General features: G+C 39.9%; 26 protein-coding genes, 5 long non-coding RNA genes and 4 other non-coding genes across 65 annotated transcripts in view; 15 read left to right on the top strand and 20 right to left on the bottom strand.

The window, feature by feature from the left end:
- The window catches only part of LOC122863030 (serine/threonine-protein kinase D3-like), a 45,188-nt gene extending 28,397 nt beyond the window's left edge, over positions 1 to 16,791 (bottom strand). Inside the window, 4 exon segments of the mRNA XM_044169059.1 lie at positions 616 to 754; positions 13,972 to 14,199; positions 14,202 to 14,650; positions 16,138 to 16,791. Of these exon segments, the coding sequence (XP_044024994.1) occupies positions 616 to 754; positions 13,972 to 14,199; positions 14,202 to 14,267 (433 nt within the window). The 5' untranslated portion in view covers positions 14,268 to 14,650; positions 16,138 to 16,791.
- A 446-nt stretch (positions 16,792 to 17,237) lies between these two features.
- On the top strand, positions 17,238 to 22,030 carry LOC122863095. Its single transcript, XR_006374906.1, has 3 exons — positions 17,238 to 17,297; positions 20,201 to 20,302; positions 21,090 to 22,030. It is a non-coding gene; the product is annotated as an uncharacterized LOC122863095 (long non-coding RNA).
- A 945-nt stretch (positions 22,031 to 22,975) lies between these two features.
- Positions 22,976 to 66,821, top strand: cnksr3 (cnksr family member 3). Its single transcript, XM_044169068.1, has 13 exons — positions 22,976 to 23,235; positions 42,512 to 42,675; positions 48,962 to 49,164; positions 50,775 to 50,862; positions 54,042 to 54,083; positions 56,705 to 56,824; positions 57,171 to 57,230; positions 57,501 to 57,569; positions 57,827 to 57,976; positions 59,865 to 59,995; positions 60,110 to 60,291; positions 61,181 to 61,267; positions 62,508 to 66,821. Exons 1-13 carry the CDS (start codon positions 23,184 to 23,186, stop codon positions 62,810 to 62,812), a joined length of 1,653 nt encoding a protein of 550 aa, XP_044025003.1. The 5' UTR covers positions 22,976 to 23,183; the 3' UTR covers positions 62,813 to 66,821.
- LOC122863097 lies at positions 38,351 to 42,491 on the bottom strand. The gene is made up of 4 exons (XR_006374909.1): positions 42,061 to 42,491; positions 41,356 to 41,610; positions 39,096 to 39,190; positions 38,351 to 38,501 (listed from the first exon to the last, which is right to left on the bottom strand). It is a non-coding gene; the product is annotated as an uncharacterized LOC122863097 (long non-coding RNA).
- A 1,554-nt stretch (positions 66,822 to 68,375) lies between the features above and the next one.
- On the top strand, positions 68,376 to 79,113 carry LOC122863059 (interactor protein for cytohesin exchange factors 1-like). The gene is made up of 9 exons (XM_044169146.1): positions 68,376 to 68,706; positions 70,664 to 70,845; positions 71,521 to 71,594; positions 71,948 to 72,019; positions 73,770 to 73,825; positions 74,195 to 74,289; positions 74,369 to 74,621; positions 75,568 to 75,740; positions 77,717 to 79,113. The coding sequence occupies exons 2-9, from the start codon at positions 70,687 to 70,689 to the stop codon at positions 77,894 to 77,896; spliced, it is 1,062 nt and encodes a 353-aa protein (XP_044025081.1). The 5' UTR covers positions 68,376 to 68,706; positions 70,664 to 70,686; the 3' UTR covers positions 77,897 to 79,113.
- A 1,369-nt stretch (positions 79,114 to 80,482) lies between these two features.
- rps7 (ribosomal protein S7) lies at positions 80,483 to 87,930 on the bottom strand. The gene is made up of 7 exons (XM_044169221.1): positions 87,859 to 87,930; positions 87,057 to 87,142; positions 86,470 to 86,541; positions 85,630 to 85,773; positions 84,174 to 84,238; positions 82,156 to 82,306; positions 80,483 to 80,594 (listed from the first exon to the last, which is right to left on the bottom strand). Exons 2-7 carry the CDS (start codon positions 87,129 to 87,131, stop codon positions 80,517 to 80,519), a joined length of 585 nt encoding a protein of 194 aa, XP_044025156.1. The 5' UTR covers positions 87,132 to 87,142; positions 87,859 to 87,930; the 3' UTR covers positions 80,483 to 80,516.
- LOC122863731 lies at positions 81,495 to 81,713 on the bottom strand. Its single transcript, XR_006375080.1, has one exon. It is a non-coding gene; the product is annotated as a small nucleolar RNA SNORA73 family (small nucleolar RNA).
- LOC122863732 lies at positions 82,841 to 83,059 on the bottom strand. The gene has a single exon (XR_006375081.1). It is a non-coding gene; the product is annotated as a small nucleolar RNA SNORA73 family (small nucleolar RNA).
- LOC122863720 lies at positions 84,645 to 84,863 on the bottom strand. Its single transcript, XR_006375069.1, has one exon. It is a non-coding gene; the product is annotated as a small nucleolar RNA SNORA73 family (small nucleolar RNA).
- LOC122863721 lies at positions 86,067 to 86,285 on the bottom strand. Its single transcript, XR_006375070.1, has one exon. It is a non-coding gene; the product is annotated as a small nucleolar RNA SNORA73 family (small nucleolar RNA).
- A 64-nt stretch (positions 87,931 to 87,994) lies between the features above and the next one.
- rnaseh1 (ribonuclease H1) lies at positions 87,995 to 93,526 on the top strand. 2 transcript variants are annotated; one of them, XM_044169204.1, is made up of 9 exons: positions 87,995 to 88,051; positions 88,457 to 88,558; positions 89,178 to 89,302; positions 89,818 to 89,997; positions 90,249 to 90,348; positions 90,523 to 90,577; positions 91,488 to 91,572; positions 91,763 to 91,887; positions 93,201 to 93,526. In XM_044169204.1, exons 2-9 carry the CDS (start codon positions 88,494 to 88,496, stop codon positions 93,282 to 93,284), a joined length of 819 nt encoding a protein of 272 aa, XP_044025139.1. In that variant the 5' UTR covers positions 87,995 to 88,051; positions 88,457 to 88,493; the 3' UTR covers positions 93,285 to 93,526. The 2 variants fall into 2 exon arrangements, with proteins under 2 accessions (XP_044025139.1, XP_044025138.1); XM_044169203.1 differs by having other exon boundaries at positions 87,995 to 88,558.
- Positions 93,527 to 94,227: 701 nt separating this feature from the next.
- Positions 94,228 to 96,517, bottom strand: LOC122863098. The gene is made up of 2 exons (XR_006374910.1): positions 95,884 to 96,517; positions 94,228 to 94,848 (listed from the first exon to the last, which is right to left on the bottom strand). It is a non-coding gene; the product is annotated as an uncharacterized LOC122863098 (long non-coding RNA).
- A 21,268-nt stretch (positions 96,518 to 117,785) lies between these two features.
- Positions 117,786 to 122,044, top strand: LOC122863100. The gene is made up of 3 exons (XR_006374912.1): positions 117,786 to 117,926; positions 118,124 to 118,200; positions 121,265 to 122,044. It is a non-coding gene; the product is annotated as an uncharacterized LOC122863100 (long non-coding RNA).
- A 2,288-nt stretch (positions 122,045 to 124,332) lies between these two features.
- On the top strand, positions 124,333 to 197,485 carry myt1la (myelin transcription factor 1-like, a). Of its 7 annotated transcripts, none has more exons than XM_044169047.1 (24): positions 124,333 to 124,565; positions 140,071 to 140,159; positions 140,878 to 140,932; positions 141,607 to 141,640; positions 146,297 to 146,359; positions 156,971 to 157,470; positions 160,236 to 160,872; positions 162,738 to 163,156; positions 166,107 to 166,241; positions 169,765 to 169,855; positions 171,977 to 172,087; positions 172,957 to 173,177; positions 174,952 to 175,259; positions 176,738 to 176,962; positions 182,521 to 182,672; positions 183,257 to 183,325; positions 183,599 to 183,661; positions 183,756 to 183,839; positions 186,198 to 186,419; positions 186,670 to 186,761; positions 186,838 to 186,941; positions 187,940 to 188,083; positions 191,191 to 191,253; positions 193,229 to 197,485. In XM_044169047.1, exons 2-24 carry the CDS (start codon positions 140,130 to 140,132, stop codon positions 193,367 to 193,369), a joined length of 3,963 nt encoding a protein of 1,320 aa, XP_044024982.1. In that variant the 5' UTR covers positions 124,333 to 124,565; positions 140,071 to 140,129; the 3' UTR covers positions 193,370 to 197,485. The 7 variants fall into 7 exon arrangements, with proteins under 7 accessions (XP_044024982.1, XP_044024986.1, XP_044024984.1 ...); XM_044169051.1 differs by lacking the exon at positions 124,333 to 124,565 and adding an exon at positions 124,576 to 124,943 and having other exon boundaries at positions 160,239 to 160,872; positions 182,548 to 182,672; XM_044169049.1 differs by lacking the exon at positions 124,333 to 124,565 and adding an exon at positions 124,576 to 124,943 and having other exon boundaries at positions 182,548 to 182,672.
- Positions 197,486 to 199,930: 2,445 nt separating this feature from the next.
- LOC122863029 (piggyBac transposable element-derived protein 4-like) lies at positions 199,931 to 213,306 on the top strand. 4 transcript variants are annotated; one of them, XM_044169055.1, is made up of 12 exons: positions 199,931 to 200,207; positions 201,038 to 201,355; positions 201,817 to 201,857; positions 202,161 to 202,210; positions 203,182 to 203,368; positions 204,876 to 205,031; positions 205,364 to 205,478; positions 205,863 to 206,010; positions 208,869 to 208,962; positions 209,087 to 209,273; positions 210,996 to 211,188; positions 211,437 to 213,306. In XM_044169055.1, the coding sequence occupies exons 1-12, from the start codon at positions 200,085 to 200,087 to the stop codon at positions 213,116 to 213,118; spliced, it is 3,294 nt and encodes a 1,097-aa protein (XP_044024990.1). In that variant the 5' UTR covers positions 199,931 to 200,084; the 3' UTR covers positions 213,119 to 213,306. The 4 variants fall into 4 exon arrangements, with proteins under 4 accessions (XP_044024990.1, XP_044024991.1, XP_044024993.1 ...); XM_044169056.1 differs by lacking the exon at positions 209,087 to 209,273 and having other exon boundaries at positions 210,991 to 211,188; positions 211,432 to 213,306; XM_044169058.1 differs by lacking the exon at positions 209,087 to 209,273 and having other exon boundaries at positions 210,991 to 211,188; positions 211,437 to 211,578.
- Positions 213,307 to 237,619: 24,313 nt separating this feature from the next.
- Positions 237,620 to 356,591, bottom strand: hivep2a (HIVEP zinc finger 2a). Of its 5 annotated transcripts, XM_044169041.1 has the most exons (20): positions 356,317 to 356,591; positions 353,702 to 353,767; positions 351,514 to 351,608; positions 351,389 to 351,418; positions 335,133 to 335,187; positions 295,522 to 295,591; positions 262,553 to 262,627; positions 261,085 to 262,423; positions 258,753 to 260,635; positions 258,231 to 258,491; positions 257,716 to 257,884; positions 257,260 to 257,344; positions 255,216 to 257,001; positions 254,837 to 254,994; positions 248,818 to 248,993; positions 247,906 to 248,007; positions 244,184 to 245,060; positions 243,350 to 243,458; positions 241,755 to 241,865; positions 237,620 to 240,832 (listed from the first exon to the last, which is right to left on the bottom strand). In XM_044169041.1, exons 8-20 carry the CDS (start codon positions 262,073 to 262,075, stop codon positions 240,098 to 240,100), a joined length of 7,443 nt encoding a protein of 2,480 aa, XP_044024976.1. In that variant the 5' UTR covers positions 262,076 to 262,423; positions 262,553 to 262,627; positions 295,522 to 295,591; positions 335,133 to 335,187; positions 351,389 to 351,418; positions 351,514 to 351,608; positions 353,702 to 353,767; positions 356,317 to 356,591; the 3' UTR covers positions 237,620 to 240,097. The 5 variants fall into 5 exon arrangements, with proteins under 5 accessions (XP_044024976.1, XP_044024977.1, XP_044024975.1 ...); XM_044169042.1 differs by lacking the exons at positions 353,702 to 353,767; positions 356,317 to 356,591 and adding an exon at positions 353,600 to 353,640; XM_044169040.1 differs by lacking the exons at positions 351,389 to 351,418; positions 351,514 to 351,608; positions 353,702 to 353,767; positions 356,317 to 356,591 and adding an exon at positions 344,603 to 345,078.
- aig1 (androgen-induced 1 (H. sapiens)) lies at positions 349,297 to 379,723 on the top strand. Of its 3 annotated transcripts, XM_044169217.1 has the most exons (7): positions 349,297 to 349,460; positions 352,010 to 352,182; positions 362,082 to 362,237; positions 365,214 to 365,315; positions 376,976 to 377,091; positions 377,732 to 377,898; positions 379,100 to 379,723. In XM_044169217.1, exons 2-7 carry the CDS (start codon positions 352,171 to 352,173, stop codon positions 379,117 to 379,119), a joined length of 573 nt encoding a protein of 190 aa, XP_044025152.1. In that variant the 5' UTR covers positions 349,297 to 349,460; positions 352,010 to 352,170; the 3' UTR covers positions 379,120 to 379,723. The 3 variants fall into 3 exon arrangements, with proteins under 3 accessions (XP_044025152.1, XP_044025150.1, XP_044025151.1); XM_044169215.1 differs by lacking the exons at positions 349,297 to 349,460; positions 352,010 to 352,182 and adding an exon at positions 356,719 to 357,015; XM_044169216.1 differs by lacking the exons at positions 349,297 to 349,460; positions 352,010 to 352,182; positions 376,976 to 377,091 and adding an exon at positions 356,719 to 357,015.
- Positions 379,724 to 380,269: 546 nt separating this feature from the next.
- adat2 (adenosine deaminase tRNA specific 2) lies at positions 380,270 to 387,081 on the bottom strand. Of its 5 annotated transcripts, none has more exons than XR_006374904.1 (6): positions 386,763 to 387,081; positions 386,178 to 386,282; positions 385,554 to 385,704; positions 384,973 to 385,467; positions 384,260 to 384,596; positions 380,270 to 383,904 (listed from the first exon to the last, which is right to left on the bottom strand). XR_006374904.1 is itself a non-coding variant. In XM_044169197.1 (6 exons), the coding sequence occupies exons 1-5, from the start codon at positions 386,856 to 386,858 to the stop codon at positions 384,568 to 384,570; spliced, it is 876 nt and encodes a 291-aa protein (XP_044025132.1). In that variant the 5' UTR covers positions 386,859 to 387,081; the 3' UTR covers positions 380,270 to 384,418; positions 384,523 to 384,567. The 5 variants fall into 5 exon arrangements, 4 of the variants coding, with proteins under 4 accessions (XP_044025132.1, XP_044025133.1, XP_044025134.1 ...); XM_044169197.1 differs by having other exon boundaries at positions 380,270 to 384,418; positions 384,523 to 384,596; XM_044169198.1 differs by having other exon boundaries at positions 380,270 to 384,415; positions 384,523 to 384,596.
- A 1,124-nt stretch (positions 387,082 to 388,205) lies between these two features.
- pex3 (peroxisomal biogenesis factor 3) lies at positions 388,206 to 395,986 on the top strand. Its single transcript, XM_044169130.1, has 12 exons — positions 388,206 to 388,441; positions 389,405 to 389,536; positions 389,661 to 389,742; positions 390,036 to 390,079; positions 390,766 to 390,887; positions 391,115 to 391,181; positions 391,327 to 391,381; positions 391,571 to 391,709; positions 391,799 to 391,869; positions 391,962 to 392,084; positions 392,532 to 392,628; positions 393,723 to 395,986. The coding sequence occupies exons 1-12, from the start codon at positions 388,369 to 388,371 to the stop codon at positions 393,804 to 393,806; spliced, it is 1,089 nt and encodes a 362-aa protein (XP_044025065.1). The 5' UTR covers positions 388,206 to 388,368; the 3' UTR covers positions 393,807 to 395,986.
- Positions 395,987 to 409,463: 13,477 nt separating this feature from the next.
- LOC122863099 lies at positions 409,464 to 430,673 on the bottom strand. The gene is made up of 3 exons (XR_006374911.1): positions 429,264 to 430,673; positions 415,126 to 415,239; positions 409,464 to 410,244 (listed from the first exon to the last, which is right to left on the bottom strand). It is a non-coding gene; the product is annotated as an uncharacterized LOC122863099 (long non-coding RNA).
- Positions 430,674 to 430,763: 90 nt separating this feature from the next.
- atf3 (activating transcription factor 3) lies at positions 430,764 to 435,973 on the top strand. The gene is made up of 4 exons (XM_044169212.1): positions 430,764 to 430,915; positions 432,349 to 432,607; positions 432,741 to 432,848; positions 433,310 to 435,973. Exons 2-4 carry the CDS (start codon positions 432,350 to 432,352, stop codon positions 433,652 to 433,654), a joined length of 711 nt encoding a protein of 236 aa, XP_044025147.1. The 5' UTR covers positions 430,764 to 430,915; position 432,349; the 3' UTR covers positions 433,655 to 435,973.
- A 12,758-nt stretch (positions 435,974 to 448,731) lies between these two features.
- batf3 (basic leucine zipper transcription factor, ATF-like 3) lies at positions 448,732 to 451,352 on the bottom strand. Of its 2 annotated transcripts, none has more exons than XM_044169223.1 (4): positions 451,187 to 451,352; positions 450,584 to 450,688; positions 449,867 to 449,929; positions 448,732 to 449,555 (listed from the first exon to the last, which is right to left on the bottom strand). In XM_044169223.1, exons 1-4 carry the CDS (start codon positions 451,253 to 451,255, stop codon positions 449,412 to 449,414), a joined length of 381 nt encoding a protein of 126 aa, XP_044025158.1. In that variant the 5' UTR covers positions 451,256 to 451,352; the 3' UTR covers positions 448,732 to 449,411. The 2 variants fall into 2 exon arrangements, with proteins under 2 accessions (XP_044025158.1, XP_044025159.1); XM_044169224.1 differs by having other exon boundaries at positions 449,885 to 449,929.
- Positions 451,353 to 451,758: 406 nt separating this feature from the next.
- nsl1 (NSL1 component of MIS12 kinetochore complex) lies at positions 451,759 to 458,440 on the bottom strand. Of its 2 annotated transcripts, none has more exons than XM_044169210.1 (6): positions 458,206 to 458,440; positions 456,641 to 456,713; positions 456,373 to 456,503; positions 455,831 to 455,885; positions 453,244 to 453,311; positions 451,759 to 453,142 (listed from the first exon to the last, which is right to left on the bottom strand). In XM_044169210.1, exons 1-6 carry the CDS (start codon positions 458,428 to 458,430, stop codon positions 452,894 to 452,896), a joined length of 801 nt encoding a protein of 266 aa, XP_044025145.1. In that variant the 5' UTR covers positions 458,431 to 458,440; the 3' UTR covers positions 451,759 to 452,893. The 2 variants fall into 2 exon arrangements, with proteins under 2 accessions (XP_044025145.1, XP_044025144.1); XM_044169209.1 differs by having other exon boundaries at positions 456,373 to 456,506; positions 458,206 to 458,439.
- A 28-nt stretch (positions 458,441 to 458,468) lies between these two features.
- On the top strand, positions 458,469 to 465,687 carry tatdn3 (TatD DNase domain containing 3). The gene is made up of 10 exons (XM_044169208.1): positions 458,469 to 458,661; positions 458,936 to 458,968; positions 459,309 to 459,382; positions 460,071 to 460,155; positions 461,177 to 461,239; positions 462,729 to 462,838; positions 463,294 to 463,349; positions 463,437 to 463,549; positions 464,756 to 464,836; positions 464,939 to 465,687. The coding sequence occupies exons 1-10, from the start codon at positions 458,605 to 458,607 to the stop codon at positions 465,071 to 465,073; spliced, it is 807 nt and encodes a 268-aa protein (XP_044025143.1). The 5' UTR covers positions 458,469 to 458,604; the 3' UTR covers positions 465,074 to 465,687.
- Positions 464,758 to 485,118, top strand: flvcr1 (FLVCR heme transporter 1). Of its 2 annotated transcripts, XM_044169066.1 has the most exons (12): positions 464,758 to 464,836; positions 464,939 to 464,996; positions 469,555 to 470,315; positions 470,874 to 471,018; positions 471,953 to 472,093; positions 474,118 to 474,185; positions 476,143 to 476,246; positions 477,628 to 477,738; positions 478,976 to 479,081; positions 479,203 to 479,314; positions 479,404 to 479,471; positions 481,984 to 485,118. In XM_044169066.1, exons 3-12 carry the CDS (start codon positions 469,611 to 469,613, stop codon positions 482,080 to 482,082), a joined length of 1,659 nt encoding a protein of 552 aa, XP_044025001.1. In that variant the 5' UTR covers positions 464,758 to 464,836; positions 464,939 to 464,996; positions 469,555 to 469,610; the 3' UTR covers positions 482,083 to 485,118. The 2 variants fall into 2 exon arrangements, with proteins under 2 accessions (XP_044025001.1, XP_044025002.1); XM_044169067.1 differs by lacking the exons at positions 464,758 to 464,836; positions 464,939 to 464,996 and adding an exon at positions 469,073 to 469,390.
- Positions 466,183 to 469,611, bottom strand: LOC122863094 (spermatogenesis-associated protein 45-like). Its single transcript, XM_044169227.1, has 3 exons — positions 469,506 to 469,611; positions 467,105 to 467,848; positions 466,183 to 466,420 (listed from the first exon to the last, which is right to left on the bottom strand). Exons 2-3 carry the CDS (start codon positions 467,343 to 467,345, stop codon positions 466,401 to 466,403), a joined length of 261 nt encoding a protein of 86 aa, XP_044025162.1. The 5' UTR covers positions 467,346 to 467,848; positions 469,506 to 469,611; the 3' UTR covers positions 466,183 to 466,400.
- A 3,283-nt stretch (positions 485,119 to 488,401) lies between the features above and the next one.
- On the top strand, positions 488,402 to 499,940 carry LOC122863077. Its single transcript, XM_044169200.1, has 7 exons — positions 488,402 to 488,575; positions 490,708 to 491,016; positions 491,591 to 491,881; positions 492,106 to 492,207; positions 492,303 to 492,334; positions 492,452 to 492,559; positions 499,647 to 499,940. The coding sequence occupies exons 1-6, from the start codon at positions 488,530 to 488,532 to the stop codon at positions 492,521 to 492,523; spliced, it is 852 nt and encodes a 283-aa protein (XP_044025135.1). The 5' UTR covers positions 488,402 to 488,529; the 3' UTR covers positions 492,524 to 492,559; positions 499,647 to 499,940.
- Positions 496,782 to 499,348, top strand: LOC122863084. The gene is made up of 4 exons (XM_044169211.1): positions 496,782 to 496,981; positions 497,799 to 498,113; positions 498,689 to 498,979; positions 499,203 to 499,348. The coding sequence occupies exons 1-4, from the start codon at positions 496,936 to 496,938 to the stop codon at positions 499,331 to 499,333; spliced, it is 783 nt and encodes a 260-aa protein (XP_044025146.1). The 5' UTR covers positions 496,782 to 496,935; the 3' UTR covers positions 499,334 to 499,348.
- A 5,174-nt stretch (positions 499,941 to 505,114) lies between the features above and the next one.
- LOC122863074 lies at positions 505,115 to 510,846 on the top strand. The gene is made up of 7 exons (XM_044169195.1): positions 505,115 to 505,270; positions 506,319 to 506,627; positions 507,327 to 507,617; positions 507,841 to 507,957; positions 508,632 to 508,657; positions 509,408 to 509,479; positions 510,099 to 510,846. Exons 1-7 carry the CDS (start codon positions 505,225 to 505,227, stop codon positions 510,138 to 510,140), a joined length of 903 nt encoding a protein of 300 aa, XP_044025130.1. The 5' UTR covers positions 505,115 to 505,224; the 3' UTR covers positions 510,141 to 510,846.
- A 4,369-nt stretch (positions 510,847 to 515,215) lies between these two features.
- On the bottom strand, positions 515,216 to 520,302 carry LOC122863040 (cytochrome P450 2K1-like). 5 transcript variants are annotated; one of them, XM_044169076.1, is made up of 9 exons: positions 518,714 to 519,077; positions 518,400 to 518,562; positions 518,147 to 518,296; positions 517,881 to 517,927; positions 517,552 to 517,731; positions 517,122 to 517,263; positions 516,819 to 517,003; positions 515,974 to 516,115; positions 515,216 to 515,889 (listed from the first exon to the last, which is right to left on the bottom strand). In XM_044169076.1, exons 1-9 carry the CDS (start codon positions 518,918 to 518,920, stop codon positions 515,702 to 515,704), a joined length of 1,404 nt encoding a protein of 467 aa, XP_044025011.1. In that variant the 5' UTR covers positions 518,921 to 519,077; the 3' UTR covers positions 515,216 to 515,701. The 5 variants fall into 5 exon arrangements, with proteins under 5 accessions (XP_044025011.1, XP_044025010.1, XP_044025008.1 ...); XM_044169075.1 differs by having other exon boundaries at positions 517,881 to 518,041; positions 518,400 to 518,514; positions 518,714 to 519,073; XM_044169073.1 differs by having other exon boundaries at positions 517,881 to 518,041; positions 518,714 to 519,066.
- A 1,733-nt stretch (positions 520,303 to 522,035) lies between these two features.
- On the bottom strand, positions 522,036 to 526,346 carry LOC122863043 (cytochrome P450 2K1-like). Of its 2 annotated transcripts, none has more exons than XM_044169085.1 (9): positions 525,463 to 526,346; positions 525,160 to 525,322; positions 524,892 to 525,041; positions 524,636 to 524,682; positions 524,332 to 524,511; positions 523,620 to 523,761; positions 523,337 to 523,521; positions 522,500 to 522,641; positions 522,036 to 522,419 (listed from the first exon to the last, which is right to left on the bottom strand). In XM_044169085.1, exons 1-9 carry the CDS (start codon positions 525,667 to 525,669, stop codon positions 522,232 to 522,234), a joined length of 1,404 nt encoding a protein of 467 aa, XP_044025020.1. In that variant the 5' UTR covers positions 525,670 to 526,346; the 3' UTR covers positions 522,036 to 522,231. The 2 variants fall into 2 exon arrangements, with proteins under 2 accessions (XP_044025020.1, XP_044025018.1); XM_044169083.1 differs by having other exon boundaries at positions 524,636 to 524,796; positions 525,463 to 526,340.
- Positions 526,347 to 527,073: 727 nt separating this feature from the next.
- LOC122863042 (cytochrome P450 2K1-like) lies at positions 527,074 to 532,608 on the bottom strand. The gene is made up of 9 exons (XM_044169082.1): positions 532,323 to 532,608; positions 532,024 to 532,186; positions 531,756 to 531,905; positions 531,498 to 531,658; positions 531,193 to 531,372; positions 529,064 to 529,205; positions 528,781 to 528,965; positions 527,686 to 527,827; positions 527,074 to 527,605 (listed from the first exon to the last, which is right to left on the bottom strand). The coding sequence occupies exons 1-9, from the start codon at positions 532,527 to 532,529 to the stop codon at positions 527,418 to 527,420; spliced, it is 1,518 nt and encodes a 505-aa protein (XP_044025017.1). The 5' UTR covers positions 532,530 to 532,608; the 3' UTR covers positions 527,074 to 527,417.
- A 3,889-nt stretch (positions 532,609 to 536,497) lies between these two features.
- LOC122863039 (cytochrome P450 2K1-like) lies at positions 536,498 to 540,237 on the bottom strand. 2 transcript variants are annotated; one of them, XM_044169071.1, is made up of 9 exons: positions 539,932 to 540,237; positions 539,629 to 539,791; positions 539,361 to 539,510; positions 539,095 to 539,282; positions 538,766 to 538,945; positions 538,344 to 538,485; positions 538,061 to 538,245; positions 536,962 to 537,103; positions 536,498 to 536,881 (listed from the first exon to the last, which is right to left on the bottom strand). In XM_044169071.1, the coding sequence occupies exons 1-9, from the start codon at positions 540,136 to 540,138 to the stop codon at positions 536,694 to 536,696; spliced, it is 1,545 nt and encodes a 514-aa protein (XP_044025006.1). In that variant the 5' UTR covers positions 540,139 to 540,237; the 3' UTR covers positions 536,498 to 536,693. The 2 variants fall into 2 exon arrangements, with proteins under 2 accessions (XP_044025006.1, XP_044025007.1); XM_044169072.1 differs by having other exon boundaries at positions 539,095 to 539,255; positions 539,932 to 540,235.
- A 6,915-nt stretch (positions 540,238 to 547,152) lies between these two features.
- On the bottom strand, positions 547,153 to 557,660 carry LOC122863038 (cytochrome P450 2K1-like). Of its 2 annotated transcripts, XM_044169070.1 has the most exons (14): positions 557,323 to 557,654; positions 557,020 to 557,182; positions 556,752 to 556,901; positions 556,494 to 556,654; positions 556,197 to 556,376; positions 551,422 to 551,601; positions 551,108 to 551,270; positions 550,831 to 550,980; positions 550,567 to 550,721; positions 550,198 to 550,377; positions 549,372 to 549,513; positions 549,086 to 549,270; positions 548,764 to 548,905; positions 547,153 to 548,678 (listed from the first exon to the last, which is right to left on the bottom strand). In XM_044169070.1, exons 1-14 carry the CDS (start codon positions 557,527 to 557,529, stop codon positions 548,491 to 548,493), a joined length of 2,346 nt encoding a protein of 781 aa, XP_044025005.1. In that variant the 5' UTR covers positions 557,530 to 557,654; the 3' UTR covers positions 547,153 to 548,490. The 2 variants fall into 2 exon arrangements, with proteins under 2 accessions (XP_044025005.1, XP_044025004.1); XM_044169069.1 differs by lacking the exons at positions 556,197 to 556,376; positions 556,494 to 556,654; positions 556,752 to 556,901; positions 557,020 to 557,182 and having other exon boundaries at positions 551,422 to 551,568; positions 557,470 to 557,660.
- Positions 557,661 to 565,118: 7,458 nt separating this feature from the next.
- On the bottom strand, positions 565,119 to 569,731 carry LOC122863044 (cytochrome P450 2K1-like). The gene is made up of 9 exons (XM_044169086.1): positions 569,466 to 569,731; positions 569,152 to 569,314; positions 568,871 to 569,020; positions 568,607 to 568,761; positions 568,159 to 568,338; positions 567,336 to 567,477; positions 567,050 to 567,234; positions 566,728 to 566,869; positions 565,119 to 566,643 (listed from the first exon to the last, which is right to left on the bottom strand). Exons 1-9 carry the CDS (start codon positions 569,670 to 569,672, stop codon positions 566,456 to 566,458), a joined length of 1,512 nt encoding a protein of 503 aa, XP_044025021.1. The 5' UTR covers positions 569,673 to 569,731; the 3' UTR covers positions 565,119 to 566,455.
- Between the last annotated feature and the right edge of the window lie 6,985 nt (positions 569,732 to 576,716).

Genomic DNA, 576,716 nt, shown 5'->3' with positions numbered 1-576,716 from the left:
CCTCACCGCACTCACTCAGAGGTGGATTAACAAGAGAGCTGGAAGAGGAGAGGAAGCTGAGACAAAACAGACAATAAAAAATAAATATATGAAGTGCTTAAGGTTGTTACTGCCTGGACAGTGGAGAGACTCTCTAACTGCTGAATGGTCACAGGTTCCAGCCTGCACAGCCAATGTAATAAATAATAAGGGGACTACTAATGATAGTGTTAATAAAATTGTATTTGTGTTGTTTGAATTGTTATTCAAAATCTACACATTTGGCATGAAACCGAATAAAGAATATGTATATATCGCTTTATTTATTTATTCCTTTTTATCCAAAGGGTAATGTCGATCGGTCGGGCCATCCACTTTGGTCCAGACTGAAATATCTCAACAACTACTGGATGGATTACCGTCACATTTTGTACAGACATTCATGTTCCCCAGAGGGTGAATTCTAATGACTTCAGTGATCACTTGACTTTTCCATCCAGCGCCACCATGAGGTTGATAGTTCTGATTGATAGTTGGACTGATGAAGAGGATGCAGGCTTACAGGCTACAGGACTAACTGATTAATAAAATAATTAACCAATAGATTAACTGATAGTAAAAATAAGAGTTTCTTACCGGAGAGCACCACCTCGACCAGGTCTCCTTCGTGGATCTCCTCCGCTGAGGTCAGACGCTGCAGGATGTTGTCCGAGTTCAGGTCGTGGCGGAAGAGCAGGATCTTGTCGTACATCCCGAAAAATCCACATTCAGGGAACTGAGGAGGAGGAAGAGGAGGAGGAGGAAGAGGAGGTCAGGGATTCATTTAGACTCAGAGTGAAGTTACTGCTGCTGTTAAAGTCTACTGCTGAGTTTAAAATGTTATAGTACAAACTTTGCAGCTACCCAGAAGCTGCGTGAGTCCACTTCATGAACGCACAAGAAACTGAGCAGAAAGGAGAGAAAGTAGAGGAAAATAACAACTGAAGTTCCTGGAAAGTTTAGAAATCCGCCTGTGCTGTACCACACACACACACACACACACACACACACACACACACACACACACACACACACACACACACACACACACACACACACACACACACACACACACACGTACACGTACACGGAGAAGAGCGGGGGATATGAATAAAATCCTCTATCACAGTACATGTCATGTTTATATTGCAGGATATATATGATTTATATTGTGATATAGTCAATTTTTTGGTAAATCAATTGAAAAACTGTTTATTGATAAAATAACCAGATGTGAATGTTTGTTTTTGGCGAATCCACTAAATTAAATACCTGACAAATCAAAGTACTTCAACACATTGACACAAACCCAATAATTCAATAAAACATTCCTGATCTTTGATTTGCAGCATTTCCCACAATGGTCTAATACAGTATTTATAGATATTAAAAGCGAGAGATACCTCGGCATAAATGGCGTGGCATAATCTCTATGGTTGCGCTGTGTTCAATGAATAGTGAGATGTGAAAAAAAATAAAATACTGTGGCAGCAGTGGAGAGGCCATGGGATCAATAAAATCAAAAGTATTCGTCCTCTGGGAAGTTATTAATTTACTGTGTGTGTTTTAAACTATTTTACTGCGCCATTTTGTTCAGATCTCTCTTGTAGAAGATATTATATATCAAGAGATTTTCATGTTGAATAAAGTAGTCAAATAAAGTCAATTTTAATTATACAGTCAAAAATTATGCGCTACAGACATGACTCATGATTCATTTCAAATCAAAAAGAAAACACCAGGTAAAGCTGAAGACTTTACTCTAACACGCTGACCTTTGACCCCTCTAATGAAATGTCCTGATATCTAGTATGAACAATAACATTTCTACTCAAAGGAAAGTTTTCATTTTCATGACTTTATCCTAAAGTTAACCATTACCTAACCTTTTCATATGAGGAACACATGATGTGTGATTAAATTAATTCAGAGAAATACCACACTGGGAAATTACCAGCAGCCAAAACGCTGCTGAAACATGTTTTACTGTGGCTGCTCAATCAGTTTCCACTGCAGGCAACCAACCACAATGTTTTTTAATGATCTGATGAACGCCGGGGGCTTTTTTTTCCCAAACATGAAGGTTTCCCAGCAGCTAGATCCTCTTTATAAAGAACCTTAAATACCATGTAAGTTCAGGTCTCAGTCACTGTCCTTGTCAGATGTAATGCCCTCTCTCTTTCTGTTGCAACTTTCCTGCCATCCACAGTGAGAAACAATTTCACAGTCAAATGTTGTGTCAGGTGTATGAACAGGTTAACAGAGCCAGTTCTCTTATCTACCAGGGGGGCTTAACAGCAAATCCTGCAATATCTGGAGCGATCCCTGAGCACTACAGAAATTCACATTGTTGGAATATTCTTTTGGTTTGGATGTGGAACTGTATAACTACACTCTGGCTTAGTGAAGATACACCTTCCACAGGTGAATGGACACTAGATTACAGGAAGTGTATAAAGTGGGGAAAAAAAAACCTTGACAAAACATTTCGCCTATGAAATTAAACTGTAAAAGGATGTTTGTGCAATGCAACTTAAGCCTCTTATGAATCAGTTCCCCTTTTATTTTACTTAATTATTCACCTTTATGACATTCGTTCATTTTTAGTCAGGCTTAGCGGCATTGCTCATTTCGTCGGCCCGGTCCACCACTTCCATATCTTAACTAAATGGTAAATGGACTGTACTTGTATAGCGCCTTTCTAGTCTTCCGACCACTCAAAGCACTTCACACTACGTATCATATTCAACCCATTCACACACATTCATACACTGATGGCACAGCCTTCGGGACCAATTTGGGTTCAGTATCTTGCCCAAGGACACTGCGACATGCGGGCTGGGGGAAGCCGGGGATCGAGCCGCTCTACCTCTAAGCCACAGCCACCCTGTTTGATGAACTGCCATGAAATGTGGTACAGACATTCATGGTCACCAGGTGATGAATGACGACTTTGAATTCTGTTGAAACAAAGGTTATATGTAACCTAGATGTCTAAAAAAATCTTACACTTTTAAACCAAATTCAGCCCAGTTTCAACCTGGACGTCTTTTCACCTGCAAATGACCGTCTGTACTTGCTGGCTAATTTTACAATCAACGGAACACACCTACGGAAAAGGTGAGCAGTGAAGCTGTCAGTCTGACAGTAAATGTACAGTGTAGGTTACAGTTTGTCAGTGAATAAAGGCTGCAGCTTCTCAAGACCAAAGCAAAGCTATGCAACGCTGCATAAGCTGGCCAGGGCAACACGTCTAACCTGAGGAATCACCAGGTCAAACGCAAAATATATCTAAAAGCTGAAGAGGGTGCCCTGTTTGATAGTCTGAAAGCCAAGTCCCCCGCAGCAGCCACAGCTAACGTTAGCACGCCTGCAGCCAGCAGGAAGAAGTTAACTTACCCTCCAGAAGTTTGGACTTATTTTTTAAATTACATTTTTGTTATTACATAGAGAGCACCAGTATCTGGAATTCGGTACTGTTGGGTACTGGTATTGGTTTAAATGTGAACAGTACCCAACCCTAATTTTAACACAATTTTTAAAAAACAAAAGATAAAAACTTATAAACTTATCTATAACACTGCTGCTTCTAGAAAGGAACATACCAGTCTTAGTTCCTTAACCTTAAAGTGTGTATATTTTACAGCTGGACATATTTAATGCAGTAGAGTTTTTCTACCTTCCAGAGAACAACTGGTTTCCATTCATTTCTGTACATTATTTTTTTTAAAAAGACAATAAGCAGACTCTTGAAACTTGCTTGAGTTGTGTCACATCACAGTTAACATCAAATCTGTATTCACTTTTGACAAAATTACGTTGTCATTAAGTGGTAATGCAGCTGTAAGTGAAGATTTCTTTTTCTCTTAATTACCTGTATAATGTAACTAAAACACTTTGGCATGGTTTACAAAACGGCAAGCAGTGATGTAAAGTTAAGTTTATGATTTGTAGTAAAGGGGCTAAAACATTCGAAATCATTGGTTTGGTTCTTTAAGGATATATCTCTGTGCTCTCGTGTGAATGATTCAACCTTCCTGGGTACTACTGCATTTTTAAATGCGTCATAAATTTTAGGCCGTTGATCGAATTTTCTGATGAACGGTCACTGTAAAGATTTCATTCATACAATTTGACCAAAAAAATAAATAAATAAAAATCAGAAAAATGTGTGAGAAAAGATTAAATCTCATACAATTTTGATTAAATGGACTAAAGTGTTTTTAGTTTTCAGTCAATCTAAACTAATTTTGAACACTTTTTTTGTCAAAATACTAAAAAGTCTACAAAAATAAGTCAAAATGAACCCTGTTGAACTCAATAGTATGTACTGTCATGGCATGGTGAACGGTGTATGTTGTTATGGTAACGTGTGTGTGCTGGATTTGGGGTTCAGCAGTCTCTGCAGCCTGCAGACAGGCAGGTGGAGCAGCTTCCTGCCCTGAGCGGCTCTCTGTGTTAGCAGGATGTTAGCAGTGTGCAGGTAGCATGCAGCATGCTGACAGCAGGAAACCCAACCGACAGGTGACGAGCCAGAAGCTGCACGGATCACATTAGACGTACCACACACACACACACACACACACACATGCACACACACACAGAACGTCCATCGTGAATTATGGCTGAGGTCTTGTCACTGACACCCAGCAGTCATTAGCCACGTGGCTACATACCACCGCTCAAAACAATGACAGACGGAAACACGGGGAACAGGACAGTCTGATCCCAAAGGAAAGAGAGGGAACAGTCACTCTGTTGTTTCTGTACTCATCTCTTTGTAGTTATTTTGCCTCTAGCATACATCTACCATTTATCATCATTTATCTTATGTAAGACACGTTCGAAAGAAGCGGTTTCTGCTTAAGTATTAAACCATCTCTTTTCGTCTCTTCTGATTTGTAAATAAGTGAAGAAAATGCACCGGGACAAACAGCTCAGTGTCTGTCCTCTCATTCTGCAGCAGCTATGAAACCATGACTAAGCAGGGGAAAAAAATCCTCCATGTGGACTGAGTCTGAGTCAGGTCTGAACCAGAAGTGAAAACACTTCTGTTCAGCTGCCATGGCGACTCATTTGGCCTCTCGTCCAATCACGTTAGAGCCAGTCATCAGCTGCTGCATTCTCTGAGGTGAGCAGAGAAACACTAAGAGTTCTGTTAATGGATAAGAGTGTGTGTTTAATACACACTGATCCCCTCTTTATGGTTAATCCTCCATTAACGAGGTTTAATCTCCACACACACACCCACACACACGCACACACACACGATCCCTTTCACGTTCTATAACTCTTCTCAGACTCCCTCACCAAACTGAAGCCACATTTCTGACGACTGCACAGTCTAGTTTTGGTTGTCAGGGTCACAGAGGCCAAAACCTCCAGGCCCTGCCACGACCTGTGACCCCGATTCAGGAGCCGGAGCAGGGGGGCCGAGACGTCTCGGTCTCTAACGTTGGGCCATGTTTCTACCGGGTCGCGGGGATATCCATCACCTCTTAATCTGTGCAGCACTCATGCCATTATCAGAGAGACTAAGTGTTCATGGAGCCCAGTAATCCTGATTCTAAAAAGGGAGGACAGCACCCTCAACATCCGGTCCACAAAGACACACACAAAAAAAAAAACACACTGTAACTGCTTCATGAAGTTTATGTTAAAACATGATTCATACTTCTTACTTCATGTGCCTATTTCTTGAATTGCTTCCAAATTTTACAACAATTCTGGTATGTGGTGTAATGTAAAGGAGTAAATATTCTTGCAGTCAGATCGGGGCGATATGAAAACAAGACTAAGAGTCTACAGCCGCGTTAGCAAAATTGTCGCTCTGTGGAGGAAAAACTATATCAGACACAAATTACTATTTTAAGCATAAGATATACTATATCAGCGTTGTGCAAGAACGCGCTCAAATGATCACGCTCATGTTTTTGGTGAACGGTGAACTGAACGTATCCGTTTGCAACTAATGAACATGAGCATGAGCGTCGTTAGCGAGTTAACATCGCTCACTCACTGTGTTTTACGTCTTCAAATTGCTTCTTTTATTTAACCAAACAGTCCAAAACCTAAAAAATTACTTAAACGAGTAATCGATTATCAAAATAGTTAATTTTCTTTTGATCAACTAATCGATTAATCAACTAATCAACTCTAGATTGATCAGTCACTGTCACCAGCGGAGCCGAATCATTATCTCGCTATCAATTTAGTTACTCATTTACACTGTGATGTAGCACGTCTGCTCTTTTCCCCTGAAAGTTAATGTTATATTTCATTAAGACTGTAACAATTTCTTCTCACATTAGAGGACCGGGCTTGATCAGACGCTTCTGCAATAATATGTTGTAGGAAACCTTGAATTAATTAGTTAATATATATTTTATATGAGACAACATAATAATTTCCCAGGACAACTTATAACTTTAAGATCTAAATGATTTGATATCATTACAATTATAATAATTATTATTAAAAGTATCCAATAATGAACATAGGTGTCATTTCATTTAAGCTTATCATTTCATATTTTTTCACACATCTGACAGCAGCTTATAAAAACACTGGAGCCTGCAGATAAAAACAGCCGTCGCCTTCCGCTGCCGGAAGCTAAGAGCCTTTCAGCTCCTATAAAACTCTTCAACTCTTTCGTCGTACATGTGCAATTAGCCTGGAGGGAAGACACTAAAAGGGACTAATGGGAAATATGAAGGTAAACAGCAGTGCGGCTGTTTTCCCTGCATCCACTCGCTCTGTCACCTCGCTCAGGAAACAACAGGAAGCAGCGCTGAGTGGGTCAAGGTTGCCAGTGTGTGAGTGCGTGGGAGTTTCCTTCATCCACTTGTTAAAAGGCTGAAATCACTGCTGAATGCTACAAATGAAAAACCACATACACCTGAAGCTCCAACTGTTTTTCATCAATGGAGAAAAGTAAGTAACAGTGAGGCTTTTTTTTTTTTTTTTTTTTTTAATCAGCACTAAACACAAAGTACAGCTGAGGCTGATGGGAATGTCATTAGTTTTGCAGGTATTTGGTCATAAATCAAAGTATTGGACATATTAAAACTTTGACCTGATGATGGCGCTAGATTACAAAGTCAGAGGATCACAAAAGTTATTATAATTCATCCCCCAGGGACCATGAATGTCTGTACAAAATGTCATGGCAATAGTTGTTGAGATATTTCAGTCTGGACCAAAATGGCTAAAAGGGACCAAGATGCCTTTAAAAAATCAAACCACAGAGGGAATCAAACCCTGTTAGTACCTTGCTCTTCCTGTGGACCAACACAGGGAGAAGACAAGAGTTTATCTCCTCAGTGTTACAGCATCACTATCAGGATAACACACACACACACACACACACACACACACACACACACACACACACTGAATAAATCACTGCCCTACACACACACAGTGCTTTATGCTCCAAATCTGTCACTGTGACCACAACAACATACAGTAGTTCCTCCTGAGATACCTCAGTATATGTATGTGTGTGTGTGTGTGTGTGTGTGTGTGTGTGTGTGTGTGTGTGTGTGTGTGTGTGTGTGTGTGTGAGTTAAAGTGACCTCAGTGTTTCCTCTGGATTCATTCAGCAGAAACACGACCACAGAAACTAAGCCAGCTGGTTTAAGCTGTGATGCATCATTGATAAAGTTCAAAACAGCAGCAAATGTCCTGTTTATCTGTCCATGAGTGAAAAGGATATCAAAACCATGTTAACAGATTTTATAGACGTATATACAGAACTACAGAGACACTATGATCATATTGACGAAAGTATTGGAACCGTCAGTTGAACCAGTAACTGGGGGCAAAACAGGGAACCAAAACTAAAAACACATACACTGCACAAAAACCAAAGAGGAAGAAAACAAACTGCTCTGTAAAGGCCAGTGGAAAGAAGGACACATCCACCATGTTTTACTGAGAAATAAAAAGGTTTGAGATCCCCAGCAGTTGTAACACTAACTGAGGAAAACTTATGGCAAAGTTAAAGCAAAACAGAATTCTGTTAATTATATTACTATACAACTGTATCAGTCAAACAAAGAGCAGCATTATATAGATTTCAGATAATAATGTTTCTCTACAACAGATAAAGATCATTTTAGATTTAAAATAATGATTAAAAGCCGCCCTGCGGAGTTATCTTGTCATGTTCACATTCAGTGTTTCTCACCAAAATGCGTGTATCCTTGAGGTCTAAAAAAACATGTTGTTTGAATGTATTTCTTTCCTAAAATAAAACATTTACGATTATTTTTAATATTTGAACTGTGCATTGCTAACATCCGTGTTTGCCAGCTTGCAGTCTTCTTCTTCCTGGCTTCATGTTACAGAAGGTGCATGCATGGGGACCCACCCGTAAAAAACATCACTCCGTAGCGCTTCTAGTGGCCAGATCCTCCACAGGGTACCGTTCATTTCTATATTCTATATCAGTCTTTCACTCATCTTTATCTAAACCTAATAATTGATTAATCTATGGAAAAGCCTAAATAAATCTGTGGTTGAGACAGTGAATATTTACAGCAGAAATACACCAGGAGAAACTCACAGAGAACTCTCTGCTTATGTTTAGCAGGTATAATGTTTACCATGATCCCTACCTTAGTTTGGTGTGTTAGCATGCTAACATTTGCTAATTAGCACTAAACGCTAAGTACAGCTGAGGCTGATGGGAATGTCATTAGTTCTGCAGGAATTTGGTCATAAACCAAAGTATCTGTATGGTACTTATTCTTAATTAGAAGAATAAAAGCAATATTACGTCATTCTTTTTGACGCATTTAAGACCAAACTTTATGTCTGAGAGGCTGAAACATACCAGCCCTGGTCAACAAGTGATCAAAACATTATTTACAGGGGTTGAGAAATGAATAAAACACATGATTTATCAGCTGAATTTGAATTTCATTGCACAATCGGTGAAAAAACAAAACGATAATAAAGTGTCATAGTTTCTCATTTATTGCATTTGACAAATGATCAGATTCCTCTTTCTGTCTTACTCCCACATTCCACTTTTCTGTCAGTATGTTCAATATGTATAAATCATGTGTAGAAACTTTAATCATCAATTTGAGAAGAACTGAATAACAAAAAGAAAATGGTTTTAAAACCTATTGACCTATTAACTTATTAACCATTAGGGTGAATGAAACTGGATTATATTAATGACAATGATGGTAAAAATATGAATTAAGGAAAAATATGACAGCTAAGCTTACCCAAAATGAACAAAAGTAGGTCATACGTGCAGGTGTTGTTGGATTTGTCTTATTTAATTTGGGTTTTTTTATGTGATTTAATGTTAAGTGAGGAGGTTTAATCCGGTCATTTATTTTGTAAGACATTGAATTAACAACCATTAACAGTGTCTATCTGACACACTCACTCTCTTTAAACTTTTTAAAATCCCGGCTTAACTTTTCAAACTCCATTTGTCTTCTCATTAGACAAAAAATCCTCAGAAAAGCACCACGTTTCCAGTTGAGCTCTGATCCTGAACACACACAGCTGCTGTCTGAAACTAAATCGTGTTATAAAATCACTTTTTATCCTTTTTATAGCATCTCTTTAAGTTCTGTGCTCTCCTCTCATTCCTCTAAGCTGTCGTTTAAACTAACATTTTGGGTGAATGATTAAATGCACAAGTCTTAATGAGTCTCAAGCTGCAGTTCCTCTAACGGCCACTAGGCAGTTACAAGAAAACTTGAACAGTGTTGAAGTAAATGAAAAAACGCAAAGGAAGGAAGTGCATTCCTGGAAGTCTGAATTCAGGGCACAAAAGTTTTATTGTTGAATCGTAGCAGTGCAACAGTCACATTTAAAATACGTCCAACTGAGACGCTGACGCAGCCCTTGAATGTCAAAATATAAATGACCTTTAGCGCCGCTGCTTCACCTGCACCTACTGTACCTGTTGTTCGGATAAGAACCAGGAAGTGGGTTAGTTTCCATCTCACTAATGTCATCTAACAGGAAACAGGTCTGGGTTTAATATTTACTTTGCTCTGTCTAAAGGATCAAATCTAACCAGGATATCTGACGCTCATTTGCATCCAAATTGTCAGGTGGGGTGACATCATGTAAACGGGTAACCAGGTCTGTCCGCTTTAAAGTTGCATTACGTCAGATTTTCAATGTTGTAATGTCATGACCATAATGAGTGTTGGAAAAAGTACTCGGACCCTCGGACCCCCGGAGATGCTGTTATTATGTTTTAAATGATCGTTTAAGGTTTTTATTTACAGATTTATTTACAGTCTTTGTATTCGTTTATCTTCGTGTTATTTTACTGATCTCAAATTTATGTCTTTCTGTAACTTTTTACAGTCTAATGATTATTTGTACATTTTTAGACCTTATTATTCATTTATTTACATATTCATTGAACTATATCATTATCGTCATTGTGATCCAATAATCCCTTTTTATTTCAGGAGTGTGAAATAGGTTTTTAGGAAAATGGTTGTAAATGTCACCAGAGTTTGTTTTTTTTAGCAGGTCACCTTTGTAACATTGGGAAGAACTTGCTACCCATATTTTACACTGTTACACTTTTACTTTAAATTAAATAGTTATATTTTTCCAACTCAAGAATAACAGAAGAACAGATTCCAGGTTCATGACGTCCAATCAGGACACTCGCCCGCTCTACTTCACTGATTCATCGCCTAAACATCAAAATGAACCGAGACAATGTTTTTTCTTATCAAGTAATGATACATGAAAGTCAAGTTCAATTTCTCTGACTGATTGTGATTTTCTGAGTCCAATATTCACTCTCCTCTTAGCTCTGGTTTGGTCTCCACCAACTCCTGAGAATAAATATCTGGCTCTTTAGTTGCTAGTTGCTCCACTTCTCACAAGTTATTTATCTATCTAGTCTCTAACTTTGTCTGTTTGCTGTTTGGTGCTGGGCAGGGAGCTGGGAAAACAGCTGCCGGCTGCTGCTGCAGGAGGTTGATGAGAGCGACAGAACAGTAAATGTGCTGTTAAACCAAAACAACGAGCTAAAAAGAGGCTAAAAGGCGCTGCAGAGCTGCAGAGTTGATGATAATCCTCTGTAGGTTCATCACACAGAGTGATCTGAGTCAATGTCAACAGTCATCATTCAGTAAAGAGTTTCATTAAACAATCCAGGATGGGACTCTGTGTGTGTGTGTGTGTGTGTGTGTGTGTGTGTGTGTGTGTGTGTGTGTGTGTGCGTACATTGGAGGTCGTACTACAGAGGAGGGGAACTTCCCTACTTCCTAACCCCCTTTACCACTCACACACACACACACACACACACACACACACACACACACACACACGGCAGGAGAGAGGTGACATAACAGCAGCACATCAAACCCGAAGCTTCCATCCACCCACAGACAAGAGCTCACAGCTCCATGATGTGGACACAAAAGCAGGAAGGAGAAAATTCCAGTGATGATGTCATTTTGTAGGCCAAAGTGGAACCTAGTTCCACCTGCTGAAGGACATTTCTGCTCTGGTTTTTAAATCAGTTAAGAAAATTCACAAGTAGCTGTCATATTCCCATATTCTGCGTAACATCACCCTGCCTAAATATCATCTGTCACAGCACAAAGCAGCAGTGCTGGAAAGTAACTAAGTACATTTACTCAAGTACTTGGACTTTACTTGAGTATTTCCATTTTATGCTACTTTATACTCCGCTACATTTCAGAGGGAAATATTCTACTTTTTATTCCATCGTTAGTTGCAGCCCTAACTGAGTGCAACAGCAAATCAAAATGCTGATATCACATCACGTGACTTTTAGTCACCACCAGCTTTCCAAACAGCAGGCACCACACCTGAGCGTTGACGCTTTTAGCTGCAGTTACTCTAATGACCACTAGATACTGGACCAAAACACACAGATGAATTGAAGTGAATGAGAAAACCCCCAAATTCTCTCTAGAAAAATGCAATCAGTTCATTTTGTCCACATACAGTTCACCTCTCAGTAGATAATTAACTTTGTCTAAAGTGCATCTTCGTTATATATATATATCTTCGAATATTTACTGTTCCATGAAAAAGAGTTTGGACACGTTTGCCATGATTGACACAGGTCTCTCAACCCAGGCTCATCAATTCATATACAGTGAGAACAATCAGCAGCACTGAGAAACAAACTGACCACCCTGCTACTCCTCCAACACAACACACAGCTGTGAAACAGGAAGTGAAGAGTGCTGACACAGCAACATCGACCAGGAAGTGACATTCCCTGTGAAAATACCTTTTCCTTAGCCAGTGACAAGACACGACAAGTGAAAGTGTATGACAACAAAGCTGCATGTGAAAGGTACAGTTAGTTAGTCTGTCCAACACTTTGCTCCAGAGCAAAATATCTCAACAACCACTGACTGAAAGACCAGTCGCAACAATCAATAAATTCATCAATTAACCAACCAATCAGTCACTGAGAGGTTGGAAATGCAACAGTGGGAGTTACTGGAAGAAGTTCAAATGAGAGCATCATCGGGTTTTCCTCTCTTTCCGCCGTCATGCCCTGCAAAACAGGTGAACCTATTTGGTTTTGCAAAGAGTGTGTGTGTGTGTGAGTGTGTGTGTGTGTGTGTTGGCGGAGTGCAGTAAGTACAGGTGGTGTGTTCAGTGCGAGCGGTAAAACCAGTAGATGGTGAGAGATAAAAGTCGAGCTGAGAGCAGATGCCTGAACTATCAGTTGGTTACGCCAGGTTCACCAAAACTCTGCGTCCAATATAAAAATCAACTGAACTGGAAGAGTATGAATCAGAACCGATCAGATTACAAAATAGTGTGATGTTTTCTGTGGAACCGCATTGTGTTTACAGAAGAAAAGAAGATGACTTTGGGATCATAATGCTAAAATCTTTTGTCATAGTTACGAGATGCTAAGTCACACTGGCTTTGCAATAATTGATCGCAACTGCAACGGCAAACCTTTCTATGGAAACACATTTTATTTACAAATTTAAAAAAAACTCATTTGGGACATTTTATCATAGTTAAAGGTCCAGTGTGTGACATTTAGGAGGAACTATTGGCAGAAATGAAATATAATATTCATAAGTCTGTTTTCATTAGTGTATAATCACCTGAAAATAAGAATCGTTGTGTTTTCATTACCTTAGAATAAGCCGTTTTTATCTACAGAGGGAGCGGGTCCCCTTCCACGGAGGCCGCCATGTTGCACCGCCATGTTTCTACAGTAGCCCAGAACAGACACACCAAACACTGGCTCTAGATAGGGTCTTTTGCTTTTTTCGCAGCCACCGTAGTTTCTCCTGCACGCTTGGAAGGGGAGGGTGAGGCGAGCGGTATTCAAATGGTTGCAAACTGCAATTTCACCGCTAGTTGCCACTAAATCCTCCACACTGGACCTTTAAGGCCCAGTCAGACTAGCTTTTAAAGCAGCAAAACCAATTGATTCTAATGGAGCAACCACCAGTTTTACTTAATGATGAACTTTGACACACAAATTTGTGCCGTTTACCAATACCAAGCCGTCTTGACAGTGCTGACGTCTCCACTGTGCTCCACGAAAGAGACATGGTTAGCGGTTAGCTCGCCAGCTACAGTAGTTCACCAACAAACCCTGCAAGTTGTCACCATGTCGCCAGGATGCTAGAGCCAAACATCTGGCGAAAATAGAGTACATGCATGAATTTTGCTGTGCCACGTTCTGGTGTGACCGGGCCTGTATCTCATGGCTACAACAAACCCACAAGATAAAAGGTCTCGTAATTATGAGATAAGGATCTCATCATTTTGAGATATTTTCCCATAATTACGAGAACATTTTTCTCATTTTGGGCAAAAAATGTAAAACTTGGAATTCTGGAAAAAAAGAAAATCTCATAGTGGAAGTGTAGCACACATAAGAAATGACCCCCTACGATCAAAGATCAGAAGCCAAATAAAGTCTGCGAAATGTACCTTCTGATCCACGATGGAGCAGACGAGCTCCCTGACAGCAGACAGTGAGTGGTCTCCGGGGTCGAGGGTGACCGTCTCCCTGGTGAGTCCGATCTGAAGCAGGAAGGAGACTCCATGGACGGAGCATCGTGAGTTTGTGGGGCTGGGGGCCGTCTGGCTGCCGTTGGACAGCCGGCTGCAGAGGGTGGCGGGCGGGCTGGGGGACGGCGACGGGGTGGGTGGGGCAGCATGCTGAGGGAGGGTGGGAAAGAACGCGGAGAGGCCAGCGACGGCGGCGGGCTGCTGTCGGCTGACATTGGCTGCTATCTGTGACGTCGTGCAAGCAGGAGAGACGCGTCGTAGGTGAACGACATCCAAAAAAAGTGTCCGACTGCTCGGGTTTGTCGATCAGCCGAGCGTTTTCTGTCCCCTTGTTTGCCTCAATTCACATTTCTCAACACTAAAATCCTGCAAGAAAGGTTTCCTCTCGCTGCCGGGCATCTCTCAGGTAGAAACGAACCAAAAAAATCCCTGAAGCAAAAAGCTCAGGATCCTGGGAAGGTCAACTTTAAAGAGTTTTAAAACACAGTAACATCCGCAGGCCTCCTGCTGCGTGGAACTGTGGATCGTGTTGCGAGCAGAAAAACAACCATGAAACTACAGATCTGTAGTTTCTCTTCACTGTTTTCACTGGCCGCATCTGTTGAGAATCAAAGACAACATGTTAAAGAATTATTCCCAACATCATTTCTTGAGACAGGTGTGTAGGAGAGGGACGAGCCGAAGGAAAGCCTGATGCTTTGAAGGTCTAGCACCGAAACGTCGCAAATAAATGTACTGTTGCAAGTTAGACCAGAGTGTGGAAGTTTATTTGCAACTAAAGGATTATTCCCAAAAGTTTATCTCTCCCTATATATAGTATATGTACAGTTTTAATAGAAATGTTGCAGTTATTCAGACTGTTACTGCTGTCACTTTCCTTTAACATAAATTCATTTGGTATCCTCGTAATAACTTCTAAAATCATCAGAAGATAAAAATAAGTCTTTACAAAGTCACCTACACGAAAGGTCACTCGGGACATAAGGATAAAAGGAAATGTCATGAGGTGCAGTAAGGTCATTAAAAACGTATCATTATGTAATACCAAAATATCACCCAGCCCTGAAGCCCTGTTTCTATTTTAAACATGTTTGTGTTTAAGGAATCTTTCGAACTACGAACTTTAACGTCCTGTTGGCCTTTTCCTGAATTAGTCAAACTCAAAAACCTTGTCCCGTTTCAGTCTTTGAACCTCAAATATCAATAATGGCATCTGTCAGTATCAGCTGTGCTCTAATTAGGCAAGTAAACTTAGTTTTCTGGATGAATTCAACATCACTCCTATATTACTGCAAGAACTATATCACGTCGTAGCATGTTTTCATTTCAAATTGTGCCAAATATTATATCATGCAGAGTTTAGACCTCCGCTGCAGAAACTATAGCTCTATAACATTATGTTTGAGTTTGATTTGTGAAACATCTGCAGACAATAAAATAAACGCTCAGGTCAACCAAATTACCAAAACAATAGACAAATAAACATATTTTCTCCTATTTTAGGCTGCTTTGGGTGAATGGACCCTTTAAGCATCTGTAGTTAAAACAGACAGGAAGGAGTGCCATGTTATATTATATATTGCAAGTCTGAACTTACCTGAACCTTTCATTTAAGTTGATCATTTTTGTACTGTAACAAATTCTCATGTCATGGTCCGTCCTAAATACTCCAGATTTTAAGGACAATTTAAGATTTTAGTTCAATAACACATTAAAATCCATGTGACTGACTCATAACTGTGACTTTTTCCCCTGTGACCATGAATACTACTGAAAACTTCATACTCTATATCGTTAATAGTCATGTTTCTCCATGTTGCTCACCTGTGTTTGCCAGGGGAACCACAGAACAACAAATGCAACACCAAAACATAATAATAATCATAACAATAATAATAATAATTATGATTATTATTAATTGCTCGGTTGATTTTCACATGTGTAGCTTTTCTCTTGTCACATCTGGATATTAAAACAACTGAGTATAGCTGTATAAAGTTTGAACATAAAGCAACAGGCTCTCCTCCCGCAGGATCTTTTTATTGCATTCACACGGATGAAAAGAGAAGTTAAAGGCATCGTTACCTCTGAGAGCAGGGCGGGTTTTCCGCTTCCATCGGCGCAGAAAACAAGAAATGTGCGTTAAACTCCCATCCAGCGGCAGCTCGGGCCGCTCCACGGCCGAATTTAACGAGCCCAGTCCCGGTTCCTCCGCTGTACTCGGTCCCCCCGGGCCTGGAGGGGGGTGGGGGGGAGACTTAAAGCAGGTAGACTGAACCGTCAGACTTTTTCTTGTCTCGTTTCTCTCCGAACTTCCCAGACAGACAGCGGCTCAACCGAGCAGCTCCAGCTTCATGCGGATCTGATTATCAGAGCTACAAACACACAGAAACAATCTGTCGCTCACACCGGGGAGGAGGAGCCACCGGAAGAGGTCTCACTCTGACTGCATTTCCAGGGACCGGACAGCCAGAGTCTCTGCAAACAAACCCAACAAGCTAGCTAGAGTGAAAAACCAGGGTAACCCCTGTGAAATTGTAAAATATGTAAAAGTGACCAGAAATTATTTTTGGCTACTGTTTGACAAGATAATAAATAAATTAAATATAATTTAGTATAGTATTTAGAGTTTGCTCAATTGGCATGGCAACAGCTCAATTGTCAAGATAGCTGAGCTCTCTCAATGACAGCTAGCTAAGCAAACTCCATCTGCTGAGGAAGACCAACTGTGAAAGAAAGAAAAGGCTAGTATTATTTTTGTCAAACTACTGTTTCAAAGATCAAGAGTTAACTTTTACGCTCAAATGTTACTTTTAGTTATCAGTTGGTTATGTTCAAACCACAGCTAACGCTAGCTAACACACTAGCCCCAAGTCACGGAGCTAGCATCCGTTTTTCTGAAAGATAGTATCTCACAATCTTTGAAAAGCCCAACACTTACACTTACTTACTGTTTTTAAGATATTTCCAGAATCCTCAGACATTTCTAAAGTTTTCTAATCTGAATAAAAAAAGATAATATATCCACTTCATGATAAAAAAGGATTTTTAAACTGTTAGCCAAACTGCTATTTATTTACTAAACCAAACAAAGACTGCAGCCATAAATGAATGTATCTTTTTTTTAACGTTACTTTATAATATGAACTGTTTTTATACACAATAACACATTTTCTCTGCTTTGTACAGAACAAGGAGATAATTTCCGGCTACCATTTCAGGAAATAGTCACAATTTACAAACAGGTAAAACATCTTTTAACCTTCATTTCTATAGTGCAGTGGATGAAAATATATATATATATATTTTATCCTGATGATTACACTAGTCTTTGAGATTCTTGAATAACTTTGAAACACTGTTAAGTGTTGGTCAACAGATTTATCTTTCTGAAAAACGGATGCTAGCTCTGTGACTCAAATTGGGGTTAGTATTAGCTGAACGTTAGCTAACACAGACCAAGGCTAAGCTAAGCTAACACATGCTTAGCTCTGTGGCTCGAATGTAATGAAAACACATGAGGCACTAATTTAGGCTAAGCTAATGTTAGCTAGCTAGCTAACGCTTGAGGAAATAAATAGCAGAAATGCTAATACTTTTGTGTGCAAAGGCAGTGTGGAACAAATGATATGCATACTGAGTGAATACAAAAACAAACTAAAACTGACATTAATCTGTGAGATACTGAGGGAACCTTTCTGATAAATCGTTCCTTCGAATTAATGACTCTTTTATACCTCAGAGTGATGCATCTTTTACATAGACAATCATTGCCTGCTCCCTGCCATTGCATTTCGTCAGATAAATCTGTGGCGCCCTCTCCTGATGGAAACCACTACATTACCCAAAGTGCAACCTCTTAACTTCTTAAAAACAATTTAGGCAGAGGTGAAGGACGTACTTAGATCTTTTACTTAAGTAAAAGTAGCAATACCATAGTGTAGAAATGCTCTTTTACAAGAAAATGTCCTGCATTCAACATTTTACTTCAATAAAAGTACAAAAGTATTAGGGTCAAAATATACTTAAATTACCGAAAGTAAAAGTACTCATTATGCAGAATGGCCTATTTCAGAATAATGTATATTATATTATTGAGTTAAAATTATTGATGCATTAATATGTTCATCACTTTAATGTTGCTGCAGGTAAAGGTGGAGCTTATTTTAATTACTTTATCTGCTGGGCAGCTTGTGAATTTCCCCCCGGGGAAGTTTTATCTTAATCTATAATATTACATCCTACATTTGTTGATTATTTTTTGTATTATTAACCTGAATCTGCAAAGTAACTGGTAAAGTACCTCAAAATTGTACTTAAGTACAGTACTTGAGTAAATGTACTTAGTTTCCGCCACTGAATTAAGGCTATGGCAAAACGTAAATTAACAACTTTAACTTAATTATAGTACTTGATTATACTGCAAAATAACTACCACCAAAATGTGGTGTACTGAAAAGTAACACAACCAAAGACACACAGACCGTTTTAAATTCCTTAAATAAAATTAAATAAATGAACCTGGCTTACTATTAACATTTTATGGAGAGTGCAGTTGTATAACTGTACAAAAAACAAAGCAAAAATCAAATTTGAGTTTTTATTTTCAGAAGATCAAAGTGTTTTCAGGCTCTCCAGCTCCCTAACACTGCAGTAACTCCACCAGTCCTTTTCCTGAGCTGCTGTGTGTACAATAATAATAATAATAATATATATTGTTCCAGTCTCGGGCACCTTTATCTGCAGCTATTGTCCAGAGCGGCGCTGCAGCCGGCTCAGGGTAAATATGGCTCGGTTACCACGGTTCAGCCCTCCTCTAGCAGGAATCGCTTATAGAGATTGGCTGTTGGTGTTTTCAGAGCGAGGACGAGAAGATCTCACATACAGGAGCACAATGAAAACTGAAGGTCAAATGTCATATGAGGGAAGGAGAGATTGATAGAGGGAGGTTAAACTAATTAACTAATAAAAGTGAGAACAGCCGGAGACACAACAAACCAATTGTTCTTATTTCCTTCCTCAAATCAAGGCATTAATGACAATAACAATAATAACATTAAGTAAAAGTAAAAGGTCTTTTGTTCACGGAGGCTCTAATTAAGGGATTTTATGCCCTAAGTGTAATGTGTTATTAATGTGAAGAAAAACAATTCAGTATATCCATACTTGATTAAATATAACCCCTGAGTGTTTATCTTAATTTGCTGCCATAATAATAATAACTTCTCCGTTTCCTCACTCTTCTGCCTGTAGTATAATAGTTGTTGGTAACATGGCTGAATCTGCTTAAATTAAATAATAAAAATATAATAAAAAACAGACCATGAGCCTCTTAAGAAATCTTTTAAGAGAAGAAACAGAGGGTTTTGATATTAATTCATTTCAAGTTCCTGGGTCCTTGACATTTTAATTATATTATTAGAAAGAAAGCAGTCAAACATTTATTTAAATAAATATATAAATGTGTTTATTTATCCTTCTATGGGACATGTGTACTGGGCCTGCTTTTACTGATTTGTGTCAATGGAGGGCGATGTTTCTCTACAAGTCAGCTGTAGTGGATCCATCCAAGTTTAGGATTTCTTTAAATCAAGAAATCATTTAACTGGTTTAAAACAAAAGTCCCACAGCAATGTGACTGCAGGCATTCAGTAATGATGATGTTGGAAATTTTTGCAGCTGGATCTTCAAGTCCTTCAAGTTGGTGTGTTACAGCTAACAAGAACAGAGAAGGACGACTGGAGGTAGTCATCCTCAGAGGCTCTGGTCCTTTGGTGCGAAGATATTAAGGAAGCTAATAGAGTTTCTCAGAACAAACATACCAAACTTTTAATAAATGTTAACGTTTTGTAGAATGTTTTTGGCTCGGGAACAGACAAAAAGGGAATTAGCTGTGATGGGTGTGACTGTGAGCTTATAAAACACTGTTGATTTTTACACTTTTTTTCATAGTTGCATCAACACTACTGCCCATTAACACAGCTGTTTTCCTTCATCTTCATTAGATTAGAGACAGATACATATTCATTAAACTGAAAGTCCAAAACTTTCACTTTGTACAACTGAATTTCCTTTTCTTTTCTTTTTTCTTTTTTTTTTTAAACCATTCTCACACACCTTTCATCTCCATCTCCCACATTAAATATAGGTAAAAGGAGCCCTCACCACTCTGGACCCTTCATGAACTTTACCAACAAGAATCAGAGCAGGAAGCCCCGCCCACACCAGCTCTTCAGAATGCTGCATTCAGGTGCTGTCAGACATAGCAGTTTTTCACAAACACTGCTTGTGAAAGTTCAATGTGAACATGCAGATGCATGATGCTACAATTTTATATTGCAGCCTTTGAAAGTATTTTATGTAAAGGTTTTATTTTGGGGGGGTGGGGGTTTTCCTTACCTGAATCGAGGGTCTACAGACAGAGGGTGTCATCTGCTGTACAGATTGTAAAGCCCTTGAGGCAGATTTGTGATATTGGGCTATATAAATAAAATTGACTTGACTTTTTGAAAATATTAACAAAAAATGATAAAGAGTAGTAATAGTAGTAGTAGTAGTTCCCAACCTATGGGTCAGGACCCCCACAATATTTATAATTAATTTAGGAAAGCAGAAAAATCATATTGCTGCTGCACCAAATGATTATTTTTTCCCCTGATTTTCTCTTTATGCTTTTTTTTTTCCTTGTGAATTACGACATAATTTTAACACGGCTTTGTTTTCAAAGGTCACAAGTTGGGAGCCACATTACTTAGAGTCTAAGTAATGAGGGAATGTCTGAAAAGATGTCAAAAGATTTGTGGTTTTCACCGAAAGCCAATGTGTAATTAGTACGATAATGGCAATTTTTCAGTTTTATTTCAGTGTTCGGTAGTTAATGTAAAGTTAAATATCGCAGGTTGGATGAAAGATTTTGCTACTGTACTTTTCTGACCCCATGACATTTCCTCTAGATACACTTTTAGGACAAACATTGTGTTGTATGTTCAGATTGTGGAGTACAATGAATAATGCAATCTCTGTGTTTTCACTCCCAGTTGATGTTCCTCTCAGCCAGCACAGTTCAGAGCTCTGCCCCTGCGAGCAGAGCCTGACGTGCTCTTCCCATGGGAAACGTCTGCAGACCCTAAAAAAGCTTAAAGAGCCAACACCCAGCACACATGACAGGGCTGCTGTGGAGCTCAGCAGATGAAAGATCTGATTAGAGGCTGAAGGAATTGCTTTTTTAATGTGAGAATCTCTCATTTGAAGACTTTGTTTCATACGGCGGTCAAGAGGAGGCCGGGCTGGATAAACACTTTACGTGCATTAATTCATCTATCTTTGCATGCATTTTATGTTACCATAGTGCTGATATTTAGCCTGTTGCTAATTTCATTCAAAAGTCCAAAAGAAATTTAAAATTTTTCTGTATATTATGTTGCAAGATTCTACATTTGGGTTGTTTATATCCTATGAAAACTGTAAACTCTCACATCATATTGTATGAAAATTGAAGACCCTAATTTTTTAATCAGTGTTACAGTTTTCATTTCACCTGCTTTAATGTAAAAAGAATCACCCTGGTCGAGTCCACATGGTCTATACATTTACACTTTGTGAAAAACTGTTTGCATTTGTTTTTGTATAAATAGGTTTTAGTTTCCATTTTTCAATATTTAGAATAAATGATGTAATATTTAGGTTAAATAAGTTTACTTGGTTGATAAATGAAATGGGAAACCTGATGGGATTACATGATTTACAACGTGGAGATTTAAAAATAATGATAAAAATGTGTATTTTTGTGTGTAGTTTAAGATTTCATATTCATAAAAAGAAATGGTTTAAGGAGGAACCAAATCTTTGTATTACAACTTGTATTTTAGCTCAAAGCCTGAAGAACTCTTGCTTGTGAAGTTGGCTTATAAGGTGTTTTCTCATGCATCATATATTTCTCTTTCTAGTACAGTAAAAAATAAATAAATTACATAAAAGACACGTTGAAGGTAACATACATTTGTAAGTTCAAGAAGAATTGTTTGCATATATTATTGAGTTTATTTCTGAATTTGATACATTTACTCTTATGAATGAAAAAAGTGAATTATCAGGTTAATAATACAGCAGTGCTTATACTTATTCATGGCATAGACATGGAAATTAAACAACACATGATCAAAACATGAAATAAATTCGGGAAGGATATGATCAATTATAAAAGCAGTAATATCAGACCAAAAATAATGTACATGAGAGCAATCACACAAGTTAAAATCATCAACATCGTGTACGTATCACCCATCTGTAAATCCTGCACACTGTATATACTTTATATAGACATGTATACATGCATATACTGTACATAACCACACACTTCATGTTTACAAAGTAATCTAGTACTTTATCCATTCAATATTTATTCCTTTGCACTATTCTACAGAACACTTGACTTGTATATAGACACTGTATGTTGTTGGTTATTGTTGCTTTTTATATGTATTTGTATAGACACCTATTTTTCACCTTCTTGTATGTACATAATAGTTCTATGTTTAGTTTTATCTTTCTTCAGCTTTGTTGTCCTTGTTTTTAGCTGTATGTCTATTTCTATCTTCCTGTAAATTGTTCTGTGTGTAACACTGAGAGCAACTTAAAGCCGGAGTCAAGTTCCTGTGTACACATACTCGGCCAATAAAGCTGACTCTGATCGCTTTTAAACCATGTGCTGTATTAAACAGTTTTAAACCTCATCAAGTTCTAATGTTCCGTTGTTCCCACAGCACCTGAAAGCATCGTCAACATACTCCTATGGGATTGGAGGAGAATGGAGAGAGGGGCGTGGTTAACGCATTCTGTCAGCTCTTACTGTTATGGGATTGGAGGAGAAGGGATAGAGGGGGGCGTGGTTAACGCATTCTGTAGGCTCTCGCGGTCTGCTTTTCTTGTAAACTTCTCCACGAGCTCGGTCAGTCAGTGAGTGAGTGAGTGAGCGAGCGAGCGAGCGGCGGACCGTTGGGCCGTTGGTGCCGCGTCTGTCTCTGCGCTGAAACGGAACTCCTCCGTGCGTCAGTATGAGCTAATTATATCTAATTAACGGTTCAATTCGGTAGTTTGGAGAAGCGAGAGATAAATTAAAACCCTCTGGAGAAATGGAGGCGGTGAGCAAGTGGACCCCGCAACAAGTGGTGGACTGGATGAGAGGTAAGACGTAACGTTATCTTATGGATCACTGCTGGGGGGAAGCTAACGGTCCTGTGTTTGGTGTAAGCGGTTAGCTTTTAGGTAAATAACGGCTAATTCAGCACTTACAGCGCCTGCTGTTAGTATTAACTTTATTAGGGAAAGTTATTTTAAAGTTGTTTCTCAGCTGCAACCTCCTGTCATTCAGCAACTTCATCCAACAAATCACAGATATTATTAAATCGTTTAATGCAGGAGTTTATATGGTGTTTTCGTTGTTTGTAAGGAAAGGCAGCTTTGCTTATATAGCACATTTCAAACACAGTGGCAATTCAAAGTGCTTTACATAGGCAAAGAAAAGCTTTAGAATGACAATAACCAATAAAAATGAAATGAAATAACACAAATAGAATAGACTAGAAATGCAGTTACTGTGCAGTGAAAAGTTTGTGGCACTAGTAGGCGGAAATTAAAGCACTAATCAGTCATTTAGACTGTAGAAATTACAAGTATAATCATGTAACCTATATGGTAGATTTATGGTATAATGTTATAATTTTATGGAAGTTAACGGTCCAGCATTTAGCTGGGGTGACTGGTTATGGTTAACTTGGGGAAATCTTTGGGGGTTTCACATTACTGTTAAAAAGTTTTACTTAAATTGGCAAATTTGAGTCTTTCTCAGCTGATCATAATTGAAAGTACAGGCTTGTTGTCCAGTGTTTGTCCCTGCATTAAAGGACCTGTCAATCCATTTTGAACTTAAAACAGGTTGTGTTTTGGATTTTGGTTGTGTGACCCGTTTGTTTTACATGTGGATCACTGATTATGCCTTTGTGTCATGTATGTTGAGTGTTTTCTAATGTTAAATGTTACCACAAGAACTTTGCTCAAATTAAAATTAGTCTAAAATTGGCAAAATTTTAATTTAAATCAGGAACAAAAAACAAAGAATAAGATTACAAATCTGATCAAACATTCAATGCCAGCTTTTGGTACCTGACAGTTTTCTATACTCGGTGAAACAGACACATTTCAGTCTGTACCGAAGTAATACTGGGGTTTGATATCCAGCCCTGATTAGCTTAGCATATTGCCTTTGCTTCACAAGTGCTTTGGCAACAGTTATACATGTAACTTAGCCATAAACATACAGTATACTGTATGTAATGATGGTCCAAGTTAATTAGGCTTGTGCTGTGTGTGTGTGTGTGTGTGTGTGTGTGTGTGTGTGTGTGTGTGTGTGTTGGCTCAGCAACAGGCTGCAGGTTGTTACCTTGTTTACCTTTTCTACTGACTCATATTTCTGGCCTCAGTGCAGCTGCACAGGTGTCAATAAAAAAAAAAAAACAACTTGGCTGCTGAGTGGCAGCTGGATGAGATTTACACACACACACACACACACACACACACACACACACACACATATATATATATATTCATTACAGTGTGTCAGTAAGCAATAAACAGGCCCGGCCAGTTTACAGATCAGCCATAAAGTGACAGTCAGGCCCATAATTTGATAAAGACCTGTTTTTAATTATCAGGAGGTTTGGACAAGCAGCAGCAGCAGCAGGAGGAGAACAGTTTGTGTTGCAGTGTTTAAAACCACAGTTTGTGTCTCTTAATGTGATAATAGTTGTTTTTACATTTTAGCATTTAGATTACACTTCCTCGAAGATTAATAAAAGTTAAACCTTGAAAAGAACTGCTCGTATTCGTGGCATTTTTTTTAAAAGACATGTGCGCAGGGTTCCCATCTATCCAGGACTGGAAAACCTGGGGGGGGGGGGTACAATTTCCCTAAATGTCCTGGAAAACAATGAAGTGACCTGGAAACCTTTTAATGTGCAACAAAACAACATTCAGGTTGTTCTGATGTTGCTGTATAAATCATCATGGGCGTAACAAGCCCCCTAAAACTGATTGTGCACTGTGTGTTGAGGAACAAGTTGAAAATATACTGCATTAGTTTTGTTTTTGTTTTTTTGCAACATTTTCACACCTGGACTGGTGAAAGCTCTTGAATGCCCCCTGAGATTGTTTGTGAAGCCCACTAAAACAAAACAGTGCATTTTTTTTTTTTTATTTAAAAAGTAAGTGATGGTTAACACCTTAACTTGTCCAAGTCCAAGATTAGTTTCAGCAGCAAAAGACTGTGAGTATGGTCAGTCTTTGCAAGTGTCCTGGAAAATGGATTATTTAAATATTGGTAACATTTTAAGATGTGTTGCCATTTCTTGATGCTAACAAAGATGGCAGCCAGAAATGATAACTGCTTTCTTGTCTGTCTGACTCCAAGTTTGGCTTTTAAACCTGAGAAGAAAAGGTTTTGCAGAAAGATATGTTTAGTAAAGATATTCAAATATAGTTTCGGTGTTGTTACAGTCACTCGGGTATCATGGGTAACATTTCAAATGATACCAAGTCGTAAAGATAAGATACGATAAGCCTTTATTGATCCCCAGACGGGAAGTTCAGGTGTTAGAGCAGCACAAGGCCGTCAACGTCAGACACCCTTATCATACTTTGGCAGTTACCTAGTGTTTCTGTAGTGGTGACAAAATTAACTCACCGTCTATCGTGTGTGTGTGTGTGTGTGTGTGTGTGTGTGTGTGAGAGAGAGAGAGACGGTGTTTGAGGAGTTTTTTCAGTCGTTACCAAAGTAACTACCTGGTTTGCTGCTTCCCGTTTGGTGAGATACAGTTTATGTGCAGACGGTTAGAAACAGGTTTTTTGACAGCGAGGTTTCTTTAGTTTATTTCTATGATTTCAACACGAATTTGTTGTCCACAGTGTAGCATTATCAGGGGGGAAATATGGTGCGTCAACAGTGAGTTTACTGCATCCTTTTGGATTTTAAGGCGTTAGAGACCTAACAACATCACTGTATAAAATAAAAATAAAAATAAGAATAGAAATAAAAAATAGAAACTATACAAGAGCAGTTAAACTCAAAATTGCAAAATCTTTTTTAGACCAAATCCCGTAAATCGAAGTCTCTCGTTCATCGTGGAGCTCTGACAGTCCATTTAATTACTGTTGTGAGAAAGTGAGCGTCCATTCAGCCCATGTTGTCCTCCGACAGCACGCACACACACACACACAAAGCATATCAATACACATGTCATTTAGCAGCAGAGACAATGAAGAGCTGAGTGTCTGGTGGTCAATAAAGACCCAGACAATACCAGCTCTTGACAAAGGTCGGCGGGTCAGAAGGTCGCTGGGACTCTTTACTGTGGCAGCGGCGCCATTTAACAGATCTGACCATCAGACTGTTGTTCGGCATGAAAAGTGTGACAAACACACAGGGGTCAGTCACATGACCCCTGCATGCATGCCTCAGTTAAGCTTGTTCGCTCCCTGTGTTTCCTGTCTCTCTCCACTCTGCTGCGGAACTTAATCTCGCTTTATTGCAATGCTTAGTGCTCCTGTGATTAAAGGATAAGGCTGGTGATATATACTTGTTTTATTGTCAACAAATCTCATGAAAAAAACAAAACCAACAACACATTAATCCATCTGTCAATGCTGTCTGACTTCCTGTCTGTGGCTCTCAGCTCATTGGTTCCCATTGAAGATGTAAATCTTTAAAAACGGCTCACAAATAGTTTTATTTTTAAAAAAAGGCTCAGTAATTTCCTAAAGCAGCTGCTCACTGTAGTTTTTAACAAACAAACAGGAGGAAATGGTGCATCTGTTGGGGACTATTTTCAGCGGCGGATTAATCCACATTCGGTGCTGTAGTGAGTGTTTGGGGCAGCAGGACGGTGTGTGTGGGACTGAGTCAGAATAAACTACAGTGTGTGTGTTCATGGTGATGAAGGAACATGTCACCCAGTGCAACAGTGCGCCTCACTGATGTGTTTTTAATAGTTTTTGGACGACAGTGAAGCTCTATGGCAACATATTGAAATTGCTTGTTTTCTCTGACCAACAGTCTAAAACACAAAGATTCTGTTTAATATCATAGAAGACTAAGAAACTGGTAACTTCACATTTTAGAAGCTGGAAGCTGTGGCATTTGCTCAGAAATGTATCAAAATGGTTGCAGATTAATTTTCTGCCAATTGACTAATCAGTTAATTGACTAATCATTTCAGCTCTACATGTTAGACGGGTACATTTTGGTCCTATAGAATATCACCAGACTTATGTTTTAAAGGGTGAATTTTCACAACACAGTTTGGTATCTAACAGTTTCATTCATTCTGCACTGTTAACAATGTGTAGTTTGCTGTCCTGTTTTGTAAAAGTGGAAGCTGTACATGTTTTCTGTGTGCTAAGACAAAAAGACTTTGATATAATAATATGATATGATCAGTAAAGTGATAAGCAGACACAGGTCTTCAGGTTGCATTTAGTTTTTAGTTTATGTCTTTGTCTCAGAAACTAAATTTGTCATTGACCCAGATACTGTTATTTACAGTGACAAAGCAGATTGCTGCCTCTGGCTGTAGGCTTTGTGTGTGTGTGTGTGTGTGTGTGTGTGTGTGTGTGTGTTTTACTCTCCTTGCACGAGCAACAGGTTCTTTTCATGGGAGGTTCTGTCGGTCTTGTTAAAATCCTTCTGTTTGATCTGGAGTTGGTTCCCACAGGCCGGCTGTCACTGAGACCGACCACAGACACCAGAAACACTTCATCCAGGCTGGAGCAAAACAAAAATAAATCCTGGAATAATCCTGGAATACCGTGCAAGTTGGAGGTATATTCCTGCAGAAAGAAGGAATCCCAATAATTCTTTTGGAGGAAAGTCAGGGAATATGGTTCAGCTTCATTATTTTCCCAGTACAAGAAATGTTCATGTTCGATGCGCTAACTTAGACTGAAAAACAAGTTTGACAAAGACTGAAGGACAGAAAACATTTCTGTCATCACTTCAGTCATCACTGTTGCACTGGGCGAAATGTTCCTTCATCACCATGAACACACACACTGTAGTTTATTCTGACTCAGTCCCACACACACCGTCCTGCTGCCCCAAATAGAGATCACTATAGCACCAGATGTGGATTAATCCGCCGCTGAAAATAGTCCCCAACAGATGCACCATTTCCTCCTGTTTGAGTGACGTTTGTTAAAAACTACAGTGAGCAGCTGCTTTAGGAAATAACTGAGCCTTTTTTTTTTTAAATAAAACTATTTGTGAGCCGTTTTTAAAGATTTACATCTTCGATGGGAACCAATGAGCTGAGAGCCACAGACAGGAAGTCAGACAGCATTGACAGACGGATTAACGTGTTGTTGGTTTTGTTTTTTTTCATGAGATTTGTTGACAATAAAACAAGTATATATCACCAGCCTTATCCTTTAATCACAGGAGCAAAGTATTGCAATAAAGCGAGATTAAGTTCCGACTGAATTGTGTTAATTAAACTCCCTGCACTGAATGTTTGATCATGTTTAAATATTGTCTGATCAGATATCTCCTGATTGTTTTTTCTTATTCACAATGCGGATGCCTAACATCACTGCTAATAATCATTCATTTGTATCCACAGTGAATCATCAAGAGTTTCCCTAGTTATGGAGTAGATTTATTTGAACTGTTTTCATATTCAGTGTGCTGGAAAAGTCTTAGAAATGCAGTTGTTTCTTGGTGTGGTGTTCATCTGATGACCAAACCTGTGCTGTAGTCTTCTTTGATATTCCCGTTGTGATACTGATGCAGGGCCTCTGATATTTATTACTGTGCAATTAAGGCTGGGTATCATTTGGAAACTTACAAAACTGGCGTCAATTTGAGTTAGAGGAGTATAACACATAGCAGAATATTCCAAAGCTCTCAGTGCATCAGTGTTTTAATGTCATCTTAACACTAGTAGATGTATAAAATCTTTGCCAAAGTCAGCAAATTTCCTGATTTAGATCAGGTAATAAGAATAAACAGGACCAATAATCTGAGCATTCAGTGCCAACTTGTGATACGTGACAGTTTTCAATGTTTTGGACACATTTCAGTCCATACCCAAAAAAGCTCAGCATGTTCAGACAAATCCACATACTTCTCTGCTCGTCTGGCAGGGGCAGTCGCACATGGCAGCGTAAACGACGACAGGCTGGCTAGAGGGTTGAATATATAAGGTGACACAGCCAGTTCTCTTTACGAAGGGGGTGTGTACACATACGGCCAACAAACGAGGCGATAGATTGGAAGGATTTACCTGTGTGTACTGCACGAACACTGAGCAGGAATTTCTTTATATTATTGAGTTGTGTAGATTAGAAGTAAAGCTGGTTGAGTGGATACACAGTGAGATATACAGTAAGATCCGATGCAGTATAGTTGGGATTTTGTTTAGTAGAAGTTAAACCATGTAGGGCCAATATTACTGGCCGATATTAGCTTATTACAGATACATGGTAACAGCGTATACTGTATGTTGGGAGATAAAAAAAAATTGCAGTGCAGAAATGCCAAAGATGTAGATGATTTGAAGTAATTTGGTGAAGGTGTCACCAGCCTGCTGTTTGTGATCCTTTTAAAAAAAACATTGCTTATGTTATGCATTTACGTTAAAAAACAAATATCGGCAGACAAATGTCAATATCGGTTCTGGCCTCAAAAGTCCAGTATTGATCAGACGCTAGTTTAAAGTGATATTATGACATCTTAAATGTTGAGAGCCAAAGTTTATCCTTTACCTTGGTAATAGCAAACTTCATTTGCCGATAAACGCTGTGAGATGTGGTTGAAAGCCCCAGAAAAGTAGGCTAGTAAGTGGATGTTGAGTTAAGAATATTTTGTCTGAGCTTAAACGTTTTCTCATCCTGGTGGTAAACGTTGCATTATGGTTCAGTAACGGTTGTCTGACTGTTCTAGCTGAGTGACATGAACATGAAGTCTCTGCCATCACAATCAAACAACAATTATTGTTTCTCAAAATGTTCTTGTGTTTTAATTCAACATCTTCTGAAATCACCGATGCTGAGTCCCAAAACACTGACTCATGACATTATACATGAAGAGGGATTGGGTGAAATATTTCGGTATACGTGCTTGATTTATGCCAGTACGGCTGAGTGTAATTATTTTGAAATTCCAAGTACAAAATTATTATTAGAAGAGTAAATATTGATTAATTCAACATGTTTTCCCAGCAAATATCAGCTCTTCTCTCAGCAGCCATCTTAAAATCTAGTCAAACATTTAGTCAAAAACTGGTCAAATCTCAATTTAGAAAGCGAAAGGTTTGTCAGTCCTCTTAAATTGTTGTTTTAATAATAGGAAAATGTAGAGCTGTAAAGATTAGTTGACTGATTGATTGATCGATTGATTGATTAGTAGATCAACAGGAAAATAATTGGCAAGTATTTTGATAAGTGACTAAGTTGTCATTTTTCAAGCAAAAATGCCAAATAATCCCCAGTTCCAGCTTCTCAGTTGTGCTGCTTTTTTGTCTTATGTGATGATAAAGTGAATATTTTTAGGTGGTTGGCATTTTATAGACCAAACAATTCATCGATTAATTGAGAAAAATGGAATAAGAGTGGTAGATTGGTTTTGCTGTAGTCCGTGAGAAAATTGTGAGACAGCAGGGTTAAACCTTTTTATTTATTTTTTAATTGGATTAACCCCCAAAACAATCCCTTATTCCTTGCTCTATGGTCCGGACATTCACCAAATTTGATTACAAGTTTTCTGTCAAACAGGTAAAAACACAACTTCTTTGACAAAGGTAATAACATAAAATCAGATTGTTATCATGTACTTTGACTCTTTGACCCTCCTGCTCCTTCTTCCTGATGTTTTGCCAAAATAAACGTGTTTTATCTTTCAAAGTGGTGAACAGTGGAGAGCAGCGAAAGCTCAGCATCATTGTACTTTCAGTTTGAAGAATTTTATCTAACAAAGACCTTCCTGTCTGCTCTTTTTTATTTTTGAGATGAAGGAAGGAAGGAAGGTCACAGGTCTGGGGGACTGAGAAGCATATTTTAATTACAGTTATTAAACAATGTGCACTCATTCAGCTGTAAATAACTTATCTTATCTATGATCTGGTTTTATCGCTGAACCTTCCCAGCATAAGCTATAAAAACAAAAACTGTTCAGTCTCAGTTTCACCACCAGTTTTAAAGGTTTTCTTTGGTTGAGTTGTTGAAGTTGAAAAGTTCGCTTGGTTTAATTTTTTAATTTGGTTTATTTTTATTCACATTGACCAGTCTGAAGGCAGCCAGAGTTGGCCCTCCCGCTGAGCAGGGCTGCAACAAACACCATCAGGCATCCAACGCACAATATGAAACAACAGTTTTTTTAGAGCCGCAGGATGCAACAGCCAATCAAAAATCAGTCCAATCACAAACACCTCATCAGTAATTGATGATTTCATTTTTCCTATGCACCTGTCTACTAGGTGTGCATCAAACAGCACTTAATTCATTTTTCTCTGAAATGTGTATTCTCTAAAATGTCAAAAAGAATGAAAAATGAATTGTTAAAAGTTATCAGACCCAAAAGTCTGACCATCAGTCAAAGGGCCCCAAATTCAGTTTATTTATAAAACTATCATTGGCAAAACCCCTCCATGTCTCTGCTCACTGCTCAATATCTCCAACAGTAACCGCAATTTACGTTCTAGCAAATTCATTAGTATGGTCATTCCTGAAGTCCGCACCTCCTTTGGCGGTTACTCATTCCAGTCTGCTGCTCCTAGTGACTGAAAGGAGTTGCAAAAGATGCAGAATCCAAAATCAGCAGCGTTTCGTCCTGTAAGACGAGGAGGATCTGCGGCGCACGTGATGAGGTTCCCATTGGAACCAGAGCATTAAGGTCGGTTGTTTGTTCAGTGGGAGGAGAACCTCTGTCACCTGAGATCGTCGTCACCACGGCCTGACGTCATCCAGCAGGCGGAGCGAGGCGCTAACGCGGACAGAGCTGGGGGTTAAATTCTCACCAGAAACGCACAGATGGTAGAAAGTTACTCAATCAGTGAATACTGTCGGATTAAGATTTCCCTTAATTGGAACTAAGGGGTCTGGCCAAAATATAAAGGTGACTAAACATTGACTGTGATGGATTATCCATCAGCAGGCAGGAGGTTGATTTTCATTTAAATGAACTGAAACCAATGGCTGCCTTGTAGGAAGGAAATCAATGTAAAAACTGATGATTTGGAAAGTGATCAGCAGAGATGTTACAAGACAGGATTTGTAATTAAAGGGATAGACTGTGCAAAACCAGAACTCTGGCTGTGTTGCTCTTTCTGACCTGATCAAGATAATAGAGGAGTACTGGTGATGTGTTTCACTTGTCTCAAGTATTGTCTTTCCTGGATGTTTATAAAGAAAACCACAGAATAAGGTCACTGAAGTAATTATTAAGTGGTTATAAAATTACTCCACTTTGAACCTTTGTAGCTTATAGTAGATACCACCAGTATTGGGTGCATGTAAATGGATTGTCCAGATTTTGATCAAAGCATCCACCAAATGGCAGATATGTTGTTTTCTTTCCTTGCCGTTAGTGTCCCACCCAACGTTTGTCTTATCAGAGAAACTGAGTTCACCGAGGGAGCGCGGTGAATCAGAGGAAACATCAAGATTCTCTCCGCTGAGAGCCTCTTCCTGCTTTTTTCCCATTTGTGAGCAACTTTGACGTCGTTCAGGAGTGAGAGTGTTGAGAACCCCATTCACACAGGACTCTGAAACGATTAATTTATTAATGTACTGACAGAAAATGAATCAGCAACTATTTTGATAATCCGAAAAAATGCCAACAATTACGTAGGTGCAGTAAGATTTGCTGCTCTTCTTCTTGTGGACTGTTGGTTGGACAAAGCAAGTGATCTGAAGATGGGCTTTAGAATATTATGATGGGCATTTTTCCCCATTTTCTGACATTTTATAGAACAATCGATTAATTGAGAAAAATAATGAAAATAATTATTGTAATGTCACCATGTCAATATACTGTGATCCAGCAACCTTTCTATTGTAATCTTACTACACAGATAACAGTAATACCATGCATATTCACTATTTTGTTTATAAAATGCCCAAAATACCCAACACAAAATGCTAAAGCTTAAAGAGATGTCTTCAAATGACTTATTTGTCAAAAAACAAAACAAATGTCAGTGTATTAAATTGTAATGATATACAGAACAAAAACAAAACAAAAAAACCTTCCCATGTTCCTGCTGGAGTGAGTCAGACAAAGTGGATTCTGTGGGAACTGAGCTATGTTAGTAACATCACCATGATTCATGTAACAACTTATTAATGGATCCCAGTAAAGCAGATTGGGAGATTTGTTCAACCTGCGTCAGAGCTAATGAGTCCAGCAACCTCAGTGTCATAAAGAACTGGACGATTAAAACCTGCAGGACCGGTCTCCATGATATAACAGAATATAGTGATGTAACTGTAGGACAGCAGGATGTATTCCTACAAAGAAATGCCCCTCATTTTATTGCCGTATAATTCTAGGTTTGGTTGTGTGGGTCAGTGAGTGAGTCGGTCCACTGCTTTGAATCATCTGGACAACCTTGCAATAGAATCCCGTGAAGTTTGGTACAGAGATCCATGATCCCCGGGGGGTGAATGTCTTTGACTTTGTGGTGTCTTTTAATTAGCGCCACCATCAGGCCAAACTTTCTACATCTCCAACGCTTCAGTTCTTGATAGGATACCTCTAAAACTGAACTCCTGTCAGCCTCAGCTGAACTTTGAAATGAATGCCAACAAAACATGTGAACTTGCTAATGTTAGCATGCTAGGCAATGTCACATTAGCTGGCTAAGTATTAGCACATTAAGCAGAGTCTGAGATGGAAAGGGCCAATGGACAGATGATAAATGCTTTTGATTTAGGTAACAGCTGCGGTGTCTCCATCCCGAAGTGCCGGCCCCTGCCTTGGCTTACCAGTTCTCAACCTGTTAGACATACATTTTCATTTTGGTAGTGTGGACCGTCCATTCCAGTAGATCTGCACCAGTGTCCTGTTGTTACTGGTTAACGTGGGCTGCTATAGGTCTGTGCAGCGCTCTCTGCTCTGCACACTGTGAACGCCCACAATTCCCGTTTGTTTAGCTTTATAAGACTGCTGAGCACAGATCTGCACAACACTCAAGGAAATCCTTTTTCCTCTTGAATAGTGTTTGTTCGACAGAGTGTGTTCCCCAGCTGCCTTGTGACAGTGAGATGTGATGAATGGTGTGTGTGTGTGTGTGTGTGTGTGTGTGTGTGTGTGTGTGTGTGTGCGACAGAGTTTTACAGAGGCCCAGTGAAGCTATGAATAGCCTCGGTGCTCTTTTGCCACTTTTCCTCTCTGCTCTCCACCCTTGTCCTGTTGTGATGGAGGTGGGGTAAATATTCCTTTTGTTGCCCCCAGCTGGGGTGTGTCAGGTCCAAACTCCATCTTTGTGCTTCAACAACGCAGCACTTGCCATTTGTTGTAGCGTTCAACCGGAACATTTCCACAATGCAGAAAAAATATTATCGAGCAGTTTAATCTCGACGGGAGTCTTTTCCTTAAAATAAACAAGAATAAACCTAACGTCAAACTAAAGGTGTGACGTTATTTCACTTGTTTCACTGCACTTGCTGCTGGTGCGATTTGTGCTGAATTAAGTACTTTTGCAGCTTGGATTTAACATAAAATGAGAAATTATCCTCTAAATATTTTTGAATTTTTGCAACAATATATTGACAAAATTAAATTAAAAGTTATAAATACTTATCTAACCAAATAAGTGAAAACCTAGACAAACGCACACGTGTGTGTGTGTGTGTGTGTGTGTGTGTAATATAGAATAGTAGTAGCATCTGTAGCTGTAGTATATGAGATTAACTATTTCATGACACCATATTTTTGTCATGTTTTCCACATTTCTGCATTAATAAATATGACGAACATGCTTCAGAGTTCCCCGTTCAGTGAGCAGGATTTGTGTTTTTTGAGGTCGGACACCTTGTCATACCACTCTGTAAAATGAGGCCGAACATGTTGTTTGTTTTGATCTTTCTGACAAATTATTAACTGGACTGTTTATGGGCAGCTGGAGTTTCACCTGCAGCTCTTTTTTTACTGACGTCCTCACGTTCGACTGGAGCCGGAAGAGCTAACCCACTTGAACATCAACACATAAATACTTTGAGTTACTGCCAGGCCAGGAATTTAGGAGACTGTGCATAACTGTAACCATGTCAACAAACGCCAGGTTATTGAAAGATAAGTTTAGAGTTTTACTAGAATTCATGCATCAGATGCCTAAAAATAAGCTAAATAAACAAGCCGGCACTTAAGACAGTGCTGATGGAAAATCATTGTTTTCTATGGTTTTGTTCATATTATGTAATCTGTTATCAAATCGGTTAATAAACTGTATTAATCTGTATATCAATAAAATATACAAATATATATGTATGTAAATCATTTGGTAACCATGGCAACACGTATGCTCGTCAGCATGTGAGTGCAGGATTTTCTCTGATCCATCAGTCCAAAGCGGTTAAATCTGAGGTCTGTTGTGCTTGTATCCAACCCTGTGTGCTTTGGCAGTTCATTAAGTCCATTAAAGAGTGCGTGACATAGCGATCCCACAGTAATCCCCCTGTTATATAGCTGCACAAGACGCCTGTATCTACCTCATTATACAGGACATGCGGTCTATTTGCCATCTGAGCTCTTACATAAATATACTCATAAGAAGCATTTGCATGACTTGCTGTCAGTCACTGGAATTTGGTTTCCCCATGTGGGTGCTGATGATGCAGGATGACACCCAAACTGTCCAATCAGTGAGTTACCTGTCAGTCCGTAAAACTTCATGTTTGCAGCTCTTGGTTTGTTTTTAAAAAGTCAAACTGGATCAGAACAAGTGAAAACACCTTTAATGTTGACAGAATTAATATACAAATACAAAATCATATTATTTTCCATCAAAACTTGCATCTTTTACATATGCACACGTGCTTTTTTGCGACAACAGACAAACATACAGCTGCCAGTGCATCTTGGATCAACTGCATTCATATTGGGGCATATTAGCTGGTAAACTACCAACATTGATTATTCAGCAATCATCGGTCCATGCCTAGTTTTTGCAAGTAACATCAAGACTGGTTGACTTTTAGCAGGTAACTGAGCTTTTGCTGGATAAAGCAGTGACAGTGCCTGATGGGTTTCAAGGTCAACCGGCGGTTTTGTCGTTGCAGTGAAAAGTAAAACTTTCCCACCCTGAGCTGCTGCTGCTGCTGCCTGTTGGTACGGAGAGAGTTTCCCACCAGCAGCTGAGTGACAGCAGGGCAGAGACCCAGAGTCGTCTGCAAATATAAGACTGGTCGGAGACGAGACCACAGAGAAATTAACTTTTGTTACATGTGTGACTAAAGTAAACTGTGGAAACTGGGCTTATGGAAATGCACTGCAAAAATATCCATCCCTACAGGTTCATTTAAAGTCTGAAAATCCTACTTTTCTTCTTACAATTTACCAAGTTTCCTAAAATCACAAGACATTTTCACTTCATTACACAAGAGCATAGTTAGGAGACTCAGCATTTACTGACTTGTGCAGGAAGTTAGTGAGAAAGTCGTGAATGTTCTGTGCACTTTAGTCAGTCTCCAATGTGCTTTCATGTTGAGTCAAATTTACTCTGTCAACAAACATGCTGGTTTCAAAGTGCTTTACAAAGAGCAAAGATCCAGATTAAAACACAGGAAGAGGGAGAGAGCGCACATGTTTTCTCATGTGAACTGTGCTGTGATGTTGGTGACCTCAGAGCTGATTGGATTAAGATTTGTGGTAAATCATAAAATGTGGGGAATGTTTCTGCTGCTGAACATAAGCCTTGTTTAAAGATGAACATGAGATATGATTTTGTGATGATTCATAAGTTCTGGAAAGTTTGGAAATACAGGCAGTGATTTATACATGCTGTACATACATTATTCTTAAAGGATAAGTCTGGTGATAATCTATATTTTTCTTATTGTCAAGAAATCCCATGAAAAGACCAAAACTAACAATGAACTGATCCTACTAACAAGTGTTGTGTGTGTATCCTAAGCCTGATTGTTGTTCCTTCATCACCATGAACACACACACTGTAGTTTATTTTGACTCAATCCCACACACACCATCCTGCTGCCCCAAATACTCACTTGAGCACCACATGTGTATTAATCCGCCACTGAAAATAGTCCCCAACAGATGCACTACTTCCTTCTGTTTGAGAAAGCGTTTGATTAAAAACAGTTCCCAGCTGTTTTAGGAAATTACTTAAAAAATGAAACTATATATTTGTGTTTTTAAAGGTTTATGTCTTCAGTACCAACCAATGGGCTTGGAGCTGAGAGCCACATACAGGAAGTCTGAAAGTATTGAGAGACGGACTAACACATGGTTTTGGACTTTTCGTGATATTAGTTGACAGTAACACCAACCTTATCCTCTAAAGTAATGTGGCGTTATTGACACAACAGGACTAAATCATATTCAACATTCAAATCATCAAATCGAATGTGGAAATAAAGATCTGGCTGAAGGTTTGTAGGGAACCTGAATTTGTTCAAATAAAACTTTATTTGGCTTTAACTGAGTGAGACGAATGAAGCAGTGAGTGTGTTTTTAGCTTGTGGTTCGGCAGCTGATCTGCTTCCAGCATCAGGATCTCTGCCCACCTTTCTGTTTAGCAACAACAGTATCTTAAAACACACTGTAAAAAAAAAACAAAAACAGTCCTTAACTACTCATTCAGTCTACATTACATAGATAAATCTAAAAAGATAAAAGAAAATGTGCAAGTAATTGGATGGTTTACAGTGGAGATCAGCTTGTTTGAATCCTTTTCTGGGTCATATTTCTCAGAAAACAAGTGATGAAAGAAAATGATTAAAACTGCTTAAAAATATCTGAATAAAATTAGATCTGATCTCCATTTTACTGGTAGAGTCAGGATTCTTGTTTGAAGACTATGGCTGGATATGGCCGTAGCAGTTTTTACTATCAAAAGTCAAAATGCTTCAAAAACCTAATTAAAACATTAAAATGACTGAAACATTTGAAAGGTGAAAGAATAAGCAGAAAGAACAAGTTTATCAAAGTTTATTTAAACCATCTTAATGTCTCCTAACTTGTCAGATGAGTAGTTTTTTGCAGTGTTCATGCAAACAGCCACAGTTTGCTGTGTTTCATTAATCATGCTGCTTGAGAAACGTCTCTGAAGCCAAAAACACAAACCGCTCAGCAGTATTTCGGTGCGGTGATCCTGCTCGTTCCTCGCCCTCTGCCAGCCGTTTGAAGTCACTTTCCAAGAGTTTGAGCCGAGCGCCAAAACCAACTGCAATGTTCAAAATGCGGAATGAGAAAAATGTCTCAACTGTCACATAAATTAACAACATTTTATTTCTCACAAGAACATTGGATCCAGCTCTGGATGTTGGCACTGTGCCGGACTCAGGGGGCGTTTTTACTTTATATTTCAGTTTAATCCTGCTAGGATCAAGTTTTATTCCACAGTGTAAATTATGTCTTTAACTCCAATGACTCGAGCAAACAGCTGGTGAATTTGGACCTGAAACCATCAATATTATCCCACCTGACCCGGACGTTTGTGCTTGTGTTGCAGGAAAAATCTCATGTTGGGGCTCAACAGAAGCTCAGATTCGCTTGTTAAGGTTTCCGTTCTCTGCAGTGTGCTCTGCAGGGAGGCTTGGCCTGGCGTTGTCATGCTTTCATTAGCAGGTAATTTGGCTGTCGCGTGACATTTAGCCGACCATGCTGTGCGGCTGAGAGATTATCGGCCTCCTCGAGTGTCAGTAATGTGATCCAGGCTGTCGCCAACACATTCCTGTTGACCACAAACTCTCACCGGTCCAACTCCGACAGATAAAGGAATTTATTTTAAAATATGTTATTATTGTCACCATCAAACCTTCTATCATGGAGTTTGCAACTGGGCATCTTTCCAGGAAGGTGCAGGAGCATAACATGTTTTCTGACTGTCACAAGTTTGTTGCAGCAGCTCAACTAGAACAGAAACCAAAGAGAGATCTTGAGTATAGAAGTTCAGGACTGCCAATATCAATATGCAGCCATTTGTCAGGCCGTATTTCCTTTTTGCATGATGTGTGAAAATCACAGTTTGAAAATGCATCATTGCTGTCAAAGTTAAAATTTAAAGTCAACTTTATCCACTTGAAGAAACTGCTGCTTTCAGTTTGTCGAATGTGATGATTTGCTGATTTCTTGTCATTATAAATTGAAGACTTTTGACTGTTTTTGGGTTTTTTTTCATTGTTAATTGGACAAAATGAGTAATTAAACGATACCACTTGAATATCTGGTAATGCAAAGTTGTAACTTTTATTTCTTAAATTAAATTAATGAATCAAACAAACAATCTATCAAAATGCCATAAAAGCTAAGCCTGCAACTAATGATATAGCCATAAAGTGTCAGAAAATAATGAAAACAAGTTCCCAGAGCCCGAGGTGACGTCTTCTAATGTCTTGTTTTGTCTGACCAACAGTCCAAAACCCCAAAATATTCATTTTAGTATCATATATAAGATATAGAAAAGCCATAAGATTCACATTTGGGGAGCCAGAACCAGAGAATGTTTGGCAGTTTTGCTTTATAAATTACTTCAATGATCGATTGCTTGTCAAAATTGTTGCACGTTATTCAGCTAATCAATTGACTAATCCTTTCAGCTGATACACAATGCTGATTTCTTACTTTGATTTCTTTAGGCGCCAAAAGTGCTTCATTTAAAAGGTTCATTTGTTACCCTGCATGGTTTCGACTTCAGCTTTTGAACAAAAAGAAATGAGTGAACAAACTTGCTCTTTCTTGTGTTAAGTCTCACGGTGTGTTATTCTCGGTGTATCTCTGTCAGAGGTGTTAGCTGCTGAAAACACAGAGGTGTCACATCAGCAGTTAGTTAAGGAGGAATGTTCCTCCCTGCTGTCAGCGTCGGTGTCGGCCATCTGTCGTCCTGCGTGTCCATCTGAAGACAAACAGGAGTCAGAGTTTCTTCGGGACACTTTAATGACCACATGCAGGGGCAGTTGTTTTCTTCTCCACTGTTCACACCAGCTCAGGCATTTTGTTGGTCAGCTGATGTCCGGCCCGGTGCTGAGTGCTTCACAACATCTGCCATTTGGTTGATGCAAAAGCTTTTTCAAACTAACATGTATTTTTAGTTTAGGATAACCCAGTGGGAGTCGAACACCAAGCCGTTGGCAGTGTTGCTGCCTCGCTCTACACAATTCAGTGCGTACAAATGTCAGCTTGTGTGAATCAATACTTATTCTAATTATTCTAGCTGAAATGCTAGCTGTCAGATGTCAGTGCAGTTCCTCTAAACTTTTATGCTACAATTTAAATGTTCATTATTAACTTTTGACTGACATTTGAGGCAGTTTGATTTTCAAGTTGGCTGTATTATGAGGTGGACCCAACAAAACTTGACCAAGGGCTGCAACTTACGGTTATTTTAATTATCGAAAAATCTGCCTATCAGTTTCCTGATTCATGGTCTGGTCTTGTTTTGTTTAACCAACAGTCCAAAACCCAAAGATATTTAATTCACTATAATAGAAGACCAAGAAAACCAGCAAACAATTCCATTCGAGAAGCTTGAAGAGTACATTTCCAGCATTTTTGCTTAAAAATAACTTGTTGCCGATCAATTTTCTGCCAATCAATTAATCGACAAATCATTTCAGCTGTAGACGCAACACAGTTCTGACTTTTAAAGGTGATAACCAAAAGATGAACTATTTTTACCTCTCTGTAATAGCCAGAAATGTTAGCTAGCTTAGTTTCTGGTTTGTCTAATTTAAATACGTTTTCAACGGCTAAAATGTGCAGTTTATTTTTAGGTTGTGTGTTGTTAGTGTAACCAAGGTAAAAGAAATGATCCCGTACAAAAAATTACCACTATAAAGAACTGCTACGTGCAGTGACATCTAATATTCATCTTTGGTTTTAAAACATCAAATTGAGGATTACTTAACCAGAGTTCAGTATAAAATTGAGTAATATAGACAACTTGAAATAAATTAATCATTATAGTAGTTTAGATTATTCCTTGTTCTAACCAATGATGTGAAAAAAAGTGCAGAATATTTTATGAATTTAACACGTTCTGTAGTGTCTTTACAAACCAAACACATCCTAATACTAACCCGAGGTGTCTGCCTGTGCTGATGTGTGTCAGTAGAAGCATGTGCTGGATGTTGGTCGATGCTCCTCCATTGATCCAGCAGTGAGAACTCTTTTATCTCGTCTCCCGCTGCTGCCTTTCACAGAGAGGTCAGAGGTCACGGTTCAGGATCGGGCACAGAGTGGCGCCGCTGGAGCCTGCGGTGTCTCGCTCAAGGTCACATGAGGTCACGGGGATTGAAGGTTGTCCAGAACGGTCCAGGTCTTATCTGCTACTCCTCCAGAATTTATTAAAGGACAAAAATATGTAGACATTGGCACTTTTGATGTTAATTGATTGGAATCAGCTTTATTGACGTAATAAAATCAGCATTGAAAATCTTTTTTTTTTATATCTTAATATTAGTTGAAATTCCATAAAATACTCGTTAAAGTAAGTGGATGTTAATGAGGTTGCACTGATGCTGAATAAATAAAGTTGTTATTTCAACTCAAATGCCAGTTGAAATAACAACTGGGGGGCTCAAATCTGTTATCAGTTTTGGCATTTTGGTAAACTTCATGATTTATTTTATTTGACAGTTTCTTGACTCTCTAACAAGAGCTGGCTAAAGCCTACAAATTCAGAAATACAGAGATGGTAGATATAGTTGGAATTTTGCTGTAATATTGGTCTGAAACTAAACTTTTATTAACATATTACAGTTGATGAAAGTAAGAGATCAAACCTGGGAGCTTCTGTGTGCAGGATGGTAGGATTGTCTGTCGATCCCGAGCTGAGGTGTGGTGAGGTGGCAGGACGGTGTTGGCTGTTGGCCGTCACAGTGATAGATCAGCAGGAAGAGTCATGTTAGTGTTGACTCAGCAGCTCTGTTTGCTGTCAAACTTGAATGAATCATAACAGAGCCGACTTTAACTGAAACTCAGCTGCTGAAGGGAAACTCTGTCTCAGTATCGTTTACTCTCTCTCATATGTACAGTACTTGTCATCTTCTTCCTCCCAGCGCCCTACTGCACTCAGGGCAGATGAACTCTATACTATAAATATGTTTTATTGCCTATGTAGTGCATAAACACTGTCAATAAAACCAAAACAACATAAAGAAAGCACAGAAATGCCTTGTGAAACTGAGGGGGGTTTATCTCTCTAAGTGTGTTGTATCTACGTCTGTCCCTCAGGTCTGGACGACAGTCTGCAGCAGTACATCCCGTCCTTCCAGCAGCAGCAGGTGGATGGGGAGAAGTTGCTCAGGATGTCCCACCAGGAGCTGCTGCCTCTGGGCGTGTCGCGGGTCGGACACCAGGAGCTGGTGCTGGAGGCCGTGGATCTGCTCTGTGCACTGGTCAGTAACTCGTCACAGCATCGTTAAAAAAGTGTGGAGTTTCATCATTGTCAGGGTCTTTCCTCAGGATGAATATTAGTGAGGTAACATCACACTGAGCTTCACAGTTCATGTATGTTTTTTGTTTAATTTAAAATTGTTGTCCACAGGTTTTCAACAGAATGCAAATATCTGTGTGTGAATGAATGGAGGACAGTGTTAATGATGCCAAACAAATGTTTTGATAGTGAAAACTGAAAAAAGCTTGAGCCTGTATTGTTTTTAGCCTGTATATTTATTTGGTTTATTATTTATTTTATTTATTTATATTTGCAGTATGAAAGAACCCGGAGAGAACCCACGGTCATGCTGGATTAGCTGTCCGGTCCGGGAATCGAACCCACGAACCCACGATCTCCTTATTGGGCACTTCCTGTTTGCACTGTAAACATAGAAACAGACAACTATTCCTGGATTACTTTTGATACTGAGGATATGATATGATACTATGATACTCATAAGGAGCGTCTTGTTTCTATCAATCAAACAGTATGTGTATAACGTTTGTGTGTTGACTGAGTTGACTCTAAGAAGAGAGATGCAAAATGTGTCAGTATGCACTGAAGGTTAAGCATGTCACTCTGCTTACACTCTCTATCTCTCTATAATGCCGTCACTAATTAACTAATATATTTGATGTAGCTCAGACAAATACTGTTACGTGACTTGACAGTGTTGACAAATCCACTGCTTTTTGTTCAGCGTGGCTATAATTTATCTCATTGTACTGATTCCAGCTATGTGGGCTGGGCTCACCTGACTAGCATGGTTTAACAGTCAACAACCGATGAACTGCCAGAGCTTTCTGGGTGAAACTCACAGTTCTGTTCACCACGTGCTGAAATATAGACAGAAGTTATTTTGAGTCCTGTACCAAACCCAAACATCTGTGTTCTGTTACACCCCAAATAAATATTTGTACACACCAGGGACCTCAAGTTGCAGCGAGTTATCTGAATTTTTTAGACTTCAGGATCCACCAGAAATCCTGTAACATCAGTCACCTGCAGTCAGCATGGTCATGTTATTACCAAACGAACGCAAAGGGACATTCTCCTTTTGTTTCTGTGGACAGAGCAGAGTACATGCATACAAATTACAAACAACACAACAGAACACAATGGTTTTCATGGTAAATACCAGAATTTGATTATAAGGACTCTTTGTTCTTCTCCATCACATGGTCTAATAGCTGTGGTTTATGCTGGTCCTGGCTCTCATGCCAGAGAATGTGCTGATGTAAATATAATGCACTCTGTTAAATCTTTATCAGATCTGGCAACACGCCCACACTACTGGGTTTAATACTTCTACACTGCAAAAAATGTTTAAAAAATGTAGCAGAAAATATGTTTCTTTGCACTTAAACATGCATTTAACATCTTTTTGTTTCATTGTTAAAACTGAAATTAAGTTATCTTGAAAATCACTGGACGTCCTTCTCCCAACTTACATGTGTTTTTTAATACAGTTTGATTTATTTCATGTGGAAAACTGTACAAGACTCTAGCTAAAAGTCCCTTGAACTAACGAGATTACCTGAACACACTGCGAGCCTGTCACAGATTGTCTTTAAACATGAGAAAAAATGAAAACATAAATAACCACATTTTAGATGTGAAGTAAAACGTGGCAGTCTGCTGTGAAATTACTACATTTTTGCCAAAATGACCCAACTGCATATTAAAAAACCATGAGGGATTCCTTTACGTTTTTAAAATGTTTAATTCAAGATGCAGGATTTGAGCTCAGCTGAAGCCAACCCACCATGACAAGAGCAAAACATTTCTTTCAGCCAACAAAGTTCTTGTTTAAAATAGTGTTGAACTCCAGACAGAGCCCCTCAGTCAGCTGTTTATGAGCTCTGACTGTCTGTGTCACAGTGAAAAGGAGGATTTACAGTCAGCGCTGAGGTTTAATGGTGTAACTGAGCTGAATGGGATCCAGCAGCCTTTTTAAATGGAGCCTGACACTCTGCTGTCACCGCTGACAAACAGTGAAAATAAAAGGACGACTGACCACAGCAGTGAGACAGTTATACACGCAATAACTACTTCTACTGTTTAAAGTTGTGCTATTGAAGCTTGCTAAATCATTTATTCTTATTTCCACCAATATCCAACAACTGGCAGATAACTTGATGTTTATTTCAAGATATTTGTTTATAACAAGGGGAAAATGGCTTAAAAATATTTATTTTTCAAATGTCTAAAGGAATCTGGACATGATGAGCAGATGCAGATTAATTGACGGAATCAAGATCATAAAATTCCTGCATAGGAAACGTGGATTTGTCGCTTCACTATCAACATTTCAAGGGAAAATATTTAGTTTAGATGTAAGACTGGTTAAGAGGGACATTTTTTTGCAGTGTGGGATTTTGTGTAATTTAATCAGTAAGTGAAAAATGTGCTAATAGGGTGAGATAAGTTTGTGCCTGATATGACTCCGCTTGTTGGAAATAAAATGGTGACATTATCTTGAAGTAAAGCAGATCAAGTCAAAGTAACTGTCCTCTGGTTGCTGCTGTATGTGTCGGCGGATAGAGAGAAGAAAGTAACATCTCCTCCAGTTCTGTACTTCAGTACAGGTCAGTGGTTCCCAACTGATCCAGCCTTCTCAAGGAGAAATGAATGACTAATTACATTTTACTCAACTCTTTAACTCTGATTGTTGCATATTTAGTGAATATTTATGTTATTAAAAAACTTGAGGCTTTCAGGGGTTTTTTGGGGGGATCTTAAAGTTTCAGTTTCACCTTTCTCCCATGCACTCTCTCTCTCCTTCCTTTTTTCTTTCTTCATTCTCTCTCTTTTCGACGAAATGGTTAAATGACCTTTAAACATTTGTATCATTAAATTAATTTTCATAGAAACACCAGTTCACCAAAGCCGGGCAGCGCCCCACATCCAGCCCTGGTTAGGATGAGGGTCATGAATGTGATGCTCGTTGACTCCTGACCCCGGTTAGGGCTGAAAAACCTCACATTTACTCATGTGACCATCTTTTGACCATATCCCATGGCTTTCTTCAGCGAATGTCAGAAGGTGTCAACATGAGACCAAAGTACAGAACTTTGCTCGTGAGACAACAAGCAGTCAGGGGGAGATCACACCCCCTGCTCACTTACTGTTGATGTTTTTGATCCCTGAAACATTTTCAGGCACTAACCCCTGACCACATGACCTCACACTGAAGAAAGAAGCACTAAAACAACTCAACAGAGCTGTGAATAGAGATCACACATCAGCGGCAGCTCGAGTGCTTCATGGAGAGTTTTCCTGTAAGACTGAATTGAAGGTCAAGTGACGTGTTGTGGATATTTTTTGAAGAACAGAGTTGAGTTTACTGCTCTCGGGTGTGGAGCAGGAAACAGATGTCAGAATGACCCCCCACCCTTCCCCTGACACACACACACACACAAACAATCAAACACAGTGTACGGCTTGTAGAGGAAGAGCAGTTTTGTTCCAGCAGCAGTTTCCGTTGGCTGTCAGATGATCAGTTTTCCATCTGAGACTCATTCAGCAGAACAGGACACACTTTCTCTGTTCTGACTTTTACCATTCAAACTCTACAGGTTTATTATCAGAGTTAAAAGAACATAGTCATGCTGTTTAGAGTAGTATAACATGAATCTGAAGGCCCTAGTGTTGTATTAACTGCTACAGAAGATAAATAAATCTCCTGTTCACGTATGACGACGTCTTTCTGCCGGCGCTTTTCATTAACATTACATAACGTTACGAGACGGGATAAATTACCTTAGAACCAGAGGTCTCCCAACCATGTTTCAGAGCCACATTTCTTGCAAATAACATGCAAAAGCCACTCAAAACTTATAGATAATGAATAGCAAATATCAGTAATTAAAACTGTAGGCTATAACTCACAGATAATCTCTCCTGCTCAAAATCTGATCCCGCTGAAATGTAAAATGAATGCCAAACATTTGCTGATTCCAGCTTCTCAAATGTCAGGATGTGATCATTTTCTTTGTCATAATTGTTAGTAAACTGAATATTTTTGGGTTTTGGACAAAACAAGACATCTGAAAACGTCACCTTGGACTCTGGGAAATTAGAATGGCATTTTTCATTATTTTCTGACATTGTTTCATCCTTAAAGTTACAGTTCACCCCAAAATCAAAAATACATATTTTTCCTAGATTGTTTTGGTGTGAATTGCCCAGTTTTGAAGATAACTAGGAGGCAACTCGCACCAAAACAATCTAGATGGATAAACGGCACTACAGGTAAGAGGAAAAATATCTATTTTTGATTTTAATGTGACGAATTGGGCCTGATGTTGAAACAATGAGTCAATGAATGAATTAATTGGCAATTGTCTATAAAGTTATTTTTTAAGTGAAATGCCAAACATTCTTTGGTTCCAGCTTCTTAAACGACAAATTTTTTCTTAAAATTTTCTGCTTTTTTCTGTTTTTATTATCATAATAAATGAAATATCTTTGGGTTTTGGACATAACAAGCAATATGAAGACATCATTTTGGATTCTGGTGAAATTGTGATGGGCATTTGTTTATCATGGTCTGACATATTATAGCCGAAACTAAAGTTAATTGGTTTATTGGGAAAAACAATCAAGACGATAATCAGTGAAATAATCATTATAATCGAAATAATCAAATCAAATAATTGTTTGTTCAGTTTTTCAATACAGAAACTTTTATTAATTTGAATATTTTGGTTCACCGAAGCGAGACTCACATCTGTGTTTAGTCAGAGCCTGTTTCACTCCAACAAAGGTCTAACTTCATTGTATTCACTCTGTTCTGATTGGGTGAGATCACTTTACGATCATGTTAGAAACATGATTAGAAAGTTAACCTGAAACTTGATTTGAACTCGTTGTCAGGTGTCGTGTTTTGTTAAGGTGGATTTTTACAGTGCAGTCAGTTGACAGGTGGAATGTCTGCAGATGTTTTTATTGGCTCTGAGCGTCACGACACCTCAAACATCTGAGCGGCCTCGGGCGAGCCAGCGTGTTCACACCGTCAGCTGACAGAATTAATTACAGATCCTGTACAGATCTGTGAGGACGAGTGGAACGAGTATTTGATCATCTGCAGTTATTGATTAGTTTGAAAAACTCACCCAAAAGTAAAAATCCAACAAGAAAAAATATGGACAAAAATGTCCTGATGCACATATGACTTCACATGTTGTGTGTTGTTAGACCCCTGGTATCACTACAGTTCTGACATTTGTCAATTGATTGAAAAATTGATTGATTAACCGATTGATTGATTCATGTAAATAAATCTTCAGGAAAGCATGAGATGTTCCAGCAGCATCTTTCTTTACTCTGACTCTTATTTTTTTTTAACAAATCAAACATGTCACCATGGTAACCAAAGCGTCCATATTGAACATTAATTTTTATTGACCACCATTATTGATTATTGTCATCGTTCCTGTAGACTGTCACACCGGCTCACTTTGGGTTTGGATTTAGTTTGAATGAGGTTGAAGTGGCGTGGAATATGTTTTTAGTCAGATCATCACCATGTTTGTAGGAGTGTGTGTGTGTGTGTGTGTTTAGAGGGGATGGGGTGTTGGGATTGTCGGTTCTCTGAATCTCATTCAGAACTTGAAATGTTCTAAAATCAGTATAGAATAATCTAAGCCAGTGCACCCAGGCTAGAGAACTGGCCTAATGTTCGCCCTCTTCTTTGTCTTGGTTAACCTGGTTAATCTTGCTGCGGGGGTCTGAATCAGCTGAAGTCTGTTTTGGAGTGTTTTGGCCTGAGAATGATGCATCACTGTAATCTTATCTGCTTGAAATGAAGGCGTGAACTTATTTTTTAGGTGTCATTCTGCGTCAGGAAGACAATATTAGAACTACATCGAGACCATCTATATGCTGAGTTTTAGTCTCTGACCACCTCTACCTATTCTGTGTCTTACTTTGTGATATATGGATCAGATTTAGAGGACTGCTGGATCGCATCCAACATGTCCATCCTCATCAGGGAAGGGAGGGGGGCAGGTAGTGGTAACAGGGCTGATGGGAAATGCGGTCTTTGGAGATACACAAGCACTTACAACACCACTGGTACAAGATATCGCACCAAGGCAGTAACATTAATTTCACAGCTACTAATAATTCTACAAAGTGCAGCTTTAACATATAAGATTCCTGTATATTGATAATGTTTAAAATGTAAGATCTAGAAGTTTTGAATTTGAACCATGTTTTTTTTTTTTTTTCATTTTGGGCAGAACTATGGCGTGGAGTCGGACAACCTGAAGACTCTGGTGGGGAAGATGAGAGTGGCGCACCACAACCTGAGCAGCGCAGTGTCGCAGCGTAGGAAGAACCCCGCCTACCACAGCAAAATCTCCCATCAGCCCTCCAACGAATTCCTGACCGCCGTGGTTGAGCTGATCGGAGCCGCCAAGAGTCTGCTGGGCTGGCTGGACAGGTAGACACAGACACATTTAGTACATACAAAACATACATACATACAAACCAAACACACTGTCTCTCATACACACATCATGTTCAAAAGTATCTTTTAAAGCGTTTTTAGTAGTTTGTTGCATTGGAAAAGATATCATTCCAACGTTATTAAATGTGCCAATCAATAATCAGAGACACACATGTGACATGTGACGCAGGTTAGTACATGACTCCTTCTGTGTTATAGCCAAGCGTAACCCTCATGGGCAACTTTAATCTCCTATTTTGGTTATATGAACTTGTGGGTTTAATTTAAATGTAAAACTACTGTTGATGCGGGGAAGTAATGTCAGCTCCCATGAGTCTACGCATTGTTTCTTTAGTAGGTGAATTAGTTTGGGAGCTTCTTAAAGGAATGCGCTTATTCACTTTCTTGCAGAGGGTTAGATATTTAGATTGATACTCCTCTGCACTGTGCAGGACAAATATGAAGCTAGCTTCATGATATTAGCTTAGCTTAATCTGTTTTCAAAGAGAAAATAGTTTTCTGCAGGCTGCACAGCAGATACACATCAGAGAAACACAGAATACATGATTTTTATTTTATTTTTTGTATTTAAATAATTTTGTTACTTTATTTATTTGCACAAATAAAAAAATGCACAAAAAAACATAATGCATTATAGAATATACAAGTTCACTTTCTATAGAAAATACCAGATTACCTAAATACCAGCCACCCGTGAGACTTTTGATTCAGTAGGTGTGTAAAAGAAAAACAGAAGACACACTCTCACTGTCTCACACTGTTATTAGCGCTGGTCCATGTTAAAATGTGCGGTGTCTGTCAGCTGTCGGTGCGTCTGTCTGTCTGTCTCAGCTTGTATCAGCTTGAAGAACATTCCAGCTCACAGCAGCTGTTAAACACAAACACTGACAAGTTGCTGCACTGACGCCGATAACACACCTGACATCTGTCGTGTGTCAGGTCACTCACCCAAAAACACCTTGGGCTGAGGTTCAATAGCATTTTATTGAATCTGAATATCAAATTCAAGAGTGTAATTAACGTTCACAACCTGTAGCTGCAACGTAAAAATGAGATGAGCAGCAGAAGATGTTGAAATTAAATGCATCTTAAAGGTGCAGCTTGCTTATTTTTGCACAGCTTGTTTTTCTCGAGATACTTGCTCCAAAAATTTTAAAGCTTAAAAAAGCTTAAAATATGTATATGATATAACCTTGTCATTTCAACTACTGAAAGTGGTGGTCAGCAGAACCGGCTAAAAGTGAGATGCCTGAATGTTTCATACATTGATTTTTCCTAATATAAAAAGAGTGAGGAGAGGCGTGCCCCAGTGGCTTAGGGGTTAATACACCGACCATGAACCTAAATGCACTGTGAGTACCATGAAAACGTTTCTTGAATGTGAATCTGTAATATATCGTAATGTATCTATAGATTAGACCCTTGTCTTTTCAGTCATTGCGGCCATTTTCAAAAAGAATGTCCTGTTGGAAAAATAACCCAGGTACAATGCCTACCCTACAAACTCCTGACAGTACCAGCAGGGTTCACGGTTTTACTACAGGTCACCCCGTTGTAACACTACCAATATCCACTCTGTCCAGGACTTCTCTGACGAGCGCCAACGACTTCACCTCCACCAAAAGCAGAATCATCCAGCTGTGTCTGGAGCTCACCTCCACCGTCCAGAAGGTCAGTGAGGCTCAAACATCCCTCTGTTCTCTTCAGTGAAGCTGCTGTTTCTGCTCGATTTCATGAGATTCACCAGAATTTCTTGAGATGAATCAGATGTTTTCTGTGTGAAGGTACTTTGTTAAACGGACATCAGAGAAAGAAAGAAGGCCATGAACTGAAGTCTTCTCTATATAAACAAATACAGATGGACTACAGTCCATTTACCATTCTCATGTTGTGACCCTCTGGGACTGTTTCTTCTCAGGCTTGATGATGATCGTGATGATGAATCAGATAACTGCTGTTTACATCTACAAAGTCCTTTTGATGATGGATCTCTTTCAGATATCAGTGTTACCAAAACAAGCAAGAAGAGAGAGTTTTTACATTTTAAATTCTTAATCTTTTGATTTTGCCCTCAGATTAAATTTCTTTGAATTTAAGAAATGTCTGCATCATTTTATACACATTTCCCTTTTCATATTTGGAAACTTTGAGATCTCCGCTAGAATTTAAATTAAAGCATGAGATACTCAGCTGAGACAAAACCAGTTCAAGGGCAGTGGGATATGTCAAATCATGTCCAGGTCCTAAATGCATTTTAAATTAGCACAAACATTTTTATTTTTTTGTTCCTGCTCGCATCCCATCACCCCCGTCCTGCTGACACGTGTGTACATGAAACAGACTGACGCTGCTCTGGAAAAGATAACGGATCTGCTGAAAGAAGCTGTTTGAACACCCGTCCAGGGACAGTTGTTGTGACACGTGTTCAGTACATGAGATGCTGACAATGTGTTAATCTTTCTCTCAATACTTTCTGACTTCCTGTCTGTGGCTCTGAGCTCCGAGCCCATTGGTTCCTACTGAAGATGTAAATCTTTAAAAACACCTCACAAATATATAGTTTCATTTTTAAAAAGGCTCAGTAGTTTCCTAAAACAGCAGCTCACTGTAGTTTTTATCAAACAAACGGTGCATCTGTTGGGGACTATTTTCAGCAGCGGATGAATCCACATTTGGTGCTCTAGTGAGTGTTTGGGGCAGCAGGACGGTGTGTGTGGGACTGAGTCAGAATAAACTACAGTGTGTGTGTTCATGGTGATGAAGGAACATGTCACCCAGTGCAACAGTGCGACTCACTGATGTGTTTTAATAGTTTTTGGACGACAATGGAGCTCTATGGCTCAGAGGACGAAGACACATCACTGATCACACAAAACACCTGGCCCTAAACGGTAGCTGCTTTAGCCAATAAGAGCAAAGCTTCTCTTTTTTGTGGTTACATTGTCTGAACATGGCAGTAAACACAACGGCTTTTATGAGATGTTCTTTTTGTTTAGCTTGTGGAGAGGTGTGATTATTTTACTTAAAAACTACTATTTTGAGTTTTTATGTCATAAAAAACCCTTAAAATAAGGCAGATGATTCCAACAGCAACAAAAAGTCTGATTCCCAACAAAAAAAAAAGCTCAGGTAAAATTTTGAAAGTAGGTTTTAGGGTTCACAGCTGAAGTTGTGGCTGTGCAGTTGCATGTTTTTTGCAGCGTGTCGCCTCCCTACATGTGACTGCAGAGTTTTGTGCAGCGTTGAGGCGTCGCCCCACCGCGCTGTCATGCAATCATCCTGTCAGCCTGTTTACAGGGAGTTGTTATTTCACCGACCACAGGAGGAATCCTCTGTGTCTCAGGCAGGCGTTCGCGGTGCCTCCCTCTGGTTTCACTCTCCTGTAGGCTGTCATTTCTCAAATATTTGTTTTACCGCTGATTCCTTTCCATCCTGTCTCTGTTTACCACACTCATAGTTCTTCACACAGACAGACTTCTAAAAAGGAAAGCTGTCTCATATGATATGATGGACTTAAAATTCTACCTTTTTTTAAAACAAGAAAACAATTTTTATATAGTTTGTTTCTGGTGTGTGTCTGTGTATTGAATGTTATGTGTGTGAGTTTGTCTTAATATTCTGACAACATAAACTCTGTTTCCATTATTCCCTTTTAATTCCCCCTTAAAATATCTCCAAAATTGGATAAAACTGTCTTCCAGTCACAGCCTCTATTCTACATGCCCTTGTTTCTTGTTTTTCACTAAAGCTACAGTATATAAAGCTTTATATCGAGTAAAATGTTTAAACCTGTACCTATCCCAGTTTCAAGTCAGGACATATGTCACCTCAGCCCACCATCTTTTTTGGAGTCTCAACTTGTGAAACAAGTTAAAAATCTTTTCGATCAGGCAGCAGATTATTTTATCCAACTGGTAAGAAGAGTCTTTGAGGAGAGACCTTCAACACAGCGTTAAGTGTTGGTAAATGACTTAGTGGGTTTTAGTTCTGTGACTTGAATGTAATGATAATACATGAAAGGCACAAACTGTTCATTTACATTTCTTTATATAAGAGCACATTTATTCAGAATTAACGAGGATTTTAGAAATACTGAGGTCCTGAGTCCAAATTCCCCCACCTATAGAATTTAACATTTTATTCATATAACTATTTTATTTCCCTACATTAGTCCAAATGTTGTAAGCCGCCCGGTATATAACTCTGATGGAGAATAACAAATCCCTTTTTTAAATCACAAAGATATTTAGTCTAAAAAACCAACAAATGTAATATGAGAATGCAGACTCCACTTGATGTCATAAGCCCCCCCCAGATTCCCAGAAATATCACTGGGGACATGACCTCTTTGGTCACTACGGATCTGCATTTATGTACATTTCTTTCAGCCTGACACATTTGGTAAGTTTATGATGTTGACTCAAATCTAAAGAAAAGTTCTGTTAGTTTGAAAAATGTTTGTCTGTGCAGCTCCTGTTTGAAATGAGGAAACCAGTAAAGAGCCTGTGGGGTCAAAGAGTTTAATCATGTGACTTTCTTTTCCTCTCTTTCATGGATTATTTGCTGCGCTCAGAGTCTTATTATCTGTTTCTCTATGTTGTCCTAACCGTCTTCAAAATAAAAGCGCAACATACTATTTCTTTTACTATAAAGACGCCTGTTTTCCAAGAACATTTTATTCTTCGTCTATCTGAACTGAAACTAATGGTTTAAAATAGGAGTCACCTTATTTCATAGGCAGACGTTATCGCTTGTCTTGATAAAAATGCAGATGTTTGGACAGTTTTTTTAGGATTGAAGTGTTAGTTTCTTGGAGTGTGACGTTCATCTTTCTGTCTCCTTAATTGCAGGACTGTACTGTTTATGAGATTGAGGAGAAGATTCTGGAAGTGGTGAGTACTGCTTCTCCTTTTTCCTCTGGTTTGGATGTTTGGAGATGCTAATCACACACAAACACACACACACACACACAGTGAACACTATGGGACGCTCAGTACAAGACAGGAAAAGGAAATGTGTGTTCCACTGACTGTGTGTGTGTGTGTGTGTGTGTGTGTGTGAATCTGCAGGTTTGTTTATTCAGCTCAGGACCATCCACTTCCTCTCTTAGATAACACTTCCTGTTGGTTGTCCACTTGTTCACAGGATACTTTCGCTTCTGACTTTTCACTTTAATTTGACCTCATGACCTCTGATTCTCCTCTAATGAGACCTCTAGTTTTAGTTTAGTTGCATAAATCAACACTGAAAACCTTGAATCACAAAAAATACATCTTTGTCTCCTTGTGGCTATCCTGCAGCAGCAGCGGGACAGGCCGCAGTCACACAGTATCCTTAAAGATCCTCAAAAAGCTGCTAACTTTAATAAATTATGTTTTTCTGTAAACAGTTTGTTGTTAGCATTGTCTTATCCTTCAGAGTGACATTTTCACACTTCGGTTTTTGTACGGATTAAACTAATGAAATATAACATTTGAATTATTGAGCTTTAGAGGTGTTGACATGAGAGTGGTATCAATCTTATCATCTAACTCGCTACAAGAAAGCAAATGAGTTTATCTCCCAAAATGTTGAACTACTCCTTTTTAAGGTCACCAGTAACTGGAAAGTGCTGCTGTTGGTTGAAAACTGCACCTGGACGAAGAGAGGCTCTTTTCCAAAGCTTCCTGACACATTAGATCCACACGGACACTTACTACACAAAATATTACACTAAATACTACAGGACAATGTACAAAATATTATAGAAAACCACCAAAGGAAACCTGTGGCACAAGCTAGATTTTCTTAAAGCAGAGTTACTGAGCTTTCAAACTAAATTGCTTTACTAAATGTAATGTTGTTTTACTGTAGCCTGTTGAAAAGTATCCACTGTTTAACTGTATTATAAGGAAAAGGGATTGGACTGGGATTAGGATAAGGAGCAAAAAAACCCAATAGGCCTGTTTAGTAATCCATTCATGCATTCCTCCATTTTACATGATGGGAAACACACTTGAAGGGACATTTTTGTGCAGGACGTGAGGAAAAGTGAATGTACTTCAACAGGCTTTTTAAAATGTCCCCTGTGAACATGAGAGGTGCCTTAATGTGATGTTGGTAGACAATGATTTCAATCGAACTTTGTTAAATTCCCAATATTTTTGGTGTCTATCTCGTTTTTTCATCTTTTCCTGTAGTTTTTTTTATACTCAGCACTATAGGTGTCTTTGAGCAGTGACACATTTGGAGGCATCTCTGTGCTGTTACTCAGTGAAAGGCTTTGGTTCAGTTTGTTTGTCCAGGGTACAATGAGGGAAATGCTGCAAAGATAGATAAAGTAGCCCTGAGAACAAAAATCCCCCACACAGTGTGGTTTAAAGCTTTGAAAGCCATGCAGTTTGTGTGTATACAAAATGTGTTTTACAAAAATCAGAAGTTAATTAGACTGTTCTCCACCGCAGAGACGAGCATGTCCTTTATAAACAAGCAATAAAAATCACCAACATTTGCAAAGCAAAGAAAAAGAAGGCATTAACTCTCCTGAGGAGCATGTTTTTCTAGTTTACTTGTAATTTCCTGCCGGTTTGTGTTTTCCTGATCAAATCCCTGCTTCGCATGACCTCAGACCCCCTGCTGTGCTTCAGGGCTGAGAGTCTAGTCAGCATAATGATAATATGAGGCCTTAGGCTCCTGGAAGATCCTCTTGTCTGTTGTTCAACAAAACCAACAACTACAGCACTGCAACATTTAGAGCTTTTATGTAACGCTGCCCTGATCTCTGAGGTGTTCACCAGTATATTCTTTTCTTTCCTTTCCACAGAGAGGTCAGAGGTCAGGGACAGACAGCTTTAGTGCTGCCACAGCAGGTAGTGATTCAGCATTTTAGACTCATGTAATCAATCAATGTAACTCTGACTTCTGTGTTTGATGGCTCCCTGAGGCCGTGAAACTTGCTGAGTGTACAAATAAGTTGCGTTTCAGTACAAATGGAAGCTAAATGAAAGGTTTTGACTCAAACAATGCAACGTGGCGATGTGTTTTTATCCTAAAAATGGACATAATTGTTGATGAGTTTTATTCATATGTTAGTTATAGGGCTGCAACTAACAATTATTTTCATTATTGACTAATCTGCAGATTATTTTGATTAACCGATTTAATAATTTAGTCTAAAAAACATGACAAGTGTGGAAAAATGCCCATCACAATATCCTGGAGCCCAAGGTGACATCCTGAATTTATTTGTTTTACTTGACCAAAAATATTCAAATTACAGTACACCAAGAAAAGTAGAAAATTCTCAAATTTGAGAACCTGGAACCATCAAATATTTGGCATTTTATTTGAATAAAATGACCTAAATGTTTAATAAAATCAAAATAGATGCCGATTAATTTTCTGTTCATCAACTAATCGACTAACCGTTAGAGGTCTATATGTAACTTTATCGGATTTTGGGAATTAAAGGATTGTTTGAATGAAACAGCCATTGACCTTGACTTGTTTTTCTTTTTTCTTTTGTGTGCTTCAGTCCCGAGCTCTGAACGGCATCTGCGAGAAGACGGTCCAGGCGGCTTCTGACCCCTTAAAGAGTGAGATGGCCTGTCTGGAGGAGGTGCACATCACCAACATCAAGCCTGGGGAGGGACTGGTGAGCTCAGAAAATACGCTAAAACGGCATTAACAAAAGGACAGAGTACAAATACAGGACAGACATCATCATTTACATTCAGACCGTATCGGCGGGACATGACTGTATTGTATTGTAAAAAAAAAAACCACAATTTAACCCGACTTCCCCTGAGAAACACTAACAGGTATTTTAGTGCTTCACCATGAACCACAATTAGCACTGAGTCGAAAACAGAAACAGATGTAGGTCCAAAAAGAAAAACCTCACAACCACCACTGCAGCAAGGAATTACAGAGAAACCACATGAGGTTATTTATATAGAAGATTCATATATATACATTTTCTAATGTGTTTAATCTTATAGGGTATTTACATCAAATCCACCTACGATGGGCTTCACGTCATCACAGGAACAACAGAGAATGTGAGTGTGCTGCTGATTCTTCATTACAACTGCTGTGTGAAAAAAAAAAGACGCAGTTTCCAGACATTTAGTCTGGATCTGGTCCTTCTGGTCCTAAAAGTCATGTAAACAATTTCCAGTTTGTTTTTTGTGACACTTCCAGATCGTTTCTCAGGTTGAAACACATCTGAAAAAGCTCCTTTACTGGTGAAACGGTAGAATAGATGTTAGTGTAGTGTGTTTGATCGATCTCTTCTAACGAGAGTAAAACTCTGTGATTCTGCTGTTCAGTCTCCTGCAGATAAAACCCAGAGGATTCACGCTGGAGATGAAGTCGTTCAGGTCAACAAACAGACAGTGGTGAGTCAAAACTCCACTCTTTAATGAAAAAGTTAGACACTTTGGAGAAGTATGCTTATTCACCTTCTTGCTGAGCGTCAGATGAGAAGATCGATACCACTCTCCTGTCTGTACGGTAAATATGAAGCTACAGCCAGGAGACAGTGAGCTTAGCTTAGCATAAAGACTGGAAACAGGGGGAAACAGCTAGCCTGGCACCACATCAATATAAAAATTTTAAATTTAGTGCTCAGAGTTCTGGTGTGTGATTGGTCCAGGTGGGCTGGCAGTTGAAGCACCTGGTGGAGAAGCTGAGGGCGGAGTCTGGAGGCGTCGTCCTTGTGGTGAAGAAGAGGCCGTCTGGAATATCCGGCGGCTTCGCACCCGCTCCACTGAAAAACCTGCGCTGGAAACCGCCACGCGTACAGGTGAGCTGCCCTGACCCCCTGTCAGTACAGCAGGTTTAAACATCTTTCCTCCTGATTCTTCTTTATTGTCATTCTTAGACGTTCTAGTAGCAGTAGGTTGTTCTATCAGGCAACTCTCAGGTGTGGCTATATGAAAGTGAAGCAGACTGTTTCAGTAACCCTCTCCGGGGTAAATAAAGCGCCCCTCTGGTACATTCTCCGTCTGTCATCGTAGCTTTTTGTGAAGCTGTTTCTGTTTGTCTGCTGCTACGCTGAGGTGTGTGGGGGGAACAATGGATCCTTTCTTCCCTTTTCCTGAAATAAAAGGGGGACACTCCAAACATCAGGTTGTGTTGATGTCAGACATCTTTAGAAGGTGACTCATTCTTTACTCCACAATGTGACAATTATGAATTCACCAAACCACCTTCAGGGGTTTTGTGTTGACAGAGGTCCAGGAAGTCTGTGTTTAGGGAAGATAGGCATCTTAAATGCCCCTCGACAGCCAGGTTGATGCGCTCAGTCTCTAATCTTGGCTATCAAAACAGATCTGACGTCAGTCTGTCTTTACCTCACCGTCACTCCTACCATTCAGTTTAAAGGTCATCTTGAATCAACACTTACGTCTCCCTTACTTGTCCTCGGCCCGGTTATCACCTCAGAAATGTAAAGTACGTGATCTTTTTGGCTGAAAATAATTCACTGTTTGATTATTTAAACAACAACGATTTTAATAATCGATTCATCATTTAAGATGTTTATCAAGCAAAAATGCAAAACATTCTCTGGTTCCAGCTAAAAGTAAATATCTTTGGGTTTTGGACTGTTGGTCGGACAAAACGATACATTTGAAGACGTGACCTTGCGCTCTGGGAACTTGTGTTGGGCACTTTTCACTATTTTCTGACATGTTATAGGTTAAATGATGTATCAAAGAATATATAGAGTAATTAATAATGAAAATAATCAATAGTTGCAGACCTAAAAATGACAACATCCCATCCCACACGTAACAAGTCCAAAATGATTTCTGCTGCTAACGTATTTTGTTTGAACAACAAAAACTCAGTAATTTCCTAAAGCAGCAGCTCACTGTAGTTTTTAGCAAACAAACAGGAGGAAATGGTGCATTTGTTGGGGACTATTTTCAGCGGCGGATTAATCAACATGTGCTGTAGTGAGTGTTTGGGGCAGCAGGACGGTGTGTGTGGGGCTGAGTCAGAATAAACTACAGTGTGTGTGTTCATGGTGATGAAGGAACATGTCACCCAGTGCAACAGTGCGCCTCACTGATGTGTTTTAATAGTTTTTGGACGACAGTGGAGCTCTGCGGCTCAGAGGAAGAAGACACACACACAATAGTTAAGTTATATAGTTAAAGTTAGTAGAATCAGTTAATTGTTGGTTTTGGTCTTTTTTTTTTTTAGACAATAAGAAAAATTATAGAATATCACCAGACTTATCTTAAAAATGGAAATTAGAATTGATCTTTATTCAGCAGAGGAACTCGTTTCTAGCTGCATCTTAGACTCCTGCAGGCGTGTTTTTTTCAACAGACCAAGCAGAAGCACAAGCTGAGCGAAGTTCCTTTGTTTACAGAAATACAGAAGGAAGTGAGGAAGGAAGCAGAAGAGCTTCGTCTGCTGTTTCTTCTCTCGATCTGAGACGTCTTACTGTTGTTTTATGATAAACACTCTTAAAGGAATTATTACCTCGTCTGCTGTCTGCTGTGTGACAGAAATGTTGTTAAAAGCTCTACAGACCACAGAAACACTGTTCAGAAGCAGTTACAGCAGCTTCAAAACGGCTTCAAATACTTTTGTTTCCATAATTAAAGTATTCATTTTTTATTTATTTTTTTATCCACCAGCTTCACAGTAATAATTTCTCTTTCTCTTGTTGTGTCCAGACCTCTCAGGGAGCTCCGGGTCTCTACAGATCTCGACAGCCAGAAACTTCCGATGCTTCTGGGAAGAGAGGGAAGACAGCCATATTGGATTTGTACGTCCCTCCTCCCCCTGCAGCACCTTACGTACCGCTGTGAGTACCAGACTGATTCAGCAGGTCACCTACAGGGGAAGGCTCCTGCCTCATGAACGTCTTTCAGCTTTCATCTTAACGATCCTTCTCCTCCTGTTCTGTCCCTCTTTGAAGAGATGCGAACATGAACGTTTCTCCAGGTGTGAAAATGAGGCCGAAGTCTCCAAACTCATGTCTGGACGCAGACGTGCGGCGGCGCTTCACTGTTGCCGACGACAACAGGACGTCCGTCAACCCCCCACCTGAACTCAACCAACCAATCCCTGTATGCCTCAGACAGCGCTCCTCTACACGCTGTGAGTGCACAGACACACACACTCTTCTGTACTTATGTGGACCTTCATTAACATAAAATATTCTCATGCTAACTTAAACCCTTAAAACTAAGTTTCTTTAACAGCCCTTTAAATAAGTGAGGAAAAAGTGTCGTCACTTTCCAAAAATGTCGCCACTGTCAGGGTCTTAAAAGTCCCACACAGATAATGTGCTTTTTAATAGGATGTGGTTTAGTCTTGTCTGATGAATATGATGTGTTTATATTGATTACATATTTACTGTAGAATTACTCTATTTTACTGCTTGTTTGCTTCCTCGTTGAGATGTCTGTACACTAAATATGAAGCTACAACCAGCAGATAGTTAGCTTAGCTTAGCATGGCTTAGCACAAAGACAAGAACTGGATCGTAAAAACAAAAAACACAACAACAAAAGTTGTGGTTTTACAACAAACCATAAATTGTTGTTTTTGTACAGATTAAACAAACAAGATATCACATCTTAATTAGAGCTGTAGAGGTGCTGGTAGGTGTATTTTGTTACCTTTAGACAGAGCCAGGCTAGCTCTTTCCCCCCCATTTCCAGTCTTTGTGCTAAGCTAAACTAAGTGGCTGCTGCCTATAGCTTCATATTTACCGTACAGATATTAGAGTGTGTTCTCATCTGTCTGCAAGACAGCAAATAAGTGTGTTTCACAAAATGTTGAAGGATTCCTTCGAATTCAAGCATGAAAAAAAATCAGATGAGATTAAAAAAAAGATCAAACTTTACTGGTTCCTGTGGCTACAGCAGCTGTTCAGATTAATGGGAGCAGATAAGATGTATCATGAGTGATGTATGCACATGCATATTTTCCACTGTGTCCTGTAGCACGTCTGTAACTTCCGTTGTGTCTGGACGCTTTGCAGGTAAACCTCGACCCGTCTCCATGCCGGTGGAGTCGTTTTCAGGTGTGTCGGATCGGTCCTCCAGGCCCGGGGCTCAGGGAAGGAAAGGTAAGCTCCACCTGTCCGGCTGAACCAGACGCAGCCGAGCGCCTGTAATCTAACTGTTATCGGCGGTGGCCGTCTGTCTGCCTCATTAATGGCCGAGGACAAACAGGCTGCGTGCTTTGAATTTTTACCTTGTCGATTATTAACCCTTAGAGCTGCCGCTGCATCGACTCAGCGGATTTCAGTCACAGTTCAGCCTGGTTCTTAGAGCACTTCACCTTGACGAACGAACTGTGTGGATCTGAATGTGTGTGTGTTGGCAGTTTGTCCAAAATAGCAGGCTGTTAATGGATTTTCAAGTCAGAGCTGTTAAACAAAGACACATTAAGATTTGGACTGTTTTCCACTTCCAACAATAGAATTAACTGGACACACTGGTGTAGGAACCTGTGAGCTGTTTTGTCATGTTTTATGTTGAGTCATTTACACGTGACTATCTTTAAAACAGTCATCCTAAATTGTTCTCAGTGTCAGTCTGCTTCTAGTTATTTCTTTTTTTTAGTACTAGTATTAAATATTTGTACAGAGTCTTGTGTTTTTCTTTGTATCATAAATTCATTTCTTCCAATAATTTCTTGAATAACGTCACATGATCTTTAAACAAACAGAGTGTTCAGATTAATGCGAGCAGATAAGATGTATCATGAGTCAGAAAAAAATCAGTGTAAGCACACAAACAGAAGATGAAATTGTTATATTTTAAGTGTTACTGGAATCAAGAAAATCCCTAAAACAAACGAGACACAAAAAAAAAGAAATAAGAATTATCTCACCCAACTGGTTTATTCTCATTTGTTGTTCTAAGAGAAACAATATTTTAACCAACAACTTTTCATCTGAATCTGTTTTCCTTGTTTCTGCAGTAAAATCTAAAGGGGGATTATACTTGTGTATTAAGTGATTACGGCGTAGCTACAGAGCCTATGCATGTTTAAGGATTTTGTTCAAGTGCCCAAAAGCATCATTACTTTCCTCTCAGCTCACTGTTGATGTTTTGAAACTCAGCTGTTAACTGCGAGTTTTAAATTATCAACAATGAGCACGAGAGGCATTTGGGGATTTGAAGGCATTATAACACAATCATGGACTGTGTCACTGTAAATGTGAAACATAAAGAATAATTAAACCAGGAGATCCACTGGTATTTTAAACATAAGAGTAGATTTACTCCAAATTAAGGACAGAGGCATTGTTCCAGTTTCCACAGACTTGTTAACTCTTTGTTCCGGTCTCGTCTGAACAGGGCAGGACGTTCTGCACAGATATCTGAGTAACGAGGGAATCAGCACCATCACAGAGGAGGAGCCATGTTTCCCTCTGCCGTACCGAGGACACCCGTCTGTCCGCGGTGTCGACCACATCAGAGGCAGCCAGTGCTTCATCAGCGCCGACCTGCACAACAGCGCAACCATCCCTTACCAGGAAGCAGCGTCCAAAAAGTCTGCCGCCTCCCCCTCCGCTGCTGTTTCTCCTCCTCTGGCTGTAACCAAACCGTCGACATCGCTGCTCGGCGGCTGGCTGGCTCGTCTCAGGCTGCTCAGCCACTGACGGAGTCTGAACTAGTTAAAATTTTATTATATAAGACGTATTCTTCTCATCTGGCTCCTACAGGAGGTTGTGTATTCTCGGCCTGAACCTCTGGAAGTCTACAGGAAAAAGGTTTTTAAGTTCGAGGCCTTCAGCGGCTGTGAACTCAGTTCAGCAAATCATTTAAAAAGTGAAATACAACAGTTCATGGAAAACCAACTTCTGGAATGAATCAAAGGTGTTATGGTGGAGGAGGTCTAAAAAGTCAACGCCAGAGCAGGAGGAAACATCAACATCACAGTGTTCTGCTGAGTCACTTTTTTCTACATAGACCAGGACAGTTTTGTCAAAGTTATTCTTCAGGATTTGTCAGTTATCGCCATGAACTTTTGTACTAGAGTCTATGTTGATGCTAATCACTTTAATTTCCGTCAGTCATAGAAAATGTGTATAATGTTATTCAATTAAATCCCCTGGGTCTGACTGGCCGGAGGGGCTCCCCATCTCGCCCACTCTGGCACCTGTTTACTCAGATTTTCTACTTTTAAAGAGAAACTTGAAAAAAACATCCCTTGAAAATCTTGTTTTTTTTCTGACCTCGAGTGGTTTAACTTCTCACCATGTATCAGTGATGTACAGGTGTACTCCAGTACCCCGTGACATCACTGTTCGGTGAGGTTACAGGCTGGTTAAGAGGTGAAACAGACTTGAAACTTTGAACCAGAGAAGGCAGCGAAACTCTGCTGTTCAGCCTGCTGTTTTTACATTTCTCTTTAATTTTTTTAATACAACAGTACAAATGTTTTTAAAAAACAACTGAAAAAAGTCACAATTCTATGCTGATCTGATTAACTACAAATAAAAAAACTAGCTATGCTATCTTATTAATTAATTAAAATTCATTTATGAATCAATTAAAATTAATCATTCTCACCAGCCTCCCTCAGCTGTAGGCTACCTTGTGTTTAGCGCTAATTAGCAAATGTTAACATAACATGCTAAACTAAGATGGTGAACATGGTAAACATTATGCCTGCTAAAATCAGCATGTTAGCATTGTCATTGTGGGCATTTGAAGGTTAAACTGATAAGCATTAGATTGAGTGGCTGACTCCAGTTTGTGCACCAGTTCAGGACATGACAGACAGTTTGGTGGATCCGAATGTTTTCCGCAGTTTGACTCTGGTTGCTGCAGTTCACCTGGTCCATCAACAGATTGAATGAAAACATGGACGTAGCATCTGGGACGTCTCTCACAGTATTTTGAAAAGACGTTTGGAAGCCTGGAGTTTGACCAACCACTATGCCTCAGTGTGATACATCGAGACTCTTATCAAGACAAACACACAATCTGAAACATACCTCTCTTTAAAGGAGCAGTGTGTAGGATTTATTGGCATCTAGTGGTGAAATTGTAATTTGCAACCATTTGAATACAACTTGCATCACCCTCCGTGAACGTGAACGGTCCTATGTAGAGCCAGTGTTCGGTTTGTCCATTCTGGGCTACTGTAGGAACATGGCTGTGCAACATGGCGGCCTCTGTGGAAGGGGACCCGCTCCCTCTGTAGATAAAAACGGCTTATTCTAAGAACGAAACGAAAACACAACGATTCTTATTTTCAGGCGATTCTACACTAATGAAAACATACTTATGAATATTATACTCCATTTCTGCCAATAGCTCCTCCTAAATGTTACACACTGGACCTTTAAGCCTTAAAGACACTTAATAGGAAGTGAATTTAGCTGCTGAAACCTTAACAATTTGTATTGACTTTTTTTTTTAAATACAGCTGATAAAAAGTATGTAGACAGTGGCATCGAAGAAGTATGGAAATATCTATACCAGTTCTGAATTTGAACCACTTTCTAATATATGAAATCTGGGAATCAGTTAACGAACACACTTTTCAATGTTGAGAATGCTGAAAACAAACAAAGTTTGGACCTGCTGAGTCACCATACAGGACATAAAACTCAAGGAAAAACTAGTGGAAAACATAAATAAACATTCAAATTGTGCATAGAAACATAAAATAGTTACACTTTATTGTTTTGGGCCTTTTAACCCCTCCAAAAAATCGCAAAATACCTCAAAAGTTTTTGTTTTCAACAGATTTTGGTTTCTATTTATTGCTCAAGTTATATGGAAAGATTCAATAAGCAGAATTAGAATCAGTAAAACAGTCCCATTTTTTTAGAGATTCAAGGCCTTGACATCAAGGTTTGGATTCAAAGAGCAAATAATCAAACCTCAGTGTATTTGTAGTTTAAAAATGGTGAAGCATTTCTAAACATCAGAGCTGCTGATGCATCTTGTCTTTTCCTCTTAATCTCAGGAGCCGTTAGTGCCTCTCGTATCTAGACTTTTACTGTTTGTAAATATGTTTCATAGATTGTATTTTATAACTTCAGACCAAATTTCGAAAGAAAGAGTGTGCAGAAATACAAGAGCTCAATATTGTTACTAAATATTTCTGAAGCTTCACAAAAGTCTTGTTACAACAGTCATAACAATATAAACTTGTTTTTAGGAGAAATAATTAATTAATAGTTTAAAAAAACAGTCACAGGGAGCATGGCAAATAAAATCATTAATACAATGTTAATCAACACAAAGTTTACCAATAGGGTTTTTTATGACTTACATACATTTTAAGAAAGCTGTCTTAAAGTTATTGTAAATAAAAACAAAATTATGTCTTCCTATAACAATTCATAATGTAGAAACTTTCAAATTTGTGTTAAAGTTGTTTTGACTCAAACTGAAGAAAACATGAACCCTCACAGCAGCTGGTGAAGCTTCGCAAAGAGAAAATGTTTTTGAATTGTGCTTGTATTTTGGTTTAAGAGTGAAATTTTAGTGTTTAATTCCAAAATGCCATGTTGTCCATTTAAAGATTTTACCTTCTAAATCACAAACCTACACTTGAGTTTATTCTGAAAACTGTTGCTGCCGTCACCTGGCAGAGTTGTCTGCAGATACTTTGACGCAGGTCTGCTGGAAGCTGCTTAAACATTCAGTTAAAACTAACTGATCTCAAGTATTTCAGGTGTGGCTTACTGCGGTCTAAAAAAACCTTCAGTGATTCTTCTAAAGGTTCTTTAAAGAACTCCTGTGTGTTTGAGGTTTTTTTCATGTACCATTATTAAAAAAAACATTCTGAAGGAGTTCCTCAGGGAAGCATCTTGGATCCTCTGATGTTTTTAATCTGAGAAGCTCCTTACGTTTCCTCAAAGATCGTTCGTGTTTTGTGCCTTTATGCTAACAAAACATTATGCAAGAGCTACGAAAGCTTCTACAAAAGATTATCAGAGTGTAATGGAAACTGTAAATATCACAGAGGCAACCTTGTATGTTCTTTGCTGGATAACATTTCTTTAACATTTGAAGAGTTTAGAGGTTTGGTTACTGAACATCACATTTCTATTTAAAGTGAGACTATGTAACTTTTTAAAGAGGAAATAAAAAATTCTTAATTTTACAAATTAAAAGTTGAATTTATAATCAGTAAAACACCTTAACTCATTACACTCTGCTTAAGCCTTACTTGGTCTGGTATGACCAGTAGCTTCAAACTGTTAGAAAACTTTAGATGGATATTGCAGTTTAATGACATTACTGCATCGGTTTTCTGCTTATGATCCCATTCCACTCACTCTGTCGGATCACCTAATGATGGCTGAAGAGTCATGGGAAATGTAGGAAAATCCAACGTGCCATCATGCTGTAATTACCACCTGTGGCCACAGTCGCCACTGTTGAGCAAAAGTTACATAGTCTAGTTTAAAATGAAAATTCATGACTGGTTTATTGTTGGATGATCCTGTTTGTATCATTGAGCCAAACTACATGTATCATAATTTGAATCTATTTTGTCCTATTAAGTGTTTTGTAAGAGTCACTTTGTCTAACTGGTTCTTCATATGTAAATCTGAATTATCCCACAGCTCTGCAGTATGACGCCTCTGTGATGCTTTGTAACTTGTGAAAAATATAAAAAATAAAGTGCAATTTATTTTGAAAGATTTCAACTTTTCATAAAATACAATAATGCTGATAAGACATAATGAAGTTTTTAAAAAATGTATCTCTAAAACATAAAATTAATTCCAATAAAAGCTAATCTATAAAAGCCACTAGAGAAATAGTATTTACAGAAAGACAGCTGGTTGAATGATTAACCTGTAAGGCACAGAAGCATTTCATTCCAACAAAGTTTTCTTTCTGTAAATTAATCTTGTTCACATTGCAGACAGATGTTTTATTTCAGTGTCACACACTTTTCCCCTTAATGCACTTTTTCTGATTACCATACCCAAAATATGCTTTTACTTTTTGAATTCAGAGCTCCGACAAAGTTAGTTACACTTGTAGCGTCATAATTCATGTTTTGATCAGATTTTTAGGCTCTGCTGTAACATGAAACGAGTCTGGCTTCACTTTGTTTGGGTTCATATAAATCCCTCAAAGAAGTCAACTCAGTTGTATTTAGAAATCTAGTCTCAGGGGGGCTTTACAATCTGTATCAACATACAGCAACAACCTTTATTCCTTACAGCCTCAGTTCAGATGAGACAAGAGTCTGGGACAAAGTGTTTTAAGTACACTTCAGTTTTCCAACTCATTCATACTAATGAAACAAACCTCGACAGTTTCATCATCATCTAACAAAAGAGCAGAAACTGTATTTATTTGGCTGTAAAGTTCAGTATAAAATACAATCAAATACATTCAAACTGTCAGTGAATCACACTAAAAATGTTCACGTACAGTGAGTCAGTAGTGTTTTCTTGCTACTCTTGATGAGTTGGTAAACTGGAGTTCAAACGGCCAATTTTTCCAACTGATTAATTGAATTACTAGGGAATAAAAAAAAAAATTGAAAATATTTTTTTTAATTAGTGGCTTTTTCTTTAAAAAAGTAAAGAAAAAAGAAAAATACTAGAACATTTTATCTCTTCGGGACTCTTAAAGCTTTTAAAGTGAAACAATTTGAGGAAGGACATTCACTCATTGGTTGAACTACTCAAAGCTCAACCTGTGATGAAAGGTTGTGATTGCACATTGCTCAGCTGTAATGGATCACAAGCAAAAAGGTTGCCACAGATGAAGACTTTAAAGTAGCTGGTGTGGACCTTTAAATGAACCGAGTTCAAGTATGAAGCATTTGGCGTCATCTAGTGGACAATGCCCATTACTGCAAGTAAAAGAATTATTCTCCTTTAGACCTGCAGTGAAATTTAAACTTAATTAGTAATTATTAACTCCTTAATCATAACTCAGAGTACATGGGGGTTGTTTTCAGTTCCTGTTTGTCAGTTTGCAGAACAAACTTTACAGATTTTAAATGAACTCTGGTGCAAAAATGAAGCCATGAGCTAAAACCCAAGTGATTACTTCTTGCTGTGACTCCAAAGTTGAGAGCAATCAACGCTACATGCAAGAGCACCTTTTACTGCATGGCACATGACAGTAATTTATTTATTTATTTTTTTTGCAAAGAGAAATCTTAACTTACCAGCCATAATGTCATTAAAAGACAGATGTGTGAAGCTGTTGTTTGCTGCAGAGCGTTTAGAGGCAGCTTGTGTGAGATCAGGATCAAACACGCTGAAACTAAACGTCTCCGCACCACCAGCAACAACAAACCCCCCCAGCAACTTCTGCAAAGGTGACGTTTCTGAGCAGCGAGTCTCCGAGAAACAGAACAGCGTGATAACGACCATGAAGATCATATGAAACAGGAAGGATGGCGCATGTATGTGTACGTGTGACATTGACTTTGTGGTCTGCTTGTGGGTCGATGTATAAATTCTCGCACACAGCGGTGACAAACTTCAGTTCCTCCTCTGCTGAGTGTCAGTCTGCTGCAGGGACACCACACTGCTGGACGTCCGCGCTGCTGCGGGTAAGACCTCTTTTTAAGGCTTTCTGTGGTGCTGATTCTCTAAGAGCGAATCTCAAATGTCACTTTAATATAGGTAGTACAGTGTAGACAGTGGGGCCTGTTCTGCCCCCTCCATTTTTACTGAGGTTTATGCAGAAATGTATTTTAAAAACACGGTCAGATAGCACTAGAGAGGAGGAAGGGGTGAGTTATATAAGACTGGATTTTAGAGAATCATTTACAATTACTCAGCTTATTTATGAGGCACTTGAAACACAACACAGCTGATCTAAAGTCACACATGCGCGAATGCCGGGGGAGTGACCTTCCTGCTGAGGCGAAATCCGTATCCGGTCGTGCTGGATACAAACACACACACACACACACACACACACACACACACACACACACTTCTTGAAGATGCGAGCTTGCGTTGCCCCTTCGCTCGCATACAGTGGAAGTGAACGGGAAGTTAATTAAACGTGTCCTAACAGCGGCCAGCTGCTGTCAATCAAACACAGACAGGGACACGCCCCTCCAGCCTCTGAGACAAAAAAGGAGCATTTCAGATATTTCCCCAAACACCCTTTTTAATAATAAAAAACTATTAACAATATGCTTTTAAAAAACATTATTTTAGACAGTAAAAGCGGGTAACTAAATGTGATTTCAGCTGGACTTGAAGACTCTTCATTCTTTTTTTCAAACTAAAGCAACATGGCCGACCGAGCCACTGCTCAAACCTCTCAGCTCAGTTCACTCCTGTCTTATGGAAGAATTCAACAGTTACCAGTAACTGTTACTTACTGTTAGTTCTGTCGGTCAACTAACGTGAGCATGATGACACATGACCCCTACAGGCCCAGGGGTAAAAGACTGTTGACATATCTGACCTGACTTTTGATCGAAATGCTGTCTAATAATGATGTTAACTGACATGACGATAAAGGTTTCTAGGACAGGATGGACATTGTGGCTGGCTATACACACCACACAAACTGCCCGTGCGCTAAAAATACATCGCAAACCCACGTACATAGGAAATGACTACAAGAACCTGAGTTAAAAGACGAGATAAATATGCCATATAAGAGAAAATTATACAAGGGAAGAAGACTTTAGGCTAAAAAGCAATGGCAGGTTCCTACAACACGAGCAAAGAAAGTGTTATTTAAAGCCACGTGCATTCAATGGAGGACTAGTGTTTTAGTCAAACTTAACTTTTTGTGCAGTTTTTAGTGAACTCAGGGCAGGTCCAGTGTAAACAGATACACAAAAGGGCTTAAAAAGAAATGTTAAAACAATAAAATGCCTTCCATCAGCCATGTGTCATATACAGCAACTGATCAATGAAGCGTATCCCCTGTAGCAGAAATTGAATATATAAATACATCAAAACACATGGTTTAAAATAATTCCAAAAACAAACAAACAAAATGATCTGTCCTACTTGTATTTGGGGATCATCATGTTTTAAGTTTTAGAACTACAGTTGCTTTTGGGGGATGTAAACAGGAAGTATGATGTTGCCATGGGTTCAGTTATGCTGTGGGCTACAACTTGAGCCACATTTTTCTTTAGCCAAAGTCATAGTTTACATTAAAAGTATTCCGAATGAGCTATTAGCTGTTCCTGTTAGCAGTGTACGCATGGATGTACAGACAACTATCACCGGATTACTTTGATACTGAAGAAAAGTGTGATGATTCTCAGGCAACTTTTGTGTTTGTCTTTCATGTCTGTGTGTTCAGATTTGACTCAGTTATTACTTAAAGAAGGAGTGTGAGTTTTGACACACTGCAGTCAGGCGTTAAAGGGTTTTAAAGTACCTTAATCGCCTCCCTTGTGTTGATGTGTTTCCCCTTCTGGCATGCACCGGTCCCTTCAACACTTCAGGTGTGGGGGAGTTTGAAAACCTCTGCTCCAGACAGATGATGTACTGCCTGAACCTTGTGACATTTGAATTGCTCTGCTCTAGCCCCCTCTAGGTCGACTGTAGCCATGAGTCGGCGGCGGATTTCGGTCAAAGATCTGGGGGTGGTGGACTGTCAGGGCTGGCTTTTCCGCAGGAAGGTGGGCCGCAGCTTCCTGGGTAGCAAATGGAAGAGATACTGGTTTGTCTTGACGAAGAGTTCTCTGTACTGGTACACCGACCAAATGGTGAGTTACAGCAAGACTCTGTTCAAAACACAAGTCTTAAAGTGCTCATAACACGTTTCCATTTAGCTCCAGCAACCTGGGTTCAACTCCCAACTCATGACAACAGGGTTCCTCCATTTGTTTCTCTGATTTAAGCAGAAAAAAACAGTATAGAAACACCAGACTGACAGAAGAGAGAAGAGCACATGTAACAACATACTCCAGAAGAGTGGAGGTTGTCAGAGCAGCAGATTAACGTTCATGGTTTTGGAATCACATGTTTAACTATCACATATGGGTGTCATATTCAGTCGCGTACGCGTGTTTAGCTTTAGAGACTTTAACGCTTCATTATCTGATGTTTTTATCACTTCTGCAATTGCTATAATTAATCATTTTCTGTCACTTGTTATCTGATCTTATCTTCTATCTGTGGTTATGGTATCTTGTAAGTATGCTGTGTAGTTGTATGCTGGATCTGGTAACTGTAAATAGTTTTTATTTTCAAATCGAAAAAACAAATCTAAGTCAAGACCAAACACAAGCAAACCTCAGTTACATATGCAGTCCAAAGAGGCGAGGAACGTAGAGGCGACTACATCCTGTGACTACGACCACAGAGAACTTCAGTGTTTAGCAAATAGAAAAGGCGCAAATGCACGATTGTCTCTGAGGTATTATTTCTCGTCTCTGCAGGCTGAGAAAGCGGAAGGATTCATCAACCTGTCCGGCTTCACCATTGAACAGGCCAAACAGTGCAGGAAGAAACAGTACGATATGTTTGTTACTCTGTGCAAAATGTAGTGATGTCCGGTCTGGGTGGAAAGAAAGAAAGAAACAAAAACCACAGACAGTCTAACTGAGCTGTCTGTGGTCACGCTGTCTGCTGCTGAAGACTCCTTCACACTCTGTTCTTATAAAGCTGCATCAACATATTAAACATATCCAGCTGTCTTAAGACTCAGTCATAGTGTCTCATCTGTTCAAGTTAACTTTAGGTGGTGAGAAAACTAAAACCCTATATATATTTTACAAATTTCTTCTCTGATTCTCTGTTCAATTTATAGATTGCAAAGTATTTGTCTTTATTCTATGTTATTAACCGCTCAGTGTTGTGTTTCAGTGCCATAACGGCCAGTCATCCACTGGTTGTGACCATTTTCATTGCTGCAGAGAGCTTCACAGACATGAATAAGTGAGTATTTGATTTTATCTTATTTCAAGTGATACTGGGGCAATTTTTCTACTGAGTCACATCCCCCTCAGGAGGAACTGTAATATCTTTTTATGACTCCTCAATGTTTCCTCTAGCGCCATCATCAGGACAAAATTTCAGTTTGTTAAATACTTTGATTTAGCGCTTCACACTACATATCACATTCACACACAAACACACACACACACAAGGCAATTTGAGGTTCAGTATCTTGTCCAAGGAGACTACCACAGGTGGCTGGGGGAAGCTGGGGTCGAACCGCCGACCTTTCGATTAGTGGACAACCGGCTCTACCACTTAGCCACAGCTTTGGTTTCTGACCACAACTATTGACATTCCCATCAGCCTCAGCTGTACTTGTGATTATTGCTACTTAGGGAATGTTAGCATGCTAACACACTAAGCTAACATGGTTAACATTATACCTGCTAAACCCCAGAATGCTAGCATTGTCATTGTGAGCATGTTAGCATGCTGATGTTAGTATTTAGCTAAAAGTCCTGCCTCGAGCTGCTTGCATGGCTGTAGACTCTTAGTCTTGGTTAACTGCTGAGAAGGAAAGTCAGTCTTTGCATCTCACGTTTGCTCTGGCTTTGTCAGCCTGTGGAGTTTGGCCTCCTGCCAATGCTTTTGTGCAATAAGTGCATTCAAACTTAAAAGGAACATGTAGAAAGCTTGATCAAAAATAGGAAGTGCATCCCTCTCAAAGCTATGGTGCAAGTGCTTAGCATTTTTTTTTCTTTTTTGTTTGTTTGTTTGTTTAAGAAATGAGATGTAAGTAAGTGAAGTCTGAAAAGGTGAGTTTTCAGCCTACGGCAAAAGATGGGCAGTGACTCTGCTGTCCTGACTTCAGTGGGGAGTTATGAGGTGGGTAATCGTCCAGAGGTAGAGGAGCACAATGGTCGGGCAAACTGTCTGATATAATATTAACTAACCCCCCCCTATTCATACTTTATACCATTGACCAAATCAAAACGTTTGCGGATGACACTGCCCTGGGGGGTCTACTTAACCACGGCAATGACCTGCCGTACAGAAGAGAGGTTGAATTATCTGTCAGCTGGTGTGATGCAATTTAAAAAAAAAAATTAATGTTGGGAAGACCAAAGAGTTAATTATTGATTTCAGAAGGAAGAAGAAGGAGGAGGAGAACTTCCCAGTGATAATTAAGGGTCAGCAGATAGAGATTGTCTAGTCTTACAAACATCTTGGTGTCAGTAAATTAAACTGAGAAAAGAACAGAGGTTATTCCAAGCCAAGACTATTCTTTTTGAGGAAGCTTCGATCCTTTGATATCAGCTTTGTTATGTTTTTTTATCAGGGAATCTTAGCTAGTCTTCTCTTTTATGCTGTGCTCTGCTGGTAGAAAAGAGAACAAGGGCCAAACTAAAAACAGTTCCGTATTTTAAAGGCCAAAAATTACAATTACAAAGTCTTGCCTACACAGAAGGTCTTCTGTCCCAGCAGCGGTCAGATTTTTTAATGAACACTTTTAGATGTGGTCTAGATCCATAGCACCTTTCAGCTGTTAATCATGTCTTTAAAAAGCTTTTTATGAAGCTGCCTAATCTAACTATCTAATCTTTGTCCCCACTTTGAGCGGGACGAAAATAGATTCAGTTCTTCCTTTTATTATTTCTCAGTATCGTCTACTTCTTGTTTTGTGCTGTATTTTGAAAATGTTGAGTCATTATTGTTTATCATCTTGAATGTTGTGTTGCTGTTGCAGGTGGATCAGTAAACTGTCAGAAGCGGCCAAGCCCTGTGAACTGATCAACACTGACGGTACAGCACTCAGCAGGAAGATGTAGCTTCAGTACTATACACAGAAAATATAAGAATTACTAATAGACATAATGTTTGTAGGAATAAAACTAAACACAAATACATATGCTGAACATATTTATATTCTCCTCTTTACCTTTTTAATTGTTCTTCTTCCCATGAACATGGGAAGTAGGGGTGCTGAGGCAAAATAAAAACCATCAGTTAAACTTTTAATGACTTTCTCCTTTTTTACTATAAATTTACTATATTATTTATCATTATTCAACACAAGGTTGTACAATAAAATTAAGTTAGTAGTCCCTTCATGCATACAGTTATTTACATATACAGTACATACATACATCACTTGTTTCTTTCTGTGTGCAGAGTGCTACAGTGAAGGCAGCGATCAGGACGGTGATGAGTGTGCGTTGACTTCCTGTACTCTGGACCCTGAACAGGAAACAGCAGAATCTGACAACGTGAGTTAACAACGTGTGAAGGGTAACATTTATTCAAATCCCCCACACAGTCTGTAAAAACTTACTGTCTCTCTCACAGGGAGACCATCTTAAGCCTCTCTGTGAGTCTTCATCCTGCACCTCAATCCCGGTCACGACACTGACCAGTGAAAGCAGACGCAGAAGCAGCTCGGAGGGCAGGACTTTAAATAGAAACAGAAGAAGAAGACCACTCTCGGAGGGCAGTGAATGCCTGTCCTGGCTGGACCTCCCCGGGCCAGATGAAGCGGGGACAGAAGTGTCCCTCCCTCTGCTCTGTGTCAGAGAAGAAAGAGAAGAGGAGGTCGTCCACGGTAAACACCTGGAACCACACCTGGTTACCATAACAACTGCTGATTTAAAGGGGAACTCCAACGATTTTACACATCAGCGTGTGTTTCCAGCTGTTTAGGAGTTCTACTGCATATTTGAAAAAAGTAGTATAAAGCTTTTAGTGTCTCCAGAGGGAGCTGCGTCAAGTCTGCTAAATGTCCTCAAGTGATGTCACTTGAGTAAGCGTCGGTACAAGTTTGAAAATGAAAATCTGTTGGTGTGGAGTTAGAAAGGAGTGAGCTGACCAGCCCTCTGTAGCTGCAAGCTACAGGCTCCAGGCTACATTAGCCGCAACTATCATAACACACCCCCAATCTCCCACCCAGCTGTCTGTTGCATTGTGGGTAATGTAGGCGCCAGGTTTTGAGAAGGCAGAAGAATGTGTAGAATAAAAAAAGACGGCATCTCTGGTTCTGCTGCATCGATGTTGATCCTTGTTTAAAAACTGTCCATCATGAGTCTGACGGTGTTATAGGAGTGCAATGCTAAATCTTTTATGAGTTTCTGAACTAAATGAAGCTTCAGTCTAAGGCTGAATTTATTCTTGACACAAGGGGTTAACAGCAGTCTACAGAGCAGGTTCTGATTTATAGTTCAGCGTTGAATTTCACCAGTTCATAGCACCACTAACACTAGACAGACTGTTTCATTACTGAATAAAAGCAGCCTCATTCGCCATGCAATCAGTATGCTTACGTTACTTCAGTCACTGTGATCGTGGTGAGCATTAGGTTTGCAGTGGAGATGGTTTTCTTAGATGTGTGTTACTGAAAAGCAGCAGAGTACTGAAGCTTTTGTTGTCTTCACTCTCAACAATCTCGAGTGGCTTTAGAAACCTGTCTGTTATGAGTCTGACAATGTTATAGAAGTGCAATGCTAAATCGGTGGAGTATTATTTTTAAGTTACTGACCTGTTTCTCTTTCCAGAGGAGCCACATGATGAGATGGAGAGCCTCTACAACCACCTGAAGGCAGCCAGCTTGTCTCCGACTGGACAGTCCAGGCAGAGGGACTTCAGGGCGTCGTTTATCAGACGATGTCAGAATGACAAAGTCAACGAAAAGCTTCACCTGCTCAGGATCCTCAGCAGCACGTTAAAGGTGAGTCAACAAATGAGAAAAACGATCCTGATGCCAAAAACAAATCAGGTTGGATCATATGAAAGGTGCTTAAGGGCCAGGAGATAAGAGCCACCTAGAAATCTTGTAAGTCACAACAAAGTTCACCTGGTTGTCGGGATAGAAACAAAATTGAAGGAACAGTAACATTTTGGGTAATACAGATTGTGTACACGTTAAACAAACGAGATAACGTGTTAATTAGTGAGCTTTAGTGGTGCTGGTAGGTGAATGTTTTACCTTTGGACAGAGCCAGGCTAGCCGTGTTTCCAGTCTTTATGCTAAGCTAATCGCCTTGTGGCTCCAGTTTGACGGACCGACGTGAGATTTATATTGATCTTCTGATCTCACTCTTAAAGAAAACAAATGGACATATTTCCCAAAATTATAAACAATTACTTTAAGTTATATTTTATTGAACTCACTGTAAAACTTTGCTGGTTTCAGAACATTTCACTACATTCGTGGCCTTTTCATTTTTGTTAATAAAAATGAAAATAAACGTTTTACGGTTGTTTTTGTCTTTTTTCAAGCAAGAGAAAATCGATTTGTGTCAGACACTTGAACTAAAAGCATCATGAAATATCGTCCATCTGTCTCAATATGACATTAAATTTGTTTGATCAGTATTGAAGAAGAATGTAGTGTTACTTTCTGCCATAGACTTTCAGCTATTACTGTCTAAACTTGTGAAGAACAGCGACATACAGCTAAGACTAGCATCTATAGTAGGGTGACCAGACCTCCCGAATCCTGAATCCAGTCCTGTTTGTCCTGATAATTAGACTAAACTCATTCTTTTGGTTCTGGCTCTTCATTGGCTACAGCAGGGACTGCAGGGTAGCCTTTTAAAAATCCCAAGTCTACATGAATTATGGAATTATGGCAGTTGTATTTTTTTGTTTTAGCCGTGTACACAGTGCCGCCGCTCCCACCACGCGCATCACGCACTGTGCGTAGGGCACCAAGTGCTGAGGGGGCACCAAAAATAGCCTAATGAAATGTTTTTTTAAATGCCGGTATTATTTCATTAGCCTATAGAAATATTAGGCACATTTTAGCCATGTATATGTAACAGAAAAGGGGGAACAAGAAAGATATTTAATAATTGCTCTAGTCTAGTGCCCCCCCCCCCGTGCCGGATGGTCCGTTTCGGTTGTTCGCGCGGGCGAATAATAAAGGAATTATGCTTAGGGCACCAAAATGGCTAGCAGCGGCACTGCGTGTACAGTAGTGCTGCGATTCACGACAGCAACGCATAGCTATGACATTGTTGAAATAAAACAGTTACGGAGGGAAATTAAACCATCCATCGCTGACATGGAGCCCGGAGAAGGAGTGATCTGACACGCGCGATAGGCACCGGACTGATGGAATGAATAAAATAAATTTTATGTAACGGATAATGATTTACACACCGTTACATACAACACAGTCATTGCGTTTGTTTTTCCTAATGACAGACAGTTGACGTCATGAACAAAAATAATACATTTTAGCATTGAGTTTTGACTTTCCACGTGTTTTACTGTTTGTTGACACTGAATGTAATGTACTGTAGGCCACGCCCACTGTGGCCACGCCCACCCATTCTCACCTGGTCACCCTAGTTTACGGCCATGCTAACGGTTCTGTGAGGCTGAAGTTAAGCATAGCGTTGCTTTGAGCTAAATGCTAACATGTTCACAGTGACAATGCTAACATGCTGATATTTACCAGATCTCAGTTTAGCCGTTAGCATGCTAGCACTTGCTGAGTAGCAATAAACACATGGCTGACGGGAATGTCTTTAGTTTTACAGGTATTTGGTCAAAAGTATTGGACAAACTGAACCTTGAATATCTGTACTAAATTTCCATCCTTAAGATATTTCACTTGGAACCACAAATGTGAACCTCATGGTGGCGCTACAGGAACAGTTATTAGGATTGTATTTCTGTACAAACTCTGTCCTTCAGGCCAAAGAGTCGGAGCTGCGGGCGGTGGAGCAGATCCTGACCGACCTGAACCTCACGGCGCCCACATACAGGACGTGGAGACAATCCAACTTGACTTTGCTGCAGGAGATCAGTCAACGCAGCCAGGTGGCAGGGGGCGCTGCAGAGCTGAGGCCTCCTGAGCAGCCGAGTGCTTCCTGAGCTGGGACTCGGACCACATTCATGCCAAGGAGGATAAATCTGTTTTTACATTAAGTGTTTTCAGATTTTCCTTCCACACTGAAACACCAGAATGGCTAAATTCTTCGGCCATGACGTGGTAACATGTGTGGCAGAGAGCAGGTTACTGTGTTGGACCTCACTGGGTGAACAGAGACAAAGCCACGGTGCACTAAACATGTTCTAGGTGACTGTTTAGATTTTAAGTGCTTTAATGTGATTTCTATCCAGATGGCAGTGTACAGTACATTAACTCATGTACTGTACTTAAGCACAATTTTGAGGTACTTGTACTTTACTTGAGTATTTCTATTGTATGCTACTTTCTACTTCTACCCCACTGTATTTATTTGGTAACTTTAGTTACTTTGCACATTTAGATTTTTAATGTAATCAACTAAAACTTAAATATGTTATTGTAGGCTAAACTACCCAGCAGTATATAAAGTAGTTAAAATTAGCTCCACATTTACCAGCTACAACACGCAAATAATATATATGATTCTGAAATGGGCCATTCTGCACTTTTACTTTTGGTACTTTAAGTATATTTTGATGCTAATACTTAGAGTTTGAATGCAGGATATTTCTACACGGTATTATTGCTACTTTTACCCCCACTGCCAGATGATTGATCGATTTAAAGTTCCAGTCTGTCGCCTCATATGCTCCATGATCATTATTGTTTTTAAAAGATCCTAACACACAATTTGTTTCTTTAAATTGACATTTTTGTTTTTTATTGTCAGACATCTTGTTTCAAGTATGAAATGATTTGATTGCAGCTTGTTAATGCTACTTTTTAACCAGTTAATTGTGATTCTTAATCTGCCAACAGAAACAGCAGAAGGTTAAAACTTTTTAATAGGAAATAAAAGGTTTTTGGATGTCTAGGTAATATCCATTGGTTGCTATAGTCAGTTTGTTGTTAGTATGTAACCTAGACATAAACTTTTCAATCAAATTTTGTCCAGTTTTAACCTAAATGTCTACAGGTCTTTTAATCTGCAGATTAAACAGCATCCAACCGTATCTGCATACTTCGTCGCTTGTGTTTCATCGTCCACACTACAACTCCCAGTGGTGGAAGAAGTATTCAGATCCTTAGTAAGTGAAAGTACTAATACCACACTGTGAAAATACTCCACTGCAAGTAAAAGTCCTGCATTCAAAACTTTACTGAAGTAAAAGTCCTCTTTGTGCAGTAAAATGTTCCTGTCAGTGTTTTCCTGTTATATCTGATGTTTCTGGTTTAATATTCCTGCTGCATTAATGTGTGTGTTGCATTTTACTGCTGCAGATGTTTAAGGTTGAGCTCATTTTAACTGCTTTATATACTGTAGGGTAGTTTAATCTACAGCAATGCATCATGGTCTATAAAATCATTTTGTAGTCGCTGTCCTGTGAGAACCACGTATCTCTAAAAAGGCAACTTCTCATGAGAAAAACAGCCTGTTTTCAGCTCTGTGATGATGCGTTTTCCAGCTGATCCGAGGGGGGGTTAAAGAGTTTATTCAGCTTCAGGAGGAGGAGAGTTTTCTCAGCACATAAAGGAAACACTTTCATCCTTCAGCTCATCACAAATATTCACCTTCAAAATCACCACATCTGGAGATACATGGTTTTCACTGGACAGGAAGGGTGTGAAAGACTAATCTGAAAAGGTACTAAAGCTGTCAGACAAATGCAGCGGAGTAAAAAGTACAAAACTTGCCTCTGAGATGTGGTGGAGTAAAAGTATAAAGTTGCTTGAAATGGAAATACTCAAGTACCTCAAATTTACGCTTAAGTACAGTACTTGAGTAAATGTACAGACTGTTTTTCAGATTTATCCACTGACAAAAACATTTGTTGGAAAATGTTGGTTCAGTGCAGATGATGTATATGTTTGGATATTATCTCACACTTAATTCTTCAAGTGTCTCATAACTGGACTGTGGGAGATGAGTGCAAGGCACTAACACTGCCACGGCTGATGGTCCAATTCCCACTTGAGGCGTAAACAAGCTGGTTCTGGCTCCTTTGCTCATTTAAGCATTTCTAAATGTGCATTTCCCAAATAAAATTATCACTGCAGTTTGTCATTCCATTTAGTTTATATGTAAAGTTTTGTGTATTAAAATATTTTCAAAATTGTTTACCTGGCTTTGATGTCTTGGCTTGCATGCTGGTTTGTGTCAGACCACATTCCTGTGAACATTGGTGTTGTACTTTCATGTATAGAGCTCATTATTTTACTTTAGAAACAAATTGTTAAAACAAAATCAAAACTTTTATCAACCCTGTGAGGCAACAAATATTACACACTAGTGGGATAAACACATTGGCCTGAGGGTGGCGCCAGAGGAAATACTAAAGCAAAATCCCATCTAAGGGCATAAAGAAAGGCTGAGGTCCTGCAGCTGGACCAGAACTATTGAAACCATGTACATGACTTTTAGACATGTTAATAAAAAAAATTAAAAAACAGGGCAAACACTCCTCAAAAAGGAACCCTAGTGCCTGTGACCACACCAGCTGTTCAGGATCAATCACAGGAAAGACAAAAACGACTAACCACCACCAATATTAACAGTAAACAAATTTATTTTGTCATCTGCATTTACAGCTGGAATTCTGGGAATTCGAACACGACGTCTTTGCCTGTGAGCTTCTTGTAGACACCAGAGAAGGTTTCCACCTGGAAGACAACAGGCAACACGTTAGCTGCAATATCAGTTACATTTGACTGACCTCATTAGAAATACTGAGCTTTTCTCCAAATCAAAGCAGCTAAATATTTAACATGTTCTACTGATCATTCCTGATTTACTCACTTCATTTCCTGTTCTATTTATTTTTTCTGACAACTTAGAAAAACACCCAAAAAAAAAAAGCCACTTTGTAATATTATGAAAAACAATAACTTTCACATTTGAGAAGCTGAAAGCAGCAAATGTTCTGCTTTTTAATTCAAAAATGACAATTCATTGATTACTTTTCTGTTGGGACTGATTAAATTCAGCACTAATATAAAGTGACAAACACATTAACTGTTATCTACACTCAGTGGCCACTTCATTAGGACACCTGCACAATCTAATGCAACCTAGCACAACAGCCCGGCCATAACATCCATCTTTAAGAAGCTCACAACGATCAATCCTTGTTGACACTGTCAGAAGTGTCTAAATCCAATTATATGTTTCTTACTGAGGTCATAGTTAGATGTGGTGTGGTACTGGACTGCATTATATTCAGGTGTTTTATATAAAAAGGACAAAGTTACTTATTTTTTTAGAAACACCTCTACATATAATGCAGTCCATTACATCACTAACTATGACCTCGCTACGCTAAAACATGATTGAATTAACACATCTGACAGCAGCAACAAAAACGGAACATTATCGGCATCATAAAAGTCGACTTTATGGCCGAACAGTTGCATTGGACTGTACAGGTGTACCTAATAAAGTGGACACTGAGTGAAGTCTTCTAGTGCAGCAATCAGCTGAACCCCAGTTACACCTTAACATTTTTTTTTGTTGTTTAAAAAAAATGCACCATCAGTGAGATGTAGATCGTCACTGAGGTGAACACATGTGCACTGCATGGTTTAGCTCCCCAGTAACGGCCCCAAAGGACTCTGGGAAGATGTAGGAATATGCAGGACGCCCGTCCTCACCGACCAGCAGCCGGGGACAGAGCTTTGTCTCCGACGATGTGGAACGGGACTGTACGTCTCAGCTCGAAAGCTACGCTCCCATACGCCACCAGGACAGAGCCAGGAGAGCAACTCGCTGGATGTCCACGTCGGAGTTTAATTAATTGATCCAAGATTGATATTTGACAGTTGACCCAAAACATAATGACACTTTCTATTACTGCACATCACATGTTTGGCCATAACTATTAAGTCAATTTATTGGTCAATCGAAAAACAAAATGAATCAGCAAATATTATGATAAATAATTTTAAGCAAAAATGCAAAATATTTGATGCTTCCAGGTTTTCAAATGTGCTGCTTTTCTTGGTCTTGCTTTATAGTAAATTGAATGTTTTGGGGTTTTTGACTGTTGGTCAGACAAAACAAGACATTTCAACATGTCACCTTAGCTTTCGGATATTGTGGTATTTCCCCACAATTTTCTGATGTTTTACAGACCAAATGATTAATCTATCAGAAAATAGCTGCAGCCCTGATCATTTTATTTTAAACAAACGGACAAATCTACCCCACTTGTTTTTATTAACTTACTTTGTGTTCCACGTTGTTCTGCTGGGCCTTGTCCAGATGGACCTTGATGAGCCTGCTGCTGTCCAGTTTGACTCTGATCCGCTTACCCACAATCTCGCTGGGGAACACCAGGTCCTCCAAGATGGCGTCGTGGACTGCTGTCAGAGTACGGCTGGAGGGAGCAGTCAAAGAAACCCCATGAATACCAAACATTCATGCATTCAGAGGTCTGTGCTGACATAACTAGAGCTGAAACAATTAGTCAATTAATTGATAAGTTGATAAACATAAAATTAATCTGCAGATATTTGGATGAATCGTTTTGAGTCATTTATCTAGCAAAAAATGCCAAATATTCCCTAGTTGCATCTTCTAAAATGTGATTTGCTGCTTTTCCCAGCTTTATTTCATTTAAAATTAAATATCTTAAGAGTTTTCGACTGTTGGACGGACCAAACGAGCAATTAGACGCCACCTTCGGGTTTGGGAAATTGTGATGAGTCTATTAAGTGTCTGAAAATGGAGATAAATGCCCAACGATTGTGGAAATTAATGACAGCTTAATTTAAAGGTTTGACTCATTTTGCTGCAACGAAGTGATGTTCATTGCAGCATGTTTCCATTTCATTATGCTACTAAAATAGAAATATAAAGACATTGTATTTGCAGTGTAGTTTCCAACTCATAATAAATCTTGTATAAAACATGTTGTGCACTGCATGGTTTAGCTCCCCAGTAACGGCCCCAAAGGACTCTGGGAAGATGTAGGAATATGCAGGACGCCCGTCCTCACCGACCAGCAGCCGGGGACAGAGCTTTGTCTCCGACGATGTGGAACGGGACTGTACGTCTCAGCTCGAAAGCTACGCTCCCATACGCCACCAGGACAGAGCCAGGAGAGCAACTCGCTGGATGTCCACGTCGGACTACAACTGGGTTTATAATTCACACGATCATCACCACAACTGTCAGATTCATTTTGTCAGCCGATTATCAGTTTCAGCAATTTTAAAAGATGAAGAAAACCTTTTCCTAATACTACAATGTTCAAACTGCTACAGAACTTCACAGGGGTTCAATAGTCAAATAAGATTTTCAGACTTTTCTAAAAACATTGGAAATGAGCTTCTGTAGCGTCAGGTAGGCCTGGGTGACACTGACAAAATAAAAGCTATTTTTGACCGAATACCCAGGTGGTTATGTTCAGAGCTGGAACGATTAGTTGATCAACTGAAAATTATATCAGCAACTAATTTAAGAATCGATTAATCAGTTTAAGTCTTTTTTTTTTTAAAGAAAAAATACGAAACATTCTCTGGTTCCAGCTTCTAAGTTGAGGATTTGCAGATTTTCTTTGTCCCGTGATGATTTGGACTGTTGAAGACTTCACCTTGGGGTTTAGGCAATTTTAACGGGCATTTTGCACTATTTCCTGATACGTTATAGACCAAATAATCAATCGAGAAAATAAATCAGCAGATTAAAATCAATAATGAAAACAACTATTAGTTGCAGCTTAAACTATTCTTTGGAGGTGACTTGTGCTTTTCAAGGTTTTACACACACACAAAAAAGTGAGAATCACTGAAACATGGAGATTTAGTCGCTCTTCATTTGGGATGGCCACATGGATAACAGCTATGACAGTTTATATAGTGATAGCAATACACTGTGATGCCAGTATTCCAGCGAATTTAATTCCTGACAAATCAAGCGACTTCATGCATTGATGCAAAATATACTATAAATTTGTATTACCAGAGTTACAACTGACTATTGTTTTAATTATCAATTAATTTGCTGACTATTTTCTTGATCCATTAATGTGCCTGGCCTATTAAATTTTTAATTTTTTTTTTTTTTTTTGCAAAAATGCCCCATTCAAATAAAGTCAATTTAATTTTTATATCCCAAAATCATAAAACTGCCTCTAAGGGCTTTATTTAAAATTACTATAAAATAACTTTTAGAACAAGGTAAGGATACGATCAAGAATAAATCTCAGCGTTTATGACATCAAACTGAGAATTTCCACTCACCTCCTGGGACGCTTCTGCTTATTCTTTGTGCGGCTTTTCCTGGTGGGTTTGGGCAGAATTCTCCTCTGAAAAGCAAAAACATCGTCTGATTAATCTCCAGTCAGGATTCACAAACATTTAAAAAACAGTTTTAAAACTCTAAATATTTAAAAAGGAGGAAAAAAGAAAAATTAACCAACTGAATCAGGCTCAGACTGATATTCAGGTTCAATGCCGGATATAACCAGCAAATATTCATGTTCTCCTCGATTTACTCGACAGCTTCCGAGTCAAAAACTTGTCTCTTTCTGCATTAAAAAAAAACTGCTGACAATATTTCAGTAGAAAATGTAGTCTTAATAGTTGGACACAAGAACATGATAATTTTCTGTTATAAAAAAAGGTCTACTTTCAAACTATTATGAACTTTACCAATAAATCATCAATATCTGACATTAAATGCCCATTATCAGTCAAGCCCTGATGTAAAAATAATGTGCACTGCATGGTTTAGCTCCCCAGTAACGGCCCCAAAGGACTCTGGGAAGATGTAGGAATATGCAGGACGCCCGTCCTCACCGACCAGCAGCCGGGGACAGAGCTTTGTCTCCGACGATGTGGAACGGGACTGTACGTCTCAGCTCGAAAGCTACGCTCCCATACGCCACCAGGACAGAGCCAGGAGAGCAACTCGCTGGATGTCCACGTCGGACAACAACACAGACAAGAGACAAAAGACAGGCGCATTTCACATCATCCCCCCCCTCATCCTTCTTGTCACAGGTTCTGGCGGAGGGTTATTATTATTATTATTACCCTTATTTGTACCAGATAATTTTATCTTGCAAGTTGTTATTGTAAGTCAAATAAAACATCAAATCTGACTGCTGCATGTGGTGACAATCCATGAATCTCCAAAATGTTTAGGATCTCAGTTTAAATCTTGGTTAACAATCCTTTTGAGATAATTCTGGACAATTCAATGGGTTTATGAGCATTAGTAAGATTTACAAACTTTTAAGATGGCGCATCAGTACTCATCAGTAACAATGTGCAAGATTTTCTCAAAAGAAAAGTGACCCAGCCCTTGACAAAATGGCATGACCCCGCTGTATCAATAACAGACCGCTCTGATTTTCTGACATAAGTTGTTGGAACATCAACAACTGTATATATAAAATAAAAAAAATAAAAAAAAGTACAAATAAAATAAATCTGTACTATCCTGATAAGTTGTGAACCTGTAGTAAACACCAGAGAAGGCTCCACTATGGACGCAGTTATACAAGTTGAAATGGCCCCTGCATCCAAAATGTCCTTATTTCCCCCCGCAGTCCCCACAGCACACCCTCAGGAAGATCATCAGCCTTCACGTAGTCCATAAAACACATGTGGACTGGGCAAGATCCTGCCACAACCCCGCAGTACCTATCCAGGTGTGTGGAGCTGAGGCAGACTTCATCATCATCATCCTCACCTGTGCAATGAAGACCACGTGCTTCCCGCTGAACTTCTTCTCCAGCTCCCTCACCAGACGCACCTGAATCTTCTGGAAGGACTTCAGCTGAGGAACGGGAACAAAGATGATGATGGCTTTCCTGCTGCCACCAACCTCGATTTCCTACAAACAAAAACAGATTTAATGTGACATATTAACATCCCTGCTTATTACAAACACTAAGCAAATGCCTGCGAATGTTTGTCTGCTTAGGTCAGTCGTCTCTGTGAGAAACCAACCATCACTTAAGAGTCCTAAATGTATGTTGGCTGGAAAACAAGTGAAGAAAGTCTGGTGGATTTCAGGATTTAAAAGCTACTGTTTTACTGTTGACAATTTTGTTGACAATTTCACTTTGCTTAGATAACTACAGAAAAATGTTTACCACCCATATCAGTCAAGCCCTGATGTAAAAATAATGTGCACTGCATGGTTTAGCTCCCCAGTAACGGCCCCAAAGGACTCTGGGAAGATGTAGGAATATGCAGGACGCCCGTCCTCACCGACCAGCAGCCGGGGACAGAGCTTTGTCTCCGACGATGTGGAACGGGACTGTACGTCTCAGCTCGAAAGCTACGCTCCCATACGCCACCAGGACAGAGCCAGGAGAGCAACTCGCTGGATGTCCACGTCAGATCGACATTTTTAATTCAAGAGGTAGCTTCTCAACCCAGGTTTAAAAAAAAAAAAGAAATGGGCCTAGGAATGTGGTTAGGATGTGGTTTCAGCTCTTTAAGAACTTAAATTAATATAACGTAGAAAGAAGAGATGGGGTTGAGTGGAAATGCTCCAGCATTAAGACTCCTGTAAACTTCCTACCTTTGCTGCAGTGATGTTCAGCTCTCTCAGCTGAGCCTTCAGGTCAGAGTTCATCTCCAGCTCGAGCAGAGCCTGCAGGGAGACAAGTAAAATCTAAATGTGGAACACCTGTATTTTCCACACAAATCCCTGACACATTTACATGCGCTGCAATAGCTTAACTAACAATTATATTGTCTGATTAGACATTTATTTATTAAGTCATTTTCCCCCTTCATTCATGTACACAGACATTTCACAGTTTCCCTCCAGCGTTCAACTTCAAACCCCATCTTGACATGTTTAAAACTCCAGTTGTATTTAAATTGTGTGTCTATAAACACACTTTATTTACATCACATTTTAAATTACATACTGGATTTGGTTAAGACTGACTTCATTAGTAAGGGAAGCGAAATAGTTATGTGGCGTTTAGTACTTCTGATAATACAAGTCAATGTGACTGACTTTTACAGTGATTTATTTCAAAATCTCTTGATTCTCGATGTACCACAAACGATTATTTTAGGATGAGCAGTCACACTCTGCAGGCAGCTTGACAAAAATTACAATGAAGCAAACATATGATTTTAACCTGGTCCTCTTACCTGAGAGATCCCAGACTCAAACTCGTCTGGCTTTTCGCCATTAGGCTTCACTATTTTGGCGCTGGTACTGAACATGGCCTATGTCTCTGCGAACAGAAATAAACACATGCGGGTTATATAGACACAGGTAGCATGGTATGTCTTAACACACTTGACATGAATCCTGGAAGCGCTGCTTCAAACCAGCATGAACAGCGGCAGGCTAAAGGCAAACCAGCTCAATGCTAACCAACAAGGATAGCCGATATAGAAAACAGTGTTGGAAGAAAAATACTACATTAAAAGACAACACAAACCTACAGCCACAAAATAAATAAACTATACTCTCAGCCCCTAAAGACTAAATGCAAGTTAGCGAGAATAAGTTAAAGCTAGGTTAGAGGGAACGTTAGCTAGCTAAAATAAATTAGCCGGCTGTCATTTATCTCTGCTACAATTTAGCTGGGGAGTTTTATGTGGCAAACACCAGTACTAGTTACTACTTTATTTATTTCACATAAAACGACTCCTACACAAAGCTTCACGTATTCAGTCTACCACTTTCTCAAGTCGCTGCTGTAGCTGCTATCTGAACACATGCACGGCCTGCTAACTACTCCCTGTTACAAGAACCCATTCACCAGAGCATCGCTTTATTACGCATTATTTTGTGATATAAAACAGCCATCCGTCACCGCAAACCACATAATCTAAGGTATCAGAGACTTAAGATACGTTACGGTGGGCAAACTCAAACATTAAACAACATTAAAGCACATTTTGGAATAGAAATAACAGTCCAGTGAAAAATAGCACGACTAACCTCTGTCAACGACGGCCAAGGAAGAGGCCGGAACATCGCGAGAGTTGTATTAATCCGACGCGGGTGACCCATGCTGCTATCGCGAGAGTTATTGGAGTCCGCGCATGGTCCACGCTTGGAGCGATAAGAACATCGCGAGAGTTTTGTGAGAACACAGATGGAAGTGAATTGGTGGAAATTGTCAACATTATTTGTGGGTTGTTGTTTTTTTTTTTTTTTTTGTCATTTCTTTGTTGTAGCACGTTACATATGTTAAACAAACGCTTAATTCCGGACTTAGAAAGCTACAGCAGAGGTTAAACTGTTGTCATATTTATTAGGAATACTTTTTGGCGTATATGTTTCTCTTCAGAGCAAGCAAACTAGCTAGCTAGTAACGGTAACTGTTACTAGCCACGACATCCTTTACTGGCTGTATACTTATGTCGTGCGGCTAAATTTGCCCCATATTTTTAGATTTTCAAAAGCAAAACACGCATTGACCAGTCAGGTTTAATGGTACTTTATTGTGTTTGAGTTGACATCACGATGTTAGCCACTTCCGTTTACCTGCAGTTCCTTGGCGAACAGTGATGTTTAGACTGACTGGTCTTTTCAGAGTAGCACGCAGGACCGTTTGCAGTGCCGCCGACGACATGGCGAAGGGCAAGTTTTTCTACGCAGTGAAGAAAGGATTCAAACCAGGAGTCTACAGTTCATGGTGAGACTGTTTACATGTTAATGTCAACACAAGTAAACCAAACTCAAAAGTATTTCGTTTAGTGAGAGGGGGGTGCATGCCAAATTAAATTCCGATATCTGCTGGTTTAATTTCTCCTCGATCTTCGGCAAAGCAACACACCAGTTAGAAGATAATTTTAAAGTATTTTGTAATCACAACAACCCATTCTTCAATTCGGCTTAGAAGCAATGCACGAGCAACCGCTAATTTTAATGATAATTCATTTTTCTCCATCAAAACACACCCAGTCGTGGGCGGTGCTGCAGCGTTAACCACATCTAAAGACGTACAATTCTTAATTGGGATTTGGTGCACCAAACTCAATTTGAGCATGTGGGTTTTTCATTGGAAGAAATTTACTATTTTAAAGACAAAATAGGATAATGTGCTGAATAAGGAGTTTTAAAGGTGTGGAACTGCGTATTTTCTGTAGTTAAGACATGACTGATCCCACCGCAAAATCTGCCCTAATCCAGAATAATGTTCAGCTCAGTATGCATGTGAAGAAGAAACTACCAAGTAGAGAATATATGTATGATCCTTCCTGTTCAGATTTCTTGAACAAATCGTTGATAATCTGTTTTTCACTGTGATTTAGGGATGAATGTAAAAGCCAGGTGGAAAAATTTCCATCCGCCTCTTTCAAGAAGTTTGCATCAGAGAAAGATGCCTGGGCATTTTTCAGAGGAGTCGAACTTTCTGCAGCTCCAGAGGTGAAGAAAGGTAAGCTGGTTCAGATCAACATGACCCTTTTCTTCTACACAACCCCCCCAAAAACAACTTATGCTAGAGGTTGTAAATGATCTGAGAACATCCAATCATTTAAAAGGGCGTAGTTTTGTTCCCAGTAGCAAGTTAATGCATCAACAGGCATATGTTCAGCTTGATCCTCTTTAGGGAAGACACTTGACTCGGTCCCTCCTAGCCCTGATCCAGGACCATGTGTTATATTAATTTACACCTGCTTGTTGTCATTTTTTTCCCAGCTTATAGGTCGCTAAGAAGATTTCCTACCATCGGGCAAGCTTTATACTTTCATTAAAAAAAATGTATGAGCAGATCTGTGACTGAAATGTCCAAGTTCTGGGAGATAGCCATGCAGGACCTTGATACATAGTGTACGGTTCTGGATCAGAGCCAAATAACTCCATACAATCAAAAAAAGACGGGTACAAACTCTAAAACGACATTTTGCAAACCATTTCTTTAAGTTGCAAAAAATATCAATGTGTTTTCAGTGGCTCAGATTGTGGAGTCGGCCGTCGCTCTGCTTCCCAAAAGAGGCCCGGAGCCTCTGGAGTACATCCCTATTGGTAAGAAGAGATGCCACTCAGTCGAGGAGGCGGAGTCCCATCCCAAACGAGTCAAACTGTCAGAAAGCTCGTCTTCAGAAAGCAGTGATGGATTCACATACATGGGTAAGATGGTCAAACGTCTGTGGAAATGAGATAAATGTGAAAAATAAATTGTGACACGGAGCTTTTACTCAGTTCTTTGTCCAACTTGAATTAAAATATATGCATTTTTTTATTTTTAGCTGCTAGTTGACACATATTGTGCTCTGTAAAAGTTCAAATGGAGAAAATAGGGATGTTGAATACAACTTTAACTCCAGCAGGCTCTTGTGTGTCACTTCAGTGTCACTCAGTGCTGTTCTCCCTGTGCCCAGGTGATGCTGTGGTCGTTTACACTGACGGTTGCTGCTCGGGCAATGGACAAAAGGGCGCCCGAGCCGGCATCGGAGTGTACTGGGGCCACAACCACCCGCTGTGAGAAAACACACACACACACACATTGTAGACAAACCACTTTAGACTGTAACTGAATTTTAGCTTAATTTAAATATTTTTTTGCTTTAGTACTGCACATGTTCAAAATCTCCACAATAAAAATTAAATGGATAAATCCATTCATTTGTCACATTCATCGCTGCTTTCCTGCAGAAATGTTGCAGAACGACTGCATGGAAGACAAACCAACCAGCGTGCAGAATTACAGGTAAGCACATCACAAGTGCTTCAGTCTTAAAAAGCCAGATTCCAACCACAATGTTAACTTCTGCAGTTCCAAAATAAAAGAGGCTGCAGTGAGCAGGAATTATTTCTTTTTTATTTATTCAGGGGGAGTTTCACTGAGAGCAATGCTCTCTTTTTCAGGAACGCCCTGATCACGTTCTCACAACCACAGTCCGATCTGCTCACCACTGAGCAGCTCCACTGGAGCAGTTGGGGTTAAGGGCCTTGCTCAAGGGCACCTCAGTGGTGGGAATGAGGGGTGCTTTTCACTCTCCCCACCAAGATTTATCCTACCAAGATCTGTCATGTGTATTCTTATTTAGACTGAGCAAGCCCTTAATCACATCTGTGACTCTTGGTGAAGTCAAATTGGACACACTGGATGTTCTAAATTTTAGAGATATAAGTGTTTCAAACCGGTGTGTCTCCAGGTCCTGAAAGTCTTACAATGTTTGAAGTATAAGACCTTTAAAAAATCACATTACTGTCCTAAATTTGCATCAATAAAGGCTTAAATTTAACATCAACATGTTTCACTAGATGTAGAAATTTTGATGAACTCAAAGCCAACCTGCTGCTTCCCTTGATATTAAACTGCTGCACTTAAAAATTTAAAAACTTGCTATTAGTCCTAAAGGAAGCTAGTGTCACAAATGAAACATTTACAAAGCTGACTGTACTGTAGCAGTATGTGTATGTGTTGAGTCTGCAAAATTTATCTCAATAAGGTCTTATGAAAGGCAGATTCCATAAATATTTTTTAAAAGTTTATTTTGAAAAAGTACGGCTTGTTGACAACTAAATGTTGTCATGCACCAACACGGATACAACGGTGTGTTTGTAGTTGTAACCAGGTGGCCTAACTGTCTTCACTGTTTTTGTGGTTGAACCAGGCTGCCTGCAAAGCGCTGGAACAAGCCAAAGAGAAGAACATAAAGAAGCTGGTTCTCTACACTGACAGCAAATTTACTATCAACGGTGGGTCGCAAAAAAATATATAAATTATTTAAAAAAGAAAACAAAGTCAGGCTTTCTCAACATGAAACCTGCTATTTTTAACTCTGATCAAAGTCATGTTCATCTCCGACATGACAGGTCCTGGTTTTTGAATTTCACCATAGGAGACCTTGAAGAGTTGGGTTTGAAGTCTGTGGTGTGTTTGCTGCAGGTGTGACCAGCTGGGTGAAGAACTGGAAGCTGAATGGCTGGAGGCTGAAATCTGGAGGTCAGATCACCAACAAAGACGACTTTGTGAAGCTGGACAGACTGAATGCAGAGCTGGAGGTGGTCTGGGTAAATATCAGCCTGTCACTTCAACCTGAGCACAGTTCCTTTCTTTCTTACAGAGAATTCATTCATTCCAGACAACAGCTTCTTACTGTAAAATAAAATTTAAAAAATGTCCACATTACTTACTTTTACGTTCTTAAATTAATGATTTAGACAGTTAATTGCTCCTCAAGAAAAGCCTGCTTGTAAAATTACAGATTTCTATATACTGGCAGAGAAAAAACATTGAGCCTGCAGCTTTAAATTCATACTGGCCAACTTATTTTGTTAGCTTCCTCTTGTGTATTCTGCTCCTGTTTCTTATATTTTCAACATAACTTGAAGACAGCCAAACATAAGGATTTTTTCCATCAATATTACACCAATAAAGAGATTTAAGAGCCAAAGATAAACAACACTGATGGATTAGTACCTGTGATGTGATCACTGGCACTGTGAGAGTAATGTGTTATTTTACTCCTTTTACACGAAAAAGCAACGTTATTAGCCTTATTGGCAGATGATGCTGTGCTGCTTGTCGTCCTATATGTACAGTACTGTTTTATTGTAGGTTTTGTTTTTGCAGTGTAGCGCCATCTGCTGTGAAGCAGTGACTTTACTAATGTCCCCCTTGGAAAGGCACATCAATCTCACGAGAAACATGGCCACAAGGGGCGCTAGAGGCATTACATTCAGAGTGACTGGGGGTGTCAGTTTTGTTTTGTCGTGAAAAGTTACAAATTCTGCCCCGAAAAGATTTAGACTGGTCCTTCGTTTGCTTTTGCAGTGTTTCCCATGTTCCTTATACAGAATATGTAACAGGCTTCAGAACACTTAATGATGGTGGACGGTACTCATAAACTACGAGATAGTGAAGTCGAAGTTTTGTGGCGTGCCCTCAGAGGGAAATTGGCCAAGTCCGTTCATGTTATGTGGGATGTAAAGATGTGAAAGATTCCCGTGTTTACGACTTGGAAGTGTTCAAGTGTTCAACTCAAGACTGCTGTCTGACTGCAGAGTTGAGGATTAAAAAACAAAGATAATACAGCAGTATATCCATTACATTTGGGCTTAATTACCTTAAACAATGGACTTCAGCTGGTTTAAGGCAATCACATTTGTTTGGTTTTTCAAAGTGCCAAGTCAGACTTATTGGTGCTTTGGGAAAAATATGAATAACTCCCAAGTGGAGATGACGAAGAATATAAAACATTGCAGAAGTTAAGACTGTTCAGCTGGAGTTTATAACACCATACACAGTCTCGAGGAGATGACTTTACAGGTCAGAAAAATTATTCTCTCACTCGCTCTTCCTCTCCTTCCTCATCTTCCTCCAGATGCATATTCCAGGTCACGCCGGCTACAGAGGCAACGAGGAGGCCGACAGACTGTCGCGAGAAGGAGCAGCGAAGCCTTTATAGCAGCAGCATGAAGAAAGAGACGATTTCACTTAAAGTGCTCCAGGACTGTTCACTCTGGTTTGTCAGCCAGTCGGCTGCTTTGATACAGAGATTTGTTTTTCTCGCATTTGTGACTGAACCAAAACTCAGACGGAGGAGTCTGTGTGTTTGTCAGTTTTTCTGTTAAATGTTGATTTTAATTTATGTTTCCCGCTCTAAATAAAAGTTTGAAGCTTCTGCTTTAACTGCAGCATGAAATCAAAGTCGATCAGTATGAGGTTTCTTTCAGGGATTGTTGTTTTATTGTTGTTGGGTTTTAGAGAGAGAGAGAGAGAGAGAGAGAGAGACTAGGAAGGAAGGAAGGAAGTGTGATGTGGGGGCGAAGGAAAATAGTTGTTGGTTTTAGTTTGATTCATCAAAGGAAAATGCAGAAATGATTCAGTGTAGTTGTAATACACTTAACGTCCAGCAGAAGGAGCTCCAGGTCATTGTTAGAGCCCAGACAAAGATAAAACGCACAGGAATCAGGGTTTATTTAAGGATCTGTTTGAATACTGATTGACTTATTTGATGCACGTTGTTTCATACACATTATTGCTTTGTGAATATTGTTTTAAAACGACATTTAAATAAAGTTAATTACAGCAAAACTCTGGGAGATGTCTGCTCCCAGTTTGACAAGCAGACTGTAAACCAGTCAACATTACTACATGAAACAATTTTAAGTGTTTGGCTGAAGCTGTCTCTATGGGCTGCTTATACAGGTATTCAATTAATTTATTCCTTTTTCGATGTTAGGAAGGAAGACTGAAAATGGCCATATTTCAGTCCAAAACATTCTCATTATGAATAACTATTTATTATGGAAAATGCAGTTGAATTTGACAGACTGGCTCAGTTCAAAGCCTCCCATCATCTCATACTGGGCAGGACAAAAACAAAAGCTCCTGGTGGAAATAGAGTGAACATTTCATTTATTTTATTAGGATCCCCTTTAGCATCATCAAGCAGAGGCTATTCTTTCTGGGAGCCAATCTCACACCACATTAACAGATAAAATCATATTCCAACACACGAAACCAGACAAATTGAAAAACAAAACAATAAAACATTTCTAAGTATCATATGTCACTAATCAACACCTTAAATAAATTCAACTTAACAGTTATTCCAGTTGTTCAACTGTAATATTACAATTTAGCATTACACATCTAAAAGTATAAACTGAGCCAGTAGATGCTGTTTGAAGAGAAATTTAAATAAAGATATTTTCCCCTTTCCTAAATGACATGCAGAGGCAAAGAGTTCATGCATGGCTCTATACGTTACAGTATTTTTCAGTGTTTGCAGTTTTAGCAATATAAGTTCTAGCTTGCCTAATATGGTAATCGTGTTTGTCTGAAATAAAAGTAAGTTAGCAACACTTTAGCCGTAATGGGTCTTCAACAGGAAAACAGCTACCAGGACAAGGAATATATGGACAAATCAAGCAAAACTCCAAAAAATACTGATCCAGGAACCATACATGGAGAGATGAAGGAGAGACGTTCTCTGAGGCTGAGGACAAAGGGAGGCCAAGGGAGACCTGAAGAAGAACTACAGTATGTTAATGTTGTTTAAATATTTTTTTTACACCACACAACAAACCCTGACATCACCTTATAAAGTTGTTATGGTTAACTTGTTAGCTAACAGTTGTGTTAGTATTCACACATCCAGCAGACACAGAGCAACAATAACATTTATTTGGAGTCATGTTTGTGTCCACCTGATAAATATAAGTCCAATATTCACGCTCTTTTAGCTTTGTTTTGGTCTCCACCAGCTCTTGAGAAAAATATCTGGCTCTTTAGCTGCTAAATGTTCCACTTTCTTCACCAGCTAGTCTCTTAACTGTGCCTGTCTGCTGTTTGGTGCTGAGCAGGGAGTGTACAGTGGGTTTATCAGAGCTTGTTTGCTGCAAACAGCGGCCTGCTGCTGCTGGAAACGAGGCTGATGAGAGCGCTGAGGCTGAACCGAAACAGTAAATGTGCCATAAAGCAAAAATCATGATGTTAAAAAGGGTAAAAAAGCTGCGTAGAGCTGCAGAGATGTTGATAATAATAATAATATTCATCTTGTGCTGCCTTTTTCAACCTGACAAAACTTTATTTCAAATTTTAGTGGAGTTCCAAAAGTTTCAAAAGGTACTACAGTACATGTGAGTGAAACTTTTTTCACTTATTTTATGAAAATCCGTTTTTTATGACATAATTATATACAGAAATGTCCTTGTGAAAATGGGGGTTTTGATACTACAACAGTAAAAGGTTACTTATACATTATTGCATCAATAATAATAATCCTATATTTTTCTGCATTCTATTACTTTTGATACTTTAAGTACATTTTGCTGATAGTACTTTTGTACTTTTACTTAAGTAAGCTTTTGAGTGCAGGACTCCAACTTGTCAGGGAGGACTTTTACATTGTTGTATTGCTACTTTTGCTTTAGAAAGTATCTGAGTATTTCCACTGCTTCTCGTCTCCTTCCCTCCTGCAGACCTACTGTACGTGTTCGTAAAAAATAAATTGTTTCTGCTGATGGAAACACAGAGAAAGAGAAATTAGAGACTCACACCTCCTCCTCCTCCTCCTCCTCCGTCCTCCTGCGGCCGGTCGATTGGTCGGCGTCGATGTTGGAAACAGCAGGACGGAGGCTCGGGGTTCCTCGCTCTGACCTCAACCACTGCCTCGCGGTGAGAGTGGGGCGCCATGACCCCGCCAGAGGCAACCCAGTCTGAGAGCGAGCGCCTCTTGGAGGTCAAAGGTCACCCCGCAGCAGCTTCACCTCCTCGCTGGCTGAGCCTCGTTAGCACTCCTCCTCAACACACACACATCTCCTTAGCAGACGGAGCTCTGGCATTGGTCCACCGCTGCCCTGCTGGAGGGGAAGAAGACCGGGAACTGTAAAGAAACTTAACAAACCAGACATTAGAAGCATCCTGCTCACACTTCAGTAAGAGGTTTTGTAAATTTTTAGACCAACAGTGTCTAAAATAAACCAGAATGTTCTGCCGGGGTTGAAGAACTCTCTGACACCACAAACCGTCTGACACCGAGCGGGGGATGTTCGCTAAAGTGCTCGCAGTTCTGATGGGGAAGAAGAACAAAAACTTAATGCAGACATTCAGCTGCATGACAGAAAATAAGCACAGACCACTCTGGTGTTGTAGCCGAGTCGCTTTAGTCCAAGTCCAAGTTGAGTCCCACAAAGTTAGAGATCGCATCCGAGGCATGGTCATGTTTGGTCATGGAGGTCATATCTTAGCCGCTGTGGTCCTGCCAAGGTCATGTCCAGATTGATGACCCTAACCGAGCTCATGTCCAAGTCATGTCTAACTATCCACGCTTGTGTCCAAATTGTCGAGGTCCATTGCCAAGGACACACACAGCTCACTGAGTTAAAGAGTAACTTAACACCCCCTGAAATTCCTGTGGATTCACTTCTCACCTTGCTGCAGTGATGTACAGGTGTACTCCAGGACCCTGTGACATCACTGTTGGGTGTGGTTACAGGTGCAACAAAGCACATTTCTGACCACACTCAACAGGCTTTAAACTTACAAGCACAAGTTACTCTTTAATATTTAAGTTGCTGAGCTCATGTCCAAATCTGAGTTAATGTCCAGGGTCATGTGAGTTACATTACTCAAGTCAATGAGATCATGTCCGAGTCGTTGAGGCCTCATCCGAGTTAATTTCCAAGTCACCGAGGTCAGGTCTGGAGTTGCTGATGTCATGTCTAATTTACCAAGCTCATGTCTGAGTCACTGAGGCCGCATCCAAGTCTCTGAGTTAAATCTGAGTCGCTGAGTTCATGTCTGAATCACTCAGGCCATGTCCGAGTCTCTGAGGTCATGCCTGTGCCGCTCAGGTAGTGTCGAGTAGCTCATGTCATGTCCAAATCACAGAGATAATGTCAACATTTGGCTGAAGGTACATCTGATTTGTCGACGTCATGTCCAAGTCACGGAGGCCATGTCTGAGTTCATGTGGGCTCTTTGAATATCTTATCTATCTATCTTAGACCCCACTACCGTGACTGAAGAACCCTTGAAAAACGTTCCTTTGTATAGACGTGCTGGAAAGTGAAAACCTTGAGTTCTTTTAATTATCAGAGCACATCTGGCATTGACGACGTTCCTCTTAAGCCCGGCTCCTGCTCTCCTCTGCAGCATTTATCATCAAATTATTTCTTCATCCAATCCGGTGGCGGTGTTTACATGGGGGCTTCCTTTCTGATCCGGCATCAAGGAGAAGTACGGCTCAGCACTGCGTCAATGGAGGAAACACTGAAGGAGATGCAATCAAAGATGGCGAGATGAACAAAGTGGTGTCTGTTTCCATGACAGCTGTCTGCATCTGGCTCTGAAACCAGCTCCCCCGCCTCCTCCGCTACCAACATGACGTTTGATATGATGAAAAAGGAGGGGTTTTTTTGAGTGTTTTGTGTTTTTGGTGAGGGTACTGGTTTTCTAGAAGAGGGCATTGGCTCAAAGAACTCTCTGATTTATTAAATAAGCATTGCTATTCCCATTAGGACCTGATTTTTCACTCAAACTTGTTTTCAGAAACCAAACACCACAGCAACTGCTTAGTTTTTCCTCTCCAGCTGAAGATGCTTTAATCAGTGAAATCAGAAAGTACTAGTGGTCAGAGAGAATAAGAAACGTGCCGACTCTGTGCTCATTAAGAAACCAACAGATTTATCTTTAAATCACAATCTCTTATTACTACTTTCTTACTTTAATCAATTATTCTGAGATCAGACTACTTCAAAATCTTGGCACATAACACCAAAACTAAGCACATAAAACTGAAATCTTTTTTTTGTAATTTGGTGAAATGACCCTTTAAACGTACTCTAAAGTATTGAGCATATGGACAGCAAAATCTAGCTAGAGCCTGCCAACACAATACACACAAAGACTAAATTACACTGGCTTGTGTATGGATGAAGCTGTTGGTCGGTCAGGTCAGTGAACACACCACGGGCCTCAGTCAGACCTCTCTGTAATGGAGCCTGATCAATGTTTTCTTTATACTAAGCGATCAGTGTATCAGCTGTTAGCAGCTTGGCAGGTTCCTGTCATCTGGGGCTTCATTATCTCGTCTCCCTGCTGATTTGCATCGTGGACAGAAACGTATGAATCAATTTGTGCCCTCGTCGAAAGTTTGGCGCGCTCTGCGTCCCCCCTGCAGCCATTTCTGCATTTCTAAAGTTTCACTCCAAAATGAGATTTCCAGCATTTGGAAATTATGACGCCTACTCTGATTAAGAAGGAAAAAAATCAAATACTGGCATGAAAGTAAAACTCATTATGGAAATACATTGAACTTATTGACTATTCATGGGATTTGCCTGCAAACGAGGAGATTGTTTCCAGGATGGGACAGTATCTGTGTTTTTGAAATACAGAACGGTGTTTTACTCTCTTTATGAGTTTGAATCATTCAGTGATTATTTGTTTTGGATGACTTTAATTACAGTGTGAGTCTCCATCATGTGAAACGTGACTCTCTGTTAAAAGATAAGTCTGGTGATGTTCTATATTTTTGTTATTGTCTAAAATCTCATGAAAAGACCAAAACAAACACTGAATGTATAATAAGTGTTGTGTGTGTATCCAGTATCACAGCCTGATGTATCTCCTTCCTCTGAGCCATAGAGCTCCACTGTCGTCCAAAAACGATTAAAAACACATCAGTGAGCCGCACTGTTGCACTGGGTGACATGTTCCTTCATCACCATGAACACACACACTGTAGTTTATTCTGACTCAGTCCCACACACACCGTCCTGCTGCCCCAAACACTCACTAGAGCACCAAATGTGGATTCATCCGCCGCTGAAAATAGTCCCCAACAAATGCACCATTTCCTCCTGTTTGAGTGACGTTTGTTAAAAACTACATTGACCAGCTTTGTTTTTAAAGATTTAAGTCTTCAGTAGGAACCAATGAGCTTGGAGCTGCAGAGCCACAGACAGGAAGTCAGAAAGTATTGCGAGACGGACTAACATGTTGTTGGTTTTGGTCTTCTTATGGGATTTGCTGACAATAAGAAAACAATTAAATATGACCAGCCTTATCCTGTAATGATGACAGCAAAATAAACCTCAAAACTGACTTTTTTTTTTACAGTAGACTTTTAGAAGGATGTAAAAATGAAACAAAACAAAACAAACCAGAATCTTCCATTAAACTACACTCCCTTCCCAAACCAAACCTTAAAAAATGTAATTAATGAAAAAATAGGTTTGACAACATTTTTGTATAAATTACAAGTATGTAGTTGTATTACAGATGGAGCGTGAGATTGACAGGCGGATCGGTGCAGCGTCTGCAGTGATGCGGGCGCTGTATCGGACCGTTGTGGTAAAGAAGGAGCTGAGTCGAAAGACAAAGCTCTCGATTTACCGGTCAATCTACGCTCCTGCCCTCACCTATGGTCATGAGCTTTGGGTAGTGACCGAAAGGACAAGATCGCGGATACAAGCGGCCGAAATGGGCTTCTCCGCCGAGTGGCTGGGCGCTCCCTTAGAGATAGGGTGAGGAGCTCAGTCACACGGGGAGCTCGAGTAGAGCCGCTGCTCCTCCACGTCGAGAGGAGCCAGCTGAGGTGGCTAGGGCATCTGATCCGGATGCCTCCTGGACGCCTCCCTCGGGAGGTGTTCTGGGCATGTCCCACCGGGAGGCGGCCCCGGGAAGACCCAGGACACGCTGGAGGGACTATGTCTCTCGGCTGGCCTGGGAACGCCTCAGGATCCCCGGAGGAGCTGGAGGAAGTGTCTGGGGCGAAGGAAGTCTGGGAGTCCCTGCTTAGACTGCTGCCCCCGCGACCCGGCCCCGGATAAGCGGAAGAAGATGGATGGATGGATGGATGGATAGTTGTATTACAAAAATAGGACTTTTTGGCATTTTCACATGTCACAGTATAAGCACAGATTTAAGTAATAAAATTAACGATGGCTGAGTTCCATTTAGTTGCTTCGGTTTCAGGGTCCTGGTATTTGCCATGCTGGGACACTTGAATAGAACGGAGCCATCGTTAATGTTATTAATAACACCTGTACTTTTCCTACTATGACCAGTCAAAATGTCTCTAATAAGAAAGGCCTACTGAAGGCATTAGAGCAAACAGTGATGGTTAACTCGTTTTGCTCCATAAAACAGTTCCTTTTCTTGTTCCGGTACATTCTCAGACCCGTGCAGACCTCAGCCCGGCCCGAGGTGAGGCCAAGGTCGGCAGGGTGGAGGTACTGCAGTGCCATCCGTCAGCTGCCAGAGCTCTAATTATGCAGCAGAGTCCTAACCAAGCGTGAGATGTCATTACACAGATGGAGCTCCAGAGGAGAGAGAGTGAGTGTGCATCTGTTTGTGTGTCTGTCAGTCTGCATCAGTGTTCGTCTCTGTGTGTGTGTGGGTGTGTGTGTGTGTATTCATTATCTGAGGCAGTATAACTGGAAGTCAGGCCCCTCATATTCTCCATATATGAACATAAACACAGATGCGTCCAGCTATGAGATGATGTTTGCTGTGCTTCTAATGTCACCTGAAAGTTCTCGACATGATGGATGACTTTACCCCGTCTGTGTGTTCACAGTGTGCGGGCTGGCTGTTGTTTTTTGTGTGTGTGTGTATTTAGGGAATCTTTCAGGTCAAAAACAAGAAGCTACTGGAGGGGGGAACCGCACATTATACAAAGGCTTGCAAAACACAATAACAGTTTAAAAATTTAGCATTATAAAGGTAATGGGAGGAGGTGTTTGATGTCAGTTAAATCAACACTAGCAATTAGCTTGCTGACGAAACAGTTAACATAAAATGCATTGATTCATAATGCCTTTAACGTAGTATTCAGTAGAGCTGTTAACACTGAATCTTCAAATTGAACTGGGTATACTAAGTTATCGCTGTCACTAACAGACTCAGTAGCTTTTAGCACTGCAGCTCCCTTCACTGGTGACTGAGAGCGCCGAAGTCAGTTCGGCCATGATACACAGTGTCTTGGCTCCTGGCTGATAACTCTGTCGCAAATTGTTGACTGCTGAGCTATTAACCTTATTAACAGTTGCAGCTTGTATAGGCTAGTATTGTACTAACTAAACTGAACGTACTGCTGATCTGAAGACAGAATCAATCATTATGAACGGTGATACAACCACTTACTGATGTACTTACTGAAGGGAGATGGGACAGCTCACAAAAAGTCAGTGACTTTGAATCATTTAACTGAACTGAGCAAAAAGAAATTAAAGAAATTGTTTCTTTATGCCTTTATTCTTTGCAGCCAATCTTCCATTTTCCAGGTAATATTGGAAATGTTCTATTTTTTTTAAAAGTGTTTGATTATCAAGATTGGGTGGCATTAATAATTTAGACCAATCCCGGAGAAGAGTTTTGAAGCATTATCTACATATTGGGGGAACATCGAGACACAGCCTTTACCGCAGTGGTTCTCAACCCAAGATAAATATGTTGGATCTGAAGATGATTAAAGGAAGAAAAAAGAAAACAAATTCTGCGTCACAGTGAGTGTGCATACTGTATTTACTCATGTTCTGAAAGGTAATTTCATTATGCGTGACTAGGAGCACATAACTGAAGTGCTAAAAAGCAGCAAAATCTCTCAGGATGATGAAGCAAAATAGCAAATGCTTCCTCATTCGAGAGGTGTACAGTTTGGAGAGTTCATACCTTAAAAAATATGAGCTGTGAATGGTTTGTTGGATCTAACACTTTGTGAAAAAGGAGGACTACCTTACTACCGTTTTCTGTACATTAGATAAGTGTTGATGTGTCTGTTTTGGTTTTATATTGATCACAGTTCAGGATGTGTGGTTCAAACAGACAGAAAGTCCAGTGGAGAGCTGATCAGACGCTGCAGCAGAAACTCAAGCAGAATAAAAGTCTTTGTGTAAGAATGATCATAAAAAGGTTTACACTCAGCTGTCTTCAGCATCAAACACCACAATCCCACTTTCACCTCTTCACCAAAACTGACTCATAAACTCCTTTTAATTGCTGCTTTCAGTGTTTGAACTCTGCACCGCAAGCGCCCGTCGTCCTCATTATGAGGAGAGGTGAATTGTGGGTAGAATCTGCGGGTGGTTCGACAGCCCGCTGTGAGCGCTGATGTTTCAGAAGGCAGGAAACAGGAGAAAGAAGTCGAACGAGCGGACGGACGTGTTGGAAGGGAAAAAAAGATGAGAGTGGGAGAAAGAGCCGGCAAGGGAGGGGAGCGAGAAGAAAGAGGAGACGACGACGGTGAGGGAATCGGAGGACATTTGAGGAAACAGAAGAGGCAAAAGACAAAGATAGACAGAAACAGAGACAGGAGGAATGACGGGGAGGAGAAGGAGAGGGAGGAACTTCGGGAAGAAAGAGTGTATCTGGAAGAGAGGGAAAAAGAAAAAAGAGAGAGGACGAACAGGAGTAAAAGTATGGTGGTCGAGGGAATGGAAGCAAGATGATTGATGGAGACAGGTGGAGAAGAAAAGGAAAAGTGTAATCAGAAGGAAGTGAAATGAGGAACGAAGAACATCTGTAAGGAAAGACAATGAAATAAAAAACCACGGGAATGGAGAGGGCGTGAAAAGTGAGAAGAAATAGAGAAGATGAGTCAGAGGGAATTCAGAGTCTCTGAGGAAAACAAACTAGAAAAATGATGAGTTGAAAATGAAACAATAAAACATGCCGCAAACTCAGTCGCATGACATGGTTGTCCAGTTGCAGGTGATGGTGTGTTTGGGAGGGAGGATGTGAGAAAAGTTTGCAATTTTTATTTTTTTATTTATTGGTCACAATGCCACTGCATGTCATGTGACCCTTCACACCATAAAAATGATAAATGTCAGTTTTAAAACATAGCTTTATTTAAACCAATAAACCATCAAATGAAATTGACAATAAAACAAGAATAATTTTGGCCACTTTAAAGCCCCTATATGTAACATTTGAAAATGTGTCATTGAGATGTCTTTTGTCCTGCAAATCACCGAATTATTGATGTATTGCATTCCCTCTTGTCCTCAGTAAACTAAGTGGTTGTTTTTCTCTTAGTTAACGCAAAAAAAGCGAACAGATTATTATGGCACCACACTGTTTGACAAGTATGTGTAGAAGCATGGAGACCATGGATAAACTATGGACAAAGGTAAAAAAACATCCCCTGAAAATCCTGTTTTTGCTGACCTCCAGTAGTTTAACTTCTCGCCTTGCTGCAGTGATGCACAGGTGTACTTCAAGACCCCATGAGATCACTGTTGGGTGTGGTTTCAGGTACAACACAACCAGCATCAATTACTGTGTTGATTAAAAAGTACAATATTTACCTCAGAAATGTAGCCTAGTGAAGTGAAATGTAGGAGGGAAGTGCCTCAACAGTGTATTTAAGTACAATACTTGAGTAAATCTACTTCATTGCACTCCAGCTCTGCTCTCGGTACTGTATGTGGTAGAAATGGGACACTGTGGTGCTGTGAGCTGCCTGCTGGCTGTTAAAAATGCTGTTCAGGTCTGCAGCAGGCTGAGATCCAGCGAGGCAGCCGGCAGCAGAGGCAGACTGAATCCCAAACACACATCCTGCCTCCACAGAATACATCTTCATCCACACATTTAAACTGTTAGAGGTGTGTTTTAGCACTGATAGATCATCACAAACACATTAAGTGGAGACAGAATTACTGTAAAATAAAAAATGAGACTGGATCAGATTTGGAGGGAAATCCTCATCAGTGAGGGAAAAGGGGGCTGATGGGAAATGTAGTCTTAATTTGACGAAACACCACCACAAACAATGCCAAGTAACCAGTTGTATGCTCCTGCTGTATCACTTGATTACAGGGAGCCAAAGTGAAGCCTTCTGAGGCCTGCCACAGGCCAACGAGCATCTGCATATTTCTACATAAATTAGTTTGTTTTTTGGCTCATTTCTTCACTCAATATCAAGTGTTTCACATCATTTGCTTCAGGGGAACCTTAGCTTCCTCTGTGATTCAGTTACAGGAGGAATAATTATTACGTAGGTGTGTCATAATTGACTAAGAAACAAAAAATTTCTCCAGTACTGTGTGTTTTTTTGTTTTTTTTAGCTTAGTAATCTTTCAGTAGTGCCAGGAAATTTCAGTCTTTCAACACAAAAAAGGGACATTTGTTTGGACAAATACATCTCCCTCAGTGAGTCACAGCTGTGTGTTTAAGTCGCTTCATGTGTGACTTCTACAGGACTATTTATATTATTATTATCACTTTCTGCTGGACTAATTTTTGTTGGTCAAGTGAGTCAAATAAACCTAAATTCTTTCTTCCTCAGAAACATCCAAATCGAACTGTAACACGCTGCCAGGATCTTACAATATACAGTACAGAATATGTGTATGAATAGAAACGATCCGCAGACTGTGCTGCGCTGTATGTATTGATGAGTAGAATCTCAAAAATCCCTTATCAAAACAGATTTTTATAGATTCTCCCAGGCCTGTAGTTCAGTAATTGTTTTTGTTTAGATTTTTGGTGTTGTACTGCTGTTGTGTCTGCAGCTTTGTTGAAAAGCTCTGTATGAGAAAAGGAATTTGGTTATCGTGCGAGATTGGGTGTGCTCAGGGTGGTATGGCTGTAAGCATCCATAAATAAAGTAGGGCAGCCTGTATGTTGCCTGAGAGGCAAAACTCAGGTATAAAAAATCCCTTATACTCTGAGGATTGAGGATTGAGTGAGCGCACGGTAACAACCAAAGGCAACTCAGATGAGTGAATCAACATTTAGAAACTTTTTCAACAACTCCTCTCTTCTCTCGTCTAGATTTTGGCAGCTGGACAATCAGATGACACTGTTTGAAGAGTTTCTTGATTTTCAATCATTTCAACAATTATCATTCAATAAGCCTCTTTCTTTCAGTTTTTACATATGTCAGTCTCTGTGCTCTCCCCCCAAACTCATTTTATTTAAAGGCCCTTAAAATGTATTTTCTTACTCAGCTTCTCACTGTAAGTAATGGGATCCTATACGAATACATTGTTCTAATTATAATAATAACAGTTTTGATTATTTCCGAACACAAGACAACCGGTAACAAACACACCGCTTTGGACGCCTTTGTTTGTTTACACTCTTGTTCCCAGAAGTCGGCCCCTAGCACCTCCTTCCTGATGACATCACACATGTCGTGAAACACGGCAAGCTATGATTGGTTGGGGACCAACGTGTAGTCTGTCATGTCTCTCTGCTGAATTTATGAATCTGTAATCGCCTAATCTGACGCAGTGACCATCTTAACAGACAGAAATATCATGTGGTCTGAACCCAGCATTAAGATGTTGTTTTTAAAAGTTTGATTGTTTCTTATCTAATCGGGAATATTTAAAGAGGTACTCCAGAGATTTAGTATTGCACTTCAGTAAAGTTAAGGGACTTCTGATTGACAGCTGAAAAGTTAAAATTGAAGCAACAGAGGCTGAGCTATCCTGACTTTTATCCCCAGAATGGGTCAAGCCCCAGAATTACAATTTCCATAATGCAACTCAATAGTGTCTTTCATTAAACCCTGATGATTAGACATCATCAGGGTTATTTTTAAACTTTGGAAAGCTCTTCCAGAGCCACAGAAGACATTATACCACAGGCTGTAAAATGACCATTTAATGTTATAGAGAAAGACTTTCAGGGGCTTTAAATTTATTTTATATGACAAGACAGGAAACAAAACAATGTTGCCAAAGCTTCAAAAGGTACAGTGTTGTTTACATATAAGTACAATGATGTTAAAAAATGTATGATAATCATCAACATTCATTCATTCAGCAACATGCTTATCAGGAAATCACCAGACATTTGAATGTTCTAATATTGTTTTTCTTTATTTAAGTTCGTACGAATTTCTTCAGTAACACAGACAGCACCGTCTCTGTCTGTCTATCTGTCTCTCAGCTGTATTAAATGTTAATCAGCCTCCTGCAGACTCAGCTGCTCTCTCCGGCTTTGTGTTTCTTAATTCAGCTCCAAATCTTCTCCTCATTCTTTATGCAGAAATCAGCCCCAAAAAAACTTTTCAAAGGCAAAACCCTGCAGAGAGACACGGCACACTCCCTAAATACAAAGTAGATAGATAGACAGACGGATATCTATTCTTAGAAAAATGTAAAGTTTGTTCTGAGGGTGCCACCAGAGGAAGGGTCACGGGGTCATGCTCTGTGGAGCTTAAATGCTGTCAGTAAATGTTACGGTAATTTGCCCACTATTACTGTAGATTTTGATATTTCTTGGATACACGTGGAAACTTTGCCTATGGTGGCACTAGAGGAAAGGTCAAGGGGTCACCAAAATCATTATGATTCATCCTCTGGGGACCATAAATATCCACAGCACATTTCATGTCAATTTGGTCAGTAGTTGTTGTAATCTGGAAAAAAAGATTTGGACTATTAAAGCTGCATTTATTGATTTATTTTGGCCACTTGGGGGCTAAGGAACTCAAACACACAGCCATTATTATTTATTTAACCTTATTAAGTTGTTCTGATGAACTTTGTATGCCTACTTATACATTCAGCAGACACAGAGCAACAATAGCATCCCACTGGAGTCGTGTTTGTGTCCATCTGATGAATGTAAATCCAATATTCACTCTCCTTTTGGCTCTGGTTTGGTCTCCACCAGCTCCTGAGAAAAATATCTGGCTTTTAACCGCTAGATGTTCCTCTTTCTTCACCAGCTGGTCTCTAAATTTGTCTGTCTCGTGTTTGGTGCTGGGCAGGTAGTGTACAGTGGGTTTATCAGAGCTTGTTTGATTAAAAACAGCCGCCTGTTGCTTCTGGAAAAGAGGTTGATGAGACTAAAACTAAACAGTAAATGTGCAAAAAAAACAAAACCAAAAGTTCTGTAGAGCTGCAGAGTTGCTGTTAATTCTGAGGTTTCAGTGGAGAGTTAATAAGTTTTAATTTAATTAGAAGATAACCAGCAGCTTCATCATCACCATTTCATTTCTCACTTTACTGTCAAGTCTACACCATTTTTGTTCATTTTTGGACTTCTTTTAAAAACCGTAGGTACACTATATATTGGAAAACATCCATGAACTACATTGTAAAAACGTATAGTGAATGTGGGATAACTACATTTGACATGGAATAAATTTACATGGATATATTGTTAGGATTATATTCTAAAACATACAAGCTATTATCAGAATGCACTGTATTTGCTCTCTGTGGATCAATGACCTGTACATGTTAACCATCACGATGACTGAATCTCTACCTTTAAATATACTGTATCATATATGTGTGTGTATGTGTGAGAGAGCACACACACTCTCTGCAGCTCGGATCAGAAGCCCCGTCGCCACGGGGAACCACAGTCTGATTGATGGCAGCCACATTTACGCCATCAGCTTCCATGTGAGAATCTAAAATGGCTGCCTGTTTCCACGGAGACAACAGAAGTCCCCCCCTCCCCCCTGCCAAGGAGATGAATGAAAATTCTCCTTCCACGCAAGAGAGAGAGGGGGGGTCACAGGTTTGTTTTTTTCCCACTATTTTAATTTTATGGTGAACAGGAAGCCCATTCATTCATGTTAGAGGTCATTTTAAAGCAGCGCCCCCTGGATGTTACCTGCTCCGTTAGCGTTTGAACGGTCCGGCTGGTCAAAATCGTTCTCCGTGCTTCAGTTTTCAAAGTATGAGTGCAGACGTGCAGCCTCACAGAAACCCATGTCTGACTTCGAACAGACTGAAATAAACATTCAACAACAAAAGTTGATACATTTTTTAACTCGCGAACCCTTGGCGAACAATTACAAGAGTTTATTTAGACTGAGGCTTGATTCTTGATGGGTTTTGGCTTGTTAAAGAGGTTCTGAGTTGGATTATTTGTATGGCAATTAGAGATTGGATGAAGTTCAGTTAACTTGCGATTACAAGATCATAAAGTCCTGACGAGACTTGATTAAGACTGCCTCTGATTTATTGTAACTCTTAACTGATACATCAGTATTGTTTTTTTGTTTTTTTTTGCAGATCATTGAATTATTTTATTTCGACAATACTTTAGCAACATTAGAAACAGACAATAATAATGGAGTACACCCGAGTATGTTTTAAATGAGAAATTTTACTTGAACTAAAGTAGAAGTTACGTCTGTTGAATTTAAATTCTCACTTTCTAGTTCACAGAGATGTTCTTCCCTCTGAGAAAACCAGTGAAGAAGAGTTCGTCTTCACTATTACCTCCTCTTCCTGTCGGTGGTGATTGCGTGCGTCTCTGATTGGCGATTCATCAGCTAGGCGCTTCACTTCAGTACCTCTCTCTCCTCCAGCCGTGCGAGATAGGAAGTGACCTACATAGCGTGGCGGCTCCCTCGCCTCGGCTGTCGTTTGCATTTCAAGGGGTGATGAATAATTTACGCACACACGAATCCCAAATCTCCCCATCCGAACATCGAACGTACAGCCCATCGCAACATGACAGGCTTCAATAACGTTAGATAACTGAATTCAAATATGGATTTCTCTGTGTGTGTGTGTGTGTGAGATGGAGGAGGTGGTAGGCTTTGAGGAGGTGTTAGGAGATCTTCGTGCCTAAGGCACCAACGCTGAGAAACCACAGGTGAAATGTTCTATCTGGAGAAGAGGAGAAGAAAGGAGTTAAAAGAAGAAGAGAGGAGGGAAGAGGGGGAGATGAGGAGAGGAGGAAACAAGAGGCGAGGAGAGGAAAGGAGAAGAGAGGAGGAAACGCAACCCAATCGGCAGAATAAAATGTACCAATTGTACTCTGCAAACCATAGATACTTGCAATCTGTACATTTCAAACGTTTAATCTCTACGTCAAACACTGTGGTTAAAGTCTGGTTAAGTTTAGGTACAAAACCACTTGGTTAGGATTAGGTAAATATCGTGATTTGGGCTAAAAAGCCCGGTTTTGGCACCATAAAAACAGCCGAAAATGTCCCGACTGTTATGGTACATAGAGGCTGGACCCAAAAGCACGACTAGCACAGAGGGAGTTGAAGTTGTTAGTTTTGGTTTATTTGTAAAACACAAAGGAGTAACCAGGTGTGTGGAAGTAATCGCCGTGAGCCGGTGGACTGGGCGAAGACAGCAGGCTGGAAGGAGACTGGTGAGAGCCGGCAGGCGGAGCGAGGACAGCGGGCTGAGGTGGAGCAGCAGAGGATCCGTGGTGAGATCTTTCTGGAAAGCCAGTGAGTAACTTGGAGGCAGGTGAGAGGAATGAACCTTTACTTAGGGAGTCACAGAGTTAGTCAGGAATTCAGAAAACAGGCAGGAGGCATCGTACCACTTGTAAATGGACGATCTGGCAAAGAGTGGTGAGAAGAGCCGGGTAGACATACTGCAAGGTGTTGATTGGTGGATGGAGAACAGGTGAGCAGCAGCAGATGAGTAGCAGGTGTGTCAGTCTCTGATTGGCAGTTCACCAGAGGCCGCACCCCGCCAGCGCACACACACACACACACACACACACAGAAGGGTAACCAACAGGGGACAAACAGACAGAGACACTAGGAATGGTACGGCTGTACCATGATACCGACGCCTTGCTAAAAAACGACAGGTTTGTCACTATAAACACCTGGTTTTGTTACAAACGGCCGAAAACAAATGTTGCTATGATATGTATTAGATGTATTAAAATGTACAGACTGCATGTATCTGTGGTTCGCAGAAATGTACAATTGATACATTTCTTTCTGTGACTGGACTGGCAAACAAGGAGAGGAGAAAAGGAAATGAAACAATAGGGTAGGAGACGTAGGAGAGAAGAGAAGGGGAAGCAGGAAAAGGAACATATAAGAGGAGGAAGGGAAGAAATAGAGAGGAGGACGAGAAGAAGAAACAAGAGATGAGGAGAGGAGAATAGGATGAAGAAGGAGAGGACAGAAGAGATTAGAAGGAGGAGACAAGAGAGGAAGGAGGAAGATGAGAGGAGAGAAGAGAAGAGGAGGAAATAAGACAAGAGAGAATGGAAGAAGGGGAAGCAGGAAAAGGAACATGTAGGAGAAGAGGAAGGGTAGTAATAAAGAAGAGGAGGAGATGATGAGAATGGGACAAGAGAGGAGAGGAGAAGAGAGGAGGAAATGAGAGAAGAGGAGGAGAGGAGGGAAGGACAAGAGAAAAAATGAGGAGGATCAAGGGAAGGAGAGAGGGGGAACACAGAAAGGAGGAAGAGGAGAAAGAGAGTGGTGGAGGAGGAGAGGAGAAGAATCAAGATGAGAGAGAGTGGTGATGACAATGATGAGAAAAAAGAGGAAGACAGATGAAAGAAGAGCAGGAGAAGAGGGAGGGAGAGGTGAGGATGGAAGAGAGGAGAAGAAAATGTTGGAAAGATGGAAGTGGAGAAAAAAAGGAGAAGAAAGAGGAGGAAGATATGAGAGGAGGACAGGAAGGAGAGAATGAGGAAGAGGGGAAAGAGGTTAAGAGGAGGTGGATGCAAGAGAAGAGTCAGTTTTGTGTTTTCATGCCATCCAGATATTTCTTTTACCCATGATGCACTGCTGTGTGAGAGACATCCACTGTGTGTTTGCAGAAGTTTGGGATGTGTGTGTGTGTGTGTGTGTGTGTGCAGGCAGTGATGTCCCCTGTAGGTCATTCAGCTGGCTCTCACACACACACACACACACACACACAAAGAAGTCCCCACAATGTGACTGTGTAAACAGATGTATGTCCCCACAACATGAGTAATACACGCTCTCTCACACACACACACACACACACACACACACACACACACACACACACACACACACACAAAACTCCTGCTGTTCCCTCTGTTTGCTGATGTGATCAGGGTTTAGCTGATAACTACCAAACCTCCAGGAACAGTACAGTGCTTGGCTGTGAGGCGATGCATTGCAGGTCACTGACCCAAAAACAACTTTTCCCCATACACAATCATTACAACAGAAATGGCTGTAAAATAATGAAGACATGTCACAAACACTCCAGAATGACTCTGTATTGTCACAGTTTGAACCACCAGGTCCAATGATAATCCATCCATCCATCCATCCATGTCACAGCTTTCCCCGTTAACCACCTAGTGACTCCAGGCAGGGACCCTGGACAGTGGCCAACTCGTCGCAGGGGCGAACACAGACACAGACACAGACAACCATTCACTCACACATTCATTCAATACGGGCAATTTAGAGTTATCAATTAACCTACACATGCATGTCTTTGGACGGTGGGAGGAAGCCGGAGAACCCGGAGAGAACCCACGGTAACACGGGGAGGACATGCAGACTCCACCCAGAGAGATTGTGTCCAATGATAATAATAATTATTATTTTCGTGCCATTCATTTGTTCAAAACAGAACATTAAAGGATAAAGCTGATGATATTTTATGTTCTTCTTATTGTCAGCAAATCCAATAAAAACACCAAAAACCAACAACGAATGTATCTACTAACAAGTATTGTGTGTGTATCAAAGCCTGATATATCTTATTCCTCTGTGCCATAGAGCTCCACTGTTGTCCAAAAAACATGTTGGACCATGTCATTACCAGATTAATCTAAAGAGGGTTAATATTGCAATTTAAAGTACCCCATTATAGCTGTATGTCTCTACACATACACGACTTTATTGTCAGCTAATCCCATGAAAAGATGAAAACAACACTGAATATATCCTACTAACAAGTATTGTGTGTTTTCAAAGCCTGATATATCTTCTTCCTGTGTGCCATTGAGCTCCATTGGTTTTACTTTGAAAAGCCTGGTATTCGATCGTAGTATTTATACTGTTGGTGAAGTAAAGGATTTGTGCACCATGTTTCCATCACTGCTGAATAATTGTGTTTTATGACTATGTTAAAGGGATGTTAAAACTTTATATCAGTTATCAGAAATGGTAATTTGTAATCATCTGTATTGGTAGCAGAGGTCAAGGTCTCATATCAGCCTGTTGAAAACATTGTGCACTACGCGACTTCACTGCTGTCTGAGTTTACAATCGAGTCTAATTACCAGTCAGCAGTTTGCAGTCTGTTCGAGTCTCTGTCAGAGAGAGCAGTGGGGCAATAAAGAGTAAGGCTGGAATTATGGCTCTCCAAAGATACATGCAAACGTCACTGCGGGTCTACGCAGAGAAAGGTGTTATGGGTAACTGTAGATCGCAGAGGCTGACAGAGGAGCTGACACACACACACCTCCTAAATCAAGGTAAAAGGTAATTTATTTAGCATTTTACAACACAATAAATGTAAACAGCAGCTAGAGTTAGTGATGATAATATGGTTTTCATCTTCACATAAAAAGCTCGACATTTGTAAGACAGTGTCCGTCCACTTTGCCTGAGTTTAATAAGTAAGTAAGTATTAATAAGTAGGCAGGTTTTAGTACTTACTGATCTAGTAGAGAGAACGCCAACTGAATGCCGGTTTGGAAACCTCTCAAGTCCAGGAACTCTCTCCCTGAGTAAAATGCCCGTCCGAGGTTCACTCTTGTTTTACCTCATTTTTTTATCACTCTCCCTCTTCACCTTCTTTGCCTTCTCGCAAACGGGGCTCTTTTTAATTTGCCGGGTAGAGTTTCCACAGTTACTCCGGTTGTTCCACCGTCCGCCATTTCCACTGCCTGGGGATAGCTACCGATAGCTACTGATAGCTACAAAAGCACTGTCCTCTTCCTCTTTTGGTTCCTTTGTGATGTATACTGAGCCTTCGTTTCCCCGGGAGATCGTAAAGTAAAAATGAGGCTTATAGGGAACCAATCTAAACGCCGATGGTGTCATTATTCTATAGCCTTTACATTGTGCAGTCGACATTTACTTCATAATGATAAGTTAAAGCAAAAAACTTACAGGGGCCATTTTCCTGCATTGAGTACTTTTACTTTTGATTTAAGGACATTTTGCTGATTGTACTTTTATACTTTTACTTAAGTAACATTTTCAGTGCAGGACTTTTACTTGTAATGCAGTATTTTCACAGTGTTCGGTACTTCTACTTAAGTAAAGAATCCGAATACTTCCTCCACCATCGCTACTTCTACATACGAGTATAAAAGATTCATCCCCGCGAATGCCTCTGAATGACAGCTGTGCACGTTCGGAGAAGAGAAGCATGTTCCTGCCTTAAGAGGGAGGGATGGAGGGACAAAGGAAAGAAGGGTGGCTCCTTTTGTAGTTGTCTTTTCTGGTCTGTCTCTCTTTCATTCTTTCTTCTATCTGTCCATCGCGAGACCGTCAGTCTGTGTGAGAAAGTGAGAGTCTGGAGCAGAATATAAAGCAGGGGAGCAGAGACACTCGGGATATACAGTCTATCCCAACACACACAGAATGGGAGAGAGGAAACAAGGATGGTTGTATTCGACAGCTCTGCTGGTGGAATCTGCAGAATTATGAAAAATGTAATCATAATTATCTTGTTGGATCTCCGAGTTTTTCAGAATGCGTGAAGCTATATAACCCCATATTAGATACAGTATATATGATGCATACGGGGTTTTATATAGGAATATATGAATTTTCATAAGGGTACATGTGGGAAATATAATGAAGAACTGGTATGTAGGGGCATATGGATAAAATTGGAATACTTTATGGGGGTACAGTATATGGGGGTAAATAGAAGGGTATAGTATGCCCTCCATGGAGGGGCATAAATGATGGAAAAAGTATTCAGCACTTGACTTTTTCTTTGGCTTTTCTATTTCAGAGTAGCAATACCACAATGGAAAGATCTTGCTTTCAAAACTTTCATCTCAAGTAAACAAAACGGTTAAACATTACATGAGTAAAATAATTAAATGTGAAAAGTGTAAATTATTGATATGAAGTGTTGCCATGTAAACAGAAGTTTTGTGTTGTTGGCTGTCATGGTTTAATCTGCTCCATGTACAGAACATCTAGTTCTAGTATAAAACTAGAACCCTACTAGTCATTATGTGCCCGGCCAGATGAGGTTACATGTCAGGAAAAGATAAACAGTTAATTTTAAAGGATGAGGCTGGCAATATTGTATAATCTTCTTTTGTCAAGAAATTCCATAAAAAGACCAAAACCTGTGTTAGTTCGTCTCTCAATACTTTATGACTTCCTGTCTGTGGCTCTCAGCTCCAAGCTCAAATCTTCTATCTAAAAACAGCTCACAAATACAAAACATCTGGTTTAGCAAACATCACTCAAACAGGAGGAAATGGTGCATTTGTTGGGGACTATTTTCAGCGGCGGATGAATCCACATTTGGTGCTCTAGTGAGTGTTTGGGGCAGCAGGACGGTGTGTGTGGGACTGAGTCAGAACAAACTACAGTGTGTGTGTTCATGGTGATGAAGGAACATGTCACCCAGTGCAACAGTGCGGCTCACTGATGTGTTAGTTTATAGTTTCTGGACAACAATGGAGCTCTATGGCTCAGAGGAAGGAGATACATCAGGCTGTGATACACACACAAAACTTGTTAGTGGATATTTTATGGTTGGTTGGCTTTTCATGTGATTTGTTGACAATAACAAAAATATAGATTTTTGCCAGACTCATCTTTTAAAGTAGTTTTCCTGGACAATCTCAATATTTTCCTCTGAAATGAAAGTGGAGTAAAAATAGAAATGTAATGAGAAATACAGTACTGTACAGATATAATTGGATACTATAAATTGCAAAAATAACCCTCATGGGATGAATCATCTGGTAATGGGAGTGCACTGGGGTATAAGGTAGGGTATATTCAGGTATGGAGGTACAATATATTGTAGTTTATAAGGGAGTATATTGGTGTATTGGGAGGTGAATGGGGGTGTCTGAGATATAACACTGTAATCAGCTCACTGCAGGAGGAAAAGCAGTGGAGCTTATTAGCTTCTGCAGAGAGAGAGAGAGAGAGAGAGAGAGCGAGCATCAGGCTGACGTTCGTTCTCTGTTTGAAACGCAAGACTGCTAATCCTGCGCAGCCAGGAGCTTTAGGCTTTCAGAAACACACACACAGACACATTAGTGTATTTTTATCCTTGTGAGGACCCTCAACTGACATAATACATTCTCTAGCCCCTAACTTTAATGTTAAATAAAACCTAATTCTTTAGTCCTAACCCTCAAACAGCCCTTTGAAGAATTGAGGACCAGACACAATGTCCTCACTTTAAACCAGCTATAATTGATATCTTTATAATAACAATGTATCAAATGACAGTGTGAAAACAAGGTGACAGTGTGAAAGGTGTCTCAGGTAGTGATGAACCTACAGAGGATTATCAGTTGAATCTGCAGCTCCTCTCTGCTTTACAGATCTTTATAGTGAGTTTCAGCTCGTTGTTTAGCTGTCCGGCCACAAATTTACTGTTTTGATTCACTCTCACTGCTCTAACAGCGTCGTTTTCGGCAGCTGTTTTTAGTGAAAAAGCCCTAAAACCCCACTGTACACTACCTGCTCAGCACCAAACAGCAGACAGACACAGTCAGAGAGCAGCTGGTGAACACAGTGGAGCATTTAGCAGCTAAAGAGCCAGATATTTCCCTCAGGAGTTGGTGGAGACCAAAAACAGAGCTAAAAGAGAGGGAATATTGGACTGACATTCATCAGGTGACACGAACACGACTCCAAATTAATGATCATGTTCAATAACAAAAGCAACAACAACAAAAAAAAAATCAGTTATTGCAGGTTTAAGGTCTAAAACTCAAATCAGTTCTCATAAATATAGAAGCACAAGATCACACACACCTGGCTAGAGTCGCTGCTGAGATGAAAAAAAGATGAGACCACACAAACACACCAGCTGAAAGCCTGTCTCATTGTCCGCTGTGTGTGTGTGTGTGTGTTTCTGCATCCCTGAGCAAGGCACTCACTCCGTGTTTGTTCATGTATACGATGCGTTTAGGTGTATGTGTGTGTGTGTGTGTGTGTGTGTGTGCGTAAATTTCCATCTCTACGTGTACTTTTCTCATCCTCACTTCTCTTCAGATTCATGTGTGTTTGTAAGTGTGTGTGTGTGTGTGTGTGTAGCTCATGACGGTGTGTGTCCTGAATGCCAGAAGTGTTGTGCGGCTCAAAACAAACACCACAACAACAGTAACAACAAAGCCTCCAGTTTGCTGTCGCCTGGCCGCCGTCTGAGCCGAGGATCTACAACAGACACACAGAGCTCAGCTTCCTGTTTCACTGCAATCTGTTCTTCTACTTCCTGTCACTCACTGATATAAAACAGTTGTGATTCAATCTATTGAGACTTTACAGTTGGTGATTTGCAGGCTAAAATATGTCTAGATATCTAGACTAAACCCAGCTAGATTTGGTTGGTTTGCTTTTTTTCAAAGTTTGATATAACCGATGTTTCAACGGCATTTCAGCGACCATATTTTATTGTGAAGCTGGTCCCTAACTGCACACTGAAATATTGTAATTTAAATGCTGTTGAATCAAAGTTTACCTGCTACCTGGACGTCTAAAGAACTTAAACCCTGTAACAAGCACCTCTTTTTTACGCACAAGCCTGAAAGTGACATCCACCCAACAATAAAATGGTTACTGTTCTCGAACCCTTTTGATTACAGCCATGACCCTGGTTTCTCTTGAAAGGAAACTCTTTGAAGTTTACTGTAAAAAAAGAAGTCAGAATTAGTCCAAGTGATCCAAATTTACATAGAAATGTGTGTTTTTTCCTTTCCTATTTTTTAAGGATCTTTTCAATGTTACTGTATTGTTTTGCGCTTCTGTTACTGTTGTCGCAGTGATATTTGGACCTTACTTTAAAATGGTTCACACAGTCTGTCAAACTACAGTTTGTCAAGGTTGTGTGAGGATTCAATTGGATGCTGTCCCAAACCCTGCTCCCGGCCTGTAGTCAGACCACTGCTTGTTAAGGGGTTAAGTTTTCCCCAGATTTCAGCACTTAACGTGGTTAGTACAATGTCATCAGGACAGATATAAATGATGGTCAAAATTGAGAATGACTTCTGGATGGGAGCTGAAACGTCTCGATTCTGAAAACAGTGTCCAGATGACTACGACTGAAACCTTTTCTACGATAGAACACTCCTGGACGAATGAGGGACTACACCGTCTTATTTTGATGGTCAAAACTACAAAAATACATTTTATGTTGTAATAAACCAGAATTATCCTTAAACCTACATTCATATGTGAATAGATATCAGATTTATATGATCCAAAATCACTGATTGAGCCTTTAAATTGATAAAAAGCAATCGATAAACTTGTACGTTAGAATAAATACTATTGAATGCAGTCACATTATCTCCTCTCCTGTGTTTCAGTCTCAGTCTGAGTCCTCCTCCCTGCTGCAGCTTTCTGGCTCTGCGTCTGGAAAGCTGCAGGAGGGCAAAGTGCAGCGCTCGCCGCCCATGCATGCAGCCAGAGGAGCGCTCTGCTGCAGCCATCTTTACGTTCTTATCTCCCTCCCATACGCCCCCCCACAGGCCAGGCTCAGCCCTGCTGTAATTGACTTTCTCCCTCTGAGCCCGGTGGAAGCTTCAGGCTGCAAAGCTGCACTGAAAAACCTATTACACACTGCTGCACACCTACACACTGCAGACATATAGAGAGAGAGAGAGAGAGAGAGAGAGAGGGAAGGAGGGAGCGTGTCTCTGAATTCATCCGGAGAAGTCGACAGCTTGTGTCTGTTGGTTCAGATCCAAACAGGTAGGAACGACAGAAATCTGATTAACCAGCTTAGATCAGTGTGAGGATGACAGATCTGTGTATGTGTGTGTGTGTGTGTGTGTGTGTGTGTGTAAAGGTGTGAATGTGAATAGACAAAACCAACCTGCAGAGGCTTGAAACTTACTCAAGTTTCTGTAATCTATCACAGTAAACATGGTGTCTGCTTTTATTGTCAGAGTTATGTGAAGAGAAACTGCCCTGCAGCTGGCAGAGAGGGCCACACTGAGGAGGAAGACAAGGTCACCGTCTACTGGTATACAATAAACTCTCATATAAAAGTCGGTATTCAAATAATGGCCGGCCGTAGCCAGCACGAACAAACAAAGGCTGGGTAAAGAAACATCAAAGGGGGTGAAATCACTTGTACATGGTACATTTAGTATAATGTACATTTCCACAGAATGAATTCCATCAGTACAATAACAGTCATGTCATACTCTCCACTCTTATTTAACAGAAATAATGTTTTCATGCTCCATTCATTTCTTCTTTGCTGTACTTGTGATCAATATTAAGCTACCGTCAACAAAACTCAACACTTCCTGATGTTTTTTTTTCCACATTAAAATCCTATAGCAGCCTAACTATAAGGGGAATGATCAAAGATGGAATTAAGCATTTAAGGAAAACGGTGGGAGGGAATGATGGCCAGATGTACAAGAGGAAAGAAAATTATCTCGAGAAAGGAAACAAAAATCCACTGACTCTCTCTGAAGCAATAATTTGCCTCTGTTCCCCCATCATTTGGGCATGTTGACCACTTCTGTACCCTAGTGCTAGCCAAAAATGGATGAACAAATCTTTTCAACTGAGACTTTTTATAGTTTGTCACGTCTGTAGGCTACTGGTACTGTACGTACTGCTTCCATGCAGGAAATAGTCCCGGCCTTGCACTGTCAGTCTGACTGATAAAATCTGTCACCTTCTCCCACCTGCTTTCAGACGGGTTTCCAAGTGCCGTTATGGTGAGATGCACGCACGGCACAGCTTATGAGGAGATCAACACAATATTAAGCTACCGTCAGCAAACCTCAACACTTCCTGATGTTTGTTTCCACATTAAAAGCCTACAGTGTTGCAGCCTACCTGCAGGCTTGTTGAGTTTCATACACTGAAACCGGTGTTAGACCTTCATGTTGAGAAATAAGATTTACATAGTGTAATTGAACAGTTAAATTAATGAATAACATGAAAAACAAGTAATTAGAACATTTACATTTTACTTCCTTTTTGGTTTTTGGTTTAAATTTTCAGAGTGGTGATGAGTGTGTTAAGGCTGGCTAAGGCCCTGTATGCACATACCCTGAGGTGTTTTCATCAGCTGCAGCAGATTGGTGCAGGTGACGTGAAACAAGTGTCCCCGACCAAAGTTGATCCTGGGACACTGAGGTTACACTGTAAGGTTCACCGTTGTAGACCTCAGGACTACCGTGACAACCTCACATGACGTTTTTTTTCTTTATTTTTCAGTCTCTCTAGTGGAGCGGGGGCTGGAAACAGTATGTCGCAGCAAAACAGGAGTGTTTCGTTTATAGTAGAGGAATCTGAAGCAGGTTCATCAATGTCATTGTTTATTTGAAAAATGTATTTCCATCAGCCTGCGAGAGTTGGGCATTTCCCCCCCTCAATTTCTGGCATTTTCAGAGGTTTCTTTAATGCACAATTTGCACAAAATGCTGAAAAAGACAAGTGGATGTAAATGAAGACTGGTCTAAAAATACATACACAGTATTCTGTCTTGGCAACTGGCATGTGAGAGATTCATATTCACTAACCTTCTGTTTTGTATTGAGAGGAAATGATAGAATAACTTATTCAAACAGCGATTTTAAAAAAGGTTGTCAAATTCAAATATTTATATCTTTATTTATATCTTTGTCTAATTGTCTCTTTTTCATTTTTTTCTAGCTCAGCTTTCTGTTGTGTGTTGGGGGAAGCAATGTGCATTGCTGTCTGTTAGTATCGTTTTTTGATCTTACCACTAGGGGTCGCCAAAGCCCGAAATGTTCAAATGCTACACACAGTGGTGTAACGTTTACTCAAGTAAAATATTGAAATACTTGTACATTACTTGGATATTTCCATTTTATGCTGCTTTATACTTATACACCATTACATTTCAGAGTGAAATATTGTACCACTATATTTATTTGACAGTTATAGTTACTAGTTACATAAAAAATCATACGATATGATACAGAACTATACTACTAATGGTAAATGGACTGTACTTGTATAGCGCCTTTCTAGTCTTTCCGACCACTCAAAACGCGTCACACTACATATCACATTCAGCCCATTCAAAAACTAATGGCAGGTGCCAACCGCTCATCAGTCCAAAGAAACTGATCAGTTACACACCGAAGGCACAGCCCTCTTGCCCAAGGACACTTCAACATGTGGGCTGGCGGAAGCCGGGATCGAACTGCTGACCTTCCGATTAGTGGACGACCCGCTCTACCACTACCACAGCCGCCAGTAGTGCACAAAGTTTCTGAAATTGGCTCCACATTGACGAACTCCAACATTAAAATGCTCTTACATGCAGCTGTTAGTGACAAAAACAGAATAATATAATATTCTATAATAATAACACTGAAAGGAGCCATTCTGCATAATGAGTACTTTTACCTTTGATACTTTAATTATTCTGTACTTTTACTTAAGTAACATTTCGAATTCAGGACTTTTACTTGTAATTGAGTATTTTTAGACAATGTTATTTCTACTTTTACTTAAGTAAATGATCTGGGTACGTCTTCCACCACTGCTAACTACCACATCCAGATGCTGATTGAAAAATTAATTTGCTTTTCACGGAATACAAAACAAAATGGGAAAGAACATGGCAATTGTTCAGGAAATTTCTGTTAAGATGCACAGCAAAAGGTGAAGACATATGCTTCATCTTATATCTACAACTTTCTTTATTTAATATTTAGTCAAATTATCAATTTGATCAATTTGTACTTGGATGCTTTGGCAAAATTGTTTTTCAAAACTTTCATGCCAATAAAGCCTTTGAATTGAATTGAATCATCTTCAAGCTTTGCTGATTGCTCGAACTGACTGAGCTGAAAATGGATTCGCGAGTTTCCAGGCTTAAATTTTGAACTGAAAACTGAAAACTCTCCAAAAGAAGCAAAGATAGAGTGATAGAGAAACACAGACAGAAAGAGCGAGAGAGAGAGCGAGAGAGAGAGACCTGTGTGTTTCTTTTCTCAGTCTCAATGTTTTATTGAAGGGAGAGTCTAACTAGGTCAGCCTGTTCAAACCAAGCTCGCTCTACCACTCTCTCTCTGTCTCTGTGTCCTCAGTTCACTCTGGTCTGCTGTCAGAGAGACGGAGGGAAGAAGAAGAGATCGTAGAGAGGTGAAAGACGACTGGAACGAAGGGATGGAAAAAGAAGGAGACAGATGAATGGAAGGACATAGACAATCAGAAGGATGTGGGAATGAAAAGTGACAAGAATGGAGTTATAAAAGAAGGATGAGGGGAGGTGGAAGTAATCAGTGGACGAGGGGAAGGTAAGGGAAGGGTGGAGGAAAGGACTGGAGAAGCAGGGAAAAGAGGGAAGCATATACGGGACAGAACAGAGGTAAAAAATTGAGAGATGGAAGGAAAAGACAAAGGGGAGGGACAAAGGAGTGGATGAATGGAAGGATGAGGGAGGTAAATGATCAAAGATGGAATTAAAAATTGGAGGGAATGATGGACAGATGGACAGAAAGAAGGAAAATTGAATTGAGAAAGGAAGCAAAAATATGGAGGATGAATTCCCGCTACGGAAAAATCTTAATTGAAACCATCATGTGTGAGAAAACTCAAACAATCTATCCACGGACTCTTTCTGGAGCAACGATTCGCCTCTGCTCCTGTTTTTATGTGCATTTTCAATTTATGCATAAAAAAACACGAGTGGAAAAGCCGAAAATTAAAAAAAACTCAAAATATCGCAAAAATGTTTTTATGCTTGGCTGAGGTGGAAAAGTTGGTGTGTCGATAAAAGCAAAATGCGACAAAGTGCAATGGTAGCAGACTTAGCGAATTAATCACAACCTAGGCAACATGAAGCATGTGACTTAAACGTCACTCAAGTTTCCTGTGAAGAGACGAAAACATGAGGAGACTGTAACCTTCCTCATATTACTACATGAAACAAACAGAAATGCCATATGTGTCTTCTACATTATTTGAGGTTTGGCTGGCACTCTGTTAATGATGTCATCTCGTTGTGTCCTCTTCTTCTGCAGTGGTATAATGGCACCTGACAGGAGCATTAGCGCCACCTACTTTTTATCTCAATGAACCAACTCTTAATATTCGCATAACAGTAGTGGATGGAGACACGCATAAATTTGCATTCTATTTTAATTTTGGTTTCTTCAAATTTGCGCTACATTTGGATTGAAATCTGGCTACTGAGATCAACACGAGGAGTTGTTTTTGTGTCACAAAACGCAAAAGTAACTCATGGAAAATTAGCTCAGAGTGCATTATTAGCTATTTACATGTGGAGATCTGGTCTTAGCCCTGGATTTTAATAAGATGGGGGCTATGTTTGGACATAAACTTGAAAGGAAGAATGGTAGATGGTCATGCAGGTGACTGGAGTTTGTGTCCCATCACCTGCAATTAACAGACCTATTTATTAACAGTAACCATGATCTTTCCCTAACCTTTACCAAGTGCTTTAATTGCCTAACCTTATCCATACCCTAGCCATAACCATACATTAGTTGCCATGCGCATGTAGCTAAGTTAATGTCTTTGTTTTATTTTGGTGAACGTAGCTCTGTGTAATTTTCTTTGATATAGATTTGAAAATATTTCGGTTGTAACCAGTTTTGATTTGGAACAAACTACTATTGTGGAATTACATTTTCATTTTCAAGTTTACATTATCATTTGAATATAGTCCCGTATACGCTTCCATATATATCGACAGAACAACATCATTTGTCTGTGCCTGACAAAAACGTTAGAAATCACAGAAAATAAATCTGTTTTGTGACACCAAGGCAAGTCAAGTCAGTTTTATTCATATAGCACATTATCACAAATTTTCCTCAAGGGGCTTTACAATCAGTACAGCATACAACACCCTCTGTCCTTACACCCTTCGAATAAGGAAAAACTCCCCAAAAAACCCTTTAACAGGGAAAAATGGAAGAAACCTCAGGAGGAGCAACAGAGGAGGAATCCTACACAAACTACATAAACACCAAGCTCACCATTCGCACAGGTAGGAGAACAGAAACAAACACAAGGAGCGAGAGACAAGGACAACATGCAGTCAAGGGAGAGAGAGAGACAGGAGGAGAGGCTGAATCTCCATTATGCCACCACTGTGGTTAAGGTTTGGTTAGGTTTAGGCACAAAAAAAACTTGGTTTGGGTTAAATTGGCTTCTTCATTAAGGTTAGGGAACGATCGCGTCATGTTTAAAAGAAACCAACGTTGACTGTCTGTAGGAAACGTGAAACAAACAGTGGTCTACCGTGTTTAAGTCTGACGTTTTGCTGACCCGTCCATCCAGCCCGACCTCCTCCCTCTGCTCTGTGGCTTTATAACGACACCTGACTTCCTCCTTTGATTCTGACGGACAAGAGTCATTGCCTAATTCCTACAGCTGCTACAGGGCTTTGTCTCTTTACCATAAAAAAAATGCCGTTTTGTGGCACTACAGTATCTGAAACGACTGATGCTGGTGTTTCTCTTTGGGAGGGCAGTCTCTGCTGGGGACTGGGAGAGAGCCTGCCACTGTGAGTGTATGCAGACTGTGCTCCATGCTGCTCTGTTATATAGAGAAGATATAAGAGCAGACCCTGAATTCTGGTGCGACTGGTGTTCTTCGATCTGTGAGCAATGTGACCACCTTACAGCTGCTACACACAGATATTGCAGAGAGCAATTTTCAAAACCGTAGAATGAAAAGAAAAGACACTGTTATTTACTTAATCTGGGATTTTGTTGAATTGTCATGTTGCTTTGGTTGCAACATGAATATGTAATAAATTATTAATATGGTAAATGGACTTTGGTCCAGATGCTGTGCAGCTCTTTTTGAGAAGTGGTCTAACAGTCCATTAGAGGGGTCTTCCTAATGAATTAGAGGGGAGGATACCAAAGGGACTTTTCACAATCTGATGATTTATTAATAGATCTATATTATATATTATTATATATTTAGATCTATACTAATACTAGGAAGTTACAGTCTAGAGTCTAACTGCTTTGATGAACAAAGGAAATTACACATTGATGCATTTCAACACCTATAGATACTTTTGTTTGTGTGTGTGTGTGAGAGAGAGAGAGAGAGAGAGAGATCTAGTCTGCGGTGTGGAAAATCAAAACTACACCCAGAGACTGACTGCAAGGCTGCCACACACACACACACACACACACACACAGTCTACATGCTTTGAATTAATTCAGAAAGCGAGAGACAGATGAGTGGTAGAGAGAGGCAGGGAATGCATTGCCATCCTTGGAGAGCCTGCATGTGCGCGCCCCCGCTGGCTCTCCATCGCGCGCGTCGCCGAGTTTGCGTGCGCGTCCCTGAGAAATAAAGAAAAAGAGGAAAAGGAAGAGGAGGAAGGAAAGAGAGAGAGAGGTAAACCCGCCGTCTTCTTCCTCTTCTACTGCTGCAGTGTCTGATTCTCCCTCCACCATCTTCATCATCACCACCATCATCATCCTCTTCTCCCTCCTGTCTGTGTGTCTGACTCTCCCCCTCCCTCTCCATCCCGCTCTCCGCCAGTGAAGGCACGGCCAGATATCACGGCGACAAAAGAGAGAGAGAGCGAAGGGGGGGTAGAGAGACCTTGACAGAGACTGGGAGAGATAAAGAGAGAGACAGAGAGTGTGAGAGAGAGGGAGAGAGAGAGAGAGAGAAAGTGAAGAAGGCTGCAGACTTTCCGACCAGAGAGGAAGAGGAGAGGAGGAAGAAGAGACAGAGATAAGCTAGAGGAGCTCCATCTTCGCCATTTCAGTATGTTTTCCGTTCTTTCTTCTATGATGTTCCTATAATACTCAGAGGCTTCTGACGCTCTATATGCGCCTTTTTATGCGCCTCCACAGCTCCTCATCCTCTGCGATGTCCCTGTAATATTCCTATAGTGTGTCAGTCATGCGTCTGTTGTTTCAGCGCTTGTTGACAGTCTTCTGTGATATTCCTATAATATTCTTGAGCTCTGACAGTGTGTCTGTGCCGCTCTGCGTGCGCCTTTACAGGGACATTGTCTGCTTTAGTGCCTCTACGATGTTCCTGTAGCACTCCTATAGTGTGTCAGTCATGCTTCTGTTGTTTCAGGGCTGAGTTTTGGTGACAGTCTCATATGATGTTCCTATAATATTTTCAGATTTTTCGTTATATTGTGTGTCATTATGTTTCTATGGTGCTGTGGTATTTGCCTTTGCCGTTTAATATTCACGTCTTTCTGGTGGTATTCCTATAATATTTCTATGATATTCCTACAGTGAACTGTGGTGTCTCTGCTGCTTGGTTTGTAGTGACCTTATGGCACCTTTTGATTATGTTTATGCTCATGTTTCATTATCATAGTCATATATAATATCTGTATAATTACTTTGAGGCGCCCAGTGCTCTATAATATCCTTGTAATATTTCCTTAATGTTCCTACAGGGTGCTGTGAAGCCTGTATTGTTCTGTATAGTCGCTATAGGATAGACCTTAATAGGGTGTGATAATCCAGGCAGGGACCACTGTGTATAATATTATGTATTCCTACAGGGTCAGAGAGTGTCAGTGTTCCTATAATATTGCTATAATGCTTCCATGGTGAGCTAAAGTGTGTCTGTGCTACCAATTAGTGAGTCGGCAGTGACCTTATGGCACCTTTTTATTAAGTTTTTCCCCTCTGTTTTCACTAGAAAATGTATTATAGCATCTGTATGAGTCTTTTGTTAGACTCGAGACTATAATATCCTTGAAGTATTTAATTAATTTGCTTCAATCTTTATAACAGACCATTGACTTGTTTAGTAAAATGCAAGTAAATAAGTTTATGTTGAAGTAACACTTGACTAAAGTAACAGAACTGAAATAAATAAATAATAGTAAGTTAACTGTACTTCAGTTGGGATAAATATGACTTAAAAATAATCAACTTAAATTTTATTGTTCCCAAGGGGAAATTTGGGGATCTGGAGGCTCCCAGTTTAACACCAAAGACTGGTGACTAAACTCTGAGTTTGACTGTGAAGACTTGATCCCCAAAACCAAAAACTGCCTGCCTGTATATTCAGAATCAGACGTGTTGAGTGTAGAAGTGTAGAAGCTCAGAAGCACTCGTCCTGATGTGTTTTTGAATGAATGACTGAAACTTGTAGGATAATTCAAACTTTCTGACGTAGATATCTGTAGATAGATATTAATGGAGAAAAACAGAGGGACAGCTTGCTGCAGGGTGAGAGCTTGCAGGGATACCGTTTATATAAAAATATGCTTTATCGGAAACAAATCTCTGCTTACTGATGTTTACACTACATTATTTTATTGTTCAGTGAAAACCACTTCCTGGGTTGTGTTAACCACAGTTTTTTGCATATCAAAGTGCCACTAGCAAGAGTATCCATGTAATACCGTGGAACAAGTATGGAAGTACATTTACTTTACATTTATTCATTTGGGAGATGCTTTTGTACGAATGAGGTACAATCAAAGCCACAGCAGATCAAGGTGAAGTGTCACAACAAAATAATTAATATATACATTTTATAATAGTGACTTAGACCCACATTTGTACATTATTTTATCAAACAAAAATATCAAAAAGGGGAAAATTTTCCCTAAAGCTACACTAATCAATACTATTATATTAACAATGGCTCAGATTATGTGTCATGTAAAAGGGGTTGCTTGAAGTGATGAACCCACAGAGAAATATGACCAACTCTGCAGTTCCCCTCAGCTCTACAGAACGTTTTAGCGTCTTTCAGCTCATCGTTTTGGTTTTACATCCCATAACTTTACTGTTTTGATTCACTCACACAGCCCTCATCAGTATGGTTTTCTGCCACATCAGGCAGATGATAAAGCCACTGCACACTACCTGCCCAGTACCAAACGTCAGACATACAACGTTAGCAACAATCTGGGGAACACAGTGGAACATTTAGCTGAGAGAGCCAAATATTTTTCTCAGGAGTTGGTGGAGATCAAAGCAGAGCTAAAAGGAGAGTGAATATTGGACTTTGATTCATCAGGTGGACACAAACACAACTCCAAACGAACGCTAATGTTGGTCAATGTTCGCCATAATAACCTTATACTTTATTTCAGTGCTGTGGTTTCAATTTGTTCTGCTGCTCTCAAGTAGCCAAATATATATATCTATTAATGCCTTTTAAACAATTATCAGTGAAATGTTTCTTCTCAGAAAGATGACTGTGCATCCAATTTAAGCAAACTATTTTTGTCCCGTGGTATCCAGTTTGTCAATTAGCTTGCTAGTTATTTCTCTAGTCAGTTAGTGAGCTAATTAGTCAGGTAGCCTGTCAGCTATTTGGCAATTTAGCTTGTTAGTAGTTCAGTCAGTTAGACAGCATGTGTTCAGGAAACAGTTTTCTGCCTCTGTGTTTAGAAGGTATGGATTCCAAAAATGGCATCTCAGCATTTTATCATCATCATCTTCATCATTCTGGGGTCACAAGAATATTGGCTGAGGGACTTCTGACCTTTGACCTGCTCTTTGTTGGTTTGGAGCTTCTCTGATGATATGTAGAGTGGGACAAAATACTAATCTGGTTCAGTTAGACCTGATTTGTGGCTCTACGTGGCTCTAGTAGATGGCTGTTTTGCTGCGTAAATATTGAGATCAGAACTCAACTGAAAAGTAATGAAAGAAAAACTCGTTCATTCCTTTATTTAAACTCCTTTATCTCCTGTCTGCCCTCTGCAGAGACAGAGTCAGAGACAGACAAGAGCCGGTGATCATTCATCGCTGCAGAACAAAATAACCCTTCCTCCTCTCTGCAGCCTAGCACCACCTGTGTGTGACAGAGCATATTAAACACAGGGTCATCTTACAGTTGACCAGACTGCTGGTCACAGATAAATTCTGCATCCATACCTGTAGGTCAAGTCAAATCACAGCTCAGTCACAGACCAGGTGCAGCTCTCTGTGATGAACTGAGCTGTTATGTTTCATCGTCAGTGAATGAACGTTCAGTTTCTTTGCAACCTGGGTGTTACCATATTCTTGTGGTTTTGGCTATCATCCCTAAATTAATTACCAAGATGCAACAATGTTGAATGCAGCTTTACAGCAAAGTCCAGGGACCCGTTTCACCACATTTGCAATATGCAAGCTGGGATTTGCAACATGAGATAGTTTCCTCTCGTTCAATTTGGCACGTTTTACAGATTAAAACCAAGGCCCATACTGCATGAGCATGAGAGCTTTGACTCGCTAAATTATTGGCAATTTATGAGCGACAGTCGTTTGTGGAACATGATGCTTCCTCCATTTGCAATCTGCGTGTTGCAAATCGATTTTGTTTGTGATTATGACAACAAATACATTCTCTAACCCTGCTCCTTTAAACTGCCTTTGAATCCTACCCTCACCCAAACGAAGTGCAGATACTCGGCTGCTTAATCAGGCCTTATATCTACAGTATATTTGCTCAGGCTAAAGTACAATGGCTGACCAACTGGCTCAATAGGCAGCTTCGTCTGAATGCCACGGCCTGCTCAGTATTCCAGTCGCCATCCCTGCTTATCTACCTCCACTAGTCTTACAAATTGCTACTAATTAGCAACCCCAACTTTTCCATGCATGAATCGTGTCCCTTGACCAGTCTTAACAAAGAAAAAAGAAAGGTTTCAATATTCTACAGGGTCATCAGGTGGGCATCCTCTCAATAACCATTACACTGCTCTTAGAAAATAGAACAAATTGCACATTAAATATCTCTCTCTGTTTATTTAAGCTGCAGCCTTCACATTAACGTGAGGACATTCAATTCAGACTTGTGCTGTGCTGAAGTGTAAAGCTGGGCAGAAGCTGAAGCTACGTTGTGTTAACTCACTACACGTTTGAATCTACACGGCCAGAACCTGCGACTCTTACGCTCACACTGCACGGATCAATTGGCCGGCCATGTCGTGGAGCTCTCACTGAATGTAAGCAGGGAACCTCTGGTCGGTTTTGTCCAACAATTCCAATAAATTTTATTCAAACAATACGACCGTGTCCTCAATGTTGATGAAAAGAGAGAAAGTCAGCGTTACGTTCTGCAATTCTACTATGAACGGAAAGTAAGACAAAAAAAATAAAAAATGGAGCTGCAGATGGCTGGAAGATGCAGACAATAAGGTGTCTTTTCTGCCGTGAAGTTCAGTTTTGTAACACAGCAGTCTCAGTCAAGACTATAGTTTTAGACAAAACATGTAAAATACTCCTCCATTCATATTAAAACAAGCTCACTGCAGTTTATAACAGATGTTTTGACAGCAGCCATTAGTGAAATCAAACCGTGGAGCTGCTCAAACCGTAGACAGACGACCAAAATTTCTGGCATGCCAGAAATCCATCCGATCGTCTGCGAGCCACATTGTTGAGCGTTCAGGCGAATTATCCGGGATCGTGACCTCAAACTGCACGTTAAATGACAACCGATCTGGCAGCAATTCGCCGCGATTCTAAAATTAGTCTGGGACGACCAATTCAGTCAGGGCTACAATTTGCCAGTGTCTGCCCGGCATTACGGAAATGTCACTAAATCCAAACCTGCAACAAAAGTAACTCAGCTGCTTATGAGACATTGGCATGAGACTGACATAGAAAATCTGCGTCACATTTACGTAGCGAGGCGCATGTCTGAAAGGCGTTTAACAGACCGTGTTCCTCCATGATGGAAGTTCAGCTGGTTACTGTCGAGTCGGTGATGAAACTGCCAAGTCGCTCCACTGAGACCTCATCTCAACTACCTGTCTGTCTGTCTGTCTGTGGTTTATTAAATCTGAGCTGCTGCCAAGACACCCATCAATCTGATTAACTCATTCTGATCAATGGAGGTCAGCGACGCTCACAGACACACACAAACACACACACACACACACACACACACACACACACACACACACACACACACACACACACACACACACACACGTTGCAGAAGGCATCATCCAAATTCTATTCTGGAGCACCGAATGACTCATAGTGCAAAAAACCACACATACACACACTCTGTACAACACATTTACACACACACACACACACACACACACACACACACATTTTTAATGATTCATCGCGGGTAGATCCTGTTCTGAGTGTGCGTTTGTAAAATCATTCATGTGAATGGCAGACCGACAGCTGGTTTCTGTGGAATCCAATTTAGAGCCGTGATTAATGCAAAACCTTTTTAATTTGCTCCATCTGCTGTGACCTCTGACCTTTGGCCGCCCAGTAGTCAGTTACCTGTAACAGATCAGATCTGATCTCTGATAATAAAAATACTAATATTAATAAGGGTTGTACCGTCGATGTGAGTGAAGAGTCTGTCTGGATACAAAAGAGTCATACTGTATATCGTCATTAATCCAGGTTTCTAGTCACGAAAAGGGACACATTATCCGCCGAATCACCTCCGATTCAGCTGGATGTTTTCTTTTCACACACACAGACACACACACTAATTCAAGCAGGAGTAACGATTGTGGATCTCTGTTGCCACTGACGACCTGCCTCGTCTGCTTGTTACAGATCATTAAAGCTTCACCCACTGACCACATCCACTCTGCGACCTGTCAATCACAGAGCCCCGCCACCCTGCTCTGCAGGTGAATGATGGGGGTCTACACTGTGAAAAAATGTCAGTTTGATTGAGACTGGTGGTTAAATACACCAATTAGTAGCATCATCACTATTAAACCCCACTTTAATTTTAAAGGAATGTATAATTTTAGTTTTCTTTGCTGCAGTGCAGTAAACAGTATGTTGATTTAAGGGGTGAGGTGAACTACTGTGGCCAGCAAGCTAACCGCTAACACGCTAGCCAGCTGAGAACATGTGTTAGTCAGTCATAATAGCAAATAAGCTTCTTTCTATTTTGTCTGCACTGGGCTGTTTACACCCCCCTGGCATTTTGCTCTCAGGATTGTACATCATTTCATTCAATAGTTTTATTGAAGAGGAGGAAAAAAACTCTTTAAGCTAACAAGGTCGCTAACTGTCAGTAAAGTTCAATAACTCAGTCAATTATTTTATCCCGTGTAGTGTATCATAGTGGACGACAACTGATGCTGCATGGGACGCCTCACGATGTCCCGGCAAAAAGATGAGCGTATCACAATTTGTTTTGCCTTCCACAACAAATTCCACAACACGTTTGTGACGTTGACCAATAGGAGCACAGAGCGCTCTTCAACTGTAAACATGGCGACGCCAAAGAGGAAGGATGTTGGTGCTGCGAGCTGGACCTGTGAAACAGAGGAAAGGTCACCGTCACCTTTCCGAACCCAAAACAGCCGGTAACAAACACACCGCTTCGGTGTTTGTTTACATTCTTGTTCCCAGAAGTCGGTCCCTAGCACCTCCTTCCCGATGACATCACTCAGGTCATGAAACACGGCAAGCTATGATTGGTTGTGGACCAACGTGTAGTCTGTTATGTCTCTCGGCCAAGTCACGGCAAGAATTTATGAATCTCCTAATCTGATGCAGTGACCATTTTAATAATTGTGTAGTCTGAACCCGGCAGAAGAGGACAATAGTTCACACAGTTTATTTAAACAACGTATTTGTACAATTGACTCCTGTCTCATAACTGTTTGTAAGGCATTGCTTTTTTTGCGGAGGAGTTTGGCAGAGGAGATTATTTTATTAAGTAAAAGCGGATGGTGCAACACAGCTAATAAGCCATGTTAGCTCCCTCCATTTTGTACTCTCTGGCTCTCCGTTCCCTCAGAGGTCAGCACTGGTAAGACGGCTTGCTGTTGGTCAACAGCGTGAATTTGTGTGTCAAAGTTCACCAAAGTTGAAGTGGAAAATTTGCGCACATTTACATCACTTCCTCTTTAAGTTCTGGGCTTCTCCCTGGGAAGGCACTGTGGCAGGGAAGTTACAGTGTGTTGATGCCATTTAGTGCCTTGTGGTAAACTGCTGACAGTCCCAGCAGTATTGCATGGTCCTTGCCTACTATACAATACAACACAGAGTAATACACTGGCAATATCCAACTTAAAAATTAATTTTAAAATAAAAGAACAAACTGCAAACAAAAGCCTCCTCCTCCAGACATGAACCTGATTAAACTGAAACTCACATTACTGGAGAAAAATCAAGTTACTGAGAAGCATGTAATCACTCATGATTCACAGTCATCAGGTTATAGTTGCTCAGCATGTAAAGATAACAGTTTCCGTTGTAAGATGAATGCAGCATCGTAATAAATTGATTTGATGAGTCACACATTGTTAGGAATTACTTTAGACCTTGTGTAGCCTTTTGACGTTCTGAGCAAGGTGACAATTTTACAGCTCTGCAGTCACCTGACAACAGAAACAGCTGATGTTGGTCATCATGAAAAGCCAATTTCAATGTAAAACAAATTCAGCCTGCAGACATTTAATATTGCGACTGTGTGCGGATACTCACAGTAGAGGAGTTCCTGTTATGAGGTGAATATCCTCTGACAAAACATAGTCTGAGGGCTGAAGAGGACTTTATCTCTTCTGAAGTGCTGGCATGAAACCACTGACCTGGTCATCGCGCTGGGGAGAGCAGGCTGGTGGTGCATTTGTGTCCAGGTGTGAAAATCTGCAGTGTGGCCCCTTCACATTCCCACATTCACAGGGCTTAGAGGGTGAACATGAAGTGTACCAGGGTTCATTATAGCCAGTAAACTCTGCAGGGGAATCAGGCATGTTCATGTGTGGAGCGGGCACATGTATCTATCCATTTATGGAAAATGAAAATGAGGAAATCTCAAAAAGAGACAAAAAAAAAGACACTAAAATAACAAACAAGAATATTTAGTTTTTTTATTAGGGTACCTACTTCAAGATGAAAACAGGAAAGTCATTTTTTGAGGGCCACAATCAAACGCAAAAAAAACTAAAAAAATTTCATTTGCCATTTTCCAGATTAAATATACAAAGAATATGTGTACCACAGTGCTTTAAAAACCAACAAACACAAATAATACTCTGTGGAGAAGGTTATAAAAGACAATACCTGAAAAAACAAAACAAGCACAGGAATGTAATTTACTATGCTAATGTAGAATTCCCATATGCTTTTGTCTGATTTCAGCTGTGAACGTATCTGCAGATCACAGTGAGCTGCTGCTGCTCAGGCTCTCTCTGTGATTGGTCAGAGGTTAATTGACACAGCTAATCACCCGATCAGTCCAGTCTCCATGGAAACCAGGAGTTGGGCTAATGTACATCACACCAGGCTTAGCTGCTGCCACTTTGTCTGTGTGTGTGTGTGTGTGTGTGTGTGTGTGTGCGTGCGTGTTTACACCACAAATTGTACTGCAGAACAGTTTGTACCTCAGTCTGTCACACTGAAATGCATTAAAGGTCCATTCTGTCATTGTTTAGCAGCTGCTTTAGCTAACATGCTGCCTAGTATACAATATATATATTCACTTATATATTCACTTACTGTACAAGTAATAGTTCTGCATTCAAATTATACTTAAGTAAAAGTACAGAAGTCAAAAGACATCAAAATTAAAAGTGCTAATTATGCATATTCACTCCTTTCAGAGTGTGATAATATATAGTCTTACTGAGGTACGTGTGAGTTCTATATAGTTGCTAGATTATAATGTATTTAGAAAAAATGAAAAAGGGGCTTATGAAATTTGCTACATTTACTAAAATACACAGAAAACAAACAGTGCTTTGAAGTAAATACTAATGTCAACATACTAACATGCTCACAGTGACAATGCTAACACGCTGTTGTTCAGCAGGTGAAATGTTTGCCATGTTCACTGTCGTAGTTTAGTGTGTTAGCATGCTAACATTTGCTATTTAGCACAAAACACAAATGTACTTTGGTCATAAACCAAAATATTGGACAAATCAAATTTAGCAGAATTTGTCATTAGGGAATATGAATGTCTGTACCAGATTTGGTGCCAATCCATCTAGCAGATGTTGAGATATTTCACTGGATAAGCGACTCGTTTGACCTGCAGGTGGCACTAAATGAAAAGTCAGGGGATCACCAAAGTCATTAGGCTTTATCCTCTGGGGACCACAAATGTCTGCACAGAGTTTCATGGCATTTCAGCCAATTGTTGGTTAGATATTTGAATTTGGACCAAAGTAGTGGACCAACCAACCAATCAACATCAGCATTCCTGGAGTGGCTAAAAATGTAAGCATTTTGACATTTTATGTGTCACTCATGTAAGCAGTTTATGTCCAGAATAACACAAACTCTCCCTTGATGTACAGACAGACCTCTCTGCACACATACTCTCTGCTCTCTGCACCTCTCTCTCTCTCTGTCCCTCTGTTCAGTTGTGTTGTTTGGTTTGTGCACTGCAGCGTCGCATCACACACCAGGTGTTTCTGTTTGTTGGGTTTGATAAAAGTGCTCTGCTGTAATAAAACACTGAGCTGCTGTCGGGCTCCGCCGCAAACACACGCTCACCTGGCTGCCATGTGTGTGTGTGTGCTTTGTTTGGGCTCACAAACATTTGCCTGTGAGTGTTTCAATGTGTGTTGCAGACTCTTCAGGCCTGAAACTGGAACATTTTTAGGAAGTTGTGACATATGACTAACAAGCATTTTTAAGTATGCAATTGAGTCCTCAGGTTGTTGGGTCATTTTTTGATCCCCAAATGTCAAGTAAATTTTCTATACAATTTCTTTTTCTTAATTGGCTGGGAATTAGTTAGTTACAGACTAACTTGTAGGTAGGTGTTAGTCAACAAGCTGCAATTACTCTGGTGGCATCTCACTTGTAAACCTGTGCAGTAACACTTCAGTGTATGTAAACAATTTCACTCTTAAAGCACTTCTGTACAGCTTTTGCCCAGAAATGTGTCCAGAAGATTCTGTAGACCTTGCTATATTGATATATTGTTGTTGAAACGCTGTTGAAACAACAGTTAGACATATAAAACTTATACTTTTCAACATTATTCAGCCCAGTTTTAATAGACGCCTAGATGTCTTTTCTCCTGCAAATCACCACAACCAGCTTAATGAGCTGCTCCAACAGAAGGCAAGATCCACAAATCTCTGCACCATGAAGTCATTTGCATTTTAATTCATCCCAAAATTCTCTGAGCTTCCCTGTCCAAAACCACATGCTCTGCATAGTTAACATCATGTTTCCGGGCCACAAAGCAGAGTTTCACTTTTTCTGTTTCATATATTTGCAGTTTTTATTTATGATCACAATACGAGAAATCATTGATTGATGTACCTTGAACATCTGTTGGTTTATTATCAGACGGTGAAAGTCGGACAAATTGTTCTACGATAATATTCCCAAAGCCTGTGTCGTGACCAATTTCAGACTAGTGTGTTTGAGACTGTAAAACTTCCACATTTACAAAGGCTACCTTCATCATTTGGATCTGTGATCAGCCCAAACATCTCTGATTTCACTGTCAGGTGTAAATGCTCTCAGTTCAGCTGTGCTACAGCAGCAATGGTGGCATCACCTGACTGCGCAACACATAAATCACCCAGCAGATTAGTCTATACCATGAAAAAAAAGAACATACTTGCTTCTGATTGGCTGGTAGGTGTCTGTTAAAGATATTTTCAGGCACCGATAGACATACAGTAGTTCTTGTCAACAATTTAACCACCATTTTCAATCAGTACTGAAGTTATATTAAACTGCAGGTAACCATAGCAACAGCACTGATGCTTTAGGCTCCGTTAGCAGTAAACTGACTGGTGAAACTTACCTAATCATGTGTTAAACTGACAACAAACACACTCTTAAACACAGAGGAGCATTTAAAACACAGTCTCTCTTTGTTCCTTTGGTGAGTGGCCATGGTGTATGCATTATAATACTCTCTGAGACTTCTTCATATAGAAAATAATTGACTTGACGAAGGAAACTCCGACTTGTTCATTTTTTTTCTTACATCTGTACACTTTGTGTACATCATTGCTCACTCACTAGTCTCCCAAGCACATTATGTGGTTATTAAATAATCAGAGCAAGAAAAAAAAATTGTGTCATCAGTGGGAGGTGTTGGGTTGGCTTTGGCCTACAGGGGGCCCTGCAGCCACCAGACATCCGTTGAAGTGGCACAGTATCGGATTGTGTTCAGAGAGAAAAATCACACAGGTACACAGTGTACGTTTCTGTGCTTCTGTGGAAAAGTGGGTGAACCTTTGCACTTTTCTGTTAGTCTATGTCTGGGTGTGTGTGTATGTGTGATGGTATAAGTATTTGTACGTGTGTGTGTGTGTGTGTGTGTGTGTACATGTGGGTATATTGATGTGTGTGTGTGTCCGCGTGTCTCAGCATAGGGGAGTTCTGCATCATATTGTACCAGACAGGCAGAGTGTCGGACTGAATACTAAACAGCAGGAAGCTCCTCTTCACACAGCTCCAATCCAGCCGTATAGGACACTGTGACACACACACACACACACACACACACACACACACACACACACACTGACTGACTACTCAAGCTTATTTATTTTTTATTTTTTGCTTCAATAATTCAGGTTAGTCTTCCATAACAACAAAATAAATTAAAGAACTTCTGAAAAATCCCATAAGGAGCATTATATTACATTATCATTACTATCACACATAGTAATATTGTACGTTATTATACATAGACAAGTACTGTATACCCACACACATATGGTTGTACTTTTATGCTTGTGAGGACCCTCAATGACACAATACATTCCCTAGACCTGAAACCAAGTTTTACCCCTTTGAAGAAATGAACACTTGACAAAATTTCCTCACTTTCCAAAAATGTTCTTTTCCCCCCAAATTTTCTCACTTCAAAAAATTTCCTCACTTTTTAAAAATATCATAACTTTACAAAAAATATCCTAAAAAAATTCAATCAAAAAGTCCTCAGTTTCCATAAATGTCCTGACAATCCAAATTGTCCTCACTCTCAAGGACTAAAACTGAAATTGGTCCTCACAAAGATAGAAGTACAAGAACAGACACATACACACACACACACATGCAGAGGCAGAACAAGGACACAGCCTATGGAAACACACATTCATGAAGACCCACACATACACACTGGTGAGGTTAGTACATCATGTGCACACAGGAACATGCACACGCACACACACACACACACACACACACACACATACATGCATGCACACACTGCAGCACACACACCCATTAAGTGTGCAACCCACTCAGTCGTATAGTTTCCAGGGAGGCGGAGGATTTTTTTGCGGCTGAGCTCTTCACAGCGGAGGGAGGGAAGACTGTGCTTGATGTAGGGTGCGTTGGAGCACGCTCGCTGGAGTGGCGGCCTCAGATGCACCCGGCCGTGGTTTGCTGTGGCACCATAATGGGAGTAGGTTGAGAGTTCAGGCGAGGCTGTCCAGAATTTACATTTATATTAACGCTGCAACCCCCCTGAGCTGCACTGCAGCTGAGGAGAGAGAAGCACGCAGAGCTGTTCACGTCTTCATCATCAAACTGTTGTTTCAGTGTTTACTCTCTTTGGTGTTGCTATTTGCACTGAAATGCTCCCAACAAGGTCTCATGTTTTGCTGTGAATATTACAGCCCAAAGTTAGATTTTCTTTGTTATTTAAAATTTTGAAAAAGATTTGTGGGTTACATTGATGATGAGAAATTTTCAAAATCTCTTTGCCTGAAATCTGAAATTACTGTGAACTTACTGTAAACTACCGAGTGCCTGTTACAAGGGAGTGACTTCAGAAACAGCCTTAGAAATTCAGTCATTTATAGCAATTGTTCATCTACAGAGCTCATTGAAACAGGTACAAAGTTGCTAAGTGGAGTTCCAGCAGTACTACTGTAATAAAAATCAATAATAAAAAATATATATATATATATATCTATACAGTTTATCCTTAATGTTCCTACGCATAGAAACACAGGAGTCTCTTGGATAATTTAACAGTACTAGAGGTTTATGTTATGGCCATCAGCTTTAATGATTTCATCTTTGTTTCTGAGAAATCATGTTTTTTCTATCAATTTGTTATGACATATGGCTTTAGATACTACAATAACAAGAGCCTCAGCTGCCATTACTTTGGAGAAGAAGCCAGTCAGGAGAAGGAATCCGAGCTGTAGCTGCATCGTTGCAGTTGGGATCAAAACACCACGTAACAGTTGTTGAATTCATCCAGCATCGACCCAGAATCTGAATGTTTTATCAAGTTAAAGTGTTTTAACTCTTGCCCACCATTAACAGCTCTGTGATTGGATGTTTCTTAGGCAATGCAAGTTTGCTTGTAAAGCATTTCATTCACAACGGCAATTCAAAGTGCTTTACATAATGTATTAAAAACATTACAACAAAAATTAGCATTAAAAATGATAATGCAAATTAAAATGTGCAAAAACAATTTTAAGAGAAATTAAAATAATAAAAACAGAGAAATAAATATTAGGGTAACATGTAAGTGCAAAGTGGAAAATAATGAGTGTTCATGGTTCAGTCGGCAGTGGAGAACAAACGTTTTGAACCTGGATTTAAAGGTAGTCAAAGTCTTCTGAAAGTTTAGACGCGCTTTCCACCCAAAGTACCCAGAACTTTTATTCCCAGGAACTACTTTTCAAGGAACTAAAAGGTTCCTTCAGACCAGGTGTTTGCGTTTCCACCGCGTTCCTGACCCGCAAAGATTATGCAAATTACACCCATTAGGTTACATAACTCTATTGTTTTAACTTATTTAATACATCACCTGCAAATCAGCATAAGGACCTTTGCTTATTGTAACCTATGCACTCTCACCTGTTTTAAATACTGAGCTTACCGGTGTATAAAAGGTGAAATTGAGAGCCACTACTTCCTCAGAGCGTTGTAAATATTAGAATATGGTAACGCAAGCATAGACATTACGTGTCTTTTTACATATATCACAGTATATACTTGTTTTCAGATACAAGAACAGTCACTATACACGCATTTAGTTCCACAACTATTAATTTATCTGCAGAACTATAAATGTGCAAAATACAGCGTTTGTGTGCTTCAGCAAGAGGCATGGGACTAGTCTCTGCAGCAGATCGTCTATGAGAAAATTATTTTATTTCCAGAAAGCTGGATGTCCAAAGTCAACCCTCTCCACTTCGCCACTCTGTTAATATTGTTGTTCATATAGAAACTTACATTTTTTGTTGGAGTGTTTGCAGCATTACAAATTCCTGAAATGAAATTCAGTCCACAGGCCGAGATGTTCAGATGAATTATTCTCCTAATGTCTGACTGTAGCTGGTTTCCTGCCTTGTGAGACAATATTAACAATGAAGTTACTGATGATTGTGATTCGCTGTTACCCTCTGCTCCTCTCAAAATGAAAACACTGCTGTTCTACCATCGTAAGTTTCAAATCTTGAGTTCACGTCTGGTTTAGTAAGAAGATTTCTTGTCTTTGAAGCAACTCATGGTTTCAGGTACAAGGTAAATGCTATGAAAGACTTCTTTTATCCATGTTGTTGGCCTTGTTATGGGTCATTTGCTGGCTATGCTGTAGGTTACTGAATCTTTTCAGCAGTGAATCTATAAAACCTCTCCAGAGAAATGCCTAATTGACTGAAAGAATGAAATGTTATGCTGTAGGTTACGGAAATGTTTTTAATAGTGAGTCTGTAAAACCTCTCCAGAGAAACACCTAACTGACTGAATGAATTAAATGTCACATTTGAAAATATCAGTAAATATGTGTTGATGGTATTTGACACGAGTCTCTCAAGTGTCGAAATGTCATTACAATATTATAATTATACATTTCACAGGGACAGTAAAGTTCAGAAGCTGTCCACAGGAAGTGATCAGGCTAGGGTTCAGTGTCTTGCTCAAGGAAATTTAAGCAGAACAAACAGCTGCTGACAGGTTTGATTTCCGCTGCAGGAATCTGACATCCAGCAGAACTGAGAAGTTGCTTTTTTTAATTGCAGATCATGACTCTGGAAGACGGCTTCTGAAATTCAGTTTGATATAAAGACTCCTCAGCTACATGACCAGTGCTACACCGAGCTCTGACCAGGTAGGCACACTGTCACAACCAGCTGCTGTTTTTGTCAGAATAAATAAATCACACTATTTGTTTGGCAGAAATTCAATTACTTGTCGTGAAATCAGAACATTAAGACAAATAACCTTTAATAAAGTAGCAGAGAAATAAGACAAAAGCAACACCAACAACAGAGGGGCAAGTAAAAAACTCGATTCCCAGGAATCTGGGGCCGGTTTCAGCAGCTTCTTCATTCACCTCACAAACTAAAGCAGCACGACAGATTAGTTGTTACTGAATATTTACACACAGGAAGTGCAGGTGTAACTGTTGTGTAGCAAACTGAACCGACATTTGCTTGCTGATATATATGAAGAGTGAAGAGTAAAAGAAATATGGAATATGGTTGATACATTTGACCTGACACGTGATAAAAAGCTGTTTAATAATGATGGTAACTGGGAAGATTTAAAATTATATTTCACAAAAATAGCATGACCAAATAATATTAGCTAGGTTAGGGTAATCATATTCCCCACTAAATTCTAAACTGCATGAAATCATGCTAACTCTGAAACAAACTTATTTCTTAGTAAATAAAACAAAGTAAGGCTTAAGGATAGGCAGTTAAGATTAATATATTGCTTGGCCCCCAGTTATTTTTGGCAGTTGTGTTTTACGGCTTAAGAGAAATTAAAACCACACGTGTTCTCTTTACAGTTTCAGAGTGTTGACTTGTGTTTTCCTTCAGATGGAGGTGAATGCGGTCAAAAAACGCCATCGCACACGATCCAAAGGAGTCAGAGGTACGAGCCTGTCTGTCTGCTTTCTGTCTGTCTTTTCATAGCCTGGTACGTTAACATTAGCTAATGTAGCTTACTAGCTTTCAAAGCCTATGCAGCCCTTTAACCTGCTGGGTCTGCAGCTTCTTTTTTAATTTGAAAAGTGTCCATGCTTTAACAGTAATAATAATAATAATAATGCACTCTTCAACTTCAACTAACATTATTATTATTTTCTTCACCAGCAAATTGTCTTTGGATGAATAACTTACTGTAGCCTATGTATATTATTAATGCTGATTCCTGTTCTCTGTAAACTTGCTTAACTAGTGCTAACCATACACTTTTTTAATGCAGTGCTGTGTTGACTGTGTTGACAATAAAATCAGCAAATGGATACTAATGATCAGTCATCGCATATTAATAAGGATATTTCTGATATATATTTGATATATCACGGTATAGGACCTGTAACACAAATCACACATGAAGTATTTAAAATGATGTACACAGTGTAAAATGCTTTGTAAAACAAATACTTCAGTAAATAATTTTAGTTTTTATTACAACATCATTATTGATTTGTGCAAAATTAGAGTGATAACAAAATGGACATTCAGTAGGTTTGTCCTTTTGTCTACAGTCCCCAGATTGTTGCAGTTATAACATTAATGTTTTTGTTCTGTCTCTGTCTGAAGCCGCCGTGGAAGCAGTAACACAGGAGTTATTCAGGTAGGTAAACCTCTGCTGATCCACACTCCAAAATACATTCACCATAGTATTGCACTATTATTACTGCATTTTGGTATTGCATTATGGCAGCACCTTGCATTCATTAACAGAAAATAATATTGAGAGACATTTTCCCGTAATTATGAGTTACATGTTTCATAATTTTGACTCATCATCTCGTAATTGATATGTGGGCCCACCACAGTTGGGTGTAGAGGTTCAATGTGTTCCCAGTCATGCGTCAGGTGACGGTAGACTCCAATGCTCAGGTGGGCAATGATGGAGAAACCTTGAGGGAGGTGACTCGCCTGATCTGAACCTGCGTAGTGTTTTGTTAATGAGGTTTGTTCTTGTCAGCTGATTGTCAAACCTCAGATTCAGACGAAGGACTGTGGATTCTGCCTTGGTTGTGGTCCAGCTCTTCACTCTTGCTAAGGGAGTTATGGGAGTTTAACTATCCAGTATACGCATGCTTTTTGATCGAGTCACCCAGGAATGAGTGTAAGAACTTGTCAAGAACACGGAAGCCAGTGAGAGCGAGCTTAAGTCAAGCTTCGGCAAGGTTTAGCCCTGTTACAGATTATTTTTGTGATTTTTATGAACAGGACGGCAGAGGAGTGTCCAGTTTGGGGAGCCCGGAACAGGGTTGTAGTGGTGTATACCCACCTCTGGGCATGGGGATTTATCGTATACCTACTTAAAAATATCCACAAATATGTAACAGTGTGCATCTTGCAGAGTACACTGCATAAAATGGATAGTGAGATTAGTAGGTGGATTGACGTGGTACATTGGCAGCGATGCAGAAGCTATACCAGGTTTTTGAGCCGAAGAGGGAACTGATTTTGGAGGCAAAGCCATTAGCTGAATGTTATAATTCTATAAAGCTGTTCATTACATGAACAATTAATATTTTCAATCTAATTCGACCAATAATTCATTACATTTTGCGTCATGACTGGAGAAACACACCAGCCGCTGCTGACAGTAAATGCTAAATATCACTGCTACCTGTGTGTGTGTGTGTGTGTGTGTGTGTGTGAGGGGGTAGTTTCTGCTTCACTTAATCTCATTTAGTAAAACTGACAAATATTGGTGTGTGCAGCAGATTATAGTTGAACCCTGTTTGATCCAGGTCAAAGCTTTACTGTAAACAACATGTCCTGTGTGCGCTGTGTGAGCCCTGAGTAGAGGAGCAGAAAACTCAGCATGATTCACCCCGAATTTTAATCTGATGGGTGCTGGTGAGGGCTGTGCTCTGCACCCAGGGCCAGACATGGACAGAGAAGCTTTGAAGTTAGCAGTAATAGTAGAAATGACTTATACAGTAAATACTGTGAAATGCCATAAGCATGTCGTGAGCAATCATTGAATATTTTTCATAAATTTTATTTTCTCCATCACAGTCACTGACTAATCTGACTAATCTGCAGGGATAAACATATATAAATTAATTCATCATTGTGGTGTGGCAGATTTGGGGAAAAGAGACATGTGGCCATGATATTAAAAGTCTTTTATGACTTAATGTTAATTGCTAAATAAACGCATCACATCTGTCAGCTCAGTGGGAATCCGAGCTTCAGTTTCTGCTGCAACACTGCTCTGAATTTTAACTGTAACTCCAGTTTGCCTATAAGTGATTTTTGTCCTGCTAGCTGAGGGGACTGGAAACGCTGATGTTGCAACACCAGAGCACAACGACAGGTCAGATCTTCATGACATATGTTGTTGATATTTATGGTTCCCTGAGGATGAATCGTAATATTTTTGGTGACCCACTGACCTTTCCTCTAGCGCCAACATTTGGCCAACATTCCCACTTGTACACAAGAAATAGCAAAATTCAATGGATATACTGTCATAAACTTTGAGAGCCCATTCATGTTCCTCTGAGGAGGGATCGGGACAAATCTTGATCCAAATCCCAGAGTGCTGGATATATTTCTGGCTGCAGCACCCTGATAACATCGCAACCAAGTCAGCAGTAGGGGATTAAATGAGTGGCCCCTTCCCAAAGTGGTACAGGCCCACCTTAGCCTGATGTCTCAGGAGTGGGTGATTGAGATCGACAGTATTCTACACATTGTGTTGAAGATGAGAGAAAAAAAGGTGGTGCCAAGAAGATACTGATTAAAAAGAAAAAACAACACCAAAGCAGGATGCAGCCAAGTGCTCTGTTGCCAGAACTAATGCAGTCTAATCCAACAGTCCTGCAACCTTGGTGACGGGTATAATGTTCAGTTATTGTTGAAACAGTTTTAGAGAGGTGTTGATTCAACTTTATGATCATTACTGTATGGAGGCTGCAGTTCGAGGTGCTGTTGAACTTATACTGACAGGTGTCTCTAGCATTTGGTCCACCCCATTTATATCAGTGAGGGGAGGTTAAATAACAGAAACACCTCTCTGTATAATACTTTGAGGGAACTGAGGACCAGACGAAGCTACTATATTATCATTAAGTTTAGTACGCTGCAAGCATGTTTGCCTAAACAAGTTAGTTTCATAATCGATCTGAAAAATCCTCTTCTTCACTTAAACAAATAAAATGTTCTGCAAATATGAGGTGAGACAATCGAAACTGTTTCTATAGTCTCTTGTCTGCGTTGAGTCAAGATGTTAACAGCAGTAATACAGATCTCTGCACTGAGACAAAAAAAACAAACAAAAAAAACGCATTCATGAAACTTCCTGAAAGAAAAACTCAGTTGCTTTGGAAACAAGTGGCAGTTTCTCACCACAGAGGAAAAATATTTTGTAGTAAGTAAGAAAAGGATTTTAAGACTCAACGCAACAGCTTGTGAAGGTTAAGGTTGCACTGATGCATTGTGGGAACTATATTTTGATTGTCTGACATTGTGAAGACTGTATACACACACACACACACACACACACAGAGCTGTGCTGGGATCAATAAGTCAACACCATCAGTCTCTGCTCCCACACAGATTGATGAGCTGCGTCACCTTGAACAAACCGCCTCCTCTGTTCCTCCACGCGTTCTACTTCTCATCATGTTTTTTCTCCCTCTCCTCTTCCTCCTGTTCTTGCCCCTCTTTCTACTATATTTTGGTCCTCTTCCACCTAATTTCCTCACCCTATTTCTTCTTCTCCTCCTTCTCTTCCTCTTTGCCCCCTGCTACCTATCTCCTCCTCTTCTTCCTCCTCCTTGTCTTCCTCTTCCTAAACCTCCTCCTATATTCCCTCTTTTTCCTCACCCTCTTCCTCACCTTCTTCCTCTTCCTCCTGTTTTTCTTCTTTTTCAATTCCCTCCGTGTCCTCCCCTTCATTCTCCTCCTCCTCTGCCTCTCTGTACTCGTGATGTCAAATCTTCACCTTTATCTTCGTGCAGCTCTCATTTTAGCCTGCAGTTACAGGGTGTATAGATCAGGTGATATTGGGTGGAGGGTGGGTGGAGCTCAGCAGTGTGGGTTCAGAGGTCGCGGGTGTGGAGCCCCTGAAGCCAAGCGGCGTGCGTTGGCTGGCGGTCTGCGTGTCTTCAGAGCAGCAGAGTGACTCAGAGCTCTGGAGAAATCTGCTGCAGACAGCAGCCACGATACAAAACAAACAAAAAACATCCAGACAGAAACACTTCAACCTGCTGCTGAAGGTGACACCAGCTGAATGAAATGTGCTGGTGCTCTCCAAATTAAGGCCAGATGAAAATAATGTTGAAAATTCATCCTTAACCTTCACTAGCATTTTCAAATTGTTGTTAACGTCATCTACTTCTCTCACATTTCTTAGCCCTGTGCTAATCTAAACCTTAGACTACAGAAAGCCCAGGCTAGTTTAACCTTGTTTCATACTTATATTTACTAACCCAAGGCTAACAGTTAGCCTGGGGTTACCCGACATTCAGACTGAAAACCACAGTGCAAGGGGCTGCGCAGGTGGTGGTGTTGATTCAGGTACCGATGAGATGATGACATACAATCCAGGAAGGCCAGTTTGAGTCATAGATCCATGATTTTGAAGGATTATCACAAACCCTAAACACTGCACAACGGTTTATAAACTTATGAGACAGGATTTTACACCTCTGGAAAGTTATCAAGGCTGCAATGTTTTATCCTCTGTATTGACGAAATACAGCATTCATGTTACAAAGTAATCGACAGAGAATGTACGCTTGCATGTATGTGACTGGCCAACGCTGTGTGTTAACGGATGAGGTTGTATTGCGTTGTTGAGCCAGGTTAAACTTTTTTAGCAGATGGCCCTGCTTTTTTTTTTTTTTTTGCCGAAACCCTCTGTGTTGGGGCTGAGTTGTTTCATGCAGCGCTGTTGTCTGACTAAACACAGCCTATAGGAATAGTCCACAGAAAATCTAGCAAGCAAGTTTGTATCTTGCTTGTTTGTGGAGGACAGTAGCTGAAGTCAACTTGGATTCATAGCAGTTACAATGGATTCCAATGGAGACCCAGAATCACAGTGAAAAACCACTCCTGCCATACAATCCAATTCTCCATCATTGATCTGTATGTTCAGTATGTTCCAAACAATCGTGACCTTACCAAGAAACCGCTAACTATGCTACTTCTGGAGAAACGAAAAACAAACTCCAGACATAATGACGGGTTCAGATGGATACAAGTCACACAACACTACTGTACTGTTTGTGTTCTGACCGTGTGTGTGTTTCCTCCTCAGCTGTCCCACCCCAGGCTGTGATGGCAGCGGTCACGTCAGCGGGAAGTACGCCAGACACCGCAGGTACGGACCGCTCGACATATTTTGTACATTAATAATGAAATATGGCCAGTGTCTCAGTTAGACAGTTCGAGTCAGTGATGTTTAGGTGTCGAAGGAACTCTGTAACTTTGGATGGAAGGGGAGACATAATTGTGTCACCTGATATTAAGGACTTTTGCTCTGGTGCTGTTTGGTCAATTTTCTATTAATACTGCTCTGTTTCTGGTTTTTGCTTTTTGTTTGAAGTGTGAGAAGCGTGGCTAAGGTCAAACTTTATGCTGTAAAATTAGATCGGGTTAAAAATGATGCATTACCCACTCAGCCCTGCCGACACTTTCTGTGGCATTTAGGGGCTGGTCAGATTCTCTACTGTACTGTAGGTCACTCATATTGTTGAACCAAAATGGAGGCATGTGGAGCGAAGAAACTAGCATCAGGAGTTATTTCTCACAGAAAGAAATTCTGAGATATGAGAATTGCATGTTGCTGCATTTCCTCAACTTGTTGAATTTCCCGGTGCAGTCCCTTTTGGCATTTCAAATATTTATGCTTCATTCAGTGAGATTTAATAGAGATAAAAATCTAAAAATGTTCCACCGACAAATAAGCCTGGATTAAATTTTCTTATTAGGGGGTTTGATTTTTCCGTTGTTTTTCAGTGGCAGCTGATCCTGCAGGCAGCGCCGTCGCTACCGTTGAGGACACCACAGTGGTGTTTTTTCTGGGAAGTTAGGTGTTTTAACAACCTGACAAGGAGTTTCGATTCAACAATAACCCACAAATTACATGAATAATTTAAAGGCTGATTCTGAGTATTTTTTTGACTCAATATATATGCATTTTTAAATGTAAAAAAGTAAATGAATGACTTAAAATGAAGGGGATTTATTAGTTCTTGGTCTAAAACAACATTCTAATAATATAGGGAGATAAAACTTATACAAAATATAACTCAACATTTAAATTAACAAAATAAATAAAATGTGGAAAAAATTTTAAAATAATCTGAAAACTGTACACAGTCTTTTCTTGGTGGATTGTAACAATATTAGTAAGGGGGTGAGGTTGGCTAGGGTCCTGTCTGCAGGCTTCAAACGTCTCACTCAGCAGCTCAGATACCGACTCGTACCAACAATAAATGAGCTCACGTCACGGTTTGAAACCTCTTGGACTGGCAGCGTTTGCAGGTCGCAGCCTCTAGCACAGTAAATCCACCGCTCTGTCACAGGGTCACAGATAGAAAAACCAATCAGGCAGAGTGTGGAGCTGTGAAGTCTTCAGGTCACGCCGACCGATGGCTGTCCGTCCTGCAGCTTGAGGGGTTGGACTGCTGGATAGTTTCTACCTCAGATCTCGGTTGCCTTTGGAAATGGTAAATTACCAACAAATGCAGGGGGCCGCTGCAAAATGCACAGCTGTCTACACGTCATTTCAGCTTGGATCCAGTGTTGAAATCTTAGTTTTACTCTGCAGGCAGAGTGAGCTCGTTGTACTTAAGCTGCAAAAATATCATCTTAACAAGTGAATTCATCAAGTACCACAATTAGTAAAAAACATGCCAATAGGATGTGATGATTTCATTTCCTTCTAATGCAAATGTGTTGATTCCATTTTTTTTTTGTGAAACAGTGTAGAGCACAAGTCCAGGTCGAAAAATCATACATTTTATAAAACAGGTGAAATATATATCAGTGTACTGTAGCTGCATCGAGTTAGAGGTGGACCACAGAGGTTTTCTCTCAAAGATAATATCATTTGAAGCCTGAATACGAGGCTGTGGAGGAAGAAATTGAAGTATCTTTCATTTAGGTAGGCATATTTAGTTAAAAAAAAAAAAATCTGATCTAACATCCATTATGAATTCAAAGCACTTGCTGAGATGTTTTGAGGTTATTTGGAGTATCTCTATGGTATTGTTATCCAGTATAGCGGCTGTTATGTGTGTGGGAGGCTGGCATATAGTTTTCACGGCTCAGGACAGCGGTGGTTTGTTGCCTGAGGTAACAGAGAGATAATGAGAAGGGCAGGATGGCGAATCGCTGGCAGAGCAGACTGATGGTGCTGCGAAGGGCACAGAGACACTTAGGAAAACTCAGCGTCAGGTGTCCAAAATAAGAGCACTAATATTAATAAAAAACATACCTTTTTATAAATACTCTGATGACAGTTTCTGAAGGATTTTTGCATTTGTCCAAAACAGAGGAAGCTGAAGTTTATTAGCTTTGTGACAGTGTCCAGTTTTATTTAATCTCCTCTGTCGGAGCATAAACTGCTTCACAACAGTTTTTTGTTTACAGCGAGACAGGAGTCATAAATAAACTGTGTGAATTTATTATTGTCCCATTAACAATCAAGCGTGCATCAGAAAGCTTTTTTACCTCTTTAATATTTCTTTACTGAATGAAATTATGTAGGCTACAATCCTTAGAAAAAATTGCCAGTCAGAGTAAACAGCACAATACAAAGACAATAGAAAGTAGAATAGTGTGTTAGCAGTTAGCTGGCCAGATACAGTAGTTCACCAACTAGTCAGTAGTCCCTATATCACCAAGCTCCTAGAGCCAAATACTTTACAAGGTCATGCGAATGACTTTGGCTTTGCTTTCTGGTGTGACCAGGTCTTTAATCTTTCTGGCAGCGTCTGCTGAATGCAGTTTTATGAATGTGAAAGCAGTGTGTGTGCTTGGTGGAACCAAAACCCAGAACCTAAGTTCTGGAAAGCCAAATCCCCAATGCCCGAAAACACAAAAGAAATCCAGATTGCAAATCCATCCAAAACCTAAAGCTTATCTTAGAGAGTTGGGTTATACCTTTCATTCTTATTCATAGTTATGGATCATTTTCACAATCCTAAAAACACAACAAACAACAAAAACAAATGTACAGAAACTGGCGATTGTAAAGCTTTACAGAGTGACAGAGTGACTCAGTCATGTCAACGTGCAAACTGTTCTTTCTTATGAGAAAACAATCTGACTGCAAGGTCCATTCTGGAGCTCTCGATCACATCACATGATCTTCATTAGCAGATGGAGTTGCCCAGTTGTCATAGAATTGCAGATGTTCAAATTTCTTTCTGAGCACTTTAAGGACTCCATGTTGAAGAAGCTGAGGCTCAAAGTTCTTTCTTGACATTGGAAACAGCATAACAATCTCACTTCTTCTGTCATCTCTGATAAATAGTCACGCTGACAAATTGTGACAAAGTGAGAAAAGTGACAGAGAAGGAAAAGACAGACGTAGAGCCAGACAGAGACTCAGAGAAAAAAGAGAGAGAAGTAGGTCGTCTGATGGTTCCCTCTCTGGAGATACGACGGCTGAATCACTTAATCAGTTAATCATCAGCTGATCACAGGAGTGTACAGTATACACAAACGTCTGATTTTACAAAGACACAGCAGAGAGGGAGAATACTGCGTCTGCAAAATCATTCAGTACCTTGTTTTCTGCCTGTTTTCTTTTTATACCTTCTATACAGGTTGGGAAGTTTCCTCCGACTCCAAACACTGATCAACCATATCTAGCTTGCTTTATTTGACATAAGCGTCTTCCCCAGAGTCAGATAAGAAGATGGATATCAGTTTCATCTCAGTGTGTGCAGTACAGAAATAGGTCCAGGATGTGTTTAGTCTAGTTTAGCACACAGACTGGAAGTAGTGGGGAATGGCTAGCCTAGCTCAAATATGAAGAAATATTAAAATAAAAGTAACCACCTGTGTCTAGGCAAATGGAATGAACTGCGTGAATGTTGAGCCAGGTTAAACCAGGCCTTTTTTGGGGGCCATTTGGGGGTATTGCAACAAGCTGTAAACACAATATTAAATATTAACATCTTATAAAGTTGTGGAAAACATTTTTCTTTTTACACATCCAGCAGAAACAGGATAATATTAGCATTCATTTGGAGTTGTGTGTCCGACCACCTCGCGAATATAAGTCCAATATTCACTCTCTTTTGAGCTCTGGTCTGCAGCCTGTTGCACCAGCTGTGTGTAAGTTCAAACTTAGCCTATTTATAACGTAAATTATTACAAAGTGTTGATCTCCACCAACTCCTAAGAAAAACATCCGGCCCTTTAGCTGCTAAATACTCCACTTTCTTCACCAGCTAGTCTCTAAGTTTGTCTTTCTGCAGTTTGGTGCTGGGCAGGTAGTGTACAGTGGGTTAATTAGAGGTTTTTCACACAAAACAGCTGCCTGCTGCTGCTGGATATGGGAGTGGTGAGACTAAACGAAAACAGTACAGTTGTGAGCCGTAAGACCAAAACAATGATCTGAAAGATGCTCAAATGCTCCGTAGAGCTGAGCGGAAGTTGAGTGATAATTCGATGGATTTGTCACTACAAGAGACCCCTTTCCCATTACACATACAGTAATCATCTGACCCACTGTTCATATAAAAATATTGATTAGTGCAGGATTTCATTCCTGGTTGATTTATACAATTAGTATGTAGTATAGCATTGGAACACAGCATGTGATATTATGCCGTAATGCATAAGCATGCAGTTTGAATCCTATTCGTGAAATTTGTACTCTGCCGGTTCTTTTCATGGGATTTGTTGACAATAAGAAAATTACAGAATATCGCCTTTATCACAAATTATCCTTTAACTTAATCTTATTCCTAATACCCAACCCAACCCTGAGAGCCAGGCACAACATTTCTCCACATCACCCTGCCGAGATCTATAACTTCTTGAAGCAGAGACACAGTTAGCACTGTTTATATTGAATGAGTTTGGGGGGGTAGTCAGGTTCAAAGACACTGCCTCTCCCTCTCTCCCCCCATTTCTTCTTTCCTTCCCTGCCTTTCTTTGTCTCTCTCTCTCTCTCTCACTTTATCCCCCCCCCTCTCTGGAGGATGTCACCATGGCGACAGCACCGTGCGGATGCTGCAGTATGAGGACCAGGAGGAATGCAGCCTGTCTCTCATGGCAACCGCTAGTATAGGATGTGAACATTGTGTCGCCCACATTTCCCCCTCCCCCCTCGTCTCACTGCCACCACCCAATCTCTTATATATTCCCCGCCAACTCCCCCCCTCTGCTGGTGCCAAAGCGTTGCCACGGCGATGAGTGCTGGCATGTGGCGTTGCCAGTGGCAATGATCCCACCTAACCACACATACCTAGACTTAATTATCACATTGCAGCTGATATTTCTGTCGCCTGTATCACTCTCTTCATTGACACCAAGTACTAACATTTAAAAAAAAATGTGATAATATTAAAATCACCAGTGGTGGAATGTAACTAAGTACATTTACACAAGTAGAAATATGAGGTACTTTACTTCTTTCTTTTCTTTTCATGCCACTTTCTATTTCTACTTCACTACAAATATTGTACTTTTTACTTCACTACATTTATCTGACAGCTTTAGTTACTTTACAAATTAAGATTGCTACACACAAAACATATGAAGAGTTTATATCAGTACAGCTGAAGCGATTAGTCGATTGACAGAAAATTAACTGATAATCTTTGAAGTCATTTTTCATGTAAAGCTTTGGGCTCTGGGTCATTGTGATGCCATTTCTCATTATTTTCAGACGTTTTACAAACCAAGCAATCAATCAATTACTGGGGAAAATAATCAGCAGATCAGTCCAGAATGAAAAGAATCATTAGTTGCAGTCCGATACAAAACACTTCAAAATGAGCTCCACCTCAACCAGCTGCAGCAGCAACATCCTGCTTTTACATTAATGCATGAGGAATAATAATCTGATGATATAATATATAACAGTATAACAGAGGACATTTACTGCTTTGAATACTTTTACTTTTAATACGTACATTGTACAATAAGTACATTTTACTGATTATACTTACATACTGTTGGTCAAGTAACATTTTTAATGCAGGACTTCTGTGTTTTATTTGTGCTTTTACTAAAGTAAAGGATCTGAATACTTCCTCCACCAACTCTTTAAGCAACTTTAACCATCTAAATAAAAAAATGACAGATCAAACCCAGCAGTGATTCAGCCTATATTCATTAATGAAGAACTGGATAGTTTATTAGATATCAGTAAACACAATTTTAATTTACGTCTTAAGATTATACCACAGTCGCAGAAAATACTTGTTTCTGATTGGCTGACAGGGGGTGGCCTCAAGCACAGTTCTGGTCTAAATAAGTGCTCAAGGTATGTTGAACTGCAGGTAATCGCAGCAACAGTTCTGATGCTTCAGGCTCAAGTGACTGGTGAAACTGTGGATTTAAACACAGCTTCTCTCTGTTGCTTTGGTAGGTTGACATGGTATAGGAGACAATAATGGACTCTAGGTGTCCTCATAGAGACAATAATGCACTCTCAGGTGGCCAGGTAGAAACACTAGTGCATCCCAGGTGTCCCCAAAGAGACAATAAGGGACTCCAGGTGTCCACATAGAGGCAATATTGGACTCCATGTGTCCTTTTTAGAGACAGTAATGGACTCCAGATGTTCAGGTAGGGACACTAATAGACTCTGGATGTCCTCATAGAGACAGAAATGTACTACAGGTGTCCTTGTAGAGACAATACTGCACTCAGGTGTCCTCAAATTGACAATAGTGGACTTTTGAGGTGTCCACACTCTCACACTCTCTTGTCAGGCTCTCGGAAGCGGTTATTTTCTTTGGCTGTTTCAGACAGTTTTTTGAGCTCCTCACTTTTAGAGCTGGCTAACTCTAAAATACACACTATAAAGAGGCTTGAAGTAATTCACTAGCCTAGCAACATTAAGGCTGCAAACAACCCATAATGCACCATTCTCTGCAGAAGCTGGTGTTCTGGTAACTGTCATTCAAAAAAAATATCTGATGTTGGGAGTGCATAAATGTGTAGTCCTCAAATATAATACACTTTCGCAAACGTAAGTTTCAGAAAAATATTTATATATTTGGGCCAATATCCTGCTTGTGTTTAATCTGATCCTCATTAGAATCAGTTAAGGTCAAGGTCTTCATTATAGACAACCAATAAGTTATCGATCAATTCAACACACAGTATGTAATCATCATCTCAGTGCATCATATCAGACTGCAGCAGATCAGTTTAGCAAGAAGAGAAAAATATGATGTGTGAACCCCCCCCCCTCTCTCTCTCCCTCCACATAATTACCATGCGTAGTCTCTCGCCCTTGTCTGCAGCATTCCCTCGTTTCTGATCTGCTTTAATTACCACCGGAATTTTAATTGGCGGGAGACAGCAAGGTGGCTGAGGTCACACACACACACACACACGCACACACACACACGCACACACACACCCACCCACACACACACACACACACACACACACACAAGCTGGCAGCCTGACAGCAAGGTAAAAGATGGAGAGATCATTTGAGCAGAGGTGTGTGTGTGTGTGTATGTGTGTGTTATCTGGTAGGAATATATTCTGCAGTGTTATATGATGAATAAAATGGAGAGCTTCTCTTCTCTCTGTCTCTAATCTATTTCAAATGCTAATTAGCCCGTACATACAGCCGGTGTCTCGTCATAGTTGGGGTGTGGTCAGCGCGGAGTTGGCGAGGATGAAAACAGTCCGTTACCCCAACCTGGAAATGCTGGGAAAGTGCGGTTTTTAAACTCACGTGCTAATGTCAACAAGGTGTCATGTCTTATATAGAGTCCTTGCTGTCACTACAATAAAAAATTAAACAGAATCGCATCAGATTTTTGTCCATATCTCATAAAAGACTGGACGAATGATCCAACTAAATGGCCCGAAGTGTCATTCCCTTCGGATTCAACCAGATATCTTCGGTTATCTGGTTGAATCTCCTGGCAAGTGACACTATTACATTTACTATAGATATGATTAATTAAATTTACCATAATATCAGTATCATTACTAGCACATTTTAGTGAATTCCATGCACAGTTTCGAGGCAGTAGCAGCGCTAACGTTGGCTGTCGTAAAACGTGTTGTGAGGAAAGCAACTCAGTTTGCAAAGTTTAGGCTAAACATGGTATGTAGTTAACTTAACTTAGAAAGATTAATCCAACATTCATGGCACTCACTGCTGAAACAATCTACCACTGTTTGGGTGAAGCAAACTTAACGTTAACGTTACCTGTAATGAGGTGCCGACTACACACATTAACATGTTTTGATGTCAGATTCCATAAGTGACCGAACTCATCCTGCAGCCGAATGGAGACACAGTGTTCTCCTCTGTGTCTTGATTCGATAAAATATAAAACTTCAACTCTGGATTTTTATTTTAAAGTTTATTTGGTGTGCAGAAAGCCACACAGCAACTCTTCGGCATGGTAGCAAATGCTTTGTTTTCCCCCTCGGCATAAACGGATGTGATGTTTTGTGGGTGTTCCCATAAATAGCGACTGTATCTATATTAGCACGGTAACACGCTAAAGTAAGGTGAATATGGTAAACATTATACCTGCTAAACATCAGCATGTTAGCTGTCACTGTGAACAGATTAGCATGCTGATGTTAGCACCAGTGATTACTGCATAGCCTGTTTAGTTATTGACCTTTCCTGTAATTGTTTTGTTTTGCTGCCTGTTGAAAATGCTAAGTTTATTAATGTTATGAAAGAGATAACAATGCTTGAATATATTTTGTGGTATTTGCTTGTTGTGGTGGTTGCTGCTTGTACGTCTCACCCGAGCTCTACCCCACTTTCACCAAACTGGAACTTTCTGGCTCCAGTAAATGTGAAAATATAAAAAGAGCTAGTGGCACTTCACTGCCTTCAGTATGGTTCAGTTTATCTCTGAAATTCTCTAGAAGAAGAAAGTCATTGTTAAGTGGTTAAAATGGTTCTTGTTTTGCAGGTTTGTCAGACAAACACAGCGGTTTCAGTGAGAAAAGCAGCGTCACCTCCTCCAACTCGCCCTCCAAACACAAAATAAGCTCTTTCATATGGAAATGCACTAATTGATTTCCTAAAATCCACATTAAAGCCATGTATAATTGTGCTTGCTGTTTTGGAGCAATTAAAGCAGAATTTTCCCAACAGTTAATGACTATAATGGGATTTGCGTAATTGAGGCCCCGGTTGAATAAGCTTTGGTTTTTTTAGAGGGTGGTTCTCCTCCTCCGCGAGGGCGAGTGGAAATCCACTGCAGTGTCTTAACACATGGACCACAGCAGAGGGAGTAACAGCACTGTCACCTTTCCATATAAAGCCATTCTTTCTGATGACCCTCCTGTTTGCCTTTTTTGACAGTTCTCTGCAGAAAGACATCTCTCAACACTACAGAATGCATATGTAGCAAAACATCAGATCTGAGTAAAATCTATGGAAAGCTGTAGAGGCCGTTGGTACTTATTTTTCTGTTTTTTATATAAATATATATTTTTTTAGATCATTAAATCAGCTTTGTTTTTTACTTGTGAACATTGGAATTATGGTGCAGTTGCGACAGAACAAGCTTTATGTTCTCATTAAATAAGTATTTAGAGATCACAAAATGTTTCTTAAATGTTGGAATCACAAACAATTCAAGTGTTTTGTAAACTGTGTTGTTTATTTCTGTCATTTCATAAATCATGCATTTCCTTCCACATATAATGTAATTTTTTTTAAATTCACTGACTGCAACAATATGCATACAAGGTGAAATTTTGCTTTGCTCAAAAGCGGTATGTATTTCATTTGCGAAACAGGTGAACTGTTTCAGCCAATCACAACAAGCGATGATTACAACATGATTAAAAAACTTGAAAAGCTGATGATTCTAAATAACCTTTTGACAATGGATCTGGGCGGGTCTATCCACTGTCCACTGGCAAACGGAAATCAGAAGTCTAAAATCAGAGTGGCTTTTCTCAAATGCGGGCTTGCATCTCAAGACATATTCAAAGTGTGACGCCGTCGTGGTTATGGTGCAAAAGTAACACATCCTCACGACAGAATAGGTCGATCCTGTGTTTGTTTGAGCCAATCACCTCCCAATGCGGACTTTACACTCTCTTTACTTTTTACACTACATCACCTGACTTTGTCCTTTGCTCCCGTCATAATTACCATGGCCACTAGAGATAGCGGCCTAACAATAAATGTAAATACGGGTCGTAATAAGTTGCTTTCACAATCGACCTATACGGCCGTGTTTCTGGTGAGGACAGGCTGTGCAAAAGAAATACTTTTAATGTAACAATTTTGGCAGCAAATCTTTCTCATTAAAGCCATTTATTTGTGATGCACACTAGATAAAAGGACCATTAGACTTCAGGCGATCCCAACTAACATTTACTATTAAATAATTAACATTAAATTGTTGCGATTGCCTCCTGTAGCTACATGCGTTGAGCTCCATCAAGCAGTTGTGATCTTTTGTCTATTGTTATTGTATATTAACTACTTAAACGCTCTGAAGGGCAAAAAATAATGTATGACCAAGCTAGTCAACCAAGCTGGGATGTTTCCGGCACACTCGGCTGTGTTCTCTGTAGGATCAAATGTGAGCCGGCTCTGGCCCACATGTCTCTGCCAGATTTGGCGCGGTTTTCAGACTTATTTGACCTGAGAATCAGCTCCAGTTAGCAGCAGAAGGGGAAGCTTTGGGCCAGTGAAGTTGAAGATAAAATTGCTCAAAAGATCAAATAGTAAATAAGAGAACAAAGATGGCTACTGATCATGTATGTGCCCTCTGTCTCGCCTTAGTGTCTACGGCTGCCCGCTGGCCAAGAAGAGGAAGGCTCTGGAAAAACAGCCACTGGAGCCAGCTGCCAAGAGGAGGCCCTTCCTCACCTCCTGCCCGGTGGAGGAGGAGGAGGACGCCAGCGCCTACACCAGCTACGAGAATGAAGCCATCGAGGTGGTGGAGGAGGGGAAAGAGCAGGGGGAGGTAGTGGAGGAGGACGAGGAGGAAGAGGAGGGGGAGAGAGAAGGAGATGAAGACGGTGATGTGGAGGACGAGTTCTCAGAGGACAACGAGGACCAGGGAGAGGAGGAGGAGGAAGAGGAGGAGGAAGAAGAGGAGGAGGTAGAGGTGGAGAGAGCGGATATGGCAATGGGAGGAGAGCGGGCGGAGGAGGAGGAGGGGATGTACGAGGACGAGGAAGAAGTGGAGGATGGTGATGATGAGGAGGAGCAGGAGGATGAGGGAGAGGAAGACGAGCAAGAGGAGGAGGAGGAAGAGGAGGAGCAGAATCGTCAGCAGGGTGAGTTTGCTGATTGTCCATTTGGCTGTTCCTGCTTATTTCCTGCATTTTCTTAGTGTTTTCCATATGGTTGTTTGTCAAGTGCCTTCCAAAATGACCCGTATGATAAAATTCATGTAAGCATTTTCTGATCTGCCCCCTCTATGGTGAAGGCTTGGTTGCATTTAAACCAGTGGTTCCCAAAGTCTTTTAAACCACGGAGCCCTACATGTGCAAAAGTGACCGTTGTCTTGTTTTGTAGACACATTTTTGATGAACAACCGCGGTCAGCGCTAACCTCTGTGACAAATAAATTGCGTTTCCCGTGACTGCTTCACAATAAAAGCCCACCCTTGTTTCACTTAAATGTTAAATGCTGATATAAAATTAAAAACAGTAACGCTGGATTACATGCAGGCCTTGTTTCCTGTGAATTCCTTGTTTGTAGGTAGGCAATTTCAATTTAGCATGGGCAATGGCAGACTCTGCCACTAACAATAAAAAGTAATATATAAAGAGGTAATTACAGAATGTAAATACATTTAATAGCTTTTGCTGAAAAAGTGAAGACCATAAATCAAAAATGAGGTTTGATTTTTTGAAAAGGATTATAACTTTAATATGGTGATTTTGATATTTATTAGTTATTTCTTCCATTTTTACATAAAAATACATAAAAATGTAGTTAATGTCAGAATCAGAAATACTCTATTGATCCCAGAGGGGAAACTCTTTTTAATGTAAATGTTGCCTTATCTGTTGATGTGATGCAACGTTATTAAAAATGTACATTAAAATGGAAATAAATCACCCTGGAGTGTCTTGTGGACAGGCCAAGGGTCCCGCGGCACCCACTTTGGGAACCACTGATTTAGACAACAAAAACTACTTGGTTAAGGAAATATTGTGACACCAAAGCTGACTGTTGGTAGGAGAAGGGATGTTTCCGCTGTCTCCAGTGTCAGCGTCAGACACTTTTCTTCCCCTAGAGGTTTTGATGTGCTACAATGTCAAAACTTCCTCCTTTGCTTCTGAGGGACAGCGTTGCCAGGTGCCAAAAAAATTACTCAAATAAAGACTCCAGAATTATTGTATTTCAGGGCAAACTATCGTACAATTAGATCCAGACTACAGCACACCCAGAACTAAGTTTGCAAAGTATATGAATTTGTGCCAAAGGTCTTTGCCGCGGTGGGCACGTTGGCGCAGTGGTTTGCATCACAGAAAGAAGGTTCTGGGTTTGAACATGCCGGCCGGCTGGGAGTTTGCATGTTCTCCCTGTGCCTGCATAGGTTTCCTCCGGGTGCTGCAGTTTCCTCTCACAATTCAAAGGCATTCAGCTGAGGTTATATAATAGGCTCCAACAACAAACTTGAGGATAACCATATCAAATGAAACGGTTTGACACTAAAACCACACCAAATGAAAGTTGTGAAATACAGTCACGAAGAGTATTCAATAGGCTTTGAATGGTAACACTGGCTGTCTCACGAGATATCAGCAGAGACGTGATTGCATCATTTATGACAGATCCATGGTCAGTTGTCTGTAATACATTATTGACACAGTTAAACAAATCAGGCTTGTTCCAAATCAGCTCCATGCCATGTCATTATAAAGGAAAAAAATGACACGCCAAAATGATTGATCATTTAAGGGATTTACATTGAAAAGGGCTAAAAGTGACCTCATCTGACCACGTGAATAGTGACATCATTATTCAGGAGGTCACTCAGGAAAACGTTAAGGTAGGTCATAGGTCAAGTTTTAGCAAACGCCTGATGATGTTGATTTGTCTCTGAGTCTTGTGTGCCGCTCGATCTGCAAGGGTCCCACGATGTCTGAACAGTCAACAACAGAACTTTTCCATTAGGTAGACATATGTATGGAAGCCAAAAAGCTATTACTTTAACAGATAGATGAACCCAGCAATGTTACAGATTCCATCTCTGAAAGGGGCTCATGTTCAGATCCTGTTCCGGGTCAAACTGGTATCCTGTCTTGGTTTGCATTGCATTTCGGGTCTGCAGTGGGAGAGAAGAAAGTAATGAGAGCGGCTGAGCCGAATCTCTGGTAGACCAGATGCTCTGCGCCCGCCTGCCCGCCACGTTTCCCTCGACCCCCCCAACACCCCTGTGTCCTCAATCGCTTCTGACAGCGCTTCACGAATAATCGGGAGAAGAGCTCTGCTGAGTTATTAACATCCCACCCTCCCCTCCCCGTTTGCCTCCTCGTCTCGGCGGACGCGTCACATGCTCTGCCTCGGCTTCTCCTCCTGAGAATATTTATGGCTCCCGAATCGGAGCACCTCACACGCCTCCCTTTTCATTTTCTCTGCTCTCATTCGCCGTCTCTGTCCCCAAAATCAACAGTGAGGCTTAGCTGGGAGAGCAGTGCTGCTCTGCACAGCTCTAGGTTGTATGTTTTCTGTGAGTAAACAGTGGATCATAATTGGGAGAGATGCAGCTAATGTATTCAGGAATATATGAGAAGAAACTGGGTTCATCAGCATTGCTGAGTTTATTAGCGGCTGTAAGAGCTTCATTTCCTTTTCATCTGCAGGATTTTTATTCTATAAATGAGCAGATAGTTATATTATCTACAAAATGAATCAATTTCCTCTTTTATTTTTGACCAATTTCCTACTGTTTATGTTGTTTACAGTGCAAAATACTGAGCAAAACTATGCTGATTGGTAAAAACTGGCTATGATGCGAGATGGGTTTTGTGTTTAGATACCCAAACACTGTGAAGCCTGAGAGGTCTGTTTTTTTCTTTCCTGACAGTAGAGAACCACTACAAACCCAGTGGACAATCAAAGCTCTTTCCAATTCAGAAGGACGACAACAACAACAACAACAGCTGCACCATCAGTGCTGGTAACGGCACCGGAGAGGAGTACGAGAACTACGACGAGCTGGTCGCTAAGTCGCTGCTCAACCTGGGCAAGATCGCAGAAGACGCTGCCTACCAGGCCATGACCGAGTCTGAGATGAACAGCAACTCTTCCAACAGCGCCGGGGAAGATGAAGACGATGAGGAGGATGACCGCAGCGATCAGGGCGACCGGAAGGGTGAACTGAGCGTGGACCTGGACAGCGATGTAGTCAGGGAGACAGTAGATTCCCTGAAGCTGCTGGCGCAGGGCCACGGTGCCATGCTGCCCGAGGACGGCTACCCAGAAGGTGCCATGGTGGACGATGGCGGCCATGCTAACGGGCGGCCCGGCGTGGGGGTTAGGGTTCAGGCGGACGAGAGCGAGGAGGAGGTGTGTCTCAGCAGTCTGGAGTGTCTGAGGAACCAATGCTTCGATCTGGCTCGGAAACTGAGCGAGACACAGACGTCTGATCGCCCCGCCCTCCACGTCCTCCACCACCAACTCCAAATCCCAACAGACCAGCAGGTGGTGCATCACCTGAACAGGTACATAATCTCTCTTTTGATCATGTTTTTGTTTATTCCACATATTCACATTTTCATCCACCTTTGTGTCATATTAAAGGTTCTGCAGGTAGATGTGGCACATGAGCATACATACCATTGGCATTTCTGCTGTGACTCAATGGGTCTGATTTGAAAGGAAATCTGGGTTGTTTTATGTCACAAAACAGTTAGTGGGCGTTGTTCCTCCAGAGCAGTGAGGCGCGTCTCCTCAGGGGGGTGCGAAGGAGAGACATGAGGCTAAGCTACTGTGTGAGCTGAAAGGGACATAACAGTGCTTTAAAAACAACAGGTTGTTAGTTATTGTAGTTTGGCTCTCTGATTTGGCCCCCGTATCCACACGGTCAACAGCTGCGACACACAGCTCATGTAGGCAATTAAAATACTTTAAAACCTTTAGGGCTGGGACGCCCCAGTAGTTCACCTGGTAGAGCGTGCATGCCCCATGTACAAGGCTGAGTCCTTACCGCAGCAGCCCGGGCTCGACTCCAACCCATGGCCCTTTGCTGCATGTCACCCCCCTCCCCCTCTCCTACATTTCCTGTATCTCTTCAGCTATCCCTATCAAATAAAGGCAAAAAAGCCCATAAAAAATAAGCTTAAAAAACACTTTAGTGCCTGATAGCAGCAAGTTGAGTCAAACAACGTACTCCTCCTCGAAGTAAAATAAACAGTCGCGAATAAACATCCATAAATCCTTATAATTCCAGAACTTTTCTTCAGTATCAAAGTAATCCAGTGATAGTTGTCTGTACATCCATGCATATATTGCAAACGGGAACTGTGAATAAATGGTACCAATTTGCCAAAATGTAAACAAAACCCCACAGCTAACTCACTGACTCCATGGCAACATTATACTTCCTATTTACATCCCCCAAATTATTATAGTTCCAAATATTAGAGCATGATTGGGGGGCGCAGTTGTCTCGATTCTGTCTGAGGGGGGCCCCACAGTGCCAGACTTTGAAAACCCCTGTTCCAGAGTAAAAACCGTCAAAAAAGCCAGGGATCAGCAGTTAGGTTTAACAATGGGCCAGTTTTTCAGCAGTGTTGATTGGGGTTTGTGGAAACGCAGGCCTATATGTTTTCAATACATTTTGTTTATTTCATTTAATTAATATAAACATCAAATTTATTTATAAAACTGTTTGTTTTTAGGTTGTATCCGAGCAAGGATACATTTTCCCCTTTAGTAAGTGATGACTAACAGAATTACAGAAGCTTATGTTTTGGTAAAAAATGACTCATATGAATGTATGTTATGTGTTACACTACGAGACTTGAGATGTAATTGACAGATTATTCACACTCAATGAACAGGGGCCTGCTTCATTTATGGTTGATAACAGTACTGTTGTTTTTGTTGCCTTTCTTGCCTCTGTTTGTGTTTGCGACACAAATTTGTTATGGTCAAATACTGTTGGCTAAAGCTGTGGAATTAAAGTTTTTTTTAGATTGTAATATTTCAAAATGTTATTCATCAGGTAGGTTTATTAGACTTGATTTCAGAACTATTTGCTGTTCAGATAGACTGGTTCAGAACGAGGCACAGTAGCGTTGGTTTACCTCTCTCTTCACATGGGGATATTACAATGTCACATTTGGGATTTACATGAGCCTTGTGTCTCCATAGTTATCAACAGTAGATTTGTGAAAAATCATGTAAAAGTTTTCAGCTTTTATTGAGAGGCCAAATATTTTTGTCTGGTTTCCTGGACAAACCATTCTTTCTCCAGGCTTTACAGATTTGGACCTTTTCTAACTGCTAGACAACCTCAACTTAGCAGCCAGAGTTTTCCAGTATTTTGCCAGTCACTGGTGGTCATTTCCTACTTACCGCTCAGGTACGACAGCTGCCACCAGAGTGCACAGGAGGAACACAGGTCTCTGGAACGCAGCTACTCCGACATGGTGAACCTGATGAAGCTGGAGGAGCAGCTGAGCCCAGCATCCAGAGGTTATCCAACCAGCTGCAGCCAGGAAGGCGATGAAGATACCACATCGGTGGCCTCTGACCGCTCGGACGAGACCTTCGACATGGCCAAGGGAAACCTGTCGCTGCTGGAGAAGGCCATCGCCCTGGAATCGGAGAGGGCGAAGGTTATGAGGGATCGGATGGCCTCAGAGCACACGTTTCCCCGTCGGGATCACCATCATCATCATCGTGGCCACGGCGAGCATAGCCCGAGGCTGAGCAGTGCCGCGGAGGAGCGCAAGTCCAGGATGCACCACGATGGGTTGAAGAGGCCGTACTACCCTAAAGGTAGGCAGCAAAAACCCACACACTGACCACAATGACCCTCACTGTGTCATTATTGATCTGTGTTCAGCAAAGTTATGAGACTATATACTGTATGTTGATTCTATATGTTGGACACTGCTGGGAAAATCAGTCAATGAATAAGCAAATATTTGCTGCAGTTTTGAGCTCTCACCTATAGCATAACGCATGCATTTAATCTCAAACAATGCTTTGTGTTCATGAGGATTCAGATATTTTACATCTGGAAAAGAGAAACTGTTGTCTGGGAGGTTTTTTCATGCCAGGGCTATTTTTACCACGACGGCTGGACTTCCAGAGGCAAATTTAGTTCAGTCAGTCAGTGTGTAGCTCTACACCATCAAACTGCATCAGTGTTCACAGCACCTGAACAAAATCATTTTAATAGAAACGTGTTGTGTTGTTAATTTAGCAGTAAAATTTATACCGTAATAAACGAGCTATGAAACTGCACACAATCTTCTCAGAAAGTCACACAGACTCAGATGGTTCGGACTCAGGTGGACTGTTTTTATCATCAGATGATAAAAACAATAAATACAGTTTGTTCTCGACAGCAAATATTCCTGAAAACCTGAGTGTTTGAACTATATTCACAAAATCGTCATCTGATCATGTTTCCTCTCTTCTGCCAATTTCACATCACCTCTTTGCATCACATTTGACCTGAATCAGCTTTTACTCCCAAAAATCCGATCCCAGGTCACAGGGTATCTGCACATTTTTAACTACAAATTTAATGACTTTTAAGTCCTTTTTAATACCTCTACAAGGAAAAAATAATGCCATTATCGCGGCAAAAGAAATCGACAAACTAGACTACAATATGCACCGTTATTGTGTTTTATTGAATTTGAATAACTGAAATATTCAGTGCACATTAGCCAACATAACTACCTTCTCATCAACGAAAATAAAACTGTTTGGCGGTAGTCTGATGAATGGTAGCTGAAGGCTTTGCCAGAGCAGCAGTGGTGGAAGAAGTTTTCAGATCCTTTAAGTGAAAGTACTAATACCACACTGTGAAAATACTCCACTACAAGTAAAAGTCCTGCATTCAAAACCTTACTGTAGTAAAAGTCCTCATTGTGCAGTAAAATGTTCCCTGTCAGTGTTTTCCTGTTATATCTGATGTTTCTGGATTAATATTGCAGCTGCATTAATGTGTGTGTTGCATTTTACTGCTGTAGTTGATTACGGTTGAGCTCATTTTAACTCCTTTATATACTGTTGGGTAGTTTAATCTACAGCAATGCATCATGGTCTATAAGATAATTTTATAGTCGCTGTCCTTTGAGAGCCACGTATCTCTAAAAAGTCAACTTTTCATGAGAAAAACAGCCTGTTTTCAGCTCTGTGACGATGCGTTTTCCAGCTGATCCGAGGGGGGGTTAAAGAGTTTATTCAGCTTCAGAAGGAGGAGAGTTTTCTCATGTGAGAATTCGTGCTAAACATTGTTCCAAGTTTGAATGTTTTGCGACAAAGTTCACGTCGCGCTACGAACCTCTGGAACTTCTTATTAAATTTGCGGAAATTGTCATTGTTGTGAGATATAAAATATCGGAAAATAAAACATAAAAACTGAAGAAAAAAATAGAAACGTTCATTCATTCTGCCTCAGATCAAATGTAATGCCTACAATTCCAGACATTTTAAGACATTTTTAGACCTTGAATATCAAAAACTAAATTTAAGACGTTTTAAGACTTTTTAAGGATCCGCAGGCACCCTGGGTCAGTAGGGAGGAAGTTAATCTTGTCTGCCTGACTTATTGTAACCCTCAACCCTCCCTGCAGCAGCCGGAGGCTATCAGGGAAAAAACACATAACTGTAACTTTAATGTCTGTCTTTTTCCTCCCTGATTCAAACATTTCTGGGTTGAATGAGTTTTCTGACCCCTGGGCTCTTAAAACCTGTTAAAGTCCCATTGTGTTATTTCAGAAATGCTGTACATGGCCGCCGATGAGATAATGGACACTCATTTTCTGCATTCAGGACCAACACAGTTTTTTTTTGCAGATGCATGGTTTTCCTCTGACAGCAGCTTATGTTGTTAAAATAGGCCGGTGTGGGAACATCAGACGGCCGGCTTGTCAGGCATGAGTAATGGCAATCTGCACGGCCCGTTAGGAGAGCAAATCCATCTGTGGGACGCTATCTGCGGCCTATTTCTCTAAATCCACTGAAATACAACCCCACCGCCGCTGGAAGGGAGTCGGAGCTGTGCAGTCATCAGCCACACAACAGACTCAGATGGGCTTCAGACTGGTTCATTAGCACAGAGGATGAATTTGTTAGCTCACAGGAAGTTTTTATTAGTCCACAGGAAAGCTTTCATTATGATCAAGAATCTGACCAAGGACAGTAAACTCAGGCCAATTCCAGGTGTCAGTTTCTGGCCCAACGCTGACCCAAGTGCTGCTAACTGGAGCTGATTCTCAGCCCAAATCGGCACCCCTACATATAGTGTTTATGTTAGCTGATTTCTTGCTGGAAGGGAGGTATTTTGTTTTGTTTTCCCTGAACCAATCAGTAGCGAGTCATGTATCTCTCCCACAAATGTAATTTTCAGTTGACATGGAAGCCAAAGTAGCTGCTAGGAGCAGTTTTTCACAATGATCAAATAAATATGGAGATTTAAGAGTTATCATTTCGACAAGGAACATCTTGTACAGCTGCGTCAGTCTCATCCATGCTTGTCGCCCTTTTTCTGTCGAAACGTTTCATGAATGTAGCTAGGTAGCTAGCTATGTAGGAACATGACATACCCATTCTTATAATATGGCACCCATATATGCACCAGAGCCCATTCACATTTGGTCCTTTGATGCCAGAAAACAGCCGACTGTGCCGACACTCGGCCCCTGGTTACCTGTTGACTCAACACCACCTCCCTCTCATTCACTCTGTCTCATATCGCTGTCCTTTCCAGACTCTTCCAGGGGGGAGAAGAAGGAGAGTAAGTGTCCGACGCCGGGCTGTGACGGGACTGGTCATGTGACGGGTCTGTATCCGCACCACCGCAGCCTGTCCGGGTGTCCTCACAAAGATCGAGTCCCACCTGAGAGTAGGTCCCACTGCCTGGATGTCATGCTGCACTGAAAACACACCCAGCTTTAAAAAATAATCAGTCTGACAAGTCATTTCAGCTCGCACAGTACTTCAGTCTGATGCTGAAGGTTGTGGTTTTAATTGTACAATCGTTTCTCAGAGGTAGAGCTGCTTTGGAGGCAAACACATCTTATTGGTTGAGTTAAACTTCAGCTGGGAGAGCTCAGACCCCCACATTTTCTGTCTAAGCTAATTGGCAAAGTTGTCTAAATACCTAAATTAAATTTCAAAGAAGAAACTCTGGCGTAATAAATACAATTAGCAATGTATAAATAATGTATGTTAGCTAACGTTAATATCAAGCTTTGGGCTAAAACTACATTGAACTTGAGGGGTTAGCTAGACTCAGTATCTAAGTTAGACAACATGCAATGGCTAGTTTTCTGTATGGTGGTAGTTGCTTTCTCTTTCATCTTTTGGCTTAATGGGTCTCATTGGGTCTAATGCCGCATTCACGTCATATCGTTCAGGTGTAATTACAAGTAGCTGAGAGGGAAAAGTCATTTTCCTAGTTATAATTTTGAGTTGGAGATATTTAGTATTTCTAGCTACGATATTCATATATAACCAGTGGTAAAACGTCTGCAAAAGCAAGACGTTAAAATAAAACGACATCAAAATAAAAAGACATCAAAATAAAATCCAATATTAACTCTAATTCATTTGATTCTGCTAATTAAAATGAGTTAAACACAGTTTGTTTGTATCTGGTTTCTCTTGATAACAAACTGCTACAATAAGTAAATAACACAATAAAGGTAGCTAATTTAAGATATTTATCTAGTGTGACTACAAGGCTAGCAAAGGGATCTTAGAATAGAAAAATGCTCCCAAGACGGAAAAACTTGAGGTTTTTCCATTCTTCCCAATCAGACATCCCAGTAAGCGATGTTACTCATCCAGCGAAATTGCGGTTCTTTAGCTCCAACCCCTGAGATTTAATTTAACCAGATTAGTCAGATTATTTTCGCCTCTGAGAAATGTATGTAGATCTAAAACCATAATCTTCTTTTATTTTGCCCACAAGTTATTATCTAACAGTATGTAGAAGTGACTGGCAACGTGTACACCAGTGTTGTCCTTTAATGTCCAAAGATAAAGTAAATTCCTGTACACGCAGTATTGTGGCTGCTCTAAATTTAAGTCAACAAGATTTCACCCACTTAATTTAACATAACTTACTTACTTTAACTTAAGTTTATTTACTTGTCAGACCAGGATAATGTCACCTGATTTCAGAAAACTCACTAAATTAAACTAAACTAAATTTTTCAGTGGACACATTTGGGATAATCTCACCTTGCAGATATTTTTTCTCTTGATTTAAGAAGAATAGGATTTAAAGAATTAATACTGACTTCAAATGACTTGTTAGATGGATTGTGTAGCAGTGAACGTTGGACAATGTTGGGCATGTTAGCTGTCCACCATCATGCATCCGTCCTGCATGACTCTACATTTGTGTTTTGTTATGTTGGAAGTGTTTTATAGATATGCTGGGTTTGACTTGGTAAATGCTGCACGTGGAGCTGAGGACTTATTGCTCATTTATAAATAAATAATTTGCAATATTTTAAATCAGAATTTAAGCGTGTGCCAAAATATATTCAGACTACCGGTGGTTTTGACATATTTTTGATCATTAGAGGAGCAAACTGCAAGGTAAACCCTGATCGCTGCAAAACATTATCAAGGGTTTGAGTTTCAAAGACTAGTGAACTTTGAAAACAGATTTTCTTTAGTATCTGAGGAGAACATAAAAAAAGTGTGAACATTTAGTTGTTTCTACAGCCTTCATAGTACAAAAACGCTCTTCAAAGTTGGTCGTCTTATGTTTACCGTGGCACAATAGAAAAGTTTTTTTTTGCTTTAGTCTTTGTGTCCTCCTTTTCTTTCTTTTCTTCCTCCTCATCACACCTGCTTGATGTCTGGTTTTGGTATCTGTGCTGCTGATGTAACGTGAACAGCATGAACAATCGGTTTGATCCACCTGCTGGCTGCAAAAACTCACAAAACGACCTGCACGAGAACATCTCCGAACATCCGAACCTGCTTTAATCACGCACACTAAACTCACAGATAATATGGTACATAATAATGTGGTACATTAGATTAGATAGAACTTAAGGTGGGGGCAATCAGGGCGTCACACCTGTAAAATGTAACAATATAAAGAAGAACAGAATTTAATACAAATTAAGAATACTACAGATAGCAGTTGTGTCGATATATATAACCGAAAATATCCAAATTATGTTTTCTTTTTGCAGTTACCACTCTGCAAGACACAAGACTCAATTTGTCTAATTTATTTCAAGTGACTCTCATAACTTCTATTTCTAAGAATAGATAACTTAGAAATTTAGTATTATTACCACAATCAAGTTTATGGTAATAAAGCACGCATTTTCCAAAAGTTATATGACGTTTCACAGTTTTCCAAGACACATCCAGTCCTAACTTTTCCAGTGTTTTCATTAAAGAGGGAGTGATTTTAAATAGAATATATGGATGAAAAATATTTTGATAAATTATGCATTATGGCATGTTTTTAGTGCATATATGACATAAAACACTTAATATTATGCAGTATGCAATACCAGAATATAATATGGAAAATAGAAATATACCTGTAATACACAGTATAAAGTTATACTGTTGGTGTAGAGACATGCAAGAAAAATGACTGCTCAACATGTCCGTATATGCACATTACACTGTAGATGGATACATAACACATAAACAGAATTGATTTGGATATACGGTAACTTTTGTTGTAACACAATATTTAGTTCTTCTGATGCAAAATCATAAACCACCGTACAGTCATCACCCCACACGTTGTTCCTTTACCATCTGCAGAGTCATTAGTTGATTTTAACAGTGCATGACAAACTTTTGCATCCATTATGTTCTTGTCTCATGAAATTTCATAAAATGTAATCACAATGCAAATGAGACTTGTGTTTCCCCAGCAGGAAAGGATTACATGGAGCAGACATGACTAGAAACAGAGAGTAGTTTGTGATGGCAAGACATTTACCTTGAACTTAAATCATTTTTTTGCAACTTGTGACAAAAACTTTTCTACTGGGAAAGACGTTTTCTTTGATTATGTTGAACCAAAACCTGAAGCGAACCTGAAACTGTTGAGGTGATAGGTTAAAATGAAAATGTACAGTTTTCCCTGAACCGTTGTTTTACGGGACAAACATGTGAAAATGTGTTTACTTCCTGCTATTGACACATAATCCTTTCACGCTGAAGTTTGTCATAACACTGAATCTTTGTTGCAGTGTTCATTTTCATTTTTTGAAATTTAGTGGCCCATTGTCATGTCAGTCGTGCAACTATAATCTATCGTGCCATTCGTGCAGCTGTAATCTGTGCATGCCTAACCGCTGTAGCTGAACACTTGGTAACTCTCCTGTCTGCTCCTAACCCTCGCTGTCTTTCTCACCTTTTCCTGTCTGTCAAAGTCCTTGCCATGTATGAAAATGTTTTAAAGTGCCCCACTCCTGGCTGCTCTGGACGGGGTCATGTCAATAGCAACAGGAACTCGCATCGCAGGTGAGTGAGCGTCCTTCAGACGGGTCGCTGAATAACACCGCCGTCAGGTGAATGTGGCAGATTTACAGTACAAATACTGTAAGTTTGTTATTTGTTAGAAGTTTAAGATCAAGCCGATCGCTGTCTTTTTGGTGCTGCCTATCCGTTTTCCTCGTGGTAGCCACATCTCCAGTGGCAGAACGTCACATTTGCTTCCCCAAATTTGCAATAAGTAGACCCAGGTTTATTTTGCGGACTGGCTTGGTGTGACTTGTCACATCAAAGAATTCCTTAACATTGCGAAAACTAAACTAAACATAATTCAGCAACTGCATTCCTCAGCAAGTCTGAAGTCCTTAAGGGCAAGTCAAAGTCAGTCACAAGTCTTCATGAGAAAATTGTTGTTAAAAAGTCAGTTGCAAGTCTTTCAGGCCCTGAATGCTGACCATTACATGACACAGCATTTAGACATTTTTCTTTCAAAGCTGTTAGTAGTGTTTTTTTATGCAACTGAGACCAAGATTTGACCAGGCCAAAACATGAGCATTGTCTTGAGTCACATCTTAAGATGTCAAGTCACATGTGAGTCAAGTCTTTGTTGATTTCAATGGATAGTAAAAGTTGACATTTCTGAATAGTGACTTTGTTCTTCCAGTTGCCGCTCACAAGAAGGCTCTTGTGATCGTCTCTCGTTTTACGTAGAACCCTCATATATGAGATGTTTGTTGCAGTTTTTTTCCCAAAAAGAGCTGTTGGCCAAAGATTTACAGAGGATTAGCTCGACCCTGATACGAAAAATTGTCACATTTTCTTTTGTAGAAAATGATCTCTGTTTCCACTGCCATCATGCAAAAATGCTGGCACATTCCCAGGTTTAGATGTATGTGGGAAAGGGGCTTAAATCTGAATTTTGCCATGTCTGAGCTGAAGGTGTGTCTGCGTCACATCAGCAGTTCAGCTGTTTAACAGGCAGAGCAAAGCATTGCATGCAGGCAGCAAGTACACACACACACACACACACACATGCATATTTTTGAATTATGTAATGTGATTAGGATTCACACTCATTTTCTCACACATACGTAGAGCCTCAGATCACATACATACACACTGTTTTATGCACACACTGGAACACACATTCGCATACCCACACACACACATGCACACACACATACATGCTCACAGTAAGACACTTATAAATTAGCTCACAGGCAGCAGCACACATGCGCTAGCAGACAGAGAAGCCACACACACACACACATATACACACACACTCGCTCAGACGTGGCTGCAGGGTGTGTTATGTAGCACAGCTCCGCTGGGAGAGGAAACAAAGCGCTAGCTAGCTAGCTTAGCTACTGTTAGCTACCAGCTCACGCAGCTTTCATGTCTTGCAGTCGCCATGGAAACGCCTTCATAGCAGCAGCAGCAGCCGCCGTGCTGATCTGTCACACACTTCTCACACACTCCTGTTATCCTTTAAAATGTGTGTGTACTGTATGTGTGTTGGCAATAACAATATTTCATTCCTTCTGTGTACCAAGTGATTAGGAATTGCCCGGATTGACACACAGAGGGAGAGGCAGGAAGTTTTAGTTTTGAATACAAACGGTGTTTCAGCCAATCGGCTTCTCCTTTACCTCCGGAATCACACCAGAAATACCATGTCAGCGACTCATAAACTCTACGTAAACAACTGTCCGTCCAATCAACACCAGCTTTATTTAGATGCTGACTGAATGCCAGCAGCTGGCGGGAGCCGTGGAGCTGAAAGGACAAACTGTCTTGAAACTATCAGTCTGTCTGGTGGACAAAATGAGTTTCAGTAGCTAAACCAACAGCTCTAACAGCTGCAAACCAGTCAGTCAGTCAGTAAACCGGTCAAACCTTGACTTTGTAAACCAGTCAGTTAGTCAGTACATCCGTCACAAACCATCAGTCACTAAACCAGTGATGCAGTCATCATAAAGTAGGCCATTTAAAATCCATAATTCATTCTGGGCTGCTGTTACTGACAGCTGAACCACTCTTCATTCAGAGCCAGATGCTGTGTGTGTGTGTGTGTGTGTGTGTTTGTGTGTGTGTGTGCACAGTACAGTATGTAACCAGGCCGTGTGCTGTCTCCCCTCCCTCCTCCTCCAGTCTGTCCGGCTGTCCCATCGCTGCCGCAGAGAAGATGGCGAAGGTCCACGAGAAGAGCCACTCGACTGACAGCGGCAGTAAGACCAATCAGACGTCAGACCGTGTCCTCAGGTACCTCCCACATTGAATTACATAGTCAGACCAACATTAAAATAATGTGTTTAGTGATAATGATATGTTTTGTCATGCTGTGCAACCTCTAATTGTCATATATTAATGAGGGATGCTGAATGGGAAACAGCTGTAGATTACATTTACACATTTTTCCTAAATCAGGGATGCTGGGATGCTGAATGGTGCAGTGAAATCCCCACACTTGCAGCTACAGAACATATGAATCCTTAATGAGCTGGGGAAGCTCAATAGTGCAGTAAAACTGTAGAAGCAGTCCAGTCTTGCCTCTCAAAAAGTTCTTTAAGACAAGAAGGCTCTGGCAAATCAGTGCAATGAACCACCAGCACATACATCCGGTCTTTTTTGGGTTTTTAGGGAAGCCAGTATGCATGGGTAACAGCTGTAAATTATATTTATGTTATTTAAATCAGGGATGCTGAATGGTGCAGTAAAATCTCCACACTTGTGTTGTTGGGAAACTGCAGATCATACAAACTTTAATTAACTAGGGAATCATAATGCTGCAGTTACTGCAGCTGCATTTTGAAATGTCTTCAGACTTCATTGTTTTGTCTCTTATATCAAGGATGCCAAATGGTGTAGTGAAATGAGCAGTATACACATCCCCCTGTGTGTGTTTAGTCATGCAGGTAAACCTCTAATTGTTAATAAGGGATTCTGAAAGGCGCTGTCAAAATTCCAGCATACACTATGAACACAGTGTTTACTTTGTCTTGTTCAATGTCATCTTGGCTTTGAGAAATGTCGATTATATTTACACTTATTACTTAAATCAGAGATGCTGAATGGTGCAATGAAATCCCTGCATACAAACCCAGCCTCTTCTGCCTCCGGTTGCCTTTCAGGCCGATGTGTTTCGTCAAGCAGCTGGAGATTCCTCAGTATGGCTACAAAAACAACGTTCCCACCAGCACACCACGGTCTAACCTGGCCAAGGAGCTGGAAAAATACTCTAAGACCAGCTACGACTACACCGGCTACGACGGCCAGCATGGTGGATACGGAAAGAGAGGTCCGACAACCAAGTCCCACCACGGGCGAGACACCTCCCCAAAGGGATACGATGGTAAGAAAAATAAACGCACATCAACAAGCTGATCTGAATTCTAAATCATCAGTCTCACAGTAAGATTATGTGACTATCATTTATCTTTTATTTATGTCATTTATTTGTCTCATTTGTTTAAAGGAGGTGTGGCGTTCTCGTTTACACACATTGAAAAGAAATATGTCACAGTGGGTGGCAGCAATACACAGATGCTGCATCTACAGTACAATACTGGAATTTTAAACAAGTTGGAAGAAGAATAACAAGAAATAACAAGAAGAAGCAGATGCCACAATGTCATTATTTATCTGAAAAATCTGTTACATTCAGTCTTAATCCCATTTTCTGTTTATTGATATGCCAAATTCTCCACCTCTGGTAATTATGAAAAAAAAAATATTTATTTGAATTCATGATGTTTCCATTCCAAATTTTTCTTACTGTCTTTTACTGCCAGTCCTTTGTCTTTTTCAAGGGAATAAAACCTGCAAAATGATCCCACTATTCAGGATTTCTATTCATTTTCCTATTCTAGGGAGAACATTTTGTACTTGATGATAAAAGCTTGACAACACACATACACACACACACACACAAACACACACACACACACTCACACATGCTCAGTACTCAGTGTGTTCCCTTTGTTATAGCACTGAAAGCGCCGGTGTTTTCTGCCTCTCCACATGGCTAGAGTGAAAGCAGAGCAGAGTTATGGAAATGCCAAGCTAAGAGTCTGCCTCCTCTGAGCAGTGGATGGAGGGATGGAAGGAGGGAGGGAGGGAGGAGGTGCAGATGGATGGATTGTGGAATAGGAGAGAGATAATGGAGGCGAGCCCTGTTTCTTTGGCTGGGAGCCATTAGTGAGACGCAGGCAAGAGGGAGGATTTTAGACGAGGTGTCTGCGCTCCTCTCCGTCACGACTCTCTCCCTCCTTTCTAACATTCTTCCCTCCATCAGCACCACTCCAGCCTGCTGAGCACTGATTCACCATCACACTAGCATAAAATCGCTATGTCTTTCTCCCTTTTTCTTTGTCCCTACTGCTGCCTCTCTTTTCCCCTCTGTCTGTCTTATTTTTCTGTGTCTCCTTGTCTGATGATATTCCATATTTTTCTTGTTGTTGTCAACAGATCCCATGAAAAGACCAAACATGTGTTAGTCCATCTCCCAATACTTACTGACTTCCCTACCCTGCCTGTGGCTCTTAGTTCCAAGTCCATTAGTTCCTACTGAAGACATACATCTTCAAATATGTAGTTTCAATATATAGTCCAGAATTTACTAAAACAACTGGTGATTGTAGTTTTTAGCAAATATTACTTAAACAGAAGGAAGTAGTGCATTTGTTGGGGAACTATTTTCAGCGGCGGATTAATCCACATTTTGTGCTTTACTGAGTATTTGCAGTATGTGCAAGACGGTGTATGTGGGATAGAGTCAAAATATACTACAGTGTGTGTGTGTTCATAGTGATGAAGGAACATGTCAACCAGTGCAACAGTGTGGCTCACTGATGTGTTTCTAATAGTTTTTGGACGACAATGGAGCTCTATGGCTCAGAGGAAGAAGGCTATATCAGGCTTTGATACACACACAATACTTGTTAGTAAATCCATTCATTGTTGGTTTTGGTCTTAATACAGAATAGCACCAGCTATTCAGTTTACATCTCTTTTGCATATTTTAAATGCAACAAATCTTCTGTTTGTAACAATTCATCTGCTGCACAGTTTGGCCGAATGCCAGCATCAATCTAACAAATCAACCATACGTGTGTGCATCCCCACAGCTAAGCGCTACTGTAAGACGTCGAGCCCGGCCAGCAGCACGACCAGCAGTTACGCTCCCAGCAGCAGCAGCAGCCTGAGCTGTGGAGGAGGAGGAGGAGGAGGTGGTGGAGGTGGTGGAGGAGGTGGAGGAGGAGGAGGAGGAGGAGGAGGAAGCAGTGCCAGCAGCACCTGCAGTAAGAGCAGCTTCGACTACACCCACGATATGGAGGCGGCCCACATGGCGGCCACGGCCATCCTGAACCTGTCGACAAGGTGCAGGGAGCTCCCGCACGCTCTGGGAGGGAAACCCCAGGACCTGCTGACACAGGTAGTCTGAGGCGGTGTGCACAAACACAGCACGTCTGCCTTCCTAAATCACATTCACACCACACACAGTGGCAGGAGTGGAAAAAATAAACATTACAATAATTATCAGAATGTTATTTTGATATATATAGGATATGCTTTATATAAGATATCAAATAAAGTATTGAAAATTACATGGGAAAAAGTTTCACTCATGTTCATCACAGTGAGTTTTTATAGGATAATTCTGGTTTATTACAACTTAAAGTCTTAATTTTGATGTTTTGAGCTGCTTTTCTATCAGCAATAATAACATTATACCCACCGAGATTATCGTTGAGATCTCGGAACATGGTGAAATCACTAAACAGAAGTCAGACGGGTCAAGAAACACGAGTAGTCAGAGGACAGTTTGTAAAAAAACATCCAGTTTAGCCAAACTTATTTGGAAGAGAAAACAAAGGCGAATGGTACATTTTTTACCCAAACTGTCTGTTTTAAACATCTATGAAAGTTTACAGATTCACTTCTTAGTTCAACTTTACTGTACTTAACATAGTTTTTCCTTTGCAATGAGGGATTATTACCAACATTTCAGGTGCGCTCACTTGCTGTTTTACCTCTAAATAAAGTACTTTAGATAATATGGTTACTGTTTTTTTCCCCATGTTTCCAGATCTCAGCAGTCAACTTGGTGAGTACAATGTTATTATTACTGATAGAAATGATGGACAAAACTACAAAAATAACACCCAAGTTGTAATAAAATGAACATTATCCTTTAAGGGTGCTTTCTAGCTGGCAGTTAATCTGAATCTGGGAGCTGTTCAACCAAAACTTGCAATATGAACACCTTTTCATAACCCAGATAGATAAAGATCAAATCAAACAGCGTGACCGATACTGAAACTTTCAGGCAGATGCTGATATTGATATTTGAGAGTTTAAAAACTCTGGTGATAATGTTTCAACCAATGTTTGTTTTATAACATTAACACATAACATGAACAAACATTTTTCATAAGGATCCCCTAAGGGGGCGCTCCACCGATTTTACACATGAAGATCAGGGAGAGCAGAGACGAGTAAACTGACCGCAGGAGACCTGTAGTCTAAGAAGTCTAAGAAAATAACCCTGATGATGTAATGAGGGTATTCTTGGATGGCTTGAGATATCAGATTTTTAACAGTAAACCTGTGTTACGAAGTTGGGACATGGAGTGTGAAAGACGTGGGCATTTACAGGGAGGGTCTAATGATTATGGGAAATGTGGGGCCCAGTGTTTTTGGAGCTTGACTCATACTAGGGACTAAACGTCAGGATATCTCAGTCTCTGCTGCTTTGATTTTGACCATTTTATATTTAATCTGTGACTTGTGAGTCCCCCAACCATATGAAAGTGCAATGCTAAATCGCTGAAGAATTGACACCAACCACTTTTATTTGTTTACCGCTACACCAGTGATCATCAGATCTTTCCCTGCCTCTGTCTCCATCAGAGTCCAGTTGGTGACCTGGACGACAGCGGTGCGGTGGATGTGGCCGGTCAGCCCGGCGGTCCGGAGGGCAGCGGGACGGTGTTAACCCCCCTGCAGCCGATGTCGCCCCAGCGGCAGGCTCTGCTCAGCAGCCGCTGCTACCAGCTGAGCGAAGCCGACTGCTGGGACCTGCCTGTCGACTACACCAAGATCAAACGGCTGGGAGACGAGCAGGACCACAAAGAGGTAACGGGAAGGTCTACTCCACCTTGCAGAGTTTACATTAAACAGACACAACAGACCTAAAAGAGTTTAGAATATTTACACAGTTTACAGTGAACAGAAACACCACAGACGTTAGGGGGAAGTAGGGTTGTCAAAAAAATGTATATTTTATAGTTTATATAAAGTTTGTAACTTAATTCACACCTTTGAGTTGTAAAGTTAACATACTTTAATTTGCAGTTTGGAGTTTCACAGTTTGCAGAAGTTAGATTAAGTAGTAACACTTTATTTTACGGGTCATTTATTTCCTAATAATTTCCTAATTGTTTCTTGAAAGTTTCCTGGAAAGAACCATGTATTTTGTTGCTTATTATATAGACTGTTAATTTTATTTGTTTAGTTAGTTGTGTTAAAAGCAGTTGCTGATTGCCAGAGGAATTTCCTCGAAAGAACTGATCCATTTAAACCCAATTAATATTCATTCAATATCCGTTAATTATTGGAAATTTTGTTCATCGTATGTGTTAAAATGTTTCACATTTTTGTATGTTCAGCTGACCTGCTGTGCACTGACTGAAAGACAAGGTTATGCTAAAAATGAATTGGTATTAATTCATTTGAAATGTACCAACTGTACAATGTATGTTTTCAGTGGTGGAAGGTAACTAAGTACATTTACGCAAGTACTGTACTTCAGTACAAATTTGTGGTACTTGTACTTTACATGAGTCTTTTCTTTTATGCCACTTTCTACTTCTACTCCACTACATCTCAGAGGGAAATATTGTACTTTTTACTGCACTACATTTATCTGACAGCTTTAGTTACTTTACAAATTAAGATTGCTACACACAAAACATCCGAAGAGTTTATAAAACATGTTTTGTTATAAATTAAAACACAACACTTTATATCAGTACAGCTGAAACGATTAGTCGATTAATCGATTAGTCGATTGACAGAAAATTAACTGATTATCGTTTGTCATTTTTCATGTAAAAATATTTCATGGTTCCAGCTTCTTAAATGTGAAGATTTGCTGCTTTTCCTTTTAATAATTTTAATAATTTGAATGTTGAGGTTTGGACTGTTGGTCATCGTGAAGGCGTCACTTTGGGCTCTGGGTCATTGTGACGGCATTTCTCACTATTTTCAGAATTTTTACAAACCAAGCAATCAATTGATTAATGGAGAAAATAATCAGCAGATCAATCCAGAATGAAAATAATCATAAGTTGCAGTCGGATACAAAATTGATATCATCATCATCATACAGTTTACATTTCAAAGTTTACAGGCATCATATTGAAAAGAGGTCCTGCAGACTTGTCAGTGAGTTTATATCCAAAGTACCTCAGCATTTTGAAGATGAATGGACTTATTTACACTGACACACATTAATGGATTCTTGGGGTAATTTATAGACCATAGGTTCAGTTCAAACTGTTCAAAAGCTCAGTGATGTGGAGGCAGAGAGAATAGAATCACTTAACTCTAAACCTTAAAGCCACCTTAAACTTTTCATTTGAAAATTAATGTAACATATGTGTTGAATAAGTGACATGAAAACATCATAAAAAATGAAACATTATTAGACCGAATTGCAACTCTAAATGTTGCTCGTGCTCCACACTCTGCCCTTACAGTTATGATTAAAGGCTTTAACCACCTAATTTAATATTGAGGCAGTCGGTCCCCTAATCATGCCAAGTAAGGATAATTTGAAGCATGAAATTGAGAGATTTAAGGAACCCAGAGTTTATATTAAAGGGTGCGTACATAGATTAACAGATGATTATGGTTTATAAGATGTTTAAAGGGATGCTTGTCCCCTGATGCATAGCAGAAAAGCACCATAGAGAAGTTTTGGACTTTTTTCGCGAGGGCGTACTACTGGTTGCTAGTACGCATAATTTTTGCATCACTTTACATACATTAGAGGGAATTTTGTGAGTTTGGAAAGGTCCATTATGTGTGTATGTACACCTTCACTAACTAGGCATGAAAACTGCATAGAACAACGGTGCTTGCCAAAGTTGTACATCACCGCTCAGTTTTTGCTGCTATTCCTCACCCTGGAGCCACTAAACAGAAATAGTTCAGCACCGCAAACAGCCAAATAATAAGGAAAAGCCAGAGACAAATTTAGGAGCTGTAAAAGAGGAGCTTACTTTATTCTCAAGGAAATAAAAGATGTTGATTGAGTTTTAAAAACTTTGATATAAAAGAAGAAAATGTGTCACAGCCAGTGCAGAGAGGGAGTTTAAATGTCCAAAAGTGACAATCAGGCAGCATTAAGCTAATCCTAATCAGATCAGGACCTGTATTTATCAAACTTCTGACAATTACACTTAAGAATGCTTTAAAAAGAACAACTTGGGAGTAAAAAAGTAATAAGACACATTTTCATTCTCTTATTACTTAAAGCAAAGTGATCACACGTCTGCTCAAAGCAGGAATAGTCAATCAGAGAGCTGTGTCCGAAATCACTCCCTCATTCACTCATTTGCTACTCCCTATATAATAGGCACTCAGTCCTTTACTCTACAGTGAGCAGTAAATTGAGATTTCAGACACTTCAATCAATCATCATCATTTGCGTCATCACTGGCAGCTGTAGAGTCACCCAATGGCAATTTTCACGTCTATGAAATGTGACGCATTGCACTGTAGGATTGTAAGCACGAGGTAGTGTACGTGCCATGGACAATACCTTTTTCATTCCAGTGTGGGGATTTCTGAGGGCATATAGTACATTCATTTACACAGAATTCAGACAGTTTACTTTACATCTGCCCCATTGTTAATTCTTATATTTTACTCGACAAGTGCAGACAATGAAGATGCATGAAAAGTGATCGCAAACTATATCACTGCCAGCTGTAGTTTTGTTCTGCTAATAGTGGTAATAGTAGACTAAAACTACCTTACTCTGAATTATACATATATTTTCAAATAACAACATTTTGCACAATCACTCCAAAACATTTTGGACCCTAACAGGCTACTTTTAACCATTTTAAGAGACCTCTGGGGCTTTCTTAAACTTGAGAGCATTTTTAAGTCAAAAGAAATTGGATAAATAGCTTTTATTCCTAGGTTTGTAAAAGGTAAAGGTTTTTTTTACTTTTTTTTTCACTTGAGTTTAAAATTTCACTTCTAGCAGTTTGATAAATAACCTTGGTTGATAGATGGCTGCAGCCATCTCTCCTGCATACTCAGTGCGCTCTCATGTGGTCAAAAGCGGCACTGCGTCAGCTCAGACTCAGCAGGTCTCTGAATGAACGCTTCAGGAGCTTGAGCACGGTGCATTAAAATGCTGAATTACACCGCTAATACATAAGTAAAACATGATAGATCATCTGCACGCTTTAAATCCTCACAGATCTGATATCACACAGAGCAATCCATGCAGCAAATTGCTACATTTGCCTCGTTGGATTTAGAGCGCTGAAGTGAAAGGTTTTAATCAGGAGAGTAATTGCGTTTGTTAATGAACCACGACATTGCAGAGGAGGCCGGAGCCTGGAGCTCGCCGGCTGATGGGATTTTCTCCAGACAGTCCTGAACGATTTCTGCTCCTGACTGAGGAGGTGTTGATGTGTGGACTGCAGAGCAGACTGCAGCAGTCACACAGCCACAAAAGCTCTTGTTCACTGAGTCCAACTGGTGCAGAAGGAGTGTGAACTGGTTGAAAGAGTTTCCCCTCGGGGATCAATAATGTATTTCTGATTCTGATTCTGATTCTGATTAACTGGTGCTGATATATTTCACTGAAGCGAAATAATCAAATAATACAGTATGGGCACGCTGGAAGCAGGACAAAATAGGTGTATTCTCACCTCCAGCTGATTTGACAGATGCTACGTGGGAGAACAAAATATTGGAAATAAAATTGGAAATGATAAATGTAGCACACAGATGAGTAAACTGAGGGTTGGACAAATATTTATCTGGATATCCTGTTCAGCTGCCAACAATGAGATTTCAGTGTGTCTTGTCATCAACCACACTACAAACACTTTTTTTTTTTAAATTAAGTACTGTTAAGATGATATAATTTGGTTGTTACAGTATTTGTCACACCCCCTAAGAGAAAGCACATATTAATAACTGATTAAAAAGAAAAAAATCTGTCCTTTTCTAAAAAATGTAAGGTATATTAGCTGTGTGTGACACTGTTCATTTACTCTGCACAAATTAAAAATGCTCCTTGTGGCCTGTACTTTGTCACACATTTAACATTAGACTTAAGATATATAACATCATTAAATTCAGCCAATCACTGTATAATGGTGAGATTGTCAAATGTCTTGTTTAGTCCGACCAACAGTCAAAAACCTAAAGATATTCAGTTTATTATCACATGAATTAAAGAAAAGCAGCAAATCCTCATAACAGAGAAGCTGGAAACTGGAAATATTTTGTATTTTTGGTTGAAAAAGGACATAAACTAATACTAATTGATTATCAAAATAGTTGTCGATTATTTTTCTGTCGATCGACTAGTCCTTTCAGCTGTAACTGAGATCATAACTTAATTATTTTGTTATCAAAACAAACTGTTTCCTGATCATGAAACACAGATGAACCTTGAAGTTGATTTATTCCTTGTCGTTAAAAAGATAAGAATAAATATATTATTGATATACTTACTTATTGGTTTATTTGACAGGGATTTCACAATAAACATTACTGTAAATGTGCTTGAGTTAGCCAAAAGCCTATTTTTCACATTTTACAAAGTCTCCATAAAAAATAATATAATTTTAAAATTAAAACAGTGTTATTGAAATGGTTTTTAAGCAGGCAAAGGAATAATAAACTTATTGAATATGAATGTTAGTAATGATGTCATATAGGATGTCATTCTGACATGAAAAGCAACAAAAATCACTCTAAATGGCACAATAAAAGCAAGGCCACAATGAAACAACAAGGTGCTTCACAAAATACAATACCACACAAGCACATCATAGAGAAATAAAACAAATAATTTAATACACAGAAAATTACGGAAGCCCTGAGGCAAGTGAGAAAAAAAAATTCTGGTGATCCATTTCTAAGTCCGATCTAAATTGTTTTCTCCCCTGCGTTTATGACTTACGAACAGGTGAAAAAAAAAGGATAATCTTTCTAGTTCCTTAAAAATGTTTTTTCATCTGTAAAACAGGAGGGGGGGAAAGAAAATGCAATAAAAACAGGGAGTTCAAGAAGTGGTCAAACATAGAGAGAAAGAGCAAATATACTGCAATGTTTGACTATTTTGAAACATACCTGTCCTGTTAGGGGTTAAGAGAAAATTAATTATCATCTGTCCCACAGATGATAAAATTTTCTTTAAAAAAAAAACTGTGTAAAATATTTGTCTTACAGTTAAATGTCATTAAGTCTCCAAAACAAGTGTTCAAGAAAGTGAGAAAAATAGCTAGAAAAAGTAAATAGCTTGAGAAGATGAATATTCTTTGTACAGGTGGACAAACCCGAGTTATCGTTTGTGTCTCAAATGTAAACATAATGTAGCAGAATTGTGCTTTGTGTAAACATGTTAACATGGAGCCCGTAGTGACATGTTGTAGTCGGCCTATTTCTCGTCCCTACACCAGAGCGACGAGCTGGATCCCTTCCAGGAGCTGCTGGACGAGCAGCGCTACCCGGCCGAGGTCTCCATGCCCAGCCCCAAACACCACAAGTACCCGCCCTGCAAGGAGAGCAAGAAGGAGCTCATCACGTAAGACTCACTCATACCTTAACCTGATTTACACAACGCTTCAATGTTTATATGAGCAAGTGAGTATTGTATTAAGACAATCTTGAAATAATGCTAACCTAACCTTAAATCCTTGTTTTGGAAAGGTGCTACATAAATAAAGTTTATTAATATTATTATAATGTAACTAACAGTTACTACGCAGAGCCAAGTGCATTATGGTCAGGAAAAAACTTTAAAGGAAAAGTTTCTGTTTTTTGCCCTTGAGATGAGCAGCCTAAAATAAAAAAATTAAAACTACATACAATTATTTTGTACCTCTGGCTACTATGTTTCTAAATTTGCAAGGTTGTTAATTTGTTTCTTTCCTGCCTCTGGTTCTTCTTCTAGATTAGTTTGTTTTTGTTTTGGGTCATGTTTATATGTATGTATTTATGTAATGCATGTCTTCAAGGCCAGTTTCCCATGAAGGGACAATAAAGTGAAGTGAACTGAAGTGAAGTCTAGTTGGCTTTGACTGAGTACTTCTAGTTTCAGTAACAACTTCACATGCATTTTATTAAGTTCAAATGTTGGTGTTCAGTTTGTCTCTCTTCCTCCGGCAGGTTGCCAAGCTGCCAGCTGGCCGACAAGAACATCCGCGGGATGATGACGACCAATTCACAAGAACTCAAGTGAGTCTACCAAGTCAATATCATTTTGAGAACGTTCAGGGCAGGGCTGCAGTCAAGACCACTAAACAAGACTCTGAGCAGTTTGGAGATTCAGATGGAGTCTGGATGGGGGTCAAGCCTGTGGTCAAGCTCAAGCTCAGGCTCAAGACAAAATCTACAAAACAGTGCTCATTCAGTATTCTTCAACTGCTGTCTTACAGTTCCATCATGTGGTAACACAGTTGTGAGGTTTTGACCTCCTGTTAACCTTTGTGCTGCCTGTGTGTGCCTCAGGTGTCCGACCCCCGGCTGCGATGGATCTGGACACATCACTGGAAACTACGCCTCCCACAGGAGGTACAGTAACCATGCTTCAGACTACAACTGCCTGCAGCCGCGCATGGAACTACAACAAAAATCTGTCTGTTTTAATTTGTCTTATGTCCTGCAGTCTGTCTGGTTGTCCACGAGCCAAGAAGAGCGGCATCAAAATCCTCCACAGCAAAGAGGACAAGGACGACCAGGAGCCAATCAAGTAAGGTTTCTGAGAGGCTTCGTAGCTTTGATATAAAGCCTGGGAAGTGTCAGGGGGGGAATTATGAGAAATCTTTGAAAAATGTGTCATTGTTGCAGTCAATATGCTTATTTCATTCCCACAATTTACTAAAGTATGCTCTCAAATGACTTAATTTGCCTCCTCACCTCTATCTCTTGGAAGACAGCTTTATAGCTTCATCACATCCAGTCACATTGTTTCACAGCCAAAACCTGACATATCTCAGGCCGAGATCAGAAAAAACCCCAGTTAAACCCAAGCAGTCTTTGGCGAGGGTGTCGAGAGGACGAGGACAAACAGAATGAAGATGATAACTTAACACTATTCATTTTAGGATATTAATGAAGTCATTTTAGAGCAAAGTTTTGGATTTTAATTAAAAGCAGTATTAAAAGATTTAAGACTACTTGGGGGCAGTAAAACAAGCTGCAAACGCAACATTGTCATATTATCACCTCATACAGTTGATGTTAGCAAACTGTTGCCTATTTACATATCCTGCAGACTCTGAGCAACATTAGGATCCATTTGTAGTAATGTTTCGGGCTAATATTCACTCTCCTTTTTAGCTCTGTTCTGGTCTCCACCAACTCCTGAGAAAAATATCTGGCTCTTATCTGCTAGATGCTTCGTTATGTTCACCAGCTGGTCTCTAACTTTATTTTTCTGCCGTTGGATGTTGGGCAGGTAGTGTACAGTGGGTTTAGCAGAGGTTTTTCCCTATAAACAGCTGCCTGTTGCTGCTGGAAAAGAGGTTGATGCGAAAGAAAGACGCTGAAATACTCCGTAGAGTGTAAAACTACATAGTCTGGTGATAATCTCCTGTGGGTTTGTTTTCACATAGACATAGTCATTTGAGCCATTGTTAATTTCAAAATATTGATTAGTGCAGCTTTCAGGAAATTAATTCAGTAGTTTATGGGCAAAATGACTACACTGATTCAACAAGTGTATGAATTAGGGCTGCAACTAGCGATTATGGCCATTATTATTTAGGATAAATTGATTAATTGTTTAGCCTATAAAATGGTGAAAAACACCCATCACCAGTTCTGTGAGCCCAAAGGTGAAATTTTCAAATTGCTTGTTTTGTCCGATCAACAGCTCAAAACCCAAAGATATTCAGTTTACAATGATATAAAACAGAGGAAAGAAACAAATCTCTACATTTGAGAAGCTGGAACCAGTGATTGTTTGGACATTTTGCCTCATAAATGACATAAACGAGTAACTGATTATTAAAATTGTCTGTTGACTAATCGATTAATCAACAAAATGTTTCATCACTAGTTTAAAATGTTTGAAATGAAATTTGTAATGAATATTTGAAACCTACCGAGCTTTGTGTATAATACAGTATTTATAACTTTATAAATACAAGATTCATATTTCCGAGTGTGTAAATAGAACTTGTAGCAGCCACATTACGGTGAAGGCACTCTGTCATGCCGTTGACAGATGAATCCATCTACTCTCTTAAAATGCTGCCTGTGTACGCTGACCTTTCTAACTTTAGGAAAGAATATTTCAGAGAGGAGCTGTGGTCAGTCCTCCACTTCACCTCCTGCTCCCAGCAGGCCAAGACCAGTAAAGGTTAGCACTAGTGAGTGTTTGACATTTTCGTTAAAGCAGAACCATAACATTAAGCCAATACGACCTTGTGAATAATCTAAAGTTCAGCCGGTGTCAGTCTGCAGCCAGCTGTTGCTGCCACCTCTGTTCCATCCACCATCATCATTAACAGTGAAATTATAATTAAGCTTAACCTGAGCTCGGCTGGGGAGCGGCCCGCCGACGCTCGGCTCATTCTAATCAGCTCAAATGTCACTGCGAAGGGCGTTTTGAGATGCAGGAGGCAGAACAGAGCGTCTGGAAGCTGAGGAGGTGTCATCTGCAGAGTGAGCGGTGTTTGTGCTGCTCATCGTTACACCGCTGTGGCCTGGAGGCCTTGGAGGGGAGGAGGGGGATGTGTGTGAGGAGGTGAGTCGTTACTCTGAGTCCTCGCTCCCTCCATCAAACCAGTCCTGAACAGAGCTGTGGTGGATACTTTTTCATGTTTTAGCTCAATAACTATAACTTGCATAAACGACAGTTTTTGTCAAACATTTTCCAAATCATCCATCAGTTTTAAAATTGACACAGAGCTGTTGATTCAGGTCGGCAAAAGTGGCGTGTGAGTTTGTGTGCCCGAAAATCAAACCACAGCCGACAGTGTCGTGCTGATCGAGTTTTGGAGTGCACCCATTGACAACACTTTGTTCTGCTGCAGTTCGTGATGATGTTGTTGGTAAGTGGAAAAGCAGACAAAGTGTCACCTGTGTTTGTTCTTCCTCTCAGGTGTCCGGTGCCGGGCTGTGATGGACAGGGTCATGTGACGGGGAAGTACGCCTCCCACCGCAGCGCGTCAGGCTGCCCCTTGGCAGCAAAGAGGCAGAAGGACAGCTACGTCAACGGCTCGCAGTTTGTCTGGAAATCTGGCAAGACGGACGGCATGAGCTGCCCGACCCCGGGCTGTGACGGCTCAGGACACGTCAGTGGGAGCTTCCTGACCCATCGGAGGTGGGCGGGGCTCTGTTTCAACTGGATCACAGTTTTTTTTGTTGTTGTTGTTTCCTCAGCTCTACGATGCTTATCCTGATGACCGTTTTGCAAATCATACCACACATAGATTGATTTCCTTCATTACAGGCTGCCACTGGTTTCACTTCATTCCTAAAATTAAAATCGCCTAGCACAGACTTGCAAACTTGCAGCATATAGATAATCTAACCGCAGTAAACCTTTCGTCAATGTGTGTTTTTAATTCCAGTCTCTCCGGTTGTCCCCGTGCCACCTCGGCCATGAAGAAGGCCAGGATGAGCAGCGTGGATATGCTGACAATCAAACAAAGAGCAAGCAAAGGTCAGAGCCAAGCCCTAACCCACAACAGAAAAAAAACCTTATCCGAAAGCAAATTAAATGTTGTTTTTGGTTTCAGGCATCGAAAATGATGAAGAAATCAAACAGCTGGATGAAGAAATCAAAGATCTGAATGAGTCCAACAATCAAGTGGAGTCAGACATGATAAAACTGAGGACACAAGTAAGACGGTTTCTGAGTGTGTGTTTACTGTAGCGTAAATACATTAAGTATATGGCTGGATTTATGCTGGTGTGAAAAAAATAAACTAGACTCCTGTAAAAGACCAAACATGTTCATTAATTGAGTAATTATTCCAAGTACTATGGGTTTATATCAAATAACAAAAATCAGTCGTTTGTAGAACATTTTGCCATTTTAGACATATTGAGAAAGTAAGTAAATTCACTGCAGCGCGAGGAGTGACACAGGGAAACCCTCTATTGCCTTAACTTTTCACAGCAGCCATTAAATAATTGAGAAATTGGTGACTTCCTGTCGGATTTAAGATTTACAGATGATGTGGCCTCTTACACAGAAGATCTTGAAAAATTAGAGAACCAACTTACTGTAAATTCTCAAATAGCATCCAGCCCTTTATTTAAAATAGATTTATATTAGAGACATTTCCTTTTATTCCTAATATCCCCCATATTATATAGTATAGTAAGAAAAGAGTAATGCCGGCACTCTGACTCCACACCACAAATTTATTTAAACGGACAACATTTCGTTCGCGTGGGAGTACTGAGACAATAATACGTAAAATTAAGTATATCAAAATATATCGAAAATGTCCAAAATGGTTGTTACATGAAAGGAAACATTAAAATACTGTACATGACAAAAAACATATTTCACCAGAAAATCATATACATCATATTTTTCTGTTAACATACATGTATGATGTTGTTGACAGTATGGACAGCTATCACCAAGAAGCCATGCCTCTGCCAGCGAGGTCACAACAAATATTTACCGTTACCGTGACAACCATTTATAAAAAAACAAACAAAAATGTAGGGGTTAAGACGCTGACCATGAACCACAACGTGAACATCCCCAGTTCAAATCTGGCGGGGGACATTTGATGCATCTCTCTCTCACTCGTTCCCTTTCATCTCTCCATAAAATACCTCTCAAAAAGTAACATGCTGATAATTGATTTCTTCGTCTGGTAGATCACCACCATGGAGACCAACCTGAAGTCCATCGAGGAGGAGAACAAGGTGATCGAGCAGCAGAACGACTCGCTGCTGCACGAGCTGGCCAACCTCAGCCAGTCGCTCATCAACAGCTTAGCTAACATCCAGCTCCCACACATGGTAAGAAAGGAGTCGACTGCACCTTTACAAAAGCCACCTGAGGCGAATGGTTTGTTAAGACTTATATTTCTACAGTCAATAGAACCTTTACAGCAAAAAATTACAAGCTTTGAAAGTAATATTTTCTTGTATCTAGACTCACCTTTGCCTCAAGATAATTTCAGTCAAATGATCTCAAATTTACACTTATCATACTGGCAGGTAAATTGTCTTGTTTCAAAAAAACCTTATCTGTTTAATGTTAATATGAATACTTTGACAAAATACTTAATAATGGAATTAAATGTAAGAACAGTGCATCAAGTTTGATTTTGTTAGGTAATTGGTCAATAACATACAGACCCAAGAGCTTGTTGATAATTCTTGTAATTGTAGAAAAGGTTTCAGTCATAGTCATCTGGACACTGTTTTCAGAATCAAGACGTTTCGGCTCCCATCCGGAAGTCATTCTCAATTGTGAAAAATGGTCTGAGAACTCAGAAAAGAGGACAAAAGGGAAACAGAACCAAGAAGGAACGGTGTCTCCATCCCTTATGTATCTGGACTGTCTGAAAAACTACAAAGGATCTTTAGACAGCACAATGTTCCTGTTTTCTTTAAACCAGGAAACACTTTAAGACAGAAACTCGTTCATCCTAAGGTCAAGATGCCCACACAAAAACAGAGCAATGTAGTTTATTCAATTCAATGCAGTGAGGAAAACTGCAAAGAACGGTACATAGGTGAGACTAAACAGCCACTTCACAAAAGACTTTATCAGCACAGACGACATGCTAACTCAGGATTGCAGAGCGCCGTGCATTTGTATCTGAAAGCTACAAACCGCACATTTGAAGACAGCGAGGTGAAGATTCTAAGTAGAGAGAAGAGTTGGTTTGAAAGAGGAGTCAAAGAAGCCATTTTTGTTAAAAAAGAAAATCCCTCTTTGAACAGAAATGGTGGTCTGAGATTCAACTTGCCAACGGTTTACCACAGTGTATTAGCACCTTGGTCACGCCAATCATATACTAATCAGGTACTTAACAGTGCTGAGGGAGGTGCAGCCAGAAAACAATAGGCCTGATTACTGGGCCATCATGGAAACAAAAGAAGGTCAGTTTCAGGTGAAACTAGGCAGGGTAAACAGCAGAAACTCAGGAGGACTCCTTCCTGAGGGCAGGGCTTAAGCAACATAGAGTAGCTTAAATTTCTGAGTTCTCAGACCATTTTTCACAATTGAGAATGACTTCTGGATGGGAGCCGAAACGTCTTGATTCTGAAAACAGTGTCCAGACGACTACGACTGAAACCTTTTCTACGATGGAACACTCCTGGACGAATGATGGACTACACCGTCTAATTCTTGTAATTGTCGGTAGCTGGTAGTGTTCGCTGGAAGGATTTTATGCCCTGACTTCAGCCTGTCAGGTAGCAGCTTCCTTCCTCCACTAAACAAAGATAGACTCCTTCAGGCTTTAATGTAGCTTAATTGGCTTGTTTTGGTTTTATTTAGAATTAGATTATTTAATGAGAGCAAGTGCAGTGAAATATAAAATTTCCCTGGAGGATTGGACCAAACTAATTATTGTAAATAATGAAGGGATTGGTTGAACATTTGTTAATTCCTGCAATGGCAAAATTATGAATTTCCTGAGGGACAGAAATTTGTGTTTAATCTTTTGTTGTTCTTACGAATTAATTCTGTAAAAAAACAAGTGGAACCGGCAGTGAAATGAGATCTGTCTCTAATCCAAAGTAACTTTTGTTTTTAGAATCGTCTATAGATGATTGTCGTATCATGAAACATGACAGAGTGAGACCGATTTTTTTGCTCTTGCATTGACGGCAATACGTTAATAAGTTTTATGACTAAATAGTAGACAAGATTATTTGTTAAGATTTAGATCTTTTGCAGAATAATAAACTTGAATTGAAATATCCTTTATTTTGATTTCATATTGTTTAATTTTACTTATCAGTTTATCTGAGGGAGTTTGGAGCTTCTGTCAGATGTTTGTCTGTTTCATATTTAATGTGCTAAATTTGTTTCTTGCTTTATTTTAAATGTTAAATCTTTTTGTGGGACAGTAAAGATTTGAACTGATCTGAGACCATCTAACATCTGCTCACGATTTTAATCCAGGTTAAAGTCGTCTCCAGCCTTTTCTGTAGCGACACTCAGGTTTTCTTCATCTGCTTCTTTCTGTTCGCCACTTTCTTTTTTCCCCAGCAGTCCATGCTGTGCTTCGTCTGTGCTTTACAACGCCTCACAGAGTTTCACATAAAGAAACGGCCCCGTCTTTTTTCTGTTTGAGTGAAGTTTTGACATCATGTTGTCTCGGTGTAGAAAGAAGACTGGGGCTAATTGGATAATCTCTCTTTAAGCAGTATGAACCCGAGTTGCTTGATAACTGGACTCTTCCTGTCCTTCCAGTCATCTGCGGGATTTGTTTCATATCACACTGTAAGAAAATTGTCCGTCTTAACAAGGAATTTGATTTTCATCCCTCCTGAAGTGAGCTCTAAATCCTGCTCACTTTCACTCGTTTTGATTTATTAAGAATATAGTTCTAGCTTGTTTTCAAATATTTACTCGATTTTCCTCAAATAAGTTGATTTGCGTCGGACAGTGTGGAAATTTCTGCATTAAAAATGAGAATTGGTTGAATTTTCTCGTTTCCAAAAAAAATACCAAACCGAATGTAAGGCTCTATTCACACTGCAGGACTTCATCCTCAGATCCAAATCGGTGGCCATGTCAGATTTTTTTTGTATAACCATTTGCTATATAGATATATCTATAACAATATGCAAACTAAATGATTTGCAAAGTAAAAAACGACAAAGTTTCAGAACAGTTTCCAGTTTGAGCTGAATTAAATTGTGTGACAATTTTCAGATATTTCAGGTTGCGCTTTTTTTTCTTTCCGTTCTCTCTGCTCAGATCTGAGTTAAAAAAAAAACTGAATTTGGAAACTTTCAGCTGCAGTGTGAACTGAGCTGGAGGGGAAGTGACTTGCTAAGGCGGACGTTGTGTATTTTCTTTCTCGGTATAGCTTATGAAGCCTTGTGACCACCGCCGTGTGTCTAGCGGGCTAATAGACTTCTCTGTACACCCTCTCCTGTAGAGACCGCTGCCACAGAAAGAGGCCCCAGTAAAGCATAACTGCTGTTTACAGATGCCTCCCAGAGTAAGAGATCCATTTATCCTTTATCCAATTATCCTTCTCTTCTGCACTGTCATCCCCCCCCCTTCCAATAACTCCTTTAGCCCACTATGGCACGTCACAACTAGAAAAAAACCCATCTGATGTGGTGTGATGCCTTTTAGCACTTGACAAAAAACATCATGTTTGAGAAGCTAAAACTGTCTTTAAAAAGAATTTTTTGCATTTCAGAGAGTCATGTCTGGTTTGTTCTTTCTAACAGCATTGAAATGCTGAAATCATAATTATCTGGAAAACACACACACATTAACTGAAATAATTTAACTGATTTAAAAACAAGGCTTCGACCTCTGACTTTATGAGACAAATGAGATTCACATGATAAAGCAACAGTAAGAGGAATTTGTTTAACAATAGACAGGAAATATGATGTTATAGCTCAAGTCACAGCTATGCTAATAGTAGTTTTAGATGCACAAACCTGGAGGCAGAGCTGCTCTGGAATCAGAAATAATCTGATGGTTGAGTTAAACCGCAGTTGGCGGGACCCAGTGATCGCAATGCGAAAGAGGGTACAACATTCTGTTACACAAAATAAAACAGATCATTCTGATTATTAAGCTCGATTGAGACAATGGATAGGACATCATTAAAATGTATCCATTCCCACTGGAAATTGATGAAATGTTTGCAGATGCAACCATATTAGCAGACAAGAACATTGATATTCGACGATTCTGCAAAACCTTGGATTACATTCAATGACAACGTTCTTTTTTATGCCCAATTCTAACATTTGTATTTGTATAATTCATGCTTTCTACAATCTCTGCACATGACAACTAAGGTATGGTTAAGGTTAGGGGAAAAATCGTGGTTAGGGTTAGGCAACTAACTACTCTGGTTTGGTCGAAATAAATCCTTAATTCACCACATGAGAAAAAAAACAGCTCTCCTCAGGGACGAACAGTTTCACAGCTGAACCGGCTGTATAAACAAAGCACAGAGAGGCTGCGATGGATGTGATGTCATCCTCTGCTCAGGACGCCATTACTCCACTATATCTTTATATAGCAAATAGTTGTTTGCTGCTATATTAATGTTCAGAATCTCATTTACAGAACCTTTGAGGTTAGTGACAGGTTAATAAAAAGGCAAGCGGTATTTGCAGGTCTGTGACGGGGGGCGCAAAATCTGGTCTCTTGGATGTGCTACACGCTCATTTACCACTCCAAGCTCCATACCCTTACTTTCCACCTTGCTACATATAAGTCACACTACTTCCTGCATTGGCAATGAACATTGGTGTAAATCGTGATGATATGTCTAATATAGACATAATTTCATGGGATACTTGACAAAGAAAGCACATGCAGGTTAAAAAGAACTAGGCCTAAAATTGAACCTTGAGGTACGCCACATGTAAAACTAACTGTGCTCATCCAAACAAACAGAAATCACAACCTTTGCAGTAGAACTTGAACAAATTTAAATCTGTTTTCAAAACACTAATGCTTGTTTGATTTGCCCACTGAGGTTGAACCAATAAGACTGTTTTTGAAGCCAAAGTTGTTCAGTCTCTGAGAAATATTTAAACAACTAAAACTCCCAGTCGGCTAAGCTAAGGTGAATATCCAGTTGTGTCCATGCCCATTAACCTCCCATTAGTTTTTAACATCCTGATTTTGTCTCCATATGCTAAACATTAACCTTCCATCTATCCACCAGCTAACCATCCCTCTCCTGATTTTTGCATGGTTTGGAGTTGCATTGTGTAGACCTTCACAGGCTGAAGTATAGATATTAATTAAAAAAGTGAGTTTGTGTAAGCGAGCCATGCTTTCCTGGTGGTGTTCCCTCCCTCCCTTGCTGCCCGCCTGTTTTCCAAACCTGTCCCACAATGTTTTACAGAAAATATACTGATTGTCTAAAAACACATAAGCACCGCCTCTAATCCCTCTGATTGTTTGTTTCTTCATGGGTTTCTTTCCCCTCACAGGAGCCAATGAATGAACAGAACTTTGACACTTATGTGAGTACATTGACAGACATGTACACTCACCAGGACCAGTACCAGAGCCCGGAGAACAAGGCGCTGCTGGAGAACATCAAACAGGCCGTTCAGGGTATCCAGGTCTAGCCCTGACTGAGGCCAAAATAACAAATGCAAAGCAAAATCAACAACAAAAAAAAGTCAAAAAGAGGGGAATTGGTTGTTTTTTGCTGCTGTAATCTACCATAGTTCTTTTATTTCTTTTGCTGTTATGCTCTCAACTCCATGGGTATCTCTTTTTTTATTATTTTGATTGTTGTTGCCTTGCTTTGAAAAACAATTACCAACGTTTTAAACGAACATTCACGTTTTGTACATTTTCATATGATCTAATATAATGTGATGTACTGTTTATAGCTGCTAATGTATGCACATTTTAGTGTATATGTATGTATTTATTTATTGTAAGCTTGAATCATTTTTTATTTTAATGCGATTTACATACATTAAAAAAACTGGGCGTCACGGGTTTAACGGGGAGCAAAGCGGGAACATGAAGAGCCAGCAATTTCGAAAGGCTTTTCTCATGAGTTGTGAGGCTGGAGGATGTTTAATGGTTGGAAATTCATTCATTTTTGTAATGTTTGAAAGTGGACCGTGTGGACACTAATATTACTGTAAATCTAAAAGAACCAATGCTATAAGCATGAAGATTTCAAACATCATGACACGGAAACTTACTGGTGCAAATCCCATCATCCCCTTCGGAGTTGTTTCGTTTCAAACTGTCCTGTTCTGTCGCTTTTCTTTGTTCATGCGAAATACGAAGCGGAAAGGCCAATGGCTACAGAAAATGTAGGAGACAATCTGCCATTCTCAATTTCTTTTAATCATCAACCTTGACTAGCTAGTAGGACAACGTGTCAGCAATATTGGTATGATAATATTAAATTGTTTGTTTAGATATGGGATGCAATCTATATGAGAAAAAAAAATGTTTGGGTATATGCAATTTCTTATGAATAAAACTAGCAAAGAGCTGATAGATCTTTTTACTAACTATAAATGTATTGCGTTTTGTATAAACCTTTTACTACAATCATGTTTTAGAAATCTGACGCGGGTGAAAGGACTTTGGTTCTGTCATGATCGACTTTGCACAGGGACACCTTTGTTTCCATGTTTTGATGTTTTTGTTGTCGATTAAGAGGCACGTGGCAGGCGAAAGGATTTGTAGATATGATTTTTCTTTCTAAAGGCTGACGGCTCCACTGGACTTACAGGGTCAAACGTCCCCATCTGTCATTGTATATTGCACTCGTCCTGTAGAAAACGTCTTTCCGATCATGCATCTTATTGTCTGAGCCACAATGGGACATGATGCCAGACGACATGATGACCAAGCAGCACTTCTTTTTTCTTTTTTTTAATTATATTTGATTGTTATTGAAAAGATGAATGAAAACTAGAGCCAGCAGTCGTAACACGATGTCTGTGCACAGAATTTACCGACTGAGTATTTGATCTGAATCGGCCTTACGATGACATTCAGTCTGAAATCACAGCACTGATGGAATATGTTTTCTGAACACCGTCGATCATGCATGCACTTTACTGGAGTATGTCAAAGTATTATCACGTGGTAAATGAAGCAAAAACTGTACAGAGAGTTTGTTGAAAATGTGACTTCGACAAGACTTTGTACGGGTGATTGGAACAAATTTCACTGAGTTGATTTGTTATTTAAAGGAAAACTCCCCCTGTCCCCCCCGTCCCCTTACATTGTAAACCTCCTCCTCTCCAGTATATTTTTAGCATCAAATCCATTTTAAAAGACCACACTGACAAACTTTTGTCTGAAACGTTACCTTTCAGGTAATTGCTCCAGTTTTAACCACCTGTTGCAAATGAAATTATTAAAACATTAATGCATCGTTGCATTGGTTAATATGAGACAAAAAATCTTTTAATATTGGAATGTTTTCCTGTTTTTCTTCTTATCCAAAAGCGAGAGACAACTTTATACAACCTGTAAATGGAGTTGCGGAATGAAAGCAGCTGAATAATGAGAGGAGTTATTACTGGCGTCCAGGGATTCATAACAGTAAAATTAATTTTCTGGACAGACATTGTCAGGTGACAGTTGGAGCTCTGCAAAGCTTGGATGGATAGCTATGTTAGAAAATATCTGATTCTTTGATAAAAAAAAGTCAAAGGAACAAGCTTGTGTACATAAAAGCTGAAGTGGAGAAGGTGAAGGAGAAGTTAACTGCAACTCCCAAGGTGCATTTCGGGGAGACGCATCCAATCACAGAGCTTAAATTCGGCTACGTGCGCCCTCCCACTTTGCACCTTGAACTTGATAATAAAGTTAAAGTTTTGCAAGAATGTGATGTCAGATATTTTTGAAACATTTAAATGAACATGGTTTCTAAAAAGAACCCAAGGTCCCAACACAAACAGTTTAATAACGGTATATTGTAGGACTGGGTTTCTCTCTAACTGATGTAATGAGCGTTCAAAAGCTAAAAATCATGTCTGGTCCAGTTCCTCAACCTGCTTCCTCTATTTCTACTTCAGTGTGGGATTTCCTACATTTCCCAGAATGCCTTTCAACCGCAAAAGGGATCACAGTTGCTGCTCTCAGCAGCTCCTCTGGATAATTCACAGAACTCACTGCGAACCGTTTTTATCAGGGATGCACCAGTTTTTCTCTCCTGATACCAATTCTGACTACCAATCTGAAACCAGTGCTCTCTTTTCTCCAAAATTTAAAGTCTTTACACCACACTGCTTGAAACTGATTGGGATAATTTTTATGTAAGGTAACACGAGGCCAGGGACGGCTGCAGTGTCAGAGACACATCTCTCAAAACCTGGACAAATAAAGCAAACTACCTGCAAGGCTAGATACCGTTTCGCTGTGTTCACACTACGAGCAGCAAAGCTACAAAATGGCCAGCTACATTGTCGCAGAGTTGCCGTTGAAGTGTTGCTCGTTGACGTAGTTAAGTTTTTCTTCCATTGTTTGAACAGGAATTGTGGGGGGAGAGAAGGGGGCCGGGAATGGTGAAACAAAAACACATGATTGGCTGACGTTTCACGGTGTCATTGGAGCGCTGAAAAAAGTTGTGGCCAGCTCAACTGTGATTTGTAGCGCGTCACGCAGCGACAAATGTCCGCCGTTAGTTTGTAGCTTCATGAGTTGTAGCCTGTTGCTTTGTCACTGGTAGTCTGAACACAGCAACAGGGGTAAGTGGAAAAATATTTAATTTTGTAATTTGGGTGAACTGACCCTTTAAATTGAAGTAGCAATCCTAAACTTTCCATATATATGAAATAGATTTTTGGTTGAAGTGTGGTTAAAATTATGTAAAAAGACATGAAGAATATTTGCTAAGAAGGCATGAAAACGTGCCATCTTGGGTTTGAATTACACACTTTCACTCAGTGTAAGCATCCTATAGCTCTAATTTTTTCAAATGTAAAGACATTTAAGGGGAAAATCAAGAGTTAACCATCTAAAACTTAAACCAAATCACAACCATTTGACTCCTGAAACGTGACATTTTCCTGCCGTTTGACATTTTTTAGATGACTCCACAACATCTCAGCTCTCAGTTCAGTTTTCCGCAGGAAAGACGCCAAACTGCGAACGGGAGTTTTCCTTTAAAGCTGTTTCTTCTTTGGACTTTTGCTGCAAAGCCTCATTCCCTGACTTCACATCTCTGTCCAAAGCTTTGTGTCTGCAGCTTCCTGCCAGTAAACTACTGCATTAGATAGACTGACAGCTTGTATTTTTTATTTAGTCAGTTATTCTTACTAATAACAAAGGAAATGGGAGTTAAAGCACAATTCTGCCACTTAGATATTGTAATATCAGATGTAAAAGCTAAACTGTAACTATTTACATAGAGAATCTCAACACTAACATGTGACATGCTAGAATGCAAAAGAAATCCATATGAATATTTGTGAAATCATCAGTTTATGAAAATGTTAGTTTCTTTTCAGCAGTGCATTGATAAGGGGTTTTTATACAACATTCATTTTCTCTCCTTTTACCCCTTTTTCTCTGTTACTCGCAAACTTTCAACAAAAGTTTTCTTACCACATGGCATGGGTTTTGTTGGTATTTTTGCTGTATGTTTAAGGTCACGAGTTGCTACGTGATATTTTAATTTTACTTGTGAAGTTTGTACAATTTTTATCATGCTGGTGTTGGCATCTCTTGCTCTGAATAAATCTTGTGTTGCAACACTGCTTACGACCTGCTCTTGTTTTGAATTGAAAGCTGCTGATTAGGAAAGTTAATAATAATGATGAATACATAATTCATTTCTATGAAAATCAACCTGTGAAGCTGCTGCAGATAAATAATTCATCACAGTAAACAGGGCTGAGTGTTGTTGACAAATATCACCTTTTTTTTTAACCAAATACCTTCATATTAATATATAGCAATATAAACAAGTGATATTTTAGCGTAGACTATGAGTGCTGTGAGAAAAGGTTTAAACATAAGAAAGTTTTGAAACAAACTCTTGAGCAATGTGGACTAGTGGTGGAAGAACAGCACTTTACTTAAGTAAAACACCACATTGTAAAATATACTCCATTACAAGTAAAAGTCCTGCATTTAAAATGTTAACTAAGTAAAAATGCATGAAGTATTACCACATGACATGGGATTTGTTGATATTTTACCTGATGAAGGTCTGAGGACTGAAACATCATAAAGTGAGTACAAGTGAACAACAGTGTGCAGGATGTTTTTGGTTCTTTCAAAGTATCAAAAGGGAACTCATGTAGAATTGTCCTTTATATATATATACATATATATATATAATATTGTTTTATTACTATTGATGCATTAACATGTAAGCAGCACAATCTGTGGAAGACGCAGACATCAGATCATAACTTTAGAATTGAATGATATTTTCTATTTTCTTCTCATATCCTTCATTTGGTTCTCATTGTTTATACACCACAATATACAATACATATAATCTAACGATTTGCTGTTCTCAACATGTATTGTTATATAGTCTATTGCACTGTGTCACATTTCAGAAGATGCTCATACATTTTGTATTCAAAAACTTAATCTACAGAGTAACTCTGTAAATAAATGTAGTAAAATGAGTAAAATGTACATTTCCCTCTCAGATGTAGTGGAGTAGTTATTGCCAAGTAGGTTTACACATACAAGGAATTTGCTTTGATATTATGGTGCATACAATAATCATAGTAAGTAGAAAAATATAAAGAACGATAGCAAGCAAGTATTATGAGATAAAAGTCATAGATATAAAATAGACAATAAGATATGAAAAAATACTATAAAAATAGTAAAGAATATGTACAATATGATATTTAAATTAAATGACTGTTTGTACAGGTATGTGCAAGACACGTGCATGGGAAAGTGCAAGAGTTCCCAGAATGAAGTACAAAGAATATTTTCAGTGTGCCAGATAGTAGTCCAGAAGATGTGCGTTAATTCAATGCACTGAGTCAGGTGTGTAGACTTTACATTAATAGAACGTGCAGTGAGGGGTTAGGAGGTATGAGCCAGTGTCAGTGGGGGGTCTAGACCTTGCTGATGAGGCAGTCGAGAAGAAACAGTTTTTGTGGCGTGAGGTTTTGGTCCTGATGGACAGCAGGCTCCTGCCGGAGGGGAGTGACTGAAACAGGGATCAGCCACAATCTTTCCTGCTCGCTTCAGAGTCCTGGAGGCGTACAGGTCCTGAAGGGAAGGTAGATTGCAGCCAATCACCTTCTCAGCAGAGCGAATGATACGCTGCAGTCTGCCCTTGTCCTTGGCAGTGGCAGCAGCGCACCAGGTGGTGATGGAGGAGGTGAGGATGGTCTCGTCTTTGACAGGTTGAACTTCTTCAGCTGCTGCAGGAAGTACATCCTCTGCTGGGCTTTGTTGGTGAAGGAGCTGATGTATTGAGGTCCTGGGTGATGATGGTGCCCAGGAAGCAGAAGGACTCCACAGTGTCGACAGGGGAGTCACACAGGGTGATGGGGGCGGGTGGGGCTGGGTTCTTTCTGTAATCCACAACCATATCCACTGCCTTGAGAGCGCTGAGCTCCAGGTTGTTCTGGCTGCACCAGGTCACCAGGTGGTCAACCTCCCACCTGTTGGCGGACCCAGTGAGGGTGGTGTCATCCAATTACACATTTGTTTGGTAATATGCTCCACTAAAGCACAGTTAAAAACCGAAATGGTAGGTCATTTTTTGAGGCTTGGTCTTATAGATGGCCACGGTGTAAAAAATCTATTTTTTAACACCTTTAATATTTCAGTTGATATCATGCTTACATGGTGCATATCTTTAATCATACTGTCATGCTGTTCACTGTGATGCCAGCAGCAAAGTCTCTTTTTGTTCATATTTGTAAAGGGAAGGAAGTTTAAAATCGATATTTTATTTTAGTCTTTTAGTTTTATGCCATCATGTTATTCTCATGTCAGAATGAAAAAGGTCAATGTTGTGCCTTAGTAAGTAGTGGAAGTAAATCAGTAGACAATGATTACATTTACATATTATGAATATGTAAATTTGTGTCTAATAACTATGAACTATAAAACCAAACAATCTTTAAATCACAATGTGGACGGTAGAGGGCGCACAATTGGCGCCAACGAGCCGTCTGCTGTATTATTTACCTCCATTGTTGTACTTCCGGGTCAAAAACACACCTCTTCCGGTCTGAAAAACAAAACAACCGTGAGACACGACATAAACAAACCGGACAGTTGTATCGTGGCGTGTTTCTGAATCCAAACGGGGCTCCGATGCGCCGCTAGCCCGGTTGGTTCGGTTTGGGTGGAGGAGTGACGGTTAGCATGGTGAAGTGTGTTGTCTCTGGGTGTCCGAACCGCGTTGTGAACGTTAACGTTAACCGGGGGATCTTTAACCGACCACCGAAGAGGTTCTTCAGCTTCCCCAAAGACGCAGCGCGGGTCAAGGTACGGACATATGAATTTAACCAAAACTAAGACACGGTTTTCTAGTTAGCGTTAAGTTACTTGAATAAAGAGGTTCCTTCTTTTACCTCTATTTATCCCTCTTCCTATCGGCTACCTTAATGCTAACATACTCTGTTAGCTAACCTACCTGTGTAACGTTAAAGGACCTTACACTCGTGTTTATTCTAAGGTAATGAAAACACAACGCTTCTTATTTTCAGGTGACTATATACCAATGAAAACATACTTATAAATATTTTATTTCATTTCTGCTAATAGCTCCTCCTAAATGTTACACACTGGACCTTTTTAAATAAAAAAATGTTTTACTTTTAAGTCTCTAATTTTGGACTGTCCTTGAATGCACCAACAAGGAGACTTTTGAAAAGAGTCCCTGCTCCCAACTGCACCACATGACAGTTTTATTGTGTTTTTAAATTTCAACACAAACACAAAAACTGCATGAATGCAAAAACGCAGCAATCAATAATGTAACTTTGATTTAAAAAGGGCAACAAGGTGTTACTGTGATGCATCAAGAGATGTCTGCAAATTGAATTGTGTTTACCAGGTACACGAGAAGAGTCCATATAAGTGATGCAAACTTGGGATTTTCATAACTTTATATGCATCAGTTTTCTGAATTAGGGCTGCAGACAGAAGAAAAGCATGGCTGTAGCGTTTTTTGACACCAGGGAATATTTAAAGCCTGAGTTTGGCTTCAGTGCTTTGTCCTGTTTTCAGACATCAGACAAAATAATGAAGAGCCGTAAAAATGTATCCGGTGTAAAAGAATACAGACCGACAGTAACACTGATGACTTTGTTCAGGTATGGCTGGCGGCGCTGAGGGAGAAGGACAAGGAGGACTCGACAGAGCAGCATTTAATCTGTGAAGACCACTTCTTGCCGGAGGACATCTCCACCAATGGGGTCAAAAGTGACGCCATTCCCATCATGCCCCCCTACCTGGACGGGCCCCTGGGCATGATTAGCCCTTGGGGAGCCGAGTTGTCTGAGGAAGAGGATCAGTGGGCCGCCGGCAGTGGTGGTGATGATGCCGATGACACGTTTGAAGGTGGAGATGATGGTCCTGCTAATGCGGAGCCTGCTGCACCAGAACCTCCTGCAGTGGATCCACCACAGCAGGTCAGGAGACAGTTATTCTGTCATATTTTCTTGTGTGACGCACAGAATATTAATCATCTCTGTATGTTCTCATTCATATGGACAATAAAGGAAGTCCCAGTCGAGTTTCTTGTCCTGGGCCAAATAAAAGTAACTTCTTATTGATTATCTGCAGATACAGAGGTAGCGATTCTCCTGTCAGTAACTCTGAACTACTTCATTGAATATTTATTTATATAAAGTCGAGTAAAAAGTCATTTTCTTTCAATTTATCAAAAGACCCAACAAAAATACACTTCAGCAACTCCAAAAATTGATGCTAAATTTCTACCAAAACTGACAAGAGATTCTTTAGGTTGTAGACATAAATGAGTGTAAAATGTTTGTAACCAACGATTCGATTTTTTTTATCAAACTTTTCACCCTATTAGATACAACCAGAGCAGCTTTAACCTGCTCTGTTTTCACTTTCTGAATTCCAGGATCCAGGTGCCACGAAGAATTCAGGGGCCGAGACGACTGGGTAATAAAACCTTTCTGCTTCTGGGTTTCCTCTTACATGTTAACAGACTGTGGGCTAAGTTTAATTCCTGCACCCACTTTTTTATCAGTTAAAATGTAATTATTTTTTTCAGTTAGATTTCTTTTTATTTAATTTATCTATTTCCCTGCTGTAATTCCCACCTGGGAGGGAGCTGGTGTTATGGTGGGACACCAATGTGGTTCCTGCACATGTTGGCATACAGTGTATTTCACACGAACATGACAGAAATGACACATTTAACTTAAATTCAAGTAAGATATTTTGATGCCTCCTTCTTTTCAGTGTGCATCAGAGGAAGGAGATGATCCAACCCAAGACAGTCACCAGACAGGGTGCGTGCTTCTGTCATTTCATTGAATCTTTTTTCACTGTAACTGTTTGTACTAACAAGATCTGGTTATTGAACCTCCAATAGCTTTTGAGTACAACAGAACTGTCTGTATTAAAGTAGGTATTTGCAATTAAATACTACAGGCCTCAGGGGGCAGCAAACACTTTGTCAGAAATACAACAGAAGAGCAACTGTGTATCAGTTTACAGCCAAACAAACTCATGTTGTTTTAATAAAGAAGTCAATAATTAGCCTTTTTCCTTCTTGTCATGAGCATCCTCGATCTGATCTCATGCTGCACACAGTAGTTTTCGACACAGTAAAGTTGGTTACGTTGCTGAGGAGACGGAGGTGTGCAGCCTGTCACCTGCAGCTCTTCATCTAACAGCTCACTGTGGCTGCTCCTTGTTCTTCCATTATGCTCTGCAATATTTAAAAATGATCCACAGTCAGAAAATGCGGTCGTCTCCGATACGACTGTAGGAGAGTTAACAGTAAACAGTGAGGAGTTAATCAATGAGATAAAATTACAAACAGTAACACTGGATTGCATACAGTGCATGCCTTGTGTTCTATGAATCCCTTGTGCATCGGTAGGTAATTTGAATCCAGTGCAGGAATGGCGGACCCCGCCATAACAATGGAAACTACTACATAGAGAGGTGATTATACAATGTAAATACATTGAATGACTACTGCAGAAAAAATGCTGTTTCATAAACATTTTAAAGATTATGACCTTAAAGACCCAATCTTTCACTTATTTGACAATATATAACGAGACAACAATAAGATATGTTCTTCAATAAGATTGAAGTTTGAATTACAAGATGATGGATAGAAAAATTTTGGGTTGTTTTATTCCTGTTTTTAAAAACAACACATATGTAAGTAAACCTTACAAAGGCTTAGAATGATGGCAATGTTTTTTTAAGCCATATCTTCCAGCTCTGGGTGTCATGTTGTATTCAGATGTGTCCCTGGGGGTGCTGACGCAGAGTTTCCTGGAGCTGTTGCTGGCGGCTCCGGACGGCTTGCTGGACCTCAGGCAGGTTACCACGAGCCTGAAGACGCGCAGGCGACGGGTCTATGACATCACCAACGTCCTGGAAGGCATCAACCTCATCGAGAAGGAGTCACCCAACAAGTTCAAGTGGATGTGAGTGAACAGATGAAAAGATATGATGCAAGTAGGGCTGCAACTAACGATTATTTTATTATCGATTAATCTGTTGATCGTTTTCTCAATTAATTGATTAGTGGTTTGGTCCATAAAATGTCAGAAAATGGTGAAAAATGTCTATCAGTGTTTCCCAGAGCCCAAGGTGACGTCCTCAATTGTCTTGTTTTGTTCACAACCCAAAGATTACTGTCATAGAGAACTAAAGAAACCAGAGAATATTTACATTTGAGAAGAATTTCAGAGAATTTGGACATTTTTTCTTAAAAAATTACTCAGTGATTAATCAATTATCAAAATAGTTGGCAATTAATTTAATAGCTGACAACTAATCGATTAATCGTTGTAGCTCTTCATGCAAGAGCATCTCCAGGTTGTATTATTATTCACTGTGCAAGTTTGCTTTTATATTTTGGTGTTTTATGATCTAATTTATACTCTTTAGTTCTGTAGTAGTCCCTATTGGCCCATGTTATTAAATTTTAAAATTAAATTTTATATTAGAGCCTGACTGATACTGGATTTTTGAAGATATATTGGGTCGTTATTCGTTTTTAACATGAACATGTATCTTTGGCATTTCTGTAAATGCTTGGTAATTATCGGCTGACGTACACACCAATACAATAGTAGGATCGTCTGATGAATCAATTAGTCAATTAATTAAATCAATAATTCAAGTCTAAACATTTCCTGATTTCAGCTTCTCAAAAAGTGAGGACTTTCTGCTTTTCTCTGTTATAAAAAAAAAAAAATAAAATGAATATCTTTGGGTTTTTTGCTGTCAGACAGACAAAACACATTATTTGAAGACGTCACCGCGGGCTCTGGGAAATTGTGAAAGGCATTGTTCACCATTTTCTGACATATTTTTAGGCTTAACGATTAATCGTAAAAATAATAAACAGATGAATCCATAATATTCATTATTTGCAGCCCTTATCTACAGTATTTGTGAAAAGCTAAAGTCGTCTGATAATATCTGCCATGCCAATGTATCTGTCAGCCTCTATTTTGCATTTTTTCCCGACCATTATTAGATTGATTTCCTGCCTTCTGGGCTGCCATTGGTTCAGTTAATTTCTATGGAAATCAGTCTTTAATGAAAGAACAGGTATATGTGTGTGAAACAGATAACAGAGATATGGTATCTTGAATTAGACACGACACCAGTACAATATATGTACTAAAAATAAAAAGGCTCCACGTTATAGTTATTTTTTTTTTTTTTTTTGGCGTTTTCAACCACCTCTCAGGGTCTTCCATTAGTGAATGGAGTCTGCTCAGTTGTCATGAATATAGTTCAGTTGTCATCAGGTGACCTTATGGTGAAAGCTCTGAAAAAAGCTAGTAAGAGGACTTTGAGTTGAGATTATTTTTCTATGATTTCCAAGGTCAAGAATGAACATTAATGCTCAGATAAACAATGTTGTGTGTTGCCTGTAAGCTTTGAAGTCAACCTGCTCTCTGACTGTCGTCTGTCCAGAGGAGGGTGTGAGATCTCCAGCTTTCTGTGGAAGAACCAACAGAAGTTCCAGAGAGAGTTGGAGAACCTGAAGCTGGTGGAGGACACGCTGGACACCATCATCAACAGCTGTGCCCAGCAGCTCTTCGACATGACCGACGACAAGGAAAACGCCACATATCCTTTCACATCAGACCTAGTTATTGCTGGTGTAAATAAGAAAACAACAAAAGAGAAGATCTGCCAACAATGGTTTCGATCCATTAATCCATCCTCAGTTCCCAGTGCATTCTTCCTGTTGCCAGTAACAGTATTAGACACTATGTTTTATGACTCAGATTAATATACAATATTATGCACCAAGACAGACAAGGAAGCAGAAACAGGTCAGCAACCACCTGTTGTAAACCATCAAATTAATGCAGGGAGTGAATAAAGGAGAGAATAAAACTATTGTCGTAAATTTGGATTTAAAAGATGAAGGAGGTTTTCTTTAACCTTTCCTGCACGCTTGCCTACTTGACCCACGATGACATCAGCCGGTTTAGAGCCTTCCAGGAGCAGACGGTGATTGTCGTCAAAGCTCCGGAGGAAACCAGGTTGGAGGTTCCTGCACCCAATGAGGTAAACAACCAGACGCACAGTCGTTTTCAGGACGATCCAGTCGGGTCTGTTCATTATCCGAGAAGATAAGCTCGAATGAATGTGCCCTGTATGTATTTTTAAATAAAATGTATTTTCTTTTTCAAAACTTAATAACCATGACCTTGTTTAAATTTAAGATTTATTATTTATTTATTTCTTGTTACTTTACTAGAAAATGAATTGATGTCAGACAGTATTAATAAATACTTAATAATAAATAAAATATGGACATTGGTGATATTACAGATCTTATTTCATGATTTTCTCCTGTAGCTGATACATTCAGGAGGTAGACGTAATAAAAGCAACATCATCAGGTTGTGTGTGTGTGTGTGTGTGTGTGTGTGTGTGTGTGTGATGCAGGACAGCATCCAGATCCATCTAAAGGGGGGGAAGGGTCCCATCATGGTACTGACGTGTGATATTGGGGCCGGAGACGTGACTGGAGAGAAGAACGGCTGCTTCTTAACGCTGGAGGAAAGCCGGATAGAGACGGCCTCGCTGCACACAGGTAACAACAAAACAAAGTGATGCAGGGTGATAAAGGCTGAACATTTATAGGATTCATGTTGATATTCAGAGTGGAATTTAAATCATCCTCCTAAATGATCTTAGACGACTTTATTTGTTCTCAGTATTGTGAAGAAAGTGTAATCATGACAAGATCTTCAGATCAGGTTTAATTTATAAATCAGTCCAACATAACTCTGCAAAACAGCAAATAAGCCTATGACCCAAAATGTTGAAGTATTCCTTTAAGCTTGGTTATGAAAGAATTGTGAGCAAGATATTAACTAGAGTTGGTCATTTTACACTTAAACGAGACTAAGCGTCTACAGTAGAGGTCTTCACGGGTCCAAAAAGTCGTGCCCAAACCCAAAAATGCCCGGAACCGAACCGGACTTGTCTATTATTTGAAAGCTGGGACCCGGACCCATGCAGAACTGAGAAATGGCAGACCCGAACCCGGCACCGATTTCACAGCTCATTTCTTTTCATTTCTGTTTACAAGTTGTTAAAGCAAAACTTTGTGTCTTACCTAAAGTACCGTTAGTAGCCTTCTTCTTCTGCTGGTTTTCTGCTACTCCTCTCTTGCTGATTGAAACAGCATGGCTAATCCACTCGTTATTTCATCTTAAAAGTCCACTTGCTTCTTTCATTTTACACTTTCCACACAAACAACACCTCGTATGAATACTGAGATTCCACAGATTAAACGACCAAAACTCGCTGAATGAACCATCTAAGAGCAATAAAAAGAAACTTCCCTTTGTACATTTACAATTACAAATTGTGTCATGCTGTTTTTGTAATCAAAGTTGTGTTTGGTTGCACAAAACCACTAGTAATGGCTACTCCAATGTCTCTAGGTAATTGTGAGTCGATTCCTTTCTCTATTGATTTGCTCGGCATGGGGAAGGAATTGCAGTAGGCCTGTGTCCCAGCCTTCCATGCGAACACAGGGTCTATGTCTCCATCTGGTGGTTGAATCGTAGTACTGACACAGATTTACCCAAACACACTACTTCCAGAGGCCCTGACCTTTCCATAGAGGTATTGATGCGCGTCAAGACAAGGCCTTTCTCATTTCTCCGTTTGTACATCCTCGATTCCTCTCCTCGCGTCTTAGTCCCTCCCACCCGAGATGCCAGCGGAGGAGACGAGGAGAGAGGAGTCGAGGCAACAGGCATTTAATGAAACGAGATATCCTTGCTTCGGAGCCGTCATTTTAAAGCAACGTCAATTAAATAAGACGTGTGGCACAGCTGCATCATCTGTCCATTGTTTTGCTATAGACTACCGCTGTGTTTTATGATCTGTTAATGATCATAACAGTGTTCATGACAACTTGTATATTTACTTTTAATTCAATTAACAACGTGGCATAATGTGACAAGAATGTACGGATGTCATGCATACACACACACACACACACACACACACACACACACACACTGTAGGCTATACTGTATCATTAAATAAAATTAAATACATAAAGGTTATAGATCATATCTTCTCGATCCAGAAAAATGTCTCTGTCAACTTTATGACATGTAGAAACAACAACATTAAAAGCGTTATGTTGAAAGCAACAACAGTTACAGATTACAGTATCGTGCACTACATAGAAATTCAGTAACTCACTCCCAGGCTTTTTTGGCTGTGTGCCTTTTGCCTGTAAACAGGTGATCATTTTCAGCATTTCATCATCAGTCCCTGTAAGAAATGACAAATGAAAATTGATCTCAAATGTAGCCCACGGCCCCAACTGCACCTGTCGTCACAGGACTATACGTCTTGCAGGCCGTCCCAAAGCTCTTATTTCTGCTCCGAGAAGTGAGGAGGGATCGAGAGGAGACACGAGAGCAGCCTTCACGCAGATGGATATCAGTTATTGATTGGACGCTGAAGTTGATCAGACTAATCTGATATATCACAGCATCACTGGAGTTTCATACCGGAGTGGAGACAGCTAACAGATTAAACTCACAAACTCCCAAGTTTTATATTTTGTTTTCTGATTCATCATCTAGTTAAAAATCTGTGTTAATCGTAGGTCTGAACCACAAAAGACAACTTTATTTATTAGATAGATTTTTCTTTTCATGATTATTTATTAACTTATAAATAATCTTTATTAACTTTATTAACCATTAACTTTTATTATGGATACAATTAAAGTCAGAGAGAGTCTGTCTGTCAGGAAGAAACACAAATTTCAATTTCCCCTGAAACATTTAGCCTAATAAATCATTTCCAGTGTTCAAAAGACACCATAATCATATCTCATCATCTGGGTTATTCAATAATGAATTCACAGTCAGAACATCCATAAATACAGAAGCAAATAATGAATAAATAATATGAAGGCATTCTGCCGGTAGAAATGATTCCTGTGCCTCTGAGCAGGACACAGTGTGAATACAGCACGCAGCTTGTTCTTCACGTGCAGGTGTTTGTTAAACAGGTAACAGGCTGCAGAGAGAAAACACTGCTGCTTGTGATAACGCCATCAAAAGTCTCTACAGCTGTTAAAGCCTACTAACAGCTGATCCAGCTGTGATCAGCTGATCCAGCTGTGATCAGCTGCCCAGTCATCAGAAACGGACGTCGCTTCACGTGACGCCTCAGAGGAAAGGACGTCTCATTTCTCTAAAAACACATTTCCTCGCTCGGCGCATGGGTTTCTTGCGTCTCTCCACGCATCCCCGGCGGGAGGGACCAGGACGCAAGGAAAACACGCAGGTGGATGCAGTTAAGAGGCTTGGGACGCACCCCATGTCAGACCGAAGAAATCGATTTGTCACTGTGCCAGGAATACTGAAATTGCTAACTTTGACGACGTTGGGATTGCTAAAATTCCCATAGATTCAGAGTCAGACGACGAGGACCTGATTCAACCGGAGCCTGACCCGGGCGGCGACGGAGCGTATTGCCACTTCCAAGATCCACAGACGGAAGAGTATGTAATATTGTTATCGATTACTTATATATATTTGGTGTCTAACGTTTAGAACAGTGGAAAAGTACCAACCTGTATACTGTGCATGTGTAACTTCCGTGAACGATCTGCTTGTTTTACCTAGGCTATTAGCATTAGCAATGCTAAAATGGCGTCTACAGAGAGAGAGAGAGAGAGTGAAATGTTATTGCTGCATCCACATGGATTCAGACAGACGGACAACACCTTCTGGACGGCTCGGGAAAACCAAACAGACAGACAGTCCGACGGAGGATGGCAAAACGAAACACACATGGCGATCTGTTGCTATGGTGATGTCGGATACACAAAGCCAGTGCCCATCTGATCCGTACCGGCTGCCCGATCCGCTCTGCACATGCGCAAAAGTGGTCCTATCAGTCAAAAAAGCTTGCCGCAAATGTGCCTGTTCAAAATAAGATAACAAAATGTTTTTTAATCATTTTAAATGTAATAGTTCCCTTTTATGTAATAGGGAATTTACTGAAGTTATAAAAACCTTATTGGACAGTATTGGAAATGTGCATTTTCTAACAATCACTACTGGAGATACTGGGAATTCCTTAAACACGAAATTAGGAAATTTACCAATTTAGCAAGGAGTTGGCTTAAAAGAAAAGATAAAAAATAGAGAATTTTATAAAATGTATATCAGACGACGATCTGCCCCCACAATTGGATGAACCTCAACAGGAATTAGACGGGTTTTATAGAGAAAGGTGCTTTTGTACGATCCAGATTTAAATGGATTGAAAGGGGTGAGAAAAATAAAGTTTTTTTTTTTAATATAGAAAAAAATAAACAGAGAAATTCTCTTTCTAAGCTAAAAATAGAAAACTCTATAACAGAGGATTACACTGATTTCAAAATAAATTATTTTTATATTTTATACTGCGAGGTATATTTACAGCAACTTTCATAATGACAAACTATCTGGAACATGTATTTTTCATATATTGAATGAATTGTATTGAATGAACACAGAATTAAAATAAAACATAAAAAAAAATTTAATTTCTAATTACAAATGAATTACGGATTATCCGATGATACACGGTTCCAATCATTAAAAACCATTTTGTTATCTTGAGTTTGAGTTATGATCAGTCATTCACATCACGAGGCACATTTGCGGTAACTTTCTTTGACTGACAGGACCACTTTTGCGCATGTGCAGAACCGATTGGGCATCCGGTACGGATCGGGCACTGACATACACTTTACATATTACCTACCTGGTATTCCACCCAGCTCTGTGCTGATTGCCTGCCATTTGTCAGCTTTTCTTGTCATATCTCGGTAGGATTTCAAACTCAGATCATATGATTCCGGGTGTTGCTGCACCAAAATCATTAGCTTCTCATTGTCCATGTTTTCTCCTTGTGTGAGGGAGCTACGTAACATCCGGTTGTAAATTCCGTCACAGAGGACGACAAAAAGTGACAGTATTTTAACTTTGGACTGCCTACTGTTACTGTTGCCGGTATTCTCTGCCTAATATTTACGTCCTGCTCTAAATGAAATCCGGTTTGCCGTCTACTTTCTGCTGGAATCCATGTGAATGCAGTATATGAGACAACAGCCATCACTGCGTAGTGCTGTATCATTATGTGTAACTGTGGGCTTTCGCTAGACTTTCCATTCAGGATGCACTACTGCTCTGAAAAGTTTATTGTGTGTCAACAAAAGTTTATAGGCAAAATTTTAGGCCATTCACAAGGCAAGACAACAACGTGCTCTAATAATATTTTACACTTTTTGGTCACTATTCAATTTTATTTATATAGCGCCAATTCATAACAGAAGTTATGTCATTGAACTTTTCCTATAGAGCAGGTCTAGACCGTACTCTTTATAATATTATTTACAGAGACCCAACAGTCAAACACAGTCCTAACGTCCGTATATTGTTACTTTTATGTTTTGAGTCACAATTTCAAAACTATAAGTCAGTGAATGAAGAGATTTGTTTCAACCCTGACTTTTTTCACCCCTGTCTTGTTTCCAAAGTGAAGATGAAGATGAGGACGAGGACAAGGAGGAGGAGGATGATGATGATGATGACGATTACACGCCAGGGCCATCAACATCCATCACTACTCCCCCCGCTCAGTCACAGCGAGGCTGCTCTACACGACACATGTCTGCACCCGTTTCTCAGCCACAGCTTCCCCTTCCTGTGTCCGGGTGCACCCCCCCTCAGCCAGAGTATGTGATCTATATATTATACTTTATATTTAAGTTTATTGTATGATAACAAATGTTTATAGGCTAAATTTAGGTCATTCACAAGGTAAGTCACTGAGAATAATGTGCTATAATAATATTTTACAATTTCTGGTCACTATTACTACCTCTTACTATAAATCACTATAGTCCATATATTGTTACTTTAATGTTTTGAGTCACAATTTCAAAACAACTTTTTTCCCCTTTGCCTTGTTTTCAAAGTGAAGATGAGGACGATGAGGATGATGACGATGATGAAGATTACACGCCAGGGCCATCAACAAAGTCACCACGTCCAAAGAAGCGCCGTCGAAGTGGGTCTGCCACTTCGAGGGTGAGAGAGGAGAAAGAGGGGGAAGAAGACAGGTGGCATAACAGAGAGGAGGGAGATAAAATACCGGACCCACTCAGGTTCAGGCCTGCCAGGCAGCCTGGCCCCACCCTGGACACCAGCGCCTCATGGTCTCCCCTTTCACTTTTCCAGCTGTTTTTTAGCACCTCTGTTGTCCGTACCATCATCGCAAACACAAACGCAAATGCTGCCAAGAGACTGCAGGCTGGATTGAAGTTTGTTTGGAAACCTCTGACAGTGAGCGATTTCTACATTTTCCTGGCCATTATCATCTTCTCAGGGATTGTAAAAGTGCATAACAGAGCGGACTATTGGAAAAAGGAATGGCCATACAACTTCCGATTCCCCGCCGATACGATGACACGGGATCGCTTTGAATCCATCTTATGGTCCCTGCACTTGAGCAACCCAGCAGAAGACGAAGCCAACGAGCGCAAGAGGAACACTGCAGAGTATGACAGACTGTTCAAGATCAAGCCCCTGTACTCCGAGATCGTGAATGCCTGCAAAGTACACTTCCAGCCTTACCAGAACATTGCCATAGATGAAAGGATGGTGACGTCTAAGGCTCGCATAAGTATGAAGCAGTATATGAAGGAAAAGCCCACAAAGTGGGGGTACAAACTATTTGTGCTTGTGGACTCCTTAACGTCCTACACGTGGAATTTTTTTGTCTATGACGGGAAGAGTCATCCAGGCCAGGGTCTGAGCTACACTTCAGTAATGGACCTTATGGAATTCCCTCTCCTCGGACGGGGCTACACACTATTTGTAGACAGTTATTATTCCAGCCGTGCCCTCTTTGAGGAATTGTCCAGACAAAACACTGGTGCATGTGGGACAATTAGAAAAAAACGTATTGGCTTTCCACAGACAACACAGAATGACCTACCAAAAAATGCAGAAAGGGGAGATATGCGGTGGATACGACAAAACAAACTTCTGTTTGTAAAATGGATGGACACACGTGAAGTGACCATTTGCTCTACTGTGCATGAAGCATTCAGCGGACAGACTGTGAAGAGGAGAGTGAACGAGGCTGGTGTGTGGAAAATCAAGGATGTGACCATTCCCGATGCTGTTTTGAAGTACAATCAAAACGTGGGTGGCATGGATCTGTCTGATGCTTTGACTGACTATTGCAGTGTGCACCACAAAACCATGAAATGGTATAAGACCTTCTTTTACCATTTTATGGACATCGCTGTGGTCAACAGCTTCCTTCTTCACAAGGAACTATACAAAAAGAAGAATGATCCCACCTCGAAAAGGCCATTCACCCAGAAGCGCTTCAGGGAGAAGCTAGCTGCAGATATGCTGGAGTTTGCCAAAGCCTCAGCACCACCTCCACCACCACCACCACCACCACCAGCAACCTCCTGCATGCCTGCATACTATGGAGACGATGGTTCCCAATCTAGGAGGTACTGCAAGAGATGCCAAGATGCTGGCATCAAAAGAATGAAGACCCCTGTGTACTGCATGAGGTGTGAGGTTTCTCTGTGCTTAACTTCTAAAAGGAACTGCTTCAGGGATTGGCACAATAAGATTAAATGACAACAGATGCCTTCCTTTTTTTCTTTTGTTGTCCTCTCCTCTACCCACGGCCATTATTCATCAAAAAAACCAAACACCCATGGACCTGAAAGTTGACTTTTATATTAATTTTAGTATTTGGTACATTTTTGTGTGTATGTGTGCAACAGTATGTGATATAAATCTGCTCCATTTTGAGTCAAACCTCATTGCCTTTGTATGGTTTTCTTTTAATGGGAACATGTATAGAGGTCAGTTGTATTTAGATGGAATGAATACCTATAGTGGCATGTAAGTGAAATTTAATAAGTTTTACAGTTAGGTACCTGAGAAATGTCAAATGGCCCAGATGGCACCCAAATGTACCCAAACGGCCAATTTGGAGATTCCGCCTCAACGTGGCTCTACTAAACTTTGTTTCACTTTATTAGCATCAGTCTTGGCACAGGTAGTGTTCAGATGTTGGTGCTATAGTTTGCTAGAGGCTTTGGTCTGCAACTACATAATTCCAAAGGGGATATTCACTCAAAAAGTGTACAAATCTTTCATTTATGCTGTGTTCCATTTTCATTTACTCTGACCCAGTGACATCTATACAGATGCTTACACCTCTGCAGAAATCTCACAAGTGTTACCTTTTATTATGATGTCAAGATTATTCATATAGACCTTGTAGTTGCAGAGATATACTATATTAATTTTGGGCATGGCATTTTCATGCCTAGGGATTAAGAGGTTAAACTTGGTTATGAAAGAATTGTGAGCAAGATATGTACTGAGTTGGTCAAACTATGTAACAGAGAAACTGTCTCTAAATGAACTCTGATCTTTTTGCATTTGTGCACTGCACAAATGCAATTGTTTCTTATTGGCCGACATAAACATTTGATACCAATACATCTGTGACAGGCTAAATTCAGCTGAGAAGTGTTTCACATTGTTTGTTTTATTTCATTGTGGTGGTGCTATTGTTGTTGCAGAGTCCTCCAGTCCACGGAGTGCTGTGCAGAGCGCATAGCCACCAGCTGACCACCAGGAGGCGCCAGCTGTCCTTCACTGTTCAGACACAAGCCTGGAAACATTACAGAAGCCTAAATAGATTGTCTCCAGGTACCAGAAGGTTTCGATTGTTGCACAAAGTGTCTGGTAAAATACAGTTCAGGCTGGAAAACATTACAGAGATTTACAGAACTGAGTTCACATGTGGTACAAAAGTGAATAATACATCAGCTGAAACATACACCAACATCATCAAATCCAAACTGATCGGGGGGGGGGACACTATGGATCAATTTAATTTGCACCTTTTGCAAAGTGCTTTTTTTTATTGAACTCCCCATGATGTTGGTTCAGAAGAGCCCGGTCGGTCTGCTGAGCTCCTCGGAGAGAAATCATGTAAACGATGAAGGTGAGGATGACTACAGTTTGACCAGGACCTTTTGTAGCATTATTTTTGAATGAGAGATGAGGGAGAAGTGCTTGTTTGTAGATGCATTACACAGCTGTGCCTCTGTACTGCACAGAGCTGCAGGGTTTCTGGAGGCTTTGTATTATATGATATGATCATAACCTGACTTACAGTACATTTTCTGTATAATATTTTACTACTTTGTTTATATTTTCTTTGTTTTTTACTTTTCTTGGTGGTTCAGATATACAGATGTTTTCGTCTTGGTTTGAACTTTGAACTCTAATGGGGAAAACGCCTCAAAGATGCTGTAATCAATAAAAAACAAAAACAAAAAAAACATGACATTAGCTTATTTCCTGTCACCATTCTGTTTGAATCCCTGAAGCAGCAGGACTAATGGAACATTAGTTCAACATTCAACCTGCCCAAAGACCCACAGACAGAGGGAGGAACAAAATTACACATGATTGAAAATGTACTTCCTGTTGTCAACTAGCACAACTTTATTTAAATTTATCCGAATTTGCTGTAATTTTAAACTGTATTTACACACAGACTCACAGAGAGGGAGAGACTGTAAAGCTGTGGTGGAATGTAACTAAGTAGATTTACTACTAAGTACAAATTTGAAGTATTTGTACTTTACTTGAGTATTTCCATTTCTTGCTACTTTATACTTCTACTCCGTTACATCGCCGACGGAAATATTGTAATTTTTACTCCACTACATTTATTTGATAACTTTACTAGTTTACTAGTTAGGATACTTTACAAATTTTGCATACAAAACATATCAAGAGCTTATAAAATATGATGCTTTGTTGAAAATTCAATTACCCAACAGTATGTTCAGTAGAGCTGAAATAATTAGTTGATTGACTTTTTGTATTTTCAATCTAGGCGTACACAGGAGCGCAAGGGCGGTGCCAGGGACCGACTTCACTTTGCAGACAAAACATTGTTACTTTGCTTCGTCGTTTATAGCTACACATGCTGGCTGACACTTGTATAATGTTGTCAGATATGATCCCCGTTGTCTGTGTCGGAATCACGACTGTGCAAATGCAAAGCTGCATTTGAACCTGGGGAGTCTACCCTCTCCCCTGCCTCCCGCAATAAGGTCAGTCCTGAAAATGTTTACAGTTTTTGTTAAAACAGCATCTTTTCTTACTGAGTAGGATGATAAATATGGAGCCGACTCTGTAAATACAGCCCATGCCTTCAGTGCTGTGTTGTGGGAAGAAAACATCTGTGTTCTCCTCTGCCTGTGGCTCAGTGCTGACAATTATTTGCAACTATTATTTTGACAGTATTGTTTGAGTTAGATCGTCACTGTTTAAAAGTATGTCTTTGTCATAATGTGCAGTATGCCAGGGGACTGTAATGTAATGTAATGGTTAATATGGCCGTAGACTTGAGAAAAATACCTTGATAAACATGTTCGGGTATTTTCTAAGATACGCCCATGGTAACCAATTGGTATCCTTTTGATATACTGTATGTATACCATACAGGCACAACATGACACCTATGGACTCTGTGTGCAATCATAGATATGCTTGGTTTCATTTGAGAAAATGACGTGTGCAAATTATTAATTTTTCAAAAAATTCATTTTTTGTACTTATACAAATAGTATCATTCAGTCCATTCACCTGTTTTAGGTGTGATAGACTGAGACACCCCTGATTGAAGTATGGTTCTGCCTAGGCTGATTGATCAATAAGATTGCCCTCCATCTGGTGGGTTTGTATATTCAACATTTAAAAACATTTCAACAATTAAAAATCTAATTTAAAAACTGACAAAATGTGTGGGTCCATTAAAAACTTGAATTAAAGATCCCAAATTGAATTATGGGCCAATTTTCGATGAACACAAACACCCAGTTCAACTAGTACTCTAGGTTTGAGTAACTTATCTTTTGGCAGCGTAACAGAGCAGTTACATTATCTCTCAAAAACGATCAGTGAAGTGCTGTTAAGCAAGGCACTAAACCCACAGCTGCTTGTTAGCGGCAAACAATGAAAGACATACTGTGACAGGATTTCCCTCCGTGACTATACTTATAGTATTATGATTTATGAAAATAAAGACCATGTTGAGCTTGATTTTGAAGTTGGCCAAACTGATTAATGACTTACTGAATTCACTGAGGGAAATGTCTTCTTCAAAAGCCATCAACAGAAAATTAGAAAGCATTCCCTCTAAAAGCCACAGTGGTTGGCGATCATTGGTCATTTACTATCTCAGATATTTTACAATGCAGGATTATAATGACCCCTTTACAACAACACCACCCAGTGGACAGACTGCATCGCTGCATCATGATAAACAGAAAAGCTCCTCAAGAGGAGATCATCAATTGTTTTCCCAAATGAAACCTGATTCCTGTTCTGGAAAATTCAAAAATGTGCTTCCACACAGTCAGAACAGGAGGTAGACAGACAAATATCCCCGAGGAAGTCTAACAACAGTGGGAGCAATGTAACAGTTTTTTTTTAAATTTACTTACATGATTGAATAGTTAAATTCATCTCATCTGACAGACACGAGGAAGAGGCTACTTTCCTCCCACGCACATACTGAATATGGAACAGAGGGTAATAGAGGAAATGATACTTGATTGTCTCTCATTTTGCCTGTGGACAGGAACATTATGGCTGCCAGGCACTGTGTGTGTGTGTGTGTGTGTGTGTGAGTGTGAGTGTGAGTGTGAGTGTGTGAGAGAGAGAGTGCTCAGATACTGTTTCCAATGAGTGCCACCACAACATCCAAACCTCAAGCCGAAACCTGCAGCCAAACTGGCCGAATCCCCCCAGAGTCTCTCCTCTATCAATCAAACTGTCAGAACGGCCCGCAGAGCACTTTGACCTGTCTCTCATTTTGGGTGTTAGGTTTTGTCGATGATGCTCTCATCCAGTGCAGCTCATACTGGGTGACAGGAGCAGAAGAACAGACCTTAGTTGTCAGACCACCGACATTAAAAGAAACCAACAGGAAAGAGTGAAAGTGGTTAAAGACCACTGGCCTGGAGGGACTAATAACCAGGCAGGTGACACAACATGACATAAAAAAATGAAATAAGATGTACAGTCTCCAAACACTTTTTGCCAGATTTTTTAGTGGAATTAATATTTTTGCTTTTCAGAAAGACTGATGAAAGAAAGCCTCTGAGAAAACATTTTTTTCATCTTCAAACTTATAGTCTTCAAACCAACTTTATCAGACTTCATGCAGCTCCCTCTGCTCCCCGCGGAGCAATGTTTTTATGAGTGGGTCCCCATTTGTATCATGCACATGACGACGCACATACAGGAACATGCAGCACCGTGATATATTTCTGCAGACAGTTTTACGCTGTTCCACCGACTGACAGATGGAAATGTGTCAGCAAAGACAGTGTAGAAGAAGACTGCAACTCAGCAAACACGGACGTAAACAACGTTCGATTTAAATCTGCTTTTCAAACATTTTGAGGAAGGAAATGTATTCAACAAGTTTGTGAGGTGAGGGCAAGGTCGGATTGTATCCCTTTAGTTAGGGCTCAAGGTGAGAAACGCTGAATGTAAAAAAAGAACTTTGATTATAGGAAAACTCTACGGGTACCTTTAAAAAGTAAGTGCTTTAAGTGACATGTTTTTCCCCACAGTGTTTACAGCACACCACTGCTGAGTGTGGTCACATGTGCAACAGACCACACCTGACCACACCCAGCTGTGAGGTTGAGACTTACACCTTTCAATCCTTAGAGGCCAGTGCAGCTATGTTTTTCCTCCTTCCAAAATCCAGTGTGGAGTTACTTTTTGACATTCTGTGTGCCACTGGTTAATATGGACAGCGCTAACTGAACCACCTCCTAAGCTGATGCTTTTGCTTTTTACACATCTAGTTCAGTTTACTACTCACTACCCAGTTGTATATAATGTCTCTGCAGGAGCTTTGTCAAGTCTGAGAACGTATCCCTAATAATTTCGCCCAAATTATCTTGGCTCGGGCTTGGAGACCACAAATTTAAACTGGGGGCGAGAAGACGTGGGCATTTACCAACAAAACACGCCACTGAGCATTAAAAGTGTAGCATTCAGTATTTTGTCAGCTTAGCCATGTTAAAAACAAAACAGTAATTCAGGAATATTTCATTACTTCATCAATATTAAATTGCTGGAGTACTCCGTTAGATGACCAGTGGACCCAACTCCTAAAACGAGTATAGAATATTTTTCCACTTTGGATGCTGAGTGACTCTGTCCTGCCAAAGTGTTTCCAGTAAGCCTCATCAACTAACCACACAAAGTGCTTTATGAATGGGTTAAAATAACACTACCAAGCATAGGTTCAAGCTAAACCTTTTTTTTCCCCTGTGTATTTTTTCATAATTGCACCAAAACCAGAAAAACACCCCTTTCTGAATTGCTACTTGTAGCAGTTTTACAGTGTTTTCATTCTGTTTTTATGGGGTTTGGTGACTCTGGGAGTTCCTGCAGTGATGCTTTGAAGCTCAGGAAACACGCTGAAAACACGATGGGACACACTTGGCATCGACATTTCTGGCATCAGTAGAGGGAAAAGAACCGATCCGCATGTAACATGGAGACGGATGGCTTCCTATTGGTTTGGCACAGTTAGTCCAACTTGTATAGGAGTTTTTCTGTACTCAGAATATTCTAGGAAAAACAGGAGGAGAACCAAGATTTATTTTTTATATTACTTTCTGTTAACTATTTCATGAATTTTAATGGAGTGATGTAATTTTTTAGATTCTGTCATTTTGTTTCTTCTCTATTCTGTTTCTATTCTATTCTGTGATTGATGAATTGATGCCATATGCTGTTGTACTGCCCTGAATATCGGTCTAAACCTGGCAATGGAGAACGAGACAAGCTTTTTATGTAAAAGCTGAACATTTTCAAATTTCTTATTTTAGTGTGTTTGTATATTTAACTTGTGAAAAGACATGTGTCACCTTCACAGTATTTAATACTGAAAACACTGGTTAGGTTAAGATTAAATGAAAACACATCAGGTTTGTTCATGCTGAAAATCTCCATGACAAAACAATTACCATGACATAGTGACGGAATAAAAGTACTCGACCTCAGTGAGGGTTCAACCATTTAAATCTCAAACAATGGAAAACCGTATGGAAAATGTGATGGAAATATGACATTTATGTTTGTTTCATGTATTCATTTGAGGAAGGTTACAGTCTCATCATCACTTTGCACAGATCAGACGTTTTCGTCTCTTCAGTGGAAGCTCACGTGCTTCATGCACTTAATGACATTATTATTATTATTATTGTAAGTCTGTTTCCATTACACTTTGTCGCATTTTGCTATTATTGATATACTGACGTTTCCACCTCAGCCAAGCGTAAAAACTTGCAGATAAAAATAAAGACACGCACTTAATGTTGTGGAAAGAACAGTGAGAAGCAAGGAAAGCAAAATAAAAGCCTGGGAATTAGTTAAATCTTTATTTAAATATCAGACCGACTGTATGTTAAAAATGAAGAAAAAAAAATACAATAAGTAGAATGAGTTATAATCAAAAGATAAATATTCCTGTTCTCCTAATTATTCTTGTGTATTTGAACTGATTTGTGTTGGTGGAAATCTCGTGTTTGCAGCACAGCTGATAGAAGAACAGGTTTATTCACAATGTGAATTAGCTGCCTGTTACACACACACACACACACACACACACAGTGTGACAGCTCTGTGTGTAGTTGGGTGTGGGCCACGATGCGTGCTGATGGTTAACATGTTGCATCGCAGCTTGACTTTCTGAAACAGCAGCGGGTTGCTCAGAGCTGATGACGCCAATCAGGCCTATGAATAACACACACTCACACACACACACACACACACACACACACACACACACACACACACAAAGAAAGGAGTCCACCTTGTGCGTCACACTGATCATAAATGCCAGCAGCCTCTCTCCCTCACATTCATGTCTTTCCTCTCTCTCCTTCACACTTCAGTCAGGGCTGCAGAGTCGTCATCTGTGCTCTCATGTTGTCGGATGAAAATGATTATTCAAAGAATTTCTCCACCTTGTCTCCCATGACGAGCATCCAGAGGAATTAAAATAAACTAAAATAACAATCCTACCAATAGGTCTCCTTGGTTTTATTTTCATTTTCAGTTTAAGTGTCATCATTTTAACCATTGAAGGTAAACTCAAATCTTAGTAATCCAAACCTCCCACTGATGGCCAACATTGTATCATACATGGGAGAAAACATTAACTGCCATGTTTATTTAACCCCAGTTGATGTTTGTGCTTATGATCTTTTCTTTGTTATGATGTTATCTGAAGCCACAATCCCTCCAATCAATTTCCTCTCATGATTTCCTGCAACCTTGCAGCTCATCAGTGCAGAACCAGACAGATCAAAAGGAGTGGAACTCTAGCTGTGTCCCAATTCTTTACTACCTACCAATTTTATAATGTATGTATAGTAAGTGTATTTTCTCATTTTGTACTAACAGGAAATGATAGATGTGCCAACAATCAAACAAATTGCGACTTTAGACCACCACCTGCCAATCAAACTTGAAAGAGAAATCAGCATATTTTTATAAAGATTAATGCTTATTTTTTGGGTTTCTAGAACCGTTTCACAACCATCCACAATTAAAGTATTTTGCAGTTTTCTTTGTGCATTGCATGTGGGACAGTAGTGTACTTGAACAGCATCAAAACACTCAAAAAAGTCTGCATATTGACTTTTTTGAGCCTAATTAATTTAGTCACTTTCTCAGTACACTTAAATATGTAAGCTTAGAAATAGTGTGGACTATGAAAATGGGGCAAACAACAAACTTCACAACAGTGTTCATCTTTTCCCCTTTCAGTAGGAGAGTGTATTCAGAGATCTGTACTTCTTTCTCTCAGATGGAATATGTATGTTCTGAATAATTCTGAGGGATCAACTATCAGTTGCTTGAAAACTTGGATAACTAGCTAACAACATCCCAGTTGTCTGTAAGATCAACTGTGTGGCTTCACCACCCCATGCCTCGTTCAAATGGCACCAAGCAGAGTTAAAAGTCTCTTTTCTCTTTTGATCAGATGGGTTTTAAAAGGCAGGAAACAATAATCAAAAGCAAGAGTGAGTCCAGACCAGGCAGACAGCTTGGACAATCTGACAACAAAGTGCACCTGAGAACTGCTGTCATTACAGAGACTACATGGCCGATGAGTTAACACGAAGCAGCTGTGTCAGCAGGTGAGTCAGCCCTAACCCTAATCATCCTCAAAGTATGAACTTGGTTTGCTGTAGGGTTAATGTTAGGGTTTCATGCTTTAGAATTATTTATATACTTTTATAAAAATTTGTGCAACCACAACAACTAAGTTAATTTAGGGCTGAAGTGATGTTTTTCATTGTTTTAATTTCAACTTTACTACACATTCTGTGACCTTGGTCATTAAAATAGTAATAATAGTAGCTATTTATGGTGCACATTTCAGTCCTTTACAAAATAACATAAAATAAGGACGAGTAGCTCCATGACCAAAATAATATTTGACAAAGCAGCGAGACAGACCTTGAGTTTATTCATTGGCCAAAACTACAACTGGTACCATAATGTTTTTTTGTTACTGACACTTAACCATGAGCTATTTTCACATTATAAGCACATGAAAAAGGAACGTCTGATTGTGAGGCATAAAGAGCTAGTCACGTTCATCTTAGAGCTTATATTTGTAGCTTTTTGTGACACCAATCAAAATATTTTAAAATGTAAACATATAAAAAATGTACCTCTGAAACCCCACTTTACAAACTCATGGTCTTTGGCCAAGTTTTGTTCAAATCCACAGAACTTTATTTTAAATTCTGATGGAGATCCAGAAGTTTTCAAAGATATCAAATATGTCAAGCTGAATTTTGGAAAACGGTGTATAAACTGATGCACAAGACATATCAAATATTTCCATTTGATGGAATGTTGTAGCCATAAAAAACATGGCGTCTTCAGTTTGAATATTTCAGACATCATATAGCTTCAAGGAAAAGCTGGAACAAGATGCTACAGAATATATACTGTATGATATCAGACAGAGTGGACCTTTACAATCTTAAAGATGGGAAATTAAAGGAAACTAGATGTTTTGGGATGATGTTTTCTGTGGATGATAAGCTCAATGTAAATTGAGTTATCCCTTTTTCTGCTCTCCAAACACACTTACACACATTGTTTGTGAAAACATTATATAGTGATATTGTATTACCTTTCAAACATGACCCTAAACCTAATTTTAAACATAAAATCAGCATTATTCTCTTTGGGGATGTCCCAAAAACATCTCAAAATGTCCTGACAAGACCAATGCACTGTCAAGAGTCAATCCTCATAAGAATAGCTTAACTTGACCATGTGCACACACACACACACACACACCGACACACACACACACACATGCACGCACGTACTGAGTCAGGCCTTGGCAGAGTTATCACTACCGTCACAGTCTCTCCATGAGCCCTGGCTCTCAGTGTAACACATTTTCAAGGTACAAACATATGCAGGTGTGTGTGTGTGTGTGTGTGCAGGTACAGTATGTTCCTGAATATGCGTGTTGTTGTGTATTGTGTGTATAAGCTAACTGCCTTCTGTGTATCCTGTTTCTGCTTTGTCTCGTCTGTCAAAGCACTTTGTAAATTCTGTTTTTGAAGGTGCTATATGAATAAAGTTATTATGGTTATTATTATAAGCTGTATGTATTGTCTGCATGCACACTATGTGCAAATGTACTTGGCTTTGTGTGTGTGCTGGTGTGAGTTTATTGATGGTCTTCCTTCTTTTGTTATTATTGGTGAGTTCAATAAATCTTCTGCAGTACAAACACACACACACACACACACACACACACACACACAGACACACACACACACACACAGGACGACCATCAATTCAGTTGATGTCTGTAAGAAAGGGCAAGGGCGTGTTGGATCATAAACAGGTTACTCTTTGTGTGTGTGTGTAATTTAAATTGATGCTGTCTTCCCCCTGACCATCCAAGAGTAAAGCTTTCAACTCTACCTTCACACACACACACACACACACACACACACACACACACGTGAATCACAGCAGTTGTTGCTCCAGCCACAACTCAACTGCTTTTGACACAGCCTGCAAGGCGTTGTGGGTAATGTCACTCCTGAAGGTGAACACAAACCAGACTTCAGTTACAGTTTATAGACAGCATTTAAAGGAACATTCTGGTTTATTTTTATTTCATTTCTATTGGTAATAATACAAGTCTACTCACAGAGTTAACTGGGAAAAAAAGATCAACCAAGTTGTAATAAATTACACTTTAAGAGCCACTGAAATATTAAATTTTTTCCTCCAGTACTTCCATTTTCATATCTGCCAGCACACTGTGGCCTCTGAATCCTGATTATCTTGTTTCTTTTTCCACAACAAGCTGACAGGCACACATCCCTGATGTGTTATCACCTCAAAGAACATTTTTATGGCCAATTTGTTAGCAAACAGCTGCCTATTGACACATCCAGCTAGAAGTTGGAGTCATGTTTCTGTCCACCTGATAAATATAAGTAGAATATTCAATCTCCTTTTATCCCAGGTTTGTTTTCCACCAGCTCCTGAGAAAAATATCTGGGTCTTCACCAAATAGTTGCAAACTGCCTTTTTCTGCTGGGCAGTTGGTGTACATTGGGTTTTTAGAGCTGTTTGCTGCTGGATGCAAAGTTGATCAAGGCCTCAGTATGTTTCAGACAAAGTGTTAAGGCACCAGTATACACCGTCAGAACGTCTTGTCGGATGGTTGAATAGTTTTGGAAGCCCCCCCACACATTTCCGACGTCGGATTGGGGGGCTGTGACCGTTTCTGTAACTTTCCAAAACCTGCAATCCGACATTTACACTCCATGCCGTGGTTGGACAGATGTGTGGTGGTCAGAAAGGATTTGACCTTGTGGCACAATGTTATCCCCATTTGTACGATTCATTGCATTTCACCCCTGTCTTTGACGGCACTCTGCTTTCGAGTGTGGCCATTCAGAACAGGTATAAACACTTTTGCCTTAACATGTGTTCGGACAAAGTATGAACTACTTTATCTGAAGCATACTGGACCCTTTTGGATCACTGAGACTGAACCATACAGTAAATGTGTCAGGAAAACAAAACAATGAGCTAAAAGAAGCTAAAAGAGGTCGGTAAAGAGAGTTGCTGATATTATTAGGTTCAGCACTACGAGTGACTCCTTTGACATTACGAACGCATTTGAAAAATATATTCTTTAATCATAATAATATCATTTTAAGCTTACTCTTGAGTTGACCTTGCCATAAATAACACACACAAACACACACACAAAAACCCCAACCAAAATGACCACATTGCTTACTTTTCATGTGCCTTTTAACTGAAATAAACACTGGTGAAAAAGACAAAAATAATGCTATCCGTTACATGATGATCAGGTCTGTAACCATATGTTATTTACAGCTTTAAATAGTGCAGAACCTTCTGATATTTTTTAAGAGAGTAGAGAATGTGTTTTTGGCCGTCACGTTGGACTGGCACCATCCACCTCGCTGTGATGAACAGTCTGGAGGATGGGAAGTTGCCAGAATGGCCACCTGGAGGACACCCAGATGGAGATGATTCTGAGAGACTATACAAATCTCAAGTCTGCGGTGGACACTGTCATTAAAAAGCTTTAGCTGAAGCCTTTAAACACATATTCCAGTTCCAGGTAATGTGTGACAATGTTGTATACTTTTTTGTTCATTTATTATTGTTTTACACAGACCAAGGACTTAAGTCATTTCAAAATCAGCTACAACAACACACTCTAGTCTATGCAGAAAGTTATACTCGCTGTTGGATACGGCTGAAAACATTTGTTATTATGTATTTCAGGAACAAGAAATGGTACAAAAACTGCAAAATGGTATAGAGTCACACCAGTTTTTTAGCTACAGATTGAAAAATATGGGAGCGGTTAACCTTTACGGCAGGCAGGGCAGAGTTCCAACATCTAAAACTTGAAATTTGACTCCAAACCAAGTTTTGAAAAATAGTGAATGCAAAATTCCATAAAAGCAAAAGAACAAGCCTTTCTGAGTGGTCAGCAAAAGGGCTGCAGGTGCAGGTGGTGATGGAGGAGACTGGTGCAGGGGAGACCCACAGGGAGGATCCTCCAGACCAGGCTTGACCTGCGTCCAGCTATATCTGCACCATCAGCAGATCTTGCTCTCTACTTCCCCCCTGCCTCCAGCTTCTGATCTGCTCTGGTACTGACTGAGATTAATTGATATTTATTCATACTTCTGTTACTGCTGTGCAATATCCACCGTCTCATAATCATCTTAATAAGCTACACTTAACTTTACTTGACAGTACTCATTATTGCACTGTTACCTATTATATTATTACATTGTATTATTATACCGTGCATACTTATTAACCTCTAAATCCACTTTGGTACTTACACTTATTTTAGCTTTTATACTTATATCCACTTTGTACTTAATTTATCTCACCTGTATTATAGTGTATTATATTTTGATTTGCTTAGTACTTCTATTCCTGTGTGCACTGACGTGACAGTGAGCAGCTGTAACAAAAGAGTTTCCCCTCGGGGATCAATAAAGTATTTCTGATTCTGATTCTGACCTGATTAAAGTCTTCATCATTCTGCAATAAGTTAAAAAAAACACAACATGTGTGCCACCTGACCTCTACAGGAGCATAATGTACCAAGTTCTGCTAATGCTAGCTAGCTAGTAGGTTACATTATGCTGCTAGTTAGCATAATCAAAAATGAAATCAAATGTCCTCTGTCTTAGTGACCTTCTTAGTGGCTTTATTCTCTTTTTTTCAAGAAACAGACACACACCTTCTTGAAACAAGTTGACTTGAGAAGATGGAGAAATCTGCAGTTGTGAACACATGAATGTATAGTGCCACTTTTTCCAGCAAAAACAGCCTTAAATTCAGATTATTGCAGTCCATGTAAATCTACTCCAAATGTTTAAATCTAAAAAATCTAAACTGCATACATGTAGACGAAATGGGCGTCTCGAGTGCCGCCACCATCACACAGATGTTGTGATGTTACACTCGCGATTCTTTTCAGCGGCTCTTTGGTACGAACAAAGGGAACCGAGTCGTACTTGGTGAAAGCTGTTCTTTTTATCGTTGTGCCTAAATTTCACTGCCTGCCCTAAACCCCCTTTACGAGAACAGTGTACCAGTAACGCTACCACTCTAGTCACAAACTGTCTCCGACTCACGGCGCGATAGTGGGTCCACTTGATTACTAACCTGAGTTTAAAAAGTTTTCTCATATTAAGTGCTGCATGAATTGCATTCAAGGCAAGGCAACTTATAAAACATTTCATACAGGGGTAAATTCAGAGTAGTAAATTCACTGACAAAGCAGAGGGATATGGCGTCACCTTGTGTAATGTTTACAGTGCAGATCATTGACATTAGGTCTGGCAATATGAGTAATTTAGTGCTGCTAAACAAGTCCACACATGCAAAATGAAATTATATTGGTGGGATGTCTAAGTTTGAATCTGATCCAAATCTTACCCTATCATTATCCTAGTAATTATTTCGCAGATAAATCTAGTAACCCTCGTCTGAAATTGGTTATGCCAGTCTATGGGAAAAATATAACATTAACGTACCGACCTCCACAGTCTGGATGTGACTGTGCGGTATCGAGTAACGTTAGCTAATCAAACCCATCACGAGATTGTTGCTTATTATTTAAATCATCAAACTCCATAATTTCTCTCATTGTAATCAGAAGAAATACATCATTGCTAAAACACACAATGCTGTAAAAGTGGAATTTTGGCCAGGACACGTAGTACCAAGCTGGAAAGAGATATGCAGGGGTAACTTTGTGGCTCACCTTCTGTAGGCAGACAGCTCGGTCTTTAGCGGTCCCGATTTGCATGAGGATTCAATGGAGATTTGTAAAAGTAAAATTAATTTCATGGAGCAGAATTTTGTGGATTTTAATTTTCTGTTTTTTCCCCCACCGTCTCTGTTTGGTGTTGGAGCAGACGATAACAGCCCAGCCCAGAGAAGACATCTACTCTCCTATTTATCTATATATAACTATAACTATATATAACTATATAACCAGTTTACAGGATCTCCTGGACAGTTAAAAGTGGTCAGCAAAAATGTGGTGTGGTCCATGATCGAAATGTTTGGGTGCAACTGTAAGTTGCAGAATAGTTGAGTGTTGTTGCTTCTGGTCACCACATCAAACCACATTTATAACTTCTGTTTAACTGCTCATATGGAGAGCTTTGGTCTTGTAATTTAAGATGGAAAAAAACTTTTAATCAAAACAACGTTTTAATCAAAAAAAAATGGCAGCGTACAGCAGATAAATAACACATATCATCTACACAGAGGGGGCTGCGGCTCTGCACTGGCTTCTAACTCTCACCGCAAACAGGACGGGAAGTTCCAGTAAACAACCAGCAGACATACGGCAGTAAACAACTTATCTGTGTCCACATCTGGAACTTGTTAGACATGGACCTGATTCACTCACACACACACACACACACACACACACACACACACACACACACACACACACACACACACAAATAGGACAGATACACACATTACAGAGACACTGGTAATTCACAAATTACACCTGTTGTTGATGTAATTCAACCCAGAGCTGGAGTAAAACAAAAAAGAGACAATCAGCAGTTTCTCAGGCAGTCTGATGCCAGCTGCTACCTGGAAGTCCTTGGCTGGTTTGAAAGTGAGCAATCATGTTTTCAATTTTACTTTCATGTTTGAGGTGTGGTTTTGTCCTTTTGATGAAATAATGTTTTGATCCCAGTGTCCCCATGACTCAGGGTGCTTTATGGGCTCTAAGTTTCTTGATGCCCTTCCAGGAAACAGAAGGAAAACAACATTTCTCATTTCTTCCAAATGACCACATCTCTGGGTGCAGTACCTCAGCCTGCCAACAGGGGTCAGTGTGTAACTGTGGTCACATCAGCTCATCTCATCTCTTTTTTTCTTCTTTTCGTTCTTCTTTTTGACATAATAGCGAGGAAGACCTCTTTGTTTTTCATCTTCTCTCACCTTCTTTCTTACCTGGTTTCCACAATACTCTCCTCTCTTCCCCAGTTTGTTTTTAAAGAATTTCCATTCTCTCTTCTCTCCTCCTCTTCTCTTCTTTTTTATTCTCTCATCTTGTCTCTCCATCGTCATCTTGTTTTGGAAATAAGAGGAGGAAGGTTTCTGCTGTTCATCCTCTCACCTACGGATCGCCCTCTCTCCACGTCTCATCCTCAAACATGAAGCGTTTCCACTTGTCCATCTGTCCTCTCTTCTCTCTTCACCTCATCTCATTTCTCCTCTTCTTCTCCTGCCCTTTATTCTCTTGGAGATTATAAAGGAGGAAGGCTTTCTAGGTTTTTCTCCTCTCCTCTTGTCTCTTGTCCTCTTGTTTCACCTCCTCTCTCTTTTTTACCCCTCCTTCATTCGTCCTGTTAATTTATAAATAACTGTTTCTCCTCTCCTTACCAAGTCTCCACACGCCTGTCACGTCTTTCTTCTTCTCTTTTTCCACATTTGTCTTCAAATATAAGAGGTTCCATAGTCTTTTAAAGGTCCAGTGTGTAACATTTGGGAGGATCTATTGGCAGAAATGGAATATAATATTTATAAGTATCTTTAATGTATTGGTGTATAATCACCTGAAAATAAGAAGGGAAGGGTGATGCGAGCGGTATTCAAATGGTTGCAAACTGCAATTTCACCACTAGATGGCAATAAATCCTACACACTGGACCTTTTACTAGCTTTTGTCTTTTCTCATTCTGTCTTGTCTAACATAATTTCATCTCTCCTCTTCTTCTGTCCTTTACCCTCTCCTGCTCGTCTTGGAGATTATAGAGGAGGAAGGTTATCTGGGTTCGTCCTCTCCTCTACTCCCTTCTTCTTCTGTCCTCTCCTTCTCCCCACTTCAAAAACCATCTCACCATCTCCACCTTTGATCTATTAATTTATAAAGAAACACAGATGTCTCTTTCTCCTTCACTTCCTCCTTGCCTGGTATCCACACTTCTCTAGTGTCCTCCTTCTCCCATGTCTTCCTGCTCTTCTTCAGATATTGAGAGTTTCCATTGTCCTTTCCGTCATGTTTTTTCTCTCACCTCACCTCTCCTCTTGTTTTGGAAATTATAGGGGAAAGGTTTTCATGGTTTTGTCCTCTTCTCTACTCCCAACCTCCTTCTACCTCTGTAAAAAAAAAAGAAGCATTTTTCATCTCACCTTATCTTCTGGCCTCCCCTTTTCTGTCCTCCTTTGTCCTTGTAATTTAGAAGCTGCTTGCTGCATGCTGCCTTCTCCCTTACTCTCCTCCTTACCTGTCCTTCACATTTTTGCAGTGTCCTCCTTTGTCTTATTTTCCTGTTGTTTTTCAAATATTAAGAGTTTCCATTGTATTTTCTTCTCTGTCTTCTCATTTTTTAAATTCTCATCTCTACTTCTCTTGTCTTTCATGCTTTTCTACTGTTTTAGAAACATTTTAGTGGAAGATGTTCTGAGTTTGCCCTCTTCTCTACTTCTCTGCTTTCCTCTCATCTTTCTCTCATCTTGTCCTCCTCTCCTTCGTTTTCTCATCTCTCCTCATCTTCTGCCTCCCCCTTTCCTCTCCTCCTCTGTCCTGTAGTCTACTTGTTGTTTCTCTAGCTCTCCATCTTCCCATTTTTTCTTTTGCCTCATCTCTCCTCTTGTCTTTTACCCTCTCCACTTGTTTTGGAAATGATAGAGAAGGATTTTGCGAGGTTTGTCCTCTCCTCCGCTCCCATCGTCCTCTTTTTTCCCTTTAAAATATAAAATCAAATCTTTATCTTCTCCCCTATTCTCCTTTGCCCTAGTAATTAAAATACAAACTAAGCGGTTCCTCTGTTTCTCCTCTCTTCTCCCCTCCCCTCACCTTTGCCTGGTCACTTTTTCACGACGTTCTTAGATATTAAGAGTCTCTATTCTCATTTCTCTGGCTTCATCTCTTTTAGTCTCTCCTTATCTTTACTCCACTCCCCTTGTTTTGTAAATTATATATATATATTCTGGGTTTGTCCTCTCCTCTACTCTCCTCTCAATTCTCCTTTTTGCTCCTTTCAGTTTTTGCAGCTCATCTTGTCTTCTGACCTCCTCTCTCTTCTTCTTTGTCCTGTTAATTTAGAAAAAACAGACTCCTCTCCTCTTTTGACTATTTTCTCTCGGTTATTTCACCTCCTCTCCTCTCCTCTTTGAAGACTAAAGATTTCATTTTAGAATTATTCCTGCTGGCATCTCCCTTAAAAAAACAAAAAAACAAATTGAGCTATCTCAATTTCCATTTGGTCACACGCGCACACATGCACGCGGAGGGGAAGGTTTTTAGCAATTTTTTTTTTTCCTGGCAGCTAAAAATGGAAAGTTGTTTATTCCAATGAACAGATGCCTCCATGACACACACACACACACACACACAGACCATCACATACACAGCCCACCCATGGCTGTGTGTGTGTTCCTGTACAGACACACACACACCTCATTTTATTTCACATCAAGCACACAAACTGCACACAACACATATGCATAGACAAGTGTGTTTCCCAGTAAGTAAGGCAGTGATCAGCTGCTACATCTCACTCTGGTGTTTGATGTGACGTTTCTCCCTCCTGCAGGGAGAAAAACTGAAAATATTCTCAGACCTTCTTCTGTGCTGGAGAAAATGGATCTGTGCAGATTTTAAAGCGTTGGCGGAGACGTTGGATCGCTCAGGCGGGGGACAGACTAAACCACTTTTAGGCCAAATTGATCCTTTGTCAAGTCTCGCCTCTCCTCCGCGCTCCTTGGTTACGGTTGCTAAGTAAGACAAACAATAGCCTCAGAGAGTCTGTTTCCATTGAAAACACCTGTTGATTTAATTGACTCGTATTTCTATTTGTCCTCATTCAGCCAGTCCTTTAAAAATGTGGTTTTAGTATCTCGGGTAGCCTAGAGAGACCAGTGACTGCACACCATATTAATATTCAGGGGACTGGTGAAAACCCATTGATATTTCTCCCATGCATGGTCTTCTGCAATCAGCTTTCTCCCATCAACATATTAACCACAAAAATTAATCTGTGACTATATGTTACAAAGTTTAAAAAGAATCGTGCAGTTGCTGCCGCAGATGCTACATCATTTAATGAAGCTTTGCCCAGTCAGTCAACTTCACCCGTCATTTTCCACGTGTCATCACAAAGACATTATTCATGTGGTTCTCCATGGAAATTAGAAATGAAATACAAACTGTTCAGACTACATCCAAAGAATGTGCTAAATTGAGTCTCATGTGTAAGAAACAAATCAAACTGTCATAGCCAGTAAAAAGATTTATAAGATGCAGCTAATACAAGCCACCCCCGTATCAATGAACTAAACTGCACAGTTCACCTATAGGAATCACGTTAGCTCTAATTGCAGCGAAGAGCGACACACATTGGCAGCGTGATGTGGTGCGTCAGCCCGCAATGACGCAGTTTAGGATACACCTCTGTCCTATTTACTAGTGTTCATGTTCATCAACGCTCCGGAAAGGCAGCAATTATAACACATTAACTTGGTCATAGCTTGGGTCATAAGTTCAACATTGTGCTTACCAAATTAATAAAGGGAAACCATTGCAAAGCTAAAAGGAGCTTACTTGTGAATGTCAAAACATATGATGCTAATCACTGACCTAACAGTCTCATTAGAAACGTAAATAACAAACACAACTTGCCAATTGGTAAGTGGCAGAAAATGGACAGATGGACAGATGGGAATTGTTGAATTTAAGCCAGCAATCTCAAATAAGTGTGTGTTACAAAATAAGATTTGTCGTCAAAGTGTGTTCGCTCTCAGCCTAAGCACACAAAGTGGTAAACTGGCTTAACAAACAGCAGAATATCTCTTTAATTCAACAAACATTTACTCACAAGGCTTTAACTTCAGTCCAAGAAATACAACTGAAATCACAACAGTTGAGGCAAATACACAATATTTCTTCATTCAGTCCTGGCTCGTATGAGTAAAAGTCAAAAAGAAAAAACACATACTAAAAAGGAATTTTTAGTCCAACCCAAGGATGAAGATACAAAAAGTAATTTATTCACACATTTTCTGGCACTTTGACTTTTCAGATTAAAGGCAGTTTCATTATACATCAGAATTCACAGACCTTTCACATTGTGACTGACAATCAAAACCTGCAACTCAACTTTGACTTTAACATCAAAGACTTGTGATTTCACTTGGACTTGTCACAGGATGTATTTGAGGCAGGAAGGAAAAGGATGAAGGAAAAGTTCAGTGATTCAGGAGCAGGTGGAGATGGGCTGGTATAAATACTGTGGGGGTAATTGGGGGATGAGGAACAGGTGAGCAGGTGGATGTAGGAGTCAGGTGACTGGGACTGGTGGGTGACTCTGAGGGCATCTGGTGAATGGATGGAGAATGGCAAGTCTGGAGAGCTCCTAAGAAATGCATGGGCCTGGGGGAAGTGAGAAGTGGCTGGAGACAGGGACAGCGGCGCAGACTGAGCAAAATAAAAACAACCGATGCAGGACTTGGAATGACTTGATATTCTCACCAAGCCCAAAGATTTAAAATGTTATGAAAAAGTGTGCAGCGGACAAACTTTTAATTAATCCAACAGCAGCCATTGGATGTGCAGACCAGACAGACAGACAAATAATGACATCCTTAGGACCTGAAACATAAGGTTTTGTACATGGACTCGCCTTGGGACTTAATATCAATACATAGGTGCCAAGCATAACCCCGTTTGGCTGCTTAGCTTACATACTTGTTCTTGTTTTCAAACAGTATGTTTTAACTGTTATTATTGCAAGAAAAAAGGCTTTTAGGATGAGGACTAACTGAAGTGTTTGGCACTTTATCACCGGTAAGGTTAGTTGGGTTGGCTGGGGTGTAAACTTCACAAAAGCCTATGAGGAGCAGGACAGTGACCTTAAACGGCTGCAGCTGGTAGCTCCTTCAAACCTGCTACATTTTTGTTTTAAATAGTTGTTGTTGTTTTTTTGCTTTATTGCCGAAACATCATTGAATGAGCTCTGATTGGATTTGATTTAAAGAGCCAAGCCAAAAATGTTCACATCGACTGGATCGGGAGATTTTGACTAAGGCAACGGCTGCACATGTAGATGCTGTGGCCTGTAGGCTAGCTTCACTACATTTTTGTTTTTATCTTTTGTTTACTGTAAGATGCTCAACTCAAACTCAAAGGAATTATGTAAAAAGGGTTAGGCTAAAATTTTATGTGTAAAAAGTTTAAAACTACATATTCAAGTTAAATTCTGTATGTGCTACTTGGTGGATCATCTGTAAGATGACATTTTCTCAATGATCCAGAGAAATCTCCTAAAATCTGGCAGAAGAAGAAAACCCTGCTTTATCTTTAGAGGTAATTACAGCTGGGAACAGCTCTGCAGCTAAACATGGTATTCCCTTTTACACACACACACGGGGCGTCCCACCACAGGCTGTTTGCTACTAACCATTAAGGCATGTAAACAAGCCGATTTGGGTGACACACAACCAGAAATGGGAGCTTTCCCAGGGTGCACTTAGAGATCTGTCCCGTATCAGTCGGGCTGCGGCTCTGACAGTGTGGCGGCTATAGCGTGAGTTTGCAAAATAACTCCCAGTTGTGAAATGATACACTCAGCGACAGGCATAATTATTGCCTGCGAAATGCTTCATAATAAACCATAATAGTCAAAGTGTGGTATAAGGAATGTGAATACAAAACCAGCAGAGAAGATATTTTTAAAAGCTGGTGATCCCCACAGCAGAAAACTGTTGGTTTTTCATGTTTATTTTTATTTTTGTCATGCGAGTGGGTCTGCTGCCAAAAAGTGCTGAAAAATGAAGAAACTACTATTTTCACTTTGACTCCATGTTGTCCTTGCAATCATGAATTTCTCTTTGTAGAGGGTTTGAGTTGCATCACTAATTTAAAGTCCAGCTGAAATTAAATTGCACATTTCTTTAATCACGATTGTGCCCCCTATTTTTGCATCAACCAGTCAGAAGGCCTGTGGTTCTCCGTCTTCTTAGATGGAGGACTTCTTTTCATGCAGCCAGTTGAATCATTTCCTTTTAAGCCACATCTGCATAAAGCAGAAACGTCATGATTATACTCTGACACTCACAGGAAGGCCATTCAATTCCACTATTCAATACCACTGCTAACAAAACAGTGTCCATGGCTTGTGAGCTACAGTTATCAGTGCCAGTTTGTTTACTTTTCATTCACTACTCCCTATATAACAGACACTAAACTATTTACTCTGTAGTGAGCTGTAAATTGAGATTTCCGACATTTATTAATCTATAAATTTATATAATTTTCGCATCTATGAAATGCGTCGCATTGCATTGTGGGATTCTTAGCAGAAAGTAGTCTACGTGCCATGGACACTACTTTTTTGTTCCATTGTGGATTTTTTGAGGGCACTATATAGTGGATACATTTACACACTCCAAATTCAGACACTCAAATAAAATGGCGATTTACTGTGTAGTAAATAGGGAGCGATTGTGCACACTGCCCTTGTCTCTGTTCCCCTGCCGGGGCTCAGCCTGTCAGCTGCTGTCGATTAAACCAAACAGTAACACATCCCTCCAGTGGCTGAGAGGAAAAGGAATATTTCTGATATTTCCCCAAACTTTTTTAATATTAAGCAAATATTAACAACAATAATAATAATAATAATAACAATCACTTTAACATGATTTTTGACTGCAGAAAGGGATGACTGATTGTGATTTCAGTTGAACCTTCAAACTACCCGTGTTTATGTTATTTATATTTATGTTTTTCCTAGGTAGGGACCTCTTGTGAATAATGACAAGCTCAGAAAGGGTATTAGTTGTTTCATTAGTCATATGGGTCATTTTGGAAAGCACTGAGAGGGGACCTATATTGTCAATATAGATTTAAGGAACTGCTGATCCAGAATAAAAATTCCGGTTGGTAAATTTGAATATCTAATGTGTTTCCCAACAAACACTGTTTGTCATGTCATACAGGTTTCATTAACCCCTCATTGCTCTGTTAAAATCCAAGAACCTATTTCTAACAATGGCTAACTGCTGATTGATTAACAAAATGATTGATTGTTTGATTGACTGGCTAATAGGAACTTGTTTGTGCAATGTTCAGGTACAATCTGTCTGCAGACTTTAACAATGTTATGCACGTGCATTGCAAACAACATGCAGAAACACCTACAAATACAGACACAAAGGCAGTGCCACGCTTGTACACACACACATACAGCAACACATACGAGTCTCAGGGGACATTTCCATATGCTCGCAGCGCTGAACCATGAAAACTACACTCACACCTTACAAACTAGTGATGAAAGTGATTCCTCCAAACGCTAATCAGGACCAAAATAACTCGCTTGATCATCTTCTATCAAAGGCCACGGGACTCACCGACACATGGACAGACTGACAGAATAAATGTAAGTTGACACCAACCCAGTTGTGTCAACAAAAAGAAAAAAAAAAAAACACCACCAAAAAAGTAGACAGGTAGACATATGTGGGACATGGCTAATGACAGGGACTACATTAAAATTAGAAATAAGGCTCAGACAGAAAGAGGGTGAAGAATAAAGAAATTAATACAGTTAGAGTCATATGTGGTGAAGACTTATTAGCTGACCTTGTTCAAAGAGTATTTTCAAATAGATCGTTTGTGCTGGATGTGGGTTTGAATTTGTGCTGCCGCTTCTACTGACACCACTGTTACTGCAGCTACTACCATTATTTATTCTATGTCATTATCACTGGTGTTACTATTGCTATTACTGTAAGTAGTAGCTATTAATTAGAGATGCAAAGACATACTGGATGGATGCATCCCTCCCATATTGATGCTGACACCAATATTTATTTATTTCTCTTTCTTTGTCTTTTGTTCTGTTTTACCTTTTTGCACAAATGCAGGTCCAAAAATAAGGTAGTCCTGGTCCTGAAATGACAAAACTCATTGCTTTTGCAGTCAAAGTTTTTATTTGCTATTGAGAGGCTATTGGGAATATATAAAAAAGTATTCTTTAGCCTCCAAGCCTCTGAGGGGATACGATATTGGACGTGTTTGATTGACAGCTGAGTCAGTAGGAGCACAAGCCAGAATATGAACACATTTGAAAGACATGCCAAGCAGTGTTGATTTTGATGTGTGAAAATACAAACGTGCTATTTTTTTTTTACAATGTATTTTTAAAATTTTTATCCTTTTTTTTTGGCAAATTCCTTTCCCACTATAGTCCCTGCTCGTTGTTGATGGTCTGGTGAAATAGCTGACATGTATGGATTCAACAGCTGTCTCTTCACCTAGCGTCCCTAGTGCAACGACAATTGCATGATCCCTCACCAGCTTCCCACCTACCAACACTGAAAATGCGCTTGATGGGGCGCTCAGCCAAAACAGAGGGACCACTGTTGGGCAATAACTACCCCCCCAGCTGTATCTCTTTCAAAATTAAGTTATTAGCTTTGTAACTGGGACAGCGAAAAAAGCATCAGTGATATTTGCTTTAAATAAAACACTCAAAATGTCAATACAGTTATTGCTTATGTCAGTAAGTACAAATATAATGCAGATATATGAATTCATCTCTAATATTAATTAATCTTACGTACTCCTATCTCCACAACTGATACTGTGAATGTTCAACTGTAGTGATTACTATTTCTGACACTGGTACTGCATCTGCTTCTATTACAGGTGCCATAACTGCTAATACCTTTACTTCTACTATTACTGTCACTACTGATAGTGTACTGTAATAGTACCGCTACTGTTATTAGTATTAAAAGCACTATTAGTACTACTACAAGTGTTGTAAAAGTGAGAAATATTTAGATACTGTAGCATTGGAAATCAGAAAATACTTTTTCCACAATTGAAAGAATTTGGACAAAATATGCTGTCATCACTAAAACACAGTCACAAGCTGTAAAAAAGGAGCAGAGACAAACTAATTATTCTATTCATATTTATTTGAAAACAACAATCCATTTTTCCACTTCTACTGCGATTCCTTGTTGCAACTGGGTTCATACATGATATTTGTATTAATTCCACAGAACACCATCACAAAAGTTACCCTTTTTTTATGCACGTTTACCTTTTTTTGTCGTTTTTTTTGTATTGTTGTCATTTCTAAACAATGACTTGTGCTTTGATATCTTTGAAAGAGAGAAAGAGATTTTTTTTAAAGACATCATTGTCGTCATGATAAGTGTACATAACAGAGGGAGGATCGAAATAGAAAAAAAGTCGTAAGAAGAGGATATACTGGTTGAATACACACCGATACAGAATACAGAGATACACACTCACATTGCAGCCTGCCCGACTCCACCCAAAACTGTCAAAAGAGAAAAGAGTTGTGCCACTGAAATCACCACAACCCCCAACTGCTCCCTTCTTCTCCTGATTTTAGGATTTTTAAGTATGCTTATTGTTGCCTTGCAACAAATACACTCCCTGCTGGTGAGCAGAGTTTTGGCTAAATATTGCTTAGCTACACAAAGAATATCCAGGAGAAGAGGAGGGGTCACAGAAGGGTCAAAAAGGCAGTGCAGAAAGCCTCAATGTCACAACTGTTAAATTTATTATTATTTTTTCAGACAATTTTGGGGTTCAGAGCGCAGAGCAGTTCTGCTCCTAAACACTTCCATTTCAATAAAAGTTTGCTGCAAAAAACTGACCAGAGTGCTGGGACTTCCATAGCAGAGATCCTAAGAATTATAAGGTGCATTTGCCAGAGAGTTTGGTGTATGTGTTTGTATATGTGTATACATAAATAAAGCCATTAAATAAGAGTCTTGGTGGGTTGATTGCCATGGCCACAATGTGCATCAATGCCAAAAAATTTATGTGTAAGTGTGTGTTTATGGGAGTTGACTGAACATTTACATGGAATGGAATGTTTTCCCCGTTCAGATATCTGACGAATAAAACTGTATTCATTCAAGCAAAGTTGTTTTTCAGAATGTGGAGCTACCTTTAATCAGTGTAACGTCGATATTCATCTCAAATGCTGATGGAGGTGTTGTTGGGGGCGGGGGCTTAAAACCAACAGTTGAGCAGAATGCCACGGTGCAAGAAGGCATGTTCATTCACTTAATGCTGAGAGCAAATCTGTGCCTCGTAAAAATCAAAACAAGAGATAATACCACAAAAGTAAGTAAAAAACAAGAAAAATCACAACCAGGAACAGGCAAAGAGCAGCAGAGAAAATGTACAAGCAAACTACCATAACCTTAATGTGAATGTCAATCTAAATGTTAAGTGCAGATAGATAGATAGATAGATAGATAGATAGATAGATAGATAGATAGATAGATAGATAGATAGATAGATAGATAGATAGATAGATAGATAGACAGGTTGATAGAGTCTATATACTGTATGTATTCATATGCTGGGTAAATATTCTGGTAAATCTTACTTCTATGTGTATATACCTCCAAGCAGAGGGGGCTCACTTAGACGTATATAAATAGGTCTAACATATAAAGCCATATTACAGTGTACATATCCTCGTCCCTAATGTAAGCGATAGCAAAAAACCCATGCTTTACATAGAAAAAGGCATCCACGACATTTAAGAAAAAATGTACAATTTATGAAACATGGTAACAATAATAAATAGTATTATAGAATTGCTGCTGTACACAAAAAAAGCCATTTTAAAAATTTCACTCATATAAAAATATGTTTTAGTGCAACCGTACGTAATAGTAATATCCATAACTTCACATCGCTTGTCGAGACTTTAAGGTGTCCAAATAAAATAAGAAAAAAAAGAAACACAGGAGTAGGGGGAGGAAGAAGGGGGTTGGGGGAGGGGGGGATTGCATTTATTACAAAGCTGATACGCAAAACGTGATAGTAATGTATTTACATTTACCTTCCTGCTTTGTTTGCTTATAAGAATATAAGCAAAAAAAAACAACTAACAAACAAAAAAGATTAAAGAAAAGGCACACACATAGCTGTCTGAATTTGTTTTGTTTTTTTGACGTACCGCTTAACCAGAGTCCTTTTTTAGCAGATTTTGGTCGGGCTCATGTGTTGGTGGGAGTTAACGTACATGTGTAACCGTATGCAGATCCTCTTTGAAGTCTTTAAATAAGAAAGTTTCTGAGAGCAGGCCCCGGTTAGAACAGGCATGCTGTACACATACATTAAAACTGCAAAACTGCAAGTTCATTTGTGTTATAGTCTTTTTTTTGACAAGAGCTGTTTTTCTTTGTATGCATTGTATTTATGTATGTGTGTGAGAGAGAGAGAGTGTGTTTATGTATGTATAAACTGTATGTAAGTGTAAAGTGTGTGTAAAGTGTGCAAAAGTATTTTCTCTCTCTGTTGCACTTCATCCCTTCCTATTATCCAAAAACAAAAAAAAAGAAATCCATCGTTTCTCCTCCTCTTGTTCTTCGTCTGCAACACTACGACACATCTTTGCTTCTTTTTGTGCTTTCTACCTCCCTGTCTCTCTCCAGCTTGAGTGGTTTGGACACTGTTGGAGGCTGCAGGGTTTCAGATCCGGGACTGGGAGGGTGCGGAGAGGAGGAGGAGGAGGAGTGAGGGGAGGCGGGGATTGATGGGTAGGGGGGCCTGGGCTCCAGGCCGCTAAAGTGCTGAATCCCGGGACCTTGTGAAGGAGATGGTGAAGGGTGAGGAGATGGCGGCGACATGGAGATGGATGGCGAGCGCTGCTGTTGTTGGGAGTCGTGGGGCAACGCAGAAGGAGAGGAAGAAGAGGAAGAAGCTCTGCCTCCATCTTTTCCTTTATCCCCTCCGCCTCTTCCTCCTCTCTCGGCGAGCTCCTCCGAGTCGATACAGAGCGAGGCGATGGCCTTGGTGCAGGTGTGGATGCTCTCCTCCTGCTCATGCCTCGCTCCTCCTCCTTCCCTCTGCTGCGATGAGGGGTGAGGTGAAGTCAACTCCCTCAGCCTCTCGCCTCCTCCTGCTCCTCCTCGAACTCCCCTCTCAGTGAAGGAGGAGAAATGAGGGGAGGCGGCCTCGCTGGTGTTGGAGTCCTCCGACGTGCTCTTCTGCAGCACCCGGCGGGATGCAACCTGCTGTGCCCCCTGCTGGGCCAGAGGGGTGGTGACAGACGTGGGGACGGAGTGTACCATCTGGATCCCTCCGATGGGGATCATTGGGAACGGCGAACGCACCTGAAATGAAAATTTCACATTGAATCGCCTGTTAAGGGAGTCTGATGATACCAACAATTAACGCATCTATTAACAAGTACTGTGTGTGTATCAAAGCCTGATACATTTTCTTCCTCTGTGCCATGGAGCTCCATTGTTGTCCAAAAATTATTAAACACATCATTTGCACTGGGTGACATGTTCCTTCATCACCATGAACACACACACTGTAGTTTATTCTGACTCAGTCCCACACACACCGTCCTGCTGCCCCAAATACTCACTAGAGCACCGAATGTGGATTAATCCGCCGCTGAAAATAGTCCCCCAAAAATGCCCTATTTCCTCCTGTTTGAGTGACGTTTGTTAAAAACTACAGTGACCAGCTGTTTAAGGAAATTACTGAGCCTTTTTTTAAAAATGAAACTATATATTTGTGAGATGTTTCTTAATAAATTTATGTCTTCAGTTGGAACCAATGGCCTTTGTTTTTACTGGGTATGATTTATTTTGCTTCAGCAAATCTGCTAAATAGTTTTATAGTGCTAATAATAATAATTAATAAAGACATCTGTCTTTCTTTATTTACAAAGTGCTTTAAAAACTAAAATCCAGATTTAAATATATACAAAATAATAAAATATTGAAAATAAAATGGAAAAAATGTAATTAAATAAAAGATTCAAAATATAATAAAATAAAAAGTTAGAAAATATAATATAATAATAAATAAAATAACAACAATAAAATTAAATTAAAGAAAATGCAAAATATCATAAACACAAAATAAAATGAAAATTTAAAAAAATTACCTTAAAATGAAATGTACAAAATAAAATTAAAAATGAACAATAATATTAAATTCATTTTAATATATTAAAACAAAACAAAATACAAAAAATAAAACTAGGTAAAAAGGGGGGGAAAAATTTAACAATAATACCTGGAGTTGAGAATGGAGAGGAAGATGACTGAACAGGACTTGGTGAGGTGGGCTGGACTGGTTACCGCCCTGGTCCCGTTCCCCTGGCGACGGTGAGCCCGAACGATATTCCTGGAAACACAAGAGGAGACAAATGAAAACACGCTGTCGTCCGTAGACGTAATCATGAACCAGTGAGGTGATTTGAAAATTTCTTCTTCCACAAAAACTCTGAAGAAACCTCTATGTTGATTTTTAGTCTGACGTTTAAATTTTATGTCACGGCACAAACCCACAAAAGAAATACACAAACTCATTGGACAGTACTAGTTACAATAAACACACATTTGAGGCTTCGCAATGGAAAACCAAATATTATGTAACTAAATAAATGAATAAGCCTTGATGAAAAGTGCAAAAACAGAAATGTGTGGTTGTACTTGAGAGCAGGTAAATAACAAATAGAAAGCATGAAGGCTCAATCAAACATCTTGTGCCTGAATAATGGTTGTTAAAACATTAATCTATCATTTGGAGAATGGTCGGTTATCAAAGCTGAGCCAGTCTCACTCTCTGCTTCACGCTTTGTTTAAGTGGGACCAGCAGCAGAAGCCAGAGTTTGAAGTAGGGCTCTTAAGAAGAAAAACAGCCGTGTTATTAACCACACCACCGCCAGCCAAGATCCCATTACCACCAAAACCCAGCAGCCCTATCTTCAATCATCCCTCTCTCTAACACACATAGTCTATCTGACTCGCTCTTTATTCCCTCATCCTCTCTGAATGTTACTGCTTTGTCTGCCAGACGGGTTTCTTCTCCCCGCTTTGTCTCTGAGAGCTTTTTTTCTGTCTTCCTCTGCTCCCCCCTTTTCTCTTCTTTCCTTTTCCTCCATCTCCCACATTTCTACTTTAGGTTTACCACATTGGACCACAGACTGAGCAGCAAAAGTTTAGTAAATCACAGTTAAGCACCGAAATATTAATGTACTCTGTTCGTACTGTTTAGAGAGGCAAATGTTCCAAACAAAACCCTAATTATTGTAATGAATTTACTCTATTATTAAAAACTACACCAATTTTATTAACTTAAAGTATATAAAGTGGAGTGGCAACAGTGAGAAGTCCATCCCTGCTAACAAAGACACAAGGTTCACCCCAACTTTCCAAATGAAACTCTGCTGCCAGGCTTAATAAAAACTATAAGTGACAAATTGAAATTTATAAGCAAAATGTAAAGCTTAAACTATAGCAAGTGAGCGCTCTGCTGCGAAAATGTTGTCTTTCTCTATGACACAAAGATGAACTGGGTAATGAAGTCTTTCCAAAATGCATATATTCAGTTATGTCATGCTGCCACTTGAGTGAGCCAAAGTGCAGAGTTGCCTGGTGTAGCTTTAAATATGTTAAAACCTACAGTACATACCAAAAACTTCCATGACAGTACATGACCCAAAAAAGAGTTAAGAGAAAAGTTGGCCAGCACATTATAGAGAACAGAGATGAGTAAAATAAAGAACAACATACAGAAAAATAAAGTGGCAGTCGAGAATGCAGCAGAGTAAACTTGTTCAGACTCGACTATAGAGTCTTTAATTTGGAAGTTTAATGGACTCTTACCGTCTCCATCTCTGCGCTGCCTCTGCGACGTCCCAGAGGGTCAAGCTCTGCCTGACCCAAACCCCCAGCCTGGTGACCTGTCCTGAGGCCCCGCAATCCACTCTGTTGGCTGGTAGTCACAAGCAAGTAGAAATTTCACATTAAACCTTCATCAAAGATAAGACGTATATACAATCTTTAACTTAATAACACATTGTAAGATTATTCCATTACAAGTAAAAGTCCTGCATTGCTGATCTTGTACATTTGTATGTATTGCAGCACCTTTTCCTTTGAAATATGCTCTCTGCGCCCTATTTTTATGTCAGTGGTTGGTTTGTTTTTTAATCATTTTTACCCGATTCAACCTACAGTACCTGTTTAAATGGTTGGCCTATAATAATCATTGAGCTTGGACCGTTCGAAAGGCATTAGCGCGGCTGTGGCTAAGGAGGCAGAGCGGGTCGTCCATTGATCACAAGGTTGGCGGTTTGATCCCCAGCTCCTCCTGTCCACATGTCAAAGTGTCCTTGAGCAAGACACTGAACCCTAAATGCCTGATCGGCAAGCCAGCGCCTTGCATGGCAGCTCCGCAACCGTTGGTGTGTGAGTATGTGTGTGAATGGGTGAATCAGAGGCAAAATTGTAAAGCTGCTATTTAAATGCAGTCCATTTAACCAAAGTGTTTGGGCTTGCTACTCTTGTGAATTGAGGAATAAATACAAACGAAAACTCTAATAGATTGAAAAACGTTTAACTTGTAACCAGTTTGCTTCTATTTGGACGTTGCGGACTAATGCAACGCTCACATAGACATAATAAAACCTCAGTCAGGTCATCCTCCCCTCGACTCACCTTTGGTGGTGGAGGTGTTGGTGGAGCCCTCGGCGAGGAGAAACAGGCCGGATCATCCCCCTGTGGTGGCCTCGTGGTGAAAGGTCACGCTTGTAGTCTCTTCCTGCTGGAGACGTGGGCCGAGAGAGAGGGGAGAGCAGCGAGAGGTGTCCCCTCCTGGGGGAGAGCTCTCGCCGGTATCCCCCTGCCACCCCCAGGTCCCTCTTGGGGGAGATGTGACGCAGAGGAGAGATGTCCCGCCTGGGTGAGAGGTGTCCGGCGTGGGGCGAGAGGTCACGACATGGGGAGAGGTATCGGTGGGCTGAAGGTGAGGATGAAGGGGAGATGGGGGATGGGCAGCCGGAGTGGTCCAGCCCTGGAGAGGACAGGCGGGAGGAGGTGGAGGAGAGGTCTGGGGAGGGGACAGGGAGGTCTTCGTCCATGGAGGAGGAGGGTGGAACCAGCAGCCTGCTACCCAGCGCCCGCTGCAGACCTCGCTGGTACTCCGCCTGACTGCACTCCCTCCCGGCCGGGTCGCTGGGCGGAGCCTGCGGTGTGATCTGGATACTCGGCACGGTGGTGAAGTAGCCAAACAGCGGAGGCTTGTTGGTGTTGCTCAGGAGGTCAGATGCTGAATGATGAGAAAGGTGAGGAGCAGAGTGGGAGGAGGCCACAGCTGTGATCGACATGGAGGGCAGGCCGTAAGGCTGCGGGCTGGTGGAGCGTGAACGGGTCTTAGGGGTGGAGTCGCCATCATAGTCATCCTCTTCGTCGTCTTCATCGTCTACCTCATCGCCGTCTTCCTCGCCGCCCTCTGAGTCGTCTGCGTCTGAGAACTGGTGCTCCGCCATGGCACCTCTCGAAATCTTTTCAGACCTCTGGCCTTCCTCTCCGACATCTATAAGAGGAGGAGGAGAAAAAGAGAAAAAAAGCAGAGGATAGTAAGAAGAGGAAAAACAATCCAGAAGTAAGAGGAGGATAAAGAAGAACAAGAGGAGAACAAGAAGAGAAGAGGAAAAAGTGAAAGTAGAGAAGAAGCAAGAAGAAAAAGGTAGGTAGGAGGAGACAATGAGGAAGAAGAGGAGGAAGAGGTAGAAGCAGAAGAAGATAAAAAAGAAGAGGAGGAAAAAGTGAGAGTAGAGGAAATGGAAACAGAAAAAGTAGAGGAAGTGGGAGAGGAGGACAGGAATAAAATAAGATAGTAGAGGAATTGAGAGAAGAAGAGGAAAGGAAATGGAGAAAGAAGAAGCAGGGGAAGCGAAAGTAGAGGAAACAAATACCAAACAAAAGAAGAACAGAAAGATAAGTGGAGAGAAAGAAACTGTATTAATATGTGGTAACAGAAAGAGTTTAGATGTGAAACAAAACACCACTGAAACCACATTCCCACCAGCTCAAACCAATAAAATATAAAACACAATAAAACTAAGTTATTTGAGACCAAACCCTCGACACTTTGGTTTTTCTGCAGGATGGCCTTCAGCCAAATTTTGGCAAGGTCTTATTGTACAGTAGCTGCAAAGTTACTGTTGGCAGGTAACCAACCATCACTTTGAGTCTGACTTTATCATAAAATGTAGCTGATTGGCTAATAACTGAGTGAGACTGAAAAGAACGGGGATTATGGGAATTAAAAAGTTGGTTTGTTGTTGTGATACACACTAATCCTGACCAGAAATCAAAATCTAAAAATATTTATATGATATATGTATTTTTTCTCCTCTCCTCTTTTTTTTAACATCAATTTTATTTGGTTCTCTGGACTTCCTCCAGACGCAGCGTAGAGAAGCAGAAGCCGTTTGGAGTTAATAAACTGTATTTAGTCGACTGCTATGAGTGGAAATCAGATCCACTAACACTGGACTACTTTTCCAGTTAGTCTCTTATATACAACAGTTTTTCACAAACCACAAATGTTTATGTCTCAACGACTCAATGACTGACTTTCTGTAGCTCTCTCTTTTCCAAAAACCCTGTGTGTGTGTGTGTGAGTGTGTGAGTGTGTGTGTGTGGGTTTGTGTCCCAATTAAATGCAGAGCCAACACACACAGGGTCAATTGTAAAGTAAAATGTAATTTGGTGGTCTACATGGTGGAAAATTACCACCAGTCAGCTGTTGGTACAATATGACGGTTAGTAACAGCTGGTAACAGCTTAGTTCATCCACTCAAACAACCATGATCTGAGTTTGTCTAACCAACCTTCATCTGCTGACAGGTAAAACAGTGACTGTGTGGTAACCTGCAATCCAGCATCCAATGCAAATGACACAAAGTTAAATTCATGCCCTGTGAGCATTGAAAGATATCATATTTACATTTTGGATGATTATCTATACAGAACAACAGTAAAGTATGCTTCAGTGTCCTATAGATCACCTACAGCACAGGCAACCAGCAATATAAAATAATAAATAAAATAATGGCAATAAATAAACAGATAAGACTATGATAAAAATAAAAAACAGTCTAAGTTACAGCCAACTATAATTCTTACCAATGGGTAAGTCCATACAAACTCATGTTGTTTGGCCAAACTTTAAACCCACAGAAATGTATTTTATATTTCAGTGGCGAACCCCACTTTCCAAAGATACCAAATATAAAATGATAGACATTGAAATATTTCCCTTTGGTGGAATGGTGCAGCCATAAAAATGACATGGAGTCTTGGGTTTGCATGTTGTACTAAGCGTAAACATCATATAGCTTAAATGAAGAGCTGGTGAAATGAAAAGGGAAAGCTGGATAATTAAGAGGTTCATTTCATCTTAGTTGTTAGATTAAAAGTCAGAATTTACAGTAAATCCTAAATTTCCAAATTCAGCTAACTAACTAAAAGCTTATATTAATGGGCACTAATAATACCATTACTGATGAGGTAGAACGCTACATGGTGGCATCCTGTTAACTTATTACAGTACTTAATTACTCTTGTCAGATGTCATACCATAACAGCTACTGTTGGCTCACATTTCATACAGTAATTTAAAATCTAACTAATGGTACTAATAATGAGTTTGGTTACCATAACACAATCTACCAACAAAGACTGGAAGGACGATGGAGAAGTTGTTGTTGTTAATGGTGAAAACTCTAAAGAATATAAAATTAACCACACCAATTTCCAGCTTCATCATCAAGTCGCCAAAAGATTAACGAGACACCAAACCCCACTCATCTGTTCAGAAACCCTCAGAGCCTCCAGAGACAGCTGATGAGAATTTATTGTTGTGAATATTTCATGAGAAATCACATTCATCCCTCTCAGCCCACAACATCTTCCCTAGTAATAATTTTCAGATTATTTCCATATCAGCTGATTAATGGAAAGGCGACCTTCTTGGCTGAAACTCATGAACCCTGCCATGTCGGCAGTCAGAGGCGAAGAACAGCAAATACTTGTTGCTATTTCTGAGTAACTGCCAGAAAATTAAATTATGGCTTTAAAAATTTTCATGGGAATATTACAATAATATATTAAGAGACTCCAAATGGTGGAAGGATGTTTTTTCTTTTGATTTTTTTTAAGGGGCTTGTGTGTCGAGTGTGGTTGTTAGACATGAGTCCTGGCTGTCAGGATGAGCTCTGCTTTCCATTACACTAACTGTCGCTGTACAACTGCTCTGAGCCAAAGACACTGCAGGCAGCACTCAACAAGACAGCAGGATGTCATTGCAGTGTGTGTGTGTGTGTGTGTGTGTGTGTGTGTGTCTGTTTTAGGCGCTCGTGTGTGCTTCCTACCTCCTTCATCTGCCTCATTGTCCTCAACAGAAGACATGGAGACTCCCAACTCCAGACACTTTTTCATATGAGCCTTAGACTTCATGTGCTTCGTCAGGTTTCCTACAAAACACACACACACACACACCCTTTAATGACCCTTCGACTAGTCTTACTGGAAACCAGAGCTTGTCGTGTTGGCTGCATCATGACAAGAGTGAAAAAGAAAGAGGGTGAAATGGAAATAGAAGTGGTGGAAGAAAGAGTGAGGCCACAAAATTACAATTTACAAATTATACATAATTTATACATAATGTAATTTAATGGCAAAATTACTCAGCCTGGTCTGGACTCTGCTTCAGTTGGTCGAATCCAAAGTTAGTTACATCTACTGCACATAAAAGGGGGGAGTTTGGCAGGTAATGGCTTTTTATTAAAGATCAGATATCAGCGAGTCAGCTTCTTCAACCACTGATATGATGGAGGTTCCTGTTTGACCACAGCTACAGAAAACAGCCTCTCTGCATGTTTTATTAATTCATTTAACCACTTATTTCTATATTTTAGGATTTAATTCTTCAGTTAAAGCTCGAATGTTGAGTTTTCCTACTAAAATTTGCTTAAAAAAGCTGCTATCATCCGAAAAAATTTGGATTTGTCTTGTGTTTAAAGAAAGTTTCACTGCACCACGATGATGGAAATGGTTTTTCAGAGGTTTTTCTACCCTGATAAGGAGCAAATTTATCAGATGATTATGAAACATTTGTAACTTTCTACCATTAAAATAGTAAAACTCATGTCGAATCATGGCACTAATGGTGACTGCAGTCAGAAATAAAATTTCCAGGCCTTGGCAAGTCCATGTCCACCTTACATTCAGACTTGTAAGCAAAAACGGGATGAACATGCATAGAGTAAAAAAAGAAATCCTACCTTTCGTTTTGAAGGCGAAGTTGCAGAACTTGCAGACGTACGGCCGGACGTCGGTGTGCGTTCTGATGTGTTTCTTCAGCATGCTGGGTTTCTTGCAGCGGATGCCGCACTCCTCGCAGATATATTTCCCCCGACCACGACCACGGACGTAAACATAGTCCTCATTGGATTTGTACCTGGAAGACAGAGCAAGTGACAAAGACTGTATGGTGATGTGTTTCTATTTCTTTGTTTCTTTCTGTAAAATAGAAATACAATTTTTACAGTACAATGATCATTTCATATGTTTCCATTAAGGCTAGTGATAAAAAGAAAACAAATGCACATTAATTCAGGCCTTTTATATTTAAATAACTAGAGAGTCACATGGCTCACTTGAAAATGTGACTAAAATTATTACTACAAAAATAAACCAAAAAAACGTCCCAAAATTAGCTAAATATTGTCATTATTAAAATTATGATCTCAAGTTTGACAGTTATTGTTTACTTGTTAAAAAAAAGATTGAACTCTTTACCAATTAAGGCATTATTAAATTACATTGTGTTTGTTCCTTCATTATTATTCACACTTGGACTAATTTACAAAGTAAATGGGGCAACTCCACTACAGCAGGTTGGGATTCAACTCAATTCGCCATATTTTATTAATTCCCTAAGGGGCAATGAAAAAATGATCATAGCAGATACACAACATACCATGACAATAAACATATAATATATAATTATATATATATAAAAGCATAATCCTCAACACAGGTTGCTACTGGAGAGAGGAAGGTTCTTCATTCACATTCCCCTTTGTATAAAAAAATATATGCATGTATAAATATGCATATATGTATATATTCCTTTCTTTGTTGTATACTCTATTGACCCACATAGACGCTCGGCGTGTCTCTCTCTATCCTCCACAGAGAGGTCTGGGGTCTGGGTCAGCAGCCCTGCAACTGGTAGAGATTCATTGTCATGCTCTAGGACACAGATGTTTGCTGACGCAGAGATTCTGCTTGAATATGGCTGAAATAAGAGTTTCTCTGTTCAAATAAAGCTCTGAGCATCAGAGGGAGAAAGGCCTGAAAGCGTTCAGAGACTGTGACATCAATCTGGATGCGACACATATTCAATTCAGTTCAATTCAATTCAATTTTATTTATATAGCGCCAATTCATAACAGAAGTTATCTCATTGCGCTTTTCCTATAGAGCAGGTCTAGACCGTACTCTTTAGAATATTAATTACAGAAACCCAACAAATCCCACCATGAGCAAGCACTTGGCGACAGTGGCAAGAAACATACAGTTTGACAACAACATGTAAGAGTTTAAATTCCCTGAATAATGTGAAGCAAAAAACTGTTTTTTAAATGATAAATTATTGAATGGACATCAGAAAGTTAAGAACTGCTCTGCTTTACTGTGGGAGAGGATGATAAAGGAACTGTTCTGCAGTGGAGCATATGGGTCCATGAACTGTGCCGAGGGAGAACACGAGCTCCATCATCTCCTCAAACACTCGTGTGGTGTATGATGCAGCTATAGGTTGCAGTTTGAATGAGATGCACATGAGTTTCAAATACCAGATTAATAAAGCTCTGAGGAAAAAAGAAAGACAAATCAAAAAACCTTCATGGTTTTTGCCTATTTCATAATAATATATATATATATATATAAACCTGTTTCTTATATTTTGGTCAGTGTGCAAATGAAAATAAACAATGCTAATGTAGATTTATATACAACACATTTGTATATGAACCCCTAAATGTCCAATGAGCACATACATGGATTACTTTATGTTAAAATCTTATGCTATAAGCAGTCACCAACCTGGGGGATGGGACTCTCCCAAGGGGTCTTACATTACAGTTAAACCTGCCCGATACTGGATTTTTAGGCCAATATGATATCGATATTTGGTATCTAAAAAATATTATGACAATATGTCAGCCAATATTATATTTATTATTATATATATTATTATTATTATTTTTACATAAACTCGTAACATGAACAAACATTTTGGATAAGGATAAAATGTGTGTCTTAAAGAATTTTGACCCAGATATGTACTGAGAGGGACATTTTACAGTTGAAAAATAAACTTGTATTTCTATACTGCAATTTCTTGTTACTTATTGGCTGGTATACACACAGAATCAGATAATGGTTTGTTTGTAGTAAGCTAAAATCTGTTGATAATTTTGGCCATGCTGATGCATCATCAGACTGATATCGTAGGTCTCAAGATGATTAATAGGATTTATATATATCAGGAAAAGGAAAACAACATGTTTGCTGACCCAATATTATAATCAATCAAGTATTCCTTTAATCCTTGTTTTTTCTTGTTAATTACTGGATGAATTAACCCGTACAGGCCTCGAAGAACTATTCAAATCAAACACAGAGTTTACACAGTCTTTAGTTGACCCGGTCATAAACCACAGACATATGCAACTGTAATAGAGATTTCTTTGTTTTAAGGGATCACAAGCTAAAATGGGAAACAATGCAGTATTCCACCTCTGGGTTTTTTGGTCATAGTCTTTATGCTGGTCCTTTTTTCTAAAAAAAAAAGATAACCACAGTCCTCCTTCCAGTCCCACTTATTCTTTTACAAGACTTAAAAAAAAAAACCCCATCACTGTCAGACATGATTTTCTATCCCAAATGAGGCTTCGAGTGAAAGAGCGGACACTTGGCAGCACGATCAGTGCATGTCTGCATGAGTCTGTCTGTCATGGAGGGAAATTACCACCAACCACCAGTCACATGCTGGTAAATTTTGTCTGTCTTTGCTCTGCTGCAGAAGCATCACAATCAGGTTCTTTTTTTAATGCAAAAAAAAGTTATTTTCTTTGTGGTGAAACAATGAAAACGGCTAGTTTCCTGTCCTGTCTGCAGTGGCTGGAGGAGTAGGTAATGGGTAGTTCAGGGGCTCATGTGTTAAAGGAGGTCAAATATCAGGTACATCAAACAATCCGTCTGCATAAGCGAGGGGAAATTTGTCTTTCAACTCCACTGCGGAGTAGGAAATACCTCTGAACGCTTGTCTGAGCTGAGACGTTTACACAGCTGCGGCCAGTTATGAAAATGAATTATGATGATTATTTAGTTTTATTCTATTTTGTTCACAGCACACGGTAAGATCATAAAGCAGATTCTCTTTCAAAACTACTGAAACTTTCAAGGGACAGGATAAGTAATGATTTGTTTTCTCTGCCAAAACTTGCACTTTGTGGATTTCTTTCATCCAGAAAGATTTCGATCCTGTCTTGCTTTTAAAAAGGATTGGTGTGTGTGTTTTTGTGCATCTGTTTGCTTATTACTTGTATGCATACTGTTTATGTAAGTGCATGAGTGTATATGTGTGTGTCTTTGCCTGTTTGCCCTGTTTGTATGCTGCTGTTTGTCCACTTATTGCTTCTAAAGTGTCCTTTGGGGACAAAAGAGAATTACTTCACTGTCTGCTGCATTTAATAACTCCCTGTGTGTGTGTGTGTGTGTGTGTGTGTGTGTGCGTGCGTGCGCGCACAAGAGTATTTGCATGTTTGTGTGTGTCTGCATCGTCTGTTCCATTCAGTAACCTTGGTCTTATTGGCTCTACTGTAAGACAATAAAACATTATGATACTTTAGGAATGTCTCAACCTACAGGGGTGTCTAGATTTAACTCCCTTATACAGCCTTTATTTGACCGTTTAACATACATTTTAGGACACATTCCCATGCTTTCTGTGTGGAAAATAAGCTTTATATGACTTTAATAACATAATAATTAATAATAAAGGATATTCTTGGCTTCATTGCTATCAAACAAAACCTTTTATTGCCTCAATATCCATATCAGATCGCTTTGTGGCTCTCACACAATTACAGTCCACGTTTGACGATGAAAAACCAAACTCATCTTGGTCAAATGGAAAATGATCTCACCACACACCAGATCTGTAAAAGTAGGGCTGGGTGTAGTTTTAACGTTTTTGGTACTAGAGCCAATATGATACCTGAGTTTCAGTATAAATACCAATATGTGAATCTTGCAATCTCATAAACCTGAATTTCTAAACAAAAGAAGCCAAAGTTTTCAAAGGCTAAATCTAAACACAACCAGCTGTTCAATGACTTTGCCTAAATATAATACAGTCAAATTTGCAAAATTATGATTTAAATCCAAAAATGTCTAATCAAAGAATAAGTTATGACGAGTACAGATCTCTATTCGATGCCAGCTTTCGGTACTTGAAATTACTATCTAGAAGTTATTATTTTTTGCTAGAGATAGATGCTAGAGAGTTTTTTCTGGAACCAACAAACTTTTGCATCTGTCTTCGTTAGGTTGAGGAAGCTAGATGCAAAACATGTTGTATGCTACAAAAAAGCTCTTTTACCTCATGCAGAAATAAGCTTTTAGAGATTAATTTACAGTTATTTGTCCTGCACTCTCATAGCACTACATGGAAGAAATCTTTTTAAGTTGTGCAGGAGTAAATAAATATCTTTTTTAAATTATGAAATTGCCCTCAGGCTTATCAATCAAAACATAAACAAAAGTTTAAATGTTTCAGTATCAGCAGGAGGCCACATATTGCAGTTCTGGACTGAGACATGCTCTGAGGTCACTTTTAAATAATAAAACTTAAAAAATAAATACTATTATTATTTATTTAGTTATTATGAGTGAGATACTTGTTATAAAATACAACAAAGTGAAATGCATATAAAAGAAATCTAATAAAATAATAATAATAAAAAGTCCTACTTCTCTTAATAACATAAACAAAATGAATAAATACTATAGTTGCTGATGTTAGAAAAACAGTGTGAAAAAGTTTTTAAAATACAACTAATGAGGGACAGATCCCACTTAACACAAGTCTATAAAAGTGAGAGAAAGAATTATGAAAGTCAACATCCAATTACAGCAATGCAGCTCAAGTCATTAGCCTGTGATGGGTTTACCAGGCTCAGACTCTTGGCCTGACTCTCACAAATTAAGCCCAAATAATGGGTTATAAAAGGATAAGTTTCTTTTTTATACCTATCATGATTTTCTGATAAATCATAATGGAACAGATGTCCTTAAAGTTCATACAAATGTCACCTGTGTTCATTTTTGTTGAATACTTGCTGTAAAGATAAAAAAGACAAAAAGCAACCAGACAGTTTAGCATTTTGTGAGTCTGAGGTTGTCTCATTTATATGAGGGAAGAATAGCTGCTGTACATTGAGGAGTTTAGGTTTATTCAGTCTGTGATCCTCAAGCTAGGTTTCTTTTACTGTTCTTAAATCTGAAAAATAAAGGCTTCTGCTATCAAGGCATATCAGCTCTGGAGCTCTTTGGCTTGCAGATTCAGTTACATGTCATATATCACTTTCTAAAACTTTCATAATGCTAGCAATCTGATGTATATTATTTGATTTTTGTTTTTGTATTCATTACCTGTTTTTATTTGTCTCATTGTTTTACTTCTTGATACATTCCTCTTCTTATCCCATTTTTACTGTTGGCTTTTTTCTCTTAGTCTTGTTTTAGAGTTTAAATCTTATTTTGGCCATTTAAAGCAGCTTATAACCGTGTTGTAAAAAGTTCTGGATATAAATGTTAATATAATGGATGATACTGCGTCTGTTAAAAATAAAAAGCAAGAGCAAAGATGTCTTGCAATACTGAGCTTGCTATCACACATTCAGACATTACTTTGATCAGTAAGTTGATTAATTGATTTTTGACTGAAAAGTACCTTAATGGTTTGGAGTCAGGTCTCTAGCCTTCTCAGAATCTAACCAATTATTGAAATGAAAACATAATTTCTATGGCACGGATAATGAAGATTTAGCATTTGTACACAATTTGTAAACAATTCGAAGAGAAATTGCCGCGTTCAGAGGTATACCAAATATACACCTATTTATAAGGATACATTTATATGTTAATTTCTAAGATAAATTTTGAAATTATTTCTTTCACTTTATTGGACCAAAGTTATTGGACTGTGTGTGTATTTGCTGGACATACCCGCCTTCAAAGATCTTGATGCGGGTTGGTTCCGTAGCGGGCTGTTTGACTGAGACCTCCTTCTCTACCTGCTCCTCTTTCGAATGGTCCCACGACACCACCCCCTTCATCTTCCTCCCAAAGTTACTGACATCAACTGGCATTAGCTCTGGCTTCAACTACAGAGATGAGGAAAGAGAGGAAATAGAGGAGAGGAGTAGCATGAATGGCAAAGTAGGAGGATACAAAGAAAAATAAATGACAGATTATTAACTTTTCACAATTCCTGTGCTTGTGTTTCTCTGTATTTGCATCCATGCATTCACACATTATTTTCTGCATATGTTTGCATGTTAACACTGTTTTAAACTTCTACATTTTACATCATTACAGGTCATACCTGATCAAACCTCAGCTTCCAGGCCACAGATGACACCAGTTTTCCAGAGCTGGGTGGGGACATGGCTGCAGTTGTGTACATCGAATCAGTGTTTGTCCTCTGTTTGGACCTCAGCAGGGCCAGCGCAGCCTTGGTGCTGAGGTTCAGAGGATTGGGGTTGTATGAGCTTACACACCATGAACTGTAGACGGAGCTACGCATGGCAGCTTGAGTGCTGTTGGGTTTGGTGTAGTTTAGGAAACACCAGCTGACTCTGCTCATGGTGCGCAGGCTAGGGAACTGGAAAAACTGCTGGACATCAGCCACATCCGTGAGTAGTAGAGTCTGACCCACTGCTCCAGATAATCCTGCGCTTTGGTTGGCATCTAGCTGAACCAGCATGCTGACTGGGATTTTACTTGGTGTAGGCTGCTTTGTGTTGTCAGTGTCTTCCGCATTGTTGGAGGACACCATGGACTGGGGGCTGGAGTTAGTCTCTGGGACTGAATCGTCCACATCAAGGTCCTCTGGGGAGTCCCGACCACCTGAAACTGGGGAACGGTCTGTGACAATCTGGAGAGGAGGGGTGAAGCTCTCGACCCGGGGTACATCAGGGAGGTGGGGGGCAGAGGAACGGACAGGAATAGCAATCTTGGTGGCAACAGGGAAGTCGCTTAGTGGAGGAGAAGAGGACATTCTTTCAGAATCATTCATGGAGCCTTCGCTCTTCAGTCGAACTTGCTGAACTCTGCCCTGCCCCTTCTCTCTGCTTTCAGTTCCACTTAGCTCCACGGCACTCATCTCCTTAACAATCTGTCCATACATCCTCTCCTCCTTCACTCTTTTCTGCTGCTTAGTCTCAATGAAGAGCTCCAGAGAGCTGGCGGGGGAAAGCATGCGCTTGCTGCCTCCAATGCCAGATCCTGAGGCATCTGTCGTGGATATGGTGCCTGACGTTAGTGACAGTGGGATCCCTGTGTTCAGGCGTTGCTCTGGCAGTGAATCTGGGACCTTCCAGAGTGGGTAGCGCAGCACTGTGCCATTGGACTGTCCCAGGAAGTGTGATAGGTTGAAACCTGCCCCACTTATGCCTCCTCCAATTCCTCCAGGTGGTTTGCTGACACTCACAACTCCACCTGGAGGAGACATGCTGCTATTGTCAGCACAGCCTGGCATGGCTGAGCCTACCCCTTGTGCCCCACTGCCATGGTTAGCTATCAGCTGGCTAACACTGGTGTACATAACACTACCAAATGATGGCACATGGGTTTGGATCCGCACAGGAACCAGCATACCAGGCAGGGAGGCCTGAGAGCCCAGGTTCTGGGTGGCAAAGACAGGCTGGATCTGCTGCAGAAGCATGGGGGTGGTGGTGGAGCTGGACAGGGAGTGCTTGGAGGAGAGAGAGACAAAGTTTTGCTGTTGTTGCTGGGACAGGGGAGAGGTGCGAGATGAGAAAGAGGCAGGGTACATCTGAGAACTTGGATTTTCAGATTTTCCATCATGTGGCTGTTGATCATGGATTTGCTGCAGGGAGTGGAGTGGTTGTTGTTTGTGGGGTGGGTGTCCAGGCAGGTTGCCTGGTGATCTGATGTGGAGTTTTTGGAGTTGCTGCTGGGCCTGGAGGGTCAGCTGCTGTCTAGGTGTCTGACTGGCCTCCTGACTCCAGAACAGACCTGGTTGCTGGAAGGAAAGGAAGGGGGGGCCACTCTGGTACTGCTGGATTACCTCCTTGTTCATGACCTCATGACCTGGATGTTCTCCCTCAGATGACGAGCCCTGGGCCTGCAAACGATGCTGCTGGGACCTGTTATGGAGAAAAGGTACTTTTCTTCAAATCATAATAAGTATTATAAGTAATATAAAAAATAATATTGTAATAGTAGAACCAGTTGGAGAAGTAGCACAGGCAATAGTAATTGTTGAAAGAGTACTAGCAGTAATGAATAAAAATACTCATGAATTTGCATTTCATATTATTGGAATTTTGTCCATTCCATCACAGCTAAATTAGGAGGGATATTAGTAATTTGGGGATTGCATAGGGAACCCCAGACTTTCTTACCTGCCATAGAGAGGTTCGTCCTGCAGGCTATCCTCACTGATACTCTGCTGGAGGAGATGCTGGTGGTGCTGGTGAGATCCTACACCTGTGCATAAAACAAAAGAATGCATTGTATTTTGAAATGAAAGCCTCCCTACAAAATAAATCCCATATGCTACTCCCATATTTTGGTACCAGAAATGTGGGTCATTGGGTCAAATATGGTCCAAACACTTCACATCCTGCCTAGTTTATTGAGTAGAGAAAGACCCCAAAATGTGTTATAATGATACTGCAGTTTGAAAGGTTCAAAGGTTTGTAAAAGTGTCACAAATGACTAAGCAACTATGAATCGTTGTTCTTGCTTCTGGCTTAGTCTTAGTCAAGTGTATTTATCAATGGAAAATTATACAAAATCGTAAAAACTTGTACAAATGATTTGACAACACAGTTTGAATGCTGTAATGCAAGGCTTACCACCAATGCTACTGCCAACTCTCTTGGTTCTGCTGGCTACATCGCTGCTGCTGTGGGGGGATCCTGTTGGGCCAGGCCACGCCCCATGTTCCAAACTCTCCTGTTTGATTGACATCTCAGCAATCCCTGGTTCCTGGGTGACTGCCTCTGGATAAACACTCAGTGAAGCCTGTCAAATGTATGTGTAAGCAGGGAAGTGGAGTTGGTAAGTCGTTATGAAATCAAATGTGATACTTACTAAGTGTGTAAGCCTAAGTGTAGGTGCAGTCACAATGCAATGTTGATATAGTGTAAGGAATTTTGGATGAAGTAGGTCAAGGTGCTAAGACACCAGTATCTCATGGTGCCTTAGACCTTACTGAGCCCCCCCTTTTCCTCTACCATCTAGGTCAGGGAACATAGGGCGCTCAAACTACAAGAACTACAATCAATAGCTGTAAAGCTTGTCTATATGACCAACTAGAACTTTCAGTCCATTTTTTAAGAATTACAGGAGTAGGGATCTTTTATGCTACCTGTCGGACAAGATATCCACGCCGGCGTTCCTTCATTGCAGAGGCACTGGAGTATATCTCTCCCTGTCTGGAGGAGGACAAACTTCCATAGTCAAAGGATTTGCTTCGCATTTCAGGCAACTCTGTGGGCAACGTGCATGGTGCCTGCTCTGATGAAGACCTCCTCATCTCCCTCTGCTGGTGGTGGCTGGAATGACCACAGCCAGGTACCGTCAGGAACTCGGACTGCTTAGGTCCACCACCAGATGCCAACGAGTCATCCTGGTTCAAAATCACAAAGAAAATTGTTCATAATTTTTCTACCTTTATTTGGACTTATTGGGAATGTGCTCTCTTTTACAGGTGTTGCATGACAACATAGCCAGTAAAAGCCATTACAAGTATATAACAGTAATGATAGTGTACCATAACCATTCCAGTGCATGCTACGAAAACTGTACTAAAACTGCTGGAGGGGTAGTTAAGATAATTGAAAGTATTATAATATAATTATAATATAAGTATAAATATATAATGGGGTACCTGTTTGGTGGGTGAGACAGACTTGAGGCCTTCATCTCTGTCAAAGGACATGGAGAAGGAAGAGGAGTGGGACAGGTTGCTCTCCTGACTGGGGCTGCGAGAAAGGCTGGTGCAGGTCGACTCAAAGCTTGATTCCCCAGATGAGTGCTCCATATCTGCCAGGCGCAGCCTCTTCTTCTTGGGTGGGAGCTTTTCCGATGGCATCTGGGAGAGTGTGTCACTCCTCTGTGGCAGCTGGAACTCCTCCACATGCTGCTGCTGCTTCTCCGGTTCCTTGGTCATTGGAGCTTCTATATCTTTCTCAGGCTTGTCTGGCTCCTCTGTCACCCTAATCTCAGGAACTTGGATGTTGGGTTGTCGGACTAGTTTGTGTGGGATGTGATAAGGCTGACCAGGTGAGGCTGCAGCTGACGAAGATGAGAGGGAGGCCAGGTCACTGTCACTTTGCAGCTGCTGCTCCATGTTCTCTGTCCTCAGTAGGGCAGATTCAGGACTCAGAGCATCTTCAAAGATATCTGTGTCAGACTGTTCAGAGAACTGGCTAGATGGAGCTTTATCTGAAGGCTGATATCCTGGCTGCTCAAAGGACTCTGACTTCTCAAAGGAATTTGGCCGGCTGAGGGAGTTGGTGTGCTGGATGACTGATATGACATTCCCAGCTGCCTTCCTGCACTCAGAGTCAGGAAACAGTGCAATGTCCTCAGAGCACATGCTGGCACAGGTATCAAAGCTGTCAGACTGGCTGTGAGCACTGTGAAGAGAGCCCTTTCCTGTTGGGGTGGCTCTCGATCCATCAAGACTTACTTGTTTAAACTCATAGTCCCCTATCATCTCCACTGAACCACTACAGCTACTGTCACAGTGCCCAGGGCTGTCCTCTTCATCCCCAACACTCTTCTCTTTCCTCCTTTTTCTTGTCGCTATTTCTGACATACTAACTTTAGTACCAAATGGGCTGTAGGCAATGTGCTCTGGGACTCCTGGGCTGCGCTCACCAATCTTCATACCCAGAGATGAAGCTAAATTCTTGGGCATGTGTCCATAGCCCTCAGCCTCTCCCACATGGGCTTCATTGGCTGAATGTTCAAATGCAGCCTGTCTTCTGAGTCTGCGAGGTGGGTAAAACACATCATCCAATGTAATAATCTCATCAAAGGAGTGGCTAGCTCGAATCTCTGGTGGGACACTAAGGTTAGGAGGGGAGGAAGTTGGCATGGAGTTACTCCTAATAAGGGGCCCAGAATCTGACGGAGGCTCCAGAAGCCCTGTACTGCTTTGACAGGGTCCCATTGGATACTGCTTGGGATCTCCAGAGACTCCTACATCCCCTCTGAAACAGATATGATCCTCAGCTATCTTCCCCATGTCCAGAATAGCACCTGGTTGATTTAAGCTAGCCAGGCTGCTGGGGTCTGCCCCTGCCATGCCCACTGTGATAGACTGTCTGGATCTGGAGTTGGGTCGGTAGTACCAAGTCCGACCAAACATAATCTCTTCATATGTCTTGACATTAGTATTTGGAGGGCTGATCTGCTGCTCTGCACTCTCGGAGCGTGAAAAGTAGCCAGAGTCTGTGCTGCCTTTGCTGTGAGGACTGAGGAGATTCAGGGACTGGGACATGGCAGAGTCAGAGTCCTGACCTTTTTTCTCATTCAGCCTCAGGGCCAAACGTTGTTTGATGGTGGGGGAGTCATCCAGTGAATGCGCTCTTCCACCAGCCTGTGATGCCAACATGTGGTGTGACCCCTTTATGTCCTGAAAGGGTGGGCACTCCATCCCTGTGGAAGGGACTCCCCCAGGGTTGGGGAAAATAAGGATAGGCACTTTTATAGACCCCACGGGCAGCTCTTCAGCTGAGTCTGCGTATGCTGGTTCCACACCACCTATACAGTGAGAAAGAGTGAAGCATGATATAGTCTAAAGTAAAGTAGAGCACGAAAAAGCAGAAGGATTAAGTACAATTCTGAGCAAAAAAAGATGAATAAGTGCAGCTGAACAAAACAAAAACAACAAAACAATAAAAATCGGAATGTATTATTGGTATTTATTTTAAAATAAATATACATTATTTATGTTTTAGGTTTTGATCATTAAGAAAAATGTCTATACCAAGCAGTAGTTTATGCATCGAAAACCTTAACAACAATTTATTAGACTACGATTGTTTTGGGAAACTAGCCAGAAGTCAGAGACAGGGTGTCTTTGATTAAAACGTTTGGTTTCTAAGAAATTAGGCTTTCAGGGAGCAGAACTGAATGCATTTTAAAAAATTTTAATGGATATTCTCAGGATGGTTAACTTTTCAAAATGTGTCTTGTTGAGGGAAAATTACCTGTATTCTTGTCAGCTTCAAAGGAGATCTGTGGGATGGGGCTGCCTTTGTCCGTCAGCATAGTTGAGCCCTCCAGACCTTCCTCATCTGTGTCGGTACTCTGCTCTCCATCTGAGTGGACCTCGGCCTCGCCTACTGGGGATGCCTGGTCCATGTCCCCGCTGCGGGCCACAGCTAGCTCTGAAAATGGTACGAGTCCAGCCTTGATGGCATGAGCATGGGACTTGCGATGCTTGTAAAGGTTGCTCTTGGTTTTGAAGGAAAAGCCACAGGGTACACAAGGATATGGCCTCTCTCCAGTATGTGAGCGGATATGCTTCTTCAGGACGCTGGGCTTGGCGCAAGCTCGACCACAATAGTGACAGATGTACTTACCAGGCTTTTTCGGCTTCTGCTCTTTTTTGCTGTAGCCCTCCTCTCCAGGCTCAGAGCCTGACTGAGAATACTGGCCGAAGGAACTGGGTAAACTGGGAGATTTCTGGCGGGGAAACCTCCCTGCCCCAGCCCCATGAGGGTGAGTATGTCCCGGGTGTCCCACAGGGTACAGGTCATCTGAGGGCAACTGGCCAGCGAATGGCCAGGCATGAGGCTCTAGACCTGGCTGGGGTTTGGCTCCTGAGAGGAAGCGCTCAGTTTGGGGGTGCTGAGGGTACGGCTGGCCCAGCTGGTAGGAGTATCCCCTTGGGAATCCCTGAGCAAAGGGCCCTTGGGGGTCTTGAGATGGTGGGCCTCCTAGGGGCCCAACTGCAGAGGGTCCAGATAGCAGCTTTCCAGAATTTCCTGTAAATGCATACTTCTGCTGGGGTGCTGATCCCCCGGTGGCACCACATGGCAAACTCTCACGGTGTTTTGCCTCTGGGTCAGCAAAAGTGCTTCGTTTGGTGTGTGCAGAGGGCTCAGATGCCCACTTTCTTTGCAGAGGCGTCTTCTCCTTCACTGGTTCCTTATTTGAGCACTTCTGCCCAGCGGCAGCTGAATCACGAGCCTCCATTTTTGTGAAGCTCTTCTGTGGGTTAGAAGAGGGAGGATAGAGGGGATGGTAGGGGAGTTGGGAGGGTAGGTTCTGGAGGGTTACAAGGTCCCAAAACTACCAGGCATTATAGCTGAACCTTTGAGGGCTGCCGACAAGTTCACAGATACAGGAAGTACCAGTCCATTGCTGAAATAGATTGATTGTAAAGCCAGGCTGGAAACAGGAATCAGGAAGTGGAAATAAAAGGGGAGCTTTAGTGGATAACATCAGAAATGTTTTTCTCCTTTTGCCATTTTGTAAACACACTAATGTTGCTGTGAGTTTTTTTGTCCAGTTCATCTAAAGGCAGAAGAATCCTTGAGTGATCTGGAGAGGACACAAAAAAGAAGAAAAATGTTTGGTGACTTGTGGAGCACATTTTAAGTTAGCTAGTGTAGTTAACAGCTGCAGTAAATCAAGGTTAAAACATACTGAATATTAAGGATATTTACTAACTTTTCTTTAGAGAAAAGTGCTTGTAGATCCTCTTTCTGTAGCTTCAAAAGTCATCCAGTTTTCTCACCAAAAGACCTGCAACAAAACAAAAGAGCTAATTAGTTTTGTCATCTGAAATGATCCATTAATGTAATCCAAAACGCAATGATGGTACAGATAACAATTGAACCTATAGCCTGACATCTCTCTTTTACCATAACTTGGTTTTGTGTTGAAACCTTGAAGTAATTTACAAAAAGATGTAACATTTTGGCTGCTAAGTGAAACACAATACCATATACTTTGTGGTACAGAGAGGACTCACTAAGTTGTCAAGTACATGCCTGATGTGCGAATGTAAATGTCATTGATTGCTCAGTTAGTTTCTTCACACTGGAATCCATCTGTGCATTTTGCCTTCTCCACCCCTTCCTCCTCCCTCCTGCCCTCCCTCCTCCTTCCACTCAGTGAGTCACTGATGCAAAGCAAACCCACGCTGTTCCTAAAAAGACACAAAGGCTTATAAATAGCACTATGGAAGTGACGTCGGAGTGTCATAATGTGTGTAGGCGTCCAAAAAGGCCAAGTCGAAGAGCAGCCATCAGCACTAGCATCTTTCCTTCCTTACTGGGTGTCATAGTTTAATCTAACTTGATGTGTACTCAGACAAAAAGCAAACAAGAGAATACACACACACAAAAACAAAAGAGAAACACACATGCGTAGATACAGTACTTGCAGTTATTGCAACTGCACTGCAAACACTGCAGTAAACACAGTGTATATGTGTGTGTTTCCGTTGTTTAACGTTTCTTAACCACACAACACCTGACAGCAGAAAAAGCACAGAGCTGCATAGTACACACACAAAAGCATAGCACACACACAAAAGCATAGCGCACACACAAAAGCCTGCTGAAGTTGCATTTTTGCTTTGTATTTTTTCATCTCAGGGTTTAAACAACCTCCCTCGCACTCTGATTGCGACACACACACACACAGATTCACAACTATATATACACACAGTGTGGCTTTGGTGCTGGTAAGAAGGACTCAATGACGTGTGTGTCTGGGGGCCCAACGTGAGATCTATAAATATCACTTGAGGAAAACATGCTGTATTCTTAGCAGCAGGAATGTTAACTTTGGGCTACCTTGTGGATTTCAAATGCACCCCCCCCCCCATACACACACACACACACACACACACCAGAAACATTAGCTCAGACCTGGGTCATATTTTTATGTTTTCCATGGTGTTAAGAGTGTACGAATGTGGACTGAAACCCAAAGGACTGACTCCTCTGTTAGAAACAATGGGTATTCAGTTTGGCCAGCATCAAACTGGATGATGCTGACTGGTTAGTAGGAGGGTTAGCTGACATAACTACAGGCAAATAGTTGGTATGAACAATACTGTGTGTGGTACTATTCCCTTAAGGGTGAAATACACCAGTATCGCAGCATCATGGCTTATGCGTCATTTAACGCCTCTAACACACATTGGATGCGCCGCACTGACAGAAGAAGAAGTAAAGGTACAGTAGGTGAGAAGTGCCAAAGCAGGGAGCTGATTAGTGTTAGTGTGAGGTTAGAAATGAGTCCAGGGTAAATTAGGATTGGATTAAGTTCAGTGTTAGGTTTAGTGTTAGTCTACAGATGCAGCACTTGGAAAAATAAAAACAAACATCTTTTTAATTGCTTCACAGTTTGAAAATAATTGATGATTCTAAGTTGAGCTGTAAAGGTAAACGAAACATTTTGGTCACTTAGGCATTCATAAAATTTGTAACGGAAAGAATGTTTTTGGGTTCCCTCTGATAGCCATCCGGGACCACGGTACGTAATATGATGGTCCTGGGTCAGGGCTAATCTACAGTATGTAGTTGTAGGTTTTTCTTAGACTTAAGCGTAGCTAATTTCAAAGTAGCTTTAACCCTAAGTGACTGGAGTTTTTTTTTTTTGCAATAGCTACAATAGGAAACATCCCATCCTTTCTATTTTCTATGCCACAAATTCACCCAATTTCACCAAATTAATTTCTGCTGCCAGGTATGGCCTTTTGAAAGAGATCTTTTTCACACACCCAAGATGACTTTAGTGAACAACTTGAGAGCAAAATATGAGAGCACTGAAAACTAGACTCAGCACTGAAAGGTAACCATCTTTGTTATCTGAACCCAAACAGCCACATTTAGCTTCCTGATTACTGATTTCTGGCTACTGAAGTTCTCAAAATTTAAACACTTACTGTAACTCTTGCTGCCATTTGGGGTCACCAAAGGATGAACCTGCCTGTTGCAGCTTTACCATCTGCTATCACACACACCTCGACAGCTATCTGACCTCCTGACACACACACCCATAATAACCCAGCAGTGAGTTTGACCTTAAAGCATGCAGATAATACTCTGTTAAACTCCAGTTTAACCTTATGCAAGGTGACTGGTTTTGTAATGAAAGTGTTGAATGGTCACAGTCTACAAAGTGAGTGGGAGCTTGTAGTGAATGGCTTACATAAAGCTTTATTCATACATGTACCGACACAACCTGCCCCAGTTCCTGTGTGTAGGAGAGACATAGCTAGTGGTGTGTGTGTGTGTGTATGAGCGTGGGAAGTGTGCGTACCAGTTGTGTGTGTGTGTGTGTAGGCTGGCAAAGGGCATGACGAGACACCCAAGTTGTAGGTAGGTCAGATCAAGGCGCATTCAGAGGCTATACTAGGTAAAAATAGCAAGGCACGCACACTCAAACACTTGCACAAAGTGATATATCAGAATGCTTTAAATAACCAGAGTTACCGAACATAAAGGTGCAGAGATCAGCTCAGCTTTCATAGACATGGAAATAGATCTAGGTGGTGTTTTATACCCACATCATATTTTTCTTAGAATATCATACCTGATCATCTTTTTTGTGTTTATGTGTAGGCAAATTGAATGATCTAAGCATCCAAGCATTTAGTATTGGGAAACAATAGAGAAAGATTAATTTTCACCGCTACAAACACATCCTGGTCAGAACCAAATAAAATATTGAGGCTTGACATCCAGCCTTACTTTTTCGATACAACAGACATTTTGTGTGGTTTATCCTATGGTGGGATATCGCCATTGTGTCTCAGTATCCCACTTTTTCCAGATTTTCTTTAGACCTCTTGTGCTTGTCAAGACAGATGTTCAGTGGAAACTTGTAAACAAGTTGATACACAATAATCTACAAGAGATGTGAGAGAAGTGAGGTGCATGCAGGTATGTACAAGTACGCTTACACACACACACACACACACACACGCACACACACATATGCCCAAACCCTGGAGGTATGAATAGTGTGTGGGCATTGACCACGCAGTAAGAACAGAAGGAGGTGTGTGTATGAGTGTGTGGTGCTCTATGAAATGTGTGGGAGGCTGTTCAATCCTGAGGGCCGAAGGCGCTCTCTCTCTCTTTCTCCCTCTCCCTTTCACTTAATTTCATCCAGCTTCATTGGAATGACAGTCAGGCTTAATGTTGCCAAAACGACAAGATAATAGATCAACATTTGTGCAAATACCCTCCCTTCCTTGTATCATTATCAGCATGCGTGTGTGCGTTTGAGTGTTTCAGATCAGGGTTGCGATGCATTAATCTCTCTCTCATTGACACACACACACACCCACACACACACCCACACACACACACACACACACACACACACACACCAATAATCCCTCTCCTACAGTGTCTTGTTCAGATATGCAGTAGATAAGCCTCTCATTTACTTTCAATGAAAGACCCAGACGAGGGCATAGCTGGTTTCTGGTATAACTGTGTGTGTGTGTGTGTGTGTGTGTGTGTGTGTGTGTGTGGTGGCTAGTTATTCTTAAAGTGGCCCGCCAGGGTGCCGCATACCAACTGGAATGGTTGGAATTCCTGTGTCAGAAAAACAGAGAAAGTATCTTTGTGTGGGTGTATGTGTTTGTCTTGCCCTTTCTGTCACCCTTTTGTATATGCACAATAATATATCTCTAATCATAAAACTATAAGCAGAACACAAATAAACAATGGATATACTGCGTGGGATTAATGTTTCATATTTGATACTACAGGCTACAAGACAGGGAACAAGGATAGAGAAAGGAAAGAATGATACAGGAAAAGAAATAAGGACAATAAGGAGACAAGTATGTAGTAAAGCGAATAAAGGGAATAGAGCAGGGGACACTGGATGAAGCAGAAAAGGTAACAATGCACTGAGGGAATAAGTATGCAGTGGACAGAACAAGGATGCAGAAAAAGGACAGAGAGGAGGGAACACAGAGGGAACAAGAAAACAGAAGAAACAATTGGGGTATAGGGGAGTGAGCAGCACCAGTGGTAAAGATAACAGGAAGAAAGAACAAATATAAACTACAAGAGCAGAACAAGAAGAGGACAAGTAAAAGGAAACACAGGGAACAAGGATACAGATGAGGAAATAAGGATTCGGCATAAAAAAGAAGAAAGCAGGAAAGAGGATGACAATTCAGGAGAGAGAATAAAGAGGCTAAAAGCAGACCAAGGAGAGGAAAAAAAGACCAAAAGAACAGGAGGAAGGATACAAATGAGGGAACAAGGACACAACCAAGTGAAGACAAAAGACACAGGTGAGGGAAAAAAAGATGCCGGAGAGGCTAAGAAAGAAGGACACAACTGAGAGGACAAGGGCACAACAAAGAGACCTAAACCATACAGAGATGAGGAAACACAGAACATACAAAGGGAACAAGGACACAACAGAATGAGGATTAAGGAGAGGGATTAAGGACTCAGGTGAGAGAATAAGGATGCAGGAGAGTAAACAAGGACACTAAGGCAGGAAGGAAATGAGGAAACAAAGAAAAGGATACAAACTAGGGAAAAAGGATACAACAAAGAGACTAAAACAGGAATGAGAAGAGGAAACAACAACTAAAGAAAGGGAACGAGGATACAAATGAAGGACTAAAGACACAACAAAGAGAACTAAAACGTCTAGATTTAGGGTGAGGACTAAAGAGAGGCATTAAGGACTCAGGTGAGGTAACGTGTTTTGAAATGGGACTTAGCCGGTGAGGATGAGAGTCATGCCAGCTGATATAAGGTTACTGTACCACCACTCTCCTCACACACACACACACACACACACACACACAAATAGGTATATACCAAATACATGTATGCATGGATTAGACACACACACACACACACACACACAAAGGCCGGGTTCGTATTTCTGAGTGGTAGACGAAGTGTCCTGGTACTTTGGGTGGTCAGACGCTGTGTAAATTATTTAAACATGATACTAATGGTTTCCATTCAGTGATTAACCACTTTGTACAGCCAGAGAGAGAGAGAAGGGGCGATCGAGGGCAGCTGGCAGTGTGTTTGTTTTTTGGCTCTGCTCTGTTTGGCCCCAACTGGACCAAAACCACACACACCGCCATTAAAACACTACCTTTGTTTTACCTGGAGGGAGACAGAACAATAAGCTGGACTGAAGTGCGTGTGTGTTTGTGTGTGTGTGTTTAAGTGTGCATTGGGAATCGATCCATCTACTGGCACAATAACCAGGTATTCCAACTGTCCTGTCTGTAGATTTAAGTTAATGGTAATTGATTACAGTGCAGGTTTAGCCAGATCATCAGACTGAATAGCCATTCAGTTTTCACTTCATTGTTCAGTCTGACATTGTGTTCATGCCAGCCCAAAATATCTGTCCTGCTGGAAGCTGAGGTAGAGGTTCCTAAGTGCAGTGAACTTAATGTTTGTCATGTTGATTTAAGAATTGTTATTTCTATATGTTGACTTACAACAATCTGTTCAGTTGCGACGCTCTCATCCCAGTATTTTAGGGGCATCGTTCATACTGGATGATTCTGGCACAAGTCCAGTGCCAATGTTCAGTGCGAATGCAGCAAGTAGTGAATCCTTTATGTAGCTAAGTGGAAATTAAGGGTGTGGAGTGTGTAGTGTGTAGCTCATTTGACTTTCATGCAGAAGACTGGAACTGCTCTCACACACCTCCAAATAACAGTTTTTTTATTAACCATAGATGTGATCTTTTCCTAACCAAACATTGTAGTCTCTTAACCCTAACATACTAAAACCACAATCTATCCCTAACTTTAACCATGCCACTGCACAAATACTGTAGAAAGCGACAATTTGTAAACTGCTCACAGTGGACGAAAAAAAAAATTGTGATTTAATGTAATCCAGGATTTTGCAGAATTGTCCAATACTTGAGGTTTTTGTCTGGCATTAGGGTTGTCTCATCCACACTTTTTTTTTCTCCATTACTATTTTTCCGGCCCTACAAAGCTCTGAAATAAGGCCTATTTGAATTGCTGAACAACTCTGAGATGTGGCCAGTGATACAGAGGTCTGGAAGCAGGCTAGTCCAACAACAACAACATATACAACGGAATAAGAAAACACAGGTCAAACACTTTTAACCTTCTTTTGATTGAAAAAAATCACAATGAACTCTATAGTTAAACAGCTTTGTGGTTTGACAGGATTGTTATAATCTGAACAAAATGTGAAGAAAGGCAGTTATGTCTGAGAGAAAACATCCCTTTTAGTTTCTGGGTGAAAACGAAAACAGTATGTGTGTGAACCGCAAGCAGGCCGACTTAAGGTCGCTGCAAAGTTAAATTTAAAACATTTTAAGACCTTCTCGGTGCCAGTCCAAATAAAATTTAGGGCCAATTTCACCCCCCGCCAGTAGTTTTATAAATAAAAATACACTTGCTCAGCAGTTATATTACAATACCTGCTTTCTTACATCAGGCCAGGTAAAAGTTTTATACAACTTTGTGTTGATGATAAAAAAAAAAGTCATGTGTGAAGTATGCTGTTTGCAAAAGGCTTACATCTGAGTGGAAATTAGAAAAATTGCCTTCCTTCTACAGTACTACACCTACTGTCCCCTTGAGCAAGGCAGTTGAGCTCAAGCTGCTACAGTGAGGGCCAACAGCAGGAGCTTGTGGTTTAACCAGGAAGCTCCCAGCATGACATGTGTGCAACTTTATGAGCGTGCAGAAGATTTTTGCAGGAGGGGAACACATGTGGATTTACCTACTGATTCAGCTTCTCAAAGGAATCTCAATCAGGAATCTCAGCTTCCGACCAAATGAATCAAAATCGTTATTTACATTTTAGGTGTTGATCTAGAGCAATTTATAGGAATACACCACCTTCTCCATTCTCGTTTTCCTTCAGCTTGTCTCCTGTACTTCTTATTCTGTTACTCACTTACATTTCCCAGAGAGCTTTTTGACAACTTCCAAAGAAAGCGCCTGAGCTGGTTGCTGTCATCTCTGGGTTATATGTGTAGGTGGAAAGAGAGCTTTTCCAGTTGAAATAGAGTGAGACTTTCTCGTAACCTGTCCTGTCTTTTACTGGAGCTGCATTGAATTCTGGCCTATTTTCTGCTCTTGTGGGCACAAAAATCAGCCTCTGTTCCTCTTTTACAATGGGTTATTCCCTGTGAGAGTGTTGAACTGCATTACAAGAAGGCAGCTCTAAAAAGAAGCCCTCGCTCGTTGAAGGAGCTATATTCTCTCTGAAGGACCAACATTAAAATTTGGTGAATTACCTGTAAGAGGGACGGTCCCAAATTTAGGACTAAAATCCCCCTTAAAATTAGTTTGAAAAGGCAAAAAACAAACAAACATGTATTAACATAGGAAGAAAAGTAGACAAAACCAATTTGAAGACAACATTAACTACCAACAACCAAATGGTCATTTATATGCTTTCAAATAAATTAAAGGATGACTCACGATTCCTTTGTTTAAGACAGTTTTGTTTAAGTCTGTAGATTCATAAAAACCTCCAATCTCCAAATCCAAGCTACATAGTTATCCTGCTAAAACAAGATTGGCTATCTTTAATTTCTGCCTCCCAAGGACTCACAACATGGTTGAATGCTCCCTTACCTCTTTTTATACCCCTGCGTCAGATGAAAAGCCATTTGGGCTTAATATGACACACACTCGCTTATACAACATCCAATTTCTGTCGGAGTATAAACTGCTCCACAACAAAGATGCAGCATGGTCGGCAGTCAGCCCTGCCACAAATACATCAGCTAGCTTGGTGAGCTACTTTGGCTGTCTAGTGCTTACATGTTAGCTTGCCAATTAGCCCAACAAGTAGTCAGTTCGTCACCAAGCTTCCGGCACTACATATTCCACACACAAAGGTACTTCACTGTGCCACTTTTTGGTCTGACCAGGCACTAAGAAATAAACAAATAAATGGGCCAATAAGATACGTCGCAGGTGGCTGCTTCTAGCATTACAGTATAGGGCTTAAGGCTTGACTTTCACTTGCAACATCCAAGTAGGGAATTATGATTGGCCACAGAAGCAGAAATAGAAATAGATCCATTTCTGAAATATAAATATCATCACCTAAAACTCTTTATTTCATGTCTCAAGAGTCTATGCTCTGTGTAAAAAGCATCATTTCTCTGTCAGCCAAGGACTTAAATTGCCTCCTGTTCATGTTGAAGTAACCATGTTTTGTTTTAATTTAGTGCTGTCAATCTTCTGTTTAGCTGAGACACTGCGGTAGATCTGGATTTGAAAGAGATTGTGTGTGAAGAACAAGGGGGCACAAATGACAGAAAGAAGAGGCTCTCCAGAAATGACTGAAATTAAATCTAAGAGAGTGTGAGTGAGATGAATCAAATGAACTTAATCTGAACTGTGATGTACACACACACACACACACACACACACACACACACACTGGAGCAGACAGCTAGTAGACAGTGATTTACATCAGGTAGGAAGTCAATTATGCTACTAGATATTTCGGTTAGAAAAAATATGTGTGTCTCTGTGTGTGTGTGTGTGTGCCCTAAATAGAGTATGTGTGTGGGAGGTGGCAGCACAGGCAGCTTTGCTGAGACAGGATGAGGGTGTGTGTGTGTGTGTGTGTGTGTGCGTGTGTGGGAGGAGGAAGTTCTTGGTGAGCCAAGGTTACAGTGCTGCTGCTGAATTGCTGTTATAAAAGCCTCAGTTACACAACGGAAATACTCCAAACTTAACGCCGCTCTGTGACGGGGAAGGAATCTAACTTTATGATCTATTGCTTCACATTCAGCAGGACACATTTTCCATTTAAAATTTTACTAACAAACTAAGTTTTCAGAGTAGAAATGGATCTCCAAATGATGCTTGCACCCTAAAATTCACAGATGATCTAAGTGCAGGAACACCAGAGCAATAAGAAAAAAAAAACCTCATGGATTATAACTGCACAGTTTTTTCATGACGTTCAAGCACTTCAATTTAATGAAAGTCACAATAATAAAAATTATAATGTGCAAAGCTGGAAATTATGGTACAAAAATTCCAGTCAAGTTGATCAAATAAACTGAAACTTTTAAATCAGTGGTTGTACACTGCAACTGACAAATAGCAGTGCCATGTTCTACATTCCCTCAGCTTCATGTTTTACTTGGATTTTTTTCACGCACAAATGCAAATACTGTCCCCTGCAGGCTTCCATAGGTGATCTGTGGGAGGGTCTTGAATGTGTTGTAAGGAGTGAAAAATTGTGTGGTTTCTCAAGAAAGGAGAGACTGAGAAGAAGAAAATGCTGACCGACTCAAACCACTGCGACATTTAAACTAAACCACCAAATATGGCTAAAAAAGTCTATAATGGAGGGTGGAGACTTAATTGGTCAATAAAATACAGGCAACAAGCAAAGCAAGCAAATACAAAAACAAGCAAAAATGAGATAAAGGAAGACATTTTATTTTCAGAAACGTTTTTCTAACTCTCAGAAAAGCCTGCGGGGTTTTAAGATGGAGAGTAAACACAGGATGAGGATCTCTGTTTGTTTTTTTCATGATTGGTCTTTTACCTTCCAGACTTGCCGGAGTACATACAGTAGATTTTTAAAATTTACCAGGAATATACAAAACTTTCAAAGTCAAACAACAGACCAAAAGCACTGGGTTTAATCCCAAATGTGTGTGTGTGTGTCTGCGTGAGATGTTAGTCAATGATTGCTGTACAATTTTGTGTGTGTGTATCCAGTCCGAAAGTCTTAAGAGGTGAGGTCACTCTCTGAACTGTTTCAGTGCTGTCCAATGTACACAGTTGATGTGTATGTATGTGTGTGTGTGTGTTAGCATGTGTGTATATGTGGTTTCAGCCTTATATGACATACACAAGAAGGCTTCCACCATAGTAGTCCAGGAAAAGTAGCTTCACTGTCACATCGAATAACCACTAAATTGTGGTTTCTTTGATTCTCATGGTGATTATCACCTGATAGAAAATATGCACAAATCACACATCCTACTACTGTTCAACAAAAAACGGAATCAGTGATGTTTGGTAGCAAATAAAATGACACTCTGACATCTCAAATAGTGGCCTTGTTCTCTAATTTATTTGCTAATTTGATGTTCCTTCTGTTTGTTCTTTAATGCAGAGTCAACACTTCCTCCATCTGTTTCAAATTAAAATGCTTCCAGCAGCTCACTGGGGATACTCCCTACTCTTCCCTTGAAAACGTTTATTGTGAAACCTCTAAAGGAAGTGTTGGTTTTCATGAACAGCAGCTTGAAAGCATGGCCGTAGTAGTTTCGGTCAAAAATGCGTGAGAACAATATTTCTGTTAAAAAAAGCGAAACAGTATGGTGAGTATGGCAAGATCATGCTTTTGCACTGAGGAAATTCATGCAGTGAAAATGTGCATCGTGTTGAATTCACCGTACCAGCCGTCAAGGTAGAGGTGCTGGTGATTTTGGTCTGAGTTTCCTGGGTTTTATTTGGGCCTAATTGTTTCAAACAAACTGCACCAGTTTTTATTTGAGAATTTACAGCAGTTAAAATGATAACGTTCAGCGGAAATTCTGTAACAAAAAATTCTTTAATTTATCTTGAGATTTAAAGTTCATTCTTGAACTTGGAAACAGTAGCTGAAGTCCTTAAAGTGCTCAAGAAATGGAAATTTGAACATCCACAATTTCATGACAACTTGGCAAACTCCATCTGTTGAGGAAGATCATGTAATACGATCAAAAGCTCAAGATAAGCTACTAAATGGACCTTCTGTTCTGGTGACATTATTTTGTCAATTGTTTTGTAATTGTTTTATTTCTTTATTAATTCTGTCCCAGTGCTGCTCAGTATTTTGCACAAAAAGTGCCTTTACTGTACTGCAGCTGCTCTGAAGAGGCACACACACACACACAAACACACACACACACACACACACACAAACACACGCACTCTGTGGTTAACATGGGAAACACGATGTGACACAGCACCAATTCAGGCTGTTAAAGAATTCCATGTTCTGTCTCCTGGCACACACTCCCACATACAGTATATACACTGCACCTACAGAGTTTTCTTTTCCGAAACAGCGGTTCTTCCACAGCTGTGGCTGTTTCACCAACATGTTTCCATTTAACAGAGAAAGCAAAAAGAGACAGAGAAAAATATGGAGAGAGGGAAGGAGAGAGAGAGAGAGAGAGAGAGAGAGAGAGAGACAGAGGGGAGGGGGTTGAAGAGGTGAGGAAGGGAAAAACAGGCGTCCTGTTGGTGTAAATTGCCAGTGGAAAAGAGAAGGCAGTCATATTTTCCACAGGGCTGTTGGGCCAGCCTTGAAACTATTACTGAGTTAGCCCTGTGTGTGTGTGTGTGTGTGTGTGTGTGTGTGTGGATGTGCATGTAGCTTCATTACATTTTCCACAACAGTTTGCAAAATACACCAGGAAGCAAGATGGACAGAGAAAAGGGGTAGACAGATTCATTTTATAGTATGTTAAAGGTTCTCCTGCGATCCAACAAAAACCAATAAGCACCTTAAAGCTCCTCAAAGAACTTATTTAATGTTAGAGGGTTTTGGTAGGACTGGTGTGTTTTTTAAAACACGTTGTATTCTCTCGCCTTTGATATTTTGCTGGCTGGCAGAGGTCGCTGGTCAGCTTTTATCTGTACTACTTTAAACCTTGCCTTGCTGAAATAGGACTATGTTCTTGTGCAAAACAGTGATTTATACCTGCTTGACTTGTAAAGGTAAACATCCTAAGGATTGGTAAAGGGGCCAATTGAGGCATAATGTAATGGATTGTATTAGCTAAAATAAAGCAGATCAAAATCTGACCGTTTCGTTCCTGCACTTTACTGTGTTTTGTCCATTTCCTTTACCACTGGTAAAGGCTCTACACTGTTAGCATTTCGCTCTATACGCAAGTGAATATTAAAGTGTGTGAATGTAAAAATGATTTGGTCGCACCGCTACTTGACTCTGTTCTGACACCCGGGATGGCAAGATACACAGATTAGCTGAGCTCTGACAGTAACAAATCTGTTAACGTTATCTTTCCTCCCTTATTAGCAAAGAGCAGTGTACAAAACACTCAGCTAACAGCTTCTTGTTTCAAGCCGTCAAACGTTAAAATGACAAAAAACGTTGCTGGCGGTAGGTCATTTTGCTGGTAATTCTGTGAGCATCACCACTGTACAACCACGAGTGGACTGTGTGTTTCTGTAGTCCCAACAACTCCTCCAGAGGGATACGTCTTCTCTCTCGCATCACGTCAGGTGAGTCACATTCTCCCAGTTAAATGTTCGTCCATATAATAACAATAATCTAAGGTGATCAGCTTTATAGTTTTGAATTAGGACCTTCAGTATTTGGATCAAGAAGCTAGTGAAAATAGGCTGGGCTGAATTTAGAAGGCTACAGCTGTTAGTTTCAATGTGTCAACACCAACATTTAAGTAAATATAAGTATCGGATCAGACTCGGCATCGGCAGATACCCAATATGAAAAAAAAACTTGATCAGGGCATCCCTAGCAAACATCCTTTGTGTATCCTGCAGGAATCCATTTGGTCAAGCTCACACAGATCTAGAGAAAGTCTCCAGATTAGAAGATCTTGGAAAGCCAGAACAAGCTATTTGACTGGCTGTGAGTTTAAAAACAAAAGCCCCCACAAATAGCACCTCCTATTAGTTAAATATTTTGTTTTTCGTTGTTCAAATTTTCTTGTTAATAACGGCAAACGTGTCTCCACCACTTTGCATTATTTACTCGTAAAAAACAGGGTATTTGTCATGAATAGCCCTATTTTCACTGTGAAAACAGTTGGATAATGTCTTCTGTCATCAGGGTTCTCTTGGTTTGGGCTTCAAATTCTTTAAAGAAAGACTGTATTACAAACTGGGAAATGGAGTTTGACAGACGTGGCTGTTTATCAGGCAGGGGGGGTCTAATGAAGGGATGCTATTGAATTGCATTATGGGAAAGGTGGGATCCGGCGTTTTTGGAGCTTGATCTTGGCCTCTGCTGCACCGATTTTGACCGCAAGTCTCTCAACTTCATGGAAATGCAATACTGAACTCCCGGAGTGCCCTTTCAACATTGTTAAACCACAATTAATTTGCTAGCTTAAAAAAAAAAAATACAGCTTCCATAAAGTTACAGCAAATCAGTGCAGCAGTATTATATGTTACCATAGCTGATTCTCCTTTGGCCTTTCTTATCAGAATCTTTGGCTCTTTCTGAACCTTTGGTATTATGTTCAAAATACAGAAGCGACAGTTTTCCAGGAAGTTGATGCCTCCATTTTATGTGTATTTAAAGATCTTAATACATCCTGTGCAGACCTCTAGTTGAGACTAGGGTAGTGTGTCAGAGTAAATAAGATTAAGAAATAGACATCTACTTTATTATTAGATGCTTCATTTTTACTCCAAACATCTCTGAACTGACCTACAGCCAAACCACAACAATCTCTCCTCTTTCCTGGCTGATATATATTTAACCACAATGCCTCCAGCTGTCGCCGTAGAGACGTCTGTGACGCAAACCTCTGCACACTAGCAGCCATTATAGTAGCCCTTCTTCATGCATTCATCTTGAATTAGCATTGTGCACAGTGTGGCAGCCGTTGTAGAAGTTATGTGTTTTATGCAACAAACCTTTAGAGATTCTGGAGTCTTTGAGTTGAATGAATGATGCATCAACACTCAGAGTGGGAGCTTCCAGCCCACAGCAGCTCTTTAAAAAGTTTGAGTCAAATTCAGGGCACAGGACTATTCCTGGTGTATACGAGTGTGTGTGTTTGTGTGTGTGTGTGTGTGTGTGTGTGTGCGCAGGCATGATGCTCACACTTATGTAAGCTGTTTTCTGTCATCTGCATCTGCCTCTTCCCCACTCACCTCCCCTGTTTTTTCTTCAATATCCTCTTCTCTCCTCTCCTTGTTTCCTCTCCTTTCCTACTCTCTTCCTTCCTTCTTCTGTCTCCTCTCGCTGCTTTGTCTACTCATCTTTGTTCTCTTTGTGCTTTCTTTTTCATTCTTCTTTTCATTCATGTTTTTCCCTATCCAAACCTTATTTTCTGCACTTTTCCAAATTAATTTCTTCTCCTCTCCTCTCCTCACCTCCCCAGCGTTAAAAAGCCCTGCAGGCAGCTTTAGCTGCACTATAATGCTGAGTTAGTTTTTCTCTCAGGAACCAAGTCGTCCTGGAGGCCGTTTTTCACACCGTTGCGTCAGAAATTTGCAATCTGAGCCTCACAACAACACCTATAATAGAACTCATACTATGTAGGGCGGATAATTACCAAAACTTTCACTTCCAGACTTCACAAACCAAATAGGATACAATTAGAGCTTTTGTTAGCTGTATTTATCGAGGGAAGGCTGACAGAGTATAGCCCAGTATAACCAGTTTTCTGCTGCTGGGCACTGGAAGTTGCCCATTGTGGAGGGTAATAAAGCACTGAATTAACTATGGAAGCAACACCTAAAGAATAAGAATTTTACAAAAGCAAATTATATAGAAAAAACAGCATGAGCATGATTTTATAGTTGAAAAATGTAATCCTGTGAAGGCTATTGCAGTCCTAGAAAAGAAAAACTGAACGGGTATCACCCCGAGTTGCAGCCTATACTTTCACTTATCTTGGTCTTTTTGCAAGGCATTCTGAACGTAATGTCATTTTAAACATTTAATTAATTAATTAATTCATTCATATGCCTCTGCAGTGTCAAAACTATTTTAGGATTATCTATTGAAAACTATAATGAAAACACATGGGTGTGACAAAAGATTGAGGTTAAGATCCTACTTAACTTGAAAAGACTGTGAGGTGTCACCAATTTAGCAACTGCCAATTACAGTAATCTACTGTACATTCAGATTTCGGCTGTTAACAACCTCCAGCTGCAGATTTGAGCTGTAAATTTAACGCACGTTTGTGACACAAAATCCCACATAAGTAGATTTCCGTTTCGGGTGTACGGTCGTCAGGTGAATGACGAGAAACACACCGTAACATTATGTATCACTAATATGAAAACGCTCGACTCACATGTCATGTCGGAGATTTTTTTCTGTATGTTTACTCACTATGTGAAAGTGCTGGCAGGGTGTAGGGCGTCCCTGTGGCTCTAACCATGCAGCACGCAACATCACCAGTCTGAGTCCAGCTCGGGACCTTTGTTGCATATCATCCCTCCTCTCTCTCCTCTCATTTTCTGTCATCTCTCTATTGCCCTTTTCAAATAAAGGCCAAAATGCCAGAAAAACAAACATTTCTACTAAACAATACTATAGCAAAATGTTGGGTGTTGTAGATAAATACGACCTTATGTTAGGTCCATTATGATTATGCACCAACTTGATTCGAAACACTGTCCATCCATTTCGTATCCAAAAAAAAAAAAAAAACTCTGAAAAGAAAAGTGTGAATGATCCAACTTGTGTGTTTAATCATAACCGGCCTTTTTGATGTGAGATTCCAGCATTTTTACCAATGTGTCTCACTGGCATCATGACATAAAATAAATCTTGAAGCGATTACGCAGCACCAGTATCAACAGGAGAAATTCTCCCTGCTCTTGATACTTTCTTTTTACCTTAAAGGTGAGATAATGGTCCCTTCTTGAGGGATGAATGTGATTTTTTTCTTGCGAGGTTTCAGTGTAAGTAACAATTTCTTGGATGATGATGAGAAAACTATTTAAATATACAAAAGTAGTGTACAAATTCATAACTCAACTTTCTAATTCTTCTGTATGTACATGTTCAATAACGAGTGGATATAAAAAGACGAAAGTGAAAAGAAAAGGAAATTAAAAATGATATTCTAAAATGTTGAGAGATTAGTTTTCCAAGAAGACAGCAGCCGTCACTGTCACTCTTACAGCACAGGATGCAACTGCCAGCCGCCCTATTTTGCCAGTTAACTTGATGTTTACAGAAGAATACAACTCCAGAAGGACCAAATGACGGTTGGTTAGCTGCAAAATTGGCGGGGTAGAAAAACCTTCCAAGACTCTGCCAGAATGTGTACCAACATTTGGATGATGGCTGCTGGCAATTTCTGAGCCTGTTTGTACCATCTTTGTCTGTCCTGGCTCTTTATTTATAAGCAGCAAAAGGTATGTACTGTGTGTGCATGTGTGTGTGAGTGCACTGCAGTTTATTCTTGACACAATGGGGGCGGGTGGTTGAATGACTACTGTCCCTAACACCCGTTACTCACACACACACACACACACACACACACACGCGCACACACACCAGTGCTGACTGTCCACCCACGCACAGAGCTAATCTCTGTCCCCTCACATCCGCAGAGCAGCAGGTAGGTAGGAGGTGTGTGGTCTGAGTGTGTGTGTGTGTGTTTAGCAGGATGACTAACATCTTATAGAATTAAAAAGCCTGAACTCTCAGTAGCACAGATGGCTCAGTGAGAAAACTAGACGAATAAGAAACAGCTAATTTCACTCGATTTTTGCCTGAAATTCTTCCCAAAAATATACAAGAAGAAACCTCAGATTGTTGCCTGTGTGTACAGTGTGTGAGTGTGTGTGTTACTGTAACTTGTACCATACACCTGCATATGAAAAATGTTCCTGTTCCATTTCCTGCTGCAGTTTTGCTACTGATTTGCATCTCTCTTCCTTTCTCTCTCTTGCAATTTCTTTTTCTTTTTAACTTTTGGCATAACAAGCAAAATACATGTTGCCAGAGCCTATAGAGAAGAAAAATAGTCAATGAAAAGAAAGAAAATGACAGAAAACGCGGCCAAACGTATGTGGAGGCCCAAACATTACACCCATATACATGTATAATTGTTGAACATCTCAGTCCTGAACCACTGACTTTAATCTGCTGCTATGAGAGCCTCCAGTCTTTGGTTTCAGTCTTTCCACCAGATTTCGGAGCATGGCTGCAGGGATTTGCTCCCATTCAGACACGAGAGCATTAGTGACGTCCAACACTGATGTTGGGTGATAAGGCCCGGCTCACAGGGTCAGGGGTCGAGATCAGGGCTCAGTGCAGGCCAGTCATCCTCACCAAACTAAAACTATTTCTTCATGGACCTGGCTTTGTGCATGAGGGCATTGTCATGTTAAAAAAGGATTGTTGGAAAAACACTATTATATAAAATAATGTATGCTGTAGGATTAATATTTCCCTACATTGGAACTACGGGGCCCAAAACAGGAAAAACAGCCCCAGACCAAAGGTATGCAGACAGGGGTGTCCACATAGTTTTGGCCACATACTGTAATGTTTAGTAACTGGACAAAAAAGGACTCAGTTTCAACTCCGGCCATTAGCTGAACATGTCTCAAAGACTTATCCAATCTACACTTAAGTCTCCAATCAGCTTGTGAGTGTATCATGCATGCCTGAGTGTGTATATGTGTACAGCACGGTATATGGGAGTGTGTGTGCTGCTGACAAGACCCTACCGGTACATGACACCCGAGTGCTGCTAAATATCCCACATGGGGGGTCCTGACACCTTGTCTCTGTGGACACAGTCAGTACAGTGATGTCACAGCACACCAGGCAGGAGCGGACAGATTTTAATGCTGCAGCTTTTAGCGTTTCATTCAGATCGCATAGATTTTTTTCCGCTAAATAAATAAGATGAAGAAACAGAGGGAGAGAGAGAGAAGAAACAGAGGGCAGGCTGAATGAGATTTAGAATGTGATGGAGGGAGAGGAAGAGTAGAAGGAGAGAGATTGCACAAAGCTGGAAAGAACAATAAGGCTCACAGTGGATGAAACAAAGAGGGAGAGAGAGAGAGAGAGAGAGAGAGAGAGGGGTCAGGTGCATTTCAGCTTCCAGGAAACAGAAAACAAAACAATTCATTCAGATCGCATCGATACGTGTTTTACTTCACAAGAGCTCAAACTGATTAAAGATTCATTCTTCCTGCTGCTGCAGACAGTCAGCAGAGTCACAGACACTGATCTCCATTAACTCTTGCGCTCAGCCTTGTTAAGTATTAAGATACTATGGTTTGTATTTTAAAAATAATGAAAACATGAAAAAAAATCCTGTTGCAATTAGAAAACCTGATAAGTGACTGGTTGCTTGTTTAAGCTCAAGAAACAACGTATGTTTAGGTTTTAAGCAACCTTTTGCAGTGGCGAATAATGACTATTCTCTCTCAGAAGCAAAGGCAGAAGTAGCGTAACATTATTCTATCACCACAAATCCTCTTTTAACCATGACCGTGATCTTTCTTTCTTTCTTTTGTTGCCTAAACTCAACCAGACCTTAACATATGAGTTTAACAGAGGTCTTATATCAGAAAACATATGCGATCTTTGGAGTGGTCACATGGATTGTTTTGAAAGGCACTCACAAGCAAACAAAGTTTATCATTTAGGTATGAGACCTTGTTGTATATACAGTAATGCCAGTGTTGCAAGTAACTGAAGGAAATGTAAAATATATGCAGACAAAAAAAGCATCTGTATCTTTAAATGACACCAATTAATAATGTTTCTGCTTTCATAAAGGGGGGGAAATCAAATCAAATCAAACAGCACATTTGCTGTATCGTAGCTAACACACCAGTATAAATCAAGCTTTAAAGTCAAAGTGAAATTTTACTTCTACTTCAAAACAATTTCGCGTCATAATATCAAAAACAATACTCATCGATAAATGCTAACTTTATGTTACACACAGGGGCAAACAGATGTCCACTCACAGCTTCACTCAGAAACACACACAGGTGAAGCTGCACAACACACAAACATTCGCTCAATGCAACGTATCCTCATACAACGGTTCGTAGATATCTTATGAAAAGTAATGCACCATTTTTCCTGCATAATCTTACGAATGTCCAGCAACCAGCAACAGGCGTACCGGACCTTCGTCGTCATGGTAACAATAAACACATGGTTAATGTTGTGAAACGGTCGTACTTTGACTAGGTTTAGGCACCAAAACTAGTAACTCACAGTAAGTTACGTGACGTAAACACGTAAGTCACGTGAAGTAAATCAACGTTGCCTTTTGGTTTCACGTGAGCCACAAACCCCAGTCTCCCGGGTCAAAGTCCTGTGTTTGAGCCATCCATCCACCCCGTCCACCTCACTACATGGACTTCGACGCTCTTTATACTTCCTCATCTTACTTCCTCCTTTGATCCCGTCATAATTACTGAGGCCACTAGAGGTCGCATCCTAATGATAAATGTAACTGCCTCGTACGAATTATAGTGCATTACTTTTCGTGGGTATAACTACGACAGTGAATGAGAACAGCCAACATATATGAGGCAGAACTTGTGAACTTGCACAACACGCACACACATTCACTCAATGTGACACTGTTCCCATTTACTCCTGCCGTCTTTACTACTGTTTTGTTTCTCTGTCTGTCTGTGAGGACACACACACACACACACACACACACACACACACACACACACACACAGGGTGAGGAAACCATAGGAACAGATGAAGGCGCTGTCAGCAGCACCTGCTCCTCCTTCACAGCCTGCACTCCTCCCCTGATCCTCTCTGCTTTTGTCTCTCCCTCCTCCCTTACCTTCCCTCCTTTCGTTTCTTCCTCTCTTCCTTCTCACCTCGCATCCTCTCTTGTCTCCTCTCTCATCCCCGTCTTTCTTTACTTTTCTCTGTCTTTTTCCTCCTACTGTCCCTTTTCTCCTAACCGACATGTACAAGTGGACCCCTCACTGCATTTACTACAAAGGTGCGTTTGATTTGTCCTTCCACAGCACTTCCATAGCCCCCTTCAACTTGACTTTGCCACTCAGAAGGTTTACTAAACATGAAACATCACAAAACCCTTCAGGGAAAAACTTTTTAAAGCATTTTGCACATTTAATGCATCTGACATAATACATCTCCCATATATTCATAAAAAAAAGAAAAAGAAATACATAAAACTATAAATAACGAGAGGAGTTGTTGAGCAAATAGAATATCATAGGAAAAAATACCGCAAAAAATAAATTACTAAATAAATAAACGTCCAAAGTATGAAGTACTGTCTAACTGAATTAAATATAAGTAGGAAGAGCTTTTTTTTGACATATTTACGCTTTTTTCCCTTTTCCAGCTCGCTGTTGAGTGTTTTGTTTCTTCTCGAGGTTAAATTCCTCTGACCTCAGATATCCAGTGAGGGGAGCAATCACACGACTCGGCCTCTGCACCACCAAACACAAAGAGCCAACATTCAACAAAGTGTGTGTGTGTGTGTGTGTGAGAGAGAGAAAGAGAGTGTGTGTGAGAGAGAGAGAAAGAGAGAGAGGGGGGTTGTTGTATTAAGCCTTTGTTTTTCTCTCCACAATTTCTCTTTGTTTTAACGTCTTGATGTCTTTTTGACCTCCGCCACCTCTCTCTCTCTCACTCTCTCTCTTTCTCTATGTCTCTCACCAAACTCCACCATTGTTGGAACAGTTTCCATCTTCTCTTTCATTCCCTGTCGCTTTTTTCTTCTTCACTTTCTCCTTTTGATTCTCTCTCATTTCCCTCCCCATCTCTTTAAATCTGTCTCACCTGTTAAGCTTTCTCCACCCATCCCTCTCTCTCACTGTCTTTTCTTCCTTTATCCTATTCCTTTTCACATTCCTTCATATTACTCTTCTTGTCTCCATCTTTCTCTCCATCTTTGTCTCTTTTTCCTCTTTCCCTTTTCCACTCTTTCAAATTCTGTACCTCTCTCCCTCTCTCGTCCACCCATCCCTCTCCTGTTTCTATTCCTTCTTTTCAATCCATTTCAATTCAATTTAATTGGGTTTTATTGGCATGGGAAACAGATATTAACATTGCCAAAGCATGTGTGACATAAAAACATAAATACGACAAATGTGCTAATAGAATATATACAGAGAAGTAAGATGATATAGTAATAATAATAATAAATATTGACTTGCAGTTAAAAATACAAATACAAGTAAGTGAAAACTACATAAACATTGCAACTTTTTTTAATGAATGTGTGTGTGCGTGGGTAGGTCATTCACTGTCCCTCAGGTTACGGCATGTTGATATATATATAAGTTCTGCCCTGTCTGCTTCTCCTGGGAGTATTTTTAACTTTGAGAGGTTGACAGAGATTACAGAGTTAAACTTGTTAAAGTAAACGTTCCTTATTTTACTGAATGTTGTACATTGTAGGAGGAAGTGCATCTCTGTCTCAACCTCACCTTTTCTTCCTCATCTTGTCTTCCTTCTTATCTTTTCTATCCCCTTCTTTCTCTCTCTTTCTTCCCCTCCTTTCTGTGGTCATAATCATTCCTCACCTTTTCCCCCGTTTAAGTTACACTTTCTGTCGTCTGTAGTTTTAATTAATCACGCGACTTGTTAATGAACTCTCCCCCTCGACTGTTAATTAATCAGGTTTCTGCCTTAATGAACAGTCTAAACTCGTTAAACCTGTTTCGCTCTTAATTAGCCCGTTAGCTCCGGGGCCTAACGCGCCGACAAGACTATTAGGCACTACTACGCCTTAATGGCAGACTTCGTGAGTGTGTGTGTTAAGATTACCTCACTCCCTAATGGGGCTGCTCAAATATTTATAGGGCAGGAAGCTGAATGGGAAGAATGATAGCGCTCAGGGAGACAGCAGACACTGAGGGAGTACATGAGAAGACTGATGCTGCCTTCAAGTGCTCCTCGTAAGGTCCAACTTCCGACCTCGGAAGTTGTAAAGATATGGAAAGCCCAAAGGGTCACAACACGCCTCTCTCCTCCCTCACTGTAAAGATGTGGATGTCACCCACCGGCTGGCCCTAAATGAGTGCCGACAAATGTCTCTAAATTAACGTTGAGTGCCATTAAGGCCAATGTCACCTCACTGTTGGCTCACAGACAGATATTTTCATAACATTAGCATTTCGTTTCCCCCCACACATAAATACAAACATGGTTTGTCAAGATCCAAATCTTATGAGAACGTTTTATTCACCAAATGAATAGCTAAGATCTGCAGACTTGAGACTTGGACTCCAGTCACACAAACGTGGACTTGAACTTGAAAGGAAACTTGAAGCTTGAAGGAAACTTGAAGCTTTGAAAGGAAAATGTTCACATGTCATGTAATGTTCAGCACGAGACCTTAAAAACTTGCATCTTTAGTTTGTATATGTAGACTTGTAACTTGACTTGAACTTGTCTCAAGTGATTGAGACTTGACGTGGAATTGTCCCTAAAAGACTTTAAAACAGCTCTGCGATCGATAGGACACAGTCCAGTAGGATAAGCAACATGAGCGGTCAGGCGATAACACAGGATGTAAACAAATCCTGAGCTTAATTAATCTAGCCACTTACCATATTTGGAAATTAAACAAAGTGAGCACACCCAAAATATCCAATATAATCACATGCTGCTTAGAAATCAGTGTGGTCACACACATACACGTCCTGAGAAATCAAAAGGCTGTTTACAAGGGATAGTATGGCAAATAAAGCTACTTCTTTCAAATAAGTATGGCTGGCTGGGAGTTTGTTAAAATCCTGTCTGATTCATTTGACCACTCAGCTTGCTTTCCCTAAGGGAGAGAGATCTCAGGGATTACTTAAGGGTAGTGTGTAAAAAAACCCCTCACATTTTCCTTTATGTAATGCAGACATTTATAGTTGGAGCTGCTGAAAGTTCTCCCTCTCCCTTTAAAGACAGAATATTGGACACTTACTGTCACTCATGCAGCATATGCTAAAGTGTTAGCATATGAAAGGAAGCCTTGTATCACGCAGCACAGTGTATGCTGAAGTATCACAGCTTTAATCTAATTTGGATGATTTATGTTCTCATCGGGCAACAGGGAAGTTGGGAAGTTTACAAAACACAAATCTCAATGATTTGGTGCAGCAATTTAGTTCAGATCTCAGTCTTGAATCGTTGTTTCTTCCTTCAGGCGAGTGAAAACCCTCTGCCAACAGAGTGAGGTAATACCACTTGTTTCCAATTCTGTTCACTTGTTTCAAGAATCCTCTGGCAACAAGTTTGAGGATGTTAAAAAAGGAAGATACAGGCAGATTGCTACATGCGTATCAAGAAAATGAAACACACTGTGTGTAAATTGGCACGCGATTCAAAGAATCTCATGGTGCAAGTGGCACGGCATGGAAACAAAATGATCTCACCTCCATTCATGGATTTACCCTTTACTGTAAGACAAATAGGAATTTAAGACTTATAATTAGATTAAATTACATGTTGATGGTTATCTTTAGCCATGCAATATGACAACAAATGAGAGAGATGGAGGATGACGACATGTATGTGGCATCTAGCTGCGAAAAGTAGGGGTGATGACATCACGTGTCAAACACACACAAACACACACTGAGTCAAGTATGAGGTCGTGTTACACTGATGAAAGTAAAGGAGGTATGGAAGGATGGAGGAGAGGAGTTGGGAGAGAGAGATGAAGGCTGAGAGACTCTGGGAATAAGTGGGAGGGAGAGAGAGAGAGAGAGAGAGATGTACTTTAGCTGCTAAAGAAAGAAAGAAACAATAAAAGAATGAACGAAAGAAGGAAAGAAAGAAAGACGAGGGAAAGAGGTCAGGATGAACTCAGTGTTGAGGGACTGGGTGGAACCAGATGGGAAACACATGCTGTGAAACACACACACACACACACGTTCCAGAAGGCGTGGGTGGAGTCTGATGATGACCTCTTGACACCAGATGGAGGGATGACACTCTTCCTCTCTCCTACCTCGTTCTGTCATTCACTCCTAAAACCAATCCATCCATCTGATGCAATCTCACAGCTAGTTTACTTTACTCTGTCACTGTCACATCCATGGCATTCTGGGTATTTGAGTCCCCAAAGAGTTTGTAGTGAGCCCCTACAATCAGGAATAGAGTGTAACGCTGCATTTAAGTCAGTCAGTCAGTCAGGGAGAAGAGATAAATAGGAGCACAGTGTTCACATGAGCTTCAGACTGTAAATATTACAGAAAACACTGTTAAACTCATCTTCAGCTAGAAAATACCAAAATACTGCCAAACCCGGCTTCACATGTAAATATGAATGGGAAATACTGCTTAGTAAACATTACAGAAAATGCTGCCAAACTCATCTTGAGTTAAATACTATGCAAATAATGTCAAAAACTGCTGCTACATAAGCACATTCGTAGTCTAGAGAAGCGGTATAATCAGATAAACTAAGTGAACACACCTGTGTGGGTGGAAAGTGGATGTGCAAAGAAACACCCTCAGGAAAACGTCCATCGTGCCTCATCTTCATTTTACATACAATGTTAACACTGCTCATTCAAGAGACGTGGTTGAAATAACATCTTGTGAAATTCAAATATGTTATTAGTGTTTGTATGTGTTCACGCAGTGCACATGAAGGTGTGTGATGCACCTGTGTTTGTAGTGTGTCTGTGTCTGTGTGTGTTTTGAGGGCGTGAAAGGACACAGCATGACACCTAGGCTGCTTTCAGAGAAGCTGAAGCGTGAACAGCTAAACGTCTCAATGGCGATGAGGAGCCTGCTCTCGACACCTGTAGTCGTCATACCCCGGCGACAATGTCAAAGTGTGCGCGCGGGTCCATTAAGCAACGTACACACACAGAATCACACACACACACACACACACACACACAGACTATGTACACGAGGATGTATATTACATTAATCAATGTTTACCTGCCTCATATATGACAGACATTTCTGTTTATATTGTTAACACAACTTAGCACCAAAAAGGCCATGCTGTTGTCACATGACAGCTGTGTTACATTTGTTACATACAAATGTTGCATTTAAAAGATCTTAGGTTTCAAAATGATACCAAATAGAGACCAGGGAACACTGCAAACTCAGGTACAGCAGGTAAGGTGGACATTTTGTTGCTTTGGCTATACTGGTTGTTGGGCAACTTTATGGTCAACATATGAAAGTAAAAGTGTGACTCACGTTGAGTCAAACTATGTGTGCTTTAAAAGGGTTTCAACACACAACATTCATCTTATCAGATACCAGTATTCACCCAGACCTTGGAATGACAATCTACCCTGTTTGATCATTTGTTGTCTTTAAAAAAAGTAGTCAAGGAAGAATTGTCATACTCTTGCCTTGGAGTTTGCCATCTGGAGTAGTGCAATAGAAACGGGGATACTGTGGCATGTAAACACATTTTTTAGGCTTCTGATGTTCGCAGATAGAGTCACATTGTAGTTAGTCAGTAAAACAAAAATATGATAATAAACAATTTAATGATGACATACACGATGAAATGACAGTGAAAGCATGGACTGCATTTATACAGCGCTTTTATCCAAAGCACTTTAGAATTTTTCATTCACTCATTCACACCCACCCACGGCAGCAAGCTACCCTGCAAGGTGCTGGTCTGACCATCGGGAGCAATTTGGGGTTCAATGTCTTGCCCAAGGACAGGAGGAGCTGGGGATCGAACCGCCAACCCTGTGATTTGTGGACAACAGCTGCCACAGCCACCCAGACCCCTGAACCCTGAACCTTGGATTATATTAGACTCATGTACAGGGAGATGAATAACCGGGTTCCTCTCTGTTCCATGTAAACGTCATATCTCGGTTATGATCAAATCCAGGATAAGATTCATCAAGATGCATGTAAAGACACTCACTGACAGCTGAAAGAGGTCAACAATAACCACAAACCATAAAGCAATCTCTCATGTGATTCTGGCTCACATGTTAAAGGTGGGGTATGTGATTCTGGAGAAATCCAATACCATGACAAATACCATGATATAGAGCAAACAACAACACAGAAAGTAATGGAACTAACTTTAGCTAGGTTATGGGTTAGCAAACTGTCCCTACAGTTGCTGCTGTAACTAACAGCAGAGAGGACGAGGACAGCGATACTCACAACTCTCCTGCTGCTATAGCTAATATCACAACAACAGCATATCTCGGCAAACTGGAAAGTAAGCTGAGTGTCCGTGGGCAAGTCGTTTAACCTTACCTGACACACAGATCATGGCTGGAATAGCTGAAATAGTGTTGTGTTTATTTCCCATTTACAGAGCCAGGGCTGTGTACAAACACCAGAGTTTTTTTCAGCGCACACACTGAACGGACAGCTAGCGGAAATGTATCAGAACCATGTGATCGACAGTATCATCACATATCGAGTGGCCCACATGGTAATTGCATGGGAATCATTTGGGATTTTTTCACACATGCGACTGATGTGGTTCCTCTGTAAACATATCGAAGGAACTGACCAACAACCACTAATCATAATGGTCGGGGATACTACCAGCTGCTTCCTATAACAGGTGGCATCAAGCCTGTCTTTTTTAACCTCTTAGTGGCAGGATCACTAAACCATGATCATTTATTCCGCTGAGGAAAGCTGATTCTCTTTGCCTTTTCAATTCCAAACAAATGTACGTATAAAAACAAAAAGTCTTTCCAGTTCTGCAGGTTACAAATTCCTCGACAGGTGTGACCAGCTGTGACCGTACATTATAGTACATCATGTTCATTTTAAAATAGCTGAATAGTTTTCTTTTGTCTTCATAAGTTTTTAAGTCAAACAGCTGACTCGTACTTTGTTTCAAGTGAGTCAGGGTGGATTCTGGGAAAGGGTTGGGTAAGGATGACCAGGACTGATGGGAAATACATCAACACACACACACACACACACACACACACGAGTTCCAGATTGTTATGTATTTTATTGCTTTGGCAACACAGTAGTGACAATCGTGCCAATGATGGATGTTTGAATTTAACTGAATAGAGGGAGAGGGAGAGAGAGAGACACAGAGATGAAACAAAGAAAGAAAGGCAAACAAAAACTTAAAAAATAACTAAGGGCTTAATTCTACTTTCCTCTACTTTTAACGAATCTCAGATTTCAAAATAAAAACATGCTAACCGGGCAACACAGGACAAAAATAAAGGAATGCAGTCTTTCACAGCTGTATAGTCTTTTAAATGTGTACTTCTATTATTGTGAGGACCCTCACTGACATACCTAACCTCAACCTTTACCCTAACTTTAACCTAATCCTAAATCAAACTTAACCCTTACACCAAGTCTTCGAACAGTCCTTTGTGGAGGTGAGGACCAGAAAATATTTCCTCACGAGGTTTAAAATTGATGAGTCCTCCCAAAGATAGAAATACAAGAACACACACTCACATTTTTGCATGCTGTGCAGCTCAAGAGAAGAAATACATTCTGCATTTACAGATTTGTCCATTACCTAATGGAAAAAGTGAAACGTTTTCTTAAAAAACTTTTTTGCCGTTGTGCAAACCCCAAGCTAAAGTGATATTAGTGGTATAAAACTATTATTATTACATGTTGATGCAGAAACCATGCAGACCTCTAGAGTTCAGGCTCTCAATATGGGGATCATGACCCTGTACTGTGATTCTGGGTCAGCTGCCCATTCATTTCTTCATTCATTTTCTGTTTTAACCAGTGTGCAATAGTAGGAGGCACATCAAAACCCTGGACAGATTCCCAGTTGGTCTCAAGATGATTCACAAACTGAAAGTTGTATTTTAATTATATGAAGTTATTACCATGTTGCATTTTTTGTGAAATACTGAATAATTCTTTCAAGCAATGAATCAGTAAAATAACTTGAAAACGGAAAGTCCAGGTTCTTTTTTAGGGTCAAAGTTCATCATCCTAAACAGACTTATTTTTAGAAAGTCCTGACCTGAATTTTTGATAATGGCTCCTCCTGAAGAACTCCGAAAGGTCCTCAACACCAATACAGTTTGGGATCCAAAGCACTGACGTGTTCAACACTGAACACAAACAAACTGTAGGATTCTCTATACGAAAACTTCCGAATAAGGAAGTAGGTCAATTGCATAATCCCTGATTGGCCAACCACTGGGTTGCCGTGCTGTCTGCTTTGCTGTAAACCAGATGTATTATCATGAAATGTGGCTGCATTACTGGACATCTTACACAATTTCCCTTTACATACTCTAGTGTGTGTGTGCAAGCATCATTACAATACTTTATTTATATACCTCTGATGAAGATTAATTGAGTAACAAGGCTGCTGTACAGTACTGACCCTCGCCCATTACTCATTCCTTGCTACTGCACATTCAGCAAAACGTTGAAGGTTACAGCTGATTCAATGAGGTGTTACACTGAGGCACCCGGTAGCGCACCAGGTAGAGTACGTACCATTAAGTCCTTACCGCAGCGGCCTGGGTTCGATTCCGTCCTGTGGCCCTTTGCTGCATGTCATCCTCTCTCTCCCTCTCCTGCCTTTCCTGTCTTTCTCTGCAGCTGTCACCATCCAAATAAAGGCAAAATATTATCTAAAATAAAACGAGGTGTTACAGTGAGAAATAGTCAAATTAAAGCATCCCACACTTGTCTGCAGTCTCTTTCAAGAAACTAGGCTTACCAGTTCAACAACAACAGCATTTCTACGTCATAATGAAACGGCACAAAACGCAGGCTAACAGCTGAAATCAGTTGAAACATTCAAGCAACATCGTGACCTGTTTTACAGCTGCAAAAACCGCAAAGAAACTAACCCAGCCTGATTGAGACAGGACAGGAAACAGCTTGCTCGTTTTCGTACACGCAATAACGTTGGTATACGACATTGGCAACTTTTTATTTAATGGTTTTCAATTTCAGTATTATGCACAAGATGGTAAATACTCTGATCCTTTACTTAAACTTGCTATAACTGATTTTCTTTTGGCCACTTGGGGACAGCAGAAATAAGTTTAAGTTGATATGATAATATTCTCTAACTGTGTCTGTCTGCTGTTTGGTGTTGAGCAGGTAGTGTACAGTGAGGTTTTAGGGCTTTTTCACTAAAAACAGCTGCCTGCTTCGCCGAACACAATGCTAAGAGAGCGATGGGAGTGAAAATGAACCATTAATGGTAAGCTGTGCCATCACAAGCCTGCAGGATAGCTTCAATGCTCCTCATCATAGATTCTCTACTGGAGGGATGAGCACCATTTTCCAGAAGATATTCATTCATTTGGTGTTTTGATGATGGTCGCTGAGAGCGCTGTCACTCCAAAGTCTCCCACAGGTGTTCAATTGGGTTGAGATCTGGTGACCGTAAAGGCCATGGCATACAGCATGACTCACATCATTTTCATAATCCTCATATCACTCTGTGACTCCTTGTGCCCTGTTTGGAAGCATCTGTATTTGTGATGTTTCTCTACTAATTTATTTCCTTACCTGTCTGTATGTGTCAAGGTAGAATTTAGCCAGATTACATTTATTACAATACAGGATTTCTGGACACGGCCTAATTATGTTCATTTTTTAACCTGACATTGGCACACATCTCCTGTGTCCATGTTGAAATTATAATGTTCTGTCTCATAAATTGGCACTTAACTTGCTCATATTTACATCCTTTAAAAAGACCGTGAGCCTTCAAGAAAACAGGATACATGTGTTGTTTTTCTTACTCTTCAAAAAGTTGTCTTAGACAGCATCTACAGCTGAGAAGAGAGTACTTTTATATAGTTGTTGTCATTGCTATCAGATTCGCTCCGACCTTAATTGACAGCAGACGCTTGCTTGTCCTCCATCCACAACAATCCGCTGTTTTTTTTTACGAGTTAATATATTCAATAAGCTGGTTTAAAGTTACTATCCCAGCTGTTTGCCACCTGTTTGCTTTGCGTGCATTTCCTCGTTCTGTCCTCATGCAAACATGTATTTCCATTTATGTCGTTGCCGTGCATGGGGCTGCAAAAACAAACTGGATTTGTGCTCATGATGATATCAGCGCAGTCGAATGCCTCTCTTACCGCCTCTGGAGGTTGTCAGGGGCAACTGGATCCTAACTCATTGTCAATAAACCGAGCATGGGTACATTTACCCCTGAATTATTCTGCTGTTTAGCTCTGTCCAAATACTGCGGTGACCCGTAATTTGAGCCAGTTCAAACTGTTTGACGGTCACGTTTATTCTGCACTCTGGACCACAAATTTGCAACAAAACTGCACCAAACAAACTCTCACACCGCATTTTGCTGGTGAATCACTGAACTACTCAGTCTATTGTTTCATTTGATCTTATGTTTCTGTATATTTAGTTTATTGTGAGAATGTATTGTGTTGATGAAAGCCACATTTCCCACTGGGGAGAGTAAAAATCCTCGAAGCCTTGACCCCGAACACCCCTCTGCCTGTCTTGGAGCACGAGCATTACCCAAGCAAGACAGCTGCATCAATATCAGACTGGAGACAGAGAGGGGGAGAAAGAGTAAAGATGGCAATGACAGAGAGATAGGGGGAGAGAAAGAAGAGGTCAGCAAGGTTCTATTTTTATCTTTTCCGAGTCGTGTCTCGGCTTGAATGGAGGCAAAGAAGAATTGTGTTGAAAGCTGCGTGCACGCAAATTATTTCATAACCTTGGCACACAGCAGGCTGCTGAAAGCCAGTGATTTCTGTGTATAAGTGTGTGTGTGTGTGTGTGTGTGTGTGTGTGATCATGAAGCACTAAGCCATCATCACAGCCTCACTATGACCTCCCCCGGTGAGCTCGAAACACATCTCATTGCAACATTTTGTGTTGTACTGATTTGTTTTTTCATGATATCTTTTCGTATTTTGGCTCGTACCACTCGTACTACCTTTGTAGTCTCTGAGTAATGTTTATATTAGAGCGTGTCTGTGTTTGTGTGTGTGTGTGTGTGTGTGTGTGTGTGTGTGTAAGCGTGTTAGGGCAAAACATATTCTTTTACAGCTTTCTAACATACTTTTTTGGTTCACCAACCACAATGTCTGTGTCAAACCAAAATCATCCCAGCTACTTCGACTGATGGTAATTTAGCTCCCTGGAATGTGTGTGTGTGTGTGTGTGTGTGTGTGTGTGTGTGTTTACAGCTGACTTCTAGTTCCATTTCTGGTTGTGGTCACATTGAAATTCTGTCCTCTCCTGCTGTTGTAACTATTTAGATTCAAGGAATTCTACTTATTTTTTACTGGATCATGGATGCTGCAGTTTGCCTCTGGAAACAGCACAGAAACCAGTCAAATCAGTTCAAAAACCAGCTGTTAATACTCTACAGTAAATAAAAATGCACAAAGTACAAGAGAAACCAGTATAACCAGGTCTACAACACTACAGAAACGGGGATAGCTAGTTTTACAATATAATATGTAACAAAATAACAGTTAAGAAACCTGTCAAATCAGATCAGAAACCAGCTGCTCTTTGACTGACAGAAAACAGTTGGCCAGTTCAGCAACACACTGCTGAGTAATTAAACATACGCATCACAGAAACCAGTCAAACCAGTTCAGCAACATCTGATCAAGCAGAGCTCTATGTCCAGTTTAACTACTTCAGCAACCTGCTGGTCTGTACCACAGTTACACACTCTGAAAACTGAGGGTTGTATTCACACAAAAAAAAAAACTTAAGCTAGAATTAGATCTTAACTGGTCTATTTATGCATAGCCTAACGCCTAAAACTCCTGTGTGTGTCAGTCTGACCTCACCGCACTTCCTGTTGCTTGGTGAAGACTTTCACATCCTACTGTGCCATCAGAAAGTACTAAGACAGCCGTATGTTTTCCACTGTATTGGCTTTGTAAACGGTGACTATAAGGTTAAGTGCTGAATCTCAGGTGTGATTTGAAGGTTTTCACATCCATATCAGATGAACATTGCAGGACTCGTGGCCCTCTTTTTCACAGTCCCCCAATTTCAGGACAATGTATTAGGACAATGGTCCTAAACAAACACACAAGGCACCCACTGAGTTTTTACGCTGATGACTGTCCAGGACAGTCACATTACCTCAACTCAACTCAGCACTCAAGGTCCACTTACTAGCTTTTCCCACAACCATCTCATGGTCTTCCCCAGTGGATAGAGTTCAAAAGTTCAAAACTCCATCTGGGATTAAAAACTCCAAGCTAGTGCACTTGTTAGCTTTTCCTGAACTTTCATCTGCATTTCAGCCGATGGAGCTTTGATACGCTGAGGAGGACCATGAGATGTGGTTTAAAACTTTGTAAAAAGCTAGTAAGTGGACCTTGAGTTAAGGTTTTTTTTTGTCAAACTTAAACTTTCACCCACAAATGATGACTTTACCTACTTTCTGTCCCCTAATACGGGAAGAATGTGTATAAAAAGGATAATAGTTTCTACACTGTTCATAGTCGTTTAGTTTCAAAACCAATATGCCAAAGCTTTAAATAAACCTGCAGTGCACTGTACCTCTGATCCCACTGTGCACAGATGTTTACAGTAAAATAGTTTTTCAGTGTAGGATCCTCTCTGTTTTTGAAATACCTAGAATTTTTTCATCAAGGAACATTTGTCTAAAGTTGTTTTGAGATATAACATAAAATTTCAAATGTACTGAGTGGAAAATACTCCAAGGCTGTATGGACACCATCCAAATTTTAAGGATACAACCCTGAATCACCCTGCACATGTGAACTTCAGATATATTCAGATTACTTGTATAAAAACTTTTGAGAAGTAGATGGAAAATGAGCTTTTTAGGAACATTCTTGGCCCGAACACACCGCTCTGTTTCACTCTGGTGTTTATGAACCTCACACACTTCATCACACCCAGAAAACCCATGTTACACAACTCATGCTGCGCTGTCCACTGTCCTGTAAAAACCTCTGAGGAGTAATTTCAGCTAGAAAAAGTATCTTGAACTCAGGAAAGTGTGGTGACAGGTGAGGATGCTGGGAGGCTTACTTGTTGGTCTACACATGCTCAGTTTGGTTTCAGCAGGAGTCCCGACAGTAAGTGTCCTCACGGGGCCATCCTGTAAGGAAACACAAGAGAATGATCATGAGTGTGTGTTCATGAATTTAACCTCTTGAACCCACTGACAGTACAAACTTTTGCTATGCAGGCATCTTTCATTCAAACCACATTCAATCTTGTGTGTCAGTGTGTGTGTGTATGTCTACGTCTTAGTATTCGTGTATATTCGATTCAAGGTTTTATAGTGTGCATGCATGTTTGTGGATTTAATCGCAACAGGAAATAAACAGGAAGTGGTGCAGGAAGTAGTCACCGGAGGTGTGAAGCAGAAACCCCCCACTACCTATTTACTATCACACACACACACACACACACAAACACACACACACACTAAAAAAGTTCTTCAGCAGGAAGAAATGAGAGATAGAGAGAGAAAGATAAGGGGAGGAGGAGGAGCGAAAGAGGGGTGCAACGGGGGAGGAGCAGAGAGAAGGAAAGAAATAGTGAGAGAGAGAGAAAAAGAAAGGGGGGAGAGAAGAGGTGGAGAAAGAGAGAGCCAGAAAGACAAGGGTGAAAGAAAGCAGAGGGGGAGGGAGATAAAGACAGGGAGAGGGGGAGAGAGAGAGAGAGGGTGAAAATAAAAGAAAAGAGGGAGGAGACACAGGGGGGAGTGAGAGAGAGCAAGAGAAATGGGAGAGTGAGGGAGGAGGTAGAGAGAGGAGATAAAAGGGGAGAACCTGAGACAGAAAAGACAGGAGTGAGACGAACAGTGTGGGAGAAGGGGAGATAAAGAAAGACAGAAAAAGAGAGGGAGAAGAGTAAAGGAAGAGTAAAGAGAAAGGAGGCAGAAGGGGGAGAAAGAGAGATAGAGAGAGCAAGAGTGAGAAGCAAAAGGTGGAGAAAGAGAGACAAGAAAAGTGGGGAGTGCGAGAGAGCAAGAGAAATGGGAAAGAGAGGGGGAGGAGGGAGAGACAAGGCAAAGGGGGAGAAAAAAAGACAGAAAGAGGACATCATAACAGAGTGAGAGAGAGGGGACAGAGGGGAAGGAAGAGAGACAGAAAGAGAGAGAAAGCAAGAAAATGGGGAGAGAGGGGGAGGGAGAAAAGAGAGCGGAGGCAGAGGGGGGAGAAAGAGAGAGATGGGGAGGGCGAGAGAGACAAGACCAAACAAGAAATATGGGGGAGAAAGAAGGACGAGAAAGTGGTAAGGGGGACAACGTGAGAGAAAGAGACAGAGGGAGGGGTGAGAGTTAGGGGGAGGAGGGGAGAGAGGGAGAAAAAAGACAGAGAGAAATCTCACAGGCAGGAAAGTTCCTTCAATTCATGTGATTTGTCGTCTCTTTGCCACATGGTTTAAAATGTGGCAGAGAACGGAAACAAACACACACACACACACACACACACACACACACACACACACAGACGGAAAAGGCCAAAAACACACACAAACATCCATACACATACTAACAACGTAATGGATGGAAAACATCAAAACACACAGTGACAGAGAAGTGGACAGTCACATGTGCCACACATACACACACACGCACACACACGCACACGCACACACACAGTGGGATGGCTGTTTTGAGATCAGATTTTTCCAAGTCGTCCTCTTGCTCTGGTCTGCCAGGACGAAGGCAGGGAAAAACTATGACACTGTTTTTCTGTTTCATGTCTGTCAAAACACACACACACACACACACACACACACACACACACACACACACACAGATGGCGAGGCTGACTTGTGTGTTTCCATCCGTCTGAACTAGAGGAAAATGAAGCTGTGCTGCGCTGAATCTTTTTTATTGGACTTTTTCTAACAACATGATCACACTTGATCTACAACGCAGCTCCTCTGCATGTTTTACTCATAATCCTGTTATGCTGAGTCCAGTGAATGGTTCCATGACTCAAAGGACCTGACATGAAACTGATCAGGTCTGGTGATTATAATACCACAGCTACTGCTTCAGTGGGGGGGGTGGAATTCATTAAGTTTCCAGACTGACACGAATAAAACAAATGTGTAAATGATACCAGTACCACGACCACTACTAGTAGTAATCGTCTCTTCCTCTCCTTTTTTGTCTATTGACCTTTGACACACAAAATATGTCAAATAAAAAATAAAAAAAATTGAGCAGAGATTTAAGTGTCTTATCTTGGTTCCACTTACAATCCTAATCACATAACCACAAATATGATAATTGGATGAAGGCAGCCGCTGAAAGGATGATATAATTTCAGTAGTCGGTACTATACAGTAGCCTTAATCAGGTTAAGATCATTAGTGTTAAGGTAAACATACTTATGGAAGTCTAATGAAGCTGATGTAAGTTATGTGACACCACAGGCTTTAAAGGGAAAGTCCATGAATTATTACTTTTCTAGAAGCTGCTTACATTTTGTATGTGTGGTGGGTGTTTTTCTCGGGATGATCACCAAGTGAAGGAGAGATTTTCACCACCTCCCTGTTTACTTGCCACTATTACTGCAACTTTCATGCAATCAAGAAATCTAAAGCCAGTCAGAGTCAGCAAGAAAAATCTGGTTCAAGCATTTCAAGAAATGATTTGTTAAAGTGCTTGTTTTTAGGTCAACAAAAGACTTCTTAAATTTTACCAACTGAAGAAGCATAAAACCCCTCAATTTAAAGGATAATGCCGGTGTTATTCTATATTTTTCTTAGTATCAGTGAATCCTATGAAAAGACCAAAACCAAAAAATGCCTGTCTGTGGCAAGCCCAGTGGTTCCTACTGAAGTCGTAAATCTTTAAAAACTGGTCAGAGATGTAGTTTTGTTTTTGTTTTTTTAAAGTAATTTCCCCAAACAGCTTTTATTTTTTTTTTTGCAAATGTTATCAAATGGGAGGAAATGGTGCATTTGAGTGTTTGGGGCAGCAGGACGGTGTGTGTGGGGCTGAGTCAGAATAAACTACAGTGTGTGTGTTCATGGTGATGAAGGAACATGTCACCCAGTGCAACAGTGTGGCTCAGCGATGTGTTTTTAATATATCAGGCTTTAGATACACACATTATAGGCCTACTTGTTAGTTGGATCTGGTTTTGGTCCTTTCACAGGATTTGTTTACTTACAATGTAAAAGTTTGCAAAAATGGGAGTCACTACATTTTCACAAGGACGACTCATAATCATCAAACGCCTTTCCCTGGAACACTGCACATGCTTCTTCAACATTTATATCCTGTTACTCATAGTCACCTCCAAGAAAAAGCCAAAACCACAAAACCTTCTTCCTGTCAGCTACTGGGAATTAAAAAACAAACTTCTCGCTTTCAAATGGTAAAAATACGTAGAGCTTCTGATAAATCAGCAAAAGCTCACACAGAGCAACAGACGAATTTCAGAGTGGTTGTAACAGTAGTGCTGTTGGCCACTAAACTGTTGCACCAAGGTTTCAGAAGAGGTGCCTTCCTCAATGGCATCTCAAAAAAAGTTACTCTCCCTATACATAGTAGGTGTTTTCAGCCAGATTGAGAATTTTTAACCAACAACCATCCAGTTTTAAGTCCACTGAACTTTCTTCGCCCCAATTTGAAATCAATGGATATAGCAGGCAATGCATTAATCACATTCAAATAGTTTTAAATACAGTACTTGTTGAGTGGTGCAGTGTTTGTGGAAAGAATGAAGAAAAAACGATGAAAGGAAAAACTCAGCAGATGTGACATGAAACAAGGTCACAAGTTTGATTTAAATCCACAACATCTGGAATACATGGCTGCAGGGTGGGAAATTACCACCAGCCACCAGCCAAACTCTGGCAACTTGTGGCTGCGACTGGTAGGCTTGTCTACTGAACCCAGTTTTGGCAGGTAACCAACCATCATTTGGAGTTTGATTCTGTTCTAAGTAGCACATTCGGGTGCCAAAATGAAGAAGGAAGCAAGTGAATTTTGGAATGTGTTAACCACTGTAGGCTGGCAGATAAAAAGCTTCAGTCCCCTTCCCATTTTTCCTGATATTCTGCACAGTGTGCTAGCCAAAAGAATGTAAAAAAACAAGCTTCAAAGCCACGTGACTTTGTGAAAGCAAGGGATTAAATCCCACTAATCGCATCCCTCCAATTTAACTTCTTTTCCTACCTTCTTTCCAAACTGGAAGATGAGGGAAAGATCAAGGTAGAGATGAGACAAAAGAGGGCAAAGGAGAAACAAAGAGGTGTGGAATATTCCTCTGTTGATTTTCCATTCAGTGCAGACTGGGAAGTAAAAATGCCTGCGGGTGAGGAAAACTTTGGATGCTATTCTCATCTCTTCCCTATTCTCTTTTTTCCTCCTCTCTCCTACAGTGAACCTGTCTCTTACAGCCATCGACTCGTCCTGCATCTCATCACCCTGCTCTTTCCAGTTGTGTCCCAGTTATATAATATTAAAACAATCAACCAACCAGGCAACCATGCAAACAACTACCATTTAACAAGCAATCCAAAGTAGCTAATGCAAATTTTCCAAAACTTTCTTAACATCTTACAATCCAGAATGCGAAGACTAACCAAACAGTTACCAACAGTCCTGCATCGAAACAACAACTCCTTCGAATCAGCTTAGGGACGTACAATGATTCTTTTTAAACATAAAATCATCCATTGACCATCATATCAATCTTCAACTCAATTAAGTAGCAAGCAACTTTGAACTTGAATATTGACATATTTCAGTACTGTATTTCTGTGCTGGACTGACTGAAAAATGTGAGAATAATTTTTGGGAATTTATGGTAGTACTGCACTGTGAAGAGAAGGAAAGGGGAAGGAAAATGCCCAGTTTTTATTCCACTGTTAAGCTGCTCATTATGGAGCCAGACACCACACACACACACACACACACACACACACACACAGACCACAGAGGAATTTCCGAGTTTCATATAAAACTGATAATGGGATGTGTCCCAGCGGGAGTGGAAAATCAGAGGTGACTTACGAGCCTCCACATTCCAACCTCACACACACACACACTAACCTCTTTCCTCAATCACACACACTCAAACACACTTACTTTTACACCTCTGGGAAAAGAATGAGAAAGATGGAGAGACAGAGAAAGTTTGGCTGAGAGAAAACAGTTAACTCCTCTAAGTTTCCATGTCTTTACAGTGCCGTGCAACTTTATGGTTTTTCTTTCGCTTTGATGGAGAGAGAAGGGGAGGCAGCTGGGCCTTTCCTGAGAAGTCAGGAGTGCATTTTTGAACATGTTGCTGCACTGTTCAATACAGTTAGAGATGAATTCAGATTACGATGAAAAGAGGACGGGGAATGATAATGGGAAGAGGAGAAAAGAGAGATTATTGGAAAGGAGAGGAGAGGAGGACAGACAATCCATGGGCATGAAAAGATCAAAAAATTAAGAATAAAAGTATAGAATAGATACAAACAAAGAAAACTAGTAAAGGAGAGAATGGGAAAACAAAAGAAAAGGAGAAGAAAGGGGAAGGGAGGGGTGAGAGGAGGACAGTAAATTAAGAGAAGAGAGGATGGATGAAGGGGCAAAGAGGATAGGAGGAAAAGGCAGAAGGAATTAAATGACAAGAGAACAAGGAAGAGGAAAATAAGAGGGAAAGAAAGGTTTGAAAGCAGTCGGGAGAGGAAGACAAGAACAGTAGTAAAAAAAAGAAGAGGAGATGAATGGTGAGGTGAGGGCAAGGGAGGAGGCAGATGGAATGACTATGAGAGAAAGATGACAGGAACAGAAGGAGGATGTGGAGAGGGAAAGCACAACAAGAAAGAGAGTAAAGAAACAGAAGCAGAAAAGTGGAAAGAAAAGATGAGCAACAGAAAATATCTTTCTTTGTCTCCCTCATCATTCTTCTTCTCTCCTTCTAACCCTTGTTTCATCATTTAACTTCACTTTCATCTCTACCTCTACCTCAGTCATGCCATCATCCCTCCATCCCTGTTTTCCCCCTTAAATTACTTATCACTCCTACATTGCCTTATAGTAACTTTTTCTCTGCCTCTCTCACTCTTCCTACTCTTTCCTCTGCCTTTTCCTTCCATCACTTCATCATCCCTGTATTTTATCACTCCCTTTATAACCCCTTTTTTCAAACCTTCTCTCGCTTTATTCACTCCTCCACTCCGCTATCTCCGCATCATCCCTCCATGCCTCTGTAACTCCTTCTGTCACTCCCGGATCACCCCTCTCTCCACCCCATCACTCCTCCTGTCACTCTCTCACAGTCTATTACCTCTCCATTACTTTTATACCTCCCTCTGAAGTTCCATCATTCCTTCTACACCTACATCTCCCCTTCTATCCTTCTTGCACTTTTCAATCATTCGATCAACAACCCTCCATTCCTGTATCCCTCTTTACTTTATCTTTTTTCCTGTCTGCCTCCATCTGTCCATCCCTCTCTCCTACCATCCCTCCATCATGAAGCTCTGTTTGCCAGGCAACCAGAGGCTATGATATGCTGCCACTACCTACTGTGTGTGTGTGTGCGTGTGTGTGTGTGTGTGTGTGTGTGGTCTTGGCAGCATTTGCAGCACAGAAGGTATAAGGGGTTTATACCTGCAGAGAGAGAGAGAGAGAGAGAGAGAGAGAGAGAGAGAGAGAGATGAATGTGTGTCGTAAAACTGGGCGTCAAGGTGATACAGCCACCTGTCCTGCTTGAGCATGTGTGTTTGTGCATGTATGAGTGTGTGTGTGTTAAGGATACTAAGAGGAAGCTGGGTTGTGTTTGGTAACATGAGTTTTGTGGTTGAGTTACCACACACACACACACACACACGAGACGCACAAATATAGGTCAGACGCATAGTTGGACAGACGGACAGACAGATAGATGTCAGAGAGAAGGAATGAATTGGAAGGAAAAGACACAAACAGAAATAAAGTTTTACGAGTAACTTAAAACCCTAATCCACCTTTTTAGTTAGTATATCATATGTACTGTTACTTTATTATACTCTCAAATTATTCTGGTCTCGGTCTGTATTGTTCATTGCAACTGCAGTCTACTTTTTCCCAAAGGAAATCGAATAATTCTCTTCTCTAGACCACACCCTAATAGTGGAGACGTCACATTCGATTCAGTCTGGATTTGAATATATTTTCGGTATATATGAAGGGGGTGTTTTCAGTCTGAAATGGGATGTTAGTTGCCCTTTAAAGATTACAAAAAGGAACAAAGATTTAAATCGTTTTGTATATCCTTAAAAAACACTTCTGGTTTATAACAACTTGGGTCTTATTTTGGTTGTTTTGTCCAACTTTACTATCAGTTATGATAACATTTTACACCACCAAGCTAGTTGTTAAGATCTGCTAATGCAGCAACAGCAATTAAAAGAAGTCAGACGGAGCAAGAAACACAAGCAGCCAGATCAGACAGGTTGTAATTAAACCCCCAGGTTAGCCAAAGGTATTTGGAAGGAAAAATTAAGGCAAACGGTAAAATTATTATTAACTTTCATTGTAAACACCCATCACAGCTTCCAGACCCACTTACTTGTTAAACACAGACCTATTTTTCTTGTTGGTAGTTGTGCACACAGTTTTCCTGTGCAATGAGGGATTATACTGATATTCCAGGTGCACTCACTTTCAGTTTGACCTCCAAATAAAGTGGTTTAGATAATTTGGATAAACTGTTGGCTTGTTTACAAACTTCTACTGTAAAGTCCCAACGGGACAATTGCATTGGCACTATGATATTGCATTAATAGAAAAAATAGACAAAACCATGAAAAAAAGAAATTTCATTCTTGACCTTGGAAAAAGTACTTTGACAAAAAGAAAAGTTGCATAAGTTGCATGCTAACCCTGTCTCCAGTATTGTATGTTTATTCAAAATAGCCAACATGCCACTTCCTGTGCAGCAGAGGGTTTCTCCTGCCAGATAGACTTTACCAAGCAACAGCAACGACATGCACAAAAATAAAGGCAGATAGTGTGTGATGTTCACTGTGATGGACTAGCTGTCTCTGCAGGATGATTTTCATACTGCACACAAATGAATAGGGGCCTGCCTGGAAGCTGGGAAATGGACACCACAGAATACAGTTCTTTGGAAAGTTGTTTGCAGTAATGTAAAGTCTTTTTCTAGTAAATGGGCTGAAACATGAAACAAATGTGTTCTCTGGATTTAACCCTCATCAGTACATTGTTAGCTATAGCACTTAGTGCTAATCTAGTTTCCCCTTGCTTCATTAGACTGTTATTTGGAGCCTCTGCTAGCTCTTCATGATGCATAACAGCATCTTTCTGGGAGGCAAGATCTCCAAAAAAAACAAAACAAATGCCATTTAAATGAACAGTGTTATCTCTAAGTAAAGCGATCAACTGTGGCTTCAGACACACATCGCCTACTCACCCGACTCCAGAGCATCACACAGCGCATGCATGTACACACACAAAAACGCACAACCGTGCACAGCAAAAGCACACGTGCACATACCAGGGCAGAAGCAGCACACTTCACTGTCTGAGAATTTGTGAATGGAAAAATGGTTTAACACACTTGGCGGATCTGCAGGACTTCCTACGCTCCTTTCTAGGACTGGAGGAACTGATTGTCTGTTTGTCAGTCTATTGGTCTCTCTGTCCGCTTGTCTGTCAGACATCTATTTGTATATCAGCCTTATCAGTCTGTCTCAATGTTTGACTGTTTTATTACCTGCATGTATAGCTGTCTGGCTGTTTTGGGCTGCTTTCATATACAGTTGTCTGTCTTTTTCCATTTGTCTGCCTGTCTTCCTGTCTGTTTTTTTTGTCTGTCTGTCTTTTGCTATTTGTTTACCTGTCCGTCTGAATGTCAACTTGTCTGTCTGCCTGCCTCTGTTTTTGTTTGACTCTCTGTCTGCCTGCCTGTCTGTCTTCTTGCTTCCCAATCTGTCTGTCTGCCTCACAGCCCATCTTATGTTTGTGTCTATCTGTCCCTTTATTCGTCTTTCCATCTACAGAATTTACTGAACTGTCTGTCAGTCTTTTATGGAAAAAAAAACAACAGACAGCTGCATCTTTTCCACTGTCTCTTTCTCTCTGTCTGTCCCAAAATCCAGACCGACTTGAACTATTATGGTATGTGTATTAAAGTAAAAGCCTATTTTGATAGCTTAAAAGTAAAAGTAAGTCAGCATATTAATAAGGATTAATAGACACAAAAGATCTGAAACTGGATCAGGCAAATTTCAAAATAAAAGTATTTCCAAAGGTCAGAGGTTATGTCATTCACAGGACTGACACATTTTACAGAGAGAGAAACAAACAGAGAGAGGAGAATATATAAAGAAAGAGAACGACAGGATACAAGGAAAGAAATGAGATGAAAGACGAGGATAGAGGAGATGAGAAGAGGAAAGAAATTAGGAGAGGAGAGGATTGGCGGGGTGAAAGGAGAAGCAAAGTGAAGAAAAGGCCGGAAGAAAGATTAAAAATTGAAAAGTAGAAAAGGCAAAAAGTAGTGAAGGAATGAAATGAAAAGTAAACGTAGAGTACAACAAAAGAAAAAAGACGACAAGGAGTCGCTCTCAAGGTCACTGTAATAGCACCTCTTTGCTCTGACAGACTGTATTTCTGTGTTTGTGTTGTGTACTAGAGTAACTTGTTATACAAGGGAGGTCCCAGCAGCAAGGTTTATATGGAACATAAATCCAAACACACACACACACACACACACACACACACACACACACACACACACACGCACTTACACACAGTTCAACCTGTTTTCTTGTAAATCACTGTTCTCAAGGCTCGAGACAACCAACACCCTGTGTGTGTGTGTGTGTGTGTGTGTGTGTGTGTGTGTGTGTGTGTGTGTGTGTGTGTGTGTTGCGGTGGCACCCCTTAGTTAATGAAGGGAACTGACACCACTGTGTGAGACAGTCAGCTGTCCAGTGTGTGTGTGTATGTGTGTATGTGGCCCTGTTTACACCTGGCATTAGCATGCGTCCTGGTTGATCCAATCACAAGTGGGCAGCTCTAAGTACGGGTGTGAATGCACCCAAGACGCATTGAGGACGCATTGAGATCCAATTGCTCAGACCACATTCGGAGGTGGTCTGGGCCGCAATGGTGGAAGTACGTACTCATTCACGCACCAATGGTGTCATATTAAAGTGCGAAACAACAGGCAAAATAGATTCTCGTGGATGAAGTACGCACGAAACATGCCGTCTTGCTCTGCTTCAACTCTCAGTTATTTACCGAGTTTCCCAATGGACAGATAGCGTTACTTGTTGCTCAAGTAACCACGTTAGCTAGTTAGCTCAGTTAGCCATGCAGCTAGCAGTCCTATTAACGCTAGCTGACTATGTGGTCAAGTGGTCACTCGAGACGCATGTGGAGACGCATTCTAATGCCAGGTGTGAACTTGAAGCTGTCCACTTGTGATCAGATCACCCAAGAAGCATGTTAATGCCAGGTATAAACAGGCTGTGTGTGCGTGGTGTGTCTATTAACAACAGCACCCTGAGAGAGAGTAGAGGGGGATGAGGGATGAGGGATGACAGATAGATAGATAGATAGATAGATAGATAGATAGATAGATAGATAGATAGATAGATAGATAGATAGATAGATAGATAGATAGATAGATAGATAGATAGATAGATAGATAGATAGATAAAGGCAGATTTCTGATTAAGTAGCTTTTGTCACAGCTACCCTTGTCACACACACAAAAACACACACACACACACACACACACACACACACACACACACACACGTGATTACCACACGCTGTCATTCACGGCTGCTGCATTGCCACAACAACAGTGGTCGAGGACATCCCCCCTGCTTGGTTGCAACAGACACAAACACACGCAATAACACACACACACAGAGAGAGAGAGAGAGAGAGAGAGAGAGAGAGAGAGAGAGAGAGAGACAGGAAAGCACTCCCATAACAGAGAAACACTTAGAAAAAGAAAGCATCGCAAAGAAAAAAGAAAAACTCCATACATAAGTAAAGATAGATAGATAGATAGATAGATAGATAGATAGATAGATAGATAGATAGATAGATAGATAGATAGATAGATAGATAGATAGATAGATAGATAGATAGATAGATAGATAGATAGATAGACCAACCTGGCCGGCTCTCCCTCTCTATCACCGAAAACATTCCTCTGTGTTCACACTCCCTCCTTCCATCGCCACGGTAACAGACACACCGACCAGCCGACCCTCTCACACACACTTCTCTCTCTCTCTCTCTCTCTCAGTGTCACACACACACACACACACACACACACACACACACACACCCTAAAGTTTAAACTCCCATTATGTCCAGTTCGTCAGCAGCCATCCATTCATCCATCCGTCCGTCACTCTGTGTGTTTACATCTGAGTGTGCTCACTTGTTCACTGGGCAGGCATGTGTGTGTGTCTGTCGGAAGGTGTATGTGTGTGTGTGTGTATGTGTATGTGTGTATATAGCAGAGTGGGAGCCCTAGAGAAACACTCCTCTTGCCACAGGAGTAAAGCCCAGGCGTGACGCAGAGCCAGAAATAGATGGAGGGGCCCCGGCTGGGGGGGAGGCACTGGGCCAACACATACGGCACTTTTGCAAGGACATACTTGCACACACATACACTTATACTGTATATACATATACTGTATATGCACAACATATAAGAAGAAAACCTTAATACATACATGCATTGAGACTTGAAAAGGGAGTCAAATGTATGTGTGCATGTGTGTATTTAGTGTTTGTACAGTATGTTTGTGTATATATTACAGTGTTCAGAATATGTATCCTTTAAACTGCTGTATTTTTAACACACAAACAAACAAATATATAGTTAAACAAATAAAGACATGAATAAAACAACTATTCTGTCATATATGCCAGAGATCTTAACGGGTATAAAGATTTTTAAACAAAAAGGACTAGCAAACCTAAACCCAAGATGGACCCGTCTGTTATACAAAAACCACATACAGCCGAACAGACCGAAGTCCAAAAACAGTGGCTTAGTTTGGAACATGTTGCCCTTTTTATGCATAGTCCCCCAATTTAAGGACAATGTAGTTGTAGGATAATGATTTTAAAAATATACACAAAGCAACTACAAGGAGTTTTTAATAGCCAATCTGTTGAATACTCCTGACCGGCCAAGTCAGTCACATGACCTCAGCCCATGTTTCACCTGCTGAAGACCCTGAAACAAGTAGGAAGTGAGCCTGGTAGAGCACCACTATGGAAGGTATCAGGTGTCTGCTGAAGTCTGTGGGTCAGAGACTTCAGACATTCACTGTCTGCAAAAGGATCTGACATCAAATAACTTGTCCACTTACTTTGTGTCCCCTAAAATTGTAGTCTCGATATAGAAATTCCTACACCGTTCATCTAATGTGGAAGTAAACACCTTCAAAATTAAGCTGGAATCAGCACTTTAACCTCATTGTTACGGTTTCATTAACAAAATACAATGTGCAGAGTACAGCCAGCAAGAGCCGGCACAACACAAAATGTCTCACTGTCCTACTGCTTAAACACTGCACTGTACATATACTGTATAAAGGCCAGTAGTGAAATTGACTGCACCAGGATAGAACAGAGTAAAACCTAGTAGCCAGTATGTCCCCTGCTTTCCAAAATGCAACGCCCTTAAAGTAACAGAAACAATCCACAACATGATCATGCCGCATCTGACATAGTTCTGCATAGTGTTTTTGTGAATTTGACTAAAGATGGAGCATATGTTGCTGATCTTATCGGACTGTTGCATCTTGTCATGTCCAATAAAAGGTTTGCACAGACCTGCAATTTTAGTAAAAACCTGAATCAAAACTGAACTGCACCTGAAACCTGGTTTAGGTCAGGTTCTCAGGTACCCTTAAAGGTACCCTGTGGAGTTTTCTTGTAAACAAGAAATGTTTTAAGTCCTGCATGGTTTACATCCATGTTTACTAGCTTGCAGTCTTCTTCTTCCCTTCCTTTGTTGGCGCATTGCTGTGTTTCCGCCAACTGTACGTCATAAGAATAGTGTGAAACCATTGGCAGGACTGTGTATCGTTTCATGTGCGTCCTCGTGTGTGTGCACCAGACACAAAATATGGACCTACTCATAAGTAAACTGCTCCACAGAGCACCTAGAGGTAGAAAACGCCACAGTTTACCTTTAAGACCTGTAAAATACACATACATATTTATATATTAAATCACATACAGTATTGTGCAGGTATAAATGTACAGACACAATATGAAACCACACACATGCAACAATTAATACATACATAATACAAACACACACGTAGAGGTATGAGACTGTACACACGATACTGCATGCACAAAACACAATCATGGACACACACAATGTGATCACAAAAGTATCCGCACACTTACAGAAGATATCTGTGTGTATACACTACACTCACTTTTTCAGTCTCGCTCCCAGTGTCTCTCTCTGTTGTGTGTGTGTGTGTGTGTGTGTGTGTGTGTGTGTGTGTCACTGAAACTGGGGCCTGTCACATTGAGAATACTAAACATCAATGCATTTGATATTCATTTCATATATTCATGCATGCACAGTGGACCAACCTCAGGTCAGTGTTGGGATGTATTTTCTGTGTGTGTGTACATGTTTTGTTTGTGTGTGTGTCACACAATGCACGGTATTTGCAAACCTCAGCACAATGCCAGCCTGCGCCTGGTTTAACACTGATGTATACACTATGTATTATGTATTGCCACACATACATACACACACAGATGTATGAATTATGTACATGTAAAGCCTGCTATCTATAGTCATTCTAATGTTTAATTTCGCATAATATAAAATTAAAATGAACTAGCAAACAATTTATGTTTTTGAAATTTTGATTATAAACGATCACACAACGCAGACTCGTAAATGTTTACACACACACACACACACACACACACACACACAGATAGTAGCAACTGCTGGTTATGAAACAGCTGTTGAGTTGAGGGCTCTGTATGTATCTGAGCCGTGAGAGTGCGGCTTACATAAATACTTGATCATATCTGGATTGCTCTCAGTCTGAAAATATATAATCCTCCTTAGGATCACTCACCATGAGGATGGAGCGAGGGAAAAGAAGGAGAGAAAGAAAGGCAGGGAAGGAGGGATCAAGGAAGAAAGAAACGTCAACTGTCAGTGTTAGATGGATACAAAGCCTAAGGCACTGGAACACATCATCATTTTAACAAGATAGTGTGATTAGTGTTAACAACATCAACAACTAAAGCTCCCGTAAGGCTTTGACACCCCCCAGGACCTAATGTTGTCATGCCGTGTTCGAATCATGTAGGCAAAATGGGAATAATTCAAAAACTTTGTGTTGATACAACTTTACATTTCATTTTTCAGTATGGTCACCCCTCATTAATCAATGCAGCCTAAATGATCTATTTTTACCATATTACATATTTGTAGTAGGTCCTTAACAAGTTATACGAGATATAACAAGCTAGCGACAGTGGCTTTATAGCCATTTTGCCAAAAGTTTGTCGACACATCTCCAGTTTTTGCTAAGCAGGAGCAGAAATTCCTCATATCTCCTACTCAAAAATACAACTAGGAGGCTTATATGCCTGTTATTTTCCCACTCTGCTGCTCATATTTATGATCTGTAAAATATGATGAGAACTCAGCATAAGATTTATACAATATGTTGTTGAATGCTAACAAAATATTCATTGTTTTAACGTTGTTAAGTGCTCAAATTTTACAGTCCTGTAAAGTGACGTATCCATCCCACGATGTTATTTTTGGTTGATACTGAAGTTGCAAAGCCGTTCTCAGCAGCAGTTAATATTTCTCACTTTGATATAAGAAATATACCAATTTATTTCTCTACTTTGACTCCTGTATAGCTGCATCTATCTCATCCGCACTTTTGATGACATCCCTATTCTTAATCCCACCCACTTGCAACTTCTGCGTTCACCATGTGATGTTCACTGTGACACAAACAAACGGTGAATACATTTTTTCACAGTGTTTGGAGTAAACAGGGGAAGAGAAACTGGTCAGTAAGGAAGTTAACAACAGTAACAACGAAAACAGCACCACCAAATTCAAACTGAATCCATAGAAAATGTCATTGTCCCGACCCCGCTGTTTTATTAAGGGAGGTGTCATGCTGAAACTACACTGCAATGAGCACTTAGCAGTAAGGATAATAAAAATAAGAAACTACTGGATTATGACCTTTAACAAAATAACAGACAGTAAAAGGGGAAGATGCTATGGATGTGTAGTGTTTATGGAACAGATGAGTTCAGGTTAAGATGGAGGATGTAGAGCGTGACGTGATTTGGATCCCGTAATCTAACTGCTGAATGGAGGCCGTTTGTCTTTTGTAGCCGTTACAAGCCCCTACTCGCTCTTCTTCTTTGTTAATGGGGAATATTAATTTCCTGTATTCCATCTTTACTGCATTAATATTTCATGATTAAATATGGCTAGAAGCGTCTCATCCTCGTCCCCAGCCGAGCTCTGTCTCGGTCTTTGTCTCCCTGACGTTTTACTTTCTGTCTTCCAGAAAGTGTTTTATTTCTGTCTCCCTTTGTCTGGGCCTTGTGTTTCAGTGTTTTTTTTTACTTTTTTCTTTCTTGTGTATTTTATTCTGTCAGTCTCTCATCCTCTACCCTCGAAATGCCTTTTTCTGTCCTAACTCTTCTTCATTCATTTTGCTTTTCCTAATTTTTCCTTTCCTTATCTATATTTCAATCTTTTTCCATCTGTTTCCCTCTTTAAATGTCTCTCTGTCAGTGTTTTCTTCCTTATTATAAAGTAGCAATTCACTGGTTAACGGACAAGCACACACAAGTACGCATACACACATGAATGTACCCACATGTACACATACCTACATGCAAACAACTGATAATGCCTGCAAGTGCCCACATGTGGAGTGTTACACACACACAAATTTACACACACTTAAAATGCATGGGAACACACAACTGTGAGTGCCTCCAAGCTTGCCCATAAAATATTATACAAACATTCACAAAAACTCACACACGCACACACACACACACACACACACACACACACACACCTCTATAGACAACAGAGAGCAGCCAGTAGCTCTGGAAGCGGAGCAGAAAAAATGCAAGGGCTGTTCTTTCCACAGCAGAGTTTCCCTGCAGCAAAGCACCATGGGAAACACGCCATGGTCCTACAGTAAAACAAGGTGTTTCTTTACACAACACCCATGGGGACCTTAACAAAACCTTAAGCTGTGGAGGCGGTGTCTCTTTTAAACTGGACATTGATAGATATAAGATCTGTAATTAAATCAAGCATTTCTCCATAGTTACACATATTGAGAAATAAGCAAATAAAATTATTTCTGACCAATGCTGTGATTTCAATTGCAATTATATTCCATTAGTTAAACTTTGGGCCTTTCCTGATTGTCTACATTGTAGACTACCAGTCATCTCCCAAGCACTTCACTCTGTTTTTACGCTTTAGCATGTTCTTTTATCAAAACGTCATGCCGATAGAGCTTCATTGAATTGAAATGAGAGAGAGACAGAACGAGAGTGGGACCACTTTAGCTTCTAAGCCACAGGGAGACCCAGTTGAGTGTTATACAATCAAACCATGCCAACATACACACACACACACACACACACACACACACACACACACACACAGGCCAGCTGTCCCTAATTCCAGCAGTGAAAACTATCTCTGTCTATTTGTCTATCTCTGCTTCCCTGTCTTTCTCTCCCTTCCTCTCTCGTCCACTATCTCTGAGTCAAACTCTATCTCTATCTGTCATTTTGTCAACCCTTCTACACTACATGGCCAAAAGTTTGTTCACACCCCTGTCCAAGCTACCCCTGGTAGCTTTACTCTAGGCCCCTTAGTTCCAATGAAAGGAAATATTAATGCTACAGCATAGAATGATATTTTAGACAATGGTTTGCTTCCAACTTTGTGTCAACAGTTTGGGGAAGGACCCTTTCCTGTTTCAACATGACAATGCCCCACACAAAGACATGCTTTTCCCCAGTTTGGTGTGAAAGAACTTGACTGGCCTGCACAGAGCCCATCAACCCCATCCAACACCTTTGGGATGAACTGGAATGCCGACTGTGAGCCAGACCTGATCACCCAACATGAGTGTTGGTCCTCGCTAATGCTCTTTTGGCTGAATGGGAGCATTTCCCTGCAGCCAGGTAGAAACACCTGGTGGAAAGTATTCCCAAGAGAGTGCAGGCTGTTATAGCAGCAGATTAATGCCAATGGTTTCGGAATGAGATTTTATATAGGGATGTAATGTTTGGGTGTCCACATACTTTTGGCCATGTGAAGTATCTCCTTCTCTTACCTGCCCTCTCTCTCCTCAGTTTTTCTCTCTTCTTTTCACTCTCACTTTCTCCCTCTCCCATCACTTCACACCCTCTCTCTTTGTCTCTCACACTATGTCATGCTACAGGGTTTCATGTTGCCTGTGGCACCTGTCGCCCCCTGGGGGTGGTACAATGCGCGCACACACACACACACACACACACACTTGCACAGAGACACACACACTCCACTCAACTACCTTAAAAAGGTGGTGTTCAATAATAGAAGTCTTGCAGTGCATATAGGGGTCTCCCCACTCATAACAATGGTGACACACACAGACACACACACACACACATACCCGTATGCCAGCAACCTTCCCAGCAGGCCAAGTGAAGACTAAGTACAAACCTTCAAGTTCACCCTCATTAAAGAGACTGCTGCCTGCCTCTCTAACACACACACACACACACACACACACACACACACACAGCAGTGGCCAGCTGCACAGGTACAGCTAACAACAGTGGATGACGTCAGCTCTTAAAAGGTTACCACAAACCTGATTGCTGATTACAAAAAACACAGTGTTTACCCCAAACTTCTGTTCATTAAAGTTAACGAGTCAAACCTCAAAACAGAAAGGTTATCCTCGACTTTAATTACAGAAAATCAACACAAACTCAAATCATCCCACATACCTTATTTCTGCATCAGAGAAGTAACACCTGTGACATGCTGCCGTAATAGAAACCATGTATTAATAAACATAGGAGGAGCAAATAAGGACAAAGAAGAGAAAGATGAAGATTGTAATTTTGCTAAAACTAGTTAGTTTTTGCTGTTGGATTAGCTTTTGTAACTCGAATAAAGGGTTACTTTCTTCAGTGTAAAGCTAAACGTTCCTGTGGTTTTCTGTCAATATTCAAAGAAAAATTGCTGTCTCTAGCTGTACTAGCTACCTCCTCATTTTTAACAAGGTAAAAGAATTTAGTTGGCATGTAACAACAAACCACGTGAGTCCCAGCTATTGGCATGCTTTCAAAGCCTCATGTTGGATGCTAACATCATGTCCTTAGCTAGCAGTGTAGGCCCCTGAAAACAGACCTTATTATAGTAATAATGAAAGTTTGAAGTTTTTTGTATAAGGCATAAGTCTGGTGATAGTCTATATTTTTCTTCTAGAGCACCAAATATGTTCCAGAGTTGGCCCATATTCAGTGGGCAACTGACTAACAGAGGCATGTCCATATCTCAGACAAATTTTGGTTACCAAACGTGGCCCAAAGTTGGCCAAAGTCCTCTTAAATATCAGCCTACATCAGCCCAAAACGTAGCCAACTCTGGCAGTCATATATGGGCCAGATTAGGCATTTTGTGCCTCTGGTGGCAGAACAAAGCCAAGTCAACAGAATATGACATATTTATTTTGTTTTTCCTGTGTAATGCGTGTTTTTCTTTTTTTTTAACTTATACATTAGCCACATCAAATACACATTTCAGATCGCTTTATTATTAATGAACAATAAAGCTTTTATGAATCTGAATCCTAATATGAGGAGGGTCTGGCTTAAACAGTAAATACATGCAATGTTTAAAAATTCTGTGTGTCAAATTTGAACATATTTTCACATCATGTAATATTAATATTAGCAGCTTTAATCCATGAATATCGGCAATATGAGAGTCTGCATCCATTTTGTTTGAACCTTAATGACAGCCATTTGTCTGTTTGTCTATTTGTTTGTATTTCTGTATGTCTGTTCAGCTATTTGTTTCTGTGTGTGTCATTCGGCCCAGGCTTGCCCCACAAAGCTAAAATTATTCGGGGCTGTCCCCACAGATGCTCCAGCTATGTGTCCTTTTCACAGAAGCCACTGGGGTATCCAGTTTAGTGTTACACAAGCAAACTATGCCAGCACATGCACACACACACACACACACACACACACACACACACCAACACTCACAATCAAGGTCTATGTTAAATAGCAGTGGGATTAGGAGGGCAGAACTGTCAATCACCGCTGACTGAGACAAACTAACCCACTGGCCTAAATCTGCTGGTCATTTTTATTGTTTTACCTGCAAAATACACGCTGAAAAGAATGGTACTCCAAATGACTGTTGGCATCTGTAGAGTAACTTAACCAATATTGATATTTAGCAGTGTTGATCTGGCATAAAAATCCAGATCAGAATCACCGTTTTGAATAAAAAGCCTCTACAGGAAAGGATACTATTACTCAAACTGCTGAAAATCTTTTTTCAACATACCCTGGATTTGTTGAGTCTCTGTAAATAATATTATAAAGAGTACGGTCTAGACCTGCTCTATAGGAAAAGTGCAATGAGATAACGTCTGTTATGAATTGGCGCTGTATAAATAAAATTGAATTGAATTGAACTGGTACATTCAGGGCCAATTCCCTGATGCTTTTTTCAGCAAATTCTAAGCGTGAAAGCTTTCATCCATTATAAAGATGATTTGGGTTCCATTTACATGTATTCATCCATGTGTTTAAGAGTGCAGAGCTCTTTCGTGTACCTGTGAAAGGGACGGCGAGCTGAGATATTGGAAATATAGGAGGAAGATGTTGTTAACTCTGTCTTGAGAATCACCAAGTAGAAAGCAGGAATTGAAATCTATCAACTGGGAAGGAGCTGTTAAATTACTCCATTCTAATGACATTTTGTCAAGTTTGTGTTAAAGGAATAGTTTGGAAACATTTTGGGAAATACACTTATTCACTTTCATTCCATCACCTAGCTTGGCTTTGTCCAAAGTGAAATAAATACACCTGCCAATACCTCTAAAGCTGACTAATTAATATAGGTTTGGTACCATTACACCTTCACAGAGACCTATATTAACATCTGCTAACCAACCATATCTGGCAACCCAGGCTATAGCCAGAGAAGCTGCAAAGAAGTAATGGGCAGATGGATAAACTGTTTTTCTTTAAGTAATAGTTACGGACGGAGCCAGCCTGGTGGTTTTCCCCTGCTTCCAGTTTTTATGCTAAGCTAGGCTAATTGCCTCCAATCTCCAGCTCCATACTAAACACACAGACATGAGACTGGTATCAATCTGCTCATTAAACTCTCAGAAAGAAAGCAAATAAGTGTATTTATCCAAATGTTGAACTAATTCATTAAGGTAACCAGGATTGAATGTGTGCACGTACTGTCTTTATGTTTAAAGTGTGCCAACTGAGGGTCTACAAAAAACAAATAAATTCATATTTAAAACCCATTTCAAGCTTTATTCTTAGTACTGTTTGCATTTAGAAAGATCTGACTGTACTTCATTCTGTAAATCAGCACGAGCTAAAAACTGATGATAATAACAGTATCTTGGGTTTGAAGCGCAGAGGAATTTGTTGTGATGATACTGATAAAGACACTTACGGCAATAGCTGCAAAACAGCAATAGAAAGTCACATTAAGAGCAAATAAAAACATTTTGTATATGTGTATCAGTATTATAACTTATTCTGGTGGAGAAAAGTGCAGCAAAAAACCTACATTCTATGTTGTTTCAAATGGAGACATTTAAAGTCATAACTCGCTCGCTAACTAGCTCGGATAAAATCTAAAATGGGAACATCATGATGGCACTTTCAGTTAAGTTTTTGTTTGTCAAAATTATGCTTTTAAAGATCAGATTAGATGTGCTGAACTGCATTTTGTCAAGGCACTCTTGCTCTCTCTTCCCCTGAGCTGACAGGAAGAGAAGCTGCCAGGCTGGCTCTGTGTGTGCTTGTGTCAGTCAGTCAGCCAGTGGTTCGTTAACTAATTAGTGAGCTCGTTTATCTCATTAGGCTCTGATTGATCTGCCAGCTGATGGACTGGCAACTAAGCGCCCTGTGTGTGTCTGTTGTACGTCAGACGGAGCGGGCTAATCGATATTAACAACACAGGGAAGAGTTTAACTGTTATGCAACCTCATTATCTGGCAGCGACTGCACAATGTGGGGTGTGTGTGTGTGTGTGTGTGTGTGTGATTCCAGCGTTACACCAATGTCACCAGAAGGGCAGCCTTCCTGTTAAGTAGGAAATTAGCTCAGATAGCACGGCTAGCTGGCTGTCGGATGGTATCTGATGGTCAGGACAGTACATGGCTGGATTCACACAACTTTCAATTGTGTGACAACCTGCCAGACACGCACACACACACACACACACACACACACACACACACACGATCACACACAGTAACAAGATAGTGTGTTTTTGTATACTGTGCAATTCAATGGAAGAGTAAAGGAATACAGTACTCAATTACCTTCTGTGGTTAGTAAAAATAGATTAGTGTTTCAATTATCGTATTTGGTCATTATTTATATTTTTATTTAAAAAGATTCTGTTGCACTAATGATAGTTATATCCAATATTTTCCCACATGTTATATATGCAATATTGTGCAGTTTTGTAAGAGTACTAATACAAATGCAACATTATAAAAAGTTCCGCTTTATAGACATGCCCGATTTTTTTACGCCCATGACATTTTTATGTTGATAATAATGTGACAGTTCTAATCAATGTCATGTGATAATTCCAAAATAAGTAAAAAATAATATTGCTTTTCAATGCTGATACTGGTGAATAGTAATACTATTATGATAGTGTTAAGTGATTAATCGTTTAAGTCATATATTAACTAATAATGGCAAACATTCGCTGGTTCCAGCTTCTCAAATATGAGAGTTTTCTGCTTTTCTCTGTTTGTAATATATAATAATATATAATTGTGAGTTGTTAGTTAAATCTGTTGGTCGGGTAAAACATGGGCCACAAATAAAACATACTGTAATCTACTCTACATAAGTCAACATTATAAAAGAAACACATCCAATTTGCTTTATCCTCCAAGTCTAACTCTGATAGAGGTGATGATCTTTCAAAACTCAATCACTCTGTTCTTTCTCTCTTTAGATGTTTAGCTTGTGATTTCCATACATGTACATCCTGTATGTAGATTCTACTAAAGCAACTTGAGTTGTCATCCTAAATTTTTGTGGGATTCTTCTCAGACTTTAGTAGTAGCTCAATTTTACTTATTCTTTTCCATTTCAGCTGCTTCTGTTAGGCAGAATCCGACCTCGCTATGACTTACTTCCCCCTCGGGAAATTAAAGAAGGAAAAAACAAACAAATAAAGGAGTGCTAGTCAGAAGCTGACGAGTCACCCTCTGCTTCCCGACAAAAACAAAACAGGTTGTTAGCCACCAGAACTGGGATTTGGGATCCAGGCACCGGGAAAACGTGAGGCATGTCGGGAAATCTTCATTAAGGCACCGTGGGAACGCTTTTATATTTCAGCCTTTATTTCTCCAAGGGGGAATTCCACACATTCCCACCTGGGAGCTGCCCAGTATAACCACAGCTCTGCACTGCTGGGAGGTAACAGCTGCATGGTTGGGAGTTGAACCAGCGACCTGAGAGTGCCAAGCCTGCTTCTATAAGCTGTAAACTGCCACTGCTGCCCTTTACAGAGCAGAATATAGAGCCAAATTAGGCAGCTAAATTTAAACTAGTTCACCTATTCGACATTAGTACTTCAGTGCATCCAAATAAGCAGTGTTGGGTTTTTAATGGAAAAATGACTCTTTCCTTATTAGTGACACTACTCTCTACAATACTTGTGTTACACAACTGTGTGTGTTACACAGTTTCTCAACCCTGCGGAAACCAAGAGATTTCCAAAACTAATAAACTGACAATGTAATATTTGTTTGATACATTACAATTAAAACCAAATGAATCGAAAATCTTAAAACTTAAATATGACACACTTTCTATATAATTCATGCAGGATTTGAAAATAAAATACAATAGTCTTACATACATTTACTTGACAACTGGACAGCTCTTTAAATGCTGGAACTATCACAATTTGGGGGTCTAAAGGTGCTGAACCAAGGCCAAAGGCCACCTGATCAATAAATAGTAATGACTTAAGTCCACAGCAGACATAATCTACATTCGATTCTCACAAAGCACATGCTTTTTATGGTCTTAAATAAATACATACTTTGCACCAATAAATTCTCACTTTCTGAGTTGCATGTTGGCTTGTTCATGTGTACTCTGCTCCTAGATCTTATATTTCCCACATGACTTGAAGGCAGCATAAAACAAGAGGGCTCTTTTTGTTGATAAAAAAAAAGAGGTGAAAGGGTCATTCAACCAATTTTACACATTGCGTAACTGCTAACTAAGTTTGAAAAAATAACCATGTCATCTGTTATTTCTTCTTTTGAGAGAAACGACATGGGCATTTACCAGACAGGAAGCACCTAATGAAAAAAAAGCCTTATTGAGTTGCATTATTGGTAATGTAGGATCCAGCGGTTAAGGGGCTTGACCTATATTTGAGACTAAAAGTCAGGATATTTCAGGCTCTGCTGCTTTGATTTTGACAGTTCCTTTTTTAATCTATCTCTTAAGAAATTTATGGAAGTGAAACACTGAATTGCTGCAGCGCCCCTTAAAAGAGGTTCATCTGAACAGTATGTATATAGTATATAGTAACAATGTCTTACTGTAAAGTAATGCGATTGCAGCATTATACACTAGACTAACATACTGCACAGACTACTGCCTTTAAAGTAGATACCACACCTTTCCTAATAACTAATTATGCCAGACAATATAACAGAATGATGTTAATATATAAAAGTATGGTATATGTATTTCAAACAATTCCTTAAAGCAGCTGTAGCTGTGCAAGTCAGCAGAAAGTTGAATTCCTTCTTACTGCATGTGCTCCATTATGATACTGTAACCTGAGTGACACTAGGGGCACTTTTGATGAAATACGCTGATGAGGTAAATCCAGGTAAAAGCCATTAACCTTCATTGATTCCTGTTATTAAATGTGTATCGATCACAGAGGAGGAAGTGGAGATCAAAGAGAAACAGACAAGTTGGAAGAAGAAATTGAGATTTTGGAAAACAAGATTGCAACTCAACATCAGGTAGATATTTCAGTATTTTGTAGATTCAGTATTTACACACACACACACACACACACACACACACACACACACACACTATTCTAGTTCTGACTGCCTGTTCACCTTTAACTTTCCCTGTGACGCAACAGCTCAGGGAGGGCAAGGAGAGGCCAAACTGTAAAAATCTGGCTTTCCTCCTCTAAACACACACACACACACCCACCCACACACACACCCACACACCCACACACACCCACACACACACACGCACACACCTCGCAGTGCCACTGCACCATTCAGCATCAAATATGCATCAAATTATATAAGAGAGGCTCTTATGTAACAGACTCTATCCCCTTCCATTCCCCAGTGTGTGTGTGTGTGTGTGTGTGTGTGTGTGTGTGTGTGTGTGTGTGTGTGTGTGTGTGTGTGTGTCTGTGTTTTCATGCTGAGGTCTATGGCTAATGAAGCCATCTTTGCAGGGGCAAAACACAGAAACAGAGGGAGAGAAATGAGAGGAAGAGAGAAGAGCTAAATATAACTCCTCTGGCCCTGAGAAGCATCTGAGAAACAGGAGGAGGAGAGGAGAGGAGAGGAGAGGAGAGGAGAGGAGAGGAGAGGAGAGAGAGAGAGGAATGGACATATGGGGAGAAAAAAATCTGAATGACAGTGAAGAAAAATTAAGAGAAAAGACAAACAGATGGGGCAGCATCCTTTCCTTGGAAGCCAAATACAACTAAATGTTAAAGTTACACATTCGTGTTAACAGACTCAACAGTCTGCTTCTATTTTTTTCATTTGGGGAAAGTTTACATTCACCCAGTCATACACATCCACCTAGCAGCTTTCCAGTAACACCGCAATCTACTGCTCCTAATCCTGCCTTCTGCCCACCAAAGTTTGCTGTGACAACATGTCAGTCTTCAATGGTCTGTCGATCCCAGGTGTTATTTTGTTTATTTACTGGTATGTCTCCCTCGGGCGACGCACAAATGACCTTATCGGTCAGTCACAAAAATCTCAAAATCTTTATGGCAGCAACTGGATCTGAGGACTTAAAGGGACAGTTCACCCCAAAATCAAAAATAAATATTTTTCCTCTTACCTGTAGTGCTATTTATCCATCTAGATAGTTTTGGTGCGAGTTGCAGAGTTTTGGAGATATCGGCCGTAGAGATGTCTGCCTTTTTTGAATATAATGGGACTAGATTGCGCTCGGCTGCTCAAAGTGCCAAAAAACTCCATTTGAAAAACTCAACAGCAACGTCTCTTTCCAGAAATCATGACCCGGTTACTCAAGATAATCCACCGACCTTGCTGTGAGCAGTTTCATGTAGGAACTATCGGTAGAAAGAAAATAGCGCTAAATAATTTCAGCCGACTGTCAACACCAACTGACCTAGACTGAAACATTTTCATTATTCAATACTTTCTGAAGTGTATGCATTGTCATATTTTTCATCATCAAACCCACAGCTAGTATTGTCCATAGCCAACTGCAACGTGAGTGAGTGAGCCTTGCGGTTTTTCTAAATTAGACAAAAGGGAAAGTTGCTCCCATCACTTAACATACTGTATACATAACATACATCATTTGCATTGGATTCTGGTCTATTTTCTCTTCTAGTAGGTGAAGAATGAGTTTCCTCTTCCGTTATGGATTCCTCCCTGTACGATTGCTAAGTGCAAAATGGCAGCTTGAGCCTCGGCTCTTCGATTCTGAGCTCCAGTGTTGCTGCTGGAAACATCTGGACATGATGTCACATCCTCTGGGTTCGAGAGTAATCCACACCGCCAGTGTTTAGTGAAGGTTTTCCGGAGTATTTTAGTTGTCCGTCAATTGTCATGGAACTGGTTCCCTTTGATTTCGACAAATCCATCAATCCACACAACTCTTAGACTACTCGACACCCCCTTCCCTGTATACTTCTCGTGTAATCTACTGTAAACTATTTTTGTCTACTGGCAGACCATTTTTGGTGGTGTCTCTGATATAAGTTTTGTGTAACTCCAAACTCCATCTGCTGATGAAGATTTGTGATATGATCAGAACAGCTACTATATGGACCCTGTCGTGAGATTCATTTGTCAATCTAAGTGTGTAGTTTAAGGTGTATTTTTCTTTTAAATGTCTAAAAATGATACTCCATTCTTTTCCCAGGCCACTGTGTGATCAGATTTGCAACTAAGACACAAAACAAATCTGTAATATCCTTCGATATGTATGTGCTTAAGTGTTTTTTTTTGCTGTTGATGTTACAAATATGAGATTTTTAAAAGTCTAGTAGCATTTGTTCCCAAAGAAAACCTCACAGGTGGGAAAACTTCTTCTGTTCTTGCTAGAATCCTTCAGCTCAGCTCAGCTCAGCTCAGATCAGATCATCACGCCCAGGCAGCCTTCGCTTCAACATACACACATGCTGCCTAAAAAAACAGCACCCCACAGACAGAAACATAACATATATAGCATAGCAATCTGCTACCACATAGCAGCCTCGCTGCCTGGCGCTGGAATCCACAGCTCTGACATTTCTGCCCACCGCAAACCGAACGGGAAACCTTTAACGGCCTGAGGTCGGACTGAGAGAGAGATGGAGATAAATTACAGTGTTTGGTTTGGTGAAGAGAGTAGAAACCAACTGGGAGTGTGAGTGGGTTCATGTACAGCATGCATGCCTCTGTATGTGTGCAGACTGTACGTGTATCTGCATGTGTGTAAGTGCATCTTGTTGCATACATGTCTGTGTTTGTGTGTGCATGTACATATTTGTGCAAACACTGTCTGTTTAAAAGTGTTGTGCCGTTGCCAAGTGTCATTTTCACGTGTGTTGATGTGCTTGCGAGCGTGTTTATGTGCAGCACTGTTCTCTACAAACCTGTTTTTATAGATATAAAATAAGGGTATGTACAGTATCTTTAACTCTGTATATCTGCAACTCTACAACCTGCCAGTGTCCACTCTGGGGAAAGTTTGCCAACATCAGTCCCAGGGTAACAATTTAAGCAGCAAAAAAAGACACAAAGCTGTCAAAAGCAGCTGATTTCTGACTTGAAAACACATAAAAGTTGTGAAACTATAAAATGCTCGAATGAGAAAAAGGACACCAAAGAATAAAGTACGAGACATGACATCCAGCTGTGGTGAAACAGCATACAGATTTTACAGTTAACGCTGGAATGTGTTAATTTAAGAGTGGACAGATGCCGGTCATTACAAAGTATCTCTGTAGTATTATGATACCTCAATATATCAGCACTATTGCATACATGTACAGTATAAACAGTACACAAAAGGCATGCCTTGATATATGTAGTATATTGTTTTGTTAAGTCATTTAGTTTGGTAGTTTAGGACATGTGAGATTGGAAGGTCAGCACTGATGTCACACAGGGGGATTGGTCTGACTCTTTATTAGCTACTGACGTGAAACACCTGGGCAGGGGTGCCAAGCATCCACATTTTTGAAGGGTGGCAGTTTTCCAATTACTCCCTACTTGTGTTTTACGTCATCATTCATGTGATTTACAAGATAAGACATCTAATATGTACAATTAAAACAGAGAGCGTTGTGAAGACACTGCAAAAATAGAAATCAAGTATAGGAACGGTGGAGAGGCTGAGTTGTGACAATGCCACAAGGGTGACTGGGACTGTGGAACAATTTGAAATTTTGCCATCCAGGTTTTACTTATCACCATCCTGTTAACACAGACTGGGGAAACTGAGCACACTGATGGGGGACAAAAAGACAGGGCCAGGCTGCGGGGACGCTAGGTGGAAAGTAGGCCATGTTTTCAAATTTTCTGCAGTAGCCATGACATTTTGCTATTTAACAATATATATATATATATATATATATATATATACTCTAGTGCGGAAACAATTAGTTGATTAATCAATTAGTTGACTGACATAAAATTAATCATCGACAATTCTGATAATGGGTTTATCATTCAAGTCATTTATCAAGGAAGAATGACAAAGATTGTCTGGTTCCAGCTTCTCAAATGTGAGGATTTCCTGCTTTACTTTTAAATCGTTGTGAATTAAATATCTTTGGGTTTTGCGACTGTTGCTCAAAGAAAAATAAGAAAGCAACAACAACAAAAAAAAAACTCTGAAGACGTCACCTTGGGCTTGTGATGCACATTTTCCACTATTTTCTGTCATTTTATAGACTCAACATTTATCAATTAATGATTAAAATAATAGACAGATTCATTGATAATGAAAATAATCCTCAATTACAGCCTGTTAGTTACACTTGTTAGATACAGTATTTAGGCATATACATACATACACAGTTGCCAGTTTATAAGGTCCACCTAGCTAAATCTAATGTAGTCTGATACAACAGCACCACAATAACCCCATGAAGGTTATAATGTTAAATTTTTGTTGAAACTGTTTTAGAGGAATGTTGATTCAACTTCATGGTCATTTTTGAGGCTGTAGTTTGTGCTGGTTGTTTTGTTTTATACTGAGAGGTGTTTCAGTATAATATATGTATATATATATATATATCCATTAAAATATGATGATAGATTTGGAGTGGTCCTGGCCAATCTTATATCATACCTATAAAACTGCAGGTTTGTCTACCTCAGGCCTTCATCTTAGCTGCACAATGAGCAGGAGCACGGGCCAGGGCTGTCAGTTTACAAAAGCTTCTTTTCCGAAGCGCTGTGGTTGAACTCGTCCTCCTGAGTCCCTTCTCCACATCAAGTTTTATGTAGACGTATTACGTCAAACTAGGTGGAAAATAATGATCCAAAGGCCATTTCCAGGCAACTAAAATATGTTTTAACACCTTTTAAGGTCCTAAATGCAGATAATTTACCTTTCTCCCTGTCAGTATATTACTAATTGCGGTACATTTCTGTCCATAATAACGTGGGTATTCTGAAATGAAATGCCTTAAGATGATTCATAACTTTTATACTATCCCATAATGTGCTTTACTTTCATGCCAACAATCACGATTTTGGAAGGAATCTCTCCATATTTACATTTTTTTTTAAACGAGACTTATCTGAATATATTTGTATAAATATCTCTGGCCCTCAGCTGAACGTCTCAGCGTTTTCATATCCAGTGGGAATTAGATAGATGGAGGACAGAGCAAAATTTACTGATGACATTGAGGTAGTCTAACAAGAGATCACACACACACACACAGTGACACACACACGCACGCACACACACACACACACACACACACACACACACACACACACACACACACACACACACACACACAGACGGCTGACAGCTGTTTCTGATCCTCCTATGTAGTTTAAGTTAACAGAGAGGTCTAATATCACAGAGTTGTCAGCCAAATCCTGTCACTGACACCATTAGTGTGTGAGTGTGTGTGTGTGTAAGTGCATCAAAGCATGGAAACACACATCAGGTACAGATACTTTCAAAACAAACAGTGAATATATCTAAGTGTCTTCTAATTTCGCCTCGTGCCTCGTCAGTTAAAAGACTGAAAGTGAAGAGAGAGACAGAGAGAGATCGGACCGCTGACAGCTGAGAGAAAAAGGAGGATCTGTTTTGAATTTTTGGGTTTCTTTTGGCACATCGGGATGAAAGAGGAGATGAGGAGAGGAGGGGAAAGAGGAGAGGGAAGAAGATGAAAGGATGAGAGAGGAAAACAGGAGGAGAAAAGGGGAAATGGACAAGAGATGAGATTAAAAGAGAAAAGAAAAGAGGTGAGAAAAGGAGGGAGGGGAACTAAAGAGAGGAGAAGAGAGGAGAGGAGAAGAGAAGGATGTAGAAGAGGAGAAAAGTAGTAAGAAAAGAGGAGAGAGAGGAGAGTGTGAGATGAAAAAAAGGGAGGAAAACAGTAGGATTAGTTAAGGAGAGAGAGAGAGAGAACAAAGGATGGCAGGGGTTGGAAAGAGAGTAAAGAAGGAGGTGAAATGGATGGAGTAAAAGGATGGAGGAGAGACAAAAGGAAAGCTTGAAAGAGAGGAAGGAGGGGAGGACAAATTAGAAGGATGGATGAAAGGAGAAGAGGGAGATGAAAAGAGGAGGAGAGGAAGAAGGACAAGGAAGGAGAAAAGAGAGAACTGAAGAAACCAGGAGAGGAGAAGAGAAAGGGAAGTAGAAGAGGAGATGAGGGGGAGGAAAGAGGAGAGGCGCACATCAGAGAGGAGACAAACTGGGAAGAGACGAGTCGAGACAGGACGAGAACAGAGGAGAGGAGATGAGAGGAGAGAAGGGAGGAGAGGAGAGGAGAAGAGAGGGGGATGAAAGGGAGGGGAGGATTGAATCCAGAGACAGATAGACGGAGCTTTGAAGAGGAGGAGGGAGGAGAGAGGGGGATCAGAGTGAGTGAAGGATGAAACAGGAGGTGAAGGGACCGAGTGGCTGAAAGAAGAGGGAGGCGTGGATGGAGGGATGGAGAGGCAGAGAAAAAAAGAGAGGGAGTCAGAGATAGAGAGTAAGTGATTAAAGAAGAGGAGAAAAGTGAGGCATCCTTTGAATGAATGTGAGGAGCAGAATTCCACAAATTTTGGGGGGAACTTTAAATTTCTGACATTTTGTTTTAAATGTGACATCTTTTAGTTATTTAGATGGAATGTTAGATGGAAAAATACACGTCACTTAAATGTCTGTGGTGTTTACATGCCACAGTTTTTTGTCGTACCATATCGAGCTAGCATATTTAGGTCTCTCAAAAGAGCTTATGAAGATAAGTCAAAAACCTGATGATGACCGGGATGCTAGTAGTAAACACACTCTTGAGAAGGACCTTTTGATATTTTTTGACAATTTTTTTGCTGTGATCCCAGGACGCCATTAGAATCCATTGCAAGTGAATCCAAGCTGACTACAACTGCCATACTCTGCGAACTTTTCAGAGTGTTTCATGGAGTAGTCCTTAAATGACTTCCTTAAATCTCAAAAATGCCAGAGAGAAACGGATTTGATTTTAGCTCGACCATGATGCATGTGAACGTTTATCCAGTGCAGGGTTTTATAAGATAAAGGGAGATAGTTTTTTGTCAACTGACAGAGGAGCATGAAATCCTATGACTGAAGCAAAAATATGAAGAGAAAAATTCAACTAAATGCCATGCAAGCTTCTTTTTCTTCTTTTGGTCCACTAAGGCTATTCAAAGTGGGAGCTGCCCAATCAAGCCACAGTCCTCCGGTGTTGGTTAATGTCTTGCCAAAAGGTACCTCTGAGAGCTGTGAGGGAGGGGCAGGCATTAAACTTGCATTTTTCCCACCCCCATCGAGGTATTATATGTATAACATACATTTCTCCACACTTAAACACTTGTGACTGCTGAAAAGACAGACAAAGAAAATTCAGCAGGGACGTGTTTTTTGGGTCGTGCCAGATTTACTTCCCCACTTTGAAGCGCTAATTCTTAGCCTGCTAGGCCGCTCTCAGCACTAACTGTCGTTAGCATGTGCTAATCCCTAGTCGTATGACAGACAGGAGGCGTAAGGTGCTAGCCAGCTGTGCTAGCTTTTAAGCCTTAATACCCTGAGTATGAGTGAGCTAGCGTGGAGCTAATCAGTCTTAATGCCATGCATATGGAGTTAGCTCCGGAGATGGCTAGCTACTGTAGCAGCGGCTAATCCCAGCGGCTACAGGAACAAGCCCAATCCCCCGTTTTCCCAAATATGTCAATTTTAGAAACTGCAGCATGAGATTAACATTAGAGGAACAGAATAAAAATAAAGCAGAGGAAAGGAAAGAAAATGTGTTGGAAAAAAAGAGGTAGCTCTGAGCATTTGTACTGTAGCGCTGAGCTCTTGTTCCTACTGAGGCTGAATGCACTTACTGTAATTCACTTTGAACAAAAGCCAAATGAATATATTTCATGTAAAAGAGACATAAAGACAGGGCAAGGAGTGGAAAAGAGGGTAAAGGAGAAACAAGGGCAGAAGAGAAAGGAAAAAATAGTGGAAGTAGGAGAGAAGGTAAGACATTTAGAGCATTTCTCTAATTTTCCTGGGTTAAAAAACATCTGAAGTACCAGAGTGAGACACACACCACAGGCTCTTCAGTGTGTTGACTTTCTGTGCAAGGACAGGAAATGACGTCATACTGGTGTGGGAACAGAAATATCTTAGTAGCTCTTATCTTTAAGTGCATGTGTGCGTCTGTACGAGTGCTTCAAACTGAAGCACCTGCTGCTCTCTTTCTCTCTCTTAGTCTAGAAAATCACAGCCTTCAGTTGGATGCCTCCTCCTCCTCCCATCCTCCTCTTCCACTTCCTCCTGCTCCTCCTCCTTCCGTCCATCACATGGTACAAGCCCGAGCGCCAGGGCACTGACATGGGCCACAATCTCTCTCTCTCCCTCCCTCTGTCTATCTCTCTCTCTCTATTTCTCTCTGTGTTTTGGGCAGGAAGCCACCAAGTGGCACAGCAGAGGCAAGCCACCTGTTCCACCCTGGCAGTGAAGATTGTGAAGGGATGGAGGGAGTGATGAAAAGATGACGGCAGGGGGAAATGACAAGAGGGGGGAGCGAGGTGAAGAGGAAGGGTGCGATGGCGTGAGGGAGGGGAGGGGGAAAGAAGGAGGAGGGAGCAAGAAAGCAGACGAGGAAGGCAGAAAGGGGAGAAAGAGGAAAGCAAGGAGGGATGGGTGAGTGGAAAGGAAAGAAAGATGAAGGGAGGTACAGAAAGAGAGCCAAAGAAGGGGTGACAGAAAGAAGATGGAACAGGAAGGAAAAGACTGGAAGAAGTAAGAAAGAGGAGAGGAGGGCGGGAGAGAATGATGGGAAGAAGGAGGACAGAGAGGAGAGATAAAAAGGTGGAAGAAAAGGAAAGATGAATTAGAAATGAAGATAGAGTGAGGGATGCTGAAAAGGGAGGGGAAAAGAGAGGAGGTGGAAGATAGAAGGAGGTATAGAAAGGGAAGAATGGAGGGACAAACTGAAGGAGGGGGATGAAAGAAGGAAGGGAGTGGACAATGGAGAAAGGAAAGACTTAATGACGGATGAAGCAAAACTGGAAACCACTGCGGAAGGGAAGGATAAGAGGGGGTTACAAAAAAGGAGGAATGGGAAAAGAAAGAAAAGAATGGAAGAAGTAGGAGAGAGGCAGGGAGGGAGGGAGAGAATAACAGGGAGAAATACAAAGGAAAAGAGATTAAATGTAAAAGGAAAGGAAAGATGGAAAAGGTCGATAGGAAACAGAAACAGAGTGAGAGAAGAAGAAGAGAGGAGGCAGAAGATGGGAGGAGGTTTAGAAAGGAAGGGATGGAGGGATATAGGAGAAAAAATTATGGGAAAAATTAAAGTGACAAATGGAATGAGGGATGAGGCAAAAGAGGAAACGAGGGAGGAAGAGAAGGATAAAAGGGGTTTACAAAAAAGGGGGGATGAGACAAGAAAAGAGATACTGTAAGGGGTAAGGGAGAGGAAGGGAGGAATAGGATGATATGGAGAAGGAGGAAGGGAAAGAGAGGCGAGGGGCGCAGGAGGTGACTGCGCCTAATGACAATCCCTCCTCCCCCCTCTTAACCTTGTCCTCTCTCCATTCATCACCCCATCTCTCCTCCCAAAAACGTCTCTCACTGAATGGTTCTTCAGCTGATTGGCCTCCATGCCATCCTGCAGTCAGAAGAGATTCTCTGACTTAATAAAAAGATCAGCCTGAAAACTCTGAAGGGCTTTTCACTACGAAAACACTCCAAAGATCAAATTTATGAATGAAAACAAAAATTCACGTCACGCTTGGTCTGAGTGCAGTGTTAGATGACAGTTTGGTGCAGGATGCTAAGCCCTAGTTCATTCGCAGTGGCAACCCACGAGGCTGAAAAATGAAGCCAACCCAAAGTGCCAAAAACTGCAGTTTATCGAATGGCCACTTGAGGCTGGCTCCAAAAGTGAGTCAACCCCCATGTCAAGCCCCATGTTAAAATGCCAAACCTCACAGCAAAAATAATAAATAATAATAAAATAAATAATAATAAAATAAAAACATGTTTACAGCCTGGTACAAAAAACTCTTTTGGTCTCTATAGCTAATTTCCCCGTTCATGACAACTGTACAGGGGGTGACTTTTTTTTTTTTTAACTCAACCGTTTAAATTGTATTAAGGCATAAAGTTATGCATAATTAAAGATGTGGCCGCTACTGCTGTCAGCATCCAGGCTTCATTCGGCCCTCCTCAGCTCTACCTCTTTGCCTATTTTTGGATTAGCCAGTCCGGCACTGCCAAGATGGCGACGGCCGGAGCCGCCTCGAGTCGCCCACTTTGACGACACGGACACTATGTCCATGTTTTATACAGTCTGCGGTTCATTCATATGGATCCATTCACACTGAAAGGTGAGAAGCACTGCCACAGTGCCACCGAGCCTGAGCAATGCTACTACCGTTTACTACTAGTAGTATTGCTAAAGTTTACTTCTTCTTGTTACTGTTACCTAATGTTTTACTAATGTTCATTATTGTTTATGATTATTGATAACAGTTTATTACTGTTTACAACTATGTATTAGAGAGGACACACTGGTGTCCAAATACATACACAAAATACAGCGGACATACAGTCTGCTTACAGGGAAGCACACAGACGCACACACAACACCACAGACTGATATACATTAAACATGCACAAACCCATGCAAATATAAATACAGAAATGCACACACTGAACCACTTATGCAGAGTATAGTCGTTCTCACACTCACACATAGAGCATGTACAGGAAGTGTGCAGGCTGCAGAAGCAACAAAGCCGTCATTTGCATGAGGAACGATGCGGAAGCGAAACCAGAGCTCCTTATGGTACCGCACGGTACTCAGACACACCACTACACTCTCTCTCTCTCTCTCTCTTGCAACACACACACACACACACACACACACACACACACACACACACACACAGCACTACTTTCCATGTGATTTGAATGCACAAACAAAGAGGCCAGTGGACTTCTGGTTACCTGGAGGAAATGGGAACCAAACTAACTGCTGTTGTCTTGGCAACAGTCATATACCATAATGCTATTCAAATTCTGCCGCTCTGTTATCTCATTCATTTGGACACAGCTGTTAGTCAATACACATGATCATCATTCTGCCCTGTGTGTGTCTGTGTGTGTGTGTGTGTAAAACTCCCTCTCCATGCAATGCTGTCAAGGCCACAGCTTGCATCCGTCATACCAAGCCATGGTCGCCATGGCAACAGAACATACACTTCGTCTTCCTCTTCACCTCCTGCCTTTTTTCTACTTTTATTATTTGAGCATACTATTGTGTGGGAGTGGAGGTGAATGTGTGTGTGTGTGTGTGTGTGTGTTTGTGTGTGTCCAAGTGTGTGTTCACTTCACTTCCTGGTTTGTTTTAGCCAATCACTGAAGCTCAATGTCCACTACTGGTTTTTCATTTTCAGTGTACTTCTCAATGTACCCACTCTGTGGTTACCATGGCACCTGCATCTCCATTTGGTCCTCAATCTCTCTCTCCCTTTTTTTGTTTTCTTATTTCACTTCATTGAGTGGTTTTCAGCTATTTTTCTGTGACATGGTTCATTTAGTCAGTTTTTGGATCTTGTTGCTGCTCAGCAGTCTGTCTCTCTCTCTCTCTCTGTCTTCTTTGTCTTCTTATCATCCAGATGTTTTTGAGCATTTGTCTTTTTTGGTTGTTTAGAAGCTATGATGTGGATCATGCGTGCTACGGCCATCGCAGTCACCAAAAGTGGTGTTCATCCCTCCAGTAGAGTTCCACGGACTTGGAGAATCTACAAGGAGCATTGAAGCTGTTCTCAACACTTTACTAACACACTTTATGTTGGCTTTTTGACAGTTCAATGCATTAATCTGTCTCCTTGGTCCACACAGACTTGCCTTGTTTATTACATATAATGCTTAGGTTACTTAAGGCATTAATGAAACAGGTGGCAGCGATGGGTCCCACTGCTGTGTTTGCATTGCTGGAAATAAAACAAAGAAGAAGAAGAAGTGGAGGCAGAACCATAGATGTATACGGTGCATCAGCCTTGTTGCCAATTGTTCTCATTGACCAACTATGGCACTACAACAAAAAAATCCCCTGCGTATCAATAAGCATTGTCCCAATTGACCATCATTATAAAAGACACATCTATAAAACTGTCAATAGGAAACCTTGAACTGCAAACAAGGTCAATAATTACTCTGCACTTAGGATATGGACGTGTTATTTCAGCAAGTGCCCCAAAACAAGATTTGTTTATGTTCACAGCGCCCTCTAGCAGCTGTAGTAATTATGACGGGAGCAAAGGAGGAAGTAAAGTGACAACGTTATAGAGCATCATGGTCCGTAGGGTGGAGGTCGGTTGGATGGATGGGTCAACAAAACATCCGACTTGAACACGGGAGATCGTTGTCCATTTCCCGTTCCCAACCTACAGTCAACGCTGTTTTTTTTAAAAGCATGACCATGATCATTCCCTAACTTTAACCACTTGTTTATTACTGCCACCATGACAACAAAGGTTGATGTTGTGCTTCCAATAAAGGAATCAGATCAAAAAATGTTTCTATGTGTCGTTCTGGAGGGCAAGGGCAAGCAACGTATTTTGTTGTTTAATTTGGAGGACTTGTTGGCATGGAGACATACTTTCTGTCTCTCGGTCTGTCTGAACAGCTTGTCTCAGTTTGGAGCAGCCATTGACATTTGTCATTCTCTACGTCCTTAAAACCCACCTAACACACACACACACACACACACACACACACACACACACACACACATAGTACGTGCATTTTGCAGCATGTGCACAGTCTGCAAGCACTGACGCACTTCCTGTGCATGTTTTCTGTTGTATGTGTATGTGTATGTGTGAGTGTGTGTGTTTTACAGAGATGACACTGTAGGAAGTTTTAAACCCCACACGTTTGTGCTTTGAGGTGCAGATACATGATCTATTTCTGACACAAGCACACACACACACACACACACACACAGAGTCGTGGGTGAAAACGCACATAGAAGAAGGAATGATGTGAGAGCGAAGGAGAGAGAAAGACAGAGGGTGTTTGGATGACATAGTTCATCTCGTCCTTGATACGAAGCCGCCTGTTACACAGGAAGAGGAAGTGACACCGCCAACACACACACACACACACAATACGCTGTTCCTTCTACTATGCAGCCTATTTGCAGCCGTCACACATTTAAAAAGCAAAGAAAGCAAAAGGCCAGCCTTTTCTCTTCAGCATCTAACATCACTGCTCTTTCTTGCATCTATCCTTCCTTTTTAGCTTAATCTTTACCACAACAGCCATTACACAAATCCTTCCTCATGTATAATCCTGAATCTGTTTTAGAGCTGCTTATAGTCGCTGCTGTAACAGTGCCTTTCTCTTAATCTATCCTCCATCAGCGTTTCAGTCTGCCAATTCTCCTTTCTCTAATATTCTCTTGTTTTGTGATTCAGTATGCAATATTTGTCCTTCCTCACTTACATGATCCATGATGATCATTGTGGGGGGATTGTAATGCTTTTATATCTGTTTTCAAGATGCTGAGGCCTGATGCTTGTAGTTTTAATGATGTACATAGAAAATGAAGCTTGTTTTAGAAAAGCAACCAAAGACTAATATGTAACATAAAGCCGAAGAGGATTTTTTGTTTTGTTCTGTCATGATCATGACATTACAAGCTTTCTCCTAACTTTTCTTGATGATTAAGAGAAAATTACCAGATTATTCCATAACGTCAGTTTACTGTATTAAGCTGTCAAACCCATTTTTTCTTATGATCTCAGAATGAGCATTTTGTCAGCTCCACATGATATATGATATATTTTCTTGTAATCAAATGAGAACTGAGGTGTCGTTTTTGACAATGAGACAGCAAAACATGATTTCGCACGTGCTTGTCTGGCACCTCCGCAGTTCGAGCTCCAATGCGAAGGCCTACTGTACGGCGGCATATTTAGTTATATTTTTCATGTTATAATGACATATTTTTGTTGTTATTAGTACATACCAGATTTCTCAGTTTGAACAAGAAACCTTTCTTGTTATAACAACAAATCACTTGCTATATCACTAAACCTTTTGCACAAAATCATCATACTGACTTAAATCATTAAAACAAGAAACGTTTGTTTCGTTATTATACGATACATTGGTATGTTGTTATAACAAATAACTTCCTTGTTATAACATGAAAAGGATTGCATGTTATTTTTTTGAAATTCTTTGTCATGGTGACTCCTGCCTTCATTGTTAAAGCAGCTAGCAAAACTGTGTTTATTGTCACATTTTGCTATAGCAACAGTTCAGTGCATCCATCCTCTCCTTATTCTTGGATTATGTCTCTGTTTTACTACAGCTGCCATCGCAACACGTACACTCTGTCTTCGGCATTAAACTTTAAAACAAATTCAATTATTCTAACACAAAACTCTCTAGTCTCTAAACAAGCAGCTCCCGGAGCATTCCTAATGACTCCTCTTGTGAGTGCAGAGAGCAGAATTAGATAACTCTTCTTTTTTGGGGTGGAGCTAAAATGTGCAAAAGAGACGAGAGTACAGAAACTTTACATAGCGGCAGGCGGCGGGACCATGAAAGTGAGCTTTTTCATTTACACTCCCAACCGAGGTCACACCTCTGGTAACGAAGCTGGCCGGTTGCCCTGGCAACCGGCCAGGAGAAAGCAGCAAGAGTAATTCTGGTTAAATGAATACAGCTCAACTCTCTCCATGTCTTACCGTCTGTTTCTCTGTGTGAGGCTCTCCCTCTCTCATGACAAAAGGATCAGCCATTTTAAATCTTATTGATGGTTATTATTACAAAGAAGGTCTTTTCCCACCATTTTCTCCTTGTTTTTAGACACTCTCTAGTCCGGTCAGGCGATTTCACCGTAAATGACAACTTAACTCACCTACTCTCTCCTCATCAGTTTAGATTTATCTTTATCTACTTTCACATTACCCAAATATAATTTTGTTCTAACAAAATTTCAACCAGATTTCACTCCATTTTAAGGGATTCACTTGAGGTAATTTTACTTTTACTACTGGATTTTCTTACATTTCCTTACACATTTCAATTAGCCATAACTGACCTTTTTTCTTTGCACGTGAAAGTCTATTTAATTTATGTTACCAAATTTATTTCCATAGATTTCACAAATGTCACCTAAACTAACTATCTTCGACATCCATCCTCATGTTAAACAACTTAAACTCACTTCATCCTAACAGATTTTTACTTCCTGTAAACAATACTTAATGTGACCTCATGACCCCATTTTACATATCTTCATTTCATGTCAACTGCCAACTCTGTCTACATGCGTTATGACTGTTTGTTGTGTATGACTGCGAGCTATAACCACCACACACATGCACACACACACAGGTATTAGTTTTGTGTATCTTACCTGGTGTAACTGTCCTCTGGTCCACTTTAGCAAGTCCATAAACTGGTCACAGCCCCTGGGGGAGAAAGAGAGAAAAAGCATGATGAAGACGCATAATACTTTTAAGAAAATCCAGCTGTCATAAACACACTATGTGCACTGTAAGACAATGGGCATACAACATGGCTGGCTCCTGCACTGATATTCTATGAACCATCATGGGAACACATTACAGGGTTGGGGGGTGGTTTCCCACCGAGGCCCAAGGCTACACTTTATGGCACTATATGGCCAATAGCAAAAGTTTGACATTATGGGAAATATGCTTATTTGCTTTCTGGGTTAGAGTTAGATGAGAGGATCAAAAGCACTCTCATATCTGTCCCTTAAATATACTGTAAGGCCACAGCCAGCCGCGGCTTAGCTAAGCTTAGCACAGAGACAGGGGGAAACATTTAGCTTGGCTCTGTCTGAAGCTAACAAAATCCGCCTAAAGCTCACTAATTAACACCTTGTATCATGTTTGTTTAATCCGTACAAAACCGAAGTACAAAAATGACAATTTGACGTTTTAAGGGGAGTTATGTACCGGACAATCTCTCGACCAGTAACTCCCTGGAGTCTCCGCAGGTTGCCTGGCAACTGCTCTGAAACCAAAACTATTTCCCTACAGCATACAATGATATTTTAGACAATAGCGTGCTCCCGAGTTAACTGTTAACAGTTTGGGGAAGACCCTTTCCTGTTTCAACATAACAACACCCCCAAGCACAAAGACAGCTCCATAAAGAAATGATTTTCCCGGTTTGGTGTGGAAGAACATGACTGGCCTGCTCAGAGCCCTGACCTCAACCCCATCCAACATGAACTGGAACACTGACTGTGAGCCAGACCTGATCACCCAACATTAGTGTTGGACCTCACTGATGCTCTTGTGGTGAAATGGGAGCAAATCCCTGCAGCCAGGTTCAGCCTCTGGTGGAAAGTCTCCCCCGAAGAGTCTAGGCTGTTTTAGCAGCAGATAAATGCTCATTGTTTTGGAATGAGATGTTCAACAGTCACACGTGGGTATAATGTTCGGGTGTCCATATACTTTTGGCCATGTAGTGGAAGAATAAAAGCATGGATTGTGAACATATTCTTAATAGTTTTAAAGGTCAAAAGGTCACGAGGCCCTCTCAGCATATAGATAACAACGCAGTATTTAAATTTATGTCAGAAAAATAAAGAACAGCAGTGTTGTTTTTGTAAAATTTCAACGACAACAGGAGTGACACGCTGATCCTGTGGTTTGTAATCTAGAATTTCTAAAAACACTCCAGCCTCTGTTGTTTTCTTAGCGGATTCTGAGTGTTTGACACTGACATTTCAAACCCTTCGATGAATCCAACAATAAACAAATAAAAACAGATGATATTCTGTCTTAAGAGTTTCAGATCACTCGTGTCATCAGTTTGTCATCTTGATTTTCAGTTTTCTTTAGTCACTTATTTCTTTGTTGTAGTTTTTTAAAGCCCATTGGGGTTTCTGTTCTGTCCCACCTGCTGAGATTGGATATCTTTTCATCCCCTGATATTTTTTTTGAAGTGTTCTTATCTTTTGTATGGATATGCAAATAACTCAACCTAAACCTACAGCAGTAACTGTCTCTGTGTTTTCATTGTGGTACCACTAACTGCACTGTGGCACTTCATATCAGACTCGGCTGCAGAGCCCGGAGACGGCACACCAACAGAGTCAGATGGTTCACCAAAGTGATGTTTAGTTAAGATTTATTGTAACCTTTTTCAATGATTTCAAACAAAAATGCTCCTTTTTAAAACAGATCGGTTTAAGCTGACAGTAACTAAGGTCAGTTCAGAAAATCGCTCTACAAATAAAAAGTGAAGAGAAAAAATTACAGTTTTTGTATTGCAAAATGTATTTTTATATTCAAATTTTCTGAAGAACTTCTTCAGAAGTTCTGTATTTTTAATTTTTTTCAGATTTTAAACAATTAAAAAAAAAAAAGATTCAATATGAATATTAATAACTACCAGTTATTTAATTAAAAAAAACAAAAAATATGCTGTAAATGGATTTTTAAATTTACATTTAAAGAAATTTAAACACTTAGATACACTTACACTAGAAATCATCAGTCTATGATGTGCAGCTCATGTTAATTTGCCATTTCTGGTTCACCTACTTTCCCTAAACCTCCGCGCAGGGTCTGCATCTGGGTTTTACATGTACGTAGACGGCACGAGTTACTGCGAGCACGAAAGTGAGAGTTTCACATTGAGAGAAAGTGAGAGTTTCACGTTTTACTCAAAACTAAACAACCAATTTTGTCATTGTAACGTATTCCAGTTCTGGTTTCATTTCTGTGGGTGCAAAAATGTGTATTTCTCCCCGTTTGACTATTGAAAGTCGCTGCAAAATAGCGGCTCTAGATTCAAAGTGGTGGTTTCTGGTGTTTTAGATGACTGAAACATTCTGTTAGTCATACTACACTGGAGCTGCTGGGAATATGATGTCATGCCATCTACATTTGAGCAGTTATCCAACTTGTATTAAAACAATGAAACAATGTTAAACTATGTAATGGTTGCGTCTAGGAGCTGTACATTAGATTAGAGTTGGGGGTTTGATAGAATTTTATTAAATCTGAATCCAGTTCCAATTAGCATTAGAATCCTTTCAAATCCTGTATCGAATCTGTTTAGGTTTAGCTCTCAACAATTTGGGGTAACAAAAGTTATGAATAACTAATATTTAAAACTAAAAGCCCAAATATTGACATTCAAAGAACCAAAACTCAAGATTTGCCAGACTTTTTTTTAGTTTTTTACCTGAATGTTTTGTACATTGCTTTTTGCTAATGAAAAAAGAAGAGATAACATTTTTGTTGAGAGATTTGTTAGCCTCAGAGTAATAAGGAATAAACTTTCTTACGAGGAGTCAGATGAGAAGATTGATATCAGTTTCATCTCTGTGCTCGGAGGTCCAGCGAGTGTTTAGCCTATAAGCACCAATACAGAAAGCCAGGGAAACTGCAAGCCAAGCTCTGTCAAAGGTGCCCTCTCACAATCCAAAATCCACATTTACAAGTTATATCTCATGTATTTAACACTTGTCCAAACAGAAGACAAAGATGCCCTCATTTCTGGCTAGTTCACTCACTTGGCAAGCTGCTAGCTTAAACAGCAGGGCCCGTGTTTCTTTGCTTCTCATCATGAAGCTAACTGACAAATCCCAGGTGATTCTTGGCTGTATTGGTGGCTAGCATGTTAGCTAACAAGATCATTTTGGAGCTGTTGGAGGACATATTCTTTCTGTTTAGGCTAGCAGTTTCCCTCTGCCTCTTCTAGACTCCGGCTAAGCTGGGCTAACATGTTCTGGAAATGCACAAAAATGAAATTGATAATACAGCAACAAGCTGTCCTAAAATTTCAATGCATTTACCTTAAAAGGCTTTTCATCAAGTGGGACCCAGATCCAAAATAGGGTCAGCTATCAGAGACCAACCCTAATTAATGTTTTTCCATGCGCATGGTAAACCCGTCGTATTTGCTGTGTTAATTCACTGCTAATGCAAACCAGAACGTTTTCATGTAAAGCTTTCTATTGAACCACAGGGAGGGTTATATTTTGAAGCAGCTGCATTTGTCACTGAGATGACTAATGTTCACCAAAAGTTGGTAACATAACAAAATGTAGATATTCTTAGTGCCATTAGGTCAGCGGAATCATTTTCAACATTGCAGGAAGGAATAGTACAGGAAGAAACAGCCACAGTGAGCTGATTAGATGAAGAGCTGCGGGCGACAGGCTCTCACTGCTCTTACACCTTCAACACATCATCACAGAAAACAACACCTTCTACCGTGTTATTCAAATGCTATGGAAGCATTCAACCATGGCTTTAGCACTCGCGGCTGCTCATGGCTTGGCTCAGCACAAGTACTAGTACTAGTACCAGAGTATTCCTCTGCATATGTTGACTGTAGGAGTACTACAGTATGACATACTGCATATGACTTGTAATCCATTCACAGGCAGTGTACAGTAAAAGGAAAACCGAATGTTGGTTGTGTCATTTGGGATTTTCTGATTACAAAACACTGATTTAGCTCCACTGTCTGATGCATAAATGCATGAAGTGAGACTAATTACAAGCTGTTGAGAAAGTAGGCCAGTTTGGGTAAAGGTCGCACTCTTATTTTCTCTGTCTCCTATCTCTCCATCATCTCCCTGTCCATTGAAATAGTCAAACACACACACACACACACACACACACACACAGCCCACCTGACCACTGCGTCCAGTGCCTCCCTTTGAGTAAAGAGAGGTTGGGTTTCAATATCAGCCTCCTTCCCTGACACACACAAACAAACACACACATACATACACACACACACACAGTTTCTAGCAATCATCTCACAGGTGGGAGCTGAGCGTGAGGAAAATGATCCCATCTCATTAGAAAACTGCCGTACAATTAGCTGGCGTGGAGCAACACACATGTCAGTCATCAGCAAGGTGATCACGGATTGGCTGATGGACTGAAAAAAATGTCCTCATCTAGCTGCTGTAGGGGGTAAGAGAGGGAGTTTCCTTTTGTACAGCTGAGGACAACAAGCTGAGATCACACAAATACACACACAAACACACCCTACTGAGCAAAGTACTTCAAATGAAAAGTGTGTCAGCAGCTGACAGAATAGACACACTCCTCTGTTGGTGCAGCTTGGAAACCTCGCATCCTCTCTCCTCTCCTCTCTGTTAGTCCTCGTACTCTTCTTTTCCTCCTCTTCCTCCTCCATCATCCTCTCCTCTCTTCTCCTCTTCTGTTTCCTTTCCTCTCATTTCCTCTTCTCTCCTCTCCACTTGTTTCCTCTCCTCTTCTCTCCTCTTGTTTCCTTTCCTCACCTCTCTTCTCCTCTTCTGTTTCCTTTCCTCTCATGTCCTCTTCTCTCCTCTCCTCTTGTTTCCTCTCATATCCTCTCCTCGTTTCCTTTCCTCACTTCTCTTCTACTCTTCTCTTGTTTCCTTTCCTTTTCTTTCTTCTCCTCACTTCTTGTCTCCTCTCCTCTTGTTTCCTCTCTCCTTTTTTCTTGCTATCTTTTCTCTTCTCTCCTCTCTTCTCCTCTCTTTTCCTCTCCTTTTGTTTCCTTTCCTCATCTCTTTTCTTCCTTTCCTCATCTCTTTTCTTCTCTTGTTTCCTCCCTTATCACCTCCCCTCTGCTTCCATCTTTCCTTCCTCCTCTCTCTTCTCCTCTTATTCCCTCATCCCTTATCTCATCTTCTCCCCCCTTTTCTCCCTTCTTCTTCTATTGTAGGTTACTCTCACTTGCTCTCTAACTTTGCTCTTCGTCTCCACTTTTCCCCTCTTTTCTTCACCTCCTCCTCAGCTCTCCTCCAGGTGTATATACTGTATATTCAACCAGGTATAAAACCAAACCACAGAGGAACAATTTATCAGGAGAAGCCAGTCAACCAACTCATTAGCTTTGTGTGTGAGTGTGTATCTTAATAATTTAGCCGTCGCTGTCAGGACCTCGGTCACCGGAGTGCTCTCAGGTTCCCCTACAGATCTCAGGTGATCACACACACACAAACACACTTACACACAAATACACACAGTTGACACTGCAGTTGCATTCAAAAGCTGCACAATTCAGTGAGAAACTGGATCAGTTCAGTGTAATGCTTAAAATCCTCTTTTAATGCTCTGAATTCACCGCTCTCTGGAGGAAGCCCTTTCACTTCATACTGGAGAATCAGTAAGCACAGTGTTGCAGGTGAATGATGTTACAATACAGCTGTTTAGCATTAGCTGTTAGTAATAATCCAATCTGAGGTGTCTGATATGTTACAATAACGGACTGGATGAGGCAAAGAATGCGTGGAGTAAAAGTTTTCACTCTCAAATCGGTTATTAAAATCACCAAATCGGTGGTTTAAAGGGTAAATGTACCCTGTATACACTCGATAGTTCAAACATACAGCTGATGTACTTCACAGATTGTACCTGAGAACACTTTCATTCATTATTTACTTCATTATTTACTAGTCTATAAAACATCAAATATATCAAGCTAGTAGACCTAAACTAGGTCTTTAAATTACTTATTTTGCTTGACTGACAATCAAAAGATCCTAAAAGCAAGTGTTAACATTTGAGAAGCTGCAACAAGCAACTGTTTAGTAATGATTTTTAAAATTGTCATATACTGATTTTCATAGTAATCTCAAGTAAATGTGTTAATTATTTGTTTCAGCACTAGATGCAAGATGTTACTATTGGCTGTTACTTTTAAAACCCATGGGAGCAGAATATTGAAAGTTGATGGTGTTTTCATCTGTACAAGCAGACTGGAGATCTGTGTTACAGATTTTACAAACACTTCACTTCAGGATGTACACCAGCAACTCAAAGTTGCAATGAAAACTCAACAGTGTCTGTGCGTGTGCACGTGTGTGTGTGTGTGTGTGTGTGTTACTTAATCACACCATGCCATACATCTGCAGTCATTTCAAATTCTCCAGCTATGATGTGTGTGCTGTGTTAATTGGCAGCAAATGCAAACTTATCACATCTGCAGCAAACTAACTGATACACAGCCAGCAGCAAGACAGACAGGAGGAGATGCAGAGAGCTACAATTAGCAATACACAAAAAGCAAGACACACAGGTAATCAAACAGACTTAAAAGCAAATGAAATACTTAGGTCTCAAAATCAATGAGGCCGTTCACATCCTACACCATCTTTAGACAGGGGTTACAACCCCCCTCCATTTACGACCACCTGTTATCACCCGACAGCCAAGCAATCTGCGTGACAAATGAGCAAACCATCCTCTGAGGAAGACCATGGGATGCAGTTGAAAGTCTTGTAGTGACCCCTAAATATTACGCGTATACTTTGAACCCCTAGTCACAGGTTGCATGTCTATGATTTTTGAGCAGTTCAGTTGAAAAGTGATTTTCGCTTGAAAAACATTAGAGAAGAGATTAGAGAAAAGTCTGAAAAAGAAACTAAATTTTATTAAAGCAGAATTTTCTTCCTATTTCCTAAACCAGTAATCATCTTGTGACCCCTTGGATTCATCTTGCGGCCCCTTGTCAGGGCCCAATCCCCAGGTTGGAAACCACTGACTTAGTCATACATTTATGGTAGCTAAGCTAGCAGGCTAGCCATACTGTAGGTAAATACTAGCCCTATGAGGCCCGTGTGACACAGCTGCTAATACAGCAGCTCGGCCACTTCCAAACTGAAATGCTCCCGAAAGATTTGTATGTTTTTTATTTTGTCTCTTCGTTTTGCTCTTTCCCATGAATGTTTGCTTTTATCTCACACAGGTCAACACACAGCTCAGAGTGCAAAAGTGATTACTGTCCTTGATGAAACAAATCTGCAAGGCACAGAATCACGGATTGCTAGTAGCCTACTCAAATAACTCCAGTAATCGCTTCAGCCCTACTGAAGCTACTGCTGTCGAAGTGCAGTATGTTATAGATTGGTAAGTGTACCTCACACACACATACACACACACGGAGTTCCCACAAGGCCTCAGTAATAAATTAATTGAATGTTTAGTGCAGAAAATCAGCTCACACCTCACGCATGTTCTACGTACGCCTATACACCCTGGTAACAGTGTGTGTGTGTGTGTGCATGGACGCTCACTCCTACGCACCCCGACAGCCATCTGAGGTGGCAGTGGGACAGATGGTACGTAGGTCGGTCTTTCCCCATGCACGCTCTCACACACACATTTACCACACACACATGCACGCGCACAGTCCACAGCATGTGTCCTGACAGCAGAATACATAGTGTAATGATCTCTTTAGCTGGGGGCTTATAACCCCACCAACAGCACAAACACGGCCAGGACAAGTTTCCGTTATTGCTCTTCTTCTGCAGCTTCGATAAACAGCAACAAAGCACTCATCAGCGGTACTTCACTCTTCAATTCACGGCTCATTTGTTTCTGTTGACATTCAGCTTCCATTTTCTTTAATTGTTTTTGCAGTGCACAAAGCTTTTCGTTGTTTCTAAAAATATCATCTTTACAGTGTCAGTCCGAGTTTAAAATTAGCTGCTTTCCCGGCCAACAAAGACAATACAGTTTTTGAAAATAACTTTTGATTTTACAGTTATTTTTCTTTCTTTTTGATTGATTGATTTATTTACTGCATGCCTGGGGGAGAAGCTGATGCTTGATCTTTATTGGGTCTTATGTTAAAGTGTTCTTAATTTGTGCTTCCTGTGACATATTAAACATCAAGGAAATGCTCTAGAACCAAACAGTCATGTTGGCTGCAGCTGGGCAGCACAGTGTCCTTCAGCTGTTTAAACCTGCAGCTCAAACCCTCATGTTGCCAATCATCCGCCCTGCCTTAGTGTCCTTAAGCATACAGTAATGTTTGACCCTGACCTTTGACCTCTGACCTGGAGGGGTGGAAGACAGCGTCCCTGCAGGAATGAATAGCCTAGAGGATCACAGGATTATGACGTGCAATAACACACGACGTGCTTATATGATGAAGCTGTAAATCTCTTCGCTGGAAATGCAGCAAAGAAAGACTGAAATATTTTCCAGCGCAAGAGTATCGGCAGGCCTGTTAGAGAGGGAGAGAGAGCAGGGCCGGGCCGTGCGTCGGAGTCTCCCCGGCCAGGGCCCCTCTCTAGACGGCAACACGTCATGGAACATTCCCGGAACCAGCCAGCGCACCACCCACCATTTCTCTCTCACTTTCTCTCCCTCTCTCTCATACACAGACGCACACACACACACGCAAACAGAGGAAACAAACGATGAGCATATGAGATAAAGTCACTCCTTTCTGCCTATAACACAGTTCATAGTTTTAGAGTTATACTTGAAGACAGCACACACCAGCAATAAGCCTCTATTTAAATATCATACTGTCGCGGCAAAAAGGAAATACCAAAGGGAGTGCGCTAAGGTCACAGCTTAAAGTCACTTTTGAACACTCCACAACCACTGTACGTTGATTAGAGGAATATTAACGGGATTTGCAAGTGAACTTGTATGAGCCAAACCACCCTGATGCGGACAGGGCTGGTTCGTGGCTACTCAACGCATACATGCAGAAACTCGACCTTCCAGACGCAAAATCACACAATCACACATATCCGAGCTTCTACTTCCACAGCTTCATATGCACCAACACTCTCCCCTCCCTCGCGTTCTCCCTCTATATATCTCTCCCCCGGCCTTGCAGCCAGCCTGGCCGTGCAGGATACTGCAAATTCCTCAGGATATTACGCAACCCGGGTAATCTGCATGCAATGCAATGCGTGCCCGGGGTATTCCCCCTGCATAGCCTTGCCCTTATAAGCTAAACAAAAGATCAAGTGCCGTGAAAACAGCCCATAATGTCCGTCACGGCGCAGAAAACCCCGCTGTCACTGTGATATGTGTGAGAATATGTCCGGCAAGGTTTCGTTTTTCGTCCCCGCACTTAGCCTACCTTCTGTCTGCGCTCCGGCTGCGCGTCTCCGTCTCCGTGCGAATATGACAACAAGCAACCACGGTGACAGGAGATCCGATTCCGGGCAGGCTTGACACCTCGCTGATTGTCCGTTAGAAACAGCCAGGAGGCGGTTGTTAGAAATCCACAACAGCCGAGGCGGAGCGGTGGAAACGTCGCGGCGAGGCGGCCGAAAGAGGAAAAGTTGCGCGTAAAAATGGAAGGAATCCTTTCCGACCGGATTTCTGCTGTCGGAGCTCCACTACTGCAGTCAGACAGACAGTAAATGTGTGCGTCTGACTGTGTTATGAGTGTGTACGTGTGCGTGTGTGAGGGTGAAATCAGGAGACACATACATACACACGCACACACACACTCATAAGCACACGGGGGTTATTCCAAACGCCACTTCCCAGAATAGCAGCATAGAGGAGAGGGAGAGAGAGAGAGAGTGAGAGAAACGGAGTGGCACAGAGCGAGAGAGAGAGAGAGGGCGTGTGTATGTGTGTGTATGCGTGTGTGTGTATGTGTGTGCGCTCGTGTGACGTCGTCGGATCCCCCAGCGCGCAACCAGGGCAGAGGAAGGGGAGGGGAGTACGAGTAGTGGCCGAGGAGGAGGCTCTGTCTGCCGGCACAGAGAGCGCAGGATTCCCCGGTCACCTCTGGAGCGACCTGTCTGTCTGGCTGTCTTCCTTCCTCGTTTTTGCCTGTCTATCTGTAGGCCTATATTCAGCTATGGGTTAAGACTGGAATTTAATACAATGAGATACATTGATATATATATATATATATATATATATATATATATATATATATATATATATATTTGGTATAAATAAATATTACTAATACAAATACAATTTCTAGTACTAATACTGTTATTCATAATAGTCTTCAACATCCCCATCACTGCCATTGTTCTTGTTAATTTAAATAATAACATGTATAGTATAATGTGTACCTAACTCATCATTACAATATATAAAATGATTAAGAATAGAATAGAATAGACATCTTTATTAATCTTTTAACGCTCATCCCCCTGAACGATCATTATACTTGTGCAATTAATTTGGACTTAAAGTTTTAACGGCTTTATTGCACCATTTGACTGCCAGACTGCTTTGAAGGCAAGGAACATGGAGAGCAGATAAGCCTGCTGTTGGACCCCCATTAACCCCTCTTCCTCCCACCCTCTCCCTGTTTGCTGTGTGTTAATTTAGGAATATGCTAATTATAAGCACAAAACCTAATAATGAAGGTGTCTGACAGTGACTTAAAACCACAACTTGTCATTTTTACGCTTCAGTTTTTGTACAGATTAAACTAACAAGATATAATGTGTTAATTAGTGAGATTTAGAGGTGATGGTAGGTGGATTATTTTTTTACCTTTGCACAGAGCCAGGATAGCTGTTTCCCCCTCATTACAAGCTTTATGCTAAGCTAACCGTCTCATGGCTATAGCCTTATGTTTAACAGACAGAAACTCTCAGATGAGCGTCTAATCTATCAGTACATATATTACATGTTCATATTCATGTAGCTTTTCATAACAAGCCCAACAACGTTCTACATAAGCTATCATGCGAACTGTTTCCATAGAATTTATTTATTTAAGTGGGTAGTGGTTGCATCTTTCTGCAGCCTGTATTATACGTACAACAATAAAAAGCCATCTCGTTCACCTCTTGCCAGATTTAAGGTGAATCCTCAGTATTCACACAACAAACCCACTCCAGCTCCGAGTCCTTTCATCTGTAAAACACATTTAGGAATACAGAGGAGCTCATTTAGGCAGCCCTCCTGCTAATAAATTCAATCAGACTTGATAAAGTCCTTTTTTCCTTTGGACGGGTTCAGATGCAGCGGCCCCTTCGTGCTAATAAACTACATTAGCTTTTGTAAGAGCCTATTAGCAACAGGTGGTAAAGTTTGATAAATGACTAGAGACAAAGCATCCTGTACCTTAAGTGTCACAGGTTTGATTATTCTGACAGACAGGGCATCAGCCAAAGGCCTGAAATATGAAATACAGCATGGAGGCTTTGATATAAGCATTCACTGTGATAATAAACCAGTCAGACTTCTGCACAGCCCTCAGATGTCAGCCTTCTTCAAATAGCTCTCATTGTACCTGGGAACAGATAATGACACATAATGATCTGATAAATGTCGCAATGGCACCCGTCCATTCAGAGCGCCGTGAGAAGTTATCCAAGATGAGCGCGAATGAGAAGGAGGAAAAGATGCTGCTTGGTAGGGGCGGAGTCATCCATGGAGCAATTAGAAATACAGCAACCTTTTGTTGTTGAGTTTTCACTGATGTCACAGGTTGGCAAAAACATCATCTAGTTTCATCTCCAAAAGGTTTTATATGTGGCATGAATCCTTTATTTGGAGGCTCACAGTGAAGAGAGGCAGAAAAGTGATGGGGTGTCCACTGTCCAAGTGGTTAAGACGGACACCATATAACCAAAGTGTTCCTGGTTCAATAATGGACCTTTTTTGCATGTGAATCCACTCTGTCTCCCTGTATTTCCTGTCTATTTACACAATAAGCTGCCAAAAAGGTATTAAATGCAAATTTAAAAAAAGAATGGGGAGAGACATGCAACAAACATCCTGGACCAGTTTCCAACAACATCGCCTGAGCTAACGGAGTCACATGAAACCTAGTTATTTCTTCTTGATTCCTTGATCTTCATTTTAAGGAGTGGTGTGAGTCTGCAGGTGTGAATCCCACCTTGTGCTAACAGTTTTGATGCTGGTTAATCTGCCATCTTCCCTACATTGTTTTGCTGGACTCGTTTCGCGTTTCTTGAATCTCTATAGCAAAGGTGATGAGAGCAAAGTTAGCATGACCCACAGTAAGAATGGACACAATTATGAGGGTAAGATTTAGGTTGAAAAATACCAAAACTTTTCAACAAGAGCTGCTTTTTATTGCAAGTCCACTGACAATAACCTGTACAGCTGCGCAGTTCTTATCCACACTTGTTGCCATTTTTCTGTCGCTATTTTCACAGAAGAGATAAGATCATGGATGTTTTATAAGTAAGGGATAAAGTACAGCGAGCCGGTCATTATTGCGAAATTAACCCCGACAGGGTGATGCAGGATCCTGACACGTATAACAGACCGTAATTGACCAATCAGAATCGAGTATTCAACAAAGCTGTGTAAAATTGGATATTGGACTTCAAGATGGCGCCTATTCATTTGAATGCAAATTGCTTACCCAGTGCATGAAAAACTTTTTTCCACCTCCTGATTTGCTTCCACGTTGTTCTGCTCAGTGCACATGTGTATTAGGGTTCCCCTCCCTGGCCCCGCCTGCACGGTTCGGCTGGGCCCATATACTTTACATTGGGATGATGTCACGCACATAAAGTCCCATATTTGCACATATGGTATATATAATATAATATAATACAAAGAGTAATAATTAACCTTGTTTGCAGTTGGAGGTGTCCTGTCAAGAGTTTTAGTATGGTGGTCAATGGGGAAAATGCTTTTTGGGTCGCAGGGGAGTTTTTTGTTGCAATGCCGCAAGTGACCACTGGGACAAACTGGCATCAAGGTTGAGTGGTGGCGCCTTATCCAGCTCTCTTAATACATCCATCAGATGATGTCCCTATTCTTAATCCTGCCTACAGAGCTATGATTGGCTCAATTGTTTCTCTAACTGTGGGAAAAAGCCGTCAGTTAGCACTATACCAGACAATTCAATGGCCTGGAAACAGGCTAGTAATCGCCGAAGTTTCTTAAAGTTAATTAATAATAAATAATTAATTTGAACTTTGAGTACAGTGACAAGGTCCAAATCCCAGCATTGCACGCCTGGGGTAGCACGAGGTTCGATGTCATCTCTCTCTACAGAGGAAAACAAAGGCTCAAGCCAGTAAATCTAAGTCTAACTCTTCTGTTTTGGATGCAAATATATACAAAGATATATTCTCCAAAAATACTGACTAGGGATTTAAGGCATGATTCAAGGTATTATGGATTGTATGTGGTTGTTTTCCTTGAAGTGATCACGCCAAGATTGTTTGTTCATATTGTATTAGATGTAGATAAGTGGTCAGATCTCTGACCTTCAGCAGTACAACTTCTCACTGAAAGTCCTCCCTCCTAGCCCATATGCTTGCTTATCCTTGGTGTGTGTGTGTGTGTGTGTGTGTGTTTGTGGCCAGCGATAAGTGGATTAACGTCTGCCATTTCCCATAAGAGGCTCATCGGGATGTGACCTCATCACCGGTGACCCCGCAATCCCCATGGCGACGCCGTGGCAACACAGCACCATGGCGACAGAGAGCTGCAGCAGCTTCTGATGCAGCAATTTGCATCTGCTTTTCATATGAAGCCCGGGAGGAAGGTGTATGCAGTCTGAAGCTCTGGAGACGGCACACAGACCCTGTTTTTAGATGTATATTCTGTAGACACTGTACTGTATATATGGAAGTAAATGTTTACCAGGTTTCGTTCAACAAAGCTGTACACCCATGAAAAATAACTCCTGGATGTCATTAGTCAAAAGTTAAAATGATTTTATCTTCAACAACAGAGCTATTTTGCCAGCAAATGCCTCCAGATGACTCATTACTTGCTTTGCAGCTGTCATTTTGATGAAACATAATGTACCTTCTTCCTCTTTTTCATATCGGAAATAGTGTGTGTGCAGTTGTGGCACTGATACTACTAGGGTAGTAGCCTTGTGGTAGTACAAGAAGTATACTAATGGTAAAGCTGTTAAACACAGTCCTCATCTTCATTGGTTAGATTCATCACATTCCCGAGGCTCTACTTGCACAGTTGCCTTACTTTTCTTCGATGAACAGACTGACTGTCTCCTGTATGTGAGTAATGATACACAACTAGATTTCCTGATAACGATAGACGAAGCGAATACCAGGACAAGTTTCAGAGCTTTGAGGACAGCGACACAGATTGTGCCACATTTTGCAAAACTATGACAGTTTGGATTGGAACATAATTTCTGATGGACAGAAGTGGATTGTGCTGCAGCAGTGGTTTGAGAAGTTTATATTGATGTTATGGCACTTTTTGTCTGTTGTGAAAACTTGTCACCATTGGAATCCTTTATAACTGACTGATGCTGCCTTCAAAAGGCACTTACATGGTTACATTTTCAAGTCATATGTCTGTCTACCTGTATACCTACCTGAAAGTAAATCTAATATTCACTGTCCTTTTAGCTCTGGTTTGTTCTCCACCAACTCCTGATAAAAAAATATTTGTCTCTTTAGCTGCTAAATGTTCCACTTTCTCCACTAGCTAGTCTCTAACTGTGTCTGCCTGTCGTTGGACGTTGGGCAGGCGGTGGTTTATCGGAGCTTGTTTGCTGAAAAAAGCTGCAGAGGTGGTGAAAATTCTCCGTGGGTTCGTCACTTTGAGCGGCCCATTTCATTCTGTCATTCAGTTCATTTGATTAAAGCTACTACAAGACATTTTGAGTGCAGCTTTAGAAAGACTGAGGTCATTACGCAGATGACTCAAAGATAATGCTAATTGTCTACAGCTACTTAGCATTAGCATGCACAGAGCTGCCTATGACACAGAGACGATTTTGTTGCCAATCTTCTCATCTGACCGAGTATCGACTAAAGTAAAGAGTGTAGCCACAATCCCAGGATGTGAGTCATGTGTCGCACTTTAATGTACTGGTTTAAATTCCCTGACTGGAACTCTAAATCCTCTCTATTCATTGATTACACTCAGTGTACAGTTTAAAGAAAAACAACCATGAACGAGGAACCTGCTGAGTAGTTACGGGAAGTTGTGAATAATCCATTACATCAGAGAGGTGGACACACACACACACACACACACACACACACACACACACACACACACAGGCAGTCGCCTCAGGCTCTTGTCCTGGAGTCGAACTGTAACACTCTGCAAGACAAAGCACTTCTGTGACAGCTGACTGATTACTAATTCTTACTCATACACAGTCACACTCACACAAACACACAAACAGCGAGACCGCTCCTCTCGCTACCACACCTAGTTTCCCGCAGACTGACAGTGAGCAAGTTGCGTTTTTTCAATTTTAAACATTGTGTATCTTTCCATCTTCTTGTCTTTGATTCTCTTCACGCAGCCACATTGATCCCTGTCAGTCTTTCCCCTTCCCTGGCATGCACACACACACACACACACACACACGCACACACACACACAGGTCAGTGTATTGAGGTGTGGCCCAGATGTTACATAAAAGATTTAGAGGGTAAAGGTCAAACTACCTGGGAGATAACAGTTTCAAGAGGACATCTTCATAGATTGTGGGAGTTCAGAATAGATTGACAGAGAGAGAGAGCAACACACACGCCTGTCACCCTCATCACTCTACTCGCTGTTTGGGGCTAAACAGCGCCACTTACTGGTCAGCAGCAGTACTGAAGCTCATATCCAGTGTGTTCATTATAAACCTGTTCATTTGTTTCATTTGCAAAGATTTGAGATAATTAATCTTAAAAAATGAGCTTCAGTATTACTCCTCATACTGCTTTTTATTGGTCTTTTTTTGCCGTACTACTATATCTACAGTGCAATATGAATGGAGGTTATCATAGTTGACATCATTGTTGTTTAGTTCACCCAAATCAGCATACACAAAATATATTTTCTCACCTACCAACCATTAGGTTTGGTTTTATTTGCCAAGGTTTAGAGATATTTGTCTCTGAGATTTCTGCCTTCACCCAGAGACAAAAGAGGAAAATGGAACTTAGTGTTGTGCTTTTGAAAAACTCACCAGCAGTTTGTCTTTTCAGAAACAGTGTCCCTGTTAATCCACAAACAACAGTATCCGTTACTGTAATGTTACATTGCAGCTGATCTTTTCACCGTTTTGAGCACCACAAATGCAATTCCACTTACCTTCGTAGAATTGGGGTGGCAGCAGTTTTGTGTGTGATCTGGGTGATTTTATTTTGATCCAGCAGATCCTCTGGCAGGTATTCTGCAGACAAGCTCTGTTTAAATCCACAGAATGTAGAATTAAGTCAATTTCCCATGGTTTCCAAACATACCAAACAGCCTAAATGGATTTTCATTTCATTTTTCATTTATAATGATAAAGTAATAAAGAAATTAGTGTGATTATCAGACTGAATTGCCTTTAGTTTTTCTCTTCAACATTTGATATTTTAATGTAATTTATTTATTTGAATTGCTTAAAAAAATCTGAGATGTGGTTGGTGAAAATCTCCTCGACCATATCCGATCTCTTGACATTAATTAATTCTTGCTCTGAAACTATATGGATTTCTTCCTGCATAGAAATAATGGTTAAGAAATGATACTTTAATCAATAGAGTTAACAATATATAATGTGTTGACTCTGGCTTTCTTTCTCTTTCTGACTCTCTACCAGTCAGCAGAGTTTCCACAGTGGAACATTTTGGAGAATAAAGGAGGAAGACGAGGAGGAGGAGGAGGAGGAGGAAGAGGGAAAGAGGAAACATGTTGCTGCCAACTCTTCAGAGACCCCACAGAGCTGGCATAGTGTGTGTCACTCGATGAAGTGGGAAATTGATGTCCTGGCTGGTATGCGCACGCACACACACACACACACACACACACACACACACACACACACACACCAGCTTTCTCCAGGATTCTCAGGGATCTACGAGGGCCAAAATAGTACGTCCAATCATTCTGGCATTTTCCACAAAACTCTTCCAAACTCTAAACAAGTTGCATATTAAGATCTTTCTCTCACAACCACCAGGTTACTGGTTTGAATCCCCAAACTGAACAAGAAACTGTTTCAACTCCTTAAACAACCACAAGGGCGATGCCCTTTAGCAAGGCACCCAATCCCTTAAACATCTCCAGCAGAGCTGCTCAGTATTTGACATCTACCACTTGTTGACTTTTGAAATGTCAACATACATCTAAACTACTTAATTTTAATATATGCAAAAACACTGAAGCAAAACTAGGGGAACTTACTGATCCCAAACAAGTCATTCCTATTACTTGCATTTTAAATTTAGTTGTTTTATTGACTCTGTGAAGACAATTCAAAGGATCTGGACGTCTCTCTCTCTGCAAGCTTTTGTGGATTAAAAACAATGATTGAGAACAGGTGTAAATCCCACATCTGGATCATCACTAAAACCTAATCAGTGTTTCCTTGGCACAAGCCCCGCTGACTGACACACAGTCAAAAACATAATGAGGTGAATAAATGACTCAGCATTTTAAAGGGGCACGCCACAGATTTGACAAGGGCTTGGAGACTACAACTAACAAAAACCTTGAGTTACAAACTGGGAGTGTGGAGTTTGAAATATGTGGACGTTTACCACGCATGAGGGGTCTTACAAAACACACTATGGGAACCACAGAATGCAGTGATTTTGGAGCTTGACCTATATTAGGGACTAAAATCAGGATATCCATGTATTGATTTTGACCTGTCTCTTGGGGGTCTCCAACTAAATGGAAGTGCAATACTAACTTGCTGCAGAACTCTTCTGAATTGAGATGTTCTGAATTGACTCAAAACACCTGCACTCAAAGACCAGGCAGAGAGAGGGGAAACATTTCCATATATAAATGTCTCTGTTTTGACATTTCATCCACACCAAGTTAATCCCCCAAAGCGGACGAATTTGGGGAAGAAGTTGTTAAAATGTGAAAATCTAGGTCTTGCATGACAGAGCTCTTCAAAAATGCTGACTATTAGCACCATTTACCAACTAACCGTGGACAACAATGTTAAAGGGTCAGTTCACCACAATCACAAATAACTTTTTACCTTATCTGTGTTTCTACCAATGCAAATATTTTCACCTCTATCACTTTTCAGTATGTCAGTGTAGCCTTTCACACACGTGTGTTGACTGAAATAGCTGCAGTTAGCCTTGGTTAGCAGGTAGCATTTATGACCTTCAATCAGATTACTGTTATACTTGTGCAGTAGTCTGAAAACAGAAGGTTGGATGTGGCCTACCAGTGACTTCGGTTCAACACAACAGTCATTAACGGGTACGAGGATTTGTTTTTTCGTTGATTAGTCTGAAAAAGAGAGAGGGAGAGCATAATGAAGATTTACCCTGCTGAGGCCATCTCAGTCAAACCAGTCTGACCACGCTCCTCACCAGCTGGTGGAGGTACTGCACTATATCATTGTTGGTCAACCGCCATTCATTTAAAAGAGGAGGAGGAAGAAGAAGAGTTATAGCCTGTGGTCTAATGTTATTCACAAAGAGCATGTTCATGTGATTTAATTCGTTTTTACTGGTTTCACCTCATGCTGGGACCAGACAAAAAAGACACTGTTAGCTTTTTAGTGCGTAAATACCATGACATGTTTCTGAGCATACTGTACGTTTATAAGGCAGTTATCTAAGTAGAAACATTGACTCTATATAAACCAAGGAGTTCCCCATGGTCTTCTAAAAGGAATGCTTTCATAATGTTCAAGAAATATCTGTGTTCAGACGCAGTATTGAGTGCAGGTCACCTGCGTTTTGGCAGCACTTAGAGTCCAACACACAATCGCTGTAGTTATGCGTGGAAAATGGAAGAAAATAGACTTTAAATTTTTTTTTGTTACAGTTTAGGTTGTATTTACACGCTAGCTGATACACAACCTGTGTAGACAGCTGTACTGATTAAAATAGAAGCTTATCTGTTCAGTCAGATGCTCGTGAGATGGATGACAGAAAAACGCAGCTGAAAAGCTTTTTGTGTAGACATGTGTATTGAGCTCTGAGCGCTACCAAACTGCGGGTGACCTACACTCGATACGGTGCCTGAACGCATCCTGTGTAGACACAGACGAAGGATTCTCTGCTAAAGTGCTGCACACGCTGCGCCTCCTGTGTAGTCATGGTGTGAACCAAAACAGTAAAGCTGCGGGCCGCACAACTAAACAATAAGCTGAAAGTGGCTATAAAGCAGAGATGAGCTGCAGATTCAGGTGTTAATTCTCTGTCACATTGTTTTCACAGTCATTTGTCATTTCACACTGTGTTTATAAAAATATCAATTATAGCCGCTTTAAAAAAGAGATTTGTTATTCATCTTTTTTTAGAACAAACTGCACAACAGCAGCAATAAAGCGAGACTTCTCTGCATGCAAGTATGCAATCTCCACTGTATTTTGGACTTGCACGTAGGGGTGGAGGCTCAGTGACAGTTTGTCCTGTAGCCAAACAGTCACAGGTTTGATTCCTGACTTATGTATCACTATAACATCTTGAAACACAATTACATGAAGGTTAATATCTTAACATTAAAAACAGACTTGTGTAATGTAGACCTTAGCATGTGTCCATCCATCCATAAACCTGTAAATGCAGAAACAGCACTACACGCTTTCCTGAGTAACAGTTAAGCGTTGCCGTGGCAACAGCATCACCTCTTTCCTCGCCTGCTGGAGATCTTTTTATAATGTCTATCAGCGTCCTCTCTTTCTCTATTTCACTTTAAATCAGTTCATTTTTCTTTAAATGGCAGCTTTATTGGAAGGATGCTGGTTTTCCCTGCATGGCCAAAATACAGACATGGCAAATTAACACTCATTCTATTCAGAACAGTTTAGACAGTAGTAAATATTAGTATGAACAGAGATTTTCTTCATTCAGTATTATGAGTACATGACAAACATTTGAACGTAGTCCACCTTCAAGTCGGCAAAAAAGGAAATGTTAATGAATTACAACTTATTTGTGAAATGTATTTATATATTTTACTCACTTTAATTTATGTTAGGGGATCCTTAGTTAATATTCTATTATTATTTTGTTTATTTATGTAGCTATTCCTATATATCTGCTATTGTTGCCACTATCTGTTCTAAAGTTTATTTCATTTCAGCTTTTTACTCTGTGCACATGACAAATAAAGACATATGTTTATTATATGCATAAAATAACGGCTGAATTTAAAATACTAAGAAATAAATGAGTAAATGAGTGTATTGCCAAAGCAATATAATCACAGTTAATTTAAGATATATCATTTATCTTATATAGGTGGATAAGGGTAATGTGACTTGTGTATCATATTTCCATATGAAGCCAATGCATTAGATCAACACCTTATATCATTATGAGAAGACAATTTTCAGATGGCAGATATATTAGTGTTCCTTGAGTCAAATCGTTTGAGATTTTCTAATCTGGGTCTAGTTTTTAGGCTTAGATAAACCTATTTTAATTTATACAAAACAAACTTATCTGCCAAAACTCTCATGGTTAAATGCGCATACCTATGTTTGGTCATTTAATTTAGTAGTAATTTAGTGTGACTAAAAGCTATTGCTTTGACTTAGCTATCTAGGTAGCCAGTTAGCTAACCACTAGGCTAATATAGCTAGCTAACTGGCCAATCATGACAAGGTCTTAAAACAAATACAACTGCTGTATTACAAGCCCAAACATTTAACAAAATACATGTAGGGCATTTAATTCTCCTAAAAGCATATTTTCTCAATTGAATAATGCAGTATATACGACTGTCCCACTTTAACTTTTGAAACAACCTTTCCTAAAGTGGGACGACTAAAGATTGCTTGAAATAAAAAAAAGACTTTAAAACACATTTTCACAATATTATTACATCGTTTGATGCACAAATACATCAATAACAATTAGGAACATTGTTTTATTCATGACAAATGTATATGCTTAACATTAATTTGGTCTAGATCCTGTCACTGACCTTTGAGTGGACTTCACAAGGGGTACTTCCTGCTTGACGATTGTCCCGCCCCCGTTTATGACATCACATCCGCAAAAGTCATGTGATTTCAATGACATGACACCCCCCAGCTTGGATTCAACACCGATCATGTTCACTTTAATGTTGCAGAGAAAGAGATGCGCTGGAGCTCAGGGGTCCCACATTGCACCTAGAAATAAAAATAAAAATAATTAAATCGAACAAACTAAGCTTAATGTAACATTTAGCATCATTATAAAAAAAGTATGTTAAATCATGTGTTCGTTTCATTCAAAATAAATGCATATGAAGTCTTTATGCATGTAGGCTACTGTAGTATTTCCCAGTATAGTACTGTATACAGGACCCCCTTGCATCATCATCATCATCATCATCATAACACGGAAGCCGTGGACAGACAGGGAGCAGGAGAGGCGCAGACACAGGGTGGGAGGTTAAGACAGGTAACAATAGGATTAAAGAGTAACACAGATAAAGGTAGAACTAGGTGCGTGGAAATAAAGGTGCACAAGTAAATAAAGACAGAGAGCGAGCATCATGGCGCTGATCCCCTCGCAGATTCTCCGGGTCGCCATCCTGCTGTCTTATTTCTCCATCCTCTGCCACTACAAAGCTTTAGACATGCCGGCACACCAGACCTATGGAGGCAGCTGGAAGTTCCTGACCTTCATCGACCTGGTAGGATTTCATATTTAATTTTTTTTTTTTTTTATTTAATTTTAAACCCAACCACCCGGTAAGTTAGCTTGTAGCTCTCCGCGCTGGGTGAGCTGCAGAGTCGGTGCTTCGTGTTGTCGTCAGATTTAAATGATTATTCAGCGTTTCCGCCTCCCTGCCCTCGTTGTTCTGGTGTTAGATTCATCGTTAACGGGACATGAGGACGTAAAACTGCAATAATTCACACTAAATTGTGTCTGGAGTCGCTTTTGAAGCGCTCAACGTGGTTGACCAGGCTCACTGTGTAGTGGCTGAACCGGAACAGGTGTTGTGGTGCAGAATGCACTCCTGCCAATGGTCCGCCCACGCGGGAGCGCGCCGCGCGTACACCATTGATTGTAACAGCCTACCCATACAATACACTTACCGAATATTCACCAAAAAAAAAAAAAAAAAGCAAAAAGAAATATGGACATGCAGAAACACAAAACGAAACAAAATAAAACATGAACAGCATATAAAACAAAGTGTTCTGTATAAAATTGGAGTATGACGCAGGATAAACACTCTAAAAGTTCAAATAACTTATTTCCATAGTGGTCCTGAATAACAGAGATTCCAGCTGACTGATGTTTGGAAAGTTACAGGTCTTGTTTGAGTTTTTTTAATTTATATTTTACTTTAATTTGGCGGTAGTTTATTTAACAATGTTATTACACAGGAAAAATAAATGCAACCACTTGAATGTATATAGCCAACATCAAGCTCAAGCTAATTTGCAGCCCAGGCCCCTCGAGTTATCCAGATTATAATGTTAACGGTTTGACACAAGTCTAGATTTTTTGCTTCTACGAGGCTGGTTCAAAGTTCATCTGGAACTGTTGTCAGAGCAACTTTGAATGAATGAATGAATTATTTAAGCCACATTTGAAGAACAAGACCCAGGTTAGGCTTTAAATTCAGATAAAACACCTAAAATAAACATACGGATAAAACAGATTCAGGATCAAAATAACACAACAGATATCAAATTAACATCAACAGTGAGGTTTTAGAAAGTTTTGGGCACAAAAAATGATCAAAAAGCATTTTGTATTGGTGCTCTTTACTTGTAAAAGCTTCTGTATGAAACAATTGAGGGGCAGCGCACATTAGGCTTCATAAGCAGTATTATGGATTCTGAAGTGAAATTACGTTAAGGACTTTATGCTATAATGACCAGTAAAAATTGGAAGAAGACGCAAACAAACACGGCTCCCAGTCATCCCAAACAATGCACGCATACATGCATTCACAAAGAGGCGGCTCTGTGTTTGTCATCCACAAACACAGCATGTCTCAGAGTGCTATGAACCAGCTATAACAAGCTAACCATCCTAGACAAATAGTAAGCAGAAGAACAAATCAATGTACACTTTGTGGGTGCTTCTTTTTATTTCATATTTTATATTGTTTTATATTGTCTTTTTGTATGTCAAAAGCTCAACATTGTGAGGCGTTCAGAGTGCTACAACACATGGGAATGAGCAGCCCATACTGTCTGAACTTTAGCTCGCTGCTTGAAGCTGCTTGCTGTTGGGTTATTTATTTATTTATTTATTTAAATTTTTGGTGGAAACAAGACATAATTATTGCCAGGGATGTTAACCCTGTGTTTGCATTTTGTTTTTTTTAATAGGGCATTGGCTGTCAAGTGGAAAACAAAAACAGTAACAACAATAATAACAACAGTTATACTTATTACAACTATTATACTTAGTATTAATAATAATAATTATAAGATATATGTAAAAATGTATTTAATTAAATATTGATTGATAATGGGCCTAACAGGCTAATAAACATTATTATAGTTTGCCTCAGCAGAGGTTAAGTTAAGGCCTGTTTTAAAGGCAAAATAATTCCCTCTGAAGTGCATACCTGTGTGTGTGTGTGTGTGTGTGTGTGTGTGTGTGTGTGAGCGTGAGAAACAGCTGTCTCATATTTTCCACATTAGACCTCTCCTCCTGGTTAACTGTGCTGTTAATGACCTGTACACACCAGCAGCCAGGAAACGCACACCGCTAAAACATCTGGCTCTTAATCATACTTTGTGTGTGTGTGTGTGTTTGTGTGTGTGCCAGTTTGTGTTACTGTATGAACATGTGCAACATGCAGCCCAGCAAATAAGTGCTACACTGACACTGAAACACAGACATGATATGAGATCCATTTCACAAATGCAGGCACTTTGATTGTGTGTGTGTTGAGCCTCGTCGTCGCTAGCTGAGTTTTCATAGAAACCAATTATTTATGTAACAGGCAAGCTAATTTAGGCAGGGTAAAGGACTAATATTTGTGCTGACATCCACACACATTCCAGTTAATAGACACACAAACATGCACAGACACACGTGAAGTTGGGTACCAGCTAAGTATTTTTGGACAGAAGGATGATATACATACAGAAACACACACATATAACTGGAGGTGAATTGGCATCCGATAGCTTTAAAGCCAAAATGTCTCCAATGTCCAGCCGTCCCCACACCCAGTGGGTGACACCCGATACTCCCAGTGGGAGATTAGAGGAGAGAAGCAAAGAGGAGGAGAGATGGGTGTGTGCATCATCTCCATCTTTCTCTGGTAAAGAAGGTCAGATCCATCATTGTGAACATACTGACTGAGTGTTTCATTACACAGAGAAGGCAGTTAAAATACAGAGCTGGTTTCTCTCTCGCCACAATTCACTGAACGCCCCACAGCACCTCCTGAATTTGAGCATTTGAAATTCATGATCTAAGTGAAGTATTTATGGTGTGTTTGTTGATATGAGCGTGTGTAGTTTTATCTAAATAGTGTGTTTTAGAAGGAAGAGTTTTTTTTTTTTTTTTACAGTGTTTCCCTCTGTTGGAGAATTTATTCCCAGTGGACGGTTTCTAACATCTAACATATAGGAGTTGACTGAAAAACGGTGTTGCATTCACAAGATAAAATCTGATTATAGTAGTAGCAGTAGTTTAAAAAAAAATCTATATTACTGCACACACACCATTATCAATAACTTTTTAATTGTATTTCCACTCATCTCTGTGTGAGACAGGTTGAACTATAATCAGCAACGATAATAAGAAGAGATGCTTGATGGTCATCTTCTTGCTTTTTCACTCTTTCTCTTAGTGTCCTCGCATCTCACACTGATTCAAATATAGCTATTTTGAATTCTTTTTGATTTTATTCAAATATTGACAATGTTACATCATGTCGAGATTCCTACAGCAGCTGCTGTATGTACTGCCTTTGTAAATGGAACTGGTGAGGTTGTATTTTAAATATGGGAAGTCAAGTACAGGATATGTTTGGCATTCAAGTGGTTTAAGTTTGAGAACACTGTTGCTAGGTGACGGGCAATAAAATGGAAATTGCTTTGCTCCCTTTTAAAGACAGCAAGTTATTTTGTGTTTATTGGATTTCAGCATTACATTTAGGAATTGAAACAATTTTTAAAGCTTACTTTCATGGGGTCTGTAATAGAAAAAAAAAGACAACTCATGAACTTGGAGTTATCAGAAAATGTCAGCATACAGTACAAAGTTTTGAATACCTGTCAGTGTGTCATTCAAATGGACTGTTCGTGTGAAACCGGCAAACATGAGCCCACCTGAAAGCACTTACAGTCTGAAAGCACAAAGTTGTTTTTTTTTTCTGGGGTGGGAATGACATGCAGCAAAAGTCCCCGGCTAGGAATCGAACAGGGCACGTTTTAACCGCTCAGTCACCGGAACGCCTCTAGTATAAAATCATCGTCAGTCATCTAAAACATCCCAACACTTCCAGAGCCAATGTTCAAAAATCATGACTCCATCATATACAGTAAGAGGCCCAGTGTTCACAGTCTCAGGAAAGAGACCACAAAACTAAAATTTTTGTGCTGCAATTATTTCAATTTTGTTTGTTGGACAAAATACAGCAACTAACATCATATAAAAACACCATAAACCAAAGCAGGTTAGTTGACAGTTGACTGATATTACTTTAAATGCAGCACAGTGTATGCACGATGGACTGTGGCACAGTTATAATGGGTTCTCAAAAGCCACTAGCACCATCCGCCCCTCTGCACACCATCTTTGCTCTATTTCTGCAACCCAACTACTAATAACAGAGCTAGAGATGAAGGTAATGTTGATGATCTTGACGCAGGGAGTTTCCTCTTTGTCAGGTTTGCTGGTCCTGCTGTCACTTCTCTGCCTCTGTTTGACTGGTAGAATGACAGTCCCTTGTGGCTAATCAAAATAAAACTGCTAATCACAGTGTTGTTACCATCAGAATATTTCACCACGCAATATAGTAAAACCGGTACACTGGCACATCTCTAGTTTTGGCTAAAGGTGTGTTTAGACTGAACGCAAAGCAAATTTTCTTTGTGTCAAGTCAAGTGCAACAACACAAGTGGAGCCGAACAAATTCGCTCAAATTCACGTGTTCTCCAGGATGATAATGTTTAAACTTGTGTGACCTATCCCATGGCTTTATGACTCCTATTCATGATGGTACATTAACAATAAAAAAAAAAAGGGGGTGGAGGTGGAGTAAAATATCAAGAAAAAAAACGAGATTCCTGGTAAGTTTTGAGATCAGTCAAAGACTGAGCTGTTATGCAAACACAGCAAAGGTACACTTAGCACCCAGTCAGTGTGTACATTGTCTGTACAGTTTGTTGGTTTGTGGGCCGCAAAAACACGCCATCTGTCATATTTGTGTAACATGCTCATCTTACGTTTATGTCAGTGTTTCCAGCCCCATCCTCTCTTGAGGATGTTGAAATGAATTCTGGGGTAGAGGAACGCGAGGCAGGTTAAGGAAAAGTGTGTGCACCACACAATTCAATGATTGCAGTGCAGTTTTTGCTTTAATGTCTGGTTGCTCTCTCTCATCATCTCTGTCTCTTCCTCTCTGAACTCTTCGTCTTTTGCTTCCCTCGTTCTTCCTCTGAAAAATGTACTACCTAAGCTCTCTCGTTCTCTGTCTCTTTGCAGCGTTTGTCGCGTTAAAACGTGTAAGCCGTTAAAGAGCTTGCTGAACTCTCTCTGTCTCTCTTTCTGTAGGTGATCCAGGCGGTGTTTTTCGGAGTGTGTGTCCTGATCGATGTGTCCAGTCTGCTGACTAAGGGAGGCGACAGCAGGGAGCAGGAGCGGCAGCTGAGGAAGCTGATTGGCCTGAGGGACTGGATGATGGCTGTTCTGGCCTTCCCTGTCGGAGCGGTGAGACTGTACAGACACTATACATTTAGACCTGGGTATAACAAGAGAATCAGGCCATTTATTTAGATTTTGTCACATGGGTTCAGTTAGCCAAAGGCACTCTGAAAAAGCCATCAATTCTGAGGGTTTACTTAACAGCAACAATAAACGGTATCTCCGAGTTATATAAAGGCTTCTTATCAGCACAGATACTGCTTGACAAATCTGGGAGAGAGAACTAGAGCCGAGTATAAGCGATGAGGGGTGGTGCGTTTTCTGTTCAAAAATTCAAAAATGTTCCTACAATATGAGGCATTTTCTCTCTCAGCTCAAGGTGACGGAGACGGAGTGGGCTGGTTGTAACGCATAAAAGTCTTTGTATAACTGTAACAGCGTTACGGTTGCATTATGGTTAATAATCAGTGATTAGAAATGTTTGTCAAAGTGCCGTCTAGTGTCGACATGATTAGTTGTTTAATCAAATAGGCAATCAAAAATATACAACAATACAACAATTTAGAAATCTGTTGAGAAAACAGTCTCACCTATTTAGTAGCTGTCCTGGAGCTTTCAGTCATATCACATGGTCATCATCAGCAGATGGCTAACTGCTTCAAAGGTCGAGAATGACCTTTGTTTTGTTTTTTTTTTGTTAAATTTATCAAGCAAAACTGCCAGTGAGTTCCTCATTCAAACTTTGCAAATATGAGGATTTGCTGCCTTTCTCTATTGTGTATTATTGTAGATTAAATATCTTTGGGACAGTTGTAATAACTAGTCATATTTGAAGAAGTCAAATATTGGTAACAATAACATATCCATTACAAGTAGCTCCAGTGTCAACATAGTGATCAGTGTGAACCTTCAGCAGCTCATATCAGTGGAATCTCAGTTACATCTTGCTGTGAAAAAACAGAACAGAGGAAACAATGTTGAGTCGTCCTCTGTTGCTTCAGACAGTCAGACGATGACCTCTGTCTGATCTTCAGGCTGTTCTCACAACGCTGGCAGACTCTACTCGCATGGTTCTGCCTCTCTCTCTCTCACACACACACACACACACACACACACACACACACACACACACACACACACACACACTTTTTATTTATGATTTCAGTTGGCAAGGTGCCCTGTAGCAAATGCACTGTGATACTTGCATGGCTGTCTGACCACAACCATATCCTGCTGTAGGTTTCGACACACATGTGTACGCACATAGTCAAGAATATGCATACTATACACACACACACACAGACAGTAATCACACACAGTGGATAACTAACTGCCCTAAGCAACCAGAGTGCCGGTGAGATAGCTGCCAGAGTCGAGGCTACAACACGCATAGTTCTCTTTCTGACACATACTCTTGGACACTCACACATACACACCTATAGAAGCAGTCAGCTGGCATGATGCCGTGTGTGTGAGTTGGGCACAGAGTTCAGTTTACACACAGTACAATAGACATGATTGTCACCACAGCTAAGGTCTCGAAACCTAGCCTGACTGATATGGAAAGAGTGTGTGTGTGCCTGCATATGTGTGTAGCTCCGGTTATATATGTTGTTGCACGAGTGTGCAGGTGCATATATTACATGTATATATGTGCATGCATGTCCATATGGGCATCTCCTTTTTGTGTAAGCTAGTGTGGAAAGTAGAGGAAGTCTGTGACACACAGGGGCAAAGTGTGTGTGTGTGTGTGTGTGTGTGTGTTCCCTGCCTCCACTGGCCTGTTGAAAGCAGAGAACGGTCAGGGTACAATGGGGGGGTTGGTTTAGATGCCTCGAACTGGAACCCAGATGACAGTCAGGTAATTCCACCCCCGTCCTGCAGAACGTGGTCTGGCCCTGGTCCAAACAGTCTGCAGGAGATACATTAGACCAAGAGTTTGTTAGCTTATGGTGCGTTCAGGACACGTGGGACGGAAGTAACAGCCGGGTCTGCCGTCGGGATGTTCTTGATGCACAGCTAGAGGCCTAGTGTGCCAGCTGGCCCTTGCGTGTGCAAAGAGAAATAACAAGACTAAACATCTGTAGCCACGGTGGGCCTGTGAGGCTATAGTGCTCCTTACACACCAAAACATAACATTATAAGATGGATGTAAAATGGAGGGACAGTGTCGATCTTTACCATAAGTGGGGCACAGAGTGTAAAGTTTGGAGGGCCATGTTGTTCCTAATACACATCAGCTATATTTTCGGCTTTACTCTGGCTCAGCTTTACTTTGAGCTCAGTGGTAACATTAGCATGCTAACATCTAACATTACAATAAATTTAAGCAGGATAAGGATAGGATGCTAACATGACATGCGCAATTCACGCTTGCTTAGCAAGTTAGAATGCTAACATTGTGATATCTTGTCATGATTTCAAGTGTGGGACAACAGCAATTCTCAAGTAGAAGCACCGGTTTGTGTGGATATCAGCCAAGTTTTACACAGTCTCACCTGTTGACAGTATTTTTTTTCTCAGTCCAGGGAACTGATGTGGCAACCTTCTTGTTAACAACTTGCTTCTTTAACCATTGAACCACCACCACGGCGTAGAAAGGATCAGAACACGGTATAATTTACTGTCCTAAATAAAACACTATAAGTAAGGCTTCATTAGGAAATGTTGTAATTCTTCAAATTCTACAGAGGCAGTTTGTTCTGCTTATCGTGTTGTTATTGCAGCATGACAAAAAGGTTTAAATTAAGGTCACCAATGTCTTTGCAACACTTGACTGCATTTTCACAAGAGAAAAAAAGAGTACTCCCACAAAGGTGGCTACGACAACTTAAAGAAAGAAAAACATACAGTGTAATAAATGTGGATATGAGGATTATTTCTTATCACTGACCTGACAGCATGGCAGAAGTTTGGTAACCAGCAGCAGTTAAATAATGTTGCTGCATACAGTGTTTTTGTACAGCAGCTTGGCACCGATATGTGTTGTATGATGACTGAAGTGCGCTGTTTGCTTACTTTGTGTTTCCTTTTTTTCTCTAGTTTGTGGTGTTTACGTTCTGGACTCTCTACCTGTACGACAGAGAACTGGTCTACCCCAGACTACTGGACAACTTCATCCCTCAGTGGCTCAACCACGGCATGGTGAGTCGAATTTTCTGTACTGATTTTGCCGTTTAATTCACCGTTAACTGTTAGCTGGCTGAGGATGGTTACAACAGAGACGTTATCCCCACTGACGTCACCACATAATTGACGCATTAAAATGAGAAACTGGCCATATCGTTCAAACCGTAATTACGAGCAGCTGAGTAGGAAAAAACCGTTCACATCAGCCTCCGACTTATAATTCCGAGTCGGAGCTATCGGGAATTTCTGAGACCGATGATATCCCCCACAAAAGAACCACGACATGTCAACAAACTGTTGGTATGGCTGCAAATGCACCACGTCTGGCAGTTACATCAAAATAAAATCCAATATTAACACTAATACATTCCATTCAGCTAATTTTAATGGAGCTATACACCGTTTGTTTGTATCATCTGGTTTCACTTTGTAACAAACTGCTACAAATATGTGACACAACAAAATAAGCTAATTTAGGTTATTTATCTGGTGTGACTACAAGGTTAGCATTAGGGCTAACCACTTTAGAATAATGCGTGAACACTCCCAAGTCGGAAGAAGGGGTGTTTTTCCAGTTCTTCCTGTTCTACTGATATTGCATGAATGTACCATTATTTTGTCACTTGAGTTCAGGTGAACAACCAAAGTAACTTTACCACACTGATTGGATGTTTAGGAATGAAATCTAACAAATACAGTATTTAAAATTTAAAAAAATCATTTGCACAATTAGGATTGATAAAATGACATTGGTAAAAATGAAAATTTAAGACTCCAACTTTATCCATCTCTTATTTATTTATTTTTACTCATGGCCATGAAATATATCTACATATTTTTACCCGTTACATGCATGTTTTTGTGGGTTGGGTAACAGGGTCAAGTGCAGGACTCATATCTCCTCCTCTGATCTGGGTTTGCCTCAGGACCCCCAGGGGGAGCTGGAGGATGTTTCTTGAGAGAAGAAGCACATCTGGGCTAGCTTGCCTAGCCTGCTGTGGGATAAGTGGTACTAAATTGATTGACTGATTGATGGATACTTATATTAGAATTCTACATGGCAAGACATGTAAAATTAAGTCCTACTTGGACCGTTACTGATATCAGTGGATCACAAACTCCATAAAGTACTTGATAAATCTTATCAGTGGTCAAAGCTGGTGCTGGTGAACCTCTGGATTTGAATATAGTCAATGGCGGATCGCTGGCTTTGATTTGCCATCTAGAGGAAGTGAGTTTAATCTAATGTTTAGACAGCGACTAAAACGCTGCGCACCATGTCGACTGACTGATAACACTGTCAGCTGCATGTGCGTGTTTAAATCAGCCTGTGAGATAATCAGAATATTTCCCAGCACTTTGTCAGTCAATGCAAAATCGCTCATGAAGCTTCCTTCTGCCAGAACACAATCCACAGAGCCGTGTGAGGTGAGGTGGTGTGTTGTGTTTAAAAAATGATCATTCCCATAACACTACTTGAAGTGAAAGACACAAAGACAGCATGTCTCTGTTTGTGTCTCTTCTCCAACTCCAGAAGATGATATAATAGCTGACTGGTTGCTATGGCGGCGTCGCCAAAACAACCAGAACACCACCAATGTCCATGTGTGTGCGTGTGTGTGTGTATGTGTGTGTGTGCCTTTGTGAAGCAGTGTGTGTGTGTGTGTGTGTGTGTGTGTGGGAAATGAATCCAGTCTTGTTGTAAATATTTTGCGGTATTCCATGGTATCACTGTTGTTTGTCTATACTGGCTGCCATGGCAACCGTGTCGCCATTCCCATTTGGGGAGGGAGGGGCCGAGTGATGTAGAGCGAGGGAGAGAAAAAGACATGGTATTTTAATAAATCTGTTTAACAGTCAAGCCAATAAAGTAATTGAAAGTGAGTTATAATGGCTCAAGTGGTGATTTTACTGACTTTGCAGTCTTGTTATTAATTTATTATTATCTATAATACTAATACTTAAGCTCTTGACTTAATTACTTCACACAAATGCAAAGAGCTTCCTATAAAAGTTGACAGGAGTTGGCCTTTGAGGTTTTTACTGGAAGCAACTGTAAAACTATGAAAATTATGCTGAACAGCAAATTCAATGATAGTGAGTACAAATCAGAAAAAAACAGATATCAGAAACAAGAGTTAAACCAAACATATTGTAAAAAAATAAATTAATAGCGTTACAAGGAAACTGCATTCAAAAAAGTATCGACAAGACGTCAAATTAGTATCATTGTCCTTCATGCCAGGAAGAAACAATGTTATTAGCCTCAGACAGCTAATATAATGGCTAGCTTGGTTAGCACTAAACTGATCATAGAAAAAATACGTTCTACTAAATTACAAATCAACAGTCACATAACAGCTGTAATAAAATGAGAACCTACAGATAATGGTCCACCAAGGGCATTTGGGGAGTAGATAAAAGATGACTGTCAATATTTACTTGGCATGATATGACAAATGTAACAGTGATGTAACAACGTCAGAATAAGGCATGACAGAATACATTTGTCATGGCCAAAATCATTTTGGTGTAGAATATTATTTAACAATTCCTGTAATGAGATTCTCACACGTTGCTTGTTAAGCAAAAATACAGAATACTTTGTGTATTTGCCACTTAATTTTTCAAGTTTGATGTACCAGGGGCTACAAAAATGTTTTCAAAAACCTTCTTTGTTAGTGATTCCCAAACACGAAGCAATACATATGACCATGACCAAAGATACTGTCTGAAAAATAAACATAATTTTATGTAGCAGAATCATGTGTTTTCTTATTTCCGAAACCACTAATCATTTTGCGAGCACTTGCTTTCTGGCGTTTCAATGCAATACATTTGTTTTGGGTGATGAGCCTCAAGATGTTCAGATAGGTTTGACAGGTTTTTAACCAATCTGCTGACAAAGAACGGCTTTCTTGATTAAATAATGTGATTCAGGGGTGGGGTCCCCTTCTGTTCAAAGTCTGTTACTAAGAGAACAGCACTAATCAAAACAAAACCTGTACTATAACCTGTTCTTCTGTTACATCGTCACCGAGGATCAGAGTCTGTGAATGTAATCCAAAACAGTGTCCAAACAAGTATAGCAAAACCAGCATGTTTGTGTCTGTGTGTGTGTGTGTGTGTGTGTGTGTGTGTGTGCGCGTGTGTGTATGTGTGTGTTATCCATTACCCTTGCAGTTCATAAAGGCAAACCCACACACAGACAGACACACACAGTCAGGTTTCTCCAAGCAACAGAGTATTATAGCCTCACACTGGGTCTGACGCCATTGACCTGTGACACACACACACACACACACACACACACACACACACATACATACATACATACATACATACATACACACACACACACACACCAACACGCTCTCTCTTTCTCTTTGTAGTTTTGTTATAAAAGCTCTGCTGGCCTGGGGATCAGCTGTTTGTTAACATCTGGTGAATCATTGTTGGGTTTGAGTCCACACACACACACACACACACACTCACACTTACAGACAAACCTGGGTTCAGCACTTAACCTTCAACTCTTGTGTGCTCTACTTGCATTATTATCACTGTGTGTGTGTGTGTGTCTGAGTCATTTGCTGTGCCAATGTGACAGCATGTGTTATTTTGACCTTTCAGGCATTTAGTGACTCATACAGAATGAAGCAGTATGATTATTAATCTTCCAAACAACCAAAAGTAAACAAATACCAAAGACTTAGACTAGACCCTTGTACAACCTAGCGACAACTACCTGAGGGATCTAGTGGGTACATATATTAAAACCATGTCAGACTAGTAGTCGGGAGTAAGACCATTTAATTAATAATTAATTTAATACATTTTTAAACCTATAAAATAAACTTAAAATCAATTCTAAAACTAACAGGTATCCAGTGCAGTGATTTTAAAACAGGCGTAATGTGTGCTCTCCTGGTCCTGGTCAGCACACAAGCAGCTGAATTTTGTATAAGTTGCATCTGATTTATGGCTTTTTTTTGGTAGACCAGAAAGGAGAGCATTACAGTAGTCCAGCCTACTAGTGATAAAAGCGTGCACAAGTGTCTCCGTATTGGCCTGGGAGAGAAACTGACGCACTCTGGCAATATTTTTCAGGTGATAAAAGGCGGATTTGGTCACATTTCGAGTCTAAGATGACACCTAGGTTTTTAGCCTGGTGCCTGGGACTGCGTGTCAGTGACTTCAAGTTAGAGGTCAGTTTCTCTCTCTGTGCCTCTGCTCCAGTGACGAGTACCTCTGTTTTATCCCGGTTGAGCTGAAGGAAGTTCTGAGCCATCCAAACATTAATATCTAAAATACATCTGTGGAGGGCATCGATAGGGCTCGTGTCATCAGGAGACACAGCAATATAGAGTTAAGTATCATCAGCGTAACTGTGAAAATTGATCCCATGTCCCCTGATGACACTGCTCAGGGGCAGCATATAATGGCTGAACAGGAATGGACGTAGGATCGAGCCTTGTGGTATACCACAGTCATATTTCTTAGAGGAGTGTTCGTTGAGGGCAACAAAAAAGTCGTAAACCACTTCACCAGAGCAGTGCCAGTAAGGCCCACACATCTGTGTAGTCTGTCTATGAGAATGTTGTGGTCGACTGTATCAAATGCTGCACTCAGGTCAAGGAAAACAAGGACGGAGAGTTTTTTATGTCCAAGTTGATTCTAAGACAGAATTTCCATCAACTGTGTAGCCTGACGGGCACTTACATAGCTCTAATCAACACTTAAAGCGCAGATTTCTGTCAAAACAAAAGTGTAGCAACAAAGACAGAAGTACAGGATTATAAGAATTAGATTTTCTTTGAAAAAAATGCAACAACATCAGTAAAAAGTCTGATAATAATAATGATTATTATATATTATTAATAATAATGAAACATCATCATCAACACCCTGCCTCTCTTTTGTTAAACACTTTGTTTAGTCATTAAATGGCTTTAGTGCACAGTAGTGCTGCAGGTTTAGACAGACTCGAATTCAGACACAATTTCACTGAGTGTGTTTTTGAAAGAAAGTGGAACAGGATTTTGTCTCTCTGTGACATGATAAGCTCCTTAACTTAGAAAACTGTTTAGAAAAATGTCAACAGGAGACTTTTCATTTGATTTTCAGGGTTCAAGTGGAGTTCAGTTTAAAAAAACCTTTAGCAGTGCAGGGACGCAGAACTGAGCAACAAGCTCTGCATCAGCTGCTGCACTTTGACCTCTTAAACTCTGAAGCACCCACCAGCTTTATAATCTTATGTTGTGAGGCCAAACATTTTTTCAAAACCCATAGAAGTTTATTTTAAATTCTACTGAGGTTACAAACGTTTCCAAAGACAGTGTGTCAGTCGGACTTAATAGAATATTCCCATTTGATGTTATGGTGCAGCTATGAGAATAAGGTGTCTTGGGCTTGAATGTCACTCAGTGTAAGCATCAAATAGTATAGTTTCAGTGAAGTGTTGGAGTAAGCAGACACAGCTGGGAAAAGGTTTTTTCTAAACTCAAATAAACTTAAACTGCACACTCAAAATGGCCAAGAACTGACAATGTTAAAAAAGCAAGTTGTACATACTTTATTAATCTGTTGATTAGTTTTTTGACTAATAGTTTTGTCTATATAATGACAGAAAATATTGAAATATGTACATCGCTTCACCCCCGGATCCTAGATGACTTCATCAAATGTCTTAATTTGTCTAGCTAAGAGTCCACAACCCAAAGATATTCCGTTTACAATGATATAAAACAGAGAAAAGCTGCAAATCCTCTCACTGGAGAAGCTGGAACCAGAAAATGTTTCGCATTTTTACTTGGAAAATGACTAAAAACAACTAATAGATTAATCAACTAATCGTTGCAGCTCTAGTGGCTACCCGTGTAGGTGGGCCGAGATGCTGTTTGTCATACTTAGAAGGGTAATCATAAATTGGGCGTGGTTGTTAGTACAGGAGATTTACAGGTATCTTTTACATTTACAGGTAGAAGAAAATGCTATGTTAACAATCAGCTGTATGACTGTCATTTATAAACATGGAGGGGAGATTGAGTTTAGAATTTTAATTTCCTGAATCGCTTTATACCTGTGCACATCTGGCCAGGTGTTGCATAAAGTGAGCAATAACTGTTGGATTGTCAGTTTACGAGTTAAAAAACATTGGCGGTCACAGACCCCCTGATCCAAACATTGGAAAGGAGCATTTAACTGATTTCAGATTGTCTGAGCAGCACTTCTTTCAGACTGATCTCAGATCTCATCAGGAACTCCAGTTCTTTGTGTTATTTACTTCAGTCTCTCTCCTTTTTTCTTGTCTTTGTACATTCATGAAGTACAGTCATATAGCCTCGGGATAAGTGTGAATTTATTACCTGACATGACTCTTGCAAACTTGTCTTTGTCTTCGAGCCACCCATCTTGCATCCTCTTGCATCTTTGCATTGACTTTGCAGTCTTGCAATCTATTTGCAATCTTGCTACTGCTACAGTTCGCTAACCCATTGAATCTGAACACATCTTTGGAGTATATGTTGGTTTTCATAGTTGAGGAGGTTGACAGCTCAGTACCTTCCGACAGCAGCACCCCTTTTTTCCCCTCTTTGCTTCATCACATTTAAAGTGATGCACTTTGTCCCATTCTTTTGAGAACCAGTCTGAAGTACTGAAACTGAAACTGAAGTACCTAATATAAAGAATTTCTAGAGCTCGATAGCAGGAATACATTTCTCCTCGTTTTAACCAATAAAAAACACAGATTATAACAACATATCCCATGAGTCGTAGCCACAGGAACAAGCCCTAAGCCCTGTCAAACCCCCATATTACCTCGGTCAGCTGTTTCCATAGGTTCCCATAGCTGCAAACGACATTTGCCGTTTTTAAATGAAGAATATGGCTCCCAAAAAGAGTTTTTTATTTGGGGGAGGGTGTCCACACTCCACCTGGGTAGACGCATTGCACTTAAGGCAGGACCTGGCTTGACCTCATATTTGTAGTGAATCTGTTTCCCCAGGTTTTTTCCCATATGATATGGGTGTAGAACCCACAACTTTCAGGTCACATCCTCTGCTTCTAAAAACCATCCTAAAATAAGTCTATTTCCGATGCATCAATTTCAGTTTTTTGGCGACAGTGGAAGATGTTTGAACCCATGAACCTACCCTCAGCCATGTGACCCCACCCACCCCCAGCTGTGTATCTCTGTGTGAAATGGTTTGTCCCATTTTTAGCCCCAGACCACAGGATCGAACCACCGCTGTTTGCCGAAGAGGGGGGATTTTCCACAGAAGCAGAAAGCTGGCTGCTCGAGCGAAACCACAAACCTCAGGGGGAGACAGATAGACAGACAGAGAGAGAGAGAGAGACAGACAGATGGACAGAAAAGGAGAGAGAGGACAACAAAGAGAGAGACCTAGAAACAAAAATAGAGAGAGAGGGACAGTGAGAATAAGGGGAGTATTATTTACGAGCGGCGAGTCCTCTCAACAGAGACTAAACTTAAACACGACCAACAGACTGGAATTCCACTGAGGCACACTGGGTAAAAGTGCAGCGTCAGGACGTGTGTGTGTGTGTGTGTGAGTAGTATAATGATGGGAGGGAAACCTAGAATTTAAGACCCCAGGAGACAGAGCTATTCTGTCCTCCTGTGAGATGCTGTTACTCTTGTTAGTTTGCACATACTTGGCACCTTCAGTCTGACCTTTTCAAATCCTCCGAGGGAAGCCTTAGAAGCCGATTGGTCAAAGGAAGGTGACACGATGACCGCCTCCTTTGCTGTAGAGTTTACAAAGCCCTCTGCAAATAGATACAAGTTTTATTTGCCTGTTAAATCCACTTTGAACATCTGACAATTAGAAAACTGTCACTGAATGGCTTAAAATTTGGTGCCAAAATCTATGAATATTCAGTGTTTCCCTTCAGATTTATGTTCTTGTCAGGCTGGAAAAGCGTCTGAAAAAGAATTTAGACCAACATGAGACACTAAACCTTTCACTGTAAAACAGGGTGACCTATCCCATCTGTTTGATGACTATTGAATATTAAATGATTATTATTTTTAGCTATGAAACACATAAATTAAATTAGCAATTAAAAAACTTTTACTCCAGAAAGTAAGGTTATGTTTTCAGCCTCAAATACCCAGGTTTCCCCAAAGTTTATAGTGGAGTTGCCCCGCCTCGCCTGAAATAGAAATCGCATCCACTAACATCATAGGAAATTATTACAATTTATGAAATATAATTTTAGTCTACATCACACAGTGATGCAGTGAGGTGATTGTCAAAGCCGCCACCCATCGATTTGAAGTGATTTAAAGTTTGTATTGACCTGCTAGACATTTCAAGCCAAGTTTGAAATGCACTGCAACCTGAGCAGCTGCTATTCTGAGCCTTTTTTATGTGTCCTCAATGCCTCTTAAGGTGGATTTATAGATGTGCATTAAGGGGTTACGGTGTAGCTTCAGAGCTTATGCATGTCATATCTACGTCTATGCTACAGAGATACAACATGGAGACAGCAAGAACTATGATTGGTCTCTGATGCTGGTGGAGATTGTTGAGAGTGAAGACAACATAAAAGAAAGGTTCAGTAATTTTCTCCTTTTCAGAAACAATGTAAATGCTGCAATTGCACAGCGACACTCTCCTACTCAAGGTGAACCTTCTCATCATCCGTCTGTGTGAATGAAAGCAAGGAAAACACAGTTACTGAGTCTAGTTTCTTTGTCAGAAGGATTATACGAGACGAACCCTGGATTGAAACCAACGCTCAACCAAACCTGCCTTAATACTGTAGCAGCATTCACACCCACTGTAGCCCAGCAGCATCAAACCAAACACTTTTCCATCATTTCTAAGTATCAATCTGGGAATAATTAACAGATGGAAGGATCCCAGTTGTTGTTTTTCTCATCGCAACATAACGAGGCCGACCGGCTCGACTGCTGGAGACAAAAGAGCTCAGCAGTGTGACTTCGCCCAGGGTGAACAGTCTGACACGCACACACACACACATGCGCGCACACATACTAATCTACAGCTGTGCTCCTGAGAGTGCAAATGAGGTAAGAGGTCTCAACTCTGCTGAGACAATTACACCTGCTGTCTGCGTGTTTGTGTGTGTGTGTGTGTGTGTGTGTGTGTGTGTGTGTGTGTGTGTGTCTGTCTTTTGTACATGAGTGCCCCCTAGTGGACAAAGAGAGTAGTTCACGTGAAGGCAGATGGGCTGAGTATACATTAGCAACACTACAGCTTGAGGATATTGATTGATTCATTTAATTCGTGATGTTTGATTGAAAACAAGACAGATGTTAAAAGCATGCAGAGATCATTACTGGTTGAGGGTAATATATGTGTGTGTGTGTGTGTGTGTGTTTGTTTATGGCATGTTTGTTTACTGATGATGGTGAGTCACAGCAACACCCATTAAAGACAATTCTCATGTGTGTTTGTGAGAAACATTCTCGCAGAAAATAGCAGCACATGCCATGACCTCCATTAAATGTGTTTGTGGGTTTAGATGGACTACAAAGGTTTCTAAACACACACACACACACACACACACACACACACACACACACACACCTACATGCATGCTGTATGTAGAGATGAATGAATTATTAAAAGAGAACAGACTGAGATCCAGTAATCATTGGGGTTAAATGTAAAAAGTCCATAGTGGGCACATTTTTCTGTTTTGTTCATTTATCTATCATTTTATAATATAATGTGACAGATGAATATATCAGATATTCCAGTACAGATATTTGCTTTTAATGAAACTTGAGGGTAATCTTCTTGCTTTTCACCCAAGCAGCTTACGTTGTGGTGGAAAGCAGAAGTCAGGGGTGAAGTACTTTAAGGTGCAGTACTACTGGGCTCCGTAGAGATCCATCCAAAAAGTACCAACTTCTGTCATTTTCTTCCCCACAAGACATTATGGTCTCAATAGCCAATTTCTCATATTTTACTGTGCATCTTGGTGGCAATTTCTGTAGACACAGTTTTACTTCCACACTGTGAAAATACTCCACTACAAGTAAAAGTCCTGCATTCAAAACCTTTCTTAAAGGCAGAATAAGTAAGATTTGTCGGTTGCTTTTTGTAAACACACGATTCAAAGTTGGCCCCTCCTCCCCAGCTCAGAGCGAGAGAGAGAGAGAGAGCTAGAGAATGAATGAAGAGAGAAAAAAACTGCGAGAACAATAGAAATAAAATAATTTTTATTTTCTGATTGTTTCGCAGCGGTTACGTTCTAAAGCACAAATAAAATCACCCACACCTCTGCACAACCCTGCGGGAAGGAGCCAGCTTCATCCTGTCCGCTGCTCTCTGCTCTGCTTGTGTGTGTGCGTGCGTGCGTGTGCGTGTGTGTAGCTCAGACCCGACACACTGCGGTTTAGCGCTGTGTCAGCGCTGAAGATACATCTATGACAGACAGAGAGCAGGGGAGAGAGGTCGGAGACAGCGATGTAACCTGCTTGCTACGAGTCCCGAGCTCACGGCCTGCGCACTGTTATTAGCTGGAGGCTACACACCACTGCCCAAAGGTTGACGCCCGGAAACGGCCCGAACACAGCAAACTAATAAGAAACTAAGAAAATACAGGCAGAGGGCAGCATCTCTGCAGATACAGACACCGCCACACACTTCTTTGGGTCATAAGTGATGATTGAGAGGGATTATTTTTGTATGAGTCTATACATTGTTTTTAGGAAAATCCTACTTATTCTGTCTTTAAGTAAAAGTATGTAAGTATTATCATCATAATGTTCTTAAAGTATCAAAAGTAAAAGTCCTCACTGTGCAATAAAATGTTCCTGTCAGTGTTTTCCTGTTATATCTGATGTTTCTGGATTCATATTCCTGCTGCATTAATGTGTGTGTTGCATTTTACTGCTGCAGATGTTTAAGGTTGAGCTCATTTATAACTACTTTATATACTGTTGGGTAGTTTAATCTACAGCAATGCATCATGGTCTATAAGATCATCATGTGTTTGTAGCGTCGCTGTCCTGTGAGAACCACATATCTCTAAAAAGTCAACTTTTCATGAGCTCAGAAAAACAGCCAGTTTTCAGCTCTGTGACGATGCGTTTTCCAGCCGATCCGAGGGGGGGTTAAAGAGTTTATTCAGCTTCAGAAGGAGGAGAGTTTTCTCAGCACATAAAGGAAACACTTTCATCCTTCAGTTTATCACAAACATTCAAAATCACCACATTTGGAGATACATGGTTTTCACTGGACAGGAAGGGTGTGAAAGACTAATCTGAAAAGGTACTAAAGCTGTCGGACAAATGCAGCGGAGTAAAAAGTACAATACTTGCCTCTGAGATGTGGTGGAGTAGAAGTATAAAGTTGCATAAAATGGAAATACTCAAGTAAAGCACAAGTACCTTGAGTTTGTAGTTAAGTATAGTACTTGAGTAAATGTCCTTCCACCACTGCATTTCTGAGCAGCTCCACCTCCAAATTCAGATTTCCAGGCTCCGATAGATGTCAAAATGGTGGCTAGTAGTAAACCTGAAATCCAGGCTCAAAAACAGTTTTTTGTTTGTTTTTTGTGAACTGTTGTCTATTTTCATATTTACACAAAAAAAATGAACACAAACTGTAACATATGTATTCTCTTCACCCCCCCACCTCTTTCCTTTTGTCTCTGTCCATCTCTCTCAGCACACCACCGTTCTTCCTTTCATCATCATCGAGATGCGGACCACCCACCATCGGTATCCCAGCAGGTCGTGGGGTCTGGCAGCAGTGTGCTGCTTTGGCGTGGGATACATCCTCTGGTACCAAATGTTTCCTCTTCCCAACACTCAATAAACACCACGCACACTACACATCCAGTTTATAGTTAAGTAAGTAGTTAGGTGCCAGGTACATGTAATAATATGAGATAATTAGGCTTAGTTTAGGTTCACTTGTGGTTTGATGAACTTATTTGTACTCTGTATAGAATCCTTTAAAAGGCCAGTTAAGTTCAGTTAGGCTAATTCAGACCCATTTTTATTATAGTTTAATTTGATTTCAGCCTTGGTTAATTGAGTGGATGTGATATTTGATCTAAATTTAGTTCAGTTTTGCTTTGTTTAGGTCAGGAGTAGTTAAGTTTTTTTTAAACCTTTTTTGTTTGATTTAGTTCAGTGTGGTTTAGTTTTTTGTGTTAGGTTTAGTTTAGGTTTATTAACTCTGAGGTCCAGCTTGTTTTTGCTAGGCTAGTCCAGGCTTAATTCAGTTGTCTAGTTTAAATTAGACCCGTCCGATTGAGTTGAACATAGTTTCAGCCTAGCTGTTTGCATTATTTTCTTTTAATGGAGTATAATCCAGATTTAATGATTTCATTTTTACTACTAACTGCCAACTAAAAAATGACCAAAATGTACTCTGAATGCATATTAACTTGAACTTTCTGTGTCCCCGCCCGCCCAGGACGTGTTGGGTGCACCAGGTGACAGGTGTGTGGGTGTACCCGGTGCTGGAGCGCATCACTCCGCTGGCTCGAGTCATCTTCTTCAGTGCGATGACCGTGGTGATTTGTGTTTTCTACACCCTCGGAGAAATCCTCAACAGCTACATCTGGGACCAGCCACACACAGGTACACGATACACACTGCACCCACCCATCCACTGTAACACGGCATGTAGCCAAAGTGTCCTAATAAGAATAAAGACATTTAGTCAGCTGTCGAGTGCTGAAATTAGATTTTTCCTCACACAGTTAAAAATTAGTCTAGCAGTGAGGCTTATAGGATAATTATGTTTCTATTTTACTTGGAGTGATTGTGTTTTGAAATGTTGTGCTCTACAGTCTCTCCAACTCACATATGTACAGGGTTAAAGCAAACTCTCATTAAAAATCTGTTGAAACCTTATTTGATTGTAAAAACAAATTTTTTATGCTGTAAAAAAATGGTTTTATGGATGTTCATAGCACATAGTTCAACATAAAACAAAAGTTTGAGTAAAATGAATCTGCTAAAGATTTGAAAGCATGCAGGAACTGATTTGTAAGAGCAGAAAAGTTGTAATTGTTGTAAAGAGAGTACAGATATGAAAGCAAGTGAGAGGAAATGTTTAACCTGATTTGAGTGAGAAGTAAATACTTCTCCCCTTTTTGTATATTTCTATTTCTCACATGTAAACTCCCAGTGTTAGCAGTGTAAAATCCATGTTTTTCATCTATCATCTAACTCTGATAAAGATATGATATAAATATGTCCTGCTGAAGTCTGTTATCCTAAAAGTCCCGTCCACTCTAACTCTCAAGAGGTCAGAATCTGCCAAAACATCTGGAAAAAATGGTGTGGGCCGATTTCAAACAGACATGCATGAAATCAGGATTTGGGCAAAAAAAAAAAAAAACTGTGCTTCCAAATCTCTGAAGTCACATGTTCACTTCACAGGATGAAGAAAGCTGGAATCTCTGTTGTGCTCACTCAAAAGTTCTGCCGTCAATAAACTTTTAATAGATTTGTTGGTCAGTCTGAAAAGTGATAAAAAGCAGGGAGAGGCGAGCAGAAACAAACGAAGCATCTGCTGACCAGCCGCCTCCCTCTCACACACACACACACACACACACACACACACACACACACACACACTCGCTCTCCCCCATCCAGCTCCTCAGCAGGTCGGCAGGTAGCACTCCACCCACCAGAGAGAGAAAATCTGTGTGTGTGACTTTCTAGTTATACTCTCACTTAAAATACCTCCAACACAAACACACACACGCCTTTACAGTCTGCTGACATTACAAAGTTCACTTTCCTTTCTTTTCTCTTTGTCTCTTTCTCTCAGAAAAGGTCAAAGGTGAGTGATCTCCCCTCGACTGTGCGGGCTTCGAAATCGGCCTCCGTCGGACAGAAGAGGAGTGCCCCGCCCACCCAGGACAGCACAAGAACAGAAAACAAGCGACCTCTCCGGGAGTGGAAAAGACCATTACCTTTGAACTGTACAACAATAACATAGAAAAGACGGAAAAATCATCAGTTAAATGTAAATAGAGAAAAAGGTGAGGATGAAGGCGAGTCAAAACTCATCTTTTGTCTATTTTTTGTTTTTCAATGGCAAAAACTAAGCAACCGTGTTGCATCCGGCTTTGTTATGTGGAGAGACAGTGGACAAAACACACAAACATACAACTACACAAAATGTAGAACTTAAAACACTGATATACTTCACACACACACACACACACACAAGCACATAACACATGCTTACAGGGACAGAAACACACAAACAGTATTTGTAATCTGCTTTTCTGGTATGAACTATTTATCAAAGTGAATGAATTCCTTCATAAGCTACTACAAAACTACTAAACATCAATAATGTGTTGAACATCATTATTATTCATATTTTGAATATGTATGGAAGAAACTAGATGTTGGTACAAAATCAATAAAGTTTGAGTGGAAAATATTTCCTGTCAGTCCGTCCAATTTGGATCCTGAGTGAAATCTCGACTTCTGACAGCAGAAAACCAGAGGATCCAACCTGACGCGGGTCCGTATCGGCTCTGCGCCGGGGCCCGATAAAGACTCTCAGGTAAGATGAGCAACACGCTGCATCTTCACGGGTTTGACACGTTACGACGCGTCGCTGCCGCCTCATTTGTTTTGATGAAACAAGTGCTTCTCGACATTCGCCGTCATACGAAGCACAACCTCTGAGGGACTGGTGTCGGACTTTCACCAATCAGCAGAGGTTATACTGACAGAAAAATAAGATCACTGCTTAATGTTTAAGTGATTGACTGTCTACAAGGCATGCATAATGTACTGTATATAATGTATAATCCTAAACATGGATGAAAACTTAATTTCAAATTTTTCTCCCAAAGAAAGAGACCGTTCCCTTCTGTTCCACTACAACAGTTAATGACGAGCAAATGACGGATCAGATGAGGGTTGGCAAGCCGGAAAGAAAGACGGGCATGTCGGTTAGGAAGACAGAAGAGAATACAGATAATATAATAATAAACTTTATTTATATAGCACTTTTCTTAACAAGATTACAATGTACTTTACAGGGGAAAAACACCAGGGGTGTTTATTTATGTTTTTATCTGTTACAATAAAGTTAAAACATGTGGGATGATAAAACCCAGCAACATATTAAATATTCATAAACACTGTCCTATAGAAGAAAGTTTTGAGAAGGGATTTAAAAGAAGCTAATGATACAGCCTGTCTGATGTCGACAGGCAGAGTGTTCCACAGTCGGGGCTCTAACAGCAAAGGCCCGGTCACCTTTGGTCAACAAGCAGATACAGAATGTCCTCACCAGAAAAAAATGCATTTTCTGAGCAGCAACATTTTGCAATTAGGATGTTTGCACGTACAAAGTGGTGACCTCTGCACCCGAGAATGTAGTTTGCTACCAGCAGTAGTCGACATTGGTTTCTTTTAACCATGAAGGAGGTTTTCCTGAACCTTAACGGAGTAGGTTTACTTGTGTAAACTCAATCAGACCTTCACCAAGTCAAGTCAGTTTTATTTATGTAACCAAATATCACAAATCACAAATTTTCCTCAAGGGGCTTTACAATCTGTACAGCATACAGCGCCCTCTGTCCTTAGACCCTCGATTCAGATGAGGGAAAAACTCCCCCAAAAAACCCTTTAACGAGGAAATAATGGAAGAAACCTCAGGAAGAGCAGCAGAGGGGGGCATAGACGGACCTGTCCCAGGACGGACAGACGTGCAGTGGATGTTGTGTGTACTGAATAGACCAACATCATGAAATTACAGTAGGGACAATCAGGTTGGCAAAATTATACACAGATTGTAAACATGCCATGTAGGTGACGGATCAGAAAATGCTCATATGGGTCATTTTGGAAGATACTGACAAACAACCTATTTTGCCTTTCAGACAGGAGGACTCGTTGATGTGCAGGTGTGGCGGGCAGACAGACGGACAAGGACAGATAAAATATGGTGAGAAGAACAGACAGAAACACACACCTGGAGATGCTGTTATGATCAGTGGCTGTTTTAAAGGTAATCTGTGTCACTGACTAAATACTCCCTGTAAAAACTGAGGCTACTCATTGTGTGTGTGTGTGTGTGTGTGTGTGTGTGTGTTTCAGTGACATGTTGTTGAAAAGTTGATAATCACAATATGAGACTGATGAGTTAATGTTTGGCCTCGGTTTCTTTACTGGATGGATTTACACACTCACGCACTCACTGGGTCAAAGTGGTGAACAGGGAGAGAAATTCTTTTAAAATTTAGCCAGTAACTGCTTTTCCAGCTCTGTATCACCATGGAAACCCAAACTTCAAACACAATTAGTACATGAAATGAACACTCACACATTCGCCGCTTTCTCTAGTGACACCCTATTAGCTGGCATTCTGTCGAAATACAACAGAATAAAAGAGAGAGCTGCGTCGCGCAGGTGTAAAGGCTCGGAGGCTTGACGAGATCTCACTCTCTTGAAGTTAAAAGCAAATATGTAGTTGAGGTATGAAGCAAGTGATGCAATCCGTCTCTTAACAAAACAGGAAGTGGTCGAAGAAAAAGATAAGTGAAAAGAGAGAGGCCAAAAAAATAACGGGGACGCAAATAACGGGAGCAAGCACAATGGAGAGAAAACAGCTTACAAAACGCAAAAGGTAAAACTAATGCAGCAGATTTCTCAAGGTAGAAAGGATGTGACAAGAGAGAGACAACTGAAAACACTGAAAGTAAAGGAGAGTAAAAAAAACCCATCAAATAAAGATACGTTGACTGACTGACACAAAGTTGACTTAAAGGAACAGCAAAATCATGACAAGAAAGTAAAATGAAGCAAAAGACAGAAACTGAGGCACTCCCGAGGGAGCAAGACTAACACCATTTCAGTTAGTTTCTTTTTCTGTAGACTATAAAGGTTAACACAGTGAAACCACAAAACACAAGCGCAACACTTCCTGTCAAACTCCCCCGTCTGCTTCCTCCTTCCCCTCTCCTCTCGTCTCAGGTCATTTGGTAGAGAAATAATAAAATATAAACTCCTTAATTTTCTCTGGCAGTGTTGTTCTTTCACCTCTACGCCGCTGTTCGACAGCGTGTGTAAATGTGTGTGTGTGTGTGTGTCTGTGTGTGTGTGAGACTCCTCTTACTGTCAGTTTGGAAAGGAGAGTTTGACACAACACACTCCGTTCATTAGCGCTTAACAGCTAACTCTGCACCGCTGTGTGTGTGTGTGTGTGTGTGTGTGTGTGTGTGTGTCGTCTCTTCAGTAACACGTCAACTCCTCCACTCTGAGGTGACACATTAAAACATTCTGGAATATTCTGCTCTGCATTAATTAGCATAGATTTACATGCTAACGAGCAGAGAGAGCCTGGACGCCGGCACACACTTTTATCTGTGATATATCTGATTTAACTGTCCTTAGAAAATAAGGCAAAAGGAAAAGAAATGAAAATGAGGAAGCAAGTAAAACAGGAGGGAAGGAAGGAAATAAGCAGGAGGGAAGGAAGGACAAAGAAAGGAAGGAGTGGGGGGTGTAAAAGAAAAATGGAAAGACGAGAAATGAAGGAAGACAGGTGAAGGAAGGAAATAAGCAGGAAGAAGGGAGGGAAGATGTAAGAGAACAACAAACATAAGATGGTCCACTGAAAAAATGGAAAGGAAGGAGGAAATGAGGCAAAAAATGGGTGAAAGAAAATGATATGAAGAAATAAAGACGAAAGGAGGGAAGAAAAAGGAAGCAGAAGGAAGAAAGGAATCAAAGAGGGAAATTGTAAAACAAAAACAAACTGAAATGATAAGCCGCTGAAAGACATAAAGGAGCAGGAAGAAACAATGTAGAAAGACAAAAAGGTGGTAGAAAAGGGGTGACAGACAGGAAGGAAAAAGGTAAAGGAAAGCAGGAAGGAAGCAGGAAGCAGGAAGGAAGCGGTGGAGGAAGGAAGGAAGTTGTTAGCCACTAAAAGTGGGAAGAAGGAAGAGAGGAAGGGAGAAAATCAAAACGCTGAAACTAAAAAGAGAGACAGCGTGTGAAAGACAAAGTGAGAAAGAGTTTAAAAATCGTTTGACTCAGTGGGAGGGGGAAAAACAGCAAGCCACCTGAAACACACACACACACACACACACACACACACACACACACACATGCAGATCACAGATGTACCCACCCACACACTCACTCACTCACTCAGCACACTTTCTCTGACACTCAGTGCACACACACACACTCCTGCAAACATAGACGCAGTTTTTTCAACTCCTCCCAGCTGCAGATACAGCGAACACACACATACCAGCATGCCACAGTATGTGTGTGTGTGTCTGAGAGGAAGTGAAACAACAGAGAGTCTGAATTGTGTCACTGTGTGTGTGTGTGTGTGTGTGTGTGTGTGTGTGTGTGTGATACATGAGCAGTTGTGAAGGTCAATCCTGTTGAGAGGCGCTGCTAGACACACACACATTCTTGTAGTTCTATCTTTGTGAGGACCGTCATTGACATAATGCAGTGCCTAACCCCTCACCCTAACCATAGTGTAATTCTAACCTTACCCTTAAAACTAAGTCTTAACCTTCAAACAGCCCTTTGAAGTTGTGTGGACCGGCCACAATGTCCTCACTTTCCAAAAATGTCCTCACTCTGTAGGTAAAAAAAACACGTTTCAGTCCTCACTATGTAGCAAGTACAAGTACACACACAGAGAGAGAGACACTTCCTCACTGCCTCTCACACTTTCTGTCTGTCGCTCTCAGAAAACACAGGAAGTGGCGTGTTTTTACATTTACAGTTAAAGAACAAACAGAACTGTGTGTTTCCAAACAGTGAAAATCAGTATGGCTGACGAGCAAAAAGAGCGCCACCTACAGAAAACTGAATAACATTTTCCATTCTCTTTGCTAAATATTTGGACTTTCTAATATTGATCATTTTCATATTTTTGTTTTCATTGCAGTATCACATGCTTGTCTATGAGTGGATAAAACTTCAGACTCACACAAGATAACAGTGTCGTCGTCCATGGAAAGCTGATACTGTGGAGAAACAAGGTTTATCACTCCAAAGTGTTCACAGTTTCATTTCTCCTGTGTGGATGATCAGTGACATTAAAACCCATTTCCTTAATGGGAAGTTAGCTGGTCTGCTGCTCCCCCTGCTGGCGGAAAAGCAACCAATGTTCAAGGAGGTCTGTATGCAACACACAAACAATTACTTATAATGTAATTTATTAAATAAAAACACATTTAAAAAGGTAAATACAAGCAATATAAAAACTGAATCTGCAGCCGATTTGTCCGGGAAAGCTCAGTCCTTCCGTGTTTTGGGTTTCGGGGCTGAAACAGACAGAAAGTGTAATACTGTTAGAGAACAGAAAAGAAAAGGCAGAAAAGAGGAGGATAATAAATGAAAAAAGAAAACAAAGCACAGTTAAGAAAAGGAAGGGAAGAATGGTAAAGGCAAAGGACAGAACACTAAAGAAATGGAAAGTGTGAAACAGCATAAAAACAAAACTCTGAAAAGAAAAGAGGAGAGAAAATGAAGAGATCGGAGAAAAGATCACAAATGAAAATCAAAAATTGTAAAATGAGGAGAGATGAGAAAAGAGAAGATGAAAGAGGAGAGAAGAAAACAGACAATGTGAGAAAAGGAAGAAAGGCAAGAGGCAAGGAAAAGAAATAACAAAGAGAGAAGAATATAGTTTCTGATCACCATTTGGATTCTCCTGTTTGTAGAAAGTCTTCAGCATCTCTACAGCTTCTTCTGCTCTGTGACCTGAAACACACTGAAACACACACACCAGATACACAGTCATATACACTCTGAGGCCAAAAGTATGTGGATAGCCACATTTTATACCCATATGTGACAGCTGAACATGTCGTTCCAAAACCATGAGCATTAATCTGCTGCTACAACAGCCTCCTCCACTCTGGAAAGGATTTCCACCAGATGTTGGATCCTGGCTGCAGGGACTGGAAACACCCACAAACACCAACACACAAGCAGAGTGTAGTACTCTCCAAGGACAAGACACACACAAATAAAAAATAGCAATTAGACAAACAAAAAAAAAAACCCACCAGGGACAAACACAGACCTTGAATGTGGTCCCAGTCTGAGGTAAGTTTGCAGAGGAAACATTCAGAACTGAACCGCAGCCTCCAAACCGCTCGTTCCTGCAGCCGTACACGACCGCTGGGATATCTGACAGCTAATAAAGGAACAACAGCTGTCCGCGCACACACACACACACACACACACACACACACACAGAGGTTGGGGGAGGATACTGAGGAGGCGCAGCGCTGCAGCACACATGATGCACGGCTCCACGGTGACGTACAGGGCCGTTCGCTGGCACACGCTGCTCACATCCAGGTTGCTGCGGCGACACCAGTCCAGGAGCTGGTCCAGGGCCACCATCTCAGCGTGGCGAGTGGCCTAACACACGCACGCACACACGCACGCACACACACACACACACACACACACACACACTCTTTGAGCTGGATAAAACTAATGCCAAACTCCCTTTGAAAATTAAGGTTTTAAGAGGTGAGGTGAGGTTTATAAATACTGATTAGTGGAACTTTAAATCCCAAAAGCTTTAGTTGTCAAGAAAAACACAAGTAGATATTCTCCCTGTGCACTTTAATGTAAAGCACACTGAGTTTAATTAAATGTGCTATATAAATAAAACTGCTAAGTTATTGTGGTGGTTTGGTGACTACAAGTTTGTGTTTGTACTGACATGACAAAAAAAGAAATCTAACAGAAATTTTATTTGGTCTGTGTTTTTAGTAAAGTGGCAGATTTCTGCATGGGCCTCAACCTCAAGTTTTCTCAGCCATAAAAATAGGAAAACAACAGGAGTTTGTTCAAACAGAGGCAGCACATTCTTTCATTTGTCTTACATTTTTGGTCTCATTGACTTCATTGCGTCCCTTGCCCACGACTTCATCATTGTAGACCATCAGACATCCAACTGGCACCTCTCCACTCTCCAGAGCATCTTTGGCCTGCAGCAACACATTTAGCAGGTCAACGCGCAGCAGCTACACATATAGAGTCAGAAAGCGTTAAACCTCATGGAGAGTACAGTCACTGACACGTCATCATGCATTAATTTATTAATGTTTTGTCTATAAAAAGGGTTGAGAAGCTTGAACGAGCATATAGTTGGCACTTTTTCTTTAATAATGTCTATTTATTTCCAAAACAAATAGACATAAAATGATAATTTCTGGATATATTTGTGATGCATTTTTAGACTTGATAGGAGACTATTTAAGGAAAGCTAAAGGTTCAAAACCATTAGTTACAACATACTGGAGCACGCCTGGGGAAATTAGCACATATTAATAAATGGCAAGATACTAAACAACATGAACGTCAATAAATATTTAAAAACTGTAAACCTTTAAACAGTGACTTAGTCAACGTTATTTGGCTGAAAGTGTATGACTGATTGATCACAATAACTGCCATTTATCACTCACCATGTCAAACGCGCTGGCCATCCACTTCTCAATTTCCTCATCACTCGGATAGAAACTCTCCGCCGAATCAGCTTTACTACCTTCCTCTGTTCCCATGGCAACTCCTAATACTTAACTTTACTTAACAAAAGTCATACTATGCGCATATAATGAGTGTTTGTAGCTTATTTCTTCACTTTTTAGTCACAATTTCGTACGATGTAGTTTACATGCCATACACTTACACTGGTAGGGGAAGATAATAGTGGACGGACCAGTTCCAGACATGACCAATCGAGATCCCCGATGGCACCACGCATCTCCACGTTCACTCTGATGTTTTCGACGCGTCAAGTTGATTACAGTTGGCTAGATGCAAACCGGAAATTAAGGGATTTTTCATATAAAATAAAAGCTTAATTTATTACGTCTATATTTTCTAGCATGACAGACACACCTCCAGGTTTTAGTGTTTGACACCCTTATACAGTCTACGTTTGATGCTCTCAGAGCTGATTTTTTGGAACAGGTTTCTTGGTCTATATATATAAAAACATAGCTTTACCCAAAATATGCAATAGAGACTCACTGGTGGTGCCTTTGTTTTTCATTCATTGTGCTCCTGTCATGAAAAGGATGTAAAATGAGTGCATCAAAAACTGTTTTATTTTAACATCCCATAATTTCCTTTACATGGTTGCTGTACTGTAGACAATGTCTCTATTTATAGAGGTGGGCTCTGGTGAGTTTTGCAGCAGAGTGTATGCACATTATAGACAAAGCATTTTTATGTGCTCTACACCAGCTCAACTTTGAATTTTGTTCATTCCGCTCGTCAAGATAATCTTTATCTCCATCTGCACCATACACATTGAAATTCTCACTTTCCATTAGGCTGGGAAATGTATGTCACTGTTTTGGTTATTTTAAGATAAATTCATCATAGTATTAGTTTGTGCAACATGTCCATGTAAAGAAGAAATAAGACAATGTTCACAATGTCAAACTGCATTTATTCACTTTTGTATATATAGAATCAGAATCAGGTTTATTGGCTAATTTTAGTTTATCACAGATATATTGTTATCAGCATATAATGTCGATCAACGAGTAACAAGAATTTGAAGTACAGAAATGCCAAAGATATGTTTGAGGTATTTTAGAAATAGTGTTTCTGTTAAATAGTTTTTCCACCAGCGAGCACTGACAAGTTTATTTTTAAAATGTCCTGCTCAGTACCTGTACAGTCTATACGAAGTACATATCTTAGTCACGATTTTTAAATAACAAAAAATTATTGATCCCTATAAAAATGTTTATGTTATGTCTTTATGTAAAAAAAATGAATATGAGGAAAATGATTTTGATTGCATGTAGCCATGAGACGCACTTAATGTCTGGAGCTCAATTCGCGTTTTATTTTGAAATTGACAACAGGAAGTTATATTATTTACTCTGCTTACTTTGACTGACATACTTTGGCACGTTTGACAGTTAGCATGGTAGCAGGGAGTTACTAGCTAGCCGAAACTCCTCAGATAACATGTCCGTAAAACAGTCAGCAAAAATTTAAAAGAACGGTGTGTTTTTTTTGAGGTTTAGTTTCTGAACCCATCACTATCCAAGGATGTTTTCATCTGTCTGGAATTTTGTTAAACGCCACAAAAGGAAATTTATTGCCGTCGGAGCTGTAGTTGGAGGTACGTTAGCTTAACTGTTAACTGGTGTTGCTGTTAGCTTCTAAGTTAGCTAATAACTTTAGCAGCTCGCCTGACTGCACTGAAAAATCTTGATATATTATATTTTCTTACTTACGGGTAGAACACGTGCTTTTAAAATTATATTTAAAGAGCTTTCAAGAATCAAGCCGTGTGTATTTTCACTTCGGCATTAATATTTTGCATCAGGTAGCATAATTTCTAACTTAAAGGTACTCTGCTCAGACAGCCCACCAGGTGTTACTTTAACTATAACGTTAATGGAAACGAACTGTGGAAGACCAGACGACAAAAGTTACATTTGACTAAAAGTAACTGCTGCTCAGTGTGTTGGTTGTATATCGCGTTAAAAAATGATTTGTAACGATTCAATGAAGGTATGTAATTATATTATAACTGAGGCTTTGCAAATAAGCAAGACATCTTTAAATTGCCAGAAAATTGAATGAAGTTTGGCGTGGCGTTTCAAGCATGAGAACAGCACTTATGGCTGCTAAATGTTAGCATACGGTTTTAACTTATCGCCAAGCTCCTTTTAATATGAGGTGAGGATGAATCATGACAAGTGAACATTGGATATAACTGCAGGTTGGCTAATCGTGTTGTCTTAGCAGATTGCTAATTAATGTGTAATAATTAGTGAGAGTTAGTCAAGCAATGACATCTGTAGCGTTCAGAAGGCATTGCAAATCATTGAAAGTCTTTCACTTTATGACTTTTTTTTTCCATGAAAAGGATCAAATTTAAGTATACAGCTAAACGTATATAACGTTACTGTTGTTGGCAGCATCTATTCCAAAATATAAACCTGTGCTTTAACCTGGGCAAATTGGTGGTGACCCTATATGCAGTTCAGACTCATCTTGAAGTGTTTTTGATGGTTGGGGGTTATTTCTGTGCATGATATTACTTAGTACTACTTCTTATTTGTTGGCGATCCCCCAGGAGTATACTTCCTGGGTAAATATGCCCAGAAGAAGATCAGGGACATCCAGGAGAAGGAGGCGACAGAGTACATCGCTCAGGCCAGGCGACAGTTCCACTTTGAAAGCAACCTGAGGACCTGCAACATGACCGGTAATGACTTTACACTTGCATTTCCTTTTTAGCTGTTATTTTTCCACATCAGGATTAGGACTCTTTTCTCAACACAACACAAACCATTTTTGATTTAATTGCCTGTACTGTATGTGTGTTGCAGTGCTGTCCATGCTCCCTGCACTGAAAGAAGCCATCATCAATCAGCTAAATTCAGAAAGCCTCACTGCACTACTCAAGACCAAGTGAGTAGAAGTGCCTTTTACTGTTAGATTCAATAGATCGAACAATTCCTTATCCACTTGTACACACAATTTAACAGTTTAACGCTAAGATACTAGTGTAGATTTTGTTTCTATATTCATTACTTTACACAAATATGCCATTTTGTTGCCACTTTTAGATGTTTTTCTTGTTCTAAACATCCATGTTAAAATGTCAAATTGCTGTATGTAGTGCAATAGAAAGTGTGCTGTAAAGTGCAGTGTGACTCACAAAACGGTAATACCGCTTTTTCTTCTCTCACATCGTTTCAAAGACCGACCAATAAGCTGGAAATCTGGGATGACTTAAAAATCATCAGTAAGTTTTGTTCTTCACATCAGATGTCACTAAACCATCCTACACAGTGTGTAATGTCACAAAGTTGGGTGTAAATAATCCCATAAAATACTTCTCTAAAACAGAAGAATTGCCAACTTAAAGGTGGGGTATGCGATTCTAATCCAATATACGTCTTTTCGTCAAATTCTGCGAATATCTCCTCACGGTCCGCTAGCTGTCCGTTCAGTGTGAGCGCAGTACACAGCCCTGGCTCTGTAAAGGGGAAATAAACAAAGTGGCTCAGACCGGACAACACTATTTCAGCTATTCCAGCCATGATTTGTGCATCAGGTAATGTTAAATGACTTGCCTAAGGACACTCAGCTTACTTTCTAGTTTGCCGAGATATGCTGCTGTTGTGATGTTAGCTATAGCAGCAGGAGAGTTGTGAGTATCGCTGCCCGGAGCTGGTGTGCTGGCTCTGGGAAAACGTCTCGTCCTCTCTGGCTGTTAGTTACAGCAGCAACTGTAGGGACAGTTTGCTAACCCACAACCTAGCTAAAGTTAGTTACATTACCCTCTGTGTCGTTGTTCGCTCTATATCATGGTATTTGTGAAGGTGTTGGATTTCTCCAGAATCACATACCCCACTTTTAAATGTTTTAGTTTTTCATTTGAAATGTAATATTTGATCACAAACGTGTGAAACTTGTTGTCATGTTCAGGTTTCACCCGCACCATCGTGGCGGTGTACAGCACCTGCATGCTGGTGGTTCTGCTGAGAGTCCAGTTGAACATCATAGGAGGATACCTGTACCTGGACAACTCTGTAGGCAAGAACACAATGGTGAGGCACACAATATTCATACGCTTCTTTCACTTATCGAACCTGTAAGATCACAATAGTAACTGTAATGCAGCAGTGTTAGTTTCTGCTGTCACATTGTTTTAACTGTAAAACTGCTCACTTTTTTTTTTTTTTTTTTTTGACGTAGAAAATTGGACACCAGAAAGGTCAGGTGGAGATATTTTAGGTTTATTTGCGCATGTTTTTTGTGTTTTTTTTTCTCCCAGACTCCTCTGGCTCCCCCAGACGTCCAGCAGCAGTACCTGTCCAGTATCCAACATCTACTGGGAGATGGTAGGATGGACACACACACACACACACACACACACACACACACAAAATCTGATAACACTGTTTAACCCTGTTCATCCTTGTTTACCTCAGTCTGTCAGTATCTTATACCTTCACCTCTGACCTCTGTCTGTCTGTCTGTCTCCAGGTTTGACAGAGTTGATGACCGTAGTGAAGAAAGCAGTACAGAACTCACTGGGAGGGTGAGTATCTGTAACTAATGATTATTTGCATTATTATATCTTTTGTGATATAAAACAGAGTAGAGCAGCAAACCCTCACATTTTGGAGGCTTGAATCAGAAAATGTTTGTCATTTTTGCTTAATAAGTGACTTAAAATGATCAATCAAGTATCAAAATAGCTGTTGATTAACTTTCTGTTGGTTTCCAGCATGTCTCTGAAGCAGAGCCTGTCTATGCTGGAGTTGGAGCAGCAGTTGAGCTGGATCCGGGCGGAGGTGGAGGCCGGCTCTGAGCGGCCGCTGTCCTGGTACATGCTGGCTGACGACGAGAACGCGCTCGCTGACCAGGTCGCCACACAGAGACTGATACACAGCAGTGTTCACAGATAAAGCATCTGGTATTTAACAAATATTATCCACTTTTCTCTTCCGGCCAGGCGTGTGGGTTGACAAAAAACGATGCTTTGACCATCAAACTGCTAAATGAGACTAGAGACATGTTGGACAGGTAAACGCCACACCTGTGTGTTTGTTCATCATTTGTTTGGACACCTGTAGACTTGTGCGTTTTGTGATTCTGACGCGTATGTGTGACTCCAGTCCAGACTTCACCACCGTCCTAAACGCCTGTTTGAACCGGGGTTTCTCTCGTCTCCTTGACAACCTGGCCGAGTTCTTCCGCCCACCTCCCGGTGACTCCGCCCCCAGCGCTGCACCTGACAGGTCAGCTGCTTAACTGAGATAAATGTTTTTTTCCACAGATACATTGTGGGTTTATTATGTTTGTTTTCTTGTATTTTTGGTCATAAGAACCACTAATAGTTTGACTAATTGTTTCATGAGTTATACAAAGTAATAGACTACTTCCTAAAACCAACTTTCATTACTATTTACATCAAGTAAAATAACAAGTAAATGATTGTTTCCTGCTTGATTATGAAGAATTAAATTATTTACCTGTCAAACCTCTCACCAGTTTTTCAGAATTATGCCAAAGGCCTTTAATGTGCACATTTTTGTTTTAAAGTGGTTCGGTTGTCCAGTTATTTGGTCACTGCTGCAGAATGTTTGTGATTTTATTACAGAAAATAGTCATTCAAGTCCAGGCACAGAGCTCCATGTTGACATTAACCTCTACAATGACTCTTTTGTGTCTGTCTGTGTGACCAGTCTGTCTGCAGTCAGTCTGCCGCTGGCGAAGATCATCCCCATCATCAACGGCCAGATCAACACCATCTGCAGTGAGACTCCCAGCCACTTTGTTCAGGTGAAACCAGGCTTCAGTCAGTCACGAGCGTTTTCTTTGCTCAGACACACAAACATCTCAGTGGAGAAACATAGATGTGAGGCTGGCTAATATTTCCATTTCTGCATCAAAAGATTGTGAAATACTGAACCGACCAAATTTTAAAGCCACGAACACTTGTTGTTAACCGGTCAGGCTGCGCTTGTTTGGTGTGTTTGTTTGGTGCAGCAAGTCCACACTGTGTTTGCTTTTTGTTTGGCTTTTCCTTTGTTTGCCGAGTGATAATCAAACAGATGTTCCAAAACGATCAACAGGTGCAGCTCTCTGATCAGATCATAAGTGTAAATTTGTTATTAATGTGCAATTTGACAGTAATTCAGCATCAGGCTTTAATGTTTGTAGAAGAGAGTAGGAAATATCTGTTTCATTTTAGAGACTGTTTTAATTTTAATGTTTCAAAAACTGTTCTTTAATGTCTTTCATCTGTGCCTTTGGGCTGTTTATTACCACTGACTGCTAAGGCCGGGTATCAAAACGTCATACTTTTTTGGTAGCGACTGAAATGATAATGATTGAAATCATATTTTGTATTTTATTAAGGCAAAATTATTGTGCTCTTGATTGTGTTTAGGTAGCATTTCACAGGTTTTCTTTTGCTAAATTATAAGAGTGGCTTTGTAGGAAAATTTTGTATATTTCTCATTTTAGTATCAAAACTAAAGTTACTGTATCAGCACTACTGTCTCCTCAAATAATATGTGTAAGTTTTTGATGGATTATGTATATTCTTTATATTGAGCAAGTTTAATGCGTTAGACAGAAGGCATGGTGTGGCAACTGCATCATAATACATTATCTTAATGAGTTAATTATCCCCAAAAATACTGATGGGTGATTCCCACCTTTGTACAGTTTGATCTTCACTTAAGAACTCTTGCGTAGAACTCAACATACCAGAAATGATCACAAAATATCAGACAATTTGAAGTTGATTTTGTAATTTTTAAAATTAAGCACATTAAGCAGAATAAAGATAATCATATTTATACATATTGTCTTTTCTCGGTATATTACTTCCCTGTAAATATCTCTAACTTTCTGTCTGTCTCTGTCAGGACTTGCTGATGAACGACCAGGTAAAGGAGTTTGCAGCCAACGTCTACGAGACCTTCAGCACACCACAGGAGCTGCAGAAATAATCAACCAAGTGTGAGGAGAAGAAGGAGAGGAAGAAAAGAGGGATGAAAACAGAAATGATATAAACCCTGGACTGTTAATCCCTCCTTTTTTTCCGTGAGACACTTTCCTCCCCCAAATCCTGCAGACTTTTCACTCGGATGGCAAAAATGTCCAGACAAAGCAGCAGTGGGAGTGTCTGTGTCCCCTCTGTTATTGAACTGGTGGAGGATGAAGAAACTTGCACTGGGTTTGTAGTCACAGCAGAGCCTGTGATTAACCCTGGGACCACTGCATCTTGGGAACTGGAGTCACGTTTAACCTGGTAATGTGGTTTTATTTGCCCTAAGAGGTGGGAAACAAGCGGGAAAACACACACTGACAGTGTCAAAAAGTGCGGTGAAGGATCGGTCACTACTGTTCAGAGCTGCTCTCCACTTCAGACAAGATGATACTTAAACATCCCTTTTCCATCAGCAGTGGTGAGTGTTTTATGTCTGTTCACGTTTCCAGCTGCTCGGTCTGCACCTTGGCTGTGTTGCGGCATCAGAAGGGTTTACAAAGTGCAGTTTGTTATTTTTTTGTTACAACGTAATCCCGGTGGTAGAGGCATGTGTGTAGGATCGATGTGGGCTGATGCGTACAGTATACGTAGTGATTTTTGTTTTGTTTTTGTGCTAATATTCAGTTTTTTAAATTTGACCATTTTTGGTCAATCCATTTGCATTTTCTTATCATGGTGGAAAAGAATCAGCAGAAGCTTGTGAGTAATTTGGAGAGAAAGAGTTAGAAGATGAAGAAACTGATCAAAATGGCGTATTGGCACAGCCGACGTCACTGATTAATTCCAAATTAAATATGTAGTCTAGTGGTCAAAATTTATTTTAAATTTTTAAACACCATTATTAACAAAATAAAACACCATTATTAACAAACTCATATCAGTCCAAATGCAGTTTTGTGTCGTTGCTCTTTTTCCATCCAAAACACAGAAGTTCACTTCTTTTAGTGCAGAGTCAAAAAATCTCCTTAAATTTGAAAATAGGACATGCAGACTTACAAATGTTCTGAAAAACACTGAGTTCTGTTCTGGTTTCAGTCTATGAATCTGTGTTTTGGAGCATGTAATCCAGTGGCTACAGACAGAACCTGTTTTTCCAGTGTAGTTCCTTTTTCCCCCCAGAAGGTGTCGCTCTTCTTCAGCTGGTGTGAGAATCCCTCTGCGTTGCCATCCTTTTGTCTTTACATGAAGTTTCTCCTGTTTTTAAGTCAAATTAAATTAAATTTTATATTTGTGATTCTGTCCTTGACAATATTGGTGTTAAATCCTGGTTTGCAGCCTAAAATGACTGATAACATCCAAAGTTTTACTTTAATGGCTGTAATTATCATTATTTTTCTCACAGATGGCAGGTAATATGTAGAACAGTGTTCCCCCCCATTTCTTTCTGTTTGAAGCTTGTTTTCTCACTTCATTTGTACGTATGTGACTTCTTGAAAAGCTGAATTGATTTTAGAGTCTTCTGTGTTGTCCAAAGCCAAGAAATTTGGGACAAGTCCATCCAAACTCTTCCCACGTCTGATTAGTAAATCAGGCGTGTTCAGCCAATCGAGAGCTGGTTAACACACCTTATTCAACTAATGACGTGTTGGTAGAGCAGGGAGAGGAAAATATGCAGGACAGATGGGTTTCACTTATGAATTCACTTTAAATCATGTCAATCATTTAATTTATTACAGGTACTTTACATCATCCAGGTAACTGAAATCACAGTAAAGATACCCCTCAGATTGTTATTACTCTCAGAGATCTAATGCTACTTAAGATTAGATTTGCCCCACCTCAGTGCCACATGGGTAGGGTTAGCTCTGTATGGAGGTAATGGAAAGTTTGGGGTTTTTTTCCTGCAACTGCTAGCTCATTCATCCACCTATCCACCTCCTTCAGTCTTTGTCTGTGGGTGAGCAGGTGTGCACCTTAACCCGTCAGACGTCATCTTCTCAGGAGATGAGAAAACATCAGGTGACAGTTCAGCTAATTTAGTTTCTAATCCCTGCATTACATAATAAACACAGTCAGGTGAAAATGTAAATCTGTGTATATAATCAAGGATGTTATGCATTTTGAAGCATAATATCCTGAATGACAGCTGAAATGTATGTTTGTAGCAAGTTAAATAAAGGTAAAATGTGATTTAATATACATTCTTCATTTTGTGTTTCCTTTCTCTGTGCAAGTGTTTTAAAAGCCCAAACTACAAATAATTTTTTTTAAATGTGAAATGGTTTACTTTGATGCTTCAAGCCAGATATCCAACAGATAACAGGAAAGTATTGCGTCAACAGGCGGTGCCCTACTGCAGCAGGAAACAGTTTCATAAAATATACTGGTCTTGGAAATAATCCACTGTGCTGTTAACGCTCCGACACATAACACATGAGAGGATGACATCATCACTTGATTACTGATGAATGAAATTAGGAAGGAAAATATTTTCCTAAATGGAAATATGGCATTTAATTATCAAAGACGACCTGGGTGTGGAATTCCAAAGACATGCGTTTGTTTCCATTCCAGTTTTTAAGAAGATGACGAGATTAAAGTGAAGTGATGTGCTATACGGCTGTCGTCAGAGTTCAAGTTTTGTGGCAGTTATTAAAAGTGGAACAAGTTGGACAGAAGAAGTTGACCGGAAGTCAGTTATAATGCTTGAACTAATTATCTATTTAATAGTGTTCCAGATTAGTTTTTTTTCTATTCAAGCTTTTTTTTCGAGGCATATCGATACCATAAAAAGTAACATCACAATCAATTGTTACACGAAACACCATTTTACAAAATGTAGCCTCATATTCAAAGCACAATGGAAAAGGACAAGATTATACAGTCTGGCTAAATTATGATGATTCTGTTTTCCTTGTTTTGCAAGACAGATTTTGAAGATGCTAAGACGCAATTAAAGTATGTTGAATTGCTGAAACTGATCATTAAACAAGACTAAAGCTGCGTCATAATTCCACACTACATGCTAATTCTACAGTTTCTACTACATCCTGTACTTTCAGCAGTTAGTATGCAACGAAAATCAACATACTACTCCGTTTTATACTAACAGAAAATGATACAATACATGCAACATCAGATGTCAATCAAACTGCGACTTTAGAACGACAATGCCAATAGAATTTCATATAGAGACATCATATTGCCCCCCACCACCACCACACACAATTTATAATTCCCTTTGTGCATTGTACTGTTGCAGAATAGTGCCCATCAACTTACTTCATATACTTAATTTCATAACTTTTCCATTGTGATCACACCACATACTCAAATCCCGCTTAGTATTAGTTTGTAGTATGGATTTTGGAATTTGCAGCCCTGCGAGCTGGTACTTAATTAGTTAAACGCTAACAGACTCACAATGGCGATGGCTAACATACTGATACTAAGCGCGTGTGTTTATCATGTTCACGGTTTTAGTTTAGCGTGCATATTTTTGCTAATTAGCACTAAACACAAAGCTGAAGCTGATGGGAATGTCGTTAGTTTTGCAGGTATTGGACAATTTTTGACCTGGCGCCAGATGAAAAGTCAGGAGATCACCAAAGTTATTACAATTAATCCTTTCATGGAAATCTGTCCAACAGTTGCTGAGACATTTCAGGGTTAGGGAAAGTCAGGGGATCATCAAAGTTATTAGGATGCATCATCAGGGGACCATGAATGTCTGCACTAAATTTAATGGCAACCCATCTTCTAGTTGTTGAGCTATTTCAGTCTGGACCAAAGTGCTGGTCCCACCGACAGACCAACATTGCCATCCCTAGAGCCACGCGCGCTAGCCATCCCTCAAAAAAAAGGTCAAGAAGGCGAAAAGGATTTAAAGATGGGTGTTTATAGGTTTAAGTTTAAGAATAGGTTTAGAAGTTTTTGCTTTAAGATAAGTGAAGTGAAGCAGATTGTGGAGTGAGTTAATGTAACACATCACAAATAAATATTATTTGAACATTTTAACCTGGTACTCTCCAGGTCCAGTCCAAACTCGCAACTCAGGTATCATGAAACTTGCCCCACTTTTTTGACACCATATCAGCCTTTTGAGGGGACTTCCTGGTGATACCCTTGGAAATATTTGACTTACAGGTTGACGCACAAATGCATCATCAGTTTAGATTTCTGTGAGGTCTAGACTCTGAAATCTGTAGCTTGAAAAAACGTCAGTTAAAACTCTACTATACTTGGATAAATACTTAATTTATCCAAGTATATACTATATATAAATATATATATCAAAATTAATTCTGCTCTTGAATTGATTCATGTGATGATCATGTACTGAATGTTTTTGTATTTTCTTTCCTTGTTTGCCACAAAAAACGTGTTTTCTTTAAAGCCAAAATATTCCACAGACGTCCCCTTTGACCTTGAATCAAGAGAAATTATTGTGGCGACAAATCAATCTCGGTGCAGCTTTGTAGAAACCATTGGCGAAGGTTTCTTATCAGGACAAAGGTGCAAGAAGCGCAAACAGTGGAAAAAGCCGGCAGACAAAATATCAGCAGCGCTGAAATCAAAGCAGACGTCACACAGAAGTACAAGGGTCAACACAGCAGCAGGGAGAAGCTGGTGAAACACCAATCAGTCATCAACTTTATTGATTTATCATATTTCAGACAAATACGTTTCAGACAAGGCTCCGAATTTTGAATTAAATATCAGTTTTCAACAGTTAAATTCAAACTATTGCAGACAAGTGCATGTAGGGAGGTGTGTGTGTGTGTGTGTGTGTGTGTGTGTGTGTGTGTGTGTGTGTGTGTGTGTGTGTGTGTGTGTGTGTGTGTGTGTGTGTGTTTCATGTTCTTATATCCCGGTGGAGACTTTAACCTGAATGCACATGACAAAAATTGAGGTTAGAGACTGTTTTCTGAGGGTTAAGACTTGGTTTCAGGGTACAGGTTACAGTTAGGTTAGGGTTAGGGGCTAGGGAAAGCATTGTGTTAATGACTGTCCCCACGGGAATAGTGAAATATGTGTGTGTGTGTGTGTGTATGTGTAGTTGGACACATAATGACATTCATTTTCTTCCTGGTTGAGTGTGACTCAAAAGATGACTTCATATTCTCTACTGACTCTCTGACATTTTACCTTATAAGGATGAGAGATGATGCTTTCTCGGTGGGTGGATTAGATGATTAAAAGAATGTAATATCACATTGCACTGAATTGAGCTGCTGCTGTGTGTTGTCAGAGAAGAATCTGTAAATGTTCCCTCTCACGGTTGATTCTTGCAGCAGTGATCTGACCTGGATCCTCGAGCAAGAAACTGTCAGTCTCTAATGTGATGAAAGTTTATCGTGACAAATGCAGAAGAAAAATCTGCTAATCTGACATCTTAATCTTTACTTAAAGACAGTTCATCAATTATCAGTTTGGCAAGACTTCACTTCAATGTAGTAAAACTCACATGTGATAAGTATATTAAGCGTTCAGTAGTCCGTGTTAAGTGTTTCCTTCTGTCTTTTTCTTCTTCTCAGGGATGAAAAGTTTGAGTCCTATAACTATAATAATAATAATATATTTACATAATAATAATCAGTACTTTTAGAGCTCCTTTCATAAAACAAGTTTTAAAGTGCATAGGCAACAAATGAACAAGCAACAATAACAAAAACAAATGCAAAACTTTATAGGTAAAAACAAAAAGACATTTAACTGAACCAGATTAAAGCTAAAATAAGGTGAAACAAAAAATAAGAGATAAAAATACAATTCAACTAAAAAACCTTGTGTAAATTCAGGATAAACTCTCTGATTAAAGTATATAAAAGATGATCCTGACTCAGCCCCCTTCCTCAGACAGGTTGTTTCAGAGCCTCAGTCCCCTGTAGTTTTAAGTCTCAACCCAGACAAGAAACTCAAATCCATGTTTAGGCTCACACGGATAAAAGATCAGAAATATAGCTATATCAGTATTGTCAAGCAACAGTAAAATATGTTGCACTTTGCCAATAGTTTGTAATAGAGTTAGATTAGTTAGATAACATCAAGTTATAATGGAACTGTTTTATTTACCGGCCTTTAGAGTTTAATCAATTTTTAACCAGGATGTGCACATGAAACATAATGAAGTTGTGAAAAAAGTAAAACAGGGACACATTTCATGTTGTTGAGGTCAGCTCTTATTGTGTTCGGACCTTTGAGACTTTTGCGTGCACACATTTGTTATCCTAACCTTAATCCCAACCTTCACCAAAACCAAGCCTGAACCCCCTAAAATGTAATGGTTTACCTTGTGGAGATCTGCTTTTTGTCCCCAAATGGTAGTTGAGTCCCCACAATGTCACTTTGTGAACAGACTTTGTGAGGGCCCTTGTTGAAGTAATCCATTCCCCAGCCTCTTAACCTAAAAGCTTAACCCTTAACCTAACCCAATTCTAACATTAACCCTGAAACTGTAACCCTCAAACAGCCCTTTGAAAAAAGGAAGGACTGAACAAAATGTCCTCACTTTCCAAAAAAAGTCCTCACTGTCAAGGTCCTCACAAAGATCAGTACAAGAGCACACATACACACTTTGTCTGGCAGATGGTTAACAAACAACCACATGATAAAAAATGCCATGTGGTCTGCCACACTGTGAGTGTGTGTGATGTGTTGACCTCCAGTCAGTTTCTTCAGCGTTTCAACACAGTGCTGCCAGTCAGCTGCAGCCTCATGACCTCATGATCTGCTCTGCTCAACAGATGCTGAAAACTGACAACACTCCTCTGCTGTTTGTCTGATACTCGGGTCCGAAACGTGTCACTGTGCATGTCGTGCTGACGAAATAATCATTGCTTCCTAAAATAGAGCCACCCCACATAAACATGCCGAATCATGCAGAGTGGCAGAATGGAGGCTTTGTTCCATAAAAAAAGCCCTTTATTTGCCGAGGAACTGTGTGCGGTCAGGCAGCTTTCCATTAAAGCTCTGCTGGACAGAGTTACGTTCAGCACTGCAAAAACAGGTTCAGCTCAAATTAGTCTGCACCAGATGACTGCGTGTCACAGTTTGAACTTTTGTTGGGCTGCTTTTTGTTGTTGCTCCACAGTGAATGACCGTCTTTTCCCGGTTTGTGGCACAGAGCTGGAAATCCCCCTGTTGTTGAGCTAAAAGACTGAGCCGCTGGTGTTTCTAAACGCTGTCTGGCTGCGTGATGCCGCGCATGTCTGAACCACTGACCCACATTGCACAAGTGGAAATATATAACTGACAGGAGCAGGTACTTTCTATCTGTCAGAGACTTTGGAAAAACATGTTATGCTGCAGTTATATTGAAAGTCTGATAAAATCTCAGAAAACAAAAACAGTTTCTTAATCATTAAATTGTATATCATCTTTATAAGCTGTTCTGATGTTCAGGAAACAGAGAAAATAGCTTGTTTTTCTCTGCACAGACTTGTATTGCATGGTAAAACAACTCTCAAAATCATGTTTTTAGCTAAAAAGAAATAAACAGGAACAAATTAGATTCTGACAAATGCTTTGTTTGCCAAAATAGTGGCAAATATGTTATTTTCTTAGTCTAAAAACTAAACCACAACGTCAAAACCCTTGATCATACAGTATGTTTTTATGAGCTGAGAGTGTGATCACTACCACAATTTTTTTTTAACACTAATTGTGTAGTTACCAATACCTCTGGATCAATAGTACTCCCACATACTGAGTCTGTAAAGTCTCAGTTCAAGCTTTGAGAAATCTCACATTCTTTTTCCAAAAGTAAGTAGCAGGACTGAAATACATGTGATACCTGCAATTATGAAAAAACCCCAATCTAATCCCTGTTTCACTTTCAAAAAGCGTAGAAGTTACTGATAAATCAGTAAATCATGACTAGCATGTGATTCAACCTCACTTTAAACATCTGGGAACAATCATTGAAAATAAACTCACCTTTCAGACCAGTGCAGACTCCAAAAAGGCAAGCCAGCGGCTCTCTCTCCTCAGGAAAATCGATGAGCTTCAACACCAGCAAACCCACCCTGATCGTGGTCTACAGGTCACTCACTGAGAGTGTCCTAACTATAACATCGTCTCCTGGTATGTGAACCTCTCACTTAGACCAGGAACAAGCCGACCCAGGTGGTCAACCGTGTACTGTAATGGACAATAAAGTTTCTTATCTATCATATCTAAAAAAAAAAATCCCCCTCACATTTTCAGCATCTTTTCAGCAAAAAGGTGGATTTTAATGTAGTTTTGAAGGATTCAGCTCTTTACTGGGAGTGGATTAGATTAGGTAGATAAATAACTTTGTGATGTTTACCTACCTTTAAGTGCCGGTTTATCTTCCAAGTCCTCCAAATGAAACAACAAAATACGTTGTTTGTCCATGCCCTCTAGAATGACAGCAGGAGACATAATTTGACTGTGCCTACCAAAACTGTTACAAATCACAGTTTTATGATGTGACACCACTATGGTTAAGGTTTGGTTAGGTTTAGGCACAAAAACGACTTGGTCAGGTTCAGGGAAACATCGTGGTTTGTTAAGGTGAGGGGACCTTTGTCATCATGGTTACAATAACAAACACGTGGTTAAGATTAGGGAACGATTGTGGTCATGCTTTAAAAAAAAAACAATGTTGTTTTGGGGAACTCGCTGAAACGCCTGATGCTGTTGTTCTTCTCGGGAGGACAGTCTCACCAACACCTGATGCAACATGCCCCCACCAATACGGCACCATTTTTGTCCCATGTTCACCTGGTTTGCTTTTAACTTTTTGTTGCATGTCACCCTGTCACTTTCTTCCAGCGTTTCCCTTCACAATACTGCCGAATAAATGCATGGATTTCTCCCTGTACCACTGCTGACTGGTAGAGCAAAATGACCCCCATCACCATTTTACTGGAAAAGTAAAACAGCTCTTTTCAAATCTCTGTTTATTTTTCCTTCTCAGTGTTTTAAGGTAGCACTATACACCAGTACCCGTGTGGTCCAGACAGGTGTACAGTACCAGTATCACTGCAACCAGGACAATCAGCCAAACAAAACTTTAATTCTTCCCTGTGAAACCTGCTGAGTGACACAGTGACTCAGGTCATGTGATCAATGAGCAGGCATCAAGTTTTTATGTAATCACTGTGGTACGTGCCTACAGTACCCTACTCAGGGTTTGAAACTTTCCCCTCAGTGGGACATTTCCTATAGAGAGAGACGAGGATCTGTAGTGATCATGTCAGGTGTGCGGGTTGTTCCAAAACTTTCCACAATCACAAAGTGACTCAGCAGGTTTAGTTTGTTTAAGTTTAGCTTCAAGTTCATTTCAGGTATTCAGGTTCGTTCGAGTTCACGAGCTGTGATGAGGAGTTCATGTACAAACAAATTCAATTTTACCTCAGTGGATCATGGGATCATCTCAGGTTTATTTTACAGTATTTAAGCCAAAAGCTACTTTTTATAGAAATACTTCTGCCTTACCTCTGCTACTACCACTTTTTTCCCCTGCTTGTACTATTGCTATCACTATTAGTACTGCTACTATTGTTGCTACAACTACTACCACCACTGCTGCTACTTCTATAACTACTACTACTGCTACTATAATACCAACTATATAATAATAATAATAATAATAATACCAACTATAATAATAACAACTGCTTCTACTGCTACTGTTGCTCTGCTACTACTTGTACTTCTATTATTACTACAAGACAACACAACTACTACTGCTGCTGTACTACTCTTTACTATTACTACAGCTACTGTAAAAAGGGACTACAACATGCAGTACACCAAATACTACTGCTGCTTTTATTTCAATGGCTACTAGTACCAGTTCTAGTAGACTACTAGTTCTACTGCTACTACAAATTCTACTATACATATTGTCGCTGTTACTGCCATCCTACTCTTAACAACACTGTAATTGCTTTTGCTATTGGTTTTACTACCAAACATCTACTACTACAACAGGAACTATAACTTCTACTGTTACTACTGCTACATGTAGGTCTAATACTATCACTACCCCTACTTTCATCACTGCTACTGCCATTTCTACAAATTTTACTACTACTGCAGCTACTACTACTATTATACTACTTACTATATTACTTCATCTACAATTACTGCTGTACTGTTACTAACAATACTACTAATATTAATACTCCTACTCTTACTGCTGCTTCTGCTAAGTACTTTCACAAATAGCAATACTCTCACTAATAGTTGCTACTAGTTGTACCTGCTATTATCTCTACTGCTATTAAAACTACTAATACCACTACCACTACAGATACTGTAACTGCTATTGTTACTACTGTGACTTACATATGTCTGACTAATGCTATCACTACCACTACTTTTATTATTGCTACTGCTATAACCATTACAACTTCCACTACTACTGCTACTATATACCTGTTACATGTACATCTAGTACTGCTATCAAATGGGGAAAAGGTGCTACTACCACCTATTTTGCTACCTCTACTACAAAAATTACTTTTGTTTGTAGTACAATGACAACCACTACATTTACTTGTATTACTACTAGGCTTGCTACTACTACTACTACTACTGCAACTAGCACTACTACTGTTACTTTTAGTACCATTACTACTGCTATTATTGTGATTACTACTAATAGATAGTGCTCCAATACAGTGCTGCAGGGATGACATATTTTTGTAGGCCAACCCGGAAGTCAGCATCGCCCTGGTTCCCTCGACAAAAAGCCAATGGGATTTTTCCATTGGATTTTGGTTTCTTGCAGAAAATAAGCTCTGTGGCAAACAAAAGTTTATGATAAATGAACACCACTTTTTGATTTTTGAAGCGTAAATGCAATCGCCAGAAGTAAAAAGCTAACGTTAGGCTATAAACGAAGTAGATTAATTTTCCTTGTTCAGCGTGATGATGTTTAATGTCCCTGACAACCTCTGTAGTCTCATTTAGCCACTTGTTAGCAACCGCCTTTTTTAAGACTTTAAAATTCACGAGTGGGGTATTTACTGACACAATTTATGTCGTAGAACAAAACATGAATATCTCTTAAGCTTATGTTAACCATAGAACTTCTTTCAGGCATCTAACCAAAAACCCATTTAAAAAAAAGTGACTTCAAGACGAGGGAACCGGAAGTGCAAAAATGCTAACTCATTTCTGGGTTTTAGGACTCATTCCTGCAGCACTCTATTGCTGCTGCTTCTTGTATTCAGCGAAAGACTCATCCCCCCAAAATGCACCACAGAGCGCCACAGGAAGTCATTCCTGCCTGTGGCCGTCAAACTCTTCAACTCCTCCCTCTAAGTGTCAGTCTGTATGACCCTAAGTCATTAAACTGGACACTGATCACTACATCTATGCAATACTTGACATAATTGTGCAATATCCTGTGTTAATACTGCTGTGCAATATACTCTTTTCAGTTTAAAATTCCCTTTAACTCCTCCCTCTAAGTGTCCGTCTGTATGACCTTAAGTTGATAAACTGGACACTGGATCATTAACATCACTGTAATACTTAAAATAATTGTGCAATATTCTCTGTTTAATACTCTGGTGCAATATACTCTGTTTTCAGTATAATTTATTGATATTTATTCATACTTCTTTTACTGCTGTGCAATATCCACCGTCTCATAATCATCTTAATAAGCTACACTTAACTTGACAGTACATGCACTACTACTTGTTACTTATATTATTACATTATATTATTATACCGCACATACTTATCATCAACCGGTAATCCACTTTGTACTTTACACTTATTTTAAGTTTATACTTATATCCACTTTGTACTTAATTTGTCTTGCCTGTATTATAGTGTATTATATTTTGATTTGCTTAGTACTTCTATTCCTGTGTGCACTGATGTGATAGTGAGCTGCTGTAACAAAAGAGTTTCCCCTCGGGGATCACTAAAGTATTTCTGATTCTGATAAGTGCTGCTACAAGTAGTAATGCTATTGCTGCTGCAACCGTTTCTGTAAAATACTTTATTGAACATTGAATTTAATAACAATAAGGCAGTATAACCATGGCAGTACCAATGTTTGGCATAACTATGAGTAGAAGAACATGCATATTCAAAAATAGCAAAAAGAGCAGTATTAATACATGAATATCATAGGCAAGAAAATAACAAGTAATGATAATCAAAACAGGCTTCAATTTACATTTCCCATAATCCATACTGGTAATATACAAATCATTACAAGTATGTGAAAACCTCATGGGCCTCCAGACTTGGTCAGCAAAAAGAACATTAGCTGAAACTAAATAATCCGTGTGAGAACCGAGCCAGCAGCTCAGATTGCAGTTTGTAGTATCAACAAAACCGATACAGACAGCAACAGCAAGTGACAGGTGAACAGTAGCTGTGTATTCATCACTTTCAGATTGCTGTTATAGTGGTGACTCACAACTACTGGCAGTGAATCACACATAAAACGCTGAGATCATCCGTCCTCTTTGATTTTCCACTCTATTCTCTCTTTCTTTCTTCCCTCACTTGTGTGTAACTCAGTCTGTCCGTTCCTTCCTCTGGTACTCTATCTGCTCTGAGCTTCGTCATTTACTGTAATGGTAGTAAGGGCAGGCTCAGGGCAGCTGTGTATATGTATTCGTGTGTGTGTGTCTACATTATTGATTCCCTCTGAGCCCCACCAGGCAGTAATCTGTGTGCTGAAATGTCATTGGCGGTGTGCTGTCAGGCTTCATTCCCTCATAATCCAGGCCTCTGCTGATTGGATGCCGTCAGGTCCCTCGTTAGGAATTCATGATGATGCAGGCTGAGGTCACACTGTTCAATCAGGGGGGTGATGTCATCTCACCTGAGCCCTTTGATTGGCCCAAACTGACCCACACACCCACAGATATGTACAGTATAGATAGATAAATAGATAGATATTTTTGTAAATATATATAGTCTTTAATATATAAATCCAGCTTTTATTCTTTGGTGACATGAGCTGAGCTGAGATGATGTGACAAGACTTTAAATGGCACGGGACAATCTTAAATAAAAAATGTATAAATATCATTTAAAATGAAGATTGAAACGAGATGAAATGAAAGATGAGACTGGAGCAGGTGATTGATGAGATGAGATGAGATAACGTTAGGTAATATAAAATAAAATAGGACTGGAACAGGTTTAAAAAGTGACTAAATTAGATAATTTATGAAAAAGTGAGACAATATGAGATGAAACGGGATGGGATGGGACAGCACAAGATGAGATGAATGAAAAGATGACTGAGATGAGATGAGGTGATGTGATGCAAAATTAAATAAAATGGAATTGGATTGGAGACAAAATGAGACAAGATGAAATATGTTATTTTGTTTGAATAGTATTAACTGTTGTTACAATGTTTTTACGCTGTACTCTTGGCCTGACATCTGAATCTCAATGAGACTTTAAATTGACTAAAGAAAAAGAAAGAAGAAGAAGAGACGAGTCGCAGCCAGACAAATAAGATGGAATGAAAGATAAGAGTAGACCAGATGAACGGAGAGATGAGATAATATAAGGTAAAATATGTGTCTATATGAGGTACATGAAGAGATGAGAGAAGACAACAGGGGATGAGATGAAGTTATGTCTGAAATAATATGAAATTGATGAGAAGAGGTGAGAGAAAGTGGTGGATGTGATGAGTTAAAATATGCTTATATGAAGTGAGATGAAATGAGGTGAGATAAGGTCAGATGACAGGAGGTGAGATGAGAAATGAGATGAAATTGAAAAGAGATGATGTGTCAGCAAATGGCTTGCAATGAAATTAAATCCACGATTCAACATAACATGATTCAACATAACATCAAGTGAAATAAGATAAACTGACAAGTTGAAATGGTGAGATGAGATGAAACTAGATAAGGCACGATCAGATGTCATGTGATGAAATCCAAATACCAAAGTTCAAAACACAGAATTGAAACATGGTTTGAAGACTAAAACTAAGACCAGACAACAACTGAATGTACTGAAATTGGTGATGTTTCTAAAACTGTCAAAAGTTTGTTCACGTCAGCAATATCTTTACATTACATTACATTCATTTGGCCGATGCTTTAGTCCACAGCAGCTTACAGTCCCCCCGCCCCATCTACATACTTCTCAAGGACTCTTCAACACGTGGACAGGAGAATAAAACCCCAAACACTTCAATTAATGGAACTGATGAAAAAAGGCTGATTTTCCATCTTTAACTCAAATGTTTCAATTGTCACTGTGTGTGAATGCCTCAAATATTTAAGAGTTACTTTTTGAGAAGTTGAACTGACAAACTGAAATCACATGACATCGTGTAAGATTTCATAAGCTATCACAAGACAATAAACTTTACGTGACACAACATGAAAATGCAAAATAAGCTGAGATGTTATGAAATGACTCACGAGACGAGCTGAAATTAAGCAATATCATGAAACGAGGCTAAAGACGGTGCAAACCAGGTCACATGTTACCTCGCTCTGCAGCCTGAGATCTGCTGTGTCATGCAGCCTGAGAACATGGAGATGATGCTGGTGGGAAAGAAGAAAACAGGGCTGCTGTGTGTGTGTGTGTGTGTGTGTGTGTGTGTGTGTGTGTGTGTGTGTGTGTGTGTGTTCATAATCTGATATCAGGAAGACATGAATCAGGAAGCAGTTAGACTTTAACAGAAGTCAGTGAAAGTCTAAACTTAAACGTTAACTTTAATGATCAAGATTTAAGTATATGTAAAATATTAACCTTTAATGATAATAATTATAATACCTATGAATTTCACATTTTGAGGCCTCAAAGCTGACTTTCTAATGTCATTTTTGCGTCTGTATCTTCAACTCATTCTCATTCACAGGTCGTCAGATACTGACCTTGTGTCACACCCGTCGGCGTGTCCTACAGACGCACAAGGTACCCTTCAGCGTCTGTATGAGACGCACCGGGATTTCAACTAACTCCAATGTAAAACCATCCACAGCTCCGGCCATCCATTCATCCATTGTGAGCATCGATCCCATTGGAGAACACAAACAACACAAAACACGAAAGTGTCCTTGATAATTCAACAACACGATAGCGTATTGTTGAATTATCAAGGACACTTTTGTGTTTTTGTGTGGAGAAATGTTGAGGATGTCACTGAAAGAAAACCTTAACATGGGGGTAGTGAGGAAAATACTTAAAAAAAAAAACATTGAGAACGGGTTGGTATCTTCTGGTTTGGAGTCACTTTCTTCATTATTTTAAATTCGGATATAAAAGTATAAATATAAAATATACAGATGCTAATATTAGCAAGTAGCCCAGAAATGTCATCTATGACTATGAGTCTATTTACACAGTAACAAATCCCCCTACTTATTAATGTCAACTCAGTGATGTAATGTCTTTTTGCACCTCTTGTATGAGACAAATAAAGATCAGTAGTGTTTTAACGTCACAGATACTTAAAACAGGGTGTGTGTGTGTGTGTGTGTGTGTTTGTGAGTCGCAGCTGCCAAGGCCACATAACCCAGTTTTCACATGATCTAAAAATAACAGCACAGAGCAGCCGAGGATGTGACGCCACGTCGAGCCGAGAGAGCCGGGGCCTCTGGGGCCTGGGAATCCTGGGATACATCCCATTTCAAAACAGTGTTTCCTTTTATGATTCCTTGCTTTTCTCTATTTCTTCTTTAAGTGCAGATATAAAACAACTGAGTGAGTATTATTATTGAAAGAGAATGAGAGAAACTTTATTTGGACTTGAAAGTAAAGGTGATTGGGATTTTTGACATTTTTAAATCACATTACATGTTTTGCCACTTTAGAGATATTGATAATTGAAGTTATTAGAGGATGGAGTTTTCTCAGTTGTCTGAAAGATTTTGACTTTGTTTTGTTTTTAAAATTGTTTTTATACAAAAACATCATATGTTACATTTGGTCCCATTTTTCATGCTTTTTGTAACTGCAACTTTTAAAGGATAGTTGTTTATTCTTTATTTGGATCTCCAGTTGTTGTCACCTTAGCAATAACTATTCTTCCCGGGGTCCATATCACAGTTATACAGTATAATTATCAAATGATTTTTCATAATACAGTTACAATATCACTTTTACACACAATGAAATGACATCAAAACCAAACATATGACAAAACATTAAACAGAGCAATAAAACAGAACAGTAAAACCTCAATTTAGAAATGTAAATGAAGTTTTTTCATTATTTTTGCACTTTGCTTTTAATTCTGCAAAGTAAACAATAGTATTAACAACTAAAAACTTAATTCATATTGCACTTTTGTTACTGTGAACCCCCCCCCCAAATAACCAGGAAAGCAAAATTCAAGATTACAGACTGATTAAGGAAACAAAGGCTGTAAACATTTCAGAATGGGATGCGGCCCTGGCTGAGGTTTCCCTTCCTCCCCTCTCTCTGTCACTCCCTCTGTGTCTCTACCTTGCGTGTGCCTGCCTGTCTGTCTGCGTACCAGGGGTGGAAGTCCGCAGGGCGTGAAGGTGTTGTCGCCATGGTAACATGTAAACATAAACAGAGGGGTTAGTAGAGCAGAGACAGAGGAACGGAGCGGCAGCCTAAAGCCTCAGTCAGGGATCCACTTACACACAATTAAGAATGAATGAGCCGGGTCAGCTGGCAGGGGATTCATGGGAAACCAGTTTAATCACAACTTTCTGGTCTGAATAACCACTATGTTGTACAAAGATCCCTTTTTGTGGGATAGTTGCTATACAAATATCATGACTTAGTGTTTCAAAAGGCAGGTAAATCAATCCTGAAACCCCCCCACTGAGGTCACATCCTTGGTTTTTTTTTCTGAGAATTTGGGGGTTTAGCAACTTTAGGGAGTTTTCATTCTACAGTTAAAAACACACTCATTTTTTAGGCAGATTCCAGCATTTTTAGACTTGTAAGTAAATAAACAAATAAATAAAAAAAAGATCCTGGCATCATGATGAAGGCTTAGAAACTGAATTTGGACCTTTATGTTGAAAAATCCTGAAAATAACTATGTCATTTGGTACAAATTAGTAGCACATAGGGAAAATTGGGGATAATCTGAGACAGTTATTTTAGTTTCAGCCTGCTTTGAGTAGGGCATGGCTCATAGAGAATCTATTTCTAAAGATTTCTTCATGAGGCAGTAATGCTTATGGTGATATTTTTTTCTACCTGTATTTAGGTAACACAAGAAAAACACACACAAAAAAAACCCAACAACAGTGGAAGACAATGAAGAAACAACCATCACTAAGGCAATTCAGGCTGTACTGTAGGTAGACCAAGCCTGGATTACCAACCAAAACAGATAATTACCCTGGGGCTCCAGACCTCTGGGGCCCCCAAAAGCCCCAGGTTCACTGGGTAAGTAGCAACTTTATTTCTATAGCACCTTTCAAAAACAGGGTGCAGGGTTACTGGGTGCTTTACAGGTACACATAAAATTCAACAACACCATACAACACAAATTTAATTAATAAGTAATACGTTATTAAAATGCTGGGTTTTAAAACACTCCGACTCAGCAGATCTGAAGCTGAGGGGAAGTTTGTTCCACAGTGTTAGTGCTAAAATGCTGAAAGCATGATCCCCCTTTGGGTGTCAGTTAATTTGGGATAATTTAACTAAAGTTGATTTGTGATTATGCACCACTTAATCATCATTTATACTGAAATGATACCAGCCTTGAGGTAGTGATTATATTCTAAGTTTGTGGCCCTGTCTTGTATTGTAAAGGCTCGCTGTATCAGGTAGGTAATATTCCGTATATTCAGTAGATATATATATACATACATACAGTACATACATACATACATACATACATACATACATACATACATACAGTACCCCACACTTCAGAAGATTTGGAACAGACAACAAAAATAAAGTCTAAAATGTTTTGTCTGTTACATTTGGGCCCAACATCGTCTAAAACACTGGTCAAAGCCTACTCCACACTACCAGAAATAAAATTCTGGTGGGGAAATACTGAATTCTTTATTATTGATTGGCCTAAAAGCTGTCATTCAACATTTTTCAAAATTTGTTTTGTTTTTGTTTCTGTTTTAATCCTAGCATAATTCCCCTTAGCTGCTAAAAACTCCCAAATTCCACTTGAGGCCACTTGAACAAAACATGAATTATTACATGAAAACAACAAATACAAAGTGTACAACTAAGATAAATGGTTTAACTTATGACTCATCTTCACACTTTAATAAATTAACTCACTGTCATCTTTTGTAGTGCTGACATCTATAGTACGAAAACAGACAACAACAAAAGCCTGCAAAGCATTCCTGGTATGTAAACCTGCCTGGCTTCATTCTCAGCTAAACAACAACTTGTTTTAATAGGTGCAGAGTCAGAGGGAACTTCCTCTTAAAAATAGAAAAGCCCAATCTTCCCGCCGAAACAAAGAGTTAATTGTAGTTAATTGTTAATTGTTCATTTTGTTTCACTTTAGCAGGAAACAAACAGGTGACACCTGAGATTGATACCTGAGACAAATCAGTAGACATTTCTTATTTTTCCCACAGTGTTCCTCAGGTGCAGGGGCGTAGCACTAAATTCTGGACCCTGTACATAGGCATTCTCTACAGGCCCCTCCTCGCATCCACAGCTATTCATTCTAGTATCTTTGTGGGCCCTCCTCACATGAGGGCCCTGTATACTCAGTCCCCCCTTTCCCCCGAGTCCTACGCCCCTGCTCAGGTGTTCTGTGGGAGTTTTTAAGGGCATCGAACCTGCAATCATGCAAGTACGAAACCACCAGTCAGTAAGTCAGCCCCACCCTACTTTGCATAACTTTACTAATGCCCAAATGTTATATATGATATTTTGGGGGGTTTTCAGTTCTTCATTTGTTTTTATGATATTATTTTGAGATTATTTGGTAATGCTTTACTTTAATCCCCTCTGTCATTTATAAGCAGTATATCATCTTAAAAAGACCTCTGCTTACAACTACAGTATATTTATGTGTTATAAACTATTTATCACATTTATATATATACTTACATGCTTATAAATGAATTGCTTTTGAAACACAAAGGCAATTCAAATCACTTTACATAAGGCATAAAGCAGCTTTTAAAAGTAAAATAAAATAGATGACAATATATTGTCACCACAAAGTCCATTTAGTAGCTGTTTTGGAGCTTTTGATCATATCACATGACCTCCATTAGCAAATGGAGTTGTCCAGATTTCATTGATCTGCAGCCCTTTAATAAGTCCTTACTTATTAGTTAAAAAGTTAAGATTCAAAGTTAATTTTTGAAAACAGCAGGCGACAAAACGATGTCACCACGAGGTCCAATTAGAAGCTGTTCTGGAGCTTTCAATCACATGAAGCAGAAGAAGCTTATAAAGTAAACTGAAAAATACAATTAGTTAAAAAAGAAAAAATGAATAAAATATAGATAATGTCATAATAATAGACAACAGAAATACACATCTCAATGCATCAGACTCTGGTCACATGTTAAATGGATGAAGGGAAAAAATGATGGAATGCACCTTTAACTGAAGTAGCTAAGGCATTATAAATAACTATGACTGGAGCAGCTGGAGTATGTTGGTAGTGTACTGTACAAGAACGATGGGTGCCGGGGAGGGGAGGGTGGGAGGAAAGATGTAAGAGAAAAAAGGGAAGAGTGGGAGAAGGAAGCCAAAGGAGGGAGGGGTGAACGGATAAAAGGATTGTAGGAAGGAAGGAAGAAAGTTGGAAGAAGTCGAATGAGAAAGGGAAGGAAGAAAGAAAGAAGAAATTAAGGGAATAAAGAAAGGAAGTAGTGAGGAAATGAGGGAGGAATGCAGCATAGGCAGCTCTAAACAATTTTTGTGAGGTCGACCGGCTTAGAGTCCCAAAACTGCAGCATCACTGACAGCGTCACCAACAGACTATATTTACACCGCTGTGCTAATATTTGACTTGAGCTACAAGGAGAGTGCATACTTTCACTGAAGCACCACAATCCCATCAAGGTGTTAGAAATCTGATCTGGATCAAAACGCATATAATGACAGACAATCATGCGTACATATGCCAGATTTTTTTTTCATTAAAGTAAAATAAATAAAATCAAAATCTCTAAACTTCCAAAAGGCCTATTGTCTAACCTTCACCATTAACAACTACAGTGGTGTGAAAAAGTGTTTGCGCCCTTCCTGATTTCTTATTTTTTTGCATGTTTGTCACACTTAAATGTTTCAGATCAACAAACAAATTTAAATATCAGTCAAAGATAACACTCAATCACACAATCATTATTTCAAACACTGATTGTGACAGGGCAAACAGGGCAAACACTTTTGCACACCACTGTATACAACAAGCAGACACAAATCTTCACAGAGGTAAGAAATGTTTCCTTTATTAATAATTATTTTGTTTTGGTTTTTGCAATTCACAGCATTCCTCCTCTGAAATAAACACCTTCAAGATCCCCCAGGGTAAACAGGTTTAACCTGCTATTGTCTAGTTTTTGACTGTCCCGACAGTTGCTGCTGTAACTAACAGCCAGAGAGGACGAGACGGTTTCCCAGAGCCAGCACAGCAGCTCCAGACAGCGATACTCACAACTCTCCTGCTGCTATAGCTAACATCACAACAGCAGCATATCTCGGCAAACTAGAAAGTAAGCTGAGTGTCGTGGGCAAGTCATTTAACATTACCTGATGCACAAATCATGGCTGGAATAGTGTTGTGTGGCTCGGTCTGAGCCACTTTGTTTGTTTCCCCTTGACAGAGCCAGGGCTGTGTACAAACACCGCATTTTTTTTCAGTGCACACACTGAACGGACAGCGAGTGGACCGTGAGCAGATATTCACTAAATTTGATGAAAGACGGCATCTGAACTACGTCACCTTCCCTATGATATGTATTGTAGAAATGTTGATATTTAACGTATTAAAACGTAGATATTTAACGTATCCGTGGTTTGCTGAAACACACAGTGCTAACATTTTATTCTGGCGACAGGGCTGATACAAGAGCAGCAGAAAAAGGAAATTAAAAGGCCTGCTGTTACTTGCAACCTCTGCACAGTGATCAGTTTGGCCAATCAAAGATATTTTAAAGTAATTATGAATAGTCAGACCTGCAGGCTTTTTCTCTATAAAGCTAACACACGCTTGTGATCTAGCTACAAAATTAAATTGACATGAACAGACATGACATTAAAGAACTGTTTCCATCTCTGTTCATCACACAGTTTCATTACTGACAAAAAATATTTCGCCTATAACCAAGTTGGATCGAAACAGAGCATGTGAGCTCAATTTAACTTGGTAATTTGACAACACACCATAAAAGAGTGAGAACAGAGTGAAATCCTACCAGGAATCTCCAGTCAGCTTGCTTCGGCTCACAGTATCAGTAAATGTCTCTGCAACATCTTGTTCTTCCTCTGTTGCTTCACACCAGATTTTACTGTCACGTTAGCCGAATGTACTGTAAGAGATAATACATCAAAATAACCATCAACGGTAAATATAATTGGCTCTCTCTCATTTGTGACACCAAAATACCAGAAGATGTTTCCTCATCCTCTGGCTATATCAGCATATGTGTGTGTGTGTGTGTGTGTGTGTGTGTGTGTGCACATGTGGTGCATTTCTTCCTGTTTTCTTTTAATTTGTTTTCCTGAAATGTATTTATATTTTAATGGAAATGTTACTGTAAAGACATACTACAACATAATTTACATAAACCTTATTTATAACCTTAGCTGAACCCATATGTCATTTCTTAAATTTGCTGATGTAACAGCCACAACTGAACAGCTCGAAGTAAAAAAAACCAAAAAACACAAAACCACAGACAACTATAAAATCCAGCAGTATGTCCATGTGATGCTGGTTCCCGCTTCTGCTACTGCCCACACACACACACACACACACACACACACACACGCACACACACATGCTTAACAGGAGCATTTATGTTTAGAAATTTTCATGATTTTACTTTGTTGCACAATTGAACATTTAAGTAGGTGTTCTCACTGCTTGAGAAATTGAATTGAATTTAATTCTGATAACAAGTCAGTCAGTCAGATTCCTTCAGTCACATATTAAATACAGGCACATAAAATCAGATCATTGAGCCACAGATTAAAGCTCAAAATTAATTTGAAATGCATAAAATTTATTCAGACCTCCTGCTCTTTCTATGAAAAATACAATGAAACTTTAATCATCCCTGCAGGAAAAATGGGACGCTGCAGCAAATAAGAGACAGAACAAAAGAACAGAATAAAAGTACAACGATCCACCCATCTACAAGTTCACTGTCAGTATTTACAATAACTTTTTATGGCTTTTAATAACATAGTTAAGGATACCTACTTTTCAAACCTTCTATCTAATAGTCAACATAATCCTAAAATCTTGTTTGACACCATCATAACATTGTCAGTCCTGCATCACCTGCTGTTCCATTTTGTTATAGCTGAGGTCTTGCAGTGGTTGCTAAGCCACTTACTGTCTTAGATGAACAGAACCTTTCAACAAGTTTCTGTCTGGTTTCCGTCAGTTGCACTCAACAGAAACAGCTCCTCTCAGAGTCGCAAATGATCTCTTTATGACTATTGGACCTCAGTGCTGCTTTTGATACTGTGGACCACCGTATCTTAGTTGAGATGCACATTTCTTCTACCACTGCGGTGCAGACCATATTCAATTACACATCTTGTTTAAGCCTCATAATGTCACAAAACTGTTCTACAAAATTGCCTCAACTCTATAAATAATTGGAAGTCCTCCCAAAGGTCTCATGTGACACAGATTTTGATTTCTTTACACTGGCTTCCCTTCAAAGTCAGAATCCTGTTGAAGCTTCTTCCTCACTCCAGGCTCAAGACAAAAGGAGACTGTGCTTTTGAGGTTGTAGCTCCTAAACTTTGGAGCTCTCTCCCATTGGACTTAAGATCTTTGGACATCTTTAAAAAAAACAGCTCAAGACCCACTTGTTTAGACTTGCTTCTCTTTAGTTTTTAGTATCTTGTTTAATTCTAAACTTTTTACATTTTTAGCATATTCCTTTATTGTCTTTTATTTGCTTTTTTGTATTTTATTGTGAAACAATAAAGTATGAAAACTAGAAAGCAGTGGGAGCACCACCAAGACTGCACAATTCTCAAAATCTGCTATTTTAATGAATTTCAGCATGCATTTTGATCCAAATATACATCAAATATATTCAAATACATGTGAAAATGTTAAAGAATTTCCCATCTCAGAATGTACATTTAAAAAGTTGCACCAAAACTAAAGACTTGTTCCTTGTCACAAGGCCGAACTTTCCACCAAATTACAGACATTTTTAACAAGATTTTGAAATATCCTGCTGACTGACAAACAAGGAAAACAAATGGGGCAGAAGCAGGAGCTTGTGTAAGATAATAGCAGAAAAACACCCAGGGAGACTCCAGGTGAGAGCTGTGATCCCTCATTAATTTCACCTGTTAGGTTAAGTTCTGTTGCAGAGAAGCAGAAACAAGTAAAACAAGAAGCTGTCACCCTTGAGGCAGTTGCAACATGATTTCCATGAATGCTTCTGTAGCTCGATAGCAGGAAGGTGATTAATGTAATGTTTCCTTTGTTTGAAATGACACACAGTATGAACATAATGAACTTCTTGTTTGAAGTTTTATTTTGTTTTAAAGCACACTACATGAAGCAATGTCTGGGCTGTAGTTAGAAAGCAGTGAAGAAGTGTGAGAGATGAAATTTTAATAAAAGTTTAATGAGACCTTAGGGGAAACTGGGTCACTGCAGCAGAATATGAGTCAAACTACAACAAAGGGAACATATTCAGATTCAAGCTTCAACTTTGGTTTAAATTCTGTTATAAAACAATAGAGAGAACATATTTCAAAAATATGCATAAAAGCTGTTATGCATAAAATTAAAACATAACACAGGACAGAAACACTACAACCCAGAAAGCATTGATTGAAAGCATTGATTTGTTGATTTGCAGGTCAGAAGTTCTGGTTAAAAGGGCTAAATTTAGTTGAAAAGTGAAAATTATATAGATGTCCAGGTTGTTTTAACAGCATTTCAACGACTATATTTAAATGTGAGGCCGATTCTAACTATACATTGAAATATAGTCATTAAATACTGTTATGTAACATATAATCTGTTACTTTTCACCAAATATTAGTCCACTTATAACCATGACGTCTAGCCATCTGTCTTTTGAACTACAAATCACTAAAATCACTGTTTACTGGGAAGTCACCACATATTTCCATATTGTTCCCGGCCTGGCTGCTGTCATTGAGCTACACCACAGATTTAAAATAAAGTTATGACAAGCACATTTTAACTTGAGCTTGAAAATCACGGTAATTATTTTTCCAGAGTGGGCATTATGGACAAAATGAATACTGGGACAATTTGCACAGCATCGTCTTGACATCAAAATGTTAATGATATTTATTCAATTTCACGTGTAATAAAATCTCACTTATATTCACCTCTTTGAGCCAAACAGCTTTTTATTATTTCTCTAGAATAAAATATTTGAATTTACAATAAACTATATATTGTTCAGTAGTTCAGATCTCACACTGTAATGAAAATGTAGTTGTTATTGATTTACAAATAATAGCTGTGAACCTCAATAGTCAAGTAAATTTATATAGCTCACTATCACAAATCACAAATTTGCCTCAGGGGGCTTTACAATCTGTACAGCATACGACACCCTCTGTGCTCAGACCCTCGATTCCCCCCAAAAATGGAAGACACCTCAGGAAGAGCAGCAGAGGAGGGATCCCTCTCCCAGGATGGACAGACATGCAATAGATGCCGTGTGTACACAATAGACCAACATAGCAAAATTACAATATGGAAAATCAGGATGACAATAGATAGATTGCAAACATATATGAAGAATATGAGAATTAATATAACAATACACAGTAGGGGGATGATAATGTTGAATTATCGCCAAGCTCTATGTGTTTTTATTGAACAGCAGCTTTTTATATAGAACATTTTTATATAGAACTGCTTCATCAACCACAGTCAACTCTGCCCCCACCCCACACACACACACTCACACATGGTTTAGTCACCAAAATGTGCCTACTTCATAATAAAACCACATATGGCTGATCTATGACTGCAGAGCGGAGGTTAACGCAAATGAGGAACAACAAAGGAAGGGAGGGGTGGTAAGAGGGAAGAAGGGAAAGGGTGGAAGGGGAATGAAGACAAGAAAAAAGGAAGAAATGAAGAGAGAGGAGGTCATGATGTCACATGATGATGGGAGGGTTGGAGAGGAAAGGAGGCGTGCTTATTGACGGTATTTAATAAGGTAAAAGATAAGTCAACCACACTTTTACTTGATCAGGTTCCAACACAAGCCAAGTTATTGCTCCTACTGCAGTGATATTTAAAAGGCCGTACCCACATTTTAGCTCACAAATCATGTGTTCTTAAAGGGACAATTCACCCCAAGTCAAAAATACATATTTTTCCTCTTATCTGTAGTGCTATTTCTCCATCTAGATTATTTTTATATATATATATATATATATATATATATATATATATATATATATATAATGGGACTATATGGCACTCGGCTTGTGGTGCTCAAAGTGCAAAAAAATAAATACATTTGAAAAACTCAACAGCATCGTCTCTTTCCAGAGATCATGACCGGGTTACTCAAGATAATCCACAGACCTTTTTGTAAACAGTTTCATGTAGGAACTATCGGTAGAGAGAAAATAGTTCCCACATGAAACTGCTATCTTTACAAATATGAATGGAAACCAATTGCTGACTGGAATTGTAAAAAAAAAAAAAAAAAAAAATAGGTTTAAAATTTCACTACACTAGAGCTTACTTTGCAAAATAGTGAGCTTGGTGTTAAGTTTAAGTGATTTAGTGAGTAAATGGGCCAAAACTCATGTGAATTAAAACATCATAATACTATTTTCAGCTGAAGGAGATTTAAAACTATCACCTGTAACTAAGTCTTGACCTTTACTGTTGCATGTACATCGCCTGCATGATGACATCATCCTTACTTAGAAAACAGGCTGGTTTCAGATACACAGAGCTGCTGTATCAGCTGGCTTTAAACCAAACTGTACCAATTGACTATCACGATAAAACACACCTTACTGTGACTGTTCAGGTACTGTACGGCGGTGGGAAAATCAAACAGTGGGGCCAATGTGGGCAGTGAACTGAGCTGCAAAGGCAGAAAACACTGAGTCACATTATTTATTATCCTCTATGACCTTCAGCTCACATTATATAGCACAATGTGGTTCCTTTATAAAAGATCACAGCCTGTACCTTTGACACGGTCCCCTTCTATCACACTGTTACACCCAGCAGTAGTTTTAAAGCCCACAAATGACACCTACGCAGGCACAACCACCCATTGTTTTAGGTTCAGTTCAGGAGCAGGATAATCAACTTTAACATGAAAAGCTTATTTTTACTTATTTTCAGGCAGCTGGAGTTTATTTACTGCATGAAAAAAAGGCCTCGGGGCAGCAAACGCTAACCCTGTTTTTCAAGAAAGAGAAACAAAGGGAAACAAAGAAATTCATTATAAAGATCAAAAACATATGCAAGCAGAGAAACAGAGAACTAGTACAATAAAGTTCATGTGATGTACTGTAAGAGTCCAGAGGCGGGGCCAGAGGGGTGGCCAGGGGTGGTCAATCAGATTCCAGGCCGACCCCCATGCCCACCCCCTACCAGAGTCAGAAGGTTGAAACCAGGGGCCCCTGGACCAGAACCTCTGTATCAAGTGACTCTTAACATTTCTTGTTGGAAAGTCAATCAAAAGCAAAACGACCACAAAGAGACACAAAACGACCACAAAGACACACAAAGAGACACAAAACGACTACAAAGAGACGCACAAAGATTACAAAGAGACACAAAACGACTACAAAGACTGCAAAACAACCATAAAAAGACACAAAACGGCCATTGGGGCAAAACAACTACAAAGAGTTGCAAAACAACCACAAGAAGACACAAAATGACCACAAAGAGATGCAAAGAGACACGAAACAACTACAAAGAGACACAAAACGACCACATAGAGACGCAAAGAGACACAAAACGACTATAAAAAGTTGCAAAATGACCACAAAAAGACACAAAACGACCACAAAGACACGCAAAGAGACACGAAACGACTACAAAGAGACACAAAACGACCACAAAGAGACACACAAAGACTACAAAGAGATGCAAAACGACCATAAAAAGACACAAAACGGCCATTAGGGCAAAACAACTACAAAGAGACGCAAAGAGACACAAAACGACTACAAAGAGTTGCAAAACGACCATAAGAAGACACAAAACGACCACAAAGAGACACACAAAGACTATAAAGAGACACAAAACAACCATAAAAAGACACAAAATTACCACAGAGACACAAAACGACTACCAACGACGAGCCTGTGTCATTGTAACTGTTTTCTGTCTCTTTCAGTCTGGGTGTTTTGCTCCCACTGTTTGTAGGATGGGTGGGGGGCTTTTACATGTCTGTGTCCATTGTTCCACAATCTGTCCATCACGGATGTAGACTATTTGGAGTCACAAATAGCAGCTATTTATTGATATTATTTCATATTAGCCTATTAAAGTTGTTTATTTGGCATTCATTTATTACACTGAATCAACAATGCCACTATCAATAATGTACTTTAAAAGTGAGTCTTAACAAGTTTTAAGTCTCTAAGCCGGCCCCTGCAAGAGTCAAATAGAGAAGACAGACATTATTTAAATTCAGCACTGTGTGGCAAGTCAAACTGAACATGTTTCCATATCAAAGATGTGAATTCTACAAAAACGATATACATATATTACAATTCAGAAACGAGTCCACAAACTCATCAAGGTCAAAGTTCATAAAGTCCTGCTTCTTATATCGTGTCAGGTGAAGCTGCTGACTACATACGTTTGTAACCTTCAGCCTGTGTTAAACACTGACTCAACACTCTGTATTCAGCATTAAACCGGTCTAATTATGACGAATCACAATAACATTAATCTAGTTTCACATGGGCCTGATCTTTATCTCTGCTCTCTGTTGCTGTGAATGTCACTGCTGTAGTGACATTAGAAAGTCATTGAAAACCTGAGAAGGTGAATGTTTGCTCTATTTAAATCCAATTGGTTCCAATTCATTTGTTTCAGCACCACTGTAAATTTAATAGTATAAAACTGCTGCATTTTATATTAAGACGTAGTATTAGGGCCACTGTCAGAAAGAAAATGATTTGAGATTTCGAGGATAAAGTCATAATATTTTGAGAATAAAGTAAGAAAAAAGTCATAATAGAATAGATTGCTTTGAGTATAAAATATATTTTTTTAGCATTTTCTCACAGTCTTTCTTAAAATCTTTAAATCACATCAACTTTATTCTCATAATTTTACAACTTTTTTTCTCAAAAGTATGACTTTATTCATGTAACATTACGATTTTTTAGTCAAAATATTACTTTTTTTAATCGCAAATTTCAGATTTCTTCCCCCCTCAATGTGGCACTGATACTCTGTCGTATTATTTGAAGGGTTATTTCAATTCAGGAATAAAAATAATGCTTTACTGAAATATATAATTCGTGTTTTTACAGTAGTGAAGGTTATTCAGACTCAGGATAAATGCTGATTGGCTGTAATGCAGTACCCTACAAAATAAAGCATGGTGTCCGGCAGCAGTAAAGCAGAACAGTTAACTGTATTTTCTGGAAGCAGCATCTGATGATAAACCTGCAGTGTTGTTATGATGTAGCTGTATTCAGTATTACGGTCCGTCATGCAGCTCCGTTGTAGCAACACAGTGATTTACCGGAATGAGGTGAATCACTCAGATCGAAATGCAAATGATCCCGCCCGGCTGCCGTTATCTTAAAACCCCGTTTACCACATTAACATGTAGTCTACAGTAAGAACTGCATTCTCCATCCATCAACCCGCCGTGTTTCACACCCCGCCCCGCTTCTCATCAGTGGCGTGATGCTGGCAGGGAGGGAGGAGGCAGAGAGGAGGAGGGGAGGAGGGGGATTTCCCGGACCTTCAGCGATGAAGAAGGAGGAGGAGGAGGAAGAGCCGCAGCTTCCCGGAAAGGATGATGCAACCAGGAGCAGGACGGAAAGAAGAAGTAGGAAAATAGGAGAGGGCAATAAATAAATAAAATAGTGAAATTTAGAAATGATAAGTTTGATTATGAAAATAAAATCTAAAACTCTATTATATTATATTATTATTCACAGTTGCAGTAGAAGTACTCAATTTATAATCACTATGAATATTATTAATATTATATATGAATATGAATCATTATATACATAAATATTACGTTAGATAACAATAATAAGAAAGAGCATTTAATGTTTATTCATTTTACATAAATTTTAGATGTATTTATTCTATATATTTAATTTTATATTACATTTAAATAATTTATAAAATAATGAATTAATTGTATTTTCTTTACATTTTGCAGCATAATTGTATAGATTGCTACAATAGAATAAGAAAAAAAATTAGATTCTTGTGTTTTTGTTTTAATTATATTTTTCCTATGGCAGCAGACCCGTAAACAAAAGCTCCTCTGTCCTCCTCCTCCTCCTCCCCCTCATCTTTTATTCTCAGCAGAAGCGGATTACGTCACCCTCTTTCTTTCCGGGAAATAATGCCTCTCATCCTCCCAGTGGCTTTACCGGGCAACCAGCGGAGAACCGGGAAAAGACACCGGGAAGATGGGACGCCTCCTCCTCTTCCTCTTCATCCACAACACTTATCATCATCATCAGCATAAGCACTTGTATTTCATTACTAGAACATTTCAAAGTCTCATTTAGAAATACAGGAAATAGGAAAGGCCCCCTTCTCCAACAATATTAGAACAACAAATCCTTTGTTCTTAATCTGTAATCTGGGGGTGGAGAGGTAGATTATTGAATAGACCACTACAGCAACCTGCAAACACTTACATTACAAAATCATTTTGGTTTTTAAGCTCTTCCTGTCTCAGATGTATTGAACTAGATCCACAAACCGCTTGCATTTTTACTTTTTAAGCATGTAGATTGCAGTTGCGTTTAGTGTAGATCATCACCATTAGAGACATCCTATATAAAAGGGAAGTCAAGGGTCATCGTTACAACACTGAGAAACAAAGAAAGGTGTAACAAATCTGGCATTAGTTTTGTTTTTCTCACACAAAACCCCCCAAATAGTTCAAAAACTGTATTAATATTAATATCTTAATACAATTTAAATGTCTTCACAGTTGTAGGAACTGCATCTGTCAATAAAATGAGAGAACGTTTCACAGTTTTCTTTAATCTCAATTATAATAAAACTGTAGACTTCTAAGCAAATCCAATTCACGATGATAATGAAAACTGGCAATAGAGGACAATCATGTCAGATCATTCATTCAGACACACAATTCAAATCATATTCATATTGTATAAAATGGGACTCTCCAGTTTGAAAGAGCTCTGTCTTTGTTAAATGTTTGCATAACTAAAACTTGATCTGTTGTTGGAATGAAACTGATTTCTGAATGTGTTTAGACACCAACCCAACACAACGGCATAACTTTCATTTCAACGTCAGGAGCGCCAACAACATAAATGTGCTGCACTACAATCTTCACCAACAAGAGCGGCGTGTTCTTAATGTGAAAATGATGTGTACTATATACTCTACATATGCAACCTCCTGACATTTAATACGACATTCTGACCTGAAAAATGTTTTCAGAACGCTGATGTAATTGATTCAAATGCATAAATAAATATTGATATTTCATCTGGATATAAATGTAGTGCTGAACAAAGTCTAGTGGCTAAAAAAAACCATGAAAACGTGGTGTGCCCAGTTTTCTTAAAAAATGCTGTCTAAGCAGTTATGTAAAGTGACACATTGCCTGATTTAGATTCGGTGTAATTTGTGGGTGTAGAAACATGCACACCACTGCTTCCAAACTAGTTAGAGGGGCATAAAGTTTGAACAAAAAATTGACATTGATTTAATGGACCCGGAGTATGATCTTATAACAAGGGGGGCGTCGGCTCAATGTAAGACTTGTGGGACTCATGCTAAGACAAGATGATGCAAAATCATGATCATAAATGTCAGATCTGAATTAAGTCTAAATTTTCTCCCTAATTAACAGAACTGTTTATTACAGTATTGTTCTGCTGTGTGGTTTAGCTACAGTTTGTCAAAAGTGTAAATGAACATAGAGGACGAGACTGTTGTGACCACTTGGTGGAGTTAACTGAGGGTGGACAGGAAATTATTGGAGGTGACATGTCCCCTTAAAATTATACCCACGACCCAACATTTTCTCCTTTCACTTTCTCTTCTACTAAGAGCAGATTCTCAGTATGAGAAACTCCCTGATACCCTGACTCTGTTCTCTCATAGTGAAACTTAAAGCTCCAGCATCATGTTTGTTTTTTTTATCAACCAAGGAATGCGGCTGAAAGTTCAGAAACCAAACATACTCTGCAGCCCAGGAAGTGAAATGAAAGCTGACAACAGGCGAAAGTGAGAGTGGTTAACTGGTGTGATGTACTGCTTGAATTAAATGTGTTTATTTGAGACTAAGGTTCACAACAGATATGAAACCATATAACATGATTTATTGTTCCACGGGAAACAACTTGGTGAACTCGGTGAGAAAACAGCAGACAATAAAACTCAACAACACTAAACACCAACATTCATATTAATTGCGAATTACAGTAATTATGAACAGGTGATTTGATGTTTCTGGAACTGTTTTTTTAAATTACATTTAGCTAATGAAATAGTTTATTTTGCCCCTTTACAGTTTGTTCATCAAAATTAGGCAACTTGACTTAAATCGTAACTTGAAAATAGTAAAAAAAACACATCAAAACCTTTCTTATTTAATCTAGAACCAGTTTTACATCCTCACTATGCCTGCTTTCGGCATTTAAACTCTTGTTTGTATTAATTGTACTTCCTCTGACAAAATGACTTCATGTATGAAATGTAGTTCTCACAGCTGAACATTCAGAGAGCAAAGTCTCGATCCCCACATAAATATTGTAAATGAATCTGACCATCTGGTTTTGGTGTTTTAAATCTTGGCAAACAAACACAGGAGTTTGTGTGACATGGGTGTGAATACACACAGAGCTTGGTATGAAACCCTTCAAATATAAAAATAGAGAATGTAATATTTAGCCGGCGGGTTAGCGCTCCAATCATATGGTATTAATAGTCAAAAGGGTCAGCACTGACTTCACATCGCAGTATCAATCTGAATGACTACACTGACCTCTTAAACTTTTCAACACCTGTCTGTCTGCTGAGAGAGAGAGTGTGTGTGTGTGTGTTTCTGTGTGTGCTTGTGCCTTTCAACCTACAGTATTTTCTTCAGTGTCTGCCGTTCTAAAAATAAAAATACAACTACAAACGTGTCAGCTCGAATTAGACGTAGCTTCACACAAAACAAACATCGTCTTTTAAAAGGGGCATTAACTGTCATTGTTTTGGGTTTGTGTTCTGTTATTTCCTGTTTTATTTTGAAACAGTCTCCTTGTCTCAAGTGTCTTTTAGTTTTGCTTCCTGTCATTGATTGCTTTAATTGTTTTCACCTGTGTCTCGCTGGCTCCCTAACCTAAGTGTACTTAAGTCTGTGTCCTTTTGTTCAGTTGTCTATTTGTCATTGTATCTCTGTCAGCACCCTGGTTTCTTTGTTTCCTTTGTACCTTGCCTGTCTGTGGATTTTGGACTTGTTTTTCTGTTTTGTTAATAAATTATTGATCTGCGCCAGCTCTACCTGTTAGTCTGCGTTTGGTTTCCTATTCCATTGTATCTCCTGCTTCCCTGGTTTAACTAATTATAACATTACCTCAAACTGGAATGTGGCTCATGCACAACAACACATTTATGAAATGATAATCATCACAGGTAGTGATGGCCTGACGAGTTGCTCATACCAGCGTTTATAACTGGATTTTATTTGTTTATTTTTTTATGATCAGTTGATTCACTCACAGAGACAAAGTATCTGCATGGAGCCGCTGTGTTGAGTTCAGTCAACCACATTAGCATTGCAACATTTTATGATGTCCCTTGCAATAGAGGTAAATCCACTGGTCCAATCACCGGTGCTATTTTGTCTGCAAATCAAGTTCCAGAGCCTGCTGACACTCATGCCACAATCGGCGCAACTCCACAGACAGCTGAAAGCAGACTGAACTCCTTCTTACGACCATGTTCAATGTAGTTTCTGTATATTGTGTTTGATTCTACACAGACCTGAGTCCTTGATTTTCACCACATGATATTTCCCAACTAAGCTGCTATTACTGTAATAATAGTCTGCAAAACTGTATTGCTGCATATCTGTCCACACGTTGTTCCTCATCTTTGACTAACCATCGCTGCTGACACTTATTCTAAAGATCCACTGACAATGCATGGTTTCACCGTGTTACAAAATATATTACTAAACACTCAATGCTGGTCACAGCAGTGGGGTTTCACATGAACCGAAACAAAACCGGAACTTAAAACACGAACTACCTCTCTGGGCTGTGAGCCCTGACATACTGTAAACATATTTTGCAAGACCGATACAAAGTGACACAAAGCTTTGCACGAATTGAAGGCTATAAATGTATTTTAATATATCATTTTTGATACCAACTGCTTTGACTGAGGCTCAGACACACAAATCATGTAAAAATGCATTTATGGCATTTATGTTTTATAACTCGCCCTACATCCTCCCTGTCTCAGATATCATCCGGTCTCTAAACCCTCAACCGTTTAACGTCAAGCTGAACAGGGAAACACCGTTTGGTCGATTATTAACCGTTTATGGCTTTTACTGCTGATTGCTCTACAGTACGATTCCCCTGAGATGTTTTCAGCACCCTGTCAAGGCTTACTTGGAAGCAATGCACTACCCAGGGTGGTTGAAAACACACACACTTGTCACACACTGACAGGAAAAGTGGAAGTTAGGTCGTTCCTGTTATACAATTCATTCTGAGTAAAGCCATGAACACTCATGATACCAGCATATAAAGTCTTTAGTTGTAGTTGATTTTTGACATTTCACAATTTCTATACTCCTTGAGCAACGTTGTTTCTAAGAAAAGAAAGGCTGGATTCAGTGAAAGAAACATTTTGCTTTGTAGACAGAAGAAACTGGAAGTTTCTAGATTACAACAGTCAGAGGCTTTGAGCTGGAAATGACAGGAAATGATTGATGAGGCAGGAAAAGAGAGAATTGAAGGCAGAGGAGGAAAGAGCTCTGCCTTTAGACCTAGACCTACATCTACTAATAAAGTTATTATTACTATTAATACAGCCAGTGGTTTTACTACAAGTTCATGTCAGGTTTACTGTATTTGAATTGCCCAGTTTCTTTTCCAATATCAAAAGGTGATACTCTGCCCAAAGTCTGTCTTTAGAGTATCAAACCCTCTGCAAGCTTGAAAAGTGTTAAATAAAGAGTTTGTAGTTGAGAGAAGAAGCTGTGGTTGCAGATTCAGAGCATCAAAGCACATTTATAACAGGCATATAACAGGGATGTGGCGGGTTTATTGAAGAAATCTTAAATCACCAGGATGCCCCAAACGTTTAAAATTTTCAACCTTAATGACCCCACATCAACAATTTTTCCAGACGCATCTGAAGCTCTCAAGGAAAAACTTCCCAAAAACCTGAACTGAGAGGAAGGAAAATAGAGGAAGCCTCAGGAGAAGAGGTAGTACTACGTCTGCTACCAATAAATCTACAACAAGTGAAAGTCATTAAACTGTATTTATACTGATTATACCTTTAATGTGGCTGCTTGTGAAGCAACTATGGTATACCTACGTCTAGTAGTATTACTACCGGCAATTGTACCAATGCCACTACTAACAAAACTGCTGCTAACACTTGTATAACTATCATTACTGCCACTAGAAAATATACCACTAGTTTCATTTCCCCAAGATGTCCTACTAGTACGATAGTAGTAGTAGTAGTATAGTAGTATACAATATAATAAGTTCAGTATGTTGGAAAACTGATACCACTTCTGTAAAAGAAGCACTCCTACCACTACTAATACCAGTTACTACCAGTAAATGTAATATTTGTACTACTGCTGCTAGTACAAGTAACTGCTTTAGCATTTCTCTTGCAGCTACTACTACCATCTTTTCTAATAATAAGTCTAACAATACTCTAGTAATAATGATAAAAATGATGTATCTTTAAGGTAGAAACACAACTTCTCACTGATCCTGTCAGGAAATCCCCGCATGACTCAGCAGGTGAGCAAAGACGATCAACCAGTTAAGACCAATTAAGTCAGAGAAGAGTAGTGGATTACATTAAAGCCACTTCGCTGCTACAAAATGTTTCAAACCACACCAGTTCATGAGCAGCAAAGATATATTTTCTTTATCTACCTACCAGCTGATCTTCGGGATGATTTCACTTCTTGGGAAAGGTCATTTCACCCTTATAAACAAATCATAAATTCACTTAATAAATTAAGAAAACTATATCACTTTCGAATCAAAATGAAGAAAGGAATACAGCCCATCACAATTCATCCATCTCTCTGTCTCTCTGTCCAAACTCACAGCTTTATACCTCGGCTGATGAGATGTAACCACAGAATAAATAACTGCCGTGTGTCATTCAGCTTGAACAGCATTATTCACTCGTTAGTGTGGAATGACTGGAATGTTATTTTCAAAAGAGGGAGAGGGGACGGGGAGCAAGGGCAAGAGGGAGAAGAGTTCTTACTAGTTTGCTTGTTTGTTTGTGGTGATTTCATTATTTTTCAGCTTTTTGAATGTTGTTCAGAGGAACTTTATTCATCCGAATTTTGAATGTGAGGGTGTGGAGGAGAAGAGGGGAGGAAAGAGAGAGAACAATGGAAGAGGGATGAGGAAGAGAGGAGGACAGACTACAGAGAAGGAGAGAAGAAAGGGGCTAAAAGTGAGGAAACAATGAAAAGGAAGGAGACTGGGATGAGGAAAGAAGAAATAAGGACAATAGGGAATAGAAAAAAAGAGTTGGGGGGTGGAAATGAAAGGAAGACAGAGGAACGAATAGATAGAAGAAGGGATGAAAGGAAAGGGAAGAGGGGAAGAGGGGAAGAGGGAAAGTTACATGATCAAAAGAACGATGAAAAAGAGAAGAAAACAAGGGAGGAAGAAAGAAAGAGAGAAGAGGAGAAGGCAAGGGACTGCAGGAGATAACAGGACAAGTCGGGAAGAGAAAAAAGGATTTGGGAAACGAGGAGGGAAAAAGGAAGGAGGGATGGATGGAAAGGAAAGGACGAGAGAGGGAGGAAGAGGAAAAAGAGGAGATAAAAGGAAAGAAAAAATAACAAAGGGGAAAGAAATGAAAAAGAAAGGAAGAAGGAGATCGAGGGATGGAAAGAAGGAAGCAAGGGAGTGTAGGGGAGAACTGGACAAAAATACGAAAGGGAAAAAATAAGGTGGTAAAAGGGGAGGAAAGAAAGAAGGAGAAAAGGAAATAGGGACGGACGGAAAGGAAGAGAGTGGAAGGAAGAGGAAGAAGAAGAAAGTATGAAAGGAAAGAAATAAAACAGAAAGAGGGGCAAGATAATGATGGAGGGTATTAAATGGGACTGAAAAAGAAGAGGGAGGAAAAGAGGGAGGAAGGAAAAGAGAAGAGGAAAAGAGTGAGGAAGAGGAGGTAGAAGGGGAAAAGACTGCGAGTAGACGGAAGAAGCAAAAAAGAGAGAAAGAGGAGGGGTGTAGGGGGAAGCCTGTCCTGTTATGGCAGAGCAGCTCGGGGTTGCTCGATTGCATCATCGCAGGATAAGCTTGCTATAAATAGGATGACGTCACCCCTCTGCTCTCCCTCCTCCCTTACCTCCTCCCTCTCTAGTAGCATTCCTGATTGCGTCACTAGGCCCCGCCTCCGTCCAGTCACTATAAGAACGGGTGATGCAACGTACCGGCCAGAAGCGCAACTTTACGCACCAGCAGAAAGAGAAACAGAAGAAGAGGGCAGCGACAGAAACAGGAGCTTTTTGTTTTCTCCACATCCACTTCATCTGACCGAGTCACTCAAAGCTTTAACAGGTAGGTTGGACTTTTGTTTCCGCGGATGAGGTCTGTTGGGGAGGCCGGTGTTGTTCAGTGAGGTGTTATGGCTGGTGTTGTTGTGCGGAGAAGTCCCGGCGCGTGCTCCTGCGCTCCGCTGTCCCGGGACACTTTGCTAAAACTTCTAAACTTGCTTAATCTGTCAGATTAAAGAGAAAAGCTTTTTTTTTGGGACACATTTTAGCAAAGATGTGTGTTTGTAAAGCTGTTATTTTTTTAATGTATAACACTTTGGAGAGATTTTACTCGCTCACTGACCTCTTCGGTATTAAAATATAAAAAATATCAACTTGCACGATCCAATCAGGGTTTTCTCAGGATGTTATACATTTTTGTGATTTATAGGTTTTGTGAGTTGAAGTGAAGATTTTGAGGTTTAGGTAAATGGAAAAACAGCTTTTTTTTAAAAAATGATAGCCTACATGCATATAACACAAACCTGAGAAATATTAGGGAAGTAAAATGACAAAAAGAATCATTAAGTAACAAAAAACTCACAAAACATACTGTAAATCAGTCAGATTTGTAAATCAAAATAATAACTTACTGTTAAGTAGAATAATAACTACAGAGTTCCTTATTATGAGACTCTATGGAAATATTAAAGGGAGAATAACTTTATTTTTTACTATATTCACTTCATGATTCTGTGTATCATGTAACTCTACATGCCTGTATGAATGTGTTTGTTTTGGTTTTGGTCTCACAGAGGTGATATAAACATCATAATCATCTTATCAAGCTGTCAATCATAATTCTCCATGAGTCACTCCTCTGTTTAGATAACAAACACCCACACCTATTAATGATTACCCTTTTTGCATTTTTCAAGAGGCAAATATGTGTTTAAGTTTAAGTGATTCTGCACTGAAGCACGTTTGCCTCTGTGAACATACATTATTCCTTCTCTATGTTGCCTTAGATAAACTACAATCTCGACACTTAAACACAAAACTCACTCTACAGCTTTGGTTTCTATATCATAGTTGTTGTGCAGTATTTGAGATCTGTATCATTATTACTCAGCAAAATACCTGTCACCCTAATGTCTCCATAGTATCTCAATAACTTCTCTGTGGTTAGTAATAAGAAGTTTATAGTGACCTTATCATGCTTTAAGGTATTGATTCATTAATTAACATTGAGATAAACTGACCTTGCTGGGTTGTATTCGTTTTAATCCTTTATGTTATCACTATAACATCTATAGTGTTTTAGTATTGAGTTTATAGGGACTTTTTATGGTATTTTTTGTATCTCTAGCTCATTTTCATGAACCAATTTTGCATAACATGCTTGCAAATTGTATTATTTGTGGCTGTATTTCTTTTATGTCTACCTTGAGCAAATTGACCCTCCTAAAAATACTGGTGACTGACATGGCAATAATCCGTTGACTCTTGTGTTTCCAGAATGATGCTGCAGCACTCGGGTCCCTCGCTGGCTGACATCAGCTGCTCTGCCCTGGTGCCCTGCCTCTCCCCGCCGGGGACACTCACCCTGGACGACTTCACCAATTTCACGCCCATTGTGAAAGAGGAGCTGCGGCTGGCCATCCAGACCAAGCGGCTCTCCAACGGGCTCAGCGCAGACATGAGCTCCGACGGCGCCAGCTCCAGCTCGGACCGAGCCTCAGAGTACCTCGCCTGTGAATCCGGCGTCAAGAGAGAGGTGAGGCAGAGGGAAACCACAGCATATAGTCATCTGTGTTTTTTGCCACTGACTCTGAAGTGTGTTTTCCAAATGATGTAGGTTTTTTTTAGGGCTGAAATACTGACAGTTTGTATTTCCCTCTGGTTTTCAGGTGACACCTCAGGAGCACGACAGGAGGAAGAGACGGAGAGAGAGGAACAAAATCGCTGCTGCCAAGTGCCGCAACAAGAAGAAGGAGAAGACAGAGTGTCTGCAGAAGGTAGTTTTCAACTTCTGTCAATTTTGGAAAAGATAACTGAGCTTGAAGTTTTTTGTCTCAAGTTTTTCATTGAAACTCCCAGTTTTGTTTAACATTTTCACACTACAAAAATAACTGGGGATTATAAATGTCTGACTCAAGGAAAATCTATGTTAGAAGTGTACTAGCTGATTCAAAAAAAAATTCACAGTCCTAAATTGCATCAAGAAGTTTTTAAAGATTCAAATCGGAAGAGTCAGTAAAGTTTGTCCTGATGACGTAAAGTTGTAAATATATTTGTTGCAAGCTTTATGTTTTTGTGTCGAGACTCAGCTCTTAAACATCTTTTTAATGTGAAATCAGCAAACTAAATTTAGCCCAAAGTGCAAAGAAGTTTACCTAACAGAGCTTTAACATCCAAATTAACATAAAAGTACAACATTAACAAGTGATTTCTCCTTCTCCCTCTCTCTCTTCTGCAGGAGTCAGAGAAACTGGAGAGTGTCAACGCGGATTTGAAGGCTCAGATCGAGGAGCTGAAGCAGCAGAAGCAGCAGCTGGTCTACATGCTCAACCTGCACCGGCCGACCTGCATCGTCCGAGCCCAAAACGGACAAACGCCCGAGGATGAGAGGAAGCTCTTCATCCAGCACATCAAGGAGAGCACCTTTCAACTCCACAACCTCACCTCCTCCTCCACCACCACCTCCACCTCTTTGTCCACATCCATCTCTTCAGTAGCACCTGTAGACGGGATTTCTGACCCTCGATCACATTCAGTGTCCCAGTCACCTATGAGCGACCAGGTGTTTTTGCCACTTTTCTAAGACTCGCAATGCTTCCACCTGCTGCCATCGTTGTAGCGCAGAGTGTTCGAGAGGCAGGTGGAGCCGCCACATAGACTTATGACCTGAGAATGACAATGAGGTATAATGAACGCCACCTTCAGATGACTCCTCAGTCTCATTCACCATCCACAGAGCTGCTAGAAGTGGCATAAAGTGACCTCAGCACCTCCCACTCCCTGAAACCGTAGCTGCTGATTGGATAGGAAGTGACATACCATGGACAGCACCTTGACATACATTGTGTTTTTTTTTTTTTTTTCAAACAACATTACAAACAGTCAGGGCCAAGGACAGATGCTAAAGCACTAAAAAACAAAACAAAAACATCAGTTGCTTTTTTTTAATTTACTGGTATTTTGAATAGATGAGAGTGATTTAGTGTCTGATTTTTGTACCAAAGCGTGATTTCAAGGTGATCAAAGCACGTAATTTAACTCTTCACCCACAGAGAAAGTAGACACAGATTGAGTGTGTTTGAGCTGCAAGTCACTGACTTTAAAAAAATCATTGTTGTTTGTGCTTAGTGTATGAAAAATTGTATATTTATTAAGTGATGACATGTCATCATTGCCGTATCAACCCTGTCTGCTTGTCCTTTATCCAACGCGAACTACTAAATTTGCTGCTACTACTAACCACTCAGGACCTACGCTATGTGTAGAATGTTGATTTCATATGGTTTTTGTTCTGTTTTTATTTTATTTTTAATTTTTTTGATTGCCCCATTTAAGAGTTAACCTCTCAAAAAGTGTGTGTACAGGTTATTTGCTGTCAATCAAGATAGCAGTAGCAGTCACAAAAGGGAAATGTACTTTGCAGACAGGGTTTATAATTCTGCACTTAATAAAATAGCATAGTAAAAATTACAATATAATCATATATGCAGATAATATCTTACATTACTTAACAATTTGAAATTCGTTGGCAAGCAAAATTGTCCCCCAAAAATTGAATACTGTATATAATTTCACAAGTACACTTTATTTATCACTGCGCTCCCTCTTAAGGTAAACAGAACTACTGTTGCTTTTTACATCCTCTGTGACGATGAAGCTACACAAGTACGAGTGTTATTTTTCAGACATGTTGTTTTCTACCTAAAATCTTGTATATTGTATTGACTGCGCATTAACTCTGTGCTACTGTATGTAAACACCGGATGCCTCCTTTGGTCTTGACAGAGCAAAACAAAAAAGATTGTTATTTTTTAAAATGTATTTTATGAATAACATTTGGTTTGGAAGTTGTGTTCACTAGATATCACTAGCTAGGTATCAGTAGTGTTGCATCAGCTTTCGGCTGGTCCTTTAACACGCCTGACTCTGAAGTTATGCAAGATGATGTTATATTATACTGTGTGTTGTGAACTTTATCAGTATCCAGGCTTCAACTCACTGCCAAATATTTTTCCCTCCTTCCACTCCCCTTTCCTCTCTCTGGCCTGTTCGCTTTAGAGTGAAATCATCCCTCAAGAGAAATGTGGTTTATTACGCAAACAAAAACTGAGGGAGTGTAATGAACGAGAATTAAGAGGCTATATTCTTGTGAAATACTAATCGAATCAATCCAAAGTGTCCATCAATAGCCATGCATCTTTGAGCAAGACACTGAAACGCTCTTTTTCCTCAGTCATTGAAATTCACCCTACAGCTAACACGTCATATGGGAAACTCTGGTTATCAGTATTTGAATAATTGTCAGCAAGTCACAACCCTTCCCCAAGCAGACTGAACATTGAACATCGTGTTAGCATCATCTTATCTGCGTTATAGCATCTAAGGTTATCTTAAAGGTTTGTCACTATTGGTTCTTAACAGAAGAGTAATAATTTATGTATGAACAGCACATTACTGTATAAAGATTCACAGTGAGGACTGAAGTTTTATATTTTATGTTTGCATGGTAGAAGTTTGAGAGCAGAAGGTTTATATTGTTTATCATGTGTATTATGTAAGCAGGAAACTTTGAGAGTCACACGGTTAAAGGGACGCAGGCGTCTGCGTGTGTTCATGGTGTGTATGTTGTTTTTGTGGTTGAAGTTGTCCATTGTCCCGTTGCTAGTGATGGCTAGATAGCTAATAGGCACTGAGTTCGATGCGTATGTATTCTATTGTGCCTACTTCTACTGGTGGCTGTTTTTGTTTCGGTAGCTGCTCGACTGTTGGAGCATCATAGCCTAAATGAATAAACTGTAGGCTGTCAGGTATAACTGCTACTACCAATGTGTACTTCCATCTTTGTGATCTGTCAACTTTTGTTTTTGATACTTTGTTAATTAAAAATATGTATTGCAAATGATACCTCTCATTGTGTCGCTTTTTTGCAGTAGTCTGTTAACACTTTGCTTTTAAAGGACCCTACCCCATTTGATTCATATGGAAAATAGTAGTCAATGCACAAAATACTATTCTCTTGGTACATAATAATAATAACGTTTGGTGCTAAATAATACTGTCAAACTAGAGGCCCTGATCTTAGGAATGTTGCAAAGAGGACTAGACTACTGATTTCACATAACAATCTTAAATTAAGACATCAAGGTTTCTGTAATCAGATCAGTGTACATAAACTGAGATAACACTGTGATGAGGAGAGCAGAAATACACATGTACACATGCACATGCTTTGACTTTCAATGTGTGGACAAATAGGTGAAATTAGGGATAATTCATACTTAATTAGAGTTTACAGTACCTATTTCTATAAATTATATACACTGAGTCACCAGTTTAGAGTTACTTTTGTCCAATGCAATCTAACACAGTGAACCCTATCAAACTTGCAATTGATAAAGTTCTCTGACACTGCCAGAAGGTAATTTGATTAAACCCAATGGTCATTTCTGAGGTTGTAGTGTCGTATTAGAGTGGATTTTATATTGAAACATGACAATGTTGTAGCCATTCTTCCCATTCACCTACATCACACATTCTTCATCTAAAAAAATATTAAACAAAAAATTAAAGTTTGGTGTTGAGATAACAGGCTTAAATAATATATTCGCACCCTTAGCAGCTACTGGCTTCTGTTTTGCTTAGAGAACTATGCATACACAAATTATGTCACTCAGTTACAATCAGCAACAACCCTGCTATTTCTTAGTAAAAGATATAAGGAAAATATATAGATATAGGAAAATACATGAGGAAAAACAACAGTTTGCTCAAAAAATATACTAATTAGTAAAAGCATACATTCCCAGATAAACTCAGGGAAGCAGAGGAAATACACTTTTAATTTGGTGGGTCATCTCTTTAGGCTCTTCATGCTTTTTTCACAAGTAGAAACCTTCATAACATAAACATGAACATACATGTGAGCTCAGAGCAGCTTTGTTTGTGCTAAAGAGAGGCACAAGACGGGACATGTCAGCTGTTCAGAGAGACAGAGACAGAGAGAGTAAGGAGTGTCTCCTGTACCAGCTAATCGGATACGACTTAACGTTTGTTATCTGTGAAGATAGGCTTTGAAATACTGTTCAAATAACAACAAACGCACCCACCACTGGATCTACGGAAATGTACAGCACATACTCTGGAAGAACAAAAATGTTTCAAAAATGCCTTTACAAAAGAACTTGTTTCCTCTCATAAATTTCCTTTTTGCATGTACTGTATATTTCTGTTCTGGCAGGTTTTGTCAAACATATGCAATCATTTGAAAATGGTATGGAATAAACAAAAACAACCTATATTACTTATTGAGAACTCATCCATATCATTAACCAAATTTGGTGAAAAGTTGATTCAATTTATAGGAGACGTGTTTAAAAAACTGCTGGAAATTAAAAATGGTGAAAAATCTAATAAGATCTGGGCAAATTTCCTGTTTGTCATTTGTCATTTAACTAAAGTGGGATTCACCATGGTAGGACAATGCACAAGGTTCCGACAACTGCGCTAAAGTTGTTGAAAGTCAGTTTAATGAACTTCGTTCTGATTTGCAGCTGAGTACCCAATTACACAATCAGCTAAATGGCCTGAAGCAGTAAACCTCACCCTCCTGGTTCACCACCAAGACACATTGAACAAACATTGAGACTAACATTGATCCAGGTTTGCCCGTTTCTGCTTGAAAGTTGACATCTCATATGGTTTGACGCCACCCGTGTGGTACCCTAAGGCGATGAAAACAAACACTAAAATACCTCACTATTGTTTGAAATTGTGTACCTGTTTTCACAAATTTATATAGAAATTCTGATAGATTTATGCACAGGTATAACAACATTAATGATAACAAAAGTGATGCTATAGTTTAGTTTTATCTAATAATATTTATGATAGAACAAGTGTGACTAATAATATTAATGATAGCACTGCTGGAACACAGTGCTTGCAGTGTAACCTGAATACAACTGACTCTTGTTATTTAACAATTGCAAGATTCAGCAGAGCAGGTTGTGCAGCACTCTCTCCTGAGAAGTTTGAGTCTCAACACTCGGAAAACATATGTGGACTTAATGATTAATGATAGCACAGGCCTAACTAATAACTAATGATAGCACTGATGAAACATTAATGACAACACATGTGAAACTAAGAATATTAGTAGAGTAGAGAAGTAGTTCAACTAACACTAATAATGATAGCACACGTGTAACTAATACCACTAATGAGATCATAGGTGTAACTAATAACATTGACAATAACACAGGTATAACTAATACCATTAATAAGAGCACAGGTATAACTAATAATATTGACAATAACACAGGTGTAACTAATACCATTAAAAGGGGAACAGGTGTAACTAATAATATTGACAATAACACAGGTGTAACTAATACCATTAATAAGAGCACAGGTGTACCTAATACCACTAATGATAGCACAGGCTTAACAAATAACATTGACGATATCACAGGTGTAACTAATAACGTAAAAACTTCCACAGGTGTAACCAATAATAAATTGGTGTTTTCTTCCATTACAATATCGTTACTGTTTAACAAGTCAAAATGTTTAATCCTAAATGTGCATTTCCTTTTTTTTAATCTTATCTAAGGTTTGACTTAAAATTGGCTCAACCTTCTCGTCTCTGCTCCATAAAACATGAAAAAGTGGATAATATTTCATCTGGTAATGGCATGCTTTCAGGGGTGAGCCAAGGTTCAGCCGTCTTTTCTGTAGGCTTTAATTAGATGGTTTGATGGAATTGCCGGGGGCAGAAACGTTAGTGGCTTGACCAGAATCTGACATGAAGGTGTTTGTGATGTAAATGAGACTTGTGTTTTGTTTTTTTATCATGAGAAATCCTACTGAAACACAACTCCTCAGCCTCCTCTTCTGGTGTCTTTATTTAGTTTTTCATCAAAGCATTGCTTCACGGTATGCAGACATGGGTAGTGTTGCCTAAAGGTCCAGTGTGTAGGATTTAATGGCATCTAGCAGTGAAATTGCAGTTTACAACCATTTGAATACCGCTCGCATCACCCTCCCGTTCCAAGCATGCAGGAGAAACTACGGTGGCCACAAAACCCTATCTAGAGCCAGTGTTTGGTTTGTCCATTCTGGGTTACTGTAGAAACATGGCAGTGCAACATGGCGGCCTCCATGAAGGGGGACCCGCTCCTTATGTAGAAAAAATGGTAAGGTAAGGTAATGAAAACACAACAATTCTTTTTTTCAGATGTTTATACACTAATGAAACCATACTTATAACTGTTATATTCCATTTCTGCCAATAGTGCCTGTTACACACTGGACCTTTGAGTCTCAAAAGCAGCCCCTCCCCGGCCTAATTTTTGGTTGTATTCTGTTGACCTTACTTTATGCCAACAATGGTCTATTACAAAACTATATCACTAAACAGTTAACTGACTTTAAGTACACTGTTTCTCTTTGTGGAGAAGTACAGTTGGCTCTGACTTAAAGCAGAAGCAGAAGGGGGAAGTTCAAGTTACAACACACTCTGAGCCTTGCGGAAAGCAGAGTGTAGTACAGTTTATACTCAGGTCAGCTCGGGGTCATAACTGAGGTCATTGTAAGTCTTCATTCCAGGAAGTGATCCCAGTTTTAACCACTAACTTTGATCACATTGATTGTACACCAGGATGTTTCTAGTTGGTTTTGTCTTTGTTTCAGTGGCTGTTGAGTGAAACCTGAATTATTGTGGCCTGTGGTCCAGCGCAATTATTTTTTGTCCCACGTGGGGTATTGGTCAATATGGGGCCAAAGTACACACACACACTAGAGGGGAGGGAGGAGAGGGAAGCTGCTTTGTCATTCTGTCATTCTCTCAGTTGTTGGAGAAACTGATGCAACTCGGTCACAAGCAGGGGCAAGGTGAATGATGCAACAGCAGTGTCATTATCTTTGAACAGCAACATCCTGTGTGCTGAGGTCAAAGGTAACAGCTAAACACACAAGTACATAGATTTGGAAGTATTATGAGTTCATCAGATTGATTACAGTTGCCTAAATCTCCAGGTAAAATAAAATAATTGTACATACAGGGGTGTGACACATAAGAACTGATTACTCACTTACTGATGTAGTAACAGAGTACAAGAGACATGTGCATCCGTTTAAGGAAGTTGCACTAGATGAAATAGAAAGCACTAAATAAATCATAAACTAATGAACCATAATGGCAACAGTATTCATAACTTTATTTAGCACTTGTCAAGTGATAACAGCCTTTAAAGAGACAAGGAATTAAAACAGACAATAAAATCATGTAGAGACACTGGGGAGAGAAAAATATGAGAAGGAGGGAAAACGATTTAATCAAGTAAAGGCTATAAAAATCTATAAAACTGTTGAACAGAAGTGAAAGCAAGGAATAACAAAGAAATACAAGGAAGTAAACCTATTATGTATTAACAATTCCTTTAAGCAGGGTTTTCAAAGAGTCTTCCTGAGTTCATTAGACAGTAAAGGGACTCTGATGGGGAAAACCCATCATGGTTAGATAGAAAGGTTTGGTCTGGAGGTTGTATTTCTTAATTCTGACACTTTTGTTTCATAAGTTTACCTGTGCCACAGGTAAAAGAGCAGATGCGTTTCCAATTTGAAAGAGATCAGTGCAGTATTGGTGAGCCTCAGTTTTACAATCAAATAATAAAATTGATGTGGTCAGAAATCAGTTAACATGTGCAAAAATAACTTGCAAAAAAATGTCCTAATGAGCCACCAATCCCATCTCTCCATGATGCAACATGGCTTGTGAGCTCTTGTTTGCTTTGGTGGTGAATCTATAATGAACTCTGCTGCTGTTAAGCAACTTTTGAATTCTCCTGCTGTTGCTTCACATTAGATGCCTGTCTCCAGCAAACCACTGGTAACTATTATTGTGAAGGAGCAATAGGAAATACCACCAAGCGCTAACAAGATTGTATAATCACATTAAGATCCGGATATTTGAGGCCGTAGATTAGTTTTACATACAGGAAGGAATGGTAAAAGAAGCAACAAAGAAGACGAACATTTAAATCTGGCTGGGGACCTTTGCTGTATGTCCTCTCTCCTCTCTCTCATCATCTCCAGTCACCCGTCTACTTCCCACTTTTCCCTCAAAATAAAGGCAAAAATGCCCCAAAAGGACAATTAACAACAGTCACACTGAGTTGTAGGTGACAGTGCAGGTGCTTACTGCAGATTGGTAAAACCTCCAACATATCGTTAAGTTAAGCAGCTGTTACTGGGGGTCGATAGGGTTAGGTTTACTACTGGTGCTGTGCTGCGTTATGGGCCCCTATCAGGGTTGTTCATGGGATGGCATGGTGCCGATATCCCAACTGTGTGAAATTGAAAATGGTGTCACCCCAAAGTGAATGCATTCCTCACATTCTCCTGACAAGTTTTAAGAGTTTGAGGCAAAGCAAACAACTGTGTTCTGGCCTTTTTGAAGAGCAGGAAGTGTGCTGTCAAACGTGCACAAACCATCGCACATGCCTGTTAACAAACTCAACAGATTTGTGCTTTAGGATTGAGAAGCCATATTTAGCCATATTTTGAAGAAAATATGTTTGTTGGAACATACTGAGGATGTGATTGGACGGCAGATAAGTGGACAGCCACCATTCAAGTTTAGATGCACAGTAAACACCTGCCTACATGCTGAAGTTGTTACAACAATATAAAACTCTGATAAGCCCGGAAACCTGCTGACAGTAAAAAGAATATTGCTGGACTTTACAAATGACTGAAAGTCTGAAGAAATTGCCTCTACAGGAACCGTTTTGCAAGAAAGGGCAGTTTTGATATGCAAAAGACGGTCTATATTTACTGATATGAAGGAAACAGATCATGGCATACTTCGACAATGAGTGGACAAAGTCAAAGACAGCAGAATATTTCAATACATGTGTGGGCCGACTGCACCAATGACCTTTTCAAGGAATTCAGTTGTAACTATGTTCAAGGAGGGTGATTTCACACGAGGAATGGTTTCTGTTTGGGTAGGGAGGGAAATATAGACATCAAGCTAACAGTAACAGTAAGACGTGACAGGCATTGGTTTCTATTTATTTATCAAGCCCTTAATGGAAACTTGCCACAATACACCTTATTAAACTGCTCCCACAGTTATTATTTGACTCGATCTAGTGATTGGTTGAAGCTCAATGATGATCTCAACTTACAGATCTGATATTAATGGTCCTACATAAACTGGCATCTCAGGAGCTGCCAAAGATTTTTGATTCTTTTATGCTTTTACTTCCTCATAGTTAAAATAGAAAAAATGTCATAGCAAATTTAAGAAGCTCACCTTGATATTTGGCATGAAGAAAGACGCATGCTCACAACCATCGAAAGAGAGATTTACAAAGATAACGAATTGCATGGCAACATTCAGTAAGGGATTTTTCTTTTAACACATTCAGTATGAACGTCCTGAGGATGTTACTTCACCTTTCAGTTGTACATGGAGATCTTTGGGATTTGGTCAGTAACCACACAGGACAACATAATGAGTACCAGAAAAAAAAAACACTCAAAAGCATTGGTGATACCTATCACAAAGCTTTCCTTGCCGCATGAAAAATCACACCACTCTTAAATGGAACTGCTCGTAATAATGAACTATTGATGAGTCCAGTGATGAAACATATTGGCACAGCCGTGCTTTTTCTTCCAGAGAAGTGACACAAGAATTCCTTTCACAGTTCAGCAGAAGTGTGTGTAGGCCTTTATGTATGAAGCGTGAAAGGTGTGTTTATGCCGGTGGGTTTTTTGTGTGTGCCTGTGTATTCTTTGTTTGCTTGTGTGTGTTGTTTTCAGTGTGGCCCCTAATTATCTGTTCATGAAGAAAAATACATGCCCATAATGTCGGTCCTCTCCAGCAGCAGACTGAGTTTTAGGGTCGATACATCCATGAAAATGATGTGTTTATATGCAAGAAAATAATCAATAAATAACTGTTTCAGCATTTCTCCTCCAGAATTGTATGTCTTGCAGTGTGGAGAAGGCTTTGAAACATCACTTAGACCTTCATGTTGGGAAATAAAATGTACAGAAAGTAGCATTGAACCGAATAACTAAAATATGAAGAATCCAAAAAATAAAAAAATATAGAGACCTTCTTTTTGGTCTCAGTGATGATTGGAGTGAATGATGTAACATCCTGTCCTGATTGTCTGATGTTTTGACTTTTATTCTTTCATTTTCTGAGAAATTACCAAGAACTGAATCAGGATTTCACCAGAAGTCTGTAAATATTTGTTTGTGTGTGTGTGTGTGTGTGTGTACTAAGGACAAATGTTGCACCAGTACAATACAGAGTGTATCCATGTGACTTTGCATTTTCACAAGTGTGTGGTGCAAGTGTGTTTTTGTATGCGTAGATATGGTGTCATAACTGTCTGTTTTTGTTTACGTACAGTAGAATTATGCATGTGTCTGTGCAGGCTTTACTGTATTCCTCAGAACTGCTCTAAGTGACGGGTTACTTCCTGCCCCAGCAGTATTTCCTGGATTGCTAGGGCGACCAGAGTTGTTGTGACGGTGGTGATTTCCGAGCTCATTTAGAAACTGATCTGAGCTCAGTTCCACAGTGACTGCAGCATCAGTTTCCTGCGGAAGTCTGGGGCATTGAACATGCAAAACCAAATCCAAACACGCAGGGTTTGTTTTTTGAACCTGGTGGGTGGGGTTTGACACACCAGGACGGGAAAGTAGACTCAGCTCTGCTGTGCTTTATAGTCATTTTCTAACTTTTTTGTTTTATTTGTTTTTTGCCATTTCTAACCAATTTCTTTTGTTGTTGCCATTTTCACCTGTGTGAAGTCCCATCTAACTGATGGTCACCAAGGTGAAAAACAAACAAACAAACCATGAAAAGCAGTTGAAAATGTATTTTGAGCACACAAAGAAGATGGAGTGCATGTACTGTAGATTATCTCTTCCTGCCAGGTCATTAAGAAACTGAAATGTTTTGTCTTTAAATTCAGCCACACAACAAAATCTATAAAATGTATTGAGGTTGTGAAAGGCAACATAACCAATTAGAGTTAATTTAATAATGCGATATATACAATATGGTCAAACGTATTTGGACACCCAGACATTTCACCCATTTGTGGTTGCTGAACATCTCGGCATAAATGCCTGTCGATCTTTGAAAAACAAAACTCCTCTAACAAAACGTAACTTTAATTTAGCCATATGTAACATTCAACAACTTTTTACTTTAGGTTCCTCTACCAGAGGCCTGGGAGCTTGAGGGTTCTGCGCAGTATCTTTGCTGTTCCTAGTACTGCACTCTTCTGGACCGAGATGTCTGGTGTTCTTCCAGGGATCTGCTGTAGCCACTCCTCCAGTTTGGGGGTCACTGCCCCGAGTGCTCCGATGACCACGGGCACCACTGTTTCCTTCACCTTCCAGGCCTTCTCCAGCTCTTCTCTGAGCCCTTGGTACTTCTCTAGTTTCTCATGTTCCTTTCTCCTGATGTTGCCATCACTTGGTATCGCCACGTCAACCACAACGGCTTTCCTCTGCTGTTTGTCCACCACCACGATGTCAGGCTGGTTCGCCATTACCATTCTGTCAGTCTGGATCTCAGTGCAGACGTTCCTGTACACTATGCCAGCCACTTGGTTATGGCGTTCCATGTATGCTTTTCCCGCCAGCATCTTACACCCTGCAGTTATGTGCTGGATTGTCTCAGGGGCCTCTTTGCACAGCCTACACCTCGGGTCTTGTCTGGTGAGATAGATCTGGGCCTCTATTGCTCTGGTGCTCAGGGCCTGCTCCTGTGCAGCCATGATGAGTGCCTCTGTGCTGTCCTTCAATCCGGCCCGCTCTAGCCGTTGGTAGGATTTCTTGATATCAGCCACTTCAGTTCTGTTCCGGTGGTACATCCCATGTAGGGGTTTGTCCTCCCATGATGGTCCCTCCTCCAGCACGTCTTCCTCTGTTCCCCATTGCCTGAGACATTCCCTGAGCACGTCATCTGTTGGGGCCTAATCATATATATATATTAAGTACCAAGTGGGTATAAGTATAAAATAAAATAAGTGTGAAGTACAAAGTGGGTTTACCGGTTGATGATAATAATATAGTATAAAGTAATAGTGCATGAACTGCCAAGTTAAGTGTAGCTTATTTATAATGAGACAGAGGATATTGCACAGCAGTAATAGAAGTATGAATAAATATCAATATCAATAAATAGGGAATTTTAAACTGAAAAGAGTATATTGCACAGGAGTATTAACACAGGATATTGCACAATTATGTCAAGTATTGCATAGATGTAGTGATCAGTGTCCAGTTTAGTGACTTAGGGTCATACAGACTGACACTTAGAGGGAGGAGTTAAAGAGTTTGATGGCCACAGGCAGGAATGACTTCCTGTGGCGCTCTGTGGTGCTTTTTGGGGGGATGAGTCTTCCGCTGAAGGTGCTCCATTGTTTGACCAGCACGTCATGGAGTGGGTGGGAGACACTACCAGGTGCACATCATTCAGGTTAGAAGAGTCTTTGGGGATTCTGGAAATACCTTCAGCGGTAAGTTTTGTTAGAGAGCTTTCAAAGATTGCCAGGTACAGCATGTATCTTTTTAGAGACAGTTTGCCTTCATCATGTAGGTATAGACAGGAAATACAGTATGGGGGAGAGTAAGAGGGGTATGACATGCATCAAAGGTCCCTGGCTGGAACCAAACCAGGAACACTGTGTCAACCACCAGGCCACTGCATGCCCCCGCCGACATTCATCTTTCAGAAAAACAGATGATTAGCTCCGTGACTCGAAAGTAATACATGAGAAGCACAAAGTGGAGCGACAGCGTTAATCTGCTGCTACAACAGCCTCCACTCTGCTGGTTTCAGTCTTTCCACCAGATGTTGGAACCTGGCTGCAGGAATTTGCTCCCATTCAGCCGCAAGAGCATCAGTGAGGTCCAACACTGATGTTGGGTGATAACACCTGGCTCACAGTCGGTGTTCAGTTCATCCCAAAGGTGTTGGACGGGGTTGAGTTCAGGGCCTCTGTGCAGGCCAGTCAAGTTCTTCCACACCAAACTGGGAAAACCATTTGTTTATGGACCTTCCTTCACTGAAATAGGGGCCTAGACCAAACCACGACCAACAGCTCCAGTATGTGGACTGAGGTGCCTACATACTTTTGGCACTTTGGAGTAGCTTTGAACAGCAGCACTCGGTCAGTGAGTCGACATACAACTTTCCAATCAACATGGTAACTCAAAATTATCACTGAAACATTTTCACAAAGTAACATGTAGAAAAGGCAGAGCAGTCTAAACTGTTCCTACTCACCAACGCAGCACAATTAGCCTTTTTATTGTTAGAATTAATATTCTCTTTGTACGCTGTTTTTGCTGCTTTTTTGCAGTTTCCCCAAAAAATTTTGACATAAATATCCAGTTTCAGAACTACACAAAAACTTAGATGTTGTATGTAAAGATTATTTTACAACTGGGGGATTTCCTGCATCACATCTAACAGCAATTATTTATATATATAATTATATTATAATTTATTAATTAATCTATTTGTATTTTCAAAGGCTTGCCATGCAGCTTCCTGTTGTGTCTCCACCTAAAGACCAGCTGTTCGTTCTACACTCAAGCATTGAAAACAGACTCTTCCCCACATGTATTATTCTTTTTTTTTTTTAAATTTCTTCCAGGAATCCATAAAAAGGCTTTTGAAAAATAATTGTCAGCCCAGTTTCCCAGAAGTCTGCAAATGGTTTAGTTCGCCGCAGTTGGTTTGTGTCAGCATGCCGTACATCAAGAGGAACTTTTCATTCATCTCAGCATGGAAGAGGAAGGAAAAATGAAACAGATACAGTGAGACGATTAAGTTTGATGTGATTGTGGCCAAATAAGGGAACTATTACTTTCGGTGAGTGTCCTCCAACGTAACCAAACCCCAGGTTTCTATTCTGATGCAGGTGAGAGATTATGGATCCACTCTCACATGTCTGTGACTTCAAATGACCTCAAAAGCTTCAGTAAAATGAAGTAACATCCCAGAAGACCTTTTTTTTTTTTTGCAACATAATCAATGATGTTGGTGAGCATACATACATACAATACATCACTTACCATAATGCTGACTTCATTAATCACTGTGGTTTTTAAATATCTCTGACTTCTTGTGGTTTTTTATACTTGCTGGTCAATAAAGAATGATTTCAAGCATTAAAAAACAAAAGTATGTTCTACTTTCTCTTCAGTGCAATGTGTTACATTTCTGTTTTTTAATATGTTTTATACAATTTTTAAATGAATTAAAACAATTTCAAACACTATTACAATTGCAATGTAACGTAAAGTCTCCACATCCGACTCATTGTGTTCCATTTTTTGGATAATTATCTCTGCACATATTCTTTATACTTTATACTGTGAATATTTGCACAACCCATCCTCTTCGTTTCAAACACTGTACAGCTCTTTTCATTTTAAAAACACATATATTTTACATATTTTTGATATATGTTATATATATAGGTTTTATATTTGCAATCCTTCACTTTTGTAGAACTTGTTTTATACCAAAGCAAATTCCCTGGATGTGAAAATCTACTTGGCAATAAAGCAGATTCTGATACTGACAACAATTACTGCTATAAGTGAAAAATCACTTTGGCTGGTGTAGATTTACATGATGAGAAAACCCTTATTAATGACGTATTTTCTAATAAACCACAAAGTCTGCAGTTCTAAATGTTACTAAGTCATTAGGATCTAAAACTCTGAAGTGACCACAGTTGGGTAAAGCAGTGTTCAAATCCACAAACCCATATTTTGTGATGCCAGGCTACATATGTCAGGCTGAATTTCATGGAAATGTAAATCAAACGAAACAACAGGCATCTGGTATATTTCCATTTTCTGAAATGATGCAGCCATAAAAAATTTTAAAAAAACATGACGTTTCTGGGTTTGAATACTTCTCTCACTGTAAGAATCATACTGTCATCAACTTTAATAAAGTATTAGAACAAGCAGACACAGTGAAAAGGTTTTTCTCTAACTTTAAACCAACCTAAGAGAGGATTTAAGAGGAGAATCAGGATTTAAGAAGTTAGTAAAGGGTGATGGGTTTCTCGCTTATAATTAACCATCAAGTCGACACCAGCCAATCGGATGTTTTACATTCTGGCAATGCAAACCTTCTTAATGACTTATGATGATTTATTAAGCATAAATATATTATTTATTAACATTAATACACTCACAATTTGTAGACCCTTTATGAAGGATGCACTGTTAGGAAGTGGTACCAACTAAACAAAAGGGTGGTTAAAACCTCTAGCACGAGTGTTTTGAGAGCAAATGTCTTTGCTTCGTTTTTACTATTGCAATACTATCATAACACTGCTGTTTTTCTTACAGAAATCTACATATAAAATTAATGAATAATAAACTACACATTTCTATACATCAATGTATTGTCACAACTACGTAAACTGGTTTTCTGTAGTGATTCTGCTGTACTTTCTCCACAAGGGAAGACTGAAAATGTCAAGTGGTGTAACCAAACAATTTTTGTTCAATATATGTTCCAGTACAGTTCATTGGCATGAATCATTATGGTACTTATGAAACTATTTTTCAACAAACGCCAGTGCAGTTCTGTTTTTGGTTTTATTGTTTTATTTATTCGTTTGTTAGTATACTACCTCAATATCTCAGTCATATAAACTAACACATAATTAATAATACTAAAAATGACTATAAAGTGATTGTGATGATTTCATTATTTCAATTGTGTCTAACTGAACACATTGCAAAAGATTTTACTCCTCAGATTAAAACATCATACAAATTGTATGACTTTCCTTTTATTTTTAGGAAAATATGTATTTGGTTCTTTGAAACAGTTGTGACTAGAATCAAAGTCATGCACTCGTGTAACAGAGAAAAACTTGGAATAAATGGGCTAATGGAAGAATTCATTCTGCAACTCAAGAATGGCGTCCAACAATTTGAACTTAATGTTTAATTTCCTTCACTTCCAAGCTTAAAGAGGAGTCAAACCATGTGTATCAGTAATGGGAAGGAAATGTACAGTGTGGTAAAATCCATTGTATTTACATTACAGACATGAGCTTCTGCATAAAAGATTTAACTACCAGAGACACCCTTCACTGTGATTCTACGTGTTGCCACTAGAGTTCAGCAGCACCTGTTGAATCACCACTTTCTCGCTGATTATGGTGAACAGCGCCCTCGAGGGCTTTCCTGGTGCATTACACAACGGGTAACTAGACAACAAGCCGCACTGATCACTGTGGTCTGAAACATTATTGCTTGCCTCAGACAGAGCGGGCTGCCATGGTGTCAGGCTGCAGGCTGGACGAGGTGGAGGAGGCAAAGGAGCAGTGCATGATGGGACAGAAGGGCTCATGGGCCCTGAGAGCCTCCGTCAGCAGGCGCTGCTCCTCAAACAGAGAATCCACCTGCAGACAAATCAACCAGCAGATTTACTTTATTGCTGTAATTACTGTGTATATTTGATTTTCTTTGCCTCTTCATTTTGTTTTTAAATGTTGTTTTAATGCACTTCTATGTCCAATGCAAACCACTTTGAATTAAAGGAGTTCATATTTGTTCGTAGATAAAATAAAGATTTTCTGGTGTAACTTTACTTTACAAACAAAGTGTACACTAGCGCAGTGGCGGCGGCAGATGAACACCGAGCAAGAACATGGCGACATGTGATCTAATCCCAGCAGGGAGAAATGATATCCAAGATGAATGCATTTTGTACAATGCATATTGTAGACACCTCTCTCCTCAGCTCTCTGTTCCTCTGCTCCAACAGCTCACAGGCCTGGAAGAGACAAGTGGAGAAAGAAAAGGAAAGAGAGACAAAGAGAAGGAAGAGGAGAACAGGAAGAGGCAGAAATGATGAATGACTGAATGAAGAGTTTAGACGGGCATTTTATCACTTTGAGTTTTTGATTCTTTCACATTTAGTGCAGATATACTGGTATGCACTGACATAATGCATTCAGGATCCTAACCTTAACCTGAATTTTACACATCAAAATTAGATTACTAGTCATGGGGACATGTCTTCTGTGCCTCTGCAGAAGTTCTTAATTTGAGAAAAAAAGCCCTGATAATACCGTCTGGGTTATCGCGTTTTGGGGTTGAGACTTAGCTCGATCAATTAAAATCAAGATATCTCGGCCTCTGCAGTGTTGATTTTGGCCATTGTTTTTTTTTTAATCTGTCTCTTTTGAGTACTCCAAATTTATAGAAATGCATAACTGAATCATTGGAGTACTTTTTTTTTTTTTAACCTAAACCGAATTCTAACCTTAACCCTGAAACCAAGTCTTAGCTCTCAGACAGCCATTTGAAGCAGTGAGGAACAGAAAAAATGTCCTCGTTCTCAAGGTCTGCAATTGGTCCTTTCAAAGGTGGAAGTACAAGACATGCACACACACACACACACACACACACACACACACACATGCACCTCATGCAAAAGGTCAGCTCTCTGTGTTTGTCTCTTCCGGCTTTTCTGGGCTGCGACTCTGTTCTTCTCTCTCCTCTTCAGCCTTCTGCCTCCATCCTCTGAACCCTAAAACACACACACACACACACACACACACACTTTATATGATAAACAGTTAAATTCAGTCTTCTATTCATTCATTCGGCTAGTCACATGTTTGCAGTTTAACTTAAGTTAAACATGTGACTAGCCGAACTTAAGTTTTCAAGTTTAAATGTAACTAGCCAAACTTAAGTTTTTTATGCATCATTGCAACCAGATTTCCAATTTCATTTTCATTTGGCAGAAATAAATTCACATTCAATCTAAGCAGACACAGACAATAAAACATTCTCATCTTTTTCACACACAAAACAAACTTGATTTTGAACACTTTTGAACAAGTTGACTACAAAGATTGCCCTTTAACAAGATGTTGGTTCAAACCCTCATGTATGCCAGCATGACCATGACCTTTGACCTCCCTTTGGGAGAGGGAGCAGGCTGCACCAGAAAAAAAAAAAGCATGTCCCTGTGATGATAAGAAAATACAGACATAATGACAGCATGTTAGTGTGATCTTACCTCACATCCTTCACAGAGGTGGTTATTCTTGCTATTATTCTGATGGCAGGAAGAATCACAGTCTGACATCACAGATTTTTTAAAGGGTGCATTAAAATGAGAAAAACACACCGCACACTGGCTCTAAAAAGTGTCATTTGTGGACCGGGCATCGAGTCCAGTGAAAACAAGCCAGGCAGAAAACAGGCTGCAGTTTCACTTCAGCTTTCTTTTCTCTTTTCAATTTCGCTGCCGTTTTAGAAGCAGCGAGGGCAGTTCACGTAAGTCACATGACTCAGGGCCAACAGTTGACCAGGGTTTTCATAGACTCAGAGATTTCTGACAAAACACATCCTTGATCCACACCGTTGCACTGGGTGACATATTCCTTCATTACAATGAACATAGGGCACTGTAGTTTATTTTGACTGAATGCCACATACACCGTCCTGCTGCTGTGAATACTCACTAGACTAAAATAGTCCACAACTAATGCACGATTTCCTCCTGTTTGAGAAACATCTTTAGTAGGTACCAATAGGCTTTGGGGTGAGAACCGCAGACAGGTCTTAAAGTATTGAGACGGACAAACATGGTTTTGGTTATTTTATTATAATTTGTTGACAATAAGAAAAATATAGAATAATGCCATAAGGCTGGCATTATTCTACTTAAAAAAGGGTACAGGACAGATAGAGTGTACATTGTTTTAAAAAAAACAACAACAACTTTATATTTCCAATACATGTCTTTACCGGTTCTTAAAGTGACCATAACATGTAAAGATGAACCAACAGGATATATTCAAAATGTTTAAAAAGGACAGAGCTGGGAGAAAGTACAAAGTCTCTGGAAATGTAGTTTTATACAGTATGAACAGGATAAGATCAGGAGTCAACAGTCTCTTTTAGGACTTCAACTGATTCAGTTTAGTCCTAAAGACTATTACGATATTTAACTTTCTTTTTTCACAAATTCAGATGATTGTTTCAGTGGCAAATTGCAGCTGTTAAATCTCTGACTTAAATTTATGACATTGTTTAAATACTTCTTCTAAACCAGACAAGCTTAATATGGTTTGAGAATGTTAGTATGGTAATTACTTTCACATTAATTGTAATACACTGGGGTATGTACTAAGAAAATGATAAGTCCTCTGTCTGTTGTATAATTCAAACGGGTCCCGGTCAAGAGGAAGCAATATGACGAGAATCAAAACGTAAGAAGGGGGTTGCTGCACACCACAGAAAAACGTTTGCAAATGGAAGAGCAAGCAACCCGTTTTGTGTATGCTTCATCAGGCTCGCTTGTCACTAGGAGAACCAGTCTCAGGTGTAACACTGTCCCACATGTCACTGAAACATCTGTTTGGCTTCATTAAAGACGACTTGTGCCATTTGCTTTGCGCCCTCTTGTGGTTTTGTACGATCCAGCAGTCGGAATGTAGAGGCTGCTAGGGAACAATAGTTCTTTGTTTATGAGAATTGTAGTTATGTCTCACCATTAATATTACATATTCATGTCCAAATGTGAGACAAGGAACCTTTACTATACATGTTGGAGAAAATATTTCACTATGTTTAAAATGAATAAACCTCAAGAGTCATGTGTTAACCTCTGCTTTCTATTCTTTAAAAGAATAACAAAACTGTGCAAAACAAAAAACTAATTAGTCCGAAACATCACACCATCTTGATGGTGCTCTGATGGTGATGGTAGCAGGAGGGGTCACTCTGGCTTGTCCTCTCCCACAGGTTTCTCACTGAGAGGCACATAGCAGTCTGTGGCTGCTGCTTCCTCTACGGTTCTCTTGATGGGCTGCCTGTTCCTCGTAGCTCCATTCACACGAGGCAAGGGAGCGTCTGATTGGCTGTTAAAACCAAAAACTTCCCTGTGGATCTCCAGAGTGGCGTGACTCGGTTTCATGTTGAGGATCTCACAGAGGCCTTCGGCTTGTTTCTGTAGAGTGTTGATTGACTACAGATAAAAAAAATACACGTGTCAATAAAGCATCTGTAAAATGTACATTCGCAGATCAAACTTGACGCAGCTTTGGTGTGTTCACGCGTGTGTGTTACCTTTATGACCTGGATGGCCTGCTTCACCATTCCAGGAGCTGCTGCTGACAAATCGTTCATGATGCTCTCTGTTGAAACGCAAACACAAGAACAGTAACGTTACACTGGGTAAACTGCAGACTGCTTGTTAGCTGCGACTGGTTTGGTTTGTTTGTCCACTCTTAAGGCTACAAGCATCATGTGTGAACTTTAGACACTGGCATGTTTTTTTTTGTTGCCAAGAACAAATTCAATATTATCAAAGTTCCAACATTGCTGTTACTACTTGTAGGTTAGTCAGTTTTACTTGGAGGACTCACAATATACTGTATATACATCAGTGTAGGATATTTTCCTATATTGATACGGTGTAGTCCCTCATTCGTCCAGGAGTGTTCTATCGTAGAAAAGGTTTCAGTCGTAGTCATCTGGACACTGTTTTCAGAATCAAGACGTTTCGGCTCCCATCCGGAAGTCATTCTCAATTGTGAAAAAATTGGACGGGAACTGGAAATTTAAACTACTCTGAGTTACATAAGCCCTGCCCTCAGGAAGGAATCTGCCTGAGTATCTGTAAATAGCTAGTTTCACCTGAAACTGACCTAATAGTTTCAAGATGGCCCAGTAATCAGTAATCAGGCCTATTGTTCTCTGGCTGCATCTACTTCATCGCTGCTAAGTGCCTGATTAGCATGTGATAGGCGTGACCAAGGTGATAATACACTCTGATAGACTTTGGGCAGATTAAATCTCAGACCACCATTTCTGTTCAAAGAGGGGTTCTCTTTCTTCACAAAAATGGCTTCCTTGACGCCCCGTTCAAACCAACTCTTCTCTCTACTAAGAATCTTCACCTCGCTGTCTTCAAATGTGCGGTTTGTAGCTTTTAAATGCAAATGCACGGCGCTCTGTAATCCTGAGTTAGCGTGTCGTCTGTGCTGATAAAGTCTTCTGTGAAGTGGCTGTTTGGTTTCGCCTATGTACCGTTCTTTGCAGTTTTCCTCACTGCACTGAATGGAGTAGACAACATTGCTCTGTTTCTGTGTGGGTAACCTGTCCTTAGGGTGAACAAGTTTCTGTCTTAAAGTGTTGCCTGGTTTAAAGAAGACAGGAACATCGTGCTGTCTACAGATCCTTTGTAGTTTTTCAGACAGTCCAGACACATAAGGAATGGAGACACCGTTCCTTCTTGGTTCAGTTACACTTTTGTCCTGTTTTTTGGCTCTTTTAACTTTGTTGATAGCCCAAGTAGGATAACCACAGGCTGAGAGCGCACATTCCTATATTGATATCACAAATGTGTGGGAAATGTATGCACAATCACATATTAAATAATCAAACTACTAATCAATCAAAACAATGAACCGTATTCCACTCTTATGCATTACAGTCCATGAGCGCAAACTCCATTAAAAAAAACAGATTTTTTTTATGACAGTATGGGTTTCTCCCCAAACATCAACTGGACAGCTGGAGGAATAATGTGTTCATTACACATACTGGTTTGTAATTGTTTTGCTAATGCTGCCATTTTGTCTCTTAAAAAAGACAAGAAAACACCTCACTAACCCTTCTTCTCTGCCTCCAAAATGACTGTTAATACTTACAGATTTCCTGTGGAGTTTTTGACCACCATTAAAGCTTTGGAGTGATGTTTTCACATGTGGGTCCCTGTTTTGTTTGCTCCGTGCACGCCCACAAGGACGCACATGCACTTACACGGGGGTGAAGTGATATACATTCCACTGATCAAAAGCTGCAATGTGTCAAGAAACACACTGATGTGCCAACAAAGGCAGTGAAGAAGAAGACTACAAGCTAGTCAACATGGATGTAAACACTGCAGGTTTCAAACGTGCAAGAAAAATCTGCTTTGCAAGTGTTTTATGATGAAGGAGGATTATGATGAGGTTTGTTCCTCAAGGATACACACAATGTGTTTTGGTGACTGTACAATTACACTGAATGTAAACAGAAACTTTGTTTATAAGAAAACTCCACAGGACACCTTTAACTCTGCAGATAAACTACAGTATCGTTTCATGATGTATCCACAACCGTTCCGCCATATTTTTTCACAATCGTGGCTCTGTTGTGTACTGAAACTCCCAAGGTGAACAAAAAGCACTGATGCTTTTAGGTGTTTCAGTTCAGGGAGGGTGAAACTTTCAAATGTCCATCTTAAAGAGAAGTAGTTCTTCCTGATTATCATACAAGAAGTAAATGTCCAGTATGTCCTGTACATATAGTGTGTGTGTGTATACGTATATATATATATATATATATATATATATATACTGTATGTACCCAAAGGAGTGGGTATTCAATGTTTCAAATATTGCTTTTAACCAGAGAGAAATATTACCAACAGCAACACAAAATTATTTTATAAATGATAGTGATAATAGTCTCTTTCACTATTTATATGCTTATGTGCGTTCGGTGAACATGGCAACATCAACAGAACAAAGACATTTTTCTCACATAACTCTCAAACATTTTTGTCCTAAAGCATCTTTTCAGAACACCAGAGAACACTAACGCTCAAATTAGAACGAGTGTGTGTGTGTGTGTGTGTGTGTGTGTATAAGTGATTAGAGGTAACAACCTTGATCAGGATCTTTGACCACCTCTTGAGGTTTGACTGCGTGCTCGTACAGCCCCTGGAAAACAAACAGCAGCTGTCAGGAAAGTGGACACAGGACACAGCAGCTCTGGATGCTGCACAGTTTTTGTATTGTCTGTTTCAATTGTTGTTTTCTCTTTGTGTATTATTTACTTGTTTTTCACCTTCACCCAATGGATTTCCTTCCATTGATAATTAAATTAAACCTGTATTAATTCAATTAATTTCTCACTCAACATTATGTAACTGATATTAGTTTATTTTACTGTTTACCTAAATATTAATTCGCAATATGTATAAAGTTTGTCATTTGCCAGACTGAACATCAATCTGTGATTGATATATGATATAGATATCTGTTTTTTAATCCCAATGTATGTTTTTGAGCTGTGAAGTGTTTTCCTCGCACTCTGTGTTTATTCCATGAAACTGAGCAGTCAGTGTGTCTCAGGCCCAACACCACCCACACACTTTACTGCACATGTATCAGATCTAAACAAAGACAAAGCTACTGTGACACCCACCATGAGTTTACGTTCAGCTTTGAGGGAGTGGACTACATGAGGCAGGATCCGCCTTGGGTACGTACGGCGCCTCCTTGTGGTCTCAACGATGGTGTCATCCAGCAGGCTTTCCAGATCAACAGCCTCATCCTCTGCTGAGTGCGTTAGTGGTGGAAGGAGAAGCAGAAACTGTAGTTTATTAAACAGGGCTTTAACACTTTTTCCTGATTAGGGATTTAATGTAACCCTTACGCTGTTAAAACACATTTTATAGAGTTTGAAGTGGAACCTTCAACTACAGGTGCATCCTCCCAAGGCTGTCCGTCCACCAACACGTTGTCCTGAACAGCCGCCTCAAAGTTCTGCGCAGATACAAATACAGTTTAGTCAGCAGTTTACATCGAACAAGGTGTCCATAATACAGCTGCAATACATTATAACTGCATTATTCCTAGGGCTGCACGTTTCTAGGCCTGCAACTAAGCATTATTTTTTATTATTGATTAATCTGCAAATTATTTTCTTGATTAATCATTTGGTCTCTAAAATGTCATGATAAGCAAATTAGCAGACTTCCCAACATGCATTGTTTGAGGGTTAAAACAAGGCCCTCTTTGCAATAGTTTAGGGCATGAAGGACAGTTGCTGTGTGTCTCTAATACATGTTAAGATAAGTCATGGTTGTTTGTTTCATAATAGTGTACACAATGTGAACCATAATGAAGGTTCTAATCCTAGTATCCCAGCACACTTATAATCCTAGTCCCCCAGGAGCTCTAACGTGTTGCTATTGCACTAACTCAGGTACAAAGTGGCTTCAACAGGAACAGTTGCAGCTGTAAGTGACTGACTCTAAGAAACAGAGAAAATGGAAATGGAAAGCTAATTTATCTGTTACGTTTCTCAGTATGACTGAATAGATGTTAATGAACTTAATATCTTAAGGTTTACACTGTATGTACTCCATTTCTTATAGCTATTTTGTGACTGTCGTTTTTTATTTGAGATGTTAAATTAGTTTTTTTTATGTGATCAGTTTAGTGTTGATCAAGCTAGCCATTATACAAGCTGTCTGAGCTTAATGTGTTGCCTGGTAACTGTTAAATTATTATTGTGCTAACAGTTATGTAGCCTACTACTCTACTCTTTTTACCTTTACTCTTGTGGACTGCATATGTTTTCTAGCTTAATTACTGTGTTGTACTTCCTATAGGGACTTAGTGTTGTCATTTCGCTGGTGAGACTTTGTTTCTTCCAGGCATTATAGAGGGACAATGTAACTAATTTGATACCTTCGTGAGTCCAGTTTTCATGAGACTGTACTAATTCACATATACAATACCTGTCGATATAAACTTCGAATGCCAACTTCTGTCTTCAACCTTCAAGATTATGTTATCAACAGTCTAACCTCTTCAATACGGCATACGATCAGGACACCAAACAGGAACAGATAACGATAAAACTTAAACTCTTAATTAGATGGATTTTAGCTGTTGTTAATGTGTGTTAACCAAGCGAGTTGGCTAGCCTACATTCAAACTTGAGATTTTAGTCAAATAAAGTGCTGCCTCTATTACTTTTAAGCCGAAATTGATCTCAACAAATATTAAATGGCCCTATAATAGTGTTTTGTTGGTGTGTATGAATGTTGATAGCAAATTAACGTTAAACATTAAATACCAGATATTTCGAACGGGATTTGGTGTGGAATTCTCTATGCCATAGAGAACTCTGTGCACTTGTGGTAACACAAGTCTTTATAAAACAACACTCAGCGGTCATCTGATACTTGACCGGAACAGTTTGCTAACAGTTAGTAACATTAAGAAGTAGACAAACAGTCAGACCCACCGCCAGCAGCTCCTGCAGTAAAACTCGCCTCGTCTCCTCTGCAACGTCCGGCTGTCCGTCGAGAGCTGTCTTCAGAATGTCTTTGTATTTATTTATCTGCACTATTACTTGTTTCTTCGACGTTACTTGCACTCTGTATTCCTGATTTGTTTCATCGCTGGATAAGGGTTCACTTTCTACGGGCTCCATCTTTACCGCCAACTTTTGTTTATATTTTTTTGACATAAACCGGAATTGAATTTATAACTTCCGGGTCCGACTGCCAAAGTTACCCCCGGAACAACACTTCTAGCATCGTGTTCCGCCCGCCTGTTTGCTATGCTTCGACAGACAAAATAGGCTAATATTGCAGTTTTTCAATATAGTTTGCGCTCTTAGCTGTTATTATTTTGATTTTAAATGGAGTATGGCTTCGTTGACTGTCACTGTCATATATCAGCCCGTGAGTTTGAAGAGGTATGCATAAAGTTAACTAAACAACCTAAAAACGTAGCGTTTTAGTCTCATTGTATCAGTTGTAGACTACTTGAAAGTAAATATACTGTGTGTTAATGTCACAAATATTCATGTTTGATTTAATAGCTGTATGTACACCACAACATTTTAACTTACACTCAGTAAGTTAGCACAGTTGTTAGCTACAGTTTTTCTTACTTCGTTCTTGTTTATTTCACTTCTATGTCTTCCCACTGTACAAACAAATCAATAAACGTATTTTTTTTCTTTGCAGGATCTGAAAGATGTGATGCAGAGGTCCACAGAGGTCCGTTATCAGTTCATCTGTTCAAGACTATGGAAATCCATCACAAATAACACACTGCTATTCAGTAACTTTATCAGAGCAGTTTGGGAATTGAACTTGGGAGCTGCTGCTGCCTGGCTAAATCTTTTACTTTTACAGACTGTAAACTTTATTGAAGGACTGAGCGATATGACAGAAATCAACACAGTTATATATTTCATGGTTGCTCACACAGATTATGTAACAAGATATAAATATCAAGATAGTATTATGATGAATATAAAGTCATGCTGAAGGAAAGAGCCATTCATATCTGTCTTTGTGTGTGTGTGTGTGTGTGTGTGTGTGTGTGTGCGCACAGGCCGGGGTAAAGACTTTAGTTGCAGTTACAGAAGAAGTCGGAGAGTTTGCCAGAGTTCTCCAGCTGCAGGAACGGTCTGTATGTCCTCAGTGTTATGTATTCAGTCCACGACATACATAGTGTCTCTCTCATAAACTTATACAGTGTGCTTTATAGATTGGATAAAAATACAAAAAAAGGTTTTGGCAGGAATTTAGTTTAGACGTTTTGATAGGGGAAGTTATAAAACTATAATGAAACAAAATTGGGGGAAGAAATGCAAGTTAAATAATTTAAACACAATAAATGATTAAATTAATGAATGGATAAAAAAAATGAATAACATTTTTCATCTGCAAAATATGTGTTTAAGGTAAATTCCAAAAAAAGATATTCAGGTATAATGCATACAATCCTTTTTGTGGGTGGTCGAACTACCTCATATACTGCTTGGTCACTTAAACTACAGAAATTCTCTGTTATTTTAGAAGCTAATCGTATGTTTTGCAGATTAACTCCAGGGTAACTGCAGCTGTAAAATCAATGTAGTCAAAAGTATATAGTCTCATTAAAAGAAAATACTGAAGTGACGTGCCAGAACCTCCAAACTGTACTGACAGTAAGTGCAGGACTTGTGTAAATGGTAAATGTACCTGCTCCATTGAAGGAACAGTTGCTCAATGTAAAGACTGAAACTGTTTACATTGTCCCGTACAGCTGCTCTCAGCTGGATAGCATTGTATTTATTATTCGGGGTGTTAGTGTTGAATTGTTTTCTCACAGTTATCCAGACGTGGTGGCTCCATGTTTCGGCATCCATCCACTGCAGGGCGGCGGGGGCCCCGAGCAGCGCAGCGTGAAGCCTCAGGTAGCAATACAGTCTGCACCCCATCTGTCTTTTGATTATTTTACATTGTTGATTCTGAGAAAATGAGGAGAGTAACTGCTCAGTGGTGTTTCATGTGAGGAAAACAGGAGATGAGGGTGAGACAGAGGGAGGGAGGGTGTGTTTCTGAGGCCTCTGGTGTAGATGATGGTATTTATTTTTTCTATTAACCTATTGAAAGCTATATTGGAAGTACAAAAATGTATACAACATTTCTTATACAGTAGCTTATGTATTACAACAGAAACCTTTGTTGTAATAATGTCTTTGATGCTGCTGAAATAGAAGGTTGTTCCCCATAAAGACAAAGGTTCTTTCAAACTTCCACAAAAGAAACATTTGTCTTCTATTACAACTTTAAATCTGCATGTAAAACATTTACAAGTAAAATCATGGCTGTTCCTTTTAACGACATCACAGGTTACAGACACTGATGGAAATCTGATGCAAAAATCAGCAAGTTGATCAGCTTGTTTGAAATTTACATTAAGTTTTAAAGCAATATGCAAAACTGACTCTTCAGTTTCAAGTTTCTTCACAGTTGAATAATCCATTGGGGGAAAAATTTGGCAGCAGACTGAAAATTAATCATTTCCAATTGTTTGATAACATGTTGAAGCAGGTCAGCTGAGCCAGGATTAACTGGTGTTAATGCGTCTGACTGATGGAGCAGGCCTCTCACAACGTAACCAAAACAAAACAAAATTAAACAATAGAGCGTTAAAGGGAGTTAAGATGCAAAGCGTCTTTTTAAAAGTAGATTTAACGGCCGGTGTTTAATATTTATAATAAAAATGTTTGTTTTCTTTTGGAAAATTACTGAAAATAACTGAATTCTCTCTGTCTCTAGCTGCACACCCATTTTCTGTGATGCACTTTCCACATATGACAGACAGCCTGTCATGTGTTAATGGTTGCTGTAGGATTAAATCACACTCTTGAATGGTGTTTAAATTAAACCAAATCTGTCTTGCAGCTCTTAATGAAGATGTCTTTTCCACAGGACCTGGATGTTGCCATGCCACAGTTCTACAAACACAGAGAACGCCTCGTTGCTATAGGAGAGGTAGACTGCTCACACACACATACACACACAGGTTTGTACCTCTATACTTGTTGGGCCAATACTGACATAATACATTCTCCAGCCGCTCACTGTCACCTTAACCTAAACCTTCTTTTAATCTTAACTCTAAAAGCAAATCTTAACCCTCAAAAAGCCCTTCAAAGGAGTGAGAACAGGACAACATGTACTCACTCTCAAGGTCTAAAACCCTAATCGGTCCTCACAAAGATATAAGGCTGCACACACACACATAAAACACACCACCATTTTACACACATTGTCCTTTGTATGCCACATTGTCTCTGTTCATGAACAATTCAAATTAAACAGGCTTCATATGGTTTAAGGATGTTCATAGATTTAATGAAACATCTCACACACACATGCTTGCACATTAACACACACTAGCACACACACATGGCTGAAATCCTAACTTTAATGTGACTTCTGGTAAAGTAAAGCAGATTAAACTTGTTAAAACTCCTAACTCGCCTCCTAATCTTCTTTGTTCGGAAAAATTAATGAACACAGTCAGTCACAATCTTTCTCATGCGCTTACACAATCACACACACACACCCCCTTCTGCTGTAGACCCGCCTGTTGAGGAATGTGTGTGTTGGTCAGAGCAGATTTCAGACATCACAGGGCTAAGTCAACAGTCCGACACTGCTGTTTCCATAACTGTTATTTTTATGGATCAGGTTGGAAGCAAAGCGAGGTCCGCCCCCTGCTACACTTGAACACATTTCAGTTAATCCATGAATCTAATCTAAGCACTTTCGTCACATGCATTTCACCTGCAAATGTTCTGGCAAGTTTTCTTTCCTCTGAAACTGAGCGGTAGAGACTTGGACTTCAGTCAAATGTCTGTCACAAAATAAAGACTTGAGACTTGACAGATTGTAAAAACCTTTGAGGCACATTTATAATTTTGGGCTACATAAATAAAACTGACTTGACTTAAGTGGAACTTAACTGCCGTGAGAAGCGACTCACTTGAGATGTGACACACCTTAAGACTCGAGACTTAAAAGCAAAAACATTAAAGCCTGAAGTTTTGACCTGTAAAATAAAAAAATACAAAATGAAGACAGCCCTAGCCGTTGGATAGCTACAAACCATGAATTTTTAATTGTTAGATCTATGCATTGAAAGGACCTGGTCTCAGTTTTGTAAAAATACACATTTTAAAGGAAAATTTTCACATTTTGTGTCATTTTAATGTTGAGCATTAAGAGGCCTTTAAAGACTTGCATTTGACTTACAATTAATGAAACTTGTTTCAGCTTTTCAAAAAGACGAAACATGTTCTTGAACTTTTTCGTCCACATTCCGAGTCCACGTTCTTCTGTACTGGACAGGAACATTTGAACACCTCGTCGTTTAAGTATAGGTAAAACAACAACAATTTTGTGAGCAAATGACAACTGCAGGGCTCCTATGAGACTGACAGTGCGGGATATGATGAGTAATATTGTTTGTTTACAGATTGGTTTAGACTTCACACCGTGGTGTGCTCCCACTCAGCAGGACAGAGACGACCAGATGAATGTCTTCATTAAACAGCTCAACATCGCCAAGGAGCTGGACCTACCTGTGTGAGCACAACAGAATAGAATAATATACAGTGCAGCTGTACTGTAGCCTCTACAGGCTCGGTCATCAAGTTGAATATAGGCTACAGTTGCATGTTGTCACCTCTATATTCTTGGATTGTCCTGATGCTGAACCAAGAGGTTCATTTGACTTCATTTGAACCTTGTTTGCATAGAAGCATGTGATTAGAAAATGTGCTGCGACTACTCAGCAAACTTGTTTTCAAGGTAGTAAGCGATTATACAAGCACTCATTGCCCATGAGGCATGCATGAGTGACTGAGTGATGACATGACGTGATGAAAACCAATATAATAATAACACAATGAATAAAAAAAGTATGCGTATGTGAAAATCCACCCATTCTCTACTTTGAATTCTCTTTGAATGTGAAATAACTAAATGACTGCGGTGATGATGATGATGATGACACTTCTTACTTCCTGTGTTCTGCACAGGAACGTCCACTCACGATCAGCTGCTAAGGTCACCATAGCGACCATGAGAGAACAAGGTGGGTGTCCGGCTCCATTATGTCGTGTACGTTTACATGGTTGCGAAAGAGACATTTGGATGTCACGATTTTGTGATTTTCCGTCAGGGATCGGTCGAGCTCTGCTTCATAACTTTGCGGGGAAGCCTTCGGTAGCTCTGGAAGGTGTGAAGGCTGGTTACCTCTTCTCCTTTCCACCTGCTGTCTGCAGAAACCAACAGGTAGGTGTGAATTCACACTTCTCATGGGTATGATAATTTTGAAAAGAAAGATGTACAGATTATATATTTTATACACAATGAGAATAGAAACATTAAATCAGCTCCTTCCATCATCAGCACTAGGATACATTTTATGGTTAGGTGTACCTTTATAACATTTATGATTACATATTTTGGTAATATACTGTATGTACAAGCCACAAAAGACCAAAGTTAATATGTGTGGACCCAAATGAGTGCATACATCATCTTCAAAATGGTCTTTGATCCCATGTGAGCGATCAGCTGTTGCATGTGTACAACAGAAACGTCTTTTTCTGCATTTTTGCAAACTCTCTAAAACTTAAACAGAACTTTGGCTCATCTGCAGTCATACATAACATACAGTTGAAGTACAGTATGTTCTCACTGACACGTGATGCACTATGGGTAAAAAAAACACCCAACTTATAGAATCCATGCTATTTAGTAACAGTACTGTAGGAGAGGACATGTAAATGAATAGTGTGAATGGCAGCAGGAAAGTAATAGCAACATCATAAGTTATATTCTTAATGCTAGTTTTTACTACTTGGTCAGAGAATGGAACTAGAAGAACTATTATTGGAGAAGTATTACTCATACTAGTACTACTACTAGTAGTAGAAGTTGTTGTACTAGTTGTGGCAGCAGTAGAAGTATTCAAAGTTTTGAAACAGTAGTGTTAGTTGTAGTTTAAGCAATAAACATCTTGGAATCGCTAGTTGTGGTAGTAGCAGTAGTATTAGTACACTTTCTCTTGTACCTATGGTAGTAATAGCAATATTAGTGATAGTAATTGCAGTAGCAATAGTACAGCATATTTTCATTGTAATGAATAGTAATAAAAATGCATTGTGTTGTGGTAAAGGAAGTGTTTGTGTTGTCACCACTGTATTACAATTATGTTGATTTCATGAACATGCTGTTACAAATAATTCACATTGAATGTTTATGTTTTATGTTAGCATAAGTTTTTAATGTTATTGAGTTATTGTGACAACAGTGGAGACAGTGTCCTGCCAATATCCCTACATGTATTATAGATTAAAGAAGAAAGGAAATGAATGTCACGTGTCAACCTGTAGTGGAAGATGGAGAGTGAATCTGCCGTCCTGACTTTAGTTGCATCAGTCCATTATAATGAGGATAACAGTGTGTGAAGTTAATTTTCCTACTGCCATACAGAGAGACAAACTGATCAAGCAGATCCCACTGGAACACGTCTGTCTTGAAACGGACTCTCCTGCACTGGGGCTCGACAGGCATGTAAGTTTCAAATGATCAAAAATCATCATGTTTAGACACCGCAACAGCTGCATCTCCTCTGCAGATGGTTTATTTCTCTTCCTGTCTCTTTCTGTCTCCCAGGTGAGGAATGAGCCCAGTAACATCGTTATGTCCTGCCGGTACATCGCTAACGTCAAAGGTCTGTCGCCACAAACTGTTCAGCTCGTCACCGCACAAAATGCATACAGACTTTTCCCCAAGGCTAACAGGCGCTAACACTCACATACAGTACATGAGTTTCTGAAATGTAAGGTTTGGCCTGAGGGTGGCGCCAGAGGAAACTTAAAGCAGAGAGGATTTATCCTCTGTTAGTCAGCTTATCAGGCTCAGCTCTTTGTCAGGCTCAGCTGTACAGCTGTGTTCTGACTCTAATATTAACTTTAGCATGCTAACTAACATTTTTAGCAAATAATGTTACAATGTTGCTAATGATGGCACGAGAATCGGTATACCCCGGGCCCCCTTGAATAAACTCACCAGAAAGAGAGTGCTGTCACAGCCACTAGGTTCACTGGATCACAGCGGTGAGCGAGCCTCGGACACCCAGGGCAGCAGGCCCCCTCGTCTCCACCCTTCCTTGCCGGGGAGGTTGAGGTACAGAGTCCCAGACTCTAGCCGTGCACGGTCTTAACCTGCCGCTCTGAGCGCCCAAGTCCTCTCACACGAGTGAAAATGCCGACAACGCCAAATTGTAGTGGAAATTTCTTCGGAATAAAGAAACACTCAAGGCAATCACTTGTCTTTCTGTAGGTTTACTTCAAGCGTCTGCAGACGGACTCACAGCAGCAAAAACATGCATCAGTATAATCTGCTCTGAATGAGTACCGAGGAAAAAGGAGCATCAGTTATTTATCCAGTCTTCAGGGTCAGACTCCTCAACCCGGGGAGAAGAGTGTCCCTGAAGTCTGGACATAACAGTCAATAGGATAATTTGTAGTTCCATGTCATCATTATCAGTGTACTGTTCTCATCTCGCAGTCCAAACAATCATACACAAATGAAGTATTGACGCCAAACAATTATAATAATATCTGTATGTTATTATATCAGAGAGTCTGTTTGTTCGTGCCATTACACATGCTATATCAGCATTTAGCTCAATGTACAGCTAGGGCTAACAGGAATTTAGTCATTTTTGAGGTGTTGCACAAGTGGAACTTTTGACCTGCTACTGGCTCTAGATGAAACGTCAAGAAATAAAAAAGTCATTAAGATTCATCCTGACCAAGAATGGCTGCCAAATGTCAAGACAATTGTGACAATAGTGGTTGAGATATTTCACTCTGGACCAAAGTTCTGGACTAACAGGCCAACATTAATTCAAATTTCACAGGCAACATACATACTAGTTTATTTTTAGAGACAGGTGGAAACAAACACAAACAAATCTTCAAGGCAAAGATCAGCACTCGTAAGACCTTGAACTCGTGTGATGACCAGTGAATGATAGATGGATATTGTATTATGCATTGTGTTCTCTGTTTATGGAAATAAAATACTGAAAGTTGGAGTGTGTTCAGGTCCCATGTGTATTTGTTGCCGTCTACACCAGGTGTGATTTATCTGGAAGAGAAGAAAAGACAAAAGGTGTAGAGATTCAAATAGTTGATTGTTTTGTTGTTGAATATTTTTATTAAGAGATTCATACAGTATAATGACAGGAACCGCCCTGATAATCAGATAATCAGAAATAATTTTAATGTATTGAATGACAACACTGAAGATTTTCAAGCTTAAGCATGCTGGCCATTTTCCAAAGTATACTGTAGGAAATTTGCAGAGACTGGAAAGTGGATGTTTGAAAGTTTCAAGTGAAAGAGATTGTAACTTTTCTTTTGTCAAAGTTGCCTTGTTATTGTGGGGCATTCAGTTGCATGCATGAGCTGTTGAAAAATGCGTTCAAAAGCAACCTTCTAAATGCAAGAAACGGCTAAATTCAGTGTCCTTTCAAGATTCTTGTTCAAGATAAGAAATTAGTTATAATCAAGCTAGCCTAGAGGGCCAGGGTCCTACTAATTTGTGTATTACACGTGTAGTAAAAACTATCTCATATGTCTGTCATGAATAATGTATGAAATAATGATAGGTAGGCCATACAAAAACATTATAAACTACCATAATAAACTCTCAAAATTATATAAATAGACACACATTGCGATAAACTACACACACTGTAACGTTAACTTCCCATGGAGACCTTAAGTCTACAGGAACATTTCAGTAAATTCTCCACACAAGCCTTCTTACAGCTCTCCTCGAAGTGCCTTCTCTCCGGAAGCTTGGCGGGGGGCGGACGCTCGCTGCAGGCCGCCCTGCGCTGCTGTCCGGCGGTCAGAGCGGTGACGAGGACCGGGCTTGTCCGCAGGTGACTCCGGTAATGTCTCCTCTCGGTCCTCTCCCAGGACTGCCGGGGGTTCATCTCCACCTTACAGAACGTCTCCCTCCGCAGGTTCAGCTCCAGGAGAGCCCGCTCTTCAGATCCGGACATTGTGTTTTTATCTTGGCTGTGTTTTTGGGTGTATTTTTCCTACTATAAAGCATCCAAAGTGTAGTCGGTTTGTGATGCTTGCGTTTCCATGGCAACGGGGAACCGGAAGAAGCGTTCCTGCGCGCTAAAGATTTTCTATGTTTGAGATGAGATGAGTTACTCTATCGAGAGTTTACAAACAGTTTAGGGTTTCTACCAGAGTTTCTTAGAGTTTTTTCGAAAGTTGGAGCTTTGCGAACCTTTTATTTTTTTGCCATGAGATATTGTATGAGAGCAATCTCTGATATGTTTAACACAAAATATCTCCTTATAGCCTACTCTTTCATAACAACACGGCTAACACTGGCAGAACACACTCTTTAACATGGTTTCCTTTAGGTGACACGTTTTCCTGCTGCGAAGTGGTTGTCGTGTGATGATGTGTGTGTGTCCATCACTGGCCAACATGACAGGATTCATCACACTATCCACTGAGAGAAAATTCTTGTTTTTCCTCTTGGTACCTGAAAACAGAGACAGAGTGAGAGCTCACTCCTGTTCTCTCAAGCCAATGCACCAGTGAAGTCAGGTTATTTGATGTTCCTGAGATAGACCTACATACAGCAGAGGGATTTCAAGTGCAAAAAGTGCAGGGAATAGAATTATTGGACTATTAACTTGTTTCTTGTCAAACCAAAAACAGCCGTTATATCGCTCTATCGCTCGCAACCAGACTCCATTGAAAAAAAACATAATTTTACCTTGCAGACCATGGTTAAACACACTACAAAACAGGACAGATACAAAATAAAACTCAGCTAAACCGTCTCTGTTCGTCTTTCCACCGTTCCAATAATCACCAACTCTGGTTTGGTCGAAATAAATCCTTAATTCACCGCGTTAGATGAGAAAAGAACCAGCTCTCCTCAAAGCCAACAATTTCACACAGGAGCTCACATTAACATGCAGGCGTGGCTGGACCAGCTGTATATATAAAGCACAGAGAGGCTCAGATAACACGGACAGAGGGGGTGTGGCGTCATTCCACTATATCTTCATAAAGAGCAATTTAACACCTGCTTAAAATCTTGTTTTTGCTGACCTCCAGTGGTTTAACTTCTTACATTGCTGCAGTGATGTACAAGTGTACTCCAGGGTGTGTCAGTACACTGTGACATCACTGAGCACAATTCTCATTTGTGTGTGGTGCATCAAACTTTAATGTCAAAAATTACCGTGTTTAAGTCCACAGGGTCTATATTTTTTTTTCTTTGCACACATATTGATGAAACAATGAAATTTGTGCATAATAAGTGTGAATCGGCTGTGGGATCAAACCTCTACCTGCAGCCTGTACCTGCTGCAGTGGAGTCCCACTGGGTCAAACGATGATTATAGGATTAGAACAGATAAGCGTCTGAGCGTATGGACAGGCTAACTGGAGTATATAGACCACGCGCCTACATTACAGGCCTGAAAGGGACCTGACCCGGGCGCACAGGGGTTTATATTTGTCATTTTCATGGATTTGTTTCATTATAATTTTTTAAATTCACATTTCAGCATTTAGCTGACCATGTCTTCAAAACAACAAACCATGAATGAGATGACACATATTTTAATGTGTACTTGGACATTTATACAGGCCTAAAATACTAATAGATAGTGACTTTTTCATTAAAATGGCCATGAACATTTCAATAATAGTTTGTTTTAATATCGCTACTTAAGAATTTAATAATATTTGTCTTGTTAATTACGTACATTTAATAATAATTCTTATTTTTATTAGTGCAAGACTATAGCTTTTATTTCACTTTACAAGCTGTTGCATCATGGGATCTCAGCTTCCACATGGTCACGATTACAATTCACACATACACCCGGGTATAGGCTACAGCTCTAGCTGCTCTACTATTGGCTCCTCGGCATCGGAAGGCCGTGTGTCAGCGTCGGCTGAACAAAAGATATAGAGAGAGGCAGAGACGCACAGGTCGGGCAGACTGGCAGCGCACCGGCTCAGAGAAGCCGGAGAAGAGAGACGAGAAAACGGGGTTTTGTAATGAGTAGGGCATGTTAAAGTAGCCTAGGTTATTTTAATATTTATCACGTATTAGTCTGGTTCATATTCTGGTCATTCATGTTCTTTAAAGCATCGTTGCGGTATTCACAAGTCCTTACCGAATGAGGAAACCACTCTGCGTGTTCTCTCTTCCTGCCTCGCCCCTAGGTGTCACATCTCGACTCAGCAGCGAGTAGAAGACAAAGTATCAAACTAGAAGCATCATGGTTGCCGGCGAGCTCGTGCAGGAGCATCTGCGCGCGGATACTGGCGCACCTGACGACATCACGATCGGCAGGAAGACTTCCGAGCTGGAGGGTGCAGCGGAGCGATGCGCGGGTTCGACCTACGGAGCGGCGCCGACGTGCGGGACTGGGGAGACAGACACCGAGCGGGCGCTGGAGCAGGAGAAGGAGGTGCCGCCGGATGAAAGAGAGGCGATGCTGCCCAACGGAGGAGAGGCGGAGGAGAAGGAAGGGACGAAGTTAGAGACGAGACTGTACCGGCGCCGGTTCGCCGTGCTGACGGTTTTCAGCCTCTCCTCCTTGGTGAACGCCTTCCAGTGGATCCAGTACAGCATCATCACCAACGTGTTCACCCAGTACTACGGGGTGACTAACGACAAGGTGGACTGGCTCTCCATAGTTTACATGGTCGTCTACGTGCCGCTCATCTTCCCGGCCACTTGGCTGCTGGACCGGAAGGGTCTGCGGCTGACGGCCCTGCTGGGCGCCGGCCTCAACTGCGCCGGCGCCTGGCTCAAGTGCGCCAGCGTGAGCCCCGAGCTGTTCGGAGTCACCGTCACCGCGCAGGTCATCTGCTCCGTGGCGCAGGTGTTCATCCTCGGCCTGCCGTCCCGCATCGCCTCGGTGTGGTTCGGACCCCGGGAGGTTTCTACCGCGTGCGCCACGGCCGTGCTCGGGAACCAGGTCAGTGTGTGCGCGTGCCGCAGATTATTGATAAGGCTATATTTTACAGGATGTTTTTAGGTTAGAAAAGAGAGTAGAGACATGGTAGAGTTGAGGAGAAATGGAGCCAGTAGAATAAAGTAGAATAGCAGAGAGATGTAGCTGATGGAATATAATTTAATAAAAGAGAATAGACTAGAATGTTTAGGCTACTACATGGAATTAGAGGAGAAGATAAATGAAGAGGAAAAAACTTTAATAGAAAGGATACTAGACAATACTCTGACTGCAAATACGTAGCCTACAATAGACCTGCAATAGATTATGACTGAACAGAACAGAATTCAGAAGAAAATAATGAAATAAAATATACTTTCAACACAATAGAATAGAACATAGCAATAAAAAATGTTACATAACTGAGTAATACACAAGGATGTCTTCACCAAACAGTTTAAATGTGTAATATGATAAAACAGTATAACAGCAATAGTAGTGTTAATAAACAATATTTCTCTCTCTCTCTGTGTGTGTGTGTGTGTGTGTGTGTGTGTCTGTCTCTATGTCTCTCATCCCTAGTTGGGAACAGCCATAGGCTTCCTGTTGCCTCCAGTTTTGGTTCCCAACACACCCGACGACGTTAATCGGACGGGTCACAACATCAGTATCATGTTCTACGGCACTGCTGCTGTCTCCACGGCCCTCTTCATCCTCACAGTTATAGGTATACACCACAAACACACACAACACACACACATGCACGCTGCCTTGCCTCATGGGAAGTAGCATACATACATACATAGCCGCTGGGGATATGTGGTTTAGTTACCTCAAAATCATGTGAAGTGACCACAGGCATACCTCTGCACATTAGAACACAGGTGTGCGTGTGTGTGTGTGTGTGTGTGTGTGTGTGTGTGTGTTTCTGTGGACCAGATGTCCTCACAAGGATGTAAATATTCCAGAAATCCTCCGTATTGGGGACATTTTGCTGCTCCTTACATCTGTAAGTGACCAGTTTAGGATTAAGATTAGAATAGGATTAGGTTTGGGTTAAGGAAAGACCTATGGTTAAGGTTTGGGGTTTTATGCATTTTAACTATATATCATGTTCTGGAGAGGAAAAGGGTGGGGTTAGTGGTGCGTGGAGAGGATGAAATAATCATGCATTCTCAATTTAGACCTGGCCTATCAAACTCTGGCTTTAAACCAGCCATGAAACAGTGTGTAAACATATACTGTTGAAACTGTGTCAAAGAAACTATCTCAGTTCAACGCAAGGAGTTTCAGGAGAAATGTGGAATCACTGAACCCCTAATTACTTTATCACACAGCGATTACGTAACTTTGACTATATTAAAAGTAGACATGATGTTTATTGAATTATCCATTTCAAGCAAATTTTGTGTCTTTTGATTTTCATACGGTAGTTAAGTGAATAGAAACCAACGGTTGTCTGAAAGGTCTACAAACACGTCAAAAAAACATTTGGTATGTTTTTGAAACTGGTCATCAGTAATGCAAATCTTACATTAAACCATATATATCTTTGGGCATAAACAGTCTAAAAGAGTTCAAAACAGTCCAGTTAGGCAATAAAATACAGCAATGACTCTACCGAGCTAACCCAAAATTGGCTGTTTCTGTGTGTTCCACAGTCATAAAGGACCGCCCTCTCCTCCCTCCCAGTCATGCCCAGGCCGTCCTACCAGACTCTCCTCCTGAAGATTACTCCTACAAACAGTCCATCTTCAACCTGATAAAGAATAAAGCATTCGTCCTCCTGCTCATCAGCTACGGTAAGTGTGAAACACCACCAGATCAATGGGAACATTTGAATGTTTTCCTTTAATTTTGTGGACTCTCAGATCCAGAGAGGAACTTTCAATGACTACAAGAAGCCTCAACTCCTGGATTATCATCAGAACTTAGTCAGGAGGTCACAGATCAGCAGTTAATGAGCCCTGACAGTTCTTCTGTTGGAAAGCTCCTGGAAGTGAGATAAGGTCAAGTAGTAGGGACCACAACTACTACTACTACTACTACTATACTACTATTACTACTGCTGCTACTACTATTACTTCTACTACTATCACTTAATTCACTACTACTTCTATAGCCTTACTACTAATGCTGCTACTACTACTCCTACTATCACCACTTACTAGTACTACTATCACTACTACTATTACCAGTATGTTCATGACTAATACTATTATAATTCCTACTACTGCTACGTAGCCTGGCATCGCCAGAGTAATTCACAAATACATATAAGTCTGGAACCTCTCAGTTCATTTTTGATTTCCAAGGGGCGTTATCAACGGGTGCAGACCAAAATGCCTCTGCAATTGGTTAGACCTACAACCAATCAGAGCAAAAGAATGTGCTGAGCGACACATGCAAGTTGGGGTGGTCCTTGGTCTGTTTTCAAGCAGGAAAAAAAAATGGCAGCCCGGTCACAAACTTTAACTCAAATTACAGCTACACTGTACTGATATTAGATAAACGGATGTGATTATGATATCTTCCAGCGCGAATGAAACAAGAGCTCGGCAGATTTGTCTGGTTCCCTGGCTAACTACTACATCTACTTAGATTATTATTATCATCACTGCTTTCACTTAGGCATACATTACCACTTCTACTTCTACTTGTACGATTTCTGCTACCACAACTATTACTGCTGCTACTACCACTAATACTACTGTTATCCCTTCTGCTACTACTACTACTAATATTACTTCAGCTCTGCCTTTAGTATTTGTACTGTGTCCATTAGTACAACTACTGCTACTTTCATTAATACTGCAACTACCACTAGATTTACATTAGCACTGCTATTTTTGGAAAAATGAACAATATATATATATATATGTGTGTTACTGATTTTTTTCCTGCTATATTGCATTCTTGGAAGCCATCGCTTGTTTATACATACAGGGCAGCACCCACGTTTTAGGTTGTGAGTTTTTAACCTAATCCTTCAACCTTCAGACTCTTAAAACTTAAAAAACACCCATAATCCTCTCATAACTTTATTCTGATCAATAAAGTATTTCTGATTTCTGATAACAATCCTGAAACTGAGCATTTCCCCTGGAGAGACATCATTAGGGCCACTTTAAGAACAGAAACTGAAGGAGGCTGAAAGTGCTTCTCTGCACTCTCGTGTTTCTGGCGTGACCATCTCATGGCACATGTCGTTTCACATGACTCCTCCATGTGTGACAGCACGACACGCACACACTTCACAACTCAGCTTGCATAAATGATCTGTCACACTTTTTACCTTTCTGTCCTCATTCAGCCGGACACTTTTCTTCTGCATTTGACAGGCCGACTTAAAGAAGAGGATGAGGCCGTATTTAATGTCATACACATTTGACCTGCGTGCATAATGAATCTAACTCGGCAACAGCCAATCAGAGATGCACACACACTCACAGCCATTCACGGCAGCTAGACACACAGTTGGATAGACAGAGCTAATTGTATGCCAACAAATGTACTCTCTAATAACATTAATGCATGTGTCATAATGACACAGTGACAATGACCTTTAGAAACATAATTTCTATAGTAAACGTCATCTTTTCACTGCAGCGTTCTTATTCTACTGTCAGTTTTGGGCGTGTGTGTTTGTTGCCCGTGGTTGTTTTTGCCTTTAGAATTAGATTTGAAAACATCAAAACCAAACCCAGACATATTCATCATGGACAAATTCAATTCTAAGCTTAATGGACTCACTTAGTATACAAGACAGAACTACTATAAAACTAACTGCACTCTCCCCTTCCACTTTGTTTCTGTCTGTCTGTAGGTATAATGACTGGTTCCTTCTACTCAGTCTCAACACTTCTCAACCAGATGATCTTGGCCTGCTATGAGGTAAAACACAAACAGCTCTGAGTGAATGAAAACACTCCTGTCTTTTTTACCTGGGTTTTAAGAGAGGACACTCATTACAACTAGCATGTTATTTATATCCATGATTGGGACATTATCACTGAGTCTGAACCAGTTGCTATTGATAGTTGAGAGATAAAGTTAAGGATTCTGGTCTCCTGATCGTTTTAGTGCCTGTAGATTATTTCAAATATTTGACCAAAACCCCCTGTTAATTTAAGGCCCACTTACTAGCTTATTCTGGAGTTTTTAACCAATTCTCACTGTCTTCATATTTGGTTTATAGCCCCAGCTGTAGGGATGATGATGGTAGTCGGTCACTTTTGTCAGTCCAAAACTTTGGTCCAGAGTGAATATCTTGACAACTACTCAATGGATTACAATGAAATTTGGTCCAGATATTCATGGTCTGCAGAGGGTGAATCCTCATGACTCTGGTGGTCCCCTGACTTTCCCTCTAGCGCCACCAGCAGCTTAAATTTTCCACACAATACCTAAGTTAATGACAGGATACTTTAAAAAACTAACGACAGAACTCCTGTGAGCCTGCAGCTGTAATTTAGAGATTAATGCTAACATAGCATGCTAACATGCTAAATGTACATAACATACCTGCTATATTAGTTACCCTGCTTATATTCATATGTTAACAAATTAACATGCAGTTACAAGATACATGTTACCATGTAACATGCTAACTATACACATGTAGATTTAGCTTTAGTTTTTTGTCTTGTTCACACAATTTCAACATAAACAAAATGTTGATTGATAGATGTTCAATTCTGTTTTGTTACAGTCAAAAGCGAAAACTTGTGTTCTCATGGGATTTGGTGGTTACTTTTGCCGCCTATCCCTAACTGTGTCGTTTCCTGTCTTTTGACTAACAAATCATGGTGTGTTGGTCGAAGACAGTGTTCATATGTGGGTTGTCTCGTCTTTCAGTGAGTGACAAAAGGATCCCTTTTCCTGAGGGTCAGATGTATCAGCTACAGTATTGTAGCAATTGTCTCCTGTGCTGAAGAGCAAACTGAGTCACAAAGCAAAGCTCTCAGTTTACTGTTGATCTTTGTGTTGGTTCTCACCTATTGTCATGTTTTTAAGGTTATGGCTTAAAGAACAATATACAAGCAGGTCAAACAACATAATAATGGAACAATCTATGTCACTTACTGCAGATCTTCTCTTAATCACTAGACCAACTTTTTCACCTCAGCCATGCTTAAAACATTTCCATTTACCTGGGTTTTTTTACAATTGTGGTGTTCCCATTCATGTTTAAAATTTACATAAAAATAGGTGGATGGAAAGAAAGATGGAGAGAAAGAGGTATTGAGAGAGAGCGAAAAGAACAAAGAAAGTTCTGATGGCTTTGATGAGACATGAGCTTATTGTGTGAGTTCATTAGCTGTTTTCACGCATGCCTGCTACCCACCATAACGCTGTCAGTGCATACGCACACACACGCACATCCACAAAACTGGAGAGAAAGACTGATTCATTCACTCTAAAACACACTCTCTCTCACTCACTCACCCACTCACTCAGACAGACAGACACATACACAGAAAGGCTGACGCTCATTCAGTTTCTGCTTTACTTAGCAACACACTCTCTCTGTCACACACACACACACACACACACAAACTGAGAGATATTCAGCCTTGCATGAACTTATAAAACTCTCAGCTGAACTGTCAGATGACTCAACAGCTCTCCCTCACCAGAAGCACTGTAAATCCCTGACTCTGTCCAGCTAACAACCCTCACCCACATATACGCACTTACAGAACATGTGGCAGGCTTATAGTCCACCTGTAAGGGGAACTTTTGTGTATCTGCTTGGAGGTGATGAGTTTAAAGGAGCACAAAAGCCTTTTTAATCAGCTGTTTGTTTCTATTGAGGCTATATTAACCTCTCCTCCTCTCCTCTCCTCAGAAACAGGAGTTGAATGCTGGGAGAATTGGTTTGACTCTGGTTGTTGCTGGAATGGTCGGCTCCATCCTCTGCGGCCTGTGGCTGGACCACACAAAGACATACAAGTAGGCAACACGCTTGTCCCACATGTTCTTACTGAATTTACAAAACATTATGTTATTAAAGGATGACATACGTAGATTTTTTTGTAATTTAGTTTTTAATTTTTCTTGTGCGCAGTGTCACAACCTGGGCCATGACAAATGTAGGAGACTCACCATTTCAATGGTTTAACCAAAGTAATTTATTTAACAAAAGCTAATTAATTAAACACATAACTGAACACTAACAAGGCATGGGGTGTGAGTATCAGTGGAAGTGCATGAAACAACAAAAGGGAAACTGAGGTAACGCTGCCGTCCTCACGCGCCCGGCAGTGTGCCTGCAGGAGAGAAGACGGAGAAGCAGAACGAGCAGACCGAGAGAGAGAGAGAGAGCATGAGTAACAGGACCTCGCAGGCACTAATCAACATCCTGCCCAACAATGAAATGCAATGCATTGAGATACAAAGACACTGCTGAATAATAACAGCAGGAGTCATTAAATATAACTTTACTATTACACATCTCCAGAATGCTGTAATGTCTTCTACGAACAGTCAGGGGAAAGAGTTACGGGCCCTAAAAATCAGGCTCAGTTATTACAAGGCCAAAAGTTGGACGATAAGGTCTGGCTCACAGTCGGCGTCGCAGTTCATCCTAAAGGTGGTTGATGGGGTTGACGGCTCTGTGCCGGCCAGTCAAGTTCTTCCACACCAAACTGGGAAAAACATTTCTTTATGGACCTGGCTTTATGCACAGGGACATTGCCATTGTGAAAAAGGAAAGGGTCTTCCGCAAACTGTTGCCTCTGCCCAACTCCTGACAAGTTGGAAAAATATGTCATTGTTTGAAGTACCATTAAGATTTCGCTTAATTGGAACTAAGAAGCCCAACCTTTGAATAACAGACCCAGACAGGCGTGTCCACATACTTTGGACCATAATGTGTAATATCAGAAGTGAACAAAACAGATCCTCCTGCTGGGAGGGAAGATGCAGTAAAAACAAACCTGAGACAATCAAGTTGGAGGGAGTAGAGAAATTGAATCCTGACCCACCCAAACCTGTCCGGTTGTGCCAGATCAGGTTGTAGTTCTCTAAGCAGTGCTCAAGTTTACTGTGTCTCCATAGTTTTTGTTAGTAAAATCAAAGGAATGGGGGTTTTTCATCCATAAAAAATCTACTTCAGCCATTTGTTTTCATCTGGTCTAGCTCATGTGTCTGTGCGTGGGAGACAAGAGGGAGGAAAATGAATCAGGATGGGGAGAATCAGAGTTTGACATGCAGATGGTGATTACAGAAGTAACAAATGTTAACTCTGATCGATGACTGAAAGGCTGTCATTAAAAGCGATCAAATAAGTGAGTGTCTCTGCCTCTGGCGTGTTTGTGCTACTGTTTTACAGGATGACGACTCTGATCGTGTACAGCCTGTCGTTTCTGGGCATGGTGGTCTTCACCTTCACTCTGAACCTCAACAACATCTACCTGGTCTTCTTCACTGCTGGAGTCCTGGGGTACGATGGGCCTGGTTCACAAAATTATACACCTAGTTACGTTACATTTACATAGTGTACTGTATTTGTAATACAATATATATCTAAGTTTTGTAGCATTTTTTTTACATGATTATATTATATATTTATATCATATATATATATATAATATATATTTCAGATTCGAAAAGTTTGGATTGATATACCATATGCAGGTTTTTATTTATCAAAGTAAATACAGAGTAAGTAATGCTTTTCAAGCACAGAAAAACATTGATGGTACTGTAGCACTTCATATTGCAATTGCAATATTTGACAGCTGAACCACCTTGATTTTTGCCAATGCAGCCCTAAAGCAGTGGTGTGAAACAGGATCTAACACACGTCATTGTGATGTGTTCACGTTGTATGCACTTTAAATAGCTACTTTATGTTTCCAGGCTGCACAGTATCATGTTATCCGACACGTTACACGTTACCTTGCAAACAATCTCCAGTTATGTCAGAGGGCTCATAAAGACAAATGACTCTGCACAGTCTGCATAACTTGTTCCCTCCTTCACACTTTATGTCCAATTAACAGCACTGACCTTCACATGAATATGCCTACAGAACCAGTATATTCTTATGGTAAAACCCTTGTGCGCTTGTATAGTGCAATTTGTATCTGCAGAAAATAAACCGAATGATTGCTGAATTGCAAAATCAGTTTCTAAACTTGTGACATAAAGTATTGGTGTAATATTCCTTCACAACGTGGCTCTTGAGCCGTGACAAATGTGGGAGACTCACCATTTCAACAGTTTAACCAAAGTAATTTATTTAACAAAAGCAAATTAATTAATTACATAACTAAACAATAACAAAGCGTGGAGTGTTAGTATTGGTGGAATCAGTAGTGTAAGGTGTGTGTGTGAGCGATGTGGGTGTTTTAAAGTGCATCACAGAACAAAAGGGAAACTGAGGTAACGCTGCCGTCCTCGCGCGCCCGGCAGTGTGCCTGCAGGAGAGGAGAGGGAGAAGCAGAATGAGCAGACCGAGAGAGAGAGAGCATGAGTAACAGGACCTCGCTTTTATAGGCTGGGAACACCGGCCCAGGTGTTACCAGGAGGCACTAATCAACATCCTTAGTGATTAGTCATAAACAGGTTTGTTTACATCCTTGGAGGCTGCAATCATATATTTAAGCAGAATAGACAGATTATTTGACTTTATTTAGTCTCCCTGCTCCTGTAACAGTCTGATGTCTGTGTCTCAGGTTCTTCATGACGGGTTACCTGCCCCTGGGCTTTGAGTTTGGGGTGGAGATCACATACCCAGAGTCTGAAGGAACATCGTCAGGACTTCTCAATGCTTTTGCTCAGGTATCACAAAGTTTCTCAGAAGTGTCCTTAAAGTGCTACATGTAGTACTTTCACATGAATTAATCATGCATTTGTTTGTGTGTGTGTGTGTGTGTGTGTGTGTGTGTGTGTGTGTGTGCAGATATTTGGGATCATTTTCACTCTGATTCAGGGCAAACTGACCACAGACCACAATCCACTGGCTGGAAATCTCTTCCTCTGCGCCTGGATCTTCCTGGGAATACTGCTCACTGGTAGGCTGTGTGTGTGAATATGTGTGTGTTCATTTGTGCATGTCAAGCCAAATATTAGAAACGTGATGTTTCCTCATTTTATGTTTCAGCCTTAATTAAGTCAGAACTGAAAAGACACAACGTCAACATGGGAGCAGACAGCAACCACCTGCAAGCAGTAAGTGCACAAAAACACAGTGGGTGACGTCTGCCTTCTTGTACCCAACACACACCCAAAGGTTTACAGTAGATCATATTCTTTGAAAATAGATTTTTTGAGATCCCTCACCTACCAGGAACAAGTTATTATTATTCATGAGGTACTTGATGGCATAATATGACATATAGATGCTTTGAGCCAAAGTGACTTAAGTGGAAAGTGGCTCAGTCAGAGCTACAGACACGAATTAGCAAGCTGTTATCTACACAGTAAGTTTGATCCCTGACGATGTTCTCTGCTTTCAGTATGTTTGTATATTTGTTGACTTTCTGGATGATGGATTTTGTGGAAATTGGAACAAATGAGGTCCTTCTGTATTTTGAAAAAATCTGTATTTCCCCATACAGTGCGCTCTCATTTCCTTCTCCTTCTTCGTCCCTGTGGAGTGCCCTTTAGAGAGGACAGCATTTAGTCTGAGTGTCTCTTTGTTCAGTATTTTTTCTCCTACTGGCGTCCCATGGAGTGACCTTATGAAGAGACAGATTCTTGAACCTTTCTGTGCTTTCCCTGAACAGAGTCCCTTGTCAGTTTGGACATTAAGTCTCTTTTGTGTTCATGTTCTGGCACACATGTTGTCCTCTAAACAGACAAAGCTATAAAATCATTTCTCTTCTTGAATCTAACCTCGCCACCAGCTGATTATCTCTAATTCTGAAGATGCCCTGCAAAGCACCCTTCAGATAAGCCAGGCCAGTAAACCTGTGTCTGTTTCTGGACTCTTCAATTCACCTTTCTTCCATGTTCCCACCATCCTGCTGAGTCACTGTTGAAGTGCCCTTCAGAGAAGGCAATTCATCAAACCCATCCTCTCCTTCATCTTCATCCTTAGCTCAGAGGTTTCCAACTTAAGCTTTGGTTTCCCTAAAGATCACAAAATCAAGTTTGAGGTTTGCGATATGAATAAAGAGACAGAAAATTAATATATACCTGCAGAACTCTTTGATCCCACGTTTATGTTTTCATATGTATTTCTTCTTTGTCCTTGTGAAATTTGGCCTCTGAAAATAAATCAAATGAAATAACTTGAAAAGAGAAAATCACAGTTTTATCCAACTTTTTCTTTTTACTGTTCCACTGTGACAGGGATCACAAGCACTGCCTCATATATACACTATGTCAGCATTTCCCTTTTGCTTTCATATGGCGCCATCTGGTGGCAGTATAAAGAAAGAGAATGCAGTAGATTGAGATGATGATGTGGTCACTGGGGTGCAGTGTAAACAAACTGACAACCTTTTAAGTTGATATGGTGAACTTGTTAGTAAACGGTCACTTATTTACACATCCATCAGTTACAGAGCAACATGATCATTCATTTGGAGTCGTGTTTGTGTCACCTGATGGATGTAAGTCCAGTATTCATGCTTGCTTTTGGTCTCCACCAACTCCTGAGGGAAATATCTGGCTCTTTAGCTGCTAAAGGCTCCACTATGTTCACCAGCTAGTCTCTAACTGTGCTGAGCAGGTAGTGTCCAGTGGGTTTTTAAAGCTTTTTTAATAACAAACATCTGCTGCAGCCAAAAACGACGCCATGAGAGCGGTGAGAGTGAACCAAAACAGTAAAGTTGCGGGCCGGAAAACCAAAACAATGAGCTAAAAGATGCTCAAACGTTCCGTAGAGAGTCTGGTGATCATTTTCTGTGGGCTGGTTACTACCTGCAACACCTTTCCCATACAAATAGTCTTGTGATCTGTTGTCAATTTAAAAATATTGACTATAGCCACTTTAATGCAAAGCAAATCAATCACTGTCCTAGCAAAACATTTCATGCTATTATTGAATAACTCACTTTTCCCTTCAGTTTTGTTTTTAATGCATTTTACCAGAAAGCTTCACATTTTCAAAATTAGACTTAACTGTCCCAGTGGAGGTGTAATAATTACGGGTGAAAAAAGGGTGGCACAGTTGTTCCTCATTGGTGGGGGTTTACTTGTTGCTTTGTTTTGCTAGCCTCATACAGCTCAGCTTTAGCTACAGTACAAGTTTGAAGTCTGGAAACCGAAATGGGAAGTCGACTTGCAAATTGATTCAACCCTGTCTGATGAATACCAGGCCAATAAGTGAAGGTTTAAATGATAACATGACTTGTCACACCTCCGAACTCCCACACCTTGTTGATAACTAAAACCATGTGTTGTAGATTGAAAATGAAGAATTTTGTTTGTGTCAGATATATTTATAAACTGAGTTTACTGAAGTGTAAGAGAAATTTCACATTTCTAAACCACATTCTGTGATTTTCCAGTTTGAAAATCAGAAGCTAATACCAACGACAGCCCAGCGAGGAGTCATTTGTTTAATCAGGTTCACATTTCATTAATTAGCACCCCTTTTAACACCCATCAAAGCGGAGGCTACTCCATTATGATGTCTGTCTAATTCATCCCTGGCTCTTCTAAACTGCAACAAATGCTTGTCGAATTGTTTTGCTGATTTCCATCGACATTTTCCTCTCTTTCTTTCTCCTAGATTCCTACTGAGTGTCCTGGTGACTGCCCTTCAGAAAAGAAAACCAACGGAGTCAAGCTGGAACCCTCGATCAGCTTCTCCCATGAAACCTCACTGTGACCCTGCCAAGTCACTGGATCGCAGGACAACTAAGAAGGTCTCCCTGCTGCCCTGGGATACATGTTGGCACCACACTCTATGTGAAGTACCTAAAGGTGCACTTGATTTTTATTGCCAAGCATAATGTCCTCGATAATTGGTTCGCTGGAGGCTCTGGGTGAGCCTCCAGCTTAATCAAGCACAGCCACAATCTACTGTGGATTCAAGCCAGGTGGGTGACCAACAAGGCACAGAGAAAGTTGGTCAACGCTCCCCCCAAGCTGTTTGACTCCTTCAGAGCTCCTCTGCAGTAGGTCCCTCGTGCTCACAAACACTTGCATAGAAGAAGCATTACCTCCAATTGACAGAACGTTTCATCCTGGAAAGGTCATTGGCGATTGGAAAACAGAGTATGCAAGCAATGACATGCAGAAGAAGCTCCACTGCACTTTATTTGTATTGTAGGTCAATCATGGCACTTGAAAATCCAGTTTCAAAGGAAAACTGGCTGGTAAAACAAGCTTCCAATTCCTAGATCACCATCACAAAGTTTGCTGTTCTCTAAATTCTTGATGGATCATAACAGCATGGGAAGTTCTTTATTTGGAGTGTCTGGGAGGAAGAACTAGAGAGCCATTCTGTTTGGTTTTGTACTGCAGCTACTGCACAGGGCCAACGTTTCCTGAGTTTACTTGAATTATGCCTTCATGCTCTGGACTGAAGCTGTGAAGCACATGTAAATGTTGTTAATATTGCTTCATTTGATTTCTTCTTTACTTACGACACTTGTTATGATGATTATTGAAGATGACGGCACATCTGAAATTTGTTTTGAATAACGATAGTCGGCATAAATTATGCTTATTTTCCTACAATGCTGCGCGCATATTAGACAGGAGAAGCAGAATCAAATTATTTTGCATGGTTTGTTTTAGTCGGCATAATAGTGGGCGGACTTTGTCACAAATGATATGACAGTAAGTCCAAGGAGGTCTAGACTTTTACAAGTACATGAAAGTAAACGCAGCTCACTCAACTGACACTGTCTAAAATCATGTGGGAATCCTCACAGGTGTTTATTTACAGCTTCTCTTTTTGACACAGGTTACTGTATTTGTGAATGTGCTTTTTATTTGCTGGGATCCATAAATAGGTGGAGTTAAGTTCTTACATTGTGACTGACTGCGCCTACCTGGTACAGCAAAAAAAAAAGCTCAGTAAACGCAGGATAACAAGTCAGTTCTTTCATGACAAATGACTGAGGCAAGGAGGAAGGGGAAGGTAAGTAGAGGCCATTTACAACAGTTTACTTGCTGTGAAGGGCTCCTGACATAACTGATACCAAGAATCAAAACACTATGCTTATGATTCATGTAATTGTAAATGTAAAAGTAATTCTATTCATTTAAGGTCCAGTGTGTAGGATTTAGTGGCATCTAGCGGTGAAATTGCAGTTTGCAACCATTGGAATACCGCTCGCCTCACCCTCCCCTTCCAAGCATGTAGGAGAAACTACAGTGGCCACAAAACTTGAAAAAAATGCAAACAGCCCTATCTAGTGCCAATGTTTGGTTTGTCCGTTCTGGGCTGCTGTAGAAACATGGCGGTGCAACATGGCGACCTTCATGGTGCTCCGGGCTTTGAAGCCAATTTGACATAGTGGCCAAACCATGGAATTACATTTTTGGGTCCGTCACATGATGCACACTGGTCCAATAGGCTTACAAGAAGCGGCTGTAAAACGATGGATAAATTTTTTTGAGTGTCACAACTCCCGCGAAATGACTCGTTTTACTATCAGAATTTGCTCCATTTGGTCCGATCATTTGGAAAGTCCAGAAGAGCCGCATGATTAAATCATTTTATCCTCATTCAAGTTAGTGGGGGGCTAAACCGGAAGTTAGCCGGCTTGGCCGGCAGAGTCTCTAGTGTGCTTGTTCTATGGGCCACACACATGTGGAAGATCTGGGTGAAATGAACAGGGTCCCGCCTTCGACGCTGTATCCAGTTCTCTTTATACATCCATGGGACCCGCTCCCTATGTAGATAAAAACTGTTTATTCTAAGGGAATGAAAACATACTGAATGAAAACATACTTATAAATATTATATTCCATTTCTGCCAATAGCTCCTCCTAAATGTTACACACTGAACCTGTAATTTATTATAAGTCCAAATCTTAATGTGAAAAAGTTGCCATCACAATAAGTTCCAGCAAACGGTTCTGTAAGGTCTTGATGGAGAGAAGTTAAACTTGTTTTGATGACACCATCACTGGGCTCTAATAGGGTTAAAGGAGATTATGACAGAGAAATTACTATCTGCTGTAGTAAAATAGAATATGTATGGAAAACATGCCTGGCTTGTACAATGGCTTACCGACAACACAACAGTGTTGCAGTGTTTTCCTACACAAACCACAATGGACCAAACTGAATGTGCACAAAAAGAAACACACGCACAACTTCAAGTTTTATACTCAAATGCATGATTTCAAATGTGTTTTTAATGTTGACTCCTGTCCGTTATTACACTGAGTCTGTATGTCACAGCTCACTCAAGCTGGTGTTTGTGAGATGTGCAGACATGACAGAGGAATAGCGCCATCTTGTGGGGTTTTCTACAGTAGTAACAAAGCAAGCAGAGTGGACAGGAGAAGCACAAAAGTGTTCAGTTATTTCCATAAAAGAAAAAGATACTAATTTATTTTCAGATCCATCTCTTCATTTGATTTTTGTTGTATAAAAGTTTGTCTTGTAGAAGGAATTCTGGTTTTTGTAGCTTTCTTTACCCATTTATAACTTAAAGTATACTTTTTTACTTAGTGTGAATGTATGTTGCCAACTTTTACAGTTTTAAAATTGACACCCTGCCTACACTGGATGTGTTTTAAGTTGTTTATTTGATGTTCATCTGGCAGAACAGATAAGCATTTTTTTTAGGCTTAAAGTCAAATTTATAAGTACATTTTTTTTGTAGATGATTTTTTTTTTATTTAAAATAAAAAAAAACTATAAACAGCCAGCGTAGAAAAGGTTTCAATCATAGTCATCTGGACACTCAGAATCAAGACGTTTCAGCTCCCATCCGGAAGTCATTCTCAATTGTGAAAAATGGTCTGAAGACAGTGAGGTGAAGATTCTAAGTAGAGAGAAGAGTTGGTTTGAAAAGAAGCAAAGAAGCCATTTTTGTGAAAAAAGAAAACCCCTCTTTAAACAGAAATGGTGGTCTGAGATTCAATCTGCCAATGATCTATCACAGTGTATTTTCACCATGGCCAAGCCAATCATATGCTAATCAGGTACTTAACAGTGATGAGGGAGGTGCAGCCAGAAAACAATAGGCCTGATTACTGGGCCATCATGGAAACAAAAGAAGGTCAGTTTCAGGTGAAACTAGGCAGGGTAAACAGCAGAAACTCAGGAGGACTCCTTCCTGAGGGCAGGGCTTAAGCAACACAGAGTAGCTTACATTTCTGAGTTCTCAGACCATTTTTCACAATTGAGAATGACTTCCGGATGGGAGCCGAAACGTCTTGATTCTGAAAACAGTGTCCAGATGACTACGACTGAAACCTTTTCTATGATGGAACACTCCTGGACGAATGAGGGGCTACACCGTTCTATAAACAGCCAGGTTTTTCTTTGGTAAAAAAAATAAAATTAGGGCTCCTTATTTTGGCTTTTATGTTTCAATGAATAGCAGCTATTCCACCCCTTTTCAAATGGGACTTTATCATCTTCACCCCGACAAGCTTCATGTCAGCTACCTTTTTTTCTACTTCTGGAAACTGTAAAATTGCATCACACAACTTCAGCTTTGAAGACCATTCTGTTTTAGCAATACTGTGTTTGTGTTAGTTACTGTCCAGACTAAAAGGTTTGCAACATTTCAAAATTAATCATCAAAGAAACTGTTTATTAATTAATGGCATTTGAAAATGACATGCTATTTTAGGAAATTATTAGTTATCACACCTCTCTGTGTGTCACACGAGGCCTCAGAATATTAATCAGTGTTGACTGTACAGCATCAGCAGAGAGGCATTTTACTTATTTTGTCATAACATACCCTTTACTTTTTTAATATACCTTTAACATGGTAGCATGTTCCAAACCACTGTTAAATCTTCTGTTTCACATCTTTTTGGTTGAAAATATTTATTTGGTCCTATTTTTTTCAAACCTTTGAAACTATTTTAGGTGTAAAACTTTAGGAATGTTTGATGCATTATTTTGTTTTCTTATTCTCTAATTTCTATAACAGGAACTTCTATAGAGCACTAAAGTCTTGACATATGGTCATTATATTTGTATCATTGATTTGTCTTGTCAAGTTAGGCTGTTTATTAATCTCTGTTAATGAAGTATAGCAAATAGCATTGAGTAAAATTATGAAAGGGTTAATATTATATGGTTCTCTGGTCTGAAAGATACTGAGAATTCAACTTGTTTGATGTAACCTGTGAGACATTTCATGACATGTGTTTTCATACTTCAAATTTGCATTTGTAAAAATGTATCTTCAGTTTCATGTTTGACCAACCATTTTTTACGTTGTATCTGACGCACAACAACTTGATGGCAGAGGTCAAACTGATATTCACAAAAGCAGAATGCCTCATTTGTGTGTTTTCCAGACAGCTGTTATTCTGGCACTTTCTTAAAGGATAAGGCTTGTCTATGTGTTTCTCAAAGTGAACAAATCCCATGAATAGACCAAAACCAGCAATGTGTTAATCCGTCTCTCAATACTTTTCTACTTCCCTACCCCATTTGTGGCACTCAGCCCCTAGCCCATTGGTTTCTACTGAGGTTTTAAGTAAAAAAGTAAAAAAACAGGTCACAAATATATACTTTAATGATCAAAAAAAGGCTCAGAAATTTCCTTAAACAGCTGGTCACTGTAGTTTATAACAAACATTACTCAAATAGGAGGAAATAGTGCATTTGTTGGGGACTATTTTTAGCGACAGATTACTCCACATTTGGTGCTCTAGTGAGTATTTGGGGCAGCAGGACGGTGTATGTGGGACTGAGTCAGAATAAACTACAGTGTGTGTGTGTTCATGGTAATGAAGGAACATGTCACCCAGTGCAACAGTGTGGCTCATTGATGTCTTTTTAATCGTTTTTGGACAACAATGGAGCTCTATGGCTCAGAGGAAGAAGATATATCAGGCTGTGATACACACACAAAATTTGTAAGTAGATACATTTATAGTTGATTTTTGTCTTTTCATGGGATTTGCTGACAGTAAGAAAAACAGAGAATATCAACAGCCTTATTCTTTAATCCTTGATGTATACTGACTCAAACTGCAGTGGAGATACTTAAATTTGTGCAGATTGTCTAAATGTTTCTCACTATTTAAAAATGCAATTTCATTCATCTGAGAAGCTGATGTTGGATTTTAAGTAATTTTATAAGCAACCCATACACTGTGGGATGTTGGAGAACATTGTCTGTTGTCATAAATACTGAAATCACATTATATGCAGATGACATTACTCTGTACATTTCAGTTGAAATCAAGACATTGGGTAAAATCACAATAAAAGCATTTTAGGTCTTTGAGTCTTCATGTTGTTTTCTCACACAATGCAAACACAAATTTCCTCTTTATCCAGTCACTGAAAATGTCAGTTTTGATGACGGTTGAAGGACTACATGCGCCTCCATAAGTATAGACACATTTTCAACCACTTAATTTCATAAACTGTCTATAAATCTTTTGGATATTGCAGAATAAATACACAGTTTTGTCAAGCTAAAGCAACCATTTTCTTCAAACTTTTACATTTTGGAGATACAAGCTTTTCACCTGAGTGACATTGGACCAACACAGAAAATAATGATGATATATTAGAAACTGCTCCATGTGTGTTTTTAGAAAACAAAATGACCCCAGGTTTCATCCTTTATATTTTAGTCAATTTCTCAGAGCTGCTTGCCTGAAAATGTTAAAAATGTGATAGAATTAATTAGTAATTAGTACTATTACAGTAACTGACAAAAGTACATCAAAAAGTACATTTAAGGAAGTAAATTGCTGTAAATGTTTCATCGTGCCTTTTGTAGCTCTTAGATACAGGTGATTGCGTAATGATTGTCTGAACAATACAGCCCACATCTTCCTCAAGACGTCTGTGACTTTTTTTTTTTGACCTTGTGGTTTTTCCATGAATACATTTTGATGAGTGAAATAAACCAGTTTGCTGTCGTACCCCCATGTTGCGTGGAGTGTGAACACATGGTGCTGCTTGAAGGATATACACATACAGACACCTACAGAAATTATTTCCCATCATATTGTCTGGATATTTTAGACAGACTGATGCTCTTTCACAACTAGTATATACTGAGAATCTCAACCACCAAAAGGATATTTCATCATTACATACAGTTCTGTAACAGAGACAAAAAGCCTTACAGAACATCGCCTGTTTCCAGAGAACAGACAGAGAATGGCTCCACTCAAATTAATCGTCATTTTTATGCTTCAGTTCGAAGGTAATTGCTCTGATTTTCTTTAGTTATCGAAGTGTTTATCTTAGTTTTTACAAAATGTAAACTTTCGTTATTATCATTATAACCTGGAAAAATTCAACCAGCACAGGAATCAAAAATATCTTTGGGTTCCTTATTCTGAACCTTTAATCGGCGAATTCTGTCGATGACATAACAAAAGGGTTTTGAAATCAGATAATGTATGGTATAGTGCTTGGCACACAGTACTTGTAGATAACTATAGCAGTAGGGGATACTTCCTCCTCTCCACTGTAACAATTACAACTGTCTTTTAAAACCGACCGTCTTTGACTTTTCCTTGGATAGTGCAGCTGGACATATTGCCCAACATGCACTATTTTCTCCTGTTTGAATAACGTTTGCTAAAAACTACAATACCCAGCTGTTTTAGGGGATTGGTGTGCCTTTTTAAAAATTATGTATGTTATGTGTTTTTAAAGATTTACATCTTCAGTAGGAACTAGTGGGCGTGGGGCTGAGAGCCACAGACAGGGAAGTTGCAAGACACTGAGAGACAGACTAACACATTTTTTGGTTTGGTCTTTTGTTGACAGCAAGAGGAATATAGAATAACACCAGACTAGATTAAATGTCTAAATGAGAATAAGGAAAAATATAGGTGTCAGAAGTTACATCATCACAACAGTGATGTAACACTGACCCATAAAGTGACGATAAAAGTCAGCCTTAGCCATGACAGGTTTCCAACAGGTCCAGGCTACAGGCAAGACACTGGGTTTTCTCCTGACATACAACACACAATCTCACATGAGTCTGATAATGTGCTTGTACACATCTCTTTTCATTGTTCATCACTTGATATCTCATGCAGAAGCCACATTATATATGATATTTACCCTCAGAAAAAAGTCCAGTGTCTCATTGAAGTGCTGTAGTTAACAAAATGGGTTTCCATCTCCTGGTCTGCCTCCACAATGTGATTGTGCCCAAATGTACCTTTTCATATTCAGTCTATGTGTATATAAGTGATATAATAATGTGATATAAGTGACATTGCCATCCAGTGGCGTTAAGGGAAAATTACAACATTTTCCACCCGGCTTCATGTTACTTTATGGGTACTGTTGGATAACTGCTACAAGCCACTAGTTAAATTAGCCAGATTTAGCAGCCACTTTGATAAGCTTGAGCAACCTTTATGACCTGTAAAAAGAGACAATAATTGTGGAGGACAAGAAAAGAAAAGAAAATTAAAGCAAAAAGTTATGTTGAAAGTATCTCGAACGTAGATTTCAGCAGAAAGAATTTAAAACAAGTAAAAAAAAAATAAAGTGAGGATTGAAAAAAGGATTGATGTACAGCATCAATAACAGAGGGAGGTCAAATTCTCAAAACTTGTTATAAATACATAACAGCACAATGCAGATGGTCTCAAGGGCATGGAGAAAAGTAACAAATAAATAGTCTTCTAAATCCAACACCCTGTGCTTTCTTTTAAACTCAGCCTGACTGACTGAATATTCAATATGTTTGATCTGTATGCATTTAAGTATCTAAATAAATGAACAATAATAAACAACTAAAGCATTTCTTTAAAGTAATAGTTAATTTGGGGAAATGTGTTTAAGAGTTAGATGAGGAGATTGATACCAATGCTCATATCTGTACATAAAACTTAGCATGATGACTGGAAACAGGGGAAAACAGCTAGCCTGGCTCCATCCAAAGGAAACTAAATCCAGCTACCAGCATGTCTAGAGCTCAATAATTGACACATTATATCTTGTTTGTTTAATCTGTACAAAAACTGTGTAAAAATGGCTCTTTGTGGTTTTATGAGGGGTTATGTTCTTGTTATCGTTTTAACAGTGTAGAGTGTATATATTTCCCAAAGAGCCCACAATTCACTAATTAACTGACACATAAATTAAAATTACTCTCATATAAACACAACCACTAGATGGCGGAGGGTGACACATTCCCTCCCTGTGGTAGCAAATGTAAGAACCTAATTAAGAACTGGACAATCTTTTTTGTTTCTTTTTACAGAATTAAATGCAATAAAATCCTCGTGTTAAGTGTTTGGTCTCCATGCAGATGATTTTATGTGTATTGTGTCATTTCTAACAGAACATGTATTCTTTTCTTTCCAGCGGGCGTCAGTGGAGAACCCACTATCTACAAAGTACCTGGACATGATGTCACTCTGCCCTGTGCCAGTGCATCATCGTCTGACACAACATGCTCCATCTTTTCATGGCTTTACAACAGAGATCGATCTCAGACTTTCAGTGAGGTTGTGAATGGAAATGTTGAGAAGAGCTCAGCCCGAGCTGCCAGGCTGAGTCTGGACACTAGCTGCTCTCTGGTCCTTAACGACATCACTGCTGAGGATGCTGGTCGCTACACCTGTCGGCAGGACACTGATCAGGATGTACATATACATCTCAGTGTTCTGACAAGTGAGTCTCATTTCCATGAAAACTCATTGAGATTATCAAGAGGGAATTCTGCTTTTTGCACATGTTGTTTTGGGTAAAAAATGTTGCATTGTGCCAAGCTCAACCTCATTCCATCTTTACACCCTTTCCTGTCCACTAGGCCTCTCCTTGTAACCCAGCCAGTGAGCAAGCAAGGTGTCTGTCAGTGTGATATGTCAGTTTGCTGCTTAAGGTGGGCAGTGATGAGTTTACTTGTTTATTTATATCCTCCTTCTTATTAAGGGAGAGTAATTTACACTGTGGCCCTTTCCAAAACTGATCCTTCCCTCACACCCTCAGCTGTGAAAGACACTCCACATGGAGGAGGAAACAACAGCCATCTTTAATCCAGGCATTATGGGGACACCCCTTCCATTCAAGGGAAGACAATGTCCATGAGCACTTCACATTTCACATGGAACTGAATGCCTCACTGGTTTGGGATGGCCCTTAACATGAGGGACCCTCTCAGTGAGCACCCTTCCACCAGTTTACAGTGACTGACGTATAGATTTTCTGATTATTTACGTTAAGTTATCACTTCTTTTTCTCTCAGTCTCTCCATCTCCACCAGACGCTGATCCAAAGAGGGACGGTGAAGTCACATTAGAGTGCTCTCTGTTGAGATACAGCGGTTCTTGTCAGCAGAACAGCATCCGCTGGGTGAATGAGACAGGAACTGTGCTGCTTGGTGAAGGTGTTGGGTACAAGTTCCTCGGACAGATGAACTGTGTTTCTGTTCTGACTGTGAAGCATCAGAGTGGCCACAACAGGAGATACTCCTGCCAGTTTGTTAATATGGAGAACAATGTAGAGATAGAGGCTGACTACACACCTGTCTTCACAGGTAGGACAAGAGACGATCGGCCAGAAAAGTCCGATTCAGTTAAGATAATATGCAGCCCAGCAGATACAAAGCTTTGCCTCTTGGTTTCTCAAAGTTTCACATGTTGATCAAATATTTTCACAATAGGAACATTTGTCACACTATCATTATGTAGTCCAACAGGTGATTAAACATTATTCTTATTTACAAACTGACATGTTTTTTTCCTAAAACATGTTCAACAGATTCCAGAGATTGGTCTCCTCTGAACAACTTCATGTTGGCTCTGCGAATTGCAGGACTGATCCTAATGATTGTAATCACTGTTCTTGTCATCAGAGCGAGAGGTGAGGAAATTCAGACCATAATTTGGTAGAACTGGTTCATATAAATCATACATTTAGAATTTGAATGCTACTTTATTATTATCTTTTTCTTCCAGGGAGCACAAAACCACTTGATAATGAGAACAATGTGAGTTTAAAAATATCTAATATGATCTGAAAAATCTGACCAGAGGCTGCAGTCTCTCACATTTTGTTCCCTTGAAACAATTTTTCAGAATCTCATTTGTTGTGTTTTATGTCACAGGTAAATAATGATGCAGACAAAGTCCAGTATGAAAATGTAGAAGCGCATCCTGCTTCTACTAGACTGCACTGATCAACAACTTCCGCACCAACTTCTTCTCACCAGAAAGTCAAAAACGGAAGCAGAGCCGTTTTTCCTTTTTTGTTGTCAGACTCGAAAAACAAGAAAAACCAAATTCAAATAACGGTCCAAATTAGTTTTTTTTTTTGCAAATTCCTTTTTTCGTTTTTCCTTTTGAAGGAAGACATGAAGAAAAGCAAGACAGGTGACCCGGAAGTAAAAGTAAATATATCAAAATAAAAACCAAGAGAACAGAATGGCCATTTTTTGTTTTGTTCTTTTCATTTACACATGAAATTGCCTCTCTTTTATCCAAAAATTGTGTGATACATTATTTAGTTGCGTAGCGTGAATTAATAGCCTAATTAATTCTATGTGGAAATAGCCTGTGTGGTCCTTCCCAAATAGTGTTGTCTAAAGTGACCAGCAGAGGGCCCCACATGCTACCAAATCATTGTTCAACATTTCACATAGCCTAGTAATAGGCTACCAAACAACTTCATAGTCTACGTCATGATCAAGCTACTATTAGTACTATGCACGCACTGAACGGATACCCCACCTTTACTGAGTTAAATGACTCATTTGATAATCTCAGAGGAGAGGTCAGGGTTAGGACTGGAGCCTTCAAACTCACAACTGGGTTAGAGACAGGGCACGTCCTGGACAGGGCCAACACACACAGACAGACAACACACTCGCATTCACCCTTGCAGGAAATTTTGATTTCTGTAAGTCTTTGGAGTGTGGGTGGAAACCGGAGCACCTGAAGGAAACCCACACAGCTACATGGGAAGAACCAGAGGTGACACCACTTCGATAACAGTACAGTCTTATTTTGAAATACAGACAAAATAGAGGGTAGACATAGGGGGTAGACAATATAGAGTTCTGATCATGTGATTGCACTGATGCTGGGTTGACACAGCATATGGCCACAGACACCACATTTTCACTGCAGCTGCACAGTCGGAGGAAATTAAATGGATAGGTTCACTTTTTTTTTGTCCACAAAATCCACAGTCCTCGCTCTGTTTTAAAATGCATTATGAAGTTAAACTGAAGCTAATATGATGCTGTAGCAGTCGGAGACAAATTTAGTGGGTATCTTCCAAAGTTACAGTGTTTTTAGTACAAAATTACCTCTTTGTGTTTCCTAGCTGAGCTGGTGGAGGGACAGTAATACAAACATCAACATGTTGTATGGAGAAGACTGTAAATTTGATAGATACCCACTTTATTTGTGTCTAACTCAGACTGCTGAAGCCTCAAATTATCTTCAGCTGAACTTGAGCTTGGATTTTGTCCTCCGTCTCTTACACTGGAAACACATTAGGAAGGAATCTCTTCACTGCCAGTGTGGACCGGAGAAGTGATTACAGCGACCAAGAACTGTTTTAGTGTACATTTGTGCATGTTTTAAGACGGACTTGATAAAATGTGAACCTATGCTTTAACACTGAGAAGTCTTACCTTAAACATAATACTAAAGATTAAATGAAAACCTGCCAAAATCTGTCAGAAAAGATGTATATCCAGCTATGAGTTGTTTGTCCATTTATTGTTGTACCTGTCTGTCAACAGCTTACTCAAAAATCATGCTATAAACTGTACTTCAGGATATCATTTTTTTACAGTATGAGTGTTCTGCAAACACCAAATATGACTAAATTTAGTATAAAACCAAACATGGCACACAGTTACGTTCTGTCTGACTGACACTGAGTCAGTATGATGGCATCAGCAGAACAGTCCGTTGAACTGTCAGTGCAAGTTACTGAAAGTAAACAAAACAACAACCCTAAATGTTAGGCTATAAGAAAAATGCGACAGCCCAGAGACAAAGGTAAAGCAAAATAATGGTCACAAATAAATCATATGTTATAAAATCCAAAGCACTCAAACGTAGATTTGATGTTGATATTTACATCTTTGGTGGGAAAAGGTAAAGAAATACAAAATGAGGAAACCCTAAAGAATATATTTAGATCATGCTTTGTCAGGAAACACAAACTAACTGACATGATGATATTGTTTTTAGCCATGCTAGCGACATAGCTCTAAGGATGGCAATGTCTGTCTGTATTTATGTCAGTCACTTCAGTCCTGACTGAAAAGTCTGAAACACTGGGTTGGCATCGCTGGTCCTTTTTTAAAGTGGTTTTATTCATACTTATTAGATAGATCTTTTAGTGTAGCCATTGACAACTCACAGTCATCCTCTGTGAAGATGACCTGCGGGGTACCTTAAGGGTCTGTCCTCGGTCCATTCTTGTTCTCACTCTATATGTTACCCCTAGGGCATGTCATCCACAGGCATAATGTCAGATTCCATACCTACGCAGATGACACTCAGTTGTACCTCTCTTTTAACCCCAATGATTTTTATCAAATTAATACACTCAACAACTGCATCCTTGACCTCAAATGCTGGATGGCCCAGAACTTTCTACAGTTAAACTACAGCTAACATTCATGCTTCACAACATCTGAGATTTCTGTCCCAAAATACAGGCCCAAACTGCAAAAATCTTGGTGTCACCTTTGACAACAACCTCAGCTTGAACAAGCATGTTAATACAGTTGTCCAGTCTTGCTTTCTGCAGCTCAGGAGAATCTCCAAGATCAGTTCATTGCTATCCAGCAGAAATCTAGAGTCCGTCATACATGATTTTATTAACTCTTGTTTGGACTATTGTAACTCTCTCTATTTATGTCAACAGAGTTTACATAAATTACAGCTTCTCCAAAATACAGCAACCAGACTACTCACCAAAACCAAAACCAAAAAAAGAAAGCACATTACTGCTATTTTAGCTTCCCTTCATTGGCTAAATTTTAGAATTGATTTTAAGATATTATTGATAACGTTTAAGGCCCGCTCTGGACTCGCACCCCAATACATTTCAGATCTTCTGACACCATACATGCCTGGTCGGAACCTGAGGTCCTCAGCCAAGGCTCTGCTAGCCTCTCCACATTCCAGGTTGAAGACCAAGGGTGACTGGACCTTTTCTGTTAGGGACCCCACTCTCTGGAACAACCTCCCTGAGGTTCAGAGATCAGGCTGGCAAGCTCCATATCCTCTTTTAAATCCCACTTAAAAATACATTTTTATAAGTGCGCTTTCATAGGGTTTGTGGTCTGACTTGACTCTGTCACTTCTTAAAACCTACAAAGGCATTCTCTTATTCTATTTTACTTATTAGACTCTTTCTCATATGTAACTCCTTTTGCTCAATGCTGTGTAACTGCTATACTGTTTTTAAATTGTTTTACCATTGTTTGTCTACCAGTTTTATTTAATTTTTATTTTTTGTAAACTTTGTAGCTTTGTTTTGAAAAGTGTTATATAAATAAAGTTTATTATTACTATTATATCTCAACAACTACTGTACAGATTGAGATGAAATTTTGTACAGACATTCATGTTCTCCAGAGGATGAATGCTACTGAGTTTGGTGATCCCATGACTTTTTCTCTAGTGCCACAAGCAGGTTGACACTTTTGGCTTTTACTGAAATACCTCAACAACTACTAGACAGATTATCATGACATTTGGTAAAGATACTCATGGTGCCCAGAGGATGAACCCTATAGTGACTTTGGTGATCCCCTCACTTTTCCTGAAGCGCCACCACGAAGTTTACATTCGTGGTTTTGAGTGACATGTCTCATCTATTGAATGGAGTGCCATGAAATGTGTTACACACATTCATGTTCCTCTTAGGATCAATTTTAGTAACTTTAGTGATACCTTAACTTTTCATCATCAAACTGCAGTTCATGTTTCCTGCTATTGAGCAAATGATAGTATGCTAACACACTAAACTAAGATGTGTTAGCACTTAGTTCTAAGCACCGCTTTGCCTAAATACAGTCTCACAGAGCTGCTAGCATGGCTGTAGACTCTTAGTCTTGTTATTCTGTTTTTTGGTTTCTTGCCTAAAATGCCACTTCCTCTTTTGATTACATCACTGAAATGACGGAGTAGAAATTACAACATTTCCATTACTCTGTGAGCAACACAGATTCCATTTCAGTGGAATAATGGTTAGTGTTATATAAACTGGGATTAATTAATTATGTATTTTTTCTTAGGCTAAAAAAACTCATAAATTCCTTTGGATGATACCAAAATGCTAAAAAAAAGGATTAAAATGGATTTTCTTTGTAATTTTCAAACTGGCACAACTGCAGTTCGTGAAACACAAGTTTCTGTTGTGTGCAGTCAGTTTAGAAGGCGCATAGAAGTGATGTAACTCTAACTCTCTGGAACTTACGACAGGCTGGTTGCTGGGTGTTGCTATTTCGCAAGTTATTTTCACACAGTAGGTCAACCACAAAGAGGAAACTGCACCATCACCGACACACAAGAGAAAAAAAGGATCACACAACGTCTGCCGACAGAGAATGGACACAGAATGTCTCTACTGGAATTATTCCTTATTTTTGTGCTTCAGTTTGAAGGTAAAGCTCTGTTTTCTTAATTAAATGTTAATCATAATTTTACAGAAATGTGAAATTTTCATTACTATTAGTCAAAAGGCTTGGGTGAAACATTGCTTCAAAGAACAAATCGCAATTTTCCTGCTTTAGAGGCCACTTTGATAAGCTTTGATAACCTTTCTGGCCTGTAAAAATTAGACAACGGTTGTGTGAGACAATAACAAGATTGCAATTATGAGTCAGTTATTTTTAGGTAGATTCTTCAATGAATATAGACTTCGGCATATGCAGATGTCAAGGACAGAAAAGTAATGATCAAATAGTTTGTTCGCTCTGCTTTCTCTGTGGTTTCTTTAAACTCCACCTATGTGAGCATATGCAAGTATTTCCATTATAACGTGATGCAGTTAGTACACACAGTGCAGAGAATAATGAAAGTGCACACAAAACAAAACAATGGCAATAACATCAGATCTGCAGATTTTATTTGATCTGAGGCAATCTTTGTTTATTCTGATCAACTGTGTGGTCTTTTTTTTTTTGTAGTTTTAACAGTGGAGTGTATATATTTCCCAAAGAGCCCACAATTCACTAATTAACTGACACATAAATTAAAATTACTCTCATATAAACACAACCACTAGATGGCGGAGGGTGACACATTCCCTCCCTGTGGTTGCAAATGTAAAAAACCTAATTATGAACTGGACAATCTTTTTTGTTTCTTTTTACAGAATTAAATGCAATAAAATCGTCGTGTTAAGTGTTTGGTCTCCATGCAGATGATTTTATGTGTAATGTGTCATTTCTAACAGAACATGTATTCTTTTCTTTCCAGCGGGCGTCAGTGGAGTGCTCCCTCTCTACCAAGTACCTGGACATGATGTCACTCTGCCCTGTGCCAGTGCATCATCGTCTGACACAACATGCTCCATGGTTTCATGGCTTTACAACAGAGATCGATCTCAGACTTTCTCTGAGGTTTTGAATGGAAATGTTCTGAAGAGCTCAGCCCGAGCTGCCAGGCTGAGTCTGGACACTAGCTGCTCTCTGGTCCTTAACGACATCACTGCTGAGGATGCTGGTCGCTACACCTGTTGGCAGGGGAGGAACACTGATCAGGATGTACATATACATCTCAGTGTTCTGACACGTGAGTCTCATTTCCATGAAAACTGATTGAGATTATCAAGAGGGAATTCTGCTTTTTGCACATGTTGTTTTGGGTACAAAATGTTGCATTGTGCCAAGCTCAACCTCATTCCATCTTTACACCCTTTTCCTGTCCACTAGGCTTCTACTTGTAACCCAGCCAGTGAGCAAGCAAGGTGTCTGTCAGTGTGATATGTCAGTTTGCTGCTTAAGGTGGGCAGTGATGAGTTTACTTGTTTATTTATATCCTCCTTCTTATTAAGAGAGAGTAATTTACACTGTGGCCCTTTCCAAAACTGATCCCTCCCTCACACCCTCAGCTGTGAAAGACACTCCACATGAAGGAGGAAACAACAGTCATCTTTAATCCAGGCATTATGGGGACACCCCTTCCATTCAAGGGAAGACAATGTCCATGGGCACTTCACATTTCACATGGAACTGAATGCCTCACTGGTTTGGGACGGCCCTTAACATGAGGGACCCTCTCAGTGAGCACCCTTCCACCAGTTTACAGTGACTGACGTATAGATTTTCTGATTATTTACGTTAAGTTATCACTTCTTTTTCTCTCAGTCTCTCCATCTCCACCAGACGCTGATCCAAAGAGGGACGGTGAAGTCACATTAGAGTGCTCTCTGTTGAGATACAGGGGTTCTTGTCAGCAGAACAGCATCCGCTGGGTGAATGAGACAGGAACTGTGCTGCTTGGTGAAGGTGTTGGGTACAAGTTCCTCGGACAGATGAACTGTGTTTCTGTTCTGACTGTGAAGCGTCAGAGTGGCCACAACAGGAGATACGCCTGCCAGTTTGTTAATATGGAGAACAATGTAGAGATAGAGGCTGACTACACACCTGTCTTCACAGGTAGGACAAGAGACAATCGGCCAGAAAAGTCCGATTCAGTTAAGATAATATGCAGCCCAGCAGATACAAAGCTTTGCCTCTTGGTTTCTCAAAGTTTCACATGTTGATCAAATATTTTCACAATAGGAACATTTGTCACACTATCATTATGTAGTCCAACAGGTGATTAAACATTATTCTTATTTACAAACTGACATGTTTTTTCCTAAAACATGTTCAACAGATTCCAGAGATTGGTCTCCTCTGAACAACTTCATGTTGGCTCTGCGAATTGCAGGACTGATCCTAATGATTGTAATCACTGTTCTTGTCATCAGAGCGAGAGGTGAGGAAATTCAGACCATAATTTGGTAGAACTGGTTCATATAAATCATACATTTAGAATTTGAATGCTACTTTATTATTATCTTTTCTTCCAGGAGCACAAAACCACTTGATAATGAGAACAATGTGAGTTTAAAAATATCTAATATGATCTGAAAAATCTGACCAGAGGCTGCAGTCTCTCACATTTTGTTCCCTTGAAACAGAATCTCATTTGTTGTGTTTTATGTCACAGGTAAATAATGATGCAGACAAAGTCCAGTATGAAAATGTAGAAGCGCATCCTGCTTCTACTAGACTGCACTGATCAACAACTTCCGCACCAACTTCTTCTCACCAGAAAGTCAAGATATCATCATAGTAATTTTAGCTTTGAGTTAAAAGGATTGTTTTGTTTAGGACACATTGCTTTTTATTTTTATGCCTTAAATGATGTAAACAATTTCTATCAAACTGTTTTCATTGTTTCACTGTTGGACGGAAACACAACCGGAATGGGATGCCGGTCTGCTGGATGTGTAAATACGGTAGGAAACTATTTGCTGTGCTGTATAAGGTGTTAACATGTCAGAGGTGTTTTTCAGCTTGGAAGAATGTTTTTCTGCCTCAAAGAAGCCAAATAAATTGATTAATTAAACTTGAAATGAGTGTGATGTTCTCCATTTGATTTTTGTCGAACTAAACATTTTGTAGTTAATGTTATATAAATGTGCTGATAGTCTGATGTCAGACTTATTAACCATCAGTATTTAGGGTCAGCGTGAGCGTGTCTAACTATTATTGTGCATCTGACTGTCTACAGTAGCTCTGTGTCCCCACTGATTGGCCACCTCCCTCGAAGGACACAGTATTGTGTAGCTATAGCTAACGTTTCATGAGCTATGAGTACGTTAGCTAATACATTAGCAAAGTAACTCACTAATATCCTTTCTCTCCAGCAAAGACCTTAGCTGTTGTTAATGGTGTGACTGAATCTTAACAATAAACTTTAACATAATTATACCAATTACCAAAAACTCCTTAGTATTCTCACAACTGACCGTCAATAGCCAACTCCCGGCCGTCACTGTGAGCTACAAGTTGCCCGATCATCATCCTCCATGTCTGCTGGAGAGGAGAAAGGGAGTGAGGGAGAAATGGTACAAACTGTTTGGTAGTGAAGAGACCAACAAAGTTATACATTCAAAGTTATACTCATACTTTCAGTACAGTTCTTATATCATAAGGTACACCTTATTATAGGCTAACTACAGTCTGCTACCCCTGAGACATGGAGGCATCAAAGAATGTAAGCACCATCTTGTGGGTTTTCTATAAATCTCCAAACTATCATCAAAGCATCCAGAGGACATATTTTATTCCCCATGACAGAAACATATACTGCATATAATGTATGTGTAACAGCTGTAGTCCGTCTGTAACCATCTGAGTGTATGTTTATGGAAAAGGGCATAAGATGAAGTTGAAAAAGGTCATTTTGCACCTACAAGGACTGGATCTGAACATGTCCTGAATGAAATCTACTGTAACTTACTCGCTTCAACCAATCTTTAGAATTGTATTTTACACCTGCGAGCAGATTCAAGTAGTGTGTTTAGGGCCCGTGTACGTTCTGGCAGTTTGTTTTTTCATTTTTAACCAAAAACAGATAAACAGAGCCGTTTTTCCTTTTTTGTTGTCAGACTCGAAAAACAAGAAAAACCAAATTCAAATAACGGTCCAAATTAGTTTTTTTTTTTGCAAATTCCTTTTTTCGTTTTTCCTTTTGAAGGAAGACATGAAGAAAAGCAAGACAGGTGACCCGAAGTAAAAGTAAATATATCAAAATAAAAACCAAGAGAACAGAATGGCCATTTTTGTTTTGTTCTTTTCATTTACACATGAAATTGCCTCTCTTTTATCCAAAAATTGTGTGATACATTATTTAGTTGCGTAGCGTGAATTAATAGCCTAATTAATTCTATGTGGAAATAGCCTGTGTGGTCCTTCCCAAATAGTGTTGTCTAAAGTGACCAGAAGAGGGCCCCACATGCTACCAAATCATTGTTCAACGTTTCACATAGCCTAGTAATAGGCTACCAAACAACTTCATAGTCTACGTCATGATCAAGCTACTATTAGTACTATGCACGCACTGAACGGATACCCCACCTTTACTGAGTTAAATGACTCATTTGTTAATCTCAGAGGAGAGGTCAGGGTTAGGACTCAGCCTTCAAACTCACAACTGGGTTAGAGACAGGGCACGTCCTGGACAGGGCCAACACACACAGACTCGCATTCACCCTTGCAGGAAATTTTGATTTCTGTAAGTCTTTGGAGTGTGGGTGGAAACCGGAGCACCCGAAGGAAACCCACACAGCTACATGGGAAGAACCAGAGGTGACACCACTTCGATAACAGTACAGTCTTATTTTGAAATACAGACAAAATAGAGGGTAGACATAGGGGGTAGACAATATAGAGTTCTGATCATGTGATTGCACTGATGCTGGGTTGACACAGCATATGGCCACAGACACCACATTTTCACTGCAGCTGCACAGTCGGAGGAAATTAAATGGATAGGTTCACTTTTTTTGTCCACAAAATCCACAGTCCTCGCTCTGTTTTAAAATGCATTATGAAGTTAAACTGAAGCTAATATGATGCTGTAGCAGTCGGAGACAAATTTAGTGGGTATCTTCAAAGTTACAGTGTTTTTAGTACAAAATTACCTCTTTGTGTTTCCTAGCTGAGCTGGTGGAGGGACAGTAATACAAACATCAACATGTTGTATGGAGAAGACTGTAAATTTGATAGATACCCACTTTATTTGTGTCTAACTCAGACTGCTGAAGCCTCAAATTATCTTCAGCTGAACTTGAGCTTGGATTTTGTCCTCCGTCTCTTACACTGGAAACACATTAGGAAGGAATCTCTTCACTGCCAGTGTGGACCGGAGAAGTGATTACAGCGACCAAGAACTGTTTTAGTGTACATTTGTGCATGTTTTAAGACGGACTTGATAAAATGTGAACCTATGCTTTAACACTGAGAAGTCTTACCTTAAACATAATACTAAAGATTAAATGAAAACCTGCCAAAATCTGTCAGAAAAGATGTATATCCAGCTATGAGTTGTTTGTCCATTTATTGTTGTACCTGTCTGTCAACAGCTTACTCAAAAATCATGCTATAAACTGTACTTCAGGATATCATTTTTTTACAGTGTGAGTGTTCTGCAAACACCAAATATGACTAAATTTAGTATAAAACCAAACATGGCACACAGTTACGTTCTGTCTGACTGACACTGAGTCAGTATGATGGCATCAGCAGAACAGTCCGTTGAACTGTCAGTGCAAGTTACTGAAAGTAAACAAAACAACAACCCTAAATGTTAGGCTATAAGAAAAATGCGACAGCCCAGAGACAAAGGTAAAGCAAAATAATGGTCACAAATAAATCATATGATATAAAATCCAAAGCACTCAAACGTAGATTTGATGTTGATATTTACATCTTTGGTGGGAAAAGGTAAAGAAATACAAAATGAGGAAACCCTAAAGAATATATTTAGATCATGCTTTGTCAGGAAACACAAACTAGCTGACATGATGATATTGTTTTTAGCCATGCTAGCGACATAGCTCTAAGGATGGCAATGTCTGTCTGTATGTATGTCAGTCACTTCAGTCCTGACTGAAAAGTCTGAAACACTGGGTTGGCATCGCTGGTCCTTTTTTAAAGTGGTTTTATTCATACTTATTAGATAGATCTTTTAGTGTAGCCAAAAGACAACTCACAGTCATCCTCTGTGAAGATGACCTGCGGGGTACCTTAAGGGTCTGTCCTCGGTCCATTCTTGTTCTCGCTCTATATGTTACCCCTAGGGCATGTCATCCACAGGCATAATGTCAGATTCCATACCTACGCAGATGATACTCAGTTGTACCTCTCTTTTAACCCCAATGATTTTTATCAAATTAATACACTCAACAACTGCATCCTTGACCTCAAATGCTGGATGGCCCAGAACTTTCTACAGTTAAACTACAGCTAACATTCATGCTTCACAACATCTGAGATTTCTGTCCCAAAATACAGGCCCAAACTGCAAAAATCTTGGTGTCACCTTTGACAACAACCTCAGCTTGAACAAGCATGTTAATACAGTTGTCCAGTCTTGCTTTCTGCAGCTCAGGAGAATCTCCAAGATCAGTTCATTGCTATCCAGCAGAAATCTAGAGTCCGTCATACATGATTTTATTAACTCTTGTTTGGACTATTAACTCTCTCTCTATTTATGTCAACAGAGTTGCAACCAGACTACTCACCAAAACCAAAACCAAAAAGAAAGCACATTACTGTAAGCTTCCCTCATTGGCTATTTATGATTTTTATTATTGTTTCTGACACATTTCAGATCTTCTGACACCATGCCTGGTCGGAACCTGAGGTCCTCAGCCAAGGCTCTGCTAGCCTCTCCACATTCCAGGTTGAAGACCAAGGGTGACTGGACCTTTTCTGTTAGGGACCCCACTCTCTGGAACAACCTCCCTGAGGTTCAGAGATCAGGCTGGCAGGCTCCATATCCTCTTTTAAATCCCACTTAAAAATACATTTTTATAAGTGCGCTTTCATAGGGTTTGTGGTCTGACTTGACTCTGTCACTTCTTAAAACCTACAAAGGCATTCTCTTATTCTATTTTACTTATTAGACTCTTTCTCATATGTAACTCCTTTTGCTCAATGCTGTGTAACTGCTATACTGTTTTTAAATTGTTTTACCATTGTTTGTCTACCAGTTTTATTTAATTTTTATTTTTTGTAAACTTTGTAGCTTTGTTTTGAAAAGTGTTATATAAATAAAGTTTATTATTACTATTATATCTCAACAACTACTGTACAGATTGAGATGAAATTTTGTACAGACATTCATGTTCTCCAGAGGATGAATGCTACTGAGTTTGGTGATCCCATGACTTTTTCTCTAGTGCCACAAGCAGGTTGACACTTGGCTTTTACTGAAATACCTCAACAGCTACTAGACAGATTATCATGACATTTGGTAAAGATACTCATGGTGCCCAGAGGATGAACCCTATAGTGACTTTGGTGATCCCCTCACTTTTCCTGAAGCGCCACCACGAAGTTTACATTTGTGGTTTTGAGTGACATGTCTCATCTATTGAATGCAGTGCCATGAAATGTGTTACACACGTTCATGTTCCTCTTAGGATCAATTTTAGTAACTTTAGTGATACCTTAACTTTTCATCATCAAACTGCAGTTCATGTTTCTTGCTAAGGAGCAAATGATAGTATGCTAACACACTAAACTAAGATGTGTTAGCACTTAGTTCTAAGCACCGCTTTGCCTAAATACAGTCTCACAGAGCTGCTAGCATGGCTGTAGACTCTTAGTCTTGTTATTCTGTTTTTTGGTTTCTTGCCTAAAATGCCACTTCCTCTTTTGTTTACATCACTGAAATGACGGAGTGGAAATTACAACATTTCCATTACTCTGTGAGCAACACAGATTCCATTTCAGTGGAATAATGGTTAGTGTTATATAAACTGGGATGAATTAATTATGTATTTTTTCTTAGGCTAAAAAAACTCATAAATTCCTTTGGATGTTACTAAATTGCTAAAAAAAAAAACCTGATTAAAATGGATTTTCTTTGTAATTTTCAAACTGGCACAACTGCAGTTCGTGAAACACAAGTTTCTGTTGTGTGCAGTCAGTTTAGATGGCGCATAGAAGTGATGTAACTCTAACTCTCTGGAACTTACGACAGGCTGGTTGCTGGGTGTTGCTATTTCGCAAGTTATTTTCACACAGTAGGTCAACCACAAAGAGGAAACTGCACCATCACCGACACACAAGAGAAAAAAAGGATCACACAACGTCTGCCGACAGAGAATGGACACAGAATGTCTCTACTGGAATTATTCCTTATTTTTGTGCTTCAGTTAGAAGGTAAAGCTCTGTTTTCTTAATTAAATGTTAATCATAATTTTACAGAAATGTGAAATTTTCATTACTCTTAGTCAAAAGGCTTGTGTGAAAAATTGCTTTGAGGAACAAGTCACAATTTTCCTGCTTTAGAGGCCACTTTGATAAGCTTTGATAACCTTTCTGGCCTGTAAAAATTAGACATTGGTTGTGTGAGACAAGAACAAGATTGCAATTATGAGTCAGTTATTTTTAGGTAGATTCTTCAATGAATATAGACTTCGGCATATGCAGATGTCAAGGACAGTAAAGTAATGATCAAATAGTTTGTTCGCTCTGCTTTCTCTGTGGTTTCTTTAAAGTCCACCTATGTGAGCATATGCAAGTATTTCCATTATAACGTGATGCAGTTAGTACACACAGTGCAGAGAATAATGAAAGTGCACACAAAACAAAACAAAGGCAATAACATCAGATCTGCAGATTTTATTTGATCTGAGTCAACCTTTGTTTATTCTGGTCAACTGTGTGGTCTTTTTTTTGTAGTTTTAACAGTGGAGTGTATATATTTCCCAAAGAGCCCACAATTCACTAATTAACTGACACATAAATGAAAATTACTCTCATATAAACACAACCACTAGATGGCAGAGGGTGACACATTCCCTCCCTGTGGTTGCAAATGTAAAAACCTAATTATGAACTGGACAATCTTTTTTGTTTCTTTTTCAGAATCAGAATCAGAATCAGAAATACTTTATTGATCCCCGAGGGGAAACTCTTTTGTTACAGCAGCTCACTATCACGTCCGTGCACACGGGGATAGAAGTACTAAGCAAAAAATATATATAATCCAGTATAATACAGGTCAGAAAATAAATTAAGTACCAAGTGGGTATAAGTATAAAATAAAATAAGTGTGAAGTACAAGTTGGTTTACCGGTTGATGATAATAAAAACAAACACCAAATTAAATGCATTAAAATCCTCATGTTAAGTGTTTGGTCTCCATGCAGATGATTTTATGTGTATTGTGTCATTTCTAACAGAACATGTATTCTTTTCTTTCCAGCGGGCGTCAGTGGAGTACTCCCTCTCTACAAAGTACCTGGACATGATGTCACTCTGCCCTGTGCCAGTGCATCATCGTCTGACACAACATGCTCCATGGTTTCATGGCTTTACAACAGAGATCGATCTCAGACTTTTTCTGAGGTTGCGAATGGAAATGTTGTGAAGAGCTCAGCCCGAGCTGCCAGGCTGAGTCTGGACACTAGCTGCTCTCTGGTCCTTAACAACATCACTGCTGAGGATGCTGGTCGCTACACCTGTCGGCAGGACACTGATCAGGATGTATGGATACATCTCGATGTTCTGACAAGTGAGGCTCATTTCCATGAAAACTGATTGAGATTATCAAGAGGGAATTCTGCTTTTTGCACATGTTGTTTTGGGTAAAAAATGTTGCATTGTGCCAAGCTCAACCTCATTCCATCTTTACACCCTTTCCTGTCCACTAGGCCTCTCCTTGTAACCCAGCCAGTGAGCAAGCAAGGTGTCTGTCAGTGTGATATGTCAGTTTGCTGCTTAAGGTGGGCAGTGATGAGTTTACTTGTTTATTTATATCCTCCTTCGTATTAAAGGAGAGTAATTTACACTGTGGCCCTTTCCAAAACTGATCCCTCCCTCACACCCTCAGCTGTGAAAGACACTCCACATGAAGGAGGAAACAACAGCCATCTTTAATCCAGGCATTATGGGGACACCCCTTCCATTCAAGGGAAGACAATGTCCATGGGCACTTCACATTTCACATGGAACTGAATGCCTCACTGGTTTGGGATGGCCCTTAACATGAGGGACCCTCTCAGTGAGCAAGATTAGGTGGAGCGGATGGGGCTCAAGTAAAGAGAGGAGCCAATCTGATTGGCCATTGTTTAACATTTTAACTCAGTAGAACAATGATGACAGAAGATGAGTAGAGACTTGTCAGGGTCTTGTAGTAAAGTCGCTGACTGTCCGGCAGACGTCCAACACTTTTTATGCTAAATTAACAGTTATCACTTGTTTTTTCTCTCAGTCTCTCCATCTCCACCAGACGCTGATCCAAAGAGGGACGGTGAAGTCACATTAGAGTGCTCTCTGTTGAGATACAGCGGTTCTTGTCAGCAGAACATCATCCGCTGGGTGGATGAGACAGGAACTGTGCTGCTTGGTGAAGGTGTTGGGTACAAGTTCCTCGGACAGATGAACTGTGTTTCTGTTCTGACTGTGAAGCATCAGAGTGGCCACAACAGGAGATACTCCTGCCAGTTTGTTAATAAGGAGAACAATGTAGAGATAGAGGCTGACTACACACCTGTCTTCACAGGTAGGACAAGAGACGATCGGCCAAAGTCAGATTAGGATGAGTTGAAAATCTAAATTTGACCAAAAACGGTATCTGATTATTTACATGTAAATCACTTGTAATCAAGTAGTAACTCATTAGATTATGTATTTTTAGATGAGGGGTCACATATTTTTCAAAAGTTGTTTTGCATATTTTGTTATGAATTTAATTTCTTTGGCTAACTGCTATCCTTCAATCACAGATCCCACTTTTGATCAGACCTACATCATAATCGGTGCAGTGGTCGGGGTGGTAATAGTGCTGGTTGTCATCGCTGTTGTTCTCATCAAATACAGGAAGAGAGCCAAAGTGATAGAGGGTCAGTAAAACAGAGCAAGTACTAATATTTGTTCAAATTTAATGTGACACATATAATACACAATATGAATTAAATGTTAAATGAGATGATATAATAAATGTATGGATAACTATTAATTTTTATATATCAGTTCATGATATTTCTTTTCCAGTTTTCTGGCTCAAATGTGGGTTGACTGGCTTGTTAGATGTGACTGCTTGTCACTCCACTTCAATATATGGAATTGGAATAATGTATTTATTGACAATAAATAGGTAAATGGTCCACCTAGTCTATCATTTTCTCTATCAGGACTCCTCAGAGTGCATTTTTGTGCTTACACCATGGCCACTATCACTGGAAATAAATGTAACCGTTATGTTATGTTAATACCCTAGTGAGAATTACAGTAAGAGAGAATTAACTTTGCATTAAGCATACTGTAAGTACCATTGCTATGGTTACCTGCAATGTAATATACCTTGCAATACTAAATTAGCAAACTAAATGAAACTGTTGACCTTCTGGTCAATGTTTGAGGTGACCCAGTTACAGTGGACTTCTGCCAGCCAATCAAAAAGAAGTGTTCCCATGGCCACAGTATAAATGATAACATGATGTGTATAGTGTATAATGTATGTGTAGGAATGATGATATTTGAAGACTCATCTTTGAAATTTTTCCTTTTCCTCTAGATGTTCAAAAACCAACCCAACACCCTGTGAGTAAAATGCATTGCATGTGACACAATCACTAGGGAAATACCAATTGAGTTACAATATTTACTGTACATCTGGTACAACATTTTGCCACTGATGACAAACTGACAGTAAATGATGAAGCCGTTTTCCTTTTGCTCACTCTAAGATTTTGTTAATTAAGATATTAGAAGAAGCCTCGAGGCAGCAAATGTTCATGAGTGGTTCATTGGTCTTTGGCTTGCAGAAATACTAACTTATTTGGATTTAACAGTAAAACTGATCTATCCGGAAAAAATACTGCTTAATTAATTTGATTAAAATCTTTGCAATCAGTATATTCGCTGCTTTTTTGTGAAGTAAATCCACATATTTGGAGTTTGGTTTGCAGTTATTTTAGCCCTGATGCCGGACCGTCATATTATGTATACTGGTCCTGGATGGCTACAAGAGTGAAGCACTATCTCTGGCATTTCATTCTCATAAAGTTCCATAACAGATTAATCCAGGATTTCTCATTGATGTTGGTGCATATAAAGTACACAAAAAACATATTTACTTACACTGAGAGTTCAGGTGACTTCCATTAAACCCAATTAAGCTTATGTAAAATCCAAAATGGGAAATTACAAGGAATCTGTGCTCACTGCTGTTAAGTTGTGCTTATGTGCATTTTCATATAAGGTTGAGAAACACTACTGCACACGATAAATACAGGCAAATACTGTGCACTTTGTTTGTACTTTATAAACCACTGCGTTGTTTGCACTCAGGATGAGCTGGAGAGCAATCTGACCTATGTCACTGTTAGCCATGCTAATCAACAGGCCTCTCCGAAAAAAAAGGTGAGTGACTTGATACACCTGTATTTACCCAGCTGTGGCTTTCTACTTCTATAATGGCTTAATCTAAAATTTGTGGAATGCATTTTATTAATGTGCTGATGTATTACTTACACTATACACTATATGGCCAAAAGTATGTGTTCACATATTTTTGTTAATTTTAAATCTTAATGCTACAGGACTAAAATGATATTTCAGACAACTGTGTGTTTCCAATTTTGTGGCCACAGTTTGGGGAAGACCCTTTACTTTTTGAACATGATAGTGCCCCCTCCACAAAGCCGGCTCCATGAAGAAATGGTTTTCCCAGTTTGGTGTGAACGAACTTGACTGACCTCAGCCCCATCCAACACCCTTGGGATGAACTGGTTAGCGCATTAGCGCCCATGGTTTTGTAATGAGATGTCCCACATATGGGTCTAATTTGTTGGTGTCCATATACTTTTGGCAGTGGAGGGTATGTCCCTGAAAAACTTTTTTGTTCATATACTGTCATGATGTGAATAAAAACCAATGACTTACCAGAAAATAGACAGCTTACCACAAGGCAAATGGAAATAAAGACAATTTTGTAGTCAGTGGTGTGAATCATGTAAAACCTCTGGTTTGTGTATTACAGGTCAAAGAGGAGGAGCAGGTGACTTATTCTGCAGTCAAGTGAAGTGAGAAGCAGACAATGATCCCAGCAGCTTCAACAGCTATGTCAGCAAACCAAAATAAATTAGAGAAAATTAGACTTCTCATATTCATAAACCTGTTTTCTGTCTGTTAGGGAGTGGTTTTGTGTCTCAGTGTTCTGAGTAGTTGTTTTGAGTTTGTGTTGGAATTGCTCTGCTCAGCATTAAGATGGCTGTTCTATTAAAGTGCACAGTGATTGTAGAAGGGCTTGATGATCTATAACTTTGCCAGTTTATGATTTTAAAAAGACAAAACCCATACACCAGGATTTGCAACATGATTATTTCTTGTCACAAGTGAAATTATATGTTGATATTGCTATAGAATTCATCTTTATAGGTGAGCAAAGAGAATTTTTTGACAAGAAGAAAAAGCTGCAGAGCATTACAGTTTTTATTGTGTTCAGTTTTTCCAAATATTTCAGTCAAGTCAAGATGTTCAGTTTTGCAACTAAAAATAATGACCCTGAATGTTAGAATATGTGCTTGCTGTGAACTTTTTTTGTGAACATATTGTAGCATCCAAGTGCGCCCCAACTTGTGTTATTTTGCCAGTTGAGGCATTTTATTTTGTTGTAAATTTGGGTTATATTGCACTGCTATGATATCAGGTAAAAACATTCAAATGGATATTGCTCCACATTGTGTGTTTAGCTTGTCAGTAATATAAAATAAAAGTGACTCACTTGACAGTCTTTCTTCTTCTTTAAGATTCAAGCCTGAACTCACAGTCACAGTGTTATAACTTATTTTCTGAATCTTGCATTTACATAACTGATTAAAAGAATCTGAATCAGCTTTAATGCCAAGTAAGTTTACACATATGACGAATTTGCTTTGGTATTTTGATGCCTGACAATAAACATAGAAATATAAAGATACATAAAGCAAGTTCTGCAGTTCAAGAAATGTAACTATAAAATTGACGTTATATATATATGAAGTTATATATATATACATATATATATATATATATATATATATATATAAAAATATAAGAAAATAATAATAATAAAGAATATGTACAATATGACGACATGTTATTTAAATTACAGTATGTGCAATGTGCAACATATTTACAAGTGAACAGGGGAGTCACATAGGGTGATGGGGGCGAGTGGGGCTGGGTTCTTTCTGTAATCCACAACCATCTCCCCTGTCTTGAGAGTGTTGAGCTCCAGGTTGTTCTGGCTGCACCAGGTCTCCAGGTGGTCAATCTCCCACCTGTAGGCGGACTCATCCCCATCAGAGATGAGCCCAACCAGGGTGGTGTCGTCCGCAAACTTCAGGAGCTTGACGGACTGGTGACCGGAGGTGCAGCTGTTGGTGTACAGGGAGAAGAGTAGAGGGGTGTTGAAGGCAGAGCTCAAGTCCACAAACAGGATCCTGGCGTAGGTTCCTGAGGAGTCCAGGTGTTGGAGGATAAAGTGGAGGGCCATGTTTACTGCATCGTCTACAGACCTGTTGGCTCTGTAGGCGAACTGCAAGGGGTCCAGCAATCAACATATAACATTATACCTGTGCTGTTACATGTTGCAGCTCATTAACTACAAATCACATATGCTTTACATCATTGTCAACCATTTTCTAAAACATTCACAAGTGTGATTCACAGGGCAGCTACATGGTTTCCATTCTTCCACTGTATGACTAGACTTCTTGATCATGGTGCTCTTAATACTACATAATAATGAGCAATCGATTCCCTTCCTCTTTCAATCACTGATTTAGTTTTGGTCAAAGTTACGTTACCATATTTGGTGATGCAACTAAGAACAGGGACCATGTTGAATCTCTCTGGTGGTGAGTTCAATGATACTCCGACATCCAACATTTGAGAGTCAGCTGCTAAAATGCAATGCATGCATGAGCTCTGTTGTAGGAAAATTAAACCAAGAAGACAATCAATAAGCAAATGTGACACTTGGAAATTTGATGATGGGAATTTAATTGTGTCTTGCATTTAAGAGGTGAAATCTGAGTGTCCTTGAATGCATCAAGATCAAGATAGTCCCTGCTCAACACTTTATTGCAATGTGATCATAATGTAGGTTTAACTTTATGTGACTAAACATTGACTGTGATAGGCCACCCAACTGAAGAAAGTTTTAAGCATCTGTGTATTGATTTTCATGGTAAAATTTACTGTTTTGAAAGTACGTGTGTCAGATGTTCACAGTGATCACGGTGTGTTGTGTGTGTCTAGACAGGAGCCTGATTGACCAGTGGTTACGGTTAGTGATTCATCTCCTGGTGATTGGTCACCTAGCTGGATGACATCACTGTGTACCAGTTGAGGGGCTGTTTTCTCCAAAGGCTGCATTTCTAGAGCGAAGATGTCATAACAGGCTGACGACAGCTGTCCCTTTTCAATGTAATAATGTAGTTTTTTTCCTGGAAGATGCAATAATTTCTCCTTTCCTAACCTCAGTCAAGTCAAGTATATTTTTCTTTGCAGTTATTATATTCACACCTACCAACCTTAGACCTGCAATTATATATATATATATATATATATATATATATATATATATATAGATATATAGATATATATATATATATATATATATATATATATATATATATATATATATATATATATATATATATATATATAGATATAGATATATATATATATAGATATATATTATAGATATATCCCACAATCCAGTTTGCCCCAGTAATAAAGCATTAAGGTGATCATCATCAGTTCATAAAGTAAAAAAATATGCCTTGACTACATGAACATGTATTTGTGTCAGTCACTGGTATACAGTATATTACATAAATACTGGAAGCCATGATACATTGCTGTTTTCTCCACAAACGTTATTAATCACTGCAAAATGAAAGTAAGAGTTATCATGGAACCTGACAAAGTTTACAACTGGTCTTTACGCAGCCATTTGATGTAATGAACCTGGAATTTTCTTTACTTAACACTTTTGTTGTGATGTTTTACATTTATGTTATTCCTGTTGTGTTGTTAGTTAGGATGGTGAGTACTTGTAAAGTGCTTACTTTTATTTTGTAAGAATATCCTATATCCTGGCCCCTCCTTGATTGATTGCACCTGTGTCTCGTTGTCTCACCTACCTTAGTGTATTTAGTCCGGGTCTTTTCCTTTGTTCGTTGTCGGGCTGTTGTCCCTGTTATGTGCATTTTTCGTTGGATGCTACCTCATCCAAGTACCACTTCCTTGTGTTCTGCATTTGGGTTCTTATATCGTGTACCATAACACTTTTTTATTTATTCCCAGTGCATTAAAAAAAAACACAAACTCATCTTAATAAACCTTCATGAAACACTAAACTACTGTACTCTTCCTGAGATTATTGTGCGTATTGTGTACTGCACTTTTGAGTGTTAAATAAAAAGCAATATTTAACATATGTTCTTTATTTGAAGGTGCTGTATTGGTTTTGGAGGATGTTGGGCAACTGTTATCAGTGTCCTTCAAATGTAATACTGTTCAGCTGGCTCATGTCCACAGTGCTATCAGAGCGTCCAAATGATCTTTGATCATGAATGTGAACAACTTTATGGCTGTTTGATTCTGGTCTCTACACTTTGCCAACAGTTGGCTGTTTGCCTGTGTTCTCACTACCCCGAGGTTATTCCAACAAAGTGCTTTCTGGATCAAAAACAGCATTTTTACCAATTTATTTTGGCCTCCACTAACACAAAATGTAAAGTAAAAATGATGCCGTGTTGTTTTGTCAGGAGCCTGTCCGAATCCAACTCCGACAACACAACCACTGACACATAAAGGATCATTCTGTCCTTCAAATACCTTTTCTTCAACTGTCATATTAGGACCAAACATAGGCGTTAAGAGGCATGATCATAAAAATACTATGTTGAGGCTTTTTGAGAATTTGTTGATTATTTATGCAATATTAACGTAAAATATACATGATTTTTCTCTTTTTTGAGAGGAAGGGAGCAAGTGTTCATATTTTAAGCCCTGTATGCTATAATAATATCCCTATATTGACTTATCTATAATGACATATCTGGCATTAAGTGACTTTACAGTGAGCTTAATATACTTTACATTCTTACATGTAATTTCCAATGCCAATGATTGCAAAATATCTCTACTGTAACATCAAAATTCTTTGTCATCAGACTTGTGTTTAGACCACCTAGTGAGTCCCGGGACCCACAGGTGGTCATTTGAGAGGGTGCCCGGAAAACAGAGTGGGTCCCCAATAAAATTGTTGTTTTTTGACAAATTGTAGTGTTAAACTAGTGTTTTGGGATGGGTATCATTAGGATTTTATCATTACTACTACTTTTATCTATCGCATCGGTTCTTTTTTATTACTAAATAACTTCTATTTAGTAATAAATCAGAAAAGGATTAGGATTTAAGAGAGTGACGGTGAATGCGAGCGATGCAGAGGAAAAGCTGAGTAGTGAAGCTGTCTGTCTGGATGTAAATGTACAGTGTAGGTTGTTTCCTAACTGCTGGATAGCGTCTCTATGACGATCAGCTCTGCCTATTTTGAGGGGGTACTTTCTGCTATCTAAATCACGCAATGGGGCAGCGTTGTTTGGTTCAGTGTAAAAAAACAAAGCAGGCATAAAGGCCGCTCTTCTTTACGGCAGTATTGCGGGATCTCTGTGTAAAAAAAGGGCTACTGAGTCAGGGCAATGGCGAGCTGAAAGCGGTCACAAGTGTGGTTACACTTTAAAAACTCGAGTCAGAAAACACTCGCTGCATAAGCTGGCCAGGGCAACACGTCTAACCTGAAGAATCACCTGGTCAAACACAAAATATATCTAAAAGCTGAAGAGGGTGCCATGTTTGATAGTCTGAAAGCCAAGTTAACTTACCCTCCATGGATGACTAAACTTTAAGTGAGGTGGTGAGGTAAAATGTTCTAAATAAATAACAATGTTGAAATTGAGAAGTTTGGACTTATTTTTTAAATTACATTTTTCTTATTACAGAGAGTAAAGTACCGAAAACCGGTACTGGTATTGGTTCAAATGTGAAAGATACTGTCAGCGCGTTCGTTTATTTGCAAAAGAAAAGTCTGGAGAGCAGCTATTCCTTAATTTGGCATTTATTAAAACATTGAAGGATCAAAACATATCCTCTACAAGGATCTTTTCTATTCAGAAAACCATAGTTAGCAAGCTGTTAATCTGTAGTCAACATCCTAGGAAAGAGTGCTCTTCTTAACATTACACAGAGTTTAAAATGAGAATGTGCAACTATCTGATAGGTTTCTACAGAGGGGGGGGCTGTGGTTTAGACTTAGCTCTCCCTTCGTTGGTGCACAGGCTGGTCCAGCCTCTTGGCACACGATTCCACCCTTCGTGTGCATGTGTGTACAAAAGTTTCAACATGGTATTAATATAATAGGCAATCAATCTTCGTTTAAGTTTTTGATTCTCACAGTACCTGACCCTGGTCGATAGTGAGTTTACTGTCCTTTGAGTTTTTAGTGTGTCAGAGACGCAGGATGTGTACCTAGCAACAGGTGTATATGCCTAAATTAAGCTTGCTGCATGACACCATCTCTCCTCCTCCTCACATACAGGAGACAGCACACAGTTTATGAGGTGAAGGGTTGAGGGACAAGCCCACGCGTGGAGTCAGATCCAGTTCATCCTCTGAAACTCCAGGTGCAGGAGTGAAACGAAAGCGCTGCAGGAGGGTGGTGAAGAAGATGAAGAGCTCCATCCTGGCCAGACTTTCTCCAGGACAAATCCTGTGACCTGCAATAGAGAACAAAATAAAATGTTCAGATCAACTGTGAGTAGATTGAACATTGACAAAAAGCGATGCTTGAGCTCACAAACCTGCAGAAAAAGGCATGAAGGCATCTCGCTTGACAAACTTTCCATCTTTGTCCAGGAAGTGGGCAGGATAATAGGTGTGTGGCCTCTCCCACTCACTCTCATCATACAGGACAGATGTCAAGAGAGGATACACTGTGGTCCCCTTTAGAAAATACACAAACTGAACTTTTTTTGTGCATGCTAAGTATTAGTAGCTTATTATTTTTAAACTGCATAAAATTTGTAAAAGATCCAAAAAGGTAAATGCTACATGCTATTGTTTTCACATTTTGTTCTTGAAAGTAATGATATGTATGGAGGACAAAACGTAACTTACTAGTAAATAAAAGTAAAATGATAATGCCAATTGTAGGATAAATAAAATCGTGCCATGCGCATTAGAAAAATCACGTTTCTTCTGATGGAAAAATTTATCCTGATGAAGACAAATAAATCCTTAAAGGTTAAAATGAATAATATGGAACTAGTTTATTTCACCATTACTGTTTTCTTTTCAAAACAAACCCCCTAAACAGCATCAGTGGTCATATTTTCTTTGAAATAGTTTTTCATTCCCTCACAATAAGTCTAAAAGTTTTTGTAAACCTTGCTGCATATTATCGTAGAAAAGGTTTCAGTCATAGTCATCTGGACACTGTTTTCAGAATCAACCTAGAAACCTTTTCTACGATAGAACACTCCTGGACGAATGAGGGACACCGTCTTGCTGCATATTCTAATCCAAATATTCTGAAGTCAACAAAAGTAAATATTATGCTTTCTTGCTTATGCTTTGAACAATTTAATTTATTGAAACATTTTATTTGATCATTATCAGGTTTATCAGGTGTATTATTCAATCTGACCTTCTTAATGAAGTGTCCCTGGAAGACGATGTCTTGGCTCGTTTTGTGAGGAAGTGCCATGGGGGCGATGTTGGCCAGTCTCTGAGTCTCATGGATGACCACGTCTGTGAAGGGCAGGTTCTTCCTGTCCTCGACCTGCACCTGACGACTTCCTATCACCCTGCTCAGCTCCTCCTGGACCTGATCTGGGAGATGAAAGGATGACAACATTTTTTTTTGTATTTTTCTTTTTATGGTGAGGATGTTGTGTAGCTTTTTAGTTTGTTTATGTATGAATGTATGTGCACATTTATAGCTCCTTACCTTGTATTTTTGGATACTTGGCCATCAGCAGAAGTCCCCATCTGAGTGTAGTTGCTGTTGTTTCGGTCCCGGCAGCAAACAAATTAATAACTGTCATCAAAAGGTTTTCATTGTGGAAGTGACTGTTGGTGATCCCAGATTCCTGCATATAAAGATCACCAATTATTCACCTGTTCCCAAAATTTGAAATGTCACTTTGTTGTCAATGAATCCCCAAGTTAGGAGTGCACTGCGGTCCTTTCATTGCTAACTCTACTGTTCTCCTTGAGAGGCTGTAGACAGACTCATTATGTTTTGAACTGATTCCTTGCTTGTTTTCACCAGCTGGGGATGAGCACCACCAGGAGGGCACATGTACACAAGTTCACATTGTTCTCCTAGCTGTGTAAACCATCATATCAATTTTGATAAATCATGTATGTTTCCCAACCTCCAGATTTTGCTTTCGGACCAGAAAGGCATCCACAAAGCCTCTGCTCATCTGTGGATTGAGGGTCTCCTTCAAACGACTGAACAGCTGTAAGTTCTGTTTCCTATTGGCAGCAAACAATTTCTGGACTTCTTTTTTGCCAGCAAACCATTTGCCAACCCATGGGAACATGTTGTACATCTGACAAAGAATATGTATTTATTAGCATTTAAAATAACATTAACTTTTTACAAGGTACGTGAAAAATTTAACAATTTCTTGTGTATCATGTAGGTAGTATTTAAATTACATGCTGAAAGTATAAACTTCAGAAACATAAGAAATTATACCTGTACTGAAGGGGTCCCCAATAGTTGATTGTTTCTGTTTGTTCGATCTACAAGAGATGTAAATACTGGATCATCATATTCAAATCTGCTGCCATAAACCATGGAGCAGATAATATTAGAGACAGCATAGTGTATTGGTTGAGTCGTATCAAAAGCTTCTCCTGCAACAAGGGAAACGGGGAAAAAATCTAAATTATGAAGACTGACAATTTTTTTTGAGCCAGAAATGTTGCTTATCATACAGTTGGTTATAATAAGACATTTACCTTTAAATTTCTTAAACACTTCAATGAGATAGTCACATTCCTCAATGATTTTGTCCTCACAAGCCTTCTTGCCCATCCCAAAGTCTTTCAGGTTCGTCAAGGCAAAGCGCCTCATCTCTTTCCACGAATCACCATTGGACCATACAACCCCTGAGATGAAGTAGTTCAACAAATTTCTAAAACATGAATAAAGGCTATAAATATTTGCTAAACTACAATGTTTGTACAAAAGCTCTGTTTTTTATTTCCTTACCATTTCCTTGAGTAAATTCATGCACAATTTGCATTGGATCTCTGTCTCCAAACTCATCAGCATAGTTGACAAGCGCCTCCTTCACTGTCTTGTATCCAGCCAGGACCACCACTTTCTTGGGCCCAAAATAGACAGTGAACACTGATCCATATTTCTTGGAAAGCTAACAAAAGGGGAACACTGTCACAACATTTTATTAATACACACATACACACTGGAGAAAGCAGACAAGGTGATATAACCGATTACAGTCTATCTGCCTGTAGAGAAGACAAAACAAACTACATCAAAACCTACTCCAGCCACTTCCTGACCTCCAGCAATGTGTTGTAGGGTCTCTTGAGGTCCAGCTGCAGCAGGTTTCCGAGCACGGGAAGCGGTCTGGGTCCTGGAGGTTCTTTCCCGTACTCCTGGGAGCTGAAGCTGAAGGAGGAGACGAGGTAGACGAGAAGCAGGACCACCAGAGCCCCCAACAAGGAGACAGAACTGGAGGACTGGAGAAAAAGATCTAATATCCCCATGATTTAAAAACAATCTGTGTCCATTTGTTGCCACTACAGTGATAGGTTACCCACTCTGCTGCTTTTGGCTCTATGGGTGATGTAATAAAGATAATGGCTTCTGTGACAGTAAATCAAGAATACACACAGCCCAAAGGTCAGGGCAAATGGTGATGGCCGAACAAACACTAGAAAATTTCTCTTGGGTCACTTCAGGTCTGTGTTCTTTGTAGTTTAATATTTAAGCACTTTAACCAGTTTGCACCATCATAAATGCAAGTCCCCAACAGGGAGAAAGTACCAGAGGTCTGGAGAAAAAATATTTAAATATCCCAATTACTGTGAAAGAAACTGTGTCCACTGCGTGATATTTGAACAGACAGAATGAGTTTTCTGCACTGCTGCGTTACATTTTGGTAAAGATAGATGATGTTTTTGGCTGCCAGATGGGGTAAAGGCACAGGTAAAGGTGGTAGGGGTATTCAGTATATAAACCTTTACCCTCAAAAAATAGTAAATCATTACGTGGCTAATTAATTGTCAGTAAAATTATTTGAAAATAAAAATGACCTTAAATGTAGGGTAGGGTAGGTAACGATGGAGAAAATTGCAAGAGACAGCTAGATTCCTAGATCCCTTAAGGCCTCCCTCTAAAGCCACTTCCCAAAAACATGTGCGCAAAGGCAGGCAGGTAGGCCAGGCCCAAATGAAATGATTGTATGGGCTTATTGCAGGCCTGCAACAGCCACACATACCAGATTTTTTTCATTTTTTCCCCAAGAGCATTTGATTTATTGATTGCTGTCGGGATGGAAGGAGAATTTCAACAAACATAACAAAAATGCTTCTGAAATACATTACCTACCCTAGCTTTAAACTTACAATTAAATTAATTAATTTGAAATCATTACTAATAAATCAGTACTTTTAGGTCAGTGTCCTTTGTTTTGTAGTACAACATGTACTACAAAACTACTGTTTATCTTTTATTTGGATCAAAGAGAGAAAAGACTTAAAACTGTCATGACTTAAAGAAAAAAAATGTTATTTAATTAGACCAATTGGTTTAACATTTGTATTGTGTTTTGAGTATGTATTTAGCTTACACTGTACCATTCACCAAATAAAAGCGCTACTCCATAAACTTAGTTTTGCACTTCCGTAAACTCAGAGAAGACTGATTTTAAAAAGAAACATCCTGACTTTTGATACCTAGTATGACAATAGACATTTTTGGGACTTCATTTGTACCATAAAACACACCAAACATAACAGAACGATCCAGTCTTGTCCAAAACGACGAAGACTGCATGGGGTAAAACACTGTATGAATTACAATCTACTCTTTTGCATGTGACTGAGATGAATCTATAACACTGGTCCAAGCTGCATGTTCAAGCCCTCCTCCTCACACACAGGAGACAGCACACAGTTCGTGGCGTGAAGGGCTGAGGGTGAGGCCCACACATGGAGTCAGATCCAGCTCATCCTCTGAAACTCCAGGTGCAGGAGAGAAACGAGTGTTGCAGAAGGGTAGTGAAGAAGATGAAGAGCTCCATCCTGGCCAGACTTTCTCCAGGACAAATCCTGCGACCTCTGAGACACAACAAAGGAAAATGAAAAAAAACCAAACTTCTTAATGAAGTGACCCTGGAAGGTCATGTCTTGGCTGGTTCTGTGATGCACTACCATGGGGACGACATTGGCCAGTCGAGATAGTCACATTCCTCAATTATTTTATCCTCACATTCCTTCTTGCCCATCCCAAAGTCTCTCAGGTTCGTCAAGACAAAGCGCCTCATCTCTTTCCACGAATCACCATTGGACCATATAACTCCTGAGATGAAGTAGTTCAACAAAATATATTCGATATGCAACAGAGGGTTGAAGGCTGTCAACATTATATAAAAGTTGAACACAATAGGAAAATGACTGGGGAAAAGATCTCTTCTTTTTGTCTTTCCTTGATTAAATTGCTCTCTGTCTCCAAACTCATCAGCATAGTTGACATGCGCCCCCTTCACCGTCTTGTATCCAGCCAGGACCACCACTTTCTTGGGTCCCAAATGGACAGAGAACACTGATCCATATTTCTTGGAAAACTAACAAAAGGGGAACACTGTAGTTACATTTTCATTTCACAGACACACACAGGAGAAAGAAAACAAGGTGAGACGAGCAGCAGGACCACCAGAGTCCTCAACAGGGAGACAGAGCTGGAGGACTGGAGAAAAAGATCTAATATCCCATGACTTTCATTTCATTATGTGAACTGAATTTCCTGCACTGCTGCCTCAAATTCTGTGTGTATTTTGGCAGAGAGAGGCCTTATTTGGCTGCAAGAGAGGGCAAAGGTCCACCTGAGGAAGGAGGACAGGTATTTACTGTGGACAAGATTTTCTATTAAAAGTAATAAATCATTGCTTGACGAAGTAAATCAATGTTCTTAAAGAATAATTGCAGAATAATTATTTCGATCAGAAATAGAGAGTACAGAGGTTAAATAAATAAATAAAATTGCGGTGACGTTTTACCTGGGCGGTAAAGCTAGTAAAGTAGTAGTAAAGATAGTAAAGCTGTAAAATATCCAACGGGAATGGAATAATTTTGTTTGAGGGCAGATTTCAGTTCATTCCATTTAAAAGCTGTATTACACCTGCAACCTTTTACCAAGGTTAGCATATAGATTTGGAATAAAAAAGTTTAGTAGTTATTGGATCATTTACTGTGCTTATAAAAATTTAAATGAAGCATTAACTTCCTTATTATTCCTTCTAGTCAATATGGAAGTCCTTCCACCTTTGTGATACAGAGAGCAGTGAGATGAGTATGAAATGTGTCATTAGTGATAAAGCGTAACAGTGAGATTTACAGGGTTTAGTTGCTGAAATGACGATGGTGCAGTGTGAAAATACAGATAATCAAGTGCAGACATAAAAGCTTACTGTACAATATTTCTATGGTTTCAAGAAGACAGACAGCCTTTAATTCTGTGAAGAAAGCCTGGTTTGATTTTTAATGTTGAATTTGAATCTTGACTGTCAGTCTGCTTTCAAGCCAAAGTACTTATGTGGCTCAGTAAGAGTGATTATGGATAAATTTTCAATGTTTAACGGCAGGATAGTCAGACACCAGCTGATTGGTCTTATCTTTATTTACAAGTTTATGATATAAAGTAATAACTGGAAAGTGAATTAATTGATATTGAATATATTCAGTGCTGCTGCACTACATGGAATATGACACTGTAGAAATTATAGAACCTACTCTCTTGAATATAACTGAGTTGAAGTCATGACAGTGGGCAAAGCAGCATTTTCAAGCTCTCCTGTTCATATACAGGAAACAGCACACAGTTTATGGGATGAAGGGCTGAGGGTGAGGCCCACACGTGGAGTCAGATCCAGCTCATCCTCTGAAACTCCAGGTGCAGGAGAGAAACGAAAGTGTTGCAGGAAGGTGGTGAAGAAGACGAAGAGCTCCATCCTGGCCAGACTTTCTCCAATGCAAATCCTGCGACCTGTGAGACACAACATAGGAAATTGTTCATGTCGTCTGCAAGTAAATAAACATCAAGAAGTGATGGCTAAATTCACCAACCTGCAGAAAAAGGCATGAAGGCATCTCTCGTGACAAACTTCCCATCTTTGTCCAGGAAGTGGGCAGGATAAAAGGTGTGTGGCCTCTCCCACTCACTCTCATCATACAGGACAGATGTCAAGAGAGGATACACTGTGGTCCCCTGTGGACAAGACAGAAATTGAAAGCTTTCTATATGCAAAGCAATAGTTTCCTTTTCAAACTACATACAAATATTTCATGGAGTCCAGAAATGAATTGCTACATTCGGAATTATTGTTCCGAATTGTTTATTGTTCCACATTTTGTATCACGCAGATGGGTATGGAGGACCAAACAGGACTTCTTAGAAAAAGAAATTAGAACGTCAGTGAATAAAATATAAACAGAAATAAATGAAAATGCATATTACGTTAAAGTAGCATTCAGCACCTCAGTGGGCTGGACAGCTCTGCCTGTGTATTAGGTGTCATTTTGAAAGATTAAATGTTAACGGTGCCAAAATTGTACCGATAATCCAGATTTATGTTGACACAGAATGAAAGTTGGCAAGTTAAAGTGTGAAAAGGCATCAATACTTTAATATTTGCCTGTACAGACCTGATGTTCACTCCCTCAAATTGACTAAAAATTTATTAAAGAAGTACAAACACATTTAAATACAAATCTATACATTTTAGGAAAAAAAGATTAAAAACTTATTTCATGTTATTTATTTTAACTTTAACTGCCACCAAAGGTTAATATCATTATTTCAGTATGTAATTTTATTAATTGATTTCTCAATTTTCGGACTATTTAATTCATTCTTCCAAGTTAGGTTGGACCCTCCGTGCTAGGTGTTTCATTCAGTCTGACCTTCTTAATGAAGTGACCCTGGAAGACGACGTCTTGGCTCGTTTTGTGAGGAAGTGCCATGGGGATGATGTTGGCCAGTCTCTGAGTCTCATGGATGACCGCGTCTGTGAAGGGCAGGTTCTTCCTGTCCTCGACCTGCACCTGCCGACTTCCTATCACCCTGCTCAGCTCCTCCTGGACCTGATCTGGGAGATGAAAAGTTTTTGTTTTCATGAAGATGGTGTTTGTGTTGGTAAAGCACATATTGATGCTTGGACTGTTGTGGGCGTCTTAAGCTCCTTACCCTGTATCTTTGGATACTTGGCCATCAGCAGAAGTCCCCATCTGAGTGTAGCTGCTGTTGTATCAGTGCCGGCAACAAACAGATTCATGACTGTTATCGTAAGGTTTTCATTGTGGAAGTGACTGTTTGTAATCCCAGATTCCTGCAGGTGAAGATGAATCAGTGCAGTCATTCAAACAAATCTGATCCAAAACTTTGACATGTTACACTACTTTGACTCACAGAAAATCACTGGGAACTCTGCTATTGGCCTGAGATGGGTGTAGACAGACAGAGACATCACAGCTTAATTAACCGGTGGGAGTCACTGGAGTGAGGACCTGATCCTCACTGGCTTTCCACTAGGCCCCCAGTAACAGTGCTGGGCGTTGAAGAGCCTCATCAGTATATTATCATGCCATTCGTGTGTGAGTCAGCTGGAATGAATTGGCCGTCATCTTGTAACACGGTATATAGTCCTCCTAACATATGCATGCTTTCCAACCCACAACCAGAGCTGTTGTGTCAATTGGAAAGATATTAGGCCTTTTAAAAATATATGTTAATTAGTTTGAAGCAATGCACCACATCACACTCAAATGTGGGAATCAAAAGTGGGAGTCTAATGTCTACATGTTAGTTCAAACGTAATTTGGTAAATCTTAATTTTTCTTAAATCTTAATAGCAATGAGCATAATAGCAATTTTGGTAGGTGATGATACACTTCCAAACCTCCAGATTTTGCTTTCGGACCAGAAAGGCATCCACTAAGCCTCTGCACATCTGTGGATTGAGGGTCTCCTTCAAACGACTGAACAGCTGTAAGTTCTGTTTCTTATTGGCAGCATTCAATTTCTGGAATTCCTTCCTGTCAGCAAACCATTTACCGATCAATGGGAACATGTTGTACACCTGTTAGAAAATATAAATCAGTAGGTAAAATAACAATATTTCTTCTACAGTTGCCAATTTTATGTATTATGTATATTAAAATCCCAATGCTGAAAGCCTAAGCTTAATAAACATGAAATGACACCTGTACTGACGGGGAGCCCACAAGTTGAATATTTCTGTTTGTTCGATCTACCAGGGATGTAAACGCTGGATCATCATATTCAAATCTGCTGCCATAAACAATGGAGCAGATAATATTAGAGACAGCATAGTTTATTGGTTGAGTCGTGTCAAAAGCTTCTCCTGCAACAAGGGAAGCAGGGGGAAAATGAGGCATGACAATTTTATTAAGCCAGAAATGTTGATTATCATACAGTTGGTTATGATAAGACATTTACCTTTAAATTTCTTAAACACTTCAATGAGATAGTCACATTCCTCAATGATTTTGTCCTCACAAGCCTTCTTGCCCATCCCAAAGTCTCTCAGGTTCGTCAAGGCAAAGCGCCTCATCTCTTTCCACGAATCACCATTGGACCATATAACTCCTGAGATGAAGTATTTCAACAAAATATGTTAACTAATTGTCTGATTATGGGCAAAGGGTGTAAACATGAAAAGGATGATAATGATTTAGAAAGAGCTCAGTTTTTTGTTGTTCTTTACCATTTCCTTGAGTAGAATCATGCATAATTTGCATTGGATCTCTGTCTCCAAACTCTTCAGCATGATTGACAAGCGCCTCCTTCACTGTCTTGTATCCAGCCAGGACCACCACTTTCTTGGGTCCAAAATAGACCGTGAACACTGATCCATATTTCTTGGACAGCTAAGAGCAAGGGCATAACGTCATGACATTTTCTTATATAAGGCACACACAGCCGAAAGACAACAAGGTGAGAGAGCTGCCTGAGAAGCAGAAACAACAAACTTCCTGACAAGAAAACTACTCTTATGGCACTGCCTCACCTCCAGCAATGTGTTGTAGGGTCTCTTGAGGTCCAGCTGCAGCAGGTTTCCGAGCACGGGAAGCGGTCTGGGTCCTGGAGGTTCCTTCCCGTACTCCTGGGAGCTGAAGATGGAGGAGGAGACGAGGTAGACGAGCAGCAGGACCACCAGAGCCCCCAACAAGGCGACAGAACTGGAGGACTGGAGAAAAAGATCTGATATCTCCATGAATTAAAAACAAATCGTGTCCACTATGTGAACTGAATTTTCTGCCCTGCTGCCTCAAATTCTGTTTGTATTTTGGCAGAGAGAGGCCTTATGTGGCTGCAAGAGAGGGCAAAGGTCCAGCTGAGGAAGGAGGACGGGTATTTACTGTGGAAAAGTTTTTCTACTTAAAGCAGTAAATCATTGTTTGACTAAGTAAATCAATGTTTGTAAAATGATTGTAAAATAATATATATGTAAATGAAACCAAAACACAGCTGTTAGATCCTTGTCATGTATGTTTCATAACTGAAAGATCAATTAACACCCATCTTATCTTACTCATTGTTTATGGTTTGTTTGGATCAGAAATAGAGAGTAGAGAGGTTAAATTAATGAATTAAATTGCGGTAAAGTTTTACCTGGACAGTAATGTACTAATAAAGATAGTAAAGCTTTAATATATATATATATATATTTAAAAATCTATAAGGTTAGCATATAGATTTGGGATATCTAAAGTTAAGTAGTTATTTGAATTCAGAAAGCCTGTTTTGCCCTCTTATGGTTGGAGTGAGATATTGAACGTTTGCAGCAGATGTGTGAACTGCGAATTGTTTTTGTGTTCCCAACACCTCTCCATCCTATCCGCTTTTTCCAGTTTCACAGGATCTTTGTCAGGCTGCTGTGACATCTAATCTCTTTACTGTTGGTATCTTCTTTGCTGATTATTATTGCTGATGGCTTACTAATCTACTTATGCACTCACTGTAAATCACTATAGATGAGAGAACAAAATTATTAAAATGTAAGTGTTCCGAATTCAGGAAATGAGAACCTGAAAGAGAGATGAAAACTGACATACTCTGCCTACATACATTTAGCAACTTAGAAATAAGAGAACTTACAGTGACAATGAGGAAGTTACACATCACTGATCACAGGAAATAGGTTCTTGATTTTTCAAGAGACACGTGGGCGGTAAAGCTAGTAAAGTAGTAGTAAAGATAGTAAAGCTTTAAAATATCCAACGGGAATGGAATAATTTTGTTTGAGGGCAGATTTCAGTTCATTCCATTTAAAAGCTGCATTACACCTGAAACCTTTTACCAAGGTTAGCATATAGATTTGGAATAAAAGAGTTTAGTAGTTATTGGATCATTTACTGAGCTTATAAAAATTTAAACGAAGCATTAACTTCCATATTATTCCTTCTCATCAATATGGAAGTCCTTCCACCTTTGTGATACAGAGAGCAGTGAGATGAGTATGAAATGTGTCATTAGTGATAAAGCGTAACAGTGAGATTTACAGGGTTTAGTTGCTGAAATGACGATGGTGCAGTGTGAAAATACAGATAATCAAGTGCAGACATAAAAGCTTACTGAACAATATTTCTATGGTTTCAAGAAGACAGACAGCCTTTAATTCTGTGAAGAAAGCCTGGTTTGATTTTTAATGTTGAATTTGAATCTTGACTGTCAGTCTGCTGTCAAGCCAAAGTATTTATGTGGCTCAGTAAGAGTGATTATGGATAAATTTTCAATGTTTAACGGCAGGATAGTCAGACACCAGCTGATTGGTCTTATCTTTATTTACAAGTTTATGATATGAAGTAATAACTGGAAAGTGAATTAATTGATATTGAATATATTCAGTGCTGCTGCACTACATGGAATATGACACTGTAGAAATTATAGAACCTACTCTCTTGAATATAACTGAGTTGAAGTCATGACAGTGGGCAAAGCAGCATTTTCAAGCTGTCCTGTTCATATACAGGAAACAGCACACAGTTTATGGGATGAAGGGCTGAGGGTGAGGCCCACACGTGGAGTCAGATCCAGCTCATCCTCTGAAACTCCAGGTGCAGGAGAGAAACGAAAGTGTTGCAGGAAGGTGGTGAAGAAGACGAAGAGCTCCATCCTGGCCAGACTTTCTCCAAGACAAATTCTGCGACCTGTGAGACACAACAAAGGAAATTGTTCATGTCGTCTGCAAGTAAATGAACATCAAGAAGTGATGGCTAAATTCACCAACCTGCAGAAAAAGGCATGAAGGCATCTCTCTTCACAAACTTCCCATCTTTGTCCAGGAAGTGGGCAGGATAAAAGGTGTGTGGCCTCTCCCACTCACTCTCATCATACAGGACAGATGTCAAGAGAGGATACACTGTGGTCCCCTGTGGACAAGACAGAAATTGAAAGCTTTCTATATGCAAAGCAATAGTTTCCTTTTCAAACTACATAAAAATATTTCATGGACTCCAGAAATTAATAAGGTAACAAGGTGTAATTATGAAAGTGTCACAGTTTGCTCCTCAGACCCTCTCTTCAGCCACATTTCCACTACCTCTGACACATTGCCATTCTCGTCCTGTCCACCAGATGCCCTTTGACTTTTTCTCCTGTCCCAGTTATTTCACTCCCACATTCAGCCACTCTGTTCTGCCCTGCAATAACCCCCTTTCCCTCTTTCCTCATCACCTGACTGCCCCAGCCATCTACACACTTGGGGTACGCGTTCAATCTGAAAACGGTGTGCACCGTTTTGCTGCGGTTTCGGGTTGAACGACATGTTTCCTCAAAACGGTGTGCAACAGTGTGCAACGGGCTTTGAGATATGTTTTCTCTCATTTGGTACGTGTGTCAGAGTTGTTACCCAATCAGCAGCGACATGTATATAAACACTGCCATATTAAAAAGAGAGTGGAGTGCAGTGCGCTTGCGTACACAACAGGGTGCTCAACCCACCACCATTTCCATTTAAATAAACATTTTGCTGCGTTTTGTCGGGGCTGAACGCAGCTGAAAGATTAAATGTTAACGGTGCCAAAATTGTACCGATAATCCAGATTTATGTTGACACAGAATGAAAGTTATCAATTTGCAAGTATGAAAAGACATCAATACTTTAATATTTGCCTGTACAGACCTGATGTTCACTCCCAATAATTGATCAAGAAATGTTATAAAGTAGAAATATATTTAAATATAAATCTATACATTTTAGAAAAAATGGCCCATACATTTCAAAAAAGGATAAAAACTTATTTCACGTTTTTTTTTTTACTATTTAATTCATTCTTCCAAGTTAGGTTGGACCCTCCATGCTAGGCGTTTCATTCAGTCTGACCTTCTTAATGAAGTGACCCTGGAAGACGATGTCTTGGCTCGTTTTGTGAGGAAGTGCCATGGGGGCGATGTTGGCCAGTCTCTGAGTCTCATGGATGACCGCGTCTGTGAAGGGCAGGTTCTTCCTGTCCTCGACCTGCACCTGACGACTTCCTATCACCCTGCTCAGCTCCTCCTGGACCTGATCTGGGAGATGAAAAGTTTTTGTTTTCATGAAGATGATGTTTGTGTTGGTAAAGCACATATTGATGCTTGGACTGTTGTGGGCGTCTTAAGCTCCTTACCCTGTATCTTTGGATACTTGGCCATCAGCAGAAGTCCCCATCTGAGTGTAGCTGCTGTTGTATCAGTGCCGGCAGCAAACAGATTCATGACTGTCATCGTAAGGTTTTCATAGTGGAAGTGACTGTTTGTAATCCCAGATTCCTGCAGGTGAAGATGAATCAGTGCAGTCATTCAAACAAATCTGTCTAAAATTTTGACATGTTACACTACTTTGACTCACAGAGAATTACTGGGAACTCTGCTATTGGCCTGTGAAGAGTGTAGACCCGGCCTAGTTAACTGGCGACACCGCCAAGCATATCTTTTACACATCAACGTTTTCTCATGTGAGTTCCGACCACTTTTCAAAACATCTGGCTATTGACAGTCACAAGTAGGGAAGTGATCTGCTGAAAATATATCTCTGTCAACCCCGAAAGGTAAAATTGACAACGAAACCCGTCAGTTAAACCCTGCCTGGACTGGCAAGGACTTTATTTTACTGCCATCTTTAAACGTCTGCTATTTTTTACTACATTCATTTGCATTTGTTTAAAATTTGTCATTACCAAAAACTAAACATTTTTTTTAAGTAGGCTGCTGAAGTCTGGCACTTTTACATTTCCTGGTTTTAAGAGGGAAAGTGGGTGGGGGAGGAGCAGAGGATTTGAATGGAACGCACCTGCCCTTGTACACTTTCAGCCCAAACTATTATAGATCGACCACCAGTTGTAGGCTCAGTGCTATACTGCTTTTTACAAATCATCAGAAATACCTGCAGACTCATGAGGCAAAGGCGTCTTCTGCGGATAATTGCAATATGTGGGCAGTTTGTAATTAGCTGCATCAGTTTCTGATTTAGACACTTCTGTTTGTGATCTGTATCATGATTATCATAACTATTATTGCTACGGGTTTATGATATCTTACAAAACAGCAAATTTTCCATGCATTTACAAATGTTGGGCATAAAGAAATCACACAGTAAACTGAACAGTACAACAATCCAAGTAAATTTAGTAAATATAAAATTAGTTATATGACATTTTTCAGTTAAATATCAAGCTATCAATGAAATTTTCTTCCTAGGCAACAGGAGTTGTATGCACATTACTGCCAGAGGGTCAGAGGGTCGATCTCACGAAGTTCACTTGAGTTTTCCAGACAATTGGAACAACACTTGTCATGGCAGCAGGGATTCCTCAGGGAAGTCAACGAGGGCATGCTGAACGACTAATGCTAATGCTAAATGCAGCCTTAGCGTAGTGGCCACAGTCAGAATTGAAGGTCATGTAATGAGCTTGGACCCAAAAAGACTTTTTTTCCCAATAGACCGTAGTTGTAACTTAATTGTCTAATCTAATTGTCAAGCAAATTTGAAGAAATCTTTTGAAATTTCGCAAAATAGAACAAAAAAAGTTAACGTGAATTTCCATCAGCTGGTTTGAAGCGAATAAACTAGACTACGCAAAGTGTAGCTTTGTCAGAAGTTGGCGGTATAGGCTACGTTACGCATGGCTGTAATAAACAGAGTGAAAGAAGTGGAGGTTGCGAACCATAAACAGAACCAGCCTCCTTGTCCATCTACGAGAGAAAAATGGAGAGAGGTCTTCTGGAATTAGCTGCTTCTTCTTGATAAATGGACTGTAGTTGTATAGCATCTTTCTAGTCTTCCAACCACTCAAAGTGCTTTACACCGATGGCAGGTGCCAACTGCTTATGAGTACAAAGAAACTAATTCAGTCACATACACCGATGGGACAGCCCTCTGGAGCAATTTGGGGTTCAGTATCTCACCCAAGGACACATCAACATGTGGGCTGGGGGAAGCCAGGATCGAACCAACACGCTTCCAGTTTTGTGGACAACCGGCTCTACCGCTAAGCCACAGCCACCCCTTGTTCTTCTCTCTGAGCAGAAACCAGAGACTGTTGAGTCAATTGGAAAGATATCAGGCCTTTTTTTAAAAGGATGTTGGATTACTTAATTTGAAGCAATGCACCACATCACACTCAAACAGGAGATCAAAAGTGGGACTCTAATGTCTACATGTTAGTTCAAACATAATTTGGTAAATCTTAATTCTTCTTAAATCTTATTAGCAATGAGCATAATAGCAATTTTGGTAGGTGATGATACACTTCCAAACCTCCAGATTTTGCTTTCGGACCAGAAAGGCATCCACTAAGCCTCTGCACATCTGCGGATTGAGGGTCTCCTTCAAACGACTGAACAGCTGTAAGTTCTGTTTCTTATTGGCAGCATTCAACTTCTCGACTTCCTTCCTGTCAGCAAACCATTTACCGATCAATGGGAACAGGTTGTACACCTGTTAAAAAATATAAATCAGTAGGTAAAATAATAATATTTCTTCTACAGTTGCCAATTTTATGTATTATGTATATTAAAATCCCAAATGCTGAAAGTCTAAGCTTAATAAACATGAAATGACACCTGTACTGATGGGGAGCCCACAAGTTGAATATTTCTGTTTGTTCGATCTACCAGGGATGTAAACTCTGGATCATCATATTCAAATCTGCTGCCATAAACCATGGAGCAGATAATATTAGAGACTGCATAGTTTATTGGTTGAGTCGTGTCAAAAGCTTCTCCTGCAACAAGGGAAGCATGGGGAAAATGAGGCTTGACAATTTTTTTTTAAGCCAGAAATGTTGATTATCATACAGTTGGTTATGATAAGACATTTACCTTTAAATTTCTTAAACACTTCAATGAGATAGTCACATTCCTCAATGATTTTGTCCTCACAAGCCTTCTTGCCCATCCCAAAGTCTCTCAGGTTTGTCAAGGCAAAGCGCCTCATCTCTTTCCACGAATCACCATTGGACCATATAACTCCTGAGATGAAGTAGTTCAACAAAATATGTTAACTAATTATCTGATTATGGGCAAAGGGTGTAAACATGAAAAGGATGATAATGATTTAGAAAGAGCTCAGTTTTTTGTTGTTCTTTACCATTTCCTTGAGTAGAATCATGCGCAATTTGCATTGGATCTCTGTCTCCAAACTCTTCAGCATGATTGACAAGTGCCTCCTTCACTGTCTTGTATCCAGCCAGGACCACCACTTTCTTGGGTCCAAAATAGACAGTGAACACTGATCCATATTTCTTGGAAAGCTAAGAGCAAGGGCATAACGTCAGGACATTTTCTTATATAAGACACACACAGCCGAAAGACAACAAGGTGAGAGAGCTGCCTGAGAAGCAGAAACAACAACCCTGCAAGAAAACTACTCTTATGGCACTGCCTCACCTCCAGCAATGTGTTGTAGGGTCTCTTGAGGTCCAGCTGCAGCAGGTTTCCGAGCATGGGAAGCGGTCTGGGTCCTGGAGGTTCCTTCCCGTACTCCTGGGAGCTGAAGATGGAGGAGGAGACGAGGTAGACGAGAAGCAGGACCACCAGAGCCCCCAACAGGGCGACAGAACTGGAGGACTGGAGAAAAATATCTGATATCCCCATGATTTAAAAACAAATCGTGTCCACTATGTGAACTGAATTTTCTGCCCTGCTGCCTCAAATTCTGTGTGTATTTTGGCAGAGAGAGGCCTTATGTGGCTGCAAGAGAGGGCAAAGGTCCACCTGAGGAAGGAGGACGGGTATTTACTGTGGAAAAGTTTTTCTACTTAAAGCAGTAAATCATTGTTTGACAAAGTAAATCAATGTTTGTAAAATGATTGTAAAATAATATATAAGTAAATTAAACGAAAACACAGCTGTTAGATCCTTGTCATGTATGTTTCATAACTGAAAGATCAATTAACACCCATTTTATCTTACTCATTGTTTATGTTTTATTTGGATCAGAAATAGAGAGTAGAGAGGTTAAATTAATGAATTAAATTGCGGTAAAGTTTTACCTGGATGGTAATATATATATATATATATATATATATATATATATATATATATATATATATATATATATATATATATATATATATATATATATATATAAAAAAAACTTTGTCCTTCACCCTCCGTGGGTGGTCTCATCCTTTGAGTTCGGGTCCTCTACCAGAGGCCTGGGAGCTTGAGGGTTCTGCGCAGTATCTTCGCTGTTCCCAGTACTGCACTCTTCTGGACCGAGATGTCTGGTGTTCTTCCAGGGATCTGCTGTAGCCACTCCTCCAGTTTGGGGGTCACTGCCCCGAGTGCCCCGATGACCACGGGCACCACTGTTGCCTTCACCTTCCAGGCCTTCTCCAGCTCTTCTCTGAGCCCTTGGTACTTCTCTAATTTCTCATGTTCCTTTTTCCTGATGTTGCCATCACTTGGTATCGCCACGTCAACCACAACGGCTTTCCTCTGCTGTTTGTCAACCACCACGATGTCAGGCTGGTTCGCCATCACCATTCTGTCAGTCTGGATCTGGAAGTCCCACAGGATCTTGGCTCGGTCATTCTCTACCACCTTTGGAGGTGTTTCCCACTTTGATTGATATGGTTTCCAGTCCATACTCAGTGCAGATGTTCCTGTACACTATGCCAGCTACTTGGTTATGGCGTTCCATGTATGCTTTTCCTGCCAGCATCTTACACCCTGCAGTTATGTGCTGGATTGTCTCAGGGGCCTCTTTGCACAGCCTACACCTTGGGTCTTGTCTGGTGTGGTAGATCTGGGCCTCTATTGCTCTGGTGCTCAGGGCCTGCTCCTGTGCAGCCATGATGAGTGCCTCTGTGCTGTCCTTCAATCCAGCCCGCTCTAGCCATTGGTAGGACTTCTTGATATCAGCCACTTCAGTTATGTTCCAATTGGATGTTTCATCCTGGATAGTGGCTCTGACACTCACTAGTCCACGGCCGCCTTCCTTACGGCTAGCGAACAGTCTCAGGGTGCTGGATTTGGGATGGAGCCCTCCATGCATGGTGAGGAGCTTTCGCGTCTTAACGTCTGTGGTCTGTATCTCCTCCTTTGGCCACCTTATTATTCCTGCAGGGTATCTGATCACTGGCAGGGCGAAGTGAAGTGTCTTAGAGTCCTGTTGATGTTGTACATCTCTAAGCATTCAGTGATCCATGTGTGCGGCATTGCTTCATATGCTTTCTTGTAATCAATCCAGGCAGTGCACAGGTTGGTGTGTCGGGCTCTGCAGTCTTGGGTCACTGTTCTGTCAACCAGGAGTTGGTGTTTGGCTCCTCTGGTTGGTGTTTGGCTCCTCTGGTTCCTCTGCCAATGCCCTTCTGTGCTGTGCTCATGTATTGATCCATGTGTCCACTTATCTTAGCCGCGATGATGCCTGACATGAGCACCATGTTGTGGAGAGACAGGTTATTGGCCGGTAGTTGGATGGGACTGTACCCTTTGCGGGATCCTTCAGGATTGTGCGCCCTTCGGTAAGCCATTCAGGGTGCGTCCCATCTCTTAGCAGCTGGTTCATTTGTGCTGCTAGGCGCTCATGGAGTGCAGTGAGCTTCTTTAGCCAGTAGGCGTGGATCCTGTCAGGGCCCGGTGCTGTCCAGTTCATACCTGAGACTCTTTCTTGGATGTCTGCCGCTGTCAATTCTGTTCAGGGAGGTTGCTGTGGTCCTTTCTCAGGGCTGCCAGCCACTGTGCATCGCTGTTGTGTGATGCCTCCCTTTCCCATATATTTTTCCAGTACTGCTCCGTTTCTGCTGTTATTACCCTGCCATTGAGGGTTGAGTTGCACTTTCGCCGGTTTATTCGTGTATCTCTTTAGGCGGCTGGCCAAGGCTTGGATCCTTTGTTTGGCAGTTTCGAGTGCTTCAGGTATGGGCATCTGGTTGTACTTCTTGGGTACTTGCTCTCTCAGGTCGCTTACCTTGCCGTAAGCCTTGATTGTGGGTTTCGAAGTAACCATTCATCCCCCATCCTGTGCATGTAACCCCTCTGACTAGGGTTACTGGAGTAGTAGCATTCCAACAGAGCCTTATTATCGCATCTCGCCCATTTCCGTCTTGTTCCAGTAGCCCATTTGTCGTCTCGATGCCCTGGTTCCCCAACACCTGACGCAGACCTTGTTTGGCCGGGCGACGTCTGAGCCGGCATGTCAATCATTTCATTGTCACTCATCATCATGAGGTAGGCAGCAGCGTGAAGGGTCTTGCCTAAGGACTCACACTGGATGATGGTCATTGCTCAATGCGTCCCGCTATATATATATATATATTAAAAAAAAAAAACATATATATATATATATATATAAATTAAAAAATCTATAAGGTTAGCATATGGATTTGGGATATCTAAAGTTAAGTAGTTATTTGAATTCTATAAGCACAGTAAATGATGAGAAAAGATGAGAGAAAAGATGTGAGGGAAGTGAGCAGTGAGATGAGTATGAAGTCATGGTATCAATGTTGGCCAGTCTCTGTGTATCGTGGATGAAGGTGTTGGTAAAGGGAAGACTTGTGACTAACCCGTCTATCAGAAAGCCTGTTGTGCCCTCTTATGGTTGGAGTGAGATATTGAACGTTTGCAGCAGATGTGTGAACTGCAAATTGTGACAGTTTTTGTGTTCCCAACACCTCTCCATCCTATCCGCTTTTTCCAGTTTCACAGGATCTTTGTCAGGCTGCTGTGACATCTAATCTCTTTACTGTTGGTATCTTCTATGCTGATTATTATTGCTGATGGCTTACTAATCTACTTATGCACTCACTGTAAATCACTATAGATGAGAGAACAAAATTATTAAAATGTAAGTGTTCCGAATTCAGGGAAATGAGAACCTGAAAGAGAGATGAAAACTGACATACTCTGCCTACATACATTTAGCAACTTAGAAATAAGAGAACTTACAGTGACAATGAGGAAGTTACACATCACTGATCACAGGAAATAGGTTCTTGATTTTTCAAGAGACACGTGGGCGGTAAAGCTAGTAAAGTAGTAGTAAAGATAGTAAAGCTTTAAAATATCCAACGGGAATGGAATAATTTTGTTTGAGGGCAGATTTCAGTTCATTCCATTTAAAAGCTGCATTACACCTGAAACCTTTTACCAAGGTTAGCATATAGATTTGGAATAAAAGAGTTTAGTAGTTATTGGATCATTTACTGAGCTTATAAAAATTTAAATGAAGCATTAACTTCCATATTATTCCTTCTCATCAATATGGAAGTCCTTCCACCTTTGTGATACAGAGAGCAGTAAAATGAGTATGAAATGTGTCATTAGTGATAAAGCGTAACAGTGAGATTTACAGGGTTTAGTTGCTGAAATGACGATGGTGCAGTGTGAAAATACAGATAATCAAGTGCAGACATAAAAGCTTACTGAACAATATTTTTATGGTTTCAAGAAGACAGACAGCCTTTAATTCTGTGAAGAAAGCCTGGTTTGATTTTTAATGTTGAATTTGAATCTTGACTGTCAGTCTGCTGTCAAGCCAAAGTACTTATGTGGCTCAGTAAGAGTGATTATGGATAAATTTTCAATGTTTAACGGCAGGATAGTCAGACACCAGCTGATTGGTCTTATCTTTATTTACAAGTTTATGATATAAAGTAATAACTGGAAAGTGAATTAATTGATATTGAATATATTCAGTGCTGCTGCACTACATGAAATATGACACTGTAGAAATTATAGAAGCTACTCTCTTGAATATAACTGAGTTGAAGTCATGACAGTGGGCAAAGCAGCATTTTCAAGCTCTCCTGTTCATATACAGGAAACAGCACACAGTTTATGGGATGAAGGGCTGAGGGTGAAGCCCACACGTGGAGTCAGATCCAGCTCATCCTCTGAAACTCCAGGTGCAGGAGAGAAACGAAAGTGTTGCAGGAAGGTGGTGAAGAAGACGAAGAGCTCCATCCTGGCCAGACTTTCTCCAGGACAAATCCTGCGACCTGTGAGACACAACAAAGGAAATTGTTCATGTCGTCTGCAAGTAAATGAACATCAAGAAGTGATGGCTAAATTCACCAACCTGCAGAAAAAGGCATGAAGGCATCTCTCTTCACAAACTTCCCATCTTTGTCCAGGAAGTGGGCAGGATAAAAGGTGTGTGGCCTGTCCCACTCACTCTCATCATACAGGACAGATGTCAAGAGAGGATACACTGTGGTCCCCTGTGGACAAGACAGAAATTAAAAGCTTTCTATATGCAAAGCAATAGTTTCCTTTTCAAACTACATAAACATATTTCATGGACTCCAGAAATTAATAAGGTAACAAGGTGTAATTATGAAAGTGTCACAGTTTGCTCCTCAGACCCTCTCTTCAGCCACATTTCCACTACCTCAGACACATTGCCATTCTCGTCCTGTCCACCAGATGCCCTTTGACTTTTTCTCCTGTCCCAGTTATTTCACTCCCACATTCAGCCACTCCGTTCTGCCCTGCAATAACCCCCCTTTCCCTCTTTCCTCATCACCTGACTGCCCCAGCCATCTACACACTTGGGGTACGTTCAATCTGAAAATGGTGTGCACCGTTTTGCTGCGGTTTCCGGGTTGAACGACATGTTTCCTCAACACTGTGTGTGCAACAGTGTGCAACGGGCTTTGAGATATGTTTTCTCTCATTTGGTACGTGTGTCAGAGTTGTTACCCAATCAGCAGCGACATGTATATAAACACTGCCATATTAAAAAGAGAGTGGAGTGCAGTGCGCTTGCGTACACAACAGGGTGCTCAACCCACCACCATTTCCATTTAAATAAACATTTTGCTGCGTTTTGTCGGGGCTGAACGCAGCTGAAAGATTAAAAGTTAACGGTGCCAAAATTGTACCGATAATCCAGATTTATGTTGACACAGAATGAAAGTTATCAATTTGCAAGTATGAAAAGACATCAATACTTTAATATTTGCCTGTACAGACTTGATGTTCACTCCCAATAATTGATCAAGAAATGTTATAAAGTAGAATCATATTTAAATATAAATCTATACATTTCAGAACAAAATGGCCCATACATTTCAGAAAAAAGATAAAAACTTATTTCACGTTATTTTTTTTACTATTTAATTCATTCTTCCAAGTTAGGTTGGACCCTCCATGCTAGGCGTTTCATTCAGTCTGACCTTCTTAATGAAGTGACCCTGGAAGACGACGTCTTGGCTCGTTTTGTGAGGAAGTGCCATGGGGACGATGTTGGCCAGTCTCTGAGTCTCATGGATGACCGCGTCTGTGAAGGGCAGGTTCTTCCTGTCCTCGACCTGCACCTGACGACTTCCTATCACCCTGCTCAGCTCCTCCTGGACCTGATCTGGGAGATGAAAAGTTTTTGTTTTCATGAAGATGATGTTTGTGTTGGTAAAGCACATATTGATGCTTGGACTGTTGTGGGCGTCTTAAGCTCCTTACCCTGTATCTTTGGATACTTGGCCATCAGCAGAAGTCCCCATCTCAGTGTAGTTGCTGTTGTATCGGTGCCGGCAACAAACAAATGAATAACTGTCATCAAAAGGTTTTCATTGTGGAAGTGACTGTTGGTGATCCCAGATTCCTGCATATAAAGATCGCCAATTATTCACCTGTTCCCAAAATTTGTATAAACGAGATTGTTTTATTTAGTTAGGAGTGCACTGTGGTCCTTTCATTGCTAATTCTACTGTTCTCCTTGAGAGGCTGTAGACAGACTCATTATGTTTTGAACTGAACTCCTTGCTTGTTTTCACCAGCTGGGGATGAGCACCACCAGGAGGGCACATGTACACAAGTTCACATTGTTCTCCTAGCTGTGTAAACCATCATATCAATTTTGATTATCATGTATGTTTCCCAACCTCCAGATTTTGCTTTCGGACCAGAAAGGCATCCACTAAGCCTCTGCACATCTGCGGATTGAGGGTCTCCTTCAAACGACTGAACAGCTGTAAGTTCTGTTTCCTATTGGCAGCAAACAATTTCTGGAATTCTTTCCTGCCAGCAAACCATTTGCCAACCCATGGGAACATGTTGTACATCTGACAAAGAATATGTATTTATTAGTATTTAAAATAACATTAACTTTTTACAAGGTACATGAAAAATCTAACAATTTCTTGTGTATCATGTAGATAGTATTTAAATTACATGCTGAAAGTATAAACTTCAGAAACATAAGAAATTATACCTGTACTGAAGGTGTCCCCAATAGTTGATTGTTTCTGTTTGTTCGCTCTACAAGAGATGTAAATACTGGATCATCATATTCAAATCTGCTGCCATAAACCATGGAGCAGATAATATTAGAGACAGCATAGTGTATTGGTTGAGTCGTATCAAAAGCTTCTCCTGCAACAAGGGAAACGGGGAAAAAATCTAAATTACGACGAATGACAATTTTTTTTAAGACAGAAATGTTGATTATCATTCAGTTGGTTATGATAAGACATTTACCTTTAAATTTCTTAAAAACTTCAATGAGGTAGTCACATTCCTCAATGATTTTGTCCTCACAAGCCTTCTTGCCCATCCCAAAGTCTCTCAGGTTCGTCAAGGCAAAGCGCCTCATCTCTTTCCACGAATCACCATTGGACCATATAACTCCTGAGATGAAGTAGTTCAACAAAATATGTTAACTAATTATCTGATTATGGGCAAAGGGTGTAAACATGAAAAGGATGATAATGATTTAGAAAGAGCTCAGTTTTTTGTTGTTCTTTACCATTTCCTTGAGTAGAATCATTTACAATTTGCATTGGATCTCTGTCTCCAAACTCTTCAGCATGATTGACAAGCGCCTCCTTCACTGTCTTGTATCCAGCCAGGACCACCACTTTCTTGGGTCCAAAATAGACAGTGAACACTGATCCATATTTCTTGGAAAGCTGAGAGCAAGGGCATAACGTCATGACATTTTCTTATATAAGACACACACAGCCGAAAGAAAACAAGGTGAGAGAGCTGCCTGAGAAGCAGAAACAACAAACAACCCTGCAAGAAAACTACTCTTATGGCACTGCCTCACCTCCAGCAATGTGTTGTAGGGTCTCTTGAGGTCCAGCTGCAGCAGGTTTCCGAGCACGGGAAGTGGTCTGGGTCCTGGAGGTTCCTTCCCGTACTCCTGGGAGCTGAAGCTGAAGGAGGAGACGAGGTAGACGAGCAGCAGGACCACCAGAGCCCCCAACAGGGCGACAGAACTGGAGGACTGGAGAAAAAGATCTGATATCCCCATGACTTAAAAGACAATGTGTTCTTGCCAGTGTACTGACAAAATAAGTTTCCTGTCCTGCTGCCTTTGGCGCTGTGAGTGTTTTGGTCAGGACAGATGCCTTTTGTAGCTGCCAGTGAGGGAAACAGCCCAGCTCAAAGGTAGGGCTGAAGTATGGAAAAGTTCACCCACTAAAAGTAGTCGCCCCTTTCAGAACAGAGTGCTTTGTTTGTAGTTTGAGTTTAATGAGATAGGTTTACACTGTTGTTATCTCATGTGCCATATCTTAATGTTGACATGTGAGTCTGTACAGAGGTTGAAGAAACAAATTAGGTAAAGTTTCACCTGAACAGGTAACTCTGACCCATTTATGCTTGTATTATGTGAGCCCAGTCGCCAGAATACAATGTAGGCATTGTTTCTGTAAACCACGGATATGTTAAATCTCTTCATTTTAATACATATAATTTGTATCATATGAGTGCTTGTATAATCATATCATATCCATAACGTTTAAGAGCAAACTTTCATAGTTAGAGGAGGAGGGGCAGATGGTGTCGAGATGATCAGTAGTCAGATGGCTGGAGTTGCAAAAGCAGCAGAGACCACAGTTCCTGTTTCAACCGCTGTTTTAGCGTGTCGTCGGGACATTTGTAGCCATTTTTGTGGCGACAAAACAGGCTATTGGCGTTTGAAAAGTACAGATTCAACATTTGAAATTTACAGATTCAGCTTATCTGTGGTTCACAGAAACGTAACACATCAACATTTTTCTCTGGCGATTCGGTTGGTTATGTTGGTTTTGGATTTGGGCTCTTCAGTATTTTCTGACTTCTACTGTGGACTAGACAGCTGTGGACAACGGCTTGAAAAAAAGTTTAAAACATTTGAAATAAATCTTTCTGTCTTTGCTGCTCCAGAACATTAACAGTTTTTTAAAGTCCCATGTCTGCCTTTGTAACTTAATGTAACTGAGCTCGGCCAGACACTACTGAAACTGACTAGTTTAGCAACCCATTGACTCTTTGTTTCAATTTAACCTCCAAACTCGATGTTAAATTAAACTAATTTCAGACTCTTATATTAAAACCATCTCCATCAACTATGAATTGCTTTGTCCAGGGCAGCAGACTCCACTTTGTGTTACTCCCACCTCCCCTTATTCACAATCTCAGACCATGTTACTCATTCTGATGATATTTAAATTATTGTTTCAATAGTCACTTGAATAAGGCAGTCCCCCCTCTAAGTAAAGCTTATTTGGCACTTTTTTGATAATTTTGGTTCCACTCAGTTTGTGCATCAACCTACTCACTCCTGGGATAACATCCCTGAGTTTATTCTATCACTCGGCAGAGTTTCTGCTCTGACTGTCTCTCCTGTCACATCCGTGGTGTCAGATCACTATCTAATTCAATTTGAATCAACTCTAGCCTGTCCTTGTAATATTGGTGCTGATCATCACAAGTCTGTCAACTTTAACTGCACTTGGTGAGCGATTGCCTGTGGTCCTTGTTCCTTTCACTACAGTGAAAGGCCCTGTTGAAATTTGTACCAGTGACTTAAACACAGACCTTTCTAGTCTCCTGGATTCAGTTGCACCTCTTTCTACCAAAGCAAGAGGTCTTCACCGTGGTTTACTGAAAAAGACGTGTGCTTTTAAGCAGGCCTGCAGGAGATTGGAAGGCAAGTGGCATAAATCAAAACAGGAAGTATTCTGCTTCTCGTGTCACAAGTGTGTATTAAGTTGCTCTCTTTGCAGACTATTTCTCTCCCTTAATCAGTAACAGTAAACACAATCATAGATTTCTTTTTGACACTGTAGCCAAATTTACTCAAAAGCAGCCATCTGTTAGCTACTCCCCCTTTACAGCTTTTTCTGCAGAAAAAGTGATGAGATTTGGCCAGATCTCTGGCCATCTCTGAATATTATTTATGTATCACTTATGACTGGAACTGTCCCCACTAGCTTAAGACTGCTGTGGTTAAACCTTTACTTAAGAAACCACACCGTGATCCAGGATCAACCAGTCTGTAACGTTCCGTTCTTTTCAAAAGTACTAGAAAGAGTTGCGTCTCAGCAACTTTCCGCCCACCAACGGGGAGTACTGGGGAAGGCAGCTAACACTAGGGCTAACTTGGTTCGTAGTAAATTTGCGCCACCCGGTACGGATTCGTGCCTATTTGTGTCTTTGCACTGACTTTGTATGTAATTGCGCCACACGAAAAATTCGCTTTGCATTTGTTCTGAACACACCAGTAGAATCATGTCCAATATATACCTTAGAGGAGACACTTAAAACCGGAGTACAGTTATATTTGCTATTATAAGCTATAACCATAGACTGTATAAAACATGGATGTAGTCTCCTTGACGTCACCCATAGGTTTCTGAAGAGCCATTGTGAAGCTCAGTGTGGTGGCTCCAGCCGTCGCCATCTTGGCAGTGCCTGACTCCACCTAACTCCCGGCTAATCCAAAAATGGGCAAAGAGGTGGAGCGTGGGTGGACCGAAGGAAGCTTGGTTGCTGCGGCTAGCCACTTGTGATGGCACCCACCTGTCACTCAAAACAGCCTCTCCCTTAATTATGCATAACTTTAAGCCTTAATATAATTTAAACGGGTGAGTTATATAAAAATTCACAATTAGCTATAGAAACCAAAACTGTTTTTTGTACCAGGCTGTAAGCATGTTTATTTCTGTTGGACATTTTAACATGGGGGTTTATGGGGATTGACTCACTTTTGGGGCCAGCCTCAAGTGGCCATGCGAGGAACTACAGTTTTTGGCACTTCCGCATTGACTTAATTTTTCAGCCCGGGAGGTTGCTGCTTGGTTATAACATGGACAGCAGCATTCTGAATCAATTGAATGACTTCTTGGAAAGCAGATATGCTTACACTACAAACATGTGGAGCGAAGGAGCTGAATGACTTCAGTTACATTGACAAGAAAACAGTGGCACGGTTCATTGGTTAGCTGTCTCACCCTTGAAGTGTTATAGGTTGATTCTTGATTCTAGGACTTTCTATGTGGAGTTTGCATGTTCTCACTTTGCCTGTAGGCTCCTCAGGATGCTGCACTGTGCATGAGTTGCACTCAAAAGGACATCCACCATTATCTTCTACACAATAATGCCTTTTGATTGTTACATTAGTGAAACTAATAACCTGATGGTTCCATACATAATCTAGCAATAGGTAATAAGATCAGTCATGGAGGAAACTAAGTACTCACTGTAAGGGTGGGCAAAACAACTGAAAATAGCTATGAAGTTGAATGAACACTCAAACAGTTTTAACAAAAACTGAACATGAAAACCTTCAAGATGGCAGGATGTGTTGTAGAATTGTTGTATTAGATTTAGCTAGGTGTACTTAATAAATTGACTATGTCTGTAGCTTCAATACTTATTCATTGAGACACCCAAAATGCTAATTGCTAATACTAATTCAACTCAGCTTCTTTAATTATGGGTGTGAATATGTGGTAAAAATGGACTTTAAATAACTGTAGTTTAGCTGATGGAACGCTTAATCTATCCATCTGTGATCAGTGACTTATTTTTTTAATAATGTTTTATGCATCATGTTTTACATTGAACTACATCTTAATGTGCAGGAATCTGGGAACCTGAACTCTCACTGACACAATGGAAAGCTTTTAGCAACAGTTACCATCCTGCTTACTGCTAGTGTCGATATGACAGGAACTAGGATGAGACGAGGATTTATGGCCATGTATGTACAGGTATACAACATGATATTTACACACACACACACACACACCTCATGTACATACACACACAATCTCAGATGTATCCTTTACCTAGATACTGTAAACCCTGGTAAATGATAAACTTTAATGGATCAAATTTATAGCTTATCGAGCATGAGTTTACATAGAAAAAGCCTTTTGCTAAACACAAACCAAGTTGTTCCATTGGGGGCAAAGATCATCACAAAAAAGATATGAAGCAGTCCTTTAACTTTGTTCTCTGTCACCTTTCATCCAGCATTATCTTTGATGCAAGTTAATAAGTTTGATGTGTTTTAAAATGATTACTTCAGTCCAGCCTATCAAAGACATTTTTTACACAACTTTTAAAAAGTTAGTCAAGTAAAAGTTAGTTATGCCTTTTCCTGCCTGTGAGCTTAGGCATCGCGTATTGTTCCTTTTGCTCGCAGATGAAATGAAGCTTTTCATTCGTTCTTTCTCGCAGGTTGCAGGATGTGTCTGGGAGCAAGTTTGGCCAGGATGGAGCTCTTCATTATCGACATCATTTTAAGCTGAAAGTATCAAACCTCATATTCATTCAGCATTATGATTCTGATGAATATGATCCAGCTTATATTCTTATCTGAATTCCCTATCTAATTATTTTGTGTCGGAGCTGCTGCTTCAAATCACAACACAGCATTAATGTTACACAAACATAAACAAACTACTGCATATAGGCAAAGTCCAGAGAGGGAAAAAGCACAGGGGGAAATACATTTTTGAACATGTGTCATAACATGCAGCAAGCTGGAAGCTCTGACTGATAACTGTAAATTGCATATTTATGAAGTACTCTGATGCATCATGTTTAAATTGTACATTTGTCCTTTGTATTTTAACACATAAATCCAAGGCAGGTTACCTTAAAATGAATTAATCACTTTCTTTGACACCACAGACGACCCTCCACATGGAGTGCAATAAATACATAAAATGAAATAAAATGAGATGTCTGTATGTGTCTTTAGGGCCATCAGGGCAAATCAAATCCTGTTTAGGATTTTCTTGCTCAAGATCAGACATTTCACCTCTAGTAAATAGTTTGTCTTTTGTCCCACAAAACACAGATTGTTCCTGCCAGCTTAATGGCTAAATGGTTGATGCATAAGTTTTCTGAAGAATGTTCACGCCAAAAGATTTCCCTGAATCTTTCAACACAAAGTAAAGCTGCAATAAGAAACTGTCCCTAACACCTCAATAACCACTTACAGAGTGATACCACTGACTAAGTGGCATTGACTAAATTAAGCAACGATTATGATGCAACATCTCATTACAAAAATAGACGTGTTTCTCAGTGAGGAACCGTTAGTTCATTAGAGAGGACACAGAGAGAAAAACATGGAGAGCAGAATTTCTGGTTTCAGATGTATTAAAATGTCACTTTTTGTGACCATACAGCATTGTTACATAAGGAAAAGCAATGCAACAGATGTAATGTATTGAGGGCATCTAGCTGAAGCTAATTTGCAACCCCGGTTCCTGTGTAGAAATAAATGCAGGATGAAAGTGGTTTTAAAATAACTCAAAAGGGGCCTCTGTTCCCATGAGACGTCATTCTGATGCTTATTTGGTCATCGTCAGAGGGTAAAACCTTCAGCGCTCTGCTGCTGTTTTACCCACATTCTCACCAAAACACTTCCGCCTGAGTTCTTACGACAAAGCTACGATAAGGAACCTGTGGGTCACAGACCACAAAATTCAACCAAAATGACATGAGAAGAAGAATCACATCACCCAATCTATATTTAGAGGTGATTGCACATAATACTGTAGTGTAATATACTTTAAAACACGTCTCAGACAGTATTAATCGATCTCCGCAGAGTGTGTATGGCATGAAAATCCTCCCAAACACAGTGGAAGTAGTAACGTCAAACAAACTTGGACAACACAGTGCACTGTTCTGGCTCCTCGTAACGAACCATTTTATTTTAGACAACATGAAAATGCTTCTTCAGATGTGAAAAAAAATGGTTTGTGGGTGCTTGATGCTCAGGTGTTTCAAAACAGTTCAGTGAGGACACTCATCAGTGTGTTTCTGACGTTTCTCTGGTCATCATTAGAGGGTAAAACCTCCAGAGTACTGCTGCTGCTGCTGTTAACCACATTCTCACCAAAACACTTCCCCTTCAGATCTCTGAGAAAAAATTCGAAGATACAATGAGGAACCAGCAGGTCTCAGACCAGTAAAATACCAACTTGTGCGTTCTTTCCCACCATGGACATCAGGAGTCAAATTCTGGTGGGAGAGGAGTTTGACTTGTCTGTTCATGTGTGCTGTCAAACATCATGAATCCTGTCTGTTTTCCTATCTAAAGAAAATAAGAGTTTTCTCGATACTGCATTGCATTGTCTTGTAAGGGTAAAAGCAGTACTTATAGAAATGGTTCAAATTCTGTTTTAAAAGCAGAAACATATGCCTTATAATCCGTTCCTTTGCTTTATAATCAGTGACATCAAACAGTTGTTTAACCAGGATGGTTAACAAAGAAGCTTTTATAAACTTAGAAGCTAAAGTCAACTCTCGTTTGCCTCTTTAGAGAACAAAACACAGATGGATGAAAACATGGTGAGTTTAAAAACTGAATATTCAAATGTTTGTAGAATTATGACTTTTCAGTACAAACCTGTATATATTGTAGAATTTTCTGTGGTCATACTATTATTCTGTTTTAGTACACAATTGCTGTAAATACAAAACTGTAACTAGACTGTATTTGTGCGGGGCCTGAGCTTAAACTCTGCAGTGACTCAGTCAGGACACGGTGAGATCACACACTGCACCTTGTACAACGTTACACTTGTACCTTATATGTACTAATATTTGTTCTCCAACATGTAGCTGTATGAGACACACACTGACTAAGTAGAGAAGATGATTCAGCTACAGCAGAATACACTAGAATTGTAGGTAAGCTGATTGGTTATACTGGTGATGTTTTATCTTGTGTATTTTTGTGATGTGATGTCATTCTGTCCAACACATTGGACTAGAACATAGCTTAACAACAAAAGGCCACGTTGACATGAAATTTGCTCTGTGGATATATGTGGCCCCAGTGAATGAATGCTGATGTTTGGTCAGTGGCCCTTCTCCTGTACTTTAGTGCCACCATCAGACCAACATGTCAACTTCACACACAAGATATTTCATAATCTAAATCAGATTGAAGAACATGGCTGATATGTAATGAAATGTGAGTCCAACTTTCACAGAAAAAGTTCGAAGTAGTAGTAACTGCTGGCCATTAGTGTACTGGAAAATACAATTTTTATTACAGAAACTTTTTATTACTCTTTATTACAGAAACTCCCACCAAAGTTAGTACACCTTAAAAGATCAACATCCCATTTTGTCTTTTCTGATACTATCTCTCAAATTAGTGGAGTCCAAAACCAGGTGAGTTTTGTATTCCAAAGTCGATGTCGTTTTGACACTGGTCATAAGCCTTGGACATTTCTCATATTTTGATTGTGTTTGCACAAGTTCTACTGACTGGGAAGTGAGATGTCCACTGCAAAATCAGTGTTAGTTTAATTAAATCATCAAAACAGTGTTTTTGGCATTGTGGTAGGCATACTGCAGATGCATCATGAAATGCAATACAATGACAAATGAAGGATTTATTACCTTATATTACTGCTGTATCAAATGTGATACAAACATTTTCAACACAATTTTACTATAAAATAAGGTACGAAATATTAAGTAATTATAGTTTCTTCAATACAGTAAATATTCATATTGAAATATCAGTAACATTATAAATGTTATTCTTACTGTAACTTTTTCAAAATTAGCAGAGACTTCCCTGCCAAAAGCTTGTGAATCACTACAAGACGGCAGCCATGTTGGAATTAGGATTCAAAGGCCCACTACTGCCTGCAGTGCACGGATAAGCCACCAGAGCGCAGAAGACCTGTGTCAGATTGCATACAACAGGTTTTTCAGTAAAGTATTGATCCTGTTAATGACGTAGAGGTCTCAGAAACTCATGTAGCAAATATGATACAACTGGCGTTATACGGTTAAGTTACAGTGTGTTTGCCCTTGTAAGCCAAAATAGTATAGCCTACACATAGCATCAATACAATTAGTAACAGTAAATAAAATAAAACACCTCTTCAATTGATATGTTATCAGCTTTATGTAACCTATAGCTTAATATTTGGAGAGAATAATGATGCATATTGCTTTAATTCTACTCGATACCAACATACCATGTTGGTGAGCCCTGCATGCTTGTGGCCTGAAAGGTGCCAAACACCAAATACTTGAAAAGTTGAAACACTCATAGTCCAGACCCGGTTATACTGAGGCAACATAACACTCGAACTTGCAGGCAATTGCTTGCTTACAAAAAGAAATTCCTTCAAGTGAATGAAAGTACACTTGTCCAGATGTGGGATATTTAGTTATTTCTTAGTGTCTTAGCCTTCAAAACATTCGCTGACAATGCATTTTATTTTATTTTCTACAGTATCCACTTGTTGCACCTAAAACATAATGCCATTTTCTTAATCACATCAGAGGTTTTAAATATTTTCACTACTGTTAAACTACTTTTTACATTTTCAAACCCTACTCGTCCTCACATACAGGGGACAGCACACAGTTTATGAGGTAAGGGGTCGAGGGTGAGGTGTAATTGTGGAGTCAGATCCAGTTCATCCTCTGAAACTCCAGGTGGAGGAGTGAAACGAAAGCGCTGCAGGAGGTTGGTGAAGAAGATGAAGAGCTCCATCCTGGCCAGACTTTCTCCAGGACAAGCCCTGCGACCTGCAAGAGAGAACAAAACAAAAAGCTTCAGGTCATCTGCCAGTAGACTGAACATTGACAAGAAGAGATGCATGAGCTCACAAACCTGCAGAAAAAGGCATGAAGGCATCTCGCGTGACAAACTTCCCATCTTTGTCCAGGAAGTGGGCAGGATAAAAGGTGTGTGGCCTCTCCCACTCACTCTCATCATACAGGACAGATGTCAAGAGAGGATACACTGTGGTCCCCTGTGGACAAGACAGAAACTGAAAAACATTTTCTTTATCATAGGTGATGTGTATTCTCTTCAAACTCCATGAAAATATTTCACATCCAGAAATACTTGCTACACGTAACAATTGTCACATTTTGTGTTAGAGCATGAAGATGAGTGTGGAGGTCATATTAGGTGTTTTATTCAGTCAGACCTCCTTAATGAAGTAACCCTGGAAGGTTACATCTTGGGTAGTTTTGTGAGGAATGGCTACTGGGGTGATGTTGGCCAGTCTCTGTGTCTCGTGGATGACAGCGTTGGTGAAGGGCAGGTTCTTCCTGTCCTCAACCTGCACTTGACGACTTCCTATCACCCTGCTCAGCTCCTCCTGGACCTGGTCTGGGAGATGAAAAGCTTTCTTTTTTATGAAGACAATATTTGCACATTGGCATGCACTGTAGGTTTTTCTATGAAAGTTGTGGATATCTTAAGCTCCTTACCTTGTATCTTTGGATACTTGGCCATAAACAGAAGTCCCCATCTCAGTGTAGTTGCTGTTGTCACAGTGCCGGCAGAAAACAGATTCATGACGGTCTTCAGAAGGTTTTCATAGTGGTAGTGACTGTTGGTAATCCCAGATTCCTGCAGGTGAAGATTTATCAACTCAATTTGAAACAAATCTAATCCCAAAGTGAGATTTTTATTCAATTTTCCAAATAGTTCAAATTTGTTGTATGTATACTCAAATATTTGAGTATACATACTGACTCTTTTAGGTATCCTTAGTATGGTCACCAGCTGCTATTTTCTCCAGCAGGGCAGGAGCTCCACCAGGAAGGCCTAATGACCCAAGTACACAGCATCAGGCTGGGACGCATTTCTGCTCCGTCGTGGCTGATGGAGACAATCCTCTGCCATTCTAGCCAGTGTGACATACAATGATCTCAAGCAGCTGTGCTGTGAGATCGACTATACTGACATTTAAAATAAGTGATGACAGAAAGTCAGAAGCAACAAAAGGTTGTCATATTAAGTACAGCCATAAAGCATCTGTTACTACATCTAAATGAGCTGCAAACATATATTTATGCTTGTGAACTCTTATACTCTTACTTATGTTTTTGGTTTGGTTTATTTGGATCTATTTTAGCTAATTGGCTAATCTTCCAAGAGTCCACGACTTCTTAGTATTGCTTACGAACGTGGCTGCTGACGAACGCGATGCAGCAGGATGCTGTGTACATACTTTGCAACATTTACACAGATTCCCACTATTCCTCAGCTTCATATACCAAAGTACAAATATTCATAGATAGGTTTTCCAACCTCCAGATTTTGCTTTCGGACCAGAAAGGCATCCACAAAGCCTCTGCACATCTGTGGATTGAGGGTCTCTTTCAAACGACTGAACAGCTCTATGTTCTGTTTCGTACTGGCAGCACCCAATCTGTGGAATTCCTTCCTGTTAGCAATCCATTTGCAGAACCACGGGAACATGTTGTACACCTTAAAAAAAAATATATATATATATATCTGTCATTTGTTATAATAGCCTAACATTTATCATAGATTTAACTAGGAGAGAGAAAAATGAAACAGTTTCTTCATTCCAGGTGCAATTGTTCATATGCTACTTATTTATTATTTCAGTCACTGTACTGAAATCAAAAGCTTCACAAAAATATACAATGATACCTGTATTGAAGGCGAGCCCAGAAGTTGACCATGTCTGTTATCTACCAGGGATGCAAACTCTGGATCATCATATTCAAATCTGCTGCCATAAACCATGGAGCAGATAATATTAGAGACTGCATAATTTATTGGTCGAGTCGTGTCAAAAGCTTCTCCTGCAACGAGGGAAACAGGAAACACTTAAAATCATGATGTTTTTTGTTTGTTTTGTTTTTTTACAAATAATGTTGCTCATATAGTTGATTATAATAATAAGACATTTACCTTTGAATTTCTTAAGCACTTCAATGAGGTAGTCACATTCCTCAATTATTTTGTCCTCACAAGCCTTCTTGCCCATCCCAAAGTCTTTCAGGTTCGTCAAGACAAAGCGCCTCATCTCTTTCCACGAATCACCATTGGACCATATAACTCCTGAGATGAAGTAGTTCAACAAAATATATTCAATACGCAACCGAGGGTTGAAGGCTGTCAACATTAAAAGTTGAACAGAATAAGAAAATGACTGGGGAAAAGATCTCTTCTTTTTGTCTTTCCTTACCATTTCCTTGATTAAATTCATGCATAATTAGCATTGGATCTCTGTCTCCAAACTCATCAGCATAGTTGACAAGCGCCTCCTTCACTGTCTTGTATCCAGCCAGGACCACCGCTTTCTTGGGTCCCAAATGGACAGAGAACACTGATCCATATTTCTTGGAAAACTAACAAAAGGGGAACACTGTAGTTACATTTTCATTTCACAGACACACACAGGAGAAAGAAAACAAGGTGAGAGCTATTAGGAGTGTGTGTTGCTGCCTGGACAGCAGAAACAACAAACTACAAAGAAGACTTCTCCAGGCCATGGCTCACCTCCAGAAAATTATTGTGGGGTCTCTTGAGGTCCAGCTGCAGCAGGTTTCCGAGCACGGGAAGAGGTCTGGGTCCTGGAGGTTCTTTCCTGTCTGCCTGGGAGCTGAAGAAGGAGGAGGAGACGAGGTAGACGAGCAGCAGGACCACCAGAGCCCCCAACAGGGAGACAGAACTGGAGGACTGGAGAAAAAGATCTGATATCCCCATGACTTAAAAACAAATCGTGTCCACTATGTGAACTGAATTTCCTGCCCTGCTGCCTCAAATTCTGTTTGTATTTTGGCAGAGAGAGGTCTTATTTAGCTGCAAGAGAGGACGGAGGAGGGGTAAATCATTGTTTGACAAAGTAAATCAATGTTCATAAAATTAGTGTAAAATAATATAGAAATAAATTAAACCATATCACAGCTGTCCTTGTCATGTATAGTTTCATAACTGAAAGATCAATTTACAGCCATTTTATCTTACTCATTGTTTATGTTTTATTTGAATCAGCGAGTACAGAGGTTAAATTAATTAATCAAATTGCGCTAAAGTTTTATCTGGACAGTAAAGCAGTAACAAAGATAGTAAAGCTTTAAAATATCCAACGAGAATGGAATAATCTAGTTTAAGGGCAGTTTTTTTCAGTTCTGAACAATATTTCTATGGTTTCAAGAAGACAGACAGCCTTTAATTCTGTGAAGAAAGCCTGGTTTGATTTTTAATGTTGAATTTGAATCTTGACTGTCAGTCTGCTGTCAAGCCAAAGTATTTATGTGGCTCAGTAAGAGTGATTATGGATACCATTTCAATGTTTAACGGCAGGATAGTCAGACACCAGCTGATTGGTCTTATATTTTATTTACAAGTTTATGATATGAAGTAATAACTGGAAAGTGAATTAATTGATATTGAATATATTCAGTGCTGCTGCACTACATGGAATATGACACTGTAGAAATTATAGAAGCTACTCTCTTGAATATAACTGATTTGAATGACATGACAGTGGGCAAAGCAGCATTTTCAAGCTCTCCTGTTCATATACAGGAAACAGCACACAGTTTATGGGATGAAGGGCTGAGGGTGAGGCCCACACGTGGAGTCAGATCCAGCTCATTCTCTGAAACTCCAGGTGCAGGAGAGAAACGAAAGTGTTGCAGGAAGGTGGTGAAGAAGACGAAGAGCTCCATCCTGGCCAGACTTTCTCCAATGCAAATCCTGCGACCTGTGAGACACAACAAAGGAAATTGTTCATGTCGTCTGCAAGTAAATGAACATCAAGAAGTGATGGCTAAATTCACCAACCTGCAGAAAAAGGCATGAAGGCATCTCTCTTCACAAACTTCCCATCTTTGTCCAGGAAGTGGGCAGGATAAAAGGTGTGTGGCCTGTCCCACTCACTCTCATCATACAGGACAGATGTCAAGAGAGGATACACTGTGGTCCCCTGTGGACAAGACAGAAACCGAAAGCTTTCTATATGCAAAGCAATAGTTTCCTTTTCAAACTACATAAAAATATTTCACGGAGCCCAGAAATCAATTGTTACATTCGGAATTATTGTCACATTTTGTATCACGCAGATGGGTTTGGAGGACCAAACAGGACTTCTTAGAAAAAGAAATTAGAATGTCAGTGAATAAAAAATAAACAGAAAAAAATGAAAATGCATATTAAGGTAAAGTAGTATTCAGCACCTCAGTGGGCTGGACAGCTCTACCTGTGTATTAGGTGTCATTATGAAAGATTAAATGTTAACGGTGCCAAAATTGTACCAGATTTATGTTGACACAGAATGAAAGTTGGCAAGTTAAAGTGTGAAAAGGCATCAATACTTTAATATTTGCCTGTACAGACCTGATGTTCACTCCCTCAAATTGATTAAAAATTGATTAAAGAAGTACAAACACATTTAAATACAAATCTATACATTTTAGGAAAAAAAGATTAAAAACTTATTTCATGTTATTTATTTTAACTTTAACTGCCACCAAAGGTTAATATCATTATTTCAGTATGTAATTTTATTAATTGATTTCTCAATTTTCGGACTATTTAATTCATTCTTCCAAGTTAGGTTGGACCCTCCATGCTAGGCGTTTCATTCAGTCTGACCTTCTTAATGAAGTGACCCTGGAAGACGACTTCCTATCACCCTGCTCAGCTCCTCCTGGACCTGATCTGGGAGATGAAAAGTTTTTGTTTTCATGAAGATGATGTTTGTGTTGGTAAAGCACATATTGATGCTTGGACTGTTGTGGGCGTCTTAAGCTCCTTACCCTGTATCTTTGGATACTTGGCCATCAGCAGAAGTCCCCATCTCAGTGTAGCTGCTGTTGTATCAGTGCCGGCAGCAAACAGATTCATGACTGTCATCGTAAGGTTTTCATTGTGGAAGTGACTGTTTGTAATCCCAGATTCCTGCAGGTGAAGACGAATCAGTGCAGTTATTCAAACAAATCTGATCCAAAACTTTGACATGTTACACTACTTTGACTCACAGAGAATTACTGGGAACTCTGCTATTGGCCTGTGAAGAGTGTAGACCCGGCCTAGTTAACTGGCGACACCGCCAAGCATATCTTTTACACATCAACGTTTTCTCATGTGAGTTCCGACCACGCTTAGTAGCTTTTCAAAACATCTGGCTATTGACAGTCACAAGTAGGGAAGTGATCTGCTGAAAATATATCTCTGTCAACCCCGAAAGTTAAAATTGACAATGAAACCCGTCAGTTAAACCCTGCCTGGACTGGCAAGGACTTTATTTTACTGCCATCTTTAAACGTCTGCTATTTTTTACTACATTCATTTGCATTTGTTTAAAATTTGTCATTACCAAAAACTAAACATTTTTTTTAAGTATGCTGCTGAAGTCTGGCACTTTTACATTTCCTGGTTTTAAGAGGGAAAGTGGGTGGGGGAGGAGCAGAGGATTTGAATGGAACGCACCTGCCCTTGTACACTTTCAGCCCAAACTATTATAGATCGACCGCCAGTTGTAGGCTCAGTGCTATACTGCTTTTTACAAATCATCAGAAATACCTGCAGACTCATGAGGCAAAGGCGTCTTCTGCGGATAATTGCAATATGTGGGCAGTTTGTAATTAGCTGCATCAGTTTCTGATTTAGACACTTCTGTTTGTGATCTGTATCATGATTATCATAACTATTATTGCTACGGGTTTATGATATCTTACAAAACAGCTAATTTTCCATGCATTTACAAATAATGTTGGGCATAAAGAAATCACACATTAAACTGAACAGTACAACAATCCAAGTAAATTTAGTAAATATAAAATTAGTTATATGACATTTTTCAGTTAAATATCAAGCTATCAATGAAATTTTCTTCCTAGGCAACAGGAGTTTTATGCACATTACTGCCAGAGGGTCAGAGGGTCGATCTCACGAAGTTCACTTGAGTTTTCCAGACAATTGGAACAACACTTGTCATGGCAGCAGGGATTCCTCAGGGAAGTCAACGAGGGCATGCTGAACGACTAATGCTAATACTAAATGCAGCCTTAGCGTAGTGGCCACAGTCAGAATTGAGGGTCATGTAATGAGCTTGGACCCAAAAAGACTTTTTTTCCCAATAGGCCGTAGTCGTAACTTAATTGTCTAATCTAACTGTCAAGCAAATTTGAAGAAATCTTTTGAAATTTCGCAAAATAGAACAAAAAAAGTGAATTTCCATCAGCTGGTTTGAAGCAGGGTGCACGGTGGCAGAGCGGCTACAGCTCCTGCCTCCCAATAAGGAGATCGTGGGTTCGTGGGTTCGATTCCCGGACCGGACCAACATCACACAATCTCTCTGGGTGGAGTCTGCATGTCCTCCCGTGTTACCGTGGGTTCTCTCCGGGTTCTCCGGCTTCCTCCCACCGTCCAAAGACATGCATGTGTAGGTTAATTGATAACTCTAAATTGCCCGTATTGAATGAATGTGTGAGTGAATGGTTGTCTGTCCTTGTCTGTGTCTGTGTTCGCCCCTGCGACAGAGTTGGCCACTGTCCAGGGTGTGCCCTGCCTAAGGCCCAAGTCACTGGGATAGGCTCCAGTCACCCGCGACCTAACGGCGGTAGAAAATGGATGGATGGATGGATGGTTTGAAGCAAACTAGACTACGCAAAGTGTGGCTTTGTCAGAAGTTGGCGGTATAGGCTACGTTACGCATGGCTGTAATTAACAGAGTGAAAGAAGTAGAGGTTGCGAACCATAAACAGAACCAGCCTCCTTGTCCATCTACGAGAGAAAAATGGAGAGAGGTCTTCTGGAATTAGCTGCTTCTTCTTGATAAATGGACTGTAGTTGTATAGCATCTTTCTAGTCTTCCAACCACTCAAAGTGCTTTACACCGATGGCAGGTGCCAACTGCTTATGAGTACAAAGAAACTAATTCAGTCACATACACCGATGGGACAGCCCTCTGGAGCAATTTGGGGTTCAGTATCTCACCGAAGGACACATCAACATGTGGGCTGGGGGAAGCCAGGATCGAACCAACAAACTACGCTACCGCTAAGCCACAGCCACCCCTTGTTCTTCTCTCTGAGCAGAAACCAGAGACTGTTGTCAATTGGAAAGATATTAGGCCTTTTTTAAAAGGATGTTGGATTACTTAATTTGAAGCAATGCACCACATCACACTCAAACAGGAGATCAAAAGTGGGACTCTAATGTCTACAATTTAGTTCAAACGTAATTTGGTAAATCTTAATTCTTCTTAAAACTTAATAGCAATGAGCATAATAGCAATTTTGGTAGGTGATGATACACTTCCAAACCTCCAGATTTTGCTTTCGGACCAGAAAGGCATCCACTAAGCCTCTGCACATCTGTGGATTGAGGGTCTCCTTCAAACGACTGAACAGCTGTAAGTTCTGTTTCTTATTGGCAGCATTCAACTTCTCAACTTCCTTCCTGTCAGCAAACCATTTACCGATCAATGGGAACAGGTTGTACACCTGTTAGAAAATATAAATCAGTAGGTAAAATAACAATATTTCTTCTACAGTTGCCAATTTTATCTATATTAAAATCCCAATGCTGAAAGTCTAAGCTTAATAAACATGAAATGACACCTGTACTGATGGGGAGCCCACAAGTTGAATATTTCTGTTTGTTCGATCTACCAGGGATGTAAACACTGGATCATCATATTCAAATCTGCTGCCATAAACCATGGAGCAGATAATATTAGAGACTGCATAGTTTATTGGTTGAGTCGTGTCAAAAGCTTCTCCTGCAACAAGGGAAGCAGGGGGAAAATGAGGCTTGACAATTTTTTTTTAAGCCAGAAATGTTGATTATCATACAGTTGGTTATGATAAGACATTTACCTTTAAATTTCTTAAACACTTCAATGAGATAGTCACATTCCTCAATGATTTTGTCCTCACAAGCCTTCTTGCCCATCCCAAAGTCTCTCAGATTCGTCAAGGCAAAGCGCCTCATCTCTTTCCACGAATCACCATTGGACCATATAACTCCTGAGATGAAGTAGTTCAACAAAATATGTTAACTAATTATCTGATTATGGGCAAAGGGTGTAAACATGAAAAGGATGATAATGATTTAGAAAGAGCTCAGTTTTTTGTTGTTCTTTACCATTTCCTTGAGTAGAATCATGCGCAATTTGCATTGGATCTCTGTCTCCAAACTCTTCAGCATGATTGACAAGTGCCTCCTTCACTGTCTTGTATCCAGCCAGGACCACCACTTTCTTGGGTCCAAAATAGACAGTGAACACTGATCCATATTTCTTGGAAAGCTGAGAGCAAGGGCATAACGTCAGGACATTTTCTTATATAAGACACACACAGCCGAAAGACAACAAGGTGAGAGAGCTGCCTGAGAAGCAGAAACAACAAACTTCCTGACAAGAAAACTACTCTTATGGCACTGCCTCACCTCCAGCAATGTGTTGTAGGGTCTCTTGAGGTCCAGCTGCAGCAGGTTTCCGAGCACGGGAAGCGGCCTGGGTCCTGGAGGTTCCTTCCCGTACTCCTGGGAGCTGAAGATGGAGGAGGAGACGAGGTAGACGAGCAGCAGGACCACCAGAGCCCCCAACAGGGAGACAGAACTGGAGGACTGGAGAAAAAGATCTGATATCCCCATGACTTAAAAGACAATGTGTTCTTGCCAGTGTACTGACAAAATAAGTTTCCTGTCCTGCTGCCTTTGGCGCTGTGAGTGTTTTGGTCAGGACAGATGCCTTTTGTAGCTGCCAGTGAGGGAAACAGCCCAGCTCAAAGGTAGGGCTGAAGTATGGAAAAGTTCACCCACTAAAAGTAGTCGTTATCGGCACCTTTCAGAACAGAGTGCTTTGTTTGTAGTTTGAGTTTAATGAGATAGGTTTACACTGTTGTTATCTCATGTGCCATATCTTAATGTTGACATGTGAGTCTGTACAGAGGTTGAAGAAACAAATTAGGTAAAGTTTCACCTGAACAGGTAACTCTGACCCCTTTATGCTTGTATTATGTGAGCCCAGTCGCCAGAATACAATTGTACGTTTCTGTAAACCACGGATATGTTAAATCTCTTAATTTTAATACATATAATTTGTATCATACTGTATGAGTGCTTGTATAATCATATCATATCCATAACGTTTAAGAGCAAACTTTCATAGTTAGAGGAGGAGGGGCAGATGGTGTCGAGATGATCAGTAGTCAGATGGCTGGAGTTGCAAAAGCAGCAGAGACCACAGTTCCTGTTTCAACCGCTGTTTTAGCGTGTCGTCGGGACATTTGTAGCCAGTTTTGTCGCCACAAAAATGGCTACAAATGTCCCGAGCTGTGGACAACGGCTTGAATGAAAGTTTAAAACATTTGAAATAAATCTTTCTGTCTTTGCTGCTCCAGAACATTAACAGTTTTTTAAAGTCCCATGTCTGCCTTTGTAACTTGATGTAACTGAGCTCGGCCAGACACTACTGAAACTGACTAGTTTAGCAACCCATTGACTCTGTGTTTCAATTTAACCTCCAAACTCGATGTTAAATTAAACTAATTTCAGACTCTTATATTAAAACCATCTCCATCAACTATGAATTGATTTGTCCAGGGCAACAGACTCCACTTTGTGTTACTCCCACCTCCCCTTATTCACAATCTCAGACCATGTTACTCATTCTGATGATATTTAAATTATTGGTGATTTCAATAGTCACTTGAATAAGGCAGTCCCCCCTCTAAGTAAAGCTTATTTGGCACTTTTTTGATAATTTTGGTTCCACTCAGTTTGTGCATCAACCTACTCACTCCTGGGATAACATCCCTGAGTTTATTCTATCACTCGGCAGAGTTTCTGCTCTGACTGTCTCTCCTGTCACATCCGTGGTGTCAGATCACTATCTACTGTAATTCAATTTGAAGCAACACTAGTCTGTCCTTGTAATATTGGTGCTGATCATCACAAGTCTGTCAACTTTAACTGCACTTGGTGAGCGATTGCCTGTGGTCCTTGTTCCTTTCACTACAGTGAAAGGCCCTGTTGAAATTTGTACCAGTGACTTAAACACAGACCTTTCTAGTCTCTTGGATTCAGTTGCACCTCTTTCTACCAAAGCAAGAGGTCTTCACCGTGGTTTACTGAAAAAGACGTGTGCTTTTAAGCAGGCCTGCAGGAGATTGGAAGGCAAGTGGCATAAATCAAAACAGGAAGTATTCTGCTTCTCGTGTCACAAGTGTGTATTAAGTTGCTCTCTTTGCAGACTATTTCTCTCCCTTAATCAGTAACAGTAAACACAATCCCAGATTTCTTTTTGACACTATAGCCGAATTTACTCAAAAGCAGCCATCTGTTAGCTACTCCCCCTTTACAGCTTTTTCTGCAGAAAAAGTGATGAGATTTGGCCAGATCTCTGGCCATCTCTGGGACCTACAATGCTGAATATTATTTATGTATCACTTATGACTGGAACTGTCCCCACTAGCTTAAGACTGCTGTGGTTAAACCTTTACTTAAGAAACCACACCGTGATCCAGGATCAACCAGTCTGTAACGTTCCGTTCTTTTCAAAAGTACTAGAAAGAGTTGCGTCTCAGCAACTTTCCGCCCACCAACGGGGAGTACTGGGGAAGGCAGCTAACACTAGGGCTAACTTGGTTCGTAGTAAATTTGCGTCACCCGGCACGGATTCGAGGAGACACTTAAAACCGGAGTACAGTTATATTTGCTATTATAAGCTATAACCACAGACTGTATAAAACATGGATGTAGTCTCCTTGACGTCACCCATAGGTTCCGAAGAGCCATTGTGAAGCTCAGTGTGATGGCTCCAGCCGGCTTTTCAGCCCTGGAGGTTGCCGCTTGGTTATAACATGGACAGCAGCATTCTGAATCAATTGAATGACTTCTTGGAAAGCAGATATGCTTACACTACAAACATGTGGAGCGAAGGAGCAGAATGACTTCAGTTACATTGACAAGAAAACAGTGGCACGGTTAATTGGTTAGCTGTCTCACCCTTGAAGTGTTATAGGTTGATTCTTGATTCTAGGACTTTCTATGTGGAGTTTGCATGTTCTCACTTTGCCTGTAGGCTCCTCAGGATGCTGCACTTTCCTCAACCCCCGCCAACCCCTGATGTATGCATGAGTTGCACTCAAAAGGACATCCACCATTATCTTCTACACAATAATGCCTTTTGATTGTTACATTAGTGAAACTAATAACCTGATGGTTCCATACATAATCTAGCAATAGGTAATGAGATCAGTCATGGAAGAAACTAAGTACTCACTGTAAGGGTGGGCAAAACAACTGAAAATAGCTATGAAGTTGAATGAACACTCAAACAGTTTTAACAAAAACCTTCAAGATGGCAGGATGTGTTGTAGAATTGTTGTATTAGTTTTAGCTAGGTGTACTTAATAAATTGACTATGTCTGTAGCTTCAATACTGATTCATTGAGACACCCAAAATGCTAATTGCTAATGCTAATTCAACTCAGCTTCTTTAATTATGGGTGTGAATATGTGGTAAAAATGGACTTTAAATAACTGTAGTTTAGCTGATGGAACGCTTAATCTATCCATCTGTGATCAGTGACTTATTTTTTTAATAATGTTTTATGCATCATGTTTTACATTGAACTACATCTTAATGTGCAGGAATCTGGGAACCTGAACTCTCACTGACACAATGGAAAGCTTTTAGCAACAGTTACCATCCTGCTTACTGCTAGTGTCGATATGACAGGAACTAGGATGAGACGAGGATTTATGGCCATGTATGTACAGGTATATATTTACACACACACACAAACACACACCTCATGTACATACACACACAATCTCAGATGTATCCTTTACCTAGATACTGTAAACCCTGGTAAATGATAAACTTTAATGGATCAAATTTATAGCTTATCGAGTATGAGTTTACATAGAAAACGCCTTTTGCTAAACACAAACCAAGTTGTTCCATTGGGGGTAAAGATCGTCACAATAAAGATATGAAGCAGTCCTTTAACTTTGTTCTCTGTCACCTTTCATCCAGCATTGTCTTTGATGCAAGTTAATAAGTTTGATGTAAAATGATTACTTCAGTCCAGCCTATCAAAGACATTTTTTACACAACTTTTAAAAAGTTAGTCAAGTAAAAGTTAGTTATGCCTTTTCCTGCCTGTGAGCTTAGGCATCGCGTATTGTTCCTTTTGCTCGCAGATGACATGAAGCTTTTCATTCGTTCTTTCTCGCAGGTTGCAGGATGTGTCTGGGAGCAAGTTTGGCCAGGATGGAGCTCTTCATTATCGACATCATTTTAAGCTGAAAGTATCAAACCTCATATTCATTCAGCATTATGATTCTGATGAATATGATCCAGCTTATATTCTTATCTGAATTCCCTATCTAATTATTTTGTGTCGGAGCTGCTGCTTCAAATCGCAACACAGCATTAATGTTACACAAACATAAACAAACTACTGCATATAGGCAAAGTCCAGAGAGGGAAAAAGCACAGGGGGAAATACATTTTTGAACATGTGTCATAACATGCAGCAAGCTGGAAGCTCTGACTGATAACTGTAAATTGCATATTTATGAAGTACTCTGATGCATCATGTTTAAATTGTACATTTGTCCTTTGTATTTTAACACATAAATCCAAGGCAGGTTACCTTAAAATGAATTAATCACTTTCTTTGACACCACAGACGACCCTCCACATGGAGTGCAATAAATACATAAAATGAAATAAAATGAGATGTCTGTATGTGTCTTTAGGGCCATCAGGGCAAATCAAATCCCGTTTAGGATTTTCTTGCTCAAGATCAGACATTTCACCTCTAGTAAATAGTTTGTCTTTTGTCCCACAAAACACAGATTGTTCCTGCCAGCTTAATGGCTAAATGGTTGATGCATAAGTTTTCTGAAGAATGTTCACGCCAAAAGATTTCCCCTGAATCTTTCAACACAAAGTAAAGCTGCAATAAGAAACTGTCCCTAACACCTCAATAACCACTTACAGAGTGATACCATTGACTAAGTGGCATTGACTAAATTAAGCAACGATTATGATGCAACATCTCATTACAAAAATAGACGTGTTTCTCAGTGAGGAACCGTTAGTTCATTAGAGAGGACACAGAGAGAAAAACAGAGAGAGCAGAATTTCTGGTTTCAGATGTATTAAAATGTCACTTTTTGTGACCATACAGCATTGTTACATAAGGAAAAGCAATGCAACAGATGTAATGTATTGAGGGCATCTAGCTGAAGCTAATTTGCAACCCCGGTTCCTGTGTAGAAATAAATGCAGGATGAAAGTGGTTTTTAAAATAACTCAAAAAGGGGCCTCTGTTCCCATGAGACGTCATTCTGATGCTTATTTGGTCATCGTCAGAGGGTAAAACCTTCAGCGCTCTGCTGCTGTTTTACCCACATTCTCACCAAAACACTTCCACCTGAGTTCTTACGACAAAGCTACGATAAGGAACCTGTGGGTCACAGACCACAAAATTCAACCAAAATGACATGAGAAGAAGAATCACATCACCCAATCTATATTTAGAGGTGATTGCACATAATACTGTAGTGTAATATACTTTAAAACACGTCTCAGACAGTATTAATCGATCTCCCCAGAGAGTGTGTGTATGCATGAAAATCCTCCCAAACACAGTGGAAGTAGTAACGTCAAACAAACTTGGACAACACAGTGCACTGTTCTGGCTCCTCGTAACAAACCATTTTATTTTAGACAACATGAAAATGCTTCTTCAGATGTGAAAAAAAAATGGTTTGTGGGTGCTTGATGCTCAGGTGTTTCAAAACAGTTCAGTGAGGACACTCATCAGTGTGTTTCTGACGTTTCTCTGGTCGTCATTAGGGGGTAAAACCTCCAGAGTACTGCTGCTGCTGCTGTTAACCACATTCTCACCAAAACACTTCCCCTTCAGATCTCTGAGAAAAAATTCGAAGATACAATGAGGAACCAGCAGGTCTCAGACCAGTTAAATACCAACTTGTGCGTTCTTTCCCACCATGGACATCAGGAGTCAAATTCTGGTGGGAGAGGAGTTTGACTTGTCTGTTCATGTGTGCTGTCAAACATCATGAATCCTGTCTGTTTTCCTATCTAAAGAAAATAAGAGTTTTCTCGATACTGCATTGCATTGTCTTGTAAGGGTAAAAGCAGTACTTATAGAAATGGTTCAAATTCTGTTTTAAAAGCAGAAACATATGCCTTATAATCCGTTCCTTTGCTTTATAATCAGTGACATCAAATAGTTGTTTAACCAGGATGGTTAACAAAGAAGCTTTTATAAACTTAGAAGCTAAAGTCAACTCTCGTTTGCCTCTTTAGAGAACAAAACACAGATGGATGAAAACATGGTGAGTTTAAAAACTGAATATTCAAATGTTTGTAGAATTATGACTTTTCAGTACAAACCTGTATATATTGTAGAATTTTCTGTGGTCATGCTATTATTCTGTTTTAGTACACAATTGCTGTAAATACAAAACTGTAACTAGACTGTATTTGTGCGGGGCCTGAGCTTAAACCCTGCAGTGACTCAGTCAGGACACGGTGAGATCACACACTGCACCCAGTACAACGTTACACTTGTACCTTATATGTACTAATATTTGTTCTCCAACATGTAGCTGTATGAGACACACAGTGACTAAGTAGAGAAGATGATTCAGCTACAGCAGAATACACTAGAATTGTAGGTAAGCTGATTGGTTATACTGGTGATGTTTTATCTTGTGTATTTTTGTGATGTGATGTCATTCTGTCCAACACATTGGACTAGAACATAGCTTAACAACAAAAGGCCACGTTGACATGAAATTTGCTCTGTGGATATATGTGGCCCCAGTGAATGAATGCTGATGTTTGGTCAGTGGCCCTTCTCCTGTACTTTAGTGCCACCATCAGACCAACATGTCACACAAGATATTTCATAATCTAAATCAGATTGAAGAACATGGCTGATATGTAATGAAATGTGAGTCCAACTTTCACAGAAAAAGTTCGAAGTAGTAGTAACTGCTGGCCATTAGTGTACTGGAAAATACAATTTTTATTACAGAAACTTTTTATTACTCTTTATTACAGAAACTCCCACCAAAGTTAGTACACCTTAAAAGATCAACATCGCATTTTGTCTTTTCTGATACTATCTCTCAAATTAGTGGAGTCCAAAACCAGGTGAGTTTTGTATTCCAAAGTCGATGTCGTTTTGACACTGGTCATAAGCCTTGGACATTTCTCATATTTTGATTGTGTTTGCACAAGTTCTACTGACTGGGAAGTGAGATGTCCACTGCAAAATCAGTTTGGGTCGTGGCTGAATTCCAGAGGGAGGCAGTGTGTTTAAGCCTGTGGCAAACATCAGGATGCCCTGGAGGAAGAGTCCTCTCTCCACCTTCCTCTTATGAAATGTCCCTTCGCTGATCAATAAAGTATCCTATCAAATGTGGAGACGATGTAAGTAGTTAACCACAACGGATAACGTTAGCAATGCAAGATCTGGCACGCAATTTTGTCACTAGCAAGCTCTTGTAGAAGTCAGTCTCTGACACGCTAGCTATGTAAACCTGTTGCTGTTTTATAATACTGTAAAAGACGAGGGCCAAATGTAAATATAAATGTGTACCTTTTTATGTCACCTCTTTACTCCACTTTTCTTACTGTTTCCAAAACAAATCTCTCGTCAAGTCTCTCTCTCTCGGGTCGAAAACCAACCAAACCACTTAGCGCTCGCCCTAGAGGCCTGGAGAACTTCCTGTGTAGACTGGATATGCAGCGTTTTTCTGTTGCATTTGTTTTCGGAGGTTTGTGTGTGTTGGTTTTGTTGCATCGTTTCTGTGTTTGCAGCGTGTTTGCTGTTAATGTATTTGTTTTGGCTTTCTGCTCACATTTTGTCATTCGCAGCACGTTTCCGTCATTGTATTTGTTCGGGATTTTCGTATGTGTTTTTAAATTGCCATCGTTTCTGAAGGTTTCTCTAATGGAAGTGTTTTGTGTATTTACAGCGCATTTGTGTATTTGCAGTGTGCACCCCCCCAAAAAAAAATTTTCATCATTCATATATATATATATATATATGATTATATGATAATCATATTTGATTCATCAAGCTTTTATGGCAATTTATTAAGCACAACAACATTTATTTTAGAAATCATGGTTTGGGTTTTTTTTTTTTCAAACAGGAACCTCTTTACAACCTTTTTATTTTGCGTTATTATGGCAAAAAACCCAATCAGATAATACACATAAAAACAAATTATTGTGTATTCTGAATTTCTTCTCTGAGTTGGTCAGTATAACACACAGATTATGATAGCCAAGGAGTTGTTTTAGTGAAAAACAATGAGACAAAAAGACAATTATTAGCAAGTGAGCCATTGCAACATCCAAATGATTATCATGAGAGCAGGTTCCATATATTAAAAACCCCACATAAATATCTCAATTTCAACTAAATATATCTTAAGATGACATTTCAATCTTTAATTAGTTTAATTAAATCATCAAAACAGTGTTTTTGGCATTGTGGTAGGCATAATGCAGATGCATCATAAAATACAATACAATGACGAATGAAGGATTTATTACCTTATATTACTGCTGTATCAAATGTGATACAAACATTTTCAACACAATTTTACTATAAAATAAGGTACGAAATATTAAGTAATTATAGTTTCTTCAATACAGTAAATATTCATATTGAAATATCAGTAACATTATAAATGTTATTCTTACCGTAACTTTTTCAAAATTAGCAGAGATTTCCCTGCCAAAAGCTTGTGAATCACTACAAGACGGCAGCCATGTTGGAATTAGGATTCAAAGGCCCACTACTGCCTGCAGTGCACGGATAAGCCACCAGAGCGCAGAAGACCTGTGTCAGATTGCATACAACAGGTTTTTCAGTAAAGTATTGATCCTGTTGATGATGTAGAGGTCTCAGAAACTCATGTAGCAAATATGATACAACTGGCGTTATAGGGTTAAGTTGCAGTGTGTTTGCCCTTGTAAGCCAAAATAGTATAGCCTACACATAGCATCAATACAATTATCGCAGTAAATAAAATAAAACACCTCTTCAATTGATATGTTATCAGCTTTATGTAACCTATAGCTTAATATTTGGAGAGAATAATGATGCATATTGCTTTAATTCTACTCGATACCAACATACCATGTTGGTGAGCCCTGCATGCTTGTGGCCTGAAAGGTGCCAAACACCAAATACTTGAAAAGTTGAAACACTCATAGTCCAGACCCGGTTATACTGAGGCAACATAACACTTGAACTTCCAGGCAATTGCTTGTTTACAAAAAGAAATTCCTTCAAGTGAATGAAAGTACACTTGTCCAGATGTGGGATATTTAGTTATTTCTTAGTGTCTTAGCCTTCAAAACATTCGCTGACAATGCATTTTATTTTATTTTCTACAGTATCCACTTGTTGCAACTAAAACATAATGCCATTTTCTTAATCACATCAGAGGTTTTAAATATTTTCACCACTGTTAAACTACTTTTTACATTTTCAAACCCTACTCGTCCTCACATACAGGGGACAGCACACAGTTCATGAGGTAAGGGGTCGAGGGTGAGGTGTAATTGTGGAGTCAGATCCAGTTCATCCTCTGAAACTCCAGGTGGAGGAGTGAAACGAAAGCGCTGCAGGAGGGTGGTGAAGAAGATGAAGAGCTCCATCCTGGCCAGACTTTCTCCAGGACAAGCCCTGCGACCTGCAAGAGAGAACAAAATAAAATGTTCAGATCAACTGTGAGTAGATTGAACATTGACAAAAAGCGATGCTTGAGCTCACAAACCTGCAGAAAAAGGCATGAAGGCATCTCGCGTGACAAACTTCCCATCTTTGTCCAGGAAGTGGGCAGGATAAAAGGTGTGTGGCCTCTCCCACTCACTCTCATCAAACAGGACAGATGTCAAGAGAGGATACACTGTGGTCCCCTGTGGACAAGACAGAAACTGAAAAACATTTTCTTTATCATAGGTGATGTGTATTCTCTTCAAACTCCGTGAAAATGTTTCACATCCAGAAATACTTGCTACATGTAACAATTGTCACATTTTGTATTAGAGCATGAAGATGAGTGTGGAGGTCATATTAGGTGTTTTATTCAGTCAGACCTCCTTAATGAAGTAACCCTGGATGGTTACATCTTGGGTAGTTTTGTGAGGAAGTGCCATGGGGGCGATGTTGGCCAGTCTCTGAGTCTCACGGATGACAGCGTTGGTGAAGGGCAGGTTCTTCCTGTCCTCAACCTGCACTTGACGACTTCCTATCACCCTGCTCAGCTCCTCCTGGACCTGGTCTGGGAGATGATAAGCTTTCTTTTTTATGAAGACAATATTTGCACATTGGCATGCACTGTAGGTTTTTCTATGAAAGTTGTGGATATCTTAAGCTCCTTACTTTGTATTTTTGGATACTTGGCCATAAACAGAAGTCCCCATCTCAGTGTAGTTGCTGTTGTCACAGTGCCAGCAGAAAACAGATTCATGACGGTCTTCAGAAGGTTTTCATAGTGGTAGTGCCTGTTGGTAATCCCAGATTCCTGCAGGTGAAGATTTATCAACTCAATTTGAAACAAACCTAATCCCAAAGTGAGATTTTTATTCAATTTTCCAAATAGTTCAAATTTGTTGTATGTATACTCAAATATTTGAGTATACATACTGACTCTTTTAGGTATCCGTAGTATGGCCGCCAGCTGCTATTTTCTCCAGCAGGGCAGGAGCTCCACCAGGAAGGCCTAATGACCCAAGTACACAGCATCAGGCTGGGACGCATTTCTGCTCCGTCGTGGCTGATGGAGACAATCCTCTGCCATTCTAGCCAGTGTGACATACAATGATCTCAAGCAGCTGTGCTGTGAGATCGACTATACTGACATTTAAAATAAGTGATGACAGAAAGTTAGAAGCAACAAAAGGTCATATTAAGTACAGCCATAAAGCATCTGTTACTACATCTAAATGAGCTGCAAACATATATTTATGCTTGTGAACTCTTATACTTTTACTTATGTTTTTGGTTTGGTTTATTTGGATCTATTTTAGCTAATTGGCTAATCTTCCAAGAGTCCACGACTTCTTAGTATTGCTTACGAACGTGGCTGCTGACGAACGCGATGCAGCAGGATGCTGTGTACATACTTTGCAACATTTACACAGATTCCCACTATTCCTCAGCTTCATATACCAAAGTACAAATATTCATAGATAGGTTTTCCAACCTCCAGATTTTGCTTTCGGACCAGAAAGGCATCCACAAAGCCTCTGCACATCTGTGGATTGAGGGTCTCTTTCAAACGACTGAACAGCTCTATGTTCTGTTTCGTACTGGCAGCACCCAATCTGTGGAATTCCTTCCTGTTAGCAATCCATTTGCAGAACCACGGGAACATGTTGTACACCTTAAAAAAAAATTTAAATTCATTTAAATTTAATTTTAATATATATATATATATATATATATATATATATATATATATATATGTGTGTGTGTGTGTGTGTGTGTGTGTGTCATTTGTTATAATAGCCTAACATTTATCATAGATTTAACTAGGAGAGAGAAAAATGAAACAGTTTCTTCACTCCAGGTGCAATTGTTCATATGTTACTTATTTATTATTTCAGTCACTGTACTGAAATCAAAAGCTTCACAAAAATATACAATGATACCTGTATTGAAGGCGAGCCTAGAAGTTGACCATGTTTGTTATCTACCAGGGATGCAAACTCTGGATCATCATATTCAAATCTGCTGCCATAAACCATGGAGCAGATAATATTAGAGACAGCATAATTTATTGGTCGAGCCGTGTCAAAAGCTTCTCCTGCAACGAGGGAAGCAGGAAACACTTAAAATCATGATGTTTTTTGTTTGTTTTGTTTTTTTACAAATAATGTTGCTCATATAGTTGATTATAATAATAAGACATTTACCTTTGAATTTCTTAAGCACTTCAATGAGGTAGTCACATTCCTCAATTATTTTGTCCTCACAAGCCTTCTTGCCCATCCCAAAGTCTTTCAGGTTCGTCAAGACAAAGCGCCTCATCTCTTTCCACGAATCACCATTGGACCATATAACTCCTGAGATGAAGTAGTTCAACAAAATATATTCGACACGCAACCGAGGGTTGAAGGCTGTCAACATTAATTAAAAGTTGAACAGAATAAGAAAATGACTGTGGAAAAGATCTCTTCTTTTTGTCTTTCCTTACCATTTCCTTGATTAAATTCATGCATAATTAGCATTGGATCTCTGTCTCCAAACTCATCAGCATAGTTGACAAGCGCCTCCTTCACTGTCTTGTATCCAGCCAGGATCACCACTTTCTTGGGTCCCAAATGGACAGAGAACACTGATCCATATTTCTTGGAAAACTAACAAAAGGGGAACACTGTAGTTACATTTTCATTTCACAGACACACACAGGAGAAAGAAAACAAGGTGAGAGCTATTAGGAGTGTGTGTTGCTGCCTGGACAGCAGAAACAACAAACTACAAAGAAGACTTCTCCAGGCCATGGCTCACCTCCAGAAAATTGTTGTGGGGTCTCTTGAGGTCCAGCTGCAGCAGGTTTCCGAGCACGGGAAGCGGTCTGGGTCCTGCAGGTTCTTTCCCATACTCCTGGGAGCTGAAGATGGAGGAGGAGACGAGGTAGACGAGCAGCAGGACCACCAGAGCCCCCAACAGGGAGACAGAACTGGAGGACTGGAGAAAAAGATCTGATATCCCCATGACTTAAAAACAAATCGTGTCCACTATGTGAACTGAATTTTCTGCCCTGCTGCCTCAAATTCTGTTTGTATTTTGGCAGAGAGAGGCCTTATGTGGCTGCAAGAGAGGACGGAGGAGGGGTAAATCATTGTTTGACAAAGTAAATCATGTTCATAAAATTATTGTAAATTAATTAAACCATATCACAGCTGTCCTTGTCATGTATAGTTTCATAACTGAAAGATCAATTTACAGCAATTTTATCTTACTCATTGTTTATGTTTTATTTGAATCAGTAACAAAGATAGTAAAGCTTTAAAATATCCAATGAGAATGGAATAATCTAGTTTAAGGGCAGTTTTTTTCAGTTCTGAACAATATTTCTATGGTTTCAAAAAGACAGACAGCCTTTAATTCTGTGAAGAAAGCCTGGTTTGATTTTTAATGTTGAATTTGAATCTTGACTGTCAGTCTGCTGTCAAGCCAAAGTATTTATGTGGCTCAGTAAGAGTGATTATGGATACCATTTCAATGTTTAACGGCAGGATAGTCAGACACCAACTGGTTGGTCTTATCTTTATTTACAACAAGTTTATGATATGAAGTAATAACTGGAAAGTGAAAACTTTATTGATACTGAACATATTCAGTCACATTTTGTATCCTGAATATGCAGATCGGTATGAAAAGAAATTAGAACATCAGTGAATAAAAAATAAACAGAAATAAATGAAAATGCATATTAAGTTAAAGTAGCATTCAGCACCACAGTGGGCTGGACAGCTCTACCTGTGTATTAGGTGTCATTTTGAAAGATTAAATGTAAACGGTGCCAAAATTGTACCGATAATCCAGATTTACGTTGACACAGAATAAAAGTTAGCAAGTAAAGTGTGAAAAGGCATCAATACTTTAATATTTGCCTGTAGAGACCTGATGTTCACTCCCTCTAATTGATTCAAATTGAATAAGGAAGAATGAAGGAACACAAGCTCAGCCTTGTCCAGGCTGAGTGTCATCAGCATAGCAGCGGTAAGAGAGACCATGCAAGCGCATTTTAATGGAAAGACAGGTGCAGTATTGCATCTCTGCTTTTTGACTTGTATTTCTGCTGGTTTCATCAAACTCTGACCTTCAGCGCAGGCTGGTTCGGTTTGCAGCCGTGGAATTGGAGTAACGGTCTACACCTCCAAGTCTGTGGCTGTAGTACAATGGGTTTGCTCTTTCAGGATGAGAGCAAGTTTGCTGCACCAAATGAAGGGCTTCTGTTATCTCAGGGTCTGTCACAGTTTTCTCCTCAGTCCTTGCATTCATTGCCATTCTCGTCTTTGACCTTGTCCAGTCCCAGTTTTCTCACTCCCACGTTCAGCCACTCCCCCTGCCTTGCAATAACCCTTTCCCTCTTTTCCCCATCACCTGACTGGCCCACCCCCACACCTGTTTCCACTCTCCCTCATCAGCCTTACAGTTACTTGGCCCACTCCTCACCTGCAACTCATTCCCTCATCAGCCACTCACTATATATACTGGTTCACTTCCTTTGATCTTTGTCAGTTTGTCCCTGCTATGTTGGTTCTGTCTTGGTTGCTGTTTGGACTTATGCCTACCTACCTGTGTATATACCGTTCTGCCTAACTGTACCTGCCAGTAAGCTTTGAATAAACCACTCATGTCATATTCTGCCTCCACTGTCTGCGTTTGGCTCCTTTCCCTGTTCACTGCTTGCCAGCATCGTGACAGGGTCTTGTTTATGAGTGGTGGTAAGATGGAGTGAGAGACTGACATGGCCTCAGGCTCATCAGAGTTCATTATTAACCAAAGCTTAAAATGCCACAAATGTACTGATACTACAGGGTTAAGTTAACCAAAAAAAAGTGTGAAAAGACACATATTTTGATATGTGACTCTGGGGAGCAGAAGAGTAACTAACCTCAGTGAAACTATTTTGTTTTTACATAGGAGTTATTTCATTAGCCTAAAAAGCTCAAACATGACACTTTTCTGGCCATATTTGTATCTATAATATACTGGGAGTGGGAAATTCTAAGCACGACATTATTTTAAGAAAAACAGAACAAAGACTTTTGTGTTAGCCTATTCTCACTTTTATTTATTTACTTCTCATCTTTTGACCATTAATTTATTCTTTCGAGTCAAGCTGGGTCCTCCATGTTAGGTGGTTTATTCAGTCTGGCCTTAATGAAGTGACCCTGGAAGGTCACATCTTGGCTCGTCTTGAGAGGAATGGACATGGTATCGATGTTGGCCAGTCTTTGTGTCTCGTGGATGAAAGTGCTGGTAAAGGGAAAATTCTTCCTGTCCTTGACCTGTCCTTGACCTGCACTTGACGACTTCCTATCACCTTGCTCAGCTCCTCCTGGACTTGCTCTGGGAAATAAAAGGGAAGCAAGGATAAAATAACACCTTTCACCGGTTGATTATCCAATTTGTCCAAAGTCATTGTACACCAGCATAGGCAGCGCTCCTGCTCTCTTTCTGTGTAAGTAGCCTACATTGAGAGTAATGAAAAAATCTGAGCCAAATTCCTTGTATGTGTACACATAGCCTACTTGGTCAGTAAAGATGATTCTGATTAAGTAATGCATAACTAACGCGTGATTCATGCATAAAATCATCACGACTCGTTGCATTAGTCATGAATCAGCAAACAGAAGTAGGTCTACAACACTAATCTTTTTGAAGGAGACATCAGTTGGGTGTGGTGTGGTCTGTTGTACTTGTGACTAACCCATCATTTAGAAAGCCTGTTTTGCCCTCTTATGGTTGGAGTGAGATATTGAACGTTTGCAGCAGATGTGTGAACTGCAAATTTTGACAGTTTTTGTGTTCCCAACACTCCATCCTACACGCTCATTTCCAGTTTCACAGGATCTTTGTAAGGCTGCTGTGACATCTAATCTCTTTACTGTTGGTATCTTCTTTGCTGATTATTATTGCTGATGGCTTACTAATCTGATGTGAGAGGAAGACAAGGTTTAGAATACTGACTTTGAGCTAACAAATAATTGGATATTTCAGGCCAGCTTTAAACAGTATAGCTCATATAATTATATTTATTTTATGTTGATAACTGAATAGTTAAACCTCTTTGATGGGAAAACCAAGTCATTTTTTATACCTAGAATGACTTTGAATTTCACCAGAACTCTCTAATTACTAACTCTGTGAGGCTGTGAGGTTCATGTGCAGCTGAGGCTGATGGGAATGTCATTAGTTCTGCAGGTATTTGGTCATAAACCAAAGTTTTGGACAAAGTAAAACTTTGACCTGATGATGGCGCTAGATTAAAAGTTAAGTAATCACCACAGTTATTATAATTCATCCTGAGGCGGACATGAATGTTTGTATTAAATTAATTACCAATCCTTCCAATAGCTGAGGCATTTCACTCAAAACCACAAATTTCAACTTCATGGTGGTGCTATAAGAAAACAATAGGATTCATCGTATGGGCAACATGAATGTCTGTACAAAATGTGATGCTTTGTTTGTGCTTTGGTACAATATCTGCATCTAATAACAACTAAATCAATCATGCTTTGTATCTAAATATACATACAAACCTCTATAGACGAGCACCTGAACTCGCTCTTAATTGATGTTTTGGGAAACCTATAACGGGACAGTGGAAGGATGGTGGGTGTCTGCAGGACAAGTTAATCGGAGAACAGGAAACATGCAAGTTTATGCCTGAGAAAACATTTAATAGTGATTGGATGGATGGGATGAAGTGGGATGTAGGAGAGGGGAGAGGGGAGAGGCTGCACTACAGTGAATGAAGCCTTGGCTCATCAACTTCCTTAAACTTCCATGGTGCCTTCCTCAAAGTTGAAACCTTACGCCGTCATTTCACACGCAGAAAAATACTTAGAGATGAAGTCACTTTGCTTTGTGAAAATGTGATATATGATCAGGATAAATGCGACAGTACTACCTGGCTCTTCAGTGTTTCAGGAAACGCAGCAGCAGTAGAGCTGGTTAATCTTTCGGCAGATTGGTGAAAAGGCCAAAGCTAAATCAGACAGACTGAGCGTTACAGCGAACTGTTCTCTGGTTACAGCTGCAGACATGCTGCAATGTGTGGACACATGGAAGGTGCACGCACACAGTCGAGTGGCTGTATGGGGTTCATGATGTGGATAAAGATAACGTAAAAACATCACAGTCTCGCTGTTCAGCCACTGTGACTTTGCATCTTGATCACAAGTCCAACTTTCAAGTCATTCAAGTCTAAAGTGACAGATATTTACACTGGAAAAGTTCAGCTGGTTACCTTCAGCCCTCTGTCTTCAGGTGAGAAAACAGGCTGTTTAAAATCCCTTCATCCTGATGTGAAAATGAACACATGAATTTAATTTATTTTTAGGGTTACATCATTCTTTCTCATTTAAATAATAGTATAGATTGTATTTTCTCATCATACAGTGTGTTGGGTTTGTTTTGTTATTTGTCCAGGTGACTCAACAGCACAAGAAGGTGAAGCAGCTTAGTTACTGCACATTTTACAGATTGGAGAAACACCTTTTCCTACTCCACAACAGCAATATAGTCATTGAAGGGGGTAAAAAATGTTTTATATTTTCTACAAGTACACAAAAACAATACATTTTTTATAGATGATTTTCAGTGATTCCTTCACTAATTTGTATCCGATATGAAACATGTCTACACAAGAGTAGTGAATAGTATTTATGCACCTGTACAACTAGATTTGGTATAAAGTGTAGATGTGTGTTTAAAGCACTATAGAAAAAACAGTCTTATATGTCAACATAAATTGCATCCTAAATATTTTTCCTACTTTTTTTTAAATTTTGGATTTATTGAATCATGATTCAAGTCTTTCAAATATATATTGGAAAGAAAAATATGTTTGTGCTCATTTCTTCTAAAACGAAAACTTTCTTCACTGACATTATTTCTCTGTTCCACAGCTCGTACAGATTGTTCTGCTCTGAACTACATAATGTTGGTTATGCGTGTGGCTGAACTCCTCCTAATCACTGCGATTACTGTTCTTCTCATCAGAGCTCGAGGTGAGAAACATTTGTTTGGACTGATTAACACAAACTGTAAGTTTAGAGCTGAAATGTTTCTCTGTGGTTTATTTTCCAGGGAACCAGAGACCACCTGACGACAAAAATGGTGGTGAAAAGAATTCAAAGAGACCAGGCAGGACATACTGAGATCTGCACACCTAGTTACAAGTTACACTAACTGTTATGTAAGGTATAATGTACAGCGAGCCGGTCATTATTGCGGAATTAACCCCGACAGGGTGATGCAGGTTAAGTAAGGGATAATGCCAGCTGCATGTCAGATGGTTCTGGCCTCCCTGTCGCCATTAATTCCTTATAATGGAAACCACTCCAGGCATTATCCCGCTTATACCATGGTCGCTTACCATATTCTAAAACTACTAGGCCATTAAATAAGAGCTTTCCCCTCAATAACCTCCTATTTACTGCTTATTGATAGTAAGTAAGGAAGTTGTTGTACATGACTTACAGTTTTAATATGCTTTGCTCGCTATGGCCCTTATAAGATGGTAGTACCACAAGAATAGTCATTCTCCATCAACACTACTTATTTAACAAAACCAAAACTACAAGTGTTAGTGTCCAAATAACTCAGTCTTTCTAACTCAGAATATGTTCCACATTCTAAAATGAGGTTTTGCTCATATCTAATTCACCAGTAATTTTCCTTGTTTTGGTTATGTTAAAAAAGTCGAGGTGACATGACACAGGACACGTTCACTTTTTCAATATTTAACCAAAACCAAATTCATTCCCTTAAAGTTAAAGTCCTCTGCTTTGTATACCCATTAACTGGTAAATGGACTGTACTGTATAGCACCTTTCTAGTCTTTCCGACTACTCAAAGCACTTCGCACTACATATCACATTCACCCCATTCATACACTGATGGCAGGGGCCAACAGAGCAATTTGAGGTTCAGTATCTTGCCCAAGGACACTTCGACATGTGGGCTGGGGGAAGCGAACCACCGACCTTCCGATTGGTGGACGACCCGCTCTACCACCAAGTCACAGCAGCGTGTACTGCGTGTGCGGTAGTCAAGTCAACTCAATTTTATCTGTATAGCCCAACATCACAAACTAGTCTCAGGGGGCTTTACAATCTGTACAGCAAACGACACCCTCTGCCCTTAGACCCTCGATTCAGATGAGGAAAAACTCCCCCAAAAAATGGAAGAAACCTCAGGAAGAGCAACAGAGGAGGGATCCCTCTCCCAGGACAGACAGACATGCAGAAGATGTCGTGTGTACAGAATAGACCAACATCATAAAATTGCAGTAGAGACAAGATTCGCCAGATTCGTTCATGTACCAGTGTCAGGCAGTAGACTTACTGCTTGTTCGCCTGTTAGCCTGAGGATACTATGCCTGGCTTTGGTTTGATAGTGATACAACTTATAGTGCCTGTTAGTGTTAATAACCGTTTCGTATTTTAATTTAAATACTTTAATCGTCTCCAGGTCATTTTTTCGTTGGTGCTGCTGTCATGATACAACATATATATGAGTTGGTAGATTTTTGTTTATTTAATGTAAAAATAGTATACACGTAGCATCAACACAATTATCACAGTAAGTAAAATCAAACACCTCTTCCATTCGTATGTTCTCAGCTTTATGTAGCCTACAGCTTAATATTTGGAGAGGATAATGAAGCACATTGCTTTACTTAAACATATCATGTTAGTGTGCCCTGCACGCTTGTGGCCTGAAAGGCCAAATACTTGAAAACTCAAAATTCTCCATATATTTAAGTCCGGACCCGGGTATACTGAGGTAACATAACACTCGAACTTCCAGGCACTCGCTTGGTTAAAAAAAGAAATTGCTCCAAGTGAATTAAAGTACACTTGTCCAAACACGTGGGATCTGTAATTATTTGCTGCACAGCTGTGTGTCTTAGCCTGCTGCTGCATATCAGGTGGATTGCTGGGTTCATCCATCTCATTTCACTACAGAGTGTATTCCTCTCGTGGTTTGAGGTGCCAAGCAGAAGAAAAGCCA

Source organism: Siniperca chuatsi, linkage group LG16, assembly GCF_020085105.1.
Source record: "Siniperca chuatsi isolate FFG_IHB_CAS linkage group LG16, ASM2008510v1, whole genome shotgun sequence".
Classification (NCBI taxonomy): Eukaryota; Metazoa; Chordata; class Actinopteri; order Centrarchiformes; family Sinipercidae; genus Siniperca; species Siniperca chuatsi.
This window is presented reverse-complemented; position numbering and strand designations above follow the sequence as displayed.

Bases quoted from the DNA above. Each gene is read 5' to 3' on its own strand.
- LOC122863084 (XM_044169211.1), top strand. From the start codon at position 496,936: ATGTCTCTACTGGAATTATTCCTTATTTTTGTGCTTCAGTTTGAAG. The intron at 498,114-498,688 runs GTGAGTCTCATT...TTTTTCTCTCAG, and splicing joins ACATCTCAGTGTTCTGACAC to TCTCTCCATCTCCACCAGAC. The intron at 498,980-499,202 runs GTAGGACAAGAG...CATGTTCAACAG, and splicing joins CTACACACCTGTCTTCACAG to ATTCCAGAGATTGGTCTCCT.
- rps7 (XM_044169221.1), bottom strand. From the start codon at position 87,131: ATGTTCAGTACCAGCGCCAAAATAGTGAAGCCTAATGGCGAAAAGCCA. The intron at 82,307-84,173 runs GTGAGTGGAAAT...TGCTCCCTCCAG, and splicing joins AAGCAGAAGCGTCCCAGGAG to CCGTACTCTGACAGCAGTCC. The intron at 80,595-82,155 runs GTAAGTTAATAA...GTTGTCTTCCAG, and splicing joins AGAACAACGTGGAACACAAA to GTGGAAACCTTCTCTGGTGT.
- batf3 (XM_044169223.1), bottom strand. From the start codon at position 451,255: ATGTCAGACTGTGATTCTTCCTGCCATCAGAATAATAGCAAGAATAAC. The intron at 450,689-451,186 runs GTAAGATCACAC...TGTGTGTTTTAG, and splicing joins ACCTCTGTGAAGGATGTGAG to GGTTCAGAGGATGGAGGCAG. The intron at 449,930-450,583 runs GTGCATGTGTGT...TGTCTCTTCCAG, and splicing joins GAGCTGACCTTTTGCATGAG to GCCTGTGAGCTGTTGGAGCA.
- hivep2a (XM_044169041.1), bottom strand. From the start codon at position 262,075: ATGGAGGCTCGTGATTCAGCTGCCGCTGGGCAGAAGTGCTCAAATAAG. The intron at 258,492-258,752 runs GTACCCCATTAT...ATTTTGAACCAG, and splicing joins CTGTCTCACCCACCAAACAG to GATGACTCGTTGGCATCTGG. The intron at 257,345-257,715 runs GTAAGCCTTGCA...TTTTATGCACAG, and splicing joins AGTTGGCAGTAGCATTGGTG to GTGTAGGATCTCACCAGCAC.
- flvcr1 (XM_044169066.1), top strand. From the start codon at position 469,611: ATGGTTGCCGGCGAGCTCGTGCAGGAGCATCTGCGCGCGGATACTGGC. The intron at 472,094-474,117 runs GTAAGTGTGAAA...GTCTGTCTGTAG, and splicing joins CCTCCTGCTCATCAGCTACG to GTATAATGACTGGTTCCTTC. The intron at 479,472-481,983 runs GTAAGTGCACAA...TCTTTCTCCTAG, and splicing joins ACAGCAACCACCTGCAAGCA to ATTCCTACTGAGTGTCCTGG.
- LOC122863042 (XM_044169082.1), bottom strand. From the start codon at position 532,529: ATGGGGATATCAGATATTTTTCTCCAGTCCTCCAGTTCTGTCGCCCTG. The intron at 528,966-529,063 runs GTAAGGAGCTTA...TTCATCTCCCAG, and splicing joins CAAGTATCCAAAGATACAGG to ATCAGGTCCAGGAGGAGCTG. The intron at 527,828-528,780 runs GTCAGACTGAAT...TCTTGTCCACAG, and splicing joins AGGGTCACTTCATTAAGAAG to GGGACCACAGTGTATCCTCT.
- LOC122863043 (XM_044169083.1), bottom strand. From the start codon at position 525,669: ATGGAGATATCAGATCTTTTTCTCCAGTCCTCCAGTTCTGTCGCCTTG. The intron at 525,323-525,462 runs GTGAGGCAGTGC...CCTTGCTCTTAG, and splicing joins CCTACAACACATTGCTGGAG to CTGTCCAAGAAATATGGATC. The intron at 522,420-522,499 runs GTTGGTGAATTT...TGTGTCTCACAG, and splicing joins CTTCATGCCTTTTTCTGCAG to GTCGCAGGATTTGCATTGGA.
- rnaseh1 (XM_044169203.1), top strand. From the start codon at position 88,431: ATGTTTAGACTGACTGGTCTTTTCAGAGTAGCACGCAGGACCGTTTGC. The intron at 91,573-91,762 runs GTGGGTCGCAAA...TGTTTGCTGCAG, and splicing joins CAGCAAATTTACTATCAACG to GTGTGACCAGCTGGGTGAAG. The intron at 91,888-93,200 runs GTAAATATCAGC...ATCTTCCTCCAG, and splicing joins CAGAGCTGGAGGTGGTCTGG to ATGCATATTCCAGGTCACGC.
- aig1 (XM_044169215.1), top strand. From the start codon at position 356,875: ATGGCGCTGATCCCCTCGCAGATTCTCCGGGTCGCCATCCTGCTGTCT. The intron at 365,316-376,975 runs GTGAGTCGAATT...CATCTCTCTCAG, and splicing joins AGTGGCTCAACCACGGCATG to CACACCACCGTTCTTCCTTT. The intron at 377,899-379,099 runs GTACACGATACA...TCTTTCTCTCAG, and splicing joins CTGGGACCAGCCACACACAG to AAAAGGTCAAAGGTGAGTGA.
- LOC122863040 (XM_044169073.1), bottom strand. From the start codon at position 518,920: ATGGGGATATTAGATCTTTTTCTCCAGTCCTCCAGTTCTGTCTCCTTG. The intron at 517,732-517,880 runs GTATAATTTCTT...ATTCTTTGTCAG, and splicing joins TGGGGACCCCTTCAGTACAG to ATGTACAACATGTTCCCATG. The intron at 517,264-517,551 runs GTTGGGAAACAT...CTTTATATGCAG, and splicing joins TCCGAAAGCAAAATCTGGAG to GAATCTGGGATCACCAACAG.
- myt1la (XM_044169047.1), top strand. From the start codon at position 140,130: ATGACCAGTGCTACACCGAGCTCTGACCAG. The intron at 172,088-172,956 runs GTACCTCCCACA...GTTGCCTTTCAG, and splicing joins ACGTCAGACCGTGTCCTCAG to GCCGATGTGTTTCGTCAAGC. The intron at 186,762-186,837 runs GTCAGAGCCAAG...TTTTGGTTTCAG, and splicing joins CAAACAAAGAGCAAGCAAAG to GCATCGAAAATGATGAAGAA.
- cnksr3 (XM_044169068.1), top strand. From the start codon at position 23,184: ATGGAGGCGGTGAGCAAGTGGACCCCGCAACAAGTGGTGGACTGGATG. The intron at 42,676-48,961 runs GTCAGTAACTCG...CATTTTGGGCAG, and splicing joins TGGATCTGCTCTGTGCACTG to AACTATGGCGTGGAGTCGGA. The intron at 56,825-57,170 runs GTGAGCTCAGAA...TTAATCTTATAG, and splicing joins TCAAGCCTGGGGAGGGACTG to GGTATTTACATCAAATCCAC.
- LOC122863044 (XM_044169086.1), bottom strand. From the start codon at position 569,672: ATGGGGATATCAGATCTTTTTCTCCAGTCCTCCAGTTCTGTCTCCCTG. The intron at 567,478-568,158 runs GTTGGAAAACCT...CTTCACCTGCAG, and splicing joins TCCGAAAGCAAAATCTGGAG to GAATCTGGGATTACCAACAG. The intron at 567,235-567,335 runs GTAAGGAGCTTA...ATCATCTCCCAG, and splicing joins CAAGTATCCAAAAATACAAA to ACCAGGTCCAGGAGGAGCTG.
- LOC122863038 (XM_044169070.1), bottom strand. From the start codon at position 557,529: ATGGGGATATCAGATCTTTTTCTCCAGTCCTCCAGTTCTGTCTCCCTG. The intron at 556,655-556,751 runs GTAAATGTCTTA...CCCTTGTTGCAG, and splicing joins AGTGTTTAAGAAATTTAAAG to GAGAAGCTTTTGACACGACT. The intron at 551,271-551,421 runs GTGAGCCATGGC...CCCTTTTGTTAG, and splicing joins CCCACAATAATTTTCTGGAG to TTTTCCAAGAAATATGGATC.
- LOC122863094 (XM_044169227.1), bottom strand. From the start codon at position 467,345: ATGTCCGGATCTGAAGAGCGGGCTCTCCTGGAGCTGAACCTGCGGAGG. The intron at 466,421-467,104 runs GTAAGAAGGCTT...CTTCTCTTCCAG, and splicing joins AAGGCACTTCGAGGAGAGCT to ATAAATCACACCTGGTGTAG.
- pex3 (XM_044169130.1), top strand. From the start codon at position 388,369: ATGTTTTCATCTGTCTGGAATTTTGTTAAACGCCACAAAAGGAAATTT. The intron at 391,710-391,798 runs GTCGCCACACAG...TCTTCCGGCCAG, and splicing joins AGAACGCGCTCGCTGACCAG to GCGTGTGGGTTGACAAAAAA. The intron at 392,629-393,722 runs GTGAAACCAGGC...TGTCTCTGTCAG, and splicing joins CTCCCAGCCACTTTGTTCAG to GACTTGCTGATGAACGACCA.
- LOC122863059 (XM_044169146.1), top strand. From the start codon at position 70,687: ATGAGTCGGCGGCGGATTTCGGTCAAAGATCTGGGGGTGGTGGACTGT. The intron at 70,846-71,520 runs GTGAGTTACAGC...TCGTCTCTGCAG, and splicing joins ACTGGTACACCGACCAAATG to GCTGAGAAAGCGGAAGGATT. The intron at 73,826-74,194 runs GTACAGCACTCA...TTCTGTGTGCAG, and splicing joins TGAACTGATCAACACTGACG to AGTGCTACAGTGAAGGCAGC.
- LOC122863029 (XM_044169055.1), top strand. From the start codon at position 200,085: ATGGTGAAGTGTGTTGTCTCTGGGTGTCCGAACCGCGTTGTGAACGTT. The intron at 203,369-204,875 runs GTGAGTGAACAG...TCGTCTGTCCAG, and splicing joins CCCAACAAGTTCAAGTGGAT to AGGAGGGTGTGAGATCTCCA. The intron at 209,274-210,995 runs GTGATGTCGGAT...TCCAAAGTGAAG, and splicing joins CATGGCGATCTGTTGCTATG to ATGAAGATGAGGACGAGGAC.
- LOC122863039 (XM_044169071.1), bottom strand. From the start codon at position 540,138: ATGGGGATATCAGATCTTTTTCTCCAGTCCTCCAGTTCTGTCGCCCTG. The intron at 539,511-539,628 runs GTAAAGAACAAC...ACTTCATCTCAG, and splicing joins TGATTCTACTCAAGGAAATG to GAGTTATATGGTCCAATGGT. The intron at 538,246-538,343 runs GTAAGGAGCTTA...TTCATCTCCCAG, and splicing joins CAAGTATCCAAAGATACAGG to ATCAGGTCCAGGAGGAGCTG.
- LOC122863074 (XM_044169195.1), top strand. From the start codon at position 505,225: ATGTCTCTACTGGAATTATTCCTTATTTTTGTGCTTCAGTTAGAAG. The intron at 505,271-506,318 runs GTAAAGCTCTGT...TTTTCTTTCCAG, and splicing joins TTTTGTGCTTCAGTTAGAAG to CGGGCGTCAGTGGAGTACTC. The intron at 507,958-508,631 runs GTCAGTAAAACA...CTTTTCCTCTAG, and splicing joins GAGAGCCAAAGTGATAGAGG to ATGTTCAAAAACCAACCCAA.
- LOC122863077 (XM_044169200.1), top strand. From the start codon at position 488,530: ATGGCTCCACTCAAATTAATCGTCATTTTTATGCTTCAGTTCGAAG. The intron at 488,576-490,707 runs GTAATTGCTCTG...TTTTCTTTCCAG, and splicing joins TTTTATGCTTCAGTTCGAAG to CGGGCGTCAGTGGAGAACCC. The intron at 492,335-492,451 runs GTGAGTTTAAAA...TTTATGTCACAG, and splicing joins CACTTGATAATGAGAACAAT to GTAAATAATGATGCAGACAA.
- nsl1 (XM_044169209.1), bottom strand. From the start codon at position 458,430: ATGTCAAAAAAATATAAACAAAAGTTGGCGGTAAAGATGGAGCCCGTA. The intron at 456,714-458,205 runs GTGGGTCTGACT...GTATCTGCGCAG, and splicing joins TACTGCAGGAGCTGCTGGCG to AACTTTGAGGCGGCTGTTCA. The intron at 453,312-455,830 runs GTTGTTACCTCT...GCGTTTCAACAG, and splicing joins GGTCAAAGATCCTGATCAAG to AGAGCATCATGAACGATTTG.
- adat2 (XM_044169196.1), bottom strand. From the start codon at position 386,858: ATGGGAACAGAGGAAGGTAGTAAAGCTGATTCGGCGGAGAGTTTCTAT. The intron at 386,283-386,762 runs GTGAGTGATAAA...GTGTTGCTGCAG, and splicing joins TGGCCAGCGCGTTTGACATG to GCCAAAGATGCTCTGGAGAG. The intron at 384,597-384,972 runs GTGATCAGAAAC...TGTCTGTTTCAG, and splicing joins CAAACAGGAGAATCCAAATG to CCCCGAAACCCAAAACACGG.
- atf3 (XM_044169212.1), top strand. From the start codon at position 432,350: ATGATGCTGCAGCACTCGGGTCCCTCGCTGGCTGACATCAGCTGCTCT. The intron at 432,608-432,740 runs GTGAGGCAGAGG...TCTGGTTTTCAG, and splicing joins AATCCGGCGTCAAGAGAGAG to GTGACACCTCAGGAGCACGA. The intron at 432,849-433,309 runs GTAGTTTTCAAC...TCTCTTCTGCAG, and splicing joins AGACAGAGTGTCTGCAGAAG to GAGTCAGAGAAACTGGAGAG.
- tatdn3 (XM_044169208.1), top strand. From the start codon at position 458,605: ATGGAGTATGGCTTCGTTGACTGTCACTGTCATATATCAGCCCGTGAG. The intron at 460,156-461,176 runs GTAGCAATACAG...TCTTTTCCACAG, and splicing joins AGCGCAGCGTGAAGCCTCAG to GACCTGGATGTTGCCATGCC. The intron at 463,550-464,755 runs GTAGGTGTGAAT...ACTGCCATACAG, and splicing joins CTGTCTGCAGAAACCAACAG to AGAGACAAACTGATCAAGCA.